The sequence below is a fragment of the Bacillus rossius genome, chromosome 17, assembly GCF_032445375.1.
Source record: "Bacillus rossius redtenbacheri isolate Brsri chromosome 17, Brsri_v3, whole genome shotgun sequence".
Classification (NCBI taxonomy): Eukaryota; Metazoa; Arthropoda; class Insecta; order Phasmatodea; family Bacillidae; genus Bacillus; species Bacillus rossius.
In genome coordinates this window covers 13,681,228-14,193,409 of record NC_086344.1, presented here as the reverse complement: position 1 = coordinate 14,193,409, position 512,182 = coordinate 13,681,228, and the positions used below count along the sequence as shown (strand labels likewise).

Here is a 512,182-nt window from a genome sequence, read left to right as displayed (position 1 = left end):
AGGCACATTAAACTTGAAACACTCCCATTCGTTTTCCTACTTTTCCTATCATCGTCCTATCCTTAACAGAATAATACAGATTGGAAGAAGTTAAATAGCAAACATGTATAAAAGTTATAGTTAAAATAATCACTTTGTTAAAGTAATAAACATATTAAAATTAATGACTGCAAATAAAAATAAATTTATCAATTAAATTGTAGATTTCAATTCACTCCTTCTTTGTATCCATACAAAATAGTGATAATTCAATAAAAATGATTCAATTTTATTCATAAAAGTATGCAATAATTTCATCAATGTTTTGTTCTGACGTTGTCGCGTATTAAACTATCGTCCGTACACCGAAGTGAAAGCGCAGGTGAACCCGCAGGGCTGGTGATCACGGAGTCGGGGCTGCCCGGCGTGCCTGTTCGGCATGCTGGACACGGAGACGGACGGCCGCCTGGTCAAGGACGTGCACGACACCCTCACCAGCATGCTGCAGGCCATGGCCGCCGACGACCTGTCCCAGTGGCTAGCCCTTTGCAAGGACGTGCTCACCGTCGCCACAGGTAGGGCCAGACACGCTCCCTCCCTGGCTCCCTCCCTGCTCCCTCCCTGCTCTCCCTCCCTGCTCTCCCTCCCTGCTCCCTCCCTGCTCCCTCCCTGCTCCCTCCTGCACCCTCACTGCTCCCTCCCTGCACCCTCACTGCTCCCTTCCTGCTCCCTCCCTGCTCCCTCCCTGCACCCTCACTGCTCCCTCTCTGTTTCCTTCCCTGCTCCCTCCCTGCTCCCTCCTTGCTCCCTCACTGCTCCCTCCTTGCTACCTCCCTGCTCCCTCCCCTGCTCCCTTGCTGCTCCCTCTCTGTTTCCTTCCCTGCTCCCTCCCTGCACCTTCACTGCTCCCTCCCTGCCGTCCCTCCCCCCCTCCCTCCCCCGCTTCCTCCCATCTCCCTCACCGCTCCTTCCCTGCTCCCCTCCCTTCTCCCTCGGTGCTCCCTCTCTGTTTCCTTACCCTTCTCCCTCCCTGCTCCCTCCCTACTCCCTCCCTGCTCCCTCCCTCCTCCCTCCTCCCTCCCCACTCCCTCCCCGCTCCCTCCCTGCTCCCTCCCCTGCTCCCTCCCTGCTACCTCCCTGCTCCCTCCCTGCTACCTCCCTGCTCCCTCCCTGCTCCCTCGCTGCTCCCTCTCTGTTTCCTTCCCTGCTCCCTCCCTGCTCCCTCCCTGCTCCCTCCCTGCTCCCTCCCCCGCTCCCTCCCTGCTCTCTCCCCGCTTCCTCCCTGCTCCCACCCTGCTCCCTCCCTCCTCCCTCCTCCCTCCCCACTCTCTCACCGCTCCCTCCCTGCTCCCTCCCTGCTCCCTCCCTGCTACTCCCTGCTCCCTCACTGCTCCCTCTCTGTTTCCTTCCCTGCTCCCTCCCTGCACCCTTCCTGCTCCCTCCCTGCCCCCTCCCTGCCCCCTCCCTGCTACCTTCCCTGCTCCCTCCTCCTTCTCTGCTCCCTCCCCGCTCCCTCCGCGCTTCCTCCCTGCTCCCTCCCTGCTCCCTCCCTTCTCCCTCCCTTCTCCCTACCTGCTACCTCCCTGCTTCTTTCCTGCCCCTTCCCTGCCCCCTCCCTGCTACCTCCCTGCTCCCTCCCTGCCCCCTCCCTTCTCCCTCTCTGTTTCCTTCCCTGCTCCCTCCCTGCTCCCTCTCTGTTTTCTTCCCTGCTCCCTCCCTGCTCCCTCCCCGCTCCCTCCGTGCTCCCTCCGCGCTCCCTCCCTGCTCCCTCCCATCTCCCTCCCTGCTCCCTCCCTGCTCCCTCCCTGCTCCCTCCCTGCTCCCTCCCTGGTCCCTCACTGCTCTCTCCCTGCTCCCTCCCTGCTACCTTTCTGCTCCCTCGCTGCTCCCTCTCTGTTTTCTTCCCTGCTCCCTCCCTGCTCCCTCCCCGCTCCCTCCGCGCTCCCTCCGCGCTCCCTCCCTGCTCCCTCCCTGCTCCTTCCCATCTCCCTCCCTGCTCCCTCCCTGCTCCCTCCCTGCTCCCTCCCTGCTCCCTCTGCTACCTCCGCTCACACCCGCGTCACTGCTATCTCCCGCGTCACTGCCATCTCCTGCGTCACTACCATCTCCTACATCACTACTATCTCCTGCATCACCCTTATCTCCCGCGTCACTGCTATCTCCTACGTCACTGCTATCTTTTTGTGTCACTGCTATCTCCTACATTACTGCTATCTCCTACATCACTACTATCTTCTACATCACACTACTAGGGACAGGATCGAATGCTTTTATTTTTAGATCCATTTAGAAAAAAAAAAGGTGAATTCTGTGTTATTGTTTTTATTTCTATGAATTTTCTTCATTCATGAAGATATTGTATTATTCAACATATATGGAAATTATTATTTCTCAATACTTTCTTCAACAAAAATATCACATTTTTCTGATATAATTTGCAGAAAGCACGTCTGGAACAGAGCTACTCACAAAAATAAAAACAAACTGGTTAAGTTTTTATGTATTAGGAAATTTTGCAAACTACATTTATGTAAAAAAGTGTTACTAATAATAGATTGCGAGACCAAACAAAATTATTATTATTATTATTTATTTTTGTGTTTGATTAATTTTCTTTTGTACACACTTCACACTAAATAAATTACTCTCGTTGAATTTACTATGATAAAAAGATTATGTATATTTTTGTAATTGGAGATAAGTTTGGTCAAATTGCAGCTTGATTTCATGATTGTCATTTTGGTGCAAAATTGTGTATTAACTTGCATTTAGGCGTTATTTCGTGTACTGACATTCCTTTCTGTGTTATTTCGGTTCTATCGCAATTCACCGTGAAATTTGTACCTAATTATTATGCATACATCATTTTGTATTTTTTTACTTTTGCCTATGATTTATATTGTATCAATAAAATATTTAACATTCATAGTGATAGTAATGTCATGCCTTGGAATGCCATCACCCAGACTTTGAACATATATTTTTTTCCAGATGTTCTTACAGCGCATAGTCATACACACTGTGAAATGGCATATGCAAGGTTCTGTTGGAATTAATACAGCAGTAGGGATGGTGGAGGTTGGTTTGTCAACATTCCTTTCAGAAAATTGCAAAATAAGTAAATTATTTTAACAGATTTGTCAGGGAAATTTGTAATTTTAGCTATGGAAAGTCATGAAAAAGTCAGAAATTTTTCTACAGATTTTTGTGAACACCCCTCTTAAGAAAATCCCACTTCAGGAAATTTCCTGCATTCTTATAATTATGTAAGTTAAAGAATTTAGCACCTGGCCTATAAATACATGCAGTTTAACTTTTTTATTAAAGTTACCCTGTTTATGAATCTAAATTTTCTTTATTATTAAGATGTTTAATAATTAATAAAAAAACATGTCTTCCTAAAACCCTGAATATCATATGTTAGTAGTAGTAGTTGTGGTAGTGGTAGTTTTTGTACTTTTTTTTAATGAGTGATGTCTTAAAAGTACTTTTATGACAAAAGACACACAAAGGTTTAATTGAAAACTGCATACTTTTGCTAAAGTTCTTCAGTTTATAGTCTCATATTAAAAATATATAGTGTATAAACAATCTCAGAAAACAAAAAAATTTGCATGTTCTTATTTATTGTTGTATGTAAAAAAACTACTCTGTAATGTAAACAATTAGTAAATTTTATTAAGACATTAAAAAAAAAAGGCTTATAATTGATTCATGTAGAATTTATAGACATCCTGTTCATTCACCGAAGATATAGTTTTTATTTACAGGATTCTCTTAATATCATTCTCATGTACAGTGCAGGCCTAACATCGTGCAAGCTGGCTACATAGTTCGACGGAAATGCGTTGCTCGGATTTGACAAGCATAGCCAATAGTAGACGGAGCCCTACATAACCAAATAGACCCAAATCTGCATATCAGAAAACATATTCTAAAAACATTAACCATCGTAATGACTCTGTTGTGTGTGTACCTATGTATCGTTTCGCTAAGCATTAGACAGATGACATATTTTGAGCTGGTAATAGCAGTCTATAGAACAATGGTGTGCCCAAGAATGGTTTTCAAACTCCTTGTCACGCCCCACTAATGAGTATTTCATTCTTCTACTTCACCTTCCAGCTCGCTTAACTCTTATGATCCTTACCACTACACTGAAAGCTCATGAGACTTCTGGCCTGCACTATATACAGTAAAACCTTTTTGTTGCGACCCCATTTATTGCGACCACCTCTCTATTACAACCCGATTTCGAGGAACCGTGAAAAAATTGCCGAAAATCCGAAGATAAACAGACAGAAAATAAGTTTCTTGTGGTGAGTAACGTGTTGCTGCGTTTCTCTTGCCGAGTGCTTCCTGTCGACCGCTGTCAGCGCTTAACAACCCCCATTCCACGTCCCTTTGTCGGCAGGGTGCAGATAAAGGTTTTTGTGGCAACGTGTTTACGTTTAGCTTATTGCGAGTGTCTAGTGTGGTACGCAGTTAAGGCAAAGCTACCTGCTGGATTTCTCTTGATTTTGATTACTATCGGTTGACAATACACAGCGACCGACTGGATGCACGCCCGCCTCGACTTGTTTTAACTGCCGCAGCGATGTTTATTTTGACAGCTCAAGCAATTAATTTTTCCCGTGGGTTGATAGAAAAAGGTCGCTTCACCCAGCATAAAAAAAAAGGCTACGCCACTTATTCCTCGCGCAGGAAACACACTGGCTGCCGTCTGTCTACCCCGCATTTATCTTTCTTCTAACATTCCACGTTCTCCTCTCGCGCGAGCAATAACTAGGGCCACGATTATATGGTGAATCGCGAAATCGCGAAATTTTCCGCGAATTTATATGGAAAATGCGAAAAAAGCGATTTTTAAGAAAAACCGCTAAATAACACCGAAATTACACAATACAAGTCTCTTATATTTTAATGTGAAAAGCTTAATAGTCAAGACTTGCCCGGGTCCTGGTTGATAAGCTGGAAAAATTTCCTGCCTTGCATTTCTACATGCTTCCTCTAATCAGCTTTAGGGCGCCGTCTGGTCAGCGTGTGTGTTAGTGAAGCGGGATGATAAGATCGACGCTCAATGGTAGTTCTAGCGCGGTAAAACCTCTAAGTGCAAGGCTTCTGAACTGGCGCGCAGTCATCTCGTTCCCGTCAGATAACAGTGAAATTTGAGCGGTGACCATAACATTATATGGCGGAAAAATAAAAATAAAGGTGTAATGCATTTCCCTATGATACTTTCAAGAAATTTGTAACGGGTTTTTTACACCTAAAACTTCGAAAACATGTCTTTTAGCCATTTTATCTCAAAAGAACCATTAACAAATTCTTAAATGCTTTTCGTAAACAGACTCCAGTCGGATATATAGTATAGTTTGGAAATTGCGTAGGTTTTTCGTGGCTGTGCGCGGCACACGACTGTAGTTGCCATGCGTCACGCGCCGAGAATGTTGTCCGGCAGGAAGGGCGAGTATAGTTCATTTGCGGCAAAAATGAATACTTTTACGGCCCTGCTAAATTTTTCCATTAAATAAATTTTGAAGTTTCAGTGATTTTCCTTCAGAAATAATGTTGTGTAACTAACAAACAATTTGTATCAAAACAATTAACGGTAAATGGCTGTCGCGGGGGCCCTTAAAAATTTTTCATTTTACCAGAACTGGACTATACAAACCTGGCTTTAGTCGCACACAGTTTGGTGAAGGTGAGGAAGGATGTTGACAGTTTCACATGCCAAAGGACGTTGAAGTAGGAGGGGGAGAGAGACACGATGGTTTGTATGCCTGGGAGGGATGAACCTTGAAGTCTAGACAAGGGAAGGAGAGGTAAGCCGTATGACGTCATGCATCCGCCGCCTGTGCTGCCGCCAGCCTGTCTAGACGATATTCCCCGCGCTCCCACTTACGTTGCACAAGCTACTGCTGCCGTATTTTTAAAGGAAATGTCCCATTATTTTTTTGTTATTCTCACATGAACATTATTGGAAATATTAAAGCCGACACAAAAAATACGCTGTGTGTTAAAGTTAACAGATTTTAATAATCTTTCATTTTGTTTTGTTTTAAATTTTTTTTCTTCTGATTTTCACATTTTGGTCAAAATGTCCAATTTTTTGACGGTTCTCGAGAATGTATTCGTAAAATCACTGCTTCGTTAAATCCGGGGTTCGTGACATCGGGGTTCTAGTGTATTTAACTACGGCAAGCAAGAAATCGTACATGTAATCTAACCAGTAAAAATAAACTGTCTATTGACATATTTTCTTTAGAGGTGGCCTGTAGGGCGACGGACTTGTCATGAAGGTTTAAAGCACAGCCGTCTAGCATTGTGAGTGACAGCATCCTGCCATTGTATGGCTGGTTTCTTAGCGAGTAGCGGTTTGGGAAAAGGGGTTGGGGGGGGGGGGGGGGGGGGGTTGAAATCAACTGAAAATTTCGGAAAACATCTATTACGACCCCCCCTCTATTCCGACCCTATTCCTGGGAACCGTGAGGGGTCGTTTCAGAGAGGTTTGACTGTATACACTTTAATTCCCTTCTTGTCCCAGCTACCTTTCATGATTATCAGCCGGTAGCTGACAGCTCATGAGACTTCTGGCCTGCACTATATGTATTTTCTTCCGCTTCCGTCCTATTTACCTCTCACGGTACTTACCCTGGTGCTGACAGCTCATGTGACTTCTGGCCTGTGCTATACATTTTCCTTTCCCTTCTGTCCAACTTACCTGCAATGAATATTCATTCTGGCACTGACAGCTCGCAAGACATTTGGCCTGCACTATACACTTTCCTTCCCCTTCCTCCTCTTCTTACCTCTCACGGTACTCAGCCAGGCGCTGACAGCTCATAAGACTTCTGGCCTGCACTATACGTATTTCATTCCCCTTCCGTCCCACTTATTTTTCTTGCTCCTCACCTTGGGCTGACAACTCATGAGACTTCTGGCCTGCACTATACATATTGTATTTCCTTTCCCTTCTGACCCAGTTACCTCTCATGATACTCACCCTGGCGCTAACAGTTCACGAGACTTATGGCCTGCACTACAAATATTTCCTTCCCCTTGTATCCCACTTACCTTACATGATACTTACCCTGGCGCTGACATTACATGAGGCATCTGGCCTGCACTATATGTATTTTCCTTACCTCTCACACTCCCTCACCCCCGGTGCTGACAGCTCACGAGACTTCTCGGCCTGCACTATACGTTTTTCCTTACCTCTCACGATACTCAACCGCGGTGCTGACAGCTCACAAGACTTCTGGCCTGCACTATACGTATTTCCTTACCTCTCACGATACTCACCCTGGCGCTGACAGCTCGTGAGACTTCTGGCCTGCACTATACGTATTTCCTTACCTTTCACGCTACTCACCCTGGTGCTGACAGCTCACGAGACTTGTGGCCTGCACTATACTCGCGCTCCTCACCCCGGCGCTTGCGGCCCTGTACCAACATCGGGGAGCGCACGTGTGTGCAGAGTCGAGCAGCGGGGGCGGAGGAGGTGGGCGGGCTGTCGGCCGGGGGGGAACGGCGGGGGAGGAGGGGGAGGACGCGGAGGCGGACGACGACCAGGCAGAGTTCCACGCGGCGGACGACCAGGCCACCCACCCGGCCCGTGCAGCCGCGCTGGCCCCACGCGCGTGTTCGCCGCCGAGTGCGTGCCGCCGCATCATCGGGGCGTGCGAGAGCGGCAAGGGCGCGCACTTTGACCTCGCCCTGGCCAAGGAGATGCAGCTCACCAAGAGCAAAGGTGCGTGCGTCCGGAGGTGCCGGCGGGAGGATATCCCATTACTGTTAACACATATTGCACCCCGAGTACAAGACTATCGTAACTCGAAAATCAGTGCAATACTATCACAACTCAGATGCCATAGTCTTGCACATATTCTTATATAATGCTTTCCAGAGTGAAACACTACATTATTTGCCATAAGTACCTTAAAATTGAATATAATATTGCGATAGTCTTGCAGTGCCTGGATAATGATATTTTCCTGCTTACGATAAAAATATCTCATAAACTCAATTTATTGAGTTACGATAGTCTTGTAACTCAGGGTGCGATATGTGCGTTGAGATAATCATGAAATGCTAGTGAAAGTGATATGGGTGGTGATAGAGACTGTGCTATTACATGACTATCCCATGCACAGAAAGTGAATTATTTTTAATTTTAATAACATTTCAATATATTTATTGTTATTTGTTTATTTTCCCATGTTAAATGCTCTGTATTTGTAGTTGGACGTATCTACGTGTGCTACACTCTATGGCGTAGCCCGAGCTGACATGTGAACGACAATTGGCTAGACCCCTCTAGGACACTATTGACTTTAACGGCAAAATAAATTTTTCCCACGTGTTTTATATGAAAGGATATTCATTGTTGGAAATTAACATTTTAAATTTGTGACATTTTGATATTTTCAGATGTATTGTTGGATATCCTGTTGCTGTTAACACATATGTACCTAATTTAATGTGCGTTGAGATAATCATGAAATGCTAGTGAAAGTGATATGGGTGGTGATAGAGACTCTTTAGTTGTGCACTAGGATAATAGTATAACTTCTATGCTATAATCTGTACATGCGTATAGTGTTTAATATTTAATATTTGTCCTCTATTACGAACTTTTTTTTTTTAATACTACTACGTATTTATATAACTATTATAATACAGTCTCACCCACATCCTTCTTCCTGCTTCTACTTGCTAAGGACCCAGTCCGTCTGGCGTCTGCGTAGCCACGCAGCAGCTTACGCACGGACGTAAAAACATTTGGTCCTTTACACTCCATAACTTGCCATAGCTGATGTTTGTACAACAGCCGATAGCGTAGTCTGACCTGCGTGCGCATCTCTTCCCCCCCCCCCCCCCCCCCCCTTGCTTGGTTAACTGTATCCCATGACACATATGTTGTTTACAGAAGTTGAAACAGACTTCATGGCGCCATGCACGACTTTTTTTTTTTTTGCCTGCGGAGATATTGCACGAACTGAAATTTACTGACGTGCTATTCAAGACTGGGGCAGTAAAATTAACATCGCGCTAACTGCATTCACGCAATCTGAAGATGTGCTAAGTGAGGGATAGGTGTATAGTAATGAAGGATTAAAAAAATTGTTTACAAAATACGTGAATCATTATGTGATCAAGAAAGACAATATGAATTTTTTTGTTGGTTCTGTTTGTGTAAAAAAAAAAACTTGTAAAAATTTATTTGTTTGTTTTTCTGTGAAAGTATAACTTAAAACTTTTTTTGTTTTGCAGAAAATTTTCTTGAAAATACTATTCCGGAAAAATACCAACTGAGAGAATAGACCAGCCAGGTTCAAATCATGGTTCATTGATCCTGATTTTTTTTAAAAATTGTTTTTACTAAATTTATTCTTGGCAAATGCTGTGAAGGTTCTGTACGATAGGCAGTTTGCCAATACCCAATTACTTCTCCTATTATCTGCAGTCAGATCAGCATGTTAACTCACAGTGCTAGGGAATAAAAAAAATGTTCGAAATCGAAGCAGCATGGAATTTAAGGTGAAACAAATTCTGCTTTAAGAAAATTTTTCAGTTATTTAAATCTTAACTATTATTACCATCAAATGGACACCCAAAATTTATTTTATTTTGCATTTTGTACCTAACATCTACCCAGTTAGTTTTTTTTTTTTCAATTTATTCTACATACTCATAAGGTAATTCGTGGTCTGTAACTATCAGTAATTAATATGTAGTGTTTACCTATGTAGATTTATTTTAATCAGTTCACATTAGAATTGGCACAACCCTAATTTACATTTAATTTTTTTTTTTTAATGTTCTGAGAAAATTAAAAAAAAAAATACTTTTCCAGAATGTAGATAATAAAAATAGAGGGAGGGTCTTTCGTGATTTAGTAATCTGACCAATTGCCTCTGGCCTCCACCATTTGGGTTCGATAGCTTTCAGGTTCCATCTGAAGTCCTCGACAGTCGTGATTTGTATCTGGTTTGATCCCAAACCTCAGCTTGACTCAAAAGGTAGACACTGAGTTGGCACTAAGTCTTTTGCGAACACCAGTTTTTTTTTCAATATTCATGAAGTCAAACAAAATTGTTCTTAGCAAAACTTTTTAAACTTGTTTTTTTTTTTTATAAAATACAAGATTGAAGTAAAAGCAAATAATTGTTTAATGTTTGTAATGTTTGAGCTGAATAAGTGATTAACCAATTCAGCCCTATATATATAACGTCATTCATCAAAAATTATAAAATAACCATGCATAATATTGATATTCAGCGTGAATAAAAGCAAATGGACCTACCCGACGCCTGAAACATCCAGAACAGCGACGCTTATTCACGCCACTCCTCGCGGTGGCTTCTATAAGCCCGGAACTACCAGGCTGCTAAAGGTGACAACAGCCCGAGACAGGACGGTGCATGGGGGAGCGAAGGGGGACAGGTGGCAAGGACCCTTGTAATCCGGCCAGGCACGCATGGCATGCCTTATATCAATGGACGTGCGTGGCTGTCATCCAGATATGAACCCGGCACACATTACGGTCTTTTCTTACTCGTTCGTAACAATAAGTTTATTTATTTCCTCTCTTGACTACATTTTACTATTATCTTTTGAAAGATTTGTGCAATGGGAGTGCATGACAGTTTCAACTGTTGTGCTGAAATTTTTTGGGTTTGGTATTTTTTTTTGTGCTGTCATCATTTGTGGTTTTTTTTTTTTTTTTTCGTTCAGTTAGTCCATTTTTCTTTGTTTTGTTGACCATATTCCTGTTGTGGAGTATTGTGTGGTGTTTCTATCCTGACAACAGCAATTTTTTGCTTAATTTGTGTTTTTTGTCAGTTGTGTTTTTTTGTAGTTTTCTTCTACAGACATACATGTGCTTAGCAATGGCATATGTCCAAAAGCTTACATCAAGTTAAAATTTACTAATTAATTTAATTTTAAAGGAGTATTCAGCTGGGTTTAATTTTACAACTTATCCGGATAATTTAAACTATAAGGTCTTGATTAGCGTAATATTAATTGTTCCTGTATCACAAGAAACATTAATGAGCATACTATTGTTTGTTATTGGAGTGTGGAATTAGACCTTTCGTTGAAATGTATTAGGTATTCTATTTAAAAGTACATTACATGGTTTAAGCCATTGAAATTTATTAAGGTATTCTATTTAAAAGTACATTACATGGTTTAACCGATTGAAATGTATTGAAGTATTCTATTTAAAAGTACATTACATGGTTTAAGCCATTGAAATTTATTAAGGTATTATATTTAAAAGTACATTACATGGTTTAAGCCATTGAAATTTATGAAGGTATTCTTTTTAGAAGTACATGACATGGTTTAAGCCATTGAAATGTATCAAGGTATTCTATTTAAAAGTACATTACATGGTTTAACCGATTGAAATGTATGAAGGTATTCTATTTAAAAGTACATTACATGTTTTAAGCCATTGAAATGTATGAAGGTATTCTATTTAAAAGTATGTACATTACATGGTTTAACCTATTGAAATGTATGAAGGTATTCTATTTAAAAGTTCATTACATGGTTTAACCTATTGAAATGTGTGAAGGTAGTCTATTTAAAAGTATATTACATGGTTTAAGCCATTGAAATGTATTGAGGTATTCTATTTAAAAGTACAATACATGGTTTAAGCAATTGAAATTTATTGAGGTATTCCATTTAAAATTACATGACATGGTTTAAGCCATTGAAATATTTGAAGGTATTCTATTTAAAAGTACATTAAATGGTTTAAGCCATTGAAATGTATTGATGTATTCTATTTTAAAATTACATTACATGGTTTAAGCCATTGAAATTTATTAAGGTATTATATTTAAAAGTACATTACATGGTTTAAGCCATTGAAATTTATGAAGGTATTCCATTTAAAATTACATGACATGGTTTAAGCCATTGAAATGTATGAAGGTATTCTATTTAAAAGTACATTACATGGTTTAACCTATTGAAATGTATGAAGGTATTCTATTTAAAAGTTCATTACATGGTTTAACCTATTAAAATGTATGCAGGTATTCTATTTAAAAGTACATTACATGGTTTAAGCCATTGAAATGTATTGAGGTATTCTATTTAAAAGTACATTACATGGTTTAACCTATTGAAATGTATGAAGGTAGTCTATTTAAAAGTATATTACATGGTTTAAGCCATTGAAATGTATTGAGGTATTCTATTTAAAAGTACATTACATGGTTTAACCTATTGAAATGTATGAAGGTATTCTATTCAAAAGTACATTACATGGTTTAAGCAATTGAAATTTATTAAGGTACAGTAGAGCACCCCTCAACCGGAATCATTGGGGGGAAGGTCTATTCTGGTTATGGGAAAATTCCGGGTAAGGGGAGTTGCGGTAGGGCCGGCCTCCGGGCCGGTTGAATGACCTTCATTCAAGCAAGCTGGCAGGCACGTGTTTATCTCTGTGAGTGGGTGCGTGCGTGAGCGAAGAGGACAATGAAGAGGGTTCGGGGGAGGTGTTAGGTCTACAGCTGCGGTGTTGTGTTACTTCTGTGTTGACGTGCAAGTGATTCACACTTCCGGGCACAGTTTACATTTCACAAACACAAGAATAACTCTTCAAGCATCTCGTTTAAACACACAGAGATAGGGAAATACAGGTAAATGTAGACTGTTTGACCATATATTAACGTATAAATATGTACACAACACATATTTGTACGTGACGTGGTGTGGAGCGAGCGAGGACGAGAGGGGGCCACGCCTGTCCGCAGGGGACTACCTGGTGCTGCACCTCTCGGACCTGGTGCGCATGGCCTTCATGGCCGCCACCAGCGACTCGGACCCGCTCCGCCTGGAGGGGCTCCGGACGCTGCAGGAGATCATCGACAAGTTCGCCCGCGTGCCGGAGCCCGAGTTCCCGGGACACCTACTGCTGGAGCAGTTCCAGGCCCAGGTGACCTCCCCCCGCGCCTGCTGGCTTCCAGTGTCGCGTTCCGGTGCTTCACTTCGCTGTACAGTCGCACTGTAGATGATAAAATAAAAGACGTGTTTGCTCAGGGGTGTTCGGCCTCTTGCTAGTTCCAGTGTTGCGTTATGATGCCTCACTTCGCTGTACAGTCGCACTGTAGATGATAAATAAGACGTGCTTGCTCCGGGGTGTTCAGCCTATTGCTGGTTGCCGTGTTGTGTTCTGATGCCTCACTTTGGTTGTTTGGGCATAGTGCCAGAATGTGTGGTGGTTCGGATATTTGAATTCGGCGGCCATCGATCGCGAGCGCGCCGCTGTGGCGGCCGTCGTGTTCGGCAGTGCCATCTGCGAATAGTTTCGTCAGTCTTTTACCGTTTCTCCGTGTTTGCTGGGCGTCATGCAGCCAAACTGTTAGTTTCAATTCAGTTTTGTGAACATCGGTGTACAGTCGCACTGTAGATGATGAATAAAAGACGCGCTTGCTCCGGGGTGTTCGGCCTCTTGCCGGCTGCCGTGTTGTGTTCTGGTGCCTCACTTCGCTGTGCAGTCGCACCTAGATGATAAATTACTACTGGCTCGCTGTAGGAAAGGTTTTGATGGAGATTAAAAACTGACGAAAACTAGCCTCTACTGCGCAGGTTAGGTTCCCCCCTCCCTTCTTCGCGACAGAAGAGAGGGGAGTGACGGAAATTCTCTGTCGCAAAGAAGTGAGGGGGGAACCTAAGCTGCGCTGTAGAAGCTATAGTTTTCGTCAGTTTTTAATCTCCATCAAAACCTTTCCTACAGCAGGCTAGTAGTGAAGACGTGCTTGCTCCGGGGTGTTCGGCCTCTTGCTGGTTGCCATGTTGTGTTCTGATGCCTCACTTCAGAGTACAGTCGCATGTAGATGATAAATACACCAATCCCTCACTTAGCAAGACTAATGCATTCCTAAAAATGTTCGTGTTATTCGAAATCGCGCATTCCGAAGCATTAGTTTCCATAAATAGCATGGGTAATTTATTTAACGTGTTTCGAAATTGTGTAGGAAAATATACTTTACGTAATATAAATGCGTAGAATAACACTCAACGATAAATATGTATGTCACACCATTTATCTTTGTATGCCTCCCATCGAACTTTGTATGACAAACACGACACCGGGCAGTAAAATTAACATCGTGCTAAGCTAAATAAATTAACGCAATCCTTAAGACGTGCTAAGTGAGGGATTGGTGTAGTGGATTGCAATAAAACCAAATAACATCAAAAAGCAAGTTAATACACATTTTAGCACCGAAGTGCAGCTAAAGTCATGAAATGAACAAACAATTTTACAAAAATTTGAGTGTAATCATACACGTGTAATCTTTTATTTAGTAAATTCAATGATTGTAATTTATTTAGCATAAAGTTTGTAAAAAAAAATTTTTTGAAATAAATTAATTGCTGAAAATAAAATTAATTTTGTTTCAGCTTGCATCTCTGGTTGTATAACTTTTCACATAATGATGTTGGCACATTTTTCAAAGTCATAAAAATATGCCATTTTATTTTATTTTTTATTTTTCTGAGTACTTCTGTCAGAAAAAAGTAAAAGTGCATCATGTTTCAGTCATAAAGTTGTTGCAATAGGTATCAAGAAATAATTTATTTTGTATATTATTCAAATAAAATACTATTTTTATGAATAAGGACAAAGTACAAAAACAGAAAAAATACAGAAATCTCCCATTTTAAAAATGAAATTGACATAAAAAAAAAATTTGTAGACTGTCCACTTAAATCATGTGGAAATTATCTCTGAAAAGTTTCAGCTTTCTAATATAAAAATTAATAACTGATTTTTCTACAAATATTTGTTTTATTTCATGTTATTTTAATTGAGTGTATTGTTTATAAAAATAAGTATTTGTGGTATAAGAAATTTATAAAAAAAATTTTTTTGTTTCTGAAATGTGTTTCCTGAAATTAATGCACCAGGTATTTGTAGACCACCTATGTATGCACTGAGTATTTGTATTAGTATTTTTTTTTTTATTAAAATTGTACTGCTGTATTGCTAATTTTTTTGTGATAGGTCAGATAGCCAATTTTCTCTAACCCTAATCTTTAATTTTAATTACAAAGTTATTAACACGTCTCCATCCTTGAATCTGAATCATGTTCTCAAGGTTCAAAAAAAATATTTTGTGCAAGAAATAGGACGCAGAACTGCCAGAAACACCTGGCAGTCTTCTTCCAGTCGCGCTTGTCGCGCATCGCCGCAGGCGGGCAGCAGACGGAGGGCTCAGCCGTTAACTGACGTCCGAGAGCAGTTTCTGTTTCAGGACAGTGCACTAGTACATGTCTGGGTGCAGACGGCGGAGATATCAAAGCTTTCAGGATAGTATGTCTATAAACGAGCCGGGTGCAGTCAGCACAGGGCATCTGTAAACGTCCGACAAGTAGAGTCAACGGCTGGCGATCACAGATCTGGGAAATTGTTCAATTGTCACTCATCTAATCATTCTTCATTCTTCCGTTCATACTTTAATCAACTTTATATTCCTTATTTTTCATGAATTCATTTAATAATTTATTTCATCATTTTAACATTAATTTAATCTAATTGATTAACATATTATTTTAACATTCGTTTATTCGTTCATTTATTTACAGTAGAACCCTGTTATAATGTTCCTGCATATAATGTTTTCCTGCTTAAAATGTCATATTTTTAAAGTCCCAATATTTCCCCCATAAGGACAAAGTATTTATTTCCTGCATATAACGTTCATAAATAGTGTAATTTCCTGCTTATAATGTTTGCTTTCTAACATTCAATAAATGGGGAAAAAATGTTTTAAAACCAAATTATTCCAACTTTTACGATAAAAAGTTTCTTTTAGGTATGTTTATGTTTAGAATCACTGCCATACAATACATGAAGTTTGTTAAAATACAATTTTATGCAATATACTGAAGGTACACAATGTTCATAGTTACGTGTCAGTTGGCACCCTTAGTCAACTCTTCTCTTCCTTGCCATTCCAGTGGGTATTCAGATGCACGTACATAGTCCTACGATATTTAAGTTGCCAACCATTGTGCGAGGGCATAACTAAAAGTGTTTTCTATTGCTTACAAATAATTTTTTTTTTTTCATTCATACGTAGGAATCCCAAAATTAAACATTTTCAGGTGGCGAAGGAGTAGACGTTCTCACTCTTAATGTTGTCATCATGAATTGTGAGACAATTTTACAAAAAATGTGGCAGTGTATCTTTAAAGACAAACAAAATTTAACCAGGGAACCAGACAAAGTTGAAAAATTGTTGGCTTGTTTCAGAAAATTCATGTATCAAGTATACTATCTTTGGTTTTAACATTAAAGTTGTTTACATAGCTTGGTGAGTCCATTGGTACAAAGCTCGAACATTGTTAAGTGCTAAATTGAGATTTCCTGCTTATAATGTTTTTTTTCTTGTGCTCCCTTGAAAAACATTATAACAGGGTTCTACTGTATTAACAATTTATTTATTCATAATTTATGAATTCATTCATTTATTCATACTATTCATTTTTTGGTTAATTAATTAAATCAGTTATTTATATGGTCATTAATACAGTCATCCGTCATCCAGTCGTTAGTTGGTTCGCTCTAGCCGGTGAAGTGGGTGAAGGTAGTGGTAGTCGTGAGAGGGGCGGATAACACAGTCATCCGTCATCCAGTCGTTCGTTGGTTCGCTCTAGCCGGTGAAGTGGGTGAAGATAGTGATAGTCGTGAGAGGGGCGGATAACACAGTCATCCGTCATCCAGTCGTTCGTTGGTTCGCTCTAGCCGGTGAAGTGGGTGAAGGTAGTGGTAGTCGTGAGAGGGGCGGATAACACAGTCATCCGTCATCCAGTCGTTCGTTGGTTAGCTCTAGACGGTGAAGGGGGGTAGTAGGGGACCGGCGGTGGGGCGGATAACACAGTCATCCGTCATCCAGTCGTTCGTTGGTTCGCTCTAGCCGGTGAAGGGGGGTAGTAGGGGACCGGCGGTGGGGCGGATAACACAGTCATCCGTCATCCAGTCGTTCGTTGGTTCGCTCTAGCCGGTGAAGTGGGTGAAGATAGTGGTAGTCGTGAGAGGGGCGGATAACACAGTCATCCGTCATCCAGTCGTTCGTTGGTTCGCTCTAGCTGGTGAAGTGGGTGAAGGTAGTGGTAGTCGTGAGAGGGGCGGATAACACAGTCATCCGTCATCCAGTCGTTCGTTGGTTCGCTCTATCCGGTGAAGGGGGGTAGTAGGGGACCGGCGGTGGGGCAAATAACACAGTCATCCGTCATCCAGTCGTTCGTTGGTTCGCTCTAGCCGGTGAAGGGGGGTAGTAGGGGACCGGCGGTGGGGCGGATAACACAGTCATCCGTCATCCAGTCGTTCGTTGGTTCGCTCTAGACGGTGAAGAGGGGTAGTAGGGGACCGGCGGTGGGGCGGATAACACAGTCATCCGTCATCCAGTCGTTCGTTGGTTAGCTCTAGACGGTGAAGGGGGGTAGTAGGGGACCGGCGGTGGGGCGGATAACACAGTCATCCGTCATCCAGTCGTTCGTTGGTTCGCTCTAGCCGGTGAAGGGGGGTAGTAGGGGACCGGCGGTGGGGCGGATAACACAGTCATCCGTCATCCAGTCGTTCGTTGGTTCGCTCTAGACGGTGAAGAGGGGTAGTAGGGGACCGGCGGTGGGGCGGATAACACAGTCATCCGTCATCCAGTCGTTCGTTGGTTAGCTCTAGACGGTGAAGGGGGGTAGTAGGGGACCGGCGGTGGGGCGGATAACACAGTCATCCGTCATCCAGTCGTTCGTTGGTTCGCTCTAGCCGGTGAAGGGGGGTAGTAGGGGACCGGCGGTGGTGCGGATAACACAGTCATCCGTCATCCAGTCGTTCGTTGGTTCGCTCTAGACGGTGAAGGGGGGTAGTAGGGGACCGGCGGTGGGGCGGATAACACAGTCATCCGTAATCCAGTCGTTCGTTGGTTCGCTCTAGACGGTGAAGGGGGGTAGTAGGGGACCGGCGGTGGGGCGGATAACACAGTCATCCGTCATCCAGTCGTTCGTTGGTTCGCTCTAGACGGTGAAGGGGGGTAGTAGGGGACCGGCGGTGGGGCGGATAACACAGTCATCCGTCATCCAGTCGTTCGTTGGTTCGCTCTAGCCGGTGAAGGGGGGTAGTAGGGGACCGGCGGTGGGGCGGATGACCGGGAGGGCGCCGTGCTGCCGGCAGGTGGGGGCGGCGCTGCGGCCGGCCTTCTCCCCGGACACGCCCTCGCACGTGACGGCCGAGGCGTGCCACGTGTGCTCGGCGTGGATCGGCAGCGGGGTGGCTCGCGACCTCAACGACCTGCGCCGAGTGCACCAGCTGCTGGTGTCCTCGCTGGCCAAGCTGTCGCGCTCCGCCGGCGCCGCCAACCTCTACAACGAGAGCCTGGCCACGCTGGAGCGGCTCGCCATCCTCAAGGCCTGGGCCGAGGTGGGTCGGGGGGGACGCTCCGGGACCCATGTGTAAAGTAATAGGCATACCCACTCTAAATGTCGTCACGAACCGCGAATATAATTTTACAGAAATTTAGCTTTGTGTTTTTAAAGACAAAAAAAATAGAAGCTGGTATCACGAAGAAGTTAAAAAAATCGTTGGCTTGGTCAGTGGTTTTAAAATTAAATTTTTTGACGTAGCGTGGTGAGTCCATTGGTCCAAAAAAGTTCATCCACTGACCAGACAAAAATTGATATTTATTTATTTATTTATTTATTTATTTTCTAATTTTTTAACATGCCTACCGACGGCATAAGGCCAAGGGTGGTAGGCACGATAAACGTAAAAAATTACATAGACAAAACAACCACATGAAACAAAATGAATAACATTGAGGAAAACACTATAACAACACATACACATACACATACACATACACATACAATCAGGGGCGCAACAACTAAATTTCCAAAAGGGGGGGGGGATATACCTTTTTATAAAGAATCATCTATCCCCAATATTGAAACCCCCCGGGAAAAATTTGTATTTCAAGGTGGAAAATGATGCTATTTAAGCAGTTTTATCATCTAAAAATTGATTACACAGCACTTTCTTTGCCCCTGTTTGCCCCCACTTCAACGTTTCAGAAGGGGGGGGGGGAAATACCCTTGTGCCCCCCCCCCGCCCCCTGTTGTTGCGCCCCTGCATATAATAACAAAATAACAGTAACTTCCTTTGAAAAACGTCGCGACAGAGTAGTGCTGTATCAGAGACTCTCGACAGGGAAGTGCTGTATCGGAGACTCAAGACAGGGTAGTGCTGTATCGGAGACTCTCGACAGGGTAGTGCTGTATCGGAGACTCATGACAGGGTAGTGCTGTATCGGAGACTCAAGACAGGGTAGTGCTGTATCGGAGACTCTCGACAGGGTAGTGCTGTATCGGAGACTCATGACAGGGTAGTGCTGTATCGGAGACTCTCGACAGGGTAGTGCTGTATCGGAGACTCAAGACAGGGTAGTGCTGTATCGGAGACTCATGACAGGGTAGTGCTGTATCGGAGACTCTCGACAGAGTAGTGCTGTATCGGAGACTCACGACAGGGTAGTGCTGTATCGGAGACTCACGACAGGGTAGTGCTGTATCGGAGACTCAAGACAGGGTAGTGCTGTATCGGAGACTCATGACAGGGTAGTGCTGTATCGGAGACTCTCGACAGGGTAGTGCTGTATCGGAGACTCATGACAGGGTAGTGCTGTATCGGAGACTCTCGACAGGGTAGTGCTGTATCGGAGACTCATGACAGGGTAGTGCTGTATCGGAGACTCTCGACAGGGTAGTGCTGTATCGGAGACTCATGACAGGGTAGTGCTGTATCGGAGACTCTCGACAGGGTAGTGCTGTATCGGAGACTCAAGACAGGGTAGTGCTGTATCGGAGACTCTCGACAGGGTAGTGCTGTATCGGAGACTCATGACAGGGTAGTGCTGTATCGGAGACTCAAGACAGGGTAGTGCTGTATCGGAGACTCTCGACAGGGTAGTGCTGTATCGGAGACTCATGACAGGGTAGTGCTGTATCGGAGACTCTCGACAGAGTAGTGCTGTATCGGAGACTCACGACAGGGTAGTGCTGTATCGGAGACTCACGACAGGGTAGTGCTGTATCGGAGACTCACGACAGGGTAGTGCTGTATCGGAGACTCACGACAGGGTAGTGCTGTATCGGAGACTCTCGACAGGGTAGTGCTGTATCGGAGACTCACGACAGGGTAGTGCTGTATCGGAGACTCTCGACAGAGTAGTGCTGTATCGGAGACTCACGACAGGGTAGTGCTGTATCGGAGACTCTCGACAGGGTAGTGCTGTATCGGAGACTCACGACAGGGTAGTGCTGTATCGGAGACTCTCGACAGAGTAGTGCTGTATCGGAGACTCACGACAGGGTAGTGCTGTATCGGAGACTCTCGACAGGGAAGTGCTGTATCGAAGACTCACGACAGGGTAGTGCTGTATCGGAGACTCTCGACAGAGTAGTGCTGTATCGGAGACTCTCGACAGGGTAGTGCTGTATCGGAGACTCTCGACAGGGTAGTGCTGTATCGGAGACTCACGACAGGGTAGTGCTGTATCGGAGACTCACGACAGGGTAGTGCTGTATCGGAGACTCTCGACAGGGTAGTGCTGTATCGGAGACTCTCGACAGGGTAGTGCTGTATCGGAGACTCTCGACAGGGTAGTGCTGTATCGGAGACTCACGACAGGGTAGTGCTGTATCGGAGACTCACGACAGGGTAGTGCTGTATCGGAGACTCTCGACAGGGTAGTGCTGTATCGGAGACTCACGACAGGGTAGTGCTGTATCGGAGACTCACGACAGGGTAGTGCTGTATCGGAGACTCACGACAGGGTAGTGCTGTATCGGAGACTCTCGACAGGGTAGTGCTGTATCGGAGACTCTCGACAGGGTAGTGCTGTATCGGAGACTCACGACAGGGTAGTGCTGTATCGGAGACTCACGACAGGGTAGTGCTGTATCGGAGACTCACGACAGGGTAGTGCTGTATCGGAGACTCTCGACAGGGTAGTGCTGTATCGGAGACTCTCGACAGGGTAGTGCTGTATCGGAGACTCACGACAGGGTAGTGCTGTATCGGAGACTCACGACAGGGTAGTGCTGTATCGGAGACTCTCGACAGGGTAGTGCTGTATCGGAGACTCTCGACAGGGTAGTGCTGTATCGGAGACTCTCGACAGGGTAGTGCTGTATCGGAGACTCTCGACAGGGTAGTGCTGTATCGGAGACTCACGACAGGGTAGTGCTGTATCGGAGACTCTCGACAGGGTAGTGCTGTATCGGAGACTCTCGACAGGGTAGTGCTGTATCGGAGACTCTCGACAGGGTAGTGCTGTATCGGAGACTCTCGACAGGGTAGTGCTGTATCGGAGACTCTCGACAGGGTAGTGCTGTATCGGAGACTCTCGACAGGGTAGTGCTGTATCGGAGACTCTCGACAGGGTAGTGCTGTATCGGAGACTCACGACAGGGTAGTGCTGTATCGGAGACTCTCGACAGGGTAGTGCTGTATCGGAGACTCTCGACAGGGTAGTGCTGTATCGGAGACTCTCGACAGGGTAGTGCTGTATCGGAGACTCTCGACAGGGTAGTGCTGTATCGGAGACTCAGGACAGGGTAGTGCTGTATCGGAGACTCTCGACAGGGTAGTGCTGTATCGGAGACTCTCGACAGGGTAGTGCTGTATCGGAGACTCTCGACAGGGTAGTGCTGTATCGGAGACTCTCGACAGGGTAGTGCTGTATCGGAGACTCTCGACAGGGTAGTGCTGTATCGGAGACTCACGACAGGGTAGTGCTGTATCGGAGACTCTCGACAGAGTAGTGCTGTATCGGAGACTCACGACAGGGTAGTGCTGTATCGGAGACTCTCGACAGGGTAGTGCTGTATCGGAGACTCACGACAGGGTAGTGCTGTATCGGAGACTCACGACAGGGTAGTGCTGTATCGGAGACTCACGACAGGGTAGTGCTGTATCGGAGACTCACGACAGGGTAGTGCTGTATCGGAGATTCACGACAGGGAAGTGCTGTATCGGAGACTCTCGACAGGGAAGTGCTGTATCGGAGACTCTCGACAGGAAAGTGCTGTATCAGAGACTCACAACAGGGTAGTGCTGTATCGGAGATTCACGACAGGGAAGTGCTGTATCGGAGACTCTCGACAGGGTAGTGCTGTATCGGAGACTCACGACAGGGTAGTGCTGTATCGGAGACTCTCGACAGGGTAGTGCTGTATCAGAGACTCACGACAGGGTAGTGCTGTATCGGAGACTCTCGACAGGGTAGTGCTGTATCAGAGACTCTCGACAGGGAAGTGCTGTATCGGAGACTCTCGACAGGGTAGTGCTGTATCGGAGACTAGACAGGGTAGTGCTGTATCGGAGACTCTCGACAGGGTAGTGCTGTATCGGAGACTCTCGACAGGGTAGTGCTGTATCGGAGACTCACGACAGGGTAGTGCTGTATCGGAGATTCACGACAGGGTAGTGCTGTATCGGAGACTCTCGACAGGGTAGTGCTGTATCGGAGATTCACGACAGGGTAGTGCTGTATCGGAGACTCACGACAGGGTAGTGCTGTATCGGAGATTCACGACAGGGTAGTGCTGTATCAGAGACTCACGACAGGGTAGTGCTGTATCGGAGACTCTCGACAGGGTAGTGCTGTATCAGAGACTCTCGACAGGGAAGTGCTGTATCGGAGACTCTCGACAGGGTAGTGCTGTATCGGAGACTAGACAGGGTAGTGCTGTATCGGAGACTCTCGACAGGGTAGTGCTGTATCGGAGACTCTCGACAGGGTAGTGCTGTATCGGAGACTCTCGACAGGGTAGTGCTGTATCGGAGACTCACGACAGGGTAGTGCTGTATCGGAGATTCACGACAGGGTAGTGCTGTATCGGAGACTAGACAGGGTAGTGCTGTATCGGAGACTCTCGACAGGGTAGTGCTGTATCGGAGACTCTCGACAGGGTAGTGCTGTATCGGAGACTCACGACAGGGTAGTGCTGTATCGGAGATTCACGACAGGGTAGTGCTGTATCGGAGACTCTCGACAGGGTAGTGCTGTATCGGAGATTCACGACAGGGTAGTGCTGTATCGGAGACTCACGACAGGGTAGTGCTGTATCGGAGATTCACGACAGGGTAGTGCTGTATCAGAGACTCACGACAGGGTAGTGCTGTATCGGAGACTCTCGACAGGGTAGTGCTGTATCAGAGACTCTCGACAGGGAAGTGCTGTATCGGAGACTCTCGACAGGGTAGTGCTGTATCGGAGACTAGACAGGGTAGTGCTGTATCGGAGACTCTCGACAGGGTAGTGCTGTATCGGAGACTCTCGACAGGGTAGTGCTGTATCGGAGACTCACGACAGGGTAGTGCTGTATCGGAGATTCACGACAGGGTAGTGCTGTATCGGAGACTCTCGACAGGGTAGTGCTGTATCGGAGATTCACGACAGGGTAGTGCTGTATCGGAGACTCACGACAGGGTAGTGCTGTATCGGAGATTCACGACAGGGTAGTGCTGTATCGGAGACTCACGACAGGGTAGTGCTGTATCGGAGATTCACGACAGGGTAGTGCTGTATCGGAGACTCTCGACAGGGTAGTGCTGTATCGGAGATTCACGACAGGGTAGTGCTGTATCGGAGACTCACGACAGGGTAGTGCTGTATCGGAGATTCACGACAGGGTAGTGCTGTATCGGAGACTCACGACAGGGTAGTGCTGTATCGGAGATTCACGACAGGGTAGTGCTGTATCGGAGACTCACGACAGGGTAGTGCTGTATCGGAGACTCACGACAGGGTAGTGCTGTATCGGAGACTCACGACAGGGTAGTGCTGTATCGGAGACTCACGACACGGTAGTGCTGTATCGGAGACTCACGACAGGGTAGTGCTGTATCGGAGACCTGTGCGGAGGTAGCGGACTGAGCCGTGGTCTGGGGTCTGTGCGGACAGGTGTACATCGTGGCGATGTGTGTGGGGTAAAGTTCTGCGCAGCTTCGAGAATGTCGAAACTCGAATCGAATCTCGTATGGTTCGACGAATCGAATCTTAGTTTAAAAAGATTCGTGCCATATTTCACTTACATAAACCATAAACACAAAACATAATTTCCGTGCGTGTACACTGACAACGGCATTTGTGTGGCATTAAATGCAATGCAACGAATTAATAATGTGACGAATCAACCAACATTATTTTGCTCTTTCAGTAATAGCTATTCATCTCCATCATAGCGTATTTATTTTCGACGACGCCGGTTTGTACCTATATTACGCTATCCCGCATGTCAACAGCAGCTCTGGAAACAAAAGCCAGAGCTAGTTTGCATCGCGCCCACCAGGATGCGCTAGTGATGATGACGAATCATGGCGGACACACATTTTGGAAAAACATACGGGAATTACGTTAACAGGTTAAATAATCTTTCTAATAATAGAAAACATTACGTTTATTAGTTTTTAAAATCTTAAAAGAACTAAAATATAACTCCCAATATTATGACATCATCATTTGATAAGTCTGAAATGTTTTTAGCGCCTACTTAGGAATGTTACGACCAAGACCAAAGCCTCTTATGTAAACAATGCGGTACAATATTTTTTTAATTATCAATTTGTAAAATGAATTATTTTGATTAACAAAACTATCTTATGAAGAAAAAAATTATTTTAATAACGCTGTTTTCTTGAAACGAATTAAGTAGGGCGCTGCAGTGTTTGTCTAGGTAGTTAAGACAAAACAATTTTGATTACTGTGTTTTTAGACTTTGCGTTAACAGTGTTTTTTGGTTATCCGTGGACCCATTACCCCGGATAATCGGGAGTCTACTGTATTTGGAGATGCAAGACTGACTATGTATTGCGCATACCGGCATACGTGAACAGCTGAGCTACATCAGCATCATGTGATTAAAGTAGTGTGCAATATTCTTGTACACGAATGCCATAGCTGTGGTACACATACCCCAATACTCCGGGTGTACTACAGGTATCGTATGTAACAGCGTCCAACAGACACGACTCCCGTTGACAAAAGGCAACATAGTTATGGTACATTATGCTAAATTCGTCTGAGCGTACCACAGAATGCGGACTCGTAAAATATCTTTTTGCGCAGTGTTTTGTAGTGACTTGAAACATTTACTGCCACATAAAACCGATACTATTGAATGTTAATATACTCTAATGCGTTAGTAATTCATGTTATTCACTTTTACTCAATTGCAGGACAACCAGAATCTACTTAATTATTTTTTACGTTGGCTCGGCCACGCTTGTCTACCCTAGCAGTGTACCGTCTGCCGTGGCCATTGTTTTACTGTATTGGACATGGATACAGGACAGATTGCAATGGAAGACCAAAGTACCTCTGAGCCTGAATCGGTACAGAGAGGCAGCATCCAGCCAGAGATTGAGTCAAAAACAAAACGATAATTGAACAAGGCTTTGTGGAAACACTATGAAGTTGTGGATGAAAAAACAGCAATGTGCAAACATTGCAAAAAGAACATCAAAACTCCAACAAGTAATCATCTACTTTACCGAATACGTGGTTATTTAATTTTTTTGTTAACTAGAAGTGTGCAGCAACATAATATTTTGACCTTTTCTGTGCACCATGAATAAAAATTCAAACAAAATATTAATGTGTTAATGAGTAATTGCTGGTATCATTGTTAGTTAATTTCGTTTAACTAAAATATCAATATTTATACTGGATGTTAAAATCTGTAAATTGTTTACATTTAAACTTAAACGTTAATGTGGTTTCAAAGTATATAGGTATTTTGTTTTTATGTAAAATGTATGAAAATATGCAATACATTGAATTATTGAATGTCTGACCTGCTCCTCTAGGTACAACAACGTGTCTTATTCTTCAAATTCAAAGATGCCATCTAACTGAATATACTGAATACGTAGCTGAAAAAACTTCTGTCACGTGTAAAACTTCAGCAAGGAAAAAATTCTCATGATTCGAAAAAGATTCGAGGTTCGGGAATCTTTAAAGATTCGATTCGTGATTCGATTCGAGACAAAAATCCTAGATTCGCAGAAGCCTAGTGTGGGGACAGGTGTACATCGTGGCGGTGTGTGTGCGGACAGGTGTACATCGTGGCGGTGTGTGTGCGGACAGGTGTACATCATGGCGGTGTGTGTGCGGACAGGTGTACATCGTGGCGGTGTGTGTGCGGACAGGTGTACATCGTGGCGGTGTGTGTGCGGACAGGTGTACATCGTGGCGGTGTGTGTGCGGACAGGTGTACATCGTGGCGGTGTGTGTGCGGACAGGTGTACATCGTGGCGGTGTGTGTGCGGACAGGTGTACATCGTGGCGGTGTGTGTGCGGACAGGTGTACATCGTGGCGGTGTGTGTGCGGACAGGTGTACATCGTGGCGGTGTGTGTGCGGACAGGTGTACATCGTGGCGGTGTGTGTGCGGACAGGTGTACATCGTGGCGGTGTGTGTGCGGACAGGTGTACATCGTGGCGGTGTGTGTGCGGACAGGTGTACATCGTGGCGATGGCGGGCAGCGGGCAGGCGCCCCGGGTGCTGCAGGACGCTTCGCGGGCGGCCGCCTCGGCCGAGGACGACGGCGAGGGAGAGGACTTCGGGCAGTTTGAGTTCCGCGGGGAGAGCCTGCTGAGCCTGGTGCAGCCCGAGCTGGTGAGCCTGTCTCAGCACTGGCTGGCCGCCCTGCGCGACCACGCTCTGCTGTCCCTGCCTCCAGGTGAGCTCCACGACCACGGGAGAACGCCCCAGTTAATTTTGAACTAGGGATGGGCCGGTCGAATCCTCGAATCCTCGAATCCCACCGAATCTCTAGTATTCGAAAGATTCGAAATTCGAGGGAAAAGATTCGGTATTCGAGGAAAAACATTGATGTAAATGTAGTACATACTTTAAAAACTTAAATGCTTACAATTTACTTGGCCTGTTTACGTTTTCCTTGGAACACATCCTATTGAGGTACAGTAGAACCTCGTTAATACGTGATGGTCAGGACCGAGATAATCACGGATTACCGAATTTCACGGACTAGCGATTAAAAGCCCGGAAGGTCTTGTCAAGCTTCTCAGACACCGGCGTGCAGCTGGGTTAAGGCGCCCGCCTACCTAGCAAGTGTACAACATTGCAGAGTGTTTGAAATACACATTTTTACAGAAAGCTATGGAAAATTTTCGAAATTGGTTTCCGTACGAAAAGAACACACACTTCAGGTATAGGCTTAATTTTTATTAGAAATTAATTATTCATATAAAAAACATATTTTAGAATCCCTCAACATGGCCAAAAACGGGGTTTTCAGGCTGCAGTATCTTACAAACTATTCACGGGATCTATTTGGCACTAATATAGAGACATGCAATGGACCTTGATACAAAATATACACCAATAAAATTATAGGGTCACCGCATTGAATTCCGAGAGGCACGTGTGTTACTGCGGCATGTTTTGCACTTGTTGGCAGTCCATCACGTGGCGCGCTCTCAGCCGTAGAACAGCAATCGGCTCGTTTCCGCGGGGGGAGGTGAAAGATGAGTCAGGTTGGCGCGCCTGATCCCCCCTCCACTCTCGACACAGGGCGTGCAGTAAGCAAGCGCAGTTGCGGGGTGGAGTCGCTGGACGTGGCCGGATTGTTTTTATTTTACATCATTATGTTCAGCTGTTTCCTTTGAATATATATGTTATATTTGTTTTAAAATGAAAGCTGTCGACGACGAACGAAGAAAGGTAAAGAAATCAAGGTTGAGATTACACGCCACTCGGAAGAAACGAATCTGGAAAAAAGGAAAAGTTAGATATTTCGACGGCACAAGGTATAATTTTACATTATTACTATTGTGTTTACTAATTTATTTTTAATTTTTATATTATAACTTCATTTTTGTGTTCACAGACGGTCTCTGATAGCGTAGTCGGTTATGGCGCGGGAGCAATAGGCTCTGAGTTCGAATAGAGGCGTGCAAGTAGCAGTAAGTTAAGGTTTAGTAAATAATATAATCCTCTCGCTAGTTTAACCGGCGTAATGTAGGAAGTTAAATAAAACAAAATTACGAGTGATGTTAAATGCGTCACGTTTGATGGATGTATATGTTTCGTTAACTGTGTAAGAGAAGATGCCAGTAGTAAAAATTTTCCTTTTTAAACCTGTACTGTATATGTATTAGGTCAATACAACTCACAATGTAGATACAAGAGCGTGAAAGCTAAAAACGAGATAAAATGGTACGAAACCAAATGATCGCGTAGTTGCGACGGTAAATATTCACCACGATACAAACAAACAACTGAAACCAATTTACAGTGCAATTTTTCGTAGCTATTACATGCTATTTACCAGTTAGAAGGTCGATGATAAAAGTTTTTATGCATCAGTAAATAAATGGAACGCATTCTTTAACTCGTACGTGTAAATTCATTATCGTTAGTAAGTTATAACCAGGAAACCTTTGCTCATAAATGGTAACGGCATGAATTGGATATTGAACATTATAGGTATTTAAAATATTTATTACATAAACATAAACAAGGCGTGAATTTTAAACTCCATTTCCTTCAATCTAAAAATAATTTTGATATTTTAAATATATATTATGTACTATTTTAATGCTTCAAGGTAAAAACTGACATGTTTTGCGAACGGACTAACTTTGGCTAAATTTTCTCATGTTCTCAGTACTGCGTGGACAGAATTTAATTTCTGCCACATAGCTTTTATGCTTGGATAATAAAATATCTTAGAATTATTTCTTAGATTAGAGACGTCCACTGTTGGTAATCGATGTAGCTATTTATTTTTTTTCCGTCAGAGCAGAATGTCCGCAGAATTTCGTAAAGAAGGATAGAGATAGAGTTTATTACATAACTTTATGTTGTATTAAGCTGGAGTCACAATACCACGACGAGGCCGACACGACAGGCCCGACAAACCTTCGTTCAGCGTTCCAGCACGACAGATTTAAAAGCGTAGGGTCACAATACCACGACAAAAATAACCCGACGATTTTAAATTTGGCCTTCGGCAAATGGTAATATGTGGATTACAAATAATTTAAAAAGTACAATTTTTTTTTTTAAATAACCAAGCCAAAAACTCGAAGCAACTGCATTCAGAACTGATAAATATTTAGTTAACTTACCGTCAACTTCTTCTCCCGAAAAACTATATGTTATCTCAGCCCAGCAAGGTTTTTTTTTTTTTGGCTGGTTTCTGTAGTCCTTCACACCAATATCATACAAAATAGCATAAGCTTGGACTTTACTAATTAGAAGTTCTTCGTTGAACTCGTCCATTCTTAAATCCAATCTTCACGATTCTAAAATAACGTCTTTAACCGCAAACAGACGAAGGGAAGCTACCAATTTTTAAATTCATCAACACGTAAAACGAAATTTCACTTTCCAGCAAAAATATTCACCAAGTAGGTAAATATGTTTGAAATTTAGTTCTGTACTGGTTCTTTTCCGTTGGCGTTTTCTTATCTGTCGGGCAGTACGACACGACGGAATTAGAAATATAATCTATTCCTTGCTGGCCCTCGGGGTGCGTATTTTGCCGGGGTGACGTCACGGCGAGCTTGTATTTCATTGACTATTGAACTTTTCGGGCCTGTCGTGTCGGGGCCGTCGGGGCACTGTGATTCCAGCTTTCCATGTTAGCTGAGTTACTAAGCCAGCTGAGCTGATAAATCAAATAAACCTTTATGACATGACATACGTCTAGGGAGTTTTGTTTTTGTCGGCGGAAAAAATCTGTTTCAAAATATCGGGTCTAGTTTCAAGTAGGAATGAAGTTCATTATATGATTTTTTGATGTTAGTCTTGGTAATCAAAATGGCTTTCAGTACTGCGACACTTAACTGTGTTTTGTCAATTGTTCATATTTTGTTCATTAGGTATGTTGAATTATCATTTTGTTTGCGAAAGCGGGGAATTTTTGCCCTCGCTGGGGACAGCAGGACAGACAGCCTGAAAGCGTGACTGTCCCGCCCTAAGTAGGACGTATGGTCACGTTACCTATACTACATATTATAATAAATCTGTCCGAAAGTACAGGAAAACTTACAATTTGAATATTCATTAAAATTTTTGTGGTAAACTTACCTAAACTTTTATTTGGCGCAGAACAAAATTAATAAAGCCAGAAGATCTCAAGAAAATTAAGAACTGTGATGGAGCAAAAACAGCAGTTTTGGAAAATCCGTGTATCCCTTGCACTGACGATCTGCAGGGTGACTCCTGTGGCAACAGTTATGCGAAGACGCGTGATGGGTAAGTAAACAGATTTGTATTTCTTGGAGATGAGAGATCTTGACGCTGAATTTGTTACGATGTGTGAGGGTAAAAATTAGCAGGGGGGTTTTCACGAGTCAAAGTAAGGGGCAGAACAGATGAAGATTTTAAAAAGTCTATGAATTTATTAAAACAATTTGAAGGAAAACAAATGAAACATTTACTTAGAAAACAAAATTGATGATTTTTTTAAATATGATATAACATATTTTAACACAATTAAGTAGATATATAATATTTTAGGTCCACACACGAACGCTTACTTGAGTTTTAAATACTTATGTCGTATACGAGCTGGAATTGTAAGATTGGTAGTGCTTAAACTACAGCTATAATTTGGAATGTACTCAGATGCTGCGGTTTCTTCTCACCTTTTTAATTAATTATTATAATGCCGTCATTTAATTTAAAATGATTATAAAATATTTTGTATGATAAGGAATGATATGTCTGCCTATCACGCAGGTCACGCAGACAACATTAACCTTTCATTATACGCACCTTACACTTTAATTAAACTTCATCTTTCCAAGCTTACTTAATTTGAATTTAATTTATTTTACATTAATTCTCTAAATAGCCCATTGCGTCGTGAAGTCCATTAAAGGAGATCTTTCTGTGCTTCGTACTCAAATAACAATGTAGATTTGACACTGCTGTACAACTGCTGTAATATGTTATCAAACATTTTGTTTCAGATCACCCATCCAACTAACCACACTGACAACATTTTCTTTGGAAAACACTCAACCAGGTTGCTCTCATTGGCCTGATGTGTCATTTGAAGTGACAACCCCTACAAAGAGCATTAACGTGCACAGTGACCTGTCCACTACAAGTCAAGTAAATCACACTGCCATACCTGACCATTATTGGGATGAATCAGATGTTAGTGTTCTACCGTTATCACCAGCAAGTGAAGTCAATAGCAATGGCCCGTCAGAGTATCCCGCCTCTACAGAAATAAGTGGAAAAAATGCAACTGTATTAGTTCCTGAAACATCTACCACACTAGTACGAGCAATCATTCAGGGGCGTCGTATTTTTTATAAAAATCGCCTGTTTTCAGAAGTAGCAAGAATACGTAGACACAGTAAAAATTTTGACTGTAGCTTTGATAATATGGTGTTAAGCAACATGCAGAACAAACAAAGATCTGCAGAAAAAAGGAGAAAGCGGCTCCAAGAAAAACCGAAAAAAATTAAACGTAGGCGATTAGTAATGACTGAGCCAGATTGTCACTATGGCAATGTGAATGCAGAACCTGAAATGACTAAAGAAGAATTCCAAAGACAAAAGCAAAACTTTTTGGTAAAACTTAGCCTTGATGAATGTGAAAGAAATTCTCTTCAGGCTAACACGACAGCTCAAATTAACTCTCAGCTTTGGTTGGCAGAACGTTATAAACGATTAACAGCATCTTCTTTCGGCCGTATTTGTAAATTGAAATCATCAACACCAAGATCAAAAACTCTTATATCTTTAATTTAAAGCAGATTTCAAGGATCGTTCGCTACAAAATACGGATTGGCCAAAGAACCTATAGCCCTAGAACAGCTAGAAAAAACTCTCGGCAAAACGATTACAGCATCAGGATTGTTTGTTGACCAAGAGATGCCTTGGTTAGCAGCTACCCCGGATGGTCTAATTGGCGAAGATTCAGTTGTCGAGGTGAAGTGCCCTTTTTCAGAATCACGCCTTACTCCAGAAGAGGGTATACAACAAAATAAAATAAAATTCTGTCGTCTTGAAAATGGAGAACTACGCCTGAAAGAAGACGACAGGTATATGTATCAAGTACAGGGAAAAATGCATATTGCTCAAAGACAGACGTGTTATTTCGTAGTGTGGACTCCCTTGGGCATGCTTGTCCAAAAAATTGAGCGAAGTAAATCATTTTGGGAAGGAAAAATGGTAAAAAAGTTAAACGACTTTTACATAGAATTTATGCTCCCTGAACTTGTGGATCCGCAATAGCCGAAAGGATTACCTGTGCATGACATAAAAAAATAATGTACACAGTTTTGAAACAAAAGTTTCTTGACAAATTGTATTTTGTTGAAGTATGGAATTTTATTTTCAAGACATAGTCACATATGATTTATTTCTAACTAAACATTTGCATATATTACATTTCTGTACTTATTGTTTAATTCCGTTACATTTGTTTCAACTGAGTAATGAACTTGGTGTGTTCGCTCTTTCCCCTGTGTGCATATTTGTTGTGGACATGTTTTATACATATTGTTATTTCATGTATTTGTTATAAATAATTTAATTTTTTATAAATACTAATGTCTTAACTTATACAAAAGCATTTTATATTTTGTTTGAACTAAGGTTACTTTTAAGTAAACTTCTCATAAATTACAGCATAAAAATACAAATATGTTCTAGGCAGTCTCAAATAGGTATGTTTCTTAGAAAATTAAAATTGTATAGCTGATGAATTTTTTAAAAAAAATCTACACAACATTTTATTTCCATTCGAACTTTCAATGTAAATATATAAAATTTAAAAAAAAATGGCAAATTTATTAATGCCGCCGTAATGATTGAAAACGATTCACTATTAGCTGCGAGTTTGTGATAGCCCATTTCACGCGGGTAAGCGGACTTCGTTTGATGCAGTGCGAGTCTCAGGAATATGCTACATTTTCGCTCGCAATACAAAGATAATACGTGATCAAAATTGTTTATCCATAAATTTTAAATTAAAACGATTCTTTAATAAAATACTCGATGATACACGTCGGAAAATAAGATATTGTCAGTAACTTAATTTACACCAGTCCTGAACTGAAACTGATGTTTAATAATTTGAGTGCGATCATTGTGTGTGTGTAGGTGTGTGTGGGTGTGTCATGATTTTTTGTCCACTTAAATTTTTTTGTTTGTTATAACTAGTTCTCGTAGTTAATTTTATATTGATTCGACTGTCTTTTACACTTGAAAGGCAATCATAAATAATTTTTGTTAGAGCGTAGGCCTATTGTCAATCTTAGCAAACTTGTTCAACTAGGTAATAGTAAAAAGCCGAGACACCTATATTACAGTTCATAAAAAATATATATAGATTAAACTAATATTTACTTAAATTTAAAAACTAGTTGATACAACTAGGAAAATTTAAGCTAATATCTAGATTGAATTATAAAATCTAGAGCCGCGCAAGTGCTGTTGCTGTAGTTAGATACTTTGGGCCCTTTTTTTGTCAAACGATTTTTTTTATATTTTATTAATCCATATTTAATTTAAAACTTTTGTGTTAAAAGTTATAGTTTTACCTTTATCTATGTTGTTTATATTGTCGCCTAAATTTTTATTATGATAACTTGTAATAAAATTACAATATTGAAGGGCTTTCGTTGAATTTAGTACACATAGTACCTTTTGTTTGTATTAACAAAGCAACGGTATTTGTCTTATATAGGATAAATGACACATGAATACACTTATAAATGTTTTCAATTACTCACAAGATTACACTGTGTTAAAAATAAATGAAATGTATTAAATGATTACAATATCATTTTTCAAAACATTCATGGATATGTAAAATAACTGTACTTACAACTATTAGGTTCTGAATAATGTTAATTTGTATTTTTTTCTATTGTATATTACGCAAATCGACGCAATGAATAATATTTTACTATGAAAGAGTTCATTATTATAACTAACTACTAGATATTTTGTACGAAATATATCGCTCGACGTGAACATAACCTACTATTGATGATAATAAACAAAAATAAAATGATTATTCTAATATGAGTAACTCATCTACGAAGGAAACCACAATTTATTTAACTTGCTTCCACTTACACAGAATTTGTCCTTCCTATTGCATGTTTTCACCAATTTACTACACATATCATTATTCTTTGGAAAGGAGAAATGTATATTTTATTAAATAATATTTATTATGTTTGGAGAAACTGTGACATCCGTACGCTTCATAATCTAGCATCTTGACTACATGTAGCTCATACGATTATACATCAACAATCAGAAAGGTCCTCGCGAGACGTAAATGAAATGGATAGCCTTGGAATAAGAGCTCCGTCGGCAACCAAGGAGCGGTGGCATGGGAGCTGGAAGGGGGAGAGGGTGGAGAGAGGAGCATGCACGCGGTATCATCTGTCTTTCTTTCCGCCGTGAGAGCAGAAGTACTGGTGGTTTGGAAACACCCTACTACGGTGGTGACTCTCCTTTGGAGGGGGGAAATGGATAGCACTCCCGCTGTGCGAACACTGCTGCAGCCGCCTAGTTCCAGTACCGACCACTGTCGCCCGGCAAGGTCGCTCAGCCAGCGAGTGAAATTTCGGGATGTGCTCCCAGGTAGGCGGGCGCCTTAAGGCTGTTCACGGTAAGGGCCGGCAGTCTTTGAATTAGTTTCTCGGTTTAAAAATGTCTAGCCATTAGTTCACGGTCATTTACAACAGCCGAAGAGAGAAAGATAAGATCGTGCTGACCTTGCACCTCCCCCCCTCCCCTTCGTCCAGCCGAATGCCAGCCAGACACGTCACTCGCCAGGCGCCTGCCGTGCGTTGGCGGGTGGAAACCAACAAAGGGAGACGGGAAGCAGACGTCAGGACATCCCCTTCAAGTTTAAAGAGTGACAAATGTGACAGCTGAAAGGGGGGCGACACAAAGGGTCTGTACAAACAGCGTTGCAGAGTTTGGCGGCCCACGTGATGGCTTGTAGTGTTTGCAGGCCGCCGGCCCGCGTGACGTTAATTTTAAGCGCTGACAATTTTTACTTCTCTTTTTTTTCTTCTCTTTTAAATCGTCCCGGATTATCCGATTCCCGAAATAGCGCATCACGGATTAACAAGGTTCTACTGTATTGTACTTTATATTCGTTATTATATAAAAAAAAATTATGAAGCATGTACTGATTTGGGAAACTTACTTTATATTCATGAACATGGATGCATTGTCGCTACATTGGCATTAAATAAGGCATAAATCACATATGTATTCTCAGAATATGCTAAAAAATAAAATAAAGCACATTTAGGATCTAGACTAAATATGAATCTTGTTTTTTTTTTAAAATAACTTTACCCGAGAAATCTGTTACTTAGTAATACAACAATAATGCCGACTTTCATCACATTTACGGTCGCACATGTAGTAATAACAATGAAATAATTAATGACAAAAATTAATACATTACACAATTATTATTTTAATAGCAATTCAGTTTTAAATATTCTGATACATTCTATTTATGAATTTTTTTAGGACCAAGTTTGGTTTGTGTAGACTACCAACGTTAAAATATGTATTATCTGAGAATTCCATGATGGCCAACCAATGAATTTGTTAGCCAATCATTTTGAGCAACATAAAAAATAACTAATATTAATATAAAAAATTTTAATGGGCAAACTAGAGAAAACACCCCGTCACTTTTAACATCGGGCATATTAATCTTTATGCTTTAGTGAGGCTTAATTTTAAAAGACGCACAACAATATTTCTTATGGCCTAAAACCATTGAAGCCAAGATGGCGCCTTTTTTTTTCCATTAAATATTTCAGGAATGCATTTACCTTCATTTGGGACTTTAAACAAATGTCAAGTTGGTAACTACAAAATATTGTTCCGTCTGATGTTGAATTTTGTTTTCCGATTTCCGTGGATACATGAATCACTGTACTCACAGATAATGCCTGAATGCCTTAAATCCACCAAGTCGGATTCTACAGCAATTGATGAAGTGACCAGATTCTTACGTGATCCTACAGTTAACCCAGAAATAAACATTCTCGAATACTAGAAAACTCAGTCTGCGTGTTCACCCAGGCTACATAAACTGTCCAAAAAATATTTGTGTTCACCACCTGCGACAGTGTTCTCTGAACGTTTGTTCAGCACTGCAGGAAACATATGTGACCAAAAACAGAATCGTCTTGATCCAGACCGTGTCAAATACTTGTTTTTTTAAATAAAAATTTAAAGGGTTAAATAATTTTGCATAATGTTTAATTTTTTCTCTTAACTTATAAATTATTTTATAATTAACCCTTGAGAACTGGATTCGGATTCGAGGGGTGGATTCGAGGTACTGTTTGGGATTCGGATTCGAGATTCGGATTCGAGAAAAATGGGATTCGAACCATCACTACTTTGAACAGTAACAACTCAAGGCGTTGCAGTGTGTCGACACTGTTGGATTTGCAAATTAGAAATCACAATAATAATCAATTGTCTAAACTTAAAAATTTATCCTCTTTAACTTGTCCTCTGGTCACATGTTATATTTTGTATTATCCATTTTTCTGTATATTTAGTGTATATATGCTGTGCTTTTAAAAAAAATGTATATTTAACTAGCTTTCATTCTGATTTTACAATTTTTTTAAATTTATATTTTGGTATCAAAATTTCAGATTTTTCTGTGGTTCCCGAGAACATAATTTTAAAATCGCTGCTTCATTAAATCCAAGGTTCATACAATCAGGGGTTCTAGTGTAAAAGGAATTTTTTTCTTACCAAGAGTTGTTAGTTGTATTTAGGTAGTAGTTGTAATACTACGGTATTATCAGACTAACTGAAACTGTTTGTTATTGTTTTACGTTCGAGGTTAATACCGCTTCCCGATACTTTCGGCAGTGTTTTGTTTTGTTTCACGCATGGCGGCGCGCGCAGCTCGTGCTGCGTCGTCATGACAACTGCTAAAATAAATAATCGCGCGGCGTTTGGAACAGCTTTAACGAGCCTATGCTTGAGTAATAATGACATTTCATTGGCTTAATTAAAAAGGACGCTAACGTGTCGCGGCCGTGATTGGCCCTTTTCAATTAACAATTTAATTTCGGCAAGAGAGAAGAAAGAGAGTGAAAAATGACGCCATTTAGTGCGTGTGGATGTGTATTCCCTCGGGGAGTATTTTATCCGTGGCGAGGATAATTTCGGCGTTACTGGTCTGAAAATTACGTCAAAATACTGGGCAATAGTAAGCGACGCCCTGTAATTGAATGCAGAAGAATTGCTTTCAATTTACGTGATTGACGGCGTAATTTCTGAATGACCTTAATCGTCCAGAGTTAAGGTATGGTCTGCATCATCGTTATATTGGAATGCTGACGTAATTTTTACCGTCAACGTATGTGAACTGTATTAGTATAAACTTTGGATAATCATCAAATTAATTTAATATTGACTTTCGGCGATTATCGGCAAAAACACTTAAAATAGTACAAATTTATGCACACGAGTTCAGAGGTCTTAAGGTTAGGCGTTTCATGCTCGAGCAAGCCGGAGCAAACCCCAATACTTTTTACTTAGTGAACAATTTCAGGAACTTTATTTATTTTATTTTATTTTATTCAAGAGTCAGGTTATCTACGACATCCCATAGACTATATTTAATATTTGTTTGTTTGTTATCATCCATGACTCGAGGTTTCTCATATTATGGTTAAAGCAATAAAAATAATTATTGATAGTGTTATTTTGTTGTTACTTCTTTATTACCTCTGGCGCCCTATTGTTAATTCCTGAGATAGCATTCACGAGTAATTTAAAAAAAGAAAATCTTAGTTCATCCAGTACATGTTTGTGTACAGAAGGGAGTAAGAAATAAAAATTTTCATTTTTCTGGCGCACGAACAGTGGGGCCGATAGTGTGTGTATTTGTATTGTGTTTTTGTGTTATAAATTATCACAGTAATTATGGAAACTAGGGGAAGGAGTAAACGTGTCAGCCAGGATAGCTCAAGGGACAGTAGTGTGGAGTCTACACACTCTGTAGATGTATCTGTTCCAACATCACCTAGCCACGTACATAATTTAGACTTTGTTACCCCAGTAACACCTGCTGGAGCGGCTAGCTTAGAAATGGCACGACCTCAAGCTACCACCACCCCACACACACCTTTGCCTATATTGCCAGCTGCAATAAGTACTGAAACTAGTGCCAGCTTGCTCATTATGCTGCAAAGCATGTGGCAAGAGGTTAAAGCTAACCACCAACAACAGCAAGCTAGTTTTCAAGAACAGAGTGCTAGGTTACAGGAATAGAATGCTCAGAGTGCTAGGCTGGAGGAGAATCTCAAGGGCACTAGTGCTAGGCTAGAAGAACAGAATGCTAGGTTGGAGGAAGGTCTCAGGGACACTAAGGAGTCTATTAATAACACTCTTCAAAGGGAAATGAGTGAAGTCAAGAGTAGTGTGTCGGCTATTTCTGTACGGTTGGCAGAACACGAAAGTTACACTGAGACACAGTTGCAACTAATACAACAACAGTGTAGTAGTACAACAACTAGGTTAGCAACAGAGTTGACTACCCAGACCAGCCAGCTGAATGACAGGCTAAATCAATTAGCTGAGCAAGCTGCTCAGAACAGCTGTGGTCTGGATCACATTCAATCTACATGCCAGACCATGATTGAAAATGTAGTAATCAATCACACCACAGACATGAGGGAGCAGGTGGACACACTAGTGAAAAGGCAGACCGAGTTTTCACTTGACATAGAGCAGCAGGTGGGCAAGCTACAAGAGAAGGTGTTGCAGTTGAGGGTAGAAAATCTTACTCACACCTCCAGTCACCATGTAGCATTGGCCCCAGCCCTGAACACCAATGCCAATGAAATCCTCAGTAGCTGTGATTCACCACAGGTTGAGCAACCTGAGATCCCAATCACACGCTCCAACCCAGCTAACACCCACACCACATTGGACCCAGTTGCTGTAATGCACCACCCGGCACGCCAATGGTGAGAGGCGATGCCTAGGTTCTCTGCCCATGAAGGAGAGAATCCAATGAGATTCCTTCGACGTTTCGAGGAATACGCTGACATGTTCAGGCTAAGTGATGCTGAACGCCTGAAATGCATGGCAACAGCACTGCGAGATCCTGCGTATTACTGGTGGGAGGTATTACAAAGTACCATCACTTCCTACCAAGACTTCAAAAACCATTTCAAACAGCAATTTTGGAATGTGAAAATACAGGGAACACTGAGGGCACGTTTGCATACCGAGCGGTATGATAATAAGAAGAACCGAACTCTGGAGACACACTTGTCTCAAATGTTCGAGAGGACGCGCTACCTCGAACCAGAGATGGGTGATATTGAGTTCATGGCGATGGTGACCTCCCAGCTACCCATCAAATACCAAGTACATTTGACAGGGCGTAGCTTCAGCAACATCACTGAATTCCGCGAACAGGTCCTCGCTTTCGACCGGCTGGAGCGGCTATCCAGGAACAACAATAGTGAGGTAGAGAAAGACATCAAGCCTGCACATCCGAAGGCAGCACCACTCTACACACCTTGGCAGCGTGGTAGCGACGGCGGCAAGGCCAACGTCCACTGCACGTCATGGCAGCCAGCAAAACCGTACCGAACAGGAAAGTGGAAGACCAGGAGGGAATTCCAACCTCAACAGCAAGGAAACCGCCAGCCGAAGAAACCCTACACCCACAACCAAAACCAGTGGTGGGGAAGGCAGTACCGTCCTGAACATCAAAATGGAAGGCCACCCAGGTGGGAGTACAGGAGTTACTCAAACCGTCAGCCGCCCAACAATATGCAACAGCATATGTTGCATTCCCCCGTAGCAGACACTGCTCCTGTGAGTCAATCACCAGCGAGTTTCTCTACAATCAACCATCCTCCAACCACATCGTACCCCATGCAGCATGGATACTTTGCTCGGCAGCAGCCGATCCCGCCCAACTGCACAGTCACGCAGCCTCAGCAGACTGCGAATTGCAGCTACTCTCAAGCTGTAATTGAGGAGCATCAAAATAATTATGCTCAGTAAGGTTGTATGTATTACCACCAACCTTATACCCGGAAGAGACACACCTGGACATGACATGGAGGGGCTAATAACAGGAAAAGGAATAGAAGAAGAAATAGAAGAACTAGTACGAGACAAGTTAACAAGAGAAGCCGACCTTAGGAAGAAAAGGAAGCCAGCATCCAGGATCAGTAAATTTACTGTAGGAGACTTAGTTCTACGCCGTACAGCACCAACTAGTAACAAGTGGGCTCATCTAGCGAAGAAGCTATTTTTATTGTATTCAGGTCCTTACAAAATAGTAGCTGTAGAGAAATGTAACTGCTACACTCTACAGGATCCTGATACAGGGAAGATTGTAGGGAATTACAACTTAAGTCAACTTAGGCCTTACAAAACACCTGTGGTGGATTAAAACACCAAATATGTATCATTATTACTTGTGTTATGCTAAAAAAAACCATTGTATTGTTTATGTTGCTAATGAAATTTAATTATATATATATCCTCGTAAGTTGATAGAGGTAATGCATGTGTATAGGTACCTCATTGCTTCGATATGGTAATTTATTGTCGAAGAATTAGGGTGTTCGTCAGTTGATGATTTTATTCCAACTGATATTTTGTGCTTGGAGCATATGTGTTGCCTGAGCGTTGGTTCGGTACATTATCCTAGAGGGATATACCGAATATTATGTACTATGTGTACAGTTACTGTGTTGAGACACAGTTATTACCACCCTATTAGTCGATTTCGACCATATTAGCAATGAATATACACGTGAGGTTTGAATAAAATTTGGCATAAGATGTGTACAAACACTATGTGACATATTACAATGTATAACTAAGGCAGCACACAACTAAATACTACATATATATAATGGCCTAAAGATTAGTTGACAAATATCCTACTAAATGAATACACTTGTTGGTATGAGTACTTACAGTTTGATCCAGGCTAATGCCTTGCCCCTAACGAATGCTTCTTCGTCGTCTCGTAGTTAATAATGCACTTTAATTGGGTTCCCACAGGACACCCGAAACGATAAGTGGATATCAACTTCATCCACACTCTTATTAATAGGATGTAAAAACACTCCACTTTATATTGAGAAAAAAAAAAAAAAAGAAAGATAAAGAATTTTAAAGATTGTCTTTAATGAACAGCTTTAAAACACAAACACTATACACTAGCACTCAATCAAGAATATTTATCTTGAAGTTATTGTCATTATTTCATAGCTGAGTAGCATATACTGTCTCTTCTTGTAAATAAGTGTATCTATTGTGTAACATAATTATAATGAAGGAAAATATTCACATATGATATGTGAAAAGCATATTTAATATGTTATTGAAAGCCCAATATTATTGGCAAGTCTCAATTAAGAAATTGAATGGAATTATTTACTAGGTGATGGTATTATGTTGATAATATCAATAAATAGTAAATCTATAAAATATATTATTTAATCAATCACCTACAACAAATGTAAACAATAACCTGTTGTTATTGCAAAGTACTATGCAAGACTATTGTTGCAAATACTGTTTACATTATTATTTAACAGAGTTATTATGTGTTCAATTAATGTTTATATTTATTATTAAGTTGTTAAGAATTATTAAGTTTATGAGTTTGAGGAATCTCGAGTCATTTAATTTACGTTAGATTAGGGGAGCAAGAGAAGAAGAGGGGTTAATGATAGCATGAGGCACGATCACAGGACGCTGTATATTCATATCGCGCGAGTGATAAGAACTGTCTATAGGACGTGTGATTAACGTGTGTGTGTGTCTTCTGATTACCGACGAACTGAACAAGTATTGTTGCTGTCCCCTTCGACACCGTCTGCAGCAGTAGATGCAGCAGCAGCAGCAGCATCAGCAGCAGCAGCAGTCCAAGGCACATGTAGAGTCATGTGTTGGACATTTGACTCAGCAGCTCGTACCGGTTGGTACGACCCCAGCGAACACGCCGCAGACCCGGTGTGTCCACAGCAGCACGACACCACAGCATCCCTCGTGATGTCATTGGTGACATCAGGTGATGCAATCATCGATGAACAGCACACTGGTCCAGCAGTCTTCACGACGTCGATCGCCTACAACAGTGAATTGTTGGCTGAACCGCAATCCCAGCACTGTGTTTTACACCGCAGTCGACCTCTCTGCTCAGCTGTCACTTACCATGTATGGAGATTGGTGAGCTGTCTTCTACATCCTTGCTTCGCCTAATCAGGTAACTGATACTCCACAACATGTAGACAGATCATGTTTACAAACAACAGTGCGACTGTCCAGCCTACGAAGAGTAGTGTCGGTTGGCAAGAGAATAACGTTTTTCAACCTTCATCGCAATGTTGCCAACTTGTGAAGTAACCAGTTCCAGTTATTTATTTTGACGATCTAAATTGAATTTAACTTTTTGGACAGTGAAATATAAATTTATATCGGGAGCGGCACTGTAATACTACGGTATTATCAGACTAACTGAAACTGTTTGTTATTGTTTTACGTTCGAGGTTAATACCGCTTCCCGATACTTTCGGCAGTGTTTTGTTTTGTTTCACGCATGGCGGCGCGCGCAGCTCGTGCTGCGTCGTCATGACAACTGCTAAAATAAATAATCGCGCTGCGTTTGGAACAGCTTTAACGAGCCTATGCTTGAGTAATAATGACATTTCATTGGCTTAGTTAAAAAGGACGCTAACGTGTCGCGGCCGTGATTGGCCCTTTTCAATTAACAATTTAATTTCGGCAAGAGAGAAGAAAGAGAGTGAAAAATGACGCCATTTAGTGCGTGTGGATGTGTATTCCCTCGGGGAGTATTTTATCCGTGGCGAGGATAATTTCGGCGTTACTGGTCTGAAAATTACGTCAAAATACTGGGCAATAGTAAGCGACGCCCTGTAATTGAATGCAGAAGAATTGCTTTCAATTTACGTGATTGACGGCGTAATTTCTGAATGACCTTAATCGTCCAGAGTTAAGGTATGGTCTGCATCATCGTTATATTGGAACGCTGACGTAATTTTTACCGTCAACGTATGTGAACTGTATTAGTATAAACTTTGGATAATCATCAAATTAATTTAATATTGACTTTCGGCGATTATCGGCAAAAACACTTAAAATAGTACAAATTTATGCACACGAGTTCAGAGGTCTTAAGGTTAGGCGTTTCATGCTCGAGCAAGCCGGAGCAAACCCCAATACTTTTTACTTAGTGAACAATTTCAGGAACTTTATTTATTTTATTTTATTTTATTCAAGAGTCAGGTTATCTACGACATCCCATAGACTATATTTAATATTTGTTTGTTTGTTATCATCCATGACTCGAGGTTTCTCATATTATGGTTAAAGCAATAAAAATAATTATTGATAGTGTTATTTTGTTGTTACTTCTTTATTACCTCTGGCGCCCTATTGTTAATTCCTGAGATAGCATTCACGAGTAATTTAAAAAAAGAAAATCTTAGTTCATCCAGTACACGTTTGTGTACATAGTGTTATTTATAACTAGAGACTGGAAAAATTTGCGAGTTCGATGACCTCTAGGGTAGACTCCACAATCCTCTACACACTCAGGCAAATGCCACCTGCTCATTGGCTATTGACTCGTGACAACTGTCAACCGGGACGCTTGCGATTCAATACTCTTTTGGTTGAAGGTTTTTCATTGGCTCAAAGTCCTTCAGATAAACTGTGAGTCAATCACCGATGCAATATAAAGATACATTTGTTTGGATGATGGTATGTCATGACTTTAACCCGCGAATTTTTCCTGTCTCTAGTTATAACGTTAACCGTCTTCTGCGTTTTGTACGGTATTTAAATGCATGCTGCTGCTCTTATTGGTTTCTAAATAAATAAATAAATAAAGAAATATTCTGGTCACATATTTAGTTTTTCAGATGTTTATTTTCATTTTTTAAAACTGATGTGGGGATGACAGTATTTGCTCGAATCTTAAGATGCCGTTGATTGTCGGAACTGCGGAAGTTGTTCCGAGAGCAGAGTGATGCTTCGTACAATCGGGGGTTCTAGTGTACAAGGAATTTTTTTTTCTTACCAAGAGTTGTAAGTTGTATTTAGGTACATAGTAGTGTTAAAACGTTAACCGTCTTCTGCGTTTTGTATGGCATTTAAATGCATACTGCTGCTCTTATTGGTTTCTAAATAAATAAATAAATAAATATTCCGGTCACATATTTAGTTTTTTAAGATGTATATTTTCATTTTTTTAAAATTGATGTGGGGACGACAGTATCTGCTCGGATGTTAAGATGCCGTCGATTGTCGGAACTGCGGAAGGAGTGTGTGCTAGAGGGGAGTGACGCGGGGGTTGCCTGCTGGGACAGAGTTCGCGAGCCAGCTGCCGCACGAGGGCGGGGCCTTCTACACCACGGACACCATGGAGAACTCCCGCCTGCACTACGCCAACTCCTGGCCGCCGATCCTCCACGCGGCCGCGCTTTGGCTCAACGCGACGGGCTTCAGCGTGCCGGGGGAGCCCGGCCCGGCCAACGCCAACCTTAACAACAACAACAACAACAACGCCAACAACGCCACGGTGACGACCGGCGACACGGCCACCGACCGGTTCCACCTCTTGTTCGGTGAGTGTCCCGCCGAGGAGCCCCGCCCCGTTTACCTTCAAACCTGTACAGTTTTAAAAAAAAATTGGTTGTCTGTAAAGTTGGTTTGCGGACGACATTTAACATGACAACGTCATAACGAAACATTGATGAAATAATTGCATACTTTTATGAATAGAATTGAATCATTTTTATCGAATTATCACTATTTTGTATGGATACAAAGAAGGAGTAAAATGAAATCTACAATTTAATTGATAAATTCACTTTTATTTGCACTCATTAATTCAAATAAATTTATTACTTTATTAACGAAGAGATTTTTTTTAACTATAATTTTTATACATGTTTGCTATTTAACTTCTTCCAATCTGTGTTATTCTGTTGAGGATAGGATGATGATATATATGAAAAGTAGGAAACGAATGGGAGTGTTTCAAGTTTAATGTCCCTCGAAAAAGTCAAATCGATGGTTGTTCCAATCGAGTGGAAGAGAGATAGATGCGGCACAAGCCTACAATGAGCGTAACGGGACACAGCGTAACGGGACAATGTGCGTTATGGGACACTTTTTCGTGTGTGCAGCCGGCGTTCATCGATTTATTAGAAGTCACGTCAAAAAAATATTATAAGACTGTAAACGTTACATTGGCCGTAATTTTAAACTTAATCTGTGCGTACCGCATTACTTGTAAGGTTTCCGACGAATTCTGTTAACTACAGACTTATAAATTTTCATTCTATCAGGGTAAACTCAAGGGTTGAAAAGATTCACATAACTTGCAGGGGAGTTGCATATTTGGGGCGGAAGTTAGCTCATGAAAACAATCTGTTTGGTCTTTGCTCATGCCTCCTGATGTAGAGCGATGATTTGTGGTACACCCTGCTGATCAAGTTTCGTTCATTTAACCAATAGCGATGGTTCACAACTTCTTGAACGATGGAATCAAGTAAAGCATGTTTATAATAAAAGTAGCATAGGGGTCATTCCATGGTTACGGACGGAACAGTTAGACCTTAAAAATAATTTTGCACACTGTCTCAAATGTATTATTTAACTATTTTATCAATATCTGCAGTTAGTCACCCTTAGTACGTATTATTCAACTTCCAATTGTTGATGTACGATATAATTATTAATTTTGATCCTTGAATTATACATCTTTTTGGTATTGTTACGGACGGGACACAGTTTGGACAGGACGGCAAAGGTGAGTTTTTCACCGAATATTTTCTGTGAATTATGAAGTGATTTACATCCAGTTATTACAATACATGGTATAGTAGTAGTTAGTTCAAACATGCATAACCTCCTGAAATCAGAACTTAGTTTTTATAACCACCAATAAAATGTTTTTGAGAGTGTGACACGTTACGGACGGGACGTTACGGATGGGACAAAAGTCTGAATGACAATAACACTCTTAATTTAGTACTTTGGCTTAAATAATTTTCTTAGTGAACAGAACATAATTACATTTAATAATATCAGCATATATGATGCTATTATTTGTCCATTTTAAAGTTATTTTTGGTCTTTGAATCAAAGAGGAATACTAAATATTTTCTGAAAATTATTAAGTGGTTTTTATCCAATTAATTTACTATTTAGTATCTAGATAACGAGAAGTTAAAATTATACTATATACTGACATAAAAAATTAAGTTTTAAGCAACAGTTAAAATGTTTGTTAGTGAGTGACCTGTTACGGACGGGACATGACCTGGGACAAAATATAATTTACAATACCACCTTACTGAACATAACAATTTGGTTTATAAGTTACTCCTTAATGAACACAACAGCAAACTTTCTAACATTATCAGTCATTTCAGTATCGTAAATATTTTTTAAGTTCAGAAAAGCAGATTCTACATAATCGCAGGAATTATCTTTTCAAATTTGTAAAAAATCCTATCTCCATGCTGTTTTAACTCAGGTTCTGGAAGTAAACCTATCACTTCTGAAAAGTTCACAACATTTTTCTTCCTCGTATCAGTTTTAAAAAGAATCTCCTGGCATCCATCGCGTACAACCTGCTCCATGTAGAAAATCTCAATGCTGCCATCATCTTCTACTCCTCCTTGGCTCACCACTACATATTTATGTTTACTCTGCCCTACTTGCTCAATGAGTAGGTACTGCCCTCCTTGAACATTGTTCTTGGTAAGCTTCTGCACAACACAGTCTTCATCTGTCTCCGAATCAGTGTACACTTTACGGTATATGGAATTCTGTTCCTTGGCTTCAACTCTCAAAATAAAGATTTTTGTACATTACATTCTTCTAAATTTGTTAATATTATTATAGAAATTCTCATGTGAATGTTGGTTATTAGCACATGTTTAAGTAAATTTGCAATAATTTACAAAAAAAAAACAACAAAATGGTTGTATATTATAATAAATCTTAAAAACGTTACGGACGGGACAAATCTTAAAAAAGTGATTTATTAGTCCAGAAAATTAATAATCAACATTAAACTTTGAGGTTCTGTTAACATCTAGTTGTAGTATCTAGTCATGTATGATAAACAATTACTTGATTAATATTTTATGCGTATAATAAACTTTCTTACTTTTTTGTTACGGACGGGACACCAGTTATAAAGAGGATAACTGTGTGGACACAGGGTGAGATCGAAACTCTTATTTTTTTTTACCAGTAAGTGTGCAATAATTATTTCTTTGTATCATTAAGCTTTTAGTTATTAAATTTGTACCTCAAAATGTCACAATGTACTCCAACCGATTTCCGAATAGCTGCTAATATATTCCAGTTTTTATCACTAAACACCCTGGACGATAACATAAAAATAAGTTCTGGCTATCCCTAAAAAAAATAAAAAAATAAAACAAATGCTAACTTTACAATCATTACTTTTGTAACATAGCAAAAAATTGAAATAGGCAGCTCACATCCTAACCCCATAAATGAATAAATATAAAAGTATAAATTGGGTATCCATGTTACGAATATTATGTTAAAATAACATATACTAGTATTGCTCAATCTTAAATAAATTACTATCTTTCTTTGCTAACAAACAAAATTAGTTGTTAAAAAATCTTTTATCCCAGTTCTTTTCCTCACTAAATACATTTACCATGTATCTGTGACTTAACTTTTTCCATAAGCCAAACGCACACAGTTCAAGTAAATTTCAATTAATGAAGGTTCCAGGATGTACGGGCATAAAACTATCAAATACAACTGCTACTGACGACTGTGGTGTCCAAGTTTTAGTTTGGCGGCTCAACTAAATTTTCACGCAAATATTGAAATTGCGTCTGGCGTCAGTGTTGCTGATGATAGCAATAAAGCCAGGCAGTGACATCAGCGAGGCCTGCTTGCATATTCCTACCTGCGGCCCTGATGTCCATAGAATCCTTTGGCAACGTCTTGCTGGAGCAATATTAGATTAAAAATTGTAACTTACAGTTGGTCTTCAAAGGTGAGTAATGCCTATGTCCAAGTGCATCGGAAACTGGCCGTCAGAATCTGGCCGTCATTCACAAAAGACCATGATCTTCCAAACTTATGGCCAAATCTTGCAGAATGGTCGCCCTTCACTTAAAGCGTGCAGAATGGTTGCCCGTCACTTCGATGACCAATACAAACGCACGTGTAATTCGTCCTAGCGCGAGCTGCTTCTCAAACCGTGCTGCAGTGTCACCGCGCCAATGGCACACGTCACAATACGTTGTTTTTTGCCCTTCACCGCACTGTCGCCATCTCGGGGGTCATTCAGACACTCATTAATTGCCGCCCTTAAACAAGCACCGGCTATCGTAACATTCCTAAGCTCTCGCAAAATAGTTCCGTCTATGTTCACTGCATTACACCTAGCCTAAGTTACAAAAAAAATACAAACGGATCTTAAATTAAAAGAACCATTGAGACTGCCTAGTACATAAATAAGTAGTAACATTTACCTACCTAGCTTTGAGACGCCTTGTAGAAAATAACAATAGACTATTTTGTAGACTAAGTATTTTTGCAAAATTTCAATGTTATATTTGTCAAATAATGTACTATTGTAAATATATAATTTAGAAAAAAATAAATTCATGAACACAGGAAGTCCAGTTTTAAAAATAAAATAGACCCAACCAGAAAACCATAAAATCTTGTCTTTACTGATGGTAACATTGAGTAGGCCGGGTCATATTGTGTGCACCCTTTGAGTACTGCTTGTGTGAGCTTCCCATCACGGCGGATCAGCGTCGCGGCGGAGCGAACGGCGCTGGGGAAGTGGTGACGTGCGGACTGCGTGTGACAGGCATCAGCATGGAGGCGCTGTGCAGCCCGCGCTCCACGGAGCCGCTGGAGAGCGTCGTGACGTGCCTGCAGGCGCTCTACACGCTGCTGGACTCTGAGTGGCCGCGCTCCCTGCTCACGAGCGACACGTCTCTCGGCATCGAGCTGTGCAACGTCCTGCACAGGTGCGCAACGCTCACGCACGCACGTTTATTAATGTTGTAACATGCCCACCAACAGCCGAGGGCTTCAGCGGTGGGCACGACACACATGCACAAGGACAACATATAAATAATACAAACAAAATACAAACAAACAAATAAAGTTTAAAATATACCTATTAAGGATAAACATCAAAATATGAAATGCATAAAAAGAAATACAAAGCATAGACATTATAATAAAATTACTAATTGCCGACATTTACACATTTACACACGTTCAGCTGGAATTTTGAAGGCATTTAATAATGTTCGCAGGCTTTCACTGCCATTTTTTCTGAAGTAGCTTGGCCTCGGGGTTGTAGCCGCACGTCCTTGGTGAATGATTCACCCTGACGTTTCGGTCGACATTGCAGTCGCCATCATCAGGGGGTGGTTACCTACGTAGGCCCCTGATGATGGCGACTGCAATGTCGACCGAAACGTCGGTAAATTATTCGCCAAGGACGCGGCTACAACCCAGAAGCCAAGCTACTGTAAAGGCATATTTACCAGTCCAGAGAAGCACGTTAGACTTCAGTTCTTATATATTTTTCAAATTATTTATTTTTATTTTTATTTATTTATTCAGTTTTTTATCTGTAGTTCCCATATGGAGGTAAGGACTCCGGGATATAGAACAAGTCAAAAATACAAATATATACATATACTGTACAACCACAAAAACTAAATATTACAGAGTATTTTTACATTTTTATTTTCGTGTGATGAGCCTGCAGCCAAAATTTGTTCGAATTCCAACTCATTCCATATAAAGATTGCATTTTTTTTTCTGGAGAAAATTTTGACGTCACATATTTGCTTTTTTTTTTTAAATTAAAAAAAGTGAGACAAATACCTATCCAAAATTGTAGTTTTTACCATACTAACTGCACTGTGTTCATTCTCTAGCTTGTTTCCACAGCTATGTCACAAATACAAAATTACTTTTTTATACAGGGTGGCAAGCAACAGGGAAAACATAGGTTTTTTTCCTGAACAGGGAATAGTCAGGTAATTTCTTAGGTAGTCAGGGAATATATATATTTTTTAATGATTAGGTTACTGAAAAAATTAAATTATAACAGAAATTTTATTTTTAATTGTACTGGTAACACATATATATCTCTTCCCCCTTTTCCACCCTGTATCTTAGTGTCAAAAAGAGGTTTTTCTCCCATTCCTTTTTGCTTGTAATTTCAACCTTGTGCGTTAACTTCAGAACCATCGACAGTAGTGCGATAAAATAATTGATGGCTTCATGTTGCAATGGGAAGTGTGATATGCCTACAATTTGTGATTTTGAATGTGAATTTTTGATGGTTATTGACCATGTAAAACCAAAATGCACAGCCCATATTCTTGATCGAATGACTTGCAGATAACTTTGTCTGACTATTGAATCCCGGCGCTGCACAGCAGATGTAATGCTGTCGTAGGTAGTAACACGAGAAATAAACACACAGACGAACAGTCTTCCTGTATACACAGTATCCACAAGTCCAAACAAAACTTCATTACATTCACAGAAATCTAATCTCATAATGTGTTTGAAAGTCAGTGAATGCTGTTTTGATTATAGAATGAACTTTGTACCATGTTCATAGATAGAAAAAATTAATTTACTTTGTTTATTAGGGATGTTCCTAATTTTTTAAAGTTCTTCGTGATTATTCCAAATGAATCAGTCTTAGACAATTTTATTACAATAAAATATTATATAATGTACAAAATTTAGCATGTTGACAATAGAATATTTTGGTAGACTGAGTATTTTGAAGCATTTCAATGTTATATCTGTCAAATATGTACTATTATAAATAACACCGAAAGCCCAGTTTTAAAAATAAATAGACACAAATAATTTTGTGGTCAGGGAAAATGGCAGGGAATTGCTTGCCAACCTGTAGTGTAATTTTCAAAGTGTGGCTCCGTAAATGTCAGCGATCGGCCAAGTGAAATGGAGCCCCAAGCAGCAGAACTGAAGCTGCTTCATGTGTATCTGTGGTGACGGGGAGACGCGATTGTGGGAGGTGCGATTGTGGGAGGTACCGTTGTGGCAGGTGTCGTGGGAGGTTTCGTGGGAGGGGTCATTGTGGGAGGTGTCGTGGGAGGTTTTGTGGGAGGGGTCATTGTGGGAGGTGTCGTGGGAGCTTTTGTGGGAGGTTTTGTGGGAGGGGTCGTGGGAGGGGTCATTGTGGGAGGGGTCGTGTGAAATTTCGTGGGAGGTGTCGTGGGAGGGGTCATTGTGGGAGGGGTCATTGTGGGAGGGGTCATTGTGGGAGGTGTCGTGGGAGGTTTCGTGGGAGGGGTCGTGGGAGGTTTCGTGGGAGGGGTCATTGTGGAAGGGGTCATGGGAGGTTTCGTGGGAGGGGTCATTGTGGGAGGTTTTGTGGGAGGGGTCATTGTGGGAGGTGTCGTGGGAGGTTTTGTGGGAGGGGTCGTGGGAGGGGTCATTGTGGGAGGGGTCGTGTGAAATTTCGTGGGAGGGGTCATTGTGGGAGGGGTCATTGTGGGAGGTGTCGTGGGAGGTTTCGTGGGAGGGGTCATTGTGGAAGGGGTCATGGGAGGTTTCGTGGGAGGGGTCATTGTGGGAGGTGTCGTGGGAAGGGTCATTGTGGGAGGTGTTGTTGTGGGAGGTGCGACTGTGGGAGGTGTGTTGCAGGCTGCTGCTGACGAGGGACAGCCCGGCCGCCCAACTGCTCGTCATGGACGTCCTCGGCCAGGTGGTGAAGGCAGCGCGGGAGAGCCTCGACTCCCGCAAGAGGAAGAAACTCAAAGGTAAACTCGGCCGGCATTCAGCTAGTTGCTCGTCCAGTGTGCTGTGCGTGCGTTACGGGTAATGCTTGAGAAAGAAGTAAAACAAGGCTTACCCAGGGTTAACTTGGCATTATCCAAGATCTTAGGGTAAAGCTTGAATAATCATCAAAATAAATTGAATCTGGCGATCACTCGTGTCTATATCCAACACTGGCCGGGTGGTTTCAGGTGTAATTGTAAAACAAAATGTGCTACAAAGATGTGTAAATGCAAGGCTGCAGGAAAATTTGTTTTTTCGAAGTGTCACTGCAGTTTGCCTTGCTCAAGTAATAACAATATCTTTGTTAATAATAAAATAAGTATTATTCCGTGAAAGTTCAATTTTGTGAACTATTGTCATAATTGTGATTTTGATTACCTTTTATTACAAATTTTTACATTCAAAATACCTACCTTAAAGAGATATGTTCGGTTAAGGTATTAATGTTTTGTCTGTCATAAATTCAATATATGAAACTAAAGTTATTAATCATTTGGTTTTTATAATTACTTACCCTGTCAGCATTGGGTAGACCTAGGTGTACACGGGTAAACGCCGAATCCAAATTTATTTAGGTTATTATTCGAACTTCACCCAACAAACATGGATAATGCTAAGTTCAACCAGGTAAACCTATGTTTACTTCTTCTAGCATTACTTGTAACATATAGAATAGGTTAAAATGGCACTGAACCTCCAAAAAAAATCCATTCCCGGGTGCCATTGGGACTTATCCAGCCTTTTTTTTTATGAGTAACAGTTACCTGCGGAACATGGCGTGAGTATGTAAAATCCGTTTTGTAGGACATTGCGTGTGCTGTGTGTATGTGATTCTGGTCGTTAGAACGCTGGACGTGCGTGTTGACTCGTGATTGGACGATCTCGTCGGGAAAGGTTCATGTACTTCACAAGCGAGCTCTCTTCCGTGAGGCTTGCAGTGGCGAACACAAGGATACAGTGGAGACGCACAACAACTCCGAAATACCACAACGCCGAAATGCCAAATTGACTACAACGCCGACAGCTAGAAAACTGCTGTGTACCACAATGCCGAATTACTACAACGCCGAAATACACTAACGCCGAAAAATGTCATTGCAGGACTGCCACAAAGGTTAGGTTAGGTTATACTAGGTTAGGTTAGACTAGGTTAGGTTAGACTAGGTTAGGTTAGACTAGGCTAGGTTAGACTAGGTTAAGTTAGGTTAGGTTATATTACGCTAGGTTAGGTTAGGTTAGGTAAGGTTAGGTTTGATTGTGGTATTTCGGCGTTATGGTACATTTAAGAAACACACAAATTCATTCAGTTGTTATTTCGGCATTGTGGTACACAGCAGTTTTCTAGCTGTTGGCGTTGTGGTCAATTTTGACATTCGGCGTTACAGTATTTCGGCGTGGTAACGACCCGGATACAGCGTATCCATGGGCATTGTATCCATGCTGCTACGTGCCAGTGTGTTGACCTTCCACCGAGGTGACTTGGGTTTGATTCTCAGAGTTTTTTTTTAAGGTTTTCTCAAACGTCTGCTAACTACAGGATGACTTGCGAAATTTTCTCAGGTATTGTAATTTTACTCACTACCGCATAATTCTCCCTTCAGGGCACCCCTTTCAGAAGTCCGTCTTTCACTGAGTGATACCCCATCCTTAGTTTTGCTTCTTACTGTCCCCTTCATCTCCGTGCAGAAGAGTGAGATTGAGTTAAAAAAAAATTTTTTTACATCCTTTTACTATAGTTTTTTACATTTTATATATCCCTGCACATCCAAATTATTTTACATTGTCGTATTTACCGTGAATGTGATACACATTTGCTTTATTTAAAACTCTACTATGTAGGACCTGGGTGGTAAAGCGGGAAGATCATTTAGAGTCTGGTTTTCGTTCTTTGAGAAAGCTTAAAATGTGGTAGACTTTATTAGTTTCTAGCAGGCTTCCTCATGATAGTCCTGTTTTCCTCTACGTACAGTGTGGGTTGCACAGGACCTTCTGGGGAGTGCAGAGATTCTGAGATCCTGGTTCAAATATCTTCAACTTGCTCAGGGGCGAAGCCAGGGGGGGGGGTTTTAGGGGTTCTAAACCCCCCCCCCCCCTTAGCCACAATTATTTTTTTCTTATCTGAAAGCAGGTTAGCTAAAAGCCTGGGTGTCTTACTGCTATCACCGGCCACTGCACTGGAGGGGAAGAGTAAGCGAGCCCTACCGATTCTCCTTCCCTTCCCCTACCCCTGTCGCGAGCAGAAGCTATAAGGTTGTGACGCCGTGACGGGTCCCAAGCTTTCAAATATCTTACACCTACTGTATTTAACCAGCGCGGTAATTATAAGCAGGTGTTGACTTGGCTTCCAAAAGTGTAAGGATCGCTGTGCGTGTATAGCATTTGAGACGATGACATTATGTCATGTAACTCTTCAAGCTAAAGCTAATTGTTTCCAGGAATAGATCAGTTCTGCTGAAACCCAACCCTTTTTATTCCTTTTTTTTGTATTGTCGAGCTTCGAGCATGATTTAATATTTTGAGTGGACGTAAACAAGGCACTTGGATTGATAAAAATATCTTTAATTAATATCTTACTTCATCACTCAAAGAATTTTTTTATTAAAAAATTAATAATATTTTTACCATTACAGTATTTAAAGTTAAGTACCGAAAACTGCTAAAATAGCACCATTTTACACCTTAAAATCCAAATTTTTTCCGGGGGTGGATACCGGACTCACCCGTTTAATAGGGGGGGGGGGGGAACCATGCTTCTTAACCCCCCCCCCACCAATTCACAAATCCTGGCTACTGACAACTCTCATATTCACCTTAATGCATCTTTAGTATTCAATACTGTGTTACTTTATTAATTTCACCACAATTGTTCATGTAATTGCTCCTTAGACCTATTTGACCATAGTGCATTTCAACGAATTAAAAAAACACTTCTGAATTACTTCCAAACGTTTCCTTTAAGTCAAGAAGACCATAAAATATATATAAATAAAAATTTAAACATTCGTTGATTCAAAATCTTAAATCTCCTAAATTTCTTCACCGATTGGTTTAAAATTTTGAAACAACGTTGTGATTTTATATACTTCTGTACGTGTGTCACACCTGTGACAGGTAAAAAGATAGATAAAAATATAGATGGGTAAAAACATAGATTTTTAATATTTTCATTGCTATTGACTATAAAGTGATATATATATATATATATATATATATATATATATATATACCGACATAGATATAAGTACATAGAAGAGGGAGCTAGAGAGAGAGGGAAATATGTGTATGTGTGTGTGCGTGTGTGTGTGTGTGTGTATAAAATGAAAGATAGAGGTAGAGAATTAGAGGGAGAGATAAAGATGCTTTGCATAGCAACATATGCCAGCCATTAGCTAGTGAAATATAAAATATGAAACTTCCTGCTCGGATATGTGGATGGTCGAGGAATGACGGCAGGAGCGACGTGTGGTCGGCTGGCTGCAGAGATGGTGCCGGCCAACCAGGAGAGCGAGCTGGCGCAGGAGGTGGACCTGCTGGGCGAGGGTGGCAGCAGTGGGGAGATCGCCCCGGGCGGCAGCCTCGTGTTTGCCGTGCTGGAGGTGTGCCTGTGCCTGCTGGTGCGACAGCTGCCTGCCCTCAACCCGGGCCCCGCCCCGCCCCCGGGCTCCGCCGCCACCCGCGGGGCCTCGCAGCAGCCGCCCTCCGAGGAGGCGGGCCGCCTGGTGGCTGCCGCCCTCGCCGCCATGGAGGGCCTGCCCCGCCTCTGCTCGCCCCGAGGTGCGCCTCTCGACCGCCCTCAACCGCCCTCCCATTGTCCCGCTCTCCCATCTCTCACGCCCTCCCATCTCTCATGCTCTCCCATCTCTCCCGCTCTCCCGCTCTCCATCTCTTACACTCTCCATCCCTCCCACTCTCCCATCTCTCACGCTCTCCCATCTCTCACGCTCTCCTATCACTCCCGCTCTCCCATCACTCCCGCTCTCCCATCTCTCCCGCTCTCCCATCTCTCACGCCCTCCCATCACTCACACTCTCCCGCTCTCCCGGTCTTCTGCTCTCCCGCTCTCCATCTCTTACACTCTCCATCTCTCCATCTCTCACGCTCTCCCATCTCTCACGCACTCCCATCTCTCACGCTCTCCCGCTCTCCCGGTCTTCTGCTCTCCCGCTCTCCATCTCTTACACTCTCCATCTCTCCATCTCTCACGCTCTCCCATCTCTCACGCTCTCCCATCTCTCACGCTCTCCCATCACTCACGCTCTCCCGCTCTCCCGGTCTTCTGCTCTCCCGCTCTCCATCTCTTACACTCTCCATCTCTCCATCTCTCACGCTCTCCCATCTCTCACGCTCTCCCATCTCTCCCGCTCTCCCATCACTCCCGCTCTCCCATCTCTCCCGCTCTCCCATCTCTCACGCCCTCCCATCACTCACGCTCTCCCGCTCTCCCGGTCTTCTGCTCTCCCGCTCTCCATCTCTTACACTCTCCATCTCTCCATCTCTCACGCTCTCCCATCTCTCACGCACTCCCATCTCTCACGCTCTCCCGCTCTCCCGGTCTTCTGCTCTCCCGCTCTCCATCTCTTACACTCTCCATCTCTCCATCTCTCCCATCTCTCCCGCTCTCCCATCACTCCCACTCTCCCATCTCTCCCGCTCTCCCATCTCTCACGCCCTCCCATCACTCACGCTCTCCCGCTCTCCCGGTCTTCTGCTCTCCCGCTCTCCATCTCTTACACTCTCCATCTCTCCCGCTCTCCCATCTCTCACGCCCTCCCATCACTCACGCTCTCCTGCTCTCCCGGTCTTCTGCTCTCCCGCTCTCCATCTCTTACACTCTCCATCTCTCCATCTCTCACGCTCTCCCATCTCTCACGCACTCCCATCTCTCACGCTCTCCCGCTCTCCCGGTCTTCTGCTCTCCCGCTCTCCATCTCTTACACTCTCCATCTCTCCCGCTCTCCCATCTCTCCCGCTCTCCCATCACTCCCGCTCTCCCATCTCTCCCGCTCTCCCATCTCTCACGCCTTCCCATCACTCACGCTCTCCCGCTCTCCCGGTCTTCTGCTCTCCCGCTCTCCATCTCTTACACTCTCCATCTCTCCCGCTCTCCCATCTCTCACGCCCTCCCATCACTCACGCTCTCCTGCTCTCCCGGTCTTCTGCTCTCCCGCTCTCCATCTCTTACACTCTCCATCTCTCCATCTCTCACGCTCTCCCATCTCTCACGCTCTCCCATCACTCACGCTCTCCCATCTCTCATGCTCTCTCACTCTCCCACTGCAACAGGCAACCACTAGACAGTTTCTCTCCCCATATGGTGGTCATGACATCCACTAAAAGCTTTCCGATGGGCAAAATCTGTAAATTATTGCTCAGTAATAATGTTCGCAGGCTTTCACGGCCATCGTCTGAAGTAGCGTGGCTGCTGGGTTGTAGCCGCGTCCTTGCGGAATAACTCACCGACGTTTCAGTCGACATTGCAGTGGGTAACTGCTCCCTGATGATGGCGACTGCAATGTCGACCGAAACGTCGGTGAATCATTCGCCAAGGACACGGCTACAACTCAGCAGCCACGCTACTATTGCTCAATGAGTTGTGCTCTCATCTTTTAGCTTCTTTCAACCACCATACTTCCAATTGAATATACGTATACCGGATTTATGTTCCCATTTTAGTGTCAGTACCTGTGCACTCAGGAACATGAAAGCTCTTGAGATTTTTAATGGCCTACCTCCATTTAAAAAATACGTATGGAAGGAATCACAAGTTAAGAAAATATCTGCCTACGTTTTTTATTTATTGCTAAAATACACATTTTACACTCTATCTGTATTGGGTACAGCGAAGTGAGGGTGTGTTTGTCCAGGGGCTGTGTCAGTGCTGCCAACCATCCTGTACCTGACCACGAGCGTGCTGAAGGAGTGCGCCACCAAAGGCGCACACGACCCCACCGTGCTGGCCACGTCTGTTCCCGTGTCGGCCGCCCTGCACGCCCTGCGCACCCTCATCACGGACAAGTACTGCAAGGACGCGCGCTGCGCCGAGGACTGGACCGTGCTCCTGCAGAGCGCGCTGGCCAAGGTCATAGACCTCACCAAGACAGGTGAGCTCCGCAGTTACTGTCGACGGCCACAGCGCTTTGTACCAGGGGTGTTTTTGGTCAGGCGTTATCCCAGCATTTGCACGAAGCGATTACAGAAAACCACACAAAAAAAAAAAAAAAAAAAAGGGTCTGTAAAGTCGGTTTACGGACGATAGTTTAACGTGACGTCATTCATAACAAAACATTGATGAAATGATTGCATACTTTTATGAATAAAAATCGAATCATTTTTATTTTAATAATAAAAGAATAAATACTTGAAATTATACTAGTAATCAGATTTTTAAAATGCAAGAATAATTAACCTTTATTGCTGAAATTGTTGTTGTAATAAGCAATGAAAACCACATTAACTTTTCACTTCACTTTATAAACAGTCAAGTGGAAGAGAGAGAGATGCGGCGCAAGCGTACATCGAACGTAATGGGACACAGCGTAACGGAACAATATGTGTAACGGGACACAGCGTAATGGAACAATGTGTGTAATGGGACACTCTTTCGTGCGTGCAGCCGGCGTTCATCAATTTATTAGACTTCACGTAAAAAAAAAACCAACACCCGGAAATGACTAACCAGGTTTCGAAGTCAAGTCCTCTGTAATGTGGGTTTAGTGATTGCCAATCTTGCTACATCTTGGTTTTCGTTTGAATGATAACCTTTTTTTTTTTTTGTAGACCTGTGCGGATACTAGAATTTTCGATTACGAATAGTTTATTACAGTGAAACCTGGTAAATGCGATATTCGTTAATCCGAAATCCTCGTTATTCCAAACCTGTTTAAATCCCAGCAACATGAGTAGGATGTTCAGTGTTAAATTGATTGTTTGTTTATTACGAAATATGGATAATATGTAATTCGAAGTTCCATTGTGGCACAAAACTAGTTTCGTGTATATTTAAGATCTGATAATACAAAGCGTTAAAGTGAAACCCTGTATTTGGGTTCTCTGTATTCATATTTCCCGTAGTCGACATTTTCTTTAGATCACATTTACGTGTCTTTAAATGCAGTGCAATACTTTCCCTCAAATTACACTGAAAATTACAGTAGAACCCTGTTATAATGTTTTTCAAGGGAATACAAGAAAAAAACATTATAAGCAGGAAAACGTTATAAGCAGGAAATCTCAATTTAGCACTTAACAATGTTCGAGCTTTGTACCAATGTACTCATCAAGCTATGTAAACAACTTTAATGTTAAAACCAAAGATAGTATACTTGATACATGAATTTTCTGAAACAAGCCAACAATTTTTCAACTTCATCTTGTTCCGTGGTTAAATTTTGTTTGTCTTTAAAGATACACTGCCACATTCTTTGTAAAATTGTCTTACGATTCATGACGACAACATTAAGAATGAGAACGTCTACTCCTTTGCCACCTGAAAATGTTTAATTTTGGGATTCCTACGTATGAATGAAAAAAAAAAAATTATTTGTAAGCAATAGAAAACACTTTTAGTTATGCCCTCGCACAATGGTTGGCAACTTAAATATCGTAGGACTATGTACGTGCATCTGAATACCCACTGGAATGGCAAGGAAGAGAAGAGTTGACTAAGGATGCCAACTGACACGTAACTATGAACATTGTATACCTTCAGTATATTGCATAAAATTGTATTTTAACAAACTTCATGTATTGTATGGCAGTGATTGTAAACATAAACATACATAAAGGAAACTTTTTATCGTAAGTGTTGGAATAATTTGGTTTTAAAACATTTTTTCCCCATTTATTGAATGAGAAAGCAAACATTATAAGCAGGAAATTACACTATTTATGAATGCTATATGCAGGAAATAAATACATTGTCCTTATGGGGGAAATCTTGGGACTTTAAAAATATGACATCATAAGCAGGAAAACATTATATGCAGGAACATTATAACAGGGTTCTACTGTACTTTCTTCCCGCTTTTCACGTTTCTTTTTCTAAATAAAAACCTGGTTGTATTTACATAAAACTAATTTAAGACTTTCTCACAGAATACAATTTCCCATAAAATATGATTGAATGTTTCAATCCTGCCATTTTCTCCTATAGATGTTCCATGTACATTATTATTCCTGATGTTGATGTTTCCCGAAAACTTTGTTTCTCGTATTAAACTTCTTTTTTTTTAAGTAGTAAATGCATTATTCGTTAGGAAATTACAGTTTACTTATTTAATAACAGGAATATGATGATGTCCAATGTTAAAATTCTCTTTGAGACACGTTGTAAATTATTGTTTCGTTGCTGCTGGTTGGCATCATGTTTGGTTAGGTTGATGCCTGTATAGAGTGCGCACACGTAGTTGAGTATCGATAACGATAGCTTGCTGATTGCATTCAGCATGCGGACTTGGTCTTTTGCCGAGTGAGTTAATTCAAAGACCCGCACTCTTTCGTGGTTAGTGTGTACCGCGATGATAGTTATCAGTACGCTACATTAGTTGTGTCACATTTGGGTTACGGTTTTTGATGTCATTTGATTTTTAAGTTCATATAAATATTTTTGTACTATAATATTTATTAACTAGTTTTATAGAGAGTCAAATAAAATTGAGATTAAATGCAAAAGTAGAATATTTGTTTGATGTGTAAATTCTTATTCAAAAACTTATTAAACACCAAAATTTTTTTGTACATTTTTACAATAAAAAAAATTAATTTAATCAAACGTAAATTTAAACCTTTTGCGGTTTTTTGATGTCGTGTATTTTCCGCTTGGCTTGAATATTGATGGTATATTAGTAGGCTATTAGACATTAAATTTTTCTTTAATGTTGAAGAAAGAATACATTCATGAAATGAGGTACTTATGTTTTAGAGAAGTTTGAGAGTTTTCCCTTAAAATTCACTTTCCTGCAATACTGACACGTAAACAATCAAAGCCTTTGACCAGTCATGTGGCTTTGTACAAAGTGTGTTTAAAAAAAATAAGAAGCGAGCCAAATAGTTAATTTTTTTTTCCACCTAAATCTTCTCAGTGATCTAGTAGATATGTAATAAGTTGTAGCACCACGCATTCAAAATTGTAAATAATTTTTTGTTAACATTTATCTAGGCCAAGCATGTTTTAACTTAAGAGAATGCTCTTATCCAGTACATTGTAGTACATAATACCATAGAAATGCACATATTTTTTATTTTGTTTTGACATTTCGTGCAAATTAAGTATGTGAAGTATGGTTATTACGAAACCTGGTTATTACAAAGTGGGTAAATCTCTGTCTCCTCAGGTTTGTATTAATGAGGTTTCATTGTATTTGTATGTATTTGTATTTTTTATTTTTTTGCTTGCGAATACTTGACATAACATACCTCTTTGTCATACACCAACGTTCACTGTTGAGGTTTAATTCATTTGTGTATTATGAATACCCGTTTTTGATGTTTTAATGAGACTTCATGATCAAAAACCATGAACAATAAGCAACCTTTTTAAACATGCAACAACTATTCAAAGGTTTTTTGGCCGTGCAGCGTTGCCAAGTTTCAAATAGGCTGCGCACCGTGCTTTTTTCCCAACACCCATTTCATATAAAAAAATTGTGTACACGTTACTCGGGTGAATATGGTGCTTTGGAGTTGTGTAAAAAATCATAAATGATGTAGTGTGCGCGTGCAATTGGACGTAGTTATGCAAAAAGGAACCAACCAACAATTTTGTTATATTTTATTTGAAAATAAATTAAAATAGTACAAGGTTGATCGTACCGTCGTTGCTACTATTATATCAGTATTTATACTAGACCATTAAAATTATACCCACATTATATTATCAATAGGAGAATTACAATTTATAATTAACTTTATCTTCAAAATACTCAGAATAGGTTTCATGTCGGCTGGTTCCTTTTTGCATAACTACGTCCAATTGTGCCAGTTGTTGGGATCCCCACAGCGCAAGTTGTGTCGCAGTGTCGGATCGCGGGCTCTCAGTGTGGCCGTGCGCCGTGCTTGTTTGCGCAGGCAGCGAAGACACGAAGCTGGACGAGGTGACGATGATGCTGGCCCTGGCGGTGTTCGTGCTCCACGCGCCGTCCAAGGTCGTGTGCGCGCCCAACCTGCAGTATCCGTGCATCAACCAGTTCCGGCAGTGCCTGCAGAGCAGCAATGTCATGGTGAGCGCCTGTTCGGTCCTGAGCGGTCGCGTGGCGGGCAGTCTTCAGGGCGGGGGCAGGGTGTCCACAGTTAGTACTACACGCCCAAGCCAACTGTGGTCCCGGGAAAAATGTGAACTACCCAAGGTCAGACGGACCCCTCCCTCCGTCGTCATCCCTTCCACCACACTGTCCCCTCCTTTCCCTAGTCCGCCTCAAGGGTCGGAGCGTATCATGTCGCGGGTGGGACGGCAAGTAGAGTTGTCACCATACCCCTCCTCATTCCCCACCCCTCTCTCACTGCGACACTAGCGCTCCCGTCACTCCCCTCCTCGGGATCACAGTTGGCTTGGGCGTGTAGTACTTTCGTACTAGATCTGGTACTTTTATAACCTTTTTAGTGGTCTAGTACATTTACTCTCAGATCTAGTACTTTTTTCTTTTTTTTTTCTCTCTGTAATATAATAATATTACAGTAACTCCAATATGTTTTTTATTATTAAGCGTAATTATTTTTAAAAACCCATGGAATGTATGTGTGTGTGTGTCGTGTGATATTTAAGTTCGAGCATTGCAATGTCATAATAACTTCCTAAATTGTTAAAACCATAACAAATTATAATTTAGTACTTTTTTTTTTTTTTCAAATCTAGTACTTTTTTCTCGCCTAAGTTGGTACGAAATTTTTTTTTCCTTGTGGACACCCTGGGTGGGGGTAGAGCCCGCGGACGCGACCAGTCTCTGATAGGAGTCGGCGAGTACTCGAAAAATGTTCGATATTCGCGAATATTTGGGTATTCGATGTTCATGAATATTTTGATATTCTATTTGACATTTCAAATCATGCGTGCGTGCAGATGCATGCAGGTGACCGCAATTTGTTAAGAAGTAGTTCGACCATGATTATTTTATAAATTTGTTGGTAAAGACTACAATTTTATTATTAAACCTTAACATTAATAAATCTAACTGAACATCATTGAATAGCTTTAAATCACATAGTTGTTAGGTAAACATTCTCTTGTTTACTCATAGTTAACCAGTTTCAAAATACAAGTATTCAAAAACAAACCTGTGCAGGTATTTGTTACGATACCGCCGATTACCTGTTCCGATACCTTGTGATCAGTAGAGAACTGAATATTGGCTGGTATCTGATACCAGTATCAAGTTCCGGAACAACTCTATTCTTTACTTTATCGTAAAGTGTTCAATTGTTATGGCAAGTAATGTAAGGCACTCATTTCAATTATATAATTATTTTTTTTCTGATTTAGCTTGTGATTCGTGCATCTTATGTTAATTGGTGAATATTTGGTCAAATGAGAGCGGGGCTTATGTAGGCCTGTGTGAACAGATCTTCTCATTCGTTTCTGTTGTTTGGGCGGCGGTTGGCGAGTTGGGCGGCGGTGTACGAGTTGGGTGGCGGTGTACGAGTTGGGCGGAGGTTGGCGAGTTGGGCGGCGGTGTACGAGTTGGGCGGCGGTGTACGAGTTGGGCGGCGTTTGGCGAGTTGGGCGGCGGTGTACGAGTTGGGCGGCGGTGTACGAGTTGGGCGGTGGTGTACGAGTTGGGTGGCGGTTGGCGAGTTGGACGGCGGTTGGCGAGTTGGGCGGCGGTTGGCGAGTAGGGCGGCGGTTGGCGAGTAGGGCGGCGGTTGGCGTGTAGGGCGGCGGTTGGCGAGTAGGACGGCGGTTGGCGTGTTGGGCGGCGGTGTACGAGTTGGGCGGCGGTTGGCGAGTTGGGCGGCGGTTGGCGAGTAGGGCGGCGGTTGGCGAGTAGGGCGGCGGTTGGCGAGTTGGGCGGCGGTTGGCGAGTAGGGCGGCGGTTGGCGTGTAGGGCGGCGGTTGGCGAGTTGGGCGGCGGTGTACGAGTTGGGCGGCGGTTGGCGAGTTGGGCGGCGGTTGGCGAGTTGGGCGGCGGTGTACGAGTTGGGCGGCGGTGTACGAGTTGGGCGGACGTTGGCGAGTTGGGCGGCGGTGTACGAGTTGGGCGGCGGTGTACGAGTTGGGCGGCGTTTGGCGAGTTGGGCGGCGGTGTACGAGTAGGGCGGCGGTTGGCGAGTTGGGCGGCGGTTGGCGAGTAGGGCGGCGGTTGGCGAGTAGGGCGGCGGTTGGCGAGTTGGGCGGCGGTTGGCGAGTAGGGCGGCGGTTGGCGAGTAGGGCGGCGGTTGGCGTGTAGGGCGGCGGTTGGCGAGTAGGGCGGCGGTTGGCGTGTTGGGCGGCGGTGTACGAGTTGGGCGGCGGTTGGCGAGTAGGGCGGCGGTTGGCCAGTTGGGCGGCGGTTGGCGAGTAGGGCGGCGGTTGGCGAGTTGGGCGGCGGTTGGCGAGTTGGGCGGCGGTTGGCGAGTAGGGCGGCGGTTGGCGAGTAGGGCTGCGGTTGGCGAGTAGGGCGGCGGTTGGCGAGTAGGGCGGCGGTTGGCGAGTTGGGCGGCGGTTGGCGAGTAGGGCGGCGGTTGGCGAGTAGGGCGGCGGTTGGCGAGTTGGGCGGCGGTTGGCGAGTTGGGCGGCGGTTGGCGAGTTGGGCGGCGGTTGGCGAGTTGGGCGGCGGTTGGCGAGTAGGGCGGCGGTTGGCGAGTAGGGCGGCGGTTGGCGAGTAGGGCGGCGGTTGGCGAGTAGGGCGGCGGTTGGCGAGTTGGGCGGCGGTTGGCGAGTTGGGCGGCGGTTGGCGAGTAGGGCGGCGGTTGGCGAGTTGGGCGGCGGTTGGCGAGTTGGGCGGCGGTTGGCGAGTAGGGCGGCGGTTGGCGAGTAGGGCGGCGGTTGGCGAGTTGGGCGGCGGTTGGCGAGTTGGGCGGCGGTGTACGAGTTGGGCGGGGGTGTACGAGTTGGGCGGCGGTTGGCGAGTAGGGCGGCGGTTGGCGAGTTGGGCGGCAGTTGGCGAGTAGGGCGGCGGTTGGCGAGTTGGGCGGCGGTTGGCGAGTTGGGCGGCGGTTGGCGAGTAGGGCGGCGGTTGGCGTGTTGGGCGGCGGTTGGCGAGTTGGGCGGCGGTTGGCGAGTAGGGCGGCGGTTGGCGAGTAGGGCGGCGGTTGGCGAGTAGGGCGGCGGTTGGCGAGTATGGCGGCGGTGTGCGAGTTGGGCGGCGGTGTACGAGTTGGGCGGCGGTGTACGAGTTGGGCGGCGGTGTACGAGTTGGGCGGCGGTCGGCGAGTTGGGCGGCGGTCTGCGAGTTGGGCGGAGGTTGGCGAGTTGGGCGGAGGTTGACGAGTTGGGCGGAGGTTGGCGAGTTGGGCGGCGGTTGGCGAGTAGGGCGGCGGTTGGCGAGTTGGACGGCGGTTGGCGAGTTGGACGGCGGTTGGCGAGTTGGACGGCGGTTCGCGAGTTGGACGGCGGTTGGCGAGTTGGGCGGCGGTTGGCGAGTTGGGCGGCGGTGTACGAGTTGGGCGGCGGTTGGCGAGTTGGGCGGCGGTTGGCGAGTTGGGCGGCGGTGTACGAGTTGGGCGGCGGTGTACGAGTTGGGCGGCGGTTGGCGAGTTGGGCGGCGGTTGTCGAGTTGGGCGGCGGTTGGCGAGTTGGGCGGCGGTGTACGAGTTGGGCGGCGGTTGGCGAGTTGGGCGGCGGTTGGCGAGTTGGGCGGCGGTTGGCGAGTTGGGCGGCGGTTGGCGAGTTGGGCGGCGGTGTACGAGTTGGGCGGCGGTGTACGAGTTGGGCGGCGGTGAGTGAGTCGGGCGGTCGTGTCGGCAGGTGAAGCTGAAGTGCGTGCAGACGGTGCGGATCATCTTCGCGCACCAGGACCGCAACGTGTCGACGCCGTACATCCATGCGCTGGCCCCACGCGTGGTGGAGTTCCTTTGCGCGGAGGACAGCCGCCAGCCGACCGGCGACGCGCAGCTGTCGCTCACGCTCGAGTGCGTGCAGACGGTGGAGACGCTCATCGGCCTGGCGGAGCCCCCCAACCGTGAGTCGGGGCGACACGCTTCCTCGTACCACTGCCGTCTGCCGAGCGGGTGGTGCTACCCGGCTCGTCAACTTTAAATTTTATTATTTTCTAAGACCATAAAATATAGCTAAAACCCGTAGTTACGACCCCTTCGGGTTTCCGGGAATAGGGTAGTATTAAACGTTTTGGACAATCTCCCCTCCATACTCAATCCCGTTTGTCAAAATATGCCCATTTTTCACACCAAGTCAGTGTTCAGATGTCTCTAGCGAGTAATTAATAAGTTTTTGAAACTAAATGTAAATTTGCTTTAATAATGCATCTTAACAAAAACAAGAGCACTGCGAAACGCGCGGCGAAACATGTTACTTTGAGCAAGCTTTAAAGTAAATCGTACACTCGTTTCAGTAGGAAAATGGACGGAATTTTTCATCATAGTGATGATTTATTAAGTTGTGAACCGTAACTGTAAAGCAAGCCAGAGAAATTAAGAAAGTTAATGTGCCGTGACAATGCTTTCTTTATTATCGCTTTCGCGGTAGTGGTTGCAGATGTATTTTTTTTTGTCGCACACATACAAAATAAATTAAAATACAGTACCTCAGCCTCAGCCCATGCAAAATTCAGCCGAAAATGTAAATCACGCTTATCGTTGGAAAGAGGAGGCTATGGGTCACGCACAGGAACTCCAGTGTCCTGTCCCGAGCGTGACTGTTTCTGGAGCGTCACGGAGTTGCCACGGCTCGCTAAGCGAGCACCTCTACCGCTGTTGCACCTGACTGTACCAGTGGACATGTAGAGTGCAGAATGTCTGTCTAGCACTTCGGGAACATCTATGGCACAATAGGAATTTTTGACAACTTTAATATGCAAATTCTGTATGTGTTTTGTTGTTTTAAAAATTAAAAATATAATGGGTTGAACGTGTCTTCAAACCTAGATTCATGTTATTTTGCTCATATTATATTTTATTAACGACTTTTGTGGAAGAGATTAAAATTTGGAGACTTATCTTTTAAAAAATTGAATTCAACATTGAGGGTTGAGAAAAAGTGGATTCAAACTATTGCTGTTTCTAACAGAATGAGTTAACTACTAACGCTTAAACCTCGTCTGGAAATATTTGGTGACGAATATAAAAACTAATGATTCAAACTGTGTTTATAATTGATGCCTGTTTCAGGTATTTAGCAGTATTATTTTGATATTTTTGTGTAATTTTTTCCTGTGAATGTGATGAAATCAGTAATTTTGCACAAATCTAAAAACTTTTAGTAGTATTTTCTTTGCTTAACATATGTGCTGCGCTTTTTTTTTTTTTTATATAATCATGACTAGTTGAATATCAAAGAAACTTTAGTGATAGTTGGTGTTGGTACAGATTTGTTCCCAAGATAGTGCATGATGCACATTTACAGTACACTCCCGATTATCCGCGAAATTAAGTGGCAGGGCCACCACAGATAGTAAAAATCACAGATAATCCGCAAAAGAGCCGAAAATGGGAAACAACGGAAACATTAATTTTTACTTAAAAATCTAAACATTTATGTACAGTAAAAGTTATAATTAACAGTAAAAAATTTTTAAATGATGCTAAAATTTTTGTATTTTACTGAATAATTAACATACAATACATTTCAGTAATGTAAACATAAAAGTGCTCAACCATACGACTAGAAACGAAGCGCGACAGAGACAAAATCAGCAACGCATGCCAGCCTACTGCGTGTGTTCCGATAAGGCCTGTGGCGTTTTACTGTATACTGCACACAATACACTCGTCAGTAGAGTTCAAATTTGCTAACTTGTAACAAAATACAGATTTATATATGTGCTGTATTTTTTTGTAGCATGCGCGGATAATAGGGAGTTTACTGTATTAGAATATTCTAAGTGCAGTTCAGAATAGTGAAAAATGTTAGTTTTTTTGCAGTGCATGAGTGTGGTTTGATGTGCCTACATGACGTATGACGGTCGCCTCTTATGGTTTGTCTTCACGCACGATGCCTTAGAGCGTCTTCCGGTTTGTGAAACTGGCAGCCAATAGGTAGGGGCATGATTTTATGGTTTTATTATTGGGTCAACATTTTTAAAACAGGAGATTCCAGTGTTATTGTTTTCATTTTTATACAGTGTCAATATTGATAAAAATAAGTGCAGTATTCAACAAATATGAATCTAAAATTAAAATAAATTGGCAAATTTTTTGTGTGTTTGAAAAATGTGCTTACCATTAATGTCAAAATGTGTTCCTAAAAAGAGATGCAAGATCAAACAACGTTAATATTAATTTTTTCCAATCCATACATTTTCTTACAAAATTCACACCGCAAAATTATTTTGCATGAATTTACTGTAATAAGAGATAATATTTTAAAATTTGAGTTTTGTCAAACAGCTGATGGATTTCATGTGTTTAGTTACATTTTATTGCTAAATGGTAGGCATGTGCGAGAAAGACTTTTTTGAAATCGAGACGAGATCGAGAAAGCAATTTAAAAATTTTCGAGAATCGAGTCGAGATCGAGAAATATTTACTTTAGTTAACAGGATAATATGATCCAAAAAAGTAAAACTCAATAATCTGACAAACATACATAATTATTCAATAATTTTATCAAGTATCCACAATTGCAATTGCAACTTTACCTTTACACTCAACAGTTTATTTGCCTACTGTCGTATGTAAACATACGTTATTGACTCCATAGTCTATACAGTTTCCTTGAGCCATGGACGGTACTTGATCATGAAAGTCTGAACATTCACCACTATCGATATGTCAGTATCGATACGGACCGCAATTTAAACATCATGTTGCTTGTTATATAGTACTGCTGGCCGTGTGTATAACCTAAGGCCATAAAACAAAATGCAATCGCGGAAGAATTCTGCAGTCATGTTTATATTTTCATTTTTTACCGTACCGTTTTACGTTGATACTTGATATTGATACCGAAAATGATTTATTTTCAACTTTAATGTTGGTTTTATTAACGGAAAATAATCATTTTCTTCTGTAATTTAAAGTGATAACCACAGCACAATTCATTGTTTACGTTTACCGTTTCATGTAGTGACTTGTGAACGGAAGTTGTTCGTTTTTAACTTTTTAATAATTTATTGTGTATACTATCGTAACAAGTATATTTTATTTTATTCGATCTACGTTACGTTGAAGATATGTTAATTATTTCAACACGCAACGCAAAATGCTGCCTCAATATATTATATTACCTAACCTATTTCTTGTTTACAAAATTCTCGAAAATTCCGAGCCAAAAAAATTATCTCGAGACGAGATCGAGAAAATTTCTGTCTCGACTCGTTCTCGATGATGCCGAGACTCGCACATCACTACGTAAATGGTGTATTAACTTGCATCTTGAAGTTGTATGTTATTTTGACATGTTTTGCATTGTTAATTTGGTTTTATCTCAATTCGCCATATAATCTTGTCTCCACTAGGGGAGGTAGGGGAGAGTTGATACACAGGGAGAGTTGATACAATAAAAAAATTTCAAGTAATTATCAATGTTGGTACCAATGATAAGTTGTGAATTATATGTTAGGTTCTAATAAAAAAACACACAGGTAAATCAAGATGGCAGCTTGAATAGTACACGAAGAAAGAAGCTCACAGTGTTTCTTCCAATGTAAGTTTTTTTTCAAGCCTACTGAATTCTTTTCTATAAAAGTTTTATATAATTAAAGCCTGTCATAAAACTTTTAAATTCAAAGAATATATACACTCAGTGAACCATAATTGCTTTTATTAGTTTGATTCTAACCTGTATGAGTGCAAGAGATTATGTTTCTTGTATAAGGCACAACAGGGGAGAGTTGATACACCCGAATCAGGGAGACTTGATACAGTGAATCATTTCTCCTAAAAAACATAAGACTATTTTTTATTTTGTTTTGATAGCCTGTTTGAAGAATCTGTTTGCAGAATTTCTTGATATTATTTTATTAAACTGCTGTAAGCCTTTAAACTATGGTTTAGAAATGAAGTTAAAAAATATTGCCATATTCCGTCACATTTATTAGGGCTCTGTTTGGATTGTACCTACATTTGGTGTTAAGACTATTTTAACCTTAATATGTTTGTTCTTTTTTAGATGCCATTTTTCTACAAAAGAAAAAAGGAGAACTCCAGGACAATCTATGATCTAGGAGAAGTGATTGGACAAGCATTCCCAAAATCATTTACTCCTGCAAACATCCTAGCCGGTTTCAAAAAGGCTGGAATTTGGCCCTTCAACAGAGATTGTTTTACTGATAATGATTTTATGCCATCATTGGTTACAGACTGCCTGCTAAAAAATGCTGCAGAACCTCAAGATGCTATTATGAGTCACGAAGAGGCATCATCCAGTTCCAACACAAATAACGGTTGCAACAACATGGTGTCACCTTCAGATGTTAGACCCTTACCTAAAGCTAAAGCTAAGGACAATGTCCATAACACCACTAGGAAACCAAGAAAGAGAGCCAAGTCAACAGTGCTGACAGACACGTCAGTGAAAAATCAATTAGAAGAGGAATATGCTGAAAAACAAAAGTCCACAAAAAAGGCTCTATTTCCTAAAAATAAAACAAATAAAAACAAAAAAAAAACGTTATCCTCAACAGTGTGCAACTATTAGTTCTTCTGACAGTGAAGAATACGAGACAGAATCTAAGAATGAAAACATCAGCAGCTCTGAATCGAGTGAAAGTGAAGCAAAGCGTATGCCTAAAAAGGGATAAACATAGCACACATAAAACGTTATAAAATGCTTTTAAAATTATGGAATTCTATTTTGAGGAAAATAATCATGTTCGGTTCTTGTGTCATTCACAACTAAGAAAACAATTGTTTATTTTGTGGGATTAATTGAAAATCTCTTTGATGACAGTGTGTGTAAAATAAAATTTGACAGGTATGTTTCCAATTCAAAGTTTAAGTGGCCAGAAAAAGAAGTCATTACTGTGATAGATGAAAACCAAATAGTGAAAGTTCTTAGTGAACCCACATTTACTCTACGAAATGACAGGATTGAAGGATTCAGTTTCAGAGAAGGTTTTCATGGTTATAACATGAGGTAATGCTGTTAAAGAAGTTTTTTTTTATGAGACTATATCGTTTTTTTCGTGTTCAAAAGTATAGGTAATTTTCATGATCTGTAGAAAAAAATGTAATATAGGCCTATTTTAAGAAAAATGTTAAATGTGTAGTAGTAAAGTGTTGTGAAACTGTTGATTCTGTTTTGTTTAGTTTAGTTAAATGTATTTATGGGTATTATTTCAAACTATTTATTTTCCTACCATTTAATTTGGTAAATCTTCATTTATTAAAACATTTATTTTTATTTAACATACTTTGTTTATGCTTCTGTGCAAAACCAAATCTTTGAAACCATTATAAATAAACATAATTAACAAGTGTATCAGCTCTCCCTAACATACGTATCATCTCTCCCTAGCATGGGGAGATTTGATACACTATGCAACACTGTGTAATATTATAATTTACAGGCACTCACGCAAACATAATTACTTTATTATTTTTTATTATGTGCTAATAACACCATGGATTAGGCAGACATGAAGATATGAAATATTTGGCTTTTATTGAGCACATAAAAAATATATATATAAAAAGTGTCTCAACTCTCCCCTACCTCCCCTACTAGGTTTTGCATGTCGGTCGGTGACTGAAAAACAGATTTTTTTTTATTACCACAAAATGGTGGCCGATTCTATGCACCAGTTCTCTCACCCCTCAGTTGTTGGCCAGCGTTCAAATGAAAAAGACACTAGTTTTTGTCCTCGATTCATGTTCACATGATACTGAAGTTCTTTATGAAATAATTTTTTTCTGGCAGCATCTCACACTCTCCATTTCTTTTTACGTATCTGGTCAAATAAATCTAGGAAAACATCTCACAGATGTGGTATGTTTACGGACAAGATTATGTGGAGAATTGTGGTCAAACCAAAATAACACCAAAAAGCATGGGCGTCGCAACCGGGGGGGATGGGGGGGACACGTCCCCCCCAATAATAAAAGTCTTCAATTTCGTCCCCTCCAATAATATATTTAGTTTCATAGTTATATTAAAAATATGATTTCTGTGATACAACCCATATGTTGCGCATGGTGCATTTAGTTCAATCGTGGTAATGTGAGCACTGTGTTTTTACAAATTTGTTCTCTGAAAATATTTTTTATAAAAAATAAATTATATATTGCAACCAACTATAATAAGAATATTTAGGAAAGAAAAATGCCTAAAAACCACTATTTTGCACCTTCAAACCGCAAATTTTTCCGGGGGTCCGCTTTATTTCCAGGGGAAGGATATTCCTCAACACTAAATCAATTGAAGTCCCCCCCAAAAATATATATCCTTGCGACGCCCATGCCAAAAAGCATGTCAACACACGACATACTGCCGAAATGCAAGTTATATCATGGAATTAGCAAAATTTAAACAAAACTTAATTGAAATCATGAATAAGTAATCTTTTAATGTTTAAATTCATTGATCAGAAAAATTTATCAAATTTGTTTTACTGTGCATCTCCTATTGAATTACTTTCAAACCATAAATGCTCACCAATTTATTTTTATTGTTCTGAATGTTTCTGTTTTATTCCAATTTATTAGGTACAAATTGTTTTATCGTAAGAACACAGCATATAAACGCTACCACCATTTGGGTGGAGTTAGTATTATAAAATAGCATTTATAAAATTAAAAACAATAACACCGAAATTTTCATTTTTAAATGGAACTGGACTAAAATTAAAACCATAAAATCTTGTCTCGCTATGTTTAAAGCAGTTACGGCCAGCTGCTACAAACTAGAATTGATATTGATAGGGAAAATTCAATCAATTAATGTTGCTTGCCATTACTTGGCATGATGGCATCTGTTTACTTATTTGTCTCAGTTGCGTGGGGTCTTAAACTTTGTTCGCCTGAATTAATGTTAAACATAGAGAGTGGTTTATTCACTAGTTTTTACATTTTTAGTGTAGTATAGCAGTACTGAGTGATTTGTCATTTTTTTTTTACACATGTTCACAGTCCCACATTTGAAATTCTTCAACCTATAAAAAATTATTAAAATTAATCTTATTTACATTTTTTTTGCAATAATTATTTTTTAGTAGCATTAAATTTTATGATGTATTCCCCAAATCTCATTAATCTGGTCTTAATATAACACCACAATGTAACTTTAAATAGCTCATATTTATTTTGTCATGATTGGTCTATAAAGAATAGTAATAAGAAAATTAAAAAATTCCCTTTCAACACAGCCTACAGGCGGAGGTAGATTTCAAAGTTTCTGTACAAAACATTGTACATATGTGTTCTTCAACATTCCAAAAAAAATCGAACAAAATATTTGCATATTCCATGCAGCCAAAATGTTTCTAATGTTTTCTGTTTAATACATTCAACCAACATTGTATAGTTTCTAATATCCTCAATTAGAATAACAAATTGGCTTGGTACAAGCAGGTAGCTAAAAACAAAAATATAGGTATTCATGCCTTGCACTAAAGGTTGCAGTTATAAAAAAAAAATCATTTCAGACATACAATTTTTGTAATAGTTAAAAGATTTGCAAAAATTTTGAACCAATATGATACTGTCCATTTTTCCCTCCCATTCTAGCAGTAATGGTTATTTGTATCACAAAATTTTTAAAGCAATAGTTTAAAAAAATATTTACAAGGCTTATAATAAATTCGAACTTACTTCCTGGAGTACATAATAAGAAGGTAATGGATTTTTTGTTTACTAACCCCTGTTTATTTAACTCCTTGTAGTAGTGGTCAGACTATCAGAAATTGCACCAGACAAAAAGTTTGTGATAATATTTAGAAAATTTAAAATAAATGTTGTTAGATTTGATGGTATGAGTACTAAGGGAGTTACACATTTTTTGTTCAACACCTGTTTTTTTTTACCCCATGCAGCAATGTTTGATCTTATGAAATATTGATACAGACAAAAGTTTTTGATACTACTCATATGAGGTGTAATAACTTCTTACGGATGCAATATTTGTCTATGTAAGTGAGTTATGATTTTTTTTTTTTTTTTTTAACTTTTCCTTTTCTACCCACTGATATGATTTTATGAAATAACAAACTTGATCCAGATCTCCCATTTCTATATTTTATGTATTAATTTAAATGATTTACGGAACGTGTTCATAAAAAAATAAACGCGTGTGTATGTATATGTTTATAAACTTTTGAGATGGTTTTGGGGTCTATGGCCATGAAACTAAAAAACTATAAAAATATTTTTCAGAAGTTGCACCATGGTCAAAATGTACCTTACAAATTACCAACCACTTATTCCTAAATATTTATTGCGTTAAGTACTGGTATCATGTTTAACAGAATTTAATAAGAACTGTAATTTAAGACAAATTCAAATTTGAAAAAACTTGGAAGGAAGTTTGAAGGACTGTGAACCTGTAGTGGTTGGTAACTAGTTGATATGGTCTAGAGAGAGTCTGTACATTGTGTGTGTGTTGTGCGGTGCCGCGGTGTTGGCAGGAGTGCCCCTCGTAGCGCTCCGTAGTCGTCCCGTGTGCTGATGATGTGTTCTTGTGTTTGTGTCCGTGCTCGCCAGGAGACCTGATGCAAGGCAAGTGTCTTTGCTCACCCCCGTTTTATCACCGTCCGTCCCTCCGACCTCAACTCACCGGTAGATTTTCATCGCTCGTTCGTCTGTGTCCCTGCTCCTTGGTTTCCTGTTGGTTCTTAATTCAATTCTAGATTCTACGTAAGTGTCTTTCACGGAAATTAAACCATTATTTATGCACTCTTAAAACATGTGTATTTAAATCACTATTGGGCACTCGTATTACTTTGCCTGCAGTCGCGAAAACTGTTTCTTTAAAAAAAAACGATTTTAGTTCAATTTTCTTTTCCTAGAGAGAAAATTAATAAAGAGCTTATATTTTATTTTATATAAATTTCAGTCTTTGTTGATTTTTAGAATACCCTAAAATATTGATGGATGTTTTGAAAAAGCATGATTCATTAACTTAAAAAAATATATGCATACATATATACATATACGTATATACATGCATATACATATATACATGCATATACATATATACATGCATATATATACATGCATATATATACTGTACATATATATATTTGAAATACAAATTGTGTATATAGTACTTGAGTTTCACTTGCCGTTCTCAAAATGCATATTTGACACAAAGCTACCTGCCGAATGTGTCCCAAACGCATCTGCGACCACATCATGATCCTGCAGCTGTGAATCTGTTTCTGGGCTCGTCCAGTCGGTGGGTGGCGGTGAAACACACACATTGCTTCATGTACCCGCGAGAGGGTGATGTGTTGTGAGGTTATTTGCCGCTGTCAGTCGTGTGTCCTGGAAAGAAAATTATAGTCCCAAACTTGATGTTGGAACTGAATCTTAGGACCTTTATGCGTGGGAAATTTATCATTCAATAATTCATCTTTACAAGTTACTAAAAGCAATAATTATAAAAATAAAACATTGCAGAAAGAAATAAACGCATCTGAATCAGGAAATTTAATTTTTTTTATATATATAGTTTTATGCCTTGATGCTCGTCGCACAACTCAGTTGATTTTTGGTTTTTAAAGTGATAAGTGTAAAAGGTAGCCGAATCGATTGCAAAAAGTATTCCGCACCAGCTTTAGAACCAAGTTTCAACTCGTCAAAGTAATTCCTTCTCTCTCCAGACCTCCTGCACAGGGGGGGAGGGGGGGCGGAGCCTGTTACTGTAAGATCCCGGGTCGTGAAGTATGTTAAGGAGTTACGGATTCCTTCCCCCCCCCCCCCTTCTCCCCAACGTATCAATCTGGCGGAGACGCCGGATATGTCCCACGCTACGTTCGTCGACAACCTGTTTAGACGTGTTCTTTATTCTGTTTTCTCTTTGGAAAAAAAAAAGGGGGAAAAGATGCGGTGTCGCAGCTTTGCGAATTTGTTAATATCTGTCACACAGTAAAACTGTGGTGTTCCCGTTGAGAACAGGCCAGGCCAGGCTCACTGGACTGAATCTGTAGAATTGGATCGAGAGACCAACCTGACGGACCCGGTAGTCGGTAGTCGAGAGGAGAGGGGGGGTGACTGACGGAGGGGCATGCGTGCCGGTGCAGGGGTCCAGATGCTGACGCTGCTTGTGCCGCTGCTGGTGAACTGCCTGCTGGAGGACTCCGCGCTGCGCGACGCCGGCCGCCACCGCCGCGCGCTGCACGAACACTGCCTGCAGCGCCTCATCAAGATAGGCCCGCTCTACAAGCAGGTGCGACAACCCCCGCTCCTGTCCCTCGCACCAGGCCTGCGTTCCGGTTCGAACCGGGCGTCAGCACAAAAAAATTCATTACGCTATTCTCGAAATACAAATATCATATTAACCCTTTAACTGCTATGATCGAAGTTAACTCGATCTACTTTAGCATGCACACCAATGCGATGGTCGAGATAACTCGGACACGATCATTGTGATGCTGCATCAGCTGTAGATTAACATGTAACATGATTTCGTTTCTTTTATCGTAGGAGCCGTACACGTAAAGCTTAAAGCTAAACATATGCTTCTCGATTCCACAATTATTTGGTTAGCACTTTCTCGAAATATAATTTAAAATCCACATTTCTTGCCAACCGTATGTACGCAGCTAGTGAAACAAATAAAAATTTGTAAAAACAAATAATAAATTTTAGGATAGTGTAAATAAAGTGAAAACTTGTTTTAAGAAGAGAATATTAAAAAACAGAACAGAAATATAGCAACTAACTAGTGTAATTTTTAAATTTTTTTAAATTTTTGTTATTTTCACATTTTTGCTTTAAATACTCCAGCACTGAGGGGTTTGCAAAACCATCCAAGTATATAGCAGTTAAAGGGTTAAAATGGCAAGAGTGAACATTACACTATTCTCGAATATAAATATCAAATTCAAAATGGCAAGAGTGGACATTACACTATTCTCGAATGTAAATATCAAATTCAAAATGGCAAGAGTGGACATTACACTATTCTCGAATGTAAATATCAAATTCAAATGGCAAGAGTGGACATTACACTATTCTCCAATATAAATATCAAATTCAAATGGCAAGAGTGGACATTACACTATTCTCGAATATAAATATCAAATTCAAATGGCAAGAGTTGATATTACACTATTCTCAAATATAAATATCAAATTCAAAATGTCAAGAGTGGACATTACACTATTCTCGAATATAAATATCAAATTCAAATGTCAAGAGTGCTGGGGGGGGGGATTTTTTTTCTTCATCTAACCTCAATTTTGATAGTTTAATACACCTTTAAATACACTTTGAATACATACAATCAAATATTAGTTGTGTATGTGTTTGGTATCAAAGCGAATGTGAATAATAAATTACAGTAAAACGTCTAATATCAAAAGTGAAGGGACAGAATTTTAGGGTTTTTGTTACAAAGAAGTTTTTTATAAAGGAAGTTTGCGGTATCTGATGTTTGACTGTTCATGGACACATACATGTGCAATTTTGAGTCAGTCACAGAAATTGCAGTCCACTTGTTACCTACTCTTTTTTAAGAATTCTGAATTCAACCAAATTTAACCAAATGTAATTACTCATTACAATTCTGAAGTATCAATACTTTTTTTTAGAGAATGTTTCAAAATTATGTCAGAAAATAATTATAAAGAAATTTTATTATTAATAAAAAGAAGTTTTATTATTTTTGTTTAGAAAATAAGTTTTTCTTCACAGTTACAGATAAAATATACACCAGATCATCTCTATAACTTTAGTCAAAGTCTACCAAACAACTAAAATATCTTCTATTGCCGTATTTAATCGCATAATGTCCGCCATCGCATAATGTCCGCACATTTCTTTTTAAATACTTGAAATTGAATTTTTAAAAATCAGCATAAAGTCCGCACCAAACAAAGCAACCTTGGCCACCCCTGAAAGGCACAGTAACGGGATGGAAATTTACCGACGCTGTCAACAATGCTTTGACCTTGAGTTGTTCATTTCTCCGGAGCGGTCGCTGAGAGGGTTTTGTAGCGTGGTGAAACCGTCCGGACTCAGACTACATCACAAAGTAGGGGAGGTAGCGGAGAAGTGGTGGGGGTACATGCGCACGGTGGGCAAGGGACAGGGAGGGAGGCTCGCCGGCGCCGGCTGATGCAGACATTAGACATCTGCCCCGTGCCGTCAGTGGTCATCTCAATGAAAGATTAAAAAAATATATTTTCACGCAAAGCGTTTATTTTGTGTAGGCTGGCTGCGGCTTCTGAACGTAAGAGCGCACACGCGAGTGAGAGAAGAAAAAAAATGAGTGGCATCTTCCACTAATCACTGGCACCCAATTATCTCGCCACCTGTCACATTTCTCACGTCCGCTGCGGAGGGTCGCCAGTCACCAGCGCTCTGCTAGTAAACTGATTATGAGAGAACAATTTTTTTACTCTACACAAAACGTAAAATTTTAAGGAATTTTTTTTTTTTTCGGACTTCACCTAATAATGTCCGCACCCCATTTTTTTTTGTCAAAAATGTCGCCAAATTACTGCGGACATTATGCGAGTAAATACGGTATGTTGAGTTCTGAAATAGAAGAATTTATTGAAGAATTCTATCCATATTAGTGACTTGTCAATCTCTTAACTGCCATTGAATTGTCAGTCAATCATCACATGATATTCTGTGGCAAATATTTTTATTAAAGAAGTCAAACTAAAGATATATATATATATATATTTTTTTCCCCTGTTTCATTATCAGCAGTCTTCAATATTTTTGATATAATTTTGCAAATTTCAATTTATGTTATGAATTTAGTTTTGTGAATATTTAGATATTTTATATAGGAATAAGCTAAATTCCTATTATTTCATCAAAAATTTTAACCAGTTTGTTCTTGCAAAATAAATGATAATACATTAATAATTTTGCGGCATTTTATAGTGAACTAATATTGATGTCGCTGTCCCTGTGTTATTGACGAGTTTGCATCTGAGAGAGAAGAAAAAAGTTTGTTACGCAAGGTGAATCTTGAGTTAGACTGACGAACTTGTTCTGCGGATACATCAGGTAAAAAATAATTTAAAAACATAAACAACATATATTCTTCCCAAGGCTCGTAATTATGCATTTTGAATTTGCGACTGAACCGGTGTTTTTTTTAAATAGGGGACGCATTACATTCAGAGTCATAGTGTTTCCGGGTAAACTCAGTACAGTACACTCCCGATTATCCGCGAAATTAAGTGTCAGGGCCACCGCGGATAGTGAAAATCGCGGATAATCCGCAAAGAGCTGAAAATGGGAAACAAAAAAGGAAACATTAATTTCAACTCAAAAATCTAAAAAATGTATGTACAGTAAACGTTACAATTAACAGTAAAAAAATTTTTAATGATGCCAAAATTTTTGTATTTTACTGAAATAATACGCATGCCAGCCTACTGCGTGAGTTCCGAGAAGGCCTGCCTGTGGCGTTTCATTGTATACTGCACGCAGTACACTCGTCAGTAGAGTTGAAATTTGCTCACTTGTAATAAAATACAGATTTACATATGTGCTGTATTTTTTATCGCACCGCGGATCATCCGCCCACGGATAATAGGGAGTTTACTGTATTTCCAATTGTTGGTGGGGCTGATGGATGGTTTAGGATTTTGAGGGGATATGTCATCTCATGCATGTGCCCCTAGAGCCAACTGTGCCATCGTACACGAGCGTGTGTTGTGATACACGAGCGCCCTGGTCGGCGTGTGTGTGTGTGTGCGCGCGGCAGGAGTTCAAGGCGCTGATGGCGCAGTCGGCGGAGCTGCGCACGAGGCTGGAGGCGGCCGTGCGGCTGAGCCAGCAGGCACAGCAGCGGTCCAGGGCGGAGACCGGCCCCGCGGAGACCGCCTCCGCGCAGGTGCCGTCCATCCGGCTCAAGAGGGACTTCAGCAACTTCACCTCCTCCTCCTCTTCGCCGTCTTCCTCGTAGGGCGTATCCCCCCCACCCTCCCCTCCGTCTGTCTTCCGCGTGACCTCCCCTCCCGACTCTCCTCGGAGCCTGCTGGACGCAGCCGGCCGAGCGACGCATTTCAAACCCAATGCAGCATGCACCGTTAACAAACCTAGCATTTAGTACATTAAAAAAAAATTAAAATTGTTTATAATTTGAAACAACTTGGAATTTGGTTGTTAGTGAAGGAAGTTTGAAGGACTGTGAACCTGTGGTGGTAACTACTGTAGTTGAGATGGTCTAGAGAGAGTCTGTACGTTGCGTGTGTGTGTGTGTTGTGCGGTGCCGCGGTGTTGGCAGGAGTGCCCCTCGTAGCGCTCCGTAGTCGTCCCGTGTGCTGATGATGTGCTCTTGTGTTTGTGTCCGTGCTCGCCGGGAGACCTGATGTATGATTTGTGAATTTTCGTTTGTGCGAGAACTCGGCGAGCATTAACGAATTACGGATCAGTTTCTTTGCAAAACAGTTACACGCACGAGAGGGATGTTCCGAAAGTCAGTTTGCCGTTTTTTATTCCACAGGGAAACTTTTTGTTTTCGAAAAGGAAAAAATTCAGTATCGTAACAAAAATTGGCTGTTTTTCCCACGTGGTCACCACCTGAAGTTGTTACACGAGTTTTATAGTGAAATCAATCCCAACAAACCCTTCCTATTGAAAATCGTTGCGAAGTGATTTCGGGAAGTTCTGTGCTGCGTGGTGTGCCTGTTCTTCTGAGATGCGAGTCCCGCGCTCCCGTTTCACAGTGCACGGCAGTATGCACGTCTAGTTGTGACCGTGTTTCCAGCCGTGCTGGTTCGCACTTGACCGAGCGTGGCCTCTCTCGGTTCTTCGCCTTCGCTACTCTGCTCTCGCTTTGTCGCGCGTTCAGGAATGCGGGTCTTTTGTCATTGCAGTATTTTCTCTGTAGTACAGTTTACCTGTGGGAAAAAAATGGCGAAACTTATTTTGTAAATATACTGTAACCTGGAGCTTGCACGGAGCCTACACTCGATGTGCAGTCACCACATGCACTTGCACTTTGTCATTTTTTGAGTCGAACTTTTACAGTAGTGTTAGCATTTTGGCTCTTCACAGCACAGCTTAAGAAATTATTACTGCCACCATCTTCAAATTCACAATTTATACCTAATGTAATTACCTTTCACGGCCCGGCAGGCCATTAGGTATGATGTTGGTTCCAAGTTGAAGAAATACTTGAAAAAGACCCTGTTTATGATATGCTGAATTTACTTGATTCTAGGACACACATTTGGGTTGAGCTCTGAAAAAAATGTGAGCGACTTTCAGTCAAAGCAAAACTCATCATCTTAAGTATTATTAGTGAGAGCTATTTAGTGGGGCGTATCAGGATGTTGCAAAAGAAACGTTGGTAGCTTGACAACTGTCACAGTTATTGGATGACTAGTATTTCTGTTACTAAATCTTTGAATCATAGTGAAGTAATCAACTATTTCTTCCAGTTCGGTACAAGTATAAAATTTGTAATTTTTTAAGAATGATTAATATTGCAAAAAATATAGGCATGTAATTAAATATAGGGATTTGTCTATATCACATACTAATTAACTAAAATGTTTTTGTACAACTTTATCTTTTGTGGATTAAGCTTGACACTTGTAACGAAAGATAGCCAGCAACTGTAAAGTTTCAAATTTTATTTTATTGCACGTCTGGGTGCTTCATTCTGACATGTATGCTTCTGAGGAAATGTGAGGAAATGTTATGTCAGTAGCTGTTGTTTCTTTGTAAGTCATTGGTCTATATAATATGGCTACACAGAGTTCAGCTCCCCCCCCCCCCCCTCCCCCGAGAGCTGATGTCTCCCAGGGTTGAGAGTTGTTAGCCTAAAATATATAGTCCAGTTACCCAAGTTCAAAACACGCACATTGGAAAAAGTTATTAATTTTTTTTTAAAGTGCTTCTTGGTATAAAAAGAAAAGTCAGTGAAATAAATAGAATAACATAATAACATAATTTTGCCTCTCAAGCTTTGTACTTCACTGCATAATTTGTAAATTATCATTTGAAAATGTATAACATTTGACTAGCTGTGTGAATAACGTGAAGATCACAATTCAGTAACTAGCCACTTATACGAAAGACACACACAGAAAGAATATTATTTTCGTGCAGTTACAATGTTGTGTGGTTGGACCAGCTTCAGAGTCCGTAGCGTACGAGTGGTGAGCTGGTGACACTCGCCTTTTACCGGTTTACATTCCCGGCGGAGTCGAACCCAAACATGTCACAAGTGGGGAAACCCGCCCGTTCTCATCTTACCATCCCTCATAGCCTCTTATTAGTGAAGTACCGATGAAGTCATTTTAGTATCGGTACTGGCTGACATTCCCAATTTTTAGGATTATCGATGTAATTGTTTTTAACACACACTTAAAAAAAAAAAATTCACATGAAAAAAATAAAAGTACAATTTAAACTATTTCAGGTATCACCCATCTTTTCTATTTACCTGTTTATAGTTCCGTAGGCATCTTTTACTCCAATTTTTCTATAATATAAGGCTAAACTTGAATGTTGCGTTTGTTAATTAGTCACAGGCGTAATGCGTATTGTGCTAAGCACAAATTTTATGCTGTAAAATACTCTTTTGTCATCTACTGAAAATCATTTTGATAAAGAATTTTATTAATGCACTAACTTATTACCTAATTACGAATATTGAATTTTTGAAAACTTCCATTCTGATTTATCAACAAAAAGTTTTAAATTGGTTATCGGAACTATTATAGAAATCTATCTGTAATCGAATCTGTATCGGTTTTCATCCATATCGTCCATCACCTACATCTATATCGACACAACGTTTAACCCATTCATTCCTGTTTGTATCTTTCCACACACAACCAGCCCGTTCGCTGTTGTCCATTTTTTACTTTTAATTTAATTTTATAAACGATAATGCAACCCGAAGTGTTTGATGGTTCCTCAGCCGGAGTTCGGCGGCCCTGGATCATCCCAAGTCTTTCCACTGCATGTACTCACCTAGGCGCGTTATGCTACGTATCTCAAGGCAAAAGACTATTAGTAGGAAATATTTAGTTGTTACAGGCATGAGGTTACATGCCAGCTTAGCATTTAAGTCGGGAGCAGGCATTGTCCCGAACCAAGAAGTCATCTTGTGTTGAGATGATTAATTTTAACTGTGTAGCTGTAAAGTAGTTGAAAAAAAAAAATATTTTAGATGATGTCTCGAAATGCATTATTTATTATCTATTGCTGTATGCAAGGTTTTCAACTCTTTTTTTTTTCTCGTGAGACTTTAATTAATTTTATTTTTGAGGATTGATGCACGTGATTGATTTTATTAAGTAAATTTTCAGGTTTCTATAAACCTAAGATGAATGGAAATATTGGTAGTTAATTTTAGGAAATCCGTTGTTATAGGATGCGAACTGATTTTCCAAAAACATTTTCATGTATGTTGTTGGAGTCCATTATGCAGCACTTATCTGATTTTACTTGAATTTTGCAAGCACATTCCATTTTGTGTGTCTGAAGATGTGCTGTGAATGAATTAATAAATGAATAAATAGAAGTATTAAATGGCTTTTGATGGGCTTGAATGGTATTTTTATTTTTAATTATTTATTTAATTTTTAGACATGTGCATGGTTTTTACTGTTGCTGGGTCAACTTTATTTTACCGAGTTTTGATGTTCTGGAATTTGTTATAACTATTTGGCTTTAAAAATGACTACATTTTTTTTTTTGGGGTTTTACTGTAATTAAATATACCTTTGCACTGCTTTTGATGAATCTGTTATTATATGCACATACATCAGTTATGCTTTTACCTACTTGATGTGATATTATGTACTTTATGCATAAAAGTCAGCATGTATATATTTATTGCTTGAAAAAGTTTTAAAAACCCAACGTGGAGAGTGAAAGAACTTGACAAAAGTCTTTTTAAGAGGTTTGGTGCCTGAATAATTCGATTTTAGCTTTACGTATTTTGACACCCGTAAGATTGCATTCGTAAATGAAAAAAAAAAAAAACCTCATTGTGGGGTTTTCAAATATTAACGACAAGTCACAGGCAGGAGTGCCACCTGAGCTCGTTCACGACAACATATCGTCAGTTCCCAAACGCCTGTGCCCGAGGCTACAATCACTGGTCGAATGGATCCGCCCGTGGGAACTGTCGTCAGTGTTCGTAGGTTTGCGTCTGGAAAGCTTGTAAAATCACCAAATCGGGTTTTCGGGAGAGCCAGAGGCTTGTTAGTGTTTGAGAACAACACGGCACGACCCGCAGGTGGAAGAGCCCGTAATCACTCACGCCCACCGTCTTCTCGCAGTGTACGTTTGAGGATCGCACCCCTGGGGTTACACACATTCCAATTAAAGACTACCTATGTTCTTAGATAATCTCTAGTATAATACCATGAATTTGTTGACAGTCTCTCTGTGGAAATATTTTGTGGATATTTAAGTTTGTTTGTTTGTTTGTGTGTGTGTGTGTATATATATATATATATATATATATACATATATATACACACACACACACACACACACACACACACATAATACAGGATATTAATGTTACACTATTCCAAGTGAAAGAGACATGCAGAAATGAAACTAACCAAGCAGTTCCTACTTTTGAGGCAGCGCAACGGGCTTCAAAAAAACTTCCGTACTTTATTTTGTACTATGAGGCCAAAGCGATTTTGACAATGTTGTGAAAACACTTTCCTGAACATCAAAACTTTTTGAAGTGAAACTTCTTTGGGCGCGATGGGAGTCAAATTTCAATGCCGAACATTAATGAAACGTTTTCGTGAAACACAGTTGTGAAACGGTTACTGACGATAGTAGGTTGCGGACGGTGCAGAGAACTGGCGGGCCGCGGGCTCCACGTGGCGGCGTGCGGCTCAGGTTGAACCCCGGCGTGCTGCAGGGATAGGGACCCGCCTGCACCTGACGCCACACCGACTTGCTGGCGTATAGTAGGGGCAGAGGGCAACAAAATGGGTTTAAGCTTATTGTTATGCACCGCGCCCTAGGCCAGTTTTGAAAGAAAATGGTGTTCATTCAAGTACGTATTATTATAGTTGTGTAACTAAATTTTTTTTTTATATCCTGAGAAGTTATTTGGAGTGAGTAATAATTTTATAAATTCAGGTTTATTTGGAAAATTGTCTTATTTCTCTCTCTCTCTCTGCCGTTTTACCACTTACGACTTACTTAAGAGTCGAGGTTTGGATTGCCAAAGAAGTTTCACTTCTATCAAGTGTACTGAGTTACATGTATGTACTCTTTTGTTTTCTTAAAGAGAGCTCTGTATGGACACCCAATAGGACACACAGTATGTAACTAAGTAAGTTTAAGATACCAAAGTACCAGACCATGACTTTTCTATCAGGAAACCTTTGTTACTCTTTTGTAATGCCTACTGCTTCTGTAGTGAGATTGTGGTTGTGTTTATTTTTAGCACGAGAAAAAATCAATATTCTGCGCCATCTACGTAGTGAAATCATAGCAATACCAATACGTAATTATAATTAATCATCTTTACTTTTTTTTCAGCAGAACTTTGAAAATTGTGATAACAAGGAACTGGAAACCTGAGACTAATAGTATTTTATAAGAATGCAAGACTCGTGATGTCTGAATTGTTTCATGTAGGATGAGTAAGGGTGTGTTCTTATAGTATTAAGTGTGTGTAAACAATACTCTTGTACAGTAGTGTTAAGTGTTAGAGTAGGCAGAAGCCAGGGTGTCGAATGTTTCAGTCGTGGAAGAGTTCGAATGTAAACAATATTAACGCAGCCATTGCTTCACATTAGGTTGTTCTGTTAAGGGCTTTAAAAACTTAGATTGCATAGAGTTAATGTATTTGGGACTGTGCTGTTTACTGTAAATATTGCTCTTAAAACATTTTTATTTTATTTTTTTTTATGTGGACTTGAGGACATACAATGTAATACTGTGACAGTCTTGGATGCCTTCGTAACTACTGCTGGTCTACATTTTCTTTGAGCCTATAGTGTGCAGTGTTGTGGGCAGGATAGTAATGTGCTGGTATTTGTGTATATATTTTTTGAATGCCTTTAAACTTTAAATAAATAACTATGTCTTTTTGAACATTTATGTTACCATATTTATAATAAAATATTATTTAATTTAATGTATGTATTTTTCAATATGTACACAGAAACAGCACATGCCTCAGAGCCATAGATAGTGATTCATTATGTACAGATATATTGCAGTTTGCTCCAAGTATTATATTGAATAGTAATTTAAAATTGTTATGCTGAAGTAAAAATAGTGCTACATTTCCCTAGTTCGGTTGATTCTTTATAGTGCTGTTTAGTATGTATATTAAACATGGTAACTGCTTGTATATTAATTTTAGTATCTGAAATAAGCTTAATACATCATTTCCAAGTAATATATAGCTCCTAAATATATATATTTTTTTTCCATACAAATTTCTTCTTCTATTAGCTTTACTGTATACATGAAATGAATAAAATTAAAATTAACTTTTAGTTATTGTTTAGCAGGGAATATAAGCAATAATTTTTGCAGAAATATTAAAGTTTAGTACGTAGTTATTTTTCATTAATGATATAGGGATGGGTGTGTTATGGGTACTACATTGCAAGGTAATGCAAATTGTAAGTTATTAATTACGAGTACCATTAAATTCTAATTGGAATGTAATATTTGTAAGACATACATTTAAATTTAGTAACTCGGTGAAATATTAACACACACAAAAAAAAAAAAGTAACATTTTATAATTGAAATATATCTCATTAAAGAAGCACTGTCCATATGTTGCTGTTGTGTGTAATGCGCACAAGATTTCCGCAGTTTTGTCGAGTCACTCAGGACAAAAGCCAATGTCATTTTGTTTAGTATGTGTTTGGAATTATTTTAGTTTTTTTCAAAGTGAAAAATTTTTGAAGTGAAATAAATACTTTGTGTTAGTTACCGATACTGTGCTGCATTTAAATAAAAGCAGTGAAGTGTTAAATGTGTACAAGACCCATCCCTAGTCGTGATCAACGTTTTCAGGAACACTTTTGATTGATGTCCGATTGCAATGTGTGTGTGTGTTCAGTTTGTGTCGGGGAACGGCTGACTTGTTCGCCGCGAGCCTGGCCGACGTGGACTTAACCTGTGATGTGTTCAAGGCGGCAGCGGGATTGTGAACGCATTTAGTTTCAGAAGTGCGTGACTTTTCATGTCATTTTCCTCTTGTATGTAGGTTACCTGTTCTTAATCTGCATATAATAAAAACTTTTAACCAGTAAAGTGGAAGGATGTTGTTTTTTCTTTCGACAATGCCGTTGTGACAGCCGTACGCGCTGGCTCCTCGAATAGGCAACTTCCGGACACGACCACACAGGTGTCTGTGGTTCAAAGCGTCCGGGTCACCGCAGCCCAGTTCTGTGCCTGCTTCCGTCTGTGCTTCCAGATGTAGTTTTTTGTGCTTGTGTTTTCAAGTCTTAATTGAAAATGGAAGAAAATATTTTCAAAGCTTTTAAACCGCACGTAGTTTTATACAATACTTGGCTGAAGAACCAGGTGTTTCCCTGGCTAAACACGTCACAATATAAGGAACATGACCATCGAGTTTCAAGTCTGTAGAGCGTACACTTGTAAAAGGGAAAATTTTGATTTTGAATTCCCATTTATTGCACAATCTCGGTGCATCAAGGCTCCGCATTAGCAAAACGCGTACACAAATCTTCAGCTTCATTTAATTTTGAGAGAAAGATGCGATGGACGCACCAAACGATCGCATGTTACAAATTCAACCCAACGCCATCTATTGAAAAAAAATTCTAAACTGTTTTTAGCATCTTTATTTCACTAGCAGCAACAAGCTTCACTAAGCGAATGGGTTTCCGCCAATGAGAAGGAAAAGATGTTGCCAGACCTTATTACATGACCGTGTGACGGACATAGAGAAATGACACAAACTCACTGTTTGTGTGTCTGAGACCTACCTCCTATGTTTTTCTATTATAAAACTGAATTTATCCCTTTTTCACTCCCTTAGGGATGGAATTTCTTCATTATATGTAGTCTATGTCACTGTCCGACCAACAAACCATTCACGAGGGGGGACTTAAAAAAATTATCATCATAAACATTTATTTATTACCTTTTTTACAAAATTCCTTCAGTCACCTTTAAAGTACTCTCCATTAGATGTGATGCACTTGTCAAGTGTTTTTCCCCACTGTTTGAAGCACCTCTGGAATTTTTCAACTTCGATATCCTCTAGTGTCCTTTGCGAAGCAGTTTTTACCGCCTCCACATCATCAAAACGCTTAACTTTTAGATACTTCGTCATTCCCCGGAACAGGGAAAAAGTCGCACGTGGCTGGGTCTGGCGAATATGGAGAATTGGGGAACAATAGACCACTCCTGAGAGGCCAAATAGCGGTCCACTCGTAAGGCCGTGTGTGCGGGGGCTTTGTCGTGATGAGGGAACCAGCCACCTGATTGCCAAAGTTCCGAGCGTTTCCTCCGCACATCCTCTCACAAACGTCTTAAAACTTTCAAATTGAAGTGCTGGTTAACAGTCCGGCCAGGGGTGACAAATTCCCGGTGCACAATTCCACAAACATAGAAAAAGACAATGATCGTCGACTTAACATTCGACCTCACTCGTCTTGCCTTATTTGGTCTGGGGGAGTTGGGAGTCTTCCACTGGCTTGAAGCTTGCTTGGTTTCTGGGTCATACCCGTAACATCAACTCTCATCACCTGTAATGACTTTGGTCAAAAAGTTTGGATCACTTTCAATCTCTTTTTAAGTTCTGGCTCAAATTCAATGGAATGTTTTTTGATACTGTTTGAAAAAGTGTGGAAAAAATTTAGCAGCAGCATGTCTCATTTGCAAATCCTCAGTCAAAATCCGCTTGCACGAGCTCCAACTCACTCCTGTCTCTTCTGAAATTTTGTCGATCGTGAAGTGACAATCCTCGGGTTTATTTTTTGGCAGATTTTTTCAACTTTTTCATTGTTTCGAGATGTTGAAGGGCGCCCGGAATGAGTATGTCCTTCAACACTCATCTCACCAGGTTTAAGTATAGTGACAGTATCTACTAACCCCATCTAGGGGGGGAACTCTCTACTACGTCTACGAATGGCAGTGCGCTCTCAGTCTGGTTTTTTTTTTTTGGTTCCCCCTCTTGCATGCAAAAAAATCATGTCGATCTGTTCCTCTGTTGCTGCATGAAAGAAGGACAAACAAACACACTTTTCGCATTTATATTATTAGTAGGGATTAATTATTATTCAATATACGTGGTGTTCAAATAAGATGTTTGTTCATTAAGTATGTAATGTCAACACTATCATGGGGTGTAGTTGGTTCAAGTGGTCAAATCGCTTGCTTCCCATCAGTGTTATCTGGGTTTTATATTCCTGGAGAGATAACACAGGATTACTCGCAAGTGGAAGTGAAGTGGATATTGTCGGGAGTCGGCTGGTTTTCTCCGGGTTGTCCCGTTTCCGCCAACAATTAATTCATTCTCACCTCATCATCTCGTCTCTGACGACTAGGGACGAGATTATTCTGTGAATCAAGTTAATTCACCACAAAGACCTTAAGTGCAATTAAAATCACGAAACTAATCAGCATTACAATCAAAACTTAACTCTAATGACAAATACATGATATTTTAAGTATTAAATTCAATTAAAGTAATTTATTTAGCATGAATTTTGTACCATATTTTATGGGGGGGGAAAATTGGAAACAGTTTCCTTCGTTTTAATCTTGCAACTGTTAATAGTTACTCAATTTTACACTTCAATAGTACATTTTTCAAACACACTGAAATACTTAACATATTTATTTTATTTGTTCCGAATAGTTAGATATGCTTATTACAAATCATATTGTGAAAGTGCATCATATATTAGTCAACATGACACTGTTTTGGAGAAATTAGTATCATGGAACATTTAAAGAGTCATATTTGTCCAGTAATATGCAATTTTTTTTTGATGAACAGATTTCATAAATGTAAAAGATATATTGTTAAAAATGAAATTGTGTACATGGTAATGCATTACTTCAAAACATACTAAGCATATAAAGGAACAATATTTATTGAGAAGTTTTATTTTATTGACAGAATAAATTTGATGAATTTTGTAATATTTTTTACATTATCACAACATTTTTGAAGTACTATGAATTCTAGAAAATGTAATACTTCCATTGATATGTTTGTTGTTTTTCAAATAATTAATTTTATTATTTAGAAATAATTTGGAATTGTGTCCCACTACCAATATGTCTCCGTTACTCATATGTTAAGTTGCAATAATTCTCACCAGAGTGCATAGGTGGTGTGATGTTTATTTTAAAAAGGAGGAAAAGGAAGCCATATTGAAGTTTTGAGAGCAAAAGCTGCTGCAATGCACTCAGCATGGTGATACTTTATAATCACTGTAAAATATTGGTAAGTGGTTATCAGCATTGTGTCTTTACTGTTCATAACATATAGTTGTAAATTACTTATTTTGTATTATATAGTACAGTGTGGCAGATAGTGTTGATAACCCACAGTAATTAAATGTAAAAATTAAGTTCCTAAACTAAAATATAAAAACATAGAAAAAAGAAAACTTGTCTGCTGTCTCCTCCATAGATGTCTCCTCCATTACACAGGTAGTGTAACGGAGGATATCATTATTGTAATGGAGGATATGTTTTGATTTATGTAGTAGATCTACGTTGTCCTTTTCTTAAAATACAATATGTAAAAAAAACTAGCCAATTTACAGTTAGTTGAACTGTACAGTAATTTTAATTTTTTTCTACATTTGTTACATTAACTGGATTATTAGAGATGGTGGAAATAAAGTGTTTGCATATCTAAATGTGTTGTGTATAACCGCTTTAGAAAAAGTACTTGTAAAAGAGAATCAAGAAAGATAAGAAGCTGTGAAATAGTTTATATGCATTTGTATTTAATGACTGCTTGTACTTAAACAATACAACCTTGTATAGCAAAGGTAGCAAAGTTCCATTTATTTCAACTGGTCTATATGTTTAAAGTATTTGGAAGAACATCTTTAAATATTATTTTGTGTACTTATTTTAGGTTGACTGAAAATGGCAGGTGTACGGAAAAAAAGTGCAAAATTTAGTACTATTGAAGCAAAAGAATGGATGAGGAGGTATAGAGAAAGGATAAGAAAAGATCCACAAAAATATGAATAAATGAAGGAAAAGGAACAACAACTATATCATGAAAATGTTAAATGTTGGAAGATCAAAAATGCTAGAAGCAAAATTAGTGATCATGAACAAAGAAAGATTAGGAAACTCTGGAGAGAGAAAGCACAGAAACATAGGAACATAATAAAGGAGAAGAAAAAAATGTTGGAAACTGGATATAAACTCGCCTCCACCTAACCCTGTGCAGAACATCCAGAATGGTAACAGTATTCAGCGTTCAGCAATTGGAAAGCAGAAAAGAAGGCGAAACAGAAGGAAACTTCAAGACAAAATTACAAAACTAGAAAGAAAAGTTGCAGAAATTAAAAACAGTGTGAGAAGTACAGGAAGCGGCTCTATAGGAATACAAACAAGAAATTTGTTACGAGAAATGGAACAAAACAAACTAAGATAAGAAAACTTTTAAAAGGACATAAAGTTTCATCACAAATTCATAGGAAACTGATTTTTGGCTAAGTTGTGACACATCAAATCAAAGGTGCTTTTAGTGAAGAAAAAGAGCTAAAGAAGAAACGAGAATTTGTGCGTAGACTATCTGGGAACATAGTAAAAAAGTATAAATGTCTCGAGCAGCTTAAATGCCTAACTTCTCGTAAAATGGTACCACAAGGAATGAGACATTTTGGTAATACATACTACAAAAATAGGCAACATTAACAAACGAAAATTGGTTGCTAATTTTTTGGAAACAGACGAGTCTAGTCGATTGTCTTCCGGGAAAAAGGATACTATAACAAAAAATAAACAAAAGAAACAGAAGAGGTTTCTCAATGACACCTTAATGAATTTGTACAAAAATTTTATTGAATGTCATTACAGCATAAAACTTGCATATGCTGCTTTTTGTACATACCGCCCATTCTGGATTCTTGTACCAAAGGCTAGAGACAGAGATACATGCCAGTGTATGATACATGAAAATTTTGCCTATTTGGTAAAGAAACTGCACAAACTAAACATGATTAAAGAAAATAACCCAAAAGCTGTTGTTATGTCACTGTGCTGCAAATCTGTAAGTGAGGAATGTATGGAAAGAAAGTGTCAAAATTGCAAAAAACAAAGAAGTGTATACCAAGGAATTTAACAATGAGGAAACATTTGTTCATAAATGGGTTAAGAAAAAGGTGAAAGTGACTATAAAAAATTTAAAAAAACTTTGCCAGCGGACCATCAAAGAAAAACTGAAATGTTCAAAGAGAGGCATAGCTGATGCTTTGTTGAATAGTGTTGATCGATACATGCAACATTGTGCTAATATCACTCATCAGTACAAAACCTTAGATGCAATAAAGAAGAGTCTTTCTGAAGAAGAAATTCTTATACACATGGATTTCTCTGAAAATTATGCATGTAAATATGCAAATGAAATTCAATCAGCTTACTTTGGAAGTTCAAAATCACAAGTATCTATGCACACAATAGTGTTATACATTGCTAATTCAGAGGGAAAATTACCAAAATCACTATAATTTTGCACATTTTCTGACACTCTGAGACACGATTCTGTTGCTATCTGTGCTCATTTGAATCCTGTGTTACAAGAAATCAAAACTTTTGTGCAATGTTTTAAAAGTACTAGTTCACTTTGTTAGTGATAGCCCTACAACCCAATATAGGAACAGGAAAATGTTTAATTTGATCAGTAATTACTTGTTAAACATTTTAGATTGTGAGATAATAGAATGGCATTTCTCTGAAAGTGGTCATGGCAAAGGAGCGCCAGATGGCATAGGAGGGGCTTTAAAACGGACAGCTGACCGGCTGGTGGCAACAGGGACCGATATCCCAGATTTTGAAACACTTCTTCACTGCCTTCAAAATGCAACATCTGGGATTCAAGTTTTGGCTATGAACAGCACCATCATTCCATGAATTTTCTGTCACGTTTATGCGGAAATCCTCTGGTGGAATGTTTGTGTTTCCTGAGACTGATGATGTTTCTGTTGTAGATAGAAGTGACGTTATAAAAGTGTTACAATTGCTATCAGTGAACAATTGTGGACAATATTTCTTTGGAGATATGTCTGTGTTTAAGAACTTGAACTAGGTCTGGTTGGACATGAACACTGTAAAATAAATGTACAGTGCAATTTATTTACTGCAGTTGTTTTACAAAAGTTACTTTTATGCAAAGCATTTATATAACTGCTTAAATATCAAGATTACTAGTTTTAATTAATTTTTAGCCAGTGCTAAATGTTCCTTTCTTATTAGTAAACTAAATTTTTTCTTCTCTGTTAAGGTTAAACATTTTTGTAATAGTTAATGTATGTAGCATACTTATTTTAAATTGAGTTATTTCAAACAAAATTAAATTATATTTTTTTATATTTTAATTAAAAGGGTTTGTTTTAAGTACTATTGTTTACTTTATATTCAGCACACTACTTCCTCACCGCCATTAAAAAATGCTCTGCTCCATAACAAGATTTTGTCTCCTCCGTTACTTACTGGTCTCCTCTGTTCAAAAGTGCTATTAACAATATTACTTTAAAAACAACTGCACAGAGAATTAATATGACTGGTAGTATAGAGGCATAAGGAATGCTCACAAAAGTATGGAAAAAAAATTTCAGCTTCACTGGCCTAAATTTACTTTTGAACAAAAATCATACCGGAATGGCACCTTCTCTGTAGAATGACCCAAATAATAGAACCAGTAACACTGAAATCTCCTGTTTTTAAAACGAAACTGCTGTGAAAATAAAACCATAAAATCTTGTCTGCTAATGAACTCTTATGTTTTTATGAGACTTAATAATTATTCACCATAGACAGGAGCCAGTAGCTTCATCAAGAAAGGGTTTATCATAAAGAGTGAAGAACCAATTTCTGCTGGCATATTGGTCATTAATAAACTCATTAATAAATTGATTGTATTTCAACTTTTTTTTTTACAATTGTATTGTGCTCTGTGCTTATTTTCGGAATCCAACTAAAATTATATTTGAATAATTCACCCTTTGCTCACATCAAGAATGTGCCTAAAGTGTGTGTTTGCTCTGGGTGCTCCAGCATATAGGTTTCCACAAGTCATACTTTCGAACTCATGTCACTGCATATGCAGTGTTAACATTGTTTTAGTGCTCTTAGGAACCATTTTACAAGATTTAGTACTACTTTGAATTTTTTTCCCCCTTTTTACCTGGTCTGTTTAGTCATCTTTCTAGAGCCTAGAACAGATGCGGCACATTGTCTAGGAAAGTGTTCGTAAAGTGAACAAGGAAGTTTTGATACGGATGTTTCTAAGCTAATGTGCAAGAAAAGTTGTGGACAATACGTGAGTGGTACAAGTTTTTGTGCTTATTTAGAATTACACATGTGTTTATTGAAACGGACTGGAAAAAAATTTGCATGTAAAATTTTGCATGTGGTTTTTTTAAGACTGCTGTAATTTTTTTTAGTTTTTTTTACTGTGGTCTTGTATTATAAAGATATTTAAAACTAATGCTGTTATGAATAGGTTGGTGCTAAAAAGAGGGTGGGCATGCAACCAGTGTGAAGATGGCGACGTTAGGTGAAGCCAGTATGGTCAGGATATCTTTATGTTAAGTTGTTAACCAGTAGCACAGAGTAAATACAAATGATGCATCAGAAAATAAAAGGAAAACAAACAAAACTAATGCTGTCCATAATCACACTTGCAAGACCGTGTATACCAGTCACTAGCACGCTCGGGGGCCGTTTGCACGACGCAAGGCGAGGTGTACCAAGTGTAACGGTAGAATTCTAAGTACTGGCTGTTGTAAACTTAGACATGATTTTACAACCTTCGGTTACACCTCCTTTGTCTATACAAATAAAAATGTAAATGTTTGTTTGTTCAAAATCTCAAATCGCCAAAAGTTCTTTACCGAATACTTTGAAACTTTGACGCAACGTTGCATTAGAACGGGCGCGTGTGTTTTTATACCCAAGATAGATGAAAATATAGATAGGTAGTTAAAAACACAGATTTTTTTTAAAATATTTTCATTGCTATAGAGTGATGTATAAAAATGAGTATACAGAGAGATAGATCAATTGAGATGCTTTGTATGTGTGTACCTACTTCAAAAAAATTACCAAAAAACTTATTAAGGCACTGCTTACAGTTGATACTATTATATTTACAACTGGAACATTCTTTAATGGTTATACATTTTATATATATATATAATGCGCCAGAAATACGTTAAAATAGATATATAATTTATTTTTTTTACCTTCCATCCAACTGGGAGGTGATGCGCCCCGCCCAGAGCTGGCAGCTGGTTGGTCGGCGAGGCCTCAAGGTCGCGCCCGTATCAGAGCAGGCGGCCTTCAGCTCAGCGGGGCGTATCTGCCGGGCCCCTCTCGCAACAACCAGGCCCGCATCCACGGCATCCACGGTCTGGTATCTGGCTATCTGCCCAGCCGAGGCCACACGGGAAGCCTTCTTTTCACAGACGGGAGAGCCAAACGTCCGATCGTGCATCTTCGGGTTTTTTTTTTTGTTCATTGTAAATAAATATGGCGGTATTTGATAAAAGGATTCTAATGGTCAATTAGGTTAGGTAAGCTACATTATAAATACTTTAAAACATTGTGGACGGTTGATTTGGTTAGGATAGTTACATTAAAGATACGGAAAAATAACCTAAACTTCGGGGAACTTCGGGTTTTGGCTCTCTCGTCTGTGAAAAGAAGGCTTCACTTGAACAAATATTTCGTAACGAAATACCTAGTTGGTAAGTCATTTATCTTTTTTCTGTCTTAGTTTCTTAGTATTTTAGGCGCTGACTGGCGGCGGAGTGAGTGGTCAGTGCAACCACTCACCACCAGGGGCGCTTGCGTCCCTGGTCAAATATTCCAGATACAAATAAAATTCAAAGCGAACCACGAGTCCAAGTGCCCAACCCCCGCATGGTAAACTCTTTTCTACTCTGTCCAACACTTCATCCAGGCCATCCTCTGTCTCCTGTAAATTCCTACACGTAATGCATGCCAATTTGCATCCCGCATGAATGTGCCCAGGGTTTTTCCCTGTGTCTATGCAGGTTTTACCTGGGCCCACCCTATCTCTAGTTATAGTCCAGATTTAAGAGTGAGGGGAGTTAGTCATGGCGCCAATCGCTGCCATGGCTGGCCAATCCCCCTCCTAGCACATGATGCATGCGACCCTCTCCCTGCATGGCTAATCTCAGCATGACTAGGCGTATAGGCTTCGGCCTGAGACGCGCCTAGGTCCCTCCCTAACCCGGACCCCTCCAAAATACACTTAGTTTTAGTTAGGTTAGGAAAAATAAGAAATACTTGAACAAACATACTACAACGCACGCTTAAAACTTTTAACTCGGACATTATTTTATGGACAAGCTGTATATTAAGCGTGATTATACCTCACAATTTTGCAATTTCACGTATTTTGATACTGCTTGCAATAATGGCGCAAGACTTAGTTCAGGCTACTTGTCGAAGTCGACACAAAAAATAACCCGGTGAAACATGTTAAGAATTCTTCAGTGGCCTAAAAAATAGACTTAATAAAATTTGTAAAATTTTTGATTATTTGTTGAGAGTGTGAATTAGCAAAATTCATTATAATTGTAAACTTGTTTATTTTATCGCAATTTTAATTATGTTTAATTTTTGTTTATAATGTGACAAGGCCTATATCTCTTGAGCTGTTGGCTCATGTGGGGATCTGCAGGTGGATTGAAAATAAATTTTAAAAAAATCAGGAAAAAATTGCTAAAAGTGTTAAAAGCATTGAGTCACGAGATTTCGAGTTAAAAATGATTTCAACTTATTAAGTCTTTGTCTCACACGCCATTTTGAATTATTTTCATTCACGCGTCATTATGTACTGTTGCTGAAGGGCTTATTTTTAACACATATTCACCAAGTGTTCGTAATCATCATCCCCTGTGTGACTTTTGACAAAAACAAATGAAAAAAATAATAATAAATAAAATACATGGCATGAGGGACAGAGTCTTAAGCAGGAAAATTTCTCAAGTGAAAAACTTTTCAAAGAGTTTCGCTCTACGTATTTTTTAAAATTGATATTACGTAACTTTAAAAAAAAAGGCTTTAAGTAGAACAATGTTTCACTAAAAAAAAAAAAAAAAACTAATGTCAAACAAACACCTTAACGACCTAATATTTCATCTCGAGACGTTTTGCGGCCGCAGCAGCGGAATTGTATGTCGTCACTTCCGCGCGATAGGGGTTACCCGGATAAGCGCGCGGGTGGAATAATAACCCCGCGGGTGACCTACTTGCTGGGCACCGTGTGTTCCGGCGCGGTGATTGACGAGTGACCTAAGATGTACATCAAGTTCTGTCCCTGCCCGAACACGCCCGAATATTCACCTTCGGCCAACCTCGGGATTTGTTTTATTTTTGCGCAGGAAAAATGAATTCAAATATTTAAAGTGGTCGGTTATGTTAGCTACATTAAAACACTATGGACGGTTAGTTAGGTTAGTATAGCTACATTAAAATAAACAGAGAAATATAAATATATATAAATAAACCCGAGGTTGGCCGAAGGTGAATGTTCGGGCGTGTTCGGGCAGGGACAGAACTTGATGTACATCTTAGGCTTCCCCTTTAACATAGGGACGGCGAAACTTTTAAACACATCTATATCGCTTGAATCATATCGATACCGTTAAAATATCGGCCCGAACATATCGATATTTTCGATATATCGGTTATTATAATAAACTTTACAGATGCTTAATTTTTTTTGAAAAAAATATTAATTCACTTTAATATTGAGTTTTTGATATATATAAGCTAATCCGCATGTAAAATTAGTTAATAGAAATACGTTCACGTATCTACTTCCAACAGTCGACCTGCCACTGCCTCGCAATGCTTCAACTTACTAACATAATATTTTCCTTTTTTCCTCTTCCTTTCAAATGATTTGTTCCTTCCAAGGTCTTCGGTCCACAATTTTACTACTTTTTCTGCCAGATTTATTTACAGATAATTTTAATATTTTTTTTTTACTTGTTAAATATTATCTGATTAAAATTCGATATTACCGGAACAAAATATCGTTATATAAGAAAAGTCCTTGTCAGAATTGTAACGGGAGAGGAAAATTATTGATGGTCCAAAAAATGAAAATTAATTATAATAATAAAAATAATTATAGCAAAAGAAAAAAAAACAAATTAAACACAGACAGAGGAAAAAAAACAATAGTTTAGGCTTGCGATTTAAAGTGATAAAAAGTATTTAAATACTAATTGAACTCTTATGAGGGTACTGATTGCTTCTTGTTAATATCACACGGGTGTTTATTACTTGTATGGGAAAATTAAGAATGATAAGGCATCTAGTGCGTGGCAACAATGTTAATAAGCAATAGGAAATAAACTTCTAGCGCCTGCGGAATTGTCAACACACACTTCGTACGTGTACTGCATGTTGAATCTAACCCCCTCCAACGCATTTGATTCTAAATTGGACTTTTAGTAAGGATCCCTAATGTTATTGATAATATAATATAGCATATAGCCTTCCTCGATAAATGTACTATCCAACACTGAAATAAATTTTTCAAATCGGACCAGTGGTTCCTGAGATTAGCGCGTTAAAAAAAAAAACTCTTCAGCTTTATAATATTAGTATAGATTATAGGCGCTGAAATATCGATATTCGGAAACTAAAATATACATTATTCCGATATATCGATATATCGTTGCCATTTCTGCTGTCATCACTTCTGATCATTAAGGCGACCGAATAGACATTATCTCCCCGAGTTTCTCTCAGCCCGAGTGTTTTTTGTTTATGCGTAAGTACCTTAACTCTCGGTATACGCCATTTCGTGAATAGAACGGAAATGTGTAACCACGGTGCTGCCATCTGAAATACTCGCAAATTAAAATTCTGTGTTAGGTCTTTGTAAATTCAATAAGAATTTTCATAATTCATATACAGTAAATGATGCAGACATTGTTTGGAAATGATTTGTATACTAATATTCAACACTGTGTAAAAGAATAAAAAAAACATTTATTTGATAGGTATGCAAATATTCTTTTAATAAACGGTTACAAAAATATATAGGTATAGTTAAAGCCTTGCATGAGTATATTAAATTCAATTTAATTTTCATAAAATGTATACATTGCCCACGATTTCAGTTTAATCCTTAATTTAACTGAGATTGATCGCTGTCAAATAGCTTTATCAACTAAATATATTTTTTTAATTGTTTAAAACATTATTATTAAGTTTATATTTCAATTATAGCATGAACCGAAAGCCTGAAATCAGGTCGTATGCCCTTTAGCTGGAACAAAAGTCATTTGCAGATTCCCAGTGATGGTTGACTAACTTATGCAAACAACTCTAACTATTAGATTCCAGGAACTGTTTACGTCTGACACACTACAGTAAAGAATCATGAGGATGAAATGTTAACAAATTTTTCAAGTGCAATCGGAAAACTAGGTCGGTCACATTTTCACGACACTTTCGACAACATCTAACTGTGACAGATTGTAATTGAGTGGAAATTTTTAGTGATGGACATTATTAGCTGAAAAAACACTATCGTGCAAGACGAATTTCATCATCTTTGATATCTAGCGAAGCCCTCCTTATCTTGCGATCGTTAGTGAGCATCCCGCATCACACATTTAAAAAACACAACAGGAGGTGAAATCTGTTGGCAAGAATGAGAACTATTTGCAACAAGTTTCTTGTATGAGATAAATTAACAATCGCTGACAAAATATAAAAAATTTAATTAAAGTAATTGTTTGAATTTAAAAACGCTCAGTAAACTTCTGGTATTAGTCACAGAAGCTAACATGTATCCAGATTCGTTGCCTATAGCATTTGGTTAAACAAACATTTTTATGGCAATCCGCACTAATAAATTTTATTAGTAATAAAATGATTTATATTATTATATTACCAAATCGATCGATACAAATGCAACAATGCCGAAAAATAATTGTGTCCACCTAGATTGTTCAGATGAGACTTTGTGCGACGCCTGGTTCATAGTTGTGAAGCCGTGGAGCCGGTCAGCCATATTGGATTTTGACGTCACGGCGACTATCTTGAATGACCTTGACCCTGACCTTTGACCTTCTCGGATACCGCCATTTGGATTCCTAGGAATTTCCGCCATCTTGAATTCTATTTTATTTCCTAGAAGATTCACATATAATGTTTTCCGCCATTTTGAATCATGATTTCACGTACGCCATGTTAAAATACACGTAATTATCATTTTAAAAATTCGAAAAAAAATTATTAAACTTTATAATAGTAAAACAATTTATTTTATATAAATTCATACGATTGAAATAAAAAAAGTAAAGTGTTATGTAGTGGAAAATTCACTTTGTAAAGGGAATATTTGAATTAAGCCAAATAAATGACTATCTGTTGTTTCAACGTCAACTGTGTGTTTTTTATTTTTAACATGAAAAAAGCACGTCTGTGTAAGGAATACTTGAGTAACAGGCGATTTGCCTAAAGGCGATTTGCCTAAACATTAATTCGTTATGGCGATTTGCCTAAAGTCATTTTGCCTAAAGGCAATTTGTCTAAAGGCGATTTGCCTAACAGCTATTTACCTAAAGGTGATTTGCCTAAAGGCGATTTGCCTAAAGACGATTTGTCTAAAGGCGATTTGCCTAACGGCGTTTTCCCTAACGGAGTTCTGCCTGACAGCGATTTGCCTAACGGCGTTTTGCCTAACTCCGATTTGCCAAACGGCGTATTGCCTAACGGCGATTTGCCTAAAATGTTACTATGATGACAAAACCTCGTTTTGCCTAACGGCGTTTTGCCCTTACGGCGAATTGCCTAACGGCGATTTTCCTAACGGAGTTTTGCCTAAACAGTGTTTTGCCTAAAATTGGGCAAAACGCCTTTAGGCAAAACGTCACGTGCCCGAATCTTTTCTTGCAAGCCGGCTGGTGTGCGTGCCTAGCAGCCGTGAGCCGACACACGGGCCGGTTGGGAGGGGTTGTGTAGGGGGGAGAGGGGAATGCCGGCCGGAAGAGGGGGGCAGGCAGTGGGGTGGCAGGGGGGTGGCAGGGCTGAAGTGGGTCAGGACGCCGCGCGCCCCTCAGTCCCTCCCGAGCCCGCCGTCGCTGTAGTTCGCCGCCAGTCCGCCAGGTGAGCTCCTGTCGCGCCGGCCAGACCCGGGGGCAGGCCTTCTCTCCACAGACGAGAGAGCCAAACTCCCGATCGTGCATCTTCGGTTGTTTTTATTTGTTCATTGCAACTCATGATAACTAATGGTATATTAGGTTAGGTTAGCTACATTATAAATACTTTAAAACATCGCGGACGGATGATTTGGTTAGGATAGCTACATTAAAGATACGGTTTCCTAGCGCTGGATAGCTTCATATTAAAAAGTTATTTGCTAAGCAACCATAAAATGATTTTACAGTTATTTTTTAATGTAGCTATACTTACCTAATACAACCAACCATCCACAATGTTTTTAAAGTATTTATAATGTAGCTAACCTATCCTAATCGACCGCAAAATTTAATGCCACGCCGGTTTATACAATGAGGTAGAACGGAAAAAAAAGCGAGCATGAACTTCGGGTGTGGCTCTCTCGTCTGTGAGATGAAGGCTTCCCAGCCAGAGGGTAGCTTCCTAAAAGCCCTGTCGCGCCGGAAAATACTCGTCTCCACCTACTGTACATTCGACGACCGAGTCGGTTGGGTAGTATTGGACGGAGAATTGCTTCCGATTTCCTCCATCGAATACATACACTATCAAAATTTTCACTTTTAATCTCATTTGGAAAATTAAATAACGCATTTTTGTACTTTTTTATGCTATTTGTCCATTTATAAACTTTTCAAAACATATATAAATTTACCGCACAATAATATTCGTTAAATAATATAACTAAATGTTCAGTGATTTTTTTAAAAGTTATAGTAACATAGTTTACTTTTTCACATAAAATTATTTCGCATACGACATTCATACTATAATTGAAGTGAAAACTTCTATAGGAAGGTTTGGATAGGGTGTAAATTCATGTAAGTCGTCATCAACATGGTCACGTGACGTGTTAATTTTTTTTTTACATTTCAAGGGTAAAACTTAATTTATTCTATTTTTAAAGATACAAGTTTTTAATTTTATCTTTATTTCCCAAGGAAATTTTAACGTTATTTTGTGGTACATATTGCGAGTATTGGATATTTTTTTAGTAGGTAGTTAAGTTTAGGTTTTTTTTTCTTTTCTTTATTTATTTACGATGTGAATTTCTTCAAATGTCAGGTTATTGATTTATTAGAGATAATGCTGATTATTTGTAGATTTAAGTTAGTAATTTTTTTATTATTTCAATGAAAAAACTTCATTTCTTCTAGTTTTAAAGTTGGTAGGGGCAAAACTTAAAGGTTCGCGTCACCGAAATGCTAGTGATATAATACCAAAATAATTTTCTTGCATACACATGTAAAAACAAAATTTTAAGTTTTCACTTCTGTCGACAGTCCCCGTGACTGACTTAGTTTTTTTTATTATTATTTCACTTTTAAAATTTTTTTTTAATCCCCCATGTGTTCTCCATTTTAAAGATTCGTTGAGACGGAAAAGGATGGCATTTCAAGTTTTCTCTAGGCACGATTTTGACTGTCCCATAGCATCAAACCTCCAACATCTTTTAGAACCTGTCCTCTTTGCAAAACAATGTATGATGGAAACTCAAGTCATCCAAGTTATCAAGCAAACATGGCCGGGTTAGTGACGCTAGGTTGACTTCTCAACCCTCCAACTTTGTTTGTCACAACCTGACTTGATGTAAGCTTTTGGACATACGCCATTGCTATGCACATGTATGTCTGTAGAAGAAAACTACAAAAAACACAAATGGCAAAAACACAAATCAAGCAAAATATTGCTGTTGTCAGGATATAAACACCACACAATACTCCACAACAGGAATATTATCAACAAACAAAGAAAAACAAAGAAAAATGGACTAACAAAACGAAAAAAAAAAAAACCTCCACAAATAATGACAGCACAAAATTACCGAACCCAAAAAAATTCAGCACAACAGTTGAAACGAGACAAAAACACAGCAAAACGAAAAGACGAAACAAACACAACAGTTTTCCAAAACAGAAACAAGCGACGTTTCGGGAACTGCTATCTGCTCCCGTCCTCAGGCAGAGACGCACATGGTACCATGACCCAACTTATTGGAAGGTGTTGGAAGGGGAAATTTGACGGCGCGACAAAGCCTTAACCCATCTTGCTTGTGCGATGACCTGTCTCGTGTCTGGGGTACGTCTGACATAGAACTTTCGCAAGTGTCGAAACGTGGCGGACGTCGCTTTCAGCCCGTGGCTTTCCTCCGGGTGCTTCTGCTTCACTCCCACAGGTCATTCCGTGAATGCTCCGTCACCATGCCGTCATGAGACATCGAGACATTCACTTATGATGTCATTTAGTTTGAATATTTACAAATGGGGGTTCATTAATGACACAACAAGTACGTTTCAGAAAAAATTTAAAGCCCGGTCGACGAAATGAGAGCTTGTTTTCATTTTGCATACAATATTTTAAATTAAACATTTTAATTCAACGTTTGTTATAAAACATTTTAGTTTAAATTTAAAAGTTTTTCCATTTTTAATAAAATTGCATTAATATTGTTCACTTACCGAGTTGTTTGGTTAATACGCTGGATCTATATCCTTATTAAGATAATGTATTCTGGGTTGAAGAGAAAACATGTGCGTTTCATAAGGAAGGTAAATAATAGCGTACTGAGATGATTCAGTTCTTTAACTAGTTAAAACACTTAACCTGTGTTGCTTCCACCAGGTCATAGTGGGAGCATGTGAATTTACTCACTGAAGGGCTTAAGAATCACGTCAACATGTCCTCAGGCAAAGAGAAAATACCTGCCACTAGGGTCGTTTGGATTTATAGTTTTATAAAAAATAAAGTGCTGATATTTTTTAAGTTGCCAAAAGAAGGAATTGTTTTGTGATTTGGAAACACGGAGGGCATTGCCAGGAGAAAGTGTTTTCTCCTGGTATTCCAGTTTTCCTCATGAGTTTGTTCCAGCCCTGCTCCATCTCACCGACGCGGCTCCTCGCGTCACCAACTTCCTCGATGTATAATTGCATCATGCATGGCCGGATGCAGCTGGTCACTGAACTAACTACGAAAACAAGTGCTTGGTCCGAATCTGTCTCAACAAAAATACTAGCGGTTAAAACTTTATTACACTTGAATTACAGACTTGTAATTTTACATCATTGTTTTTCATACAGATTCCCTTCCGAAGTAATCGACAAGTATTACTCCGACCACTTAACTCACGAGCTGAGAGTGAGAGTAGGAGTGAGAGCGAGAGAAGGCGTGAGAGTGAGTAGGAGTGAATGAGAGTAGAAGTGAAATTGAGAGTAGACATTGAAATGAGAGTAGGAGTGAGAGTAGGTGTGATAGTGAGAGTAGGAGTGGGAGTGAGAGTAGGAGTGGGAGTGAGAGTAGAAGTGAAAGAGAGAGTAGATGTTAGAATGATATTAGGCGTGAGAGTGAGAGTAGGCGTGAGAGTGAGAGTAGGAGTGAGAGTAGGAGTGGGAGTAGGAGTGGGAGTGGGAGTAGAAGTGAAATTGAGAGTAGACATTGGAATGAGAGTAGGAGTGAGAGTGAGAGTAGGAGTGAGAGTGTGGGTAATAGGGAGAGTGGGAGTGAGAGTAGGAGGGAGAGTGGGAGTGAGAGTAGGAGTGACAGTGAGAGTAGACGTTAGAATGAGAGTAGACGTGAGAGTGAGAGTAGGTGTGAGAGTGAGTAGGATTGAGAGTGAGAGTCCAACATGAGCTTGTTTCGGAATGCGTGTTGGTTGCTGCTCGCAGCAAGTGAACATGCTCGTAAACTCGACTCGCGATAAGGTGGAAGCGGGAATGCACTCAGTCTGGAACCCGCAAGCAATGCCTCCACCTGTGAAACATTGCCTGTACCGGCAGAACGATGTACGTGTAACATACTTTAATTAAACTGAGATTGACGCAATGTAGGGGAAGTAAGTGTAATGACACATCTGGGTTACTGCGCTCTCAACCGCCTGAAAAAAACATTGGTTAGGCTACCTTGACATTCAGGACAGTAATGAGTGTGGCCTGCAACTGCTTTTGGCAGGGGTTTTCAAGATGTTCCGCGCAAATCTGCCTTCAAGCAATGCAAGTGTGACAAAATGGCTGCGGCAGCTGACGTCACTGATGATAGTTACATTATCACCCGTGGATACTGAGGGCCGTTGCTTTGGCGTCTGTACCACGTGATGACGCTACTGGGAGCACAGACAGCCTCAGCAAAAGCGCAATACGGAATAATTGGCTGGTTTAGGATGCGTTCCTTACTAAACACGTGTTTAAATGAGAATTTAGACATTCCGACTGTATTTTTAATGTGAAAATTGGTAAGTGTATTAAGCAATACATTCAACTGAAATGTTTGTTCATGTTAAATATTGTCTTCTTTTTAAATTAAGAAGACAATTACTAACTACATCTGATTTCGAACAAGGTCCCCTTCACCCTGTGTTCAGCCCGGGCAACGCCGGGTACTGCAGCTAGTACTCTATAGTAATTTGATCATTTTTTAACTGTTGCAACTGCATAAACCATATGAGCCGCTACTCATATTTAAAAATCATGGATTTCATCTTTTAATTAAATATAAATTAAAACGCGTTTTCACATTTTCGCAATAAAATACTTAGCTTATTACTGTGCAGTGAAATGAAATTTAAAAAAAAAAAAAAAACTCGCCACCGCATCAATGTGTTGCCTCACCCCACCATGCTGAGACATAAAAAGCATTTGTCTACTGCCCAGAGAAAACACCTTTATTATAACTACCGACACAGCCAAGTTTAACGGTTTGTCTTACGTCCAGTAGAGGAGAAAACGTATTGCAGCCTTGTTTGACTGGTTTCCGGTGGCCACAAAACTCATTGCAACGCGATGCTTCCGCGTGTCCATGGTTGCTGACGTAGAGACAATGTTGTGCCGACGTGTTACGTCACGTCGCTTTGTTTCTGTTTTAGAAAACTGTTGTGTTTGTTTCGTCTTTTCGTTTTGTCGTGTTTTTGTCTTGTTTCGACTGTTGTGCTGAATTTTTTTAGGTTCAATATTTTTGTGCTGTCATCTTTTGTGGGTTTTTTTTTCGATCTCTTCTGTTTTTGGAAAACTATTATGTTTGTTTCGTCTTGCTGTGTTTTTGTCTCGTTTCAACTGTTGTGCTGAATTTTTTGGGTTCGGTATTTTTGTGCTGTCATCATTTGTGGTTTTTTTTCGTTCTGTTAGTCCATTTTTCTTTGTTTTTCTTTGTTTGTTGACCATATTCCTGTTGTGGAGTATTGTGTGGTGTTTATATCCTGAAAACAGCAATTTTTTGCTTAATTTGTGTTTTTGTCATTTGGGTTTTTTGTAGTTTTCTTCTACAGACATACATGTGCTTAGCAATGGCGTATGTCCAAAAGCTTACATCAAGTCATGCATTCCCATTGCACAAATCTTTCAAAGATAATACAAATGGAAGAGGCACAGTGGATAGACCCTAGCCAGCTGTACGGAGGACATTGTTCTCTGAGTTGTAATACACGTCGATTCTCAAACTCACTCCAGGGGAAATGCTGGGATGTTCTCTTATCATGGGCCGTAGATTATACATACTACTAGCTGCAGTACCCGGCGTTGCCCAGGCTAAACACATGGAGCTTTATTGTCTGTGAGTTAAAGAAAACTGGATAGCGCTATATGACAGTGTGTTGGACATAGAGAAATGTCACACATTTACTGTTTGCATGTTTATAACCTATGATTTTTTGTTTACCCATGGCGATCGGTTATTTATTATTTATTATTAATTATAAATTATTAAGACCATTAATCGAAATAAAAACTATCCTAACTCTCAAGTTGGAAAAAATTACACATAAATGCCAATTTTCATCGAAATCGGTGGAATGGTGAAGAGTTCACTGGAAACAAACATCAGGACACTGGATTTATATATATATATATATATATATATATATATATATATATATATATATATCCATACCTACATATCCCAGTGCATTACAATGCAAACGAAAGTCACACATATACCTATGTTTCGTTTGCATTAGTGTAAGGAAAGTATAGAATATGCATTAGTATAAGAAAAGCACTACCGTTACAAAAATGTTGATCATACGTCCCCGTAAAATTTGATTTACAAACGTAAAGTTCAGCTTTGATTTCAGTTCAGTTTTCAGATTGGAGGAAAACAATCCTTTAGTGCAGACAGTACTATGTATACTGAATTAATGAATTAAGTTTAACGTCTGGCAGACGGAAACCTAATACATCAAACAAAATCACTCGATACAATATAAATAAAATTATTTGTACCCAAATGTACTTAAATAAGTTTGGAACGTAAGCACCCAGAGAAAACCTACCGGCTCACTTCAATGTCCGTCACATTTACCACTTGCAAAAAATTCGGAGTCAACTGATATGTCCTTCTACTGAAACGTAGGTTAACACATGCTAAATACTGGCACAATAAAAGCATATTGTAATGTGTTTGTTAAAGTGAGTCACCACCCATCTCCGTACACACAACGAAGTAACTTGATTCTGAAACGTAAACGACGATTGACTCTATGCACACCACAAGTTTGTTTTGGTATTTCGTTTTGTTTTGTATAAAAGTTTAAATATCTACAATAAAATTTGCGACATGAAATATTATGTATATGTGTGGCAAAAATCTCTATTATTATTTTTTGTATCTAAAAACTCACAAGTAGCCACGTGCCTGGAATTTTAATTCACGTCATGTTATTACAATTTTTACGTCTTTAGTTTGGTTTTCTTACAATTCTTAGGATATTTTCACTAAACAAACATTGAAAATTGCTTTTTGTTATTAATTTTTGCACCAGAAATATCCTTCTATTTATTTGGTATTTGTAAAATATCAAGCTAACAATCATAACTTAACTTTTTTGCGTGATTATCGATACGGTCCCATTTCTGAAATATTTATAGATATAGTTCTGGAACTAGAAAGAAACAAAAAATCTAACAAAGTGGGTGTTAACAACTCGTTTTGATAACTTTTGCTATAACTTTGAGTCAATTTTTATAAAGTAACTGTTTACTGAATCGACGCCGAAGTTAGGAGACCATGACATGAGTGTCAAGGTAATGGAGATAATGAATCTCTAAGACCTGCCCATAAAAACACGTCTTAGTTTTTACATATAAGACTTGCGTACGCGATTTCGAAATGTACCCATGTATTTCATCTATTTCACCTAATACTGTAGTTATTTTGAAACCATTTCATTTACTACTTGGTAAAATTTATATTGTTTATCATAAAAATATTCATGGACACAATATACGAATTTTAACCTTAGAATTCTGTCGTCATGACACCAGCGAACATCAATGAAAAATGAAATAAGTACAGAAAACAAATACTTCTGACCGGGTGATTGTTATGAAATTAAATTTATACTTCGCTGGATGAAGATGAACTTTCATATTACGTTTACTTAAAATTTACATCACAGAAGTTAATGATAAAACAGTGATGCGAGATTTTTTTCTGACCATGTCGATAAAGCAAGGTTTGGATAACCAACTTCAAGTTAATTCCAATGTGAATCGCCCTTAAGGGTCAGCCCCGCACGCCATGTTCAGTTATTGCATTTTAATACCACAATTGGCTCTTTGGGGAAATTTATTTGAATGAATGTTTCAGTAAACAAGCATTGAATTTCGTGTTCTGTAGCAAACTGTTTCGACAGTTAAGTGCTACTAGTTATGAGCTATTTGCAAACTGCAAGGGAAATATTTACAATCAAAATTATGTCTGATTGTAATCGAGTCATGGTCACTAATAGCAAGTTCATTTAGTGTTTTTTTTCCAGCTGGATAATACATACGTAGTAGCTCTTGTAATCTCATTTGTAGAGACCTGCAAAATTCGCGGATTCATTCGGTGATAGGCTAAAATTCAAACACGTATACCTCTTAGATAATTTTTCTATTGGCTTACTGTTCATCTGGACGAATCTCAACCAGTTATAAACCCTCAACCGAAGAAGGATCGAATCACAGACAAACCAGCTGAGACGACTTACAAGTCGGCAGCCAATGAACTTGCGTTATTTGCCCGAGTGTGCAGGGGAATGTGCAGTCCATCCTGAAGGCCATCGAAACCGCGAATTTTGCAGGTCTCTACTCATTTGCAACTAGTGGAACCTTGCAAAATTTACTGTACAATATTAATTGGTAACAGTCTATACTGCAAATGTTTATACACTCGGACGTCTGTGGTCACGTGATGACGGGTTGACGTGCCCTGGAGGTGTAGAAGCCTCAGAAGGAAAAAATCTGAACGAGTAATGTGTGAACCGAACAGAAGGTGCAGTTTGGCAGCAGCCGATGAACACATGATACCGACTTGATGTAGGCTTTTGGACATACGCCATTGCTATGCTAATGTATGTCTGTAGAAGAAAACTACAAAAAGACATATTAAGCAAAAAAATTGCTGTTGTCAGGATATAAACACCACACAATACTCCAAAACATTTTTGTCTCGTTTTGACTGTTGTGCTGAATGTTTTTGGGTTCAATATATTTGTGCTCTCATCATTTGTGGTTTTATTTTTCGTTCTCTTCAGTTTTTGGAAAACAATTGTGTTTGTTTCGTCTTTTCGTTTTGCTGTGTTTTTGTCTCGTTTCAACTGTTGTGCTGAATTTTTTGGGTTCGGTATTTTTGCGCTGTCATCATTTGTGTTTTTTTTTCGTTCTGTTAGTCCATTTTTCTTTGTTTTTCTTTGTTTGTTGACCATATTCCTGTTGTGGAGTATTGTGTGGTGTTTATATCCTGACAACAGCAATTTTTGGCTTAATTTGTCTTTTGTCATTTGTGTTTTTTGTAGTTTTCTTCTACAGACATACATGAGCATAGCAATGGCGTATGTCCAAAAGCCTACATCAAGTCATGCACTCCCATTGCACAAATCTTTCAAAGATAATACAGGATACCGACTTGTCCACACACACACGTCAGTAGTGGGTGCTGGTCTGGCAGCAGGATGAAGCAGGTGTCTCACTGCCAAGTGCGAGCAGCAGGTACGAGATGCCGTGTGTTCGCAGGCGGCCATGCGGCAAGGAGAGCTGAGGACCAGGCAGAAGGTGGTGGTGCAGACGGGCAGGATGTTCGCGCCCGTGTCCTTCCTGCCCAGCCTCAGGTAGGTCCTGCGCGCACTCCGCACGGCCCCTTTTCACTTCCACCAGAGTGTCCTTTCTCTTAACATATACCAGTATTTCCTTCCTCTTCACATCTTACAGCATGTCCTTCCTCTTAACTTCTTCAAGTCCTTCCTCAACACTTCCATCAGAGTGTCCTTCCTCTTCACTTCCACCTGGGTGTCCTTCCTTTCCCCTTTTACCAGCATGTCCTTCCTCTTAACTTCTACCAAGTCCTTCCTCAACCCTTCTACCAGCGTGTCCTTCCTTTCCCCTTTTACCAGCATGTCCTTCCTCTTAACTTCTACCAAGTCCTTCCTCAACCCTTCTACCAGCGTGTCCTTCCTTTCCCCTTTTACCAGCATGTCCTTCCTCTTAACTTCTACCAAGTCCTTCCTCAACCCTTCTACCAGCGTGTCCTTCCTTTCCCCTTTTACCGGAGTGTCCTTCCTCTTCACTTCTACCAGTGTGTCCTTCCAAATGTCGAACCTAATCACTCATGTTTACAGACAAACTCACTTATGCGCCTTGCTGGAGGTATTCCAAGTCGTGCGGGTAAGGTAGTGCACAAGCACTGCCTTGTGTGGATGTACTCGCCGGCTGTACTCCAGAACATAGTCAGAATCCCAGTGATCAAACATGTCGTCATCCGTGTCAATAAACGGTTCCCTTTGCGAGGCTAGAGACTGGTTTCAAATCAATCCATCGGACGTTTTTTCAAACACTGATACAATAGTCACGATCTAAAATACTGAAGATAGCAGAACTATCAATAATACAACCGCCTGTTTAATATTTTTTATAGGTATTTTAAAGTTGAGATAATTTCTTATGACCATTAAAGTATACAAAATGTATTCCAGAATAGTTTCGTTATCATAAAGTTTCATTTGGCTCACAGATAAGCTTGGTACGGCCCCTGATGATCACAAAAGTGAATATGTGCGAGTTAATGGCGCCAGACGCATTTCCGCCATACGGGTAAAATCACGAAATTTGAGCTCTGCGCACGAGCGGAATTTGGGCAACAAAACGGCAACGGGTAGGACACCAAAATCTCTATAAAAAAAAACAAGGGACTGGCCGTGTCCTATCGTGCTCTAGGAACACGGTTAGGGTACAGGTGTGGCATATTCAACACCTAGACCATTATTTTTTGTGTCCTGGAATATCGGCCAGAGTGATGATATTTGAATTAATTTATTCGTGTGTATCATTTCAAAAATAAACAAATGTACACTCCCTTGCAGAAAGATACATCATTACCGTTACGTCCGTCGCGTACCAGATGTACTGGACGAGCCGTGCGCACAGAGCGCACAGGTGCAGTAACGGAACAGAGGGGAGTGGTGGAAGCGTGTTGACGGAAGTGTGAGTCTCGGTCTCCAAGGCGTCAAATGCGACTCTCTCCCGCCCGGGCAGGTCGATGGTGTTTTTTTTTGTTCGGTCGTCGGTTTCGGCTGACACACTTCTCCGGAATGCCTTCATTTCACAGACGAGAGAGCCACACCCGAAGTTACCCGAAGTTCATGCTCGCTTATTTTTTCCCGTTCTATCTCATTGTACAAACCGGCGTGGCATTAAATTTTGCGGTCGATTAGGATAGGTTAGCTACATTAAAAATACTTTTAGAACATTGTGGATGGTTGGTTATACTAGGCAAGTATGGCTACATTAAAAAATACTGTAAAATCATTTTATGTTTGCTTAGCAAATAACTTTTTAATATGTAGCTATCCAGGGCTGGGAAACCGTTTACATGATTTCACAGTATCTTTAATGTAGCTATCCTAACCAAATCAACCGTCCACAATGTTTCAAAGTATTTATAATGTAGCTAACCTAACCTAATTGACCATTAGTTATCATCAATTACAATGAACAAAAAAAAAACCGAATATTTACGATCGGGCGTTTGGCTCTCTCGTCTGTGAAAAGAAGGCTTCCCCACTTCCCCTGCGTTAGGTGTGCGGTAGACCATGTATGCAACATGCAGTACGTGTGTACCTCCTCCGCTGATGCCTGCAGTAGCATGACCAGGACATCCCTAGCAGCCATGCGACACGCGGCCAAATATATTTTCCGCACATGATAATTGGATGGTTCAAAGCAACAACCAACCAACTACATTTTTTAAAATGAAAATTAAGTTATTTACGGAAGGGCATGTAAAAAGATATACCTATATTTTTCGGTGCAACATCAAACCAAGTCAAAAGTTCGATAATTTGCCGGTACAACATCAAACCAAGTCAAAAGTTCGATAATTTGCCGGTACAACATCAAACCAAGTCAAAAGTTCGATAATTTGCCGGTACAACATCAAAACAAGTCAACAGTTTGATAATTTGCCATCAGAATGCGCTAGTGTGTTGTTGCTTTAACACGTGACAGTTATGTTTTTTTTTTTTAACTTTGAACTCATTTTTCTCAGATTTTACTTTTTTGGAGTTGGTTGGTTGTTGCTTTGAACCCTCCAATTACAATTTGCTCACTAACAAACATTATTAGAATTCTCCAACAATAAACTTGCTTTGATATTCTTTCATATTTTTTTGTAAAATCTCAAGGGAAAAAAAACCTGTGGGTTTAAAACAACTGAAACTACCAATATGATGAATTGTACATTTTTAATGTACTTAACATTAATTATCTTAATCATAATATGGTTATTTGTACCATTCGAAATACAAAATTGCGAATGCACGTAATTATATAAATAATTCCATGGTTGGTTGTGTGAATAAACACATAACTCTACGTAGGACACTTCAGGCCTGGATTCAAAAATTCAAGTACTGCAGAATTTTTCTCCTCTTTAGTTTCTTAGTTTCTCTGCTGCGTGCTATGCTTTGGCTCGTTATAAAATAAGTAGGACTCAATATTAACTCAAAAAATTGGTTGTCTGTAAAGTCGGTTTACGGACGATAGTTTAACGTGACAACGTCATAACAAAACATTGATGAAATGATTGCATACTTTTATGAATAAAATTGAATCATCTTTATTGAATTATCACTATTTTGTATGGATACAAATAAGGAGTGAAATGTAATCTACATTTTAATTGATAAATTTACTTTTATTTGCACTCATTAATTAAAATATGTTTATTACTTTAACAAAGAGATTATTTTAACTATAACTTTTATACATGTTTGCTATTTAACTTCTTCCAATCTGTGTTATTCTGTTAAGGATAGGACGACGATAGAAAAAGTAGGAAACGAATTGGAGGGTTTCAAGTTTAATGTGCCTCGAAAAAGTCAAATCGATGGTTGTTCCAATCGAGTGGAAGAGAGATAGATGCGGCGCAAGCGTACAATGAGCGTAACGGGACACATCGTAACGGGACAATGAGTCATCATTTTTCGTGCGTGCAGCCGGCGTTCATCGATTTATTAGACGTTGTCACGTCAAAATGTTTGAATTGTTAAAACCATTCATAAGCAAATTAACGTTACTTTAATAGGAATATAATTCAGACCATTAGCAAAATAGGAAATTAAAGATGAAAAAATAATTTGGAATACTATCCGTTAAGGATAGTTTACAGACACCATGTTGAATTTTTAATTTTACCGTCAGTACCATTATTTAAGTATTACTATTTAGGTAAATTTAAATCGACAAATCTTCTGTATTTGTTGTTCTGTAATCCATAAAGTATATTTCCCTTGGTGAATGTCAGGACAAGTAATGCACGGGAGTTATCGTGTCGCCAGCTATTGGCGCTTGGCATGCCGCTGTAATGAAGGGTTGGCGGGGGCGGAGGGGGGTGGAGGGGGGTGGAGGGGAGGTAGAGAAGGGAGGGGAGGGCAGTGGCCAGCGGCCAGCGGTCAGTACACGGCGTGGCTTGCAGCATGGAGGAGCCGGACCCTGAAGTACAGCTGCATTTCCAGGTGGCGCTGCCCGTGTGGAACCTGCACTGGTGAGCCTCGCTGTCACTGCCTTCCCTTCTGTCACTGCCTCTCCTGTCACTACCTCCCCAGTCACTACCTTTCCTTCCACTACCTTTCCTTCCACTCCCTCTCCTGTCACTACCTCTCCTGTCACTCCTTCTCCGGTCACTCCTTCTCCGGTCACTACCTCTCCTGTCACTACCTCTCCTGTCACTACCTCTCCTGTCACTACCTCTCCTGTCACTCCCTTTCCTCATGTCACTCCCTTTCCTCCTGTCACTCCCTTTCCTCCTGTCACTCCCTTTCCTCCTGTCACTCCCTTTCCTCCTGTCACTCCCTTTCCTCCTGTCACTCCCTTTCCTCCTGTCACTCCCTTTCCTCCTGTCACTCCCTTTCCTCCTGTCACTCCCTTTCCTCCTGTCACTCCCTCTCCTGTCACTCCCTCTCCTGTCACTCCCTTTCCTGTCACTACCTCTCCTGTCACTACCTCTCCTGTCACTGCCTCTCCTGTCACTGTCTCTCCTGTCACTGCCTTCAGTCTCTGCCTCTCCTGTCACTACATCCAGTCACTGCCTCTCCAGTTTGTCCCTAGAGAGCGCCAGTATCTCTTGGCTCATGCACGCAAGGTCGATGTTCCATTACCTGCTAATGTTGTTGTGGTTGTGGTCCTTATCGACATATTAATTCTATTTTCGTTCGGTGCCGTTAGCCCAATAAAGACAAAGTGATAATCTGTGTTAGTTTCATGACTGCGTTCCCGTTACTTACATGAACGCACGAGCACGGCCACTCGCGAGTAGCAGTTCCGTAACGTCGCGTGGTTGTTTCCAGAAGTCAAGCACTCGTTCTGGCGGTGTTGTTTTTTCAAGATGGCTGCCACACTCGCTTCACAATACTAAACTGCACGTCTTTTCCGCAATATTCAGTCCGTGATGTTCTCTTGTCGTCTAGGAAGTCACGTGATTAAAATGCATGCTCCTCCGAATCTACTAGCTGCCCTTTAAGTACGCGCAGTTCTGAGTTCAGCTCTAAGTTAGAGCACAAATGTTATTTTTGACGTGACAACGTCTAATAAATCGATGAACACCGGCTGCACGCACGAAAAAGTGTCCTGTTACGCACATTGTCCCGTTACGCTGTGTCCCGTTACGCTGTGTCCCGTTACGCTGTGTCCCGTTACGCTGTGTCCCGTTACGCTGTGTCCCGTTACGCTCATTGTACGCTTGCGCGGGGCGACTGAATTGTTGCCCATTGGAAGGGCAGCCCATCAGGATTTTTCTGACAGTGGTGTTTTTGAAAGGTTGTCGGAATTGTTGCCCCTTGGATGGGCAGCCATTCAGGATTTGTCTGACAGTTTGTAAAGTGACCTAACCTGACCTAACCTAACCTAACCTAACCTAACCTAACCTAACCTAACCTAACCTAACCTAACCTAACCCCAGCCTTAAAATCCTTTTAGGCATGAAGGCTGGGTTATCAAATAGGAGGAGAGATCTTCAAAACTTGACACTTGCTACTGCCAACTGTCGCGTGAATTCTCCACACTCCGCACTCCCGGGCAAGTCCCCAGCGATACAAGAGTTTTAAAAAGAAGAAATTATTAAATAGGTTAGGATTGATAACTTTTAATTTAAAAAAACTAAACTAACAATGAAATATAATAAAATGTAGATATTAAAAAAATAAACAAAGATAAACCCTTTGACCGTATTTTGGCCAGAGGCCTGGCCACACAGCATACATTGTGTGATTTACGCATGTCATACGTTATTGCGTTACGTCTTCAGCGCGTGACGTTAGTCCAAGTGCGTGTGTTCGTAACAGGTTGGCCTGGAAGTAGAATAACGCAACACTTCCATCGCTGCTCTTGCTCTGTTAACGAAACTCGGTATAGGGAGATACCAATTGTGACTGAAACTCGAGGGAATTTAGCATGTGAGGAAAATCTCTAAATATATATATATTTTTTTTCACAGACCGCAGTGAAATCGTCACTGTAAAGACTGGGTTTTAACTGCCGCCATCTTTGGTCCCGTCTCCTAGGCATCGCAGCCGTACTCGGTGGTAAAATGAACTCGTAATTGTGAAGAAACTAACAAACCAAGCTGTATAAAACTTTGAGGTTATGTTCCTTAAGACACGTAGCCTCCAATGGTTAAATTTTTTGAAGTTATACTTCTTTACGCGCTTGGTGAAAAAATGATGCGTGAATTATGATGCGCAACAAAATTTTCACATAATAAAAAAAAAGCTACATACAAACGAAGCTATATACAAATAAAATTATATATGTGCTTTTAAAAATCATACACATTTTAGTAATAGATATTGAACACTGGTTTATCATATGATAAAAATATTTATTATGAATATTATTGATATAAGTTGTGTTCATCAACATTTTCATGTGTATTTATGCAAGCGAGGTTATGTACAACGATGTCAGATTGATTTTAAGCTTCCATTGTCGCTGTATAATTTATTCGCATTATAAATTATTACATTATTTAATAAATAATTGAAATTAATAAATTGGAATAAACATTCCGATTATTTATTGAGTTTTATTATTAATTGACATTTATAGCTATTATTTTACTAAATTCAATAACATATTTTATACACGTGTATATATATATTACCTAATATTAAATACTGAGTATTTATTTAAATTTTATTTTCACTTACTTTATACTTTACCAACCGTATTTATAATATAACTCCAGTACTTTTATTATTTCATTTCTATTAATTATTTGCATGCAAAATTAGTTAGTTCTTTTATTATGGCAAGTTAAGTATACCTAAGTATGTTAAGTGTACCTAAGTACACGCACCAATTTTTTAAATACCGTAGTCACTATAATACGTCAGCAATAAAAAATCAATACATCGTTAAGCTCTTTTGAGGTTTGTAGGGTGATTTGTGCAACATTTTTTTATCGATAGATATTTGTTTCCCCAGTTAATGTGGGCAGGTAATATAAGCATTATATATATATACTTTTAATAAACACAGATTTGATATTTGACCCTTACTGCACATTTCGTACTGTTACGATTTATAATGTGGGGAGAACCGGGTTAGCAAGGGATGGCCCAATTAAGTTTTATTACATTTTTATTGATTACTAAATTTTACATTTATAAACGTCCGATCACATATCATTGGCACTTAAAAATGTTTATCCTCAAGTCACTCGATGTCTGTCCAGTCCACAGTTCGCACTCCTCACTGGAGCTGGGCTCGACAGTGGTTCGCCCCTCACCTCGCGCCTGTTCACACACACAGTCTCACGCCACTCAGTCGCACTCTCACGGTCCAGTCTCTCGGAACTGCCGCGGAGGCCGGATTCACTGCTTATATACCCGCGACGTCCTTCTCGAAGGGACGAGAGTCATCCCGGGCCGACCCGACGCCCGAACAGTCCAGAATGGCGGCGTCCATTCGCGCCACTCCGCGCGGCGGGCCCGCGGAATTCTCAAGGCCGCTCAGCGATAGATAACAGCGCTCAACAAGACGATACGCGAGACGCGTGGCATGCCTTACTTCAGTGGGACGGCACGTGACACGGCGCGTGACGCCAGCGGACGTGCAGGGCCGCCAGCCAGCTCCGAACCTGGCGCGCGTCGCGGTCCCGTCTGCGTTCGTAACAATACACTTGCATTACCTGCCTACAGTACTCGGGGAAGCAAATACCCGTCGATGAAGAAAGTTGAACAAACCGCCTTCCGAACCTCAGAAACGCTTCGTCATGTATTATTTTGTTGCTACCGTATTACAGTGACTGCGGCGTCAAATATGTAATCATTAGAAGGCTATGCACCTTGAGGAACAGAACCTTGAGGTTTATATGCAGTTTAGTTGGTTAATTTAACGCACAATGACGAGTTTAGTTTACCTTCTCGCACGTGACCTTAGATGGCGGTTTTTAAGGCCCGCCGCTTCAGGGGTGTATGTGTGTTAGTGAGACGGGATGATAAGCGCGACGCTCGCTGGTGCTTCTAGCGCGGTGTCTCCTCTGGACTGGCGCGCAGTCTTCTCCCAGTGCATATGAGCGGTGACCGTTACATTATATGGCCGAGAAATGAAGATAAATGTGCAATGAAAGTCCCTTAAGTGCTTTCAAGAATCTATACCGGTTGTTTTAATCCTAAAAAAATTCTCTGAAAACATGCGTTTTTGACATTTTAGCTCTTCTTAAAAAATATAGTTTAAAAATTTAATACGAAATCAAAATTACTTTTCGGCCCTCAGCGAGCTCTTTAAGTTCTTTTCGTAATCAGGCCCAACTCGGATATCTCGAGTAGTTTTGAAATTGCGTTGTTTTTCCTGAAGCTCTGCGCACCGCGTGTGTGCCCGGATGGGCGTGTGTGGGGCGGGCAGATGCGGCGACCCCTGGCTGGATAGTGCTGGTTGCGGACACGCGTGTCCGGCGGCCAAGCCTACCGCGGCAGGGGTCGGCGACCTTGCACGGCGGCGGACCGCGTCCAGGGGGTTGCCTGCTCGTCAGGGGCAGCGAACCCGCCCAATCAATACGCACACCGCCGCCTTCGTCTTTGCCTCTTGCGGGGATTAGCGACGTGGTGCTTGTCTTGAGTGTCCGCATCACATCCAACTATTACATCGCCACTCTCTCTCTCACACACACTTACACACTCTCTCACTCTCTCACACTCTCACTCTCTATCATACTCTCTATCACATTCTCTCTCACACTATCTCACACACTCTCTCACACTCTCACACTCTCAAACTCTCTCACTCTCGCTCTCACTCTCGCTCTCACTCTCTCTCACTCTCTCTCACACTCTCTCACTCTCTCTCTCACACTATCTCACTCTCACACTCTCTATCACATTCTCTCTCACATTCTCTCTCACATTCTCTCTCACACTATCTCACACACACTCTCAAACTCTCTCACTCTCTCTCACACTCTCACACTCTCACACTCTCTCACACACTCTCTCACACTCTCTCTCACACTCTCTCTCACACTCTCTCTCACACTCTCTCTCACACTCTCTCTCACACTCTCTCTCACTCTCTCACACTCTCACACTCTCACACTCGCTCTATCTCACACACTCTCTCTCACTCTCACACACTCTCTCACTCTCACACTCTCTCTCACTTTCTCTCTCTCTAAAAAATAGTTTCTAATTTACATTAGCTTATGTCCAAAGAAAATTTGACCAGAAAAACCGTAGTACATTTATAGTACTATGTGCATGTGGCTGGTGGCCAAGTTAATAAGTTCCTTCTTGATGGACACACACATTTTGAGGTTAATAAAAACAAACAGTACCTAACTTTGAATAAGAGTTAATTTATTTTCTCTCCTGTACAGTTGTCCATTTGTGACTTAAGCTGGTTTCATTTTGAGATGTATAAATATCCGTTTGAAAATTTTCTGCATAGTTAGCTGCCAAAGAGACACCCTCCCTTATTTTTTAATCTTGGAAGACCTATCCATTAGGATAACTATAAATCTTGAATTTAAAAGAGAATATTTACTGGGTAATTAATGGTGGGATTATAATTTTTTTAACATACATGTTTATGTTTTCTTTTGTCAAAGTTCTCAAAGTATTTCAGAATTACTTGGATTTTTAATATTGAATTTTCAATTCTTTAGTTCATATATATATATATATATATATATATATATATATATATCAATTTGAGTATAACACCAGTGTTTTGGAAAAAAGTACCACCAATTGCACTGGATTTTTTAAATTTATATTTTTAAAAATATTTTAGGTACTACAGCATAAAATATTACATTAAAAAATATAAAAATTCAGCATAAAATATATAGAATATTGAATCCTGTAATGATTTATTGATTAGGTGATAGTTCTAGTTTAGATTATTGTTCCATTAAAAAATAATATTTTTATATAATTCATCGTCATTTGTATTTTTATTAATTAGAAATTATCCTCGGAAATATACATTTTAACTTCTAATTTTCCGTTATGGTCACTAATTGTTGCTACAAAAATTTTCACATTTTTTTGTAAGTTTACGTAATTATGAAAAAAGATAATTTAATGGTAAAATGTTAATTTTTCTGTTTAGTTTATAATTTTTAAAAAACAATTAAAAAAAATCATATTTTGTAGGAGGTGCTATTTTTTATAAGTATTATATGTATAGATAATGCCCGACATGATTGCAATGTCCGATATTTTTGTAACTTGTTTGAAGTAGGAACACATATACAAAGTATCTATATGTGTATTTCTAATTTTCTATATCTATATCTATGTATATCAAATCTATTTATATATCCATACCTCTATATATCTCTATTTCTATATGTATATCTCTTTCACTGTATGTCTCTATTTACATATATCTAAGTCTCTCTTATCTATCTTTATCTCTCTATCTCTCTGTATATATAAACCTATATCTCTCTTTCTCTCTCTATGTATGCCACACATTAGAATAAAAATATATATTTTTTAAATTAGTTTTAACTATATATATTTTATCTATCTTTGTACCTGTCACAGATGTGACATACATATAAAAAAAAAATACGTGCGTATTCGAATGCGACGTTCGATCAAAATTTAAAAGCAATCCGTGAATAAGTTATAGATTTTAATATTTTGAACGAACTAACAAATACATTTTCATTTATATAGATATGTTTGTATTCCTGGTTGTTTGAGTTACAGTAAAACATTGTCTACTTTGACCTTTAAAAAATAATGAAAATAAACTTATTTTTTTTTGTTTAAGAAATTTATTTCCAAGCCATCTGCACACTTAAAATCGAGTGAAACCAATTTAGTACTTCCAATAAAAACCTTTAAAACATTTGAAAATAAAGTTTAATAATCTCGTAAATTTAATATATAATAAGTAATATTGCACAACGCAGTTCATTTTATGTTTATAACTGTCACTGGTTTTAATTACAAAATATTACACGATTTCATGCACGTGATCAGTTGTAAAAGCTGTTTACACCTGATTTTCCTTTATACGACAAGGAAGGTTAACTGAAGTTTTTGCGCCAAACTTTGGCTTTTACTGACCGTAAGTACAGACATAATGCTCTTAATTGTTGGGGGGAAGGAAATAGAAAGGCACTCTATTGGTTTCAAAAAATTTCTGTGACCTCGGGGTGTCTGTGACCTCGGGGTGTGTGTGACCTTTGGTGCCGCCGGTTCTCCCGTGATCTTATCGTGCGGCGCGGTCAGCGATCCCGTTGGAGGTCACACATAAGGGGTCTTGTGGTCACACATGTGACCGCGGTTTTGCGTTGTGACCTGCTACACGGGATTGCACATCACTCGCGCAGTTACACTGCTGCTACCAAATGTGTCAGTTTTTCCCACGATTTAATTCATTACGAGACCATTCGAGGGGTGATATTGTAAGGGAATATAATTTTAGAGTATTTGTTTGGTTTGAGCTGTGTGGAGTTGTCGAGTGAGCGACACTTTGTGAGTTGACCGCGCTCCAGATCTCGCTGTTGTTCCGTGGCGCTTTGTGCTCGAGCAGTTGAATACACGTCACAAGGGCACGATGTGGCTGTGTAGAGAGACCTGCTGTCAGCCCGATGCTATGGCACTAGAACTGTGTTAACTAAGACGTGTAGCAGAATCTGTGAGACGCCTCGAGCCTTGCTTGGCGGACGCTATACTCTCGGGTGGAGTAGACTCTACAGATAGTAGACTTCTTGCACAGGGCTGAGCGTACAGAGACAACCAATATATAGCAAGGTCCTTCTAAATAACCGTCGGTGTAATAATTGACTAACTCCCTAGAAACCTCATTGGCAGGTGGCAATTGCAAAGATCACAAACACAGCACCCTCCTCTCCACAAACACTTTTCCTTCTATCCCTTCCCCTTCCATCCCTTCCCCTTCCTCCCTTTCCTCTTACACCCCCTACCATATCTTCCCCTACAATTCCTGCCCTTTCCATATCTTCCCCTTCCATTCCTTACCTTTTTATATATTCCCCTTCCATATCTTCCCCATCCACCCCTGCCATCCATTCCTCTTCCATACCTCCCCTTCCATATCTTCCCATTCCATTCCTGCCCTTTCCATTTATTCTCCTTCCATTCCTGCCCTTTCCATATATTCTCCTTCCATTCCTTACCTTTCCATATCTTCCCCTTGCATCCCTTCCCCTTCCATACCTCCCCATTACATCCCTTCCCTTTCCATCCCTCCCTTTCCATTACTTCCCCTTTCATCTCTTCCCCTTCCATCTCTCTGCCTGTTACGTGCGGCCTCATTATGTGTAGTACAATAAGAGCCCCCCATTGTCAACGAGATGGTAAGCAATAAGTGTTTCAAACAGTCATTCGCACATACATGTTGGAAACATTTAGCCTGGAGTGCCGTAGCAGTTTCCAGAATAGCTGGTGTTCAACCTGGCCGTGCCGAGGCGCCACTGTGTGCTCCGCAGAGCCGTAACTGCCGGTCCGGCAACATGCCGGACTATGGAGCCCGACTCACACAGTGCATTCGACCCTGGCGGCATCGCTGTCGATGAGACGTGAAAACATTATTTTAAAAATATATATATATATTAACAGAAAATATTTCGAGGTGAATCCAAAGTACTTGTTCATTATTGCGTACCCAGACAATAAAAGGATTTATAACTCAATATAAAAAAAATCAGATGTATTTTAGTTAAAATACAGTCCTGGATTACAAACACTTTGAACTGCTTACTTAATTTTAATATTTTACTTAAAATACAATTGTATACGTTACAGAAAGCAATTGCTACCGGGAAAAATGTTCCTCAAAGTTTTATACATATTGTTAGACCTATGTGGGGAGAACTGGGTTAGTTATGGATAGCCCAATTAAGTTTTATTACATTTATAATATTTACATTACTGATACATAATTGTACATAAAAATGTTCGATCACTAATCACTGGTACTTAAAAATGTTAGTTCGCAAGTCACTCAATGTCTGTCAAGTTCCGCAGTCCGCACTCCTCACTGGAGCTAGGATCAACAGTGGTTGGCCCCTCACCTCGCTCCTGTCCACACACACAGTCTCTCACCCTCTTCGCCGATGTCGCACTTCCCTTCTCTCTCGGAACTCGACGGAACTCGCTCGCAATTCCCGCGGAGTCCGGTGTCACCCTTTTACACTAGCGGGTCGTCTTTCCAGAACCGACGAGAGCGGCTGTGACGAGTCGCGTCATCCCAGACCGGGCCGACCCCGACTCCCGAACAGTCCAGAAGAACGGCGTCCATTCGCGCCACTCCGCGCGGCAAGCCCCGCGGAATTCCCAAGGCCGCTCAGCGATAGTTAACGGCGCCGAGGCAGGACGATGCGCGGGGGAAGCGGCCCGGGGGGAGAGAGATAGAGGGGGAGAACTGCGACCCTTGTAATCCGAGCCTCTTGAGGCATGCGTGTCATTCCCTACGTCAGTGGACGGCGCGTGACGTCAGTGGCCGTGCAGGGCCGCCAGCCAGCTCCGACCTGGCGCGCGTCGCGGTCCTGTCTGCGTTCGTAACAATATATTCAAAAAATCAAATATTATTTTGGTAATTATACAGCTTTTTCATCACAAAACATCTAACAGCTTTCGTTATATTGATACGTTACGTTGAAATGCAGCGAGGGATAATGAACCCACTTGTGACTGGTTGGCAAAGTCGGAAGCCGTGTGAATTTTGACTGGATGAATGGCGGCGCCCGGCCGACCTGTCAGGTCAAACATTTCGATCGTGCCCGAGGTTCCGACATTAGGCGCCCCAGTTCCTTTCAAGCGACGCGCAGTCCCCCGACACCTCGCCCCGGTACGCCCCTCTGGCGAGTGCTCGGCCCAGTTTCCACCCCGCGTCGCTTCCTGGTTCTGCAGCGAGGCCGACAAACACCCCTCCACCCCCTCCACCCCCTCCCTGCTGCCTGGTTCCCGCCGGGAAGGCCACGTGAAGCACTGGCTGAGTAACAGGCGGTTTGCCTTAAGTCATTTCGCCTGAAGGCGTTTTGCCTAACGTCGAACTGCCTACGGCTATTTCAGTGGCGTAGCCAGGATTCGTGTATGGGGGGTGTTAAGAAGCATGCGCATGCCCCCCCCCCCCCCCTGTATTAAAGCCTGGGGTGGGGGGGGGGGGGGAATCCGGGAGTCCTCCCCCGGGAAAATTTGGATTTTAAGGTGTAAAATAATGCTATTTTAGCAGTTTTCGGTTCTGAAATTTAAACATTCTAATGGTTAATATTTTATTAATTTTAATATGGAATTTGTTTGAGTGATGGATAAGAAATTAATTAAAGATTTTGTGCTAAGGAAGGGGGGGGGGGGGTTGAACCCCTAACCCCCCCCCCCTGGCTTCGCCCCTGGGCTATTTGCCTAAAGGCGATTTGCCAAACGGCGTTTGCATAACCTCACTTGTGATAATTGTCATTCAAAATGGCGGAAAGGTATAGAAAACAAGATAGGTTGAACCAAGATTGCTGAAAGATCTAGGAAACAAAATGGTGGCTGCGACGGCATGATCCAAGATGGCGGAATCCGACTACTCCAGAGATTAGAGAAGGTTGCAGATGGAGCATAATCACAGTTGGTAGGTATCTCTGCTGAAGCCAGGGGACGTAAGGGGGAAGCAGGTCGCCGCCATATTGTGACATGAAGAAAATCGCATTTTCTCATAAGTGACGTGTGTATGGTGGTGGAAAAGTGCATGAATATTAAACAAATAAAGACTGTTGACTCGTGAAAAATGATTTGTGTACAAGAGTATGAAGTAAACTACATTTCTATATGCTATGTAAACAAATGGCCGCCATCTTCTTACGTGAACAAACTGGCCACAGTGCTCAGAGCTTATGCTCCATCTGTAACATTCTATAATCTCTGGACTACTCGAGCTGCTTCCAGCGGTGGTGGCATGTTTGGTGGGGGGGAGGGGGGGGGGGGGCTGCGCAGTTGCCGTGGCCTCGAGAGAAACAGCACGGCCAGGCGCGGCCGGGACTCGGTTCGAGATATCGATAAGCCACCACACACGCGAGTCGACCGCGCTGCCAGGCGGACAAGGCGGCAGCTCAAGGTCGCGGCCAGCAACCAGTGGCGGAGGGCCCGCTATGGCCGTTATGTCATTTTCCACGAGTATCCACGCCAAGGTCTTGTAGCGGTGATCAGTGCCGGTCCTATCAACATTGTTAGGTGGTGCGAGATCTAAAAGTTGCGGCCCTCCAAATAAAAAAAAAAATTGGCTGTCTGTAAAGTCGGTTTACGGACGATGGTTTAACGTGACAACGTCATAACAAAACATTGATGAAATGATTGCATACTTTTATGAATAAAATTGAATCATTTTTATTGAATTATCACTATTTTGTATGAATACAAAGAAGGAGTGAAATGAAATCTACAATTTAATTGATACATTTACTTTTATTTGCACTCATTAATTCAAATATGTTTATTACTTTAACGAAGAGATTATTTTAACTATAAGTTTTACACATGTTTGCTATTTAACTTCTTCCAATCTGTGTTATTCTGTTAAGGATAGGACGATGATAGGAAAAGTAGGAAACGAATGGGAGTGTTTCAAGTTTAATGTGCCTCGAAAAAGTAAAATCGATGGTTTTTCCAATCGAGTGGAAGAGAGATATATGCGGCGCAAGCGTACAATGGGCGTAACGGGACACAGCGTAACGGGACACCTTTTCGTGCGTGCAGCCGGCGTTTATGATTTATTAGACGTTTTCATGTCAAAAAATCATTTAAATCTGTGTCCGCATGCAAACACTATACTTCAACCAATGTTTTGGGCGTATAACCTATATGGTGCAACAATGAACGGAAGGGGAAAAAAATGGCATCATGCACTTAGCATGTAATCATGCAGACATGATCACCCCCTGTCACAATCAGTGTAATCATGTTAAAAAAACGTATTTCGAAAGCTGCCATCTAGCAAGCGGGCCTGAAACTACTTGGGCAACTGGAGGATCTGCCGCGTGGTTCCTACAGTCGCCGCCGAGCGGCACTGCGGACGCCAGTCACGCTACTTGTTCATCGCGACGCCGACGGGAGGAAAATCACGTGTTGCACGTCGTTCTATGAAGTCGGTCAAGGATTAAGGGAACCAGCTCTTAGAAGTTGACCCGTTGTAGTGCTGTGTTCGTGCCTTAGGACACGCACTGAGTGGGGTTTCCTTGAAGAAAATAACATATATTTTTTTTTGGATCTGTACTGAAACCGATCTAGGTCCCACGGCCCTTTTCTAAGGCCCGTTCTGCAACGATGTACTGCCTATGATGTACATTCTATATTGCACAGACCTCAATACTCACGTTGGCAAGCCTTCTTTTTACAGGCGAGAGAGCCAAACGTCCGATTGTGCATCTTCGGTTTTTTTTTTTGTTCATTGTAAATAAATATACAACTCATGATAACTAATGGTCAATTAGGTTAAGTTAGCTACATTATAAATACTTTAAACATTGTGGACGGTTGATTTGGTTAGGATAGCCACATTAAAGGTACTGTGAAATCATGTAAACGGTTTCCTAGCCCTGGATAGCTACATATTAAAAAGTAATTTGCTAAGCAACCATAAAATGATTTGACAGTATTTTTAATGTAGCTATACTTACCTAATATAACCAACCTTCCACAATGTTTTTAAGTATTTATAATGTAGCTAACCTATCCTAATCGACCGCAAAATTTTAATGCCACACCGGTTTATACAATGAGATAGAACGGGGGGGGGGGGGGGGGGGGGGGGGAAAGCGAGTATGAACTTCGGGGAACTTCGGATGTGGCTCTCTCGTTTGTGAAAAGAAGGCTTGCCAACGTGAGTATTCGGGTCTGTGCAATACAGAATGTACATCATAGGCTTCCCTACAACCACACGGGACCGGAGACGGATCTTCCAGAACATTCCACTACCGCGTCTGCCGCTAAAACACTGCACGGGAACGTGAAAAAATGGTAACCAATGAGATTGCATTTCAAATTTACGAAAAAATATTTTAATAAAAATATTATGTTTCGAGACAACAGCACAGACCCCTGTTTTAACACCTTTCCTTAGAGATATATTGCATAAGGGGGGGAAAAACTGACAAGAAGGTTGAAATGCAAACATTTAAAAAATTGTTCCTAGTACATATATACTATTAACGTATAGAAATACTATCTTTTATTATTGTGGCAAAAGTAACACACCATAAATTTCAAAAGCAATTTTTTTATAAATGTCTGTATCATCCAGCTTTGCAACACTTATGCCATTCAAGGGGTAGTTTACCCTGAAAATTATAAAAAAAGTCATTATTAATATTAGCCATTTACAGTACAGCAATTACAGTGCAAGCCTGTTGCTGTGGTGTAAAATCGACTGAGAAAACAGCGGAAAGCAAAAGCCATTATCACTGGTTGGATGCAAAAAGTCCAGTTCATTTATTGAAACTGTGGTCACCATACTTTCACAATGATACATTGTGCATTGAAAATAACCTTTCAAAGTAATCAACTGCATAGTTAGTAAATACAATGTGAAATTTTTATGTAACTTAGAAATCCAATGGTTGCTCGAAACGTACGTCACAAATTTAAAACCTTCGTTAAGAAGAAGTAACAAGGTTATTAATGTTCGCAGGCTTTCGCGGCCATTGTCTGAAGTAGCTTGGCTTCTGGGCTGTAGCCGCGTCCTTGGCAAATAATTCACCGGCGTTTCGGTCGACATTGCAGTCGCCATCATCAGGGAGCAGTTACCTACAGCAGGTAACTGCTCCCTGATGATGGCAACTGCTGCTGCATATTGTTACGAGATATAATGTTGGGAGAACTGGGTTCGTAAGGGATAGCCCAATTAAGTTTTATTACATTTATATTAATTACTAATATTTACATTAATAAAAATAATTGTACTTAAATAATCTCCGATCACCAATCACTGGCATTTAAAAATGTTTATTCTCAAGTCAAGTTCCACAATTCGCACTCCTCACTGGAGCTGGGCTCGACAATGGTTCTCCCCTCACCTCGCCCCTGTCCACACACAGTCTCGCGCCACTCAGTCGCACTCTCACGGTCCCGTCACCCCGCATCGCGCCACTCTCAGAGGGGTCTCTCACACTCTTCGCCGATGCCGCACTTCCCTTCGCTCGGAATCCGCTCGGAATCCGCTCGGAACTCCCACGGAGGCTGGCGTCGCGGCCAAAGTAGTCGTGGGTAGTCTTTCCAGAACCGACGAGAGCGGCTGTGACGAGTCGCGTCATCCCGGACCGACCTGACGCCCGAACAGTCCAGAAGGGCGGCGTCCATTCGCGCCACTCCACGCGGTGGGCCCGCAGAATTCCACAGGCCGCTCGGCGATAGATAACGGCGCCGAGGTAGGATGACGCGTGTGATGTGGGAACCCGGCCAGGGACACGTGGCATGCCTTAAGTCAGCGGTGGCCAGTTCGTGACATGACGTCGTACTAGCTGACGATATATACCTTGGCATTAGTGGTGGGTCAGTCTGCCGGCGGCTTCCGTGGAGGAAGGATCGGTCATCATTTTTTTTATTTTTGCCCTCACCTGGTTTGCACCGGGGACTCCATGTCGTGCGTTTTAAAAATATTTTTTTATTAATATTTAATTAATTTTTTTATAAATTTTCAATTTTTTCCGATTTTCTAGCATTAAAATTACGGATTTTAAATATGGCGGCCGTAACGGAAATCGAAATTATGTTGTTTTTTTTTAGGATTTTTATTAAAATCTAATTAATTAATTAAATTTTTTGTACATTTTAAAAATTTCCCATTAAAATCGAATAAATGAAGATTTTCAATATGGCGGCCGTAACGAAAATTGCAAAATAAGGGAGTGGAGCATTCGATTCCCAGATGGCAGAAAGTTCGAGAAAAAATGGCGGCGATGACATCATCCAATATGGCGGATCCAAGATGGTGTCGGGGTCAAGGTCATCCAATATGGCTGCCGTGACGTTAAATCAAAGATGGTGGTTCGGCGTCTGGCGCCTGTGCTTCGACATACTACTGATAATGCAAAAAAAAATATTCATATGGAAACATAACCTCACTTTTATAAATACACTTTAAAAAAGTTTATAAGCTCAATTTGTATCACTATCATTCACAATAAATAAATGTTTATTTTTTTAATTATAATGTACCAGTATTTAATATCATCAAAGAATTAGATTCAAAAGCACATGCATAGTTTTTATTTTATTTTTTATTCATCCTGTGAAAATTTTTGTTGCATGGTGCGCGCTCAACGTATAAAAATTCACTTTCATTTTTTCTTTTTTCCGCAACGCGCCTGAAGAAGTGTAACTTCGCCGTGGCCTGGTGACGTCACGCCCCGCTGGTGACCGGAAGGGGTGTATGAGTGCCGCGAGGAGGGGGGGGGGGGAGGGTCGCCCCTTGGCCCGTATCGACGAGTGACGTCACTGGTTGCCCCTCACACCCCCCCACGAGCCCCGCTCGATACACTGCCTCCCCCTCCAGCTACACCCTTCAGGCAGGGGAGGGGAGTCTCGCAACCCCCGTGTCTCAGACCGCAGTTCGCCGCGTCAGTCGCGATGGCCTTCTTCGGCTCCATGGTGCGGGAGTTCATGGACGATCCGTTCTTCACGTGAGTCGCGCATCCACCGCCGCCTCCCTACAGTAACTGTGGGGACGCACCACGACGCCGAATGCCAAATTGACTACAACGCCGCCAGCTGTGTACCACAACGCCGAAAAATGTCATTGCAGGACTGCCACAAAGGTTATGTTATGTTAGGTTAGGTTAGGTTACGTAAGGTAAGGTAAGGTTAGGTCAGGCTAGCCTAGGTTAGGTTCACAAATTCATTCATTTGTTTTTCATTTTGCTCCTGTGGCCCCCCTTCCCCGCAGCAACATTTTTCGGCGTTACTGTATTTCGGCGTTGTGGTACACAGCAGTTTTCTAGCTGTCGGCCGTTGCGGTCAATTTGGCATTCGGCGTTATTGTACGTTCAGCGTTGTGGTAACGACCCAGTAACTGTAACAGCACTGGCAGTTTTGTCTTTTTAAATTGGAACACGTGTATTCACACAAAGTTACGAATATTCGTATATTTTGTACATTTGCACGGAAAACCACTGTATCACTACAGAATAGTGTTACGATTCTTACCCGGGCATTTATGATCTGTGTTGTCCCAGTACCTCTCATAGTTAGTCATTTAATATTGGATTTTGTTTCCATATGCTTGAATGAAGCATCGATTAAAATGTATTATTATTATTGTGAGCCAATTTGCATAAGAAATACTCAAAATCATCTCGAAAAAAAAAACATTTCATACATGCGAAAATAAGTATTTCTCTTATAGTATTACAATCTATTTATTGGCAATATTTTTTTTCCAAAAGGAGTATTTTGTAAAAGTAAAGATTTATTTTATTTTTTTCCCTGTGTGTTCGACCAATCAAGTCCTACACGCGTACGCGTGTGACGTCACAGCGACAAGAATTCGCGCACGCGAAAGTTCTTCTCCGTTAGGAATTTATCAAATTATTATTTTTTTTTCATCTCGTCGTGTTCCGCAACGTTATTTTAAACTGAATCGTTATTCGCGTATTTTCGTAATTTTATTTGCTTATTTCGTGACATATATTTAAAAAATTGTTTGTCTGTAAAGTCGGTTTACGGACGATATTTTAACGTGACAACGTCATAACAAAACATTGATGAAATTATTGCATACTTTTATGAATAAAATTGAATCATTTTTATTGAATTGTCACTATTTTGTATGGATACAAAGAAGGAGTGAAATGAAATCTACAATTTAATTGATAAATTTACTTTTATTTGTACTCATTAATTCAAATATGTTTATTACTTTAACGAAGATATTATTTTAACTATAACTTTTATAAATTTTTGCTATTTAACTTCTTCCAATCTGTGTTATTCTGTTAAGGATAGGACGATGATAGGAAAAGTAGGAAACGAATGGGAGTGTTTCAAGGATGATGTGAAGGAAAATGGCTTACCCATCACCAAGATGCAATCAAAAATAATATATTTGCGCCACGGACTCTGCAGCAATGCTAGTAGGAACGGGTTAGCACAGAGCAATGAAAATGTTTCATTGAAATGCATGAAAACAGAATTACGCCACGGACTCGGTCGCAATGCTAGGAGGTTCAGGTTAGCACAGAGCAATATAAAATGAGCGTAACGGGACACAGTGAAACGGGACAATGTGCGTAACGGGACACTTTATCGTGCGTGCAGCCAGCGTTCATCGATTTATTAGACGTTGTCACGTCAAAAAATATATATATTCTGTTACAATGATCATGCTGGTAATATATATATATATATATATATATATATATATATATATATATATATATATATATAGATTAAACAACTTTTTTTTCAGACGGGTTCATTAAAACAAGTTTGTGAACATTAATATTGTCGGCTGTCTTCCATGTTTGGTGAATTTAATGGCAAGAAACATTTTATAACTCGTTGCTTGTTTATTGTTGTGCGTGTTCACAATAACGGGATATTTTACAGCCGCATAGCAGTGGCGGATAGACCAATTTACTTCGTAAGGGAGTTAAAAAAGGAACTTACGTCAGAGACAAGGGGTTTGGACAGTCTCATTATGATTCTCGACATACGACATACATCACTATATGTGTGGCTAAGAGTTTCAGGTGTTGTAACATGTCACATTTAATTACCAAGAATAACGTATATTCATAAATTATAATATAAAACAGTAATTTTTTTTTTCACTTTGTCTACAGTTCACTAAATTAAACAGGAATTCAGCACTCAAAAAAGCATACTTGTGTGCCACTTTAAACTTGAAGCGGTATTTCGACTAATGAAAACATTTTAAAAATTGTAATAATTAAATAATTAAATAAAAATAACTTTTAAAATATGACATAATTTTTATAAAGTTTAAAGTTAAAGAGAGCAAATTATTCAAATACAAGGTAAAGTATAATATTGTTTAATAAAAAAAATCTTTTTACAATAATTTCAAAAATTAATATTTAAAGGAAAAGATCAAGTAAATATTTATTACAGTATATGTAAACTTACTTAAATATACTTAATCAGACAAATTATTCAGCCAAAGATCGACAATTTTTTTTTAATTTGAAAATAAATTTAGTTTTTAATTTTTCAGGAGGAACGACAACAATAAATTGTTTGGGAGAAAAAAAAATTCTAAATATCTCTGTGAATTTTTTTTTATGAAATAGAGTAATAGGTACATTTATGTTCTGTCTATGCCGTGTGTGTGGGGTAATGCAGGCCTGTGTCCGGCGCTGTAGCATGGTATCCGTCGCATGGCGTCTGTCGTGCTAATGCGGTTCCGGGACATCTTCAGAAGGGGAGACCTAAGATGCACACAAGGTTTGGACCCTACCCGAACACGCCCGAATAATTCACCTTCGGCCAACTTCGGGATTTGTTTTATTTTTGCGTGGGAAAAAAATGAATTCAAATATTAAGAGTGGTCGGTTAGGTTAGCTACATTAAAACACTATGCAGACCTGCCAACTCTCAAGATTTTGGTGTGAGGCTCACGATTTTAAGGTCCATCTCACGCCCTCACGCCAAAATAGTGTTTCCTCACGATTTTTCGGGGCCCCAAGATTTTGTTTGTAAAAGTTACAAAACAAGTTTTACGAAAGCTTACAGTAACGAGTTTATATCAATACTCGAGTCACATAAAGGAAGCAATTTTGCGTTTTGTAGCGTGTGCCGTGCTGATTTTTCTATCTCGCATAGTGGAAGAGGAGACATTGTGAAACATGTCACTACAAAAAAACACAACTAACACCTGAAGTGTATTGCTTCCAATAAAAAAAATTAATTTTGCTGTGAACAGTGATAATAGTGTTACACGAGCAGAATGTTATTTTACATATTTTTTAGTTGCGGCCCTGCATGATCACTACACGACAGCGCTAAATTATGTTCAACTAAATTAAATCTGCAACCTATAATTTGTTGAAATAAATTTTGAAGCAGAGACCATGTAACATGTGTACAGGTATGTCACTTAAATTTAAAGATTTTCATTTGTTGTTTTTTTATATCTAACCTGTATTTATGGGCCTGAAAATTTTTATCGGGGACCTCATGATTTTTTAAATTTGAATGTTGGCAGGTCTGACTATGGACGGTTAGTTAGGTTAGTATAGCTACATTAAAATGAAAATAAACCCGAGGTTGGCCGAAGGTGAATTGTTCGGGTAAGTTCGGGCAGGGTCCGAACTTGATGTGCATCTTAGGGTCTCCCCTTCAGAAGACAGGTCAGAAGGTCCGCACTGGTACCGCTTGTCTCCAGGAATCGCACATAACCGCCACGAGACACGTGTTATTGATCCGTACTTGTGTCCCCCCCCCCCCCCCCCCCCACGCAAGCCGGCAACACCTGGGTAAACTTCTTCAGGAAGATTCTGCAGTGGATCGCAGCCAATGGCGGCTTCAGGATGACTTTTCGGGAGGGGCTATCGCACAAAGAAAGGTCGTAGTTGCAAAAAAATTAAAGTGGTCAGATATTGGCCTAGGAATATTATTTAAAAATTACAGGTTTCAAATACAGAACCTTACTATAGCCCGTCCCACTCTTAGATTGCAGTACACGGCTTATGGCGCGCGCTGTTGCCAAATCTCTAACACATTACGAATTTCAGGAGATGCGTGTCTTTGTAATTTGGATCGAACAAGAAGCATTTTAAGAAATCATATCGTAATTTATAATATTTTATACTATTACACATATAAATTTGTAATAATGCCACTTTTATGTAAATTTCAAATAAAAACTACCTATTGTAGACGAAAATTTCTTATAGTTTTCTTTTCTGTTCTAAAAATTCCATATATATATATATATATATATATATATATATATATATATATATATATATATCACATTTTCATGGGCCCGATAAATGCCGTATTTTTGGACAAGTCATGTCCAAAATGATAAATAAAATACGGTAATGGAAATTCTCGGTCTAGTAAGTTATGGGAAAAATCCGAACAATTGGTTCGAAATGGGGAAGAATTTTTGAAAAACAGAAAAATCGCAACAACTCCCATAGTATGAATAATATCGAATCCGTTTTAACGTATGATAACTCGGATTACCTAATGCTGAAAAATGTTTTCTAAATACATTTTTGATACGACCAGCCATAACTGCATGGGTTCGAAAAAAATTTTCACCGGACAAAATACGTAACTGCCTTAGTAGACACCTTATCAAATCTGTTTAAATTGTTTGTAATAATATCATAATTATTTTCCAAAACTTTGTCTAAAACAATGTTTGATAAGATGCTTGGTGTTGAGAAGGATAGAAAAATAATTCAAAATTTTGTACCATGATCGCTATTGAATTCCTTCGTATTTATTTCATACATTTTACATATTATGTTCAAGAATCGATTATAATATTTTTTGTTGACTAAGGAAGCCATGTATTTTGCTTGTAGGACAGAACCCCACTTATCTAAACACACGACCCTGTTTCCTCTTACGGCGGCAGCGCGCGCTCTTGTACTGATAAGACACATCTTTAACAGCTATTTCCACGGAAACTGTAGAAGCAATTGAGATGGGGCTGCTTTTAAAAACTAATTCAATTCATTGTGAACATTTTTCTTGCTTTCGTCCCCCATCTATCTTTAATAGAAAAAATTTTTTCGCGGGTAAACTTGTTGATGTCAGTTTGTGAGAAAATGCATTTCAATATATTTAAAAAATTATTTAAATGAAACCTGTACAGTTTTCGTCTTAACATTTGTTCGGTGGCGTCCTAAGGCATTGATTTACTATTAAAAAAAATCTGAATGAAATACACATGTAGGTTTTCTTTTTTTGATGTGAAACATATCGGAATACTTCAAAACAGTTCGCAGCGAATAAGTTATGTTTTTTTAATTTTTTCGGACACTTAAAATATTGTTAAGTATTCAAAATAAGCATTGCCTGATGCGTATATTGATTCTATACAATATGAAAATAAAGCTTGGTCCAAAAATTAAAATTTTAAATTTCGTTTGATATTTGGCAACAACGCACGAAGAAACAAGGACAGTGCTAACGGCAATCGGCGTGTGTTAGAGAGAGAGAGAATGCGCCCATTTACTTCCACACTGCAATCTAAGAGTGGGATGCTCTATAGCTCCATGCAACTTTTGATGAGATAAAAGTTTAACGTGTGAAATTAAATATTTAAGTAAACATAAATATACACTAACCAATGAAATTGGTCTCGGGAGGGGCTATCACTCCCCCCCCCCCTTTATGGAGCCGCGCTTGGTCGCAGCTGCCTTCTGCAGTGCGACACCTCTCAGTGCCCTGGAAGGAATACTCCTAATGCCGCATCGACTGGGAGTCGAACTCGGAACTTCACTAGACAAACATGTCAAATGACATTAAAGGAGTTGCTTCTCCCCCCCCCCCCCCCCTTTTCTGCCGTGAAATCGTGCTGTAGACTTCGAAACGAGTTTTTTTTTTTTTTACAGGAATTGTCGAATATTTCGCTAATAGTTTTCGCATGAAAATATAACTAGGCCCATCAAACGTTCAAGGCATCTCACGTAGAATGGGCATTTAATTGAATCAGTAACAATGATGTTAATCATAATAACTGTTTTATTTAACGTGATATTTAACCAATGGCTCGATTTGTATGCAAACACGAATTAAAATATATAATGTAAAATCTTTCATTACAACCCGCAAATCTTTGTTACTACAAAAAAAACTGAAAAAGGTATAACAGTAAAATATTTAAAAAAAAGTTTATATAAAATCTACTTTTTGATTTTTATAAACAAATTAAATTACGTAACAATATTGATATAAACCTGCTATAAAATTATTATTCCTAAACAGTCGGCAGTTGCTAAAAGATATCACAAAAAATACTGCATTTATATTTAAAGACATAATTAATAGAAATTACTATATATTAAAAAATACACCAATTTAAATTTACTATAAAAATTCATCTAATCAAGTCCTATACAAAAATGCTGGAGGAGTACGCAATTATTTAATTTTTAAATTTAAAGTTTTCTTCTAAACCAAGTTTATGTTTGCCTATTCCGTTGCACGCAAATAAATGACAGAGATGCCGTCCGACCATAAGTTCACTTAGTACGTAGTACGTGGTACGTAGTACACGTAACGTAAATTCAGTTTATCCAAACCAGCACCATCTACAATCAGATCAGCTGTACTCACGATCTCTCTCGCTGTTGCAGCACCAACACTCGTAGCTAATCTCACGCAAGGCCTTGTAATAAACATGCCCTGGCCTGTCCCCGGAAGCCGAACAAACGTGCTCGAGGCTCATCGTGTGAAGAGTTCTGCACCGCGCCCGGACATGGCCTGTACACTCCAACAGTCGCGGCCCATTTGACTGCCGCGCGAGGCGCTACCACGAGGTCTCGCCTCGACTGCAGCGGCCAGCGACTTTATTACAGGGCAGCCAACTGAGTAACTGACACTTGCTACTGCCAACTGTCGCGTGAACTCTCCACCCTCCGCACTCCCGCGCAACTCCCCAGCGATACAAGAGTTTTAAAAACAAGAAGAAATAATTAAAAACTTTTAGTATTAAAACAAAACTAACAATTAAATATAGCATTTGAATATTTAAAAAATATATTAATAAATAAGTATACAAGCATATTTTATTAATTTTTGACGTGATAACGTCTAATAAATCGTTGAACGCCGGCTGCACGCACGAAAAAGTGTTCCGTTACGCACATTGTTCCGTTACGCTGTGTCCCGTTACGCTGATTGTACGCTTGCGCCGCATCTATCTCTCTTCCACTCGACTGTTTATAAAGTGAAGTGAAAAGTTAATGTGGTTTTCATTGCTTATTACAACAACAATTTCGGCAATAAAGGTGAATTATTCTTGCTTTTTAAAAATCTGATTACTAGTATAATTTCAAGTATTTATTCTTTTATTATTTAAACAAAAATGATTCAAATTTATTCATAAAAGTATGCAATAATTTCATCAATGTTTTGTTATGACGTTGTCACGTTAAACTATCGTCTGTAAACCGACTTTACAGACAACCATTTTTTTTTTTAAATATTAAATAAAGGTTTCAAAGGCAAAACAGTATTTTGGGCCGGAGGCCTGGCCACAATTTAAATATAATTTAATGAACTGTGAGTAATTCCCACCTCAGATCGTTAGCTGTTCATTAAACACTTACACTGACGGTTAGTTGAGGCTGGTAGCCTGACTTGGGGGGCATCGGAGGTAACTTGTTGCGCTCCGAAAGGCAGCGCGCTCCATCGGGGCATGGGCGAAACAGACTCGGGGTTAGTCCTCAAAATTCCCCGCAAGAGGGACCAGCGTAAACCTGGCCCTTACGGGTCCAACTGGTTCGCGCTCTGTCGGGCTGAAAGGAAACTAGAGAGAGGCGTCGCTACTCGCCCAACTAAAGTGTAGTAGTTGGCATCTTCGACACGAGATGGCGAAGGCAGACCTTTCGCCGGGGGAGACCTGAGATGCACATAAAGTTCTGCCATTCCCGATTTCACCCGCACAATTCACCTTCGGCCAACTTCGGGATTTGTTTTATTTTTGCGCAGGAAAAAATGAATTCAAATATTAAAAGTGGTCGGTTAGGTTAGCTACATTAAAACACTTTAAAAACACTATGGACGGTTAGTTGGGTTAGTATAGCTACATTAAAATAAACAGAGACATAGAAATATATATATAAATGAACCCGAGGTTGGCCGAAGGTGAATATTTGGGCGTGTTCGGGCAAGGACAGAACTTGATGTACATCTTAGGCTTCTCACGTTGATATGGGACAATAAACAAAACGACTTGTAACAATTTCGCTCTGCGCCTCTCCTTCAACGCCTTCCCCTGCGCTTCCTCCCCTACATTATTTCCCTTCTTTATCCCTTATTCGTCGTGCCGCTCCCTCTCCTTTCAAAAGCTCCGCCCAAGTGACCGTCATCTGCGATCGGGTTCTGCGCCCCTCGTACCTCAAAATTATATCATTTTAATTTGATAATAAAAACCTTGGAAACTGCTGGGTTCAAAAATATTGAGGAAATTAAAGTTATTTACCAGAGGGGGCACGAGGTGGTGAACAAGATAAATTTAGACTCCCTGCACACAAGAAACTTGTGGATCGTTATATAGAAGAATGTATATAATAAATAAATAAATACACTACGTCAGTAGCTTGGTCTATAGGTTCCCTGTTTTATTTATAATGGTAAATTAAATCTTTTTTTTTCTTTGTTTAGGTATTACAATTAAAGAAATTTACACATAACAAGTAGGAGGGCCGGCCCGATATTATTAATAACACGTTATGTTATATTAATTACACATCATCGAAAAAATAAAAAAATTTAAATATTCCACCCTATTAGATCCTCTGGTTGATTACAAAGATAATATTCTCATTGATTTTACATATTCTCGTCGATTAAGTTCTTAAGTCACTGGTCGGTGGTATGCAATTTATTCACTAAGTTCATTGTATGTAAGGAGGAAATATATTTTTAATATCACCTGGGTCTTCAAAGGATGACGTCGGGCCGGGAGGAAAGCTCTTCTTAAGGGGAAAAGCAGCTCGAGGTCCTGCACAACATGATGGGTGTAATTTCGGCACCCAACTGTTGGACCCTGTCAAACAGGGTGTAGCTCCAGGGCTCAGGAGATGTCTCGCGCCGACATCCAAATGGCGCAGACCGAGAATAGCGCGGATGACGTGACCGAAATCATAATAAAAATAAAAATAAAAAGAATCAATAAAATTTTAACTAAGACATGACTTGTTCTAAATGTTCCTACTGACTGGCTACTGAATGTTTAGCTGGGATCACATCCCTTAAGACAGATGACTACATTCTTGATTCGAACGAGTACGTCGTTGCCGAAGACCGAGATGACGCGGTAAGTAGCCGAAGTCAGAGTACCAAGTCCGCGATGGCGGACAAAGCTCCTAATTAAAACGGGCGTTAGGCCCTAAGGGAAAAGGAAGGGGAAGGTTCAGCTTTGGCCGAAGGCATCCGGAGTTGACCGAGCGGTTGTAAGCACGACTTCAGTTGTTCGCGCCGAAGAGCGACTGCTGCGGTCTCTACCGGCAGGTACAGAAAGCCACATACAATCGACTATTACAGGCCGCGAGGAGGAAGCATAGGGCCTTATGGCGTAGCTGGTGGAGCACTCTGGTGGCCTAAAGGGGACATAAAGGGGGGAGTTAGCAAGCTCGCCCACAGGTGTCGCGGGCATCAGCTCCACGAGCTGGCGCCAAGAGAAGACGTTACAGTTTCTGCCGCTAGATGTCGTGGGTGGTCCTGTAGAGCAAGGGAGAATGTCCTTGGAGTAGGCCACCGCCTTGGTGGAGTTCACCACAGGGCAATGATCCAGAGGGGTGGAGAGAGAGGAGGGTGGACAGAAAAGCGCAGAGATGGCTGGGAACGAGCGTCTACGGGAGACTCGTTCGTGCCGAGACTAGCTAGTCTGAGCAGGCCTCTAAGAAATAGAGCTTGCAGGCCAGAAGCTGTTCTATGCTATTTTAGTCATGAAGGGAAGTAATGTTACAAACCCGGGACGTGACTGCAGGCGAGAGAAATTTCAACCGGGCTGCCAACGACGACATTAGACTAGCAAAAGCTCAGATTGATCCTTGAGAAAAGGTGCCTCGGTCCACTGGCACAAAGTTTAACTACGTAGAGTACACCAGCCTAACAAAGAGAAAATCACCCTATTGTAACCAAATTATAAGAAAAATAAAATTTACAAAAATAATTTAAAATTATAATAACAAATTTTAAAAAAACGTGCCGAAATGCCTAATTTCCGGCACAATACTTGAATAGTGTACTCGTTTGCAGTACTTGTTACAGGCGTGTATCAGTTACAAAGTAGCAGATTTATACTCTGCAACCCACCTCTACAGCGAGATGACCTTGATTACGGCTCGCCGGGAGCCGAGGTTAAGGCCCAGTCAGTGCCCCAGGTGAAGTTCCTGGGAAAGATGGAGGAAGGGATCTGCTATCTCGCGAGGAATGTGTTTGGGCGGGCGCCGATACACGCCCGACAGCCCTGGAACATTAGAATGGGACATGGCTGGAGCTGCTAACCTAAGCTGAGCTCTGGTAAGAGGGTGCCCTGGGAGGATGCTGAGAAAAGCACTCTCGGTCACGAAGCTGGACAGTGTTAATTGTTGCGTTCGTGGCCTGGGGCGAGAAGACAAATGGTGTCTTATACTTGGCTGGTGAAATCACACCATGCTCTCGGTTGCGGAGCTGGTAAAACGTAGCAGGACTCTAGTAGGGAAGCTTTGGTCAGGGTGAACATAGGGCTAACAAATATTTATATGGGGTTTTAGGTGGAAAAAAAATTGGGCCAATTATTTAAAAATTCGGCACAACGTTTACCCAATCAATCATTTCGAATATATTCATTTATAAGATTTATTTTTCGGTAAAAAAAATAATATTAAAAGCCCATATAGTGTAAAATTAACCAATCCAGCGGACTGAGCTGTGCATTTAAAGTTGTTATTATAACACAACGAATTGGTGTCCCGAATGAAACTTAATGATAGTGAAACTACCCTGTGATGTATTTGGTAAACTAGCATGGTCATAGTAAAGTGTGATTTCAAGATTAAAAAGAAAAAGTAAGGATGCTGGTATTACAGCTTCATAGTGCAATGGGAACCTCTGCCCACAGAAATACCATTTGTCAACTGCCTGAAACTATTTGTCAATAAAAACAAAAATTGGTGGGGGGGGGGGGGGGGGATCTTATAGTGTGCGGTTAGTAAGCTAAAAGAATGTTGTTCAAAACTGGGCAGTGGAATTTTTTTATTACTTTTTTCTAAATTAAAAATTCTTGGAGTATACAAATTGTGCTTCAAGATAATACATGGTGATTATAAAATTCTAGAAACATTTCAAAAAATCGGTACAGTAAAATGGCTAAGAATTATGTAACAAATTATATACCACATGAAAGAAAAACTCTCAAAGTTTTTTTTTTTTTTCACTAGTTATAAATGTTCTGTGTGCCCACCTTGCGCCACACGACACACATCTAATCGATAGTCCAATTCTGCCCATACCCGACCCAGAATATCAGGAATGATGGTAAGAGCAGCTGCTATGATGCAGTGTCTCAATTCGTCAAGGTTCTGTGGTAGAGGTGGTACATAAACACTATCTTTGATGTATCCCCACAAGAAAAAATCGCAAGGTGTCAAGTCCGGTGATCGTGGTGGCCACGGGAGTAGCACTTGGTCAGCGGCCGCCCCACGGCTCATCCAGCGATGTGGCAACGTCTCATTCAGATAATCTCGTACCACATTGTGGTAATGAGGTGGAGCACCATCTTGTTGGAAGATTAAGTCCTTGCTATCAGCTTCAAGTTGTGGCATAAGCCACAATTGCAGCATGTCGAGGTAGGTGATATCAGTGACAGTTCTCTCAGCGAAGAAGAGGCCATAAAATGTCTTGTTTTACATGGCACAGAACACATTAACTTTTGGCGAATCTCGGACGTGTTCGAGAGTTGCATGTGGATTCTCTGTCCCCCATATGCGTGTGTTGTGTAGGTTGACTCTTCCTGAGAGATGAAAAGTGGCTTCGTCACTGAAGATTAATTTGCTTGCAAAGACATCGTCTTCAAGATGGTCCTGCATGGCAATGCAGAACTGCAGTCGGAGCAATTTGTCATCTTGGCTGATGGCTTGCCAAAGCTGCAATTTGTACGGCTTAACTCTTAATCGCTTACGAAGAATTTTCCACACTGTTGGCTGAGGGATGTTCAATTATGCACTAGTCCGATAAGTTGACTTCTTGGGACTCCGCACCATTACGTCCCGTACACAATCCACTGTCTGTTGTGACACGCCTGGCCGACCCGACCGTTTTGCGTCGCACAAACAGCCGTCTTCCTCGAATTTCTTGTACCACTTCATTATGCTATTGTAAACTGGTGGTGTTTTGTTAAACTTGCCACGGAAAGCTCTTGTGACACTTACTACCGATTCGCTACGGGCGTATTCAAGCACACAAAAGGCTTTCTCTGCCTGGTTCGCAGCAATTTTCAGCAACTACATGCTGTTGGTTGTTTTTTAAAATAGCTTTTTGGCGCTACATTCAAAAAAACTTTGAGAGTTGTTCTTTCACACGGTATATAATTTGTTACGTTATTATTTTCCATTTCGCTGTACCGATTTAATGAAATGTTTCACGGACTTTATAATTAACCTGTATATATGAAGAAATTTTAATGCTATGTAATTATTTTTTACACATGTTTATAATAATAATTTAATTAACTTTTGTAACAATATATTTGAAAATATTTTAGTGTCTGTGTTACTAGGCCTACATAAAGGTAGCGGGTACCGGCACTGCACGTGTGTGTGTGTGTGTCTGCAGCCCCGTGGGCACCCACTCAGGGCTGCACCAGGTGGCACGCATGATGGACTCGCTGATCCTCGACCCCTTCTCGCCCTTCGCCTTCACCAAGATCACCGCCACGCAGCACCGGCCGGCCAGGCCCGCCCCCGCCAGGCGCTGCGCAGCCACGCAGCACCCGCTCCGCCCCCAGCACGCCGCCTCCGGCACCTCGCCAGGTAACCTACCACCACCACCACCACCACCACTAACCCAACCACTAGCACAACCACCATCACGACCACTAGCCCAACCACAACCACAACCATCACAACCACAACCACAAGCACAACCACAACCACAAGCACAACCACAACCACCAGCCCAACCACAACCACCACCACCATCACAACCACTAGCACAAAAACCACCACAAACACAACCACTAGCACGACCACGACCACGACCACGACCACGACCAAAAATCACAGAGTTCACATACCAAAAATAAATTGTACTTATAAACCTAACCTCTTTCTCTCACTATATATATATGTATAATATTTAATAATATTTAATAATTAATAATAATTTAATAATATATATAATATTTAATAATTTTAAATCGCACTATTTTAAGTTGATTGCACAAATTATCAACTGTTTTTCACACGAACAAATAAATTGTATATACTTTAAATGTAATAAAAGACATATTGTAGCATCAATCGTTAGCCGTTACGAAAACTAGGGAGTAGACAAACACAAGCAGCATTAGGAGAGTTACGTAGCATCACTGCTGCGTCGTTTCTACCTCCATCCTGCCGGTCCCACCACCACGTACCTAGCTGTTCCCCTCATGCGATCGGAATTTTCGTAACGCTCGAAAATTGTAGCCTCCTCGGCAAAGAAGTTCCACTTGGAAACCTTGTAAACTTTGATGACTGTCAAAATAAGCAGGAACTTTATACACTAACTGTAGTACCCGGTGTTGCCCAGGCTGAAAACATCAAAATATAATTAACATCAATACCGCGTTTAAAGTCTGTAGGACATACACTTGAACAACTGGAAATTTTGATTTTGAAGTCTCAATATCGGTGCATCAAGGCTACGCATCAGCAAAACCTGGACGCAAATCTTCAGCTTCATTTTGTGGGAAGGCAGGTAACCCCCAGGCAAGACGTGGCATATTTTGTTATGTCATACCAGAAATGTTTTTCATCTCATTCTCATTTATATATAACATGACGTTTTAAGTACAAAACAGCCAAAATAATTTTTCGCACAGTTGCAATCACTTTTACAAAGCAAATAGTATCAAGTAGATGAATTAACATTACTAACATAAAACTTTGTTGTAGAACCTCTATCCCGAGTTTTTTTTTGTTTGCTGGTAGTTATGGGCTCACCCAACAGAAAGCATCACATGTCGCGCGAAACATGGTATCAGTTTCCACTGTAGGAGTCTGTGGTGTGAAGTGCTGTGTCCTCATGGGAAGCCTTCTTTTTTTTGTTTATTGTAACTCATGATAACTAATGGCCAATTAGGTTAGGTTAGCTACATTATAAATACTTAAAAACATTTTGGACGGTTTATTTGGTTAGGATAGCTACATTAAAGATACTATCAAATTATGTAAACGGTTTCCTAGCCCTGGATAGCTACATATTAAAAAGTTATTTGCTGAGCAACCATAAAATGATTTTACAGTATTTTTAATGTAGCTATACTTACCTAACATAACCAACCATCCACAATGTTTTAAAGTATTTTTAATGTAGCTAACCTATCCTAATCGACCGCAAAATTTAATGCCACACCGGTTTATACAATGAGATAGAACGGAAAAAAAAGAGCGAGCATGAACTTCGGTGAACTTCGGGTGTGGCTCTCTCGTCTGTGAAATGAAGGCTTCCCGCTCAGGGTCGTTGTGCGCTGCACTGCGCAGGCCCGCAGCTGCCGCGGTCCACGGGCGAGGCGGGAGGGCGGCCCAGGCCTGCCAACTCACCGCCCGCCGCTGACAAGTGGGTGGCGTCTCTGCGCAGGCGCGACCCGGAGATACAGCCCGCGCTGCCGGCCATTAACCCCGTCCGCACCAGGTACTCTTCGTCGGAACCTTCTGGAACCACCCCAGCCGCACTCTCCGCCACCTTGAACATTCATAACCTGGGATGCTTTGATAAAACCACTGAACTTGAAACTATGATAAGTTAGAACGATCATAACTTAGAAACGCACAACTTAGAACTGGCATAACTGTGAAACATTTAACTAAGAAACACATGTCTTAGAAACAAACAACTTAGAACTGGCATAAATGTGAAACATTTTATTTAGAAACATGCAACTTAGAAACATAATAACTTAGAAAATTCTATCTTGTGTGTGTTCTGAGTTACGAAAGCCCTCCTTTTGTGGACCATCAGTCACCATACAGCAACCCAATAACGAAAGGCATCGTGGTGTGTTCCAGCAGTAAGTATGTATAGACAGGCATTCAGTCATTCAGCGAATGTTGCAGTAGTTCAATGTTCTGGGTGCACTGGCATGTATTCCCTTGAAGTAATCCATTAACACGGACTCCCTAGAGTCACAGGGAAATTGATAGGCAGTTCCATTGCATCTTTGAGGTGTCTGAAGAGGAGACACAGGGGGAGACTGAGGCAACTCGTCCAAGGATAATTGCCACCACCCCCTTCCCCTAACCATTCGTGTAACCTGTCGTTGACTCATAGGAATCCCCATCTTCCGACTATCACACGGTGCTTAACCAAGTCTTTATCACATCTCTGGGACCCCGCAGACAACCCAGAGAGCCTGTTATCTGGCAGGAGTCCATCCGAACCTCTACTAGACGTCCAGGCTAGCACCGGAGCCATATCCCCGCTCACAGTATCCGTCCTTCAACGATGTGGTGACCCCTCTGGACGTGCTTCAAGCGATCAGAGCCACCAACTGCCAGTGAGAGTCGTCACCATGCGACATGGGCGGGCAGAGAGAACCTCAGCGGGGAATCCCAGCTTCACAAGTGTCGTCCCAGAGTTCTCCTGCACTTGCGGGCTGGCACGGTCTGTCACCCCGAAGAGCTAGCACGGTAACTGCCGCGGTCTATGGGACACGGGGCCAGCCCCCTGGGACACTCCACCGGCCAGGCGTCCCCTGAGCTCACCTGCACCCAGACTAGCCTTTACCGTCACTCCATTGGTTCTTTACGACGAGCCAAGGCCTTTAGGGACTCCACGGCCTTAGGGGCCCGGGCAGTGCTGACCCCTCTGGTAAGGTTTCCGAACCAACTGCTGGTCCACCCCACCAGACACCTCTTCCCAACGCTGGGGATGTCGAGGGACAAGCACTCCCCGTCAGAGCTCACTTTGGTTTACACCCTTGGTTCCTCAAGGAGGTGGTGACCGTGACTCTGTTGGACTCTGCCTCGGAATGCAGTGCTGGCAATGGCAGATGCTGGTGATGCAGTCTGTTACACGTGACTCTCTCTTGATGACTGGTGTAACTTAAATGTTCCCTTAAAATGACTTTTGGAGACCGGTGGATCTTTTAGTTTCAAAAGGCTGGAAAAAAAGGCATGATTTCGTCTGAATATAAGTGCCTCTATATTTATTTAACCATTATTTACTTTAATGTCAATAAAGAAAACATTGATTTTACAAACAGGTTAAAAAGGAAAACAAATCTATGTATAAGTATTGACAAAATATGTTAAAATTATAACATTCAATAAGGTGGTTGACAAATATATTAAACTTATTAAATTATATTAAGAAAAATATTAAATTTACAACATTTAACATATGGGCCAGCCCGAATTACAATATTATCATTAAGTTTACATTTGGCATACTTAGAACGGAATCAAAAACAATCAGTTAACATAAGCAATCCCCAGTTTTTAGAGTTATCAAGGTTCCGCAATAAATATTTTTGGATGTTCCTGTCTCTTTAATGTAGTTATCTGCTGGGCATGCTGAAACATCACAAAAATCTGGAGGACTGGAGTTTTGACGTTAGCTGGCCGAAGGTGATGTGTTACATGGTACCGGGGTACCTTAGTCGTGCACCTTCCCGGAGGAAGCAGTCGAGGGTGGTGTGGTCAAGTCCACAACCGATTCTTGGACCCTGCCTGCGAACAAGCCCGAATCAAACATGTTCAGAACTGGTTCACAGACAGTTAGTAAAATAGGCAGAAAATGTCGTGGTGGTCGGGGAATAAAGAATGACGACAACTCACCAGACAGGGAGGTGGCTTCTAGCGTCAGCAGAGTCGCCCGCCAGGGTGCGAACATCGCGAACACGCGTTGTTGTCGCGGACGTTTCCAGAATTTAAAATCATAATTTAATTTTGCAAAGTTTACCTACCTCCATAAAACACGCAGACTGACTAATTAATGATTAAAAATTAGTTGTAGGGAGAACCTCCCTTGCCTAGTTGACTACATATTTGCACAACGACCGGACTGAAGTCTTGTTGTGCGGCTCGCCGACGATGCTATGTTGTCCGTCTGCTCTCGCAACGCGAAGTATTTTCGGGGCGGCAGCGACTCGTAATTAAAAAGGCAAAGTCAATCAAAAGAAAGGGAGGAGAATTTGGCTTCCCGACTGGAAGGTTCAGAAGATTTCCGAAGGGGGGGGGGGGGGGGGTCGAGAAATACTGACTTCGATATCTTGAAGTTGGTGGTACTGGCCGATGTCAACGCGACCTATTGAGGTGTGTCTGAAACTAGAAAATATCGACTCGCATGAGGCGACTGCTAAAGCATTGAGCTTATGGAGAGGACTAGTGCAGCGCTCTGGTGGCTTGGAAATGAACTACGGGGCATTGTTTGTCGTGTGAGGTGCCAGGGGGCAGCCGTTTAGCAGGCGTTCAAACACCCAGGGGAAGTAACTCGCAAATCTGCCAAGAGAGGGCAGACGCGGTACCTTCGCAGACCGATGGGTGTCCTTGGATTCAGCCGGGGTCAGTGACCGGCCAGTGAACGGGGCCTGGTTCCCTGGAAAGGCAGGAGAGAGGTGGTGGAGGTGCAAACTGTGCCGCGGTGGTAAATTAAGCCCAAGATGTGCCGGTAGCTTGAGCCAAACGACTCGCGGGCGTGCCTCCGGGCTGCTTGCGTCAGAGGAGCTTCTAGAAAAACAAGTGCCCAGGGAGAACGCCGAGATAAGCCGTCTTGATCACGGCTCGGAGGAGAATTACAGGCGACGGACGTGCACCAAAGCGAGAACAAGACGAGCGCGCCTGCCGTGTCATTAGATGGTTGGCAAAAATTAGATACAGCACTGGGAAGGGATTGGGGAACTAGCCTGACAAAGATTATATGGGGAGAGTACAGGAGGCGGAAAAAGTTTAAGCGTTAGCAGCAAAAATGACTGGCAAAATTATTTTTTAAAAAATTCAAATTTAGAATTGTGCCAGAAATACTAATTGGTGGATCGTCCTTGCAGGAGCTCCGGCCTGCCGCTGAACCAGCGCAAGTCGCGCTCGGTGGACCGCCTGCCGCGCGCCGTGGCCAGGGAGCGGTCCTCGCGAGGAGTGGACCTCGCACTGAGACCCACGGTCAAGAAGCTGTCCCTGTGCAGCGAGCAGCCCGAGCCGGTCCCCGCCGACGACCGGGACAAGGAGCCGGAGGGCTCGCCGCGGGTGTTCGTGCCCAGCGGCTACGAGCAGCACCTGGTGGACACCTTGGAGAAGGACATCCTGCAGAGGAACCCCGACGTGCAGTGGGGCAAGGTGGCGGGCCTGCACGAGGCCAAGGCCATCCTGCAGGAGGCGGTGGTGCTGCCCAACCTCATGCCGGACTTCTTCAAGGTCCGTCCTTCGAGCGTCCCACGTCCTTGATTCCATAACATTTCTCGGGCATGTCGCTCTTGCACTGTTTGTGATGGGGAAAAATTCATGAAATGAAAATGAAAACGCACACCCACACAGCACAAGCTACATCAGCTGATGTCAAACAGATAAAACCATATTACGCATTATTGACAGCACACAAGTTCCACGCACTGGAGGATCCTTGATTCCATAACATTTCTCGGGCATACACTATTGCAGTTTTACACTGTTTGTGATGGAAAAAAAAATCATGAAATGAAAATGAAAACACAAATCCACAGAGCACACGCTACATCAGCTGGTGTCAATCAGATAAACCCAACGATGAACCCAAACACGCATTATTGACAGCACACAAGTTCCATGCCCTGGGGGATCCTTAATTCCATAACATTTCTCGGTCATGTCGCTATTTTTAGTTTTGCACTGTTTGTGATGGAAAAAAATTCATGAAATGAAAATGAAACACAAACCCACAGAGCACAAGCAGCTGATGTAAATCAGATAAACCCAACGATGAACCCAAACCAGGGGTGAAGCCAGGGGGGGGTTTTAGGGGTTCAACCCCCCCCCCCCCCCCTTAGCACCAAATATTTAATTAATTTCTTATTCATCACTCAAACAAATTTCATATTAAAATTAATAAAAATTTTACCATTACAATATTTAAATTAAAGTATCGAAAACTGCTAAAATAGCACTATTTTACACCTTAAAATACAAATTTTCCCGGGGGAGGGACCCCGGACCCCCCGCTTTAATACAGGGGGGGGGGGGGGGCATGCTTCTTAACACCCCCCATACACAAATCCTGGCTACGCCACTGACCCAAACACGCATTATTGACAGCACACAAGTTCCACGCACTGGGGGATCCTTCATTCCATAACATTTCTCGGGCATACAGTATTGCAGTTTTACACTGTTTGTGATGGAAAAAAAATCATGAAATGAAAATGAAAACACAAACCCACAGAGCACAAGCTACATCAGCTGATGTCAATCAGATAATCCCAACGATGACATTAACCAGGCATTATCGACATCACACAAGTTCCATGCACTGGGGGGATCATGATTCAATAACATTTCTCGGGCATGTCGCTATTGCAGTTTTGCACTGTTTGTGATGGAAAAAATTCATGAAATAAAAATAAAAACTCAAAACTACAGAGAACAAGCTACATCAGCTGATGTCAAACAGATAAACCTAAACACGTCTTATTGACTACACTAGAACACATTCTAACTAAAATATCAGACAGCTCAACAATTCCACATGTTGATGACTAAATTCCTTCCATGGAATTCTTGTGCTGTATGGTTGAATGGTTTGTATGTAATCTATAATCTAAATATGTTTAAATTTTTTTTTTTAAAGATGAAAAATTACTCATTTGGATGATATTGTATTATTTACGAGTATATTGGTCACAATCACCATTCGTTGAGGATTAAGGGCAGTAAGTAAAATATATACTTACCTTAATGGCTATCAGTTGAACGGTATAGAAATTGTATGTGCTGAAGCACCATATAGTGTTGAGTTATTGCTAAATGGATATCAGGAGAGTATTCTCCGTGCTCAAATATCTATGTATACCAATTTTCACGGCGATCTGTTTGTCGGTATTGAAGTTGATGCGCTGCAGTGCCATCTAGTGTCGAGTTGTAGCAAATTGGATAGCATAAAAACCTTCTCCATTTATTTACATTATATATATATATGAGAGAGAGGTAAATAAATAAACACTGGAAGGGCAACATCTGTCGGGTTCTGCTAGTATTGATCTACAGTTTATAAACTTCTGTAACCTTTTAAGAATGTAATGTACGGTACATAACATCTTTGAGTTCTCCAATATTACACAATGATCGATTAAACATAATCTCATTTTTCATACAGTGAAACATTATGCATGTTTTTAACTCAGCGTGGATTCACACGTACACTGCTGGAATGAACTGTGGCTGGCGGTGACGACATGGTGGGCGTGTCCGCAGGGTATACGCAGGCCGTGGAAGGGCGTGCTAGCGGTGAAGACATGGTGGGCGTGTCCGCAGGGTATCCGCAGGCCGTGGAAGGGCGTGCTGGCGGTGACGACATGGTGGGCGTGTACGCAGGGTATCCGCAGGCCGTGGAAGGGCGTGCTGGCGGTGATGACGTGGTTTGGGCGTGTCCGCAGGGTATCCGCAGGCCGTGGAAGGGCGTGCTGGCGGTGACGACATGGTGGACGTGTCCGCAGGGTATCCGCAGGCCGTGGAAGGGCGTGCTGGCGGTGATGACGTGGTTTGGGCGTGTCCGCAGGGTATCCGCAGGCCGTGGAAGGGCGTGCTGGCGGTGACGACATGGTGGGCGTGTCCGCAGGGTATCAGCAGGCCGTGGAAGGGCGTGCTGGCGGTGATGACGTGGTTTGGGCGTGTCCGCAGGGTATCCGCAGGCCGTGGAAGGGCGTGCTGGCGGTGATGACATGGTGGGCGTGTCCGCAGGGTATCCGCAGGCCGTGGAAGGGCGTGCTGGCGGTGACGACATGGTGGGGCGTGTCCGCAGGGTATCCGCAGGCCGTGGAAGGGCGTGCTGGCGGTGACGACATGGTGGGCGTGTCCGCAGGGTATCCGCAGGCCGTGGAAGGGCGTGCTGGCGGTGATGACGTGGTTTGGGCGTGTCCGCAGGGTATCCGCAGGCCGTGGAAGGGAGTGCTGGCGGTGACGACATGGTGGGCGTGTCCGCAGGGTATCCGCAGGCCGTGGAAGGGCGTGCTGGCGGTGACGACATGGTGGGGCGTGTCCGCAGGGTATCCGCAGGCCGTGGAAGGGCGAGCTGGCGGTGACGACATGGTGGGCGTGTCCGCAGGGTATCCGCAGGCCGTGGACAGGGCGAGCTGGCGGTGACGACATGGTGGGCGTGTCCGCAGGGTATCCGCAGGCCGTGGAAGGGCGAGCTGGCTATGACGACATGGTGGGCGTGTCTGCAGGGTATCCGCAGGCCGTGGAAGGGCGTGCTGGCGGTGACGACATGGTGGGCGTGTCCGCAGGGTATCCGCAGGCCGTGGAAGGGCGTGCTGGCGGTGACGACATGGTGGGCGTGTCCGCAGGGTATCCGCAGGCCGTGGAAGGGCGTGCTGGCGGTGACGACATGGTGGGCGTGCCCGCAGGGTATCCGCAGGCCGTGGAAGGGCGTGCTGGCGGTGACGACATGTGGGTGTGTCCGCAGGGTATCCGCAGGCCGTGGAAGGACGTGCTGGCGGTGACGACATGTGGGCGTGTCCGCAGGGTATCCGCAGGCCGTGGAAGGGCGTGCTGGCGGTGACGACATGGTGGGCGTGTCCGCAGGGTATCAGCAGGCCGTGGAAGGGCGTGCTGGCGGTGATGACGTGGTTTGGGCGTGTCCGCAGGGTATCCGCAGGCCGTGGAAGGGCGTGCTGGCGGTGACGACATGGTGGGCGTGTCCGCAGGGTATCCGCAGGCCGTGGAAGGGCGTGCTGGCGGCGACGACATGGTGGGGCGTGTTCGCAGGGTATCCGCAGGCCGTGGAAGGGCGTGCTGGCGGTGACGACATGGTGGGCGTGTCCGCAGGGTATCCGCAGGCCGTGGAAGGGCGTGCTGGCGGTGACGACATGGTGGGCGTGTCCGCAGGGTATCCGCAGGCCGTGGAAGGGCGTGCTGGCGGTGACGACATGTGGGCGTGTCCGCAGGGTATCCGCAGGCCGTGGAAGGGCGTGCTGGCGGTGACGACATGGTGGGCGTGTCCGCAGGGTATCTGCAGGCCGTGGAAGGCCGTGCTGGTGGTGACGACATGGTGGGCGTGTCCGCAGGGTATTTGCAGGCCGTGGAAGGGCGTGCTGGCGGTGACGACATGTGGGCGTGTCCGCAGGGTATCCGCAGGCCGTGGAAGGGCGTGCTGGCGGTGACGACATGGTGGGCGTGTCCGCAGGGTATCCGCAGGCCGTGGAAGGGCGTGCTGGCGGTGACGACATGGTGGGCGTGTCCGCAGGGTATCCGCAGGCCGTGGAAGGGCGTGCTGGCGGTGACGACATGGTGGGCGTGTCCGCAGGGTATCCGCAGGCCGTGGAAGGGCGTGCTGATGGTAGGACCGCCGGGCACCGGCAAGACGCTGCTGGCGCGCGCCGTGGCCACCGAGTGCGGCACCACCTTCTTCAACGTGTCCTCCTCCACGCTTACCTCCAAGTACCGCGGCGAGTCAGAGAAGCTGGTGCGGCTGCTCTTCGAGATGGTGAGTCCCTCTGTTGCTGGGTGTACGACCGGGACGTCCCAACCTCGTGCGGCCTCGCCTAGTGTAAGTGGTGCCGCGGTACCTCAGTGGACGTCACTCGGCTATTAAGTATTATTTCAGGGCAATATAGATCATAAACACGTACATTATTACATTTCGATTCCATTAAAGTTTTATTGTAATGCAACACATGATTGCGTTCTTTATTATTGGTAAAGGGTATATATTCGAAGACACGATAATATGGCTTTAAGTGTCGAATATCCTACACCTGCACCCTAACCATATTCCTAGTACACGATAGGACACAGCCAGTACCTTATTCTTAGGGAAAGGACTTTGGTGTCATATTTTTTGCCGATCCGAAATTCCACGCATGCGCAGAGCACGATTTTCGTTGATTTCGTCCAGATGGCTGAATCGCGTCTGGCGCCATTGACTCGTACATAGTCACTTTCATGATCATCTGGGGGACGTACCTAGCGTTTTGGTGTGCCGAATGGAACTTTATGATATAGAAACTATTCTGGAATAAATTTTGTACGCTTTAATGGTCATAACAAGAAATAATCGCAACTTCAAAAGTACGTGAGAAAATTAAACGATCGGTTATAGTTTAGTGCGACGGTGCTGCTATCCCTAGGAATATTGGCATAACAATTGTGTCGATGATCGGGTAACATCCGCTAGATTGTTTTGGAACTAGTTTCTACCCTCGCGCAGGGCACCTTTTATTAAAACGGTTGCCGATATGTTTCCCTTATTGGGATTCTTTTTGGACACGATCTGGAAATCGTCCCGTGAGTTATGTTGCTGTGTTCTTCTTTAAATGAGTCATGCAATGAATAATTTTGATTTAATACTAATTCTTGGACGCACGCCATTGAAGTTTTGCACTGTTTGTCATGGGAAAAAAATTCATAAATGCAAAAAAAGAAATAAAAATGCTCAGAAAACAAGCCTAAATCAGCTCATGTCAAACAGATAAACACAACGATGAACCTAAACAGGCATCATGGACAACACAACAGCACAGACGAACACATTCAAACTTAAATTCGTCGGCTTACTTCTAAAACCTCGTAAGTCCAGATTTTTCCAGTTTTATATTTCGGATGTGTTTGGTGTATTTTTTTCATTTTTTCATAGTGCATATGCTGATAAAACTTCGTAACTCAACTCTACTTAGTCTCTTTTCTATTCACAAATTATAAAACCTCCTATCTTTGTCAGTCGAAACCGTGCTCCAAAAGCTCATAAGTTCTCATGTAAAATTGACTGAAATGGAGTTACGAGGTTTTAGAAGTAAGCCGACGATATCAGCTAGCATAAGAATTCGGTAGAAGAAATTAAGTCATGAAAAAATTAATGATACATAGCACAGACTAACGCAGTGGGCGAATAACGACGATACAGTAAATGCAGACCGACTACAATATCTGGACGACGCAGCAAATATGCGATCACGATAGCAACTGTTAATCTTCATCGTTGTGTTGTTTTCATCTGTTTATCAGTTGATTTAGGCTTGTGTTCTGTGGGTTTCTGTTATTTTTTTTATTTCTTATTTTGCCGTTTATGAATATTTCCCATGACAAATAGTGCGAAACCGCAACGGTGCATGCCCAAGAAGTTGTACTGACTGATGTGTCCAGCACGTCTCCTCGACGTGGCGGGGAACCACGCATGACTTAGAACAGTCTCAACTTAGAAACCTCGAAAAAATCCACGTAACTTAGAACTGTCATAAGTTAGAACGATCATAACTTAAGAAACACGCAACGCAGAACCACACAACTTCGAAACGTCGTAACGTAGAAAGTCATAACTTAGAACTATCGCGACTTCGAAACTCACAACTTAGAACGGTCATAACTTAGAAACAGACAACTTAGTACGTCCATAACTTAGACTATTCTATCCTGTGCGTTTCTAAGTCACGTGTTTCTAAGTTGTGCGTTTCTAATTTGTGCGTTTCTAAGTTTTGCGTTTATAAGTTGTGCGTTTCTAAGGTGTGGGTTTCTAAGGTGTGTGTTTCTAAGGCATGTGTTTCTAAGGCGTGTGTTTCTAAGGTGCGGGTTTATAAGGTGTGCATTTTAAGTTGTGGGTTTCTAAGTTGTGCGTTTCTAAGTTGTGCATTTCTAAGGTGTGTGTTTCTAAGTTGTGGGTTTCTAAGTTGTGCATTTTAAGTTGTGGGTTTCTAAGGTGTGTGTTTCTAAGTTGTGTGTTTCTAATGTGTGGTTTCTAAGGCGTGTGTTTCTAAGTCGTGTGTTTCTAAGGCGTGTGTTTCTAAGGTGTGTGTTTCTAAGGTGTGCATTTTAAGTTGTGGGTTTCTAAGTTGTGCGTTTCTAAGTTGTGCATTTCTAAGGTGTGTGTTTCTAAGGTGCGGGTTTCTAAGGTGTGCATTTTAAGTTGTGGGTTTCTAAGTTGTGCGTTTCTAAGTTGTGCATTTCTAAGGTGTGTGTTTCTAAGGTGCGGGTTTCTAAGGTGTGCATTTTAAGTTGTGGGTTTCTAAGTTGTGCGTTTATAAGTTGTGCATTTCTAAGGTATGTGTTTCTAAGGTGCGGGTTTCTAAGGTGCGGGTTTATAAGGTGTGCGTTTCTAAGTTGTGCATTTCTAAGGTGTGTTTCTAAGGTGTGTGTTTCTAAGGTGCGGGTTTCTAAGGTGTGCATTTTAAGTTGTGGGTTTCTAAGGTGTGTGTTTCTAAGTTGTGTGTTTCTAATGTGTGGTTTCTAAGTTGTGCATTTCTAAGGCGTGTGTTTCTAAGGTGTGTGTTTCTAAGTGGTGACGGAGGCGGGACGTGACGTGCTGTCGCAGGCGCGGTTCCACGCGCCCAGCACCATCTTCGTGGACGAGATGGACAGCCTGTGCTCGCAGCGCGGCACCGACTCCGAGCACGAGGCGTCGCGCCGCTTCAAGGCCGAGCTGCTCATCCAGATGGACGGCCTCAGCAGGTCAGCTCCTGAGCCGCTGAGCCACTGAGCCAGTCCCCCGGGGGAGGGGGGGGGGGGCAGCAGCTATCCGCCAGTGTGTGGCAGGTCCCAACATGCTCGCCCCGAGCCCACAGCGAGTGTGCTGTCTGCTGTCGCACCAGCATGTCTTTCAATGACAATATAGTTGTTTGGGAGAAGTTAATAAATTTAGATAGCACCTTTCGACCAGTGTGGGATATAAGGAGTAAGGAATATGTCAATAGGCATATCAAACGAGAGTTCCACGAACAGCTAGTGAAAAAAAAAAAGCCAGAGAAATGTTGACTTTGTGAAGGAAAAAAAAAATGACAATTTACGCGCAAGCTTTCGTCGTGAACTGCGAAAAATTAAAACATCCAAACAAAATAATCCGCCAAACAGCGCAATGCTACTTGCAGCCATTGTGAAGTACAACACCGACTGTTTCTATCAGAGAAAGAGACGAGCATGCCCGTGTAGTGTAGCCATGCAGCCATGCACCGAGCATATCCGCTAGTGTATGGGGCGCTTAAACTAACACACAGTCATGGGGACTGTCGACAGAACTGAAAACTTATATCTTTGTTTTTAAATGTGTTACATGACATCAATTCTACGTCAAGTACACGTAAGAAAATTATTTTTGGTATTATATCAGCATGATATCATTTATCCTTACATCATTTTTTTTAAAGTCAAAACAGATGTCAAAGTTACATAAAAAAAATTCATTACCTAGCTATTCTTCCAGTGTTTCACCTCCAACTCTGTTGTCGAAAAGGTATAGATGGATAGAAAAATTCAAAAGTGTGACAGCGACTTCAACGAAGCCAAATTAAAAATAATACAAATCGCAATGGCTTGAAATCTGTTGAAACTAAAGATGGTTTCTTTCAATTCCTTCCCTTCCCTTCCCTTCCCTTTACCGGGGTTATGTACATTAGCCAGATTTTGCTCGCATTTTTTAAATTTGGGTTCTGCATTCACCAATTCATACTTAATAGCATGCTAAAAGAAAAAAAAAAAAAAAATATTTTTTTTGACCGAACAAAAACTTCCCACAGAAGTGGATGACATGTATCAAAAAACAATTTTACAGAATAATACTTCCTCCTCAGCGTGAGTCAACTGAAAATCAGTTACAGTGACAATGTCTTCTCGGGAAGCCTTCTATTCACAGACGAGAGAGCCACACCCGAAGTTCCCCGAAGTTCAAGCTGGCTTTTTTTTTATTTCCGTTCTATCTCATTGTATAAACCGGTGTGGCATTAAATTTTGCGGTCGATTAGGATAAGTTAGCTACATTATAAATACTTTAAAACATGTTAGGTAAGTATAGCTACATTAAAAATACTGTAAAATCATTTTATGGTTGCTTAGCAAATAACTTTTTTAATGTGTAGCTATCCAGGGCTAGGAAACCGTTTACATGATTTCACAGTATCTTTAACGTAGCTATCCTAACCAAATCAACCGTCCGCAATGTTTTAAAGTATTTGTAATGTAGCTAACCTAACCTAATTTACCATTAGTATCCTTTTATCAACACCGCCCTATATTTATTTACACTGAACCAAAGAAAACCCCCCGAAGATGCACAATCGGGAGTTTGGCTCTCTCGTCTGTGAAGTAAGGCTTCCCGCTCCCGACTGGTCGCGTGGTGGTGTGGTGGTGTGGTGGTGTGGTGGTGTGGTGGTGTGGTCACGTGGTGGTGTGGTCGTGTGGTGGTGTGGTGGTGTGGTCACGTGGTGGTGTGGTGGTGTGGTCACGTGGTGGTGTGGTGGTGTGGTCACGTGGTGGTGTGGTGGTGTGGTCACGTGGTGGTGTGGTGGTGTGGTCACGTGGTCGTGTGGTGGTGTGGTCACGTGGTGGTGTGGTGGTGTGGTCACGTGGTGGTGTGGTGGTGTGGTCACGTGGTGGTGTGGTGGTGTGGTCACGTGGTGGTGTGGTGGTGTGGTCACGTGGTGGTGTGGTGGTGTGGTCACGTGGTCGTGTGGTGGTGTGGTGGTGTGGTCACGTGGTGGTGTGGTGGTGTGGTCACGTGGTGGTGTGGTGGTGTGGTCACGTGGTCGTGTGGTGGTGTGGTGGTGTGGTCACGTGGTGGTGTGGTGGTGTGGTCACGTGGTGGTGTGGTGGTGTGGTCACGTGGTGGTGTGGTGGTGTGGTCACGTGGTGGTGTGGTGGTGTGGTCACGTGGTCGTGTGGTGGTGTGGTGGTGTGGTCACGTGGTGGTGTGGTGGTGTGCCGCAGCAGCAGCGAGGACAAGGTCATCACGGTGCTGGGAGCCACGAACCACCCCTGGGATGTGGACGAGGCCTTCCGCCGCCGCTTCGAGAAGAGGGTGTACATCCCGCTGCCCAACGGTGCGTGTGCTCCGAGCTGCTTCCAACAGATGACAAATTCTGGACATGTCGGTTCAAAAAGAAATTGGTTGTCTGTAAAGTTGGTTCAAGGACGATAGTTTAACGTGACAACGTCATAACAAAACATTGATGAAATGATTGCATAATTTCATGAATAAAAATTGAATCATTTTTTTTATTTCAATAATAAAAGAATAAATACTTTAAATTATACTAGTAATCAGATTTTTAAAATGCAAGAATGATTAACCTTTATTGCCGAAATTGTTGTTGTAAAAAGCAATGAAAACCACATTAACTTTTCACTTCACTTTATAAACAGTCGACGAAACAGTTCACGTGTAGATGACTTGTAATTAATTTTAAAAATTGGCGTTTAGCTATAGAGTTTAAATATAATTAAGAACAAGTTTTCATATAAATAAAGTGTAATCAAATATCTGTCATCAATTATACGAATCACCATAATTTTTTAGTCAATTGTAACATAACCTATTATTACTGCACTCGCCGACAACGTAACGGAACACAGCGTAACGGAACAATGAGCGTAACGGGACACTTTTTTCGTGCGTGCAGCCGGCGTTCTTCGATTTATTAGACGTTGTCACGTCAAAAAAATAAAGACAATGATTAAAATTTAGCTCTATTAATAAATGTCCGAGGAATCTTTTTGAAGTGAAACTTCTTTGGGTGCGACAAAGAGTAAAATTTCTTAGTCTAAATTCAATGCAACGTTTTCGTGCGGCATTGTTTTGAAACGTTTCTGACGCGAAAATGACAGAGAATAGATATTTGGCCAAAGAGATATAGAGCACTATGGTATGTACGTTGTTGGGCTCGTTTTCGGTCTTCTCAATGTGCGATGATTCGTTTCTTGCAATAAAGAGATGGATGGACGAAAGAATACGACAGTGTCCGCGTGCGTTTGCTTCAGAAAATATATAAAGGCATCCTATACCATCAGCTGTGAGTGCCGTGAATTATAAATTTGCTACCAGCGTGCTCGCGTACCTCCTTGTTCAACCAGCAACGCAGAGAGCACTTTTGAGACAGTCCCTGCATTTCCCGTATATAAAGCGCTACCTGTAAAGAATTTCATATATCGTTCAGAGATTTGGAATGTTCCAAATAGCAGAATTTTTTTTAAAAAACAGAAACATGCACAGTTTAACGTTATGGTACGAGTCTTTTCAATAATGAGTAATATTTATTGTTGTTTAAAAATTACATAATGATCCTAAGCAGATATTTTGTTTTTTAATGATTATATAGAAAATTTTCTTCTTTCTATCTTTACCTCTCTCTGCCATTTTACACCTTACGAGTATACAAATAGTATGTTCTTTTGCAAGGAAAATCCTTAGAAACTGACATGCCTGTCAGATCACTTGTGGAACAGCAAGGCAACTCGGCCGGTATTGTGTGAAGCGGAGGACTGTGTCGTGTGAGGTGGAGGAAAGAGTAGTGTGAGGAGGAGGAGAAAAGAGTAGTGTGAGGAGGAGGAGTAAAGAGTAGTGTGAGGAGGAGGAGTAAAGAGTAGTGTGAGGAGGAGGAGAAAAGAGTAGTGTGAGGAGGAGGAGTAAAGAGTAGTGTGAGGAGGAGGAGTAAAGAGTAGTGTGAGGAGGAGGAGAAAAGAGTAGTGTGAGGAGGAGTAAAGAGTAGTGTGAGGAGGAGGAGTAAAGAGTAGTGTGAGGAGGAGGGGTAAAGAGTAGTGTGAGGAGGAGGGGTAAAGAGTAGTGTGAGGAGGAGGAGTAAAGAGTAGTGTGAGGAGGAGGAGAAAAGAGTAGTGTGAGGAGGAGGAGTAAAGAGTAGTGTGAGGAGGAGGAGTAAAGAGTAGTGTGAGGAGGAGGAGAAAAGAGTAGTGTGAGGAGGAGGAGTAAAGAGTAGTGTGAGGAGGAGGAGTAAAGAGTAGTGTGAGGAGGAGGGGTAAAGAGTAGTGTGAGGAGGAGGAGTAAAGAGTAGTGTGAGGAGGAGGAGTAAAGAGTAGTGTGAGGAGGAGGAGTAAAGAGTAGTGTGAGGAGGAGGAGTAAAGAGTAGTGTGAGGAGGAGGAGTAAAGAGTAGTGTGAGGAGGAGGAGTAAAGAGTAGTGTGAGGAGGAGGAGTAAAGAGTAGTGTGAGGAGGAGGAGTAAAGAGTAGTGTGAGGAGGAGGAGTAAAGAGTAGTGTGAGGAGGAGGGGTAAAGAGTAGTGTGAGGAGGAGGGGTAAAGAGTAGTGTGAGGAGGAGGGGTAAAGAGTAGTGTGAGGAGGAGGAGTAAAGAGTAGTGTGAGGAGGAGGAGTAAAGAGTAGTGTGAGGAGGAGGAGTAAAGAGTAGTGTGAGGAGGAGGAGTAAAGAGTAGTGTGAGGAGGAGGAGTAAAGATTAGTGTGAGGAGGAGGAGTAAAGATTAGTGTGAGGAGGAGGAGTAAAGAGTAGTGTGAGGAGGAGGAGTAAAGAGTAGTGTGAGGAGGAGGAGTAAAGAGTAGTGTGAGGAGGAGTAAAGAGTAGTGTGAGAAGGAGGAGTAAAGAGTAGTGTGAGGAGGAGGAGTAAAGAGTAGTGTGAGGATGAGGGGTAAAGAGTTGTGTGAGGAGGAGGAGTAAAGAGTAGTGTGAGGTGGAGGAGGACTGAGTAGTGTGAGGTGGAGGAGGACTAAGTAGTGTGAGGAGGTGGAGGAAAGAGTAGTGTGAGGAGGAGGAGTAAAGAGTAGTTTGAGGAGGAGGAGTAAAGAGTAGTGTGAGGAGTAGGGGTAAAGCGTAGTGTGAGGAGGAGGAGTAAAGAGTAGTGTGAGGAGGAGGGGTAAAGAGTAGTGTGAGGAGGAGGGGTAAAGAGTAGTGTGAGGAGGAGGAGTAAAGAGTAGTGTGAGGAGGAGGAGTAAAGAGTAGTGTGAGGAGGAGGAGTAAAGAGTAGTGTGAGGAGGAGTAAAGAGTAGTGTGAGGAGGAGGGGTAAAGAGTAGTGTGAGGAGGAGGAGTAAAGAGTAGTGTGAGGAGGAGGGGTAAAGAGTAGTGTGAGGAGGAGGAGTAAAGAGTAGTGTGAGGAGGAGGGGTAAAGAGTAGTGTGAGGAGGAGGTGTATAGAGTAGTGTGAGGAGGAGGAGTAAAGAGTAGTGTGAGGAGGAGGAGTAAAGAGTAGTGTGAGGAGGAGGAGTAATGAGTAGTGTGAGGAGGAGGAGTAAAGAGTAGTGTGAGGAGGAGGAGTAAAGAGTAGTGTGAGGAGGAGGAGTAAAGAGTAGTGTGAGGAGGAGGAGTAAAGAGTAGTGTGAGGATGAGGGGTAAAGAGTTGTGTGAGGAGGAGCAGTAAAGAGTAGTGTGAGGTGGAGGAGGACTGAGTAGTGTGAGGTGGAGGAGGACTGAGTAGTGTGAGGAGGTGGAGGAAAGAGTAGTGTGAGGAGGAGGAGTAAAGAGTAGTTTGAGGAGGAGGAGTAAAGAGTAGTGTGAGGAGGAGGGGTAAAGAGTAGTGTGAGGAGGAGGAGTAAAGAGTAGTGTGAGGAGGAGGGGTAAAGAGTAGTGTGAGGAGGAGGAGTAAAGAGTATTGTGAGGAGGAGGAGTAAAGAGTAGTTTGAGGAGGAGGAGTAAAGAGTAGTGTGAGGAGGAGTAAAGAGTAGTGTGAGGAGGAGGGGTAAAGAGTAGTGTGAGGAGGAGGAGTAAAGAGTAGTGTGAGGAGGAGGAGTAAAGAGTAGTGTGAGGAGGAGGAGTAAAGAGTAGTGTGAGGAGGAGGAGTAAAGAGTAGTGTGAGGAGGAGGAGTAAAGAGTAGTGTGAGGATGAGGGGTAAAGAGTTGTGTGAGGAGGAGGAGTAAAGAGTAGTGTGAGGTGGAGGAGGACTGAGTAGTGTGAGGTGGAGGAGGACTGAGTAGTGTGAGGAGGTGGAGGAAAGAGTAGTGTGAGGAGGAGGAGTAAAGAGTAGTTTGAGGAGGAGGAGTAAAGAGTAGTGTGAGGAGGAGGGGTAAAGAGTAGTGTGAGGAGGAGGAGTAGAGAGTAGTGTGAGGAGGAGGGGTAAAGAGTAGTGTGAGGAGGAGGAGTAAAGAGTAGTGTGAGGAGGAGGAGTAAAGAGTAGTGTGAGGAGGAGGAGTAAAGAGTAGTGTGAGGAGGAGGAGGACTGAGTAGTGTGAGGTGGAGGAGGACTGAGTAGTGTGAGGTGGAGGAGGACTGAGTAGTGTGAGGTGGAGGAGGACTGAGTAGTGTGAGGTGGAGGAAAGAGTAGTGTGAGGTGGAGGAGTAAAGAGTAGTGTGAGGAGGAGGAGGAAAGAGTAGTGTGAGGAGGAGGAGTAAAGAGTAGTGTGAGGAGGAGGAGTAAAGAGTAGTGTGAGGAGGAGGAGGACTGAGTAGTGTGAGGTGGAGGAGGACTGAGTAGTGTGAGGTGGAGGAGGACTGAGTAGTGTGAGGTGGAGGAGGACTGAGTAGTGTGAGGTGGAGGAAAGAGTAGTGTGAGGTGGAGGAGTAAAGAGTAGTGTGAGGAGGAGGAGGAAAGAGTAGTGTGAGGAGGAGGAGTAAAGAGTAGTGTGAGGAGGAGGGGTAAAGAGTAGTGTGAGGAGGAGGAGTAAAGAGTAGTGTGAGGAGGAGGAGGACTGAGTAGTGTGAGGTGGAGGAGGACTGAGTAGTGTGAGGTGGAGGAAAGAGTAGTGTGAGGTGGAGGACTGTGCTGCAGACGAGACGAGGGCCGCGCTGCTGAAGCTGTGCCTGGAGGGGGTCGCCGTGGACCCGGCCCTGGACACAGACGTCATCGCCGACCGCCTGCAGGGCTACACCGGCTCCGACATCAGCAACGTCTGCAGGTCCGCACCTCTTCTCTGTTCACTCTGTCTGGGCTTAACAAGACAAAGTAGAAGTGAAACATTTAGGGCCCCCGCCCACCCGGGCACACACTCCGTGCGCAGAGCTTCAGGGAAAACAACAGCGATTTCCAAACTTCTCAAGATATCCGAGTGGGGTCTGCTTGCGAAAAGCTTTTAAGAGTTCGCTGAGGGCCGAAAAGTACTTTTGATTTCGGATTAAGTTTTTAGTTGTATTTTTAGAAGAGTTAAAATGGCTAAAACACATGCTTTCAGAGTAATTTTTAGACGTAAAACAACCGGTACAGATTCTTAAAAGCACTTAAGGGACTTGTATTACACTTTTATCTTCATTTATCGGCCATGTAATGTAACGGTCACCGCTCATACGCACTGGGAGAAGACTGCGCGCCAGTCCAGAGGAGACACCGCGCTAGAAGCACCAGCGAGCGTCGCGCTATCATCCCGCCTCACTGACACACATACGCCCTTGAATGGGTGGGTCTTTCAAGGCCGTATATAAAGGGGGGGCAGAGAGGGTGAGTGACCCTTAGCACAAAATTTAAAATCATCACATTGTTAATAACAAACCAAAAAAAAAATGGTGTTCTAGAAATTTTACCTATTAAAAGTCTATACGAGTAACAAAGAAGATAAGCATGCAAGTAACTTGATTGGTCAATGTAAAAACAGCCCACATAAATTATTATATTTATAAAGTGTAGGTAATTTGATTAAATAGATATTTAACCTCAATAGACACAACCAAGTGCCCCAAAGGTTCAGCAGATACTTGCCATTGTTTGGAATCCCAAATTTGATTTATGTGCATGTGCCATAGTTTCTGATAGTACCCACGAATACAATGTTATTATATGTATGTAAATTATCGCTGTTCATTGAACACGAAGCATATTACTACTAGTTGTAAAGAACTGAAATTAAAATGTCAAAATTACTGTTGGAAACGTAATTAAAACAACTTATTTGTTATTAAAGCTCACAAGTAGATGTGACCAATTTAATTTCCTTATTCGCGTATATAAAAGAGTGTGCACTTGTTTGAATTTTGTACAGTTTTAAGTCCTCCTTCACTTACTATTTAACATTCTGGTGTACCTAGGCGACTAGTTCCTTACTGAGAACCATCAGGATGTTGTTTGCAAACATTAAGCTCTTTGAACTTTTCCGTGTTTGACTTCTTTTTTTTTTTTTTTTTTCAGAGACGCTGCTATGATGTCAATGAGAAGGAAGATATCAGGCAGGACTCCTTTGGAAATCAAGAAGATCAAGAAAGAAGACGTAGATCTTCCCGTGACGATGAAGGACTTCGAAGAAGCTCTGGCCAAGTGCAGGAAGAGTGTGTCCACGAACGACATCTCCAAGTACGAAGCGTGGATGGAAGAGTTTGGCTCCTGTTGACACGTCGAAGAGTTTTAATAATTTTGTTTTGTACTTATTTTATACGCAAATCCATGTGTCTCAAAAATTTATCAGTAAAGATTTAAAAAAAAAAATTCTTAAAATAACCAATCCTTGAATTTTATTTGCGGAAAATTCGTGCACCCATATTACAGATAGCTTTCTTGATCAACAATGGGCCAGTAACTCCCGGATGGCCAAACTGGCTCATGTGATCTGAAGCCATATTCTGTTGGCATTAACTTTACCTCGAGACATGCTGACTGTCGTGCATGAACTATGGCATTTATATAGTAAATATATATACAACTGGAGTTGGTCATGCATGCAGTGCTCCTGGACTCCTGGACTTTGGTGAAGACACTTTACCAGGCGTGGTCGAGCATCATTTCCGCAATTTCTTGGTTTCTGCAATATTAGTATTGGTGAGTTAAAATGTGGCTGCAACTACATCACAGAATTTCCACTGCTGAAAATGGGGGACGCACCACAACGCCGACAGCTAGAAAACTGCTGTGTACCACAACGCCGAAAAATGTCATTGCAGGACTGCCACAAAGGTTAGGTTAGGTTAGGTTTGGTTAGGCTAGGATAGGCTAGGTTATGTTAGGTTAGGTTATATTATGCTAGGTTAGGTTAGGTTTGGTTTGATTTGATTGTGGTATTTCGGCGTTGTGGTACACAGCAGTTTTCTAGCTGTTGGCGTTGTGGTCGATTTTAACATTCGGCGTTATGGTATTTCGGCGTTGTGGTACAGTCAGCGTTGTGGTCAATTTTGACATTCGGCGTTATGGTAACGACCCCTGGAAATGTATAACTCCATTACGTGCATTACGAGTAAACGAAACATAATTTAATTAAGGCGAATAGTATGCGAGCTCTCCCACGAGGCAACAAGATTACCATGGATAAACTTTGTAGGTACTTTCGAACAGTTTAACAAATGTATTCCAGGATGGTTTCGCTGTATTAAGTTAATATTGGCACGCCAATACGCTTAGTGCATCCCCCGTTGATCGCGAAAGTCAATATGTACAGGTGCATGTTGTCATACGTGAATCCGCCATCGGGTCGACTTCTGTTCGAGGCTATAGCAGTTTCAATATACACGCGCATTGGACTGTTAACCTTTTGAATTTCCTCTAGTCTGGTGCAGATTAAAATTTAACCCTCAACGCACCTAAATAAGTGTATGCTATACTCAAAAAACGCAGGCGATGATAATTCCTGTCCAGGGGGAAATGTCACAGGTTAAACGTAGAAGTACTGTGCCGTAAATTAGGGATTTAGGCACGTTTTATTTAAAATTTTGAAATCTTAAATATTTTTGGAAATTTTTTTTTTTTTACTCATCTTATTTCCTTACGGCTTGGCCCTCAGCCTCTGTTCTCAGAGGCGATTTGATTTTCTTTCCCAGCCTCATGCTAGGCTAGCATTCTGGCTAATATTTCTCCCGCCTCCAGGCACGTCGGGGGCCGGTAACTTTATTTCTTCGCGTGTCTACTTTTGCATACAGCAGCTTGTGAAGCAGTGCTGAGCCCTGCTAACTCTGTCACGAATCGGTATAAGGTTCACTAGCAGCAAGACACGACAGGAGGATCCCGTGGGCCTTGCGTCCCACAGACCATGTGTTTTTTGAAGCCATCCCCCCCCCCCCTGCTCACCCACCCTTTCTTCTCAGAAGTGAAGCTAGGAGCGACGACCGCACGGGTACGTTAACCGAATTCAAGGCCATCTCAGGCTTGACAGCCGCAGTTACGATTCTGGACTTTAACGACATTTAGCGACGGCTGTGGTCACTAACGCCACTTGTGGGCGTCGGCAGCGCCGACACTATCGCGCTCGCGCGGAGGTAACGATAAACTCTCTCCTCCTTATGTCTCGGGCCGCTAGGTGGCACCTCTGGTTACTCCATTACCCCCTAGCTTGACACTCTCGTCTGTCACTAGTCGATTTATTAGTACTTCTTCTCGCCACCAAAAGATAGCGCCTCAGTCGCGCAGTCACTCCAGTAAGATCTAATTTTTTTTATGCCGGACACCTTCGGGTGGGCTCGGTAATTTTCGGCTCAGAGCCTACCCCCCTCCCATTCTCTAGAGACCCCGCGCTTATGATATACTGACGATACCCCGCGCTGAAGTTACTTCGGTGCGCGCCTCCTGACTGACTGGTACCGTTTGTAACTGCGATCTTCGGCGAATCATCGACATCGCATCTCGAATTATGTAGTCTTCTCAGACTAGAGGGATGAAGTCCCTATCTAAAATTAATATTAACCAGTCAGTAGTTTAGTTGAAAGTAGAGAACCTTAGTTTTTTTAAATTATATATACATATTTTTTAACTCATGATGACTTCCGTGTCTACCGCGAATCGTGGTTCGGGTTTTCGGAGACGAGACGCCCTCTCCTGAGCGCCAGGACCAACACCCTGTTTTGGTAAGTCTTGACGTCATCCCCCCCCCCCCCCTTTAATTTCCCTCTATTGGCCTTTTGCGCCATTTAAGTATACTGTCTGGAAACAGGTCTAATTCTTTGGAATTTGGACTTCTGTTTCAGACAGGGTTCCAAGTTTGGGGCAACCAAAATTCCTCTGCCAGAACCTCTGGAATCGGTTCGTGAGCAGAATCCACCATCTTTAGGCCTACTACCTCGATCACCGTCTACCTACAGCCCCGGGTGATACCCACATAATTCTATCATTTTATTCACGAACTCAAAAATAGTGTAACCCAGTTAAGATAACGGACAGTAAAATCAGTTCGAGGAGACGAAATTTATATAATGTTTTGCAAGGACTATATGTACAACATTTAAAGTTACCAATGTTGATTTCATTCATGTTTTTAAATATTGTAATTTTTGTTATACCTACATTCAGGGCCTGATAGTCAATAAGTTCAAAGAATATAATATAATAAGTGTAATTGTGAGGAATTTAAGTAAGATCACGTATCAATGAAAAACAGATGTTACTCAGGAAAATTTAATCTATAAAAAAAGAAAGAACAGTGATTAATAAAATAAGGAAGTCTATATACGTAACTGTTGTTTTTATTTAAGTAATCTATAATAACGATCCCATTTCTCCCTAGTGTTCGTAGGGAGTCTCTAAATTTTCTTTGTTTACTCCTAGTGTCGCCTCTGATGTTGACTTTTATAGCTATTAATTCTGGGCCCCAGTATTCAGAGTTTCCAAATCTTTTAACCTACTTATTTAATTATTCTTTAAGACTCTTGGGGTATTACAGTACATACATGCGACGCGTTCGTTACTTATTGTCAAAACATAATATTTAGTTATGATTTTAAAAAGGTGGGAGGGATTTACCGTTTTACCTTAAAATAATTACTTTTCGTTTATTTGTCACGCTCGGCATTATTTTAAAGAACAATTAAGTTCGTTAAACGTCGTGTCCGAGGTTCGTGTTACAAGTATCACGTGTGAAACGTATCAACAGAGTATTTATTGTGTTGGCGACTCGGTTGCGCGCTCGTCGTCACTTTCAGAAGTTGGCTGCCTGCGCCGGCCATGATGACGTCATCGCCACGTGACCCAAGCGGCGACTACTGCGTAGAGCATTCTGGAAGGATCGCGGGCGTGAAACAGACCGGCTGCAGAGAGAGAGAGAGAAAGGGGGTGAGCAGATTGGGAAGCCTTCTTTACACAGACGAGAGAGCCAAACGTCCGATCGTGCATCTTTGGGTTTTGGTTTTTTTTGGTTCATTGTAATTAAATATGGCGGTGTTGATAAAAGGAAAGACCATAAACAAGGCAACGGTATTTATTTGTACGCCGCCATATTTTTCGTTTGCCGTGTGTCTGTGAATGTTTATTTAGGACTACTCATGATAACTAATGGTCAATTAGGTTAGGTTAGCTACATTATAAATACTTTAAAACATTGTGGACGGTTGATTTGGTTAGGATAGCTACATTAAAGATACTGTGAAATCATGTAAACTGTTTCCTAGCGCTGGATAGCTACATATTAAAAAGTTATTTGCTAAGCAACCATAAAATGATTTTACAGTATTTATAATGTAGTCATCACAATGTTTCAAAGTATTTATAATGTAGCTAACCTTTCCTAATCGACCGCAAAATTTAATGCCACACCGGTTAATACAATGAGATAGAATGGCGTATGACGTATGAGTAAGCTACATCCCAAATAAATACACCTGTTGTGGTACGGAAAAAAAAAGTGAGCATGAACTTCGGGGAACTTCGGGTGTGGCTCTCTCGTCTGTGAAATTAAGGCTTCCTGCGTGAAACAGGCCGGCTGCAGAGAGAGATAGAGAGAGAGAGAAAGGGGGTGAGCAGATTGGAAGCGACCGATCAGAGTGAGGGAAACTCGAGAAAGCAGGCTTCACATGGCGCCGACGGCCGCCAGAATCGCAGTCATGCCACGTCCTGCTGCTCGACTGAGAAGCAGAGAATCTTCAGCTGGACTCGGCCGACCGTGAGAGGTAACACTCCGTGCGTTATTTTGCAAAGAAAAATATTGGGTGTGGCTGTGTCATTGTCACGACCGTGAGTCGTACGTGAATACGTGTACGTAACAGGTAATATTTCCTATACAAAATATAAAACATGCCATCTTATGTATGTTATAATCATGTTTGAACACTAAGACGTCGTTATCCACTTGCATAATTTCAACCGCCCCAGCTGCAGATGTACTGGCACCGTCGTTGATCCGTTCGCGGCATTCATTCTTTTACGTTCCCGGCACTGCTTCACTCGGTCATATGGTGTTTCATTGGTATCATTAGATTGCTTTTGGGAAGTCTTTTCCAACCGTATACGATCTCTGTATTTGGCTTTTTGACACGTAGAGGCCGAAATAATATATATATTTTAACACCATTTATATTCACTTTAATATTTTACACTAATGTTTTATACCTACAATCGATAGATTTTGACGAGATCTGACGATTGAAACTTAAAACGAACGTCGTATCTTCTCCGAGTCAAAAGTTACACTAAATGGAAATCTCGAAACGCAGCAAAATGACCTCAAAATGGCGGCGCTTCCCCCTCCACCGCGCGCGATGCGTAACAGTCCTCACTTAGCGTAACAAGTTCTTTGATCCTTTAGCTATCCAGTGATGTAATTAAATTTTGGATGGAGATGATAGATATGTAGCTGCAACACCAAACTGTATACCCCGATTTTGTTATCATTTGTTTTGTTTTTTTAATTGCCTTGTTGTCGTCCCTCCGAAGGTCATAAAGCCCGGCCTCCACCCGCCAGTATTAAACCCCGCTAACGGAACGCACCCCTAGCACATTTCACGTGAGTCAAGCGAGCCGCCGACGTCGGTGAGTGCCTTCCCAGATACGTCCATATGCCAACATAACCAAACAGTTCTCACGCATCATAAATTGCTGTGATTAATTAAGTGATTTTTAATTAGCAGAACAATACTTAATAGTGAAAGTGCGTCGTAGGGGTGCAGCGGTTTCCCCCGTGGGAAAACGCAATTAATAAACATCCGGAACGTCCCTTGCGGCCTTCCGCCAATAATTAACCACAGTGTTAACCAACCTAATTTACCTCCCTGTTTTTACTTGCAAATAGCCACTGGAGTAGTCAACAAGTGACAGACAGTCTCCAGCATGACTGTTTATTTTCAAATATAATTAATCTAAATTTTGTTATGTATTATTATTATAAGCCTTCCGCCAACTAATTCAGACAGATGTCATTAAGATACGAGTGTCCTATAAATAATAATGACTAATTATGATTATAAAATAGGAATAACGGCACATTAGAAAGTTTTGCGCGTCATGCCGCTTCCTCCCCTCCCAAGCCGGGACAAAGGGGCAGTAGAGTTTTACTCACGGGCCGGGGCGGACGTGTGATCCCGCGGGGAGACTTCAACATTTTGTGCTTTTGATTCGTCATTCTGGTAACTATTATAATTCGCTAAAACCTTTTTCCTCCTTTCTCTCCCCGCGTGCCCCCGTGCCCGTGCTCCGGTGCAGGGCTTATCCCGGCTGCTTTAATTTTTGCTCGTCGCGGAACAAAGGTTCGCGACGCAGTCATCTTACGGCCGACTCCCGCGAACAGAACTTCACATAATTCGTCGAGCATACGCCTGCCGACTGCAATCTTAAAGACTATGCCACTTAATATTATCTTCGTGGTCCCGCGACTCACACAGGTGAGCCCGGGCACGAATCTATCTACAGCTCATCACGAGAGTGGCCGTTAATCCACACAAACTCTCCGTCGACCCACAAATCAATGTAGAGACCTTGTTTGCAAGTGCCGCAACGTAACATCCATGAAACACGTAATTAATTATCAGTGCGAGTGTATAGAGTGCCAACGTGTTTTTTTTGTCCAGTGTAATTGTGTAACGTTGTGCCTCCATCCACACTACGTGAGATGTGAGATTAAAAAATCAGTACCTAAATACCGTTTCTTTATTTCTCAAGAGACTCCCGAACAATTTGGAAACAGTCCTCTATAATGTTTAGGGCCAGTGCTCATTATAAGCAGGGACTCCCTCCCACCATCAACAGCCGTCGATCCTAGTGGAACACGCAGGGGCAAAAACCCACGACCACCTCGGTTAATCCTCGAACTAACCTGGCGCCCGCCGGAGATTTCCTTTAGAGCCACTGAAAACCACTAGGACCGCCCCGGGTCTCGATCACGAAACCGCGGGTGACGGCAAAATATATGGTTACTGAAGTTATGGATATGAACTGAACTAAACCATGAAAACATGTTTCCTAACAATTACAAATATTTACTTTTATCAAGAACTTAAAGACTTCGAGAGTTTGTGTATGCGATATTTTTCATGTTGTTAACATATGTCAAAATAAGTACATCCCTCCGACCCCGTTTACTAAAAATTATACTGTTCAAGATAAAATTTAACACTAATTCCCTGCTGATATGATAGTGCCATCTTTGATTCATATACCTATTTCATAATGACATTTTATATGATTTTGCTTCAAGTGATTAAACATTTTTTCTATGTTTTGCTTTACTAACTTTGCTAACCTCAGGGAAATTAATTTTATAAATTTATGGATTAATAACTTAATAATAGAAAATCATATCTCCGAAAGCTTTAAAAAAAAGAAAGAGAATTGGGAAGTTCCATAAAATGTATGAATTCTAGGGTGACTAGAAGAAGTACTCAACAAAACTCAACAAAATACGCTGACCATGATAACTGAAAAAAGTGTTTGTGTTTCAAGTGTGAAGCAGCGCTGAGAATATGCCGTTCAACCTGCGCCGTCTACTCAGAATACTCCTGCCCTGCATACGCGGAAATGACGAACGGGAGGAAGGAAGGCGAGAGTATTACGTGAGGCAGAGAAGACTTCCAAGAGCGGTGCCTCAACCTCAATGGACGAGACAAGTTCCACCGACAGTTCACTACAGAGCCGCTTCAGGAGCGCCAGGCGCTCACGAGCTATCGGCGACGATAAAAGAAGGGCAGGAGGCAATAAGATACCCGATGAGGTTTCTGCTAGGCAGCGAAGAGCAGTGCCCAAATAAGATCTGATCATGAAGAGTCCTTCAGAAGGTTTTTTGATGCAGGACTGCTTCGATAGAGTCGGGCGTAATCAGGTTGTCGACGCTGACAGAAGGGCAAGAAAACCGAAGAAACCCTATGAGGTTTCTGCTAGGCAGCAAAGAGAAGTGCCCAAAGCACATCTGATCATGAAGAGTCCTTCAGAAGGTTTTACGATGCAGGACTGCTTCGATAGAGACGGGCGTCATCAGGTTGTCGAGGCTGAGAAAAGGGCAAGAACACTGGAGAAACCCAATGAGGTTTCAGCTAGGCAGCCAAGAGCAGAGCCCAAAGATCTGATCGTGAAGAGTCCTTCAGAAGGTTATATGATGCAGGGCTGCTTAGATAGAGCCGGGCGTCATCAGGTAGTCGAAGCTAAGAGAAGGGCAAGAACACCGAAGAAACCCTATGAGGTTTCGGCTAGGCAGCGAAGAGAAGTGCCCAAAGAAGAACAAATCATGGAGAATCCATCAGAAAGATTTATTATGCAGGGCTGCTTCGATAGAGTAGGGCGTCATCAGGTTCGTCCTTGCTGAAGGAAGACAAGAACACCGAAGAAACCCTAGAGGTTTCTGCTAGGCAGCGAAGAGCAGTGCCCAAAGAAGACCTGATCATGAATAGTCCTTCAGAAAGATTTATGATGCAGGGCTGCTTCGATAGTGTCGAGCGTCATCAGGTTGTCGACGCTGAGAGAAGGACAAGAACACCGAACAAACCCTATGAGGTTTCTGCTAGGCAGTGAAGAGCAGTGCCCAAAGAACATCTGATCATAAAGAGTCCTTCATAAGGTTATATGATGCAGAGCTGCTTCGATAAAGTCGGGCGTCGTCAGGTGTTCGCTGCTGAGAGAAAGGCAAGAACACCGAAGAAACCCTATGAAGTTTCTGCTAGGCAGCGATAATAGTGCCCAAAGAAGATCTGAAAATAAGAGTCCTTCAGAATGTTTTATGATGCAGGGTTGCTGCGATAGAGTAAGGCATCATCAGGTTGTCGACGCTGAGAGAAGGTCAAGAACACCGAAGAAACCCTATGAGGTTTCTGCTAGGCAGCGAAGAGAAGTGCCGAAAAAAGATCTGATCATGAAGAGTCATTCAGAAGGTTTTATAATGCAAGGCTGCTTCGATAGAGTCGGGCGTCATCAGGTTGTCGATGCTGAGAGAAAGGCAAGAACACTGAAGAAACCCTATGAGGTTTCTGCTAGGCATCGAAGAGCAGTGCCCAAAGATCATCTGATCATGAAGAGTCCTTCAGAAGGTTTTATGATGCAGAGCTGCTTCGATAGAGTTGGGCGTCATCAGTTTGTGTATGCTGAGAGAAGGGCAAGAACTTCGAACAAACCCTATGAGGTTTCTGCTAGGCAGAGGAGAGCAGTGGCCAAAGAACATCTGATCATGATGAGTCCTTCATAAGGTTATATGATGCAGAGCTGCTTCAATAAAGTCGGGCGTCATCAGGTGTTCGATGCTGAGAGAAAGGCAAGAACACCGAAGAAACGTTATGAGGTTTCTGCTAGGCAGCGTAGAGCAATGCCCAAAGAAGATCTGTTCATGAAGAGTCCTTCAGAAGGTTTTATGATGCAGGGCTGCTTCTATAGAGTCGGGTTTCATCAGATTGTCGACGCTGACAGAAGGTCAAGAAAACCGAAGAAACCCTATGAGGTTTCTGCTAGGCAGCGAAGAGTAGTGCCTTAAGAAGTTCTGAACATGAAGATTCCTTCAGAAAGTTTTATGATGCACAGCTGCTTCGATACAGTCGGGCTTCATCAGGTTGTCGATGCTGAGAGTAAGGCAAGAACACCGAAGAATCCCTATGAGGTTTCTGCTAGGTAGCGAAGAGAAGTGCCCAAGAAGATCTGATCATGAAGAGTCCTTCAGATAGTTTTATGATGCAGGGCTGCTTCGATAGAGTCGGGCGTCACCAGGTTGTCTACACTGAGAGAAGGGCAAGAACACCGAAGAAACCCTATGAGGTTTCTGCTAGGCAGCGAAGAGCAGTGCCCAAAGATGATCTGATCATGAAGAGTCCTTCAGAAGGTGTTATTATGCAGGGCTGCTCGATAGAGTCGGGCGTCATCAGGTTGTCGATGCTGAGAGAAGGGCAAGAACCCCGATGAAACCCTATGAGGTTTCTGCTAGGTGGCTAAGAACAGTGCCCAAGAATATATGACTATTAAAAGTCGTTCAGTAGGTGTTGTGGTGCAGGGCTGCGGCAATAGTCATGATTGTTGTGAGAAAATGATCGAAAGGCTGGCTTTCTGCTTGCATGATTTTATTAAAGATGTATCTCCCGTAGGTTATGTTGGCCTAGGGTATAAAATATATGTAAAATTTTCCTTAAATAAACTTAATGTCCTTTTCTTCATCACTGTTGAGAGAAAACGTGTTGTAAATATTTGCAGCATTCTGTCAAATGATCTTCATGAATGTAGCAACTTGTAATTTAGGTTAGTAGCTACTGAATACAAATCGAATTGTTGAAACCACGTTTTCCATGCTATAGCCATACCCTGTTCAGTTATTATTAATATTTTGGGAGGCTTTAGTCTCACTTCTAAGTCCGTGGCCATTATAACATCTGATAACACTTGTTTAATCACTATGTTCTTATAACACAAGTTGTCCCGATTTACGGCACCATGTTATTTTTTTTACTTACACTTTATTTAACATTAAACTTGTTAAAAAAACCATCTGTTCACTTTGAAAGTCAATACCACATTATGATCGCCATCTTGTTACTGCTGTTACTAGCTTTCTCGTGCTATCATTTGCAGTGGTGCCAACCTATGTCCATGACAATTAATATACCTATATGATTCTTATTACATTATGATAATTATAATAACGTCCAAGGTTTAAAGTATGTAATTTGCCTATTTATAAAAAAAAATTATGTTCAATGTCTATTTATTATTAGAATTTAAATAAACATTTATTTTTACAAAGTTCTGTTGGCCAAATGATCTTTAATTGCACCCCACATCAAAAACGGAACGAATTTTTACATAATATTTTTCTGTCAATAAGGTCCATGGCTAAATGAACTAATACTACACTTATATAAGGCACATTAGGTTTTAGATTTATGTAATAAAAATTATCTCCTATTTTAATGAGGTGTGAGGTAAGAAATTTGTTAAAGTTATTTAAAATGAGTTTATTAACTACCGTAACATATAGAACAGTGATGTAAAGGCAATGGCACTGCCTGGAGTGATGTCATAAAACGTCTTAGAAGGGATATCAGGATGGTAGGGCCTGGGTTCGTAGCCAGGGGCTCTGAAAGTCATAATAATGTGCCACCTCTATCCAATATAAACTATTTATATTTGTCTTTTTTTATGTCTTCAATCTAAGTAAGTAATAAAACGTATATTTTTAACAAAACCACAGGAACACACAAGAGCAACTTAAGAAAGTGTCTGTTGGATCATAATTGTGATTCGTTTAAGTACGATAATTAATTCACTCGTGTAAGTTTTCTTAAGGTTAATTCAAATAATTCCTAATGAATATTAACTAAGAATATAGAGGAATATTTTTATATTTAAAAATGTGGAAATTTTGAACTAAACAAAAACTTTATTAAATGTATTGCAGGTAAGCTGATGGTCGCAACTTACAGTGTTAAGAGAAAACAAGTAATTTGCATAATTATTTCACCAATATATATTTTAAAAGTTTGGGACATTTCTAAAAAGTAGCTAATAATAATTCATTGGCATGATAATGATTAAAGACAATAAACCAATCATAATGATAAATATTTGCACGAAGCAGTTTGCTAGGGGATAATTATTGCTAGAATAATAAATTCAATGATAACCTCATATGCTGGAGCATATGAGCAGCATCATTCGTACAGGATAAAATTAACATTTAAATGATTTTTTTTTTGTAATTTGTATAACAGTACATTTAAGAATAATAGGGCCAAGAGAGCATTTTCTTGATATAATGAACCTTAATGACCTTAGCTAATGAAAAGATCGATTCATTAAATAATTTAATAATGTTACACTTTTATTTACGTCATGTGCCATATCCTTGTAAGAATTTAGCTAGTAGTAATAATTATAATTCTTTCAATTCATACATTCATCAGTTTTTTTTTTCTTTTCGCTTTTAATTTTAAGTACTATTATAATTACTTATCGACGAATCCTTCGGCATAAATTTCAAATTTCGATATTACGTAATTTTATGCAACTTCTAATAATAATATCTGCATAAATTAAAACTGGCATTTTCAATTTTTCAAGTTCCAAAGCTTCAGCAACTATCATTTGAATTGTTCACAGATGGTATATTTATTTTAATGTAAATTAATTGTGCATGAATTATTTTCATTTATCCATGGGTAATAACTGTCTTGAAAAGGAGGGAGGGATTATTTTACAGTTTAAAGCTCACTATTGTTTTCGTTAATTTATCGTAATAAAAGTAAACAACAACGAATGTTGAATAAGTTAGCTGTATTAAGTGATGCAAAGTAAATCAGTACCAATTGTAATTTTTTTCCAAGCATAACTTAAATATATTTTTTGCAATTGTAAATACTTCACGTATATTTCAACTTCTTAAAGTTTAATAGAATTAAACAATTATTAAAAAGCACATTATGTTTCTCAATACGCCAAAATATTAAAAATCACGCATTCATTTTGAGTTAGACTAAAAGGAAAAAAGTACTTTTTTCTACCTTTGTGCTGAAAATATTATTGGCCCACAGTTTACCTGGAGAAACATGGCCAATAAGAGAACCCCGATCAAATACGGCATTAGAATAGCGGGAAACTTAATGTTGAGTCGTCACAGGGACGTCGGAACATTGGGGGGGGGGGGGGGGGGGGGGGGCAGCAGGGGCGAGTCGCCCCCGTGCTGTTATGCATGAGGGGGTGAGAGTAGCATTTCGCCCCCCTCCTTTTCCCAGAATAAATGTTTGGTCCTAGTAGTATTTTTCTCAACCAGTAGTTGCAAACATTGCATTGGTGATCACATTGATTAGAAAATCAAATTTATGATTGTCAATATACTGTAAAATGATTGCAAATTCCTAGATGGTATTTTATTTAAATTGTACTACATCTAATGTCAGAGTATCCAGCCATTCCATGGCCCAGAACAACAGAGCGGCGATTTGTAGAGAGGTCGAGATCTAGGGATGAGCGTTATTTATCGTAGCTGTTATCGTAGTAGTTTTAAATGTAGTAACATATTATTTAAGTTGAAAAATAAAAATTAACTAAAAAATGTATTTTAAAAATTTCTAGAAATAATATGTTCAAGCTACCAATGTTCACAGGTAAAGGAACAAAAAAAAATCTATTGACATTAAATTGCAAGACCGAAGCTAAGGGATAGATCACATGGGTTAGGTTATTTGTCACCCACTACCCAAGATATTTTAATCCATGTTTAATACATACTACGTCATCAAATTCTTGGAATTGTATATTTAATATTTTGGTTCGGAAACTCATTAAAAAGCACAATTTTGCATTTAAAATTCCAAATTTTTCCGGGGGAGGGCCCCCGGACCCCCCGCTCTAGGACTGAGGTAAGTGTGATATATTTATTTTCGCCCCCCCCCCCCCCAACCCCTCATGAAAATGTTCCGACGTCCCTGAGTCGTCACACAAGTCAGACCAACTAACAAGCGACCCTCCCTTTGGCAGGCTGAAGATTGTGTCCATCCCAAGTCTACCAAAGATATATGAACCTGCGAAGGTGTTACTGTTCTTACCAATAAGATCTGTTTCCAACAGAACATCAAGTTGCGTGTTATTTGTAAAAGATAGTTCATTGTTTAAAGGCTATTCATTGTCTAGAAAAATGTCCTTGTTTTTATTCGTTTCAGCTGAGGGGCCAGCAGGAACCTTCCAGCAAATAGCGTGGCTGGTATGTGTTAACCTTCCAGCCAATAGCGCGGCTGCGACGAGGACAAACTGTTGAGGAAGGACCGCGAGCAGGACGCAGGCAGACCCTCCTCTGAGTCCACAGCTGCATCCACGCCACCAGCTCCTCAACGGGCCCAGAGCTGCATCCATGCCACCAGCTCATGTACAGGTTTCTACTCGGCAGCGAGGAGCGCTGACGAAACAATACCTGACCATGAAGAGTCCTTCAAAAGGTTTTATGATGCAGGGCTGCTTCGATAGAGTAGGGCGTCATCAGGTTACCGACGCTGAGAGAAGAGCAAGAACCCCGAGGACACTTTATGAGGTTTCTGCTATGTAGCGAAGAGTGCTGACCAAAGATCTTACCATTAAAAGTCGTTCAGAAGGTTGTTATGATGCAGGGCTGCAGAATTAGAGTCGGGCGTCATCCAATTATCGTCGTCGAGAGAAGGCAAAGAACCCCTAAGCAATCCAATGAGGTTTCTGCTAGGCAGCGAGGACGTGCTAGGCTGCTGACAGCTGCCTGCCCGAGAATGACCACTGCAGCTGGCACTTCTCGGCATGGCCGCCTTGCCACTGAGCGAGAGGTCTGTGCGATGGAGGCGGAGACTCAGAACACTCGCGCCGGCCCAGAAAATGCCCCAGGCGACAAACATTACATATGGCTAATACATGTGTAGTAATTAATCCTGACCCTGAAGACTTCCTAGAAAGTTTGCGAGACTTCTTTGAAGAACCATATTCGCAGCCACCAATTTTGGTATCTTCCGCCAAGTACATTACGAAAGATAGAGACAACACTCAAGAAACAAAATATTGTGTGAAATATCAATACATGTGTCGTGATTTAACTGTAATTGTGCCTGGCTCGATCATAGCAGAAATGTATGACATAATTGGCCTAAACCAAAATGAAATGGAACTGCCCAAATATATGGCAATATCCAAGAGAAAGCATTTCTTAACCAGCCTCTATCTTTGTTCCAAGAAAAACCTTCTTCTGTAGCGGCCATTACAAACTGCCAAGAAGAAATTGAAGAGACGGTCAAGGACATGCCAAACAAAACACTAGTTAAAGCAGTAACTGTAATAGTAGAGAAATACATGAATCGCCAGGAGGAAGTTGTGTACCTAAGCTTGGCAAGAAAGGACAGTGAAAAAGATGGAAGCCAACAAGGAAGTGTTTTTTATTCATTGTATCTAATATCCAGTGTAATCTAAATAAAGAAGTAGTGAACAAAGAATATGAGGTCTCTTTTTAATTAGGTACTGACGTCGACCGGCCGAAGGCCACCCCAAAGCCCGACCTGCAACCTCCAGTATCCGACCCCGCTAACGGAACGCACCCCTAGCCATGGCCCACCCGAGTCAGGCGAGCAACGGCACAACAGGTATAATCAGAGACCATGCCCTAATTAACCATCCACCGCGATCCCTGTGCATTATAAATTAAACATAATTTAATGGTAACATCACTTTTAATTAAAAACTCTGTTCAAGGGAAGTGCGACGTAGGAGTGCCCGGGTCACTCACGTGTGAATTTATGTTAATACATTTATGAGTGCTCCCCTTGCGACCTTCAGCTTAAATTAATTAGAGTAAAGTGTGACGAAATTATGACCTCCCCATTTTTGTGTATAACTCGCCACTGTAGCAGTCAACAAGTGGCGAACAGTCTCCAGTGTCTCACATTATTCAAACTTAATTAATGTCAACTTATTAAATCCAATTTCTAGAAAGTATCTGTGTATTAGGTTAATTTTTATTATTTAATGTATGAATTTAGAGCCACTTTCAATCTCTTGTTAGTTTAATAATTTCTGAATAACGGAACTTTAGAAACATTTTGGCGCGAGGGGACGCTGAGGCCTCCCCTCACGCCAAGGGAAAATGCCAGTACCGAGCGACTCGCGGACCAGGGCGGACGTGCGTCCCACGGGGAGTCCTTGTCTTCACCGATATTCATCACTGGTAATTATAGTTATTCTCCAAAACCTTTATGTGCTTAAACTCCCCGTGCGCACCCGGTCCTTTTTACGGTTTAGGGCCTAACCCAGCCGCTTAAACTTAAACTCCCTGCACAAAGCATTACGCGGGGCAGTGAAGCGAACGGCACGGGCCGACTCCCGCCACCACAGACTTTGGGGTAATCGCCGAGTGCACAGGCACCGGCAACAACGACGTAAAGACTTATAAACATATTTGAATTAATGAGTGCAAATAAAAGTAAATTTATCAATTAAATAGTAGATTTCATTTCACTCCTTCTTTGTATCCATACAAAATAGTGATAATTCAATAATAATGATTCAATTTTATTTATAAAAGTATGCAATCATTTCATCAATGTTTTGTTATGACGTTGTCACGTTAAACTATCGTCCGTAAACCGACTTTACAACAAATTTTTTTTTTTTAATGGCCTAGTGGACCTCTGGAACACACAAATATTTACCGACTTAGATCTCCACGTGGGATAATGTAAAGCTACCTTTCTGACCAAACGATCACAGAAATAAAAAGTTTCACCATTCTCATTGGGAAATACTTTCACTTTTACAAGATCTCGTTTGAACTCGAAAGCACGCTATTCATGTTTCAGGCTATGATGGTCTACCTGAAAATTTTGCCAGGACATCCAATGCGAGATTTGATAAGATCACAGTCATTAACTTTTAGTTTCTTGTGTTCTGGAAAAATGGCTATTACATTGTTATGTGTGCAACTAAGAATTGTTACATCAGAAAAATTGAAGGAATTAATGTTAGCAATGGGTGGAATCACTGAACATACTGCCACCTGCAGAAGATCACCGACCAATTGTCAAACACTTGTAAATGACCTTAAGCACAGTTTCACACCATCACATCCCTTCCTGATGGACCTAGTGCTCTTAAAGCTTAGAAAATGTTTGAAAGTGTCTGGTTGTGATGTGCACTTCGAATTTAATTCAATTTGTTGTTAACTATATAAAAGTGTCCACAGGGCTGGATTTAGAGGTCTGGAGGCCTCGGGGCAACAGAGGAGCAGAGGCCCCCTGGCCCCAAATTATTTTCCAAATAAAATGAACAATTTTTTTCAGTTGAGTTTTCCAATAAATAATTTATTGTGAAATCAAGTAGATTCTCTGAGTATTTAAAAAACATACATAAATATAATCGGAGACAAGATTTATATGAAATTAAATTTTAGTGTTAATGAATGGAACCTTCCGAGCTTTTTTCGCCGAAAAATCGTTGATGATTTCGCTGAAATCCAATTCCCGGAGTAAATCGCTTTCAATGCTCAGGAGAGAAAGCTTCGATAAACGGTTTTGTCCCATCGTGGTTTGGAGCGTATTTTTTATAATTTTCATTTTTGAAAATGAGCGCTCTTCAGTGCAATTTGAAACCATCAAAACCAAATTCATTCTCAATGCAATTTCAAGGTTTGGAAATGTAGCTCTGAAATTTTGATCTGCGAGAATTTGGTAGTAAAATAGTTCCGGAGATTGGTCTTTTCCATAGTCCTTTTTGTATGAGTCCGTTTGTGGGGGCCCTCCGTTTGTGGAGGACCCGGGGCTTTCGCCCCGGTTGCCCTCCCCTAAATCCGGCCCTGAGTGTCCAACATCTTTATTAGGAAGAAAGAAATCATTATTGTTATTTTCAGTACCGTAACATTTCTCTTAGTGTGTGCTCTCAATGTGTTTTTATGTCAAAACCAACATCACTCTCAGATGTGAGGGTCTGGATGACACAAGTAGACAATATAAATTTTCTCTTGTGATCAATTTGAGGAATATAACACAGCCTCTCACTCTCATGGCAAACTGCATGTACCCCTTCTATAGTGCAACACACTGCATGCCACATCGCCAAACCTCGTCTTGCTCAAAGCATTATCTATTTTGCCTGCCACAAAGCCAGAGATTGTACTAAACAACAGAATAATCATGATCCACATACTAAAAATAATGATAGTAAAAGACAAGTTTTAGCAGTTTCCAGGGCAGTGTTTTCACTGTGACAGGGTCGGACATACAATCATGCATGTAGTTCCAAGAGAATATCTTAAATTACTTGTTATACTTGCACACAAAAAGTGCATATATGTGATAATTGCTGGCTTCTGGATATCAGGACTCTGCCCGCAACACACAAAAGAAAGGGTCAAGACTTTCTTAACTTCAGGCCTCGTTCTTTTCACATGGTACCTACCACTATACAATGGTTACCGACTCACACTCATTGATATGGGGTACCCCTAGTTTCATTAGCAAACAGTTTTAGAGCACCCTCATAGTGAATCTTAAGCATTAAGTTCGAAAAATGGTCTCTTACAAAGGTTTCGAGCTCACACTTGCCAACGGAAGTGGCCTATTGTTAAAGCATAAACTAAAGTTACATTTCGAAATTGTGTATTGGTGTATTGCACATCAGTCTCTTCCCCTCACATCATCTTATGACAGTCTAACAAAGGACGTGGTCCAGGCTGTACAGTCTACAGCCTTGCGCTAAGTGCAGGCAATGTCCACGTCATCATTGTGTAGGAGTGTCACAACGAATAATCTTTATAATAATAAATTTAATAGCGACCCGCGGCCCACACAGGTGGACCCGGGTATCGCCGTTTCGCAATTTACGGGATTGGCCGCCTCCAATCGACCTCCTCCTCAACCTCGATTGGCGTGAGGATTTAATATTAGTGACGGCGCATCAGAGCACCCAGTGTCAATGTAGTGTAATTTTTTTTAGAGAAATTTAATGTGCATCGTGTAACTGTAAAATGCAAGTGTAACTATTCGTTTAATTAAACATCCACTCCGCACCCTCCGTGTGCGACGTGTATACGACTGGGCAAAATCGAACCCGTGTACGTTATTGTGTGAAGTTTCCTAATCCAGTCAGGAATCAGCGTGTTATGCTTGCTGTGTACGGCCCGTAACATATCAATAGCCAGGGATTCCTACAACAACGTCCACCGTCGCCGGTCCTAGCGGGCCACGCAGGGGCATTCGCACCCAACGACCCAACTCGTGGTTAGCCACAGAGCTAGCCTTGCGCCCTCCCGGCTACAATTTCACTAAAAAACCAGCCTTCCCGCTAGGAACCACGCCGGATCTCGAACATGAGAAACCAGACGACGGCAGTACTATAAATTGGAAGTACAATTGTAAACATAACAGTAACCAGCTTAACCAAAAAGGTCAGCACCTTATATCTTAGAATCCTAAGAGAAGAAAAAAATATCCTCCAACTATGCGCCCAATAATGTTCCATCGTATTCTCGTGCGCTGGAACAAAGTGCCACTACAATCAAGGCAACAAATAACTCACGTGAGTGCTCTCTCTAAGATATGGAAGATTGCATGGATTCAGAGAAATTAACTCCTCCCAGATTCAACCTCAATTTATTCTGTCAATATCTACGGAGTGTATATCAGCTCTCAAGACAATCGAAGTAAGTCTAATTCCTTAATTGCTCAAATATATAACCTATAAGCACCTGTGCTGTACTGGTTAAATTGTTTCCACCAAATTGTTATACTCAAGCCCATTATATATCCACGCCACCAGCTAATCTATCGGTCCAGAGCTGCATCCACGCTACCAGCTAATGTACTGCTCCAGAGCTGCATTAACGCCACCAGCTCATGTACTGGTTCATAGTTGCATCCATGCCACCAGCTAATCTACGGGTCCGGAGCTGCATCCACACTACCAGCAAATCTACTGCTCCAGAGCTGCATTAACGCCACCAGCTAATGTACTGTTCCAGAGCTGCATCCACGCCATCAGCTCATGTACTGGTTTAGAGTTGCATCTACATCACCAACTAATCTACTGCTCCAGAGCTGCATCCATGCTACCAGCTAATCTACCGGTCCAGAGCTGCATCCACGCTACCAAAAATCTTCTGCTCCAGAGCTGCATTAACGCCACCAGCTAATCTACTGGTTCATAGTTGCATCCATGCCACCAGCTCTTCTACTGGTTCACAGCTGATCACCAGTTGTACCTGGTGCTTGACTTGTGCACAGGGTTTCCGCTAAAGGCTATGATTTTGTAGTCCCCCATGACAAAGCAGCTTATCCCAATGCTATTAAAATGACAAACTCTTTCTTTTTATCAAAATATATGGTTTGTAAAACATAAAATTAATTTACATTTAGGTCATGCCGTTAGACGTCATGATTATATATATATACTAGTTGAAGTATCCGGCGTTGCCCGGGTTGAACACAGGGTGAAGGGGTCCTTTTACAAAATCAGATGTAGACAGTAATTGTCTTCTTGATTTAAATGTCAAGTGTGCAAAATAATTTATATCACTGGTAGAACCCGGTAGACGTTGTTCTGCCAGTGTATAGTTATTTACCTCTATATATCTAAAAATTGGTGGTCTGTATGTAATGTAGATTCTATAAAGCACTATAGATTACTTATATGGAAAAGATTCCATTATCTAGCTAATGCTCAGCATGCGTTGCAATGCCTCATTCAGTTTTGTTTTGTAATATGTTTGAAGTAGTTACACACATACAAATCATCTATCCATCTCACTACATATATATATTTTTCTCTATCTACATCTATATATGTATCTATATATCTACATTTATACATACATACCTCTCACCATCTCTATCTCTTCTACATACCAATCACTATATAGCTCTATACATCTATATATCTCTTTAACTCCATTTCATTCCCTATACATAGCTCTATCTCAACCTATCTCTCTGTCTCTCTCAATCTCACTCTATATCTATCACTCTATCTGTCTCTCTTTTATATTTAATGTAATTGGGTCATGCGTGCGCTGATACAACGAAAACTGAGTGCCGCTATATAATATGAAACAAACACATTTATTGAAACGACTCTCTGGCTACCTATTGTTTATATCACACATGAACTGAAATGTCTGTGTTTGTATTTTATTCAGTTCAATTCTGTGAATTATCGCTGTTTATATTTAATTCAGTTCAATTCTGTGAATTATCGCTGTTTATATTTAATTCAGTTCAATTCTGTAATGTGTGCGCACTCATACACCAAAAACACACAAACTACTGCTAAACTATAAGAAATACACACATTTTTTGAAATGATTCGTGCTCCAACTATTCTTGTACCCTCTCAGAAACCTTCATGGGCATGCGCATAACAACTCACCAAAATTTCATTGCAATCGGATGAATGGTATAGGAACGCATAAGGCACAAACAAAAGAAAATTCAAGATATGACAAATGCATCAAACGATGGCACGTTTAAAATTCAAGGCAACTATATCTATTTAGGAAGTTAAGAACTTAACTGCTATTAGTGCCGTTAGTTCGCTAGCCGCTGCGAGCTCCACTAAGCGGGCTGGTCTCACCAAGGAGAAGGATATGAATTTGCCAGACCTTACTATGTATGTGATTGTGTGGCAGACATAGAGAAATGAAACTCACTCACTATTTGTATGTCTATGACCTATGATTTTTTCTGTTATAAAATTAAATTATCACACTATCAATCTAATATGGAGGGAATGTCATATGAATATGTAGCCTATGTGTTAATCCAGATTATAAACTATCTGTGTGCCAAATTTCAATCAAATCCGTTCAGCCGTTTTTGCGTGACCGAGTAACAAACATACATCCATACTTACAAACTTTCGCGTTTATAATATTAGTAGGATGGATGGATGGATGGATATATATATATGGATATATATATGGATATATATATGGATATATATATATGGATATATATGGATATATATATATGGATATATATATATATGGATATATATATATGGATATATATATATATGTGGATATATATATGGATATATATATATATATATGTGGATATATATATATATGGATATATATATACATATGGATATATATATACATATGGATATATATATATACACATGGATATATATATACATATGGATATATATATACACATGGATATATATATACACATGGATATATATATACACATGGATATATATATACACATGGATATATATATACACATGGATATATATATATATATATATATATATATATATATATATATATATATATATATATATAAAACGGAGACCAATGATGGCAGATGGGCAACATGGTTTCATTCTTCAAATTTAAATTAAACCAATTGTAAAATCTGCATAGTTTATTTACTTAATTTTAACCAAGGAAACACCATCTGCTGGAGAAATGTGGGTGGCCATGTCTGAACCATCACGGCGCTGTGAACACACATCTGTACAAAGCTCTACGGATTAAGGCCTTATCCGTCGCACAGAAAGTATTTATATTTTAAAATCTCTTGTCCAACATTAAAAATAAATGTAATTTATGAAGTAACGTAATTTAAAGACAGATAAACTTAAGATTAATCTTAATATTATTGTTTATAAAATTTTTCTGCACGATAAAATCCAAACAATTTTGCTGAATGCAATTTTACCCTGCTGTAAGGCCTTATATTTATATCATGTATAGAACCCATCCACGCATACCTTCCGAAATGCGGTAGAGTATAGGTACTATAAAAGTAACATCCATATATTTACAGTTAAATAAAATTCAGTGAAATTTACTCAGCTTTGAACTACCAATATTCTAGAATGTTGCATTACCCAGATCATAAAAAAAAAACAAAAAAAAAAAAAACACAATTTTTTAAATAATTTTGGTTTAAAATGCACAAATTCCACACATAGAATAATTCAGGTGAAAAATAAAAGGTAGAGCTTAAATAATAAAAATCAATAAAGAAACCTCTATGCACAAGCTGGTGGTGTCAATACCCACAGCAAAATGCAGACATGCAGCATATCGTATACAGTAGAGCGGTGCTGATTCGTATCGGCAGGGGCAGATTTTGCCGATAGTTTAGTTGAATCGGCGTTTCTGCTGTTTGTAAATTTTCGGCTAATATTATTGTAAAATAAAAGTGACCATCATAATCTAAAATTCCACCATTACCCTTATCACTTTTCGTACTACTACATACTTTGAACATCATTTCTTAGCTGTGTGTGCCACACGTACATATCTAAACTTAAATATCCTATGTTTTTAATAACGGTTTTGAGTCTAATATATCACAAATAAATATATTAACAACACGGTAAAGTTAGATAAGAACAAAAACTTGCTTTATTCAGAGCATGGCTACCAATACAAACGGAAAATACCGTCTTGAACTTCAAATAAATGTTCGTAATAATGTGATGGAAAGTTACTCAAAGTTTGTAAAACAGAATAAAAAAAATAACAACCAAATAATATAGCACTCAACATAACATAAATTTACTTTTACTGTTTCCCGTGCAAAGCGATCACATGAAATGCATTTCCGTATAAATGTTTGGTACCGTAAATTTTTGCAGCCGCACGCGTTAGGATGGTATTGCCATTCCTGTTCTTGAATTGTGAACAAGTACAAAGTCTCACAATTTTGCATATTTTAAATTCATTTTTTTAAACTTAATTTGTGAATTAATATATTACATAGTTACCTATTATTAAATCTTATTGTATATAATTACATATTAATAATTAAATTTTCCAGCCTCCTTAGTGAATTCATTTTTCAATAAGCAACTAAAAAGTCTTCCACAAAAAAATGAAAACAAGCTAAAAATACGAGTTAAAAAAAGAGAGGTTATGTTCATTTCTAAACTAAAGTACATGTGCATTTGCATTGCATGCTGTTTTTAGAATAAGTTATTTTGGGTAATATAGTAAATTTATAAAACTATTTCAACTTAACTGTTTTCACCTGTATCGGTTCATAATCGGTGAATTGGCAACAGTTGTATCGGCATATCAGCAACATTTTGTGAACCGGTACAGCTCTAGTATACAGATCATGAACAGAAAAATTTTATCTCAATTAAAACAAACTTTAGGATATGGTAAATAATTTATTTATAAACTATGAACACCACTTATCTTAAGTATCATAACATTCATGAGTAAAGTTGATTCATTAACAAAAAAAATCTGTAAATGATTTTTCAGGCCTATCCCAAAGTTGTTATTTAGCCAATTAAATGGAAATCTCATTACAACGTACTTGAAAAACCTACTGTCTTAACACTTTTTAATGGAAGTGTGAAACAGTTTGTATGGATCTAAAAATACATATATGTTATAAGTGAGTAATCTTTGAAAGTCAGGTACTTTATAATGAGGTTTTAGAGTAAAATGATGTGTGTACACACAAAAAAAATAAATAAAAGCCATCTTATTCACCAAATCACAATAAAAATATCTTCCTGCTGATGTATGGTATGTTACATCATCTTTAAGTACCACATGACTGCCATTACATGTTATTCATACACACGTAATGGGTTTACAGCGTACAAAATTTGAGTCCTGTAATTGTGTTATAGAATGTTTACTTACAAAAATACCATAGAGACTAGGCCAAAAAATTATTGCTATTTACACAAAAATACACTCATATTATTAAAATCTCTTTAGCAGTTGGTCTTGCTAGCTGTAACAGGGGCTAGTACAGCCTACAAAAATATTTATTTATTTTTTTCCTTCGATAAAACATCCAGCCTAGGAGACTGCTTTATACTCAACACTACACCTTTAACACCAATTCTCTGAACACCTAAGTTTTTTTTTTGCCAAAAGCAAACAGTAAAATTTTTTTTTACAGCCAATCTTTACAACCAAACACGACACTTACAAGCTTCGCGGAGTAAACCCTAGTATTTAATGAAAACATTTCTGGTTAGCTGCTTAGGAATGACAGACATGAGCTAGGACTACATAAACAAACCGACTCCATCTCGGTCAAATCGCACACATTTTCTAAACAAAAACCTACACTAGGTAGTTATGCTTCTCTGCTGAACTTTATTTTGTGCACTCAATAGTCAAAACTAAAAAAAAATTGTGGTAAAAATTCGAAATGTCCTTGAATAATTAAAGAAAAAAATTTTTTTTTTACAAATAATCTTTTTTTTACTCTACTTTACTAAACAGGCTTTATTTTGTTTACAACCAAATATTTTGAAAATTTCTTTAAATGTGACTCATTAGGCAGTTTGGAAAAAAAAAAAAAAAACTAACTTTCACTCCTAAAATATCAGTGAATGGAAACACATGAGCGTTTGAAGAGAGACTTGTTGCGGAACACTCAGTTCGGAAGTCCATCAAAAGGGAAAAAAAACGAACACACGCAAAACGGAGCCAGCGTGTTTACACAGAAGCCTGCAGACTGCTCGAGATCAAGCAGGCGAGACGACTCGGGAGTCCGGGGATAGCCGATCGACCGAGCAGGCAGCGAGAGCACACCGGGGATCATCCGACGACGGCAAACCTAGGGCACGGTTCCTTCCAAACGGCACTCGGGCGTGTGTGTGTGTGTGTGTGTGTGTGGGTAAGGGGGCGGGCAAGTGTTTCGAGCGTACGACGACACGCGGCCTCAGTTGGCCTTCTTGGAGCCCCGGGCCTTCCAGGCGACCACCAGGTTCCAGGCGAAGTACAGCGAGAAGAAGTGCACCTGCAGCGCCACGATGATGAAGGCGTACCACAGCAGGGCGTACGGGTACCCCTGCAGACAGACACCCACCGAGGTCGCTATCCAGGCCTACCTCGGCTTTTACAGTCACTTCACCTCCAAGGGTACTTACTTGCTTCATTTATTTGATCAAAGTTATCGTTAAATAAATATTTAAACACTTTTGTCAGCAAGCACTACAGAAAATTTCTTTATGAAAATGTACCTATGCTAAGAGATATGTAATAAATAGCAGCGTCGCTATCTAGTTCCTTAGAATTCGCACAGCATTTCCAGTAATTTCATCTCTAAAGGTACTTACTTTATTTATTTGATTAAAGTTATAGTTAAATAAATATTTAAACACTTTGGTCAGCAAGCACTAGATAAAATGTCTTTATGAAAATGTACCTACGCTAAGAGATACATAATAAATAGAGACCTGCAAAATTCGCGGATTCATTCGGTGATGGGCTAGAATTCAAACACATATACCTCTTGGATAATTATTGCCATTGGCTTACTGTTCATCTGGACGAATCCCAACCAGTTATAAACCCTCAACCAAAGAAGGTACAAATCACAAGACAAACCAGCTGAGACGACTCACAAGTCGGCAGCCAATGAACTTGAGTTATTTGCCCGAGTGTACAGGGGTATGTGCAGTCTATCCTGAAGGCCATCGAAACTGCGAATTTTGCAGGTCTCTAGTAATAAATAGCAGTGTTGCTATCTAGTTCTCTCCACTTCCCTCAGCATTTCCAGTCATTTCAACTCTAAGGGTACTTACAGATAATCAAACAAATTAAAAAAAAATAAACAACAAATTAAAAAAGAAATGTTTCCTATAAAGACTTTTTGTAGAAGTGTTGTCCTAGAATAATGGCATTCATTGAATTGCAAACATTTTTTTTGTGTGTAAATTTTGCTGAATTTCATGATTTAACTTGCATTTGGGTTGGATGTCGTGTATTAACTTGCATTTTGGTGTCTTGACGTGCTGTTTGGGGTTATTTTGGTTTCATCGCAAATCTTTGGTCAGCCAGTACTACATAAAATTCCTTTATAAAAATGTATGTAATAAATAGAGATATTGTTTTAAATAACCAGTACGCTTTGGAGTTTGGAATAAAAGGTTCCAAATAGAAAATTAGAGACGTTAAATAGCCTAACATGTACAGGCCTTTTACTGATCATAAGTCGTGTTCGCCAGGAATGTTCATATGAAGACTGGTAGATGGCGTAGGAACTACAGAAGAGAAAATATGTTCATGAAATATTTATATTATAACTACTTTCTCACTTCAAGTGTGTCAAAGATTGCGAATTTAAAACTGAACTGAACTATTCAATGAACTTTAGCACTACAAGATATCTTAAAATATTGTGGAACCTCTTGGACGTTCAACATCAGTTGCCGATTTTGCGAGTCTTCGAAACCAGATGCCAAGGCAACACTTTTGGGGCGACTACGACGCGGACAGGATTCAACAGCCTGGGAATTCAAGGACGTATCTGTACAAGCAATGTCCAGACAGTAGTCGCATGTGTCAATCTTTGCTCGAACATCTTGCTGGTTACTTCCAAATCTGTTTCTGATTGATGTATGAACTTTATTGACTGAAAAATAAATAGTTTTGTGCATTTTAATGTTTGGCCTTAAAAATTTGCATTTGATTAGCTTTTTAAATATAAAAATAGTCATATTGTAGAGTGACTACACAGATTTTTGATGCACAGCACGGAAGCTGCACGAAAAAAACGTCAATAACTAGACTGTGCATTCGTCATGAGTAACGAGAAGGCCAGTATTTCCTCAGGGAAAGACAAAGCAGTTCTATTTAGTTGAGTAGCGAGACAGAACTGTCGAAAGACAAAGTAAGGTTAGGAGTAGAGTCTGGGTCACGCAGGATACCTGATTCAGAAATGTCATCAGTGGCATCTGATAGACTGACGTCAGCGTCGGAGCGACCGACGTTAGAGATAACAGAACATGTTTCTTCAGGTTCAGTAGTGTCTAAAGAAAACAGTAATGTCCCGAATATTGAAACCAACCAAATTTCTGAACTAATGAGAATGATTAGGGGCAGGCGTTTTTCGCGAAAAGATCCGAAAACTTATTTAACTGCAACAAGGTATACCCGCACCAGCGTTTTCTTCCTTGTGATTGGCGGCCGTCTGCGAAGGAAGTCGTTGCCTGATTTTACCGAGCCACTCAGGAGGCGTTTACTTCCGCACTGAATCACTGTGATTGGTGTTGTTACCATTGATATGTACCTGGGAGAAATGCACCCAATCACGAAACACAGACTGCTACAGTGTTTGAACTTTCATCTAGTCTCGAAATCTTTTCACGAAATCTGCATGCCCCTAAGAATGATGCGTGAGTTAACTAAGCAAAATGAGTCAGTAAAGAATGAGTTAATACAGTAAAATGAGTCCGTAAAGAGGGAGTTAATGAAACAAAGTAAGGAATTAGGAGGTAAAACATCAGGGTTTTGTTAATTAACTCGAATAGCATAAATTCAAATTAAGGTAATCATAGATTGATAAGAAACTAGAACAACCTATACAGGACTTCAGGAAAGATTTAGAACACTCAAGGAGGAAATGGGTTTACAACTGATATACATGGCTAAAAGGATCTACAACTTTGATGAGAAAATTACTAAGTCCGAAAATCAGTGCAAAGCTACAGCTACGAGGAAAGCGGATGAGAAAATAGATTTGTATGATAAAATTGTACAGAAAAATTTTAAACACACTGCATTAGGGCAATGTAAGTTGAGGAAAATGTTGGGACTCGAACAAAACAAATAGATAACTTAGAACCTAAGCAGCAGGTTCAAACACGTGAGACAACAAACACGAAAAGTGTTATTGCATAGTTTACCAAATTGGTTGCACCTACAAATGAGGATCCAAATGTTGTAAATCAAAATTCAACACCGGTAGTTACGATAGCTCCCACCTATTTCAAATAGTAATATAACTACGTTATATCATACATTAAGTTGTTGGATGGAAGAACCAACAACATTCTCGGAGAATAATAATTAATGAGTATCCCGTAAAATTTATTAATAAAATCAATTAACAATTTTTGCTGTTAATAATTGTAACTTTTACTGTACATAAAGGTGTAAATTTTTAAGTTTAAATCATTGTTTCCTTTTTTGTTTCCCATTTTTGGCTCTTTTGCGGATTATCCGCGATTTTTGTCTAACCGCGGTGGCCCTGACAATTTTGCGGAAAATCGGGAGTATACTGTATATACGGCACAACAACAAACATCATCGTGTAACTTAACGCATTGGAAAACCAGAAGAGGTATTCAATCTGTTAGGAAACTCTAATCCTAACCCAAGAACACATCAGTGTCCGGGAAATGTCGTGGAGGTATTTGATTCACATCCAACACCACACCCCGATTGCGACAAATCCAGCAGCAGTTGAGCCAGAACAGCCTAGGTCAGGGGTTGGCAGATGCGACTATTTTCACAGGATTTAACGGCTGTACAACTCACCGCGCTGTCACTGTAATTTTTTTTTTTTAAAACCCAAGTCTTCTAAGTGTGCGCTTGCCCCTGGCCCGGTGGCTTTATTATTTTATAATTAATTCAAATAATTTAAGTTTTCTTGTTCTATCAGTAGAGCTCTATTAATGACTAACATATTATGTTTCAGACTTGCCAACCTTTACGACTTTTTCGTAAAATGTACGAAAATGACATCCGTTTTACGATTGTACGAGGATGTCTGCATTTTTGACGAATTTTAAGTACGAGACGTTTATTAAAACATGTATTTTACATCCGCCTTAAATGTTTTATTGTATGGTTTGTGAAAGCTGTTGCCATGTGTTGTTGCTGTGGAAACGAGTGCGGTAATTGAGTTATATTATTGGTCGAAGGCCAGCGAACCACGTAATTTGTTGTTCTATTGTATATCTTTCCTTATTGGCCGCCTGAGTTACATTGATGCGCTTACAACCAATCACGAACCAGTTTAAATAGCATTTTTAGTTTGGCAAGATGGTGTCGTGCATTAGCGTATGTTGTGAATCTTCAGTTAAAGTTAAGCCAATTTTGAATTTGTTTATTACAGGTTAGGAAACAAATTTATTGCATATTTTTAATAAAAACGTGTTATGTGCACAATTAACGGAAGTGAATCAAGTGAAGAAGAAAATGCCCCCGAAACGTGATACGCATTATTATCAGGCATTTCGCGATACATACACGCGGTATTTTCCGTGTATTCTTAAATCAAGCAAGGGAACACAGTTCACATTTTGTCCAGTGTGTAGATGCGACATCAACATTGGGCACGGCGGAAGATATGACATCAATCTCCACGTGAACTGTTCAAAACATCTCACAAATGTTAAAAGTGTCACAGTCAGTTCAAAGGTTAGTGATTTTTTCGCTAAAAATAACAGCACAGACAATGCTGTAATACGCGCAGAATGTATGTTTACAAACTTTTTGGTTGAACATAATATTCCTTTAAATGTTTCGGATCACGCCGGCCCGTTATTCAGAAAAATGTTTTCAAATTCTTAAGTAAAAAAATTTGGTTGCGCAAGAACAAAGTCGACGGCTATCAACTGATGCAACTGATAAAATTGTTTGTAACTTACAAACAGTGTACATTTTTAGTCGCGAACCGACGGCAGCAATGACTCTGAATCCAAATTATATCCACTAGTAGTAACATTTTGTGATGCAAGTTTGAAAATGATATACCTCGTTTAGGGTAAAATTTCATTCCGGATTGAACCTGGAGTGGAGTGAGGAATCTAGATTTAAATTTTACTTAAAACACTTTGTTGTGGACTGAAGTTGGAGTGAAGTGAGATAATCCACTCCACTTGTTGAGGTGGACTGGACTGAAGAATCCGGATTGAGATTTTACTTTAAACACGGACTGGAGTGAAAAGAAAACACGCACGAGCAAGCCGCCGCCATATTGCATGGTTTGTTATTGGTCTCGTTGCATTTCAGGCATAATTTGTGAAAATGGCAAAAAAAAAAAAAAAAAAACAAAAAAAAAACAGAGGAATGTGTGTACAGAGATGGAAGTAGAGTTATTGTTGAACGTAATGATTGAAAAACATATTTTAAGATTGCTTGATGGAAAAAAGTATAGGAAAGGTGAGATATTGGAGTTCATGAAGGCAGAAATGGACAGTGCGGGGTTCAAAAGAACAACAGAACAGATAATGATTAAATGGAAAGGATTGAAGGCAAGTTTTTTTCAGTCCATGTTGACTCCAACTTCGATCTTGTTTACATTTCAATCTGGATTGTGATATTTACCATAAACACATTTCGTCAGTCTATGTTCGTTACACATTCACTCCGAGTTCACTCCACTCCTGGTTCAACCCGGATTGAAATTTTACCCTAAACGAGGTAATAGTGTCAAGGTTGCTTTCATTACCAGTACTCCAGGGATTAATGAATTAATTAAATCCTTTGTGTATATGGAGCATGGAAGTTAACTGATATCAGTGTATATTGTAACAAAGGTACACTCAGTTGATTTGTAGGGTACCACAAGGAACAAAATTTTTTATTTTAAGTGATACTAAGCGAAAATGTTTCCATAATGGTAAATAATGAGCATGATTGTTGGTCTGGAATGTTAATGTATGTTGAAACGATTACATAATTTCGATTAATAGAAAAAAAATGTGATATCATGAAAGTTTATTAATTTTTCAATTGCCGCGAGCAGTTTACGCGTGTTATATTATTTTTTATGTATTTTACTAATTGAGGGTTTCAAAAGTTGGCAAGTCTGATTTTCACATTTACGTGTGTTTCCCCCCTAAATAGCTTTTAATTTGAAGACTTTATGTTGAATTTATACTAATATTATAAAGCTGAAGAGTTTGTTTGTTTGTTTGTACGCGCTAATCTCAGGTACCACTGGTCCGATTTGAAAAATTCTTTCAGTGTTGGATAGTACATTTATCAAGGAAGGCTATATTATATTATATTATATTATCAATAACATTAGGGATCCTTACTAAAAGTCCAATTGGACGTAGTTATGCAAAAAGGAACCAACCCACATGAAACCTATTCTGAGTATTTTGAAGTTAAAGTTAATTATAAATTGTAATTCTCCTATTACTGTTCGCGAGAAAGTAACTCTTGAAGGTACTTTGTACAGTGGCTGTGCAACTGACATAACCTTATGAAATTTATCATTGTCAACTGTACTGTACGGCAAGAAGCTGCTCGCGATCCATTCTCCAATGGCGTGGGTCAACTTCTCAGCACGTGGATGAGAAGATGGCCATTTTAATGTTTCTTGCAAAGTTAGCTGTTTTTTGCTGCTATTTTTTGTCTGCTTCACTTGCCCTTTTTCCAGCGGCGACTTCATTTATTTTAGCATCCTCGAATGTAATAACATAATGTGGGTATAATTTTAATGGTCTAGTATAAATACTGATATAATAATAGCAACGATGGTACGATCAACCTTGTACTATATTAATTTATTTTCAAATAAAATATAACAAAATTGTGGGTTGGTTCCTTTTTGCATAACTACGTCCAATTTAGAATCAAATGCGTTGGAGGGGGTTAGATACAACATACAGTACACGTACGAAGTGTGTGTTGACAATGCTGCAGGCGCTAGAAGTTTATTTCCTATTGCCTATTAACATTGTTGCCACGCACTAGATGCCTTATCATTCTTAATTTTCCCATACAAGTAAAAAACACCAGTGTGATATTAACAACGAAGCAATCAGTACCCTCATAAGAGTTCAATTAGTATTTAAATACTTTTTATCACTTTAAATCGAAAACCTAAACTATTGTTTTTTTCCTCTATCTGTGTTTAATTTGTTTTTTTACTGCCCTTTTTTTCAAGTATATAAATATATATTTTACAGACTTGAAACTTCACAGTAATGTTCCTTATGTTACGCAGGATGACATTTTCCGAAAATTAGATCCCATGGGTGGTTAAAACCAGGCAACAGTGGGTACTTTGTCTCCATGAGAACAGGATTTTGCATTGTTCATGCCTTATGCGTCTCCATGGCAACGGGCATCGCGCGGCAGTGGCGTACCCACAAGGAGGGGCATGTAGAATGAGCGGCGCAAGAGTGATCTGCCTGTAGACTGCCGTAGCGAAGTACGGGTACATCATTTGTACGTTGCGTGCATGAGTCGGGAAACCATCGGTGCTATTCATTTTCTCTCCGGTACATTATACAACATTGTAATAAATATTCACTGAATTTTTTTTATTTACCATTACTGTAAATGGGAGATGTGGCTTAATTTTTTTCCATTACATAGATTAGCCATGCGAAGCCGGGTCGGGCAGCTAGTTAGTGAATAAAATATTTTGATCATATCTCTTTTTCCTCATCCTCTTATAATTCCACGTAGACACAGCGGCTCTCTGTTCACGTAACGTCTGGCCGGCCGCAAGCGAGCCCACCTGCCAGATGAACACCTCCTCCGCGTCGTCGTCGTCCGACACGTAGGCCCACAGGTCCGGGAAGTAGCGGGCGGCGGCGTACAGCACGGGGCAGAAGCCGAACACCACGATGCCCGCCATGTACCTCTGCATGGTGCCGACCTGGTTCCGGCGGGCCGCCGCCAGTCCCAGGAAGGACAGCAGCAGGCTGGCGCACCACGCGTACTCCCACCACAGCGGCTGCGAGGAGGCACACCATGTTATTTTCTTGCTGATGCCCGGCATGCGTTGCAATGCCTCTTTGTAATTTTGTCTGTGCACACACACACAAAACATCTTTATCTCGCTCTTTATCTCTCTGTAACACTAATAGTATATATCTGTTAACATCTCTTTACATTCATCACTCCATAAAACTACATAGGCCTATCTCTCACCGTCTCCTCTCGGGGCCCAGCCCCGCCTCCCCGACTGCCAACGTTCGCGCACTCCGCAAGCGTGCGTGCCCGGCAGTCCGACAACAAAACACACGACGCGGAAACGCGATACCAATCCAACACGGCTGTTACGCTCATCTCGTAAGTCACTACGGACTGATGACTGTCAGACGAGGCAGAAACGTAATGAATTTATTTGGGAAAGGAAGGGGGGGGGGGAACAAGAATGTGTGCAACGTTCGCCACAATTCCCACCCTGTCGGAACCCAGGCCCCGATCCCTTCGGAAACAAACCTATAGCAGGGCGTCGACGCAAATCTGTTCAAATCTTTCCATAACAACAAAACTACAATTTCCCTTCATAAAATATTTTTTTTTAAATAAATTACCTAATAAAAATTTCAGCCTCCACCATTCCTATGCTTTAATAGTCAAAAATGGAAACTTGCATATGCCATTTTACAGTATGTATGACTGCACTAAAACACCATTTGGGAAAAAAAAAAAGTGTTTAAAGTCTGGGTGATGGTGTACCGCAGCATGACATTTCCCCTCACATTAATATCACTGTCTTTTCCAGGCTTGAAAAAACGTACATTCCCCATCTTTCCCTAAACAGATTTCAACTTCTCTTGACGTCCCAGAAGTGGACCCTGTATGTAGCCTCGGTGGAGGTACTATAATCATTACGAATTCCTGACAAGCTTGTGGCAGATTCGAGACTTCTTGTGATGTTTCGACAGGGTCTAACATAACACGTCTGTGCACCGACGCTAGAGGAGACGAGACCTGCAAGATTTACGGCGGGCTGTGGATCACCTGGGGACACGAGTCACGCCGGGCTGTCAGGGACACGCCCCAGACCGCCGCCACACGAGCGAGATGCGACAGCCACGGTGACGACCACCAAGCAAGGGCTCTCAACATCACTCATAGTCCTGTCTCACCCTCAGTTGGCAGTACCGAGAAGATGGTGAACACTGTGGCCGGATAGACACCGTCTGGCATGTTAGCAACAGTCCCATCTCGTACATCATCGTTAATCATAAGTTTCAATACTTTTAAAAAAAACAAGTTGGTTGTCTGTAAAGTCGGTTTACGGACGATAGTTTAACGTGACAACATCATAACAAAACATTGATGAAATGATTGCATACTTTTATGAAAAAATTGAATCATTTTTATTGAATTATCACTATTTTGTATGGATACAATGAAGGAGTGAAATGAAATCTACAATTTAATTGATAAATTTACTTTTATTTGCACTCATTAATTCAAATATGTTTATTACTTTAACGAAGATAGGAAAAGTAGGAAAAGAATGGGAGTGGTTCAAGTTTAACGTGCCTCGAAAAAGTCAAATCGATGGTTGTTCCAATCGAGTGGCAGCGAGATAGATGCGGCGCAAGCGTACAATGAGCGTAACGGGACACAGCGTAAAGGGACAATGTGCATAAAGGGACACTTTTTCGTGCGTGCAGCCGGCATTCAATGATTTATTAGACGTCACGTCAAAAATACTATTTGTTTTTCCTAAGCCCATAAAATAATGTCTACTGGCAGTATTATTACAGTTGCAGTTATTTTGGCTAAATTCAATGCTAAACATCAATTATTATTTCACAGCAGGAACTATCTGTAGCAGACATGTCACTATTAAGAACAAGGGATTTCATATCACATTCTCAAAGGAACCAAAATTTTTTAATATATACTGATATAAAAAAAAACTGTTGAAACCCATAATATGGTGTTTTTCTATCACGTCTCCTTAGAAATCAAAAATTAATGTTATCAGATGACGGATGCTCTTGATGAAATACAACCCCAAAAATGTATTTACAAAATTCTCATTTAAATTTTTTTAAAAAATACTACGTTAAAAAAACTGCACTACATTACAAAGTTTTCTAAAACTTTTGCAGCCATTTTATGTGCACTTAACTCAAGATGACTGCAAAAAGACATTCCAAAACATCAGGCATACCATTGTATCCAGAACACAACTGTCCAAACAAATATATTTTTTTTTCCCTGCCTCATTATCAATTTTGCAAGATAGCATGAATATAATACACTAAAAATGCTTATTGAAACATGTTTCGACCACACGTAACACTGCAAACTGACCCTAAGATCTTTCCGCAACAGTTTGCACTGCCGTCATCTGCATCAATAAAATGCAACATAAAGCAAACTATTTTTCAGAAAATATTTTTGGAAAAAAATACATTGCTGATTGTGACCAAGTGGATTACTAGTGACATTTGATAGTACTTTTAAATCAATGAATTAATACCCAAGTTGATACACTGGTTGTTGTGATTCATGGGTTGTTTGTTTGTAATGTTACGAGTGTGGGGAAACTGGGTTCGTGAAGGATAGCACAATTAATTAGTACAGTTTTATTTAATACGAATGTCTACTCTGTAAATTTAATTACCTACTGCACTCAAGATCTCTGTCCACAACAATCAGTCTTACACTGGTCACTGACACATGAACACTTCCCACTGGAGCTTGGCTCAACAGTGGCTCGCTCTTCTGTCCGCTTCCTTCACACGCTCACCCTCACCGCGCCGCAGTACAGTCCCCAACTATCGCTCGCCAGGCCTTCACTCGCAGGTACCGCCTCCCGATAGGTCCGGCTCGCTCAGCAAGAGCCAATTAATTGCCCTCTTCACCTCTCGCCGATCACACGGGTATCGCCAGTATCACTCCTCGAGGAAGAGATTCTCTCCCCTACTATCAGTACTCTTCGAACTCCCACGGAGGTCGTTTGTACACCCCTGGGTCATCCTTTTCGAACGGAGGGGAGTGGTTGTGACACGTCGCGTCATCCCAGGCCGACCCGACGACAGAAACGTCTAGAATGGCTCCCGAGTCACGCACTCCGCATGCAGGGGGATCGTCTGCGAGTCCGCGGAACTCCCAGGCCTCTGAAGGTGAAATGGACGTGTCCCCAACTCACTACGAGCCCAGCTTCTAGCACAGGCGTGAAAATGTATATAATTAATGATGACAACAGAGAAATATTTTCAACTACACACAAATTTGTGATTCAATTACGGACTGGTTTTAAGACATAAAAAAACTAGTATTGAAACACAGCAAGTAATTTGGTAATTAATATTTTTTTTTTTACATTTTCAACATGTTTTCCCGATTTTGATGACACATTTTAAATTCCCTGGTGTTTTCCCCGACTGCAGAAGCCCTGCAGAAGTACACAGTCAACACAGAGTGCTTCCACTCTAGTATCGCAGATGGATCACTTGCAGGGTGCCGTGTGTTCCAATGGTGCAGCCGAAACGGACAGAGTACGCTTGTGTCATGTGTTTCCAAATTAAGTCCAGAGAATTTAATTGGTAGAAGCTTCAAATGGTCGGAATCCCTTCACCTGAGAAACTTCAATAAAACAGACAAAACAACAAAAATGAACGTGTACTAGATTAAAGAAAGAACTGTAAACGTTTACTCTTTCTGTGTATTCACGGGAAGGTGTGAGATAATATGAATCAGATGTGATTTTTTAGTTTCTTTGCAGATCATACGTCTATTACGAACTTAACTCCCATGTTATCGACATAGTCCTTCCATCTACAAGTTCACCTGTGGGCTACTGGCAGCGAACAAACAACCATGAAGCCAGACCGGCTGTGGGGAGGTACACGGGCGGGCACCTAAAGGGAAGGTTGTCGGAGACACGAGCCATCGTGTAACCGCTGCAGGACTGAAGGTCGGTAAGGAACGCCTCATCCCGGTCCGAGAGTGCGCTGGTGACAGTGAGCAAGGAGACGGACCATCATGCAGACCATCTGACCCCCTGTAGCTGCCCCCAGTGCAGCGAGGCATCAGAGCGAGACAGCCCTTCAGTCAATGCACAGACGCCTCAGTGTTACCGAGGAGTGGTGCCAGCCAGTGGTACCACAACCATGCCGGTGTGCTGCCAGCAGCGGGTGGAAATCTCAGGCCAACCGTGGTCCCCGGGGTTCCAGACTGCCGAGGGTCAGAGTCACCAGGGCCACCTCCCTACAGGACGATATTCGCGACCCTGAGAAAGACTAGCTCCCCGCTTAAGTTGCACTCACGTACTCGGCGAGAGAAACTTTTTGCGAGTCAATTTTGAGCCTTCCATTACAAGACAGAACTAGATCCACATCTTGAGAAGACTGTCCACCGACTGATTTTCAGCGACACGCACTTTGGGGGTAAGTAGTGTCAACCACGGTTCAGCGAGAGATCTGTTAAAAAACTTTGCAGGGGGCCCTGAAGGCCAAAGTTATTGGATTCCTAAACAGTTTGGTTCATGAAGCACTAAACGTAGAATCAGAGTGGACTCAGCGTAGTTCACCGAAACAAGCACAGTGGAGTATATTTACAAGGAGTTAATGCATGTGTTGCTGAAAGTATCAATAATTGTGTTTTGGTCTCTGGTCAATTCCAATGGCGAGCGCTAAGCCCTGTATATGTCCCCTAGGATTAGAACTATGTTTAAAAAAATGTATTATCACTGAATTAAGATGCCTTAATTCTTAAGTCTGTTGAATCTCAATACAACAAATTCTTTGCAAATCTGTTGGCATGACATGGAATGAGAGTAACGTCGACGGAGAAAGCAAGTAGGTGCTTACGGGCTGGAGGGAACACAAACGCCCAAAAAAACTTATCGCTCACATTAACGTCACATCTCACTTGAGAAAATTCCGAGTATGGATCCCTAAAGATTCCAGTCCTGATCGCCTTGGCAAGGGACACTTGTAAGCTACCTTCGCCAAGTTGTTAAATGAAACACAGCGTGCTTCAGCAACGAATAAAGCATTTACTGAGTTGCAAAAATTTAAATGAGCGCTTTTTAAAGGAACCTTTTCAAGTATTTCTGTAATGACGCCTAAATGAACAGAAAAATAACACAAATCTGCAACTGAATTTTACATTAGTTTACCTTGGCAAATAAATTTTCTTCTCAAAGCCTATTTTTTAAAATGTGAAGTGAAGTAGAAACTGCACTCTCATTAAATATAACATAACATCAACATTCAAATAATTCGTATTCTCTCTGTGATCAATTAAGTTTCAACGATGAGCAACAAATTTTAGAGACTCAAACAAAAATAAGTACACTGAAAGTTCTGGACATTTATGTGACTTTCATGACCAGTAGACAACATTAAATTTTTATTTTATGGATACGCAATAAAGAACATTTACCCTAACATGTTGCTTCAAGTAGTTGACCAGTATTTCATTAAAATTACTGTGAAATCATTTGAACATTTGGTTATGAATTAACTTTTTTAACCTAACCAACCAGTCACACTATTTTAAAGTATTATTTGTACCAAAGCTAACCTAACAATCCAATTTCCTTATTAACGGTTTCTTATGTTATCAACATTAAAAATAACCTTAATAAGAGTAGATAATTGGTTAGGTTAACTACGTTAATTGCAAATGTTTCTAACCTAACCTACACGTCCTTCCTCCCTATTTTACAGTACTTAGCTAACCTAACTTATCCATTCATTAAAACGACCAACGACAGTAAACTTCTGATAATCTGGTCATTCGGGACATTGCTCATGCCATACTACCGAAAATGCCGAATTAACGGACTGCAAATCATTTTATCGATAAATAACAATTTGGAGAACAAATGCGTCTGCACGACGGTGTTCGGCTGCGAACATTGCTATGCAGGAACATAAGGATGAAACACGACCATAACTGAAGGTGAGGACTTCCAGATGAGCCACGCCCACCACACGTAGGTAATAAGCCTTGACGACGACCGAGTTCTGCTGAAGAAACTTTAAGCACGCTGATCAACCCGGCGATCCCAAATGGTGCGGAATGCGTCGATTATTTCTGGCCTGTGCAGAGCGCTTATGACTGCCACTTATGTGCAAACTGTTTAAGAGTTTTCCGACCTTAGCTAGAAAATTATAGAATTTTAGCTTAAGCTCGTACAAACCTACGTAGTACTGGACCATCAGACTTTCCAGACAGTTGGATTCTGGACCATCGGAAATCTACTGAACCAGTAAACAATTTGAAGTATCACTACAACCTATTACAGAATTAGTGGAAAATGTGTCAACGTGTAAAAATGTGAATTTTTAGAATTTTTAAATTTATTTCTAATATATAAAAAAAAGTTATTCTGCTCCAGAATCACCACGCCTGCTTGTAATTCCGTAGAACAAGGGATATGTAAGAGAGAGAGAAACACCTGCTACACCTCACCGTACACTACCGACTATTGCAATTTCTGCAGCGTGCTTCCTAGCTCAGAGGTGACTAGCTTTCAGAACACGGGCCTATTAATGGTGCTCATAGGACAAGCCAACGATACCCCACACTGACTGCAGAAAGTGTCTCTTTGTAACACCTGCACGCGAGTGAACAACCACCCAACAGATTAATAAAACATACTGTTACAACACGGCTAGCGATAAGGCCAGCCAATCAGCTCCTACCGGCTCGGTATTCAATTAACCTTTATCCCACCCCCCTTCTCTCTCTCTCAGGATCTGCACATCTCCAGAGCCCCGCCTGCGAGAAGTGGTGTAACTAGGATGCCACTGTTCTTGGAGCTTCTGAGTGTTAGGTCAGGATTCTGATAATGCGGCAAACTGAAGAATAAGTGATCTTTCCAGGGCAGGGATGAGAGGTATATAAGCAGGGTGGATGACCTGCCAGGCGAGCTAAGTGAAAAGGACGAGTTACCTTTTGGCGAGCAACGGGCTTCGTGTGCAAAAATCAGATCATCGGAAAGTGGTGCATCAGGGACAGTATCGCAGCACAGACGAGTGAGCAGTGCGAAGCAGTGTGTTGGGACCGAGGTGCATGTTACGAGACAAAAAGGAGAAAGAGTCACTGAAAGCCATGCTCCAGAGGGGAGAGCGAATACTTAGTAGTGGGCTTATGAAAGTGTTGTTAATTTTTAGCCAAACATTTAAATTCTCGTAATTGAATAAATAAATGTAAATATTAGTTAATCAACAAAAGTCTACTAGGTAATTAATTGTGCCATCCTTTCCTGACCTGTTTTCCCACTCATATTGATACAATAACTAGAGCTGTACCGATTCACACAATTTTGCTGAAATATCAATACACCGATATGCTGATACAACTGTTGCTGATTCACCGATTCCGAACCGATACAGGAAGAAAACACATATTGGTTAAAATATTTTTATAAATTACCTCAATTACCCAAAATAACACTTTCTAAGTAAAGCATGCAATGCAAATGTATTTTAGTTTATAAACAGAACATAATTTCTTTGGTAAATATGTAGTTGAGCTGTATTTGCGAAAAAAATGTTAAAAATCCGAAAATACCTTTATTAGACGCTCTTCAACTTCCTCTTTTCATTAAAAGCGGCAGTGGTAAGAAATTCCAAATACTTTAGGAGATATTGAATTTTTTAAATTTCATCATATGTAGTTGAGCGGTATTTGCGAAAAAAAATGTTAAAAGTCCGAAAATACCTTTATTAGATGCTCTTCAACTTCCTCTTTTCATTAAAGGCGGCAGAGATAAGAAATTCCAAATACTTTAGGAGATATTGCCATTCTTATTTTGCATACAAGACCTGTGTTTATCATTCGACCGTCGCCATTTTTTTATTTTGCCGTGTGTTTGTGAATGCCTAATTAATGAAAATGGTTGATTAGGTCAGGTCAGTTACATTATAAATACTTTGAAACTAAGCGTACATTAGAAATAGTATGAAATTATTTCAATGGTTCTTTAGCTTTAAAGTATTTATAATGTAACTGACCTGACCTAACAAACCGGGACAAAGGATGAACAGAAACAACTCACGTAAATTTTTTTTGTTACTTATTACTTGCGCAACAATAAAAAATAATACTTTAAAATTAGAAACGTTAAAAACTCGCCTAAGTTGGAGGCGGTAATTAAACACTGTTTTAAACAATAAATGATGTAAATAATCACGTATTGGTTAATTTGAATTCTGGCCTATCACGAACAATCACGTGACATCATTATCCAATAAAAAATAGATGCTCGTAAACAAACAATGGTGAAAGCCACATGAACGCACTGCTATAATTGTGATTAAATTTAAAAATTCGATATCTCCTAAAGTATTTGGAATTTACTACCTCCGCCGCTTTTATTGAAAAGAGGAAGTTAAAGAGCATAGAATAAAAGTATTTTCGGATTTTTAACATTTTTTTTCGCAAATACTGCCCAACTACATATTTACCATTTCTTTTTTTAACTCGTATTTTTAGCTTGTTATAATTTGTTTTTTTACGAACTGTTAAATGCTTATTGAAACAATGGAGGCTGGAAAAGGTAATTATTTAATAATAGGTAACTATGAAATAAACTGATGCACAAAATACGAAGTATAAAAAAATGAATTTAAAATGTGCACAATTGCGAGACTTTGTACATGTTTATAATTCAAGGATGGGAATTCCAATACCATCTTAACACGTGCAGCAACAAAAATTTACAGTACCAAACATTTATACAGAAATGCTTTTCATGAGGTCATTTTGCAAGGGGAACCGTAAAAGTAAATTATGTTATGCAAAGTCCTATATTATTTTTTATTTGATTTTAAAAACTTTACGTAAGTTAATTAAAAAAAGTCTCCGTCACGAATTAAAAACCTTTCTTTGCAGTTGGTATTTTCCGTTGTTTGTAGTGATAGCCATGCTCTAAATAAAGCAAGTATTTATTCTTATCTAACTTTACTGTGCTGGTGATATATTTATTTTCGATGTATTAGATTCAAGAATGTTATTAAAACATAGGATGTTTAAGTTTGATGTATGGCTGGCACACATAGCTAAGAAATTATGTTCAAAGTATATAGTAGTACGAAAAGTGAAATAGATACTGGTGGATTGATAGGCACTTTCATTATTCAATAATATCGGCTGAAAATTAACAAGCGTGTTGTGAATCGGCAGAAACGCCAATTCAACTAAATATCAGAAAAATCTGCTTCTGCTGATTCGTATCAGCATAGCTCTAGTAATAACATTTAAAAACCACGCAGAATTATGTTCATAAATAGATATGCATACAAAAGGTTTTTTAAAAAAAAATGTAAAAATATTTGGAGGAAAAAAAACTGAGCCTGAATATACAGACAAAAAAATTGGTCTCTAGGAGGGTAAATTTCCTGAATCAGTAGATACTCGACTAAGAAAATACAAATTTGGAAACTGTATTTTCAAGTAGCCTAATTTGTCTTTAAAAGTCCTTTTAAGTATATTTTAAAAGTATTGAACATGTTTTCTCGGAGAAACGTCTTTGCTGGTTATACTGTATACGTACCTCAATAACAGGCAAAAAATATGAAATGGTAAACGTTCAGAAAACAAGCCAAACTCAGCTAATATCATAAAGTTAAAAATATTGACAGTGCAGAAAATTCCGTAAATGAAATTAGTCAAAAGATTTTACCTACAGATGGACGCAGTGGGTTAATAACTAAGCAGTTCAACAAGAACAGTAAATAAAGAGAAAAAAAAACATAATTGGAAAAACAGCGGCAAAATATCATCGTTATGTTCATCTGAGGCTGCGTAGTCCCAGATAGTCTTTGTCTTAATTTGCTGTTCTGGTTGCAACTGTCTCGTTGTTGTAAGACCACAGTGGTTGTTTGTACCGTGATTTTCTTTCGACTACAATTTTCTGTGCTGTCTATGTTTTTAACTTATTTTCTGAGTGTTTGCATATTTATAATTTTTTTTTATCTGTTATTGAGGTTTCTTTTCTATATTTTTACTTCTGGAATCTGCAGCTCCTCTATCTCTAAAATGAAAATGTCCAGCCTGTCCAGGATGTCTGCAGACAGCTTCGCCAACATTGCAAAGAACAGCAGGTAGTGGAAGAAAATACAGTACTTCAGGCGTGACTTGTTAATGGCACTGTAACACAAGAGGCAAACATGGTTTTTATCAAGCATAAATTAGGAAAGTAAACATTTACAAATGCAGTCATTTACAATGCTACTCTTAAGACATTAATTGTTAAATATTAAACCTTTTTTCAAAAATTTCAAAGCTGCCAAAAACTTGGCACGAAAACAAAAATTGCTTTAATGACACACACTTCTCTAAATATGAAAGTTGATCAGCAGTACAGGAATTGTTTTTTTTTTCATGTGCTGGTAACTACCAATTTATAACAATTCCTGCTTGCACTTCATGTACTGATCGCAGGAACTAATCTATGCCCTGCCAATTTGATAAAGGCACTGCATTAAACTAAACCCAAAAAGTAAATGAACTTCATATTTGAGGTTATGTTTACTAACTCAAGTTGGGCTGAAATAATAAATTTTAAATCAACCCTATCATCTCTATATAAAAAAATTAATTTAAAAAAAATATACAACAAATAACTAATATTTCGTACCTGATTTGATATTGTGCAGCAATTCTTTGCCTGTGGGCAAAATCTGTCCCATCTGTTCCAAGTGCAATAGGACCACCTTTCGAAGCCATAACGTCAGAGATGTCGAACTGAGTCAAAAACCAAAATAAAATGATAATTAAACAATTTCTCACATTCAAAAACTGTAGAACTACAAGCAATTTCAACAGCCAACCATACCAAAAAAACTCAAACCTTTCTGGCTCAAAGCCTTTCCCTGGCAACACACACTCTCCGTGCTGAGTAAGAAAGTGCTGCTGTTGAGCGGCCAAAATGGAAACTAAATAAAAACAAAAGGTAGGATGGGTAGAAGTACTACAGATGTGAAAGTCGTGTTTGTATATAATTGCGTAAACTATTTACAATATGATTACTTTAATACGAAAAAAATACTTCAGTGTGGAAATCTAACATAACGTATTTTACGCATTTCATATATAAATTCAGTTGTAGAGTTGATGCCTGTGGTTAATTAAAAAGTAGGCTGTGTAGAATGTTTATTGATTATTGTTAATGGTAGCATGGTAAGAGACCAGAATAATTTTATGATTTATTATATTACAAGTGATATTTTACTATTCAAGTTACAACATTACTTAATGCAATAAATACTTTCGTGAGTTGCTTGTTAGGCCCGCGAGTTAACTTGCGCAGTTGCCAAATGTGTTTTGACATTTTGACTCAACGCCACAAATTACTTGTTCTCGATTTTGCTAAATATTACGTGTGCATGCTGTGATCGGTGGTGTAGCTTAGTTTTTAACAGTTTTAAGTTTTACACTCTTTTAAAAATCGTACGATTTTTACATTTTGAAACAGGAAATGGCCGTGGAAAGTTTTGAACAGAACTGCTTGTTCGGCAGACGGAACAGATTACTTCGCAGATCGTTGTGTATGTGGAGTGTAATTTCCAGCAATCTATAAACTGGCTGTTCATACGTAAATAATTTCTTGTAACAAGTTCTGATTTACGCCTCACACACACGCAAGCAGTATAGAGAAGTGACTAGCGGTGTGGTGATGGTGACGCAGTACAACTCGGGGAGCTGTAGCCTTCCGCGCGGAGAATTTAATTTTGAGAAATAGTTCCTACACTCTTCCATGTCCAAGTAGCCTTTGTTATAAAGTTTACTGTAAGTGATTGGTTTACAGTATCACGTGTGAAAGTGAACTGGAGGGGCGTGCGATATGAGGTAGCGAGTGCATTGTTGAAGAGATGGGGATTTTTGTTGTTATTGTTGCGGATGAATATGTAGACTTTTTTCTCCTAACCTCCTTTCGCGCTATTGAAGTAGATATGCGAAATAATGGTGAGTGATGGAAAGTGTCTGTTTTATTTCGAACGGTTACTACATTTCGGATTAAGTTATTCGTGGCACATGTGGTTAATGCAGTGATGGGAAGATTATGGATTACAGTGCATTGGTTCTCCAAGAGTTTCGGTGTAACGTAAAAGCGTGCTGGATGTGTTTGCGGTGGCGGGGTGTTGGCAGCGAGGAAGGTACTGCCTAACATGGCTGCAACGCAAGCTGAAAACCAACAAAATGAGTTGAATCGTGACCAAGTTCAGCAAGACCAGCCACCAGACTTGGGTAATACAGTGTTACAAAATGGGACAGAAAAGAATGGTGCTCGGGGAATTCTAGGATCTGATAATATCGTGAATACGAAAACGAAGTCGCCAGGTCAAAATAGTCTCGCTGTGGAGATGAGTCAATATCGGCAGGAGTCGGGCGCGGGTCCGCCAATACACAATAATTCCGGGAACAGTGAGCAAAACGTTAACAGTGCGGGCATAGACGGTAGTAAGCTTAACACCGACGGCAAGTCGTTTAGCCAGAACTCCGAGCAGGGGGCAGGAAGTGACCAGAATTATGGCAAGGGTGCGGACGGTAGCGGACAAAACATGCATGGTTTCAGTTTAGGATTTAGTGCTAGGGGAAACTATCACCCGGACCACGGGCCGGGGAATCCTGTACAAAATAGTGCTGATAGTAATTTGCATCAAAATCACCCGTTTAGTCAGTTTAGTCCGCAGACCATGAGACACGGCTTCCCCAGTTCGAAACCGATGCCAGGCAGCCAGATGGTACCTCCAAGGCCGCCTAGTGGCAACCAAAACATGAACGCTCCGGGCGGCGGGTTCTCGCCGCACGTACAGCAGCCGAGGTTCCTGTCCGGCCAGAGCATTTCGCAACAGACGGGCCCCACTCCCACGCTGAACCAGTTGTTGCAGTCCCCCAACCCGGTCCACCGGTATCAGAACAGCTGCGGGGACTTCGGCATGCAGAAGGCTGAGCAAGGCTCCGGGAGCATCCCCTACAACCAGTCGTGGCCGCCCCAACGGGCGATGGCCCCGTACGGGCCCCAGCAGGTCGCCCCGGGATACAGGAGTCAACCGCCGGTGAGTCCCCGGCCTCGACATTGCAGTAGTTAGTGCATGCGTATTCTTAGCTCAAGGCTTTGGTGCAAGCCTTCTATATTATATTTATATTAGACCAACCGGTGACCTATATTGTCTTGTTTAGTTATTACTCTGTGCATCCATTATACCTATCTACAGATTGATTAGTTATATTCATACATGCATAATACTATGATGACAAATTAAAAATTACATAGGTACAAACAATTTTTTCTTATATTTATTTTATCTGGGGGACAGCATAGGTTCTTCAGATTATGCTCGAAGATCGGTTCCATGTACCTACTCTCATTTTATATAAGTGTGTTTTCGTTCAAATTTTTCCTATTGATTTTGTGTGCTTTTATATTTGCACTCCATCTAATGGTTCATTATTTATTATATTGTTTATGAATAATAGACAAGTTTTAAATAGATGCAAGAGTAGTAGATAGTTGTTGGGATCACACTTACTTATATTAAATAGGTATGCATTCATAATTATTTTACTTTTGTCATTCCATGCAAAGTATGGTTAGACCATTTTGGCTCAATGATAGATTAGGAATTGTATAACAAGTGTTGCTATACAGTCACTGTTTATAAACAGGCTTAATAAATTATTGTGCATTATGTTTAACTTAAAGAAAAATTACATCTTTATGATCAGATGTAAAGGGCCTCAATGTGCAAAACTTTGTAGGTTAAAAAAATTATCTTCTTCCTAATGTAATTTTTTAGTGTAGGTACACTTCTGGAAAAAAAAATCAAAATAAATTATGAAAATGTTATTTTCTGGTCTCATTGTAGCTATGATTATTCTGTTAATTGTATTGCAGAATTTGAAGTATTTGCCTTTTTGAGCAATAGGTTAGGTTAGTTTCATTTAAAATGTTAAAATGTTTGATTAGATTGACAACATTGAAAATACTGAACTACTTTTTTATTTTACAAGTACATAGTGCTCAAAAACACAATTTTCCGATATTTTCTCTAAATACCTACTCTATAAAATGACTGCATTTGTTACTACAAAAACATTTTTTCTTACTGGCATGAGCATTCTGAAGAATTTTTAGCCAATGAGAAATTTACTTATACAGTCTTTATTTTTTGCATGAGTATTTATTTCAGTATTAGCTTGTGTTTATGCAATGTACATATATCTTATTATATTATTAGTTAAATTGGTATATTATATTACATAGCAATATGTAGTTACTTTGCTGAATTCTTTATCATATTTTTTATTTGAGCATTCAGTTTTAAGTAATTTGTGTTGATACAAAAACAAAACAGCATTAAATAAAATAACAAGTGCAACAGTCAGTAAGTATAAATATATAATATTTGTTCAACTACAAGTATGTAATTTAACAATTGATTACATAAAATTTTATTATTAAGACTAAAATAAAATAAAACTGGGGCTTAGTTAATTTTATAAAAAGAAGTGAAAATTTCAAAAACGGTATTTTGGGCTTTCATATTGAATTGATATGTTACATTCCCAATTGGACAAGTGTTTTGTTTAAAATTTTTAAAAGGCTATATTTTACATAGTCTATAAGGATTCTAGCAGTTAAAATATTTTTCTTTTAGCTATCAGTAGGTATAACATCTACTTATTCTGCTATAGGCCGGATGCAAGGTACATAATCATATATTAGTGGTGCGTGTTTGAAACATAGCAAAATAAAAACTGGAAATTTTTTTCTGACATATTTTCTAATCATTCTCTAAAACTTTACTTCAGGTAGCTTACAGTTTAGATGAGCTACAGAAATTACGTATCCAATATATATTAAAAATTTGTATTAATGTAACTGACCTAATACATTGAACCTTTTTTATTTTAACCAGAATCAGCAGCACGTGCAGAAATCTAACCTCAGAAATATACATAAATGAAATCGGTCTACAATACCATGAAATATGAAGGATTATAAAATGTCTCACTTTTGCGATAACTTACAACCGCCCATAGCACATTACTAACAACATTCAAACTCTTGTTCTTAGCATGGAAAGTAGTTGAAATCATATTTTTCCATGAACTTGCTACCTACTGGTAAATAATTCTTGTCTCAAGTAATGAAATTATGAAATTATACAATAATTATAGCTTTGCAGTTTTACAGAATGATTTAAAATATATCAGGATATATAATAGAAAGTCCCTTTTTGTATTTTATTTCCTATTAATATTAAAAAAAAAATATGATTTAGGTTGTTTGTGAATTTAATTTAATTACTTTCCTGATGGTGTATTGGGAAATGAATAAAACCAGATGTGTGTTATTTATTATTATACCTACCAACAGTTTGAAAAACTTTTTAGAGTACATAGGCACAACATACAATTATTAATACATTAAATATTCATACATACATACATACATTAAGAGATGACACAAATACAGATACAGTTAATATGAACATCAACTCCACTGTTAATAACATGAACAGCAAAACAAAATAACCATTAGGACTGTTCAGTGAGCCAAAAATCAGAGTAACATTCTCTGAGATACCTACACTTTTAAACTGAGCTTTTTGATTCAGTGTTGTTTGGATCAGCTCACAATTTTCTTTGCGTCCTAATTGGCACTCCAAAAATATTTTGCTGCTTCTTGTAGTGAATTAATCGGTATTCCATCAACCTCTTTTAGTTTTCCCGAAGTTCTGCCAGATGTGTGGTTGTCGCCTGGAACAAAATAAACAACATGACTTAAAAGATTTTTTTTTATTACTAAACAGGAGGAATAGAAAAATTATTTTCTGAAAATTAATTTTTTGAATCTTACAAAATGTGATGAAAATTCTGTAAAAGTACGTTTCGAGATTGAATTTTTTTTTGTTTGAATCTGATCAGTGCAGCTCCGATTCTGCATTGAGCGTGGAAGAACGTGCCTTTCTATTTGCTGCATCGACTCGCTTGTTTTTCCCTAGTTTAGTTTTGTGGATCCAATTAATCAAAATAATAATTGTGATGCTGCGGAAAGATGGCTGTTCTCCTCAGACTCGTGGTCTGGACAGCGGAGTGGCCAAGGCTGTACATACCCCGGTCGTCATTACTGGCGAATAACTCGAGTTAGCGATACTGCGATATCAAGATATAACCAACTATACGGAGGTTTTGAAACCATCAAAAATCTTGTCGTACAGAAATGTCTGGGTTCAAAAAACCGGGATTGTTTTGTGTTTATATATATTTTGTGTGTGTGTGTGTGGTGCGGAGCACAACATGATCCTGCGGATGAATAGAGTACTGGGAACAGGTCGGTCGTCCGTGTCCCCCGTGGCCGTCCCAGTCGCCGTGAAAGCGGCTTCAGGATGCCCCAAAGGCCTGGCGACTTCGCTTATCCATGACCAGACAACGGACGAGCGTTTTGGGCGCTCCGCTGTTTACTTTGTCTCTGCTGCGCGAGGTGCGATAAACAATCCGATCAAGCGCGAGACTGGCTCCTGAACTATCAGAGATATTGTCGAGGCCCGGGATTGGCACGTATCTGTAACTTCAAACAGATAGAAAAACCTGAATTTTAAAAAAAGTACTTTTGCAAACTGATGAAGGGCCTCGCCTACCCGGGCGCACACGAGGTGCGCAGAGCTTCAGGAAAAAAACCATGCGATTTAAAAATCTGCTCAGGATATCCGAGTGGGGTCTATTTACGCCGAGGGCAGATAAACAGTTCCATTTCCGCATTTTGTTTTCAGACTGTGTCGGAAAGTTAAAAATTAGTAAATAATGTGTTTTGATAATTTTTAGGCATGAAACCTGCGATTGACTCTTGAAAGCACGCGAGGACTTGCTTTGCACCTTCGTGCATTGCGAGAAAATTTAGGGGCGCTAGAAGAACCAGTGAGCATCACACTTATCATCAGAACTTCACTGTTTTCTAAACTTAATTTTTTTTTTTTTTTCAAAAGGGCTATAATTTTGTCTGGCCTTTGGTTCCAAGGTTGCTATTTTGTAAAATAATAAAAGTGGTGAAACTCGACATCTTGTCCTTTTCCCGCAGACTATAAGTAGGACCCGCAATGGTTTTACACTTTGTTTCAGTTAACTCTGTGCTCTTGTGCTCTGCTTAATGGTCTGTTGCATCTCAATGCTAGGGAGGAACTAGCCTTAACACCAGATGCTCTGCTCATTTCATGTTCAATTACAAAGACCTGTGTTCTGTGTTCTGTTTTTCCGAAGTCGAGTAAAATTATTCTACAGGTGTGGCCAAATCATCAAAATATCTTAATAGTCGCAATGACCTTCCTAAATAAACTTAATCCCATGTGTCTGTGTAAATCCAGTTGCACAGTTGTTCACGATCCTTCACAAGGGAAGCACATCCTTAATTTGTAACTGATACAGTGCTTAATGTGAGAGTGTTTTGCATTATCACTTGCTCGTATTGTATCTTTTTTTTTTCTGAAATGCAGATTTGGTTATAATTTAAACATACTCTTATGAAGTTGTTAATGCTGTGCAAAACCCATAGTTTGTGCATTGACTGATCGGTAGAGCTCATCACTAGAATTTGGTTGTGTCTGAACCTGAACTTAGTCGTATTTGGTATTTCATTGTCTGCAACGAACGTCTCGAATTAATTTTATAGTTCTTAATCGGACCCATGTGTCATGGTGCTGTCTTTACCATTGTAAAACAATTTCTCTCTAATGACATACTTATTGAAACATGTAGGTACTTGATTGACTATTTTACTAGTGTTCCAAGTCTTGTACAACTTTATTTAGGACCAAACCAAATATGTACTTTATTTTATACCCGTAAGTGTTATTACCCCAGACAAATTTAAGATTTATTACGTTCTTTGTTATAATAATAAAAATTATTATCTGTCATAGAAAATCACACTTCAAAGTTTCAATTGGATTAAAATACTATGAAAATGTAATCTGTAACTATTTATTATTCCTAATTATTTTTAATTTAAAAAGGTCAACATTCATTGAAAAGAAATTGGATGTAATTAACGTGTGTAGAGATCTGATTGGGTAGGTTAATCGTAATGTGTGGGAAAAATGAAATTAAAGCATTTCTTTGGTAAAATCGTAGTCCAGCCAATTGCAAAGCATCAAGAAAATCATTTGAAGTGTTCAAATAATTAAAACTGTATTTAATAGTCGCCTATTAAGTGGGTACCCTATGAATCCAGAAGGTCGCAGGGGCCTAAATGTTGTTACCTTTCGAGTGCTCCACAGTGCAGTCCACACTGCAAGAATATTTGTATTAAAAACTTTGCCGTATTTTTTTTATATCTACTGTAAAATAACATAGCTGATGTGTTAATATTATTTCAATAGCTCTGTATATAATTTTTACTTAATTTTTATCGAGCCAATACTTAATATACTTCTAAAATTGTTGACCTTGAAATAGATTTGACTCATTCCTGAACATAAAGGCTGTTCTTGCACTTTCCATCAGGCGACCATGCAGTATGCTGCAAATGTTATTCATAATACATTTAATTTTCTCTGTAAATTGATTGCATGAGCTTTATATTAAAATCATGTCTGTCTAACTAGCTTCTAAGCCAAAACCTTCAAATAATATGAAACAATTTCCAATAACAGTTACGTAGTTTATACCAACTAAAAAAAAGGGGTGCGTGTACTTATGTACGCGCGTGAGAAGTTATACTTCTTTGGCATCATTAAAAATAGTTTTTAATTGCATGCAAATAATTAATTACAATAAAATAATAAAAGGGCTGGAAAAAGATAGTCAACACAGTCAATAAAGTTCAGTTTAAATTTGAAAAATTAAATAAATAAAATTTTGAGAATAATAAATATATATGACATAATTTGTACTAAATATTATAAGATTCTTAATTTTAAATATTTATTATTGATTATTTAATATTTGAAACCAAATAAATAAATTAAATAATTAAAAAAGTTTTCATTAAATTTGTTCATTTATTTTTATAAATATTTATTATTTATTCAATTTAATAATAAATATTAAAAATTAATATTTTAATTTGATGTTCAATTTTAATTTTTATCGCAATTTTTTTATTAAATATTTATTAAATTTATTTATTTATTTTGTAAATATTAAATAACCAATAATAAATATTTAACATTAATAATTTAATAATATTTAGTGTTAACTATATTAAATAACATTGTAATTTATATCAATAAATAATACATACAGGTAGTTAACCTCAATTATATTGGAGCACTTGAAAAAGTATAAAGGCACAATTTTTTTTACTAATATTTACGAATAGTAAATAATATTATTCAAAATATTCAATTTAAATCACTACTGAATATAATTTATTAGCACATATATAATTCGCACTTGTATGAAACTAAAACACGTGTTGTGAATGTAGAAACTAGAAACATGTGGATAAATATTATAAATATGAAAATAGTGATCAGAGGCGACGAGCGTGCCAACATGTGCGACTAATAGAGGTTCATTTCTATTTTGTCGGTAGCTTTTTTTTTTGAGACTTAATGAGCGGTTTGGCGGGCAGCTTCAACCTGTTAATTTTGTGTTACAGTCATGCGTGCGCATCTTTTAATTTCACTCTCATCATTTTTTCATAACGTGCCTAAAGAAGTATAACTTCAAAAATGAGTCAATACATGATTCAGGTTTATTTTTTTTTTTGGCATAGTGCCTATGAACATGTGCTCACATTGATTGCACTAGTACCAAAACTAGAGTTTCAGTATTCTTTTCTAGTAATACATTCATTAACTTCGGAGGTTTTTCAGTTCTGGATTTACGTCTGATATTCATGTAATATTTACGTTGCATATTGTTTTGAGTGTACAGCTCATCAAATGTTAGCCAGTCGTATTGGGAGCGTGTGTGTGCTATCCAGGGCACAGCTGTGACGGTAGCTGTGCAGATGGAATAGCCGCGTATTGTGGAGACGGTAGCTGCTGGTCGCACGGTTTGTTTCTGAGAGACAACCCCCAGCTGCCACGCCCAATGCCGGTCGGAGGCAAAGTGGCCGAGAGGGCAGGCGATTCTGTTTGCGATTGGGTTTTCCTCGACGGTCTGAGATGTAACGCTATTGTGTTGTGCCGGGAGAGAAAGTAAGATCAGCAATAGTTTCTATTCGAGACACGATGGGGAAGCACAGTGACTGATGAGACAAGTCTGTAGTTACCGAATTCCACCCCTAAGGGGGTTAAAAAGTGTTCAGTATGGTTCAGAGATAATTAATTATATCTTTGAAATTAATCAAGCTAAAAAAGAAGATATTCGGTACCAATGATTAACATACAAAAACGTCCACCAAAAATTCAGAATTTTTCGAAAATCGACCACTAAGGTGTGAAAAAGGGATGATTATGTTTTAAATATAAATAAAAATAATTGAGAATTTAATTAAGCGGAATAAATGATGTTGGATACTAATAACAAAAAACATGAATACAAACGACCATAATTTTTATATTTTATGTAATTGAAACCGTAAGTGTTGAAAAAAAGGGTAAATATGATTTTAAGATTAATAATTATATCTCCAAATTTAATTGTACGTAATAATTTATATTAGGTACCAATAATAAACATTCAAAAACTACAAAATAATTTTTTTATATTTATAATTTTCCCTCTGATGGGGAAAAGAGGAAGTTTTAATAATTATATCTCCTAATTAAATGAATGGTAGTATCGAGAAACTCTGTCGGGAAGAAAAAGACGATGTAGGCAAAGGATCAGGCTGGTCTCTGTCTTAAGAAAAGTCGATTGGAGCTAAGAACTAGTCCAATATTTTTGACTGTCGGCCGGTTGAGTGGCGTGTGGGGAGTGGTCTAAATGAGCTTGACGGAAGTGACAGGCGCCTGTTGGCAGTGACTGTGAAGACTCCTTCAGCTTTGTATGTCAAGGATGTGAATCCACCAGATGTACTTGTGAGTTTTCACGCTCAGGACGTATCAAAGCAGTTTTTGAGATGACATTTCGAGGGGTATAGACAAAATTGCAACGTGATTATGAGTTGTGTACTGGGTCGTGAATAAAAGTGATGAATTGTAAAAAAGATAATAATCGCTCAAATAAGATGCTCTTGTTTATAACTCATGATTTCTGCAAGGTAACATGTTTGAGCTACGTTTTATTTGGGGTGCTATTTGTTCCGCCCTTTTAGGGATGAATCATTTTGCCACAGGATAGCTTTAATATAAATCGAAGGAAGATGTTTGAATCAGTTAATGTGTCTTTGCAAAAATTAACTGTGTAAGATTTTGTCACACGTTAGCGGACAGAAAGTTCTAATATGAGAGAAGTGCATGTCATTGGTCCCTTGAGCATTTGCTAACTGACATGCAAGCTACAAGTTGCTTTGTCACTTGCGGGCAGGCAAACTGGAAGCTAGAGTTAAAGGTCGGTGGAGCTGGCTAAGAATTTATTTACGAGATGGAAATTCACCTTTAATAGAACAATCTTCAGAGTATGTGTAGAAGTTTCATCTACACTTAGTCTACCAGTCAGCCATCTTCACACGGTTTCCTGCCAAATTTTAGAGACGTGTAGCAGGTTGTCTGCTGGTCTTGAAATAAACAGTACCTGCCCTGGAAATCATGAAATTTTCATTTACGGCAATTTTTTGCTAGCTTGTATATATTTTTTTTGATGCTGTACTTTGGTTTATAGTCGTGCGTTAATTATAAATAGTTGGAGACTGTCCAATTGAATTTACGTAGATATTGCCTCTGAAAAGGCTTTAGTTTACTAGTTTGAAAAGCTGCACGTTCCTCTAAACAGGAGATCTAGTTAGATCTTAAATTTGACTTGAGCGTATAGTATATTAAATAAAAACTCACCCATTGAACAAAAAAGATTGCGGAAAAATAGTGAAAACCGTTGCAGTTTAGTTGTGGTTTACTTGATTTCGCAACTATTCACCAATGATGGTGTTTGTAATTGGACTCTGTGAATTTCGTTCAGCTCCTGTATGTGTGCTAACTATAGCTACTTGTTGTTGACAGTGTTATGTGTCTCAGTGGGTTCATTACAGTGGATGGTGGGGGTGAGAATGACTTCTCACACTTATCGTTCTTTATCTTGTGGCTTTCTGCATTGTGCTCCTAACAGTTTTGCTGATGATTAATAATTAGTTTCAGGTTGTATATGCTTATTTGCATTTCCAGAGAACCATTGAAAGTACAAGGGCTTTTAAAAATGTTTTTCACAAAAAAAAATTGGTTGTCTGTAAAGCCGGTTTACGGACGATAGTTTAACGTGACAATGTCTTAAAACATTGATGAAATGATTGCATACTTTTATGAACAAAATTGGATAATTTTCATTGAATTATCACTATTTTGTATGGATACAAAGAAGGAGTGAAATGAAATCCACAATTGAATTGATAAATTTACTTTTATTTGCACTCATTAATTCAAATATGTTAATTACTTTAACTAAGAGATTATTTTAACTATAACTTTTATACATGTTTGCTATTTAACTCTTCCAATCTGTGTTATTCTGTTAAGGATAGGACAATGATAGGAAAAGTAGGAAACGAATGGGAGTGTTTCAAGTTCAGTGTGCCTCGAAAAAGTCAAATCGATGGTTGTTCCAATCAAGTGGAAGAGAGAGAGATGTGGCTCAAGCGTACAATGAGTGTAACAGGACAATGAGTCATCCTTTTTCATGTGTGCAGCCGGCGTTCATCAATTTATTAGACGTTGTCACGTCAAAAAATGTTTTAGCCTAAAATCTTGATTTTGTTCCTTGCTCCCCTCATGATTTCACTGCCGGGTCATTTACAATGTAATCTTGCATAGTGTTTTATCGTGTTACAAAAAGCTCATTGAGTATTGTGAAATCTGGTGTAATAAGTCAAAAGAAGTTTGTTATCAGAAAGCAGCATTAATTTCTAGTTTTGCTTTGGCATGTTGAGAGATTATTCTCTGAAGTGTGTGGTGGATTCTGCCTAATGATTGAAGTCCAGAGTTTCATTAGTGATGGTGAAATAATTTATGTTGTAACCATAATTATTGTATTGTGATTTGTAAAAGGGTATTTTAGCATTCAAATTATTTCAATTAATTGAGCTTCCATTTAGTACTAAATGATGCAAAAAAAAAATTCTTTCCTCCCTCATTTGTGTGTGTGATAAGGTAATCAATTGTTGTATGCGCATAAGATATTTATTTTGAAATTAGTGAACCAGCTATACGTAACGAGCGTGTTCATTTGCGTAGGTGCAGATCACATAACAAAACGTCAAACAATACATTAACACTTTCTTTTCCACATTTTCCCATCCTTGCCAGCACTGTAGCGTTTCGCAAAATATTGCTGCCGTCCAACTTTGAACTCTGGGGAGGTCGGATCACGGAATGGATAATGGTGGCAGGGAATAATACTTCACAATTAAATGGGGAGTCTGAAATTTAAAAAAAAAAAAATTATAACTTATTTTTTACATCTTAAAAAGTCAAGATCAAACCTAAAGTTTTATCTTGTAAAGAGTTTTAAGTTAAAAAAAAAACACTATACAGTTAGTTACACTATATAGTGTTGAAAAAAAGTAATTAATTTTATAAAAAATAATTAAACAAGCTTAAAAGTTAAGGTGCTGATTAGTGAAGATAATTTTTTATGTAGTATTTTAATTTTTATTTTTAATTCTAAGAAAGTTTTTGGGAAGGAGGGGGGGTCGCCCAAAGACTGCTGCTTTTGCCTTCCTATTATATGGGTTATTTTGTTTGTTCTGTGGATTCCTTGTGATAGGCATAAAAAAAATTAATACAGCATATAAAGCAGAGGTGGTTTCAGCTATTTGGGAGGGGCATCACTTTTACATAACATGAGCGTGTAAGGGGGACCCAAAAATAACCAGAATCGTAATGTTGCACATCACGTACCTGCAGCGCCAGTTTTCGGTGCTAGTAAACTGTCGTCTGACCTTTCTTGAGTCAATTAAGCCAAGTGGTGTCACCCTAAAATGACAAGATTTCTGTGGCAGTTCTGTGTGTGTCTGTTAGTGTTCTGTTGACAAGAAAAAATGGCTGATTGTCATGAACAATGTGTGGTTGTGAAGTTCTGTTTTCTTGCTGTGGAAGAACACAGCGGAAACTTCACAGCTGCACATTGTTCGTGGGAGTCGGCCGTGTTTTCGTGTTGCGAGTGCGCTAAAGACGTACACAGAACTGCCAGAGAAACTGTATTCGTCATTCCCGGGAGATGCCACTCGGCAGACTGTCTCGGGAGAGGTTCTGCAACGCTCCCTAGCGGCGAAAATAGGTGCTACAGACCCGTGATGCGCAACATTACGATTCTGGTTATTTTTGCATCCCCCCCTCGTATGTGTGTAACCCCTTTCTTCCTACACCCGAAACTGAGCACCATTTACAACACTGGTGTGCGCATTACACGCTTCTGTGCCCTAGGTACTGAAGTGGAATTCAGTCTTCACGCCGGTTATGTGCGACTATAGGACTTAAGCGGATATTCTTTAACAGGGTTGCTAGAAACATGAAAAACTTGGGAACAGGTTTGTCTGGGTATTTCTCAGGGAAGTTTTTTTTTAATGATTAGGTTAATGAAAAATTTAAGTTACATCAGAATTAAATTTTGGGTTTGTACTGCTTCCACGTACAAGTCCTTTCTTCCCCCTTTCTTACCCATATCTAAGAGTTGCAAAATGTTATTCTCCCATTCCTTTTTGGTCGTTAAGTATATCAGCAATTCAACCACGAGAATTGACTTCAATGCTATTAATAGTGGTGCGATAAAATAATTGATATTTGCCTGTTGCATTAGTGAAGTGCAGTGTGCCTACGAGTTACAATTTGGAATTTTAATATTTAATAGTTTTTTTGCGAAAAACTAATTTAGTGGTCACGGAAAATGTTTTTTTTTTTTTTCCATGTCTGGAAAAGTCAAGAAATTTTTTTATCATTGGTACGCTAGTCAGGCTGTATAATTTCATGGTGCATGTGTCCATCGTTCTTACAATATTGTGTACCTATAAAACAGTGCTGTCCAAAGAATACATCTTTGAAAAAAAAACTTCCATTAGAAAGTGTGATGGCTCTTCATTGCTGTTCTTAAGGTTTCAATGTTGAATTTTTTTGGCAAGGATAGATTTGTAAACTTCGTAGGTATTTTAACCTTCCACAACAGGGGCAGAAATATGATGGAGGGGTGGGAAGTGAGATGGCCAGGTGAGCTAACATCCCTTCGGAGCTGTTAGCCACAGCATAGAATGCATCCAAGGAAGACCGGCTGTACATTGGCACAGAATTTAACACTCAAATTGTGTTACAAATTTTGAAGTATTTATTATACTATTTTGTTTTGACAGGCACAAGGTAAAGCACAAGATAATAAAATTTGACACGATTTTAAACTTACTACATTGAATACATTAGTTCATTGCGTACTATGGTAGACAAGAATCTGTACGAATCTGCCTCGAGTATGTTGCAAGGAATGTAGTTGGCAAATAATCTATGATATTTTGTTGGCAAGCATCACTTAAATAAACTGGAGTACATAAAATATTATATTAGGTCTGAATGAAAATCAGGACACATACATCTGAACAAATGTTGCAGGTAGTTGCAAAAGTAAAAATGCAAATTCAATAATAATTCTTCAAAATTAGAATATTGTACAAAAAATTAAACATAACCAAGTCAAGACTTTACACTTTTTTTATAGCATCCGAGTAATTTCTGTAGGATTAAAATACAACGGAGTCCCACTAATCCGAATTTTTTGCGGCCCAAGGCCTGTTCGGATTACCATATTTACATATTAGCAGAATATTTGCCGTAAAGCAACAGCATACATATAAAAAAATTATATAAGCATTCCGTCATTATGTACAAAATACTAAACATGTTGATAATTAGATAAAGATAACAAAGATAATTTTTAAATATATTTTTTAACATCAACTAGTTTGGATTAGCTGGATTTTCAGATTAGTGGGGTTTAGATTAGTGGGACTGCTGTAGTACAAATATAGTACTTGATAACACAGATATATAATGTTTTGCCTTGGATATAAATTTGCAAGGCATGTCTGTTACTTTACCAAACTATGTAAATTTCATTTCATTATTTTGTACACTTCAAATGAATGTATGTAAGCTGTTATCACTAAAAAAAAAAATACTTTCTTCTCAAATACAGCTTTTTTATCACAAATGACAACATTAAATTTTCATTTTATTATGTGCTGGGTTCATTTAATTTAGAAAAATTACTTCAAGTTGTGAATTATTCAAGTATGGGCTTTCCATCTTTACTGATTTTCATACTCTGTTAACTTTTGTGAGGGAAGTAACAAAACCACTTTGTCTAGTTTTCAACTGGAATGGAAAAATTATAGCTATTATTATATCGGAGAAAAAAATTATAACTACAATTTACTGTACAATGAAGTAGGTATGGTCTATTCAGAATTTATTGTATATCTAAAACCATAGTAATTATGAAAATAAATGTACAATATTTATTATCATTTAGGATGAAAAAAATTTGTTAAATATTATGTCAGCGTTCAGATTGAACTAAATCATCGAAAACAAAACTAGGACACTCCTGTTAGAACATTATTACTATCTTAGTAGCACTTACCATTGTGCTACTTAATATTCATGCCACTTCATATTTAGTACCTACAATTATATAACAAAGTGTAATTTTCTATTTTCTATTAATAATATTTTAAGCAGGGGCGCAACAACGGGGGGGGGAAGGGTATTTTGCCACCCCCCCCCCCTTCCCCTCTGAAACCTTGAAGTGGGTGCAAACGGGGGCAAATAAAGTGCTGTGTAATTAAAATTTTAGATAATAGAACTGCTTAAATAGCACCATTTTCCACCTTGAAATACAAATTTTCCCGGGGGGGGGGGGGGGGGTTCAATAGGGGGGATCGATGATTCTTTATAAATAGGTATATTGCCCCCCCCCCCCTTTGGAAATTTAGTTGTTGCGCCCCTGATTTTAAGTGCTAATTAGTGGTTGAAGAGATTAAGTTTTCAAACTGAAACTCTGTATTTAAACTTTATTTGCAGTTTTATTTTAATGATATACTTTTAAAAAAATTGGCTTTTATCGTGTGAATTTACCTTATTGATAATTTTTTGTATGTCTTGGGAAACCACCGCACCCTTATTTTGAATATGAATAATAACTTTAATATAAATTTAATAATCACAAAAATATCTGTATGACTGAGTATTAAAATATTTAACTGGGAAAATGTCTAGTTCATTTAAATTTTTTGTGAAAGTATTTGATACAACGGTTGGCGAAGCTTGTGCAATGCATAATATTGTGAAAAGTAATTAAGAATATTAATTTTTTTAGTGTTGCACACTTTATTATTATTAATGTAATTCATATTGTTAGCCTTAGAAATTTAAAAAAAAGTCAAAGAAAGAGAAAAATAGGTTCTTCAAAACATAACTTAATGTTTTATGTATACGTATGTTTATTTCTTGTTGCGATTAAAATAGTTAAAATCCTTTTCCGTGTTTCAAACTAAAATCTAATTACCTGTAGAAACACACTGAGGGAATCAGTACAGACAGATAAAATCTTAATTTTTAAAACTGTGTGGACAGCAAGAAATAGCCCAGTGAGGAAGTGGTCGAAGAACCTACTTGTGAAAGTGTGTGATCCTCCATTCTGAGAAGTCCAGCCGGAGGTAGTGATGGACTGACACAGTTTTGTCACTCCGTCAGAGTCATCTTACAACTCACCGAGAGTCTTTTTTTATTAAAACTGCTTGGCAGAGACATTTTTCAATTATTGGGTTGACTACTGGATAGGGAAAGTCAACCCCTTCGAAAGTGAATGTAGCCTGAAGTTTATTCGGATGCTTTTATTTTTTTATTGAAAGTGTACGAAACAGTTGACTTTTTTTGTCATTTTATTTATAGCATAAAATACTTTTGTTTTTGTGCCATGTGAAAAAACCGTAATTTGAATATTCTGTCAAATCTTTATTGGTATTTATATTGGTCGTGTGCTGATAACAAGTTAAATTTCGCCCGTAAGGATTGCGTCGGAGCCTGTGTTGTGTAGTGGTGGCAGAAGATTTGGAGGAATTTAGGAATCTTTGAGGAATTTTTTTAAAATTCTTCGGAGGTCTGTAAATTAAATTCCAGTTCCAAGAAGACATATTCGAGATGGGGCAGACCTGTTAAATTTGTTTCTGGATCAAGAGTTTGAAAAATCTCAACGTTTTCAAAAGCTATGTCCTTATGTAAAACATTTGGAGAAGTTGGACAGTTTCTTTGGTTTTTGTTTTCGATTACTTTTTTTCCCCACTTACCGAATCAGAAATAACAGCTTTCTTGTTGGGAGTAAATGTTACAATTTTAAGTACAGATCCGTTATCACACAAGTGTGATTTTTGGTTGGATGCTGGCAAATGACAATCACTCTGAGCAGTTAATTCTAGAAAATGTTGGGCAGTGTTGTCAAGTCTCTGCTGAAAGTGGATAGGAACCGGCTATCAGCTGACAGTCACTTGAAACACATTTAAAAAGTAAGAGAGGTGAAGAGGTGAATTAGAGTAGACTGCGCTTTTGAACGGCAACTCTGAATTTCGCGCTTATTTGCTCTCTTTTAGCATGCTGGCTTGCACTGGTATTTTCGACTGTAAACTTAGGAAGTCATTTCACCTATTATTAGAATGTGTTTGTTTGATTTTGTTTTGAACCAAATTTGGTATATAGGTGCAGTGTCTTTAACAAAGAGAAAATTAAACTAAGACTTCAACAACCAATGTGGATGCACTGCAGCATTGTGGTATTTTTTGTTGGACAGCGGAAAAAAAAAACTTATTTAATTATGTTTTCTTAGTCCCATAAGAATTTCATGGCCAAATAGATTTCAATTCCAGTTATTAAATGATCGGAAAAATATACCATGATCCAGTCATTGAAGAATTAATTTTTTTTTTTTTTTTTTCCGAGCCTGCGAAAGCAAGTCTTTAATCCGGCCTTCGTCAGACACAGTTAACACATTTGGAATGGCTTGCGAATGGTACATCAACATCCAGAGCTCTGTGTACTGTTTGGTGTCTCACCAGGCGGCCACCTTAAGACATGGATATGTTTTTATTTTAGCTTGCTGCCGAATTAACTGGGTAAATGTCACGCTCTGTGTTTTTGTTAGCTCGTTTGGAACTCTCTTTGCTGTGATTTTATTCCCCTTCCAGTTTAGATTAGGGAAGTGTTCAAATTATTTTGACTGCCTTTGCTGCTTAGAGTGCATTCTCGGAATATCTTTTCTCTACATTTAAATTTGCTTTGAGAACAGCTAATTATTTTTTTTTTTTTAAACAAAGTAATGTTAGAAGATACCATGAAATAAATGTAGACAAATACTTGCTCATAGTACGTGTGGACGTGGACTTAAAACAACTGTAATTTCATGATGTTATGCCTCTATTGTTGCATTAAAAGGTTTTTCTGATTGGTGCACACATGCACATTAGAACGTCTTTGAAGGCGAATTAGTTGGCACTGAAGACAATTTGGTGTAATGAGGATTCAGGTTTTATGAAGGATTTGTAAACATAAATACAAAAACCACATACAGAAAATAGTATTAATAATAGAAAAAAAGCACATTTAGTGAGATTACAAACATATGTACATTAGCTGTTTCTTATTACACTAAATGATAAGTAATAAGAACCTGAATGCTATACCTGTAATTGTTTGTCAATCTTAGGGTATTTTTACTCGTCACCTAATATGTTCCTACACTTTCGTATAAGAAGACCATTTTGTTATACAAACTCACTAACATAAAAATTTAATCCACGTTACAAGGTCGGTACATAAATTGCTGCGCTAAATTGGTCGGAAGTAGTGTGAGGTAGTGTTAACGATGATGCTCTTATTTGTTTACAGAACTTAACCATAACCAGCATGTGTGTACTTTATGGGTCCTAAGTAAATATTATTCTGCCTGCAGTTCTCGCAAAAAAAAGTGTACAAAAAGGTTTGCTTGTCCGTTTTATCTCTCTCTCTGATAATAGTGCAAGGCTTGTTTTTTATTTTTTGTTTAGCCTTCAGAATTTGTCGAGGGAATTTGGTGACCCAAATCAAAGATACTTATTTAGGTTCTATTGCATGTCCATCACAGATGTGTTATGTAGGTACTGGTACTTATTCCTGTACATTCATTTTTTTGGTTCCTATATTTATAAATGAATTGCTTGCAATCTAACCAAGTGTAATACTATTGAACATCAAGATATCTGCAAGTATTGTACCGTTACGGTGCATAGTTATCTTACAAATTGTGCATGTGATTCATTTAATTATTTTTATTTGCTACTCCATGGTTGCGGTCAAAGACAACCATGTCCATGTGTACATTATTCTTTGGAAAGTTTGTTGATGAAAAAGGAAGGTGGTTGCTAAGGACGCTAAAAAGGAAAATGTATGTAATTAATGCCGAGAAGATTGAAAATAATATTACTAATCCTATCTGTTGGGAAATACCAAAGGAATTGACGTAGAGTTTATTTAAGAAACAATGTTCGTATTGTAAGTTCATCCTGCTGATGTGGTATGTGTACTTTATTACATTTTTTTTCGTGTTCTACAAGATTTAATCATTATATTCATATAAGTAACATGCTAAAGTGAAATCGGTGATAAGTTTAACCAGAAAAACCGACAATTAAATATAAGTTAAAATAAATCCAATATTTTCTGGATAATATGTTTTCTGTTGAAAGAAGTCAAGTCATTTTCGGCCCCCATAAGTCCCGTTAGAAAGAACTCAAGAAATGCTACCCTGAGATTAATCTATAGCCGAGGAAATATAACAGATTTACCTTAAAAAGAAATAATAATTGAAATTGATGGATGTCATAATCAAATTAGATCATAATTAAATATTCATTATATTTAATTAAGAACACTTGAGTGTTGTGTCCGACCTAATCCGTGTACTTGATCAAAACTCAGTCTGGTACAGGGTAGATCCTATAAATTATATATGGTAGTGATACAATAATGGTAATTTAAATATTATCTTTCCTACCTAGGGTAAACATACTAATAATTCTTAAATTTGTATTGATTATTTTATTATAAAATTTGTCTACGGATCTGGATACATAACAGTGTGATGTATATACTCAAGGAACATATACGCACATAAAAATTTGGCGCCCCACGTTGGGCGCCAAATTTTTATGTGCGTATATGTTCCTTGAGTATATACATCACACTGTTATGTATCCAGATCCGTAGACAAATTTTATAATAAAATAATCAATACAAATTTAAGAATTATTAGTATGTTTACCCTAGGTAGGAAAGATAATATTTAAATTACCATTATTGTATCACTACCATATATAATTTATAGGATCTACCCTGTACCAGACTGAGTTTTGATCAAGTACACGGATTAGGTCGGACACAACACTCAAGTGTTCTTAATTAAATATAATGAATATTTAATTATGATCTAATTTGATTATGACATCCATCAATTTCAATTATTATTTCTTTTTAAGGTAAATCTGTTATATTTCCTCGGCTATAGATTAATCTCAGGGTAGCATTTCTTGAGTTCTTTCTAACGGGACTTATGGGGGCCGAAAATGACTTGACTTCTTTCAACAGAAAACATATTATCCAGAAAATATTGGATTTATTTTAACTTATATTTAATTGTCTGTTTTTCTGGTTAAACTTATCACCGATTTCACTTTAGCATGTTACTTATATGAATATAATGATTAAATCTTGTAGAACATGAAAAAAAATGTAATAAAGTACACATACCACATCAGCAGGATGAACTTACAACACGAACATTGTTTCTTAAATAAACTCTACGTCAATTCCTTTGGTATTTCCCAACAGATAGGATTAGTAATATTATTTTCAATCTTCTCGGCATTAATTACATACATTTTCCTTTTTAGCGTCCTTAGCAACCACCTTCCTTTTTCATCAACAAACTTTCCAAAGAATAATGTACACATGGACATGGTTGTCTTTGACCGCAACCATGGAGTAGCAAATAAAAATAATTAAATGAATCACATGCACAATTTGTAAGATAACTATGCACCGTAACGGTACAGTATGTACTGCACCAACAGAATTGCTTGTCTGTCTGTTTTGAAACATCCTAAAATCATCTTTATTTTTTGCATGTGACATGGAATTATTGTAAATTGTATTATTTGCTTTTATAACTTACGGAATTTTTTGTTGAAATTATACACACACATGCGTACTATGTTTACAGTCTCATTTATCAAAATACTGCTATATTGAAATACAATTAGTATTTATATGGCTATCTTATCTTGAAACTTGTATGTATTGGAAATTTTTGAAACGAGTATATGCAGTTTCTACTTATCTGTTGTTGAGTCACCATTTCATTATGATGCTTGGTGTTGTGTTTTAAGTTCACAGGTATTTTGTTTGGGGCCACTTATCTGTTGAGATTGTGATAAGTTTTAGCAGCAGGAAATCATTCTTTTTATGATTATTATGTAAGTTTTTGTGGGCTTTGGCGCATTGACGTGGCATAGCCTCTTGACCTTGGCATATTGTACTGTGGTCTCACGGGCCAGTTACTTTGTGAAGGAGAAGGAAATGAGTCATTCCTGTCTATCGCTTTGGAATTCCGCATCAAAGATAATTCCTCTTGGTGATGAATGGCAGTAAGGTATGAATAAACAAATACAAGTTTACGGTACCTCAACGGCTGTCTTGGTGCTATCGACATGGGGAAAGTTTTGATTGCTACTGTGGGAATTAAATATATCCTAAAGTTTCGTGTCTATCAAGATCCAAGATTTTTTGTTTTATATATATCTTTGAATGGAAACTTAAATTTTCATACTTTTAATTTTGACCTGAAACCAATTGTACTATACAGCATTTATGTAGAAGCTGACCAACGTACCACAGTGATTTTACTAGTGGTCATTTGATGCAGGGTGACAAAAGTTACTTTCGCCAAACTAATAAAATAAACCCTAACTCTAACTTTATCATAAAATATCTTGCATTTTTTTTCTGCGTATCCTCCCCAAGATAGAATACAATTTCCATTTCAGCAAACCTTTTAAAATTATTTTATTACTGTTCGTAGTCATAAACAATTTTTTTATCTTACCTTAGTTATTAACAATATTTTCATTGAAAAGTAAGTCTAAAGTTTTCTCTCTTTCCTGTAAAATTTGCATTCAAAGAGTAATATTACAAATTTTTATTAACATTTTTATTTTATTACAAATATAATAAAATAGATAAATAATACGTTATCCTGCCGGGACAACGCTCTGTTGTGAAAAGGTGTTTTGCCATGAGCTAGAGTGAAGATTTTAAGTGATTGACTAGTTTGTAATGTCCACATATAAATTGAATTACAGCTACCACTCAAAATGACATTAATAGAAGTGATTTTTAAGAGATAGTAAATATTGGGGTCTTTTTGCTTGTAAATAGGTTTTTTGTGTGCAGGTGTTTTTTTTTTTTTTTTGTGTTTCTGAAAATACCAGTGTCCAAGTTAGGGTTAGATCCAACAATGCCAGGGCTGGAAGACAGATTTGTTGACCTCTAAGGCACCATGGTTTGAGTGTAGCTAGCGATGTGATGATGATGATTCTCCAAATACAAGATGGCAGTTTGGTACAAGCCTGAGAACAGTTTGCAACCCAGACAGAACATCTGTATCGGTGTTGGTGGAAATCCCAAATTTAATGTGCCCAAATCCTAAGCCAATAACTAGTACAACTTCTATGGTTTCTATAAAAACTTAATAAACTTGTGAAACTGAAGAAAGCCCTGTTAAGGTGGATAATTTTCTTCCATGCTAGATTACTGCATATTATTTTATTACTTTATTTTAACATATATATATATATTTTTTTAACTTTTCCTGTTAATTTGCAGGAAAATTTTTCTGTGAAAATCAAGAAATGTACAGAGTTATACTTGCACACAAAAACACAAATAAAACACTGTGCCAAATAGCAGTAGCTTGCTTAGTCATGTTGATTGTTGATACTAGACTTTTCCATTCTTCCACTCAATTTCAAACTGTGTCCCGGGAGTAGAACAGCACTGTGCTGTCTTTGTTGACATTTGAGGGGCTGAGAACAAAAACCAGTTAAGTAACGAAATACTCATTTAGATGAAATACCTATTGAAGTCTAGCCTTTGCATACCGTCGCTCTGCAAGTAGGTTAAGTCAATCCTGTACAGATAGTAAGTACCACATGTTCATTGTAGCACTTGTCTGACTTTTGCCCATAACAGTTTACCTACTTTGCTTGTAAAAATTTGTGCATTCCGAAATTTCTACATAATGTCACTTTACCTGGTTTTTCTTCTCAGCCCTTCATAAGTTTTAAAGTTAATATATTCCATTTTCTTTTTTTTAATAATACTGTAAAACATATTATTGATTTTCTGTTGTGAAAATGGGAAAATGTGAGTTGAATACACACATAAGTACAAATATATAATGGTGAATTTACCCCTGTACCTAAGTATTCAGAAGATCAGTTGTGTTTTATAATATAGTCAGACCATTTATACTCATTTTGTGTTTACATGTGCTGTAGTTTCCAACAAATATAAATAATACAACGGCTGTTTTCAATTTTGACTTAAGTTTTGCTTTTCATTTAAGTTGTAAAAATGTAAATCAGGTTTTACTTCTAAAATAATTTGAGTTTCACATAATAGTTAAACAGGAATACAGATAATACATAAACACATGATGTATTAAATGTTAGATTTTTTTTAAAATTTGTGGTGGTATCTGCTTATAATGAAACTAAAAAAAGAAATGAGATTGGTTAAATGATTTGTCTAGTTTTAGGCTTGCATCAAAAATTAAACCTTATTTTAGCCAACAGTAAAACTTCAAATGCTTAAAAATCAAACATTACCGAAAATTTTTATTTTTATGATCATGTAGTGTTTCAAGTAGAAAATTATATTTGATCAAAACAATTTTATTTCACCGAGATACCATTTTTTGGCTCCATAAGTTACTCTATTTAATACTTTTTATTACATATTATATATTTAAAAATGGAAACCCTTTCCGTAAATATTTGTACATATAGAGAAAGGTTATGTTATATGACGGTTTTCCTACGATCACATAAATGAGAATAGATAGATATTAAGAAAATTAATAGCCTATTAAAATTCAGGATCTTCAACTTGAAAAAACTGGGTTGTGCAAAAGAAAACACCCAATATTCTAATAAATTGAAGATAAAACATTTATGAAAAATAAATATTAATGCTACCCTGAGAATAACTACTAAAATAATGATTTGTTCTACCATTCTGATAATTTAATCACATTTATAAACACTTGTTTTGTTGCACCCTGGAAACTTTTAAGAGGTATATGTGGATTAGTCGCAAATAATAATTGATAGTAGATTGATTCAAAATTATTTCTATCATTTTAGACACTTGTGTATAAGAATTGCACAGATCTTTATTGTGTTTAGATAGGATCATTTAGTGCTTTCCATTAAAAAGTCAAACTGAAATTTTTACTAGAGTCCACTACCTGAAGTATTTGATAATGTATGTTCAATATTAAAATTTTTATCATGTCCACAACCCGCAATATAAAACCTACGTTCAACAGAAAATGAGAAGTGTAGCATATTTGTGGTAATGCGAAACAGAGATCAGTGTGAGTGATAAATTATTTTTTTACATAAACTCCCCGTACAAAGGTACTTGAAAATTGTTGTCAAAAAATTTACTCTCGAATAATTCATTTTTTTTTTTCAACTTCTATATCATGTTTGGAATACAGCTTAAAGAATTAGAAAACAATATAGCTAAATTATGTTCTGAATAACAAATGTGTCAAGAACAACAGTTTTTCATTTTAGAGAGCATGATAAACGGCACTTTTTTTGGTTTAAAATAGAGGTTTGTATAGATAATTATTATTACATTTACAAAGCATAATACAAATAGCAGTCCTTTTTTTTTTAATTTTTAACACAGTAAAACATAATTATAAACTAAACTTTTATTAAAGTGGATTTTACAAATAAGCTGGCTTGATGTCATAAGTTTGGTATGTATTTGTGTCATTTTGTTTACCTGCACATTTTTAATGATATTATGAAGTAAAATTTTGCCCCCTATTTAAACTTAATTCCTTGTAATGTCTATTATGAGAGGCAGCAGCAGTTGTTTCCAAGACCTGAATTTGAAGGAGAAAAAAAAAACCCTCCAACAATTCGCTTAAACGTGATAAAATAATTTCTTGCTTCTTAAGGATAACACAAAAAGAGGAAAATGTGGATCTGCTGATATTTTACTGATTTTACGTATGTGTGTACGTAAATACAAATACATACGGATCGTATTTAATTGGCTACAGATCAGATACTCAGTTGTGCATTTTTATAATAATAAGCCTATTACGTAATTCACAAATGATATTTATTTATTTTGCAACAGAAGAAATTTGGTTTATTGTGAAGTCTGGTGATGCGTAAAATTAAATACGTTACAAATATTTACATTTCATTCGAAATTAATAACAGAAGCCAGTATAGGCTAAAATGTTATAGTTAATAATTTTAGCTGTAAAGAATTTTCTATTGATAAAAGAGGTAGACAATGTTGTTAACTTTCTGTCGCTAGACCACTCGGCAAAACCAAAAACCGTACCCGACGACCATTGTTTGAAATTCGCCTGAAAGCAGAGGGGGAAGATGGGAAGATGGTCGGAGCGGCAACACCGCGCGGCGGGCAGCTGTTGTAGCGCCCGAGCAGGAAGTGGCGCGCGGCGTTGCCAGGTCGGCGCTGCTCCCTCGCGAGGCAGGTGTGCCACCACGCGCAAGAGCTGCGTTACGTTGGCGATCCTGGTGTTTGCCTCTCTAACCGTCGCTCACTTCGCGCGTGTGCGGATAATAATTTAAAAAAAAAATGGTTGTCTGTAAAGTCGGTTTACGGACGATAGTTTAACGTGACGTCATAACAAAACATTGATGAAATTATTGCAACTTTTATGAATAAAATTGAATCATTTTTATTGAATTATCACTATTTTGTATGGATACAAAGAAAGAGTGAAATTAAATCTATAATTTAATTGATAAATTTACTTTTATTTGCACTCATTAATTGAAATATGTTTATGTATTACTTTAACGAAGAGATTATTTTAACTATAACTTTTATACATGTTTGCTATTTAACTTCTTCCAATCTGTGTTATTCTGTTAAGGATAGGACGATGATAGGAAAAGTAGGAAACGAATGGGAGTGTTTCAAGTTTAATGTGCCTCGAAAAAGTCAAATCGATGGTTGTTCCAATCGAGTGGAAGAGAGATAGATGCGACGCAAGCGTACAATGGGCGTAACGGGACACAGCGTAACGGGACAATGTGCTTAACGGGACACTTTTTCGTGCGTGCAACCGGCGTTCATCGATTTATTAGACGTCACGTCAAAACACGTTTTCGCGCGGAATTGAGTTCGTTAAAGAAGTGCGAAAAATATCTCCCATGTTTCATGGAATAGATCGGTAGGAGAAAGTGGGAAGCAGGATAAACATGACAATGCGCGGGATTTGATTTCAAAACGAATGCTGTATTTATCCGGAAATAATCCATCAATTTGGCTTATCTCACGCAACTGCTTCGTCAAATGATGGGAAATTCTTGAATTTTTTTTTGTTTTTAAATTAACTTCATGAACTTTTCTTTACTTTTACCTACTGTGAGAGTCAGCAGAATATTATGAACGTCAGAATCATGGGAATCCTTCTTTTCACGGACGAGGGAGCCAAACGCCCGATCGTGCATCTTCGGTTTTTTTTTTTTTTTGGTTCATTGTAAATAAATACGACGGTGCTGATAAAAGGATACTCATCGCACCAGGCTGTGTGAGCATTTCCCCCCCCCCCCCCCCTCCATATGGTGTTTTAGTGATTTGTCATTCACACTATCAAATAGCGCACGCAATTTTTTTTTAATAAAAAAGATGGAGGGAGAAATATGCCGGCTATGGGGATATCGGAAAGCTGAATTGTATTTATTTCTTTCAAAAAAATTGAATTATTGATGATTTATTAAAATTAAAATAAAAAACGGGTGCGGGTTTTTTTGTACATAATGAAAAACTAACTTTTAATTTGCATGCAAATAATCAATATAAAGAAATTAATAAAAGTATGGAGTAATATTAGCAATACGTTTGGTAAAGTATTAAGTCATTCAAATTTAAAAAAAAATCGATAAATATGCTGAATGTTTAGGGCATTCTAATTTATTAATTTTAATTATTTATAATCTAATGTAAAGTTTTAAGAGCTGTGATATGTAATTTAAATTAATTGATCCGTAGAGTAAAATCATTTTCATGAACAAAATTTACGTAATTTCATGACTATATATATATCGTTTTCTCTATAATTTAATGTGTATAATTTGAGGCCAGTAATTGTTTTGAAATCTGTTTTTAAGAAGTGACAAAAACTTTATTTATAAAACAAAATTCATTTGTAAAAGTTTGGAGTTCCATTTTAGAACATTTTCAATACGATTTCGACCATCATCTGAAACAGGTGTGTTTGAAAAATCTTCTGTGATTTAAAGCGGAAATATAGTCAATAGCACGTATTAAACAAATAATTATTATTTAGACCGACGTGTGGAATATTGAGTTTGTATAATTATTCTCGAGCTGGGCGACGAAGTGAAACTTTCTTGTAAGATTGGAGTGCTGAGGGGTTACTTCGTATGAAACGACGAACTTGGTTTGGTTTCTACTGTGATGACGATTTGTATGGTATCGAAATGAACTATTTTCGAAATGCACTGTTTTAAATAGGCCCACATAATGGATGGATGCATCAAGAGCCAATAAAGAAACTCCGTGAACTGCAGTAGTTCTGTGGATGATAGAGGATTGGTGATTATTGTACTACGGATAATCGTCACGTCGGCGTCGGTTCAGAAAACTACGACCACAGCAACACGAGTCGATTTCACATTTGTATGATAAACAGATGAACACGTACTACTAAAAGTATTTTGTAGGTTTCATACTCCATGATCTATGAACCAAAAGGCATGTAAATGATAATTAATGTATTTATTTTCATGTATTTGTCAATTATTAGCATCCCGATTTCAAATTCTCATAGAATGTGATAATTCTGATTATTACATTTGAATTATTTGCTATATATTTTTGTCTTGCCACTATTTAACACAAAAACTTTGTGTGCTACTCACTACCATCTCAGTATACGCCTAGAGGATACCATAGTAGAATATTTTGTTCTCTCTTCGATCTTAACCTAGCTGAGGTATTTGTGATTTTATTGATTCCAGAAAATTCATGTGTTGTAAATATTGTGCTATATATATTAGAATGTTGGTATGTATGACGTCGATAAACTCCGACACTGTTTGGCCGATCACCATGAATTGGTGCATCCAAATGTTTTTTTTTCCACGGAGAAGGTTTTTATGTTACCCATTTTGATTGTAACTTTCCGCTAGATGGCGCTGCAGCGCAAAAACTTCTACACCTTTCAACCGATCGCACATTAAAATTGGTGTTATCTATGTATTTGAACACGGAGTTAATTTTTATGCACCGTTATTGCTAATCGACGCGCAACCACCATATTACACCATGGAGACCATGCGGCTTCCTCCCCCCCCCCCCTCCCTTACACACCACCCCCACCACCAAAAACAAACAACTTACCTCCTCCCTATTCGTCTGCGATGTGTATTTTGGCTGCAGAGTGAAATAAAACATAGGCACACACACACGTCTAATTTATATATATATATTTTTTTAATATGAGTTGGTAGAAAGGAATTGGTAAAGAAATGAATAGTAGGCGTAACCCGGATGTAAAGAATTTGTTGATAGAAGAAGTACCATTAGTTTAAAAAGTGCACCAAACCACGCGCTCTTTTGTGACGCTTTGGGCGCGCGCACTTTGGTAACCCCTGGATTAGAGCTTAACTCGGTGACATCGGGGTCTAGTCGGAGGGGAGGCAGGCTCAAGAAGGCTTTGTTGTGGTGAAATGTACCGGCCCGCAGTTCCTCGCCCGCAGAACAACCTGCCCTGATGTCCCTCGACAGGAAGCCTATGAGTCACTCGTCCTTCTGGACATACCCGAATACTCACGTTCGTGCAACTTCGTGATGTGTGGGAAGCCTTCTTTTCACAGACGAGAGATCCAAACGACCGACCGATAGTGCATCTTTTGTTGATTGTAAATAAATATGGCGGTGTTGATAAAAGGAAAGACCATAAACATGGCAGCGGTATTTATTTGTACGCAGCCATATTTTTCGTTTGCCGCGTGTCCGTGAATGTTTATTTTGGACAACTCGTGATAACTAATGGTCAATTAGGTTAGGTTAGCTACATTATAAATACTTTAAAACATTGTGGACGGTTGATTTGGTTAGGATAGCTACATTAAAGATACTGTGAAATCGTGTAAACTGTGTCCTAGCGCTGGATAGCTACATATTAAAAAGTTATTTGCCAAGCAACCATAAAATGAGTTTACAGTATTTTTAATTTAGCTATACTTACCTAATATAACCAACCATCCACAATGTTTTAAAGTATTTATAATGTAGCTAACCTATCCTAATCGACCGCAAAATTTAATGCCACGCCGGTTTATACAACGGCGTATGACGTATGAGTAAGCTACAGCCCAAATAAATACACCTGTTGTGGTACGGAAAAGAAAAAGCTAGCATGAACTTCGGGTGTGGCTCTCTCGTCTGCGAAATGAAGGCTTCCCATTCGGGTATGTCCATAAGGACGAGTGAACCGTAGGCTTCCCACGGGAATCGAACGCTCGTCGTCTGCGTGGGAGCAAAATGGCATGTCCTTCCCGCCACTGTGCCAGCGCAGTCACCAGATATCCGTGGCTCCGTGGGATAGTTGAGGCGTGCCATTTTTCTGTGCTGTTGTATGTGTTCGTTGTAACCGCATGGCCAGTGAAGATGATAAAATCACGTACTTACTTACTAAAGCCTTGTTCCTAAATAGAATGCGCCGTGTCCCGCCTTCTGGAATGTCGGTTGGAATATCAGGGATTCAACTCGAAAATCCCGGGAAAAGTCGTGGAAATTCCCTCTGTGATGATGATCAGATGGGAAAACACACCGTGGTCCAGTCTGCCATCTGCCCGGATCGTTAAAACATCTTCTTGCAGATTGTTTTTGAGGGGTCGTTACCACAACGCCGAATGTCAAAATTGACCACAACGCCGACAGCTAGAAAACTGCTGGGTACCACAACGCCGAAATAACAATGAATGAATTTGTGTGTGTTTCTTAAATGTACCTTAACGCCGAAATACCACAATCAAACCTAACCTAGCGTAATATAACCTAACTTAACCTAGCCTAGCCTAACCTAGCCTAGCCTAGTCTAACCTAACCTAGTCTAACCTAACCTAACCTAACCTAACCTTTGTGGCAGTCCTGCAATGACATTTTTCGGCGTTATTGTATTTCGGCGTTGTGGTGCGTCCCCGTGTTTGAGTGCACAGTCGTACACACTATATCCTTGGGCGCACCTGCCTACACATCTCCATCCATGATTGGGGGTGGGGGGAGGGTTTAAATAACTAGCGACACTTACCTCCAAGCTTCGGAATTAAGATGGCTTCCACCAGCATATCAAAATAAGATGGCGACACACTGCAGACTACGCAAAGGCGGGCCACTGTAGACAACGCTTGAGAAGGGATTCTGTCCAAATCCATTTGTGTGGGGTGTCTAAGAGCAGTGCAGGGGTGACTGGATCCATTTGTGTGGGATGCCTAGGATTACTGCAGAGGTGACTGGATACATTTGTATAAGGTGCCTAGGAGCAGTGCAGGGGTGACTGGATACATTTGTGTGGGGTGCCTAGGAGCACTGCAGAGGTGACTGGATACATTTGTGTGGGGTGCCTAGGAGCACTGCAGAGGTGACTGGATACATTTGTGTGGGGTGCCTAGGAGCACTGCAGAGGTGACTGGATACATTTGTGTGGGGTGCCTAGGAGCACTGCAGAGGTGACTGGATACATTTGTGTGGGGTGCCTAGGAGCAGTGCAGGGGTGACTGGATCCAGTTTTCAAAATGGCGCATGCGAGGTTACGTTTGGAATAAAGAAAGCGCAGAGAGAGAACTGGCCAGCTATGGAGATGGTGGATGCTGTGTGAAAGTTTTTTTTTTTTTAATTTATTTCAGAGAATTTCAGAATCGATATATATATATATAATTAGTAAAGGTAATTTTTAAATTGGGGTGAGGGAAAGAGAGGGAAGTTGTACTACAGATGCGTAGCACTTCGTGTTTGCTGGTTTCGGCGCAGCGCTTACGTCTATCAAATCCAACCAAAAAAAAAACGCATCCGTGAGATTAATCCATTCGCAAACACATCCACGTGTGATTGTTTACATCAGCCAGTTAACGTATGTGCGAGTTGAAATGTTGTGGTCCACGTTCAAGTTCAAGACTTTGAATATATATACTGTATAGAAGTCGCCAGCCCAGGTTAAAATTTCTAATACGGTTTTGAGGTAGTTGGTTAATTCACCGCCGCAATCGCCACCATCTCTAGGGCATCGACTTGTGGTGGTCCCTAGCGGACAAGTGTCAAACTCTTCAAACACCCCTTCCCCCTCTTGTTAAACGACATTGAGCTGCAGTGAATGATGGATGGGTGGTGCGGGGAATGACAGCGGGCGACAGCGCTGCGCTCTAACGTGTAAATAACAACTAAGACGATACAGGGCGTTACGGCGGCGCACTGCAGCGGTGAAGTTCCCAAGCTGCTCATCATAAGCTTCTGAAAAACGTAGAGTAAATCCTATCCACTCGCGACTTCTATACAGTATATATATTCAAAGTTCAAGATGAGCGAAATTATACCTTAACGATTTTTGCCTTCGTTATAGCTGAGATCACACATTCATTACATCACAGTTGTTATTTCCTAAAATGAATTTCACTCATTACTCAAGAAGGAAATTTGTGATCGTAATGCGAACTCGTCCCAGGGAAATAGCACATTCGAAAGTTTCCACTAAAGCTCTGTAGAAATGGGGGGAAGGGGGGATTTTAATTAGGGAAAGAAAGGCCATCCCCAAAGTGAAAATCGGACTAATAATTTTTGCAGCCGGTATTGTGCTTTGCAAGCATTGATTCCCCTGATCAGATAATTACAACTAATGACTTCACACCAGGGTTGGGGGGGGAACATGTTTCTTTGGTTTGAACCTTTTTTTTTTATTACGTTAGTTACGTTGGTTCTCAGCATGTTCAAATGAAGGCCATACAACATCCCGCTCTCTGCCACTCATGTTGGACCAGAAAAGTTAGAACATCGAAGAACTGAAGTCCAGCAACTCTGCACATCTGACTGGGACTTAACCACAGAAAGGGTCTTGATGTAAGCATTTGGACATACGCCATTGCTAAGCACATGTATGTCTGTTAAAGAAAACTACAAAAAAACCAAAAGACAAAAACACAAATTAAGCAAAATAAATTGCTGTTGTCAACAGGATATAAACACCACATAATATTCCATAACAGGAATACGGTCAACAAACACAGAAAAACAAAGAAAAATGGACTTAGAGAACGAAAAAACCCCCACAAATAATGATGACAGCACAAAAATATTGAATTCAAGAAAATTCAGCACAACAGTTGAAACGAGACAAAAACACGACAAAACGAAAGGACGAAACAAACACAATAGTTTTCCAAAACAGAAACAAGCGACGTTTCGAGAACTGCTATCTGCTCCCGTCCTCAGGCAGAGACGCACATGGTACGAAAAACACAGGTGCGACTGAAAGGGTATTTCCCCACAGGGGGGAGGATTCTCCACAGAATGGGTGTTTCCCACAAAATGGGGATTTACAGTACAGTCGAGGATTTCCGCAGAGTAGGAATTTTTTTAATAATGAATTTATTTATTATTATTATCTCTTTTTTCACGCTGTCTACAATCCACTAGTTAATTTAATTTTACAGGAGTATCTTGCTTGGTATAATTTACAACTTTTACAGATAGTATATAATTTTTTTTTGTTCCTGTAAATCACAAGAAACATTAATGGGCTAACTTTTGTTGCTAGACCTTTCATTAAAAAATTAAATATTATGTTTATATAAACATTACGTTTAAAAACCAGCCAACCATGCTTCACTCTGGTATTTGTCACTATAATTATATTCAATGCTTTAATGAAGCCCAATTTCAACAATTTAACTATTGAATATTCTTATACCAAAAAAAAAACTGGTTGAAACCGAGATTGTGACTTTCGGTTTCTACATCTCCCTCCTATTGCTTTCTACACTTCTGGAGGGTCAAGTACTTCCCAATAGCAGTCTACCCTGGCGAGGAGAGAAACAAACTCTCTCTCACACTCGAGAAATAGCCGATGGAACAACTTCTATACCCGTGACTCACTAGGGCAGCGTGGTCCAGTAGTTACAGCGTCTACATGACGATTTGGTTTGTTTTTTTGACGTGACAACGTCTAATAAATCGATTAACGCCGGCTGCACGCACGAAAAAGTGTCCCGTAATGCACATTGTCCCGTTACGCTGCGTCCCGTTACGCTCATTGTACGCTTGCGCCGCATCTAATCTCTCTTCCACTCGATTGGAACAACCATCGATTTGACTTTTTCGAGGCACATTAAACTTGAAACACTCCCATTCGTTTCCTACTTTTCCTATCACCGTCCTATCCTTAACAGAATAACGCAGATTGGAAGAAGTTAAATAGCGAACATGTGTAAAAGTTATAGTTAAAATAATCTCTTCGTTAAAGTAATAAACATATTTGAATTAATGAGTGCAAATAAAAGTAAATTTATCAATTAAATTGTAGATTTCATTTCACTCCTTTGTATCCATACAAAATAAAAATGATTCAATTTTATTCATAAAAGTTTGCAATCATTTCATCAATGTTTTGTTATGACGTCACGTTAAACTATCGTCCCTAAACCGACTTTACAGACAACCAATTTTTTTTAAATAGTTTTTTATCGATAATGTAAAATTCACGTTTGTCAATTGGAAATAATATATATTTGTTTTAGTTCTACTTATTTAGGCGAATCTTGAAAGAAAGAAAGAAGCTGAATGAATTTTTTATTTTTTTACAATATGCGCGCGCAATGCAACGAAATTTTCACAGGACGAAAAAAAGGCTACATACAAATAAAAATTATACATGTACTTCCAAATCACTTTAATTATTGATATTGAATGCTTGTCCATATTATATATATATATATATATATATATATATATATTCATTGTGAATATTAGGGATAGAAGTTGTGTTTGTAAAAATTTTTAAGTGTATTTTATGTAAGTGAGGTTATGTTTCCGTATGAATAACGACGTCAGGTTGCTTGTAAGCTTCCATTGTCGCTGGTAAGGAGTGTCTGTGGAAGGTTTTGTAGTTTCTTGGCTGTTTCCATGGAGTGTTTGTGAGGTTATGTTCCCGTATGTATAATTTATTTGCATTATAAATATTATATAAGTAGAATAAACACTCAGCATAATAATTTATTTTCATTATTAATGAAGATTTATTTCGATTATTTTACAAAATTAATTAATTTTATACACGTGTTTATTAATAATATTAAATACTGAGTATTTATTTAATTTTTTTAAATTTATTCTTTATCAATTGTATGTATAATATTACTTCAATCTTATTTTTTTTTATGTTAATTATTTGCATGCAAAATTAAAGTTAGTTTTTTTTTATGACGCCAAGTAATCATAACTTATAACGCGCGTATTAAGTTCACGCACCTTTTTTTTTTCTTCTAAATTTCAAACGTTTAACTCCCCTAGTGAAGATATTATGAACTAAGCAAAACGCTGTTATTAAATGCACGTTATTATTTATTTTTCGAACACATACCAAAATGTGACATTATTTACACGTCGCTGTCACAGTGTATGTCTACAGATATGGTGCAAACGTGTGTGTGTGATACTTATCATAAAAAAAAGTTAAACGTAATTATGTTTTGTGTTGTATAAATGCAACACTGTGCATGAACTTTTTTTATAACAATCACAGAGAGAAGCAGATGTTAAAATTTTGGAATGTGACTTCTTTTGTTTGGTAGCATACCAAGCGTAATTCAGTATGTAAGTAAACTTGAGCGCCCGATTGATGAAGAACTAATAAATCAATGTATTTTGATCGCAAATTCACATGATGCTATTGCAATAGAGTAGCAGAGAGCTTCGAGAAATTATACGTTTTAAATATATTGCAAGGGGGGGGGGGGGGGGGGGAAATACAACGCGTAAAATTTCATACTGTGGCAAATTATTTTTTTCTTTTTAATTTTCTATAAATAAACGTGAATTTGCATGTAATCAAAGAAAATCGATTTTAAAAAGTAGCTCTAGAGATTCTGAATGCGACGTTAGTGTTTTGTACAAGGTGGTTTGCTAATAACGTTCGCAGGCTTTCACGGCCATTGTCTGAAGTAGCTTGGCTTCTGGGTTGTAGCTGTGTCCTTGGCAAACAAACGGCTACAACCCAGAAGCCAAGCTACTTAAGGGGCCCGCCTCGTCAGGGGGGTGTGTGTGTCAGTGAGGCGGGATGATAAGCGCGACGCTCGCTGGTGCTTCTAGCGCGGTGTCTCCTCTGGACCGGCGCGCAGTCTTCTCCCAGTGCATATGAGCGGTGACCGTAACATTACACGGCGGAGAAATGAAAATGAAGGTGTAATGCAAGTCCCTTAAGTGCTTTCAAGAATCTGTACCGGTTGTTTTACGTCTAAAAATTACTTTAAAACACGCGTTTTAGCCATTTTAACTCTTCTAAAGATACAGTTTAAAACTTGATCCGAAATCGAAAGTACTTATTGGTCATCGGCGAACTATTAAATGTTTTTCGTAAGCAGACCCCACTCGGATATCTCGAGTAGTTTTGTAATCGCGTTTGTTTTTCCTGAAGCTCTGCGCACCGCGTGTGTGCCCGGGTGGGCGGGGGCCTTCAGGTGGATTGCTGTTACGAACTGAGATACCCAAATGGGCGACCCGAAGTCGGATGCAAGGAACAGACCATGTTGCGGAATGAGAAATAAACGCCATGTTTCGTGTGTTCCCGTGTTATTCCCCTCCCCCCTTCACCAGACTGCCGGAAACGGGAGGGGGGCTAGCCCCGGCCGCCTTCGGGAAGCCTTCGTTTCACAGACGAGAGAGCCAAAACCCGAAGTTCCCCGAAGTTCATGTTTTTTTTTCCGTATCTTTAAATGTAGCTATCCTAACCAAATCAACCGTCCACAATGTTTTAAAGTATTTATAATGTAGCTAACCTAAACCTAATTGACCATTAGTATCCTGTTATCAACACCGCCATATTTATTTACAATGAACAACAATAAAACCCCGAAGATGCACGATCGGGCGTTTGGCTCTCTCGTCCTTGAAAAGAAGGCTTCCCCCCCCTGAAGTCGGATGCAAGGAACAGACCATGTTGCGGAATGAGAAATAAACTTCATGTTTCGAGTGTTGTTTCCGTGTTATTCCCCCCCCCCCTCCTCCCCCTGACGGAGGGAAACTGGTGGGGGTTTGCCCCGGGCGCATTCGGCGCGGCCGCTAACTCGTGATATTTGTAGCCGTGACAACGGTGACGTAAGAGGCGGGGCGCCGGTGGCGCGCCTAGCGGCCGGACGGCGCAGCTATTCCCGCGGCCGGACCGGTCCAAGCTGTCCTGCCACGAGGGGTGGCGGGCAGGTCGTCACGTCGCGAGCCCGTTTCCATACAGCGCACATTTTTTTTTTGACGTGATAACGTCTTACATAGCGATGAACGCCGGCTGCACGCACGACAAGGCATGACTCATTGTCACGTTCCGCCTGAGACGAGCGTTGAATTGACTAAAATTGAATTTCGACACGGTGGAAGATATCTTGAAAGTTGGGGTTTATTCGTGATAAAACTTTAAGCTTTCAGTATTTTTATTTTATTTTAACATTTTGGCCTACTATAATACGAGGATCACGTTGATTAAACTGACAGTATCTGCTTAATTTTTACATCTCTGTGACTAAATAACTGTGACACACACATGTACGTCTACGAATATGGTACATGACTGTGATTCTGTGATTATTGGTGATATGCAACCATGTATATGTTATTTCTCAAGATAAAACTTGGAGAGTGTTTCTGAGAGGAGAAGCCTAAGATGTCCATCAAGTTCTGTCCCTGCCCGAACATTCACCTTCGGCCAACCTCGGGATTTGTTTTATTTTTTCGCAGGAAAAATTAATTTAGATATTAAAAGTGGTCGGTTAGGTTAGCTACATTAAAACACTATGGACTGTAGGTTAGGTTAGTATAGCTACATTAAAATAAACAGATATATATATATATATATATATATAAATGAACCCAAGGTTGGCCGAAGGTGAATATTCGGGTGTGTTCGGGCAGGGACATAACTTGATGTACATCTTAGGCTTCCTGTGCACTTTTTTTTGACGTGATAACGTCTTTGAACGCCGGTTGCACGCACGAATAAGCATGACTCGTGCAAGAACCGGCCAACCACCGTGCGAGATAATCTTCTATAATATCAAACGGGTTAAGGCTGGCTTTTTAACTAATTGTTCTTGATTATATTTAACAAATTATTTAAATTAAATTTGCAAAAAAAAACAACTAAATATTTTAAAATTAAAAAGTATGCAATTTTTCATCAATGTTTTCTTATGACGTTATCACGTAAAGTTATCGCCCGTAAACCGACTTTACAGACAACATCCCCCCCCCCCCCTTTTTTCTTTTTTTTTTTTTTGCACTTACCAGGCCGCAGTTGATTTAAGCAACCAGTTTATTAAAATATGTTTTAATACATTAAATTATTTAATTGAAATAGCCCATGTAAATAAAAATTGTAAACGTTCCTTCGAAATCTTAAATATCAGAAGGTTCTTCACAGATTGCCTTGAAGTTTGGACACAACGTTTGCATTCGAATACGCGCGTGTTTTTTTTTATACACCAATGTCACACCTGTGGCAGGTAAAAAGATAAATATATAGCTAGGTGTGAACATATATTTTTAATATTTTCATTGCTGTAGAGTGCTTTGACTGGCTTTCCCCCCTAAAATAACTAATAAAGGTTGATGGGGGAAGGGTGCTTAAGGGGATTGGTGCAGGACAAAAAACAGTCATTCGTCAGAATTTGTTGGAAATGAGCTTAAGTGTTTCATAAATGCTTGTTTATTACTACTGTATGGCCAGCCAGCACGTATATAAGCTAGCGGGTGAGATTTGGCAAGTTAGTGGCGAGAGTGCTTCTGTGAGGGGAGGTTGTCGAATGTTGCAGCTCTGAGGCCTGCCATCTAGCGGGAATCTTTCGAAGGTCTTCCACAATATCGCCTCTCTCTCTCTCTCGCTATCTCTCTCTCTCCAACACGGACACCCAACCAGCTCTTATCGCTTCCCATCTCGCCCTATCCTTCATTCTCGGATCAGGTAGCCGCCCTTGGCTTCCCCGCGTAGACTTTCGTGTTACTCCAGGAAACCAAGACAACCTGTGAACAATTTGTCCAAAGCTGAATTTTTTTACTGTGGTAGAGACTATGCTTAATAACATACCGAAAGTTTACCGCTGTAGACCTTGTGCGTTATCACCGAAAATTTGCATTTAAGTCCTAGGTGACAGCAACTTACGTCAGTCCATTAAAATGCTACCCATTTATACAGTTTTTAATTTAGACTGTCCATAAACTTACCAAAATAATCTAGAAACTGTAATACACCCATTAATGTTAGAAAAAATTTAAATTTTTAATATATATGATATAAAGCGATTAATTCACGACATATTTTTTTTTATCTTTGCCACCCAGATAAAAATACGATTTACACCGATTTGAAGAGCCCAATGCGAAAAAATGTCTAAATAAATGTTTTTTAATATACTTTTAGCTTTAAGATAGTATATTTATAAAGAGTCTAGCATAATTAGTTGCCTCATTAAAGCTGCCCGAGCGTTGCAGTGTACTGCGGCCGTACTGATCTTTCACGGCCGGCGGGCTTTGAAACACGCTGCGTACTGCGACACTCAATAAACTTGGTCTTATTTATGGATTACTTAAAATATATTTAATGCATATGATAGGGTGTATTCAGGTTACATCTATTGAGATATACATATATTTTTTTTATATATGAATGATTTTTGATACAATAAAATTAACAACAAACAATTTCTGCTTGGAACTTGTAAATCAAAATTCTAGAGGACCTCTGGTTTTATATATGTGTGTTCGTATTTTGTTACAAAAAATTTATTATTAAAAATTATTTTAATACCAAAAATATAATTACTTTTTATTTCTAATACATTATATTATTTTAGATCAGAACTGTGCAAAATTTTAATGTAGCCTATATTATAAAATATATATATTTAATTGTATGAAATTAGTTTACTATATAACAATTGAAGAAAACGATACACCGTTAATGTGCTTATTGAGTTTTGTCACTCTTAAACATAATTCGTATGATAATATTATTTTTTTCCAGAAAATAAATAATACATAAGTTGTGTTGTAAAATGTATTGATATAGAATTACATATTTAGTATTTTTTTTTCTAAGTTAATTCATTGGAGTACTGCGCCTAGCTTACTTCGTTGAATTGCTAGTGGCAAAGAGCGGTGGTGGATGTTTTTGCAAGAGTTTGACCGTATTTTATGACCCCAGCTGTGAGAGGGTGTTCGTCCCAGAAATCCTAACGGTCAAGGAAAATAGCCTTTCTCTGTAGTCACGTACGGGTCTGCTACTCGCACAATATCGTCAGTTTATCACAACTTTCCGGGAAGTTCTATTGTTGTTATTTATTTATAATTTAGAAATTAAAGAGTCGATCATACTAACATTTTTACCTAAGCAAATTGCATCCTGGAAGATTTTTATCTACGTTTGCAGCAAAAATCACTTGCAGTTAGGAAACTTTTATTCTTTCAGAATAAAATTCAGTCTGGAATTACCATACATTAAAAACCTTAGTTTTCTGGAGCAAAAAAGTCCCAGCACGAGCGACTTTAACACTGCTGCACTACACACTACGCAGCTTGAAATACATCAGTGGTCAGACTATTGTACCAGACACTCAAAATATACACATTTAAACCTTAAAAAAAAAAAAAAAAACACAGACAATATTTATGAAGTGATTTTGACGTTACGCTCAACATATTTATGTAACATGTAGTCAAATTTCTATAAAAAATATATTTTTTCTTACCTTTTATGATTAAAATTACCAATTTAATAATAGGACGTTTAAACTTTGAGGTGTTTATCACAGTTACCATGTAGGACATTCTTTTATATTACTTTGGCGCCATAATGAGAACCGACTTAAAAAAGTATTAAAGTTATTAAATTTACGAAACATTTTTGTGGATCATTGTAGAAATTATCATTAAGGACTCAGCTGCTCATTTATTGATGTGATCACAAGGTTTCATCGGTAAACTTTTGACGTGTTACTAAGAAATGTTCATTCTACTACTGTACAAATTTTTTCCTGTGGGATAATTTTCCATGTATTAAAAATTTTTGTTTCTTAACAGCGAAATTCGTCTCGACCCGAACCTACTTCGACAACCTCGCAGTAGTATACACTACGCGGCTCGGATCGCTTTAGTGGTCAGACTAATTGTATGAGACACTTAAAAAATATACCAATTTAAAGATGAATAAATATGCAACAACGATTACTTTAAGCGATTTCCACGTTGGGCTCTTTAAGTTTATGTAAGATGTATTTATATTTCCTTAAAATTGAATGAAAGTGAATTCGTTAACTTTAATGATTTAAAAGGTCTATTTTATAGAAACATGTTTAAACTTTGTGCTTTTTATCACTATCCTCAGATAGGGCAATGTTTCTAGATTATTTTGGGTTCCATACTGACGGTCTACTCCATAAACTGCATTTGCAATATCCATTATTGTGGATCTTAACAAAAAAAAATAACTGCTCGTTTTCGGTGTGACACACAAGGTTTGCGGCAGTACTTAAACTTTTGACGTGTTACTAAGAAATGTTCATTCTACTACTGTACAAATTTCGGCTTTGGGATAATTTTCTATGTATTAAAAACCTTTGTTTCTTCACAGCGAAATTCGTCCCGACCCGAGCCTACTTCGGCAACCTCGCAGTAGTATACACTACGCGGCTCGGATCGCTTTAGTGGTCAGATACATTGTACCAGGCTCTCAACAAATAAACTAATTTAAAATTTAAGAACTAAATCGTGATCGTAAAATGGCCGCCATGGTGATTTGCGAATTTATGGAGAAATAAAAGCAGTTAAAATCTTATGTAGTTTCCAAGAGACATTATTACATCACCAATCATCTTAAGTAACAGGTTTACAAAATTTCAACATATTCATTAACTAGTCAGTTTTTTTTTCAAATGTGTTAGTATTAACAATCTGGACCATATCTAGTCGGTGAGGTCTGTATTGTTACAGACTATCTGTATTCCGGTATTTGGATTTTGAAGCTACTTAATGATTCGCTTTCAATGTCTATTAAAATATACCTAATGCTAATTGCAGGAATATTTCTACTCGATTTCAAAATTATAATTCCTGAACATTTGTAGCGGACACATTTCAATGTAACACTCACTGATTTTCGAGTTGTGTTGAGGTTTCGCATGCCACTTCGTGTACACGAGATGGCCCCTGCTCTGGTAACAATGAGTCATCACAACCGGTGCCGTCTGTACGAGCGTCTTCACAAGTTATCCTGAAATATGTTCTTAAATATTAATTCAAGTGAATTCTTAAAATCCTACACACCTTATCTTAAGTGTCGTAAATGAATCGTTATATTTTGTAAATCCATATAATATAGGAGCCAACATGGCGCGAAGCGATGGACGCGATACGAATAATATTTTTTTTTTTACCAACCACTACATCAGTAAATATTTGTGGTTTCCATTCGCTATGAATTCAAGCATGTAACATGTGTACTGCTTCTTCAATTCGGCCACAGTTAAATGGGAGGCTCTGAATCACTGAAAACTCCTCAACAAAATCAACGATGAATCACAGGCATTACAACAAACAGTTGTCACAAGTCAAGTAGCCAATGAGCAGGTGACATTTTTCGAGTCCGTAGAGGATTGTTGAGACTATCCTACAGGTCAATGGCAACGCGCCCTTACGCGCATGGTTAATGCATGAGTAGAGTGTAAAGGCGTAAGCCTGAGACATATCTAGGTCCTCATCTAACCGCGCACACTTAGATTTAACTCAGGATAGGGTGAAAAATGTTTACTAATTTTGCAGTCCCAACAGTCACCAACGAAACGCCAGCAAAATAAATAATTAAGCTCACGAATATTGTTCGTGAATGAAGGCGAAGCTGATACTTTGGAAACGTTACCAGCAGATATTAAATAATGTTTAACTATTATTTACGTAGCTTACTTCTTAAAACTGCATTCATGTAAACTGATTTTGTGTGATACTATGTTGAGTGTTTTCTGCTACACTTATTTTTCTGAAAAAAGTCTGTGGCTTAATAAACTTGTTAACATTGATGCCTGTCATAAAAAAAATTCAAACGTAATTATACGGATACATGTTGAGTATAGTTTATGAATGGTTCACGCATTGCTGGGGGAAAAAAAAAAAAAACATGTTTACAATTGTACACATCTTTCTGTTGTCGCATCGCGTCCATCGCGTTGTACATACGCAACTCTGAAAAATAAATGTATGATAAAAAAAAAGCTATAATAAAATAATCTCTTATCTTTCTTTATTCTTTTTTCTAAGTGCTATAATGGCTTTCGATAGTTTTGTTCTTTTGTGTACTCTGCTTGGTGGAGGTTTCTTCGGCATTTTATTCCTGAATAAATCTCACGCTTACAACAAAAAACATCTAACTAAATCACTGTGCTAAATAATAACAGAGAATAACCATTCAATTATACGCCGAGCTAGACCAAACACGTTCTCTTATCTACTGAAAATGAGTACGTTGATCTTCATATCAGTTTCCCGCGAAATCCCATCTCCCCTTCGTAAACAGCAGACAGCTGTGGCATGCTGCAAAAAGTTAGAGAAACTGTCGCAAGGTGTCACTACTGTCCAGCGCGCTCCATAATTCTTCGTATCCGAGCTTGCACGCTGCTCAAATTTCTACAGCTACGTTTTTACTTTAGGTCCGACTGCAATAAGCTTAAGACTAAAATAAAGTCAATCATTCAGCCGACATATATGTAGGCGTTTGAATTACAAATGAAAACGCGAATTTATTAAATTCGCAAATGAATATCATGCAATTTCGTAGCAGCTCATTTATTAAAATTCAAATTGTAAATACGTTAAATTAATAATGATTACAGATAAAATAATGGTCACAGTCATATCTCCCGTGTCTGAAAATTTATCTGCGAAAGTTTTACCACTGAATTCTTTATAGTTTTTTAATAAAGCTTGAATTTAAAAAATTCCCGAAAATCAGCAATAACTTAATTAAAATAAAAAAATAAAAAAATAAATTTTACACCAGAATGGTTCAAATCTTCTCTAGCAGCTGAATAATTACCAAATATATTGTTTTTTTTTAATACGATGCTGGTGCACCAATCCCCTTAAGAATAATAATGAAATACCAACCAGTTAACATAACGGCAGTACTCGGCTCGTAATTCTGTATGCGATAAATACTAAAACAGTGAAATGATAAAAAAAAATGTGGCAAGTGTATGCAGCGTCATCTAACACCATCGCTCCAAAAAATATCTTGATAAAATATCATGGACATAGTTGGGAGATATGTGACAGGCACATTTGGGAGGTAATTGATGAGAGTGTGAAATATGTTCGAGTTGTGAAGCGTTAGACACCTGAGATTCATGACTAAGCACTCTGTAACAATGCTGAGCCAGTAGCCGGGGTGGATCTCTCGTCCTCTGCAGTCGCCATGTTGGAAGTAGAGGAGAATCCAAGGGGGGGGGGGGGGGGGGCACCAGGCTGTAGCGTAGCACAGGCTACCAAGTTGGAACGTGTCACAATTCAGCAGCCAACAAACAAACTGTGTACTCGACTGTGGAGTCTGCCCTGCTGGAGGTCATTGAACCCACGAATTGGCATTACCTAACGCCGAAGAGTATGTAGCGGGTACTGTAGTAGTTGACTTACTAACTGGTAGTCCCTAGGTAGTAGTTGACTTACTGACTGGTAGTGCCAGGTAATAGTTGACTTACTGACTGGTTGTGTCTGCTACATTAATATTGCCGGCAGAAATGATTGTTTCTGAAACCAATAAAATATTTTAGTATAATTAATGAATTTCTCGTAGAATCATAAAATCCTGGTGGTTGGATGTTATGTGTAGTGTGAGTAGATTGAATACAAATTTAGTAATTTTAAGACATTTTTTCTCCGGCTGTTCTGAAATCCTAGAGTGCCCCCTCCGAGGTGAACCTCTGGGTCCGCCACTGGCTTGTTGTTTTTAAGTTACGGTGTTTCAAAGTTACGATGTTTCTAAGTTATGTGGTGTTTTCAAGAACTTATTTTTTAAGTTATGACTGATGAGGAAAACGTATCAATCATTACACTTATAATACATGTTTACATTATTGCAATCAGCCTGTGCATGATTTCCTTTCACGAATGGCTTGTTTCAAAACGCAGTCTGTGCTTTCCACGATGGAAATAACTTTTTCAATTTTCAATGTGTTGGTTGTTGTGGGGTTGGGTCCACCGAATTTTGTGCTTGTTTTTTTTTTTTTTTTTTTTTTAATGAAGAAATGTTTTGTTGACCATCGCCTACGTTAAATTTCGTTTTAGATCAATCCCGCCCATAATATTGCAAAACGAAACGTACTGAAACATCCATATAACTTAATGAAAATTAGCTGAACAATAGAAAAAAATACGTATAAGTCCTAAAGATTTGTTTTCATTCTACAAGAAAATTCAAGTGTTTGTTGAATTTTGTTTAGACAAATTTAGCCACTGCAAGGAAGGCTCCAAACTGTTAAAAAAATGATCACTCTTAACATTTTTGGCCCATCCGGAGTTCTTTAAATGATTTTGCAGAATTTTTTATACAGAGAGATTTTGCTTGCAAAGTGAATTTCGAAAAGGGAAAGGGGGAAATTTTGGCTAATTTTGTAAGTTAGCGTTGGTTCAAAATGGTAATAATTTTTACGTTCGAAGGTCAACCAATATGGCGGTTTTAACGTACTTCAAGATCATCCAAAACCGTAATCCCGTGCCAGAACGTACTGAGTTATACTACTTTGTACAATCGGAACAGTTCCATCGTTGATTGGCATGCGCGCGGCCGCTACATAGGGATTAAATCATGCCATCGTGCATTAAGTCATTTTTCGATGTAATTTTGTATTTGTGTGGTACAGTCTATGCCCAAACGCAAGTGATTCGTTTCTAATGTACTCGGCGTTTGTAGGGAAGCCTAAGATGTACATCAAGTTCTGTCCCTGCCCGAACACGCCCGAATACTAACCTTCGGCCAATCTCGGGTTCATTTAAAATATATTTATATTTCTCTGTTTATTTTAATGTGGCTATACTAACCTAACTAACAGTCCATAGTGTTTTAAATTGTTTTAATGTAGCTAACCTAACCGACAACTTTTAATATTTGAATTCATTTTTCCTGCGCAAAAATAAAACAAATCCCGAGGTTGGCCGAAGGTGAATATTCGGGCGTGTTCGGGCAGGGACAGAGCTTGATGGACATCTTAGGCTTCTCGCGTTTGTAGTCTTCGCCTCCTGACCGCGTCATAACAAAACATTGATGAAATGATTGCATACTTTTATGAATAAAATTGAATCATTTTTATTTTAATAAAAAAAGAATAAATACTTGAATTTATACTAGTAATCAGATTTTTAAAATGCAAGAATAATTAACCTTATTTGCCGAAATTGTTGTTGTAATAAGCAATGCAAACTACATTAACTTTTCATTTCACTTTATAAACAGTCGACGAAACAGTTCACGTGTAGATGACTTGTAATTAATTTAAAAAAACTGGCGTTTAGCTATAAAGTTTAAATATAATTATGAACAAGTGTTCATATAAATAACCTGTAATCAAATATCTATCATCAATTATATGAGTCACCATAATTTTTTAGTCAATTGTTACATAACCTATTATTAATGCACTCGCCGACAGCGTAACGGAACAGTGTGCGAAACGGGACACTATTTCGTGCGTGCAGCCGGCGTTCATCGATTTATTAGACGTCACGTCAAAAAAAAATATCGCGCGTGTTCGCAGTTACGATCATTGGACGATGTTTTACAGGTCGAAAATGAATGACCCAACAGCATGTGCAATAGAACTTCTGGAATAAATTTACAGGAGGAAATCTCTTTATTAGTAGTAACGATAAGAAGAAAAAAATTAAATTATAGCTAAACCAGGCTTCGAAATTTACACAGGTGTTTGAAGCTGTGACTAGTCATTTTTGGAAATGCGATATGAGGGTTGTTATCCCCCTTTAAAAGGTAGTTTCCAAAGTTACTTTGCTTCCATAATTTCATGGTTTTGCTCAGTTTTAAATAAATTCATAATATAATTATTGTTCAATGTTTATAAAGCGTTTTATAACTTTAAATGTTTTTAGTGTCAATTCTAGAATGAACTTGAGCATGAAATAGTGTTATATACTGTTTTAAATTAATGGTTTTTGTGTGTAGCATTTGACATTTATTACTTAATTGTTTGTATATAATTCATAAATAAAAGTATTAGATTTCCGAAATCCCGATAAACTCAGGTTTTTTTTAATGATTGTGGGTAAACCAAATTATTTTATTGATTTATGAATTATGTACAAAAAATAATACTTTTAAAAAGCTTCACACAAAGGATTAATTTAAAACTGTATGCAATACGATTACATGCTCTCAGTTCATGCTAGGGTTGATGTAAAAATTGGCCTTTAAGTAATGGGCTATGTGTTAAATCTGTAAAACACTTTATAAACAGTTAACTTTAAACCGTTGTTAATTTCTATTTAATATAGGTATAATCTGTGAAATGTTGTCACAACGTTGCATTCGAATACCCGCGTGTTTTTATATACCTATTTCACACCTGTAACCGGTAAAAGTATAGATAAAAATACATATAAATTATTTTTTATGTGTTCATCTACAGTTATAGGTAGTAAGATATAGACATAGATGTATAGAGTTATAGAGATATAGAGAGATCTAAATAAAGAGAGAGAGATTGACAAATAGATAGAAACATAAATACATAAAGAGAGATATAGAGTGGTTTTTATGTTATATGTGTACCTATTTCAAACAAATTATTTTAATTTAAGAGGCATTAGTAACGCAAGCTGGGAATTAGCTAGTTTATAGTAACGAGCGAAAACACGAGACTATGGAAGCAAATGAACTCAGGACTCGCCCTCTGAACAGCCGCGGGTAGTCGCGCTACTGGTCTGCGCCGTCACAAATATTTAACTCCGCCGCCGGTATTTACCGCCGTCCTTTGTGCGCGCGGGGGTGGGGGGGGGGGGGGGGGGGGTTATCCGAGGTCAGTGCCGGGGAGGGCTGCCTTAAGGCCCTTTCTCTCACGCCGTCAATAGGTATCATCATTCAAAGGCTCTTTCTGAAATTTTTAACACGTTACCTCCCACGCATGTTTTTTTTTTCTGTCTCACTAATATTTGCGACAGATATTTACTTAGGTTGGCAAATTGTGTGAAAAGTGGCGCAAGTGATTACGAACTATTGCGTGACTTTTTAAATACTCATATTACACGTAGTGAACATCTGTTGAAAAATTTTTGTGACAACAAAAAATTTAAATTCAAGAAATGTATCATGCTAAACATACAGAAATATGTAGCCATTAAATAATATTGATGACAACAAAACAAAAAATAAATAAAACATGACGTGTAAAACCTAGTCTTAAAAGGGGGTAAATTTCCGAAATTGTTTAATTCGCCGTAATCCTGTATTTTCGCCGGGTCTTTCAAATTTAATTAATAGTGTTACGAGGAGGCCAGAGACGGCTGGAAGCGGCGCGCCGGCAGCGATTATCTCCGGGGAAACCCCGCTGCGACCAGGGAGTGCCCGCGCCTCCCTCCCCTCCCCTCCCAGCGGAGTCCAGGCGCCTCCTTGTCTTTCTGGAGGGTTCTACGAGTCCCGAGAGCAGCGTAACTAGGACGCCACTGTTCTGGCGGCCTGACGACGCGACACGGCCGAGGGTTGCGGGAGTGTGAGAGCAGTGGAGTGAAGGGGGCGAGTGTGGCTCCCTTGGCGAGCGATGGCGGGCGACGAGAGACTGACCTCGCGTGCGTAGGGGTCGTTACCACAACGCCGAAATACCACAACGCCGAACGTACAATAACGCCGAATGCCAAATTGACCGCAACGCCGACAGCTAGAAAACTGCTGTGTACCACAACGCCGAAATACAGTAACGCCGAAAAATGTTGCTGCGGGGAGGGGCCACAGGAGCAAAATGAAAAACAACTGAATGAATTTGTGTGTTTTGTGTTTCTTAAATGTATCTTAACGCCGAAATACCGCAACCTAACCTAACCTAACCTAGGCTAGTCTAACCTAGCCTAACCTTACCTAACCTAACCTAACCTAACCTAACCTAACCTAACCTAACCTAACCTAACCTAACCTTTGTGGCAGTCCTGCAATGACATTTTTCGGCGTTACTGTATTTCGGCGTTGTGGTAGACAGCCGTTTTCTAGCTGTCGGCGTTGTAGTCAATTTGGCATTCGGCGTTATGGTTTTCGGCGTCGTTGTGCGTCCCCGTGCGGACGAGAGAGCGGTGCCGGGACCGAGGTGCGTGGTAGCAAGACTCGACCACTGTCCAGTCGAGCTCCAGCGGGGAGAGTAAATGATGGACTTATGAAAGAGTCATTAATTTGTAGACACGCATTTAAATTGTTGTAATTTAGGAAGGAAAAAAAGTGTATATATTAGTCAGTAAATAAATCTCTAGTTGATTAATTGGGCTAGCCTTTCGGACCTGCATTCCCACACGTAACAATAATATAACTGTGTTTGATATTAAGTGGTTTTACCTCATCGGTGCGTGTTATCAATGGTTTTGAGAGCCTTAAGTACCAATTTATATTTCAGTCCTAGCATGAATTGAGAGCGTTAAATTTTGTGTTGATACTATTTTTAATCTGCCATTGGTATGTAGCATTTATCGTATAGCTTTATGTTAGGATTTCACTTATAAATAAATAAAAATTTTGTTTTCCCAAAATTCGGATCTAGGGTTCTAGGCTTTTTAGAAAACTAAATTAATTTTTACTAATTATATTCTTAAAATAATGAGTAATTTAATTGATGGCACAATCTGTAAACAATCACTTATAGAAATGTTAGAATTTGCTTGAAATCATGCGTTAAATCACGAATTTAACCAGCATACTATTTTAGGATATTGCCTACTTGGGTCCTGTAAACAGATACATGGAAAGGCACAAAACTCTCGACAAATTGGACTAAAATTGAATTTCGACACGGTGGAAGATATCTTAAAAGTTGGGTTTTATTCATAATAAAACTTTAAGTTTTCAGTATTTTTATTTTATTTTAACATTTTGTCCTACTATAATACGAGGATCACATTGATTAAACTGACAGTAGGATATACTTAATTTTTACATCTGTGGCTAAATAACTGTGACATACACATGTACGTCTACGAATATGTTACCCGACTGTGATTCTGTGATTATTGGTGACATTCAACAATGTATATGTTAACCTCAAGATAAAACTTGGAGTGTGTTTCTGAGAGGAGAAGCCTAAGATGTACATCAAGTTCTGCCCCCTTTCCGATTACACCCGAACAATTCACCTTCGGCCAACTTCGGGATTTGTTTTATTTTTGCGCAGGAAAGACGAATTCAAATATTAAAAGTGGTCGGTTAGGTTAGCTACGTTAAAACACTTTAAAACACTATGGACGGTTAGTTAGGTTAGTATAGCTACATTAAAATAAACAGATAAATGTATAAATATATATAAATGAACCCGAGGTTGGCCAAAGGTGAATATTCGGGCGTGTTCGGGCAGGGACAGAACTTGATGTACGTCTTAGGCTTCCCTTCTGAGAGAGCCTGTTGCAGTCGCACGCCGCAGGTTGGCGAACGACCTTGAGCAGTACTGCGTCTTGCGAGCGGAAATGCAGTGGTTTTCGCTCCACAACACCAGCCGGTTGTTTGGAAATGGTTTACACCGGTGTTTACCTTGTGCGTCACTCGTGACATTCAAGTTTAATCCTAGATTACATCATCTTGCAGGGTTCCACAAAAAAATTGCTTTTCGACGCAATTACTCTCGTATACTTTCTCCGTGGCTGGAAAACAACGTAGAACGTCATCGTACACAAACGTGTTGGAAAAATTCCAAAATTTGATTTTACATATGTAACTTGTAACGATGAAGCTAAGATTAACTTTTTTTTTTTTAATTGCTGGTTTAAGATTGATTGAAGCGTAAGATAAACAAAATATTCGACTTGGAAAAGCAACAAATTTTCCGAAGATCTATGAGCTGGAGAAATATGTTTACAAACAACCTTGCACAGTCCTTATTTGGAAAACCAGTGATGCTTCAGCATCCCCTCGCATAGTTGCATAGAATTTGTGTTTATTTTATTGTAACAGTAAATAAAGCAACGAACCGTGCTCAGTTTCCTTTCAGTACCGCGACGACAGAACTGAAGCTCAATGGAAACGCCATCTATGCGTCAGCCGTGCTGCGTCAGACGCTACTTAGCGTGCCACATCCACTAGTCTGACGCAGTGGTTCCCAAACTTTTTCAGCTGGCGACCCACCTTTCCTTATAGGAGTACCTCCACGGTCTAGCCGACCATGGTGGAGTAAAAAAACATTATTTGTATCGTAAGGCATCGCTTCCTAATGTATATATAATTTTCCATCAAATATTGCAAATATACACATATACATATTTATTCCTTTTTTTAAGATACCGATTGATTATTGATATACAAGTTGTGGTCTGATTTGAAATTGGTTGACAAAATAAAAGCACTCTGTAGCAAAACAGTTATTTATTTAACAATAGACATGTGTTTGCACACAGTTCGATTTGTTTGCGATGTTTCTTATTTTTTTCTGACGGTTTATTCGATGGTTTCTGATGGTTTTAGGATCGAGTCGCGACCCACCGTTTGGGAACCGCTGGTCTGACGCATATGCTTCACGGAATATCGCAATAGATATTTGTCATGGCTCTCAGCTAAACATTAATGGAAATGTGTAAAAAAAAAAAATGCATTTGCTATATATTTCTTGAAATTTTAACTGAGCCAAACCTGTTATTTTCATCATTACACATTTATTTGTGTTTGCATTTTTCTGGTATATATATATTTCCCCTCTTTTCAAAGTTACTCAACGAAAAAAACAACACAATAATACGATAAAAATCTTAATTCAAATGTTGTTAGGAAATAATTATCCTCGAGCGATTTCACATTTTGTTGTACTCATCATGCTTCTTTGTCATTGGTGAATATTGTTAATGATTGGAATGCAGACGGTGCTGTCTGGCATCAAAAAGTTCAAGTTGGCCGGCTCCGGTCAGATTTTTGACATTTTTTTTTCCTCCTAACCTAACAAAAACTAAGTGTGTTTGGGAGGGGTCCGGGTTAAGGAGGGAGATTTAAGTGCGTCTCAGGCCGAAGCCTATACGCTCTAATCATGCAGGGTGTTAGCCATGCAGGAGAGGTAGCATGCATCGTGTGCTAGGAGGGGATTGGCCAGCAATGACTAACTCCCCTCACTGACTATCCTAGACTAAAACTAGATAAGTTGGGCCCAGGTTAAACCTGTATATACACAGGGGAAAATCCTGGCCACTTACTTGCGGGATGCAAAAATTTCATGCATTAATATCAGGCAGGTCGGTTACGGTAAATATAAGGATGGTTCTGGATGAAGAGTTGGACAGAGCGAAAAAGTGTCTATCTACCATGCGGGGAGGTTGGGCGCTTGGACTTTTACGTTCGCATTGTGTTTGGATGGCGCTGGTTGCTTCGGGGGCGACCTTTTTGTCGTTTCCCGCCAGGCTGCCGGCCAGCCCAGCTCCGGTCAGACATCCGCTCCACAGAACTACACCGTCAGCACCTGACGTCATTGTTCACGACAGCCAATCAAATGCCAGACCCGCGACTGGCTGTTGTCTGTTGCTTCTTCCCTCCCCCGGGACGCATCACAACGCCGAAATACCACAACGCCGAAATAGGTACACAAACGCCGAAAAATGTCATTGCAGGACTGCCACAAAGGTTAGGTTAGGTTAGACTAGGCTAGGTTAGGTTATATTACGCTAGGTTAGGTTAGGTTTGATTGTGGTATTTCGGCGGTAAGGTACATTTAAGAAACACACACAAATTCATTCAGTTGTTATTTCGGCGTTGTGGTACACAGCAGTTTTCTAGCTGTCGGCGTTGTGGTCAATTTTGACATTCGGCGTTGCGGTATTTCGGCGTTGTGGTAACGACCCTTCTTCCCCTTCCCTCCTTGCACATTCGCGTCATCGCACTAGCAGTCGAACGTGCCGATACGCGCCCAATCAGTGTTCCAAATCGACGCAATAGATAGCGCTACTGTAGCCAGCTAGTTATTTTTTTTTTTAATTCATAGAGAGCGTTAACACTTACAATTAAACAATAATTGATATGTTTGTGACGGAATTAAATGTATGAATGAAATAGTAAAAAAATATAAATTTTTATTCTTTATTAATTGTACTTTTTTTTTCAGGTGATATGTTACCACCTGATCGCTTCTATAAAACCTGGATAAAATTAAATTAGCAGTTTTATGTAAAGAAGCACTGTTGTTATAACGAAACAAAATCCTTTCAACGTTCTGAAATTGTACCGAGCATCCTGGCAACTAAAAAAGTACTGAGGAGTTTTTTTTATTTACTCCACTATGCGAGCCTGACAGTTCGAGCTTTAAAAAACTGTTGACAATTTATTTTTTAAAGTACATTCTACCATCAAGCACTTTCAATCGCGTTACTTCATTTTTGGGTTCATAGGTATCGTTGTAGTCGGTGATGGTACGCGGGTATGGGAAAACAAGGCTGAGTTTCCAGTGTAGTAGTAGTAGTAGTAGTAGCAGCAGCAGCAGCAGCAGCAGCAGCAGCAGCAGCAGCAGCAGCAGCAGCAGCAGCAGCAGCAGCAGCAGCAGGAGTAGTTCTTTTAAGGAGAGAGGTTAAAAAAATCTTCAAAAGACACCAACGAAAGCGAATTTGAAGAATTAGTTGGAGTTGTTAGTGTGGGTTTTTTTGCCCACTAAAAACAACCCTCTCTCTTCTAACTCTCACCATGAGCAGAGGGCGGCCAGACTGGAGTAGTAGTAGCAGCAGCAGTAGTAGTACTAGCAGCAGTAGCAGTATTTTTTTTTGGGAGAAAGGTTTAAAAATCTTCAAAAGACACCAACAGGTGGGATTGTTGGTAGTGTCAGATTTTTACTGACTAAAAACAGTCTTCTCTTTCTGCCCTTCTTTTGGGAAGGGGGCCAGACCGGGAACCGCTTTCGCATTACTTCAGCCTGGCCCAGGTTACGCAGTAGTAGTAGGGTAGTAGTAGTAGCAGTAGTAGGATCAGCAGTAGTAGTAGTTGTTGCCGGCAGTGCCACAGCTGTCTGTGCGCGCTCCAATTAGCTCCCTAGTGGGCGGGTCCGTTCTGACTGACGTCACACAGGCCGTTCACCCGCCGCGCGCACTAACTCACTTAGCGAGGCGTCTGGCTTGTTTACCTGCGGCCGCCGCATCCCAAGGTCGGGAAGCCTTCATTCCACAGGCGAGAGAGCCACACCCCAAGTTCATGCTCGCTTTTTTCTATCTCATTGTACAAACCGGCGTGGCATTACATTTTGCGGTCGATTAGGATAGGTTAGCTACATTATAAATGCTTTAAAACATTGCGGAAGGTTGGTTATATTAGGTAAGTATAGCTACATTAAAAAAATACTGTGAAATCATTTTATGCTTGCTTAGCAAAATAACTTTTTTAATATCGTCAGCTTACTTCTAATACCTCGTAACTCCATTTTAGTCAATTTTACAGGAAAACTTGTGAGCTTTTGGAGCACGGTTTCGACTGACAAAGATACGAGCTTTATAATTTGTGAATAGAAAAGTAGAGTTGACTAACGAGGTTTTATCAGCATATGCACTATGAAAAAATAAAATAATACACCAAAAACATCCGGAATATAAAACTGGAAAAATCTGGACTTACGAGGTTTTAGAAGTAAGCTGATCATATGTAGCTATCCAGGGCTGGGAAACCGTTTACATGGTTTCACAGTATCTTTAACGTGGCTATCCTAACCAAATCAACCGTCCGCGATTTTTTAAAGTATTTATAATTTAGCCAACCTAACCTTTTACAATGAACCAAAAAAAAATCACCCCGAAGATGCACGATCGGTCGGGTGTTTGGCTCTCTCGTCTGTGAAAAAGAAGGCTTCCCTCCAAGGTCGACCGAGCACAAGGTGGCTGGCGACTACGATCTCCCCGGCTTCTTTGGGTAAGCGATGCGGGTGACATTTCATGAAGCATTGTCGTTGAAACGTTTCCAACGCGAAAAGGATTGAGAATATGTACAATACACCCCTTACGATATATTTTACGAGTCGAAATTTGAATTGCCAAAAAAGTTTCACTTCTATCGCGTGTTTTTTTTTTTAATTTTTATATTGAGTTTACTGAAAAACTAAAGTAATAGCAAAGATTTATTTGGATTTGCACTGGTTCCACACACACATCCTTACTTAACACTCCCCCTCCCCCCCCCCCGCACCTTTTTGTTCCCAGTCCGTATCCAAGTGTTACATGAAGATTATCTCCCGTTTCCTTATTGGTTGTAATATATCAGCATTTCGACCTCGAGCATTGGACATTAATGCGATCAAATAACTGATAGCTAGCTGCCTGTTGCCATATCGAAGTGTGGTATGCTTAATAGTTGGTGATTTTGAATTTAAATTTTTGATAGTTATTGGTGAGAAAATAATGTAGTGATTCAGGGATGTTATTAATTTTTTTTTTCCTCCGAGCCTGCTAAAGTCAGGGAATTGTTTTATGTTTTATCACGTGCTTGCTAGCCACACTGGTTCGATTATCAAGCTCGAATTCAACTGTAGAACTATAGATTTTTATTGAGTTTGAAAACAAACCAAACTGGACTTTTGACGTGACAACGTCTAATAAATCAGTGAACGCCGGCTGCACGCACGAAAAGTGTCCCGTTACGCTGTCCCGTTAAGCTCATTGTACGCTTGCGCCGCATCTATCTGTCTTCCACTCGATTGGAACAAGCATCGATTTGACTTTTTCGAGGCACATTAAACTTGAAACACTCCCATTCGTTTCCTACTTTTCCTATCATCATCCTATCCTTAACAGAATAACAGAGATTGGAAGAAGTCAAATATTAAACATGTATAAAAGTTATAGTTAAAATAATCTGTTCGTTAAAGTAATAAACATATTCGAATTAATAAGTGCAAATAAACGTAAATTTATCAATTAAATTGTATATTTCATTTCACTCCTTCTTTGTATCCAGACAAAATAGTGATAATTCAATGAAAATGATTGAATTTTATTCATAAAAGTATGCAATCATTTCATCAATGTTTTGTTATGACGTTGTCGCGTTAAACTATCGTCTGTAAAACGACTTTGCAGACAGCCGATTTTTTTTTTATATGTTGGAACATTTTGTTGCAAAAATGAGGGTGCGAAATATTCTCCACTTGTCCGCACGGAGCGGCCAGATATGTAGACAGTTATTTCTTCTTCTTTTTTTTTTTTTTCACCTTCAAGTGTGCAACATTTAATCAAGAAGTTCCAAAATCCTGCTTCAAGGGGTAGTAAAGAGGATGGAAATGATTTTTTTTTTTGTATTCTCACGTAGACGTGGCCGTTCTCTTGTATGGAAGCTCAAGTGCAAAATTTCAATAAGCTCCGGAGTAAAACTGTAAATTTTTTACAAAACAAATCCACAGACAACACTTTTATTTTTTATGTACCTAATACATATTTTAGAAGATTCCCAGCTCTCCAATTATTCACAGAAAAACCCCTAAATGAAATGCCACTGTTTTCACTCTTTTCAGAGTTTTGTTCCCGAAATATTTTCTCTCTTTTTTATTATTTCCTTCTACCCTTACCGATAATATTGCTAAAATACGTATTCAAATAATAACACTATTTCAACGAAAAATTTAATAATGGGATGCTTTGGACGAAGAGTGTGAATAAGCTCATCTGTTATGAATTTCAAAGACCTGAAAACTGAAAAAAAAAAAAAAAATATCGCAAACGTTTTAATTACTAAGTATATTCGTCGATTTGTGGGTTAATCTTCGTCACGAGTAAAATTTTGACGTCTATAATTTTTTGGGGAGACTGCTTATCTGAAGATCTTTCTTGTCGAAATTGAGAGTTGTCATGCAGATATATTTTATGTATCTAAATGTTTTTAATGTGTTAATTTATTTAGGTACGCACTTAATTATCTTATCTACAGTGTTTTCATGTTTAACGTTTAGATTTATCAGTTATAATTCAAATACTTATTGATGATAAAATTACAGTAATATTTGTGTGAAAAATATGTGACCATGTGCTCTATTTTTGTTTTCTTTCCTTTTTAGACCTTTTGTTTTCCTGACTACGCGCAAACAAAATTCTGAGAATTTTTTTATGGTGTGTTGATTGGGACAAAAAAAATTGTAGTCACATACATTACATAATTAACTATATTATATCTGATAATTTCCTATCGGATGCGCTAAAGTAGTGCGTATAGAGCAACGTTTGTGTTTTAGGAGAAAAAAAACTCTCTCATATTAGCTCTCGGAATTTAGATCATGTAGATCATACACCTGACGGTGCCTTTTCCCACCCTTAGTATTCCATTGTGTGTGCATGAATATTGTTGATGTCATAACTGTTGCAGAATCACACACTTAATTTGAACTATTTTATGTGAAAGTTATCTTTAACTGAGCGAAAGAGAAAAGGAAACCTATCTTTTGGACCGAGAGATCGATCTTGTGTATATTTTTATTTATGTAATGTGCGTTTGCGGCGTGAGCAACCGGAACAAACTTTTCTGTTTATTTATTTATTTTCTTTAACTTAACCAATGGAGTCCCCGTTAGAAGAGGACATCACGACTTTTACGTGACTGTTTTACACCACCGATTCATAATATTTTTTTTTGTTGGATTGGAACCTTTCAATGGAACCGAGTTGAAAATGTCTGGCTGAAAACCCTGCCAGTATTCCTGTTTTACTTAAATGAAGAAAAAAAAGTATTGTTATGAAGTAGCTTGGCTTCCGGGTTGTAGCCGCGTCCTTGGCGAATAATTCACCGACGTTTCGGTCGACATTGCAGTCTCCATCATCATGGGAGCAGTTACATACTGTAGGTAAGTAGTAGTAGTTAGTAGGTAACTGATCCCTGATGATGGCGACTGCAATGTCGAACCGAAACGTCGGTGAATTATTCGACAAGGACACGCGGCTACAACCCAGAAGCCAAAAGCTTCTTCAGACAAATGGCCGTGAAAGCCCGGCGAACATTATATTGTTATGGTTTAAATAAGCTTGGCGGTGACTAAATGTACACGGTGTTTATGCAAAGTCGCTTCGCTTGGGCGCTGAACTTGTTCTTGTCGGCGTCTTTTTTTTTTGTCCTAATTTAAAAAAAAAAAACCCTGTTGGATGTTGGGATAACTTAAATACGTTACCAAACGCAGTGGTGTAATGCAGTGTGGTGAATGGACAGATATTGATACGGGCGCTGTAAACGGGAAGCCTACGATTCACTCATCCTTCTGGACATACCCGAATACTCACGTTGGCAAGCCTTCTTTTCTTAAAATTAGCAAGAAGTAATTAAAAATACTTTAAAACATTGTGGATGGTTGGTTATATTAGGTAAGTATAGCTACATTAAAAATACTGTAAAATCATTTCATGGTTGCTTAGCAAATAACTTTTTAATATGTAGCTATCCAGCGCTAGGAAACAGTTTACATGATTTCACAGTATTTTTAATGTAGCTATCCTAACCAAATCAACCATCCACAATGTTTTAAAGTATTTATAATGTAGCTAACATAACCTAATTGACCATTAGTTTTTATGAGTTGCATATTTATTTACAATAAACAAAAAAAAAAAATAAACCGAAGATGCACGATCGGGCGTTTGGCTCTCGTCTGTTGAAAGAAGGCTTGCCAACGTGAGTATTCGAGTATGTCCAGAAGGACAAGTGAATCGTAGGCTTCCCGCTGTAAACATCACGCCTGACAGTTTTTCGCAACCCGCGCGCCGTCTCCGTGCGCACTGGGAGTTGTGTGTCCCGTCTCGCACGTCTGCGAGCCAGCACGTGAGTTGTTGGAGTAGGAGGGGGAGGTGTGTGTGTGTGTGTGTGTGACCTTGACTCGTCGGGCGCGATGACCAGGCGGGTGTGCGTGTGCCGCCTGATAACACTCTCGCCTGGTCGATGAACTCCTGTCCGGCGACGCGTCACAGACCCTACACCGCGCCGCAACGCGCCGACGGCTAGAAAACTGCCGTGCACCGCAACGCCGAAATAACACTAACGCCGAACAGTGGCGTAGCCAGGATTTGTGTGTATGGGGTGTTAAGGGGCCCGCCTCGTCAGGGGTGTGTGTGTGTCGGCGAGGCGGGATGATAAGTGCAGTGTCTCCTCTGGACTGGCGCGCAGTCTTCTTGTCGTGCGTATGAGCGGTGACCGTAACATTATATGGCGGAGAAATGAAGATAAAGGTATTATTCAAGCCCCTTAAGGGCAGGGTTCCCACGCTCCTTGAAAGTCCTTGAAAAGTGCTTGAAATATTTTGAAGTAATTAAGGGCCCTTAGAAGTGCTTGAAAAAACTTTTAGGTGCTTGAAAGTGCTTGATAAAGTTTACACTGTAAGTTATAATTACGTTGTACATATTTATTTAGGACAAGTTTTTAGTGTGGCACCGTGATTTAATTCTACGATAACTTATTTATGGTATGTTCAAATAGTTGTCATTTTTACATTGAATAATGCCTCGTTTTTCGACGGCATACGATAAGATATCTTCTATGCACTATTTTTATCGGCAGTTATGGTGTCATCAGTGTTTTTGTTCTGACAAATGACGATCACTTTCATTTGCTTTGTGTCCAGATTGTAGAGCATTACTCTATGATTGTCCGTTGCTGCAGCCATGTTGGAATTTGCAGTTTGTTGACTTCGTTCTCGTAAAAATGCAGGGAGGGAAGTGTGTTTTTAGTGATGCGTGGCTCGCAAACGATATTTATTCATTATGGTTAGTGAAAGTGCCTGAAAAAAATAAAGCAAGATGTTCGTTTTGTTCAAAAAATTTTGACATACGTAGCATGGGTGAAGCTGCTTTGAAATGTCATATTAAAGGTAAGTCATATTTTTATTTTATCCATTATGAATTTTCTGGTTTGTTACAAATTATGTACTGAATTGCTGCATTTGTAATTTTTTTTATTGAAAATCGGTAAATTGGCATAAAGTTGGTGTTTAGTCTACTCCGATTATCTGTGTTGCGGATTAACCATGCCATATTTCACTTTCACAAACCGTTAAAACAAAAATAACTTTTTTTTTTTTTCCGTGCGCGCACAATGGCAACGGAACTTTGTAGCATTTAATATAATGTAATGAATTAGTAATGCAACTTAATATGATGAATCCACCAACAATAATTTTCTCTTTCCTCAGTTGCTATCAGCTTCCTTCATTCTATAATTTCCGAAAATGCCCAAATGTTCAGTAAATGTTTGTATTCAGCCATTCTGCGCTGCCTATCAGCAGCTCTAGAGAGAAAATCTAAAAGCTTCCGGGATAGTTTATACTTTGATACTAGGATGCGCTGGGATGGAAAACACACATTTAATAAACAACAGTCTGGAATTAATTTAACAGATTAAATAATATTTATAATAATAGAAAATGTTAAGTAATTTTTTGTTTTTTAAATTCTCATTAGAACTGAAATATATCTTCGGTATCAATAACTTTATTATTTTGTAACTCAGAAATGTTGGTAATGCATACATGAAAAATAAGTATGACAATATATTACCGTATTTAGCTTAATATTGTTCATGAAATTTAAATTTAATATAAGTTTGATTAATCCGTAAATGTTTAACATATTTTAAAATGTTTCTTTTGGTATATTTAACTGTACTTCTAATGTATTTATATACGTATTTATTAGTACTGTAAATTAATTTTAACGGGAGTAGTGTGTTGATTAACATAGTAGCCAGCAAGCGCACTTACCTGTTCGTAAAACGAGTTATTTTTATAAAAATTCTCCCTTATGCAAAATAAGTAGGTATGTAACTAACACAGTTTTGACTAGCGCTATGTATTATTGAAAGAAATTAGGGTGTTAATTTAAGGGCTCGATGTTATCAAGGACATCGTCAAGGGGGGTAGGGAGGGGCAGCTGCCTTCCTCTAGAGGAATTAAATTATTTTACTTATTCCATTCCAAGTATTCAGTCTGCACTGCTATAGTCTACTGTTGAAGCATGGCTCTATACATCAACTGGCCCCCCCCCCCCCCCTCCCCAGGCCATCTACCGGCGACGCTCTTGGATGTTATAGTGTTTAAGATATTTGGGTTACTAACATTTTAGTCATTTTTTGTGACATTGCTGCTTTTAACCGCCTTTTTCTGTTATCTGTGTATTCCTTGCCAATCATCTCAGATACTCGCGAGTGTATAATGTAGTCGGATGCATGCCAGCTTAGGATGCAAGGGTTCTGGGTTCAATTCCCGGGTAAGGCTTTGGTGTACGTAATTTGAACATTGAATGTGGCAGATTTGACTTTTTGGACATTGGCGTAAAGCTGTAGGCCACATAATAAGTAAAAAAATATTACAGTATTTGTATCGCACACAACATTTTGAAAGTAATTTACCAAAATAATTCAAAAATGAGTAGTTAAGAACATTCTAGGTAGAACATTCTAGGTTTTTAGGTCGTGAATAGCTAAGAATTGATTTTGTTCCTCTTCAATGGGACAAAATGTGAGATGCAAATAACACAAAACTAAAACCAAAGTAAGTTGAAACATGTCCTCAGATTTTAATTTGTGCTTTCATCAATGTTTACCCACGTATTTTTGGTAAATTACTTGCAAATTCTCTACATAACCCTACTTTTTAATGGAATGCACATTTTAAGAAAAATTATGTTATACAGAGGAAGTGCCTGAGTGGTTGGCTTAGTTTTCTTAGGACACATTGTTTTGTGATAGTAAATCATAATTATACATATCCTGTTCCATCTCTTTCAGGTAAAAAACATGCTGCTTTCACTGATGCTGCAACAAAATCACTTGGATTGACACAGTTCTTTGGTGTTGAAAACTCCAGCACAGTAAATGTCAAAGCTGAAGAGAATAAAATTAGGCCAGCTTCTGCTTCAGTTGTAGACAGCTGTCATGTTACAAGTGTTAGTAGTTGTAGTAGCAGTTCCAGTCCTTCAGTATCTTCACATTTCAGTGGAACAGATGTTATGAATGCTGAAATAAGATGGGCTTTGAAATGTGCAACCAGTCATTACTCACTTAATTCGTGCGAAGGACTTCCAGAACTATTCAAGAATATGTTTCCTGATAGCAGTATTGCGAAACAGTTTTCATGTAGTGCCACAAAATGTGCATATATGATATGCTTTGGACTTGCACCACACTTCAAGGCTGCTATCTTCAAGACTGCCAATGAAGTGGAACACTATTGCCTGTTGTTTGATGAGAGCTTAAATCTATCTAATCAAAAGAAGCAAATGGACATACACATCAGATTGTGGGACCCAAACAGCGATGAGGTAGTTACAAGGTTTTTCACATCTGTATTTATGGGACATTCCAGCGCAGAAGTAACCCTATCAGCTTTGCAAGAAGCAACAGAAAAGTTGAATCACTCAAAACTGCTTAACTTGTCAATGGATGGTCCAGCTGTGAACTGGAAGCTATTTAATATTCTGCAAGCTGAATTAAAAAAGGATTTTGGTTGCACCTTAATAGATGTAGGCAGTTGCACTCTTCACACTTTGAATAATTGCTTCAAACATGGCAGTAGATCTACATCTTGGGATATTGACAGTTTTTTGGTGAGCATATACTGGCTTTTTAAAGATTCTCCAGCTCGCAGGGAAGATTATTTGAATCTTTCTGTAAACAAAAAACTCCCCTCTAAGTTTTGCAAACATCGTTGGTTGGAAAATGTTCCAGCAGCCGAAAGAGCACTCGAAATTTGGGACGACTTGAAGAAATATGTCGGAGAAGTTGACAAGGGACATCTTACAAAAATTAAATGTAAGTCTTACCTTATTGTTAAGGAGGCATGTCAGGATGTTTTGATGCCAGCAAAGTTGAACATTTTCCTTTCGGTCGTCAAACTGTTACAACCTTTTCTTACGAAGTATCAAAGTGACAAACCACTCTTGCCTTTCTTAGCTGAAGATCTAAGAAATATGATTGTTAGTTGCTTGCAGAGTTTCAATATTATGAGGAATGAGTACATTTCGAAATTATCTTCACCATACCAGGTTTCACTCTTTGACTTTAAAGACAGAAAGTGTCTTTTAAGTTCATGCAAAGTTAACTTGGGGTTCATTGCTGATAGACTAGTCAAAGAACTTGTTCACAAAAGGGAAGTTTCAGAAAAAGAAGTACTAGAACTCAGACATGAAACACAGAATTTCATTTTCTTGATGCTTGAAAACCTAGTGGTAAAATCCCCAATCAAGTATGCCTTCGTTCGAAGCCTTTCGTGTCTTGAGCCAAGATTTATGCTAACCGATAGCCACAGCTGCTACAAGAAGATGAAGCAGATTTTGTCAATTATTGTAAAGGCTAAACAACTTCAGGAAAAGATGTGTGATGAAATCCTGTTGGAGTATCAAGAATTGCTCCGATATGCTCATGAAAACAAAACAGCATTTAGTGACTTTTCCCCTGATGTGTCTCGAATTGATGTTTTCTTTCGCAATTACCTTGGTGGTGAGAAAAAGTTTGTGAAACTGTGGCCAGTTATAAAAATGCTTTTAATTTTTTCACATGGCCAAGCAGCTGTAGAGCGAGGGTTTTCTGTTAATCGCCATATAGAAGTGGAAAATCTAAAGGAAGATTCGTATGCAGCAAAGAGATTAACCATTGAAGAGGTCAGAAAATGTGGCGGTGTTACAAATGTTCCTCTAACAAGAGAGTTGCGGGCTTCTGTTGCAGCAGCTCGTCAGAAGTACATGTCATACTTGGAAGAGGAACGCAAGAAAAAATCTAATGCGCTGGAAAAGAAACGTAGTCTTCAGTTAAGTGAGGAGTTAGAAGTTCATAAAACAAAGAAGATTCGACTACAACAAACAATAGACAGTCTCCAAAAATCTGCCGATGAACTTGCTGAGCAGGCAGAAAAAACTGAAAATGTGAATTTGATTATCCAGTCAAACAGTTTTAGAAAGACAGCTAAAGAAAAGTTACTTGAAATTAAAAAGATAGAAAAGAAAATTCAAGAAGTATCTGAAAACATGAGGAGAGTAAAATAATCAAAATTGTTATATTTTGTTGTGCTATATTAAATATTAATATCATGAACCTTTGAAAGATGTACTGTAAACTGTCTAATATGAGTACATTCCTATTTTGTAGTAGTAATGAGTAAAAAGTGCATTAATATTATTATCTTGATATGCAACCTGTAATTATATGTGCGTGTAGATGTAAAACTGTGCAGTAACTTAGCATGTTGTAAATTATGCAGTTGATAAATATTTGATATTGCATCATTGGTATGTATTTTTGCCACACTCTTAAACATAGCATTGTTATGAACAGGAATTCTGTAATAATGGGACTGTCAAGGTTATAGTATTTGAAGTTAGGAATTCCATGAGTGCTAATTCAATATTCTTAAATTTAAATTCCTACCAAATACCTACCTAACCAAATGCCTACCTAAATAACTTACTATAATAATTGTGAACCAGTTCGGTATAATGTTAAACTCAGCCAATTTGCAATGTTACTGTCCCTCCGATAAGCTTTTATCTTTTTGTTTATAAGTAATAGACAGGAAAAAAAAACAATTCTGCACATGTTCATAATATAACTATAAGTACTAAAATTATTTCATAATATTTAAGTCCTTGAAATTTTGGAAAAAGTCCTTGAAAGTGCTTGAAAAGTGCTTAAATTTTTTCATCAAAAAGGAGTGGGAACCATGAAGGGGATTGGTGCACCAGCATCGTATTATAAAAAACAATATATTTGTGAATGATTCAGCTGCTAGAGAAGATTTGAACCATTCTGGTGTAAAATTTATTTTTTTATTTTTTTATTTTAATTAGATTATTGCTGATTTTCGGGAATTTTTTAAATTCAAGCTTTATTAAAAAACTATAAAGAATTCAGTGGTAAAACTTTCGCAGATAAATTTTCAGACACGGGAGATATGACTGTGAGCATTATTTTATCTGTAATCATTATTAATTTAACGTATTTACAATTTAAATTTTAATAAATGAGCTGCTACGAAATTGCGTGATATTCATTTGCGAATTTAATAACATTCGCGTTTTCATTTGTAATTCAAACGCCTACATATCTGTCGGCTGAATGATTGACTTTATTTTAGTCTTTAGCTTATTGCAGTCGGACCTAAAGTAAAAACGTAGCTGTAGATGTTTGAGCCGCGTGCAAGCTCGGATACGAGAAATTATGGAGCGCGCTGGACAGTAGTGACACCTTGCGACAGTTTCCCGAACTTGTTGCAGCCCGTTCCCACCCTGCCACAGCTGTCTGCTGTTTACGAAGGGGAGACGGGATTTCGCGTGAAACTGATATGAAGTCAACGTATTCATTTTCAGTAGATAAGAGAACGTGTTTGGTCTAGCTCGGCGTATAATTGAATGGTTATTCTCTGTTATTATTGAGCACAGTGATTTAGCTAGATGTTTTTTGTTGTAAGCGTGAGATTTATTCAGGAATAAAATGCCGAAGAAGCAGAGTACACAAAAGAACAAAACTATCGAAAGCCATTAGAGCGCTTAGAAAAAAGAATAAAGAAAGATAAGATATTATTTTATTATAGCTTTTTTTGCCATACATTTATTTTTCAGAGTTGCGTATGTACAACGCGATGGACGCGATGCGACAACAAAAAGATGTGTAAAATTGTAAACATGTTTTTTTTTCCAGCAATGCGTGAACCATTCATAAACTATACTCAACATGTATACGTATAATTACGTTTGAATTTTTTTTATGAGAGGCATCAATGTTAACAAGTTTTTTAAGCCACAATAGACTTTTTTCAGAAAAATAAGTGTAGCAGAAAACACTCAACATAGTCTCACACAAAATCAGTTTACATGAATGCAGTTTTAAGAAGTAAGCTACGTAAATAATAGTTAAACATTATTTAATATCTGCTGGTAACGTTTCCAAAGTATCAGCTTCGCCTTCATTCACGAACAATATTCGTGAGCTTATTTATTTATTTTGCTGGCGTTTCGTTGGTGACTGTTAGGACTGCAAAATTAGTAAACATTTTTCACCCTATCCTGAGTTAAATATAAGTGTGCGCGGTTAGATGAGGACCTAGATGTGTCTCATGCTTACGCCTTTACACTCTACTCATGCGGGGTATTAACCATGCGCGTAAGGGCGCGTTGCCAATGACCTGTAGGATAGTCTCAACAATCCTCTACGGACTCGAAAAATGTCACCTGCTCATTGGCTACTTGACTTGTGACAACTGTTTGTTGTAATGCCTGTGATTCATCGTTGATTTTGTTGAGGAGTTTTCAGTGATTCAGAGCCTCCCATTTAACTGTGGCCGTATTGAAGAAGCAGTACACATGTTACATGCTTGAATTCATAGCGAATGGAAACCACAAATATTTACTGATGTAGTGGTTGGTAAAAAAAAAAAAAAATATTATTCGTATCGCGTCCATCGCTTCGCGCCATGTTGGCTCCTATATTATATGGATTTACAAAATATAACGATTCATTTACGACACTTAAGATAAGGTGTGTAGGATTTTAAGAATTCACTTGAATTAATATTTAAGAACATATTTCAGGATAACTTGTGAAGACGCTCGTACAGACGGCACCGGTTGTGATGACTCATTGTTACCAGAGCAGGTATATACGAAGTGGCATGTGAAACCTCAACACAACTCGAAAATCACTAAGTGTTACATTGAAATGTGTCCGCTACAAATGTTCAGGAATTATAATTTTGAAATCGAGTAGAAATATTCCTGCAATTAGCATTAGGTATATTTTAATAGACATTGAAAGCGAATCATTAAGTAGCTTCAAAATCCAAATACCAGAATACAGATAGTCTGTAACAAAACAGACCTCACCGACTAGATATGGTCCAGATTGTTAATACTAACACATTTGAAAAAACTGACCAGTTACTGAATATGTTTAAAATTTTTAAACCTGTTTAGATGATTGGTGATGTAATAATGTCTCTTGGAAACTACATAAGATTTTAACTGCTTTTATTTCTCCATAAATTCGCAAATCACCATGGCGGCCATTTTACGATCACGATTTAGTTCTTAAATTTTAAATTAGTTTATTTGTTGAGAGCCTGGTACAATGTGTCTGACCACTAAAGCGATCCGAGCCGCATAGTGTATACTACTGCGAGGTTGCTGAAGTAGGCTCGGGTCGGGACGAATTTCGCTGTGAAGAAACAAAGGTTTTTAATACATGTAAAATCATCCCAAAGCCGAAAATTTGTACAGTAGTAGAATGAACATTTCTTAGTAACACGTCAAAAGTTTAAGTACAGCCGCAAACCTTGTGCGTCACACCAGGGGCGCAACAACAAGGGGGGGGGGCAAGGGTATTTTGCCCCCCCCCCCCCCCTCTGAAACATTGAAGTGGGGGCAAACGGGGGCAAAGAAAGTGCTGTGTAATCAATTTTTAGATAATAAAACTGCTTAAATAGCACCATTTTCCACCTTGAAATACAAATTTTCTAGGGGGAGGACCCCCGGACCCCCACGCTTCAATAGGGGGGATCGATGATTCTTTATAAAAAGGTATATTCCCCCCCCCCCTTTGGAAATTTAGTTGTTCCGCCCCTGCGTCACACCAAAAACGAGCAGTTAAGTACAAAATGACAATTTTTTGAAACGATCCACAATAATGGATATTGCTAATGCAGTTTATGGAGTAGACCGTCAGTATGGAACCAAAAATAATCTAGAAACATTGCCCTATCTGAGGATAGTGATAAAAAGCACAAAGTTTAAACATGTTTCTATAAAATAGACCTTTTAAATCATTAAAGGTAACGAATTAACTTTCATTCAATTTTAAGGAAATATAAATACATCTTACATAAACTTAAAGAGCCCAACGTGGAAATCGCTTGAAGTAAACGTTGTTGCATATTTATTCATCTTTAAATTGGTATATTTTTTAAGTGTCTCATACAATTAGTCTGACCACTAAAGCGATCCGAGCGCGTAGTGTATACTACTGCGAGGTTGTCGAAGTAGGCTCGGGTCGGGACGAATTTCGCTGTTAAGAAACAAAACTTTTTAATACATGGAAAATTATCCCAAAGCAAAAATTTTGTACAGTAGTAGAATGAACATTTCTTAGTAACACGTCGAACGTTTACCGATGAAACCTTGTGATCACACCAATAATGAGCAGTTGAGTCCTTAATGATAATTTCTACAATGATCCACAAAAATGTTTCGTAAACTTAATAACTTTAATACTTTTTTAAGTCGGTTCTCATTATGACACCAATGTAATATAAAAGAATGCCCTACATGGTAATTGTGATAAACACCTCAAAGTTTAAACGTCATATTATTAAATTGGTAATTTTAATCATAAAAGGTAAGAAAAAAATATATTTTTATAGAAATTTGACTACATGTTACATAAATTAAATATGTTGAGCGTAGCGTCAAAATCACTTCATAAATATTGTCTGTGTGTGTGTTTTTTTTTAAAGGTTTAAATGTGTATATTTTGAGTGTCTGGTACAATAGTCTGACCACTGATGTATTTCAAGCTGCGTAGTGTGTGTGCAGCAGTGTTAAAGTCGCTCGTGCTGGGACGTTTTTTGCTCCAGAAAACTAAGGTTTTTAATGTATGGTAATTCCAGACTGAATTTTACTCTGAAAGAATAAAAGTTTCCTAACTACAAGTGATTTTTGCTGCAAACGTAGATAAAAATCTTCCAGGATGCGATTTGCTTAGGTAAAAGTGTTAGTATGATAAATTCTTTAATTTCTAAATTATTAATAAATAACAACAATAGAACTTCCCAGAAAGTTGTGATAAACTGACGATATTGCGCGAGTAGCAGACCCGTACGTGACTACAGAGAAAGGCTATTTTCCTTGACCGTTAGGATTTCTGGGACAAACACCCTCTCACAGCTAGGGTCATAAAATACGGTCAAACTCTTGCAAAAACATCCACCACCGCTCTTTGCCACTAGCAATTCAACGAAGTAAGCTAGGCGCAGCACTCCAATGAATTAACTTAGAAAAAAAAAATACTAAATATGTAATTCTATCAATACATTTTACAACACAACTTATGTTTTATTTATTTTCTGGAAAAAAATAATATTATCATACGAATTATGTTATAAAAGTGACAAAACTCAATAAGTACATTTACGGTGTATGGTTTTCTTCAATTATGTAGTAAACTAATTTTATACAATGAAATATATATATATTATAATATAGGCTACATTAAAATTTTGCATAGTTCTGATCGAAAATAATATAGTGTACTAGCTGCCCGACCCGGCTTCGCACGGTTGTATTTATGGGGGGGAAAATGAGACCAAATCGAATAGCACCGATAGTTTCCCGACTCTCGAGCACGCAACGTTGTCATGGAAACGAAGTACCCACTGTTTCCCGGGCTTAAACACCAATCAACATTGATAATCAGTTTATTATTAATTATAAATTATTAAGACTATTAATCGAAATAAAAACCACCCTATCTCTCAAGTTGGAAACAATTACACATAAATGCCAATTTTCATCGAAATCGGTTGACTTGGTAAAGAGTTCACTGGACCTTTTTAGAAATCAGATGTAGTTAGTAATTGTCTTCTTAATTTGAATAATTTATATCACTTTCAAATCCCGACCGACTTTGTTCTACCAGTGTATAGTTATTTACCTGTATATATCTAAAAATTGGTGGTCTGTATTTAATGAGTGATGAGGACTACACTAACAATGAAATAGTCGTTGCCATGGAGACGAATGAAGCATCAACAATGCTACAGCCGTTGCCGTGGTGATTTTCTGCCAACTCATACATACATCACATTAGAAAACTCTAAAATTATCAGATTAAGACCATTAATCGAAATAAAAACTATCCTATCTCTCAAGTTGGAAAAAATTACACATAAATGCCAATTTTCATCGAAATCGGTTAAGTGGTTTAGGAGTCCATTGAGGACAAACATTGTGACACGAGATTTATATATATTAAGATTAGAAATAAAAAATAATTATATTTTTTGGTATTAAAATCATTTTGAATAATAAAATTTTTGTAACAAAATACGAACACACATATATATAAAACCAGAGGTCCTCTAGAATTTTGATTTACAAGTTCCAAGCAGAAATTGTTTATTATTAATTTTATTGTATCAAAAATCATTCATATAAGAAAAAAGAATATGTATATCTCAATAGATGTAACATGAATACACCATATCATATGCATTAAATATATTTTAAGTAATCCGTAAATAAGACTAAGTTTATTGAGTGTCGCAGTACGCAGCGTGTTTCAAAGCCCGCCGGCCGTGAAAGATCAGTACGGCCGCAGTACACTGCAACGCTCGGGCAGCTTTAATGAGGCAAATAATTATGCTAGACTCTTTATAAATATACTATCTTAAAGCTAAAAGTATAATTTAAAAACATTAGACATTTTTTCGCATTGGGCTCTTCAAATCGGTGTAAATCGTATTTTTATCTGGGGTGGCAAAGATAAAAAAATATATTTCGTGAATTAATCGCTTTATATCATATCTTAAATATTAAAAATTTATTTATTTTCTAACATTAATGGGTGTATTACAGTTTCTAGATTATTTTGGTAAGTTTACGGACAGTCAAAATTAAAAACTGTATAAATGGGTAGCATTTTAATGGACTGATGCAAGTTGCTGTCACCTAGGACTTAAATGCAAATTTCCGGTGATAACGTACAAAGTCTACAGCGGTAAACTTTCTGTATGTTATTAAGCATAGTCAACTCTACCACAGTACAAAAATTCAGCTTTGGACAAATTTTTCACAGGTTTGTGCATTTTTAAGTCTTGGTTTCCTGGAGTAACACGAAAGTCTACGCGGGGTAGGGCGGCTACCTGATCCGAGAATGAAGGATAGGGCGAGATGGGAAGCGAAGATAATAGCTGGTTATCGCGGTTCGCTTTCCGTCCGTGTTGGAGAGAGAGAGAGAGAGAGAGAGAGAGAGAGAGAGAGAAAGGCGATATTGTGGAAGACCTTCGAAAGATTCCCGCTAGATGGCAGGCCTCAGAGCTGCGACCTTCGACAACCTCCACTCACAGAAGCTCTCTCGCCACTAACTCGCCAAATCTAACCCGCTAGCTTATATACGTGCTGGCTGGCCTTACAGTAGTAATAAACAAGCATTTATGAAACACTTAAGCTCATTTCCAACAAATTCTGGCGAATGACTGTTTTTTGTCCTGCACCAATCCCCTTAAGGGGCCCGCCTCGTCAGGGGTGTATGTGTGTTAGTGAGGCGGGATGATAAGCGCGACGCTCGCTGGTGCTTCCAGCGCGGTATAGCCTCTAAGCGCAAGTCTCTGAACTGGCGCGCATTCGTCTCGTCGTCACAGGATAACTGTGAAATTTGAGCGGTGACCGTAACATTATATGGCGGAGAAATGAAGATAAAGGTGTTATGCAAGCCCCTTAAGTGCTTTCAAGAATCTGTACTGATTGTTTTATGCCTAAAAATTACTCTGAAAACACGCGTTTTAGGCATTTTAACGCTTCTAAAAATACAGTTTAAAAACTTAATCCGAAATTAAAAGTACTTTTCGGTCCTCAGCGAACTCTTAAATGCTATTCGTAAATAGGCCCCAATCGGATATCTTGAGTAGTTTTGAAATCGCGTTGTTTTTCCTGAAGCTCTGCACACCGTATGTGTGCCCGGGTAGGCGGGGCCCTTAATAAGCATGCTCCCTCCCCCCCCCCCCCCGTATTAAAGCGGGGGTGTCCGAGGGTACTCCCCCCGGGAAAATTTGGATTTTAAGGTGTAAAATAGTACTATATTAGCAGTTTACGGTACTTAAATTTAAATATTGTAATGGTACATTTTTTATTAATTTTAATATGAAATTTGTTTGAGTGATGAATGAGAAATTAATTAAAGATTTGGTGCTAGGGGGGGGGGGTTTGAACCCCTAACCCCCCCCCCCCTGGCTACGCCCCTGACGCCGAAACATGTCATTGCAGGACTGCCACAAAGGTTAGGTTAGGTTAGACTAAGCTAGGCTGGGCTAGGATAGGCTAGGTTGAGTTAGGTTAGGTTATATTACGCTAGGTTAGGTTTGATTGTGGTATTTCGGCGTTAAGGTTACTTTTAAGAAACACACACACATTAATTCAGTTGTTATTTCGGCGTTGTGGTACACAGCAGTTTTCTAGCTGTCGGCGTTGTGGTCAATTTTGACATTCGTCGTTTTGGTATTTCGGCGCTGTGTTAACGACCTCACAGACCCTACACCGCACCGCAACTCTGCGTGGTTCGTCACAAGTGAAGCTGTTAGAAAAAGCGCGCTGAAAGAAATATATCGATTAATTAATGTTCGCAGACTTTCACGGCGATTGTCTGAAGTAGCTTTTGGCTTCTGGGTTGTAGCCGCGTGTCCTTGACGAATAATTCACCCTGACGTTTCGGTCGACATTGCAGTCGCCATCATTAGGGAGTAACATCAGTAGGTAACTGCTCCCTGATTACGGCGACAGCAATGTCGGACCGAAACGTCTTGTGAATTATTCGCCAAGGACACGCAGCTACAACCCAGAAGCCAAGCTACTTCGAAATCGATTGATGTTCATGTGCAGCTGAAGATAACTTGAATTATTAAAGAGCACCTTTAAAAATATCCTTTGATTTGTATTATTGTGGAAAAAAAAATTGGATGTCTGTAAAGTCGGTTTACGGACTATAGTTTAACGTCACAACGCCATAACAAAACATTGATGAAATGATTGCAAACTTTTATGAATAAAATTGAACCACTTTTATTTTAATAATAAAAGAATAAATACTTGAAATTATACTAGTAGTCAGATTTTTAAAAATGAAAGAATAATTAACCTTTTTATTGCCGAAATTGTTGTTGTAATAAGCAATGAAAACCATATTAACTTTTCACTTCACTTTATAAACAGTCGACGAAACAGTTCACGTGTAGGACGAAACAGTTCACGTGTAGATGATTTGTAATTAATTTTAAAAACTGGCGTTCAGCTATAAATAAAATTATGAACAAGTTTTCATATAAATAAACTGTAATCAAATATCTGTCATCAATTATATGAATCACCATAATTTTTTAGTCAATTGTAACACAACCTATTATTACTGCAGTCGCCGACAGCGTAACGGAACAATGTGCGTAACGGGACACTATTTCGTGCGTGCAGCCGGCGTTCATCGATTTATTAGACGTCACGTCAAAAGGTAGGAATTGGTATGCGGGGGCGTGTCTCCTAGTTGCGGACAGATCGAGAGAGCGCCGTTGTCTGTCCTGGCTCGTTCCTGGCGGGCTTGATCCAAGGCCGGCAGCCACCTCTTTTTCTCCAGCAACAGGGAAGAAAAAAAAAACAAGTAAAAGTCAGGGAATATTTGTAATAATTTCTTTACCGGAAAAATTAAGGGCTACAACAGAGACTCGTGTGGATTTGTACCGATACCACATACACACGTAATTTCTTCGTCCTTCCCAGCTCGTATATAAGAGTAACAAAAGGTTTTTCCCTCGCATTCATGTTTGCTCGTTAGTATTATCATCGCTTCGACGACGCGTATTGAAATCAGTGCTATCCACAGTAGAGCTATAAAATAATTGATAGTTGCCTGTTGCAGAGATAGTGAATGAAGTGTGGTATGCCTACGAGACAAAAATGTTAATTTTTTTTAAATTTAAATTTGAAAACCTGGAAAGGTCTGGGATTTTTTTGACTTGATAACGTCTTATAAATCGATGAACGCCGTCTGCACGCACGAAAAAGTGTCACGTTCCGCCTGAGCCGAGTGTGCAAGAACTTGCCAACCACCGTGCGAGAAAATCTTCCATAATAGAAAACAAGTTAAGGCGGGCTTTTTAAACTAATTGCTCGTGATTAAATTTAAACAAATTATGTAAATTAAATTTGCAAAAAAACTGTAAATAATATTTTAAAATTAAAAAGTTATGAAATTTTTCATCAATGTTTTCTTATGACTAAGAGACCTTCAAAATTCGCGGTTTCGATGGCCTTCAGGGATGGACTGCACATGCCCCTGTACACTCGGGCAAATAAACGCAAGTTCATTGGCTGCCGACTTGCAAGTCGTCTCTGCTGGTTTGTCTGCGATTCGATCCTTCTTTGGTTGAGGTTTTTTTTTTTAACTGGTTGAGATTCGTCCAGATGAAACGGTAAGCCAATAGCAAAATTATCTAAGAGGTATGTGTTTTTTTTTTTTAAATTCTAGCCTATCACCGAATGAATCCGCGAATTTTGCAGGTCTCTACTTATGACGTTATCACGTAAAATTATCGTCCGGGAAACCGACTTTACAGACAACCACCCCCTTTTTTACATGATTTATATTAGCTTCACCTGTATGCTTGTTTGTCTGTCCGTCTGTAACTCTTTCGACTAAGAGTGAGTGGCTCATCACTGTAAAATGTCCCACCAATTTCATTACGTTCGTTAGCCGAGCGGTCTCATTTCTTTGTGACGTTCCAACTCCAAATAGTTATCTCAGATGGTAATAGGTAGTGTCGGTAACTCATTTCCCTATGGTAATTATACATAAATATAGTTTAAAAAACTAAAGAAACATGCTTTTAAAGATTATCAAACTAAAAAGTTAAAAATAATTTAAAAATTTAATTTATGACAATAGTATATAAGCAATACTATTGTCATAAATTAAATTTTAAAATTATTTTTAACTTTTTAGTTTGATAATCTTTAAAAGCATGTTTTTTTTTAGTTTTTTTAAACTATATTTATATTTGGTAGTAGCTAATTAATATTTTTTTTTATCACGTGTTTGCAAAGCCACCCTGTCGTCGCGGGGAGATGTTCAAGTCGCCGCTAATTCATTCATGCATTCCGGGCGTGGCGGTTGCGCGGCTGGGAGACTCCGGGAAAGGCGAGGACCAGGTGGGGCTCGTGAAGAGTGGAATAGTGACCCAGTGGCCGTAGCTTACACCGGCGTGACTGGCCTCCGCCAGCGATCTCTGTCCCGGCATAACACGGGAAGCCTTCTTTTCGCAGACGAGAGAGCCGAACGAACGATCGATCGTGCATCTTCGGGGTGTTTTTTTTTTTTTTGTTCATTGTAAAAGGTTAGGAGCTACATTACAAATACTTCAAAACATTGTGGACGTTTGATTTGGTTAGGATAACTACATTAAAGATACCGTGAAATCATGTAAACGGATTCCTAGCCCTGGATGGCTACATGTTAAAAAGTTATTTGCCAAGCAACCGTAAAATGATTTTTACAGTTTTTTTTAATGTAGCTATACTTGCCTAATGTAACCAACCATCCACAATGTTTTAAAGTATTTATAATGAAGCTAACTTATCCTAATCGACCGCAAAATTTAATGCCACACCGGTTTATACAATGAGATAGAACAAGCGAGCATGAACTCGGGGAACTCCGGGTGTGGCTCTTAATAACACCGAAATGATTCAAGTTTATCCTCAGTTTGAGTAAACTTACCCGTAAGTTACTAGCCCATTAAATTTACTAAGATGACAGTAAAATCTAAACACGCTCAGTTTACTGTCAGTTCTCCACGCGTGACATGTATGGACGAGTGACTGACGTGACTTGCGCAGTTCTGACCGGCAAAACCTCAGATGTTTGGCCTGAAGGCCGGTCCACACTCAACGTTTCGTACACAGTTTTGACTGCGCGGGCAAAACTGTGCAAACAAAAGGTTGCAGTTTAGCCGTGTCCACACAACACAGTTTGCAGCCAAGTTTTATCCTATCAGTTGCGTGAATTCCTTACTTTGGCCAATTCTTTCCGGTATACCGACCTCAAAGAATTAGTGTGTGTGTGTGTGTGTTTTGTGTGATTTTATCTCTGTTAGCCGCGATGTCAACATCTTTGTATTTTTGCACAAGTGCTTCATACACTTGACTTTTTTTTGTCCCTATCGCTATATTCTTTTGATTTGATCCGCCACAAACACGGAAAGGACTTGTACTGACCAATGAACTCTGTTAGAAATTCACGTGAAAACTGTCGCAAATTGGTCATCGTTGAACAGATTACACTGTTCCGGCACAAATACCGAGGGAGAACTGAGCCCCGTGTACGGAGAAGACGGAGGAATTGTTCACACGCTACGACAAGTCTGTGCAGGTCGACTAAACTGCGCGGACATAAATGCTCTTGGCCACAGTTTTCCTGTCTACGCGCTACGTCTTGTCTACAACGATGTGTAGAGACCTGACAAAATTCGCGGATTCATTTCGTGTTATGCTAAAATTTAAATAATTATACCTTAGTGCTGCTTCTGCCATTGGTTCACTGTTAATCTGGAGGACTGAGGGCCAATTAGAGACCCATCACTCGTAGAAGCGTCGAATCACAGGCCACACAATCGGTACGACTCGCAAGTCAGCAGCCAATGAACAGTTGGCATTTGCCCGAGTGTGTAGAGGATATTGGAGTCTATCCGGAAGGTCGTTGAACCCGCGGATTTTTTTCCGGTCTCTTAACGATGTGACCTGCGCAGGTAAAATGTTGCTGAAAACGTTGCGTGTGGGACCGGCCTGTAGCCGCGGGAGCTCAGCTGACAGCCAGCTCAGTCCCGTAGTTTCCGGGTGGTCGCGTCAATAAGGGATCGTCCATTAATCACGTGAGGCTCGAAAGGGGGGGGGGGGTCGGGGGTCGGGAAAAATCACGAAATATCACAAAGGGAGAGGGGGGGGGGGGGTGTAGAGAGATATCACGTGTATTTTTTTTTCCGCCCGATTTCTACTCAACCGAAAAGCGACGCGTGACCTTGACTCGCCGTAGCCAGGCAACAATATCCCCCGCCCGCCGCAACATGAACCACCCGGCTCGGCTTGCCGGTCGCTAGTAAGACTGTGATTTTGGCGCCGAATACATGCGTAAATCACATATAAGCCTTTCCTTTATTATGTTTATGCCAGTGAGAAGAATAAACCTGCAACCTAAATGTGTGTCTGGACATTATTATCACTGTGCTTAATTTTCCAGAATTATATTAGATTATACCTATATTTAAAGATAATATTCCGAAATTTTTAAAAATATTTTGCACTAAAAAATACACGTGATTTTTTTTTTTTGGGGGGGGGGGTTGTTGTCTGAAACCTCACCACAAATCACTAGTGGGGGGGGGGGGGGTGTTAAAAATTTGCTAAAAAAACATCACGTGATTAATGGACGACCCCTAAGTAAGAGGAGAGCCTTTCGGTTACCGAAAAGTGCAGATCGCTTTCCGAGCTGTGGGCTTCGGAGAACACCAACTACAGTGGTTTATTTTAAAATACGGCTTCCACGTGTATGATGCACTCTTGAACAAGTCAATAAGCAATGAATCAATCATACGTGAATCATAAAAGGTAATAAAACAAAATATCTCTCCTATTTCCGGAACACTTTCAACTGATGGAAAAAAACTGGACTGCGGCTACAACTGATTGTTCGGGTTTTGTCTTCTGATCAGGAGTAAGACAAAAAGACTAAGCGTGAATAATTTCCCCTAGCGACGTTAGTGAAAAGTGATGCGATGAACTAGTGTCGCATAAAAGTGCGTGTCGGTTCTCTCGATCAACTTACTCGATGTTCATTGTGTTGTTATTTTAATTCCCTTGTGAACCTGCCTCATATTTCATGTATATAGCGCCATGTCAATTTGTCACTGTGTTTCAATATCCTTCCCGATAGCAGGTTGTTTTTGTTCCTGAGCTCCCGGAAATGGACATACGGTGATCGTATATATTATGGAGTAGCTTGGCTTCTGGGATGTAGCTGGGTAGGTAACTGCTCCCTGATGATGGCGATTGCAATGTCGACCGAAACGTCAGGGTGAATTATTCGCCCAGAACACGCGGCTACAACCCAGAACCCGAGCTACTTCGGACGATGGCCGTGAAAGCCTACAGTGGAAGGAACCCATAAAGGTTGGGTATGCTGTACAGCGTAACGTGTTTTCGTCACAACTTAAATGAATCCTTTTGACGTGACAACGTCTAATAAATTGATGAACGCCGGCTGCACGCACGAAAAAGTGTCTCGTAACGCACATTGTCCCGTTACGATGTGTCCCGTTACACTCGATTGGAACAACCATCGATTTTACTTTTTCGAGGCACATTAAACTTGAAACACTCCCATTCGTTTCCTACTTTTCCTATCATCGTCCTATCCTTAACAGAATAACACAGATTGGAAGAAGTTAAATAGCAAACATATATAAAAGTTATAGTTAAAATAATCTGCTCGTTAAAGTAATAAACATATTTGAATTGAGTGCAAATAAAAGTATATTTATCAATTAAATTGTAGATTTCATTTCACTCCTTCTTTGTATCCATACAAAATAGTGATGATTCAATTTTATTCATAAAAGTATGCAATCATTTCATCAATGTTTTGTTATGACTTTGTCACGTTAAAATATCGTCCGTAAACCGACTTTACAGACAACCAATTTTTTCTTCTTCTTCTTTTAAGTTTGTTATGAAAATAAGGAAATATTATTTTCAGTTAATCATGTGATTTTTTGAATGCTTTAAAATTATTATTGATTTTATTTTCTTTCCAAAGTCAAAGATTGATAGTAGGTATAAGACAGAATAAAGCTCGTAATGCTTTTTTTTTTTTGCAATAAAAAAATTGTAACAAGAATTTTTATCTTTTTTTTCGTTTGGTCATCAAAACGTGTGTAATAGTTCAAAACTATCGCTACTGCATTGACCGACTGCGGCACCATTAATAAAGAATAAATAAAACTACTTAGTACTTAAAGTACCGGGAATTATCGGTTCCGTTGAAGACCAGTACCGAAATTCCCGGTTTTAAAAAATCGGTTACGGTTCCGTATACCCTATCCCGCACGTAGGTGATGGCGTGCAAGTCTAGAGAGAGATAGAAAGATAAAGAGAGAAAGATATAGAGAAAGAAGAGAAATAAAGTCAGTCAGTGAGTGACGGAGTGAGATAGAGAGGAATAGAGTTAGAGTGGTAGAGAAATAAAGAGTGATGGAGATATAGATGTATAGAGGTATAGGGCTCTCTCTAATATATATATATATATATTAGAGAGAGAGGCGATAGATGTATTAAGAGATAAAAATAAAGGGTTAGAGATATAGAGAATTATACAGCTATATTTATTTAGAGATAGGTATGTGTAGTTTTAGGCATATGAAGATACATAGAGATATAGACAGATATAGATATATACAGTGAGATATATATAGGTGTATAGATGGTGATAGATTGAGATATATGGAGATATGAATATAAAGAGTTTAAGAGATATATAGTTACAGAGGGAGAGAGAGGGAGAGAGAGATGCTTTGTATGTGTGTACAAAGAGGCATGTCAGGCATTAGCTAGTTGAAAATAAATATGCGATGGTAATATTGACTTTCATAATTTTTTTTTTTTTTAAAGAAAACCTGGATCATTTACTTTGTATATACAATAACAACACATGTTGGTTTTCCCGTTTTTCTTGCCGATTAACGTATTGTGATGAAGAAACACACGAGCGTCCACAGCCCATATTTTATATGTCACATAACACTTTGTATGTGTGTGTGTGTCCATAAACTTTTCAATCGTTATTTAGTGGAATGCCAATAAAAAAATAGATAGTCGAAAAAGGTAATAAATAATAAGAGCACGTGAAGAGGTGGGTGGATAGTTGGCAGATATACAAAGCCCCTGGGCTGTGTGATATAAATGTCGTGTGTTGACGGGATGGTGTGTGAAGCCAGAGAGAGATTGAGATGGAGATGGAGAGAGATGGTGCCTGACCCTGGCCTTGTGTCGTCATCACGGTTGCATTTCCGCGCACTTTCCTTTTGTGCGTGTCTCGTCGGCTAGACTGGGTTGTTAAGGTTGGCAATGGGATGGGAAAAGGGTGGGGGGGTTTAGCCAGCTGAGAGCATCAGCTGTTCCCTTGGAAACGCCGCGACAGAGAGAGACAGCCTCGTGGGAGCGAGAGAGTAAGGGGGGGGGGAAAGGGGTTTTTATTTATTCTGTGAGAGACGAGGAGGTCGTTCCTCTCCAATCACCCCCCCCCCATCCCCCCACCTGGTGTTTAGAATGTTTGAGCACGTTGGATGAGGGAAGGGAGGGGTAGTAGAGAGATAATAAATCTCTCCCCTGCCCCCTTTCCCCTCCTTTCCCCCCCACATACCACTTCCATTCCAGTCCTTGAGGGGTGTGACTCACACCTCGGAAGAGCATTTCTCCGTGACGTCGTGTTTACAAACCGACCGCTAGGATTCGTGTGGCCGTTCGTTTTACGTGATACAGTCTCTCTCGCGCACTGCTCGAAACAAAGTGGTGCCATTCGATAATTAGCAACAACTATGTATTTTCGTGAAAGAAACTATTTGTATCTATTTATAATGTACCTATTTACAGTTGAAAGGATGGTAATTAAAGGAGACGTAAAGATAAAATTGTACCTACAATAACACACACCATTCCTAATCCAGCTTAGGACTTTGTCAAATGTTTTAAGGTACATATTTTGTGAGGGTATTTATTTTTTATAGTTTATCCATGCGTGGGTTGGAGGTTATTTGCTGAGCAGCAAGTACCCTTCAACAGAAGGGGGGGAAAAACATGATTTACGGTATTTACAAAATCTCTTTAACATTTCAACAAATAGTAATATCATTAAAAATAAGGATGAACTTTTTTGTGGGCAGAGGTTCCGTCATGCCATTCAATAATTAGCAATGACAGAAGGGGGGGGGGGGGGACATAATTTACGGTTTTTACAAAATCTGGGAAAATTTCAGGAGCCAGAAATAAGATTTAAAAAAAATACGGATGAACATTTTATTTTGTGGGCAGAGGTTCTGTGGTGTTATTCAATAATTAGCGATAACAGAATTTTTTTTTTGGGGGGGGGGGGGGGGGGGCATGATTTACGGTATTTACAAAAATCTGAAAATTGATTAAGACAGTAATAAGATTAAAAAAAAAGGTTTTGTGGGCAGTTCTAGTTTAAGATTTTATCTAGAAAAAATTTAAAGTTTTGAACGGTACATGTATGACAACTCGGTACTTCATCAGTAATCATTACGATTTCACTTGCGAGCGCATAATGCGGTTGCTTACCGAGTGCGGCTGTGCGCTTGTCTTGTTTCCTTGCAAGAGGCGCGCGGGAGCTGTATTCGCGGTGGGGTCCGCCTTGAGGGATACTGACGACCGATCTTCATTTACCTGCTAGCTCATGTTCAGCTGCGCTCCGCACATAACACACGCACAGACATAACACACGCACAGACATAACACACGCACACACGCAACACGCGCACACACGTAACACGCGCACACACGTAACACGTAACACACGCACACACGTAACACGCGCACACACGTAACACGCGCACAGACGCACACACATAACATACATACAGATTAACATTCTGACCCAGCTTCTTGGACCGTGGCATTTCTGCACGGCAAGGTTTCCATATGTTATCAGAAGCTCTGTATAGTCATATTCTTGGCATCTTGGCGGAAGTTGGTCCCCAGCAACCGATCTGGCGCTTGGGATTTGTAGAGCTTTGTTCCTACTATAATATAGGATGATATCTCTACTAATATTATTTATGCGAAAGTGTGTTTGTATGTTTGTCCTTCTTTCACGCAGCAACGGAGCAACGGACCGACATGATTTTTTGCGTATATATAGTTTATGAGCCGGAGAGTGACATAGACTACATAAAATTATGACATTACATCCTTAAGGGAGTTTTATAATAGAAAATCATAGAAGATAGTGAGTTTGTGTCATTTCTCTTTGTCCGCCACACGGTCATACAGTAAGGTCTGGCAACTTCCTATCCTTTCCCTTGGCGAAACCCATCCGCTTAGTGAAGCTAGAGAACTAAAGGCGCTAATATCAGTTTAGTTTAGAACTTCGTTAGTAGGTGGCGTAGCTTTGAATTTGTAAACACGCTATCGTTTGGTGCGTCCTTCACGTCTTACGTGGGGGTTATCAACCTTCATACGACAAAGAAGCTGGTTTTGCTTATGCACAAGCTTTGACGCACCAAAATTGTGCGATCAATGGGACTTCAAAATAGTTTGTGTTCTACAGTACATACTTGAAACTCGGTAGTTGATGTTCCTTGTATTTATGATGTGTTTAGCCCGGGCAACGCCGGGTTTCTCCAGCTAGTTTATTTATTTGAATTCAACCGTTTACGAGGATTATTTACACATTTCGTAACTGCAGCTCGTTGTCCATTGTTTGCGAACCTCCGTCGACGGCCAGCCTATTCGACACGTCTTCACCAACAGGGCTTCTTAGTCATGGCTTTGAATATATATACTGTATAGAAGTCGCGAGTGGATAGGATTTACTCTACGTTTTTCAGAAGCGTATGATGAGCAGCTTGGGAACTTCACCGCTGCAGTGCGCCGCCGTAACGCCCTGTATCTTCTTAGTTGTTATTTACACGTTAGAGCGCGGCACTGTCGCCCGGTGTCATTCCCCGCACCCCCCATCTATCATTCACTGCAGCTCAAGGTCGTTCAAGGGGAGGGGGAAGGGGTGTTTGAAGAGTTCGACACTTGTCCGCTAGGGACCACCAAAAGTCGATGCCCTAGAGATTGTGGCGATTGCGGCGGTGAATTAACCAACTACCTCAAAACCGTATTAGAAAATTTTAACCTGGGCTGGCGACTTCTATACAGTATATATATTCAAAGGTCATGGTTTAACACACACACGATAACGAGGCGACAGCTCCCCGGGATACGCCCTAGATCACTTATGCATCGGTGGCTGTTGGCATAACTGCAGTGTTCCAACACTGCCCATGCAGTATCCGGTCCTGTGCTTCATACGAGACGGCACGCGCGCTCCTTCGCCATTGGGGCGGTCAAATTCAAATTCAATAGGTTTTGACGTGACAACGTCTAATAAATCGATGAACGCCGGCTGCACGCACGAAAAAGTGTCCCGTTACGCTGTGTCCCATTACGCTGTCCCGTTACGCTCATTGTACCCTTGCGCCGCATCTCTCTCTCTTCCACTCGATTGGAACAACCATCGATTTGACTTTTTCGAGGCACATTAAACTTGAAACACTCCCATTCGTTTCCTACTTTTCCTATCATCGTTCTATCCTTAACAGAGTAACACAGATTGGAAGAAGTTAAATAGCAAACTAGTATAAAAGTTATAGTTAAAATAATCTCTTCGTTAAAGTAATAAACATATTTGAATTAATGAGTGCAAATTAAAGTAAATTTATCAATTAAATTGTAGATTTCATTCCACTCATTCTTTGTATCCATACGAAATAGTGATAATTCAATAAAAAAGGATTCAATTTTATTTATAAAAGTATGCAATCATTTCATCAATGTTTTGTTATGACGTTGTCACGTTAAACTATTGTCCGTAAACCAACTTTACAGACAACCAATTTTTTTTTGTGTCTTGCGTAGTTTATAAACGAGTGTTTACAAAAGTCATTTTTTGAATATTAAAACGTCTTGAGTTTTTCTTAGTAATCCTAGCCTTGGCGAGTGACCCGGAGAGCAGAACACGTGGATCAGTCTGTACCGGTGTACCTGTGTTCAGTCCCCGGGGTTTGATTGGCGTGTTCATAGTTGAAGTATCTGGTGAGAAAATTTGTGATCAGACAACAAATGGGAGAGAGAGCTTTTGGAATAAATTTACAGAAAAAAAAATCCTTAAGGGGCCCGCCTCGTATGTGTGCTAGTGAGGCGGGATGATAAGCGCGACGCTCGCTGGTGCTTCTAGCGCGGTGTCTCCTCTGGACTGGCGCGCAGTCTTCTCCCAGTGCATATGAGCGGCGACCGTGATATTACATGGCCGAGAAATGAAGATAAAGGTGTAATGCAAGTCCTTTAAGTGTTGTCAGCACAAAAAAAATTAAAAAATATTCGCTACAGACTTGCCAATTGGGAAGATTGTCCGCTTCCATTCCTCTGCGTGCTTCCGAAAGACGGCTTGGTTGTTCTGTTATTTTTCAATTTTTTTTTGTCTGCGAAATACTTTGAAATGTGTTCACGCACGGTGGTTTGTTTTGAGTGAACGTTAAAACATTTTAGGTTTTAAAAACTGTAAACGTTGATGGTGGTCTTGTCTTGCGTGCGTGGTGATGGTTGGCGAATCGTCCGTCGCTATGTCGTTATCCCATCAGTGCGTCGCGGTCGGGGACACACCACAACGCCGAAATACCACGACGCCGAAATACATTAACGCCGAAAAATGTCATTGCAGGACTGCCACAAAGGTTAGGTTAGGTTAGGTACACAAATTCATTCAATTGTTTTTCATTTTGCTCCTGAGGGCTGCCGCCCCCCCCCCCCCCGCTGCAACATTTTTCGGCGTTGTGGTACACAGCAGTTTCTAGCTGTCGGCGTTGCGGTCAATTTGGCATTCGGCGTTGGGAGACCTAAGATGCACATAAAGTTCTGCCATTCCCGATTACACCCGAACAATTCACCTTCGGCCAACTTCGGGGTTTGTTTTATATTTGCGCAGGAAAAATTAATTCAAATATTAAAAGTTGGCGGTTAGGTAAGCTACATTAAAACACTATGGACGGTTAGTTAGGTTGGTATAGCTAAATTAAAATAAATAGAGAAATATAAATATATATAAATAAACCCGAGGTTAGCTGAAGGTGTAATCGGGCAGGGACAGAACTTTATGTGCATCTTAGGCTTCCCTTCGGCGTTATGGTATTCGGCGTTATTCTACGTTCGGCGTTGTGGTAAAGTCCCGTCGCGGTCGGCGGGAGGCGGTGGATGTCCTCTCCACGTGCCGTCGCTATAAATAAGCACCGCGTCACGTGTTGCGTGTATCAGGGAGGGAGGGGGGGGGGAGGGACTGTTATCAAGCCGGAACCCGGCGGCACACGTGGTCGCGCCTGTCTTATCTGCCGCGACCTTGTCAACACGCCGGCGAGAGCAATTGGGTTTACTCTCCGCCTCACCGCCCCCCGTCAACACATCATCGGCTCTGCGTTCATTCTTAAAGAGGAGGGGTCCGCTTCCAACCGTCTTGCGGGCTTGGAGCAGTGGGATAAACAACTCGTCAGGGTGGAAAAATAAATATTACCGAAGATTGGTTGTCTGTAAAGTCGGTTTACGGACGATAGTTTTAACGTGACAGCGTCATAACAAAAACATTGATGAAATTATTGCATACGTTTATGAAAAAATTGAATCATTTTTATTGAATTATCACTATTTCGTATGGATACAAAGAAGTAGTGAAATGAAATATACAATTTAATTGATAAATTTACTTTTATTTGCATTCATTAATTCAAATATGTTTATTACTTTAACGAAGAGAGTATTTCAACTATAACTTTTATACATGTTTGCTATTTAACTTCTTCCCATCTGTGTTATTCTGTTAAGGATAGGACGATGATAGGAAACGTAGGAAACGAATGGGAATGTTTCAAGTTTAATGTGTCAAATCGATGGTTGTTCCAATCGAGTGGAAAAGAGATAGATGCGGCGCAAGCGTACAATGAGCGTAACGGGACAATGAGTCATCCTTTTTCGTGCGTGCAGCCGGCGTTCATCGATTTATTAGACGTTGTCACGTCAAAAAAAATGGGGTGTGGCTGTGTCATGTTTGGTTTTAAAAAAAAAATGGCATTTTTTCAATAAGTATTGTGATTACAGAGGCCGAGAGGCAAATAACATATACAATAGGAAGAATAAATAATAATGCACCCAAACCTTCCGATGCAAACAAACAGCAACTCCAGACGAAATTGTCTCTTCTTGCGGAAGTGATAACCGATAAGAACAAAAGGATAAAACGATACATAATAAAATACGCACTATAAACGAAGATAAATAACATGGGGAAAAGTAGTTTAAAAAAACCCACCAAAGAATCGATTTTATATACAATGAGATTATAAATACAATGAGAACGTTTGTTGTACGTGAGTACGTGTACGTAACAGATAATGTTTCCTATACAAAATAAAAATACGCTGTTTTTTATTTTATCACCATACATATTCACTGTAACTATTCTACACTAATGTTTTATGTATGCAATCGATAGATTTTGACGAGAGCTGATGATTGAAACTCAAACAAACGTCGTAGCTTCTCCGAGTCATAATTTACACTAAATGGAAATCTCGAAACGCAGCAAAATGACCTCAAAATGGCAGCGCTTCCCCCTCCACCGCGCGCGATGCCACACAGTCCTCACTTAGCGTAACGAATTCTTTGATCCTTTAGCTATCCAGTGGTGTGATTAAATTTTTGGATAGAGGTGATAGATATGTAGCTGCAACACCAAACTGTATCCCCCCGATTTTGTTATCATTCGTTTTTTGAATTGCCTGCCACAATGGAAGCAATTTTAAAGACGTATTCACGTCCAAAAAAAATGTATGTAAATGAATGGTATTGCCCTCGATTATTTTAATGGCGTTAGTTTACTGCAGCGACAAGTTCAGCGGTGTTTGCAGAAATTTGTTAGTTTAAAAATCATACGCCCAGTTTTACTCAAAATAATTTCTCTTATTATTTGCCGTAATGTTTTTAACCTCCAACTTAAACCTTTTGGAAGCATTTATTTTATTTATTTATTTTCTTAGCACCCAATAGACTCAGTTGATGAGCAGTGGCTATCTGAATATAGGGCTTGTCAACATGGTTACAAAATTTATGATATACATGTAGGTTATGATTACATACACTATTTCTAATATACGTACAATATATACATTACCTAGCATTAAAGTTATATTACAAATTTCTAATAATGGATATTATGTTCAACAATTAAAATATGTATTAATGAGCAGAGTTTGTTAAACATTAGAATTAGATCGTTTAATTTAAATCGTGATGAATCTCCAGACTAAGTTTGTCGTTCCACTTCTAACAACGCTCGTATAAACTTTTTTTTTGCCCGCGACGGAACTGAGAAGGTGTTTTCTTTAGGGCTAGAGGCTGTGTGTACAAAACGAATTTTTCCATTTATCTCCTAAACTGTTTTTACCGATTTAGATACGGTTTTCTGTAAAAGGTTAATGATTCATCGGCGATGGTTCTTAGCTATGTGTTATGTTCATATAAAAATTTATGTTGGTACGTATGACGTTGATAACATCCGACACCGTTTGACCGGGGAAGCCTTCTGTTCACAGACGAAAGAGCCGAAACCCGAAGTTCCCCGAAGTTCATGCTTTTTTTCCCCGTATCTTTAATGTAGCTATCCTAACCAAATCAACTGTCCACAATGTTTTAAAGTATTTATAATGTAGCTAACCTAACCTAATTGACCATTAGTATCCTTTTATCAACACCGCCATATTTATTTATAATGAACCAAAAAAACCGAAGATGCACGATCGCGCGTTTGGCTCTCTCGTCTGTGAAAAGAAGGCTTCCCGTTTGACCGATCACCATAAAAATTGGCACATCAAAGTGTTTTTTTTTTCCATGTTTTTTTATGCTAGCCATTTTTTTTGTTGTAAATCGCCGCTAGATGGCGCTGCAACGCATTAAATTCTAAACCGTTCAACCGATCGCCATGGGTAAACAGGTCATAGACATGCAAACAGCTATTGTGTGTCATTTCTCTGTCCACCATCCAGTCATATAGCGCTATCCTTTGTGCTTTAACTCGCGGACAATGTATCATCCTGTGTTCAGCCCGGGAAACGCCGGTTACTGCAGCTAGTTTATTATTACGTTGTTTATACAATTATTTAGTCTTACACGGAAATATAAAATAGTTGTAGTTTGCGTTATTTAAATATATATGGCAATTCAAAAACATCACTCCCAACTAAACGGTGTTGGCCGCACGGAGGTAAAATAAAAAAAAATTATAAAATAGAGCAATACGGGGTTAAAATGTGGGGGTTTATATTTTGTAAGACAACAACCGTACAGAATAACAGACAAATAGACAGATATTTAGACAGTAACGTAGGAATTCTCTAAAACACGACGGATGTAAACTTTGTAATGGAACATTGTTAAATAAATTGTTGAAAAAACCGCGACTAACAGGAAGTAACAAAAGATAAAAAAAAATTAACGGTTGATTTGTCGCAAAGTCTCATATAAACAACTAATTATGACGTTTCTTAAGCGGTTCCTACCTTTATGTACCTATTTGTTTCTGGTAGAGATAGGCACAGCTAAAATATAAAATGTGGGTAGGCCTACTACACATATTCACGTCCCTATTAATATAAGTACAAACCCAAGAAATTCCTTTGGGGATGCCATTCCCTGCCACGAAATGAACTAAAATTTTGCTGTTTTATGGAGTTTGTGACCAATTGAAATCGCTTTGGGTACGTAAATAAATGTAGTCTTTAATTTATATAAATTGCCGTAGCTCTACGAAACGCACAATAGATTTTCTATACTGCTATATTTTAATTGAAATTGGGGTCAGAGATAACAAGGAATTTTTTTGGAATAATGTTGTTTATAGCTTGCTTCGAATCTCGAGACAGGTGCTGTACTGGACTAGCTTTTAGTGAAGTTGATGTCCTGCATAACGAGTATTTCTGTCAATATTAAAAAGGTTTTCAATTTCAGTTGGTGACGTTACGGGTAACGGTTTAATACATAACGACCCATTTACTGGCTGGAATTTCAAATCAGATTAGAACCTGCCTGTTCAAAAACAATTATTTTATTCACCATCTCCACATCCTATCTGTGTCGGCGAGGCGGGATGATAAGCGCGACGCTCGCTGGTGCTTCTAGCGCGGTGTCTCCTCTGGACTGGCGCGCAGTCTTCTCCCAGTGCGTATGAGCGGCGACCGTGACATTACACGGCGGAGAAATGAAGATAAAGGTGTAATGTAACTCATTAAAGTTCTTGCAAAAATTTATACCGGTTGTTTTACGCCTAAAAGTTACTCTGAAAACACGCGTTTTAGCCATTTTAACTCTCCTAAAAATACAGTTTGAAAACTTAATCGATCCGAAATCAAAACTACTTATCGGCCCTCAGCGAACTCTTGAATGCTTTTCGTAAGCAGACCCCACTCGGATATCTCGAGTAGTTTTGAAATCGCTGTTGTTTCTCCTGAAGCTCTGCGCACCGCGTGTTATCCCGGGTAGGCGGGGGCCTTAATCTGTGGTGTGATAAAACGTTAGGTGGCTGCAACCGAAGCTGGTTACACTTTCACACCACTAAATCCGACACTCGGCTCATGGCACAAGACTGCTGGTGGGAAACTGGAGAATGCGCGTCATCAGACGGCTGTGTCATGATCGCATATCGGGTCTCGACACAACGAAGATCTGATACAAGTGTGCACGTGTCATTGAAACGTTTGACTTGTGAGGTTTTAACCCCCTTTAAACGTTTTGTTAATTTTAGGGTGCTGCATATGAAGCGTATTGATATTTTTTGTCGTGATAACGTCTTATCAATCGATGAACGCCGGCTGCACGCACGAAAAATTGTCACGTTCCGCCTGAGCAATACCCGCTAACCACCGTGCGAGAAAATCTTATATAATATCAAACAGGTTAAGGCGGGCTTTTTAAATAATTTTTCGTGATTATATTTAAACAAATTATTTAATTTAAATTTGCAAAAACTGTAAACAATATTTGAAAATTAAAAAGTATGCAATTTTTCATCAATGTTTTCTTATGACTTTATCATGTAAAATCATCGTCCGTAAACCGACTTTACAAAAAAAAACCTTTTTTAAATTTTGTTTTGTGCTTACATGCAAAAACAAAAGGCGAATTTTTATCAGAAATATCAAACCATAATGCCGATTCGTAATGCATGTTCCTTTTTGGTCTTTTTTTTTTATCATGCCGATTTATGACTCGACAGCAGCCATGTTGTGAATGACTTGTTTTACCGGGCGTTCGGGATAATTTTTTTAAACAGTCTTTATCTCAAATCCACTACAGCTTGTGTGATCGGTGCTTGCTCGGATACTCGTCGGCGGGAGACTCGCTCAGCGAGTGTTCCGTCACACGGGGCGAGTGAACTCGCTAGATGGTTCGCACGTGCTTTCACGAGGGTGTGTTTTATGACTTGATGTAGACTTTTGACCATACGCCGTTGCTTAGCACATGCATGTCTGTAGAAGAAAACTACAAAAAAACACAAATTAAGCAAAAAATTGCTGTTGTCAGGATTTAACGCCACACAATACTCCACAACAGGAATATGGTCAACAAACAAAGAAAAACAAAGAAAAATGGACTAACAAAACGAAAAAACCTCCACAAATATTTTGCTTAGTTTGTGTTTGTCATTTGTGTTTTTTTTTTTTGTAGTTTTCTTCTACAGACATACATGTGCTAAGCAATGGCGGATGTCCAAAAAGCCTACATCCAAGTCATGCACTCCCATTGCACAAATATTTCAAAGATAATGGTATGTTTTATTCTTAAATCACGCTGTTTCCTAGTTTAATTTGTAGTTGAAATGATGCGTCTTTTTTCAAATTGTGCCTTATTTTCGGCATTCTTGGGAGTAGGACAAGGGCGTTGCATTATTGGGAGTAGGGAAAGGGCGTTGACCTAGTGTAGCGGTTCCCAAACGGTGGGTCGCGACTCGATCCTCAAACCATCAAAAACCATCGAATAAAACCACCAGAAAAGATAAGAAAAATCGAAACAATTCGAATTGTGTGCAAACACATGCCTATTGTTAAATAAAAGAACTATTTTCCTACAAAGTACTTATATTTTGTCAACCATTTTTTTCAAATCAGAACACAAATATTTTATCAATAATCAATTGGTATCTTAAAAAAACACACATATATATTTGCAATATTTGATGGTAAATTATATATACATAAGGAAAGGATACGATACAAATAAGGTTTTTTTTTTTACTCCACCGTGGACCGATAGACCGTGGAGGTATTCCTATAAGGAAAGGTGGGTCGCCAGCTGAAAAAGATTGGATTCACTGACCTAGTGTGCGGTGAGAAGAGAGAGATGATGATGATGACGGTACATATGTGTATGAGAAGCCTAAGATGTCCATCAAGTTCTGTCCCTGCCCGAACACGCCCGAATATTCACCTTCGGCCAACCTCGTTTTATTTATGCGCAGGAAAAATGCATTCAAAATATTAAAAGTGGTCGGTTAGTTTAGCTACATTAAAACACTTTAAAACACTATGGACGGTTAGTTAGGTTAGTATAGCTACATTAAAATAAACAGAGAGACATAAATATATATAAATAAACCCGAGGTTGGCCGAAGGTGAATATTCGGGCGTGTTCGGGCAGGGACAGAACTTGATGTACATCTTTAGGCTTCCCATGTGTGTATGTGTGTTGGGATGAACGGTAGTGTTGACTCGGTCGCTTGTTTTCGCACCTTGCGCCCGGGAACATCAGTCCGTGCAGTTTGTGTCGGGATGGTTCATCGCCGAACCGAGTTAAGTCCTTTCGGTAGCTGTGTTTCTTTTCCCCAAGACCCTTGCCGTTCGCGAGAACGGACACGGGGAAAAAAGGGGGGGGTTTCCTGTAAAGTCTGTTTTCCGGACGATAATTTCACGTGATAACGTCATAAGAAAACATCGATGGAAAATTGCATACTTTTATAATTTTCAAATATTTACAGTTTTTGCATATTTAATTTAAATAATTTGTTTAAATATAATCGCGAACAATTAGTTATAGAAATAAACTGAAATCAAATCAATGCCAATTAATTGTTAATTTGAAATGACGTAATTGGACAAATAAATAAATTTTTTTTAAATTGCTGCTTTTAAAAAGCCCGCCTTAACCTGTTTGATATTATAGAAGATTTTTTTCGCACGGTGGTTGGCCGGTTCTTGCACGCTCGGCTCGGGCGGAACGTGACAATGAGAAGTGCTTTTTCGTGCGTGCAGCCGGCGTTCCGTCGATTGATAAGACGTTATCACGTCAGTAAATAAAATAAACGTATGACTTGGAGATACGCCGCTTTTGCGCGTCGTGCGGAGTAGCAATTGGCTCTCGCTACTCTGTCTTCTGCCCCACCTCTCTTCCTATATATACACGTATATATATATTATTCCGTCTGAGTACTAGCGTACAGGGTTCGTGACAGAGAGGAGGGGTGGAAGTTAGGGAGTCCATTCATAAAACTTGGGTCTCTACGTGGAGGGAGGGATCAGAGGCTCTCTCTCTCTCTCTCTCTCTCTCTCGTACTACACACAACCTATTTACCAACACCCCTCCCCTTCTACCGTCGCTTTGACGTCGACATGCCGCCGCCCCTGACAACGGGGTCGACTCGTGGGAAAGTTGGGGTGGCGTCTGCCTCTCCGCATCTTTCTCTCTCCGCATTTCTCTCTCTCTCCGCACTTCTCTCTCTGTCCGCACTTCCCTCTCTATCCGCACTTCTCTCTCTGTCCGCACTTCTCTCTCTCTCTGCACTTCTCTCTCTCTGCACTTCTCTCTCTCTCTCTGCACTTCTCTCTCTCTCTGTCCGCACTTATCTCTCTCTCCGCACTTATCTCTCTCTCCGCACTTATCTCTCTATCCGCACTTATCTCTCTGTCCGCTCTTCTCTCTCTGTCCGCACTTCCCTCTCTATCCGCACTTCTCTCTCTGTCCGCACTTCTCTCTCTCTCTGCACTTCTCTCTCTCTGCACTTCTCTCTCTCTCTGCACTTCTCTCTCTCTCTGTCCGCACTTATCTCTCTCTCCGCACTTATCTCTCTCCGCACTTATCTCTCTCTCCGCACTTATCTCTCTGTCCGCTCTTCTCTCTCTGTCCGCTCTTCTCTCTCTCTGTCCGCTCTTCTCTCTCTCTGTCCGCTCTTCTCTCTCTCTGTCCGCTCTTCTCTCTCTGTCCGCTCTTCTCTCTCTGTCCGCTCTTCTCTCTCTCTCTTTCCGCGTTTCGTAATGTTTGTGAAACGTCGTTCCACCTGTGGACGTCACAACTACCACTAATGCCGAGACATTAGGGGGGAAATAAGTTTGGCAATCGACAGTAAACTGTTTTTTTTAAAAAAAAGGGGCGTTGTCTTTAAAGTCGGTTTACGGACGATAATTTTACGTGATAACGTCATAAGAAAACATTGTTGAAAAATTGCATACTTTTTTTAATTTTTCAAATGTTATTTACATTTTTTTGCAAATTTAATTTAAATAATTTGTTTAAATATAATCATGGGCAATTAGTTTAAAAAGCCCGCCTTAACCTGTTTGATATTATAGAAGACTAGCTGCAGTACCCAGCGTTGCCCGGGCTGAACACAGTGTGAAGGGGAACTGTTAGAGATCAGATGTAGTTAGTAATTGTCTTCTTAATTTGAATGCCAAGTGTGCAAAATAATTTATATCACTTTCAGATCCCGACAGACGTTCTGCCAGTTTATAGTTATTTACCTGGTCTGTATGTAATCTAGACTCTATAAAGCAATATAGAAAAAAAACTGAAAAATAAGGGATTACTAATATTGAAAAGATTCCATTATCTAGCTAATGCTCGGCATGCATTGCAATGCCTCATTCAGTTTTGTTTTGTAATATGTTTGAAGTAGTTACACATATACAAATAATCTATCCATGTCTCTAAATATATATATTTATCTCTATCTACATCTATAGTCCTATATATCCATGTATCTCTCTATCTGTATTTATCTCACACTATCTCTGTGTATTCTATATGAGGGTACTGATTGCTTCGTTGTTAATATCACACGGGTGTTTTTTACTTGTATGGGAAAATTAATAATGATAAGGCATCTGTGCGTGGCAACAATGTTAATAGGCAATAGGAAATAAACTTCTAGCGCCTGCGGCATTGTCAACACACACTTCGTGCGTGTACTGCATGTTGTATCTAACCCCCTCCAACGCGTTTGATTCTAAATTGGACTTTTAGTAAGGATCCCTAATGTTATTGATAATATAATATAGCCTATAGCCTTCCTCAAATGTACTATCAAACACTGAAAGAATTTTTCAAATGGACCAGTGGTTCCTGAGATTAGCGCGTTCAAACAAACAAACAACCAAACAAACTCTTCAGCTTTATAATATTAGTATAGATTTTCTCCCACGGTGGTTGGCCGGTTATTGCACGGTTTTCGTGCGTGCAGCCGGCGTTCATCGATTTATAAGACGTTATCACGTCAAAAATAACAACACTGAGGATCTTTTAATTTTAGTGACCTGATGGGGGATTTCAGTACTAAACTTGAAAACATAAACCTGTTGCGGTAATATTTTTATCTGAAATATTTCTGTTATCTGATCCGTTTGATTGCTTGCTGCTCACGAGGAAATCCCCGAAATTGTAAATTTTTTTTCTTTTATTTGAAATAATAGTGTGCTTGATTGGAAATTAGAATTAACGAATTCTGAGTATGTAGAATTATAAAATATTTTGTTTGATGTTCATGTGGCTATGTAAATAATTCCCTGGCCATGTTTTTTTTTAATACTTGGCAGTGTTTTTGACTACAGTTTTTGCTCGTAACTGCGTGTTTAAGTTATTATTTAAAGACGTCTGGTAGTTAAAGGTTGGCCACGCCAGAAAAATGAATAACATTACGAGTGTTGATTATAAATTCCATATTTAAAGTCAGTTTTTTTATGTCTTAATTATCGAAAGTAATTTTTTAATCCTTAATTTATAATGTTACGCGCAGTTAATGCTTACCGTTCCGTCTATTGCAGCGGTTCCCAAACGGTGGGTCGCGACTCGATCCTGAAACTACCAGAAAATATCGAATAAACCATCAGAAAAGATAAGAAAAATCGAAACAAATCGAATTTTGTGTGTGCAAACATATCGATTGTTAAATAAATGTTTTACAAGTGCTTATATTTTGTCAACCATTTTCGAATCAGAACACAAATTTTTTATCAATAATGAATCGGTATCTTCAAAAAAGCATATATATATTTTTTTATGGTAAATTATATATACATAAGGAAGGGATACGATACCAATAAGATATTTTACTCCACCATGGACGGACGGATCGTGGAGGTACTCTTATAAGGAAAGGTGGGTCGCCAGCTGAAAAAAGTTTGTTGCCGCATAAGTTGTGAAAAGATTTCCCTCCCCCCTAAAGTATAGCATGTTTCATTTTATTTTGAATTGTTATCAATAATAGGGTTATTTAGGATATAGCAACAAAAACTTTGTCCTTGTATCTATAAAAAAAAATTGTGGCGCAGGCGGGGATTAATTGTAAAAAAAAAGTCTATAATCAATGATGCCTTTTAACTCTCCTCGATGTTGAATTTTGGGAGGTGGATTGCGATACAGAACTATGTTCATATTTTAGAGAGGTTATAAAAGTATGTACATATACCTATTTATTTGTATAAATGGACGTCTCGTAGAAAGCGACACCACAATAAACCCAGTGTGTACAAGGACGCTGGAGGGAAGGAATCGACCATGGCATGTGAAATAGAATAATTCAATATGTTCGTGGAGTGATTTTGGAAAAACATGACAAACAGTAATCAGGATTGCCAGACGGAATTGGATTTCAGATATTTTGAAATGCGAGTCCAGTGTTATGCCACTGCGGTAATTCGCTCTATGACGTTTAGGGATAGAGAAGTGTATGGATACATGTAGATGGAGAGGGATAGGTGAGTTGAGAGAGTTACTGAAGATAATATTAAATATGTAGATGGAGAGATGGTTTTGTGGGGGATAGCTCTGTAGGAGATAATGTGGATGTAGAGAGATATAGGTAGGTGGATATATATATATATATGTGTGTGTGTGTGTGTGTGTGTGTGTGTGTGTGTGTGTTTTGGTGGAAAGAGATGGGTGGATGGAGATAAATGGGTGGGTGGAGAGTGATATGTTGGTGGAGAGATATGTGGATGGAGAGAGATAGAGATAGGTGGATGCAGAGAGATAGGTGGATAGAGCGAGATGTATTGGTTGGTGGAAAGAGAGGATATATAGGTGTATGGAGAGAGATATATATATGTTGGTGTAAAGCAGTGGCGTAGCCAGGATTTGTGTATGGGGGATGTTAAGAAGCATGCCCTCCCCCCCCCCCCCCGTATTAAAGCCGTTGGTCCGGGGGTCCCCCCCCCCCCCGGGGAAAATTTGGATTTTTAATGTGTAAAATAGTGCTATTTTATCAGTTTTCGTTACTTAAATTTAAATATTTTAATGATAAATGTATTGTTAATTTTAATATGAAATTTGTTTGAGTGATGAATAAGAAATTAGTTATAAGATTTGGTGCTAAGGGGGGGGGGGGTTTGAACCCCTAAAACCTCCCCTGGCTACGCCCCTGGTGTAAAGAGAAATATAAGTGGATGGAGAGATATATAGGTTGGTGGAAAGAGAGATGGGTGGATGGAGAGATATATAGGTGGATGGAGAGATATATAGGTGGATGGAGAGATATATAGGTGGATGGAGAGATATATAGGTTGGTGGAGAGAGAGATGGGTGGATGGAGAGATATATAGGTGGATGGAGAGATATATAGGTGGATGGAGATATATATAGGTTGGTGGAAAGAGAGATGGGTGGATGGAGAGATATATAGGTGGATGGAGAGATATATAGGTGGAAAGAGAGATGGGTGGATGGAGAGATATATAGGTGGATGGAGAGATATAGGTTGGTGGAAAGAGAGATGGGTGGATGGAGAGATATATAGGTGGATGGAGAGATATATAGGTGGAAAGAGAGATGGGTGGATGGAGAGATATATAGGTTGGTGGAAAGAGAGATGGGTGGATGGAGAGATATATAGGTGGATGGAGAGATATATAGGTGGATGGAAAGAGAGATGGGTGGATGGAGAGTTATATAGGTGGATGGAGAGATATATAGGTTGGTGGATGGAGAGGGAGATAGGTGGAAGCAGACGCCCCCCGACGGGCGGACAGTGACCGCGGCATCGCAGCAGCGCGACACGCGACACGCGACACTCACGGAAATAGCGGCGGCGTGTTACGTGGGCGACCGGCCGCAATAATAGCGAAGGTCGCCTATAAATAAACGCGTGGGTAATTGCCGTCTGTCGGCGGTTTTTTTTTATCTTCGACGGCGCGGCTGGGGACGTCGCCCCGTTATCAGAGAGTTTATTGCAGCCGTTACGACTTTGACGTGTTCCACCGCATCTCGTGCAGCCGATACAAAAACAAATTAAAATAAATAAATACAGTCCTCCTTGTTACTTGTTCGGCAACCGCCAATTGTTTTTGCAGCGTCTCCACACTTAAAAAAGAGAGGTAGCAGAGTGAAGATTTCACTGAACACTAACGTTACAAATATATATATGCGTTTGCTTTCAAAATCTTTCCATTTGTCAGTGGGAATAATAGGAATTCCGGGGGAAGATATATAAACCTTCCCCTCTCACCTCCCACCACTACACCCTAGCTTCACCCACGCATGTATGTATTTATTGATTATATCATAATTTCATTTTATATGACAAAATATATAGAATGCCATCAAGAAGTCTAAAATCAGCCGTTACCCCCTCCATCTTGTATTTTAGCAACTATTTCACTTTATTTTCTACAAAGTTATCTTTTAGAGCTTTTTTAACAGTCTCTAACATATAACCTCTGTAGGAAATAGTTAACACTTAACGTAACAGTAAACTAAGGGACCAGTGTTGATTGAAACAAGGGGTGATACCTACTTAACTTCAGTGGCTATTTCCTATATAAAAAAAAATTACCAGCAATCGTGGGTCTTGCTACGATTTTATTTCAGCTTTATTTCATCATTTGTGTTTTCAAGTGTCTTTGACAGCAAGGTCATTAGAGACGGCACACACAACGAACATTTCAGGGCAGTTAGGGGGAGAATAGGCAATGGCCTATGTCGAACACCACCAAGGCAGCGTGCGGCTCACATAGCTTCGGGAGTGTTCCCCGGACTAATGCCACTCTTGCTGTAAGAACCGGCGTTCTTCATTTTTAATATTAACATTAACTTTTTGATACTGCCTAGGAGTAGAGTTGTAGTTCATATTCGTGTAGCAATTGCGGCCTCTTTAAAAAAAAAATTAAATTGTTATACGCAAAAAATAAAAACTTTCTTTTGTGTTAAAACTAGTACCTAAAACCACAGTTGCCGATTTCAAAGATAATGAACGAGAATATTCGTTACAGGAACCACGTCAATGAGAAAATTTTTGCGTCCATGTTTTTACTAAAATAGGTCTTGGGTATTTGTGAATATAATTATCTTTGAAAGATTTGTGCAATGGGAGTGCATGACTTGATGTAAGCTTTTGGACATACGCCATTGCTAAGCACATGTATGTCTGTAGAAGAAAACTACAAAAGACACAAATGACAAAAACACAAATTAAGCAAAAAATTGCTGTTGTCAGGATATAAACACCACACAATACTCCACAACAGGAATATGATCAACAAACAAAGAAAAACAAAGGATAATGGACTAACAGAACGAAAAAAAACCACAAATGATGACAGCACAAAAATACCGAACCCGAAATATTCAGCACAGCAGTTGAAACGATACAAAAACACAGCAAAACGAAAAGATGAAACAAACACAGTAGTTTTCCAAAAACAGAAGATAACGAAAAAAAACCACAAATGATGACAGCACAACAATATTGAACCCAAAAAAATTCAGAACAACAGTCGAAACGAGACAAAAACACGACAAAACGAAAAGACGAAACAAACACAACAGTTTTCCAAAACAGAAACAAGCGACGTTTCGGGAACTGTTATCTGCTCCCGTCCTCAGGCAGAGAGACGCACATGGTACGAAAATACAGGTGTGAATGTTTGTTGATCATATTCCTGTTGTGGAGTATTGTGTGGTGTTTATATCCTGACAACAGCAATTGGTTTTTGTCATTTGTGTCTTTTGTAGTTTTCTTCTACAGACATGCATGTGCTTAGCAATGGCGTATGTCCAAAAGCTTACATCAAGTTATTTGTGAATATAATTATCCGTAATTCCACGGAAAAATGACTTCTAGCGGCTCACTAATACGTCTTGTACCGTGGCGTGAGCATTCGGATCTAGTCAATGACTAGTGTGTGGTTACGAAAGCGGCGCCTACCTGTTGGTTTGTTTAAGGGGCCCGCCTACCCGGGCACACATACGGTGTGCAGAGCTTCAGGACAAACAACGCGATTTCAAAACTACTCGAGATATCCGAGTGGGGCCTATTTACGAATAGCATTTAAGAGTTCGCTGAGGACCGAAAAGTACTTTTATTTTCGTATTAAGTTTTTAAACTGTATTTTTAGAATCGTTACAATGCCTTAAACGCGTGTTTCCAGAGTAATTTTTAGGCATAAAACAATCAGTACAGATTCTTGAAAGCACTTAAGGGGCTTGCATAACACCTTTATCTTCATTTCTCCGCCATATAATGTTACGGTCACCGCTCAAATTTCACAGTTATACTGTGAGTACGAGAAGACTGCGCGCCAGTCCAGAGGAGACACCGCGCTAGAAGCACCAGCGAGCGTCGCGCTTATCATCCCGCCTCACTAACACACATACACCCCTGACGAGGCGGGCCCCTTAAGTCTCCGGGGGTGTTGGGGGGGGGGTGAGATAGTTTCGAAACGGGCGGGTGTTCTGCCGGCCCACGCATGACGTAAGCGATAGTTGCCTTATCACTAACACCGGAAGGCGTGCGAGCGAGGAAGAGAGTAAGTACTTTGGTCGGTTGTGTTCGACTCGCTCACTCTCGCTGTTCCGCACCTGTTGCGCGTCGCATGAGGTCATTATCCGGCGCGGCGATAACGCCCGCCAGTTGTTTACAAAACACGATTGCGTGCCGCTCACGTGGGCGGGTCGATTGGGAAGCCTTTATTTCACAAGCGAGAGAGACACACCCGAAGTTCATGCTCGCTTGCTCTATCTCATTGTATAAACCGGCGTGGCATTACATTTTGCGGTCGATTAGGATAGGTTAGCTACATTATAAATACTTAAAAACATTGTGGATGTTTGGTTATATTGGGTAAGTATAGCTGCATTAAAAATACTGTAAAATCATTTTATGGTTGCTTAGCAAATAACTTTTTAATATGTAGCTATCCAGCGCTAGGAAACCGTTTACATGATTTCACAGTATCTTTTCATGAAGCTATCCTAACCAAATCAACCATCCACAATGTTTTAAAGTATTTATAATGTAGCTAACCTAACCTTTTACAATGAACAAAAAAAAAAAGAAACCCTGAAGATGCACGATCGGGCGTTTGGCTCTCTCGTCTGTGAAAAGAAGGCTTCCCGTCGCTGGTTGGTGTGTGTGTTGTGTTGTGTTGTGTTGTGTTGTGTTGTGTGTGTGACGGTGCATGACGGGAGTAAGGCCCCGGTCTAGCTCGCCACGTGTTTGCACAACTTGTTTGTAAACACTTCCGTGACTCTTTAACGTCGTTGGGTGACACCCAGAAAAATAAAAATCACGACAGAAGTTAGACGAAACACGAAATGCTAGAGCTCGTTGAATTGGTAGAAAAGTCCTTAAATAATAACGGGAATGAAAAACGAAATAAGCAGCAAGGGAATTGAGGACGTGTCTTTAAGTTTATCGTTGTCTATCATTTGTTAGTTGTTAAAACCCTTTTAAAAACTCTGCTCTCGTGACAAGTGGTAATGGTGGCATCCTTAGTCACGGGGGGAAAAAACCTATATTAATGTAGCGGCGAATCCCATTAGTATTAATTTTCTTGTAGTGTTGATATGTTTTCAATGTACATTATGTCTCATGTGCCACGTTATTATACTCGAGGTGCAGGCTGGGTTGTTAATGTCCTGCCAAATGAGGAAAGTTTCTTTATTCGTAGTTGACTTCCATTCGAGTTATTTTGCTATTTGCGCGCCAAACGGGTTTTTCAGCGTTTTGGGTTTTTTTTTTTTTATGGCAGAAACTTATCTATAAAACAAAGTGTTATCTCGTAACTACCGACAATCAGCGATGACACAACTAGGAACTAAAGTACTTCTTTAGTCTCTCAGAAATGTATAAAGGCTAACGCCGTGTGTGAGTAGGCAGCCTTTAAAGTTTATGATAGATAATTATATTATATTGGAAACTCCTAGTCAGGGGTGTATGTGTCAGTGAGGCGGGATGATAAGCGCGACGCTCGCTGGTGCTTCTAGCGCGGTGTCTCCTCTGGACTGGCGCGCAGTCTTCTCCCAGTGCGTATGAGCGGTGACCGTAACATTATATGGCGTATAAATTAAGATGTAGGTGCATTGCAAGTTCCTTTAGGACTTTGAAGAATCTCTACCGAGTTCGTACTTAATTATTCTGAAAATACGTGCTTCTAAAAAATTTTCAATACCTTCAAAATGCAGTTTGAAAATGAAATACGGAAACAAATCAACTTACCCGACCTCAGCGTGTTGTTAAATGATTTTCGTTGAACAGATATCACGCGGATATCTCAAGCAGTTTTTGAACTCACAGTTGTTTTGTTTTTCTTTCTGAAGCTGTACACTCCAGGTGTACTCCCAGGCAGGAGATAATATTAGTAGTTTCTAAAAATAGTTGCGCTGATAGGTATTGACCCTCGGGGGTTTCCCCTCTGTAGTACTCTTTTGTGTTCACTTGTGTTCAAGATAAGGTGTCGCTTTAGGACAGGTGATTCAGTGAACGTTCAGATTTTGAGCTGGATATTGTGACTCGGTGAACCGAACTGAACACAGGTTCGTGTAGCGCGAGGCTAGCTATACTAGACGCAACATAACTCCGAGCCTGGGTGACGGTTAGAAAATCGTTGTGTGTGTGTGAGTCCCGACACTGGAGAAGGCAGACGTGGCGCGGCAGTGAGAGATAATGCGTAACTTGATAACAGGGGCTACACGCTACTGCACAGAGTGAAAACTTAGTCCTTCGGTGAAATCCGACGAATACGTTGGAACTTACTAAACGTTTTCGTTTACAGTTTGGATCTGAGGTTTGTATGCATGTAGTGTATCACTTTTGTTCAGAGCCAGTGTTACATATGTAGTGCAGTACTTCAGTAAAGTACAACTTTATACATAAAATGCCTCCAGTGTTGTCAAAAGTTAAGAGTAAAAAACTGCACTCGCAGGCGCGGGAAATCGTCTATAACGTTCTGCAGTTTATGGAAAATGAAGCGCGATTGCAGGAACCCTCCATTTCACTAGAGAAAGCACAGCTGAGAACAGCTAATGCGACGGGTGTGTCTCGCACGACTGTACAAACAATATGAAAAATGGCTCACCGAACAATTAATACAAAATCAAATGATAGATAATGCTCCCTATCACAATGTAAAAATAAATAAAACGCCTACCTCCAGCTCGACAAAATTGGAAATGCAGCAGTGGTTAAGTAAGGAGAATATTTCCTTTACTAGCGACAGGCTCAAACCAAACTTGTATAACCTCATAAAGAAGCACAAACCTTCGCTAGTGCAGTACTCGGCAGACAGACTATTGGTAAATAGTGGCCACACATTACTTCGTCTGCCCCCTTATCATCCGGATTTGAATCCGATAGAAAGAATATGGGCTAAAGTTAAAGGAGAAGTCGCTTCAAAAAATGTTACTTGCAATTTGGCAAATGTAAAAAAACTTTGCGAGGAAATATTTAACCGAATGGGTCCAGAAGATTGGATTCCGATTTGCAATCACGTCAAGACACTCGAGAACAAATACTGGGATAAGGATGTGCGTTTTGACATTGAAATTGATAAAGCGATTGTTCAGTTAGGTGATGCAAACAGTGACAGCAGTGACGTTTACACATCAGACTCTTCGGATGGAACAGTCAGTGGCGTTGAAGAACTGAGGTAGTGCTTGGAACGTCAGTGGTAAGTGGTCAATGTTTTCTGCTTTTCTCTACCTGCTGTGCAAGGTCGCCGTATCTGCTTATACCCCCTCCTCATCCACCCGACCCCCCCACACGTGTTGCAGTCAACACTCCTCATGTGTGACGTAGCTCAAGCTCGGAGTTATATTGCGCCTGGTGTAACTATGGATCAATAATTATCTTGTTAAATTTTACAGGGATATCCATTTGACAGCCTGAATATTCGCCGAGGCACCTGTCAGCAAAAGTGACACCTTTGTCTGGAACGAAGTCAACACTTTTACTTGATGTGCTCTAAAGCCTGAAAACAAGCCACTCGCAGATACCAGCTATATCATGATTGTTCTCGCAACAGCCACAATGCATTCCAAGTAAGCTGAGATAAGTTTTGAATCCTTGCCGAGTGTCTTCTCAGCGAAGAAGTCCTTATATTTGACTGCGCTCTCGTCAGTTGGAACTGTTGCAATTGCAGTTGTGTACAATAATGGCTGCCCGGAGTTGGGTCTTCTCAATACGCAGACACACCCCGACAAGACGGCCCCCTGAAGTGACTGTCAAAGTCAATAATCACAGTGTCTTGTGACAGTAACTTACATTACAATTGTGTTTATTAAAAAAAAATTGGTTGTCTGTAAAGTCGGTTTACGGACGATAGTTTAACATGACAACGTCATAACAAAACATTGATGGAATGATTGCATACTTTTATGAATAAAATTGAATCATTTTATTGAATTATCACTATTTTGTATGGGTACAAAGAAGGAGTGAAATGAAAAAAGTGTCCCGTTACGCACATTGTCCCGTTACGCTTTGTCCCGTTATGCTCACTGTACGCTTGCGCCGCATCTATCTCTCTTCCACTCGATTGGAACAACCATCGATTTGACTTTTTCGAGGCACATTAAACTTGAAACACTCCCATTCGTTTCCTGCTTTTCCTATCATCGTCCTATCCTTAACAGAATAACACAGATTGGAAGAAGTTAATTAGCAAGCATGTATAAAAATTATAGTTAAAATAATCTCTTCGTTAAAGTAATAAACATATTTGAATTAATGAGTGCAAATAAAAGTAAATTTATCAATTAAATTGTAGATTCCATTTCATTTCACAAAATAGTGATAATTCAATTAAAAATGATTCAATTTCATTCATAAAAGTATGCAATAATTTCATCAATGTTTTGTTATGACGTCACGTTAAACTATCGTCCGTAAACCGACTTTACAACCATTTTTTTTTTAAATTAAATAAAGCCCTTAAAAGCCCTTCGATTTCACTATCCTTGAAATTTCCTCAATAAAGACTGATAACGTACATAAATGGATAATTGCGGGAATTGTTGTTTTATTGTTTCTGACAACACTGCGCAGTGTTATTGCTGAATTTAGGGCCAAGTGATTAAATTGTATGTATAAGAAACATTTTAAATTTTTTTTTTTTTTTTTTTCGTATTTTATATCTCACCTTTAAACTAAAAAGGCGTGTCTTACTGTCTTCGTATTTGTGAAGTAAATGTAATTAGTGGTCAAAGTAAAATTTAGGGCTACAAAGTTCAGATAGACACTATGATTGGGTTAGATGTGTGTTCCAGAGATAATTCTGGACATTATCTGTAAGAATTAAACTAACCAATAAAATTAATTTTTTTGTGCTTTAACTATTTAACATCGTTATTTTCTTGAATGATATGTAATATTACAAATTGTTTTTTTATCTCTTAGTAGTAGCGAAGGCGAGAAGTAAAGGTGTCATTCCTAAAAACTCCAGAAATTTTTTATTGCACATGAGGGTTATTTGGAGTTCAGGAGATTAGGGGGTTATGCCGTACTAGTATGACATGGGGGAAGAAGTCTAACGTGGACTGTATAGTAATTAGATTGCCGGGTAATCGTAGGATAAGCAGACTGTCACCTCGTGCGTTTCCCATTTGGCGGGTGACTGTAAGTCTATGAACACTTTAGAATTTTCAAGATACTGCGTACAGCATGTTTGGTGCCATAAATAAATAATAATACGAAAAGCAATCCTTGTGCAGTCCAACAGGTTTTTTTAAAATCAATTTTCCCCCATTCTGTTATGTATATTTTATCGTGTATTTTAATCCTGTGCTATGGTTTCCTTTGTATATTATTCGTATCTTATACTGCAAGATGAGACAATGAACTAGTGTCTGGAATTGAATCTGTAAGTGTAGTAGCAGCTGTCCTTGGCAAATAATTCACCGACGTTTCGGTCGACATTGCAGTCGCCATCATCAGGGAGCAGTTACCTACCTGTAGCCGCTGTCCTTGGCAAATAATTCACCGACGTTTCGGTCGACATTGCAGTCGCCGTCATCAGGGAGCAGTTACCTACCAGTAGTGAGTTGTTTGCCAAGGACACGGCTACAACCCAGAAGCCAAGCTACTTCAGACAATGGCCGTGAAAGCATGCGAACATTAGTAAGCGTAGCGTAGTGTTAAATTATTTACTCTATATGTTATTATTGTATTTCTTGGCTTTATGCCATCTGTACTCTGTATCCGCTTGATAAAAGAATTTATGAAACCAAAACGAAACCAACGGAACGGCAACACCCGGGCTGGGGGCGAAATGACGTCAGTCAGAAGCAGCGGTCAGCTGGGGCGTCGCTAGCCAAGAAGGCGGCAGGCAAGCAGGCCACGTGTATTATTGGTCGTGTGCTTGTTTCCATTCCCCCGCTCTCTTGAACCACGAGGTGGCGTGTTTACGAGAAGTGTGGGTAGTCGTGTTGGGTTAGGGGGGATGGGGGGAGGAATGAATGAGTGACTGCTATTACGTGCTGACTCACCTGGTTTCTGGTAACGCCCGGAGGAGACGGCTCTCTCTCTCTCTCTCTCTCTCTCTCTTTCCCGTTCATTGATAACGAACTGCCGGGCGGTGTGGCGAGCAATACCGGCCCAAGGCGACACTTTATACTCCTGCCCACGACTACAATCGTTACGCTGGAAAACCTGTTCTGACTTTTATGGGTCGTCATCTGGAGACGCGCGCATTTCACTTCCTGAAGTATCAACAGTAAAAAAGTCATAATTTCGAGCTGCAAAAAAAAAAACCACACCTACTTAGTGGCGTAGTACCTTAACTTTCCATGTGTTCGCCTCGCAGGAGTACCTTTAATTATGGTGAGAAAAATGTTTTAATGAGGGAGTGATGGATTGGAAACATGCTTTTTTGGGAAGTGAAGGTAATTTTTTTAAATAGAAAAAACAATATTTCACAACTTTAAACAGTTTAATATTATTGTGAAACAAGAAACATAACTGTCTAGCTGAACTACACATGGGCAGAATCGCCCAATAATAAAATCTAATAATCACAATGCCACTTAAAGCAAAAATCAAGAACTTGTGAAACTGCACTTCGAGACATAGAAAAGGAAAAAAAAAATATAATTGCCACTGTCTTAGACAGCTATTCAGGTTTTGTAGCGGGGGAAGCAAGACAGTCCAGTTTTAGTTTTGGAATAGGCTTTTGATGTAGAAGGTGCTAAATAGGCTTCTGATTTAGGTGTGGACTTTTCATCCAGAATTGAGTACTTGGTTTTGTAATGTACAGCCGGTGAGGTTTTTGGTAGGTCGAATACCCTAGGGCTTCTGTGACTTTTGAGAAGTTGTCTGTGAACAAAAATCATACAAAGAATGATAAATGCACTAAACTGAACTATTGCAAATAGGAAATTCCAAGATAGATAGGTACTTGACTTGCCTGAAAACTGAAAGGGCTGAACATATTTGGACAGATAATCCCTTGAATTGGGTTTTATCTTCATGGGTTCGAATCATGTTTTTTTGCAGTCATGTGAACACGAGAAGCAGCTTAATTTGTTCATATGTAGATAAGTTGTTCAGTTCAGAGAGCTTGATGGACCTGCATAGTCCCTTTGAAAGGTGACGGTTTCAATGGTATGGATCGTGTCATGTTCTCGATGGAAGCACCATCAACCACTAGAAGTTTTGAAGTCCGGATCTCTGTCGGAGAGAACTGAAACCAAAGAGTCGACATCACTGATGTCCTTTCCCTGGGCAACTGATCGGTCAGCAGTTTTCTTCACAGAGGCTCAAGTGACATCTGGCACTCCTTTTCTGTGGCCTTATTCATGAAAATTCCTTGTGGCTAAACTTCAGTTCAGCAAGTTCTTCCCACAGTTTGTGTTGAAATAGATAAAACTGGAATTTGATTTATATTGGCTGGAAGGACCGTCAGTAAGAAAGTGGATGCTTAAAACTGGGCTGAAGTTCTTGTTAATGTAACTGAAGTTGGGTTGCAGATGGGCCCATACAACTGCTGGCCCGTGATCCAGATTATGAGGTATTGCACAAAACTACGTGTGTGACTCAGGACTGAATTCATCTGTTCTGTAATAAATCAGTACAGTGTGGAGAGATATTTTGGACCGGTTGCCTCCGAAATGGATAGCCTGAACCTCGCTAGCGTATTTAGCAGGGTTGACACGTTTAAAACAAAATGTTTAAAACAATATGTTCAAAATTGTTTTAAACAATACACTCTGAATAAAACAAGTTTAAAACACAATGTTTAAAACATTCTATTCTAAACATGTTTTTATATGTATTTTTAAAAAAAAGTTTATTTCTTACGAAAACTGCATATTGACATTTTCATCGCAAGCATCACTGTCTCATTGTAAGTCACCAATTGTGATAAATATCCAGACTAGGATGAGAAGTTTTGAAGTGAACCACATTCCTCACGTAAGCATAAAATATAGTCCTGCTTGGGGTCAAACCAGTCATACCTTTTAGTGTGCCAGTTCCACTAAGTTCATCTAACCTAATTAAGATCTGTTTTTGTTAGTTAAGTGCACGGAAAACAGTTACATGTTTGGCAGCCTTCTCTATTCCTAGCCGGTTCCTTACAGTACTATGCACAAACCCGAATGTGGAGAAAAGACGTTCAATACCAGCTGACGAAGCTACTGCACTGTGTAACTGATGTGCCAGGTTCAAAGTTGCATGATGAGTACTTTTCTCCAAAGCCATCCACCATACTAGAGGTTTAATCTCTTTTAGTGTTACAGGACTGAATAAGTACTCCTTGAAAGGTGAACTTTTTGCTTTGTACTTAATAATATCCGGAATGGCTACAGTCAGGGAAAACCGGGCAATGTCAGGGAATTCCATATTCAAAAATGTGTAGCAATATACCTTACACCTGATGGGACTTCTGCTGAAACCATATGTGCAAAACATATTCGGGGGTTTTGATTAAAATTAATATTAAATACAAAAAAAAGTTAAACTTAAAAAAAAACTCTTTAAACGATGACAAACTGTTTAAAACAAAAAACAGTTTAAAACAATAAAAAACACGTTTTTTGATATTTTTTTTTTTAAACTGTTTTTTTCCCCAACCCTGGTATTTAGTGTCAGTGGTTTTCACTAAAATCGCAGTAAATGAGCACATCTCCCTTGGGAAGAGTCATTTTTAATTGTTTCATGGCACTATACTGGTGTAAAGTGTTTTCTGAGGTAGCTTATATAATTTTTTTTTTCTTTAACGGTCTGCATTTTTTTCAACCTCTTCATTACAACCTCATTTTTTTTACGAAGTAGCCTTGGGTCCTCATTTCTCAACTTTTGGTTTTCTGTAGCTGTTTGAGTTCGTGCACGCTTCACTCTTTTTTATCAGTTTTTTTTTTAACTTGATTTGGGGAAAAAGTTGGGGGGGGGGGGGCAGCAGATGCACTTGTGGAAGGTGATGTATTTTGAATTGTGCATAGCAGCATGCCTTGCTGCTGTTTTTCTCTTTTTCTTTTCAAATAAACAAGGTTTCTTTCTCGTTTTTTTTCCCCCTTCGTTTTGTACTTCTCTTTTCTAGAGTTTTCTGAGGATCTCGTTTCATAATTTCGCGGTAAAGTTTTATCGTATTTTTTTTCGTTTTTTTTTGTTATTAGGCTTATGAACCATTGTTGCAGTTGCAAAATATCTCGTATTGTGGCTGGCGCTATCAAAGACGAGAATCAGCTTAATTTAGAGAAAGTCGTGTACAAACAGCTAGCTAATGTATGTAGGTACCTAACGTATTAATACTTTCAGTGTTTATGAAATTATGAAATCCCCTTGGAAAAAATATTGGTTGTAAAGTCGGTTTACGGACGATAGTTTAACGTGACAACGTCATTACACTAAAAAAATTGATGATATGATTGCATACTTTATGAATAAAATTGAATCATTTTTATTTTAATAATAAAAGAATAAATACTTTAAATTATACTAGTAAACAGATTTTTTAAATGCAAGAATAATTAACCTTTATTGCCGAAATTGTTGTTTTAATAAGCAATAACCACATTAACTTTTCACTTCACTTTATAAACAGTCGAGTGGAAGAGAGAGATAGATGCGGCGCAAGCGTACAATGAGCGTAACGGGACACAGCGTAACAGAACAATGTGCGTAACGGGACACTTTTTCTTGCGTGCAGCCGGCGTTCATCGATTTATTGGACGTTGTCACGTCAAAAACTGGTCATTTTAAGCATTGTATACTAAAGTACAAATTACAAAAGATTAAAGAAAAGGGGGGGGGGGGGGTTAGAAGAAACTTCCCCTAAACCTTTTTCCTTCCCGTTCCTTTGGTACATTTTCCTGTGAAACACATCTGTTTGTGAGTTATCAACGTATTGACGAGACAGGAAGAAGAATGTTTGGCGGGACAGGGGCAAAGGCGCAACAACAACAAGAGGGGTGGGGGGGGGGCAAGGGTATTCGGCCCCCTTTCCCCCCCCCCACCCCTTCTGAAACCTTTTAAGTGGTGTGCAAACGGGGGCAAATAAAGTGCTGTGTAATCAATTTTTAGATAATAAAACTGCTTAAATAGCACCGTTTTCCACCTTGAAATACAATTTTCCCGGGGGAGGACCCCCGGACCCCACCGCTTCGATATGGTGGGATCGATGATTCTTTATAAATAGGTATATTGCCCTCCTCCCTGGACAGGGGAATGGTCTGGTCCAGAGCGAGGATGTGAGAACAGCATCTGTATCTGGAACTGGAAGCATGTACAGGATGCAGGGTTGTTGACGGACAGGAGGAGAGTGTAGCTGGAGGTGCTGCACAAGGCTACAGAGTGGGTGTTGTTGTGTGTGTGTCGCAGGGCGGAGTGGCGCGGGGCGGGCAGTCCCCCTACCTGGGCGGGCAGGCGGCGGCTCCCGGGTCGGGGGGCTTCCCCCAGCAGCCGCCCCCGCAGCAGTACCCCTCGTCGTACCCGCAGCAGCGGTACCCGGGCGCGCCCGGCGCGGCGGGCAGGGCCTTCTCCCCGCACCAGGTGAGTCGCCATCCTCCCATCCTCCTGCACACCCGACACCTCATACCACTGCCGACACTACAACCACCGCTTGTGCAGATGCCATCCTCCGACACTTCATACCACCTGTTACGCCTCTCCTCAGTGCGCTAATAATTTCATTGAGTACTTTCTTAGAGAAACTTCTAGGATACAAAAATTTGGAAAAGTACCGGAAGGATAATCTTATAATAAAAAGATATGTCAATAATACTTCAAAGGGGCACTAAGGAAGGTGAAGAAGAATTTATTACCGCCCGCGGGCATGTGTCGTTTTGCCTAAAGGCGTTTTGCCTAATTTTAGGCAAAACGCCGTTTAGGCAAAACGCTGTTAGGCAAATCGCCGTTACGCAAATCGCCGTCAGGCAAACCGCTGATAGGCAAAACGCCCTTAGGTTAGGTTAGGCAAAACGCTGTTAGGAAAATCGCCATTAGCAAAATGGCGTTAGGCAATTCGCCGCTAGGCAAAACGAGGTTTTGTCATCACAGTAACATTTTAGGCAAAACGCAGTTAGCAAAACGCCGTTAGGCAAAACGCCGTTAGCAAAACCCCGTTAGGCAAATCGGAGTTTGGCAAAACGCCGTTAGGCAGAACTCCGTTAGGGAAAACGCTGTTCGGCAAATCGCCATTAGGCAAAATGCCGTTAGGCAAAACGCCGTTAGGCAAATCGCCGTTAGGCGAAATGACTTTAGGCAAATCGCCGTAACGAATTCATGTTTAGGCAAACCGCCGTTAGGCAAATCGCCTGTTACTCCCGCCCCCGTGGGCTTACAGATGGCGGAGAGGATAGTAAGGCTTATTAATGATTAAAAATTTATTTTCTATTTTATTTTGACTGCTTTCATAATTTTTGTGGCCCCTGCTCGCTCGTGCAGTTGCCAATGCCGACACTGCCGACACTACACCACCGCTTGTACAGAATCCACCGCCGACACTACACCACCGCTCGTACAGTTTCTACTGCCGACACTACAACCCCGCTTGTACAGTTGCCACTGCCGACACTACACCACCGCTCGTACAGTTACCACCGCCGTCACTACACCACCGCTCGTACAGGTGCCACTGTTGACACTACACCCCCGCTTGTACAGTTGCCACTGCCGACACTACATCACCGCTTGTACAGATGACACTGCTAACACTACACCACCGCTCGTACAAGTGCCACTGTCGACACTACACCCCCGCTTGTACAGTTGCCACTGCCGACACTACACCACCGCTTGTATAGTTTCCACTGCTAACACTACACCCCCGCTTGTACAGATGCCACTGCCGTCACTACACCCCCCTTGTACAGATGACACCGCCGTCACTACACCACCGCTCGTACAGATGACACCGCCGTCACTACACCCCCGCTTGTACAGTTGCCACTGCCGACACTACACCACTGCTTGTACAGTTGCCACTGCTAACACTACACCCCCGCTTGTACAGATGACACTGCCGACACTACACCACCGCTTGTACAGAATCCACCGCCGACACTACACCACCGCTCGTACAGTTGTCACCGCCGTCACTACACCACCGCCTGTACAGATGACACTGCCGACACTACTACACCGCTCGTGCAGTTGCCACCGCCGTCACTACACCACCGCTCGTACAGGTTACACTGTCCACACTACACCACCGCTTGTACAGATGCCACCGACGTCACTACACCACCGCCTGTACAGATGACACTGCCGTCACTACACCACCGCTCGTACAGATGACACCGCTGGACTACACCCCCGCTTGTACAGTTGCCACTGCCGACACTACACCACCGCTTGTACAGATGACACTGCCGACACTACACCACCGCTTGTACAGATGCCACCGCCGTCACTACACCCCCGCTTGTACAGTTGCCACTGCTAACACTACACCCACGCTTGTACAGATGACACTGCCGTCACTACACTCCCGCTTGTACAGATGACACCGCCGTCACTACACCCCCGCTTGTACAGATGACACCGCCGTCACTACACCCCCTCTTGTACAGATGCAACTGCCGACACCTCCAGTCACTGCACCACCGCTCGTACAGGTGCCACTGTCGACACCTTCCAAACTGTTACATATAATATAATAATAATGGGGGGAAAAATGGTCATGTTTGTTAATGGCCAAAATCCGACCAAAGTGATATCAATGGGGAAGGTGTTTTGAAAGGGGAAAAAAACTGAAAAGTCGCTATATTTCCCTTAATGTGAAAAATTATCTAATCCATATGGAGTTACTGTCTCATTACAGCAATATCAAAAACCTTTGCGTAAATAAAAATTTTATTCTCACCAACCAAAACTGAGAAGGGTGAAAAATAGGGGGGGGGAGGGGGGTTGGAGAACATAATATGCATAACTCCCTTAGTAGACACACCATAGAATAGGTTTAGTTGTTTTTTTTTAAATCTTATACATATGATTTAAAACTTTTGTCTGAAAAATTATTGATACGACGACCATGGCTTGGAGTAGAAAAAACATGAGTTGGAGGACAAAAAATAAATAATAACTCCCGTAGTAGGCACGCAACGAAATTCGTTCGAATTGTTTCTGGACCTTTTAAATATTATCTAAAACTTTTATGTGAAACAATTTTCAATGCAACCAACTATTCCTACTTAGGGTGGAAAAAACAGAGGTTAAATGAGGGAAAAATAATAATTCCCTTATTAGGTAAACTGTCAAACATGTTACCATTTATTGTATATATTCTAAATATTATTTAAAACTTCTGTCTCAAACATTTTTATATAAGACGAATAGTTACGGTAAGGGGTTGAAAACAAAGATTTAAATAAAACAATTCCAAAACTTTCCAAATAAATAAACTATTAAATTCGTTCACACTTATACTAAAATTTCAAAGTATTAATTTAAACCTAGGTCCGAAACACATTTTAATACGACCACGTACTAGTGCAAAGAATAAAATAGTGTTTGAAGGTAAAAAAACTATAACTACCTTAGTGCATAATATGAAATTTGTTTTTGAGTTGTTCAAAGTTAAAGGCATTAAATTTAAATAATTCAAAACATTTTCGCTGCATAAAATATGAATTTAATCAATCAAATTTGTAATATATGAAAACACGTAGTTCCAGAAGTTTCTAGAATGTTCTAGATGAAATAGGTATTTCGAAATCTACCAGCGTTGTAAAATGTGCCTAAATGTTTTTTTAGGTAGATTTTAAAGAAATTCTACCTATTGTAGCCGTTACAATGGTGCAACTTCCGGAAAAAATTTATTTAGTTTTTCTTTTCATGCTCCATAGACCCCCAAAACCATCGTCAAATATATATATACATACACACAGAGAGAGAGAGAGCTTATATATATATATATAATATAATATAATATAATATAATATAATATAATTTGTGGACACGATAACTTTCGCAATTTTTCACAAATAACTTCCAAACTGATACATACGATCTAGTAGTGGAAAATCTTGAGTTCGTGTTAATGGGCAATATCCGACCGAAGGCCTATAAATAGGAAGGTTTTTTGAAAACCGAAAAATCGCTGTAACACTCATAATATGGAAAGTATCACATCCGTTTGAACGTATTATAACTCATAGGAGTAAAACCAAAATATTTTGTCTGAATAAGTTTTTGATACGACCAACCATAACTACAAAAAGTTGAAGAAACAAAGGTTGGAGGACAAAAAAATCATACCTCCCTTCGTAGGCACAACATGGAATTCGTACAAATTATGTATTAATCTCATAATTGTTATCAAAAACTTTGGTCTGAAACAATTTTTGATAAGACGAGCCCGGCTGCAAGGGGGTGAAAAAAATAAAGTGGAGGATTTAAAAAACAAATCATAACTCCCTTGGTAGGTACACTATGAAATCCGTTCAAATTGTTTGTAAATTGTATAATTTTTATCTAAAATTTTGGCTAAAACAATTTTTGATAGACGAACCATTGTTCTAGGGGGTTAAAAAAATAAAAGAGGAAAATTTTTAAAAATTCATAATTTACGTACTACGTACACTGTTAAATCTGTTCTGTTTTATTGTAAATCCTTAAATTACTGTCCACTTTTTTGTGTGAAATATTTTTTTATACGGCCACCATTTCTGCAAAGAGTAGAATAAACAAGGGTTGGAAAACAAAAAAGAAATCATACTTCCCTTCGTAGGCACAACATCGAATTCATTCGGATAGTTTGTAAATCTTATAATTTTTATTTAAAACTTTTGTCAAAAACAATTTTTGATTAGACGAACCATTGCTGCAAGAGTTTAAAAAAATTAGGGTTAGAAATAAAAAAATATTTATCTCTTAGTAGATGCACTTTCAAATCCGTTGAAATTGTTTCTTAATCTTATAATTTTTACCTAAAACTTTTGTCTGAAACAAATTGTGATAATACACACAATTAGTGCAAGAGTTGGAAATAACAATGTTAGAAAGACAAAATGCCAATACTTTTTTTTTTAGAATACATATTCTCAGTACATTATGATTTATTGTGAAACCCCTAAACTTTACCTAAAACATTTGGCTGAAAATGGTTTTTATGACACTATCACCGTGAAAACAGATGTTGAAATAAAAAAAAAATTAGTATAAAATTCGTCAGATTTATTATTAACCACCTTAATGTAATCTTAAACTTTTGTTAAAATAAATTTTATACGACCACGTATTAGTGCAAGGGTTGGAAAAAAAAGTGTTTGAAAATCAAAAATTATTGCATAATTACCTTAGTACAATGCTGGATGCATTGTTAGATCATTCAAAATATTTTCGCTGCATGGAATATGAGACAACGTTAAATTTATCTTACTTAAATATCGGTACCTATTGTCGAACATAAAGGGTTGTTATAAAGGCTTCATTAAGTTTTAAAAAAAAAAATTCCAAAATATTTCCAGGAGAATTAGGTAACTTCGAAATCTACCTATGCCCGTAAGCTGTGCCGAAATGGATTCTTTTCAGTCCTTTCGTTTGATTTATTTCGTTACAATTCATGCATTTAATCATTGAAATTTCTTTTCAATTAAAGTACATTTATTTCGTTATAAATCGGTTCTTTCGATGCTTTTTCGTGTAATTTTACTTCATTCTATTTATTTATGTACATTGTGTACATATCATTTTATTTCTATTGTATCGAGTGATTTTGTTTGATGTATTAGTTTGACTTTCGCAATTTTATTAACTTGGAATTATTTTTTTTTGCACACAAAAAAAGAGTATTGATTGCAGGAAAACTGTTATAAATGTTTATATGTTGTGATCGGCTAAATACCTTTTGGTAGTATTTTTGATTTGTTGGCATTTTTGCTGATGGTGATGTGAATGGCCAGAGAAGTGAAGCTTGAGAAAGAGTGGCCTGGGTACAACAGCGCACAGACGAGACGGGGTGTTAGTACGAGGGTTATTTTTTTTTTTTCAACCTCCGATCGGCTGTAATAATAAAACGGGAATGATATTGGGAAATTATTTTAATGTCAAAAGAAACGTACATCTTTACTCTATTTTTCCACATAATCACCGTGCACAGATTGAGGCATTTGTCGTACCGATGCACCAGCTTTCCAATACCCTCTGCATAAAATGATGCCTCCTGCCCATTCAGCCACGTTGTTTTAACAGTGCCCTGCAGTGTGATTACAGTTTCATTTCTCCATGGCATGTCCATTAATCGATACCCTAATCGCACGTACACGAATCGACACGTCTCGTAGTGTTTACCCCCTTCCACCAACCATGTGGAGCGGCCAACTCACACCTCAGTTGAAGATAGGAAGTGTTTGATCACCCTCCTTACAGTCCGGATTTGGCACCGAGTGACTATCACCTTTTCCCCGCGTTGAAAAAGTGGCTTGGAGGACGACGCTTCAACACCAAGGATGAACTGCAGGGCACTGTTAAAACGTGGCTGAATAGGCAGGAGGCTTCATTTTATGCAGAGGGTATTGGAAAGCTGGTGCAGCGGTACGACAAATGCCTCAATCTGCACGGTGATTATGTGGAAAAATAGAGTAAAGATGTACGTTTCTTTTGACATTAAAATAATTTCCCAATTCATTCCCGTTTTTTTTATTACAGCCGATCGGAGGTTGAAAAAAAAATAACCCTCGTATTAGTCAACATGGTTGACAACAGTCAGGTACACATGAAGCTGTAGTCTGCACTTCGTCGGGCTTGTGAGGGGTGGAGGGTCGGAGGGTCGTAGCCCAGGGGAAGGGAAGGGAAGGGAAGGGGAGACACTCTGGCTCGACGCCGAACGCGCCGCCCCTAAATAAGGCAGAAGCGGCGCGCCGGGGCCCAGCTGAATGTTTGATCTGCCCCTGCGCCACTCCCGCCCGTCGCCATGGCGACGCGTGACGTCACACGGCCGGTGGTCCCTGCGCTTCGATCCGCGAGGCACTCCCCCGGCCAGGGGTGGCCAAAACCCTCTCCCCTCTCCCAAACTGTTCTCTCCTGCTCCGTAGGCACAGTGATCTTCCGGCATACGTGTCGGCTTCCCTTTTTACCTTCTTGCAGAAATACCGCCCCTTTAATTTCGCTTTGCTGGAAAAAATTGTACCATCTCACGCATATACCCAGTTCCTGCCCTTTTTGTGTTTTGGTTTTGCTGGAAACAATTGTACCATCTCTGGTTTTGGTTGTGCTGGAAACAATTTTATCATCTCACGCATGTACCCATTTCCTGGAAAACTATGCTATTTTGGGGTTCAGTGGATGTGATGTAGACGAGACCTAAAGACACACGTCGTCAAAGATCATTGCCCTGTTGTGAATAGCGATTGGCCACTCCCAGCATTTCTGCACTTTCACTGAGGGGGTTTTTTTTTAGAATGTCTTTGTGGTCAAATATATCCTAGAACCCTATCATTGAAGGCTGAGAATCACTGGTATAATATTTTTTTTTTGTTACAAGAACGATACACTCAGTTTCTGGAAGATATTTCGCGCTAGAACGCATCTCTGATTCAGAATTTCCACATCGTCCTCAGATTTCATGTGATGTTTTTTTTTGTTGTTGTAAATATTCACGTCAGCTCATGTATTATATTATGTATCTGGCAGAATAACACACTATCAAAACAAGAGTTCAAATGTACAGCAGTAAAAAAAATTATACAAAAGATTAAAAAGAAAAAAGTGAAGAAACATCCCTAAAAATATTTTCTTTCCTGTTCATTTGATACTTTGCCTCTGAAACATCTCTTTGTAAGGTTCAGCACTCCAGTTGTCATGATAACGAATTTATATTTGAATTATTTCCTTTGGGAATTGTTCGCCAAGTTCTTCACTGATAGCACCAGGGCTATCTGGGAAGAAGTCCAGATATTCACTCAAGAAATGTTTGACATAGTTAATGTACAATATCACGATAGTTATCTGCCTTGTGTTTGCCTGAAGACATGCCATTTTTTTTTTTTTCGATATCACTCAACAAATCAAGTAAATTCTAATCAGTAATTAATTCCCTAATTTGCTGTCTTACAAACATGTATTCCTTAATTTTTTATTTTACTGATATTTTGGAACTTTTCGCTCAAGTACGTAATCAAATGTGATGTTTTGTCCTTTACATAAATGTGCAGCGGATGCAGATACACATTTTTTCGGTTCAACAGGAGTGGTTTTCACCACACTCATCTGTCCAGGCAAGTAGTTCGGCCCGAGAAGTCAATTTTTTCTTTACAATAGTGTTTTTTTTTTTCTGTCTGCTGCCCAATAGCGCAGAAAGAATAGTACTTTCTTTGTGTATTCGAGCAGCATGTAAGGCAGTATTGCAGTTTCTTTGATTTCGCCACATATGCGCTATTTGTTCCCCCCCCCCCCCCCCTCATATTAGGTAAGTGTGAGTAGCAGTTTAAATAAAGTTCTTTATGTCGCCTTCAGGCTAACTGCATAAATGATCAGATTAGAAGTTTTATTTTCACCCATTATGGAAAAGAACTGCTTTTAGGCTAACTTGCCATTATTTGCTAACAAACTCCACTCACATAGAAATGATGGCCAACACTCTCCATAACGGATTCGATATGAATACAAAAAAGTACCTTCTCTACTTCCATGGGGAGATTTTCAGGAAGAAAAAAACCGTTTCCGGTCTTGGAAAAACACTTTTGTATCGCGAAGCTAAAACCTTGGCCTGTTGATTCGAGAAGTTTAAATAATGAACAAGATCGTTGAGATTTCCTTTAAACAAAAAAAAAGTTGGTTCATTTGATTGACAGAGGACGTGAACTGTTGGTTCGGTAGGCATATCTTCTCTGTGAAGTAGCTTGGATTCTGGGTTGTAGCCGTGTCCTTGGCAAGTAATTCACCGACGTTTCGGTCGGCATTGCAGTCGCCATCATCAGGGAGCAGTTACCTACTGAGGTTGTCCTGCCTTTATATACTCTCGCCTGAGGGGAAGGTGCTTCCTGATTGGTTGCTGCTGTGGGCCAATCAAAGCCTTCCTTTCTTCTAGTTATTGGGTTGTTTTGTCAATCAGTAGCAATTTTTCTAAAGGCAGGACAACTGGTAAGAACCTCAGTAGTTAACTGCTCCCTGATGATGGTGACTCAAACGTCGGTGAATTATTCGCCAAGGACACAGCTACAACCCAGAAGCCAAGCTACTTCAGACGATGGCCGTGAAAGCCTGCGAACATTATATCTTCTCTGTCTTGTTCGTGTTCGCCACTGTTCATCTTCAATCACTGTCACATTCTCAAGGGGCACTGTGACATATAGGTAGACACCCGGAAATTTCGCGAGTTCATCTAGCGTCAAGCTAACCTTCAAAGCCTTATGTTTCTTCCAACCAACGTTTGCTTCTGCATTGGCTGATTTCTTAGCGGAAAAAAATATATAACATTTTTTTTTTATCTTGTTAATCTGCTCTCTCTGATTCGCTTACTTCTCTCATAACTGGACGTCGTTGGCTCACGGTCGCAGAGGGGCGTGTCCAAATAACTGCTGTCCAATCATGAACAGCGCATGAATATGAATGTTTGCATTCTAGCTAGCGACCAAATGAATCCGCGAAATTTCCGTACCTCTACATGTAGGCCTCGTAGCAGATCGTGAAGTAGGATACGGCACTGTGTTTTCGAGGTGATTTCAGCTAGTATTATCATGCAGATATGACTGTGGCCCGAAAGGGTTCCAAAAAATAGGAACAGCAAAGGACTTATGACGTGGTCCTTTTTACCAGCTTGTGAAAACAGCGTGTGTCGTGCGTTCTTTAAATGGTTCTGGCAGTAGGGAAGATTGATTCAAGATGTAGTTTTGGACATAGCCCATTGCTGATTACACTGTCTCATATAAGAAACCTGGAAGAAACAAGAAAGCTAAGTATTGCAAACACACAGAAAAGAAGCCAATAAACATCTATTAGCAGCAATAACAACATGTTATTAATTCTGAAAGTATTAAATTTAAAAAAAAATACACGCAGTCCTTTGATTAAAACTGAAACTAAGTCAATTTTTTTCCTGTTTCCTTAGTATCACTTTGGGTTATCTGTCTGTCGTGTTGTCAGGTTGTTTTGTCTTCAGTTACTGTTCTTGATGCTACTGTCTCCTCGTTGTTCACTGTGTCCGTCTGTGCTATAATTTTTTTTCTTGACTAATTCCTTCCTCTTAAATTTCTGTGCTGTTTATGCTTTTCATTTTTTTTTACATAGGCTGATTAAAGCATATATATAAAACCCTTACTTTTTTTTTTCATCCCCTACCGGTAATGGTTCGTCTTATCAACAATAGTTTCAGACCAAAGTTTAAGATCATTTTTATCTAAATTTTTAGACAATATATTCTTATAGATTTTATTGTTTACCTAATATGGAAGTTAAGATTTTTTTTTTTTTACCTTTAACCGGTGTTTATTTCACCCTTAGCAGCGATGGTTTGTTGTATCGAAAAATGTTTCGGATAAAAGTTTTAATATAAATTTATAAGGTTTACAAACAATTTTAAAGGATCTGATTGCGTGCTTACAAAGGGAGTTGGTAATTATTTTTTTTTCGTCCTTCGACCCCTGGACGCGGTGAACATACCAGGCGGGACACTAAGGCGTCAAGACCTATTGGAAAGGTGCTATGAAAAAGGGGTGGAAAAAGGGGGGGGGGGGGCAGACGGGCATTACTGGGTCGCAGCAGGTTCCCATTTAGAGAAAATAATGAGACAATTCTTTCGAACTATAATTTTTTTTTATATTTAGCAAATTTCCCTAGTGCTTCCAACCAGTAGTCATATGCTTGTCGCAGAAATTAAGCCGTGCGCGTGTCTTAGCACGCGTCTTGGTATTTGACACAAAGACACTACCGGGTATCGCTAATCCTGAAGATCCCGGGAAAGAATAATTGTTTCTTGTTTCTGTTTTAGAAAAATATTGTGTTTGTTTCGTCTTTTCGTTTTTTCGTGTTTTTGTCTTGTTTCAACTGTTGTGCTGAATTTTTTTGGGTTCAATATTTTTGTGCTGTCATCGTTTGAGTATTTTTTTCGTTCTCTTCTGTTGTTAAACTATTGTGTTTGTTTCGTATTTTCGTTTTGCTGTGTTTTTGTCTCGTTTCAACTGGTGTGCTGAACTTTTTTGGGTTCAAAATTTTTGTGCTGTCATCGTTTGTGGTTTTTTTTTCGTTCTCTTCTGTTGTTAAACTATTGTGTTTGTTTCGTCTTTTCGTTTTGCTGTGTTTTTGTCTCGTTTCAACTGTTGTGCTGAATTTTTTTGGGTTCAATATTTGTGTGCTGTCATCATTTGTGTTTTTTTTTTCGTTCTGTTAGTCCATTTTCTTTTTTTCTTCTTTGTTTGTGACCATATTCCTGTTATGGAATATTATGTGGTGTTTATATCCTGTTGACAACAGCAATTTTTTGGCTTACATCAAGTTAAGAATAATGGGACAAACCATTTAAATTATTGCATTGCCATCGGTCCTTGATAAGTGTGCGAAGTTTCAAATTATTCCGGCGTTTTGAAGGGGGTGAAAATCACGTTCGAATATTCCGTTACATAGATACATACAGGCGAAGCTAATAAAAGCGTGTTAGTAAAAAAACGTGAGCTAGACTTTCACTCCTCGCCGGTGATGTCTAATCATCTAACTTCGGTAACGAGCAAATTCGTGTGTTCTCAAGTTTTTCATGTTGCAAATAAACTTATAATGCGAAGCTCGGACACGAAATTTTACGTAGAATTTCTCGAAATAATGCCGAGCGTGATAAATAAACTGAATAAACAAAATATCAGCCTTTTCAAATACAGAAATTTCTGGGTGCGAATCACGTACATAATTTCTACGCTCGCCGCTATAATTCCCCGCTGTCTGCTCGCCGCTATAATTCCCCGCTGTCTGGATAGTAAACGTTGCTTGACCCCCATCAATCACAGATAGCAGCTAGGAATTAGCGAAATGGTAATTTTTACAATACCAGTTATGTCAGCGATTGAATAACTGGTTATTTAGATGGTTAACTTTATCAGTAATTGGGCATAAAAGTCTGTTTTCAATCATTCACTATTATAATCGCAAATAGTGTCCACAAAGCATTACAGCCATCTAAATAATGGCTTAATTTTAACACTGGCATTGTAATTTTTTTTCCCCCAATTCAAAAGATGCAGATGTAATTACAAATATGTAATTTGATCCAAGCACCTAGTTTATTTGCATAATTACGAAGAAATTTCTACTGTCTGAATGAATAACACATTTTATATAATGTAACTCATATTCAACTTAAATTTGACGTACAGACGCTTCAGCCTATTCACGCACACATAAAATAACGAATAACTGTCATTTCCTCTTAGTTGTCAAATAACTGAGAATTGGTTAAAATGTCGATCGCGAGCAGGGAACGGTTTCTGTCGATCGCGATATGTAGAAAACATATCTGGTATAAATGGTTACTTTGAATACTTGATATTGTTTGATAAACTTGAAAACTGTTTATTTACTTAAACTTAAAAAATGTCAACTGCCAAACGATTATTTTATAACCGAAAAAGTGTGACGGGAAAGCATGGCATAGCTAGTTTCTTTCAGAAAATAGTAGTTGCAGTTTTAGAATCGATCTATCGATAGCATGAACTGGTTTTTTACTGATGAGATGCACACATCTCGATACTAGCGGCAGCACAAGAGTTACGGTATTTTATTTGCTCGCTGGATCGTGAGACGTACAGTTGAGAATTAGATTTCTCTTTCTTTGGTAACCAGTTATCAGAGGCCCACAAGCGTAACGAAACGGTTAATGTTTCATAACCGATGTGTATGCCATTTATCGTAAATACCGCTCATCTCTAATAGCGGCAAGAAAAATCGGAGATTTTAAACTAGTAGAAGCAGCTCCTATAAAATCCCGGCTTTGGAGGTCATTTTCAACAAGGAATTGTGTTAAAATCGTCGGCTTACTTCTAAAACCCAGTAACTCCATTTCAGTCAATTTTACAGGAGAGTTTATGAGCTTTTTGAGCACGGTTTCCATTGACAAAGATACTGGTTTTTATAATTTGTGAATAGAAAAGAGACTAAGTAGAGTTGACTTACGAGGTTTTATCAACATATGCACTATGAAAAAATGAAAAAAATACACCAAACACATCTGGAGTATAAAACTGGGAAAATCTGGACTTACGAGGTTTTAGAAGTAAGCTGACGATACTACCTATATTGTTAAAATCCATTAAACAGTCAAAACTCTAAAGTTTCCGCACCCTTAGAAGTTATACTTCTATGGTAGGACTAAAATATTGTTACGAAATGTAAGCAGGGCCGTGGCACGCAGGTGCAGAGCTGGCTGGCGGCTCCACACGGCCACTGACGTCACGCTGCCGCCGCAACGTGAGACGTGCCGCGCGCACCTGGTGGATTACAAGGGTTGCCGCTTCCCCTCCCTCCAGCCCTCCACTCACCGAGTGACGCTTATCTCAGCGACGTAACTGACACCTGACAGCTGCCGACGCGCGTCTAGAGATTTCTCGCGTCGGGTCGGCGCGGAATGACGCGACTGGCCCCAGCCGCGCTCGTGAATTCTAGAAGTGGCGCCTGTGATATATAAGCCCAGGACGCCTTGTTAATATATGTTAATATAGTGAACAATAAAACGTATATTTCAAAAAATTAATAGCATAAAAAAGGTCATACCAGCCAAAAAGAAAAATATTCAAACACGGCACGACATAAGGGAAGATAGTGGGCATACATTAGTGAATATCAAAAGCATCAACTTGGAAAGAAAAAAAAAGAAAAAATAACAAATATAAAATTTGTTCGCAGGCTTTCACGGCCATTGTCTGAAGTAGCTTGGCTTTTGGGTTGTAGCCGTGTTCTTGGCAAATAATTCACCAACGTTTCAGTCGACATTGCAGTCGCCATCATCAGTAGGTAACTGCTCCCTGATGATGACGACTACAATGTCGACCGAAACTTTAGTGAATTATTTGCCAAGGACACGGCTAAAACCCAGAAGCCAAGCTACTTCAAATATACGTACTTATCAAACACACGATCATTCACGAACATCATTCTTGTGTACATGTGTACACGTGCCCACGCGTCCACGTGCCCGTGTCCCCGTATGCCCACCGAAGTCTGTTGCGCAGTTAGAGTCGCTAACTAGCTTTTGTTTTTCTGTGGTGACTGCCCATTTAAAACGCGTGGAAATTATTGCAAATAAGGTTTTAGCATTCTTTCCTGCGGATATAGATCTGTTTCGTAATACATTTTCTCAGTCGCCATGTGATGTCAAATAAGTGGGAAAATATTTTTAAAAATTTTCTGAAAACAAACCTGAAATTGTTTCACCGGGTATTTCTAGATAATCGAGCCGATATGGTATTCGTTTATGGGGATCGACAAACGAAAAGTTTTTTTTACATATATGTTTGAAACCACTTTGTCCGAGATACAAGCAGTAATTGCAACCTCATGAAATATAACTACGTTCCATAAACATAACTCGATCACTTGAAAAATAATTCCCTGTGACAGTAAATTTTTACCCAAAATTCATGTTTCGTGTTCACTCTGTAACTCAATGTGTGGGATCGGAGATTATCAGTCGGAATATCTCGATCAACATACATACTATTACTGAGTTGGAACTAAGATACAGTTTGATTCTGATTCAGTGATGTTGCAACCGGACATAAGAACAGCACAAATTATCTATTTGCCCGGCGACCAATGGAAATGCTCTTCAACAGGGAGGAGTTGATGGATTATATTTCGCCGTACTAATATTAATTACTATCTTTGAAAGATTTGTGCAATGGGAGTGCATGACTTGATGTAAGCTTTTGGAAATACGCCATTGCTAAAGCACATGTATGTATGTAGAAGAAATCTACAAAAATGTCAAAAGACAAAACCACAAATTAAGCAAATAATTGCTTTTGTCAACAGGATATAAACACCACATAATATTCCATAACAGTAATATGGTCAACAAACAAAGAAAAACAAAGAAAAGTGTACTAAGAGAACGAAAAAAAAAACCCACAAATATGACAGCACAAAAATAATGAACCCCAAAAAAAATTCAGCACAACAGTTGAAACGAGACAAAAACACGACAAAACGAAAATACGAAACAAACACAATAGTTTTCCAAAACAGAAACAAGCGACGTTTCGGGAACTACTATCTGCTCCCGTACTCAGGCAGAGACGCACATGGTACAAAAACACAGGTGCGACTGAGTAGGGGCTGGAAAAATGAGGGTATTTATCAGATAATGGACATCTTGCTCTCAGCCAATGGCAGACAAGCTGTTTCCCCATTTATTGTTATTTATTGTTAAAAATTTCGCAGTTCATTGGTTGGTTTGCTCGCGGGCAGTGTAAGGCCGTGCGATGTAAACGTAATGAAAATGCGAGACAAATGTGACTTGAACTATGGAAATGTGAGGCACCGGTAATAGACAGTTGCGTCATGGCGTAGTAGTTTTTTTTATATACCTGGTGGTGACGTGCTTGTTTTCAGACACCTCATTTAAGGACCCTGTATGCTTAATAATTCTAAAAAAAGGTTGTCGGTAGTTCTGGTTAATGTTCGGAATAGTTGCCAAGACCCTTGCAGTGTCTCTGGCGCAGTCGTGTGAGCGGCCTTGAGATGGTTTGTTTGTCTGCTGGCCGCGGGAGCTGATGAATACTGTCGGAAACCTATCTGTTCTCTCGACAACACACCAGGTTATGCCAGCGTGGATGTGACACCGCTTGCAAGAAAGCTCCGGAACTCTTTTTTTTTTTGTCTATATGGCTTAGGACTTAAATTTGGCTACTTATTGAAGTCAACGCTTGCGAACTGGTGGACTATCGTGATAGTTGTATCGCGCGCGTGAAGTATGCCCGGGTCTTTTGCGTATGTAATGGGCCTTTTGGTAAACATGTGGTTGCAGCAAAGTGTAGAAGGTCTGGGAGATGTGATTTAGGCCTTGACATGCCAAAAAATTGGGGTAAGTAGTTCAAAATTAGAATTATAATAGCAAAAAAGATGGAGGAATCAAATATGACAGAGTTAAGGGGCTCGCCTCGTCAGATGTGTGTGTGTGTGTGTCGGTGAGGCAGGATGATAAGCGCAACACACGCAGGTGCTTCTAGCGCGGTGTCGCCTCTAAGCGCAAGGCTCTGATCCGGCGTGCAGTCTTGTAGTCACAGGATAACTGAGAAATTAGAGCGGCGACCGTAACAATATATGGCCGAGAAATGAAGATAAAGGTGTAATGAAAATCCCTTAAGTGCTTTCAAGAATCTATATTGGTTGTTTTACGCCTAAAAATTACGCTGAAAACAGTGCGTTTCAGCCATTTTTAACTCTTCTAAAAATACGGTTTAAAAACTGCATCCGAAATCAAAAAGTACTTTTCGGCCCTCAGCGAACTCTTAAAATGCTTTTCGTAAGCAGACCCCACTCGGACATCTCGAGTAGTTTTTAAATCGCTGTTGTTTTCCCTGAAGTTCCGCGCACCTTGTGGACAGGGGCCTTAAAAGGGCGTGACCATGCATCGTGTTCTGTGTTCTGGGATTGGCCAGCCGTGACTGGTGAAGCGCAGAGCTGTGCCGGACGACTCTTGACGATCATAATGAAGACGGAGCGCCGTGGAGTGAGAGGAGAGGTGGTTGATCTCTCGGGTTGGGGGAGGGGTGGAGGGGGGGTCGCGGACCTGAAGGTCGTCCTCCAATCACACACGCGCTCTCTCCTCCCGCTGCAAGCCGAGATAGTGTCGGGGCCGCTCGGGCGACACTGGCCCAAGGCGCCGGTGGGCCGCCGTCTCTTAGCCGCTTCTTCCTCCGGGTCGGCCCGCCGCTGCTCTTGACCGAGTTTCTGTTTGGCAGGCACCCCACACTCCTCCACCCCTCCTGTTCCTTTTACCCTGGTGTTGCCGAGTAATTATTCCGGCGACTGCACGATTTCAGTTGCTTCCCCACCTCCCCTTTTCTCACTCCTCTGTGTGTGACGTCACCGCCCGGGCACTCACTCACCCGGGTCTCTTCGTCATCCAGACAGTGGAGTTCGGGGTGCTGCTCTCGCAATGGAAACTGAAACCATCGTGTGGCGCTGTCTGTTGGGGGAAGCCCAAGATGCACGTAAAGTGCTGCCATTCCCGATTACACCCGAACAATTTCATCTTCGGCCGACCTCGGGTTTATTTATATATATTTATATTTCTCTGTTTATTTTAATGTAGCTATACTAACCTAACTAACCGTTCATAGTATTTTAAAGTGTTATAATGTTTGAATTCATTTTTCCTGCGCAAAAATAAAACAAATCCTGAAGTTGGCCGAAGGTGAATTGTTCGGGTGTAATCGGGAATGGCAGAACTTTATGTGCATCTTAGGTCTCCCTATCTGTTGGGTTGAACCCACAACTTCAAACTTCCGGATGGATGTTCCGATACAAAGCATTTTGATTCATCCACTTCTTTAGTAAAAACACTTTGTCCAGCAGTCACGTTGTATATAAATGAGAAGATGATGCCCCAAATTTCTGGTGCGCGACATCACAAAATACGTGGCTACCAAAATAGAGTTAAATAATTTTTTTTTTACCGGTTTGTTTTTACCTGATGATGATTGTTCATGCATTACTTCTCGCAAGCATTGCAGCTATGTTGGCGATATATTACAAAGGCTTTTATCTGGTGTGCGGGCCCGAAACTACTTAAAAAAAACTAGGTCTAAGTCTGGTCAATCAGAGTTTCTCCCCCGTGCAATTGTGGTTCTTGCTGACGTCGCAGCTAACAGGAGTGGGCCTGACCCTGCGGGGAAGGTGATTGTCCTTAGAGGTGTCTGAGCTGTTGCCAGCTCTAGTATCCGAGACATGATCCAACAGGTTCACGGAATGGGTGCAAGGATGCGAATACACAGCCTCTCCGCACCAAGTGGCAATCCTCTGCCTTCACGTGGGCACCGCTGTCGGGGGCGAATCGTGGTGACCATGTTGGGATGGGTAGCCTCAACCTCTGGTCATAGCATCGCCTTAACTGAAGAGGACAATGCCGGGCGTAAACCTGCCTCAGTCGCATCCTCAATTGCATGTATGGGAACAGAAATGGTGGATTGGCTGAATCTGGTGTCTCCATCCATGAAATGTCATACGTAACTAACTGTTCACCTCTGTTGCATTCAGCAGAGTTACAATTATGGTTATCTGGGGAACACCGTGGTCCAAAGATCATTTCCAACCTTAAAAGCTCTTCATTGGGAGACATCACAGTGGTTGTTCTTGAGAATATGATTTACGCGGGTTTTCTTTAAACACACGAGCGAGAATACCATTCGGTTCTACTTTTTAAGTGCCTCGTTTGGGAAGACCGATGTGGTTTTATTTAAACATCTCAGTGCGAAGACCACTTAAGTTTTATAAAGACTCTTCTAATATATTCGCGGACTCAACGGACATACATGTAGGTCCGGGGAACATTATAATCCAAAGATCTTTTTTTCCAACGTTAAAACCTATTCATTGGGAGACATCACAGTGGTTGTTCTTGTGTATATTTATAATCTACATGGGTCTTCTTTAAACACACGAGCGAGAAGACCATTTGGTTCTACTTTTAAGTGCATCATTTGGGAAGACCACTTGAGTTTTATGAAAACACTCTGGTATATTCGCTGGCTAACGGACACACATGTGTAAGTCCATGGAGGTCGCACACTCGTAATAAAAAAAAATTGTCATTGGCACCTATTTGGTACGTTCGGGAATTAAAAAAAACTGTTGTGAGGTACTGTTTTAAAATCACTGCAGCGTATGTAGAGTGTCAGCTCGCCACTAATGTAGCTGGTAGCTGACGATGTGACGTAGCGAGAGAGGGTCTTGTCGGCTGTGGGTTGTGTGCATGTGAGTGGAGGAGAAGCCTAATATGTACATCAATTTCTGTCCCTGCCCGAACACGCCCGAATATTCACCTTCGGCCAACCTCGGGATTTGTTTAAATTTTGCGCAGGAAAAATGAATCCAAATATTAAAAGTTGTCGGTTAGGTTAGCTACATTAAAACACTTTAAAACACTATGGACTGTTAGTTAGGTTAGTATAGCTACATTAAAATAAACAGAGAAATATAATATAAATATACATATAAATAAACCCGAGGTTGGCCGGAGGTGAATATTCGCGCGTGTTCGGGCAGGGACAGAACTTGATGTACATCTTAGGCTTCCTGGGAGTGGAGCGGTGTTATTGTCGTGGAGCGCGGAGCGGTGTTGTTGTCGTGGAGCGGTGTTGTTGTCGTGGAGCGGTGTTGTTGTCGTGGAGCGGTGTTGTTGTCGTGGAGCGGTGTTGTTGTCGTGGAGCGGTGTTGTTGTCGTGGAGCGGTGTGTTGTCGTGGAGCGATGTTGTCGTGGAGCGATGTTGTTGTGGAGCGGTGTTGTTGTCGTGGAGCGGTGTTGTTGTCGTGGAGGTGTGTGACGATGCCTGACGGAAGCTGGTGTTGCAGCTGGGCTCGCCGTACGGCCAGCAGCCCGGGGGCGGCGTGTACGGCGGCGGCGAGCAGCGAGGCTCCTGGGGACAGCAGCAGCAGCAACAACAGCAGCAGCAACAGCCGCCACCGCAGCAGCAGCAGCAGCAGCAGCAGCCGCCTGCTCCGCAGCCGTCGCCGCAGCCCCAGCCGCCGCCGTCGCCGCAGCAGACACCCCCGCAGCAGCAGCAGCAGCAGCAGGTACTCCCCCCACTCTCCTCCACCTCCTCCCTCACCTGGCTCGTCATCTCATCTCACCTCACCTCACCACGGGGTTGCTTCATTAACAGGGTGGCTACCGGTCACGAAAATCCCGAAAGTCACGAAAAAGTCACGTTTTCGTGAAGGTGGTCACGAAAGTCACGAAAAAGTCACGTTTTCGTGAAGGTTGTCACGAAAGCCACGAAAAGTCATGTTATTGAAGAAGTGGACACGAAAATCGGGGAGAGAAAAAATATTTCATGCAGTCATAAATGTCAGTACCTACTTAATACATGCTAGAGATTTTTTTTTCCTGTTTAGGAAGCTTTAATAATACTGACTCTTTATTTCTAAACACGCGGAAATAATTGAAAACGCCGTCAAAATGTGTTTACAAACTAAGAATGGAAAGCAAAAAAGCCGTATTGTGAAATGTTAACTACGTAGAACCTCTATCTATCGAACTCGCATGTATCGATTGTCCGTGTTTATCGTATACTTGCTATGGTCCCGCCGAAATTGCCTTACAACTAAGGTTAAAAGAGTCCGCTTGTACCAATGTTCAAATTATCGTTTTTCCCGTATTGATCGTACAAACTATATGTTCCCGTCACTATAAATTATAGTCAATGATAGTGTAACCATTAAGATTTTGAGTAAATATTCATATTTTAAAAAGTAAACGTTTTAAAAACAGTAACGATAAAATTCAGAAGTATTAAAAATGCTAAACTTAATCAATTGAACTGAGTCAGCCTGAAGTCTGCGTCACTTTTGGCGATTAGTGTAGCTTCGCTTCATCGCTGCCCCCCCCCCCCCCCCCCCCCCCAAAAAAAAAAAATCAATCTTTTTTTTTTCTGGATTGTCGCAACAGCACGTACCATTTAGCGCTTTGCCGGTTGGGTTCCGAGCATACGTTATTCTGCAACGTGTACGTATCCAGTTGTGTTACATCGCCCTATTTGACGATCATGAATTTCGGAACACACGCTGCAGCCGGGCTAGAACCACACCACACTCGACGCTGTAATTTGTGGGAAGCCTTCTTTTCACAGACGAGAGAGCCAAACACCCGATTTTGCATCTTCGGGTGTTTTTTTTTTTTTAACTCATGATAACTAATGCTCAATTAGGTTAGGTTAGCTACATTATAAATACTTTAAAACATTGTGGATGGTTGGTTATATTAGGTAAGTATAACTACATTAAAGATACTGTGAAATCAAAAATCAAATAAAACAAGCATGAACTTCGGGGAACTTCGGGTGTGGCTCTCTCGTCTGTGAAATGAAGGCTTCCCGTAATTTGCTGGAGTTAGCATGAATGCAGTTGGTTGGTTTTTCCAGTCATCCGGTCCCACAGGTTTGGCCGCGGCTTCTATAACATCTGCAGACGTTTGCCGAGTGGTTTGTGTGGATTCGCATACTTTCTCGGAACCTCTGAACGGAAGCTAGATCGCTAACCAGCCTTGCACGCAGTTATTACTACGTTCGGCGTAGTTATGCTCACGCATTTTTGTATACATTTTTTTCTTGTCAAATATAATACTGGTTAAAAAAAAATTGAGTATTTTGCTGGTTTGAGCTATTTCCAAGGAAGTCATTCAATTTGGCAAGCTTTCTCGACGTATATGTTCACTGTTCTTGCTCGTTCAGTGCGATGTTGTTGTAAAATTCAAGGCGCTGGTTGGGAGATTCCTTTTTTTGCTAATGGATGCCACGAAGGTCTATTATTATTATTATTATGTGTAAACATCTTGGCATTTAGTGGGAGCAATTTCGTGAACGGATCGGAAGTCAATCGGAACGGAAATGTGTAACCACGGTGCTGCCATCTGTGGAAGACCCTGAGATCCCGCGTATTTCATCCGTACATATTGCTTTCGTGTACATCGTAGAATTTACAGCTCACATAGGTATTTCAAAATAAAACTTATAATAGTACAACAACTATTGTTTAAAACTTAATGTTATAGGTTGTATTCATAAAAACTTATATTACGTTAGAATCTTGTCATTAAAACACTTATTTAACATTAAAATGTAGACATAGAGTAACGTTCGTCATACTGTAGGGACACACGAAATTGTTAGCTTATACATATTCGACATTATGTTTGATAATAGAATTTCATGATTAATTTTTTACTGCTAAATCTTAAATGTTGAATCATCAAAAAAAAAAAGTTAAGTTTTGTTTGTAGGCTGTATTTACAGACTGATGTTTTTCAGTTTGAACAAAGACAAACATATATACATATAGTGTTTTTAAAAATGTTACATGTTAATTTTTAATTTATCTACTGCATTGCAACTTGTAGTTTGAAAAGTCACGATTATATCTTCAAAAGTATGTTGATTCGAGTCAATAAGTGTACTTGAAACACACATTTTTCTGATATTTATCACGCTCTGCATTATTTTAAGGAACTCTACGTCAAATTTCGTGCTCCAGTTTTGTATTAGTTTGCAACATGAGAACACGTGAATTTGCTCGTAACCGAAGCTAGATATTTTATACATCTCTGGCGACTACTGAAAGACTCGCAAAATGTTTTATAACACGCATTTATTAGCTTTACGTTTAACTAACCATGTAGTCAAATCTTTGAAGTCGATTTTAACCTAATTGTAATTGTATCGATTTGAAACTTCGCAAGTATATGTTATCCGGATGACATTGAAATAATTTCATGACTATGACCTGAAGAAAATAATGTTAGAGGATCATAAGTGCAAATACCACTATAGGCAATAACCACGCTTTTTTTGTAACCAGGAGGAGGTGGGAATGGCGTGAAATTTGCCCAATTTTTCGGTTCCCCCTCCCCCCTCCCCCCTCCCCCTTCCCCCTTTCAAAATCGAGGAGGAATCATTTCATTTGCCTATTTGGCCCGGATTTTTTGAAAGTCGGGAAAATTGAAGTACGTTGATTTTGACGTGATTCCGAGGCCTTCGGTTACCATAGAAATCCTAGGTCAGTTTTGTGGTTGGGGGGGGGGGGGGGGGAAGAGTGTCGATTGCCTCCGAAATTTTCGGGACTTTGGAAATTTATTTTGTGGTGCATTTCGAGGAATATTTTTAAAAAAATGTTAATTAAAAAAAGGGGGTTGTCTGTAAAGTCGGTTTACGGACCATAATTTTACGTGATAACGTCATAAGAAAACAATGATGAAAAAATTACATTTTAATTTTCAAATATTATTTACAGTTTTTTGCAAATTTAATTTAAATAATTTGTTCAAATATAACCATGAGCAATTAGTTTTAAAAATCCCGCCTTAACCTGTTTGATATTACAGAAGATTTTCTCGCAACGGTGGTTGGCCGGTTCTTGCACGCTCGGCTCAGGCGGAACGTGACATTTTTTCGTGCGTGCAGCCGGCGTTCATCGATTCATAAGACGTTATCACGTCAAAAAAAACGTGTTTTTTTTGTTTTGTTTTGAAAATATAATCGAACTATTTTGTTTAGTGGCTGTTGTGGTTGATGTTTGTTGACTTGTTGGTCACTCGCTTGTATTCGTGCTTGCAGGCTTTCCCCAGTCGTCCGCAGCAGCCATCCACCCCTAACACCCACGCCCCGGATCCAGGGGTGAGTTGCTGTCCCCTTACTTAGTTACTAGTTACTAGTTACTAGTTACTAGTTACTAGTTACTAGTAGCCTCTCGTATCCAAGCATGACGGTACCGCGCAGTGGTCGGATGGGAAGCCTTCTTTTCGCACACCAGAGAGCCGAACGCCCGATCGTGCATCTTCGGGGTTCTTTTATTTTGGACAACTCTTGATTAGAGACCTGCAAAATTCGCTAGCATCAAAACAACTATACCTTCGTACTGCTTCTGCGATTGGCCCACATTTTATCCGGGGAACTGTGAGCCAATGGGATACACTAAAACCATGAAAGTGCCCAATTACGGACAGCCTAGTTGAGGCGTCTCACGCGTCAGTAGCCAATGAACAGGTGTCATTTCCGCGACTATTTAAAGGACTGTGGAGTCTATCCTAGAGGTCAATGAATCCGCGAATTTTGCAGGTCTCTTCTCATGATCACTAATGGTTAGATACCTGTAAATTTTTCTGATTCATTTCGCGATATGATAGAGTCCAAATACTTTCGACATTATTTTGCTTCAGTGATTGGTCCACAGAGTATCTGAAGGACTCTGGGCCAATTGAAAAATCTTTAACAGAAGAATTGGCGAATCACGATCATTCCAGTCAACAGGTGTTACGAGTCGGTAACCAATCAGCAGATGTAATTTGCACGAGTGCGTAGAGGATCATGGAGTCTATCCTTTAGGGATTTGAAATCGCGAATTTTACGGGTCTCTACTAATGGTCAATTAGGTTAGGTTAGCTACATTATAAATACTTTAAAACACTGTGGACGGTTGATTTGGTTAGGATAGCTACATTAAAGATACTGTGAAATCATGTAAACAGTTTCCTAGCCCTGGATAGCTACATATTAAAAAGTTATTTGCTAAGCAACCATAAAATGATTTTACGGTATTTTTAATGTTGCTATGCCTACCTAATATAACCAACCATCCACCTAGCCTAATCGACCGCAATATTTAATGCCACACCGGTTTATACAATGAGATAGAACAAGCGAGCATGAACTTCGGGGAACTTCGGGTGTGGCTCTCTCGTCTGTGAAATGAAGGCTTCCCATGGTCGTATATCCGTAGCAGAAAAAAAAACGCCTTTCCCAGCTATACAGTATGTACAGCAATACAACTTTATTTGTAAAAAATGTTGCTGTATACATTTCAAACATTCACTGTTGTTAAATTATAGATGAGAGAAGACGAACAAAATGTAAGCATACCTTATTGAAGGAATTCAGTAACGCATTTTTGTTTCAGTTTTGACAAATCTTGTTTTGCGGAAGTGTCCCTCCACTTTTTCTGCACACAATACATTACGTTACGTTAAAAAACAAAAACCATAGAACAGTACAAGATTGTAGTACGAGCACATTCTACGCCAACAATCACGGCTGAACTGACAGTTTGCGACACTAAAGGGAAGCCTAAGATGTACATCAAGTTCTGTCCCTGCCCGAACACGCCCGAATATTCACCTTCGGCCAACCTCTGGTTTATGTATATATATTTATATTTCTCTGTTTATTTTAATATAGCTATACTAACCTAACTAACCGTCCATAGTGTTTTAAAGTGTTTTAATGTAGCTAACCTAACCGACCACTTTTAATATTTGAATTTATTTTTCCTGCGGAAAAATTAAAACAAATCCCGAAGTTGGCCGAAGGTGAATATTCGGGCGTGTTCGGGCAGGGACAGAACTTGATGTACATCTTGGGCTTCTCGACACGAAAACATGCAGATGCGTCACATTTTCAAGTCTGAACAGGCTCGCCAACCACGGAGACCAGGGTCGGATATCCGGAGGAGTCGGTTGTGGGAAGGTCGGATATGATGGGTTCTACTGTATTTCGAATACGTTCAAAACGATTGGCGCGTCGCAATTTTTACCTTTCTCTGTGCGCACGTGTCTTTCCCGCAGGAAGGGAACTATGTATTATGTTAATGTCTTAAATTTGAGACGTACTTTAATCATAAATTCGTTGATAATCAAACGTAAGGTTTGTAAACAAGCGACAGAACCGCCATCTTGTATTAAGTAACATCTGTTGCAATTCGCGTTACGGCCGCCATCTTGAAAATCCGTAATTTTAATGCTAGTAATTCCGGGAAAAAAAATCCCAAAAAAATATTTAAAAAATTGTATACTCCAAATGTTTAGTTACTTAATTGTTTTCGGTCCTCGGTTGGATTTCCGGCGAAAGTAAACCAGTAATTTATGAATGTATTAGAAAAATTCTCAATTAAAAAGTGGTAAAAATGTCAAACACGAATATCAAAGTTTGATCAAACGAATGCATGTTCAGACAAGTTGTGATGGTTTGCGTGTGAAATAACGGTGCCAACTGTTTATTGTTATATGCACATATTGATGTTAATCTTGCCGGACTTAATTAAGGTAATTGGCAGAAGGAAGTGTGGGAAAACCTGGTGTGACAAACCGCTTGCTTTCGGTTCTGTTCTGATATCTCAAAGGATGTTTGTGGTTGGAATGAGTTCCCACAGTTCACAACTTGTGATGAAATGTTTTCCTTATGGACTTCAAAGCTATGTTCGTTTTTTTAAATTTTATGTTTTTAAGTGGCAAATTTCTACACAACATCCTCCTTATGACCGAGATATCACTATAACTTTCGTTACTGTGCATGTGTGGTTCTTGAAATTTTGTTTTTACTATAAGTGTGTCGTTCATTGAACGTGTTTAGTACACTGAGCGTGTGTATTTATTTTTTACTGTAAGTGTGTCGTTCATTGCACGTGTTTAGTACACTGCGCGTGGATATTTTTTACTATATGTGTGTCGTTCATTGGACGTGTTTAATGCACTGAGCGTGTATATCTTTTTACTATAAGTGTGTCGTTCATTGGACGTGTTTAGTACACTGAGCGTGGATATTTTTTACTATAAGTGTGTCGTTCATTGCACGTGTTTAGTACACTGCGCGTGGATATTTTTTACTATATGTGTATCGTTCATTGCACGTGTTTAGTACACTGCGCGTGGATATTTTTTACTATATGTGTGTCGTTCATTGCACGTGTTTAGTACACTGCGCGTGGATATTTTTTACTATATGTGTGTCTTTCATTGGACGTGTTTAATGCACTGAGCGTGTATATTTTTTACTATAAGTGTGTCGTTCATTGGACGTGTTTAGTACCTACACTGAGCGTATACCTTACCAACAAGTGGAAATCATGTACGTGTTTTATAATTACTTTGCTTTGGTTTTGCACTCTGCTAACTCGAACTATAAACAGCCCGTTAGTCTTCATTTTTTTTTTATGTTCAGCTGAAAATCACAGAATTGAAAACTGTTGACATTTCGTCACGTCACCTCCCTGACCTTCACTTCCAAGGTCAAGGATGTCAAACCATACCATCTAACAACAGGGTACCAACCGATAAAAAAAAACACACACACACAAAAATGTAAGTTGCCGAACTACCTCACGAATAGTGGTGTAAGAAAAGATCTTGATACAAAAAAAATTACAGAGCCAAGAAAGGTTATGTAGAGGGCCAACGGGATTGGTCCAAAAAAAAAAATTCTTTAAAGTAATAACTTGCGTCTAACTCCTGTTGCATATTTTCATCCACAAAAACTACTAAATATGTAGTAAATTGCCGTTAAACATCAGAAGGCAACACTCTTTTTCAAAATCATACACTTCCATGAAATATGTCTGTAAAAGGTTACAAAAAATATATACACAGGGACTATTAAGTAGGCTACGTACGCCGGCATACTATAAAATGGCCATAACGCATAAATAATTAGTGGTCATTCTGCGACACAAAATTTTGTACTACATATCTAATTTAAACAAATGTGAAATATATCAGCTAAATCTTCAGATGTTTGGGACAAGAAAATGCATAGCAGAACCGGGCTTTCGGTTAACCGGGTTCTCAGTTAAAAATCAAACATTTTTTGGGAAGAGCGGCCGCGAAGTGTACGTAACAGGTAATATTTTCTATACAAAATACGCTATTTTTATTTTTTTTTATTTTAACACCATATATATTCACTGTAATGATTTTACGCTAATGTTTTATACGTGCAATCGATAGATTTTGACGAGAACTGACGATTGAAACTCAAATGAACGTCGTAGCTTCTCCGAGTCAAAAGTCATAGGTACTGAATGGAAATCTCGAAACGCAGCAAAAATGACATCAAAATGGCGGCGCTTCCCCCTCTACCGCGCGCGATGCCACACAGTCCTCACTTAGCGTATAACGAATTCTTTGATCCTTTAGCTATCCAGTGGTGAAATTAAATTTTTGGGTGGAGATGATATGATGTGTAGCTGCAACACCAAAGTCTATCTCCCCCCCCCCCCCCTTGCTGATCACATTCAAGACATTCCAAACCACCCGGGACGCTTCCGTGAAATAATTTTAATTAGTTACAACTATTATAATCGTTATATCATAATTCCTGTTTGCTTCCTGTCATTTCAAATCGTGCGCATTTAATAACGCGGAGAAGATAAAATCATGAATATGGTCATATGGACTCTGCAGTGTTAAGAGGTTCTAAATAATAAAAAAAAAATCTACCAGTAAGTCACCTAGAGGGATATTTAGGTTAATGACGTGTATGTGTTGATTTGTAATCAACTCGCTGTTTTTTTTTTTTTTTTTTCCACTTGGGTAAACCACTCAATCGCTTTCGGGAGGGGGGGAAATAGCGGGCAAGTTTAAATTATTCATCGTGAGGGATTTCGCTGCGTTCTTTTTTTTTTTTTCACGTGCTTTTTAAAGGCATTCATGAAGCTGAAAAAAGTGAAATTCGTAAACAGAAAAACGTGGACTCGAATGTTTTCCTTGAAATGTGGGTTGTGTTTGCAGATAATGTGCCAAGTGTGGGTACGTAAACACGTTAAACATTTTCACCAATAATTGACAACCGACATGTGCCATACATAAAAACGTTTTATCTTTGAAAGATTTGCGCAACGGGAGTGCACGACTTGATGTAAGCTTTTGGACATACGCCATTGCTAAGCACATGTATGTCTGCTTGTTTCTGTTTTGGAAAACTATTGTGTTTGTTTCGTCTTGTCGTTTTGTCGTGTTTTTGTCTCGTTTCAAATGTTGTGCTGAATTTTTTTTGGGTTCAATATTTTTGTGATGTCATCATTTGTGGGGGGTTTATGTTCTGTTAGTCCATTTTTCTTTGTTTGTTGACCATATTCCTGTTATGGAATTTTGAGTGGTGTTTATATCCTGTTAACAGCAATTTGTTGCTTAATTTGTGTTTTTGTCTTTTGTGTTTTTTGTAGTTTTCTTCTAAGACATGTGCTTAGCAATGGCGTATGTCCAAAAGCTTACATCAAGTCATAAAAACGTTTCTTCTTCAAGTCACATTAGTTGTAGCGAAATAATTCCCACAGTCGATAGGTGGCGTCCCCAGTGCGTTATAACCGATGCTGTTTTAATGGTTGAGGGATTGAATGCTTCTATGAAAGATTTTTGTTTCGGAATCTTTTTACGTTTTCTTGACGGAAACTGTCCATCCATCATGATGGCACCAGTGTTTTGAAATGTGATCAGAACGCGGTCGAATTATTATTATTTTTTATGTTTTTGAACTAAATTTTGTAAAACAAGGAAATGGCAATGGAAACGTTTCTATCTATTAAAATCTGTATATTTTAATCTTAGTTAAATTTGTTTTTAATGCAGTTTCCTCAGTAAATAAAAATAAACTTCTAAAAGAAAAATGTATAACAAAAAAGGGGGGGGGGGGGTGTTTGTAAAGTCGGTTTACGGACGATAATTTTGCGTGATAACGTCATAAGAAAACATTGATGAAAAATTGTATTCATCTTAATTTTCAAATAATATTTATTTTTTTGCAAATTTAATTTAAATTATTTGTTAAAATATAATCACAAACAATTAGTTAAAAAGCCCGCCTTAACCTGTTTGATATTATAGAAGATTTTTGTCGCACGGTGGTTGGCCGGTTCTTGCACTCTCGGCTCAGGTGGAACGTGACAATTTTTCGTGCGTGCAGTCGGCGTTCATCGATTTATAAGACGTTATCACGTCAAAAAGAAAATCATTTTGAGAACTGGCCTTGAATAGTGTGATTAATGTCGTTAAGTAAATACTTAAAATCCCTTTAAAAGTTAATTCGCACGTTGCTTTCAACTAAGTATATATTGAATCCAGGTAGAAAACTAAAGTAATGTTTTGAAAATGCTTTAAAACTTGCCATTTCACGTCTAGGACCAAAAGCGCGTCTTCTTTGAACAGGCAGCAGACGTGATGATTGGGATATGATTAGTCTAGTTTTTGACGTGACAACGTCTAATAAATCGATGAACGCCGGCTGCACGCACGAAAAAGTGTCCCGTTACGCACATTGTTCCGCTACGCTGCATCCCGTTACGCTCATTGTTCCGTTACGCTGTCGGCGAGTGCACTAATAATAGGTTATGTTACAATTGACTAAAAAAATTATGGTGATTCATATAATTGATGATAGATATTTGATTACAGTTTATTTATATGAAAACTTGTTCATAATTATATTTAAACTTTATATCAAAACGCCAGTTTTTAAAATTAATTACATGTCATCTACACGTGAACTGTTTCGTCGACAGTTTATAAAGTGAAGTGAAAAGTTAATGTGGTTTTCATTGCTTATTACAACAATTTCGGCAATAAGGGTTACCTAATTATTCTTGCATTTTAAAAATCTGATTACTAGTATAATTTCAAGTATTTATTCTTTTAATATTAATATAAAAATGATTCAATTTTATTTATAAAAGTATGCAATCATTTAATCAATGTTTTCTTATGACGTTGTCACGTTAAACTATCGTCCGTAAACCGACTTTACAGACAACCAATTTTTTTTATTGCGACGTTGCAGTTCTTTGCTGTGGACACTAACTCTGATGCCATGACGTTTACGTGTGTTAAATACATTGTTCGTGGTGTTTGATAAAATATGTCCAAATGTGCCGTTCTATATTATCTGAAATACGTCGGTTTGGTTTAAAAATGTTTTGTAGGTGTAGCATTTTTTATAATTTTTTATTATTGCACATTTATCTTCGTTAAGACAGAGCATACTTTTTTATGAGCTAGTTAATAGCGTAAATATAATAAAAATTTCATACTGAACATAACTATTTCACAAGGGTAAATATTTGCCACATATAATCACTATCAACTTCAAATTCAGGTCGGCCAATTGTCTAGTAAATTATGAAATTATGTTCCATGTCGTATGAGAAAAAAAAATCTGATAAACGTTTAAAAATGGTTATCACCTGATAACATTTGGATCCGGGATTGCGTATTTTGGTGTCGTTCGTTTTAGTAGTAAAATGTCACGCAAGTGTAAATCATAATATTCACAGTACGCAAGTGACGTTTAGTTTATATCTGATGACAAAATTTGCTACCAATGAGCTATCGTGATTAATTAAGAATAACTCTCTCTCTTTTTTTTTTTTTGTGATCACAAGAAAATGTAGCGAAGAAAAAGGTGATCTAGGTAAAAACTTTTCAAGTATTCGCGGTTGGTATTTGAAATGTGGCCATATGCCAAACATGTTAGTTCTTGTGTGTGGATAATCAAAGACGGATATAAAACTCGCTATTATTGTACGGGAAAAACCTGTGGGTGTTTTTTTTTTTTCTTTTTCTTTTTTTCTCGAAACATTGTAAAGACGTCATCGGTGTTCCAAGCTCGCTTGTGTTGTAAACGCAGCAAGTTTAAAAATAAACTGTTAATTAGCCGCCGCCCCAACAGGTTATACGTGTTGGGGCGTGCAAGCTCTCGCTCTCTGGGATCTGTCGAAATAACACGTGGCCGTGTGCCTCGGCGCACTCGCTGGCTGTGTCCAGTTTTATTCTCAATTCTTTACCGATACCTAAGATGTCTAACGGGTGTAAAATTATGGCCGAAACGTCGCAACTGTTATCATAGGAAAGAAAATTGGTTGTCTGTAAAGTCGGTTTACGGACGATAGTTTAACGCGACAACGTCATAACAAAACATTGATGAAATGATTGCATACTTTTATGAATAAAATTTGAATCATTTTTATTGAATTATCACTATTTTGTATGGATACAAATAAGGAGTGAAATGAAATCTACAATTTAATTATTGATAATTTTTTTTATTTATTTGCACTCATTAATTCAAATATGTTTATTACTTTAACGAAGAAATTATTTTAACTATAACTTTTATACATGTTTGCTATTTAACTTCTTCCAATCTATGTTTTTCTGTTTAGAATAGGACGATGATAGGAAAAGTAGGAAACGAATGGGAGTGTTTCAAGTTTAATGTGCCTCGAAAAAGTCAAATCGATGGTTGTTCCAATCGAGTGGAAGAGAGAAGATAGATGCGGCGCAAGCATACAATGAGCGTAACGGGAAACAGCGTAACGGGACAATTAGCGTAACGGGACACCTTTTCGTGCGTGCAGCCGGCGTTCGTCGATTTATTAGACGTTGTCACGTCAAAAACACTGGTGTTCGTCTGTGCTGAAGCCGTTGCGATCACCCGGATGTAGAATATCTGTTGTCGCATCGCTGGGTTTCGCCTGTGCGTCTCTTGTGTTGTCGATTGTTTTCCTGTTTAGTCTCGTCGTTGGGTTCGTCTGATTGTCGCCGTGTGTCTTTGTTGCTGCTGTCTCGTCGTCATGAGCCATCTCTGTCCGTCTCTGCTGCTACAATTATTTTCCAACTTCCTTTCACAGAAGGTTCTGTGCTGTTTTATATATATATATTTTTTTTTCATTTTTTGACATCGGGTGATTTTTAGCTTTTCATGTTCATCTATTTTGTATAGTTACCTTTTTGGACCGTTGATGAGGGTTTTTTTTTATGACATATAGTTAGAGACCGGAAAAATTCACGGGTTCAATGACCTCCAGGGTAGACTCCAATATCCTCTACACACTCGGGCAAATGCCAACTGTTCATTGGCTGCTGACTTGTGAGTCGTCTCGACTGGGTGGTCTGTGATTCGACACTTCTATGAGTGAGGGTCTCTAATTGGCCCCCAGTCCTCCAGATTAACAGTGGACCAATGGCAGAAGCAGCACTAAGGTATGATTATTTTAATTTTAGCTTAACACGAAATGAATCCGCGAATTTTTCGGGTGTCTACATATAGTGTAACCAAAGTGACGTATGTCCAAAATAACATCTTGAATAAAGTTTATACATGTGTGTGTATTTACGAACATTCTATATGCATCAATGGCGGGAAGTGATTCCTAATACGGTTAATATTTACATATGTAGTTAGTTACATATTGCACTGTGTTAGTAAGTTGGTATAATGCTTCTCAGAAAATCATCACTAAATTACCTGAAAACAAATAACAAAAAAAAAATAGTTTTGAGACCAAAAATCATTGGAAAATTTCAGCGCTTTTTCAAATTTGCACGTTTCTTGTTTTATAGAAGTTGAAATAAATTTATATAATATTGTTTTCCTTGTAAACTCACAGGATGTGTGTATATTAATATTCCAACTGAACAATTAATATGCAGTTGTGCATCCTGGCAGGGATCACACACTTTCATAACATTGGCTGAAGTTTCAAAAATGTTTGCATTGTGGAAACAGTTGTAAATGACAGTGTTTTATGGAAGTGAGTTGAGTCCAACGGCGGAGATGGTTTTTTTTTGGACGGGACTGTGTGGCGGTGACGAGGTAAATAATATAAAAAACAGACTTAAACTAGTCCACGTTGGCTAGCAAACAAGAGAAAAAAAACCCAGGAAATGTCAGAAAAACAGAGGGGGAGGGGGATTTTCTGCAACAGGGAATTTCGTAGGTAGTCAGGGGTTGTTTTTTAACAGTGACTTTATAGCGGGTGTTGGTTTTTTTAACAGACTTCATTATTATTTGTAACATTTTTTTTTCTTCGTCCTTTTCAACACATTCCGTATTTGATTTTAATATATTAGCACTTCGATGCGATAGTGAAAAGTTGGCGATTTTCGAATTGTGTTTTTTAACTGGTTGACGATTGTCAAGCGTGTGAAAGTGAGGTCGTGTTGTCGTGTGGGAAGCCTTTTCAAAGACAAGAGAGCCAAACTCCCGATCGTGCATCTTCAGGTTTTTTTTTTTTTTTGTTGTTCATTGTGAAAGGTTAGGTTTAGCTACATTATAAATACTTTAAAACATTGTGGACGCTTGATTTGATTAGGTTAGCTACATTAAAGATACTGTGAAAATCATGTAAACGGTTTCCTAGCCCTGGATAGCTGCATATTAAAAAAAGTTATTTGCTAAGCAACCATAAAATGATTTTACAGTATTTTTAATGTAGCTGTACTTACCTGATATAACCAACCATCCACAATGTTTTAAAGTATTTATAATATAGCCAACCTATCCTAATCGACCGCAAAATTTAATGCCACGCCGGTTTATACAATGAGATAGAACTGGGGGTAAAAAAGCGAGCATGAACTTCGGGTGTGGCTCTGTGGTCTGTGAAATGAAGGCTTGGTCGTGCGCGGCAGGTCTGCCAGCCCCCCGAGAGCCGCGCGGTTGGCAGCATTGCGCGCCCGGGGCCGAAGCCCGCACTCCGGCGCGGAAGGTCAAGTCGCTATCGACCGCGCAGGGGCCTGTGACGTCACGCAGCGGTGTTGTCGGCGCGGTCGCCATGGCGACGCTCCCCCTCCACCTCCTCCAGCCGGCCCGCGCATGCGCAGGACGCGCGCGCCTCTCGGCCGCTCCCAGCGGGGCAGCTGTGCCGCTGCGCGAATCAATAGCCTCTTGCCCGCGTTGCCATGGCGACCAGCGCCCTCCCAGCCGTGCGTGTGGTGGGGGGGAGACAGGGGAGCTCGGAGTGGGGGGTGAAATGAATAATCGCCCGCTTTTTACGTTCCCCCGGTACAGCACTGTAGCGGCATCCCGCCCTATTATATAGGCGTGTCGAGAAATGTGGATGGGCATTGAGCCTTACTTCTACCAAACACACACCCGAGTCGCTTGCGTCGTAACATAAAATCCGTTCGCTAGTGAAAGTCGACCACTAAAACAAAAAATTGGTTGTCTGTAAAGTCGGTTTACGGACGATAGTTTAACGTGACGTCATAACAAAACATTGATGAAATGAGTGCATACTTTTATGAATAAAATTGAATCATTTTTATTGAATTATCACTATTTTGTATGGATACAAAGAAGGAGTGAAATGAAATCTACAACTTAATTGATAAATTTCCTTTTTTTTTGCACTCATTAATTAAAATATGTTTATTACTTTAACGAAGAGATTATTTTAACTATAACTTTTATACACGTTTGCTATTTAACTTCTTCCAATCTGTGTTATTCTGTTAAGGATAGGACGATGATATGAAAAGTAGGAAACAAATGGGAGTGTTTCAAGTTTAATGTGCCTCGAAAAAGTCAAATCGATGGTTCCAATCGAGTGGAAGAGAGATAGATGCGGCGCAAGCGTACAATGAGAGTAACGGGACAATGTGCGTAACGGGACACTTTTTCGTGCATGCAGCCGTCGTTTATCGATTTATTAGACGTCACGTCAAAAATAGCTTGATTATACCGGGGATTAGTCAGGGGGATTTGAGCTTGAGTTTCTGTGTCGACTTAGTCGTTTAGCCAGGGAGGCAACACTCCGCTACCGGCCAGGAATCGAACGCGGCCTTGCTAAGCCAGAAGCGCTATACACTGAGCCAATAGTTCCAACTTCAATTCAATTTTTAAACACTCTTTATCTGTATCGGTACGTATTTTTTCATTTTCTTTTCAGTGTGACGTCCTTAGATGTCAGCGTCAAACATTGTAATGCAAGGGCACTCAGTACTGGATTTCATTGTAAAGTGTTCGGGGGTTTCGAGAGAGAGAGAGAGAGAGAGAGAAAGAGAGAGAGTGTTAGCATCGTCAGCTCCTGAGTTCGTCGCCTCTAGTGTTTTGCTGTCCTGCAGTCTCTCTCTCTTTCTCTCTCTCTCTCTCTCTCTCTATCTCCCTCTCTCCCCCATCCTCATCTATTGTTTGTAAAAAGGAAGGAATTAAATAGTTATTTACTATATAATTATATAGTGTATTATTTTGTATTTTTTTTCTTTTGGGTTATTTTAGCGAGAGGGAAATCTTTACAATAACAGCTTGTGCCTGGCTTTGCGCCATTTGGATAAAAAAATATTAAGTGTCTTTTTTTAAATCAATATTAAAATACTTATATTTAAATTATTGTCATGATCAAACTAATTTATTTTCTTATACTGTATATATAAAATTTAATGTGCCGTGCGAAGCCGGATAGCGTAGCTAGTTTTTTCATAGTTAATAATTATGTGTTTATTGCGTTGTATTGCTGAGTGTGGTTCTTGTTTTCCTGGGATAATGAAGATGAGTTTTTTTTTTTCCTTTGCGCATATGTTCCAGTCATCTACGTTCCATTAGTCATTTATCGACAACACACGTGCTTTTTTTTTTACTATTCTGTATTCAGACAGACGGGCGCATTTATTTAAGTTTTTGTCACCACTGCTAGCTAGAGTAAAACGCATATTAATTTTTTACACTGCTATTTTATCATTTGCCATGTAGGCATTCTGTGAATAAACAGCCTACCTGCGGGACGTTTCTGGATGTATTCGAATGTTACTTGCTTGTAGAACTTCGTGGGACTCGGCTTCAGATGATTATCCATCCAGCCATCATGCTTTTTGTGCTCCGGGTTGGCCGAGGTCATCCCAGGAAAATGCTAGGCAGATCCCATCACTTCATTTTTGAAGTGAAAACTTCTTTAGCCGCGTTGAGCGATTTTTGGTAGGGGCAAAACTTATGGGTTCGCGTCACCGACATGCTAGTGACGTGTTGCGCCAGACTGGCGAATCGCAGCGGCCTGTGTACATGTATACGCATATATACACCAATACATTGTATATACTCGACTGTATCATGTGCGTGTTGGACTCTTTTTTCGATGGGTAAAATCTTGTGAGTTCGCATCACCGACATGCTGTAGTAGCAGTAAGTGAAGTTAATTTGATCAAGTGAATGCATGATTTAGGTCTGACATCACTGGTAAGTCATAGCTAGGTAATTAATTTTTACGTTATTATTACATACCACTGACATGTTGTGACTAAAAAATGATGTAAGGATAAATGATATCATGCTGACATCGTACTGATATAATACCAAAATCATTTTCTTACGTACATTTGACGTAGAAATGATGTCATATTACACATTTAAAGACGAACTTTAAATTTTCACTTCTGTTGACAGTCCCCATGACTGGCTCTATATATATATATATATATATATATATATATATATATATAGTGTTCTTTGTATTCCGGAACAGGATGGGGTTTAAATCAGCTGTAGCTCGTAGCTTCAGCAACGATTGGCCCGCTAAATGAATGCTGCATCACGACTGAATAACCCACATAGCCATTTCTTGTGCACACATAACTAACTGTAGAGCAAATGATGCACATAATTGTTAGCTCATAGTTGAACGCGATTTATTCTTTTTTTTTTTTCATTTAAATCCCTAAACAAACAAACATGTTCGTAATTTCAATTTCTCAATAAACCAAGAAGCACTTCCACACACACGTTGTTCTTTCTTCTTTCCTTACACTTGAAAACACAAAACAAATTGTTACGGCACTCAAGTGTTTAGTGGCATGTACCTTCTTGGCGTGTACTTAGCATGGATGATCTCAACCGATTCTTGGAAGACCACCTGTGTTTTTTTTTCTTTGGAACTCTTCGAAATGGCACAATAATGCCTCTTTTCGGATGTAAACCTGTCGTTTTGAAGAGAGAGTTTTTACTAGCTTGGAACACTCCAGGTTAACAAACTCCATATCTGTGATGTCTTTTTGTTTACTTACATTTCTCTGCTGAAAGTTGAAACCTGTTGGTAAATTCCATCTTGTGAGCGCGTCTCTTTGGTTTGACCTTTGAATTTTGAATGTTGTTAATGGACGTCACTCTGTATGTTCCCACCTCCTATGACGAGATGCAATCCCAAAACACCATGGATCCGCCATCATGCCTTATAGAGAAGAGTGGTTGCCACATCATTCCCTCCTGCACATTCTGAATGACATCGGACCCAGGTATGTTAATTTGGTTCTCATCCCACATTATTTATAAATATTTTTTGTGCTGTCGTCATTTATGGTTTTTTTTTTCGTTCTGTTAGTCCATTTTTCTTTGTTTGTTGACCATATTCCTGTTATGGAATATTATGTGGTGTTTATATCCTGTTGAAAACAGCAATTTTTTTTGCTTAATTTGTGTTTTGGTCTTGGGTTTTTTTGTAGTTTTCTTCTACAGACATACATGTGCTTAGCGATGGCGTATGTCCAAAAGCTTACATCAAGCCATGCACTCCCATTGCACAAATCTTTCAAAACCCACATTACATTGCCACAGAATTCTGGAGGCTTTTCTTCTGGGTCTACGGGTTCTGTTCATTTCATTATGTCTTCTAGACTTCCGTCCGTTGTATCATGCCACGTATGATACCCGACGGATAGTCGTATTACGTGCTGTGAGCTAGGTTTCGAAGAACGCCATTTTCGTTTCAAAGCTGTTTTTAGGCCTTAAAATTTCCGTGTTTTGATTTCCAGAATTTTGGCTTCACAAAGCATGGCATATAATAACATGGCGGAATCACTGTGACGCCGTTGGCTTTTGGAATTAAACTATTTTTCGGGAATCGACACAACTAGTTCCGAAAATATGTGGGATTCCCAAAAAAGGGGGGGGGGGGGGAGAGAAAAAGGGCCACGTCTTTGGCAAAAAATGTAACGACATTGTCAACAGACACTGTGTTTGATCTTTGAAAATCCCTTAACGTCTGATCTATGCCTTCACAAAGTTGAAAGAAAAAAAACATAGGATGGCGTAAAGCTATGGAAATCGATGTTGCATCTTATTTGTTCCTATTTCCTCCTCCTCCCCATTATTTATTTTATACTATTTGTTCATATTTTCCTCCTCCTTTATTTTATACTTGTTGTTCCTATTTCCCCCCTCCTTTATTTTATACTATTTGCTCCTATTTTCCCCCCTCCTTTATTTTATACTATTTTGTCCTTTTTTCCCCTCCTCTATTTAATACTATTTGTTCCTATTTTTACCCCTCTATTTTAGACGATAGTGTGATAGAATGTTGTTGTGCTGAAATGATAAAGAAAAGGAAAAGTCCGGAATGTCGCACAGACGACGGGCGGTGATGCCGGGCCGGCGCGTGTGTGCCGACTGCAGGGCCGCACTCGCTCGCACGGGGCTTTGAGAGCTCTCCCCCCCCCCCCCCCACCTCCTCCCGCCAGGCCCCGGCTGAGGGATTATCGAGGCACGGCAAAGAGGCGTCCTGACATTGACCCACATCGCCTCTTCAGTCTGCGCGTCTGTCTGGCCGCCGTCCCACGTCAACACACACACACACACACTCTCTCTCTCTCGCCGAATTCCTTCCGCAGTCACCGGCGAGATTCTTCTTCGGGTGAATACTTTCGTTAAGGGGCCCCCGCCTACCTGGCCACACACACGGTGTGCAGAGCTTCAGGAAAAACAACAGCGATTTCAAAACTACTCGAGATATCCGAGTGGGGCCTATTTACGAATAGCATTTAAGAGTTCGCTGAGGACCGAAAAGTACTTTTAATTTCGGATTAAGTTTTTTAAAACTGTATTTTTAGAAGCGTTAAAATGGCTAAAACGCGTGTTTTCAGAGTAATTTTTAGGCATAAAACAATCAGTACAGATTCTTGAAAGCACTTAAGGGGCTTGCATAACACCTTTATCTTCATTTCTCCGCCATACAATGTTACGGTCACCGCTCAAATTTCACGGTTATCCTGTGACGACGAGAATTCTGCGCGCCAGTCCAGAGGAGACACCGCGCTGGAAGCACCAGCGAGCGTCGCGCTTATCATCCCGCCTCACTAACACACATACACCCCTGACGAGGCGGGCCCCTTAACGTGCTAAACTCTTCTTTCAATCAAAATTTGTACGAAAATACTGAATTTCAGTATTTAATTTGAGACCATATATGTTCTGAATATCCCAAGGACAATGTCATGATTATTGACTGAATCCTCCTGTGTGACAGCCCTGTCCGAGAGGTATTCCTGGAGCCGCCGTTGCGTGTCGCGTCGTCAGGCCGCCAGAACAGTGGCGTCCTAGTTGCGCCACTCCGCGCCGCGCCGCTCTCGGGACTCGTAGAACCCTCCAGAAAGACAAGGAGGCGTCTGGACTCCGCTGGGAGGGGAGGGGAGGGAGGTGCGGCCACTCCCTGGTCGCAGCGGGGTTTCCCGGAGATAGCACAATATTTTTTAGGGCCTATTAAGTATGGCCAAACAATATAGTGTGCGGCCAATGAACAGTTTTTTTTTGTTCCTTCCGGACAAGGTTGACTTTCGACTTTTTTTATTTAATTTAATTTTTTTTAATTTAATTTAAAAATCCCAAGAGACGCGCACTTCCTTGAATTCGTAGGTAAGTATCAATTGAGAGAACTTGGGACGAAACGTAAAAGTCAAGAGAGATGTCGTAATGTCCCTGAAATATTGCCGATGACAAGAAGTTAAATAAACAGTGTAATATTGTGTACAGTATAATATTGAGATGTTATTCTTTGGTAAATTGCGCGGAATTTTTTGTCTGAAAGGATTTTAGCTTTCTAACGTATATGTGTGCAGCACTACGAATAGTTGAAAATTTATTTTTACATTTGCTCTTGTTTAATTTTGGTTATACACGGAAACAACATTCGATTTTTTAAAAAAAATATACGGGTATGGAAACATTTCAAGAGATTTTTAAGAAGGTTTGGTTCGGTTCATTTGACGTGTGCCGCGAGTTTTTCGAGTGGTGTGCCAGTAGTGTGCGAGTGTGCCAGTAGTGTGCAAGTGGTGTGCAAGAGTGCCGCTAGTATGCGAATGTCGCGAGTAATGTAGAGGTGTAAAAGTAACGAATAAAAGCGTACCCGTGTGTATTCGTTACTATAACAATTAGTACTCGTTACTGTCGTATCGTTACGTTACTTCTGATAACTCATAACATGCCGTGTTATGTTAGAGCAACGAATCGAGTCGTATTGGCGTACGCGTACAGTATGACGTCGCGGCGTCCCAACATTCGTAATTTGTAGAAAACATACTTATACATTACACACACAACTGCGTAAGGTGCATTTTTTTTTTTTTTTCACTTTTCCGTATTTTGAACCAGACTTGTGTTTTAAGTCATTCTAAATTTAAATTGATTTAATAGGTAAAGTGTAGAACTACAAGTGAACTGTTCCATACTACGAAAAAAAAATGCGAGTAACGAGATGCAGCCGTGTGTAACGTTTCGTTACTCGTTACTAGACGGCGCATCCGTTACTCAGTTCCGAATATATACGGTTTGCTACAGCTCTAGAGAAATGTGCGAGTTAGTGCATGGACGTCGCAAGGATATATTTTTTGGGGGGGATTTCAATTGATTTAGTTGTTAAGGAATATCCATCCCCGAGAAAAATAGGGGGGGGGGGGGGGTCCGGGGATCCTCCCCCGGGAAAATTTGGGGTTTGAAGGTGCAAAAAGGTGGTTTTTAGGCGTTTTTATTCCTAAATATTATAATTATAGTTGGTTGCAATATATAATTTATTTTTTTATAAAAAATATTTTCAGAGAACAAATTTGTAAAAACACAGTTAACATATCTGCTGGTGCTTATATCCACACAAAATCATTAATTTAAACATCAGGAGAAACTACGAAACTACGGAACTAAATATATTATTGGAGGGGACGAAATTGAAGACTTTAATTATTGGGGGGGGGGGGGGCGTATCTCTCCTCTTCCCCCCCCCCCCCCCCCCCCCCCCGCGGTTGCGGCGCCCATGGTTAGTGTGCCGCGAGAGAGCGAGTGCGACTTGGCCCGGTGTTGCACGCGGCCCGCGGCACGCCTCAATGGAGACGCTACAAACCGCGTGAGAATCGGCCTGCCGCCGTAGTGATGTGTGCGTGTGACCTTGCACTCCCCTTTCCTCGTACACATTCCTCCCCGCCCCTGTCTCTACTCTCTTGTTTAGCCACGCCACGCCCCCCTTCCCCCCACCTGTTTTAATGGCATCGTCTGGGGATGACGTGTTGCCCCGTAATCAATAGTCGGTCGCTTGTTTTCCCGCGCGCAATCTTATCTGCCGTCGCTTTCTGCGTGCTGTTTGGTTATTCCTGTCGCCCCGTTCAGCGGTGTGTGCCGTTTGATACTATAATGGACGTCAAAACAGATAAAAAAATTATTTTATAACCCATCAGCCGGCAGACTTTACGATTACAAATATCGTGGGCTTAGTGGGAAAAGTCGGGTAAGTCCAATTCCTGGAAAAAAGACTGTTAGTTCACTTGCCAAGTTTTGCTTGCCTAGAATAGCGTTATAATGGACTTGCCGAAATGAAGCTAGAAGAAAACGTCCACAATCATTCATTATTTGGACTTCCAAACGTTTTCTTGGCGACGATATTGCCCTTACAACTTCATCTGTGAAGTTAACTAATTTTTACAAAAAAAAAAAGTGGACTTAACAACTTTTTCCACTAAGCCCACGATAATTTTTTTTTTTTTTTTTTTTTTCCTTATTTCCTTTGCGTCCATTTCTTATGAGATGGGAGATTATTGTGTTTCGAACTATAAAAGCTTAACGTATGTTGGTATTCACAAAAATTGTAGCTTGTTTGGCATTACAAATATATTTAAAATGATGGAAATTGTATTTTAACAACTATAAAATTTTACGGGATTTGTTTGGTTTTGAAGAATCGACAAAAGCGGTAAGTGTGTATATTCACACACATGTTTACACTGAAAATTAAGACAGCTTTTTTTTTTATTTGACACCTTAGGAGGGGGGGGGGGGGAATTGTGGAAGATAAGAAATTCAATATCAGAAATGTACATTGAAAATAAAGTTGCAAGTGTTTCACAGTGTTTTTAATTTATCCGTAATAAGGTGGGAAAAAAAGGGAGGATTTGAAGTTTATTAGTATAAACAATTCCAGTGAACCTGAAAATGTGGACTTGGCATAATATACGTACATCAAAAAATAAATAAACACCACATAACAGGAATATGGTCAACAAACAAAGAAAAACAAAGAAAATTGGACTAAGAGAACGAAAAAAAAAAAAAAAACACAAATGATGACAGCACAAAAATAGTGAACCCAAAAAAATTCAGCAGAACAGTCGAAACCAGACAAAAAAACACGACAAAACGAAAAGATAAAAAAAAAAACACAATAGTTTTCCAAAACAGAAGAGAACGAAAAAAAAAAACCACAAATGATGACAGCACAAAAATATTGAACCCAAAAAAATTCAGCACAACAGTTGAAGCGAGACAAAAACACGACAAAATGAAAGGACGAAACAAACACAATAGTTTTTTTTCCAAAACAGAAACAAGCAATTATTTGCTTAATTTGTGTTTTTTGGTTTTTTTTTTTTTTTTGTAGTTTTCTTCTACAGACATACACGTGCTTAGCAATGGCGTATGTCCAAATGCTTACATAAAGTCATGCACTCCCATTGCACAAATCTTTCAAAGATAATATCCTCGAAACTACATTGGCGTAGCTGTGTTCATAAAGTTGGGGGGGACAAATAATGATTTTTATGTCATGTAAACCCATTCCCCTCTTACTAAGACGGGGGGTCCGGGGGTCCTCCACCGGAAAATTTTGATTTTAAAAGTGCAAAATAGCGCTTTTTAAGCAGTTTTTGTATCCAACCATTGGATACATCGATGTTTAAATTATTATTGTTTCCTTAAGATAAAATTTGATGAGTGAAGAAATAACAAATAAAGTTGGGCAGAATAATATTATAAAATAAAAATATCACGGTCTAGAAAGTTGGGGGGGGGGGGGACAGTCCCCTCCACCCAAAAAGTTCAGGGGGACACGTCCCCCCTGTCCCCCCCCCCCCGGTTCCTACGCCCCTGCAAAACTACCGCATGTAAGCGGACAGTTTAGTGAGCCGCACTCTCTTTATTTGCTGCCCCTCCCTTCCGGAATCAAAAAGAAGGAAGGAAAAAACATACGAAAACAGAATAGGAAAACAACAGAAATTACAGTAATAGTGTTTCCAAGTAGTCTATATCTCATCCCAGTTTCCACGAGTGTAAATATGTATTTTCATAAAAACCTCACGTGTGGTTCGTGTATTTATTAACATTGGTATGTATGTATTTACAACTGTTCTTAAGCAATTTTTTTTTATTATTTCGGTTCAGACAAAAGTATTAAAACAGTTAAATAAAAATAAACGAAATATAAAATGTCATGTTTTCATTTCTCTGGCAAAATCGTTACTTTTGACAATTTTGTGTGTAAACGTCGGCTCACTAAAAGTCTGGTATTTTAGTGTGACAGGACAGTTTTCTTTTCAAAATACCACAAATTCCATTATAAAGAACACTCACTCGTGAAAAATGATACAATGCTTATAGCGTCGCAAGATCCTGGCTACGACCGTGGTATAGGACCTCTTGTGGCATACCTCCACTCAGTCGCCCATCTGCTGTAGAGCACTCGCCAGCCAGGTAGAGTCCAGGGTAGAGTCTGTCTGCTCGTGGAGCGCGGATTAGATTCTAAATTCTATATATTTTAAAATTCGTTTGTTCAGTGAACACGTTACGGGAAGCCTACGATGCACTCGTCCTTCTGGACATATCCGAATACTCACGTGGGCAAGCCTTCTTTTCACAGACGAGAGAGCCAAAACCCGAAGTTCATGCTCGCTTTTTTTTTTTTTTTCCCGTACCACAACAGGTGTATTTATTTGGGGGAAACCTTTTACATGATTTCACAGTATCTTCAATGTAGCTGTCCTAACCAAATCAACCGTCCACAATGTTTGAAAGTGTTTATAATGTAGCTAACCTAACCTAATTGACTATTAGTTATCATGAGTTATTTATTTATTTACAATGAACCAAAAAAAAACCGAAGATGCACGATCGGTCGTTTGGCTCTCTCGTCTGTTGAAAGAAGGCTTGCCAACGTGAGTATTCGGTTATGTCCAGAAGGACGAATGAATCTTAGGCTTCCCAACAAGTTACACATCGTCGGCACTTGTGGGCGCGTGAACGTGAACTGACAAGAACCATCACAGTTCCAGACAGACAGACAGACAGACAGACAGACAGACAGACAGACAGACAGACAGACAGACAGACAGACAGACTCTTCCCGCGTAGAGGAAGCTTGATTGTTTATTATTTTGTGTGTTTTTTCTCGAGCCACGGGGCATACAGCAACGAGAGGAAACTTGTACAAAAAAAAAAAACACCCCCGAATGGAAATGATTTACATCGGTAGAAGAAAATTACACATTGGGTTACACACTTGAATTGAGATTTATGAACTTTGAAACTATGACATCACCGGTATGGTAGATAACTGAAGTGTTTGTTCACCAACAATATGGCGCGCATTATTCAAAACAAACCACCAATGATTTCACAATTTTATTCGGATTGCACTGCGACGACATGACACGTTTTAACCACCATTAGGTAACAACAACAACAACAACAACAACAACAACAAAAAACTTACTGTAGAAACACGTCACTTCCGGGCGCCAGGTGGACCACCTTTTAAAAACCAAAAATTCCTCAACTTTCAGGCAGGCTGGCCAACGTGACAGTTTCGTTCTTCTCTTCAAGCACTGCACTATTCACACTAAACATGAAGATATTAAGGTGCTTACGAGAGAATCTTGACCGGGTGTCTCGTGTCTGAAAAGCCATTCTGAAAACAAGCCCTCGTAAATACTAAGAGCTCCGTCTATCCTTTGAATATATATACTGTATAGAAGTCGCCAGCCCAGGTTAAAATTTCTAATACGGTTTTGAGGTAGTTGGTTAATTCACCGCTGCAATCGCCACCATCTCTAGGGCATCGACTTGTGGTGGTCCCTAGCGGACAAGTGTCGAACTCTTCAAACACCCCTTCCCCCTCCCGTTGAACGAACTTGAGCTGCAGTGAATGATGGATGAGGGGTGCGGGGAATGACAGCGGGCGACAGTGCTGCGCTCTAACGTGTAAATAACAACCTAAGACGATGCAGGGCGTTACGGCAGCGCAATTGCAGCGGTGAAGTTCCCAAGCTGCTCATCATACGCTCCTGAAAGACGTAGAGTAAATCCTATCCACTCGCGAATTCTATACAGTATATATGTATTCAAAGGCCGAAGCGAGCTGCTGTCGGCGCGAGAGGAAATTCCGCGCGAAGCCACGCGATGGAAGCCCGCATGTCGGGAGGCGTGTGTTGACTGTTGCTCTTGTGGGTGAAGGACGACCAACCAGCTGAGTGCCATTGGGTGGAGGTTGACCTATAAAACCACCTCGCTCAGAGGGAAGAGAGAAAGAGATGCTCTTCCCCTCCACACACACACACACTCACACACTACCAGCCGCCTTGGCGATGCAATGTCGCTGTCTCCGTCTGCCTTCCTCTCGTGTAAATATTATTATCCGCGCGCAGCTGTGTTGTGACCCGTTTACCCACAACTCGTGCGTCTCGTGCGAGGATGCGGTTGTTCCGTTAAACCCTGTCCGAACTGTTACCAAAGCCTTCCTTCGCTTTTTTTTTTTTTTTTTTTCCATTTTGCTTTAGCTGGTAGTCACACGATCAATATTTTTTTTGTCGTGCATTTGGTGCGGTACATTTTTTTTGACGTGATAACGTCTCTTATAAATCGATGAACGCCGGCTGCACACATGAAAAATTGTCACGTTCCCGCCTGAGCCGAGCGTGCAAGAACCGGCCAACCACCGTGCGAGAAAAATCTTGTCTAATATCAAACAGGTTAAGGCGGGCTTTTTTTAACTAATTGTTCGTGATTATGTTTGAACAAATTATTTAAATTAAATTTGCAAAAAAAAATGTAAATAATATTTGAAAAATTAAAGAGTATGCAATTTTTCATCAATATATTCTTATGGCGTTATCACGTAAAAATATCGTCCGTAAAACCGACTTTACAGACAACCCCCTTTTTTGAAAGAGATTCCAAGGATCGTCAATAATTGACATACGAGTGTTTGCAGGCTTTCGCGGCCTTTGGCTTGTGGGTGTCCTTGGCGAATAATTCACCCCGACGTTTCGGTTCGACATTGCAGTCGCCATCATCAGGGAGAAGTTTACCAACTGAGGTTATTGCCGAAACGTCGGATGAATCGTTCGCCAAGGGACGCGGCTTGCAACCCAGAAGCCTGAAACTACTTTATCGACATGCGAGATTTTACATCTGCAATTACAATTGAGTCGTGACATATATTTTTATTTTGTTCTGTAACTCCGCGTGTTCTGTGTTCGCTCGGGAGGATTGTGCAGTGCAGGCGGCACTGAAGCTGGCAGAGATGCTGTTTGCAGTTGTGCGTCGCCCCAGGTACACTTAGAGTCCCTTGTCCCCTCGGCAGGTCCAGCCTGAGAAGCCTAAGATGTGCATCAAGTTCTGTCCCTGCCCGAACACGCCCGAATATTCACCTTCGGCCGACCTCGAGATTTGTTCTATTTTTGCGCAGGAAGAATGAATTCAAATATTAAAAGTGGTCGGTTAGGTTAGCTACAACACTATGGACGGTTAGTTAGGTTAGTACAGCTACATTAAAATAAACAGAGAAAAAAAAATATATATATATAAACCGAGGTTGGCCGAAGGTGAATATTCTGTCTCCTGTAAATTCCTACACGTAATGCATGCCAATTTGCATCCCGCATGAATGTGCCCAGGGTTTTCCCTGTGTCTATGCAGGTTTTACCTGGGCCCAACCTATCTCTAGTTATAGTCTAGATTTAAGAGTGAGGGGAGTTAGTCATGGCGCCAATCGCTGCCATGGCTGGCCAATCCCCTCCTAGCACATGATGCATGCGACCCTCTCCCTGCATGGCTAATCCCAGCATGACTAGGCGTATAGGCTTCGGCCTGAGACGCACCTAGGTCCCTCCCTAACCCGGACCCCTCCAAAATACACTTAGTTTTAGTTAGGTTAGGAAAAAAAATGTACATCTTAGGCTTCCCGTCTAGCCTCTTGCTCGTACGTAAACAACTCCCCGGGAAAATTCCGTTCCAGTCCCCCGAAATAAGAAGAAATTAAGACAAAAGTCCAAAACCAGCTTTGAAACTGAATGAAATAAATCAAGACCCCAAGCGGAACAGGCTCGCGTCTCGGAAAAAATAATTCAACTCCCAGGAAGGGATGGGAAACCAACGCAGTAGAGTAACTTAACCACCGTCGCTTCGCCTTCGGGGTCATTTTGATCTGCACGCCTCTACGGAGCTGCTGGTCATCAGTAAACGCGAAGTGATCTAGAAATCACGACTGGAGATTGTGGGCTGCCTAGCGGTCCCGGGTATCCGCCCCCCCCCCCTTCCTCTCCAACAGGGGTCGCAGTGTTAGCCGGACATCGTCAGGGGCGTACGTGTGTCGGCGAGGCGGAATGATGGTGCTTCTAGCGCGGTGTCTCCTCTGGCCTGGCGCGCAGTCTTCTCCCAGTGCATATGAGCGGTGACCGTAACATTACACGGCGGAGAAATGAAGATAAAGGTGTAATGCAAGTCCCTTGAGTGCTTTCAAGAATCTGTACCCGGTTGTTTTACGCCTAAAAATTACTCTGAAAACATGCGTTTTAAAGACCGTTTAATAAATTAATCCGAAATCAAAAGTACTTTTCGGTCCTCAGCGAACTCTTAGATGCGTTACGTGAGCAGACCCCACTCGGATGTGTTGAGTAGTTTTGAAATCGCTGTTGTTTTTCCCGAAGCTCTGCGCACCGCGTGTGTGCCCGGATGGGCGGGGGGCTCAAGGCCCTGGTCCACGGGCTTATATGTATATATACATGTAATGTCGTTCGCGAGCACTAACACCTTTGAATATATATACTGTATAGAAGTCGCGAGTGGATAGGATTTACTCTACGTTTTTCAGAAGCGTATGATGAGCAGCTTGGGAACTTCACCGCTGCAGGGCGCTGCCGTAACGCCCTGTATCGTCTTAGTTGTTATTTACACGTTAGAGCGCAGCGCTGTCTACCGCTGTCATTTCCCCGCACCCCTCATCCATCATTCACTGCAGCTCAAGGTCGTTCAACAGGAGGGGGAAGGGGTGTTTGAAGAGTTCGACACTTGTCCGCTAGGGACCACCACAAGTCGATGCCCTAGAGATGGTGGCGATTGCGGCGGTGAATTAACCAACTACCTCCAAACCGTATTAGAAATTTTAACCTGGGCTGACGACTTCTATACAGTATATATTGTTACGATTTACCTGCGGGTTCGTAAAGGATAGCCCAATTAATAGATTTTATTTCACACACACAGTTTTATTTATTACCACTACTTGTCACTTACAAATAATCTTCTAAATTAGCAAATAATTAATTACACTTAAAGAAATGTCAATTCCCCAGTCACTCGTTTCACACACCTCGCTGGGCCGCACTTCCGGCGCAACTCTGACCGCAGCACCCCTCGTGGGTCTCCGCCGCGGGACTCCGTCGCCGCACTCCGCCGCCGCCGTCACACCCTTCGCCGAGATCCCACACTACGACTCGCTCGCAACTTCACTCGGGACTCCGCCGCGCCCGCGACTCTATCGCCCGGAAACTCCACCGCGGGAAAACTCCCGACTCCACTGAACTCTCTCACTCCCTGCCCTGGAACCTTCGTCCAAGGACTTCGCCACTCTATCGCCCGGAAACTCCGCTGCGGGAGAACTCCCCACTCAGTCTCTGACTGACTCGAAGGTCGGCCCAACCTCCTTATATAGCCCTTGGGTTCCCGTCCAGAACAATCGGGCATGTCTCCGAGATATCGCGCGACCTTCGCCGTCGAAATGCCCAGAAACGCGTCGTGAGTCCTCGAAGGACGCGGCGGCTGCTCAAAGAACGCCGATAAACGCAACAAGCATCGGGTTCCCACAAAACGCGCCGATAAACATGTCTGAGTCCTTTTATTCCGCAGTGCGGCCTCTTTTAAGTAACTCGATCTGAGGCAGGTGCGCGCTGCGACGGTCAGGATGTCGCGCGATAGTATGACACGAGATACCAGGGAGAGGATGCGGGTGGAAGGGGGCGCAGACAGGCCGAACGAGCGCGGCGATGCCAAGCACTGCAGCCAAGCGCGATCGTAACAATATATTCAAAGCTAACACGTATGTTCAGGAGCGGAGTGACGTGACGTGACGTGAGGTGACGGAGCAGGGCCCGTGACTTGGTGCACGGGCTGTACGCAGGTGTTTTCCCCGGCTCTGCGTCGCGAGACTGCACTCGTCTCCTTTTATTGCGGCGCGCGCTGTTTGTGGCAGTGGGTTGCCTCCCCCCATCTGCCCTTCTTCCTTCATCGCTTCTCGCGTGCTCTCTCCCCCCTTGACAGGGCTGGGGAAAAAACAACCAAAACATGTGTTTGTTTTAAACAGCTTTTAGGTAGATTTCAAAGAAATGCCACCTATTGCAGCCGTTACCATGGTGTGACTTTCCGAAAATATTTATATAGTTTTTAGTTTCGTGGTCCATTATCCCCGAAACCATTGTCAGCTCAAAAGTGTGTGTATGTTTATATATACACACACAATTTTTTGATACAATAATAGTAGTATGTAAATGGGCATACTAGATCAGGGTTCAGGGTGTGGTGCCGGTGCCGGCGTCCGCCATCTTGGATTTGTGACGTCACGGCGGCAAAAATTCCTCAAAATTCCTCAAAAATGACTCAAAATTTCCCGTTTTAAGAAAAAAATTCCCGTTTTCGAGGGAAAATTTCCCGTTTTATTCCTTAAAAATCCCAACGGCTAGAAATGTCCTGATAGAGGCTTAAGCATCCTTAACTCAAGCCTCAGTTAAGCCTCTATCAGGATGTGACCTTGACCTTTGACCTTGACCCCGACGGCCATCTTGGATCCGCCATCTTGGATGACGTCATTTCGTTTTCTAGAAAATTCCGGCATTGTGTTATCCGACATTTTGAATTATAACGTCACCGTTGCAATTTTCGTTACGGCCGCCATCTTTAAATTTATTATCCGATTTTAATGAAAAAAATTAAAAAAATATAAAAAAATTTTAATAATATAAAATTTAATAAAATATTTATAAAAAACAAACATTAACGACACGGAGCTCGGAGTCCTCGGTTCGAACCCGACAGAGGCAAAAAAATTAAAAAATGACGACCGATCCTACCCCCGCGGTGGACGTAGGCATACTGACTCCCTCCACTTTTTTTTCAAAGCATATATATATATCGTCAGGTAGTATGACGTCATGTCCGCCATCTTGTCCTCGTCTGCTGGAAGCCATCATCAGTGTATCGTCGGCGAGAGTGCGCTGACACCATGTTAGTTTAATTCTTATCCGCTAGAGTGCAGTAATCATTTATTATTGCTGTGACACCCGACATCTTGTCATTTGGCCGCCATCTTGAAAATCCATAATTATTTAGCTAGAAATTCGGGAAAAATTCCAAAATTCATTAAATAAATTTGTAATCTATATACTGATCGATTAGGTCGACTAAGGTCCTTGGTACGATCTAGGACGATGCAAAAAAATTAAATATAACATCAATTTAACATAATAGTAACAGGTTCGAGGAATTAAACACCACAAGTTCTTTTACAAACATAATATTTATTACATAATTTCTATTCTACTACATGATCATTTGCGAAAGCCAGCAATCTTATAATCATTTAGTTCCGCAGCGGTGTGAAATGACTAATTCTTAGCTCCAATCGGTTTATACTAGACAGAGTCCAGCCAGAACCTTTACAGACATAGTCCACCTCTTCTTGACAGAGTTTCTGGATACCGTTTTTAACAGTTTGCTTCACATCGTTAGAACTGTAAATTACTGCAGCCGATGTCTTGAATGCACACTTCTTCACTTTGTCATCGAACGGATATGGCTTTCCATATATACAGTCCAACCACAAGTTATATTTCAAAGGTCCGTTTGTTGCTACATCATCAGTAAGCTGATTGATTATGTCCTCTCTGATATCATCAAGAAAATTACAAATGTCCTTCGACTCACCTAACGTATTTAAATAATAGTAGTCTTTCAATGTTCCACGAAATGCAGACTGCACCAAGTAGAAGCCATTATCGTTCACTTGTAATGCTCCGAACACAGTCTTAGGTTTAGTTCCATGTTCAGACGTCATACCAATCGGTTGCTGCACATCGGTTTTTTTTTGGTTGTACGCTTTCATGTCTCCAATCTAAAGCGAGGAGTCGAAATTTCTGCAGGTAGTTCAGCAGTAGGAGCACAGACTCCACCTTTACATTTTTTCGCATGATGTCGCAAACTGTCAATTCGAGTAAACCATTTAAGGCACTCATCACATCGAAACTTCATGCGAGAAGGATTCTTCGTGCATTTGCTCCGCTCATGTCTTCGTGCATCATGGGAAAATGCGAACGACGTATCACAGTAGCTGCAAGGATACCGTGGTGATGAAGACGATCCTTTCAGACCCGATCCAGATACTGACGTTGCCGCAGTTGCACCATCTCCAGGCATACTCTTATGAACATCAATGCATCGTTGTTGCGCCGAAACCTTTACTTTCTGCCGAACAGCAGGACCTTTGCATGCCTTCATGTGCGTTTTCATATTATCTTTTCTGGCAAACTGCTTATGACATTTCTCACAAACAAACATTTTACGATATAGGTTCTTGGCACATTCGCTCCTCTCGTGTCGCCGAGCATTGCTGTTGTTTGAGAAAATCTTGTCGCAGTAACAGCACCGATGTTCGCTAGTTGTCAAATCAGCATCCATTGAAGTCTCCATTTATGGCGAACCAGCGTTCGCCGAGTTTCCCTGTGCAGACAGCACTAGCAGCATTAAAGTCTCTTCTGCTGGCGGTACCACGTCTGTTGAAGTCTCCTCCAGTGTTGACATCGACGTTGCCAACGGGATCTGCTCCACCATCGTCGACGCTGACGTCATGGTTCCCGCAGTCGATGGTACAACCTCCATCGAGTTCGTCGTTAAAGTCGGTAAAGATGCCATCGAGTTCGCAAGAACAGGTAATTACGTGATTAATGCACCAGAAGAAACAAACTAGGTGATCCTTACACCGACGACGTCAGGAACAAACTAAACATCCTGTTGTCTAGAGCTCGCTTATATATACATGCACCGTATGGAACAATACGCTAGTCAAATCAAGAACCATTTACAATAATACTAGAGTCAAAACAACATTAAAAATAGAAGGACCATCAACGAAAAGGCAGCACATTTGGAAGCACCGACAACGAAAAGGCAGCACATTTGGAAGCACCGACAACGAAAAGGCAGCACATTTGGAAGCACCGACAACGAAAAGGCAGCACATTTGGAAGCACCGTCATCGAAAAGGCAGCACATTTGCTAGCACCGACTACGAAAAGGCAGCACATTTGGAAGCACCGTCATCGAAAAGGCAGCACATTTGGAAGCACCGTCATCGAAAAGGCAGCACATTTGGAAGCACCGACAACGTAAAGGCAGCACATTTGGAAGCACCGACAACGTAAAGGCAGCACATTTGGAAGCACCGACTACGAAAAGGCAGCACATTTGGAAGCACCGTCATCGAAAAGGCAGCACATTTGGAAGCATTGTCAACGTAAAGGCAGCACATTTGGAAGCACCCACAACGTAAAGGCAGCACATTTGGAAGCACCGACAACGAAAAGGCAGCACATTTGGAAGCACCGACAACGAAAAGGCAGCACATTTGGAAGCACCGACAACGAAAAGGCAGCACATTTGGAAGCACCGACAACGAAAAGGCAGCACATTTGGAAGCACCGACAACGAAAAGGCAGCACATTTGGAAGCACCGACAACGAAAAGGCAGCACATTTGGAAGCACCGACTACGAAAAGGCAGCACATTTGGAAGCACCGACTATGAAAAGGCAGCACATTTGGAAGCACCGACAACGAAAAGGCAGCACATTTGGAAGCACCGACAACGTAAAGGCAGCACATTTGAAAGCACCGACAACGAAAAGGCAGCACATTTGGAAGCACCGACAACGAAAAGGCAGCACATTTGGAAGCACCGACAGCGAAAAGGCAGCACATTTGGAAGCACCGACAACGAAAAGGCAGCACATTTGGAAGCACCGCCAACGAAAAGGCAGCACCTTTTGGATGCATCATCGAATAAGGAAGCACATTTGGAAGCTCCATCAACTTAAAAAGGCAAAAAGGAAGCACAAGTTACGAGATCTAAGTCTTAGTAAGAAATCATAATACAAGAAATAAAAACATTACATTCTTATAATTTAAATTATTTATTTTATTGCTTTACATTATACAAATGCAAGTAAAACAAGTCAATATTGTATGTAGCCAGCATTCCTCAGTTCCTTGAGTATGAAGGATATTTCTTTGATGCACGAATAGTTTCCTGCACAAAGCGAACCATGTAGAAGTCTTAGCCGGTCAACCAATATGTTTGGATCTTTCCATGATGTGTAATCATTCTCTTCTACCACCATCTTCCTTGCACCTTTATAATAAATATTATGATCTCTGGTGTCTTCCGTTTTACCACCAACCTCAGGGTAACTTTCATGTTTGAGACGGTGATCATCACAAGCTTGATCAGATTTATCTAATATATCACGTCGTTTCCACCGTTTCGGTCTCAGGACACCGCCACATTCTTCGATCTTGGCAGCTTTAGGTGCTTCATCATAGTCTATGTCTTTGTCAACAGCCTCAGAGTCACTGTATCAATCACCGTAGAAGGAATCGTTTTCACCCAATTTACCGTAATAATTCGATGTTGATGATTTTGAAGTGTCTTCATCGTCTTCATGCTTCCTTTTTAGGAGTCCATCATTTTTACAAAGTAGGAAAGATCTACTTGAATTCGGCTGGAATATATTCTCACTTTTCACGTTAAGGATTCTTCCATTGTCTTCATTCTTCCGTAAATCATCAACCTTCTTCAATTTAAGTTCTTTGTCGAGATCGGAAGAGCCAAGAAAATTATTGTCGTAATGCAGATCACTCTTCCTTAGGCTAGTAGATTCATCGTTGTCCTCTAGCTTGTACGCAGGCTTGGCGCTACAAGTTCTGCCATGTCTTTTTAGGCTCTCTCTCCGCGTAAACGACTTGCTACATCGAACACAACTTATCATATTGCGCAGTGGATTTTTAACACAGTCATTCTTCTCGTGTTGTCTTTTATTCTTTCTCAAGATAAACTCTTTACTGCAAAACTTACACCTATGTTCTTTCGATACAGCGTCAGATCCCAAATCGGAATTCATATTAGTTACTGAGACTAATGCCAGATACCAATTGAGTGTTTTAAATTAGATTCAATACTTAAATAGAATTTTTTTCATATTTCATCAGCGAGAATTAATATATCTCATGCAAAAGTACTTTATGCATGTAGTTCTGCTTTTCAACAACAGATGTCGCCACATGTTGCTTGCAGGTAAATAATATTTAGTTATTTTATGTGGGATGCGGGATGCTCACTATCGATCGCAAAAGAAGGATGGCTTCGATAGACTCCAAGGAAAAGGAAGTTCGTCTTGCATGTTGGTGCTCCACAGATGTCTCATGGCGTAATAATAATTTGACTGAGTAATGATATTTGGTAATTCCACCTGATAAAAATATTGCATGTTTTGATTTAGTAGCAGAAATTATCGAATTAAATGTAACTCCAAATAAAATGACATGTCTCATTAGAACAAAAATAAAAATCCATGCAGAGAGCGGTTTCTCAGAATAGTCAGAAACACTTGAAGAAACCACAGGAATGATTGCAAGAACACGGGAAAAACCATCAAAATATTGTCAAGAATAATCAGGAGCACACTGAGGAAACCACCATAATATTAACAATAATAATCGGAAGCGCACGGAGAAAACCATCATAATATTGACCAGATTAATCGGAAGCACACAGAGAAAACCACCACATGTTTTCTTTGATATCATAAAATTACAAGAAAAAATATTTAAAAATAAAAATAAATTAATAAAAAATTTACAAAAATTAAAAAATGCATAAATTTCTGGCTTGTACAAGAACTCTATCTTTGCTCAACAATGATAAGTTTACAAGCTAGCAGAAAAATGTTTATGCATTTTTTAATTTTTGTAAATTTTTTATTAATTTATTTTTATTTTTAAATATTTTTTCTTGTAATTTTATGATATCAAATAAAACATGTGGTGGTTTTCTCTGTGTGCTTCCGATTAATCTGGTCAATATTATGATGGTTTTCTCCGTGCGCTTCCGATTATTATTGTTAATATTATGGTGGTTTCCTCAGTGTGCTCCTGATTATTCTTGACAATATTTTGATGGTTTTTCCCGTGTTCTTGTAATCATTCCTGTGGTTTCTTCAAGTGTTTCTGACTATTCTGAGAAACCGCTCTCTGCATGGATTTTTATTTTTGTTCTAATGAGACATGTCATTTTATTTGGAGTTACATTTAATTCGATAATTTCTGCTACTAAATCAAAACTTGCAATATTTTTATCAGGTGGAATTACCAAATATCATTACTCAGTCAAATTAATATTACGCCATGAGACATCTGTGGAGCACCAACATGCAAGACGAACTTCCTTTTCCTTGGAGTCTAGCGAAGCCATCCTTCTTTTACGATCGTTAGTGAGCATCCCGCATCCCGCATAAAAGAACTAAATATTATTTACCTGCAAGCAACATGTGGCGACATCTGTTGTTGAAAAGCAGAACTACATGCATAAAGTACTTTTGCATGAGATATATTAATTCTCGCTGATGAAATATGAAAAAAATTCTATTTAAGTATTGAATCTAATTTAAAACACTCAATTGGTATCTGGCATTAGTCTCAGTAACTAATATGAATTCCGATTTGGGATCTGACGCTGTATCGAAAGAACATAGGTGTAAGTTTTGCAGTAAAGAGTTTATCTTGAGAAAGAATAAAAGACAACACGAGAAGAATGACTGTGTTAAAAATCCACTGCGCAATATGATAAGTTGTGTTCGATGTAGCAAGTCGTTTACGCGGAGAGAGAGCCTAAAAAGACATGGCAGAACTTGTAGCGCCAAGCCTGCGTACAAGCTAGAGGACAACGATGAATCTACTAGCCTAAGGAAGAGTGATCTGCATTACGACAATAATTTTCTTGGCTCTTCCGATCTCGACAAAGAACTTAAATTGAAGAAGGTTGATGATTTACGGAAGAATGAAGACAATGGAAGAATCCTTAACGTGAAAAGTGTGAATATATTCCAGCCGAATTCAAGTAGATCTTTCCTACTTTGTAAAAATGATGGACTCCTAAAAAGGAAGCATGAAGACGATGAAGACACTTCAAAATCATCAACATCGAATTATTACGGTAAATTGGGTGAAAACGATTCCTTCTACGGTGATTGTTACAGTGACTCTGAGGCTGTTGACAAAGACATAGACTATGATGAAGCACCTAAAGCTGCCAAGATCGAAGAATGTGGCGGTGTCCTGAGACCGAAACGGTGGAAACGACGTGATATATTAAATAAATCTGATCAAGCTTGTGATGATCACCGTCTCAAACATGAAAGTTACCCTGAGGTTGGTGGTAAAACGGAAGACACCAGAGATCATAATATTTATTATAAAGGTGCAAGGAAGATGGTGGTAGAAGAGAATGATTACACATCATGGAAAGATCCAAACATATTGGTTGACCGGCTAAGACTTCTACATGGTTCGCTTTGTGCAGGAAACTATTCGTGCATCAAAGAAATATCCTTCATACTCAAGGAACTGAGGAATGCTGGCTACATACAATATTGACTTGTTTTACTTGCATTTGTATAATGTAAAGCAATAAAATAAATAATTTAAATTATAAGAATGTAATGTTTTTATTTCTTGTATTATGATTTCTTACTAAGACTTAGATCTCGTAACTTGTGCTTCCTTTTTGCCTTTTTAAGTTGATGGAGCTTCCAAATGTGCTTCCTTATTCGATGATGCATCCAAAAGGTGCTGCCTTTTCGTTGGCGGTGCTTCCAAATGTGCTGCCTTTTCGTTGTCGGTGCTTCCAAATGTGCTGCCTTTTCGCTGTCGGTGCTTCCAAATGTGCTGCCTTTTCGTTGTCGGTGCTTCCATATGTGCTGCCTTTTCGTTGTCGGTGCTTCCAAATGTGCTGCCTTTACGTTGTCGGTGCTTCCAAATGTGCTGCCTTTTCGTTGTCGGTGCTTCCAAATGTGCTGCCTTTTCGTTGTCGGTGCTTCCAAATGTGCTGCCTTTTCGTAGTCGGTGCTTCCAAATGTGCTGCCTTTTCGTTGTCGGTGCTTCCAAATGTGCTGCCTTTTCGTTGTCGGTGCTTCCAAATGTGCTGCCTTTTCGTTGTCGGTGCTTCCAAATGTGCTGCCTTTTCGTTGTCGGTGCTTCCAAATGTGCTGCCTTTTCGTAGTCGGTGCTTCCAAATGTGCTGCCTTTTCGTTGTCGGTGCTTCCAAATGTGCTGCCTTTTCGTTGTCGGTGCTTCCAAATGTGCTGCCTTTTCGTTGTCGGTGCTTCCAAATGTGCTGCCTTTTCGTTGTCGGTGCTTCCAAATGTGCTGCCTTTTCGTTGTCGGTGCTTCCAAATGTGCTGCCTTTTCGTTGTCGGTGCTTCCAAATGTGCTGCCTTTACGTTGACAATGCTTCCAAATGTGCTGCCTTTTCGATGACGGTGCTTCCAAATGTTTTGCCTTTTCGTAGTCGGTGCTTCCAAATGTGCTGCCTTTACGTTGTCGGTGCTTCCAAATGTGCTGCCTTTACGTTGTCGGTGCTTCCAAATGTGCTGCCTTTACGTTGTCGGTGCTTCCAAATGTGCTGCCTTTTCGATGACGGTGCTTCCAAATGTGCTGCCTTTTCGTAGTCGGTGCTAGCAAATGTGCTGCCTTTTCGATGACGGTGCTTCCAAATGTGCTGCCTTTTCGTTGTCGGTGCTTCCAAATGTGCTGCCTTTTCGTTGTTGGTGCTTCCAAATGTGCTGCCTTTTCGTTGTCGGTGCTTCCAAATGTGCTGCCTTTTCGTTGATGGTCCTTCTATTTTTAATGTTGTTTTGACTCTAGTATTATTGTAAATGGTTCTTGATTTGACTAGCGTATTGTTCCATACGGTGCATGTATATATAAGCGAGCTCTAGACAACAGGATGTTTAGTTTGTTACTGACGTCGTCGGTGTAAGGATCACCTAGTTTGTTTCTTCTGGTGCATTAATCACGTAATTACCTGTTCTTGCGAACTCGATGGCATCTTTACCGACTTTAACGACGAACTCGATGGAGGTTGTACCATCGACTGCGGGAACCATGACGTCAGCGTCGACGATGGTGGAGCAGATCCCGTTGGCAACGTCGATGTCAACACTGGAGGAGACTTCAACAGACGTGGTACCGCCAGCAGAAGAGACTTTAATGCTGCTAGTGCTGTCTGCACAGGGAAACTCGGCGAACGCTGGTTCGCCATAAATGGAGACTTCAATGGATGCTGATTTGACAACTAGCGAACATCGGTGCTGTTACTGCGACAAGATTTTCTCAAACAACAGCAATGCTCGGCGACACGAGAGGAGCGAATGTGCCAAGAACCTATATCGTAAAATGTTTGTTTGTGAGAAATGTCATAAGCAGTTTGCCAGAAAAGATAATATGAAAACGCACATGAAGGCATGCAAAGGTCCTGCTGTTCGGCAGAAAGTAAAGGTTTCGGCGCAACAACGATGCATTGATGTTCATAAGAGTATGCCTGGAGATGGTGCAACTGCGGCAACGTCAGTATCTGGATCGGGTCTGAAAGGATCGTCTTCATCACCACGGTATCCTTGCAGCTACTGTGATACGTCGTCCGCATTTTCCCATGATGCACGAAGACATGAGCGGAGCAAATGCACGAAGAATCCTTCTCGCATGAAGTTTCGATGTGATGAGTGCCTTAAATGGTTTACTCGAATTGACAGTTTGCGACATCATGCGAAAAAATGTAAAGGTGGAGTCTGTGCTCCTACTGCTGAACTACCTGCAGAAATTTCGACTCCTCGCTTTAGATTGGAGACATGAAAGCGTACAACCAAAAAAAACCGATGTGCAGCAACCGATTGGTATGACGTCTGAACATGGAACTAAACCTAAGACTGTGTTCGGAGCATTACAAGTGAACGATAATGGCTTCTACTTGGTGCAGTCTGCATTTCGTGGAACATTGAAAGACTACTATTATTTAAATACGTTAGGTGAGTCGAAGGACATTTGTAATTTTCTTGATGATATCAGAGAGGACATAATCAATCAGCTTACTGATGATGTAGCAACAAACGGACCTTTGAAATATAACTTGTGGTTGGACTGTATATATGGAAAGCCATATCCGTTCGATGACAAAGTGAAGAAGTGTGCATTCAAGACATCGGCTGCAGTAATTTACAGTTCTAACGATGTGAAGCAAACTGTTAAAAACGGTATCCAGAAACTCTGTCAAGAAGAGGTGGACTATGTCTGTAAAGGTTCTGGCTGGACTCTGTCTAGTATAAACCGATTGGAGCTAAGAATTAGTCATTTCACACCGCTGCGGAACTAAATGATTATAAGATTGCTGGCTTTCGCAAATGATCATGTAGTAGAATAGAAATTATGTAATAAATATTATGTTTGTAAAAGAACTTGTGGTGTTTAATTCCTCGAACCTGTTACTATTATGTTAAATTGATGTTATATTTAATTTTTTTGCATCGTCCTAGATCGTACCAAGGACCTTAGTCGACCTAATCGATCAGTATATAGATTACAAATTTATTTAATGAATTTTGGAATTTTTCCCGAATTTCTAGCTAAATAATTATGGATTTTCAAGATGGCGGCCAAATGACAAGATGTCGGGTGTCACAGCAATAATAAATGATTACTGCACTCTAGCGGATAAGAATTAAACTAACATGGTGTCAGCGCACTCTCGCCGACGATACACTGATGATGGCTTCCAGCAGACGAGGACAAGATGGCGGACATGACGTCATACTACCTGACGATATATATATATGCTTTGAAAAAAAAGTGGAGGGAGTCAGTATGCCTACGTCCACCGCGGGGGTAGGATCGGTCGTCATTTTTTAATTTTTTTGCCTCTGTCGGGTTCGAACCGAGGACTCCGAGCTCCGTGTCGTTAATGTTTGTTTTTTATAAATATTTTATTAAATTTTATATTATTAAAATTTTTTTATATTTTTTTAATTTTTTTCATTAAAATCGGATAATAAATTTAAAGATGGCGGCCGTAACGAAAATTGCAACGGTGACGTTATAATTCAAAATGTCGGATAACACAATGCCGGAATTTTCTAGAAAACGAAATGACGTCATCCAATATGGCGGATCCAAGATGGCCGTCGGGGTCAAGGTCAAAGGTCAAGGTCACATCCTGATAGAGGCTTAACTGAGGCTTGAGTTAAGGATGCTTAAGCCTCTATCAGGACATTTCTAGCCGTTGGGATTTTTAAGGAATAAAACGGGAAATTTTCCCTCGAAACGGGAATTTTTCCCTCGAAAACGGGAAATTTTTTCTTAAAACGGGAAATTTTGAGTCATTTTTGAGGAATTTTGAGGAATTTTTGCCGCCGTGACGTCACAAATCCAAGATGGCGGACGCCGGCACCGGCACCACACCCTGAACCCTGATCTAGTATGCCCATTTACATACTACTAATAATTGTTCCAATTTTTCACAAATCATTTCCAAACTAATACATATAATCTAGTAGTCGAAAATCTCGGTCGAGTTCGTTCGTTAAATGGGCAATATCCGACCAAGAAATGACAACGTGACAACGCCTAATAAATCTATGAACGCCGGCTGCACGAAAAAAGTGTCCCGTTACGCACATTGTCCCGTTACGCTCATTGTACGCTTGCGTCGCATCCATCTCTCTTCCACTCGACTGGAACAACCATCGATTTGACTTTTTCGAGGCACATTAAACTTGAAACACTCCCATTCGTTTCCTACTTTTCCTACCAACGTCCTATCCTTAACAGAATAACACAGATTGGAAGAAGTTAAATAGCAAACATGTATAACAGTTATAGTCCAAATAATATTTTCGTTAAAGTAATAAACATATTTGAATTAATGAGTGCAAATAAAAGTAAATTTATCAATTAAATTGTAGATTTCATTTCACTCCTTTGTATCCATACAAAATAGGTGATAATTCAATAAAAATGATTCAATTTTATTCATAAAAGTATGCAATCATTTCATCAATGTTTTGTTATGACGTTGTCACGTTAAACTATCGTCCGTAAACCGACTTTACAGACAACCAATTTTTTTTTTTATTTTTTTTTTTAGTTCCAGCAGCTCACACACTATATTTATTTTCGTTAAAATATAAGTATAGGGCCTATATAGTCGGCCAGCAAACGACTTTATCGACGTCTTAAGTTTGCGCAGTTCACTAACAAAAAAAAATCTGTGTAAAACTATTTTTGTGTTCCTTGAAAACCTGGAAATATGCACGAATATAAAAAAAATCGCAGTTTGGTTGCCACCCTGTCTCTGCATCGACGGGGAGAAACGTGTGCCGCAGTTTCGGGCCGGCGTGTAGTTGGAAGTTGTTGCATTAAACATCTGCCTTGAATTAATGTGTATTCTGCCACTCCGTCTCCAGTGGCTGTGCTCGTCTTATAGCCTGTCCCACGCTCAGGGTGCAGTCCACTTTGTCTGTGGCTTGTTGACCTTAAATTTGTTTTCATACCATCGAGAATTGTTCTAAGCTTTAGTAATTTTTGACGTGACTTGATATGTGTCTATGGCTGGTTTTAACGAGATTACCAAACAATTGTCTTAAAGGAGAAATTATTCAAATCAATTATATAAAAAAAAACGTAATTAAAAATGGAAGGGTTTATTTTCTCAAGCAAAATCATTACTTGGATTTCTAAGTGTAGACGTTGGAGTTCTGTCTACTGTTCCCTGAAATTTTAACGTGACAATCACTTTTATTTTTAAGAATCAATCGTTAAGAATGATTGCTCATAAAAATGATATAAGGGTAATAAGCACTGCTACCAGAGGGTGACAAGAAGCCGGGTGAAGATGATAGCGTGTTACCACTATCTTGGTCCTTGTACCCGCCAGCGCATGGCGTCACGGATGTTGGTTTCTTCTCAGGAATTCCGTTTTCCTCTAAGTTCGTCATACCTGCTGCGCGGAGTTGTGTGCTTTTTTACCTTAGCTACCCCGACGCAATTACTGGGGCCGCCATTTTAATTGCGATTGCAAGAAGCCAACACTTCACGGACTCCCGTGCGGACGAAACAATGTAGTTCAGCTCCTGCAAGTTTTTCTTTTTCACCCCGACTGTTTTTCAATGCAGATGACTCGCTTGCTGCCTTCCTGGGTAATTAATGGCTGGGCAGATTTTTAACGCCCGAGCAATAATTCCTGTATCACAAGGCACCGGTTGAGTTCGCCGAGACAAATTTTTTTTTTCAAGTTTTACAGATTTGTCGGGCAAATGAAGACGTTCGGCGTTGGGCTCCAGAATGTTCTGACTGCGCGGCTAAGTTGACATCACTGACTAGAGAGTCACTTCATAACCCGACCCCCTCCCTGGTGTCTGGGTTTGGTTTTGGTTTTCATATTTGCCTTTTATTCAATGAGTATAATGATTACAGAGGCCTGAAGGCCATATATATATATATATATATATGCAATAGGAAAAATAACACGCACAAACCTTACGAAGAAAACAAACAGCAATTCCAGAAGAAATTGTCCTTTCAAACAGAGGTGAAAATCTATAAGCATAAAAGGACGAAATGATACATGGTAAAAACACACTGTTAACTGACATAAAATACATGGAGAAAAGTAGAATAAAAGGCTGGAGAAGGCCTTAACTTCTTGCTGCAGCCAATGGGAGAGCAGTCTGTCTCACCACAAGCCAGTATACATAGCGGCCATGAGATACAGTCTTATTTAAGCCTCAGCTAAACAGCACTGAAGCATTGGCGGCGTTCTGTGAGTTGAAAACCCTTATTTGAGTGTTCGTCAACTTGAAGTATTGTGCATTCCCCAAGTGGTCGCAAAGGAAGTCGATGATAGCGATACTCGTGTTTATTATTTCATGACATTTTCTACTTCACTAGTAATCATAATCTACTGTGGGTTTATTTTTACTATAAATTTGTGTAGTTAAAAACAAAAGGTATTGTCATGTTAGTAGGTACTGTAAAAGTTCTTTAATCCTCACGTGTGGGCCAAGGGCTGTATATTTACGGAAATATTGAAGAAGAAAATCACTACTGCGCTAAACACGTGCCAAAAAACAAATGGCTTAGTTCCGGATTGCAGAATATGCCGCGCCTAAGAGTAGCGGATTAAAGAGCGCCGAGTCAGGCTACGAATCCCCGGGCTTGTAGTATTGTTCGAAAGCAGATGTGCGCGGTATTTCGAACGTGAAGAGTGGGAAGATGTCACAGAGTGGTGGTGTAAGGCTGGGTTCACAATTGAAAAAATAACAGTAACAGTAACAGTAGGTCGTGTGCATAGGATATGGACGCCATGTTTCCTAACCTAGCGATTCACAATAGCGGAAAGTTGGTCGTGTGCATGGGAGCGAGGTCGTGCGCATAGGAGTGAAATGAATATATTTTATTTCGGTCGCGTACGCATGGCACAACAGCCAATGGGATAAGAGCAGGGTGCTTTTTTTTGGCGGGACTAGAAATATGTTTATATTTATTAACCATATTGTGGTAAGAAAATGTCAAGATAATAATAGTATTATCGTTATTTTGAAAGTTAATATGTTTATTTACTAACACTGCTAACAGATGTCGCATCGTTCGCGAAATTTAATTGGCTGAAATTAACAGTAATAGTTTAATTGTGAACCGATTACGCAGTTCGCACAGGTCGTGTGCATGGCTTGCTATGCACTCGCTTAATTTTTTTAATTGTGAACCCAGCTTTAGTGCTGTATATGGTGTAAGGGAGGGAGGTACGCGAGCGAGCGAGCGAGCGATAGCCCGCCGTGTCCGGGCGCGCACGGGGTTGCAGCTGCGGCGTGCAGCGCTGCTGCTGGCTCGCGCGGCGTTGCCAGCTCTCTGTCTCTCTCCTCCGCCTCGCGCGGCGTTGCCAGCTCTCTCTCTCCTCCGCCCGCCCGCCCGTCCGTCTGCCCGCCGGCCGGCCGTGTATTGATCTGCACCGCGCTCTAACCGCCTCCCGACTGCACCGTCTTCACGTGCTCCCGTGTTTCCATCAGCTTTCTCTTCTGTGTTTGTTTCGTCCTTTCGTTTTGTCTCGTTTCAACTGTTGAGCTGAATTTTTTGGGTTCAATATTTTTGTGCGGTCATCATTTGTGGGCCTTTTTTTTTTTTCGTTCTCTTAGTCCATTTTTCTTTGTTTGTCAATGTTCGTTGACCATATTCCTGTTATGGAATATTATGTGGTGTTTATATCCTGTTGTCAACACGGGGGCGTAGCCAAGGGGGGGGGGGGGTTCAACACCCCCCCCCCCCCTTAGCACCAAATATTTAACTAATTTCCTATTCATCACTCAACAAATTTCATATTAAAAATAATAAAAAAAAATTACCATTACAATATTTAAATTTAAGAACCGAAAACTGCTAAAATAACACTATTTTACACCTTAACCCGCCAGTGCACGGGTTGGGTCTATGAGACCCAGCAGGATATAATTCTTCGAATCGCCAAGAGATGGCAGAAGCTGTTTACTTGTGCAACCTGATAGCTTGATTTCCAAACCTGTTTAGTATCTCTGTGGACTTGCAGCAGAGTGGCAGTTATTGTTTCCGAAGTACTGTGCATTTTATCGACTGGTTGGTCTGTGGGACCCAACCCGTACAATTATGTAAGTTTTTTTAATGTATGCTTTGACTGTTTTTTATTTTTCTTGCTTCTCCACACAGCCTTTGAAATTAAATACATGTGTATTAAAATAAGTATAGGTTTAGTCTATATATGGTGATGATTTTCTCTTCTAGGTCCCGTAGGAAACAGTTGTACAATTTGAGTAATCCACGCGATGTGGAACAAGTTATGGCACTTCTAGAAGAAACGTCCGATGATGATATTTCTGACTGTACAGACACTGATGCCGATCAAGATTATGCAGTTAGCAGCGACCATAATAGTTGTTCAGAAAATGATTCAGATGAAGGAAAAATACAATCAAATAACACTGAGAACAATTACTTTTTAGGGAAACACAGGAAGACAAAGTGGGGAAAAAGTAGATCAATGCAAAGTGTTCGTACTAGAAGTCACAATATTGTAAAAAAAACTTCCAGGTGTTACAGGGCTAGGAAAAAAAGAAAAAAGTGTTAGTGGATGCTGGAGATTGTTTTTTGACAAAAATATGATTGAAAAAATTGTTGTGTTCACAAACAAATACATTTTAAAATTTTCTTCTGGTTATAAAGATCCTAGTGACTGTAAACCAACATCACTGACAGAAATAAAATCTCTCCTTGGACTACTCTACGGAATGGGTTTCCTGCATGGTGGAAGAATGAATATCCAAGACTTTTGGTCTACTGATGGTTTAGAAACGGAGCGGTCTCCAGCAACCATGGCTTTCAGACGCTTCCGATTTCTTCTGAAATGTATTCGCTTTGATGATATCAAAACCAGGCAGCAGAGGAGAGAGAGTGACAAACTGGCAGAAGTGAGGGAAATTTTTGAAGCATTCAATGGAAACTGTAATAAATACTATTCCATGGGTGAGTTTATGACATTGGATAATATGCTTCTTTCTTTCAGAGGACGATGTGGTTTTAGAATGTATATTCCATCGAAACCAGGGAAATATGGTATAAAAGTTTTTGCACTGGTTGATGCTAAAATGTATTATACATACAATCTTGAAATATATTGTGGTAAGCAACCTGCAGGGCCATATCAAGATGTGAGCTTCAAACCGAGTGATATTGTTGAAAGAATGTGCTTACCTGTTTTTGGAAGTGGGCGTAATTTGACGATACATAACTGGTTCACATCGTACGATATTGTTGCAAAAATGAAGAATGAACACAACATAACTATTGTTGGAACTGTCAGAAAAAATAAGAAGGAGCTGCCACCACACTTTATTACAGATGCAAAACGGGAACCTCACAGCAATGTATTCGGCTTTCAAGAAAACATGACTCTCATTTCTTATGTTCCAAAACGAGGAAAAACTGTATTGTTGTTGTCGTCTATGCATGCCGATGATAAAATTGACGAGAGCACAGGAGAACAAAAAAAGCCAGAGATCATCACATTTTATAATTCAACCAAAGGTGGTGTGGATTGTGTCGATGAGAGGATTGCATTCTATAATGTGGCTCGAAACACTAGAAGATGGACAATGGTAATTTTCTACGCAATGCTCAATATTGCAAGTGTCAATGCTTATTTGGTTTATCGAGCAAATGATCCCACTTCCCAAGATGGAAAAAACAGAAGAACTTTTCTGAGAAAACTGATGTTCAACCTTACGGAGGAGCACATCAAAGAGAGAGCCAGGTGTAAATTTCTTCCTAAAAGCATTTGCAGTGCTGCAAAAAGAATATCTGGGTTGCCAGAATAAGAAGAGCAAACAAGTGATGGAAACAAAAGAGGACGATGTGCTTACTGTAAAGACAGGAAAACTCGCTACTCGTGTTGCAAGTGCAGAAAATATCTGCGTTTAGAGCACAGTGCCGGCATGTGCAGTGACTGTAAAAATGACATGTGAAGTTTATGTGAAAGGTCATGGCAAAACTTTCATATCAACAGTAATTTTGTATTTTTTATTCCATAATTCCATAATTGTAAAATAATGGCTAGGAATTGAGCAAACAAGAGCACAAGAAAATTGTGTGTATTAGTGTGTGTGTATTTTTTTCTTTTCTTTTTTTTTCTTTTTCAAAAATTTTGTATTGCTGCAAAGGTATTATACAGGTTGGATGGAGGAATATTGAATCGAATAAATGGGACGAGCTGTGAACTGTAAAGACAGGAAATCTCACTACTCATGTCGCCAGTTCATAAAAATTTATATATCTTTTTAGAGTACAATGTGTTTATGTAATGACTGTAATGATCCTGTGTGAAGTTTAGTTAGTTATTGCTTCTCCCATAAAGGTGTGACAGAAGTTTCAAGTCAATTGTAATTGAACATTTCTGTTTTTTATGCTTTAGTGAAATATTCTGCAAAATAATGTAGTCTTTTACAAAAAAAATATCTGAAAATTTGTACTCAATTTTTTAAAAGTGTATGATTGCGTATATTGTACGTCGATTGTATAGCAATTACATACAATAACAAATAATAAAAGACATAGTCAAAATAATAACTTTTTTTCAGCATATTTATTAATGGGTCTGAGAGACCCAACCCGTTCAATTATGTAACTTTTTTAAACCCGTGCACTGGCTGGTTAAATCCAAATTTTCCCGGGGGAGGACTCCCGAACCCCCCCCCCCCCCCCCCTTACGCTTTAATACGGGGGGGGGGGGGGCATGCTTCTTAACACCCCCCCATACACAAATCCTGGCTACGCCACTGCTCGTCAGGGGTGTGTGTGTGTGTGTGTGTGTGTTAGTGTGTGTCGGCGAGGCGGGATGATAAGCGCGACGCTCGCTGGTGCTTCTAGCGCGGTGTCGCCTCTGGACTGGCGCGCAGTCTTCTCCCAGTGCATATGAGCGGCGACCGTGACATTATGTGGCGGAGAAATGAAGATAGAGGTGTAATGCAAGTCCTTAAGTGCTTTCAAGAATCTGTACCCGGCTGTACGAATTGGGCACATCCTTTTAATATCATTTAGTGTGTACACATTAACTGATACTAAGGGATTGTTTTTTTTTTTTTTTATCAAAAAAAGAAGGTTATATTCCGAGACAGTCAGAGACGTACTGCAGGTTATAAGATGTCTTTTCGCACCGAAACAATTTTCCTTGTACCCTGTTTAAGACATATGTAGGCCTTCCTTTCATGCCGACGAACACTTGAAGTTGTGGTGAAAGACGTTTCGCAGTATTTGTAAAGTTGAATGGTATATTTCGAGGGTGATGTCGGCCCTGTTATTGGTCTTCGAGGTCGTCTCTGCTGACGATACCGGTTGTTTTACGCCTAAAAATTACCCTGAAAACACGCGTTTCAGCCATTTTAACTCTTCTGAAAATACAGTTTAAAAACTTGATCCGAAATCGAAAGTACTTTTCGGCCCTCGGCGAACTATTAAATGCTTTTCGTAAGCAGACCCCACTCGGATATCTCGAGTAGTTTTGTAATCGCTGTTGTTTTTCCTGAAGCTCTGCGCACCGTGTGTGTTGCCCGGGTAGGCGGGGGCCCCTAACGTGGAAATCATCAAAATAATCCCGAGCGTGATAAATATAAGCAAATTGTGTTTTCAGCTAAATTTACAGATGCGAATCACACGTAGTTTCCGTACCCGCCGCTAGGATTCGTTGCTGGGTTGCAGCTACGTCGACGATTAAACCATTTGAATGGCAAACTTATAGGTTAAACTATACAATGAAACGGCTCCGTTAAAAGAGGGGGGCAGGGGAAATAGAATAAAAAATACTTAATTCCGGTTTCGTACCTGATTTTCGATAAAGCATGTTATTGAACTACTGCCCATCTTGTTAAAATTCATTAAACAGTTGATATTTTGAAGGTTACGTTTGGCTTTGTGAATTTTTGTTTTTGACCATCCGCCGTAGTTGGCAGCACTGTGGTTGCAAATTTCATGTGACTTCTATTCCGTTTCTGGAAATTACTCCTACCAAATGCCCAATACCGAGAGTTAAGATGTTGCGCATCAAAAATATTTTAGGACTGTAAACGTGATCGGCGCGTATCGCTTTGTTTGAAATGTTTCGGATGCCCTGCACTTGAAGATGTCTTCAAACACGTGATTTTTTACCGTTGGTCATTGGCCCAGTTGAATACGTCGCGCAAACGTTATTTTTTTGACCATGGACAAGTATCTCAAGCAAACTCGAAGCATTCGTGAAACATGGACTATAATAAAACAAATTGGTTGTCTGTAAAGTCGGTTTACGGACGATAGTTTAACGTGACTACGTCATAACAAAACATTGATGAAATGATTGCATACTTTTATGAATAAAATTAAATCATTTTTATTTTAATAATAAAAGAATAAATACTTGAAATTATACTAGTAATCAGATTTTTAAAATGCAAGAATAATTAACCTTTATTGCCGAAATTGTGGTTGTAATAAGCAATGAAAACCACATTAACTTTTCTTTTAAATATAATTATGAACAAGTTTTCATATAAATAAACTGTAATCAAATATCTAACATAACCTATTATTACTGCACTCGCTGACAGATGCTACTTGTTTTAATAATAAAAGAATAAATACTTGAACTTATACTAGTAATCAGATTCATTTTCTTACGTACATTTGACGTAGAAACACATTTATAAACAAAGTTTTAGGTTTTCACTTCTGTCGGTGCGGCGCAAGCGTACAATGAGCGTAACGGAACAATGTGCGTAACGGGACACTTTTTCGTGCGTGCAGCTGGCGTTTTTCGATTTATTAGACGTTGTTACGTCAAAAAAACAAATTGTACATTTCTTACGCATTTGAAATTTCCATGCAAGATGTACTTGCCCAGTGTAACGGTTAAAACCTTCCGTTAATTGGCGCAAATATTTCGTGGACTCGTGAGTAGACTTCAATCATGTACACGTGTGGATTTTTTTTTGTAGATTAACTTGGTCACATGTCATACTGAGGCACTTCACATTTTCTCATTGTGCTAATAATTAGATGGCTGAGAGCCAAAAACTACCAGTTATCAATCGAGTAAAATCAATTAAACTAAAAAAAAAAAAATAATTTCTTGCAGTTGAATCAGCCAGTGCAAAAGCTAATGTTGGTAGAGTATACCGATGACATTTCATTTTATCCAGGCGCCAAATAAATGTGAAAAATTCCAGGGTCTATAATAATTTTCAATCTACAACTGTAAGTACAGTAAAAAGTGTGTATAAAATATAGGTATTAATATTCTCATATAGATATATAGTTTGAATAACGAAGAAAACGGAGTCTTTGAAGCAATTAAACCATAAAGTTAAGAACATCATCATTTATTTTTTTAATACCTACAGTTACTATGCAATGTGTATTTTATAGTAATTTAGGAGTTATTTTACTAACGTGATGAAACAAATTTGTTGTTTTTTTTTTTCCCGTAAAATTTGCGAAAAAGGCTCTGATTTTTATCAACAATATTTTATGCTACACAATTTTATTTTACAAGGTTAGTATTTCTTATTTCAAATTATATTTGTATTTTCTTAATTCTATCATTTGAAGTTTAGGAAAACATGTTTGTTTATAGTTTAAAGTTTTCACTTTTGTCGGCAGTCCTTATGGCTGCTTTGAATTTTTGTTTTTGTGTTTTTTTTTAATTGGATCATTTTTAAACTTTTTAGTGGATGGATTAAAATCGATTGCAAAATTCGTAACGAACAGACAAACGTGAAGAGAGAGAGAGAGAGAGAGAGAGAGAGAGAGAGAGAGAGAGAGAGAGAGAGAGAGAGAGAGAGAGAGAGAGAGAGAAATAAGAGGTTTTGAATATCGGCTCGTTTCTGTCAATTGTATATTTAATTCGTTTTACTTTTAAATTGTAATTGTAAATTATATATGTGTACGTTCTCGAGAGACCTTGAAAAGCCCGTGACTTTGTTTCAGCGGCAGGTTAATCGTGGGTGTGTTTGAGCTAACGCGGGGCAAATGAAAAGGGGAAAGAGGGGAATCGGGGAATTGGAGGGGGAAAGTGGGGCAACTGGCGTGCTTGGACGTCACACCTGGTGACCAGCTCGTTAGCTGGGGGGGGGGGGGGGGGGGCGATTATAATAATTGGGCGCTTTCCTAGTTGCGGCGAAGTTCGTCCGTGTCCGGGCAGTTGACTGTAGGGAATCCTTCATTTCAAAGACGAGAGAGCCACACCCGAAGTTCATGCTCGCTTTTTTCCTCCCGTTCTCTCTCCATGTATAAACCGGTGTGGCATTAAATTTTGCGGTCGATTAGGATAGGTTAGCTACATTATAAATACTTTAAAACATTGTGGACGGTTGGTTATATTAGGTAAGTATAGCTACATTAAAAATACTGTAAAATCATTTTATGGTCGCTTAGCAAATAACTTTTTAATATGTAGCTATCCAGCGCTGGGAAACCGTTTACATGATTTCACAGTATCTTTAATGTAGCTATCCTAACCAAATCAACCGTCCACAATGTTTTAAAGTATTTATAATGTAGCTAACCTAACCTAATTGACCATTAGTTATCACGAGTTGTCCAAAATAAACATTCACGGAATTTGGGGCGTCCCGAGAATATTTGTGGAAGACAAAGACTTCCTAGATTTTATACGGTATAAAAAATATACAAATCCACGAAGTACGTTTCTTCAATTAGGTATTTTCCTCTAAAAACAATTACAAATAAATACCGTTGCTTTGTGTGTGGTCTTTTTTTATTATCAAACCGCCATATTTATTTACAATGAACAAAAAAACCGAAGATGCACGATCGGGCGTTTGGCTCTCTCGTCTGTTGAAAGAAGGCTTGCCAACTTGAGTATTCGGGTATGTCCAGAAGGACGGGTGAGTCGTAGTCTTCCCATTACGTGGCCCGCCTTAAGCGTGTTGTATGTGCGCATGGGTTGTTGATGTCATGCACCCAAGCTGTGGGTGGTATTTACATAATTACCAGGTATGGCTGGCCATCATAAGTAAAGTTGTGGCGTGAATTGAGGAAAAACTTGAACAAAAACTAGTTATTAAAACGTAATTAGTGTGTTGTTTGCCGACCGCGTGAGAAATAATTACCGCTGTGTGCGCAGGTAGTTAGTTGCTTGGTGTGTACTCCTGTGATGAACCAAGTGTACTCGTTCAGGGCACAGAGCGCGCGCTAGCAGTCGTTTGTGTTGTTTAATTGGGCGGGTTTGTTTTTGAACTTGTGTTCCTCGGTTCGCGTTTTGACGTGACTACGTCTAATAAATCGATGAACGCCGGCTGCACGCACGAAAAAGAGTCCCGTTACACACATTTTCCCGTTACGCTGTGTCCCGTTACGCTCATTGTACGCTTGCGCCGCATCTATCTCTCTTCCACTCGATTGGAACAACCTTCGATTTGACTTTTTCGAGGCACATTAAACTTGAAACACTCCCATTCGTTTCCTTCTTTTCCTATCATCGTCCTATCCTTAACAGAATAACACAGATTGGTAGAAGTTAAATAGCGAACATGTATAAAAGTTATATTTAAAATAATCTCTTCGTTAAAGTAATAAACATATTTGAATTAATGGGTGCAAATAAAAGTAAATTTATCAATTAAATTGTAGATTTCATTTCACTCCTTCTTTGCATCCATACAAAATAGTGATAATTCAATAAAAACGATTCAATTTTATTCATAAAAGTATGCAATCATTTCATCAATGTTTTGTTATGACGTTGCTACGTTAAACTATCGTCCGTAAACCGACTTTACAGACAACCAATTTTTTTTCGTGTTGGCTTTCGATCGTTCTCAGCTGCCGGCGGTCCAGTTCACTCTTCAGTAAACATTGTTGTGTGTTTATGAGCGAGCGCTGTTCATCGATTCTGTACTTGATAAAGAATGAGCTGTGTTTATTTAGTATATTAGTCATCCCTCTGTAATAACATGTCGTTACTTTACAAGACTATTTTTCGACACTAATTATTAGAGGTGTTTATTTTCCGAAAAAGAATTTTTGGGAAAACAATTTACTGTTATCTACCGGAATATTTATTCCAACGAGTTATACTTTCACGGGAAAAAACAAATTTTATAAAAGTTTTTATAAAAACAGGACAAATAAATTTAAAAGTTCATCTTTCCTGTTGCCACCTAATGGCTTACTTCGTATTATGAGAGTTGACTGATAGAAACAATTTTTTTTTTAACAGAACCTGCTAATCACCAGAAATAAATTAGCATATAACTTATATCAAACTATCCTCAATTACGTAAATCTATGTTGGTAACGGAAAAAAAAAAAAAGGAAAATGTCCACGAACATCTATAATGATCATTATATTCTTCAGAAGCATTTCCGGTAACTGCGATCATGTGAAGTAAGTAAATGCTACTTGCATTTTTGTGGGGCTTAAAACTTACGTTAAATGGTGGTGGTATTTTTTTATATGTGCTCCGCGTATATGATATAATTTAAATTTAACCGGATACGTATTTTTTTTTATATATATATTTCTCAGTTAACTATATTCTACGCGGAACGTATTTATAAATCTATATCCACGTGTCAAGGGTAAATACTCAGTTTAAATTATTTATATAAAAGAATGTACAGCTAAGAAAATTTATTCTTATAGGTATTATGGTTTCGTAATTTCTATTTAATTTAGTGAATCAAAACCATGCTGCTTGAATGCCGCTAGCAAGTAGTACTGTTTGTGATTTAATGTACTGTAAGAGTGGGAAAGGGATTTATTTTATCCTGTTATTTTATTTTTCCTGGATGCTGGAGTGCAAACTTTTCAAATATCTCAAATTTCGTTGCCTGGTGCGCGCGCATCGTGAAAATTCACTCTCATAATTTTTTTTCTTAACGCACATGAAGAAGTATAGCTTCAAACGAAAAAATTGGTTGTCTGTAAAGTCGGTTTACGGACGATAGTTTAACGTGACGTCATAATAAAACATTGATGAAATGATTGCATACTTTTATGAATAAAATTGAATCATTTTTATTGAATTATCACTATTTTGTGTGGATACAAAGGAGGAGTGAAATTAAAGCTACAATTTAATTGATAAATTTACTTTTATTTGCACTCATTAATACAAATATGTTTATTACTTTAACGAACCGATTATTTTAACTGTAACTTTTATACATGTTTGCTATTTAACTTCTTCCAATCTGTGTTATTCTTTTAAGGATAGGACGATGATAGGAAAAGTAGGAACGAATGGGAGTGTTTCAAGTTTAATGTGCCTCGAAAAAGTCAAATCGACGGTTGTTCCAATCGAGTGGAAGAGAGATAGATGCGGCGCAAACGTACAATGTGCGAAACGGGACACTTTTTCGTGCGTGCAGCCGGCATTCATCGGTTTATTGGACGTTGTCACGTCAAAATAATTTGAAAACATGTTTTTGACTCGTGGACTGAAGGGCCTTCCATGACTGGTGTGTGTGTCTTCGAAGTTACAGAGCCGATCACAGGGTCCACTGCAGGTAACAGAAGGAAATACCGAAGATTAATTAATGAGCGTCTGGTCTTTGAATATATATACTGTATAGAAGTCGCGAGTGGATAGTATTTACTCTACGTTTTTCAGGATCGTATGATGAGCAGCATGGGAACTTCACCGCTGCAGTGCGCTGCCGTAACGCCCTGTATCGTCTTAGGTTGTTATTTACACGTTAGAGCGCAGCGCTGTCGCCCGCTGTCATTCCCCGCACCCTCCACCCATCATTCGCTGCAGCTCAAGGTCGTTCAACGGGAGGGGGAAGGGGTGTTTGAAGAGTTCGACACTTGTCCGCTAGGGACCACCACAAGTCGATGCCCTAGAGATGGTGGCGATTGCGGCGGTGAATTAACCAACTACCTCAAAACCGTATTAGAAATTTTAACCTGGGCTGGCGACTTCTATACAGTATATATATTCAAAGGTCTGGTAATGGTTAATTAACGCATTAGCTGTGTCACGGAGATGCCTGGATAATTGTTGTCAACTGTACCGCCGTCTGGAGTTATCGAGGTCGGAGACCGCAGTACACAGTTTTCCACGTGATGCGACTAACCCTTGTGAGCTTTGTTCTCTTGTTTCCTTTGCTACCTATAATGAAAACTGTGTCGGCCCCGCAACTGTTGTGTCGAGCGTGTTCCCCCCCCCCCCCCCCCTCCTCTTTACCCCCTCCACATTCTCCTTTTACACTACCACTTTCTATATCTATCTCTCTCTATCCTCCTCTCGCTCAATCAGTCCCCCTGTTAAATCCGGTCTCTTTGCCGTGGCACAGTTTCCATCCTTATCCACTTCACTTTCCTTCTTTCCCGGGTCTACCTCCCTTTTCTTGGAATATTCCTCTTTCGTTACATTTCTCCGTGGGTAAGCTCACTTCTCGAGTGACTGAAGCAGTGTTCGCACCATTAGTTCCGTAAACTGTTGCAAATACAGTGTTAACTCTTCATAACGTCACTCGGTTTAACGACGAACTCCCTTAGAACGTCGAAATTGCTCGACTTTGGTTGGTTTACCTTGTTGAAGTAATACTTCTAATGCGACTTCCAACAAGGTTGCGTTAAACGTTTAACGCTCCTGGGGAGGGGGAATAGAAAGAGAGAGAGCGCGAGTGAATGCTATTGTAAGGAACTAAGTAGAGAGTAAGAAAAAAATAAAGATCCTGACAGTTTGTAGTGTCGCCATATTTGTTTCAATTTTCAATACCCTTTTTGTATATTACAATTTAAATTGCAGAAAAAAATCATGTTTCATAGACACATAAATAGTGAGTGTGTGTCATTTCTCTATGTCCACGAGGTCTCGCCGCGTCAATTTTCTCCCTGGGGCGAACCCGTCCGCTTAATTAAATAAACAGCTTTCATCGTTGAATGATTTCATGATTTATTTCATGAAAATCTGCTCTCATAAAAAAGTTAGTTTTATAGACATTCAATAGGTCTCTCTCTGTCTCTCTCTGTCTCTCTGTCTCTCTCTCTCTCTCTCTCTCTCTCTCTCTCTCTCTCTCTCTCTCTCTGAAAATCAATTTATGAATCGTTACAAATTTATTTCCTTTTTTTTTTTTTTTTTAGTTCGATTTGATACAATATGATTTCACTAAAAATCAATATCTATCCCTTCCTATTTTCATTTCCACATTACGAAGTTTCACTTCTTCCGCGCGGAGGGACTCCACGCACTATTTTTTACTGCAATTAAAAACTATTTTTTAATGATGCCAAAAAAATATAACTTTTCACGCGCGTACCTAATTACACGCACCCATTTTTTTTATACAATAATACACACTATATTGCGTCACGCTCACTCTTTTTAGCGACAACAATACGGCACTATAGTTCATTAAGCGGTACTTTATAAGATGCCGAAGTTGATAAGAACTGCAGCTGTGTACGTTCTTTCGTTGTGTTATCTAGCACGTGTTTTACTTATATTGACTTACCGGAGATTCTAAGAAATTTTGTCTTTTTTTTTTTTTTTTTTTTTTTTTGTATGATGAACTTGCACATGTTTACCTCGGTCACTAGACTTTTGTCGAGTTGTTACACGTTATCATTATCACAGTTGCTTACAGACTTTCGAACTGTAAACATGGCGAGTAAACGAAAATCTTTGTGTTAATTGACGAAAAAGTTTTATTAAGAACTTGATGCAGCGAAACTATTTAAAATAATTGTTTGTCTGCAAAGTCGGTTTACGGACGATAGTTTAACGTGACAACTTCATAACAAAACATTGATGAAATTATTGCATACTTTTATGAATAAAATTGAATCATTTTTATTGAATTATCACTATTTTGTATGCATACAAAGGAGTGAAATGAAATGTACAATTTAATTGATAAATTTACTTTTAATTGCACTCATTAATTCAAATATGTTTATTACTTTAACGAAGAGATTATTTTAACTATAACTTTCATACATGTTTGCTATTTCAACTTCTTCCAATGTGTTATCCTGTGAAGGATAGGACGATGATAGGAAAAGTAGGAAACGAATGGGAGTGTTTCAAGTTTAATGTGCCTCGAAAAAGTCAAATCGATGGTTGTTCCAATCGAGTGGAAGAGAGATAGATGCGGCGCAAGCGTACAATGAACGTAACGGGACAATGTGCGTAACGGGACTTTTTTTCGTTCGTGCAGCCGGCGTTCGTCGATTTATTAGACGTTGTCACGTCAAAAATACTTTTTATATAATCAAGATGATCCGGCAGTATCTCTAGATATCAGTGAAATACACAAGAAAATACAATTAAAATATTGATGCAGCAAAAAACATCAGACGAAGATAACAGACCATACGCAATAAGTGTTGTTATTTGTATGAATATTTATGTTCGTGTGTAAAATGTGTACTATATTACTAAAAACATTATTATAGAATAGTAAAATTATATTTTTTGTTTCTCTCCATTTAACGACCACTCTCTATAACGCCGAAAAATGCTCAGTCCGTTAAGGCCCCAGCCTACCCGGGCACACTCGGTGCGCAGAGCTTCAGGAAAAACAAAGCGATTTGAAAACTACTTAACATATCCGAGTGGGGTCCGCTTACGAAAACCATTTAAGAGTTCGCTGAGGGCCAAAAAGTACTTTTTATTTCCGATTAAATTTTGTAACTGTATTTTTAGAAGAGTTAAAATGGCTAAAACGCATGTTTTCGGGGTAATTTTTAGACGTAAAACAATTTGTACATATTCTTGAAAGCACCTAAGGGACTTGCATTACACCTTTATCTTCATTTCTCCGCCACATAATATCACGGTCGCCGCTCATATGCACTGGGAGAAGACTGCGCGCCAGTCCAGAGGAGACACCGCGCTAGAAGCACCAGCGAGCGTCGCGCTTATCATCCCGCCTCACTGACACACACACACCCCTGACGAGGCGGGCCCCTTAAGTGTCGTTATATAGAGTTTACACTGTATGTTTATAATTAGCACGTTTATCAAGGCCCTGTCGCATCCAGTTTGGTATTGGTCGATTGTATTTCGTGCGGGTTTTGAAGCTTTCAGAAGGTCGTAATGTTTCGTGGCCTAGTGGAAGGATTAGGTAACTTGTGATCCTTGTAACAGCGCGATGCCCGACAAAGCCCTCTCGGTAGTAGGTTATGCATGGGAGCAATTGCGCTGTGTGCTTTGAGTCATTTGAGCGCACAAACACCTGCGGTGGTCTGCGTCCATGGCGAAGTTGACTTTGAGCACGCGTGATTGGTCGGTGCGCAGTTGCCTGGATGAAGCTCAGCCAGTCAGGAGGGAGGGAGAGAGAACCCCTGAAGCCGAGGTCCGGCGAACCACACGCGCTTCGCTACGTTTGCCATGTTCGCTGTTTGCGATGTTCGCCATATTCGCTGTTTGCGATGCTTGCCATGTTCGCAACGTTTGCCATGTTCGCTACGTTTGCCATGTTCGCTACGTTTGCCATGTTCGCTGTTTGCCATGTTCGCGGTTTGCGATGTTCGCTACGTTTGCCATGTTCGCTACGTTTGCCATGTTCGCTATGTTTGCCATGTTCGCTACGTTTGCCATGTTTGCTACATTCGCGGTTTGCGATGTTCGCTACGTTTGCCATGTTCGCTACGTTTGCCATGTTCGCTATGTTTGCCACATTCGCTGTTTGCTATGTTCGCTGTTTGCGATGTTTGCTACGTTTGTTACATTCGTTGTTTGCGATGTTCGCTACGTTTGCCATGTTCGCTATGTTTGCGATTTTCGCTACTTTTGCTACATTCGCTGTTTGTGATGTTCGCTACGTTTGCCATGTTCGCTACGTTTGCTACATTCGCTGTTTGCCATGTTCGCTACGTTTGCTACATTCGCTGTTTGCCATGTTCGCTATGTTTGCTACATTCGCTGTTTGCCATGTTCGCTACGTTTGCTACATTCGCTGTTTGCGATGTTCGCTACGTTTGCCATGTTCGCTACGTTTGCCATGTTCGCTGTTTGCGATGTTTGCCATGTTCGCTGTTTGCGATGCTTGCCATGTTCGCTGTTTGTGATGCTTGCCATGTTCGCAACGTTTGCCATGTTCGCTACGTTTGCCATGTTCGCTACGTTTGCCATGTTCGTTACGTTTGCCATGTTCGCTGTTTGCCATATTCGCTGTTTGCTATGTTCGCGGTTTGCGATGTTCGCTACGTTTGCCATGTTCGCTACGTTTGCCATGTTCGCTATGTTTGCCATGTTCGCTACGTTTGCCATGTTCGCTACGTTTGCCATGTTTGCTACATTCGCGGTTTGCGATGTTCGCTACGTTTGCCATGTTCGCTACGTTTGCCATGTTCGCTATGTTTGCCACATTCGCTGTTTGCTATGTTCGCTGTTTGCGATGTTTGCTACGTTTGTTACATTCGTTGTTTGCGATGTTCGCTACGTTTGCCATGTTCGCTATGTTTGCGATTTTCGCTACTTTTGCTACATTCGCTGTTTGTGATGTTCGCTACGTTTGCCATGTTCGCTACGTTTGCTACATTCGCTGTTTGCCATGTTCGCTACGTTTGCTACATTCGCTGTTTGCCATGTTCGCTACGTTTGCTACATTCGCTGTTTGCCATGTTCGCTATGTTTGCTACATTCGCTGTTTGCCATGTTCGCTACGTTTGCTACATTCGCTGTTTGCGATGTTCGCTACGTTTGCCATGTTCGCTACGTTTGCCATGTTCGCTGTTTGCGATGTTTGCCATGTTCGCTGTTTGCGATGCTTGCCATGTTCGCTGTTTGCGATGCTTGCCATGTTCGCTGTTTGCGATGCTTGCCATGTTCGCTGTTTGCGATGCTTGCCATGTTCGCAACGTTTGCCATGTTCGCTACGTTTGCCATGTTCGCTACGTTTGCCATGTTCGCTACGTTTGCCATGTTCGCTGTTTGCCATATTCGCTGTTTGCGATGGTCGCTACGTTTGCCATGTTCGCTGTTTGCGATGGTCACTACGTTTGCCATGTTCGCTGTTTGCGATGTTTGCCATGTTCGCAACGTTCGCCATGTTCACTACGTTTGCCATGTTCGCTGTTTGTGATGGTCGCTACGTTTGCCATGTTCGCTGTTTGCGATGTTCGCTATGTTTGCCATGTTCGCTACGTTTGCCATGTTCGCTGTTTGCGATGTTCGCCATATTCGCTGTTTGCCATGTTCGCTATGTTCTGCCACGTTCGCTGTTTGCTATGTTCGCTATGTTAGTTTTGCGGGAAAAGTATTTTTGGGAAAAATTGTCCCACGAATTATACTGTCACTGAAAACAAGTACATGTAATCAACTTTTTTTTTAATATAACGACCAATTAAAACACATTCTGTCTTTCTTTACCACCTAATATCTCACTTAACATTTGGGAGTTGGGTAGGACCCGTGCCTAAACTCTGTTAGGAACAAAAAATAATAATTTTTTTTTTAAACAGTACCTGCCTATCTGCAGATATTGTACGTATACCATCTATCAAATTACCTTAAAATACGTACAGTTGGTACCGGAAAAAAGGAAACATTTTCTATACTTAAAATATTTCCTTAGAAAATTCTCAACGCGCACACATGTGTGTGCGCATATGTATATATATGTTTGGATTTTGAACCTTAACGCCACGCACTAAACGCCAAATATTTCGGGGTAACGCTACTTACATTAGTTTTGTTTTAGTTTTAGTATTAAAATGGTGTGTAAATTAAGTTACAAAAAATTAATGTGTGATATATGTGTTATTGTAAAGTGTAAATGTTGTAATTGAGAAGGCATGTTCCGTTGGCTGATAATGGAGCAAATTGGGTCAGTCAGTGCCTGTAAACTACGCAAGGTATTGTAAAATAGTAGAACAGGACCTCTTTTGATAGTTCATATATGTCGTGAAAACAAAAAAAAAAAAGAGGGGTTGTCTGTAAAGCCGGTTTACGGACGATAATTTTACGTGATAACGTCATAAGAAAACATTGATGAAATATAGCATACTTATTAATTTTAAAATATTATTTACAGTTTTTTGCAAATTTAATTTAAATAATTTGTTTAAATATAATCACAAACAATTAGTTTAAAAAAGCCCGTCTTAACCTGTTTCATATTATAGAAGATTTTCTCGCACGGTGGTTGGCCGGTTCTCGCACGCTCGGCTCAGGTGGAACATGACCAAATTTTCGTGCGTGCAGCCGGGCGTTCATCGATTTATAAGACGTTCATCACGTCAAAATGTAAATGATTTGATTGTAAAGTATTTTCTTGGGCTGTGTGAAGGTTTGGCGAGTGTGGATGGTGTGTGGTGGATGGTAGTTGTCCCTCCGGGGAAAAGGGGAGAGTGTAAGAGCGCTGGAAGGAACGCGTGTGGTGGTCTGTGCGCAGGACCTGACGGGGCAGAACAGCAACGACAGCTCGAGCGGGCCGGCGCCCGGGACACCCAACTCCCAGGGACTGCGCCCCACGCCCTCGCCCACGGGCTCCAACGGCTCTCGATCCATGTCGCCGGCCGTCGGTGAGTACTCCACACTCCTTCCACGGGCTGGCTGGCAGCCTGGCGGGAAACGACGAAAGTCGCCCCCTAAAAACCAGTCCTACCAAACTAAAATGCGGACAGAAATGTCCAAGCGCCCGCCCTTGCTTAGTAGACATTTTCTACTCTTCCAACTCTTCTTTCTGAGCCATCCTTCTACTCCCGTAACCAACCTGCATGTAATTAATGCATGAATTTATGCATCCCGCATGTCAGTGCCCAGGGTTTTCCCCGTGTCTATGCAGGTTTTACATGGGCCCAACTTATCTAGTATAGTCTAGTATAGTCAAGTGAGGGGAGTTAGTCATGGCGCCAATTGCTGCCATGGCTGGCCAATCCCCCTCCTTAACACATATGCATGTTCCCTTTTCTGCATGGTACCCCCTGCATGATTAGAGCGTATAGGCTTCGGCCTGAGACGCACTTAGAGTCTCTCCCTAACCCGGACCCCTCCCAATACACTTAGTTTTAAACTTAGGTTAGGGAAAAAAAAAGAATTCACTCCTTCCGCGCGGCCTTTTGTTGACGGGGAAGAAGGGTCGTTACCACGACGCCGAAATACCACAACGCCGAATGTCGAAATTGACCACAACGCCGACGGCTAGAAAACTGCTGTGTACCACAACGCCGAAATAACAACTGAATGAATTTGTGTGTGTTTCTTAAATGTACCTTAACGCCGAAATACCACAATCAAACCTAACCTTGCCTAACCTAACCTAGTGTAATATAACCTAACCTAACTTAACTTAGCCTAGTCTAACCTAGTCCAACCTAACCTAGCCTAACCTAGCCTAGCCTAGCCTAGCCTAACCTAACCTAACCTATACTAACCTAACCAACCTTTGTGGCAGTCCTGCAATGACATTTTTTGGCGTTAGTGTATTTCGACGTTGTGGTAATTCGGCGATGTGGTGCGTCCCCGCCTAAAAGTCTCGAAATTAAGGAGGTGCCTCCAATTATTTCAGGTCATGATTTTATATTTATATTAAACTTTTATCAACTTTTAGAATTTTACTATATATATATATATATATATACAGCGCATACTTTTTGCATAATCAGCCGCCAAATTTACATTTTTAACGTTTTTGGGTTGTACTAATGAGAATTTAATTTATTGCAGAACTAAATCTTTTTAGGTTTAACTGCAATGCCACTGGCTACTTCATGATATGGTTTGCATTTCTATCACAAAAACTCATTTCATGTTTCTTGGCTGTAAAAATCGTAACAAATTTGAGAATTTTTAAATGCCAGGTAAAATTAATTAATATTTTCTGAAATAAGTTCAAACCATTTCTTGAAGTAGCCAGAGGCATTGCAGTTAAACCTAAAAAGTTTCAGATCTGCAAAAAATTAAATTCTCCTTATTTGTACAACCCAAAAATTGTTAAAAATGTAACTTTGTCAGCTAATTATGCAAAAGTATGCCTTGTTTATATTTTTTTCATTTCGTGAAAGTTAAACAATTGAAAAAGTCTACAAGTTTATCTGTAATTACTGTAAATATAAAATTTTGACCTGAAATGGGAGGCACCCCCTTAACATTAATGGCACCAGGAATCACGGAACTTTAATTTCCAGCAGCATTTTGTTTTGTACGCACTTTGAACATAAGTATTTGTAGACATTACTTAATTCATGTTTTAACTTTTTAATCTAAAAACCTGTATGTTTCTTCAAACAGTAGGTCTATGGTATTACATTTGCTAATTTTTAATTTTTCTTATTGCGTGTATTAAAAAAATCAACCTTTATTTAAAAGAGATTGTAGTACAATTTAATGAAACGTCCTGAAAGTGTTCTGAAATTAGTTCACTAGCTTTTTAGACACTGTCTGTTATTTTTTTTAATATAAATTTGCAAAAATTATCATTTTTGTGAAACGACCTGTTAGCTCGTGCTCAATCGTTAGAAGAGAGAGAAAATTAATGCAAGATGATTGCACTACAATCGTAAGCACGCTGTATGTGGGTGAGAAATGCACCAGGGAGTACCAGTGGTTTTTTTTTTAAACTATAAAGCTATACGTACAGACTAGGAGTTTAACGTTACACTGTTATGCACGGAACTTCCAAAGTTAAGAGTAAAGCTGTTTTAAGGATCTTAGAAGTCTCAAACTGACAACTTCTCGATCTTAACTTTTGATTGAATCAAAAAGCTCGACAGTATTAAAAAATGTATTATTATGACATTTGTGGGAAGAACTGGATTCGTAATGAATAGCCCAATTAAGTTTTATTACATTTATAATATTTACATTACTGATACATAATTGTACATAAAAATGTTCGATCACCAATCACTGGTACTTAAAAACGTATATTCGCAAGTCACTCGATGTCTGTCTAGTTCCGCAGTCCGCACTCCTCACTGGAGCTAGGCTCGACAGTGGTTCGCCCCTCACCTCGCGCCTGTCCACACACACAGAGTCTCTCGCCCTCTTCGCCGATGTCGCACTTCCCTTCGCTCGCGGAACTCTCCGAACTTACGGAACTGTCGCGGGGATAAGAAGGCCGGCGTCGCTGCTTTAAAGTGCTTGCGAGCGCCCTTCTCGAACCGACGAGAGCGACTGTGACGAGTCGCGTCATCCCGGGACCGACCCGACGCCCAGAAAAGTCCAGAAAGACGGGTAGTTCGCTCACGCCACTCCGCGCGGCGGGCCCGCGGAATTCCCAAGGCCGTTCAGCGATATATAACAGCAAGGGGGGGGGGAGTGGAGGGGGAATGGCGGTAGCGATGATCCTCGTGATCCGGCCAGACGTGCGTGGCGTGCCTTGCGTCAGTGATTGGCGCGTGGCTCCGGGAAGCCTTCATTTCACAGACGGGAGAGCCACACCCGAGGTTCCCCGAAGTTTCCGTACCACAACAGGTGTATTTATTTGGGATGTAGCTTACTCATACGTCATACACGCCGTTCTATCTCATTGTATAAACCGGCGTGGCATTAAATTTTGCGGTCGATTAGGATAGGTTAGCTACATTATAAATACTTTAAAACATTGTGGATGGTTGGTTGTATTAGGTAAGTATAGCTACATTAAAAATACTGTGAAATCATTTTATGGTTGCTTAGCAAATAACTTTTTAATATGTAGCTATCCAGCGCTGGGAAACCGTTTACGTGATTTCGCAGTATCTTTAATGTAGGTATCCTAACCTAACTAACCGTCCATAGTGTTTTAAAGTGTTTTAATGTAGCTAACATAACCGACCACTTTTAATATTTGAATTAATTTTTCCTGCGCGAAAATGAAACAAATCCCGAGGTTGGCCGAAGGTGAATATTCGGGCGTGTTCGGGCAGGGACAGAACTTGATGTACATCTTAGGCTTCTCGTGTGCCAACATGGCTGTGTCCACGTGACCGTGTGGCACGTTCTTGACATACATTTTATTCCCTCCTCGACCACCCCACTCCTCCCAGACACGAATAACACAAACACCCCTCCCCCCTATATAACCACGAGGAGGGTCTCTTGTTGCGAGCTCTTGCTTTTGTTGCATTGCTTCCTGCTTCCGTCTCCCGCGTGTACAGTCTGTTTCACTTGGAGGCTCTAGCAACCAATTACTGCTGGCTCGCTGTAGGAAAGGTTTTGATGGAGAATAAAAACTGACGAAAACTAGCTTCTACTGCGAAACTTATTTCCCCCCCCCCCCCCCCCCCCCCCCGCATTTCTTTGCGACAGAGAATTTTCCGTCACTCCCCTCTCTGTCGGTAAGAAGGGAGGGGGGAACCTAAGCTGCGCAGTAGAAGCTATAGTTTTCGTCAGTTTTTAATCTCCATCAAAACCTTTCCTACAGCGAGCTAGTAGTACGGGGGACGCACCACAACGCCGAAATACCACAACGCCGAAATGCCAAATTGACCACAACGCCGACAGCTAGAAAACTGCTGTGTACCACAAAGCCGAATTACCTCAACGCCGAAATACACTAACGCCGAAAATGTCATTGCAGGACTGCCACAAAGGTTAGGTTAGGTTAGACTAGTTAAGGTTAGGTTTGATTCTGGTATTTCGGCGTTAAAGGTACATTTAAGAAAAAAACACAAATTCATTCAGTTGTTATTTCGGCGTTGTGGTACACAGCAGTTGTCTAGCTGTCGGCGTTGTGGTAAATTTTGACATTCGGCGTTATGGTATTTCGGCGTTGTGGTAACGACCCCCCAAGTACGTACTTGCCCATGCCTCGAGTACAGATGTACACAGTTGAAGCTGAGCTTGCTGAGCAGTGCCGAGTGTCAGACACAGTAACTCAGGCAGGTTAGGCGCCAAACACTTTCCTTTTCGCAATATAAGTCTAGGCTGGCTGGCGATCCGCAGGGAAACGTCTAAGTCCTAATAAATAGGTAGCTCAAAATTACAAATAAAAAGTTACTAGAAAAATTTGATAAAAATTATTTCCCATATTTTAGACGGGAAGCCTTCTTTTCACCGGCGAGAGAGCCAAACCCCCGATCGTGCATCTTCAGTTTTTTTTTTTTTTTTTTTTTTTTTTTCGGTTCATTGTAAATTTGAAAGGAAACAGCAGGCAAAGTGATTCCATACATCTCATGTAACGTATCCGCCACATTATTTGCCCTAATTATGTTTTTAAGACTATAATAATTATTTTTTTCTTGTATTGATGTTTTTGTTATAAAGAGTTAAATGTGCTTTTGTATCTATTTTAATTATTTTAATTAAGGTGGTTTATTCCCCCTGCCCCGGGAAGTCGACAGGCCTGGCTTCCAGAAAGTTTTAGCCGCCTCTAGAAATGTGAGTCAAGTGTAAGCTTGTGATGTCTAAACGGGAAGCCTTCATTTCACAGACGAGAGAGCCACACCCGAAGTTCCCCGAAGTTCAAGCTGGCTTTTTTTTCCCTTTTCTATCTCATTGCATAAACCGGTGTGGCATTAAATTTTGCGGTCGGTTAGTATAGGTTAGCTACATTAGAAATACTTTAAAACATTGTGGATGGTTGGTTATATTAGGCAAGTATAGCTACATTAAAAATACTGTAAAATCTGTTCATGGTTGCTTAGTAAATAGTGATGCTCTAAATGGTTATTTTTCTGTAACAGTTATTTCCATAACAGTTCTTGGTGAATAACAGGATATTTAAACTGTTATTGAATAACTGTTATTTGAGAATTCTGGTAAAACTCATATTAACCGTCAATTCTGTTATAACAAGACCGCTATATTGTAACATAAGCCCAAAAAATATGCTAGGTTGAATATTTATAGTATAATTAATTTATTTTGGTTACAAATTTAAATAATGAAAGGTTTTTAAAATCATATCGTATGAAAGCAACAAAACTTTAAAATTAGGTATCTACAAAGCTTTTTTTTTAAACAATATATATTTGCTGTATTTTTAATTACTTTCCTTTTTATGTATGTCTATGCTTCGTTTTTAATTACTTAAAATTAGTTATGGTTGAATCTTTTGTAATAGTTAATATTTGAACATTAAGCTAAAATTTTAATTTGTTCTTTTAATATTTAGTCAACATCTGCTTATATCATGCTTAATTTTTAATATTCAACTCTTTGATGTAATTGCAGAAAAGTGGTTAAGTGTAAGAAAAGGCGTATCGCCTTAACTTCGCCACCAATAAAGACGATAAATAAATAAATAAATATGCAGTTTTTATCAGAGAACAAATAGGAAATTTATTTCATCGACCAGCCTGCATTGTAATTCAAAAAAGTTACATTTTCAGCTATATATTGATTGCAAGAACTGTCCAGAACTGGGTATAATAAACAGTTCCCAAGAACTCCACTCCTAAACTGTTATTGAATAACGAGAACGGTGTAAACACAGGTATCGCCAGATTCGTTTCTTCAGAATTTGAGAATCGATAGTATGTAACGATCACAAGAACTGCGAAAAACATATCCCAAAAAAGACTTTCAAGAATTCGTTAGAGCGAACAAGTATGGATTACTAGACGTGGGATGGTAAGTTAATAATTTAAAAACTCTGTTTCATTGGTTAAATTTTCCAATAATTACATTAAATACGATAAACAAAACTCTCCCCAGGTCTTAAGTTAATGAAATGTATATATGGCGACACCTAGCAATAGTACAGGAATTGAAGTTATAGTATTTTATTTGCTCGCTAGATCGGGCGTGTGCGCTACTGTAGCAGTCTATAATTCGATTCTTTCGTTCTTGATAATACAGAAACGTAACGGAACCTGTTATGGTTTCATAACCGTTTATAACGGTTATCGTAAATAACACTCATCTTAACTAAGTACATAAATTTTATTTTAAATTTGAAGTTTATCATGAAAAAGGAATATTTACAAAATATTATACAATATACATTTTCTTACTTATAAATAATATATATAATAAAGGCCCCAATAAACAGTTAGCAATTTGTTCCAAGTAGTTTATACCAAGTATTTTACAGTCACCTTAACAAAAAAAAACACAAAATTGATATACATAATTAATAATTAATTGGTTCGTACATTATTAGGCTGTTAATTCATTAACTCAAATCGGGACACAAAAATCAACAAAGTGCTAAACTGTTATTCAAGAACTGGGAACAGTATACAGAACGGGAATGACGTTAGAACAAGGAACTGAGTTCTTTTCAGTGCCGATAGGTTGTGTGCTCGGCTGCTTGATGTTCTCCATCAGCTTTAAGGCCTGTTCCACAATGACACGGAAACGGAACCGACGGAAACGGAGACGAAAACGGAGTATTGTTCCGTTCCGTCCGTATTTTTCTCGTTCTACAATACACGGACCCGTAAAAAATCTAGTCCTTCTCCGTCTTGTCATATATAGCAGGTATATCCTTAACAATGAAAATTAAAAGTTCATCAAAGTTCGTTATGATGAAACCCACGTGCACAATTCAGATTTCAAAACAAATCTTGTTTTGTTGTTCACGCATAAAAAAAGTAGTCGAGAAATACGGAAACCAACATTAGTCAAAACTAATATCTTAAATTAACATGAACGCGCAACTGCAGTGAATAAATAACGTGCTCCTATTGGTCTAACGGAGTAACGTAAACGGAAGACTTCAGCACTGCTGAGCAGGTCCGTGCGGGTCCGTCTCCGGTTGCGTGCTATTGTAGAAGCTCTGTTCCGTGAGATCCGTCTTCGTTTCCGTGTTCCGTCTCCGTTTCCGTGTCATTGTGGAACGGGCCTTAGTGATCGTTCTTGGTAACTGTTATGATAACCGATGAGAACAATAACGTAACTGTTATTATTTGATAACGGTTAAAATATAACAGCTACGTTAAATAACGCTCATCCCTATTAGTAAATAACTTTTTATCCAGCGCTAGGAAACCGTTTACATGATTTCACAGTATCTTTAATGTAGCTATCCTAACCAAATCAACCGTCCACAATGTTTTAAAGTATTTATAATGTAGCTAACCTAACCTAATTGACCATTAGTTATCATGAGTTGTCCAAAATAAACATTCAAGGAATATGGGGCGTCCGGAGGATATTTGTGGAAGACAAAGACTTCCTAGATTTTATACGGTATGAAAAATATACAAATCCACGAAGTACGTTTCTTCAATTAGGTATTTTCCTCTAAAAACAATTACGAATAAATCGCGTTGCCTTGTTTATGGTATTTCCTTTTATCAACACCGCCATATTTATTTACAATGAACAAAATAAAAAAAACTCCGAAGATGCACGATCCATAGAAAAAAGAGGGAAGGATAGAAAGGCTACTCTCTGAATAACAGCTAGAACGCTATTTGCAGCGCTGTTGTGGCCGTGCACAGTACTAACCGTATAAACATTGGTGGAAGAATGACCTAAGTAGCTATTTATGCTAAAACCACCTGTCACAAGCTAGCATTTTCGTACACTTGGCGGCATTGTATTTTACTTAATACGTAATTTTATACTCAATTTAACAATCTTACCTCAATGAAAATATGGCCACTAAATAATTGAATAAATGAACGCCAGATATTTTCCAGTTTCCGCCTACGAATCAATAAGCAAGTAGCACGCAAAAAATAACCTTAAGTCCTGAACAAAAATACGAAAGAAAAATTGCCGCCATTGCAAATGAGCCTTGGCAACGAATCGTAAACAAACATGGAGCAGTGGGCACACTAGCGCTCTTACGGCCGTGCACACGAACAAAACGTTGTTCAAGCATCTCTCTAATGAGTGCACATCCCGTGGCACGATCGGGTGTTCGGCTCTCTCGTCTGGCTTCCATAGGTGTGCCCAGACATTTCCTTTAGGGGGGGGGGGGGGGGCTGCTAAATTTTTAAATCAGAAGCTGAATTTAGAATGTTAAATAGCCTAAATACAATCACTCATTGCCGTGTTTATATTTTTGTGCAGTATCAACGAGATATGTTTACTAGTTAATATTTATATCCGTATAATTTTAACAATCTTGAAAATACGTTGTTGTTTTTTTTCCATAGACAAATGTTTAAAGGGTACTTACACATTTTTCCCTCTCGAATTTTCCAATAGCTTGGTCCAGATCTACCTTGAAATGAACTTCTTTTTAGTGAATGCAAACACAGCAATTCAGACAACAGAACTTTAACAAACCTCTGAATTATTTTTTTGCTTGGCCATTTTAACGGACCTCGTGTTTTAAATAAACTAAGGCGGCTGTATTTCCAGAACGATAAAATGTTTAAAAATATTGTTAATTAGCACGCTGCAACACTGAAACACAGTTTGAGTGTCACAGTGCCAGGAATATAGGGAATATTAACGAACGCATTAGAGAAAATGCCGATCTGAGTGATTACATTAGGGGGGGCCATGGCCCACCTGGCCCCCCTTGTAGGCACGCCAATGCTCATAAACCGCCAATTTAATTGTAGGCTCACGTAAACGTTATTTTTAGTCAAAATATAAAAAAAAATTATTTCGACGGTTAAGCCAAATCATCGTCGAAATTTTAGTTCCGGCTTGGCTTGAAAAATGTTGTTTTGGCGAGTTTTATTTGTCAATTTTCCAGGGGAGCCCGCCACCCTATAACCCATGTCTATGGTCTGTTCACTTTCCCCCAGAGACCATAGGTGTGCCCGTAACAACACACATCCAGGGGGGAAGCCTTCTTTTCACACACGAGAGAGCCAAACACCCGATCGCGCATGTTCGGGGTTTTTTTACAGCATTTTTAATGTAACTGTACTTACCTAATATAACCAACCATCCACAATGTTTTAAAGTAGGTATTTATAATGTAGCTAACCTATCTTAATCGACCGCAAAATTTTAATGTCACACCGGTTTATACAATGAATTAGAACGGGGGGGAAAAAGCGAGCATGAACTTCGGGGAACTTCGGGTGTGGCTCTCTCGTCTGTGAAATGAAGACATGCTGGCTTCCCTCAGCTCGGCGGGTGACAGATGGCTCGCGGACCGCGGACTGCCAACCACGGGTTCTGGTGTTTTGGTCGGAGAGGGGGGGGGGGGGAGAGATTGTTTATCGTCGCCGGGCCCGCGGTGACTTTGAAGCTGGTGAGTTGGGGAGAGTGAAGAGGAGGGGGGGGGGGGGGGAGATTAAATATTCACTCGCCGCGTGTGTAGCCGCCACGGTGCGGTAGGTCGCGGTTCGCACGACACAGCCGCCGCTTTCTTGACCCGCCGTCCTGAAGATGGGCGACTGCGAGGTCCGCCGAAACGTCGCCTGCCATCCTCCACGTTAAACCTCTTCGTCACCGGTATCACACACTGCATCCTGTCATGCGAGCGTGCAGTGTTAAGTTTTCACGACGTTTCGTATTCTGTTTTTGGATTAGCGTGTATTTAATTTTTAAGATGATAGGTTTTTTTTTTTTTTTTGCTCAGAAAATGTAGAAAAATTCAGGTCCCGAAATTCTGACTCAAACAACCGTGCCAATCCATTGCTTTGCAGTGAATGTGTTTAACCTGTGTTGTAGTGAACAGTTTCGGTTGAAACTTCAGACCTTTAGTATCCATGTAGTGTTATCTTTGATGACCCCGCTGAAGACAACACATCTTCGTGAAATTGAGTGTGTATGTGTGTGTGAGGGGGTAGGGGGGGCAGTAATTTGTCATCTATTGTGGTTTTTTTTCTATTAGTCCTTAATAATTTTTAAACTATTTAATGGATGGATTAGCTCATTTTGTATTTTGTAAGGTCTAGTATTTTATGTACCTTTGACAATGGTAAGCCAGTTTCAGTTTCGTTAGACATGTACTGGCGTCCTCAGGATACTCTTCTCACTTCCCCTGTTACTGTGGTTCCAGCGAGTAAGTCACTATTTGGCATTCCAGGATTTTGTTTTTAGTGTTTGTCCGAAACCCAGGAAAATGAAGGAGTGGTTCCTTACCTTGAGGGTGAAGCTGCCTTCTACCCAATGTCCCTGATTGGTGTAGTTCTCAAGTCTCGTGAAAGGGCATACTAACAGTGAAGGAGACGTTAAAGCTGTGTGGTGAAGTATCTATGGCCCTTACATTGAACAGCTCATTTGCCAATAGAACAATCAAAAACCTATGTCACAACAGACGGTGTTGACATTATGAAAGGTCATGTGTTCTTGTGTGTCTCAGTTTTGATGTCATTAACTAACGTGAAGATATGTACTGCATCAAAATACATATTTGCATTCAATAGTTAGTTAGAGTAACATTTGCAAATAAAATCAATGAATCAGTATTTACAGTGCTGCCATTTACTGCTGATTTTCTGTAAGATAAAGTTTCTGGGTGTAAAATTAGATGAAAAACTAAAATACAATGATCATATTAACTCAATAGTAAGCAGGCTCAGTAGTTCATGTTATGTGTTAAAAAACGACTAGTGGATACGGTAGAATTAGAAACGCTGAAAACAGTTTACTATGCCCAATTTCACTCTGTAATGTCATATAACATTGAAATCTGGGGCAATGCAGTAGGAGTTGATAAAATCGTAAATATACAAAAAAGAGCTATTAGAATAATAACAAAAGATAAAAAGTCATCTCACTGTAGACCAAAATTCAAAAAACTTAGTCCTGACTGTCATAAATGAATACATTCTGAGAACCCTTTTATTCATTCATAAGGGGGGGGGGGGACAATTTAAAAAGAAAAACTTAGATATTCACACATATAACACCAGAAATGCTAGTAAATTGAGAATAGTTGAACATAACACTAGGCGATTTGAAAATGGACTAAAACACATGGGAGTAAAACTTTACAACTTAATATCACAGAAAATAACTAACATAAACAGTTTACCAGTATTCAAAAAAACAGTAAAACAAATAATTATAGAATATCCTACCTACTATCTGAAGGAATTCTTTAATTTGTTTGATAATAGAGAAATTGAACAGTTAATTTTTGTTGAATGGACTTATGATAACAGCTGCTTCATGTTTTGCATAAAGTATCAAGTATCACTATACAGTTAAATTGTGTAATATGTTCTGTATTTTTTTTGTAACTGGCATCATGTAAATATTAATGTCTGCACATACATATTTGTATGTAAAGGGAACTACATGTATAACGTGACATGTTCTATATCCCGGAGCCTTGACTCCATGTGGGATCAACGGAACAAAAATACAAAAAAAAAAACTATTGCTGATCTAGACATCCATTTATGAAATTACAGATTGTTATTTATTTATTACAGGAACACCAGAATATAATGAAAAGTCAGAAATATTGTGTGTATTGTCAGGGTTTCATATATGATAAATTTTGCATGCATAGCTGGTTGTCTGTAGCTGCATGTATGGCACAGTAATCGTAAAGTTGGGTTAAACCTCAGCTCATTAGGTGTGTTATGAAAACAAATACCTTTAAAGAGAATCATGTATTCAAGCATAAATATAAATAAAATCCTGATACTTATTTTTAAAGTGAAAACTTCTATAGGAAGGTTTGGATAGGGAGTAAATACATGTAAGTCGTCATCGACATGGTCATGTGACATGTTAACGATAACACTATATCTGTTCCTATTAGTATAACGTATTGCGCTGTCTTAAGTATATGATTACTGTGCAGTAAAAAGTGAGTATAAAATATATTAATATTCTCATATAGATATATAGTTTGAATAACGAAGAAAGCGGAGTCTTTGTAGTAATTTAACCTAAAAATTAAGATGATCATTATTTATTTTTTTAATACCTACAGTTACTATGCAATGTGTATTTTATAGTAATTTAGGAGTTATTTTACTAATGTGATGAAACAAATTTGTTGTGTGATATTTTTTCGTAAAAATTGCAAAAATGGCTCTGATTTTTATCAAAAAATGTTTTATGTTACACAATTATATTTGACAAAGTTAGTATTTCTTATTTCAAATTATATTTGTATTTTCTTAATTCTATCATTTTTAGGGAAACATGTTTGTTTATAGTTTTAAGTTTTCACTTCTGTCGGCAGTCCTCATGACTGCTTTGAATTTTTTTATTGTGTTTTTTTTTTAATTGGATCATTTTTTAACTATTTAGTGGATGGATTTGCTCATTAGTGCGTGTATGTAAATTATTTTATAGGGTCTAGTATTTGATGTAAACATTCTTGCGTTAATTTTAATTTGTTTTATTTTATACATTGATAGTGATTGCTGATGGGTTTGGCTGAAAGGGTTTGCAGCTCTGTATTTACAATGGCTGATTTTTGTCAGATTATGATGAAGTTGTGGTTTTCATAACTGTGCATTTTGTGGATATGGCTAGAGAATGTTTGATTTTGGATCTTCAGGTTGGTAAATGTGATCCCTCTTGAGTCCCAGCATGGTCGACACTAGCGTTGCCTATATCAGTACGGCGGACATGATGTCACGCAGCATGGTATTTGGGGGGGGGGGGGGGGTTTGCTGGTGTACCGTAATTTCTCCCTTGCACAGTGTAGCGTACGCACAGAACAAGGAGTGTGATGTAGAAGTGCGACTCCTACAGTGGAAACTGAAACCATGTTTCATGCAACATGTGTCGCTATCTGTTGGGCAGGCCCATAACTACCAGCAAATAAAAAAAAATGGGAATAGAGGTTCTTATACAAATTTTTTTTTTTTTTAGTTAATACATATTTTTGGTTATATTAAGTTATCTCCTTGCCAGCGCAAAACTAATTTAATCGATGCGAAAATACTTAATTCTGTTTTGTAATAAACCGTCATATAATAAATAAAGCAGTAGGAGGTGCAAAAACTCATTGTATTACACACTACAAAATTAGTGGCTACCTAAATAGAATGAATTTTCACTGGTTTGTTTGCCTGACAATAGCTTATACATTACTTCTCCTAATAAATTAATGTAGTTATGTCGGCAATAGATCATGAAAACTGCCATCTAGCGGACGGGCCCATAACTACTTCAAAAAAAAACTAGGTCTCAGTCTCGGTAATTAGAGTATCTCCCCCATGTGCGTCATTCCATAGAGCTCCACGACACAGACCCAGAGCTGTGGTTCACAGCCCTGGATACACATGTTGGTGATGTTCGCAGGCTTTCACGGCCGTCGTCCGAAGTAGCTCGGCTTCTGGGTTGTAGCCGCGTTGTCCTTGGGCAGAATAACTCACCCTGACGTTTCAGTCGACATTTGCAAGTCGCCATCATCGGGGAGCAGTTAACCTACTAGAGGAAAGTGGCCAAAAGTGGACCCCATTTTGTTTTTTTAATAAAAACACATGGATAACTGTAAAAAAAATAATGTCTTTAAAGCATGAAATATTTACTTTGTTAAGGGGCCCGCCTCGTCAGGGGTGTATGTGTGTTAGTGAGGCGGGATGATAAGCGCGATGCTCGCTGGTGCTTCTATCGCGGTGTCTCCTCTGGACTGTCACGCAGTCTTCTCGTAGTCACAGGATAACCATGAAATTTTAGCGGTGACCGCAACATTATATGGCAGAGAAATGAAGATAAAGGTGTAATGCTAGTCCCTTAAGTGCTTTTAATAATCTGTACTGGTTGTTTTACGCCTAAAAATTACTCTGAAAACATGCGTTTTAGCCATTTTAACCTCTTCTAGAAATACAGTTTAAAAACATGATCCAAAATTAAAAGTACTTTTCGGGCCTCAGCGAACTCTTAAATGTTTTTCGTAAACATACCCCACTGGGATATCTTGAGTAGTTTTGAAATCGCGTTGTTTTTCCTGAAGCTCTGCGCACCGTGTGTGTGACCAGGTAGGCGGGGCCCTTAAGTTGTAAAGCATTTTACATTTTTTGTAATTTTGGAAAATATAATTAAAATTTTGCTCTAAGAAGATTGATTCACGCGGTGTACAGCGTGTGTGTGTGTGCGTGTGCCCGCAGGCCAGCAGAACATTCCGATGCCCCCGCGGCCGTCGAGCGGGCAGTCTGACGGGGGTGGGCCCGCGCGCATGAGCCACTCGCCCATGGGCGCGCAGGGTGCCTACCAGCAGCCGCTTGCGCCGCCGCCCCACATGCACGGCTACAAGATGGCCGCCCACCCCGGCATGGTGCCCCCCGCGGGCCAGCAGATGCCCCCCTTCGCGCCCCAGGGCCAGCCCTACTCCCAAGGCAAGCTCGCTCTCATTCCCTTGCGTCACAGACGTTCGCTTGTGCGGCATATCGCAGTGGTGATTTATTATTATTTACTAACCCTTTGAATTCCTATTTTGAACCAGGTTTGCTGTATTAAAAATCCCGCTCAATTATTTTTCAAGCATAGCTCTCTGATTTCTTGAATTGTGTGCAATTGTTCTATGCAATGTGATTCCAAGGGACAGGAGAGCCGGATCCAACAAGTGATTGGAAACGGATATTAAGGATGGCGAACCTTGCTCGACATAGTGGAGTTCAAAGGGTTGAATTTGTGGCGTGCCCACCCTACAGTTTTGCAACTTTTGAGGTGGGCACGAACATACACAAAGAAAGCAGTCCTTGCCTGTGTGAAGGCACCGCAAGCATGTCTGCACTACGCAAGGTGGGCTCCGCCCGCAAGGAGAACAATCCGTGCGGGTAGCCACCACACTCGCAGGTAGATGCGACATAACCCGCCAGCACCGCACACATGAAACAAGGACGTTAAAACTCACACTCTGAAGGAAAAAAAATGGTTACGAAAACTTGCACAACTTTTCACATCCGCCACTTTACACCGAGTGAACATCTATTAAAAATTATTTGTGACGGAACAAAAATTTGCACGGGAGGTATCGTGTTAAAAAATTTTAAAATAAGGCTTTAAATAATAGTAATAAAAAAATGTGAGCATGTCGTTTAGTACTCGCCACAGATGTGTATCATCTAACCTAGGTAACGACCAGATTTGTGTGTTCTCACGTTGCAAATACACTAATATAACGGAACTCGGTTACGCCCTGTTAAAATTCACTAAACAGTTAGTTTCTTCCTTTTGTCTTAATGAACTTGGTTCATGCTATCCACCACAGATGGCAGCACCGTGGTTGTTTAAATATTTCCATTCCTAGACTTCCACCGCATTCACAGAATTACTCCCACCGAATGCTGTATACCGAGAGCTAAGATGTTACACATAAAAAAAAATTGTTTGTCTGTAAAGTCGGTTTACGGACGATAGTTCGTGACGTCATAACAAAACATTGATGAAATGATTGCATAGTTTTATGAATAAAATTGAATTTTTTTTTATTGAATTATCACTATTTTGTATGGATACAAAGGAGGAGTGAAATGAAATCTGCAATTTAATTGATAAATTTACTTTTATTTGCACTCATTAATTCAAATATGTTTATTACTTTAAAGAAGAGATTATTTTAACTATAACTTTTATACATGTTTGCTATTTAACTTATTCCAATCTGTGTTATTCTGGTAAGGATAGGACGATGATAGGAAAAGTAGGAAACGAATGGGAGTGTTTCAAGTTTAATGTGCCTCGAAAAAGTCAAATTGATGGTTGTTCCAATCGAGTGGAAGAGAGATAGATGCGGCCCAAACGTACAAAGAGTGTATCGGGACATAGTGTAACGGGACAATGAGTCATCCTTTTTCGTGCGTGCAGCCGATTTATTAGACGTTTTCACGTCAAAAAAAATTAACAAGGAATGTGAGTCTTAGCCTTCAGTTTTTTTAATTAATATTGGTGTTCAATACAGGATTCAGTGTATATTGGAAAGTAGGCAGTAATTGAGAATTAAGAAAGTGGGAGCAATAAGTCTGTAATGTTGTTTCTAATAACTTGGTCTTGAATTTTACTTTAGTCTCGTCAGTAAGAAACTGTGTTGTAACAGTTGTGATAAGGTCAGTTGTACCCCACCATTTTGGATTTTTCCATTATTTTTCTCTAACTATTTTATATATGTTGTTCGGAGTTATCTGTCCTAGGATCAGTTCGGTGCAATTCACCATGCCTTCCTATAAGGCATTAAACTTTTCATTTTTCCACAACTGCAACATCTCAAATAATTACAACAAACGTCACATAATACACCTCATTGGTGTTAGTTTATGATTTAATCTATCTTACTGAACTAACCCACTTTCAAGTAACTGAAAATTTTTGTTCACCAACCTATCACTTTTTCTTTTCGTTCATTGCCTCAAAACAAATTTTAATAGTTTAAATGTTCATTTATTCTATAATGCAGGATAGAATAAAGGTCTCATGTTTAATTTCCAAAATGAATTAAAACTCTGCACAAAAACTTTGAGAAAAATAAGTTCCATCAAATTTCTTACATTCATTCTGAATCTTAAAACTTTATTTTATAAACACCCTTTTAGCTTGAGTAGTAGCTTGGCTTCTGGGTTGTAGCAGTGTCCTTGGCTAATAATTCACCGACGTTTCGGTCGACATTGCAGTCGCCATCATCAGGGAGCAGTTACATACTGATGATGGCAACTGCAATGTCAACCAAAACATCAGTGAATCATTCGCCAAGGACACGGCTTCAACCCATAAGCCAAGCTACTTCAGACAAAGGCCGTGAAAGCCTGCGAACATTATTACCCTTTTAGCGTGCTCTAACAAATTGCTTCATGTACTGTTCCAGCTATAACGTGTTCCTTTTCGTGCTGAAATTTATTGACGTGACAACGTCTAATAAATCGATGAATGCCGGCTGCACGCAAGAAAATGTGTTCCGTTACGCTTTGTCCTGTTACGCTCATTTTATATTGCTCTTTGCTAACCTGGACCTCCTAGCATTGCGACCGAGTCCGTGGCGTAATTCTGTTTTCATGCATTTCAATGTAACATTTTCATTGCTCTTTGCTAACATGTTCCTCCTAGCATTGCTGCAGAGTCCGTGGCGCAAATATATAATTTTTGACTGCATTTTGGTGTTGGGTAAGCCATTTTCCTTCACAACATCCTTGAAACACTCCCGTTCGTTTCCTACTTTTCCTTTCATCGTCCTATCCTTGACAGAAAAACACAGATTGGAAGAAGTTAAGTATCAAACATGTATAAAAGTTATAGTTAAAATAATCTCTTCGTTAGAGTAATGAACATATTTGAATTAATGAGCGCAAAATAAAAGTAAAATTTATCAATTGAATTGTAGATTTCATTTCATCAGTGTTTTGTCATGACGTTGTCACGTTAAACTATCGTCCGTGAACCGACTTTATAGACAACCAATTTTTTTTTTTTTTTAATACACAGTGGCGTTTGAAACAGGAACAGTATGTGAAGTTAACCAGGGTGTTAACTAGTTGTGTGTGTGACCGTGCGTGCCCGCAGGGAGCTACGCGCCGCGGCCGCAGGGGCAGCTGGGCGCCGTGCAGTACGGCCACGCGCAGGGCTACGCCCCGGGGCCCGGGGCGGGGCAGAGCCCCCAGGCCAACAGCATGGGCCCGGCGGGCCAGTACCCCAGCCGCCCCATCCCGAACCACGTGTCGCACTCGCAGTTCGCCGGCTACCAGGTGCGGTTCCTCGCCCCTCCCGCTCTGTGGCGTCTCCCGTTTCAGCGCTGGAGCAGACGGAAACCATACGCACCCAGAAAAAATTAGCTGGGTCCCTGTATAGCTCTGCTCTGCCAGTTGTCGAAGGAGTTTGATCGACAGCCGACAGGTTGCAGCACTGAAGCGGCGGCGCTGCACCAGTCCGGAGCGCCCTTTTTTTTCTTTTTTTTTTTCCCGTTGAGCTGGACATATATGATAAATGCCTTGTCAGGACTTGAAAGTCCCATCATTAAAAAAATATATTAAATATAAATGAATAAAAATTTTGGAAAAAATGTATGGTCTCATTTTAGGCCTACTTAAATATAAAAATGAAATAAAAATTTACAAAATTCAATTATTTTTTTTTTAGATTTCTAGGCAGGAAAGGGTTAATTATTAGGAATTGACTAAATAAGCAGATCATTGTGATTGTGATTGTGGACGTGACCACATTAAGTACGCTGCGATGGATCTGGCTTCAGTTCTTGTCGAGATTTTTTTTCATATGGTAATGGATAGAGAATACTTTAAGGGCTCAGTGCAGGTATACAACTTGGTCTGTTTTTGGAGTGCACATGTAATGCTTCCAAAAGATTTTTTTAATGTTTTGTGTACTTGCAATTTCAGCCAAATTCTTAATACATAGTACTACAGAGAAAGGAAGTTACCTTTTTTTTAGTGATAATGTTAAGTTATGATGTTTTTTAAATACTGCATTTCATGGATGGTAATACTTTTACAGGATGATAACGTTTATTTCTTGCTGTTGTAAACATGTAAGAAGCAAATCTTCTCCAAACAGGGTCTATCTAAGAAAATGTCTCGTTTGCTTCAGCAGGAACGAGCTTCCTTCTGTGGATGTCGTTTTTAACACCGGCTCAATTTAGGTTGACGAGTCTCTCTTCCTTTGTGTGGATCCCATTTTGTTAATCTCAGTTTGGAAATGCACTTCATTTCATCCATCTCGCAGCACATCCCAGCATTAGAGTTGCAAGGTTCTAGCACCAGAGCACTCACCGTAGCTTGAATCCCGTCCCGGCCATTGTGGTACCAGCTGAATGGTGTCTTAAGGCCGAGGCCACATAGAAAGCTTTGCTATGTTCGCTGCGCCAGGCGGCCAGACAGGATAGTCCAGTTCGCGATGTTGGAGAGACGCGTGCCGTGGGATTCCAGTGGTGATTCTGACGATGATAGTATCCTGCTGGCCAGTGGCGTACCCAGGAGGAGGGGTTTTTTGGGGGTTTAAACCCCCTCCGAAAATGTGAAGAAAAAATCTAGAATGGTGAAAGTAAAAAAATTCCCAGTCCCAGCCAAATAGGTACGATGGTCTATGGGCAGCGCTCAATCTACCAAACTTTGTGATATGTTTTCACGTCAGTGTATACATTAGGTGTTAGTATTACATTTGTAGTCTGCTACCGTGAATTACTTGAATTTTTTTACAAATTAGTTTGTGTTATATAAAAACTAAGAATTGTTTCTGTGCTACGTTTATCTCAATTTCTGCATAATTTTGGATTGTATTTCTGCAGTTTTAACTAGACATTATATGTGTGAATTTTATACCCTTTGTTTTTACTCGTAGAGAGAACTTAATTTGTGTGTGTGAATGCAGTAAAAAGCAAACCATCATTATCAGTGATTTAAGTTGCACAGAATGTGGATACTTTAATGCATGCTATGATTCTCATGGTATTAAAATAATACTGATTTTGAGCGGACGAGACCCTGGGTTTGATAAAGGTATCTTTGTTTGATTCTTGTCTAAAACAAAATTTAGTACTATACTAAAAATTAATCTTTTTTTCTACCAGCAGTATATTCAATAATTAAAACTTCTTAAATAGCACCAATTTTCACCTAGAAATCCAAATTTTCCCGGCAGAGGACCCCCGGGCCCCCCTCTTTATTTTTGAAACCGGTGTTCGTTCCTAATAAAAAAAACTTAAAACCCCCCCCAAAAAAAATTCCTGGGTGCTTCTGGCTCTCGCAGTATGTGAGCGTAAGAGGAAATGGGTTCATGAAATTAATATAAAAACAAAATAATTTGAAGAGTTTCATCATTTGATGCAGCAGTTGCTTATGACAAGACCAAATTTATGGATTGTTTCAGTGTAAATTCAACTCGGTTTGGTAGCATTCCCTTGGGTTTAAATCCCAGGCATTGTCCTGCATATCCTCCTGCCTTCTGTATTCTTCCGTCGATTTATTCCATAAACATTGGTATTTTCGTAATCTTTTAATTAACTTTTCCATCGACTTGACAATACTGAGAGAAATCAAACTTCATAAAAAGCAAATGCAAAAGTACAGCACAGTTCCACGCTGGTGTTTCTGTTTATCTGCACATGCATGAAGACGGCGACGTTTTAGGAAACTAGCCGACAACCAAACACCTGGTGACGTCGCCAACATAGCGAACACAGCTCGGTGTGGCCAGTGACACCTGAGATGCAGCTGGCTGTATTTTACTCACGCAGCGAACATAGCGAATATAGCGCCCTGTGTGGCCATAGCCTTTACTCTAGGCAATGGACTAGTCATTCCTATTGCGTTGCTGTAGTTCTGGTGGAATACCTTCTTGTTGAAAATGTATTCTCAACTGATTGATGGTTACTAAATTTTAGCTCACGGGATATTTAGGGTGGATTCACAGCAGAGCCACCAAGTTAGTTCGTTTTTTGAATGGTGCAGAGTGGAATTGAGTTTTCGGCTCCTTCTGTGACCATAAGACATCACCGGTGCATTAAAGAGCCCATACACTCATTGCAATAGTGAGGCGGGATGATAAGCGCGACGCTCGCTGGTGCTTCCAGCGCGGTATAGCCTCTAAGCGCAAGTCTCTGAACTGGCGCGCATTCGTCTCGTCGTCACAGGATAACTGTGAAATTTGAGCGGTGACCATAACATTATATGGCGGAGAAATGAAGATAAAGGTGTTATGCAAGCCCCTTAAGTGCTTTCAAGAATCTGTACTGATTGTTTTATGCCTAAAAATTACTCTGAAAACACGCGTTTTAGGCATTTTAACGCTTCTAAAAATACAGTTTAAAAACTTAATCCGAAATTAAAAGTACTTTTCGGTCCTCAGCGAACTCTTAAATGCTATTCGTAAATAGGCCCCACTCGGATATCTTGAGTAGTTTTGAAATCGCGTTGTTTTTCCTGATGCTCTGCACACCGTATGTGTGCCCAGGTAGGCGGGCCCCTTAAGATAAAAGATGTAATTGATGCAAGCACCTTGCGTGCTATCGAAAATCTTTACCGGAAATGGTTTTTTTTTATAAAGCTCTGCACACGGAATGTGTGCTTAGGTAGGCAACGAGGCAGAACTGGGCAAGTGCTGGTACTGCAGTTGAGCTGTGTGCATTTAATGGAGGAAACAAAATTTTTTGCACTTTTAAATTACTCACGTTTTACACTCCTAGGCCCTTCATCTTTCTAGATAAAGCCTAAATTAGTATCCAAGACTCCCTAAGATACATAATTATCCATCCTCTATATCCGGGATGCCTACCGCCAAACAGCCAATGACTGAAATGCGATTCGAGGGCCGGCGTGGTGCATGCCGAGCCGGGCGCTTGGGAGGGGGTCGCGTCTCTCCCTCGACATGCCGAGGGAGCAGTGGGGGCGTTCACACGCGAAGGGCGACAATAGCTCTCGCTCCCCACTCTTAAGGGGAGTCTGACAGTAAAAAAATTAAAATATTGACTTTTATAATTTTTAGTGCCAAAATAAAATTTCGACTTTCCTGAATAAAATGATATGAGTGTTATTGCGAAAGCTTTTTTCCGTCTTTAATTTTTTAACTTTCAAATTTTAAATGCTAAAAAAAATATATATTTTTTTTGACCTTTCTGAATACAATCTAAATACTTTCTAGTACTCTCTTCAATAAAAAAATATAATGAATACTGAATAGTATATTTTCAAAAATTTGGAGCCTTACTTGAGATTTGATTGATGTATAGACCTTTCCAACTTTGTTCTTGATTTATGGAAAACTACATTTTCTATCAAATTTAACCCATTATCTCAAAAACTATTACACTACAATCGTTCAAACTTTTAGCATAGCTGGAGATAGTAATTGTGAAATAACTGTACTATAAATATGAAGTTGTTTTTTGAAATAATTAATTTGGATAATTAATTATATTGAAATTTTTGGAAAAATACTATTATTTGTTAAATTTTTTAGTAACTTTTTCCAAAAGCACATACAACAATCAATTATAGTACAGTATGATAAAAAAACATATAAAATATAACATATTTAAAATCTAGAAGGGTTAGGTTTAATGGTTTCCAAGATGATGGGACACAAACATAGGAATTTCAACCTGGGCAAGATAGGACAGTCAGACTCCCCTTAAGTGTAGATGGGTTTTCACGTGGAGTTGTTAGTTGATTCAGTGCATCGTCGGACGTCGCCGGGTGCTGCGGACGAGCTGTGAGGGGTCGCTGAGAGCAAGGGGGTGTGTGGTGTGTGCCGGCAGGCGTGGGGCGGCCCGGGGATGGGGCAGGCGCCCCCCGGCCCGGCCATGATGGGCGCGAAGGCCCCCGGCATGCAGCCCGGCGTCGCGCCGCCGGCGACCAACACCCCGGGACCTCGCCCTCACACCCCGCCCCACTACCTCAAGCACCACCTGCAGGTACCGTCGGCTGAACAGTGTGTGTACGGTGGGAAGCTACTTGGGAGAGTTCCTTACCCCCCAACACTGCCTTTCCTACTCCACGGCTCGTCAGTCCAGTGGAGGGGTGTAAATGTTTGATTCTTAAACAAAAAATACTTTATGGATAAGTAAGTTCAGGACAGTTTTAATAAATAGTGAGGAGAACACATCAGAATTAGGCCCTACAAAATTTAAAATCAAATGCAACAAACATCAGGGACACATCCAAATTCCGAATAGGCAGAGATGATTTTCAATTCTTTTAACTTTAACTTACGTTTTCCAAATATTACTTTTCGTTTTAGCTAAAATCTTTACTTACTACAATGGAAAAGTATTACAAAATACTCTTTTCTTGCAACTTGTTTCCAAATATTCTTTCACATTCTTGATTCTTCTAGTTGAAATAGTCTCCTTTCTCCTGGGACAAGTTTTTTAAACCCTTTTATGACTCTATTTACTAATTCTGCAGAAGTAATTTGTTGTTTTACAAAAGGCAAAAACAAATTATTAAGTCTATCCTGCGTTTTTGCAGACCAGAGTTTCGTTCTGACATGTGTCAATTTGGAAAATGCAGTGATGGGGAGCTGGCGAGGTAGTTCACAAACACCCGGTGCTCAGTTTGCCCAAGAAGATGAGGTGGTCAGAAGCAGACACTTACTTGTATAATCGTACCATGAAAATGAGCATGGGTCAAACAAGGAACATTCTGTGGGTGGCTTAATGAGGATTGTATTTTCTCTCTCGCGTGCTCTGCTGAAGTTACCCGTCCGTACCTCTGGCAACAATGCTTTTGCACAATTTTCCAAATGTTTTCCTAGAGCGCGGCGGCGAAGTAGTTTTATCTTTAATTTTTTTTATTATACAAGAAAGTAAAAAAGTTGACATTAATAGTGCGAAACTGGGTACCTCAGGAAGTTGAAGCTAGACTTAATATTTTATTATTTATAATGTATGTGGGTAAAGAACACGAGTTTCGCATATACGTAAAGAAATAAATAGGTAATATTTTGAATATTGTTAGGATGGAGTCTGTGGAGTAGGTGCTTTCTTCTAAATTTGAAGCGGGAAGCCGCTTCTGTGCTGAGCCATCCGTTATGTGATTCTGTGCGTGGACAGCTCCTCCACCATTTATAGGACAGTAGAGTAGTCAGGATATTTCACTTGCCCTACTTGCTATCACACTTACTCTGCGCATTAATAATCAATCCTGTTACTTGCTCCTATTCACTATATCATTTACTCCACCTGTGCAAACTCTTCTTTAGTACTAAAATATAGTGTAAATTTTTTATAACAGCATGTTTAGAAATATATTTTTTTTGGCATTGTGGTTGTACAATTGTCATAAGTTCAGTTCATTTTACTCACAGTTTAATACAGTAAAACTTGATTAACCATCACCATCCGGGCCAGAGCTCTTTACAGTTAACTGAAGAGACCAGTAACAGAAACCTCGTAATACATATGTACAGTTGCATGATTTTACTGTGAGCTTGTAAGGGAAGTGAAAATAAAATCCTTTAAAAGTAGATATTATGTACATACTGTATTTAATTTTACAAAAAAAAAAATTAATATAAACTTTAATACGTATTTTTAGGCTATAACGGATAACAGTAACTGATGGTTAAATGAGTGATGGTTAATCAGAGTTTTGCTGTAAGTATAAATAGTTTGTTTTATGTAATGAAACTATTAAACAGTACAGGCATTCAAAAGGGGTAGTTAAATATTGATGCATTCTTACTCTGTAACCACACTGGTCCAAGTTCACCAGAATCTCCACTCTCTGGTATTTGTAAAATATTATTATATTTATATTTTAAATTTTTATGTTATATATTTTCATAAATGAAATGTTCCCACAACTTTTTGTGTTTTTTTTTTTTTAATCTGGCTGTTGTATATTGAAGTCATTTTGGATTTTTCTTGGTAGGAAATTCCAGGCCGACCTATGTTTTTGCGAGTGGTTTTTATGAGCAACAACCTTGGCCCCGGTTCAGGTCGATACACGTTGGTGGTGTTGTGCGTGTTTGCCGTTGGCATCAGAAGCGTGGATGTGGTTGTGTGGCGTTGTACGTGTTTGCCGTTGGCGTCGGAAGCGTGGAGGTGGTAAGGTGGCGTTGCGTGTGTTTGCCGTTGGCGTCGGAAGCGTGGAGGTGGTAAGGTGGCGTTGCGTGTGTTTGCCGTTGGCATCAGAAGCGTGGATGTGGTTGTGTGGCGTTGTACGTGTTTGCCGTTGGCGTCGGAAGCGTGGAGGTGGTAAGGTGGCGTTGCGTGTGATAGCCGTTGGCATCAGAAGCGTGGATGTGGTTGTGTGGCGTTGTACGTGTTTGCCGTTGGCGTCGGAAGCGTGGAGGTGGTAAGGTGGCGTTGCGTGTGTTTGCCGTTGGCATCAGAAGCGTGGATGTGGTTGTGTGGCGTTGTACGTGTTTGCCGTTGGCGTCGGAAGCGTGGAGGTGGTAAGGTGGCGTTGCGTGTGTTTGCCGTTGGTGTCGGAAGCGTGGAGGTGGTAAGGTGGCGTTGCGTGTGTTTGCCGTTGGCATCAGAAGCGTGGATGTGGTTGTGTGGCGTTGTACGTGTTTGCCGTTGGCGTCGGAAGCGTGGAGGTGGTAAGGTGGCGTTGCGTGTGTTTGCCGTTGGCATCAGAAGCGTGGATGTGGTTGTGTGGCGTTGTACGTGTTTGCCGTTGGCGTCGGAAGCGTGGAGGTGGTAAGGTGGCGTTGCGTGTGTTTGCAGTTGGTGTCGGAAGCGTGGAGGTGGTAAGGTGGCGTTGCGTGTGTTTGCCGTTGGCATCAGAAGCGTGGATGTGGTTGTGTGGCGTTGTACGTGTTTGCCGTTGGCGTCGGAAGCGTGGAGGTGGTAAGGTGGCGTTGCGTGTGTTTGCCGTTGGCGTCGGAAGCGTGGAGGTGGTAAGGTGGCGTTGCGTGTGTTTGCTGTTGGCATCAGAAGCGTGGATGTGGTTGTGTGGCGTTGTACGTGTTTGCCGTTGGCGTCGGAAGCGTGGAGGTGGTAAGGTGGCGTTGCGTGTGTTTGCCGTTGGCATCAGAAGCGTGGATGTGGTTGTGTGGCGTTGTACGTGTTTGCCGTTGGCGTCGGAAGCGTGGAGGTGGTAAGGTGGCGTTGCATGTGGTTGGCGTCGGAAGCGTCGAGGTGGTAAGGTGGCGTTGCGTGTGTTTGCCGTTGGCATCAGAAGTGTGGATGTGGTTGTGTGGCGTTGTACGTGTTTGCCGTTGGCGTCGGAAGCGTGGAGGTGGTAAGGTGGCGTTGCGTGTGTTTGCCGTTGGCATCAGAAGCGTGGATGTGGTTGTGTGGCGTTGTACGTGTTTGCCGTTGGCGTCGGAAGCGTGGAGGTGGTAAGGTGGCGTTGCGTGTGTTTGCCGTTGGCATCAGAAGCGTGGATGTGGTTGTGTGGCGTTGTACGTGTTTGCCGTTGGCGTCGGAAGCGTGTAGGTGGTAAGGTGGCGTTGCGTGTGTTTGCCGTTGGCGTCGGAAGCGTGGAGGTGGTAAGGTGGCGTTGCGTGTGTTTGCCGTTGGTGTCGGAAGCGTGGAGGTGGTAAGGTGGCGTTGCGTGTGTTTGCCGTTGGCATCAGAAGCGTGGATGTGGTTGTGTGGCTTTGTACGTGTTTGCCGTTGGCGTCGGAAGCGTGGAGGTGGTAAGGTGGCGTTGCGTGTGTTTGCCGTTGGCATCAGAAGCGTGGATGTGGTTGTGTGGCGTTGTACGTGTTTGCCGTTGGCATCGGAAGCGTGGAGGTGGTAAGGTGGCGTTGCATGTGTTTGCCGTTGGCGTCGGAAGCGTGGAGGTGGTAAGGTGGCGTTGCGTGTGTTTGCCGTTGGCATCAGAAGCGTGGATGTGGTTGTGTGGCATTGTACGTGTTTGCCGTTGGCGTCGGAAGCGTGGAGGTGGTAAGGTGGCGTTGCGTGTGTTTGCCGTTGGCATCAGAAGCGTGGATGTGGTTGTGTGGCGTTGTACGTGTTTGCCGTTGGCGTCGGAAGCGTGGAGGTGGTAAGGTGGCGTTGCGTGTGTTTGCCGTTGGCATCAGAAGCGTGGATGTGGTTGTGTGGCGTTGTACGTGGTTGGCGTCGGAAGCGTGGAGGTGGTAAGGTGGCGTTGCGTGTGTTTGCCGTTGGTGTCGGAAGCGTGGAGGTGGTAAGGTGGCGTTGCGTGTGTTTGCCGTTGGCATCAGAAGTGTGGATGTGGTTGTGTGGCATTGTACGTGTTTGCCGTTGGCGTCGGAAGCGTGGAGGTGGTAAGGTGGCGTTGCGTGTGTTTGCCGTTGGCGTCGGAAGCGTGGAGGTGGTAAGGTGGCGTTGCGTGTGTTTGCCGTTGGTGTCGGAAGCGTGGAGGTGGTAAGGTGGCGTTGCGTGTGTTTGCCGTTGGCATCAGAAGCGTGGATGTGGTTGTGTGGCTTTGTACGTGTTTGCCGTTGGCGTCGGAAGCGTGGAGGTGGTAAGGTGGCGTTGCGTGTGTTTGCCGTTGGTGTCGGAAGCGTGGAGGTGGTAAGGTGGCGTTGCGTGTGTTTGCCGTTGGCATCAGAAGTGTGGATGTGGTTGTGTGGCGTTGTACGTGTTTGCCGTTGGCGTCGGAAGCGTGTAGGTGGTAAGGTGGCGTTGCGTGTGTTTGCCGTTGGCGTCGGAAGCGTGGAGGTGGTAAGGTGGCGTTGCGTGTGTTTGCCGTTGGTGTCGGAAGCGTGGAGGTGGTAAGGTGGCGTTGCGTGTGTTTGCCGTTGGCATCAGAAGCGTGGATGTGGTTGTGTGGCTTTGTACGTGTTTGCCGTTGGCGTCGGAAGCGTGGAGGTGGTAAGGTGGCGTTGCGTGTGTTTGCCGTTGGCATCAGAAGCGTGGATGTGGTTGTGTGGCGTTGTACGTGTTTGCCGTTGGCATCGGAAGCGTGGAGGTGGTAAGGTGGCGTTGCATGTGTTTGCCGTTGGCGTCGGAAGCGTTGAGGTGGTAAGGTGGCGTTGCGTGTGTTTGCCGTTGGCATCAGAAGCGTGGATGTGGTTGTGTGGCATTGTACGTGTTTGCCGTTGGCGTCGGAAGCGTGGAGGTGGTAAGGTGGCGTTGCGTGTGTTTGCCGTTGGCATCAGAAGCGTGGATGTGGTTGTGTGGCGTTGTACGTGTTTGCCGTTGGCGTCGGAAGCGTGGAGGTGGTAAGGTGGCGTTGCGTGTGTTTGCCGTTGGTGTCGGAAGCGTGGAGGTGGTAAGGTGGCGTTGCGTGTGTTTGCCGTTGGCATCAGAAGCGTGGATGTGGTTGTGTGGCGTTGTACGTGTTTGCCGTTGGCGTCGGAAGCGTGGAGGTGGTAAGGTGGCGTTGCGTGTGTTTGCCGTTGGCATCAGAAGCGTGGATGTGGTTGTGTGGCGTTGTACGTGTTTGCCGTTGGCGTCGGAAGCGTGGAGGTGGTAAGGTGGCGTTGCGTGTGTTTGCAGTTGGTGTCGGAAGCGTGGAGGTGGTAAGGTGGCGTTGCGTGTGTTTGCCGTTGGCATCAGAAGCGTGGATGTGGTTGTGTGGCGTTGTACGTGTTTGCCGTTGGCGTCGGAAGCGTGGAGGTGGTAAGGTGGCGTTGCGTGTGTTTGCCGTTGGCGTCGGAAGCGTGGAGGTGGTAAGGTGGCGTTGCGTGTGTTAGCTGTTGGCATCAGAAGCGTGGATGTGGTTGTGTGGCGTTGTACGTGTTTGCCGTTGGCGTCGGAAGCGTGGAGGTGGTAAGGTGGCGTTGCGTGTGTTTGCCGTTGGCATCAGAAGCGTGGATGTGGTTGTGTGGCGTTGTACGTGTTTGCCGTTGGCGTCGGAAGCGTGGAGGTGGTAAGGTGGCGTTGCATGTGTTTGCCGTTGGCGTCGGAAGCGTGGAGGTGGTAAGGTGGCGTTGCGTGTGTTTGCCGTTGGCATCAGAAGTGTGGATGTGGTTGTGTGGCGTTGTACGTGTTTGCCGTTGGCGTCGGAAGCGTGGAGGTGGTAAGGTGGCGTTGCGTGTGTTTGCCGTTGGCATCAGAAGCGTGGATGTGGTTGTGTGGCGTTGTACGTGTTTGCCGTTGGCGTCGGAAGCGTGGAGGTGGTAAGGTGGCGTTGCGTGTGTTTGCCGTTGGCATCAGAAGCGTGGATGTGGTTGTGTGGCGTTGTACGTGTTTGCCGTTGGCGTCGGAAGCGTGTAGGTGGTAAGGTGGCGTTGCGTGTGTTTGCCGTTGGCGTCGGAAGCGTGGAGGTGGTAAGGTGGCGTTGCGTGTGTTTGCCGTTGGTGTCGGAAGCGTGGAGGTGGTAAGGTGGCGTTGCGTGTGTTTGCCGTTGGCATCAGAAGCGTGGATGTGGTTGTGTGGCTTTGTACGTGTTTGCCGTTGGCGTCGGAAGCGTGGAGGTGGTAAGGTGGCGTTGCGTGTGTTTGCCGTTGGCATCAGAAGCGTGGATGTGGTTGTGTGGCGTTGTACGTGTTTGCCGTTGGCATCGGAAGCGTGGAGGTGGTAAGGTGGCGTTGCATGTGTTTGCCGTTGGCGTCGGAAGCGTGGAGGTGGTAAGGTGGCGTTGCGTGTGTTTGCCGTTGGCATCAGAAGCGTGGATGTGGTTGTGTGGCATTGTACGTGTTTGCCGTTGGCGTCGGAAGCGTGGAGGTGGTAAGGTGGCGTTGCGTGTGTTTGCCGTTGGCATCAGAAGCGTGGATGTGGTTGTGTGGCGTTGTACGTGTTTGCCGTTGGCGTCGGAAGCGTGGAGGTGGTAAGGTGGCGTTGCGTGTGTTTGCCGTTGGCATCAGAAGCGTGGATGTGGTTGTGTGGCGTTGTACGTGGTTGGCGTCGGAAGCGTGGAGGTGGTAAGGTGGCGTTGCGTGTGTTTGCCGTTGGTGTCGGAAGCGTGGAGGTGGTAAGGTGGCGTTGCGTGTGTTTGCCGTTGGCATCAGAAGTGTGGATGTGGTTGTGTGGCATTGTACGTGTTTGCCGTTGGCGTCGGAAGCGTGGAGGTGGTAAGGTGGCGTTGCGTGTGTTTGCCGTTGACGTCTGAAGCGTGGATGTGGTTGTGTGGCGTTTCACGTGTTTGCCGTTGGCGTCGGAGGCGTGATGGTGGTTGTGTGGCGTTGCAGCAGAAGATGGGGTTCGGGGTGTCTGGAGGCGGCGCGGTGGGCTACAGCAGCGGGCCGGGGCCGGGCCCCGGGAACGGGCCGGGCATGGGCCCGCCGGCGGTGGGCATGCACCACCACGCGGGGGGCATGGGGCCCCCGCCCCCCACCAGCAGCATGGGGCCCCCGGTGACGGCGGCCGCCCCCCAGCTGCCCAACAGCCATGGTCAGGAGGAGCCCATGCCCCCGCCCTCGGCGGCCGAGCTGGGCGCTGACGAGCCCGTCGTCACCACCGCCGCCTCCGCCCCTGGTGCGTCTCCAGTAGTGTTCAAGGAACTACTAGCGTAACAATGGACGGTCTCCGGGTAAGAGGTAACAAGTCAAGACTTCACTTTTTGCAGGAGAAACAAAAAAACTCTTAGATAAAAATTGAATTTAAATACTTAAATTTTTCTTGCATTATTCTTTTATTTACCAACATAGTTGCCAATGATTAAAAATGCATTACATATTCTAAGTATACTTAAGGGTTTAAGTGACACTTGTTCTCAAAAAAATAACCAAAATGTGACTTGTTACCTTTTACCCGGAGACCGTCCAATATAATTTTTTGGCGTGATAACGTCTTATAAATCGATGAACGCCAGCTGCACGAATGAAAAATGGTCACTTTCCGCCTGAGCCGAGTGTGCAAGAACCGGCCGACCACCGTGCGAGGAAATCTTCTATAATATCAAACAGGTTAAGGCGGGCTTTTTTCACTAATTGTCCGTGATTATATTTAAACAAATTATTTAAATTAAATTTTGCAAAAAACTGGAAATAATATTTGAAAATTAAAAAGTTATGCAATTAATCATCAATGTTTTCTTATGAAGTTATCACGTAGAATTATCGTCCGTAAACCAACTTTACAGACAACCCCCTTTTTTTCTCTCTCTCAATTTCTGAACATTGTGACAAATGTAGCTGGTTGCTGTGATTATCAATTTGAAGAAGGGTTTTTATTATTATTAATATTATTATTATTATTATTAATCTTCTCACTTGAAATCAATATTTATTTTCTATGAAGTATAGGAATTAATTCACCCTGCTTGTCTTCAGTTGACTTACTTGCATGTGTTGAAGTTTGTTTTAAAAAAAATTAGTTTTTTTTTTTTTTTTGTACTTTGATGCATAAATGGTAATATTAGTCCTACAGATACTTTTATATGTTTGCAAGTGGGGTCAGTCATGTCTCTGGTTCCTTACTCATTTCTGGCAGCGTGTGTTTTCTCCTCTCTCCGACGCCAATCACACAATCCGAACACCTCGCAAATTACGTTTGAAATATTTTCAATTAATTCCAAATTTTTACTTAGCAAGCTACCTTTGGTCAGTTCAAAAATCAAAGCCAAAAAAAAAGTCAATCAAAAAGCTACACTGTCGAACGGTGCCAACATTAGAATTCAAAACATCGTATAATATTTACCACCGACTATTAATTCTGCTACCATGAACATACAACTGTTGTACTCAAAGATTATTGGCTGTGTACTGGATGTTTCATTCACAATTTTATCATTGTCAATGGACTTCCCTAATATGATTATAGAAAAATCAAATATCAAAAAAATACACAACAATTTTGTTATACATTTTTAAAGTTGATAAATAACTACAAAACTACGCAATTAGTCTGGTGTCTGGATGTTAAAAACAATTTGCATAATTAAATTGGTATACACCAATAACATTCCTAAAAATAAATAACAATTTGTTGATAACTGAGAGAGAAATTATTATTAAAAAATTTTTTTTGCAACAAATTTCTTAAAATAGTTTTAAAAACATTTAAAACATCACAGATTTATTTGGATCTCCTTAAAATGTATTCTCTCGAAAGGAAAGTTTAACCACTGACTTTATAGACAGAAATGACACCAGTTTTCTTCTTTAATGTGTGTAATCACGATCGTTGCCAAAGCTTTCCAAATTGTTTCTCTTCCATGATCTGGCAAGAGTATTCATAGCCACGCTAATAATTCCAGCCGACCAACACCATAAAAACAATTTGAGCAGGCAGTACTTTGAGTTAATTGCATTGTATTTGAAGTATCGAAACTCACAAACTTGAGCTTCATCATTCTCACGAATAAGGAATATTTTTAAAACGAAAGCCAACTGTTTCACGAGGCTGAGCGTTGGTGCTCCCGAGCCTTCGTCTGCCTCGACACACACTTTGAGACCACGTGTCCCTGCTCGCGTCGGACGGCTTAACCCCCGCCGAGCCTGCCCGCCGAGTCGTTCTGGCACCGAGATCCGTGTGCGCGCCAGCTCCCAAGTCTGGCATAGCGTGGGTCATCACGACAGTTCACAAATACACTTTTAGTTCGCTCCATCCTAAGCGCCGTCCACTCGAGTAAGTTCAGCCTTTTCCTTTTAAAAACGTCTTTAAAACTTAGCTTACAAACATCACTAACTTTACACTTAAAATTTAAAAAAAAAAACACTAAACTAAAATAAACCATTTAACAAATAATAGTCTAGAATCATAAATGATCCAAGTAATTAAATTTACGAGGTAAAACCAACATTCGTAATGAGGCCAGGGAGCTTGCTTACCGAACCACCTCGGTGGGGAACTGTTGGAACCGAACGGGACGCCGGCAGGTCTGGCAGTGAAACGGGGTTTGTCCGCTCAGTCGCAGGCACCGCAACGAACGTGGCCCCTTCCGCCCCGGGCAGCGTGACGTCGGTGGTGACCACGGGGCCCGACGGCGCGCCCATCGACGAGGTCTCCCAGCAGTCCACGCTGTCCAACGCCTCCGCAGGTAACGACACCCCGGGGCGCAGTGCTGGGGGCTTGCGAGAGTCACTCATGCTCTCTGTCTTCTTGAATAGGCTTGGGAACTATGTTAAATCATTGGCAGGTATGTGCTGTGATTGCTTCAGTAGCAAACACCTGTCAATGAAAAGACAAATTTATTCATGTGTGTTAAATAGCCTGTTTAACGGCTGATTGCATCATTTTGTGCGTGCTGACTAAAGTAGCTAAAAGTTATTTTTCTTAATTTGCCATCTTGGGCACTTGCCTCCTTGGGAATGGTAACAAAATGGTCTCTAATCCTCAAGGTTAAGGGTTCAAGTGTGGCTTAATCGGACATACAAAGGTACATACAATCTCGGTAAGAGTCATTCCATATCAAATCAACCAAAGAAAAAATTAATTTAGAAACTTCATGTTTCAGATTTATATGATTTTTTTGTATTTTGATTATAAGAACTTAATACATTATAAATCCATTTTTTTTTTAAATTTATATCTTGAGTAGTTTTTTTGTATTAAATTTTTGAAAAATGCCAAGTGTATTTTGCCCCCCCCCCCCCCCCCCCCCCCTCCCTCAAAAACCTTGAAGTGGGGGCAAACGGGGGCAAAGAAAGTGCAATGTAATCAATTTTTAGATAATAAAACTGCTTAAATAGTACCATTTTCCACCTTGAAATACATGGGGGGGGGGGGGGATCGATGATTCTTTATAAAAAGGTATATTGCCCCCCCCCCCCCCCCCCTTTGGAAATTTAGTTGTTGCGCCCCTGCGTGCTTTGTATTAATCAAAGAACACTGGATGAATGTAAGGTAAGATTTGTTATCCGTGTTTTATAATTTGTAAAAAAATTTTAGTCTATAACAATAAAATTTGAATACTTTACTAAGTCAAAATTTGATGTAAAATTATGCTACTCTTCCTTGCTGCAACTATTTCTTAAGGCAGCATGGTATATAAACCAGAGCTAAATGAATTAATTAAAAACTGAAGGTTACTTGAAGACAAAACTTCTGCCTCGGTAATTTCGAACATTTAATTGCTGCGGAAGAAACAACGTTCGAGAATTGTCTTTTTGGGACGTCTGCTAATAAAGTTGGCAAATAACATTATGTAGGATTGTTGTTTTGCAGTTTTTCAATGTTGTCTTCCAAAAACCAATAACGTCCAACTGATGCTTAAAGCATTTATTCATCTACCATGCCCCCTTAAGCATCTACTAAACTTCTCATTTTTATTTACTCATGATCCCATTGATTCTCCACCTTGAAATTTGGCACAAATCTAACCAATATATGTAGGAATAACATACTTTTATTTAAAAAAAAATCGAAAATGGTGTTTTTTAGAAATTCAATATTAAAAATTTTGAAAACAAATAAACATTATTTTTTTTTCCGAAGTTGGTCATGTTACATATCAAATTGAAGCCCATTCAATGACCTTTAAAATGAGCTGTCAAACAGCCTTTTAGCACCATTATATGGAAACCTACAAGTATTTGAGTGATCCAAAACATTGCTAAAATTGGCTATTTTTGCAATTTTCAAAAATTTATACAAAAAGAACTACTCAAAATTTTTTTTTAGAAAAAATAGTTTTATAATGTATTTAGTTGATATTACCAATATACAAAAAAAACGTGAAAATCTAAGGTGTAGAGGTTAAAGCCTCTGGTTGATTTCATATGGAATGACCCGTAAACCTTATTAATGCATTTTCCAAAGTAGCATGTGGCATTTGCATAAGTTCAAAATTGGTACCCGGTACCTAGCATTTTTTGTTTTTTGGAATTTTTGGTAAACCATTACAAAAGCAGCAGAACACAGTTATCTAATGGCACCGTCACCATAAGTTCAGGTCGATGATGTAAAGCGTGCAATGTATGTGATGCCAGCCTGCTTCATCCTCGGCTCTGCTATCTTGGAGCTCAGAACTTGCAAAATGGTTCCAGCTGCTTTGCTTTGTTTTGCAGTAATCCTCCGAAGTTTGATTTATCACCAAGTGGAAGGGAGTAAAATAAACTCTTTAGTAACAAGCACCAAAACAAAAATTTTCCCTATTTAATAAATTAAAATTATATTTTCCTTTTTATCTATAAACCTGCATAATTTGTATCTTTTGAGGAGTCCCTCAATATCAGTTTTTTTTCATACAAATATGAATATCAGATTATTCACGAATACAAATATTGAATTCGATTAGTAAGAATAAGAATTATAATGCCACTAAAAAAAAAAATCTCTTGTCATGTAACAACTTCGGAGAATTATGTAATAATACTAAAGTGAAAGATTGCTTAATTTAAATTAGCTACAATGATTATATGGAAAATGTTTATTAGAATTTTTAATATGAAAAAATTATTTTTTATTTTTGCAGTTAACCTAACCTAACCTCACCTCATCACCTCAACCAACCTACCAACCCACTTTATTTCAGTTCCTATTCGCCTTATTTTCATGAACCGTGATCCTTTGTAATATATTTTACGAAAAAGTGTTATCTTTTATTTAAAATGATGTATGACCATATTAGTGATTGAATGAGCTCATATTTACATATTTAAACTTTAGTTATTTGAGTTTTCGTTGTTAACGGCAGTCAGGTAAATTGTATTTTATATCAGCAATGTTACACAATTTTTGCTAATTTCATCTTGAATGTTAAACCATTATTTACGTTTTTCGTATACTTTTGAGTGGCAATGTCTGTTTCGTCATAGATGTACACAGCAAATAAGATGCTACTATATCACATGGTGTTAGTTTGTGATCTGTAAAAAATTCTGTTCTTTTTTAAAGTGGAGAAAAAATTAGTTTCCTGGAAGAGTGTGGGAAAATATAATACAATACAGACATATCATGGTAATGAAAGACATCTTACCTAAATTGTGTTTAATGAACTTTTTGTATGTCCCTTTGTTTTCATTTATGTTGGTTGATTTTCTAACATCTAGAAACAAACACATTGTATATATTTGTCCTGGTTAATGCCAGACAATAGGAGTTGGTGTGCTGCTTCCTTTTCAAAATACCAATTTTATTTAGGAACCATAATATTAAAATAAAATAAAATGCTAAGTTGATATCCTGGCTTAAAAGAATTCCAGCCTTTTATCCTGCAGAGCATTCAAGCATAACACACCATAAAGCACCGAAATGCAACTATAACCATGAAATTAATCAGTATTTTTTATCAAAAATGTAATATTTTAATGTAGAGATGGACGAGTTGAGGTTTTTTGGCGTCGAGTCGAGCCGAGTTTAGCAATTCATATTTCGAGTCGAGTCGAGTTCGAGCCACAAAACTTTTGAAGGGGTCGAGTCAGTTCGAATTTCAGAATTTTATATTTTTTTGCATCAAATATGATAAATAAAATATTACTACACATCCATTGATATAAGAATTGTGTATCCAAGATGCTTCTGCACTATTTAAACATTTTAAATGATTAATTAGCAAATCATTGTTATTCAAATATAAAAAACTAAGCTTATGTGGTCTACCGTGTTTCGATTTATTCTCCATGTAAAATCCACTTAATATTTGTATCAGTATTTACTTTTACCGAAATTCCGAAATTCGTATGCCGTTGTTTTTGGCTTCTCACTAGTCAGTGTTGCAAACGTCGAGTTATATAACTTCTCAATGTAAATACACTTTTCGCGGCAAGATTATTCGCCCGGAACTGTTACAACTACAAGAATATCAATATGTTTAATAATTAAATATTTCATGCATTTGATTTGGCGATCAGTAAGTGATTGCCAAATAAAATGCATGAGCGTTATTATTATTATTATATTTTATTCAAACAAAAAGAAAGTAATTTAATCTTAAACGTTATTGACATGCAGCGCTGCTTAGCGGAGCACAGCTTCTCACGCTTCACGGCTTGGTGTTATTTACTAAATATTATAATATAATTATTTAGTGTTTTTATTTTTAGGTTACGGAAATCTCTTGTTTATACGAGTTATTATAAACTGGGCACGATAAACGTGATGATTATTAATACATGTGCGTTTTGGTACAAATTTTTCTTCAGTGAAAATCCATTGATGTATCTTGTAAACAAATGCGGTAGGTACCGTATTTGAAGTAAACACAGGATGTAAAACAAAACGAAAACAGTGCACGCTGTTTTCCAAGCCTTTTTTATATATAAAATGGTCATGTGACATAATTTTGTCCTATAAACTGTCGCCACTATCGACAAAATCAATTACGACGTCACGTTCATAAATGAAGGTAGGCCTAGGTTTGGTTGCACTTGTACCTATTATAGCGCCGTAGCACGGTAGCGGGCAAGGTTAGGTTTGCACGGGATTTGTTTTGTTTGAAGGTCATTATCAATTCATGCTGTATTAATGACTTGGCGAAAACGTTAAGACAACCTATAATAAAGTGCTATAATGTCACGATGCTGGTACTTAACTCGAAACGTGTTTCGAGTCTCGAACTTGATAAAATATGTGACTCTGTTTTCGAGTCGAGTCAATCTGACCCAACTCGGCTCAGCTCGACTCGATAAACCAAGACTCGACCCATCTCTATTTTAATGTATTAATTTCATTGAATGTAATTTATTCATCATGAAGTTATTACCAAAGTATACATACTAAATAAATAGTCTTAAAAAAATTCATTCTTTTTTTTTCTTGCAACCGTTCTTACACACAAATACTTCCCAATTTCTTTTTATTGTTCTGAGTAATTTGTCATACGCGTGCATGTTATAAATTATGACGTTTGAAAAGTGCAGTGTGTGCAGTCGAATGAAAATGTCCTGGGTTGTAAGCATCATAAAAATATTTGTGTATTTGCTCAAGGATATTTGGAATAGTTTTTAGTGTTTTTGTTTTTTCTTAATTTATATTATTCATTAAGCTTCTTTAATTTATTGCATTCGATAGTGTGGACTCAATGTTCAGTGTAAAAGTGTTTTTTTTTTAATTTTTAATAATGTAGTGTGACAACACGAGTAAATTGCAAAACCGGCCTATTGCTGAATTTTGTTCGTGTATAAAATAAAATAAATAAATGAATGAATAGATCTGCGTGAATAGACACTGATGTGTTCTTCTCCGTGGTGAATGAGTGGAAGCTGGCGTGTGACACGGCCGGTGTCCGTGTAGCGTGGAGGGTCGTGTCGGTGCGTGTCGCAGCGTCCGGGGAGGACCCCAGCTGCACGCCCAAGTCGCGCAAGGACGGCGGCGCGGTGGGCGGCTACCACAGCCACCCGGCGACCCCTCAGAGCACGGTGGCCTCTCCCGGCGCGGCCAGCATGACGTCCGTGCACGAGGACTACGGCGAGGTGAACAGCCCCAGCTGGCCGCGCACGCCCGCCAGCCCGGTAAGCCACGGCGCTCCCTCCCTCTCTCTCGCCCGTGTGTGTGCCGTGTGTGTGTTTTGGCCTGCCGGCAGGGGTGGGATTGCACCGAGTTGTTGTTTATTTACAGGTGTTTAACAGCCATGTGCACCAAGACCCATACCGAGCCAAGGTCACTACCATCATGCTCAGTTATTTATACTACGCTCTTTTTATTATCTCTCTCTATCTCTTTTTTGCTGTTGTGGCTTCTCCCGGTACTAACGTGGCTGTGCATCCTCCGTCCCGCCTCCCATGTGTTTAGCGTCGGTGTGTGTGTTCGGGACCGAGCGCCGGCTCTCTCTCTCTCTCTCTCTCTCTCTCTCTCTCTCTCTCCGCTCCCGCATGCTGGCGGCTTCTTTCCCCACCTGCGCTTCCCCGCCTGCGATCTGCTGCATGCCTCTCTTGTTTTTTGTCTGTGCTTGTTGGTTCACCTGTGTCCTCGGCGCTCCTCTCGTAGGGATCTTCGCGTGACCGTACCGGCAAGGTTTCACTGAACTGTCGAAAGAACTGGGAAACTACAAAAAAAAATGAACGAATGCTTCCGAAAGCGCTCATAAGGTTTTTAAGATAACGTTAAAAAAAAAGTAGATTTCAAATATTGGTCGAGTCTACAGCAGTAAAATAAAGGTTATTTTCTGCTATTCCCATAGTTGATACACCACAAAAGAAAATATATATACATATACACAGGTAATTTGAATCTGTTTCACCACCTGCCTTCTAAAGAAGGCTGGCTTAATGTCACGGCATGTAATAGTTCCATCTTTCTTATAATTAGAGACAAGATTTTATGTTTTTATTTTTAGTCTAATTTCGTTTTTAAAACAGAAGATTTCTGTGTTATTGTTATTATTTTTAGAAAAGCTATTTTGTAATGCCTACTCCACCAAAATAATAGTAATATTTATATGCTTCATTTTTAGGATAAAATAATTTTTAATAAAGTGATCTAAAACAGATACATTCAGAAAAATAAAAATAAATTAGCGGGCATAAAAGTAATTCAATAAGAAAATGCACAATAAAACAAATTTAATTAAATATCTGATACATTTACTTTGGCACAATTTATTGTCCATAAATGACATTCCTTGGATTTCAAGCATGGGGAAGATTATTTTATTTTATGGTTTGATTTAAGTTTTGGTTATATGCTACTTAATTCCTTGGTATAACTTGCGTTTCGATGCTGTATAGTGTATTACATGCATTTTGTTGTGCATGCTTTTCTGTGTTACTTCGGTTTTATCGCAATTCACCAAATAATCTTGTCTCTACTTATAATGTGATTCTCTAACCTCCAGGCCTGTTTAATCGACACTTTTGTATGTTGCGTTGTGCAATTTTAGTACCTGAAGAGTATAGGAACAAGAGCAGCAGATACTGTACATGTGGTCTGCCCAATGACATAAATACACTATTACTAGTATAGCCTCATTAGATTATTTTTAAATAAAAATTGTTCTGAGCTTGCAGTGTTCTTTTGATGTTGTCATCTGGGCTAGTTCTTCGTTGTGAATGATATACCAAAGGAAACTTGTCTATCTGTATTAAAAAAAAAAAAGTTTATTGAAACATTTGCAATTTTATCACGAGACTTTCAAAGTCGGAATGATAGTTTGCCTTGTCATGGGTCGAAAAAAGATCAAGTGTTAACTCTTTTCGGAGAACATGCAGAGATATTATTTTGCCCTTCACTAGTACCTTTGTTATTAGGGAAATGTCCACGTAAATCTTATTATTGGATCAGTTCTATTACATAAATCAGTTACTTCCAATTGATTCCGATGGAGTTGAAGTATTCAGAATCGAATGTATATATCATTCATTCCCCTGTAGCAAAATCTAAAGTTTTGGGTATCATAATATTTTAATAGGAGTACCAAAGTTTATTCCTTGATAAGTAATATTTTTATGATTAATTAGGGTTTTCTGACTAATTAGGGTTGCATCTGATAAATTTTGTAGGAAATTTTCAAATTCCTACTGGCCAAAGTTTTGAAAAAAAGTTGTTGATTTATGCAAGATAACTTTTGCTATTTTTACTTATTTTGTAAAATAGAAATATACATTATTTCTAAGGTTGCAGTATTTTTTATGGGTTATTGTCTATTAAAAACAGCATCAATACACACATGTATCATGGGGCTGACTACTGCAATTGTACTGTCGATGTACGTAGCTGTATACATTTAATTTTTTTTTTAAGTAATAAGGTCATATGTAATTTCTTTGGTAAAATAACAAACGTGATCTTGTCCAAAACACATTTTAGAGTACAGACCCATCAGTCAAATTTTGTAGCTATTGGTAATAGAAATTTAAAAAAACTGATCAACAGCGATTTTTTTTTTTATCTCTATAGCAGCTGTATTTTCAAAAACTTAATTTGCCACCAGTTTGGGAAAAGACAGCTATGACACAGAATTTATTATGATACAGCTTGCAATTGATCCACCATCGAAGTTTTTGGTTTTGGCACTTGGATCACTATTGCTAATCAAGCACCATCCAATTACCATTGTACAGTTGCAGTTTATATTTAACAAACCTCGGTAAAATGTCCAGAATAGTCATTGTGCAAAGGATTCTCCTTTGCTTATAGAGCGTTACCTCGGTGAGAAGAGGCGCCTGGTTGGGAGAAACAGTTGTCCTGTTTCTATTGTCGGGTCGCAGAAATGTGATACTTATTCTGTAGGTGATACAAAAAATAGATGAGAGACTAAAAATCAAGCAAGTAGTTATTTATCATTCATGGGTTCTTGTTATATTTCATAAGCATAGGCAAATAAAAGATAGTAAAAGCTTGTTTTTCTTTCTTCTCTCGAATGCATGCTAGTTTGTGTTAAGAAGAGCTATTTTTTTTTTTTTTTTTTTTTTGGTGTGTGGGGAGGCGCGAGGCAAACTTTTTGTGTTGGCCAAGATGATTGCGGGAGCTGTGAAATAAAACATCGGAAGTAATGGAGGAAGTGCACGCAATCCATCCATCGCTCTGTATTATCTACCAGCAGAACTTGTTAGTAGGAGGAGCGTGCAGGTTCTGGAACAAGTGTCGGATCAGGCGGGTAGCTACTGCGGGGGTGTACATCCTATAGATGTTGGCGTAGTCTTAAGGTGTAAAAAAGTGTCAAGTAGTATAGTTTGTCCTATTTATTGTATTATTCATCAATCGAGAATGGAAGTTTTCGACGTAATAAGCTAAATTTTCCAGGGGCTGTGGAAACAAAATGGCTGAACTGATAGTAATGTCCAAGCCTTAAACTCAACTACCATTTTCTCTTTCTCTCTCCCGATCTCCCTCCCCCTAATGTTTCAGCACTATCTAGCTGCTCCTTTTTAAAGCCTACCTTCTGATGTGACAGCTTTCTGAAAGGACGTAACTGCAATATTTACGAGCTATCTCAAAAATCCATTCAAGTTAACTGAAAAAATTTACTGCGTGCCAAAGGATCCAAATTTTAAAACATACTCACAAAATAAATTGTTTTGGCTTTCTCAGCTCTCTTGATCTGTTCTCGAGATAAAGCGATTTCTCTTGGTGACTGGCTATTGGATCCCCTTCTACTGGTAATTGGAGAGGGTTTTTTGCCCCTCCCATTGGTAGAGCCTGAGAGCGACTTTAACCCCTAAAGTCCACGTACATGTACAATTATTTAGATATAAATTTATATGATACTAGCATAACCTGTTAGACGTCCTGCCAGATATATGGTATTCCATTTTAAACACACTCACCAATTACAATCACTATTTGTTATTTAGGATTTAAGACAGTAAAAATCACAATATACCAATTTTCATGGTGATCGGTTGAATGGAATAAAAGTTGATGCACTGAAGTGCCATCTGGCAAAGAGTTATAATAAAATAGATTGCATAAAAACTTTTTTAATGAAAAACACTCGATGTGCCAATTTCATGGCGATCACTCGAACAGTGTCGGAGTTTATCTAAGTCATACATACCAACATCCTATTTTTTTATTTATATATATATATATATAATGATACACATGTATGTATATATCAATTTTATTGTATCCTATCTTTAACAGCCACAAAATCAGATCCATTCAAAGTTATTTCCTTTCCCCGATACTTCTTCCCTAATCTTTTCATTCTTTCTCCTTCACATATCTCCAGTTCGTGGTTGTTTTGCATCATTGTGGCGTTTGTTTTCCACGAGTTACGTCAAGGACTTCCCCCTTGTCCCGCGAATCCTCTGCATGCGGTTACCGCGGGCTCATCGTCTGGTGTCGAGATGATCTAGAGAAGGTGGGGGTTACGTTGGTATTCTCAAAGAAGCTTGTGATGTCGCCTGCTGTTGCAGGGAATTGTATATGACGTCATGTCGGACATTTCTGGTTCCGAAGTTTTATTACTGGTGACACCTCTGTTGCCTTTTTTTTCTTTTAATTATTTTTTTTTAAATTCTGAGTGGGTGTATTTGGCTGCAAACTGTTGGAAGCCTGCTATGTTTTTTTTATACACTTGCTTTAGTCGCTAACCTGGATAGGAAGGAGTGCTTTCCTAAACAGTCATATCGTATCTGCTGACCAAGCTGTTGCTGGGATAGGGTTTTACTTGTTGAATATTGTTCGGCGTGATTCGTGCCGGTTTTCACAATACCACTTTCAAACAATAACTGTGCTGTGCATTGCAAAGAGAATGGTACTAAAGGAATAAAGTATGAAATACACAAATACGTGTTTCACCTCTTACATTTAGACCACAACCAAAAATAGTTTTTGTTCAGAATAAGCCTTGCATCAGACTTTTAAAAGAATAATTTTTAACCATATTTCATGAAATACGTAAGAAGTTTTTTTGAAAACTGTTCCTTGATAACGTCATGACGGAGTTTCATTGTATGTGTTTCTGAGTGTTTCACTGTTTGTAAATGTTAACTTTGGAACAAAAACGTGCAATAACTATCTCTGACTTTGTGTTTGAAAGTGAAGTGTAAAATGACTAAATCACGCCTTATACAGACTGCATACAGTCCACAATACTTTTATTTCCAGCAACCTTTTGATAACTTGCATCTTGTTTCTTGATGCCTCACTTTAGTTTATTGCTGCACATTATAGTTTTCTAGTACAAAATTTGGCATGTTCCTGCAAGTAGAGAAATGTATTATTAAATTTTTGATTTTATAAATATGTGATCCTTTAATGTAAAAAATGTCAAAAGAAAATTTTGTTTTAAAAACCTGAAATTAGTTTTTGCGGTATTTCTTATCCTGTTGTAACATTTAACACACAAAGCCCTATTCCAGATTAAGGGCGGGTCATTAGGTAGGCACAACTCAAATGAGTGAGTTTTACCCTTTTTTATCGCATAAATAAAACCTCTCGTGTAAACGTTGCATGATATTTTTGGTCCCACTATTAGATTATTCCGAGCGCTTTGTGTAGGTATTTTTTCTGTATAAAACAATGTATTTTAAATTAGAAATCTAATATTTATTCAGACATAACCATTTACTTATTTAATTAACAAAAATACAAAGTTTTCTTATGTGTAAATTTTCTTTTAAAGACGTTTTTAAATGTTATAACCTTTAACTGTTCGTCTACGTTGCCGCGGTGTACCAGTTACAAAAATGTAGCCAGCGTTCATTGGCGTCATTCATGTTTGGTTATGTTGCTTCCCGTATAGAGCGCGCACATGTAGTCGAATATCGATATCTCGCCAATTGCATGCAACGTGCGCTCTGTCAAGTGTCGAGTTAACTACAGCTGATGGCTCGCACTCTTTCGTGTTAAGTGTGTAACTGCGACGATAGTTCTGTGTTAGTTCAGGCTCGCATTCGGATCACAGATTTTGTTTTTCTATTTCAAGTTGCAGAAAGTTTTTTTTTGCATGACTTATTAATTTAAATTGTTTGGCGTGCTCTTGTATACTCCACTTTTTAAATAAACGTACTTTCCATAAATGGGTTTTGTTTTTATGAATAACTTTATCAGACAAAAAAAAAATTTTCTGTTAAAAGTTGCACCCCCTACTTTTCAAACTTGATTTTAGTGTAAAATGTGCGATAATTATGCTATAAAACACGGTGTATGCTAGATATTGTGAGTGGAAGTATGTCACACGTTGGGTTATCTCTAGCCAAAATGAAATACGTAGTTCTCTGCCCTGGCCCATTAGCTTCTCTCTCTGTGATGTCATCCTTTCCTGCTGCCCTTGAACCAGCAAGCAACACTTCCATGATGTCAGCTCTCGTTCCTGACACGTAGTCTTGGTTGGGCTGTCAAGTTCTTTCAACACCTCGAGTGTTCATTTGGCGTTCTTAATTGAACATTATTTACTGTAATTCGTAAGATCAGTTGGGGGCTGGCTGCTGTATATACAAGGGTCATCCAGAACATAAAGTCTTGTTTAGTTATACAAAAAGAAAAAGAAAAACACAATCTTTATCAAGAAAAATAAAATTCTGTTGCATACCGGAAGCTTCCTTCACTTCACTACGCATTCGGTCACTTGTCTCATCAGCCCGCGTGCTTCAGTATTCCCGTCGTTCTCTCCTGCCGCCGGTTTATGAAGCCAGGGCCGCTGCCTTCTCCAACACTTCATCACTTCCGAAACGTGGTCCGTCTGGTCAGGGGTGTATCTGTGTCGGCGAGGCGGGATGATGGTGCTTCTAGCGCGGTGTCTCCTCTGGACTGGCGGGCAGTCTTCTCCCAGTGCATATGAGCGGCGACCGTGACATTACATGGCGGGGAAATGAAGATAGAGGTGTAATGCAAGTCCCTTAAGTGCTTTCAAGAATCTGTACCGGTTGTTTTACGTCTAAAAATTACTCTGAAAAAATGTGTTTTAGCAATCTTAACTGTTAAAAAATACAGTTTAAAAACTTAATCCGGAATCAAAAGTACTTTTCTGCCCTGAGGGAATTCTTTAATGCTTTTCGCAAGCAGACCCCACTCGGATATCTCGAGTAGTTTTGAAATCGCCGTTGTTTTTCCTGAAGCTCTGCGCACCGAGTGTGTGCCCGGGTGTGCGGGGGCCCTTAGGGGAAAGATGGTGATCGCTAGGAGCAAGGTCTGGACTGTAGGGTGGATGATCCGAACTGATCCAGCAATCCTCGAGTTGCAGCAGCTGGGCAAGGGGGAGGGGGCTTTGTCGTGAAGAAGCACAATTCCTCCAGAAAGCATTCCTCAGCTCTTGCATGTGGACAGCTCGCCGTGGTCTTCTCAGCATCACAATAACGATTTGCATGAACTGGCAGCAGGAGAGTACAATGTGGGATGTGGACAGATACGACAAGTGTTTGGATGTAGGTAGCGAAGTGAAGGAAGCTTTCGGAATCTTGAGAGAAATGTTTTTTTTTTTTTTCCTAATACAACTAATCTATCTTTATTTTCTGGATGTCTTTGGCTTTTGGTATTCATTAAATTCTTGAGAATAATTCAACTGTAATAAACATGTCCAATGGACACCTTTATTTAAAAAAGGAAAATTTTTAATAAATAATTTTATGGCCCAAGTACTGTAGAAACCGAGATGGCACCTTTCGGTGCCTATCGTGTCCCCTTAGCGTCAAAATTGGTATGGAACAAATGCAATGCTGTCCATTCGATTGCTCATTTTATTTTCCATGTTTTTTTGCTTGTGTTATGCATAAACATGTTTTATAAGCATGGCTTGCTCTAGTTTGTTGCTCTTCATTCCAAGAATAATTTTTTTCCCCCTTTGTAGCAATCCCATTTTTTGAAAGTTGATAACAATTTTTTAGAATATTTTTTTTATCCTCTTTTTTTTTTTATAATGTTTGTACAGGTGATTGTAGATATTGATTCTTTCTTCTGACTTTTCCTTTGCCTTAGTGAATTTCTTCTTGCTGATTGTGTTCTTTGATATACTGTGCACATTCATATTCAGTATCTGCTGTTAATTTGTGGATAGAAATATGTTTACAATATTTTTATTTTAAAGATGATAGTTCTCCATAAATAAACTAGAACTTGCTGCAGTTCTGCTTTGACAGTAAAATATATATTTTTAAAGAATATATGTACTTCTTATTGTAGGTCAAGCAATCAAATCACTCTAATCAATCTTGTGTATTTGAAAATAAAGTATGTTAATGCAGAGAAATTTTTAAGTAATGATTTTGCTACATTAGGTTATTGAAGCTGCTAAGAGAAACATAAGTAATAATTGTTCACCCGTCACAATGCAAAAAGGAGTAAAGTCAGGATTGCTATGTTACGAGTTCTTAGTATCTGTACAAAGTTGATAAATGAGAGAGGAATTTTTTGTGTGTTTGTATAAAATAAAGAGAGTATAGTTTATAATTACTAAGCCTATTATCTGCAAATCCAGTTTTCTTTTGTAGTTTTGGGTTATTTAATTGTTTCTTCTATTCTTTGGGAAGATAATGTTGCACAGATTTCAATTATGCTGTCCACAGGTATTTAAAAGACAACTTAATTTAAATGTGCTGATTATAACACTGATTCAGTAGGTTTGAAAATTTTACAATTCTTGAGCATCAATTTAATCTAAGAATCGAAAATTTCAATGTTTAAATTAGATGGAAGAGTTTAAAATATTTTTTAGATCGTACTGTTCATACTAGAATTTAAGTTTTAGTGTTTTATAGACATATTCTCGAAAACATATTTTTACTGAGTACATTAGGCAATTCTTTTTTGGGGGGGGGGGTTGCAATGCTAGTTTTTAGAAATAATGTGAATTAATATGTTTTTTCATTGCTCAAGATAAGTGCTAATAATTGTACAACAAAATTTTCCAACATTTGTTATGTAACTAAAATGTTAAAACATCAACTAGTGCAAAATTGGTAAAATAGATTAGTTTTATACCATTGTTGATCAAAATAGGATAAATGGTTCAAACCTGTGGTAAATGTTTCTGGTAATTCTTGTAAGGGACAAAAATTATAAAACTAAATGACTAAAGTATTATTGAAGGTGTTGCTGAGTATGTACTTCATACCTTGGGTGGAGTGCCTGTGTATTTTAAGTATGGCCAATGTTTAACAATTAGTTTTTTTGAGAAACTATACATTAATTTATAAGTAATAAATTTTGCTACAAATTTTTCACTAGAACAGTTAAATATAAATACAAAATTTTAAGATAAATGATGATTTGGTTTAATATCTAGATATAGATATAGTTGTTTTTTAAAGATGTGTTTAAATTAGTAATTGATGTCTGCATGTATGAGATATAATTCTGACAAAATATTTATTAATTAATAGGTAAATCCGCACATTCTGGTAAACAATGGAACACTTACTGATATGTTCGGTTGGAGTTAAAACAGACCATGACTCTGGAACATTTTTTTAACCTGTCGAAACAAGTCACAATTATTGTGCCCGGCTAAGACAATGACTGTTCCTCGCACAAACACAAACACTTTGAAGGGGAAAAAAATGACCCGATGACTGTTGCAAGTATAGTGGGGTGTAAAGTTTATGATCGTTAATTGGTCTGAAGCTATTCACAATAATTACCAAATAAAAAATGTTCAAAATGAATTCCCACTTTTATTCTTATCTATGACAAAACTTTATGTAGGTTCGTTACACGATAACTCCGGCAGAAAAACGCTTTCGCCGATCATATCTCACTCTGTGCCTTACGAAATTAAGTCCGTCATCTGAGTGCGCAGATGCAAGGGAAATAAATCCCGATGGGGCAGCAGACTGACCGGGCCTACCCCTGCACGTCTGGGGCCTATGAATTCTAGTTTACAGTCCGAAACTTCGCATATGAAAAGAGAAAGTTCATATTAAACTGTGGCACGGCTCTGGTGCCCAGACGTGAGAATGTCTTTTCTTAACAGCTCATTACTAATATATTATTGAGTTGCCACCTCCCGGCACAGTACTTGAACGACGACTGACGAAACTCAGCACATCACATACAAAACACTTAGGAAATTACAGTTAGCCATATTTTAGTGGAGAAGCATGTTTCACTTAATTCAACCCAGTTTTTTTTTTTTTTTTTTTTTTTTTTTTTTTTTTTTTTTTTTTTTTTTTTTTTTTTTTTTTTTTTTTGCAATTTCACACTCTTTCTTGAGGGGGGAAAAATTATGCTATCTTTGCTCAGAAACCCCTCCCCCCCTTCCCCCCACGTGAGATTAGGCTCGGAACCCCCCCCAACACTTCACCTAATTTATGGACGTCCCCTTAAGTTAAATCAGCTCCAAGATCTAGTTGGCCTGCCCCAGTGTTGATATTTTATGTAATGGGTTCAATCCCGAGCGGATCAGAACCTGATCTCCGGCAATTGGGGTAACGTGACTTGTGTGCTTTTTCGCTGTGCCGTTCCTGTCACCGATCTTTTATTTCTCTGTCGAATTGACCTAAAAATAAAACCTTAAAATATTGTCCCTTGTTATTAATTAGGCCAAAATTAGTTTTTAAAACAGAAGATTTTGGTGTTATTGTTTTTACTCTTATAAATTATGTTTACATGCTGCATTTTATTTTATGGTTTAATTATTTTCAAGTATATACATTCAAAACAATAAAAATAAATCTGATCGTTTGTAGTATAAAATTGGTTCAACAAAAGATGCACAATCGAACAAATTGAATTTTTTTTTTCTGACCATGTGTTCATTTTGGTACAAACTTCTTTCAGAAATAACGACATTACTTAAATTCAAAACAGTAAGGTTATTTTTATTATTTTTTTGTTCAAATGCTTTTAGATTTCATGATGTGATTTGCATTTCATTACTATTTGTTATATTAACTTACATTGTGGTGTTGTATAGTCTATTGAAATGCTTTTTGGTGTTATTGTGATTCACCATATAATTTTGTCCCTAATAATGAAGGCTTTTTTCTTAGAGTAGTAGGGACCAATATTTTTTAACTTTTATTTTTAAGTTAGGGTCTACATCATTCTGCTAATAATCAATTAAAAAATATTTCTTGGATAGCTGAAGACCACACACAGCATCTCGAGTGAACGTTGCAGGCAGTCGTTATTTAAACATGCACTGCTTTTGTGCCAGGGCACAAATGGAATGGTTGACAATATTCAGCTGTACTTAACCTTGGGGGTGTCAGCGTCACGTTTTCCAGGACGTTGTTACTTTTGTGAACGGATGAGTGGAATGATTGTGTGAGGATTTGACATGTCTCATGAGAGACAAGTGGCCCGGGATGAAATTCAGAATGGAGCGTTGCCGTTGCCACATTCCCCCACTCGCAGCAACCCGTGTGTGACCCCGCTGGTGATCGAGCCCCTGATAAGCCTCGTGGTAGACGAGTCGTCCGATCGATCACTAAGGCCGTCACTTCTACCTGCTGTTGCCGCTGCGGTTGAAAGGGCCTTGCGACACCGTTCCAAATACAGGGTTACCACCCCAGGGGAAACCCAGGGAGTTTTGAAAATATGTCTTTGATATTTGGAAAAACACAGGGAAATTTGAATATTGTTAGTTTTTCTTTACTATGTACTATTTTAAAGTCTTAAAACTTTAATGTATTTTAACCATTAATTTTTGTGCCGTTAATTATTATCCATAACTGATATTTACTAACATTAATTAAACTTTCCAGTCTGGCAACTGATGGTTACGTAGTGTTAACGAAAATGGAAACGGTGTAAAATGTATATTGTGGGGAAAACATTTTATAGTCAATTATGCACATTATTTTTTTTTATGTTTGTTGAACTGAGTTTTTATAATGTGTATTTTAATATATATATATACATATTAGCTTGCCAAATACACTTATGACTGAGGAGCCAAGGAAAAAAAGTGTTTATGGAACAGAAAAAAAGGGAAAACTAAGGGAAGTGGGCCGAAGTAAGAGTGTTGGAACCCTGAGATTGCTGTCTGCAATGTGTGTTGATGCATCGACGTCTTTATAAACCAAGCTCCTACATTCGAGACTGTTGATCAGAGCAGTAGAGGTCCACATGTAAACTGTGGCTGAAAGGAGAGGATTTCTGTCCTTGGCGTGGAAAAATTTGCATGGGGAGTCTTCTTTCATCTCCGTTAAAATGGTTCCCTCGGAATCTCGGGACAGAATCGACAAGGCAGGAAAGGGAATGGTTGACACATCGCGTTATTTCGGCTGCTTCGTTTGTAGAAATGTGGACACAATTTTTGTGATAGTCTATCCTCTGCTCTTAATGCTGCATGCTAAAGAATATTTTTTTTTTGTGTTTGTTTTCTCACATTATTGTGATCCCTCTGTTGTGCGGAATGTTGTTGCCAGAGCCTTAAGTTTGCATGGTCGTATGTCCGGTTACCTAGAGTCTCTTTCTTAGCTGTCGTAGTGTAATTAAAGCTACATGTGTATAGTCGTATCCGCAAGATTTGAGACAACACAGTTAATTTAATTCTCGTATCATTTTTGTGAATAATTATTGTTTAACAAGCATGTAGCATTTGGGTTTGTTAGAATACTTGCACATACTGCCTTTTGTAAGCACTGATGTGTTGTGGTGTGTCCTTCACTTGTACAAGTATGTAGAGACGTTTTTGACGAAAGTAATCAAGTACTTGCTTCTTGTTCACGTGTTAGCAGATGTGACTGTTGTTGGAACTAGGCACGTACATTAATTAGTGCTGTGTCTGTGTATAAGTAGTTCTTATTGCTTCAAACATTCTGGGCTGGTGTGTCAACATGAATTATGGCTTTTTTCGACAGTTACAAACCATATCAGGAACAAGTTATTTTTTTAAAATAAACATTTCCTTTATTAATGTGTTTGGTAGGAAATGGAGATAATATTGAATTGTTTGATGAAAAAATGAAAGAAAAAACTTAGTTCGTGTGGCTGTAATTTATTTTTAAAACTTTGAACCCAATGTGTAGAACTAATTTTTATGTTTTGAAACTTGATAGGCTAGAGGCGGCACCTCACTGAGTTACCAAACCGCGTTCTGAGCTGTGGGTTGCGATGCGCCATTTGAAAACCACTCAACACTTCTTTGAAGTGTATGATTACGAATAGCTGGGGATAAGCTTATATGGTGAATTGCGATAAAACCCGAAATAACGCCGAAAAGCATGCCAAAACACCACGAAACACCAAAATACAAGTTAATACACCAATATACCACATAGCTCCAGAATGCAAGTTATATCATGGAATTGAGTAGCTTTTAACTAAAAATTATTTCAAATTATAAAAAAAAAAAAGTAACTTTGAATGTTTGAAATTCTAGGACTGTCGTTATTTCTGGACAAATTACTGTACCATAGTGCATGGTTAGGAAAAATTAATTAAATTTGTTTTATTGTTCTGAATGGGTTTCAGACCAATTCATTACAAATTATTTTATCGTTTAAAATGCAGCATATAAATTTTACAACTATGTATTTTGGTGGATTGAATATCAAAAAACAGCTTTTTTAAAACTAAAAACAGTAACATCTAAATCCTCTGTTTTAAAAACGAAATTCGACCTAAAATAAAACCATAATATCTTGTCTCTAGAAATAGCATGTATGAGCCATGGAACATGCATATAACAAGGCTTGTTTCATGGTTTCATGTTTTAAGGTGTATTTGTTGGGCAAGGAAAAATGCTTAAAAGGGTATTTTCACAACCGTTTTTAGATTGAACAATTCCAAGCACAGTATTTTAACTGGTATAGGAACTTGCAGGGTAGTTAAGTAACGAGTAGATTTAATAGTTTGGGCTGTTGATAATTAAGTATGGTTACGGTACTAGTTAATACGGCGGCTCAATCCCTGTAAACTGGAACAGAAAATTGACAGTGCCATGCAACAATCCATGATTCTTGTTGTAATTATATTTTATTACTGAAATTACAAAGAATTATCAGGTGCAAAGTCGTTAATTTAAGTTACTTGATTCAAACAAAGCACATATACCATTTTGTTGAAGAGCTGTCCAACATACCCAACTAGGTGCATAGTTTTCAGAATGTTTCTTTAATAGTCAAGTTTCACATATCATCTGAATATCTTTGCTTGTTTACAAATATTCTTTTCCATGACCAGGTGTTTTACCTTTGTGCTATTGTGATCATTAATACATTACTGTAATGTTATTAAAGTACACTAATTTTGGATTAATTAACCATGTGGTAAAGGAGTATTAATCTGTTTATGTCGGTACATTATTTACTTCAGTAGTTTCCTTCTATATTGGTGCATCTCTAGTAATTCTAGTGGTGGCAGAAAGCATGTATGTTCTTATCTGTTTTATGTACATGTCTGTTTCTAACACAAGGCAGCTTGCCCCTTTAATATTCACGATAACAGCTTTCCCCGCCCGTGAATAATTATTTTGTTTGGTCAGCTTCTGTCGATACGTCGAGAATTATTTGAACTCACTAACTTTCTGGCTACGTAACTGCTGCTCGCGTAACTGTAACGTAGCATTAGTTATTTGCCTGTTTGTGTACTTGTTACTAACATACTGTAGTGTGTCTTCTAACACTTGTGTTAAAATATTTATTGTAGTGACATAACTTCAAAAAAAATTTATTTGTATTTTATTTTATTTTTAATTCCCTCTTGTCATTAACCGCATCCAAAACACTTGCTAACTGCCTGTAGGTAAATCTTTTACTTGGTTAGGTCAAACAACTTGCATGCTTTAGGTTCATAGATTTAAACACAGTAAAACTTTTTTTTTTCCTTCATTCTACACTTTTACACTCAAATGCATTTTAAAAACAAGTTTTTAATGATCTAATATGCTTATTCCTGATTTTTGCAATATTTAGGGGGTAAAAGGGGGGGAGGGCTATTGAAAAGTGGCATTGCTTATAAAAACTTTGGTAAAGTTGGGTTAGCAAAAATTTTATTTTTATTTTTTTATTTTTTTTTAAGTTGTAACTTGTCTACCGACAGCTGATAAGCCATAGGTGGTTGACACTGTGCATTAAAAAAATGCATGACATAACAGAAAGAGGATGATAATTAAAGCAACATATAAATACTTGGACATAATATGTTTTTAGCATGGACAGTTGTAAAGGCACATGACAACTACTGTATAGCACCGTGCATAAAAAATAAATGCATGACATACAGAAAGAGGACGATAACTAAAGCAATATATAAATACTTGGACATAATACGTTTTTAGCGTGGACAGTTGTTGTAGAGGCACATGACAATTGCTCTATAAATAAACAACAAACAAATTTAGAAGTCGGTAGATACGTGAAATTTCAAATGCAAACTTTTGTCGTGGTACATTTGACTAGGACCTCTGCATAATTTGCTAGTATGCGAACTTGTCGTGCTACATTTGACTGGGACCTGTGCGTAATTTGCTAGTATGCGAACGTGTCGTACATTTGACTGGGACCTGTGCATAATTTGCTAGTATGCGAACTTGTCGTGGTACATTTGACTAGGATCTCTGCATAATTTGCTAGTATGCGAACTTGTCGTGCTACATTTGACTGGGACCTGTGCGTAATTTGCTAGTATGCGAACTTGTCGTGGTACATTTGACCAGGACCTGTGCATAAATGCAAACTTGTCGTGCTACATTTGACTGGGACCTGTGCGTAATTTGCTAGTATGCGAACTAATAATGGTACATGTGACTAGGACCCGTGCATAAATGCGAACTTGTCATGCTACATTTGACTAGGACCTGTGCATAAATGCAAACTTGTCGTGCTACATTTAACTAGGACCTGTGCATAAATGCGAACTTGTCGTTGTACATTTCACTAGGACCTGTGCATAAATGCGAACTTGTCGTGCTACATTTGACTAGGACCTGTGCGTAATTCGCTAGTATGCGAACTTGCTGTGCTACATTTGACTAGGACCTGTGCATAAATGCGAACTTGCCGTGCTACATTTGACTAGAACCTGTGCATAAATGCAAACTTGCCATGCTACATTTGACTAGAACCTGTGCATAAATGCAAACTTGTCGTGCTACATTTGACTGGGACCTGTGCATAAATGCAAACTTGCCGTGCTACATTTGACTAGAACCTGTGCATAAATGCAAACTTGTCGTGCTACATTTGGCTAGGACCTGTGCGTAATATGCTAGTATGCGAACTTGTCTTGCCTATTGACTAGGACCTGTGCATAAATGCAAACTTGACGTGCTCATTTGACTATGACCTGTGCATAAATGCGAACTTGTCGTGGTACATTTGACTAGGACCTGTGCATAAATGTGAACTTGTCGTGGTACATTTGACTAGGACATGTGCGTAATTTGCTAGTATACGAACTTGTCATGCTACATTTGACTAGGACCTGTGCATAAATGCAAACTTGTCGTGCTACATTTGACCAGTACCTGTGCATATATGCAAACTTGTCGTGCTACATTTGACTAACACCTGTGCATAAATGCAAACTTGTCGTGCTACATTTGACCAGGACCCGTGCATAAATGCGAACTTGTCGTGGTACATTTGACTAGGACCTGTGCATAAATGCAAACTTGTCGTGCTACATTTGACCAGGACCCGTGCCCAAATGCGAACTTGTCGTGCTACATGTGCGTGATGTGCTGGTGTCTGGCGAGGAACGGTACGAGGCGGGGAGCTGACCCGGGGAGGTGCGTGTGCGTGTGCTGCCGCAGAAGCCCGACAGCCTGGGGAAGCTGTACGACATGGACGACAGCCACGAGCGCCGCGCCTGGCTCGACAAGCTGCTGCAGTTCATGGACGAGCGCGGCACGCCCATCTCCGCCTGCCCCACCATCTCCAAGAACCCCCTCGACCTCTTTCGACTGTACCTGTACGTCAAGGAGAGAGGGGGATTCATGGAGGTATGCAAGGTGCAGTGTTTAGTTCCTTTGTTAGATGTGGTGTGGTCCGTGGCCGGCGGCGTGGAGGCAGCGCCTTGCGACGCGTTCCGTCCAGTTCCCCCGCGACCTGGACGAGGCCGCGAAGGTTTCCGTTTTCTCGTCAATACAATCATTTAAGGGCTGTTTACAACACTTTGAAAAACTCGGGACTCCTTTGTGAATTTACTGTTCCGTCGTAAATATTTTTTACGAGTACCGGTGGTAACATAACTGGTGTAAAAAGTCGCACAAATGATATAATCTCTTTTCACAAAGATCTCGACGTGGCGAAAACCTAGACGAAGCCATGAAGGTTTCTTGCACCATCTTGATTGTTTCATTTTCTCGTCAATACTATTATTTAAGGGCTGTTTACAACGCTTTAAATAACTCATGACTTCTTTGTGAATTTACTGTTCCGACGTAAATATTTTTAACAAATGCCAGTGAAATATGGCGGGTGTTAAAAGTCGCGCAAAGATCTCGACGTGGCGAAAACCCTAAGAAATGAAATTGGTTTCTTAAGCCTTGTTGATTGTTTTATTTTCTCGTCAATACAATCATTTAAGGGCTGTTTACAACACTTTAAATAACTCAGAACTCCTTTGTGGGTTTACTGTTCAGTCGTAAATATTTTTAACGAATACCGGTGTAATATGGCGGGTGTAAAAAGTCGCCCAAAGATCTCGACGTGGCGAAAAACCCTAAGGAACCAACTTGGTAGATGAGGCCGTGAAAGTTTCTTTGCACCTTGTTGATCGTTTCATTTTCTCGTCAATATAATCATTTAAGGGTTGTTTACAACACTTTAAATAACTCAGGACTCCTTTGTGAATTAACTGTTCTGTCGTAAATATTTTTAACGAGTACCGGTGGTAATATAACTGGTGTTAAAAGTCGTGCAAATGATAATACTAAGAACAGTCCGGTGACTTTTTGCGCCCCTTTTATTGCACTCTGTGAATATCTGTTGAAGATTTTTGTGAAAGAACAACGAATGTGTCTACCTAAAATTACAAAAAATAGCTCTTAAATAGTAGTAGTGACAAAAAAAATTGAAAAATTAAGTATGGTGTGTAAGACTACACCTTAAGGGAAACAGTGTGGACAACATTTTGCATTTTAATGAAGGTCCGGGATATGAACCAGTTAACACTGCTAAATGGATAATTTTAAAATCAGTGATTGACTACGTTTAAATCATTTCATACATAATTACGTACAAAAAATACATAGAAATATCCAAAAAAAATAAGTTGTTTTTTCCGGTGCAACTTGTTATGGCTGGTGTTCTCTTAACAAGTTCACTGGGCCTCGGTCAGGCATGCTTAACCCACACGCTCTTTAAAACTGAAACCAGATCGTCGGTTCACAGAGCGGTGACTTTACAGCTGGCGATACCTCCACGTGCGTTAGAACCTGGTCGTTCGGAGCAGACGATGTGACCGCTTTGCCATGCTGTGCCCTGCGTGTACCAGAGTTTATGACTGCCTGGTCTGTTCTGCAAGTTGTGTTGAGTTCAACTGAACACAGAACCTTTTGAGTTATACTTTTATATAAATGAAATGGAAAAAAAAATTATTTCTCAGTGGTGTAATTATTAAATATAAATAAACTTAAATTTACTTTTTTTTTTTTTTGCTTTTGGCAGACATGTAAATTCTGTGTACCTGCTCATACTAACACATTAACATCCTTCTGCATTTCTCGCTGTTACACTGGAAGTGCTTGGCTTCGCTTCGTAGCACTAACATCGACGTAACGGTATTGCTGTCCATCGTCAGTAGCGTGCGCCCAGGTATTTGTTGTTTGCTAAGTGTATTTCATAGCTATGCAGGAACATCTGTGTTAAAATATTGAATTTCAAATTTTAAAAATAAAGCTATGAACAATAATACAAACAACTCTCGGAAAACATTTGTTAGGGCCTATTTATTCCACAGTTTACACCTTTATTCAAATTGCATTTGAATCTTAAATTTTACAACTAGGTAGTTAGTTTTGTTTTCTTTTACATAGATACTTTCTTTTATCGCATAATCGTCGCACCTATATTTTAGGCCGTCAAAATTGGGATGAAAAAACTTCTCGCTTAAATCACTTGTGCTTTTGGTCCCGTTATTAGATGCCGAGCGCTTTGTGCAGGTATCTTTTCCGTATAAAACAATGTATTTTAAAGTAGAAATCTAATATTTATTCGGACATTACCACTTATTTATTTAATTAACGGAACTACGAAGTTGTCTGACATGTAAATTTTCTTTTAAAGACTTTTTAAAAGTTATTTCCTTTATCTGATTGTCTGCATTGCCACGGCATACCGCTTATAAAAATGTAGTCAGCGCATCATTCATGTTTGGTTATGTTGCTTCCCGTATAGAGCGCACGCACGTAGTCGAATATCGATATCTCGCTGATTCCTGCAACACGCGCGCTCTCTGTCATATGCCGAGTTAACTACATTTGATGGCCCGCATTATTTTGTGGCAAGTGTGTACTACGACACGTTAGTTCACGTCACAGATTCAAGTGGCTTGCGTTGGCGTCAGAGTTTTGGTTTTTATATTTAAAGTTGAAGAAAGGTTTTTGTTGCACGACTTATTAATTTAAATTGTTTGGCGTGCTCCTTTAAATTCACTTTTTAAATAAACGTACTTTCCATTAAAGGCTTTTTTTTTTTTTCATAAATAACTTTATCTAACAAAAAAAAATTTTCTCGCATAATCAATGCAACCCTACTTTTCATACTTGATTTTAGAATAAAATGTGTGACGATTATGCGAGAAAACACGGTAGTTTACTGTGGAATTTTTCTATGTAAATTTTAATATTTACAGAATATGTACTTGAGTTACGGAAAGTTGTTGTTTATCAGTTATTATAAGCCGAGCTTTACTACGGCTGTCTTATCGTATGTCCATTTCACTGAGCCGGTCCAAGTGAAACATGGCATGTGCTGCCTTCGCAGTTGGCTGTATCGCGATGTTCCTGCATTGTACGTAAACCCTGCTAAGAAGTTTCTGAAGCAAGTCGAGAATCTTTGAACTTCTTAAAAGGGTTTTCCTGAATTCTTAACTGTATGCGCACTTCATATTCAACTTTTAGCTTGTAAATATGATTCACTCTGGTGGGCTCTTGCAATTTTTACAGACTGTATGAATTAAGTTTTATTTTATAAGTCATAAATATTGTCCTACAAATAAAAAAAAGCAGTGTTTTAATTATTTTTTCTTTAATAGAGCCTTCTGGTTTTGAGTCATATTGCAAATGTTAAGTTGAATCGGCTAGACGTAATTTGTGAACTTTTTTTTCTCTCTATTGAAACTTGTCATCGGCAGTTGCGTGCATATTTTGTGGCTTGAGTTGGTGTGAGTTTAGGGAAGTATTCAAGTTTTGAAATTCTCACTTCCATACTGTTATTTAACTCCTTGTTCGCCGTCCCTGTGCCCAGCAACTGTGAGCTCAACGTTATTCCAGATGTTTGAAGTAGCCACGGATGGAACTGTTAGTTGGAGAGTGTGTGTGTTATTGTCACATATACTTAGAAGGTTAGCTGAGGAATAGTAGGGGTGCGGGGTTACAAGTTTCAGTTAGTAATGATTCCCATGGTTTTGCTGTCAAAGAGCTAACATGCTCTTACTGTTTTGTATTGGTTTAGTCTGGTGTTTGGTGGGAATTAACGTTGTACAACAACAAATCAAATTTTTGTTAACGACAACGTTTTATCGTACATGTTTGTTTAGTTTACTCGTAAGAAAAATGTAGTTTATTAAGTAGTTTTTCATCCCGGAGTACATTTATACTTACGATTTTAGTAAACATTAAATTAACAAGTGTACAGAAATTGTGATTTACTATGTAAAAAAATTAAGGTAAATCTATAATACACCTAATTGCTTAAACTTTATGGAAAATGAAAAGTTAACTTTGCATTCATGACTTATATTAACAGTGACGTGCAAAATAAAAATAAAAATAAAAATAAAAATAAAAATGAAAAAAATAATAAAACCGTCCCAATAAAAATTGAGTAAGATAGATGAAATAAAGTGGCAATAGCTTCAAGCAGAGGAAGAAATCTTGATGGCTGAAATAGGGGATGATTGCATTGGCGGAAGGAAAAGTTTTGCACCTTGCGTAGTAATACAGCTACCATTAATTTTTTTGACGTCATAACGTCTTATATATCGATGAACGCCGGCTGCACGCACGAAAAATTTTCACGTTCCGCCTGAGCCGGGCGTGCAAGAACCGGCCAACCACCGTGCGAGAAAATCTTGTACAATATCAAACAGGTTAAGGCGGGCTTTTTAACTAATTGTTCGTGATTATATTCAAAACAATTTATTTAAATTAAATTCACAAAAACCGTAAATAATGTTTGAAAATTAAAGAGTATGCAATTCCGTAAACCGACTTTACAGACCAAACCCCCCCCCCCCCCCCCCCCCACCCTCCCCCTCTTTTTTTAAATTTTAATTGACGTTACAGATTAGTCTAGTCTTGTACATTCAGCCTGGAGTCCACTTTACATTGCTCCTTGTTTGTCTCTTGAGCCTGTGGACTTGGGACAGCCTGCACATCTGCTTGGGGGATGATGTAGCGTTGCTACACGAGCCGTGCCAAGGTGCACTGATAGGCGTGTTGACCGCTCAAAACCAATGATTGCCCGTGATTCACGTCAAAAACAACCACAATTGGGCTTAGTGTTCAAGAATTGAAAGTAATGGAATAAATATTAAAATAATATAACAGATTTTAGCATAAATGACTCGTTCTTAGGTACTTCAATATTAAATTTTTCTGTAAATTTTTTTTTAAATTGATTTTCATCGAGAGAACTTACGAAAATCATAAATGAATGATCTTAATTTTTTTTATGTTCGTACCCATTGGTGAAGGTCCCGTGAGGGGGCCCGCTTCCATTTGTAACTTCGTAACTGTGAAATGTGAATGATTAACGTTATCCTGCGAATCCCCTTTGGGAAGTCCTACAGATTTTCTCCCCATGGCGAATATTCAAGCACACTGTAGTTTTTGGTGTGATTGTGTGACATGCAGTACGGATGTCTGCCTTCATACTTTTTTTTTAAATAAATACATTCTGCCTGTGCCCATTACCACTTATTCCCGATTGCCCTAGCAGAGTGTCTACAGCTCATCGGAAGTCGCGGAAACGTAACGGAACTGACAGACCAGTCGCAGAAATAATCCCTAAATAAACGGTAACAGTGCTGGAAGTGAACTTTTAATTTCTGGCAGCTTTCTGCTAACGTGAATTTGGTGTTTTGACACCTATTTTCATTTTATAGTCTCTTCATTAAAAGTAAATTGTTATAAATTAAAATCATGTGCAAATCTAATTATCTCTGATAAAGTTTTTATTTTTTTCAATACACATTTTGGTACATTCCTGCAAATAGCACATTTTTCTTATTGTGTTTCATTGTGCTAATTACATATAAAAATTATCGTGTGATACAGAGAAGTTGTAAGGAAACTTTATGTAAAGGTCCTGAAGCAATCCTGAAATTGATTCACCACGTATTTGCAGACGTCCTGCTCAGGAGTCCGGAGTTTTGGGTGTTATCGTGTTCTCGGCCAGCAGCGCGGTTTTAAATTCAGCCTTGAGAACATGTTGGCAGGACCTGGCATTTGCCAATCACGGTCACAGTAGATTAGGGTGTTATTCCAAAGTCTTTGTGCGTTATCTTTTTCCATGCCACCACGTACTATGCGCTGTTCAGTTGAATCGAGTATGGCGTCTGTGGTATCAAATGTTACGGGCATGAAAACTTCAATTATGTTCCCGGAACTAGGAAAGTGCATTACATAAATTTTTTATATCACATGCAAATCTCAAGAAGATAACTCTAGCTGAGTTATATCTGCCTTTGAGGTAAGTTTTAAGTCTTAGGGTTGTGGAATTTGTTAATAATAATTTTTTTTAGAAATGCATGTTTTTAACTATGTACATATATGCTAAGTTTATGCTGTGTTTTTATCTTTTTAAGTGAGCTTTGGCTTTTGGACTCTTGGGCTAACGATGTGTAATAGTCGAGATGATTTATTTGTTTTAAAGTTGGCTTTCTAACATCATTGTGAGTGTTGATTTGCTATGGTTTTCAGATGGTGATTGCCAAATCCGAAATGGGGCTGGGTGATTGGGTGGTGTGGCATGGCTGTGTCACGGCACTTGCATGGCCGTCTCGTTGTTAGCTCGCCCGTTCTTCCGTTCTTCCGTTCTTCCGCCGCCCGCTCGACCGACTGTAACATGTCAGCTCGCGGCGGTACTCGTGTGCATGCGGGAAATTATTTGCCCAAGTTAAAGTTACCGAATTGAAGTATAAAAAAAAATTGATTATAATTTTTTCATTGACAAAAGAATATCTTTTTAATTGAATTATACCTTGGAAGCTGTTTTTAACTTATATATTGCGTGTATCAGCTGAAAATAAATTATAAATCTTCTTGGAATCTGAAGCTTACAAATAAGAAATAACATTAACTTTTTTTTTTTTAGCCGGAAGATAGGCTACCTACCTTCATTTAACTAGCGATAAATTCTTGTTTAATGCCTCGCTAACATGTGCAAGTATAACTGGCATGTAACCACTTCATACTAATTATAAAGTAATTATATACAATTAATCACTGAGTGTACAGAATTTGATGTTTGTGTGGTGTAAAGGTTTTGGAATTAATACACAAACAGCAATACTTGTATATTTACACACGTAATTTTTTTATCATCAGTGTTTCTTGAAGAAATAAATTTCTCAAAATAAAAAAAAAGGTATTTTGGGTAAACATTTATCATATATATAAGAAGTACTTTTTTCTTGTAGAATTATGTTTTCCTGTGACATTTTTGTGGATGTAATGCATGTTAAGTAATAATTGAAAATATTAAATATGCTCAAACATGGCAATAAAATTAGTATAAGGTCAACAAGTGAAAATAACTTTTTTAAATGTAAATTGTTAATGCTACTTGATCAGCATGTAGCTGGGGTGAGTGACTGTTTCATATTTATTTTCCACCTATGATTTTTTTTGGTCTTTATCATTGCGCTGTTAGTATAATGTACATAATTTGTAAGCTTTCATGCAATAAGTTGACAGTTTTAAGTACTTATTTTTATATTAAATGTTTTATTATTTGTGTTCATACAAACAATTTTTTTTTACTTGTAGATCATGCATGTCATTTTTAAAAGTGATCTTCATTAGCCACAATTACTTGCCTTTTTTATATTTTAATTGGCCTTCAAAACATTTCTCTCCTACCTAATTTGGCCAAGAGAGTAAGCCACCCAGTATGTAGGAGGTATATTGCAAGTTTTTCATCAGTACGAATAATGCAAATTTTGCAAAAAAAAAAAAAAAAAAAAAAACGTTCAGTAAAACACTTTGGAAGTGAGAGTTTCATAGAATCCAGTTTTTTGTTGTTTTTTTCTACGTCATTTGTCGGAGGAACATTAAAATAATCCGAGAGCTGTGATTCTGTTGGTTCATGATGCTGATGTTTGTCGAGATTGTTTGTAATTTTTTTTTTTTTTGTCCTGTAAAATAAAAAAATTTTTAATGAGCAAGATAAATTTTCTTGCTGTGGTTATTTCTGGAGTGGTTCAGAAGGCTGTAGTGGGGTAAACGTGAGAGGTTTTCCTCGGTGCCGGGTACGGCAGAGACGGGAGGTAAATGATGAAAGCTGTAGTGGGTTTTCTCGGTGACAGGTACGTCACACATGCTTTCATACAGACGGGAGGTGAATGACAGTAAGCGGGTTGGGTGTCGGCCGAGCGAACGGCGCGATGACGGTGTTCCCCCCCCTCCCGGCCTCCAGGTGACCAAGAACAAGACGTGGAAGGACATCGCGGGCCTGCTGGGCATCGGGGCGTCGTCCAGCGCCGCCTACACGCTCCGCAAGCACTACACCAAGAACCTGCTGGCCTACGAGTGCCACTTCGACCGGGGCGGCATCGACCCGCAGCCGATCATCAACCAGGTGGAGGCCACTTCGAAAAAGAAAGGTGCCAAGGCTACTTCGGTGCCCTCTCCAGGTACCATACGTAACTCCGGGCCCCGTCCGGAGACGGCCGTCCGCTCACTCCGCGGACCGCACCTGCTTACTGATCGCAAACTTCTCGTTAGGGACAGCAGGCCGTCTGGCTCTCTAATTGATAACATGGATGTTTAATACAATCACTGGCACCTGCATTTGCACAGGCGTACGTAGACACGGTGACATTCGCAGGCACACGTGATCAGAGACTCTCAGACACAGGTGCTGGGGGGGGGGGGGGGGAGCCCAGAGATAACGATGACTTGCGTTTAACTGCGTTAACTCCACACGTGCGAACCCTATGGGTTCCTGTGAATCCTGCGGATTTGCCTCCCCTTTTCAAAAGCAGCAGGGCGACATGTTCCAGTTATGTCCTGACAAACTCGCGTTGCCCGGTAAAAATGTCGAAACGATGTGTAAAATGGGTTTTCCCTGCTGTCTGCGAGTGTCTCGTCTCCGATCACTAATATTCTGTCGGTGACTCATCTTCCTGTCTTACCTATTTAACATCCATTTTATTACTAACGTCTTACACGTTGGTGCTCTAATTTAAGAAAGCTGACAGTGAAATAAAAATGTGCTTCTAATTAAGTGTACATCAACTGTGCTGATTGGAGCAGACGGAAATGTGCGATGATTTAGTATAAATTCACTTTGAAAAGTTGTAATTTTTTTTAATTCGTGTGTCTATGTCTATATTATACAAAGTGAATTGGCTCAGTTCTGACTTGTCTCGGGTTTTAAAAAAAAGATAGTTTTCAGTTTTAAAAATCGTAAATTTTTGGTAGTTAAAAACATGTCATTTTTTTGTTTTTTCTTTTTAGTTTCGTACGTTGTGAGTATTTATGATTTGTTTGTTTTACTTGTGTTGTTTGGTTGTGGAAGCCTCGGGTAGTTCCTCGCCGGGCTGATGCTGTGCGCTGCCGGTCGCACTCGGCTGATTGCGTTGTCGCCCGCAGGCTCGTCCAACTCGCAGGACTCGTTCCCCGCGGCCGGCTCCAGCGGGGCGTCCATGGACGGCTACGGCTACGGCTACCCCGCGGGTGGCACCCCGGACTACGGCTCGCCGCCCACCATGCAGCGCCCCGCCGCGCAGACCAACGCCCCGTCTCCGCACTCGGGTGAGTCCGCCCGCTCGGCGCTCTCGAGCCGTGCCCGGAGGAGAAAACCCCCCCACCTTCATCGGTACCTTACACTGGACACCTTGCCGGGACCCGGAAATAACGAGTTTTTTACTGTGATTGTTACTGATTTAAGAGGCCACTCCAGTGTTTCAGGGGCACTACGCAACCCGCGTTAACCTCATAAGATTCAAAAGCTATTTTCATTTTGCTTATAACTAATTAATAGAGACCCGTGAATTTCGCGGATTCGATGACCTCCAGGAAAGACTCCAATATCCTCTACACACTCGGGCAAATGCCAACTGTTCATTGGCTGTTGACTTGTGAGTCGTCTCGACTGGGTGGCCTGTGATTCGACACTTCTATGAGTGAGAGTCTCTAATTGGCCTTCAGTCCTCCAGATTAACAGTGAACCAATGTCAGAAGCAGCACTAAGGTATAATTATTTGAATTTTAGCATAACACGAAATGAACCCGCGAAATTCACGGGTCTCTACTAATTAACTAATATAGATTTCAAAATGATGCTTGCTTGATATGTAAGACAACGATGCTCTTATCAAAGCCCCTTTCTTCAAAAACGTGCATAAATTATGGTTTTATACTGATCTTCACTAATATGCATAAGTGTGTTGTCTAGGTTTGAACCATAATTTATGCACATTTTTGAAGAAAGGGGCTTTGATAAGAGCATCGTTGTATTACATATCAAGCAAGCATCATTTCGAAATCAATTATATTAGTTAATTAGTTATAAGCAAAATGTAAATAGCATTGAATCTTATTAGGTTAACGCGGGTTGCGTAGTGCCCCTGAAACACTGGAGTGGCCTCTTAAGGACATCAAATTATGAAATCGTGGAGTGTTAGTTATTTATTGCGGGAGTAGAGAAACTTGACGTGTCTGAAATATTGCGTGTATCAGCATTTCGTGCGATAAATCTCGCACAAGTAGTTCATGTAGCTCATGTAATGAATATGAGTCTTGAAACGTATTATAGCTATTTAAACATCAAGTGGTTTGTGAAAACATGTGAATTTTTTCAAATTATTTATTGGATTAAATAGCTTGTTACGGTTGCGGTGACGGTTGATTATTTTGTAAGTCGTATTATGTGACGTAAACTTCATACCACATACGTTTTACGCGTTTTTTTTGCTTACACAAATTTTACCACTGATGGGTGTGCTCAACGTTGGCAGCAGTGTCAATATTGCAGACTATAAAAAATACAGGACATGGATTAGAAACCAACAAAATGCAACGAAAATCGTTCTAGTTTTCGACAATGTGATGACAGAGCGAGGGGGTGTAGTGGTACAATACTGGGTGCTCATTCTAAGTTCATTTTTCACGAGTTTCCTGACCTCTTCAATGAGATGCATAGCCTAGTTTAAATATGAAAAAAAAAATGTCGGAGTCTTTAGAGGTTAACTTTGAACTATTACCAATATTTCATGCAGACGTTCGCAACTGCTTTTCGATGTAAATTGTGTTGACAGCAAGGCTGGGTTTATAAATTACGCAAGGATTGCGATGACTTCAAACATTCAACCAACACCAGAAAATCTCTATCGTATCTAAAGCATGCTAGTCGCTAGTCATCAACCCTTGAAATTTTAAAACAGTTGACAGTAAATTTCGTTCCTGGATTTCCTTTAGAATGCTTGCCTTTCATGAAGACACATAAAATTGTCAACAGTTTGATCCGACATGTTATTTCTTTTCACTGTGTGAATGGTTTAAAAGTGAAAACATGATGAATATAATAAAAACATTGTAGCGTTCTATGTACATAACATTTAAATCTGTAAATGTTTTTGGGTCACTTAGTTTCAAATATGGAATGCAGAAACGCAAGTAGTTGAAAGTTATCTCAGATGTTTGCATTGTGTTTTTGCGTGTTGCTTAGTTAATAAACTGGTATTTGAAAATGATATTGAAGTTTTTGCTATTTTCGGTTCTTGCATTTTTACATTCATTTATGTAGGTAGTTTATAAACCTGCCCTAATACATTTTACAACAGCCTTTTTTTTTAATGATATGCATCCATCCACACACTTTTGACTCGAACAGGAGACAACCTACTTGATAACTAACCTATAGAGTTCTTTTGACACCAATTCTTGGTTGGTTTAGTAACGGTAAGGTTATACCTAGTATTTGTCTGATGTTTGTGTGTTTTCTTTAAAGTCGGGCATTTTATCAGTTAATGATCAGCGTATTTCCAACCATGCTATGGCGATTACCCATGTAGGGTCACTGTAAATAATCGTGGCTTATTTCTGGGTATAAAATTAGAAATTTTTGTGTTTTCTGTTTTAAAAAAAAATTACTTCTATAAAACATTTAGCTGATTTAGTTATTGTATTTGTGAAATTATGCTGCTATTAGCGTGTGTCGAGGGGTAGAATTTGAAAGTCTTTGGGGTTTAGAGGGATAATGAACTGTTTTAAATTTGTGCCCAATTTATTTTGCACTATAAAAGGGGTGAAATTGTTCACTTTAATCTGGGGTAGTGGTAATTTTTTTAACTTATTTTTTAAATGTACGCTGCTCTTCTACCTGGAGAAAACAACCAGCGTAGTTGCGGGCAGCTTTCTGACTGTTGCAGCCATGAGACATCTGCTAACCTAATGTAACCTAACAAGGGTAGGAAATAAATCAAGCAAGTTTTCAGTTATGCCTCTGCACTTATAATCAATAAAGCAAAGTACATAGCACAAATTTGTGACAACAGTTTAATAAGATCATCGATAACATACAAAACATAAATTAACAATAGCAAAAGTCGCTTGGAAAACAGGTAGATTGTATGCTAGGTAGATGGCGTACACAGAAAAGAAACTCATCCAAAATTTGTTTTTTTGACTGAAATTTTCTCTACAAGCTCTCACAGGCTTAACTGTTCTTGAAGAATAGGAAAAGGGATGAAATTAGACTTTTTTTTGTTACCAATTCAACCTATATAAGAGACTCAAATTAAATCAAAGCAATTTCGCTCAGAGCGTGTGTTGTACCAGTTAAATTTTGCGTTGAAAATTGCTTGGTTATATGTATATTTTCCATTGAGAAAAAAAGTTTTAAAAAAATTTTGCGTGGTATTTTGTGTAATTATATTAATTTTGTCAACCATATTGAATTTTTCTGAAACTAAATATAAATTAATGTGTAACTATTACCAGTAATTTTAATACACTTATAATTTACTTCATAGCACTTGTTTGAAATTATGTGATTTCATCATTAAAAAAAATTTTACCATTCCATAATCATCAAATTTACTGAATTTGTTTACCTACTGCGTACTAATACGGCCAGTATAGTTTTTTGATTATTGCTTGAATCTGATTTTTATGTTCATGGAGTGGTCAATAGTGTACCTCTCCAAATAACACAAAATAGACAGGGCAAAGCAATTAATTATACGTGTGATTGTAATTGCCGGACAATCATTAACTTTGACTAACTACGGCGGATTATTATTCAAACAATTACACTTCTTCAACTAAAGATAGGTTTAGTCGATATTGTAAATAAATTGTGTTAGTTTTAAATTAGTAGGGGCAAGATAATAAGCTGAATGGCGATAGAACAGAAATAACACTGCAGAGCATGCCAATGCAACATTAGCACGGAGATGTAATTTAGCACCAAAATGTAACTAAAAACATGAAATCAATTAGCAATTTGACAAAACTTAACTCAAATTTTTAAAAATGTTATCTTTTGCTATGGTAAATGCTTTGACTGTTATTTATTTTGCATGGATTCTGTACCAAAATGTATGAACTTAATGGAGTGGGAAAAAAATTATTGCCTTTTTTTTGATCTTGCATCTCTTACTAGGAACATGTTTTTACACTTTGGCATATTTTGTTAAACGCACAAAAGAATAACGAATCATTTTTAATTTTTTAGTGTAGTTCTGTTCTAGACATGCTTACATATTAATTACTAATGATTGTGTTGTATATAATTGCATCTTGTGTCTGTCAAAATGAGACTATTTTGGTTAAATAAGTACCAAGATGTATTTTAATTTCTTATTTGTTGAAAAATGAACAATTTTTATGAATAAATACGACGTATAAAAATAAAGCCATAAAATCTTGTCTCTATAAATTAGGGATGAGTGGATACCCTGATTTATTTGAAATAAAGTTGATTCTTAAATATAGTAGAATTCATAATGTCAGCATATCACTTTTTGCACCTTATTTAAACTTAGTTTAGAATTTGTATTATACATGGAAATTAAGGTTACATATAAATAAACATGTATGGCACTGCATGTATTAATTTTAAGCAGTTACAATACAAGAGCAACGTGAATAGTATTGGTGGCCACTTGACCGGGAATATTAGGAAACCCACGAAGCATCGCAAATTTTTTGCTTTCAGGAAACCCAGTAAAATAAAAAATTAATTTTTTTTTTAAGTAACCTGGAATGATTATCTTTCCAGCAACACGGTAACAGTTTTGTTGGAAACTTGCACACTGCTCATAAACTGTGTGTCATTTGTGCCACTTTTGTCCCACCCGCTGTACCATACATGATCCTTAAATATGGGCCTCTCAAATCCTCAATAACCATCGAAGGATTCGATCTTTAAGGGGAAAAGATTGGAAGATAAAATTAGAGGAAATATATCACAAACTTAGGAATTCAAAACTGATAACCTCTGAAGTTTACTAGGTCAATTTTTTTTTTTCTTCGTACCTATCCTGTTACCATTCTCCTTTTAACATGTAATCATACTTGCAGTTTTTTTGGACATACGCCATTGCAGTTTTGCACTGTTTGTCATGGAAAAATTCTGAAAATCAAAAAATAAATAAATAAAAATATGAAGATAAAAAGTTCACAGAAAACAAGACCGGATCAGCTGATGTCGGACAAACAGAACCAACGATGAAACCAAACAAGTATTACGGGCAACACAATGACGACAGCACGGATGGTTGGGGAGATGAAAAATAATCACTGCCTTTCAGGATTGGTGTGAACCAAGCGGTGATACGCGAATAAGCACTTTAATTTTGAAGTACATAACTACCTATCTCCCGGTGCGCGGTGTCGTATTTGTCATACAAAGGATTCAATGGTAGGCCTACGAAGATAAATGTGATTTATTTATCGTTGAACTTGAAGAATGTTTCCCTACACATTTTTTAACACATTAAGTAAATTAACCTTGCTATGTGTGGAGACTACAGACAAATGCTTCAGAATACGCAATTTCAAATAATGCAAACACTTTTAGGAATGCATTGTATACATACTAAAATACATCAATGCAAGCAGCCAGATGTTGAAATCTACACAATCAGAAGTTCGGTCGCTATTTTGAGTTGTCTGTGCGTAGTTCTGTTTATGACCAGCAACCGTATAACTGAGAGGTGCTTTTTTATTTACCATATTTGTATGGAATTTTTATTCTCATTTTGTGTGTATGTTGTTTCTTTACGTATTTAATTGTCATTATTCATAAAATTAACATCAGTTTCATAGTAAATATTGTTACCAACATGTATAATAGAAAGCAACCCGCACTATTGATTTCATACATCAGTTTTTTTTTTTTTTTTTTTTTATAAATAACAGACCCTACCTGTGGTAGGCGAAAACATGCTTTGTATTTATTACCTTTCATCTAGAGAAGTTCCATGTCAGCCCGTCAAGGATTTCGCTACTGATTCATTGTCGCAGAGATGAAGCTGACCAATTATCCAGCAATCATGAAGATGTACATAAGGGTTTGCTGATGATCTCGGGCATCTCCGGCCAAAGTTAATACATATCTGAAGTTAGGTCTGTAACATGGTTTTTGGTAGAAGGAAATGCGTCCCACAAATTATGATTTTCTGCAAATCCAAAGAATTTTCCAAGTATTTTCCCTGAAGCAGATTCACGCAAAAATCAGTTGTTGAAATGAAATATTACACTGGTTTCTTTAGGTGCCCGCCAAGTCAGAAGTGTAATTGTGTGTTGGTGAGGTGGGATGAAATGAGTAGTGATGCTCGCTGGTGCTTTACCCTCTATCTCTCCTTCCTTCCTTCCTCCCCAATTCCTTCTGTCTCTGAGAACCACCGCCTGGCAAAGCACTGCCTCTCGCCACGTACCTCGCTGACCGTTGGCTGCGGCGCCGCGGGTTCAGTATTGCACAGTGTGGCCATGCTGGGCTGTTAGCTAGTAGCTAGCTCTGTCACTAGCAGACTGTGAATCCTCACCGCCGAGTCTCTGCCAGAGCTGGAGCCCCCAGCGTCCCGCCCCTGTACAGTGTTCAGTTGAACATAAAGTGTGAGAATCACGAACCCACCGCCCAATGCAATCCTAAACCCTCCCTCTATCAAATCCCACACAATAACTTTCCTTCCAGTGGAAACACTGGTGGTGTCAGACGACAAAGAATGCCTCCCTTACGAATGGTGCCGTTACATTTGATGACATTACAGAACTAAACTTATCCGTAGGGCAAACAATTAACTACTCCACTTATTTCACATGTGAACAAGTTTTCTAATGTCACTGCCGCAAATCCCGTGGGTGTCTGTATTTCTGAGGTTCTGTTCTCATTTTATTGAAACAGGTTGCACACTGATTCTTAGAAAATATTTCAAGTATCAAATGAAAATAGGGAAAAAAATTACCTTTCATCCAAATGGTATTGATCCAAAAAAAAATTAATTTGCTGTATTGAACTTAAATAAAGACTTAAGATTTTTATTCTTAAAAACCTCTCATATAAATATGTCGGCCTGGGATTGTGTTCCAAGAAAAATATTGAGTAGACTGTAATGTGAAAATAAGAAAAATCAATATACATTTACTTAACAATAATACAGCATTAGTTTAAATTCTAACATTGGTTTACCATGTGTCTTGAGTCACCTTGGTTTATTATATTGCTCATTAAAATCATTTTTGAACACAATTATTTTTTCTCAAAAAATGGGGAAAATATTCAAGTGTAAACAGAATATTTGCTTGCAAGAATACGGATATACATAGAAAATAATATGGCTAATAAATTAGGGTGTGATCTCTATCATTTCCAAGTTGCAAGCTCGTGCAATTTTACTTTTTCTTTTTTCTTTTTTTCCCCATAATTTAGTTCCTAGATTTAAAGCACCCAATACATGTTAATTTCTTATATGGTTATGCTTGTCTATGTTTCAAAATATTTTTGTTCCTAAATGTAACATTAACATTAATATTTAATGGTAGAAACATTCTGCTTCTCATAGTTTTTCGGAAGATATACAGCTTGTTACCTACAATATTACATCTGCATTTCTAGTTAAAACAAGAAAGAAACTCTTCTGATATAATTTCAACCTCAAAGTTGTACACTATGCCAAACTGTGTAATGTTATATAGTTTCTTTAAGAAGAATGAATGTAGAATAATAAGCTTCAAATTGGATGGAAGTGATTCTGATGTGGAAGAAAACAAAATTGATGGCAGGCGTCTATTCAGATAAATATGGAATAATATTTGCAATAAATATCTAATTTTTAATTTCTTAAGCAAAATTTTAGGCATTTGTAGTATACTTACTTTATCTTTAAGTTTTAGTTGTATTTATTTTTCTCTGAAGTGAGTGACAAATTATTTGGAGTATTTGAGTTCACTGTACCAGGTAGCCACTCGCATTGCGAGCGTCCGCATAATCAACTATCAGCGGAAATGTTTGTCTGGTTATATTTACAAACTGTCATGTTTCTTTGTTGAGCAAAGTTCTCTTTGCAAACGTTACTGTCTGGACCTTTGTACAGTAATGAGTAAGTAATCCACGTGGCCCGGCTACATGCTGCGTATTCGTACTGCACTGTTTTGAATGGAGCGCGATCAAGGCATCGTGCCAGTTGCCGTTTAGGAAGGGCGCTCAGCTTACGAGAGAATTGGCAGCGTCTGTGGATTTTGTGGAGACACAGCTCTGTTAAACGCACAGTAAGGTAAAGTGCTTCAAATGTCAAATAGGTGGAAAGTTTTATGTTCACTGCTATTTAAATCTGTTTTTTATATACTTATAAAAATTCACAGGAAAAATAGTTTAGCTAAATAAGAGCACAAATTTCCATAAACACTTTCTCCTAGGCTCTTTTATTGGCCCTAATTAAAATTTATAGCATGATTAGCAAAAAAAAAACTTGGTTATTTATTGATTTTCATTGCTTTGGTGCGTGATTACTCGAATGTTTGTTTCTCAATCTTGAGCAGCCTGCAAATAATTAACTAAAAGGGCAGAAATGTTTGAGTTGGGTGCATTCAAAATACTTCTAATGCCTTTCGACAAAAGATAATTTGACAACAGCTTGCAGATGTGCATCATTACTGTGTGATTATATTTCTGTTGTTTCAACATCTGAACACTGGAAAAACTTTCGAGCGACATGTGTCTGGGACGTGCGGTCGCGTTGCGGCGTCCTGCGGTATTCATATGGGAAATTAGGCTCTGGGGCGTGTTGCCGGGCATCATGGAGTGGCCCGTGTGTGAAGTCCCGGGAGAACACGTGTCTCTGGGGGTGTGGCTGTGTCATGGATAGAGACCCGGAAAATTCGCGGGTTCAATGACCGCCAGGATAGACTCCACTCTACACACTCGGGCAAATGCCAACTGTCCATTGGCTGCTGACTTGTAAGTCGTCTCGACTGGGTGGCATGTGATTCGACACTTCTATGAGTGAGGGTCTCTAATTGGCCCTCATTACTCCAGATTAACAGTGAACCAATGACAGAAGCAGCACTAAGGTATGATTATTTGAATTTTAGCATAACACGAAATGAACCCGCGAATTTTGCGGGTCTCTAGTCATGGACCACGGCCGTGTGTTGTACGTGAACACTGCTTCACTCGGTCATATGGTGTTTCATTGGTATCATTTCAATGCTTTTGGGAAGCCCTTTCCGACCGTTTACGATCTCTGTATTCGTATTTGGCTTTTTGATGCGTAAAGACCGACACACACATATATATATATTCACTGTAACTATTTTACACTAATGTTTTATGTATGCGATCGATAGATTTTGACGAGAGCTGACGATTCAAACTCAAACGAACGTCGTAGCTTCTCCGAGTCGAAAGTTATACCGAATGGAAATCTCGAAACGCAGCAAAAATTACCTCAAAAGGAGGCGCTTCCCCCTCCACCGCGCGCGATGCGTAACAGTCCTCACTTAGCGTGACGAATTCTTTGATCCTTTAGCTATCCAGTGGTGTGATTAAATTTTGGATGGAGATGATAGATGTGTGGCTGCAACAACAAACTGTACCCCCGGATTTTATCGTTCGTTTTTTTTTTTTAATTGCCTCCCACAGTGGAAGCAATTTTAAAGACGTATTCACGTCAAAAAAAAATTTGTCATCCTTCGGGATGCAATGATATGCAGTAGACCACAAGTTCAACAGTTATAAAGTTTCACTTTATGGTAGATGATGCACTGTACATACCCAACCCAAGCAGAAATCACGTGTGGTCGTCATTTTGTGACATAATGTTGCACTTTTTTTTTGTGTTGATTCGACAGTGACGTGAACAGCCTACTCTATTAGTTAATTAACACTTTGTAAAAATCTACCGTGATGCATGGCTGGGTGTCAAAGTTGTTACAACTGTGCGATCAAATACGTATGAATATGGAATGGGAAGTAGTTTACATAAGTGAAAACCAGTGTCTTTAATAAATTAGCATAAGCTTTCTTTGACACCGGCATCAGGGCTGAAGTAGTGTTGAGATTGTCGGCGTGTATATCTCGCCAATCTTGGATTTCCTCTTGTGTAAGAGCTTAACAAGTGAAGGTTGCCATATCGCTTGCGTTCAGTAGTTTCATGATCGCTTGTTGCAGATAACTGGATACCTGGTTCGTTTTAATCGTCCAATTGTATTTAACCGCACAATGTCAGGTTCCGGATGTTGATTTTGTTTAAAAAGAGTGTTGTGTATCAACAGGATTTAAAATAAGTTTGTTATAACTCCAAACAAGTATTTCAAAGTTATAATTGGATAGTAAGTAGTATTAATTACTACTCAAGACAGGACCGTCGAGGAATTCAAGGACTCGGGGCAAATCATGTGGTTGGGCGCCCTCCCTGTTACTGAATGTACAAATTCTCAAACCCCACAATTAAACTCAATCTGTGCATATCACATTACTTGAATGTATGGTGTCCTATGAATTCTGCTCACAATAAACTTGTAATTTTCATCCTAAAAGAGTAAACCCAAGCATTAAAAAAAAACTTGAAACTCAACCAGGGCCCCCCTCTCCCTAATATCGATGGCCATGTTCTCAGTTGGTACGTGTAGAAGGACGTAATATAATTTGAATCGCTCATTTTTTATAGGTAAATTTTTATATACCTAAACCTCATTACAAAATACTTGACTTTAAAAAGAATTTCTCAAGAGTTTTGATAATAACATAATTTTACTATTCAGTACATGATGCTGATTTTAGTTCAATACCCTCTTATACATTCGATACTTGATGATTTTTGTCAAAACAAACATTTGTTTATTATTATCATATTTTTAGTTTGTAAGAGTGAAGAATAAAGTTCCAAAGTATATTATTTGTATCTGCTCCTTTTTTGGATTGGCCTAGATCAAATTTTTATGTTGAATATTGCTTTTTAATTATTTATATTTTTTTTATTAAATATTGTTTGTAGTGAAAGTAAACCGGTATTTGGAACTGTAATTAATTGTCAATTGGTGGTATGGTGCAGAACTCTGCATTCCATTGTGATCTGAAGAAGTATTATTGACTGCTTAAAACTGCATGTGTGTCGGTGTTGTGCGACGTCTGTGCGATGCCGGCAGTCACGAAGCTACGCTTGCACGTCCGTATTCTCCTCTTGGTAGTCAGCGTTACGAAGGAGTGCATTTCAGTGCTCTGGATTCTTATATAACCCACACTTAAGTCTGAACAGCCATACTTGTAAATCAGGGGGCGAGATTCATTCTTTGAAATCAACGTAAGCCACTTAAAATGATTATGAACCTCGTGGTGTGATAATATTTTTTATTGGAAGTGTTGGTTATGGGGATGTTTTCAACCAGCCGTGTGCGTTAGCTATATTCCATTACAAATTTTTTGATTTGTAGCGTGTGAAATAGGAAGTAAGTACTAGATAAACGAGTTTAGTTTTCAATTAAATAAATTGTCAAGCTATGAATATTTTGAGAGCTTGTCAGCTGAATTGTCCAAATGCAATCTTGCCTTCTAGTAGCGATCCATGAATGAAGAATAGCTAGTTGGTTGATAATGTTAATACTTTTTCACTACGAGAAAATATTTTTGTGATAAGTTTTCAGCTTTGCATGCAGCGCACTCTCAGCTAACCTCAGTTCACCAACTCGTATGAATGTGGTAATGCTCAAATTAATTATGTTTCCCACATATGTTACGATTCCACACATTTCGCTTTAAATTTTTTTTTTTTTTTGAGAAAGCATTTAAATTCATTCCATCTTCCTGGCTGAAAATGGTGGTGATGTATATGTGAATACATGCGATGCAAGGTAAATGGTCTCTCTAAGTTGGTTGCTTGTATTGGGTGATTACTGTGAGAAAAGTGACTTGGTGATCCGTACTGTAAGGGCATAAGTTAAATATGGGGAAACCTTGGTAACACTGACAAGATTGGACCAAGATTCGGGCACTTTATAGGTTTTGACCAAACTACGTTACAGTTTATTTTATGGAATAGTTGGGGGGGGGGGGGAGAGGGCTTGCTATTTAATTATTATTTTTATGTTAATACATAATAACAAAGGGTTATAATTAATAACATACATGTGCACAATAGGAGAAAACAAACTGATAGCTATAAAAAAATTTCAGTGATTGTACTCAATTTTATGTATTGCATAATTTTTACATTTTATGTTGTATGGGGGTCTTTATTTTTGAGTATGATTGTACATTTTTGTTTTATTTTTTAGTTATTGTTTTTTTTTTATAGGTGGTTTAGGATTGAATAGGATTGATGTATCCATTTCTCATGATCTCACAGGGGACCAAACATTGAGATAACTCTGCAATTTTTTGAGACAAAGTGGGGCTTGCTTGCCACTCGTCACTGCCGTGACTGTGAAGGGCAGACAAACAAGTGTGGACTACTTACTAAATATCGAAGCACCAGGAAGGAAAAAATGGGTTGTTAGTTGTGTGTTTAGAGGGAGCATTGATCAAGAGTGTACTAGGGATGTGCCGATTCAAACATGCATTCATTCGTATCGGTCGATAAAGTTTAATCGCTGAATAATTTGTATGGGCTTTACGAACACTGTGTATGAACTGCAGTTAATGTGAAATCAGTGTGTAAAGTAGATTTTTTGAGTTTTTGTAATGGTTCTAATCTTAGGAACTTTTTTTTCAGTGATGATAATGATGGAATAATGTTGTAGTTTCGAATTAACGGTACTTTTCATGTTGTGCGTTGTGTTTTTACTCGGGACTAGACGGATGGTGTCTTGTGCTTTGACGTCGGTACACCCCTAGCGAGCGTCGTGGCCTGACCGCCCCCGCCCTCCCAGCTGAGTCGAGCACTGAACACACGCCGTAACCGGGCGGTAGCGATGCTTTGCCCTGCGACTGACTCCCCCCCTCCCCCTCCCGTCGGCTCGGAGCACTGAGCGCTGTTTCGCTTGGCCGCCAGGTGTGGCCCCCAGCCCCGCGGCGGCCGGGGATAACATTAGCGTTTCCAACCCTTTTGACGACGTGACGCCTGGGCCTTCCCAGAGGCCGGCCCCCAATTCGTACGGACCGCCGCGCCCCCAAGGTACGACCAGCCTGCATGCCGGCCTCCCCCTCCCCCCCTCCTCCTCCTGCCTGTTGTCCGTAGCCTGCTTGAGTTAGTGTTGTCCGCAGTGTTGCGTGTTCTGCCGGCTCGGCGGTCGTTCCGTCACACTCTCTCTCTCTCTTCCCCCGCACTCTTCCCCGCACCTTCTGTACTTGTGTGTCGTAAACGCTGGTTGCTCGTTTCACTATTTTGTCTACATTTTTTTGCCTGCTGTGTATGTTGTAAAAAAAAAGACGTATTTTTGTCTGGAGTAAAAAATAGAATGACTTGATTTTTTTTTTTTTTATGTTTTTTTGAACTGCTCTTAGCTGGAGACTCTGTTAGTTAACGTACGTTCCGTCTCTACCTTTTTTTTTTTTTTCTGTTCGTTGATGGATGAATGCTAGAGATGCCTGTTTTCTTTGTTTTGAATCGTTTGTTTTTAGTATTTGATGAGTTTGCAATTTTTTTTTTTTTTTTTTTGCAGTTGTATATTAGTTTCTTGAGTAGTTTAATGAAGTCTCGGTTGCTGTCAATAGAAGTTGTGAAAGTTTCCTAGAACTGGTGTGGTTCAAAGATGTGCACAGGCCCCAGAAACCAGTTGCCAATGTTCACAGTTGAGTAGCTTAGCGTATAGGGGCAACCACAAAGATTTTCAATTATTGATGCAATTGATGAAAGATCATTTCCGTGTATTTTTTGTGTGCCAAATCATTTTCAAAGTTTGTTGCTCTCTTTTTAAGGTGAACCATTCAGATGCTGCAGTGTCGTTTTTCCTTACGTCGAGTGCGTGGAGAACGTGATACCTGTTGTTGAATCTTTGTGTTGGTCGCTGGCTACAATGAGGAAATAGTAATGGGGGGGATGGTCAATGCCAAGACTGTTATGCCTCTTCACTGTCATTGGTCTCTTGCGTCCGCTTCTTCTTACTGCTCCTAGTGTACCGCATCTTGAGTGAATCGAGGAATGGTGTTTGTGGCTAAAATTAAAGAAATACAATCCATAATTTCTACAAGTGCAATTGCAAGCAAAATAAATCGTCTTTCAGGAGAGTGTGTGTGTCGAGCTATCAATCTTGTGTCGGTTATTCAAACAAGCCATCGGATCTTCGTAAATCACGTGTCGATCGTGTATCGGACATTCGTTGCTGTTTGCGAGGTAGTGGCCGCCACCTTCCTCCGACTTCTCCACAGTTCCTCCTCCTGAACTACTTCCCCCGTCTTCGTGCGTCCGACTGCCTGTTCCGCGGAACGGGACCGTGCGACGGGCGTGCCATCGCACGGCACGGCACGGCACGGCGTCACAGCGCAGACGGTCGTGTCACGAGCCGGCATCTCGCAGGTGTAGGGGCTGTAACCAGGTGACTCCGTGTCACGTCCGCTGCAGTACAGACATAATTATTTGCTTTTTGAAGCTAACTGTTACGCAAAACCTGCAAGATGTTGCTCTTTTCTCCCCCACCATAGTTTTTTGACTATGTAAGAATCTTTAAGGTGATATGGAGTTTCAAGTTTTGCAAAGTAGTCTTGGAGCGTTGGGATCGAACCGCCCGTGAGCACAAGTTAGCAATGATGCCAACAGAGGACGCAGCGGTGTGCCGTTAACATGTGTCTCACTTCACTGGCTGTGAATCATAGCTGAGCTTTGCCTTCAGACTGCCATTATAAAATTTAACAATATATATAATTGCAGGTAACAAGAATATATATATATTTTTGTGTAGGTATTTGTTACTTGGCTAGAGAGGTGTGTGAGTGAGTGGTTTTCAGACTTTTTTTTTCTTTTTTTTTTATTTATTTTGCTATGTAGATCAGAATCTTGTTTATAAATCAAACTTGTTGGAATGCCATTTATATCTGACCTACAGATATATTTTTCTTTAAGATTTTCCCTTTTTTTTTTTAAATTGGCTTTTAAGTTTATACTTTTTGCTGTAATGAAATGCAATCAATTTTTTTTTTCCCTCTATAGGTAATTGTAGCGAAACAGTGTGGTGTAAATAGTTGACTTGTGGTAAATTGCTATTTGTTTTGATATTTTTCATGGTGTATCTGCATTTTTATGTAAAACAATTCTGATATTCATACACCATTGGGGTATACTAGAAGATGAAATATTTGGAAACTGCATTTAATGTTTTGCTGTGGGATATAAACACACAATAATTCTTTGAAGTATGAAAGAATATTGTCAGATATTCTCATGGTGGAAAAATACTAAATAATTTAAACTAAGACTTTGTAATGTGATCAGTTTTTCATATTGTGTTTTAGAAACCCTTTTGTAGTTTTTTAATTTAAAAAAAAATAACATACAAGTTTTATGGTGCCAGTATTTTACTTTCTCATTTGTGAATAATGAATAACTGATAATTTGCAAGACTCAGTCTATGACTTTCAAATTCTAATAATTATTGAAGTACATTGATAAGTAGTTCGGTTGCATGTACAGTAATGTCAGTGATTTGAGAATGGTAATTATGTAAAAAAAAAAATTTCATTTATGTGCTTTATTCTGTCATGTAGAAATGTATTATTTACTTTTTATTATGTATATTTTGATTTGCTAATAATGCATTTATAGTTGTAAACAAATTTTTTTATCAGATTTTTGGCAAGAAAATAAAACCAGATAAATAAATGGGGATATAATAGGTAGTTTTGAATTCGGCCATCAGAAAATGTGTGTTGTTAGTTACTGCAACACTGAAAAAGTTCACTTTAAAAATGAATCTAAATTAAGCATAGTCTAAAAGCATGAGTGAAAAAATTACATGTATTTGAATATTATTAGTGAATATTTTTTTACTAAATGGCTGAAGAGAAAATAACATGCTAGTGTTATTACTTATACTTTAAATTTCACAAGTTATATCATTCTAAAAAAGTGAAAAAAATAATAATTAGCATTAAGTAGCATGCATTATATCAGGAGAAAATTGTATTTACCAGAATTGTAGAAAACTAGTTCCTTCCAACATTAAATGTTAATTATATGGATTCTGTGGGCATTAAGTTTAACGTGGTAATGATGGAAGATTGAATGTTTAATGTCCACAACAGATGTTAGTTCTTTCAGAAAGATGATTAAGAAAGTAGCATTGGAAATACAGTTTATTTAAATTGTGATTTTGTCAGTTTTGGTGTGCACGTAAGAGTTCTTTTAAATTGGAAAAAGATACTTATTTATGTCCTATAAGTTTAATAATACAAAAATACAAACATGGATTTCTTAATTGTAGCCTAACTATAAAAAAGACCTGAAATTTTCGCCACATAATCTTCAATGTACTAAGATATAATAAGTATACTACTAGTATAAATAGATATGCAGGAAAATCACTTTCTGTTTTTAGATTTACGAAAGTTAGTGTTGTAGCTTGTCAGTTGTTTTGAAGTTAACGGAGTGATTCATTTGAATGTATACCTTGTATTTTTTCGTGAAATTGTTGTTATGTTCATTATACCATGGTTCTGATTCTATTGTACTTCCTTTTCTTTCATCAGCTATTTCGTGCATCAATTTTCTGAAGTGGCTCTTTAATTCTAATACCACCTTGGAGATGTGTTGAAGATTAGTTTTGGCATTATTTGCAAGTTTTTTTAACGTGTTAAGAGAGTTCGGGGATTTGTAGCATCGACGAGTTCTTTTCAAAAAAGTAGCCTGCCTTTCCCTTAGCACTTCATTGTCTTTCGTTTTTGTGATTTGTCGATAAAGAAAAGTTAATCCACTAGCGTGTCTCGCACATTGGAGAGCCGCGTACTTCTGATCGTGTTGTGATATCCCTTTCGAACAGTTTCTAGTGCGGCGTAGGTGGAGATGTTCGATTAACAAAAATACCGAAAGTTCGAAAATGTACTAAAGAGTGGCCGTGTTTGCCGTATTTCTTGGAAGTCTTTGTCATGGGGACAATTAACAAAGATACCGAAAGTTCGAAAATGTACTAAAGAGTGGCCGTGTTAGCCGTGTTTCTTGGAAGTCTTTGTCATGGGGACAATTAACAAAGATACCGAAAGTTCGAAAATGTACTGAAGAGTTGCCTTGTTTAGGTGTTTCTTATCTTGGAAGTCCTTGTCACGGGGGGGGGGGGGAGGGGGAGGGGGGGGAGTTGTTGTGCGTGCCCTCTCGGAGACGAGAGAGCTTAGAGCTTGGTTGGTTTCCGGCGGACCGACGCGGCCCGGGGGTTTGCGTTTGAGCGAGAGGAGTGTCGACAGAGGGGCGGCTGTCCCGTGGGTTGCAGGCATGCAGCCAGGGTACCAGGGCCAAGGCAGCTACTCGCAGTACCAGGACCAGTACGGCGGCCAGTACCCGCCCTCCCGGCCCATGTACCCCCCGTACTCCGCCGACGGCGACAGGTGAGCTCTGTGCCGACCAAGCCGTCGCCAAATTTAATCACAATCTTTTATGTAACATCAAAACCAAAATGCAAATATTTTTTTCATTTAGTACATGCATAACACACCTTTAAAAAAAAAAAAAAAAAAAAGGAATTAATTTTCAAGTAAACTTGCACACAACAACAAATGTACTTTTTTTAGGTATTGGAAAATACTATTTTAGGATGACTACACCTGTGGCTAAAAAAATATATATATATTTTTTTTACCGCACTATACTTATTTTTAAAAAGGATTGAAGGCAGATTAATAACATAAATGGTTAGGAACTACTTACAAAATAACATAACATCGTTTTTGGTAGAATATGTAATTTTTAATTTTTTTTTACAACCAATCGACACTGAACCGAAGAATGGCATTGGTATTGTTTTAATTTAAACTTCACATGGTTTCTTTATGTTATTCTGGGATATTTGTAATAACTCTCTTTAACTACGTATAATTATTTGCTCTTAGAACAAAAAAAAAATTTGTATTACAAAATAATTATATTTTTGTATGAAGTTATTTGTATTAATGATTTTTGTGTAACTAGGTTTTGTATGAGTAGGGTTTTTTTATTAATGAGTTTTGTATGAGAAGGTTTTTTTATTGTGAGGTATTGTACACTTAATAATTTAATAATAACAACTCTACACAAATTTTAATGTATCATAATTTAAAAATAATACAGTGTGTGATAATGAATTCAAATTTCTGGGATTGAATCACATGTAGATTTTGCACCTGCTGCTACGTCAAGTATCAAATCATTAAAATTTGCAGAGCGAATTGTATAAACTATATAATTAAACTGCTCCGATAAAAGCGAAAAATACTTGGAAAATATTAAGCCCTGGCCATGGACCTGGTTTTCAACAAGATTTTTTATTAAACTACTGCCCATCTTGTTAAAATTCATTAAACAGTTAATACTATTAATTTTTTCCCTTTGCCTTTGTCAACTTTGGTTTGCGCCATTCGCCACAGATGGCAGCACCGTGGTGGTCGTACATTTCCGTTCCAAAAGACTTCCTCCCCGTTCACGACATCACTTCCACCAAATGCCTTGCACTGAGAGGTAAAGACGCCACACATCAAGAACTGTCTGCGATAACGAAATTCGTGTGATTGGCTCTAGGTGTCGCAGAGATAACGTAAATTTAGCGGTCAGCTTAAAACTCAAATCACATAAACGTAATAGTTTATATATCAAATTCAGTTTGTGTAATGTATTCAGCATGTAGTTTTAAAAAAAAAAATGCATATAATAAGTGGAATAGAAACATTTATTTTTCTCTTTCGTGGTCTTGCGATACGTCATTGGTACATTTTTCAAAAAAAAAAAAAAAATGGTACTTGCAGATTTATTTTTATGGTCAAAATTACAGTTTTTGGGGAAATAAGTATGATAAAATATTTGTGTGTCATTTGTTTTCTATAATATGCTGCCTTTAAGAATAAACAGAATTCATAAAAAATAAAAAACAACATGAAAATCTCCTAATTGGCCTGAAAGTTGAACCGTGATCTCTCGTGTGAGACCTGGGAGTGTTGCTGAGACGGCCGCGTGTGTCGCAGGGGGTACAGCCAGGGGCCGGCCAGCGCCCCGCCCGCCGGCTCCGTCCCGCCCGCCGCCGCCCAGGACTACGGCCGCTACCTGGGGCCCGGCCAGCCGCCCGGCTACCCCGCCCCCCGCCCCGGCTACGGGGCGCCCCCCGCGCCCCCCGCCGCGGGAGCCCCCGCCGCTCCCCAGCCCGAGTACTACCGCCAGGACCAGGTGACGCTCGCTCTCCCCCTTTCCCTCCCCCCCGCACACGTGCTCGCATCGACTGCTTCTCGACAGAAACTGTAGTATTTGAAACTCCACAATGGTTGCTCACAGACAAGAAAATAAGTAATTCAAATAATCGTTGCATCAGCTACTCCGGTAAACTGATCTCGACACGAGCACAGAAACTCTACAATGATGGGAACTACTGCCCCTTAATTAGAAGAAACATTAACATGAACTATACTTTGCGTTTCAAACACACAGCAAAGTATTTGTTGTTTTGAGAAACATTTTATAGTCAATTCTGCGTGTTATGTATGGTTGTTGAAATGTGTTTTCTCGATATTGCATGTTGAAATAAATCTGTGTGGATCGAATGAGACAATGAAAAAGTTTCTAGGCAGGGCTGGAAAAATGGGGAAAATTTAGGGAGATTGGCCGAAACAAGCATGTGTGTAAATTCATTTTTATTTAATGTTTTAAATATATTTAGGGTTAAATTATATTGTCGTGTCAATTAGTAGAATTAGTTAGATTGGATATTTAAATTATGTAGCGAATAATTCACGTGTGTGTTGTCTGGCGTGAAGGAAACTGTCAGCAGGAGGAATAATTTCAATCCGCAGAGTAGTTTCACACTGACAGCTGTGGGAGTCAGAATCACTGCGAACTAGGGCTGTGCTAATATCAGTTTATTTCGTTCACGTTGAATTAAAGTACCAAAATATTATCAAAATTAACGAGTTTGGCACATGGAGATAGATGTATACTACCGTAGTAAAATCAGAAAGTGGGAAAAATTTATTTTATGCCCAAAGTTTTGGGAAAGATGTGTTCCGGTCCGACTCTATTTTTAAACCCTTAGTTACTCAACGTGTTTTGTTTGTTGACTGCGGTCAGGTAAACTGTATTTAAGTCCAGTAATATCATGGACACATTTTCTGCCAATTTTCTGTGCAGCTTAGGAACCATTATCTACATTGGTTTATTTACTATTCGAGTCCAAACTTCTGTTTTGTCGGAAATAAATACACAAATTGAGCTAGCTGCTGCTGATTCGCTGGTGGTAGCTCATATGTGACAGACAGTACCCTGTGTGGCAGTATCTGTAATTCCTGTCGCAGTAGCATCGGTTTACATGTGCAGGATGATGGATGACTTGAAGTGTGTCTCATCTCCTCACAGACTTTGAACTAAAGCTCTCAAGTCTCCGAGAATCTTGAAGGATGTAAAATGCCACCATTTTTTGTATTTATTTACTTATGTTGGTTAACCACCCTATTTTTGTTTATGTTGATTTCAAAAGTGAACATGTTTCCACGAACCAGATGTATTAACATGTATCTATTAGTAGTTATGTTGTGCCACAACTTTCACAGTTTTCTGTTTAACAAACGCAATTTCTTTTGTTCAAACAACCTGCTTTTTTTTTCTTTTTTTTTTTTTTTAGTTAACATGTGCATCGTTTACTGTTATTGTATTAGTTGAGCATGTAGTAGATGTCTAAAAATATTTTGATTTTTTCATTGCTAGGGACAAAAATTTTATGGTGAATTTTGATTAAAAAAAACTTATAGTACAAATGCAGGTTAGTTTACAGCTCTGAATTGCAAGCTACGTAGATAAATAAAATAGAATTTGAATAAAACATAATCCAAATAAATACAATGAATTAATTTAGTGATTTTAATTATTTTTTTATCCTATTCATAATGAACATCTCTTTTAATCTGGAATCTAATTAATATTTGTATAAAATAGTATCTTAATTCATCTTGGCTGTCTTAACATCACACAATTTATGAAATAAATATAATTAAATACAGTAGAACCCCTGTCATACACTTTTCAACGGAGGGCACAAAAATGGTGTATGATGCGGGAAAGTGTATGAAAAGGGAATGGCAATAATAAAAAAAATTTCAATCTAGCATACCAGCCCAATGTCAGATTAAACTTAAATACATAATGTGTAAATAATTGCATCATATTAATGAAAGATATGAATTCATCATTATATATACATATAATAAAACTACCAGAAATGTAAAATACAGTCCATAATCAAGTACCTTTCTTGGAGAGGGGAAAAGTCACCAAGCCTAAATTAGAAATAAAAAAATTAGGCTATTGTAAAAAGAAAAACAGAAATTTTTGCTGGTTTGTTTCATTTTACAAACAACTTTATGCAACAGAACAATTTTCAATAAAATTTAACTTGAGAAACGTAAAATATAAAACAATCTGATTGTAAGAAAACAATAACAAACAAGTATATTCAGTTCAAAGATTAATGAATGCACAAAATATGAGATCCGTGCCTTGGTAAATCACGTGGACCATTTTCATAATCATTCGTGCCACTAGTCTCGCTTGGTGCTGGCCATAGATGCTAATAGCGAAGTGCACAGTCTTCCCGATACTATCCATATCTATGGTGCGATAAAGTTATTTTCTTACGTTTGCAAAGGTAAACAATGAACGTTTTTCAAAATAAAAGCATTAAAACGTAGTTTATCAGGAGGAATATAACAAAAAAAATTGTGAATTTTAGGACTTTTCCGCTTCGTAAAAACGTATGAAACGGGAAATTAAAGATTTTATAAGTGTATGTTCCGGGAAAGTAAACCATTGTAAATATAGAACTTTCGGCGGGACCAAAATTAATTGGTGTATGACACGGGAAAATGTATGAAACGGGAACGTATCATCGAGGTTCTACTGTATTGTGATGTACCGATGTAATCGTTTTAAGTATCGCTATCAGTCGATATTCCCAAATTTTCTGGATTTCCGATGTGATCTTTTCCAACCAATATTTAACAAACTGATACACATGAAAAAGTAAAAGTTCTTTGAAATCTTGGGCACAAACTTTTAGTAACTCTAAATCAGTTGGAGAGTTAGGTTATGTCATTATGCAATACCACACTTTATGTTATATTTATCGATAAATATTTATAAAATACAATGAAACTAAAATGTCCACAAATTCATTTTCTTTTCAATTTAATCCTGAAGTAGCACCAACAACTTAAAAAGTGATTGGACCAACAACACTGCAGAAAACTAAAAAGTATATATATACCGTCCATTTTGTGAACAAATAATATTCACAGTGCCTATAACGTTGCAACCTTTTCAGGACAAAGCATAACACTGTCGCCATATTTTCAAAGTTGGTGCAGAAAGGCTCTGTATTGGTTCCAACAGTTTTTATGCCATTAACATTCCCAAAGTTGAAACCAGTATTAAATTACAATTACTGTACAAGTAAAAAATATGTGTAACAGCCTGCCACTATTATTGTAAACATTCCAATAATCTAAATATGTACTGTGATTTAATGAAAGAGAAATAATAAACTTAAGAAATTTGGTAAATTACCTAAAAGATTTTGAAACCAAAGTGGCATGGGTTTTATCTCCTCATCGTTGATTATTTTATAGACAAGCACGAATATGTAAATTAAAGTTAAAAAGGGAGAAATTTTATTGCAGCGAGGAGAGATGCTCGTAAATAAAATGAGCCTTTTATTATTCATTCGTTCTCTGACATCGTAGTTGTTCGTTTGGCAGGAACAAAATAGAGCTAATTATAATAGGAGTTAAAAATGTGCTCCTTCAGTTAGGAGTTATAAGTGGCCATGCTTGAATGTCGTTTTCGTTAATTGGTCAAATGTATAATTGCTATGCACAAATTTCATGCGATAGTGTAATTTTTTTTTATTATTTTCTGGAAAATCCTTGTAATAAAGAATTTTGTAAAGGTTATGACTTATTTATTACAAATGTTGAATTTTCTTGAAATTTCCATTGTGTCTATTTACACCGAAGTATTGGATCAGTTGTGTATCGGTTATCGTATCTGTTAAAGAGATGGTTCGGTAATCGTATCTGTGTCTTTTTTCATCCATGTCGCCCCACCACTAATAATTTATGTACTATTTGAAACCAACTTTCATCAACTGTTTATCAATGTTAAACCATAAAATTTTTGTCTGCTAGTTGATGCTAAATGTTGTAGCAGCTTGCTTCATGAAAAAAATATATATATTTTTTTGTTTTGCAACTAAAAATTTGTTTTTGCAGTGTCTGGCGGACAGTCGCGGGCTCGCGTGACTGTAGTGCTTGCTTATTGATATTTTTTTGTAGATGTCGGCACAGTTGGTTAGTTTCTCGACCTCGCAGCTTGCTCGCCAGCTAGTGGCCCCCCAAAGCCCTGCCAAACCACCTTACCACCAAGTATGTCTCACTTCGTCCACTGTTCTCTGTTCTTGCCTGTCTGTCTGTCTGTCTGTCTCGCTTGGTTGCCGTGCTGTGCTTTGCTTGGGCGGCTACTGGGGGCTCGTGATGGTCCGAGAGTGACTTCTGCTCTTTTCTTTTCCTTGTAGTCACTTTTGGTTTCATTTTATCTGTGTGTGTGTGTAAATTTACTGTTGTGTGTTTTTCAAACAAAAACTGTGTTATAAACTAAAATACCTTTGCAAATGTAACATTAATAATGTTCGCAGGCTCTCACAGCCTTTGTCTGAAGTAGCTTGGCTTGTGGTTTGTAGCAGTGTCCTTGGCGAATAATTCACCGACGTTTCGGTCGACATTGCAGTTGCCATAATCAGCAGGTAACTGCTCCCTGATGATGGCGTCTGCAATGTCGACCGAAACGTCGGTGCATTATTCGCCAAGGACACGGCTACAACCCAGAAGCCAAGCTACTTCAAATGTAACTTAAAGTTTTGCTTTTTTTTTTTTTTTCCTTAGTTCATAATTCAAAATTATGAGGGTTTTTCATCAGCAAAAGAAAAATAAGATATTTTCTGTTTTCCTAAAAAAATAGTTTATGAAAGTAACTGAACATTACTTGCATACCAACATTTCGTAAAGTATACGTACTTTCCCATAATCATTTGAAGATGACTATGGGGTCCCAGTGCCACCCACAACTATTTTATGTTTTCTTTTTCCACAGATGACTACCTCGGATGTGTACGAGATTGTTATCTTTGGACTTATTATTTAAAATTTTTAGCTTTATTGTGTGTGAAAAAATATTATAAGTGCATTAAAAAAAGTACCTAGTAAGTGAGTATTTTATCAAATTATACTTGGAACATCCCAATGTGATGATACGTAGAAATATTTGTGTGGTACTATTTCAAATACATACATACATCTGGAATTCAGCTATGAGTAGTTAAGTTACTCATAGCGCTCATCTGATTACATGAACATCAATCTTTTTTTTTATCTAGAACTTGGCTATTAAAATTGTAATTTTAATATCTTGCGAAAATACTGAACTTTTTTCCATATCTTTAAATCATTTAATTCTTGCTGATGATATCGCAGTAGGGAAGTTTTACCGAAGTAGGGCCAGTACCAATAATATATTTTTATCAGGTCAGCTCGCATCATGTTTAAATAAATTTTCCATGTGGTTTTCGGTTTAAAATGTAAAGGTTGAGAATTCATATTTTGCAGGCAACTTAAAATAGTTAGATGTGCACCAACTTCCAAAACACTACGGTACTCGAGAAAGCGGTTGTCGTGAAAGCTCTTGAAAAGCACATGGATGTGAGCTTGAGTGCTATGCTAGTCTGTGTGAAAGTCCAAGCCGGTCCAGAACTCGTGTGAATGGGTCTTACGTGACTTTGAGCATTCATTTCCGTTTCCCCCCAAGTATTTCATTGGTATTTCCCCTCTCCTTCCCACAAGTTAAATGCTGACAACATGGATTTCCACATTTTTGTTTTAAAAATAGTGTATAAAGTCGGCTTACTATCAAAACGTCCTAAGTCTGAATTTTGAGACGTTGGTGTTGTAGACGACGTTGGTTCGTAAGTTACTGACACACAGGCCTGTCAAACATCCAAAGTCAAATTATGAGTGCAAGGACATCTATCGGACTTAATTGAAACCTCCTATCCCTTACGTTTTCTTCAGTTTATTGTTCAATACCTTCTATGTCTTTAAAAAATTAATAAATCATTTACACAATGTATTTTCCTTTATATCCCAAACAAATTGGTTTTATTTTTTTGTTTTTGCCTCTCGTGTTAAAACTTTTGTATTACACTTGGGAGCTTTTGATAGTAAACTGACAATTATTTTTCGTGTAAAAAATTTTTTTTTTGGGAATTTTTATCGGGTCTGTGTTCTAAATCTAATATTATTGGTTAACTATTTAAGGTTTTTAAGTATTTTAGTATTTTGTTTAACTTGCTCAGTATCCTCTTATTTAAACTTCACTTTGCTTGTAAACTACTGGTTTTTTGTGTTTGTTTCAAATTTATGTTCTTCATCTTGGATTTGTTTCTAAATATATCACTTGGAGAATTATTTAAACTTATTTAGAGGGAAAACTTCCAAATAAGAAACTGTAAAAAGATTCCATTGCTTATGTATGAATTTAAGCATTGTCAATTTAGTGCACTAATATGCTTCAGTAATAGCAATTTCCTTTCAAAGCACTACCACGTATGTACCATATTAACTTCTTATAGATAACTTTATTTCTGAAATTTTTTATCTTCTTCCTCCCACCTTATTTTCTTACATTCTGCATTTTTATGAATAGTAAATATGTAATTTGTTGCCTGTTAAGTGGACTGATTGTGCTTATTTTTTTCTTCTCTCTCTCTCTCTCTCTCTCTCTCTCTCTCTCTCTCTCTCTCTCTCTCTCTCCTGTTTCTTGTGCAAGAGATCATGGAAGGTTTGTTAAAATGGTGAACCTGGGAGGGGAAAACAAAGATACAATACAGCGGTGGTTCCAGCTCAACCGATTTTATTCCCCTATAGGTTCTTGGCAAACATGTAAAGCAGAGAGGCTTTTGTTAGGCCCTATCCGAGTCGTAAAATGTTTACGAAGTAAATTCACAACTCTGATATTAAACAGCATTAATAAATATAAAAAGTTCTCCAATACAAAAGAAATTCAACAAGTATTACAGTGATTACAAAGCAGTAGAGCATATGCATTACAAGTTAACATCAAGACAATACATGACGTGTGCATCAAACATGAAAGGGCTTCTAAAATTCTAGACACATGTATTTACTCTCACATGTATGTTATAGCCAAAGCCCTTGAGAGGAAGCACATTTTAATGTCTCATGGGTAATCAAAATACAAAATAAAGGCTGTTTCCAAATTTACAAAAGTTAAGGATAAGGGACGTACAAAGCCTTGGAGATATCATGTAACATAAGCTTATTGAGGATTAATTCATAACAGTCCCAAATACAAAGTTACCTGTATCCAATTTACAAGTTGCATGTGTTTGTCATCATTCTCAGAACCATAATCGTGATCCTTTACGTTGTACAGAAATTTACGTAACTAGTAAGTAATTACACTAAATTCAATATATTTAAACCCAGAGTTTCAAGGGTCTATGCAAACGAATAGTTCAAGAATGTGCAAGATACAACAAGATTATACCTTAGGCTTTCAAAAGTGTGAACACAAAGATGAGTAAAGATTACTATGTAGATGGTGGCTTCCAAGCTCGCATACATTGACGTAACTTAAATTTACCTGGACCAGATGATTCTAGTCGTACAGCAAGACCTTAATACAGCACGCATGCAGCGAGGGTCTTCAAGGTCGTGTAGGACAACTCAACACTTGCTGCCAGAGGCGAACTGTACAGTACTGACAGAAACTCAGGGCAGTAACGAGGCAACTAGAGAAAGCCGCGGCGAATAGCAAAACAGCTGAGGCCTGCTTGCTGGAGCAACAGAAACCACACGTAATAACTTTGCAATTAAGACCAGAGATCACTACTTCCAGGGAATCGGCCCAACTCCCGTGAAACAACAAGATCTCGTGTCGGACTTCGTTAAATAGCAAAAAAAAAAAAAGTAATAATAATTAATTGTTATAAACTAAGCAGAGTAACTCCGCTCCTCGTCAGGCACAACGCAGAGAAAAGAAAAAAAATGCGTTAAACCAAATCATATTACTCTAAATTGAATTTCAGTGGACGGTTCCGAAAGAGTTTAACGTAAGCTGAAGATGTATTTAGTCACTTGGCCACCTACATGTTGTCCTCACTTGCCAAAAGTCCACGCAATCACCCTAAAGCGTGCGGTACATGTCACCCGCTCCAAGCTCCGGCTATTGAGAACGATGGCAACTCGCTGCAAGCATAATGTCGGCCCTGCATCTGAACCGCGCAGGAGGGGAGGGGGTAGCCGTTCAACCAGAACAACACAAGGAGAAGGGGAAGAAGCAGCTCTCTGGTTGGGCGGAGCTCTCTAAGGCCTCGGCGCCAAGTTTGAACTCTCTCGGCAGCCCCGCCTCCGGCTCAACGCAATTAGTTACCAGCTCAGCGGGTGTACTAAGTCATACGAAGTGTAGGAGCCAGGACCCTGCAAGGAATACAAAACGACAGACCTTTTTATTATATTTCTTGACAAAAAAAAAGATTTATACTTATTACTAGAGAAAAAGTTTAGACTGTGTCAAATATTATTTGACAAAATATTAGTGGTTTACATGCGGGAATCTTGCGAAACATAGTTAATTCCCATGCCTGTGTTGTGCATGTGTGCGGGGAGAGAGAGAAAGAGAGAGAGAGTGAATGAGAGTGTAAAATTATGGAAATAGGTAGAGAAATGTAGCTGTAGGTAGGTAGTGGAGAAGAGAGGAAGTGGTAGAAGACGGAGGGAAATGGTGGTAAAGAAGAGGATTAAACAGGAAAAGGAAAATGTAGAGTTGGTGTTACGGTGAGTAAATGGGGGGGGGGGGGGGGGGGGAAGGATGATAGAGGATAGAGAAAGGTGCTGAAGAAGAGAGGGTAAGGTAGAAAAGAAGATAATACATGAAGGTGGAAGGGATAGGAGGTTGAAGATGATAGAGTAGAGGAGGTTAATGGTGATAGGAGGAGTTAAATCACTATTGAGGGGAATACGAGTATGAACAGTTAAAGAGTGATAGAGGAGAATTCGGTTAGTTGAAGGATGTTAGAGGGGTAGCAGCAAGAGTTAAAAAAAATGTTAGAGGAGAAGTTGTTAAGGGATGGTAGAGTAGAAATTAGACGGTTAAGGAATGGTAGAGGAGAAAACTAGTGGGTTGGCCAAGAGTACAAGGAGAGAGAGGATAAGTAGAGATAGAGAAGATTGTAATCATATTTAAGTTGTTTCCTCACAGTGTGTGGCAAAATGTGAAGAAAAAAAAATATTTTTTTTTTGAATAAATGAAGAGCTAATTCTTCCACTTGTCAGCGAATGGGTTGCAATAAGCTGCATTTGCATGTGAACCACATTAGAAGTGATGCTTGTGGCAGGTGGGTTTCATGGAATAGTGCAGCGGTGGTGGTTTGTGGTGAGGTGGGATGTTGTAATCTTTGCACAAATCATTTGGTTGTGTTAATTGTTTGTGCATCGACTACAGATGTTTTATTAGACTGCAGTACTGTTTTAAATAGGTATTTGCCACTGTAAGAAGGGTATTTTTGTGGTATTATAAGTTAACATACACTCTTCGCTCATGGTATACAGCATTTGGTAGGAGTGATTTCGAGAGTGGAACGGAAATGTGTAACCACAGTGCTGCCACCTGTCGCGGGTGGCATGAACCAAGAAGTTCACAAAGCGAAATGGATACATTATAAAATATTAACTGTCAAATCAATTTTAACAAGATGTGCAGTATTTTAATGAAAATTCCTTTGCAAAAAATCGAACCCAAAGTCCGGGTTTAGTATTTCTTCAAGTCTTTTTTCGCTTTTATCGGAGCCATTTCATTGTAAAGTTTAGAATTTTGCCCTGCAAATGGAATGAGTTAATGGTCAGTGTAGTGGCTCTGATAAAAGCGTTCTAGCGGCGGGTGAGGAAACTACGTGCGATTCGCGTCAAGAAACGTATTTGAAAACACATTATCTTAAAGGCTTCTTGGGTTCATACGTGTTGCACTCTTTTGATTTAGATTTTTTTGTGAATAATTCTCTCTTGCTGTATGCATTGGTAATGAAGAATCAAAAAAAAAAATTATTTGATTTCAAATGTCTGATTGATAGAGACCTGCAAAATTCGCGGTTTCAATGGCCTTCAGGATAGACTTCACATACCCCTGTACACTCGGGCAAATAACGCAAGTTCCTTGGCTGCCGACTTGTAAGTCGTTTCAGCTGGTTCGTCTGTGATTCGATCCTTCTTTGGTTGAGGGTTTATAACTGGTTGGGATTCGTCCAGATGAAACAGTAAGCCAATAGCAAAATTATCTAAGAGGTATACGTATGTGTTTGAATTCTAGCCTATGACCGAATGAATCCGCGAATTTTGCAGGTCTCTGCCGAATGAATATGAAATTATGCTTGCAGGCCTGTGATGTAAGTGTTTGTCTGTTTATAGTATTACTATTCGCGTCAAGGAATGTAGTTGAAAACGCATTATCTTAAAGGCTTCTTGAGTTCATACGTGTTGCACTCTTTTTATTTAAATTTTTTTTTTTGTGAATAATTCTCTCTTGCTGCATGCATTGGTAATGACGAATCAGAAAAAAAATTATTTTATTTCAAACGTCGGATTGAACACGAGATGACGCCCGCAGGCCCCCGATGCGCGACGAGCGTTGCAGCGAGAGTGTGTGTGTCTCTTGCCGGGCAGGGCGGAGCCGCCGGGACCAACCCCCCGGGCCAGATGTACCCCGCCACGTCGCCCAGCAAGACCATGCCCCCTCCCGCCCCACAGCCCCGGAGACACCCGGACTTCGCCAAGGATCAGCCGCCCTACTCCCCCTACTCGCAGCAGCGGCCGGCCGTGTACGGTGCGTGCCGCCCTTCCTTGTCGAGCTGACGAGCATACATTTTTAATATTTTTATGGCAATAGAGTGACTGATAGAGACACTACAGGTAAATATGCGAGGAGTGTCTGGAAAGTAAGAACCGTCTTGTAGATCCCCGACAGTTCCAATACGCACGCTCTTCTTTGTCATGTACCTGTGTCACAACTAACAAACATAGATACAGTAGAGTCCCGCTCATCCGGAAACCCGCCTAATCCGAACAGGGCTAGGATAAAAAAAAATTTTTATATCATTTAAGAACTAAGAAAAGTAAAGAAAAACAAGTTTTTTTTCCGAGTGATCAATTTAAAATATTATATGACACTAAATATGTACGCTAAATGATAACGGTGTATTTTTCGCCTGTCCTTCCTTACATATTTGATGTATCGGACACTAAATACGCCTCAAAAAGACGATATATGGCATTATGTGAAAAAATTCCGGCCAATCCTAATTTTCGCTAATCCGCACAGGGTTCGGTCCCAATTAGTTCCGATTAGCGGGATTCTACTGTAGGTAGAAACGTGGATTTTTTATTTTTAATTTTAATGGAGTCACAGATAGAGAACTGCTGGTAAATATACGAGGAGTGTCTGGAATATAAGTATGTACGGTCTTGTAGATCCCCGACAGTTCCAATACGCACGCTCTTCTTTGTTATGTACCTGTGATAGATAAAAATTTAGATAAAAATATAGATAGGTAAAAAACATGGATTTTTTAATTATAATGGATTGACAGATAGAGAACTACCGGTAAATATGCGAGGAGTGTCTGGAAAGTAAGTACCGTTTGGTCATTAAAAAAAATGAAACTCGTGCAAAAAAAATGTTATAATTGAAAGTTTTAGTTTACTAGATATCAACATATTTTCTCATAAATGCCATTCAGTTCCAAGCTCTTTTCGCAACGCCCCCACCAGTTTCTTTAACCCCCTCTCTGCACACGAGCTCGCCGCCTGGTGATGGAACAGAAGCCACTTGCATATGCCAGTTCCGCTGTTTAATTTGACTAAACATAGTCCCTTTTATTTTTACCATACATAGTACCAAGATTTCCAGTAAAACGTTTTTGATAGATTAGTTTATTTATATATATTTATCTTTCCATAAATAAGCCAGTTAATATTAACTATTAATTAGTTAACATTTATTTTTGACGTGATAACATCTTATAAATCGATGAACGCCGGCTGCACGCACAAAAAATTGCCACGTTCCGCTTGGAGCCGAGCGTGCGGGAATCGGCCAACCACAGTGCGAGAAAATCTTCTATAATATCAAACCGGTTAAGGCGGGCTTTTTAAACCAATTGTTCGTGATTATATTTAAATTAAATTTGCAAAAAACTGTAAATAATATTTGAAAAATTAAAAAGTATGCAATTTTTTCATCAAAGTTTTTATGACGTTATCACGTAAACTGATCGTCCGTAAACCGGCTTTACAGACAACCCCCTTGTTCAAATAGCTTTTGTTTTTATTTAATTAGTTTTACAAGCATTTTTATAATTTGGTGTTTACCTAGTACATTAGTTTCAAGATCCACGAGCGTGTGCTGTGCGGAGTAACTGAAGGACGAGCGAGATGGAAGGGTGGTGTCGTGTGTGTGGGCGCAGGCTGGTCCAACAACAGCCAGTACCGGGGCCAGTACCCGGGCCCGGTGCCCCAGGGCCCCGCGGGGCCGGCGCCCCAGGGCCCACAGCCGTGGCCCCAGGGGCCGTCACGCCCCGCCGGGCCGGCCGCCTCGCAGCCCGGGGGCCAGCCGTGGGACCAGCACCGCTACCCGCCCGGATCCCAGCCCCCACAGCAGGTACAACCCCGAGACCTGCGCCTATCCGCCAAGCTTCGGCTATCCCCTCAGTTACAGCCGTGACCTCACGAGACACGAACTGTTACCAGCACAACTGGCACACGTCCTGTCGGTGGTCATTTATTTACTACCTCCATCTATCCAAACACAGATGGTTTATATGCAAGCTACAATCTATAAAATGCTTTAGAAAAATTTCAAAAAAAAAAAAATGAATTATTACTGGTATTGGTAAGATTTTATTATTTATTTTGGTCTGTGCCCTGCACCAAGCCATAAACTGATTGCGGACGTTCGGCAACCATCGATACATTTGCCACGCTGTAGTGGGTTACTCTCCAGTAATAAATTTAATAACGCCCAACTACAAAGAAAAACTTTATTTTCACCACATGTTTCACAGCTCCTTCCAATTCACCGTTACATGCCTCCCTCTCCCTCCAAAGACAAAGTTACATGTCCTTCCGCTGTCAATATTTGCACTTACTTCAACCAAACATACACTTCAAAGTAACATGAGCTTAACAACAAATACCGTATTTACTCGTGTATAGCGCGCCCTCGTGTATAGCGCGCACCACGATTTTTGCAACTAATTCCAAAGAAAAAAAATTGAAATTTTTTTTTTCCCATAAATAAATTTTACTAACATTTTGTGGTACCTGATTATTTAAATTGATGTGTGGTGATGCGTCAGTAAAATACATAAACTCTGCTGTGTAAACGGAAGATAATGAAGCGCTATATCGTCACAACTGGTACGTGGAAGAAAGGAAGGGAGGGAGGCGTGCCGCGCTACGTTGCTAAGCTGGCGCGGAGAACTAGATGACTCACCGGTCGCTGCTGGGACGAGGAATGGAGGAAGCGAAGAAGGTGGGAGGGGGGGGAGGGAACTGGTGACAACATTCTCTCTTTCTCTCTCTCTTTTTACTAGCTTCTGAGCAGACTTTCTGTAAAGGGGGGAGGTCTAAAAATAAACAAGAGACCATGATGTGCGAGCTTGCCCGCGCGTGTGCGTGTGTGTGTGAAACAGAGGCCTCGTTGCTTGTGCGTATGTGTGGGGGCTGGCCAGAAACGTCACCCGTCACCCGGCAGTTAACGACTTCCAGTCCTCCCCGCCCCCTCACCAAACTTTTTTTTTCCGTGTATAGCGCGCATCCTTATTTTTTTCCTTTACTTGAGGGGAAAAAAGGGCGCGCTATACACGAGTATATACGGTAGATACAAGATTTTAAACCACAAATTCATTCACTTTACCATTATGTAACAGCTTACAATAACTTCTTGCAACCTCTATAAAGAAATAGTTCCGGCACAATATGGCGGCAGCCTACAGCGATTTTCTTTCAAATGAAGTGAAACGTCACTCGGCCAATCACAGCTAACTAGGTCACACCACAGCACTTTCAAACACCTCTTGGCGCCAGCTGGGCGACCCTTCCTTACTCCTTCTTCCCAAAACCAGGCTTAACCTTAACCTTAACCTTATAAATCATCCCTGCCAGAAGTCACCAACAGAAACAAAAGGAGTTATAGAAAAACATTTAAGGAATGCAGAGACAAATATTTCAACACGAAACATAACACAAGAATAAATATTTTTTATCTTCTCAAAACCCCACGCTAAAGAATCAACATTAGGGTAGGTCAGTGCCTAACCTCCTTACAATAGGTAAGCTAGAATCTATAAAATGCTTTTAAAAATTTTGGAATAAGTGATTTATTACTCGTATTGATAAAATTTTATTATTTATATTGGTCTGTGCCCTGCACCAAGCCGTAAACTGATTTTCGTGCATTCCAGCGGACGTTCGGCAACCATCGATACGCTTGCCACGCCGAATATCCTGCAGGTAGCAGCACTGTCGTGTGGATTTCACGGTCTGAATTCAATTTTTCTCGAGTATTTTTAGTGTTTCGTTTGCAAACTGCGATGAGCACTTCCACGGTTGCAAGCTTGCACATGAAAGAAAATCCCTTGCCCCGTACACACGCCCGTTCCGACTGATGTCGCGAGTATCGGGGCATTGTTCCTGTCTTTATCCATCTCGAATAGAATCTATAAAATGTTTTAGAATAGTTTGGAAGGATAAATCATCACTCATACTGATATAATTCTATTATTTTTATTGGTATAAATTACACAGAATTTCAGACGGCATTGATTTCCTAGTTTCCAGTGTTTTGAAGTATATATAGCGGGGTGTCGTGTCCGTTTATCTGGGCGGTTTAATTATATGAAATTAATCATGGTAATTTGTAAGAATTAAAATACGATGTTTCACTGTAGAGTGTTTGCAAAATATTGGTATGTGAATTTAGGCTTTTTGCACGTATCAAAAATGAATTTGGTTTTAATAAAAAAAAATACAGTCACAACTAGTCAAATGCTGTGAACTCCATTTTTGAGCTTATTCAATTGAAGCTGTTCACTCAACTTCACTTAAATTTTTAAGACTTGAGTCTTATGTACAGTACTCAGTTTCAACATTTAGCTACAGCAATGAAAGCTTGCATGTTGTTATGCATTACAACAAATAATCAGTAATTTCAATACTGTTGTATAAAAATTGTGCGGGTGATTGAAAACAGTGACTGATATTGACATTTAAAATCTACGAGAAATTGTTTATTTGTTTAGTGTCCAGTTCCAATTGCGGAACAAATAAATAATAAAATTCTTTCCTACAATATTGCTGGTTAACTATGGCTTAAAATAAATAAACCTGCATAACCTTTAGAACATACCTACATAAAATAAGACACTTATAAAGTAAGGTATTAATATGAATATGAAGCTAATAGTTATAAATTTATTTTGCCTGGTTAGGACAATGCTAGTTTCCTACCTCAACAATAAATTATTGTGAAAACTTTTAATAATAAATAAATAATGTAAACAGGCTTAAGTTTTGCCTATCCAAGGGATTTAAAAGTCATACCATTTCAAGAATTATATAGGAATGCTGTTATTTAATTTCTCTTTGTCAGATGTTAAATCAAAGAGTACTTTTAGTTTGTGTCTCTACATGCTAAGAGGTTATTTTGATTAACTAATAGAGAATGTTTTGTTTGTGTTGTTTGTTAATTTACCTGAAACCCACAATTTGGTGTCCATATTTTACAGCTTCTGTGCTGTTTTAGAGCTTAAGAAATGATAATTACTGTATGTGAGATACGTAATGTTTTCATAGAAATGCAAAATAATCAAAAGGATTGTGTATGTATGAAGTTATTTATTATACTGTTACTAATTATATTGCTAGAAACTCCCCCACCTGGTCACAACTTATTTCTTTTGAAGTACATTATTGCATGACACTTTTTATAACTTTAAAAAAAAAGTTTTGTTTTACTGCCACAAAGAAAAAGTTACTAACACTCATTATAATCGCACAACTCAATGAAATAACTAGTGGCATCTATTTTAGTTTCTAGACATTCTTATCTCTTTCACACTATGTCTGTCAATGATTTCTCAAAAAAAACACACACCCCCCATCACCCCTCCCTTCTTGGAACATTTTAAGAAACTGAAAAGTGAACTCAGAAGATTTAATGGCTTGCTCTCATACTCCATGTTGAATTTTGATGGTTTCTCATCATTATTTAAGGGCTATTTCCAAAATTTTAACAAACTATTTCCATTGCAGTTCTTGTTCCATCCCAATAGTTTACAGTGGATATTCACTACGTGTAATATATTAGTTGTAAAATTTGCGCTAGTAATAATAATTATAATCACATAACACTTGGGCAACTTTTTACAACCATTATATTACACTTTCTGAACATCTGTTGAAAATATTATTGACAAAACTACGTCATACCTCCGAGTGTATAATCATAATCATTGATAGTGGATTGCTGGTTGGTTGATGTTATTCTTTTTATTTTACATAAATACCCAGTGATATTCGGAGAATAAGTTTCCTATAATTTAGAAAAATAATGTTTGAAACATTATTTTTTTTCATACTGGTATTTTACACCCTTCATGAATCACTTGTTACTTAAACAGGGTTTGCTTGAAATAATAACTTATATTGCCTGCAGGAAAGATTTTACTGACAATTATTCATATGCTAGTGATAGCATTTCTTTAGAGGTGGACGAGAATGGCACTTCTACTTCGGGAAAGATATTGGATCTTTGGGATCAGGATCGGGAGCAACAGCAACTTAACTTGATACACAGGGGAAAAAAATGTTAACTATTAATATGTCTCTCAAAAACATCTCATCCATCCCATAAACACTGATTTCAAGTTCACAAAAAAATATCGACACATAAGGACAAAAAATAAGTAACACATAACGGAAATAAAAATTAACATCTTATTCCCTACTCATTTCACGTAATCTACTTTTGATCTTTATGATGACCAACTGCGAAAACTTGAAGAAAAAAAAGCTCCTATGTTTCTGAAAGAAACACAAATTTTTGGCTTGCACTATGTGGGGACGGGAGTTGTCTGGACAGAAGCCCGTGGAAGCTGCCGTGCCGAGAGAAAAAACTTTCCGGCCTGACGGCATGGAGAAAATAATTATAGGTACAAAGAATATGGCGATTCTCTTAAAATATACGACCCTAGTTAAAATGATGACTTAGTAAAAGTTATGTGAATATAAATAATTTGTGCCTAAACTGTTAACCAACTGTGGCAGGGACAAGAAAATGAAAATAATGTGTGTGACGGAGCCTTGAATGAAGTGTTTGGCACGAACACTGGTGTGTGGTTGGAACGTCCCCAGACAGGCTCTGTGAGACACTGTCACGTAGAAACAGATGAGAAAATAAGTATTTCAAATAAACGTAACGTAGATCGTGATGAAACGTAAGAATGTAATGTTTTCATAATATGAGAAATAGGTTGCGGGAAATGTTTCTATAAACAGTCGGTTTTTCTGAAAGTGTTATCCCGGTGGAGAAAAATTATTTTGCCGAAATTCAGGAATGGTCTCTCTCCCGACATTTTTTGCCGAGCCTTGAACGAAGTGCGTGGCACTCTTAGTGGTGTCTGCGAGACACTGTGGTGTGTGTAGACGTGGTGCGAGGTGTATACGTGCGTGTGCCGACGTGTTGTTGCTCTCGTGTGTTCCCAGTCGCAGCAGCAGTGGATGTCCAACATGCCGTCTCCGGGAGTGGGGCAGAGCTCCCCCCTGCGGCCACCCGTGGGGCCTCGCGCCCCCTTCAGGCCCGAGGGGAAGCCCTTCCCCATGCCTGCGCCCCCGGGAGCCAAAGTGAGCCCGCGTTTTGACATTAGCCATTCCTTCTGTTTGAAGCCTCGCGTATGATGGGAAGCCTTAAGAGGCCACTCCAGTGTTTCAGGGGCACTACGCAACCCACGTTAACCTAATAAGATTCAATGCTATTTACATTTTGCTTATAACTAATTAACTAATATAATTGATTTCGAAATGATGCTTGCTTGATATGTAAGACAACGATGCTCTTTTCAAAGCCCCTTTCTTCAAAAACGTGCATAAATTATGGTTCAAACCTAGACAATACACTTATGCATATTAGTAAAGATTAGTATACAACCGCAATTTATGCACTTTTTTGAAGAAAGGGGCTTTGATAAGAGCATCGTTGTCTTGCATATCAAACAAGCACCAAATCTTTAATTAACGTCTTATTCATCATTTAAACAAATTTCATATTAAAAATAATAAAATTTTTACCATTACAATATTTAAATTTAAGTACCGAAAACTGCTAAAATAGCACTATTTTACACCCTACGCTTTAACGGGAAGGGGGGGGGGGGGGGGGGCTCGATGCTGCCTAATGCCCCCCATACACAAATCCTGGCCACGCCACTGTGAATGTACAGATGTCGGCAGTCAGCAGCGGTGGTGGTGGTGGTGTGTGCAGGGCCCAGCCGCGAGCGCCCCGAGCGCCCCCTACCCCGCGCCGGCCCCCCCGAAGAGGGAGATCGTGTTTCCACCCGACAGCGTGGAGGCCACGGCGCCCGTGCTGTACAAGCGCAAGCGCATGGCGCGGACGGACGTGGCCCCCGTCGACGCCTGGCGCCTCATGATGAGCCTGCGCTCGGGGCTGCTGGCCGAGACCTCATGGGCCCTGGACGTGCTCAACGTCCTGCTGTTCGACGACTCGACGGTGGCCTACTTCGGCCTGGCGCACCTGCCCGGCCTGCTGGACGTGCTGCTGGAGCACTTCCGCCGCAGCCTGGCCGACATGTTGGACCGCCCGCCGGCGCCGGCCGGCCCCGGGGGCGAGTGGTACCGCCCCCCGCGCCCCGAGGCGCCCGAGGTCGACCTGGGCGGCGTGACCCGGCCCGTGGACCCGGGAGACCGGGCGCTGCTGCTGGAGTCTCTCCCCGACTACACGCTGGTCTCCCGGAGGGGCCGCCCCGTCAGGGTGGTGCCTCGCGAGGGCGACATCTTCGTGCTGGACGACCGCAAGAGCTGGGACGTGCACGGGGACGTGGCTGAGGACGAGCCGGACGCCAGCTCCACGCGCTACATCGTGTCGTGCTTCCAGGGCGAGTTCGGCAGCGTGCCGTTCGCGAGGCTGCTGCCCGACGGGCGGGCGGGGGGGAAGGAGGCTCGCGACCAGCAGAACAGGACTAAGACGCCGAGTGACGTGCTGCCGCGGATAAAAAAGGAACCTTCGGACGTCGACGCCGCGAGGGAAGTTCGGGGGAAAGTTGAGAGGTTAGAAAGTGTCGTGCAACTCAAGAAGGAAAAAACTGAAGAGTGCGAGGAGGAAGAGGAATGTTTCGCCAAAACTGTTCAGCCCGTCCCCAAAGCCGAGTCGAACGCGAGGGGCACGTTCGCGGATATAGGCTTCAGGAAGGACGGCGAAGAAAGCGATCTCTCGCGTGACAGCAACGCGTGTACCAAAATCGATGTCATCGAACCGGAAGCGAAAGAGCTCGCGGAGGACGCGGATGGCGGGTCCCCCGCGGCGGCCGTGATCGCGGAAGACGGCTCGCGGATCAAGATCTGCGACCCGGCGGGGACCCTGAAGCGCAGGCGGATGTCTGACTACGAGGACGAGTGCTACACGCGCGACGAGGCCAGCCTGTACCTGGTGACGGAGACCCAGGACGCCGTCGCCCGGCGCTGCATCTGCCTTTCGAACGTGCTGCGCAACCTGACGTTCGTGCCGGGCAACGAGGCGGAGTTCGCCAAGAACGTGACGTTCCTGGGCCTGCTGGGCCGGCTGCTGCTGCTGCACCACGAGCACCCCGCGCGCACGCACAAGCAGCGCAACTACGACCGCGACGACGACGCGGACTGCGCGGACTCGTGCAGCAGCCTGCAGGGCGAGGGGGAGTGGTGGTGGGAGTCCCTGCAGGCGGTGCGCGAGAACGTGCTGGTGAGCGCGGCCAACATCGCGGGCCACGTGGACCTGGGGCGGCATGCGGAGGAGGTGGCGCGGCCCGTGCTGGACGGGCTGCTGCACTGGGCCGTGTGTCCCGCCGCGCACGGCCAGGACCCCCTCCCCTCGGCCGCGCCCTCCTCGCCCCTCTCCCCGCAGCGCCTGGCGCTCGAGGCGCTCTGCAAGCTGTGCGTGACCGACGCCAACGTGGACCTGGTGCTGGCCACGCCGCCACGCTCGCGCCTGGAGCGCCTGTGCGCCGTGCTGACGCGCCTGCTGTGCCGCGGCGAGGACCAGGTGCTGCGCGAGTTCGCCGTCAACCTGCTGCACTACCTGGCGGCGGCGGACGGCGCCATGGCGCGCACGGTGGCGCAGCACAGCCCGTGCGTGTCGCTGCTGGTGGCCTTCATCGAGCAGGCGGAGTCGAGCGCGCTGGGCGTGGCGGGCCAGCACGGCATGGCGGCGCTGCGCGACAACCCCGACGCCATGGGCACCAGCCCCGACATGCTGCGCCGCGCCGCCGGCACGCTGCTGCACCTGGCGCGGCACCCGGACAACCGCCCGCTGTTCCTGCAGCAGGAGCAGCGGCTACTGGCCCTCGTCATGAGCCAGATCCTGGACCAGCAGGTGGCGAGCGTGCTGGCCCGCGTGCTCTTCCAGTGCTCCCGCCACGCGTAGCTGTACCGTTTTGTAACACCCGAGTGAGTGAATCATTGTATTTATTGATTTGACCCGCGAGCTGGCGTTCTGTCTCGGCCGGCTCCCGCCCCCCCCCCCCCCCCTGAAACCTTGCCCTTAGGTCCCCGTGCTCCTCGGTTCATGTTTGGTATTTACTTGTGCAAATGCTTTATATATGTCTGAATACTGAAAATCAGAAATAAATGTACATAAGAAGTAAAATTACATCCGTTGTTTTAATTATTATTATTATTATTATTATTATTATTATTATTATTATTATTATGTCATGTACAGCTATTTTTATTCTGTTTGATGTAACTCTTAGTTATAGATTGGTTACAGTAAAACCCTGTTAAGAAGTTTTTCAAGGGACTGGATGCTTAAAACTTCTTAAAAGGGAAAAGTAATTTCCAACGTAAAAATCGATTTTACTCAAATGACATGTGCTGTATTCACACAAAAATACACTTATTATCATTGGCATGCTGGAATAACGGAATAACTAATGACATATTTTTTATCAGTAAATTGGATTATTAAAACTGTATTTAATTTAATAAGCACCTTAAAATTAGTATTATCAAAACACTAGCAAAAAAAGCAATAACTAACAATTATTGTTTTAAAAAATATACGCAAATAATTCAAAGAAAGTATTAGCTGGCGGTATATGGTTTACTTTGTTTTCGTCACGTGACTTGAATTGGAAAATTGGTGTACTGATAGAACAGCCTCTAGTCCCTGAGAATGCAAGGAGGTTGATTGGTCGTGCGGCACAGGTTTCGAAGATCGTTGGCATTTCTCATTCGTCAGTTAAGCCACAAATGGGGAAAATGGTCTGCAGGTGGAACAGCCTCTCAGTCCAAACAAACGCAGGCATATGATTCGTCTAAATACACACAAGTAACAGCGTGTGGCGTGCGGCGCAGGTTTCGACGATCGTGCGCGTTTCTCATTCGTCACTTTAAACGGCGCACAGATAGAACAGCGTGTGGCGTGCGGCGCAGGTTTTTCGACGGTCTTGTTCTGTTCAAATTAACTAACGTATTGGCCCGAATATAAAGCGACCTGCAGTTTCAAGAGGCGAAACAAATGTAAAAATAATTTTGGTAGAAATTAATGTGAAAATTCATTAGACATACGTTTTGTGTTGATAAAAATCCTTTTTGCATTTATGTATACCACATTTAACTTTCCGTTTCACTTAAGCTACGAATTACTATTTAGTATTGTGTTAAACGTAACAAAGCAAACAAAGAATGCAGCTTGCCGGAACAAAACAAGTGGCTAGCTGCCATGGTGAAGCATACGGCCATGAATAACTTCGGTGACGTGACTGCGAATATTTGTCCATATTACTCTCCGACAGAGTCTCTGTCCTGTGAATTTTAAAGAATCTATGATAATTATGTTGTTTGAAAGGTTCTTACTTAAATAAAGAGTGGATTACTGTGAAATTATTAAAATAGCTTTTGAAGCAACGTACCAAATTCCTGTAAATATGGCTTCTTCGTGTGTGTTCAGTAATGTTCTTTTTCCAACAAAGAAATATGGTGGAAAGACAGTTGGCAGCCGTGAATTTCCAAACATTACATCCGAAATGTTCTTAACATTTTCTTTTTGTATACGTAAACAATTGTTCTGACAATAGCTGTGATATTTTAGTACAAATATTTCCGTTAAAAATCTGAAATTAAATTACCGTAAATGTTAACACGCGATTGTACACAAAGTACAAATATGAATTGTGTAATAAAAGGTTGCTATTTTGAGATGCTTCAACATTCACATTTTTACTCAAGAACAAATATTTAATTTTCAATGTTAAACAATTGTGAATGACTGCAATATTGGGTGGATTTATCGTTTTCCCTGTGTGAGGTAACGATGTTTTAGTTAATATAAAAAATTGTGAACATTTTGTTTAACAATTTTTCTACTGTAGCTTTCAGCTTGGAACTAATGTTAGCGGTGCCGACGTCTTGGGTGCGAAAATAAGGCGTCTTCCAATTTTCGCATCTCTCGTTTATGTAAAAATGACCGCCTTATATTCGGACCAACACTGTATTAAACGTTTGTAAATATGTAAATTTTTAAAATTAACCTTAAAAATTGTTCAAAAGCTCAAAGATAAACAATATTATTTTTTTTTTTTTTCCCACAAACGCTGAACGTTATATGCGAGTAGCATATATAAAGACAAACGTTATGAAAGGGAAATATTAACATAGGGATATATGGAAGTGATCAAAGGAATAATTTTTTTAACTTAATAAACGGGAAAACGTGTTACGCGGGAACGTCTTGAGCGAGTTTTACTGTATATATTTTCTTAAGTTATTTTACTTATGAAAGCTTTTTTTTTTTTTTGTCAAACTTTTGGGAGGGAAGGGAGCTCAAAAAGATGCCATTTTGTATGCAACAGTTTTCAGGTTATTGATTTTTGATTATTCATTATCGAAAGTTTACCTTTGTTTAGTTCTGTACTACTAGGAGAAATGTTTGTTGCGTCCAATCATTGTCATGTTTAGAAATTCTATTGGTTATGTTTGTGTACAATTACTGAACAAAGTACATTTTCATTGATAAACTCTACCGTAAAACAGGGTGAGTAAGATAAAAAGTTTGAAACATATTTTGAAACATAAAGTAGCAGAGGAGAATTATACAAAGAAGTATGTATTAAAACAATATATAATTTTTTCTGCTATATGGTGTTGCAAAGTTTGATCCTATTCACCTCTGATCCAATTAACCCCGTTTTATGGTAACAAATTTTTATGATTATAAAACTGTTGAATTCAGGATGACTTCTTCTTCCCCTTATCGAAGAAACAGGTGTATGGTGGTGGGATTACGGAAGTTGCAGTTGGCTCCAAGCACCATCGTGGGGCTTATCGATCGAGAGCTGGGGTCTCCACCCTCATTGGCACGACAGCTTTGTGTCCGTTTCGAGCGATCCAGTCGTAGATGGCAACCCTGCCTGACAGTTTATAGCAGTGAAATAATCTTCTTGGTTGTCATTTATTTGCTCACCTAAACTTATACTACATTTGAACTGTAGAGAAAATTACGTCAGGTGTTCTGCTAGGTATTTTTCGTTGTACTCTTAGTAGTTCAGGGCGTGTCGAATAACCAGTTAGCTATTGACTAGTGTGCAAGCTTCTTAGACTGTCGCCTAAATATAACACAAATTTTTCAGTTCTCTTAAAATCTACAGAACCTCATAAAGATACGTCGAGAGAAAATGCCCACATAATCTTGGTTCCCTTGGGTTTACCGTATTTACTCGCATAATGTCCGCAGTAATTTGGCTACATTTTTGACCAAAAAATTGGGTGCTGACATTATTAGGTGAAGTCCGAAGAAAAAAAAATTTTCCTTAAAATTATACGTTTTGTGTAGAGTAAAAAAAAAATTGTTCTCTCAATTAGTTTACTAGCAGAGCGCTGGTGACTGGCGACCCTTCGCAGCGGACGTGAAAAATGTGACAGGTGTCGAGATAATTGGGTGCCGGCAATTAGTGGACGCCACTCATTTTTTTGTCTTCTGTCACTCGCGTGTGCGCTCTTACGTTCAGAAGCCACAGCCAGCCTAAACAAAATAAACGCTTTGCGTTAAAAGATAATTTTTTAATCTTTCATTGAGATGGCCACTAACGGCACGGGGCAGATGTCTAATTTCTGCATTAGCCGGCGCCGGCGAGCCTCCCTCCCTGTCCCTTGCCCGCTGTGTGTATACAAAAACCGTGCGCATGTACCCCCACCACTTCTCCGCTACCTACCCTACTTTGTGACGTAGTGTGAGTTGACATGTACTGGCTTGTGCTATATATAGCCCATCCCCTTGCAACTCGCTTGATGTCGCAGGCAGCTGCGCAGTGGAGTGCGAGTTTCTGAGTCCGGACGGTTTCACCACGCTACAAAACCCTCTCAGCGACCGCTCCAGAGAAATGAACAACTCAAGGTCAAAGCATTGTTGACAGCGTCGGTAATTTTCCATCTCGTTACTGTGCCTTTCAGGGGTGGCCAAGGTTGCTTTGTCTGGTGCCGACTTTATGCGGATTTAAAAAAATTCCATTTCAAGTATTTAAAAAGAAATGTGCGGACATTATGCGATTAAATACGGTAGTCCTTCAAAACTTCATTGCATGTTATATTCCTTTATGAGACGCACAACTGCCCTTGGTAATAAATGACTTGCCTAGTTCATTTGGGCCTTCGCTCCTGATTTCACAGACTAGGATTGTTTTGACAAAAAGTATTTAAACCAAAATGGTAGGGCAAAATATGCAAAAATAGAAGGTTCCGGCTATCCTTTTTTTTCCTTCCAAAAATCAACAAACGTGTGGTTAAAGTTCTATTTTTTTATTTGTATCTAGCATTACCAATGAAGATGACAAAAACAAAAAAAGGACTAAACTTGTACGCCTTTTCAGTTTCCATTTCACCTGGTTCCTTCTTTGGTTTATAATACTACAGACTGTAGCCACATTAAATCTCTAAAGCAATTCTACTAGTGATGGCCGAGACGCCAATTTTCTCGAATTTGAATTTAGGTGTCAAGCGTCAGATGCACAAGAAATAAAAATGTTAACTACGTATGTTTTTGAAAAAGTCAACACTTTAAATGTTTGTTTCACAAACTTAAGTTTCCAGAATCAATAAATACTGTAATTTTACTTATATAATTGAATGTTAAATTACAATATCTCTGGAGGAATGGAAACAGGATAGGTAGAGCCAAGATTTTATGGTGTTATGGGGGTACAAATTTAGTCATAAATAGTGGTTTTCGTCTTCGCCGTCATTAAATAATAAAACACTTGTAACAACTTATTTTCAAATTTAAAACTTGCTTTTTTAATTGTCTTAATTATTTCTAAACTATTAATATGAATCAAAAAATCAATGAGGAATGAAAGCCTGCACTCATTATACTTATACATTTTCTTTGATATTTCTCTGCAGGCATTTAACCATGTCTGTATGGTATAAATTGTAGACTGCTCTTAAACTAATCTAAAGCTTGATGAAATTATTCTATATTTTGTAGACGAATTGAGGTCTTTCAGATGAATTTGGCTACATTTTGTTTTTTGTCTTGTATTTCGGTGACGTCAATTTTGCTGTTATTTCGGTTTATCGCTAGTAACCAAATATCTTCCCTCTAAGGATAGGTATGAAGAAAGATATATACCTAGTAAACTTCAAGTTTTCATTGTTAAATTTTTTTTTATTTATTTAATTTCCTCTGATATATTTTTTTTCTAGTCTTTTTCCTCAAGTATTGAATCCTTCGAATACTAATGATTTTATTGGCCGTCCGTAAATTCTGCAATTTACTTTAAAGTTGCATCCTTCATTTCAAATTATTTTAAAGGATAAAAAATGGAATTATTAGACTTTTTTTGTGTGTGGGTTTTTTTTATACACACAGTTGAAAATCTGTAAGTTTGCCAAATTTTAAGTTATAGTTTGTCTGGAAGTAGTCACAATCTGTATATGTACATGAGTATCGGCAGTGAATTGCTTGCTAACATTCTAGATGCTCTCTGGACGTAAAGACCTGCTGCTTTACCTTAGTAACACTTGACATACCTTATTTAACATTTACAGATAAAGCATCCCTGATGAAATGATATTTTGTGTCTTGTATTGTCGTGGGGGGGGTTTCCGGAATGACGAAAAGGAGTAATTTGGGCGCCCCCACGTGGAAGGGCACGTGGACCCGGCTACGAACTCTCGGCTCAGGGCCGTGACGTGACCCGTGTGGGGCTAGGCTAATCTCCGCCCTCGTGCGTCGTGTTCGTGGGCTCTTGAGGCGTCCCACACGCCTCGCAACTCAGGGAATTATACACGTGACCACTGAACCACACATTCTGAGCTAGTGATTTTACTACCAGCGATTTTATTACACGGCACGTTACAAAAATGGTAAAAGAGTTTTACGTAAAGTACTAAAAAAAAACACCGTTGCAGGTGATAACCAGTTTATAGGCTGACCAGGTCACCGCGTGGCCTGGCCTTGAGAGTCAATCACGTATTACGCGTACGAAATATCCGTAAACGGAAAACAATTATTTAGGCGAAAGAGTCTACGACCTGGAGCAGGCTTCGAAATTAGAAGGTTTTAGATTTAGTTAAAGATGCGACGGAAACTAATGGATCGGTGAACAAAAGAGATGAAGTACACGAGGTGCGCGGGCCGCTCCTACTCCAGGCGGCGGACGGAAACAGACTGACGAGACCAGAGCATCATGGCCGCCGGGAAGGGTTATGTTCCCGCTTTGTTACCGGGCAGCCGTCCGGTAACATACTTAATCAAACAAATATTATTTAAAAAACAAACATAATTTAAGTACACTTATTTATTTATAATTAACAACCTTTAGTTATGGTGTTATTTCTTATTAAAGTTTAAAAACTATTGGCGGGTAGTTCTGCGGATGCCCGCATGGAACGCTGCGCCGTCCTTACTTACTAAAACTTGAGGCGTGACAATTAGAGATATTTTATTACATAAAAAGGTTTATACATTATGTTTATTTTAATAAAAGAAAGGGGTCGTCGCACCGACTCTAGCACCGCCTCTTGCCGGGCGCCCAACACACACACACGCACGGGGCGGGAGGTTTGAATAGAGGGTGGTGGTGGGAGGAGAGGGGTGGCGACGGGGTGAGGCACATCGGGCTTAGGGAGGGCGTAGCCCCGGTCGACGTCAGTATGTTTACGATGTCTGGCTATCTGTATTCTTAGCATTTATTTTCGTTGCTGATTGTCTACATAAATATCAAGGGGTATTAATATTAGGAAAGTTACCGTCGATCACATAAAATATCTTCACTGAGTATTTTCACATGCCTTGGTACTCTTTAAGGGGATTAGTCGTCGCCATTTTTCAATTTAGAATATTTTGATTCCACTTGCAATGAAGCAATAGTTCTGAGCTTTGGCTACTTGTTAAAAATCAAAACTTCTGAATTGGTTTGATCTCATGATAGTTGTGGTCGCCAACACTGTTGGTAAACATGTGGTTGCAACGAGGTACAGAAGTTCTGGAATGTATGATTTATACCGTGACATGCCAAAAATTGAAATAAATATTAAAGAATTAGAATTCAAGAAATAAGGGGGGGGGGGGGGGGGAATCCAAGATGACGAGCCTAATATAGTTTAACGGCTGTTACTTTTGTTGACGTGATGTCTAATAAATCGATGAACGCCGGCTGCATGCACGAAAAAGTGTCCCGTTGCGCTGTGTCCCGTTACGCTCATTGTACGCTTGCGCCGCATCTATCTCTCTTCCACTCGATTGGAACAACCATCGATTTGACTTTTTCGAAGCACATTAAACTTGAAACACTCCCATTCGTTTCCTACTTTTCCTATCATCGTCCTATCCTTAACAGAATAATACAGATTGGGGAAGTTAAATAGCAAACATGTATAAAAGTTATACTTAAAATAATCTCTTTGTTAAAGTAATAAACATATTTGAATTAATGAGTGCAAATAAAAGTAAATTTATCAATTAAATTGTAGATTTCATTTCACTCCTTCTTTGTGTCCATACAAAATAGTGATAATTCAATTAAAAATAATCAGTTTTATTCATAAAAGTATGCAATAATTTCATCAATGTTTTGTTATGACGTCACATTAAACTATCGTCCGTAAACCGACTTTACAAACAACCAATTTTTTAAGATGTAAATATTTGCGTCGCTTTGGTATCTTCCCGATAGCAATAAGCCGATAAGTAATTGAATGGCAGGATTCGGCTTTAAACCTGACACTGCCGTCTTTTTTCCAAATGTTCACCACTGCACTTTCCTTTAATATTTCAAACCGTGAAATCATAATGTATTGGCATGTCAATTGGTTCACGGTCATTCATACCATGTTTATAAATAACTCCTCTAGGTTTTGTTTTGCGTTAATACCCAATTTCTGACGTTTATCTGTTTAACATAAATCTCTGCCAAACAAAAAAATAAAATAGAAACGACATATACCAGTACATACAATTGTTGGTTACGAACACACTGTTAATACAATTTCATTTTTAGACATAACGATACTTTCTTTTGTATCTGAGTAAAATCTTTCATTCCAATATCCACTCAACTTTTTAATAGACTATTGAATTGTTTAGTTTAAGTATGTTATTTTTACAGTTTGTCCCCCTTAAATGAAGTCTTCGTACAGAAATCCCCTATTGCATCCACTATTACATAAAACCAATCTCTTGTTCCATGCCATTATTTATTTTGAATATTGTTTGCTACTTCTTGAATCCAGCACTATGAGAGGTTAGCAGTTTAACATCAGTATATTTAGTTTTAAATGTACCTAATACCAAATGTGACATTCAACCTGTACCTGCTATAAAATAGGAAACACGTGAGCTGAAATGGAAACAGACAGTAGCGAATGACTCTGACCAAACAAAAAATGCCAGCATCTAGGAAGTTAAGTTTTCCAGAGAAGTTTTTTTTTATGGAAATTTTCTACATGATCAAGAAATTATCCGTGTTACATTTTCCCAGAAACACACATTTTATCACAACATTTCTACACAAAAGCTATTAATAAAAAAAAATACATTAAAAGTCTTTCATTACTTTAAAAAAAAAAAAAAAAAAAGTGGTTCTCAATTTGTGTGTGTGTGTATATATTGTGTGTGCTCTGGCATAACTTCTTTGTTTATGAACCGATTTTAATAATTATTTTTGCGTTGGGTTCAATATAGCTCCAAGGTGGTCCCACTTGAATGTCAAGGTCATTGCTATTGGACCTTGTACTTGGAAGAGACACCAGGGAACTCCTCCAAATTAAAATATAAAATGTATGGTTACTGAGGTATTGCTAGGTTTATGACAGTCCCAAAACAAGGTGGGTACCTAACTATGACAAATATTCAGTTATTATGGATATTATGTCAATACTATAGGTACCTTACTATAGAAATAATCATATACACATCGGAACTCTTTATTAAAAATAACAGCGTGAATATGTTGAATTAGTTAATTGTGAGTTATATGTTATAAATATAAAGGATAATTTGTTAGTATATAAGGTCAATTACAGAACAAAGTTTTCCAAGGTTTTCATATGACTGATAGCTACGTACACCTGGGCTTTAGCGAAATTTTTGTTTCCTGGGTCTGTAACAGCTTTATCAAGTGTAGTGCCCCGTAAGTTGTGCACGTGACTGTCCAGCTATAATCAAAGGTAACATTCAGCTCTCGATGTCTTCATATCCTTTAGTCGCCAGAAATGTTGCAACAATAGGAGTTACCGCAACCAAGCCATTGTCATCTTTCATTCTGCTTTCAATTGTATCATCATCAAATTTCATTAATACACATTCAGGTGATTCACCTCAATTTCTTCTCTCCAAAGAGCAGGACACTGTAATTTCTTGACAATCCCTATTGCTCCATTTACAAGCCGGTCCGAGACCGATATGTTTCGCTGTAGCAAGATCCGGAATTCTTCAGCCAACTTCAGTATTGATAATAAACCTCTGCAGTTATTCACATCTTTTGGAACGACAATGTTTGGTGGTGTCTTTCGGGTCGTTACCACAACGCCTAAATACCACAACGCCGAAATTACAATAACGCCGAATGTCAAAACTGACCACAA

At 39.7% G+C, this 512,182-nt stretch overlaps 5 protein-coding genes across 13 annotated transcripts in view; 4 read left to right on the top strand and 1 right to left on the bottom strand.

Moving 5' to 3' along the window:
- Nucleotides 1-87,392, top strand: part of LOC134540717 (HEAT repeat-containing protein 5B) — a 210,230-nt gene extending 122,838 nt beyond the window's left edge. Inside the window, 18 exon segments of the mRNA XM_063383611.1 lie at nt 374-408; nt 410-554; nt 7,463-7,599; nt 7,601-7,615; nt 7,617-7,646; nt 7,648-7,735; nt 12,765-12,946; nt 18,191-18,436; nt 26,538-26,760; nt 44,465-44,722; nt 48,985-49,147; nt 51,828-51,943; nt 55,443-55,736; nt 57,827-58,063; nt 62,028-62,179; nt 65,839-66,052; nt 76,226-76,371; nt 79,879-87,392. Coding sequence (XP_063239681.1) covers nt 374-408; nt 410-554; nt 7,463-7,599; nt 7,601-7,615; nt 7,617-7,646; nt 7,648-7,735; nt 12,765-12,946; nt 18,191-18,436; nt 26,538-26,760; nt 44,465-44,722; nt 48,985-49,147; nt 51,828-51,943; nt 55,443-55,736; nt 57,827-58,063; nt 62,028-62,179; nt 65,839-66,052; nt 76,226-76,371; nt 79,879-80,079 — 2,882 coding nt within the window. The 3' untranslated portion in view covers nt 80,080-87,392.
- Nucleotides 87,393-144,463: 57,071 nt separating this feature from the next.
- Nucleotides 144,464-164,605, top strand: LOC134540680 (katanin p60 ATPase-containing subunit A-like 1). 2 transcript variants are annotated; one of them, XM_063383553.1, is made up of 8 exons: nt 144,464-144,486; nt 144,888-145,038; nt 148,391-148,754; nt 152,833-153,012; nt 155,830-155,966; nt 158,214-158,326; nt 162,949-163,075; nt 164,296-164,605. In XM_063383553.1, the coding sequence occupies exons 1-8, from the start codon at nt 144,465-144,467 to the stop codon at nt 164,492-164,494; spliced, it is 1,293 nt and encodes a 430-aa protein (XP_063239623.1). In that variant the 5' UTR covers nt 144,464; the 3' UTR covers nt 164,495-164,605. The 2 variants fall into 2 exon arrangements, with proteins under 2 accessions (XP_063239623.1, XP_063239625.1); XM_063383555.1 differs by having other exon boundaries at nt 144,471-144,486; nt 158,217-158,326; nt 164,296-164,593.
- Nucleotides 164,606-187,855: 23,250 nt separating this feature from the next.
- On the bottom strand, nt 187,856-208,814 carry LOC134540716 (protein jagunal). Of its 3 annotated transcripts, none has more exons than XM_063383610.1 (6): nt 208,611-208,814; nt 207,999-208,083; nt 207,786-207,892; nt 207,154-207,295; nt 196,947-197,165; nt 187,856-189,527 (listed from the first exon to the last, which is right to left on the bottom strand). In XM_063383610.1, the coding sequence occupies exons 3-6, from the start codon at nt 207,872-207,874 to the stop codon at nt 189,399-189,401; spliced, it is 579 nt and encodes a 192-aa protein (XP_063239680.1). In that variant the 5' UTR covers nt 207,875-207,892; nt 207,999-208,083; nt 208,611-208,814; the 3' UTR covers nt 187,856-189,398. The 3 variants fall into 3 exon arrangements, with proteins under 3 accessions (XP_063239680.1, XP_063239679.1, XP_063239678.1); XM_063383609.1 differs by having other exon boundaries at nt 207,984-208,083; nt 208,611-208,780; XM_063383608.1 differs by having other exon boundaries at nt 207,786-208,083; nt 208,611-208,780.
- On the top strand, nt 208,157-502,750 carry LOC134540715 (trithorax group protein osa-like). Of its 6 annotated transcripts, none has more exons than XM_063383602.1 (22): nt 208,157-210,207; nt 317,924-318,094; nt 337,040-337,261; nt 340,795-340,854; nt 399,078-399,207; nt 413,497-413,724; nt 416,879-417,060; nt 421,581-421,736; nt 428,822-429,107; nt 431,491-431,613; nt 436,779-436,966; nt 437,073-437,114; nt 453,541-453,738; nt 461,594-461,780; nt 462,772-462,933; nt 479,977-480,091; nt 481,697-481,895; nt 486,044-486,133; nt 492,500-492,659; nt 494,299-494,492; nt 499,598-499,735; nt 500,373-502,750. In XM_063383602.1, the coding sequence occupies exons 1-22, from the start codon at nt 209,317-209,319 to the stop codon at nt 502,521-502,523; spliced, it is 6,273 nt and encodes a 2,090-aa protein (XP_063239672.1). In that variant the 5' UTR covers nt 208,157-209,316; the 3' UTR covers nt 502,524-502,750. The 6 variants fall into 6 exon arrangements, with proteins under 6 accessions (XP_063239672.1, XP_063239673.1, XP_063239671.1 ...); XM_063383603.1 differs by having other exon boundaries at nt 431,485-431,613; nt 453,541-453,729; XM_063383601.1 differs by having other exon boundaries at nt 431,485-431,613.
- On the top strand, nt 252,330-277,694 carry LOC134540532 (uncharacterized). The gene is made up of 2 exons (XM_063383336.1): nt 252,330-267,833; nt 269,747-277,694. The coding sequence occupies exons 1-2, from the start codon at nt 267,668-267,670 to the stop codon at nt 271,996-271,998; spliced, it is 2,418 nt and encodes an 805-aa protein (XP_063239406.1). The 5' UTR covers nt 252,330-267,667; the 3' UTR covers nt 271,999-277,694.
- Nucleotides 502,751-512,182: the final 9,432 nt, after the last annotated feature.

Bases quoted from the DNA above. Each gene is read 5' to 3' on its own strand.
- LOC134540680 (XM_063383553.1), top strand. From the start codon at position 144,465: ATGATAACTAATGGCCAATTAG. The intron at 145,039-148,390 runs GTACTCTTCGTC...TCGTCCTTGCAG, and splicing joins ATTAACCCCGTCCGCACCAG to GAGCTCCGGCCTGCCGCTGA. The intron at 148,755-152,832 runs GTCCGTCCTTCG...GCGTGTCCGCAG, and splicing joins TCATGCCGGACTTCTTCAAG to GGTATCCGCAGGCCGTGGAA.
- LOC134540716 (XM_063383608.1), bottom strand. From the start codon at position 208,740: ATGAACAGCCAGTTTATAGATTGCTGGAAATTACACTCCACATACACA. The intron at 208,084-208,610 runs GTAAAAATCGTA...GTTTTTATTTAG, and splicing joins GCCATTTCCTGTTTCAAAAT to TTTCCATTTTGGCCGCTCAA. The intron at 189,528-196,946 runs GTGGGCTCGCTT...GTCTGTCTGCAG, and splicing joins AGGAGGTGTTCATCTGGCAG to GGGTACCCGTACGCCCTGCT.
- LOC134540715 (XM_063383601.1), top strand. From the start codon at position 209,317: ATGGCTGCAACGCAAGCTGAAAACCAACAAAATGAGTTGAATCGTGAC. The intron at 413,725-416,878 runs GCAAGCTCGCTC...GCGTGCCCGCAG, and splicing joins GGGCCAGCCCTACTCCCAAG to GGAGCTACGCGCCGCGGCCG. The intron at 481,896-486,043 runs GTGACGCTCGCT...ATTTTTTTGTAG, and splicing joins AGTACTACCGCCAGGACCAG to ATGTCGGCACAGTTGGTTAG.
- LOC134540532 (XM_063383336.1), top strand. From the start codon at position 267,668: ATGCAGGGAGGGAAGTGTGTTTTTAGTGATGCGTGGCTCGCAAACGAT. The intron at 267,834-269,746 runs GTAAGTCATATT...CATCTCTTTCAG, and splicing joins TTTGAAATGTCATATTAAAG to GTAAAAAACATGCTGCTTTC.